Here is a 576,716-nt window from a genome sequence, read left to right as displayed (position 1 = left end):
TGACCACCTAGAGGGGTGGGATACTGAGGGTGGGAGGGCGGGAGATGCAAGAGGGAAGAGATATGGGGATATATGTATACGTATAGCTGATTCACTTTGTTGTAAAGCAGAAACTAACACATCATTGTAAAGCAATTATACTCCAATAAAGATGTTAAAAAAATTTTTTTTTAAAAACTTAATCTCAAAAAAAAAAAAGGGTCTTAACAATGTCATTTCCAAAGGAGAGTGGGGGGCAGAAAGTAGGAGTGGGGGGAATCATTCTAAACACAGTTTTCCCCTCATTGCCATTATAAATCCTTACCATTTAGTTTTAAATAACTGTGCACAAGAAAAGGAAAAGAAACATCCTCAGAGACCTTTACAAATTCAGATAAACTTGTCTGGGACGTTTGATTGTTTAGTTTGGGAAAGCTGTTTTCACAATTCAGAGTGATATGTGAATGCAATGGCATGCCTGCAGTAACCTGGGAAGGCTTTGGGCAGATGACCTAGCTGAGGAGGAGCCAGCACTAGTATCCAACGTTTCTATTTTCTAAATATAAAAATAGTTTCGGGGGTAGAGGTGGTCCTGCAGTAACATTTTGACCAATGCTAAAGAGATAAAAATGACAGGAGCTGAATTAAACCAGATTGACCCAGATGAGAATAGAAGGTGGGACTTCAAGGGGTGCCAGGGCCAAAAGGAGAGAATGTCCTCAGTCATAGGGCATGAGGTCAGAGGGACACCTAGGGTGGCTTACTGGCCAGCTTCAATGTCGAATGGAAAAAGTGTGGGTTGCTCCCAGCCACTGAGCACAACTGCCTTCCCTAGGGAGTAGCCAGATACTTGCCCAATAGTCTATGAGGTGACCCACCTTTTTTTTTTTTCATTTTTTTTCAGCAGGAGTGAACATAATAGTAGACTGGCAGCTTGAAACAGCCTAGATGACTGGCATTATAGGAGCTGACCAGATTATTTTGTAGAGGACATCCAACTCTGAACTGAGACTTCCTTGCTTCCCATTGGGTCAGTCTAATGTGGTGCTCATGCCCTGCAGTTTCCCATGGGTAAAAAACAAATGAAGAAAAGGGAAAAAAAAATATGGGTTTTGGGACCTAAGTGTTCCAACAATTAGGGGAGAGCATGGTGTCTGGGCTTACTTTATTCTCAAGACAAGCCTACGAGAGATGTGCTATTCCTTCTGCCTATGGATAAAAAAACTAAGGCACAGATTGGTTAAGTAATATGCCCCAATATGCCAATATTTAAAAAACAAAAAGCCCATGCGGCTCTATAATTCAAATGTTTAAACACTATGCTGTACTGTCCCTCAATGAGATGACACGTGGAAAGTACTTTGACAGTACCTGCCCTATAGAAAGAGTTCAATATATATTGGCTAGTATTATTATTCTCCTTTTTATACAGACATTCATGTTCCAGTTAAAAATTATCAGTTAAGTTTATCAGTTAACTAAAAAGTATTTTGAATAACAGTTTATCAAAGTATATTCCCTAGGAACTTCTACTAGAGTTAGGTAGTATCATGGTAGCCATTCTCCAGGATGGCCCCCAATGATCCCAGCCTCTTGGAGGTCACATCTCTCTCACATTGTATCAGGTTGATCTGCATGATCAATAGGTTATGGAGGATGATAGAATGTCACTCCTGAGGCTAGGTTATAAAAGACATTGTGGCTTTCGCCTTCCTCTCTCTTAGATCCCTCACTCTGGGATGGGTTTAGCTGCCATGGTATGAGTAGCCCTATAGAGAGACCTCCAAGGCAGAGAACTGAGGCTTCCTGCCAAGAGCCATGTGAATGAACCACCTTGAAAGTGGATCCTCCCCCAGTCAAGCCTTCAGATTTCAGCAACCGTGGCCAACATCATGACTGCAACCTCGTGAGAGACCCTGAGCCAGAGACACCCAGCTAAGCCACGCCAGGTTTCTTGACCTTCAGGAGCTATGTGTTTATTGTTCAAAGGCACTACATTTGGGGTTACTCTTAAACAGTGATACATAACTAACACATGATCTCTTCCTGAAAACGTCTACTGACCCCCAGCACTTTGTAACCCCTTCTACCATAGCACTTGCTATATTCTGACTTTCATGTTTTCACCTCAGTCTCCCCTTCTAAAAAATGAGCTCAAGAACAAGCACTGATACGGTCCCTGACTTTTAGATTCCCAGGATCTAGCATAATGCTGTAATTGGTATGAATTTCAATAAGTGTATGCTATTAGACTGTACTATCTCCACTTGCTATATGTCCTCTTTCTTAAAAATACAGTCTATATTTCTTATTTTTCATGAATTCAGGTTGTTCTTGTTGTCTAAACGATTAGGCCTGCTTTCTTTCAGCTAGTATTTGGTTATTAAAGTTCACACTAAATTTGTACTATCCAAGATCTTAAACATATCTTTTTTATTTTTACAATAAAAAGTATGTAATGTAGCACCATTCCTATGCTTTCAAAGCCACTCTTCCATTAGCCCCAAATTTTTCTTTTTGCCAAATAAGATCAAATACCTGGAGACAAAAGTAGTTCACCAATAGAAAAAGTAAAACAATTTCCTAGAAAACATTGCTTGAGTTGGCTGCACAATATCAGAGTGTTGAGATTAAACTGGAGGTTTTATTTTTTTAGCTCATATTTAACTCATGGAATATACCTTATTGTTATTAAAGATATCAGTTAAATCTATAGTTCATTCTGCACTCTGACCCTTTAGAGACCAAATTTGTCATTTTTTTTCCTAAAATGCTATATAAAACTTGAGTGATCAGTGACACTTATTTTGTATTTGTAAAATAAGAAACACATTAAAGATATGAACTTCTTAAGTAAAGGGAAAGCAGTCCACATCAATGCATCCCTCATCGTGGTCATTACCAAGGGGTCCACCACTTCTAGGAGGCTCTATCCTCAGGAAACAAAGGCCTGTCATTTCAAAGTTGTTATCTATCTTCACTCCAAAATATTCTAAAATCCAGCAAAGGAATGGATGTCATTCCTGCCAATAAGTCTCCAGATGCAACTGTTCTGAAGAGAAGTTTCTCAGCTCTGGGTGACCTGAGGGTCATCTATATGCATTGACACTTCACACATTCAAAGCTGGGCGTGGGGGGTGGATCTTGGCATTGACACACAATGTAACTCAACAATAACGAACTTGTAGAATCTCACACAGAGAGTGTCCTCAGGTTATATCCCATTGTGTTCTAGCCTGGAGAAAATACCTAAAATAAAAGATGAGCGTTCATTGAATTCATCCAAGCAATAAGTTCAAGAGTTGAAGGTGAGAATAGAAATCATCTATCCCACACACACAGCTTGGAAACTGAGGACTAGAACTATTTAACCCTTCCCCTCCCCCAAACACACACACACACATACCCCTTACTTTCAACAATACATTAACAGAACTTACTATTCCACTGTCCTCATTATCATACCTTTAACTAAGCCAGAAGACTCTTGCCCAGGTAAATCACTCGACTGTGCATTATAGGAACTTCCCAAAAAGAAGTTTCACCTCTTCAACAGGAAGCATCAATAGTCAGTTAATACCCTAAGGATCTTCAAATTCCTCACCTCAAAATCCTTTTCTTGCTGCTTCCAATCCTAAATTATTGTATTATTATCCTTATCCAATCAAGCCCCCCCACTGAGGAATATTACTCCATAAAAAAGAATGAAATAATGCTATTTGCAGCAACATGGATGGACCTAGAGATTATCACACTAAGTGAAGTAAGCCAGACAAAGACAAATATCATGATATCGCTTATATGTGGAATCTAAAAAAAAAATGATACAAATGAACTTATATATAAAACAGAAATACTGAATCACTTTGCTATACACCTGAGACTAACACAACATTCTAAATCAACTATACTTCAATTTTTTAAAAAAAAGCCCCCTCATTGAAAGAGTACCTTAAACCAAACTTCCAATTCTCAATAAAATCTGACCTTGCTCTTTCCCCTCAGAGACATCACCCAGGCTCTGCCTAGCTGGTTATCTGCCTTGCCACAGCAAACAATAAACATACCTTTGTCTTATCAACAGGTTGTGTTGGTGATATTTGGAGAGCCAGCCCTTGACAAGTGCTTAGTATGGGTATCTGCCATTATTTGCCCTGCTAGATGAGAAAACCAAAACTCAAAGAAGTGGCTCAAAGACACACAGGAAGTGGAAGAACTGGGACCAGAATCCATGTCTGCCTACTCCCAAGTCTTTGTTTTTCCTTTACACCAGTGGTTCTCAAAGCATGGTCCCCAGACCAGCAGCATCAGTATCAACTGGGAAATTGTTAGAAATACAAATTCTTGGGCCCTCTCCAGACTTACTGAATCTGAAATGCTGGTGTGGGGCCTGGGAATCTCTGTTTTTAGATGCTCTCCAGGGGATCTTGATGCAGGCTAAAGTTTGGGAAACCCTGTCTACACCATGCTGCCTTCTGTAGCGTATTGGAACTTGAGATCACTTTTGAGGGCTAGAGAAACTGGGTTGTGTAGTGGTTAGAGGCTCTGAGAAGTTAAGAGTTCCAGTGCCTGCCACTAACTGCCTTGCTAAGAAACAACTTGTTTAGACCCAGCATATCCCATTGGCTTGTCAATAGACAGGCCAGTGGTTGCTCTCTTCCCTCTTAACCATGCGTAGGGTAGGAAAAGAACAGCTTTGCTCTAGTCTTTGGTCAAAGGAAGACTGAACTTTCTCTTTGGCCATCCTTAATCCTACTTCTAGCTTCTCAGATACCGTGATTCTCAATGCATTTCAGTTCAATGTTTTGCCACCTTTGCCTAGCAGCTCATTCTGTGCCTACCTGTAACCCTTCTTATCTTTCAACTCCTTCCTCTTTGGGAGGAAACACTTCTGTGGCAATATGATCAGCTAATGTGCTGCCCTGGTTGGTACATTGTTCAATGAAAAAATTCTTATAATTCTGAAACCAAACTTTTTTTTCTCTTTTTTGCTCCAAGGATCAGTTCAGTAGCTACAGTAATGCTCTCATCACCCACTGCTTCTCTGAAATGTTTAAGATCTCAGCTTTCCCCTGAATCAAGCTGTTGTCAAGACGTTCAGGGCCGGTACAAGAAACAGACAGAAAAATAGAGTGATATTTATAGAGACTAAAAGGAAGTTAAGGAATCTTTGATGGTCAGGATGGGAGATTGAAAGGCCTTTGACACTGGATGAAGGATTATACAGTCCTGAACTTGTGGCCAATAGCTGTACAACAAGGGGAAAGAGAGGGAGTAGCAGAAAAGAGAGGAAGAAGCTAAGCTGGTGCTCACTTGAAGACAGGGATCAAAAGCACACTACTTTTTAAAACCTGTTGTTCTTTTTAAAACAAAAATAACTTGAGATTGTTCAGTTTCTGCAGTCTGTTAATCCCAACAGAGCATCAGGAACATGGAGTGTTTTAGTTACTTTCAAAGCTGAGGGTGGGGACCTCCCGGTGGGGGAACATGATGTATGTTGACTGCAGTTGCTAGGAGGAGAGCTGCAGAGAGCGCCTCAGATCTCATTCATCCCTGTTCTTGCCTCTTGATAGGTTTCTGGGGATTTGTTGGTTTATTAGTTTTCATACTTGATTTGGAATTTTGGTTTTTATTGACCTGCACTAAACCAGTTAGTACCAGAAAGGGTCCCACATTAAGCATCAGCAAGCCTGGCCCGATTTATCAAAGAGGAGTGTGTGTGGTGTTTAAGCATGGACCTGAGACTCAGGCAGAATCTTCCCCAGCTTGCCATGTCTCTAGACTTTGGTGGGCTGTCTTGAGGAATAAATGAGAAAATGCATGTAATTACCTGACTGTGAGCTATTATCATTCAATTCATGCAAACTGGGAGTTTAGCAGGTGCTTGTCCCTGTGCAGGTGAGTCCTGCGGGGTCACAGAGGGGCTGTCTTTCGGGAACAGGTCTCGTTTGTACCATCACCAGACCCCAGTAAATTTAAACAACCTGGGCTTCCCTGGTGGTGCAGTGGTTGAGAATCTGCCTGCTAATGCAGGGGACACGGGTTCGAGCCCTGGTCTGGGAAGATCCCACATGCCACGGAGCAACTAGGCCCGTGAGCCACAACTACTGAGCCTGCATGTCTGGAGCCTGTGCTCCGCAACAAGAGAGGCCGCGATAATGAGAGGCCCGCGCACCGCGATGAAGAGTGGCCCCCACTTGCCGCAACTAGAGAAAGCCCTCGCACAGAAACGAAGACCCAATACAGCCATAAATAAATAAATAAATAAACAAATAAACCCAAAAGTTAAAAAAAAAAAAACTTATTAAAACAAAAAATTTAAACAACCTCCTGAAGACCCTAAACTTCTAAATGTAATACCCTTCTCATCTGAAGAAACACACGTCTTCCAGGCACTTTGTGGGGAGCAAGTGAATAAGATCATCTGAAATTTTCAAACTGTTATGTGAGGCTAACAAAAGATAGCATCATCATCCCATGCTCTTGGATTGGAAGAATTAATATTGTTAAAATGGCCATACTACCCAGAACAATATACAGATTTAATCAAATTACCCATGACTGTTTGCACAGAACTAGAACAAATAATCCTAAAATTTATATGGAACCATAAAAGACCCAGAATTTCCAAAGCAATCCTGAGGAAAAAGAACAAAGCAGGAGGCAGACTTCAGACAATGCTACAAAGCTACAGTAATCAAAACACTGTGGTATTGGCACAAAAAACAGACATATGGATCAATGGAACAGAATAGACAGCTCAGAAATAAACCCACACACGGTCAATTAATCTTCGACAAAGGAAGCAAGAATATACAATGAAAAAAGACAGTCTCTTCAGCAAGTGGTGTTGGGAAAGTTGGACAGCCACATATAAATCAATGAAGTTAGAACACACCCTCATACAATACACAAAAATAAACTCAAAATGGCTTAAAGACTTAAACATAAGACATGACATCATAAAACTCCTAGAAGAGATCATAGACAAAACATTCTCTGACATAAATTGTACCAATGTTTTCTTAGGTCAGTCTCCCAAGGCAACAGAAATAAAAGCAAAAATAAACAAATTGGACCTAATCAAACTTACAAGCTTTTGTACAGCAAGGGAAATCATAAACAAAACGAAAAGACAACCTACAAACTGGGAGAAAATATTTGCAAATGATGCAACAAACAAGGGCTTAATTTCCAAAATATACAAACAGCTCATAAAGAAGACATACAGATGGCCAATAGGCACATGAAAAGATGCTCAACATCACTAATTATTAGATAAATGCAAATCAAAACTACAATAAGGTATCACCTCACACTGGTCAGAATGGCCATCATTAAAAAGTCTACAAATAACAAATGTTGGAGAGGATGTGGAGAAAAGGGCACCCTCCTACATCGTTGGTGGGAATGTAAATTGGTACAGTCACTATGGAAAACAGTATGGAGGTTCCTGAAAAAACTAAAAATAGAGTTGTCATATGATCCAACAATCCCACTCCTGGGCATATCTCTGGACAAAACTATAATTCAAAAAGATACATGTGCCCCTATGTTCATAGCAGCACTATTTGCAATAGCCAAGACATGGAAACAACCTAAATGTCCATCAAAAGATGATGGGATAAAGAAGATGTAGTAGATATGTATGATGGAATATTACTCAGCCATTAAAAAAAAGAATGAAATAATGTCATTTGCAGCAACATGGATGGACCTAGAGTTTATCATACTAAGCGAAGTGAGTCAGACAGAGAAAGACAAATATCATATGATATCACTTATATGTGGAATCTAAAATATGACACAAATGAACTTATCTACAAAACAGAAATAGACTCACTGACATAGAGAACAGACATGTGGTTGCCAAGGGGGAGGGGAGTGGGGGAGGCTTGGATTGGGAGTTTGGGACTAGTAGATGCAAACTATTATATATAGAATGGATAAGCAAAAAGGTCCTACTGTAGAGCACAGGGAACTATATTCAATACCCTGTGATAAACCATTATGAAAAAGAATATGAAAAGGAATGATATATATATATATATATATATATATATATATATATATATATATGTCACTGAATCACTTTGCTGTACAGCAGAAATTAACACAACATTGTAAATCAACTATACTTCAATAAAATAAAATTTTTAAAAAACATAGCATCAGGCTTCCCTGGTGGCACAGTGGTTGAGAGTCTGCCTGCCAATGCAGGGGACACAGGTTCGAGCCCTGGTCTGGGAAGATCCCACGTGCCGCGGAGCAACTGGGCCCGTGAGCCACAACTACTGAGCCTGCGCGTCTGGAGCCTGTGCTCCGCAACAAGAGAGGCCACGATAGTGAGAGGCCCGCACACCGCGATGAAGAGTGGCCCCCGCTTGCCGCAACTGGAGAAAGCCCTCACACAGAAACGAAGACCCAACACAGCCAAAAATAAATATAAAAATAAAAAACAAAAACATAGCATCATCATTTGTTATAGAAGTAGAATACATACTTTAAAATTTCTGATTCTGATATTACTTGAACTTCGACTGCTGTAGTATAATAGAAAGAACCCCTGAATTAGGAATTAGAAGACCTGAATTTAGATTCTGGTTCTGTCATTTATTAGCTGTGCAACTTTGGGCTAGTCACTTAACCTTCCTGGGCCTCAGTTTCCTTATCTAAGAACTGGCAAACATTATTTACCCCACATGTTTTTGTAACAAAAAAATAAGATGTTGGAGACGGGGGGAGGATAAAGCATGTTGTAAACTGTAAGCATCATCCACATGTGACTGCCATTAATAAAGAGAGATTAGAGATAGCTGCTCCAGAATGGGCTCCTTCTGCTTCTTGAATTCCTGCACCCTCCAGACCACACAGAAACTGCAATCTAGATTCCTCCTGCCACCTTAAGGGAGCTGCCCTAAAGAGGCAAGTTTGGTTTGGGCATATTATAGAAATAGTAATTATAATAAAAGCCACCATTTATTGTGCACTTAACGTGTGCCTAAAACTGTACTAAGCACTTTTATATATATTAGTTCAAATAATCCTTATAACTTGAAAAGTAAGAATTACTCTTCCCAGTTTGCAGATAGGCTCAGAGAGATAATTGTCCAGAAGTCACACAGCTAATAACCTGAGATTTTGACCAACACCTGAGCCAACACACTTAATCAACATTACTGTCACTGTTCTTTTCTTCTGCATGTTCCTTGGAAGAAGCCTGAAGTCAGTGTGGGCTGAAGATCCCAAATCCTGACTCCTAAATCTTCATATTAAGCTGGATGGAAAATGTCTAGCACACAATTTAAATTACAATCTGCTTTCCCACCCTCACTCCTCCAAAATAACTGCAGTTATAAAAAACTTGATGTAACTTAATCTCTGTTCCTCAACCCTAAGAGCTATAAAAAGTCTCAATCATAAATGACCTGAAACCCATTTTGGTTAGTTCTAAGGTTTTTTAAAACACTTGACATATAATACACACACACACACACACACACACACACACACACACACACACACACACACACACACACACGGGCTTTAAAGCTTTTTTTTTTTTCCACAAAAGCAGCAGAGAAAAATTTTCCCAGGACCCGAGCTCAAGATTTTCCTGATACCAGATGCCTCCACAAGCTGGGCTGCTGTCAGTGGGACAGAGAAGCTGCCAAGAAGCCAGGCCATTTCCACTCCACATTTAGTCTGAGGCCAGAGTGTTGTCTTTCAGCTTTTAGAAAGACCTCCCAGGTGAGGTGGACCCAGCAATGACAGTATGTGACCATCATGGCCTCAGGGTGGAGAAAAAAGGTAATAACCTTTGTAAATGACCAAGATCTTATCTGTAAAAACTGGAAACCTCTTTTTCCAATGCAAAAACAGAAACAGTCCAAATTAACCTTTGCTTGGGAGGCAGGAAATCCTAATTTCAATGGTCTAGGTCACGCTAATCAACTTCTGAGGAGGACAGCATCCTAGTGCTGTGGGCCTTGAACAGCAAGCTTGGTCCCACAAGTTTGGTCACAGTGTGATTATGCTTGTTTTATTCAAACTGAGTCCCAAGGAATGTTATGATAAGCTTGGTAAGGACTCCACACCAGAGAGGCACACATATGTATGTGCTCCCGTGAAACAGTGTTGATACAGAACATTGAAAATGGACTATGTTGAGGGGATAAGAAAGAAGAGACTGTTCAACGTCTTTTGCTTTGGTCTAACAGATTTTACATTTATAGGTTTCTGTGGAATGATAGTGATGTATATCCTTGGCCTTCAGTATGGCATGGGGATGTAGAGACTGGAAAGGGAAACACCTAGAGTCCCTGAAGGCCCTTCGTCCATTCATTCAACAACCATTTATTGGAAGACCACCATGCACCAGGTAAGGTGCCATGTGTTGCAGGTACAAAGAGCAGGCATCACTGCTGCCCTCATGGAATTTGGTATGGAGTAGAGGAGTCAGTCAACAATCAAATAACCACACGAACATATGAAAAACCGAAGCTGCGACAAGTGCTAGGAAGGAGTGTTCATGGTGTTTTGAGAGGCAAAGTTAGGAGAGTCTGACCTAGTCAGAGAGGTCAGCAAGGGCTTCTCTGAGAAAGCAATGCTTTAGCTAAGATCTAAAGGATGAGTAGAGGTTAACTAGGTCAAGGAATGGGGGAGGGACACGAAGTGTTGGTCAGTAGAACAGCAGATGCAAAGACCTAGTGTTGAAAGGGAGCCATCTTGGAGGGAAGTCAGAAGAGATCTGACATAAAGAGTCACCAGAAAGGCCCACCGACCCCTAAACACCTCTGCCTCTGCTGTCTAAAATCTCACGATTATTAAGGCATGCTTTGGGTTAATATTCTTTTTCCCTGAAGCATTCTTTTATGCTCAGAAGAATAATCCATTAAATCAAGTGAATGGTTTTATCTGGTCAATTTTCTTCCTTAATAGCACAGGTTATAGCCACAAGTCCTTGAGATTTGTACAGGGGTTAGAGTAGGTGGCATTAAAGAAAGAAAATATTCAATGACACTTATTAAAGATAGTAAAGGCAGACTTGATTCAGGACCATCACGATCGGTATAGGGACCACTGCGATGGGATTTTGCAATGGGGAAGAGAGATTGGGCTCAATTCTGAATACAGCAGGGGCAACTGGGAATTTATAACCAAGAAGCGGGGGTGGGGTGGGGGGGGTGGTCAATAGATGGACAATTACTAAGAGGAAACATCAGGAGTAAGAGGGGTTCTGGCTAAACTCACCTAATAGGATTCTTGCTGAAGACAGGCCAGGGTGATCAGACCTCACTTAGGGGATGTTAGAAGATCAGGAACCTGATCAAATATCAAGGGTGATCAGATATCAAAGGTGTGGGGCTATGGTAAACTGACTTATCAGGGTTCTTCCTAAAACTAGATTTTACAAGGAAGTGCACAGATCAGCCTAAGAGAAGGTCCAGGAGCCTGACTAAAGCTCGTCAAGTAAGCAATCTTTGCCAATACCCCTTTTGTTCAAAGAAAGAAGAGACATTCTTCTTTCCTCTGAATAATATAAGTCCATTTTCTCTTTCAGTCACCTTTTGTTCATTAAGGACCAGCTGACTCATCTTTTGGGACTTGGTAGTAGAAGGTATTTGTTGGACGGTGCTAGCAGTCAGGCATTTAATAAGGGGAGCTTTGTGAAAATAAAAGAAAATCAAAAATTAATAGTTAAAGAACTAATTTCTGAGGATAGCCAGTCAAGATTTTTAGGCCGTGGGGCTTCCCTGGTGGCGCAGTGGTTAAGAATCTGCCTGCCAATGCAGGGCACATGGGTTCGAGCCCTGGTCTGGGAAGATCCCACATGCCGCGGAGCAACTAAGCCCGTGAGCCACAACTACTGAGCCTGCGCATCTGGAGCCTGTGCTCCGCAACGGGAGAGGCCGGGACAGTGAGAGGCCCGCGCACCGCGATGAAGAGTGGCCCCCACTCGCCGCAACTGGAGAAAGCCCTCGCACAGAAACGAAGACCCAACACAGCCAAAAATTAAAAAAAAAAAAAAAAAAAAAAGATTTTTAGGCTTGAGCCTGAAGCATCTTTATCAGATGGAGTGAAGATGCAAGTGGTCCTCTGATGAATTTTCCTGGTTTGCAGTTTGAATGCCTTGGGTGATGGCACCAGGTGCTCCAGTGAACTTTTTCTTTTTCTTTTTTTTTTTTTTTTGGCCTCGTGGCACTTGGGTTCCTAGTTCCCTGACTAGGGATCAAACCCACGCCTCCTGCAGTGCAAGCTGGAGTCTTAAACACTGGACTGCCAGGGAAGTCCCTTTTCTTTTTTTTTTTTTTCTAGTGAACTTTCTGAATGGTTCATACAGTAGGAGGCATGAAGGTTGCCCATACATGATCCGTTGTGGTCATTTTTTTTTAAGTTTATGTCAAGTCCTCCAGCTTCACCTCACAGGCTTTCAGGAGAAGGACAGGTTTAGTTCCAAATCAGAAGGGAGAAAAATTGGAAACATTTGGAGAGTTGTAGCTAGATATTGGAAGAAACTAGAATTCAGGATTTAGTAAGGACTAGCAAAATGTGCAAGACAGAACCCACAAGGGTTCTGCACTATAGTTGTCCATTGAAACAAACAAAATTCTTCCTACAGTCACCCCCACTTCTATCAAAGATAATCAAAGTAAGACTAATTTATTTGCGAAGTACATCTGGTCTCATTAAGCTTGGCCTATTTATACAAGCGCAGCAAAAGCTTGCATAGGCCCTTTTTCTGAGTTCGCTTTGCTGGAATTTTTCAAAAGGAATACCAGATTGGGCTTTCAAAAGCTTCTCAAGGCTAAGATGCCAAGCCAAGAATTCACTACCATATTTTGCCTACAATGCCTACTAATCCAGGTGAATTCCTCTCTTCTCAATGTCCCCAAAATATCCTCAGGTCCTCTGCCAAAAGTGACCTTCCTTACTCATCCTTAAAGCAGGAAAACCTGAAAGCCAGGTACACACTGGCTTTTCCAAGGGGGCTTTTGCAAGCGTTCCTCCTGAAAGTCAACCTTAGTTCCTTAATACTGTCTGGTCATAACTGATTTGATTCACATCATTCTTAAATATGGCATTCCAGTCAAATCCTTAGAAATATAACCAATTTCTCCAATTGTGTCCTGTTACAAGGAGAACAGATTCTCACTGAACTTATGCAAATGACTATATTGTCATGAAAATAAGAATACTAAGAGTTACTTCTGGAACGAGTAGGTAGGCAGAAAAGATAAATGCTTCAATTCTATTTACAAAGACATAATTTACCAAATTTCTGTAAGTTATAGATAGCTTTAAAAAAAGAGAAAAAGAGTTTCCTTAAATCTGGAAAACAAAACACTAAGGAGCCATCAACGTTTCAAACAAAAAGTCATAAAAAATTTATAGTCATCCTCATCAGTTCATTCAGTCCCATGAATTAATTCTTGTTCTGCTTGATCTTGGGTTAGCAGTTTTATGAATTCATCAGCTTCTTCATTAGTTCTGGAAATTCTCACTCAGTCCAGTGGTGTGGTCTTAAAGTTATTCAAGTGATGCCATTATGGAGACTTCTCACCTGTGGCTGATTGTAAATGCTTTCAGAGTAGAATCAAAGTAAAACAGTAACTTCCTGGGAATGACAAAGAACTTAAAAACAGCCATGGTTAAAGTTCTTATGAGAGTTCATTTGATAAGGAAAACAGATACTTCCGTGGCATATAACATTTTAACATAATAACTGGAAACAAAGGTATTGTAAATTTTTAAGAACTTCATATGATTTCTGGAATATCTATAATCAAGCAACATGTATACATATATAACCTAAGAAGATTTATCATCACTTCTTTTTTTAAATTAATTAATTGATTAATTAATTTACGGCTGTGTTGGGTCTTCGTTGCTGCGCACGGGCTTTCTTTAGCTGCGGTGAGAGGGGGCTACTCCTGGTTGCGGTGCGCGGGCTTCTCATTGCGGAGGCTTCTCTTGTCGCGGAGCACAGGCTCTAGGCGCGCGGGCTTCAATAGTTGTGGCGCACGGGCTTAGTTGCTCCGAGGTATGTGGGATTTTCCCAGACCAGGGCTGGAACCCGTGTCCCTTGCATTGGCAGGCGGATTCTTAACCACTGCGCCACCAGGGAAGCCCAATCATCACTTCTTATTTGACAACGATTCCCATGTAACTTAATGCACCAAATAAACCTAATTAGCTTAATATCTTTCTTTTACAAGGTGAGAGACAAATCCTTTGAGATTTTCTAGGAGTGCTTCCGGGAAATCTCAGTTAGTTTGAAGTCAAAAAGACTCCATTTAGAATTTGATTTTGGAAAGTTGTCAAAAATGTCAGCAGGTTTGAACAGGACGAAATAGGATCACAGGTCACTGTGAAACAATACTTAATTATCCATTTGACCAAAGTGACAATTAAAAGATTTCACGGGCAAATACAGAAAGTTACATAGTTGTAAAAAAAAAACAAAAAGCACTTAGCTCTTTTAATATTGAGAAGACTTAGGCTTCTTAGGTAATCAAAGACCTGATGAAGACAATATGAGGCACAGTAAAGTATTTTAAGACACAAAATCTTGATTTCCCAGGCAGATTACTTAAAAGGTAAAGAAAAATCTTTTTTATTTTTTATTTTTTTACAGTTTCTTTTTAAGAGCAGACCAATCATCTAAGAAAACTTGGTCAGTGCAACACAGGGAGAAAATCAAGTTCTAGTTTTGCATCAACGCACCATTAATACTAAGGCTAAGGTTTATTTTTTTTCAAAAAAGTAAATAAATCCATCCAATCTTGGCCAGCTTTGGCCACACGAGAAAAAAAAAATTCATTTTCCAAGATTTCTTTTCCATAAACATTCTAAAAAATTTTTTAAATATTTATTCAGTTTTTGTCCTACTCTTTCTTATTTCTAATTCTGAAACAATCAGCCATTCTACTTTAGGACAAAGTTACTCTTTTTCTCCCTTAACAAAAACGCATACTTCATACTTTCCCTTATCAAAAACACATCTTACTTTACGGCACACAGAATTTTTTTCTTTGCCCTTATTATTTCTAATAGATTCTTTTATACATATTGATTAGAATTTTTAACCATTACTAACCCAAATTTCAGTGACTACTAGGAAGCAGGCAATTGTGAACTGTCTGCCACATACTGTCATTCTGTAGCAAATTTATGAATGTATAAATCCACAATTTTCTAGAGGGATGTCTTTTTCATAGTACAATTTCTGATGTTTATTAACAGATGCAAATATATTTAGCTTCTCTATACTGTATAAAAACAAGATGTCAAAAGTTGATATACTTAACCTCATGTTTAGCAATTAATATTTTATATTAATTATATCTCAATATTTTATCTGATTTGGAAATGATCTAGATATGCAGTGAATTCCATCATTTAACTTAACTTATTATATAGCTTTAAGAGTTCAAGTTATCAAAAAGATTTTTACAACTATTTTTAACTAGGCATATTATAAAGCATAATTATTGTTGAAAAGTTTATTGATAAACTTTTCTTAAAATTATGCTTGACTTGCTCATGAAAATTTCATGAGACATCAAACAAAGCTAGCCATCATCTTATTATTCTTGTTAACAATTCAGGAAAGTATCAAAAAAACAAAATCACAGAAGTGGAAAACCTAAAGTTAAACATGATTCTTTCCTTTTTTTTCTTTTTTACTGTCATGCTTGACATGCATCAAGCAATTCCTTTTTATTGTACATTTTGTTCTGAGGTTGGGTTTATAGTTTTATAATCTTGAATACCTAGTAGAGATAATATAAGCTTGTTTGACTCATAAACGTAGGTAGGAAAAAATTGTATATCCACATTATATTTAATGCTGAAACCTCTGAAGACATGCATGTTTTGTTCTACCAACAATTTTAAAACTACCTTTATTTACCAAAGAATATCCCAGATTATCTAAACTTAAAAAAAATTTGGGTTGGTTTCTATATTTTTGAGAGTTTTAGGAAAAAATTTATATAAGTGCTCATTTATCTCTAAGTCAATTCAAAGAAATTCCTTTGAAATACTTTATAAGTTAATTTGATAATACTATCCAGAAATAGAAAAATATCACATGTACATATAACATATATACAAACATACACAAATATTCAGGCAAATGCAGAGATCTTATAGTCTTCATTGTAAAATTTTAGTTGAGTCAGTAAAACATAGTAATACAAACTCACTGGTTTATCTCCACTTTATATTTTTGTCTGAATTGTATTTTCAGCAAATGGGACAAGTTAAGGTTACCTGTCTACCAGTATCGGTGGAGGAGACTTTTAAAATTTTCTCTTGCCCTGATATGTAATCTGATGGAGGCTGTGAACTAAATTTTAGGCCAGTGACCAAGAAGACAACTAGTTGCTATCTGGATGTCTCTAATGCACATCTGAGTGGACAAAACATCCAGCTCTCTTTCTAAATAAACTTCTTTTCTCTTTTCAGCTTCAAGTGCTTTTGGAGGTCCCTGAGTCCCTTGAGAGCTTCTGATGGAGGATAGGGAGCCTAGAATCCAAGGGAGATGAGGGGCTAAGTGGGAAGGGAAAAGTCTGGCAGGGTGGAGAGAGGGATGGAGGAGGTAGGGGTTTGAAGGGGACTTATAAAAGCGTTCAAGGGAACTGGAGAGAACAATGAACGTAGTAAGAGGAAGAAGGAGGAACAAACACAATGGGAAGACACAGGTCTTAGAGGAGCCAGTTTGGGGAGGTCTCAAGTTTTCCAAAGAAGCCAATGAAGTTCCAAATTATCCTCAGCAAAATCATGCCAACAAGAAAAGAAGCAGACAGAGTTGGTGGAGCATGTAGTCAGTTAGAGTTTCAAGAATGGGGTTTCAATGGACTGAGAAGTTCCCACGGGAGAAGCAGAATCCAATAGAGAGAACAGAGAGGTCTCACAGAGAGCCAAGAAGAAAGGCCTCCAGCCCAGAGAATCAGGGAATACTCTCCACTCAGGAAAGAAAGCCAGCAAGGAGAGACTGCCAGTTCAGCAGGTCCCTTCCAAACAAGGCACTCTAGCTCAGCTTCTCACAAACAGGGACACCTAAGACTCTAGCCCAGCGTCTTTGTCTGGACTCGAACTCAGCTTCTGGAGTACACTCAGAACCTTGAGGATCAAAATCTGTCTTTCCCAGCTTCAACACACGTCTGTCTGGAGCACTGGCTCAGGAGTCAGACTCTTCAGTGTATCCCTGATCAATCAGTCAGGACTGAAGACAAAGCTACAAAGGTCCCCTCTTAGGGTCCTAGATGAGAGGTATGGGGTCCAATGATGAATATGATCCTATCTAAGTCACGGCACCATAACTGTGAGAGGAAAAAAACTCACTGATGCTTGTTAAAGATGGTAAGGCAGACGATTCAGGACCATCATAATAGGTATAAGGACCTCTGCAATGGGATTTTACAGTAGGAGAGGGAGACTGGGCTCAACTTTGAATATAGTATGGGCAACTGGGAATTTATAGCCAAGGAGCAGGGTGGGGGGCATCAGATGGAAAATTATTAAGAGGAAATATCAGGTAAGAGAGGTTCTGGCTAAACCCACCTAACAGGATTCTTGTTGAAGACATGCCAAGGCGATCAGACCTCATCTGGGGGATGCTGGAGGATCAGGTACCTGATCAAATATCAAAGGTGATCAAATATTGAGGGTGTGGGGTTCTGGTTAAACTGACTTATCAGGGTTCCTGCTAAAACTAGATTTTACGAAGAAGTGCACAGATTAGCCTAGGAGAAGGTTCAGTAGCCTAACCAAAGTTTGGTCAAGCAAAGAATCTTTGTCAGTGGGTTTAGTTTAAAGAGGAAAGGGACAACAAAAATAGGAGATGGGAAACTCCAAAGATAAAACTTCATATTTTTCTAAATTTTCTAAATTTCATATTTGTCAAGACCATCCCTGACAGAATTCATTAACAGTCTGATCCCCAGAAAATCATGTAACCTTTTGCCTTCAGAGAGATTAATGTGGCCCAGGATAGTCTCAGCCTTTGAGAGAAGTCCAGGAAAGGAAGCAATCCAAGGAAAGGAGGGAAGCACCACATTGTGAGAATGCCGATAACACACTGTAACTTAACCTAACCTGAGTCTCCCACCTAAATCACTTTCAGTAGCTCAAGTATCCTTCACAGTTTTGTAGCTGACAAAATATATTGATTTCAGTAGTTTTTCCCTAGAATCTCGTAATAGAAGTTTCTCCCCCATGGCACAAGATCAAGTAAGTAAATTATGCTGGTCATGTAGGCCTGGTTATCAAATCCTGACTGCCTTGTGATCACGGGCTGGTCTTCTAACCACCCTCAACCTGCTTTCTCAGCTGTAAACCAGGAATCATTACTGTACCTACCCCTACTGTAGCTTCTTTGCAGATGAGATAAAATAATGAATTAAAGTACTTAGCACATTGCCTGTCATGCTGTCAGCATTTAATAAATGGGAGAAATTTGAAAATAAGGGATAGGTGAGGGGAGCTGGCAAAGTCTAGAAAGAGTATACAGTTCCTAAGAGAGAGAAGTGCCCTGGGTTTCAGGTGATGAACCAGCCAGACCAACAGGCACACACACCAGGACTCAAAAGAAATTAAGAAGCCTGAGAGAAACCTGGGCTGGGATTTAGAGACAAACTGCAAAGAGCCCTATCCCTCTTGTGTTTCCTCTTCAGACGTGTGAGGTGAGTTCACCGACAGACAGGAAAGAAAAAATGACAAGGGCCACCCACACTGCCTGAAGAGGCCTATGGTGCTGACACAGAATTTAAGATTAAGACTTTTGACCAGGATCGGACATCTGCCTGGGGAAATTCTGGGAAGAGTGATGCTTACGAAACTGGTAAGAGCTTAAATAAGTGGGAGTAAATTAGAAAACTGGGCAAAAAAGATGACAGGAGATTTACTGCCTTCCTACAGATTGTGAGCTACAGCCCATGAAACTGACCTTGTTACAGATGGAATCATTTCTTGCGGGAAAACTCCTTGGCCTTGTTGAGCTTGGCCTGGTTTTCTCCGGTAAGATTTTTCTCTTTCTGGAAAAAAAAGCAATACAGTAAAAAGAGAGAAACTGTATAGTGAGAATGCCAAAGAATGTCAGAGTGTATGAGTCATAGGGGAAAGAATTCCCAAATTTATCTTTTCCCAAAGTTATTTTTATCAAGAAGAAAGCGATTGCTTTCTTGAGCCCCTGTATCTACAATTCCTTAAACTACTCGCTTAAGAAGTTCTTGCTTGTGTTTCACTTTCTAACATGTAGTCACTTTGAATACCTGCTGCTGCCTCTGTCAGCTCTTTTCTAGCACACGCATCCAGCTGTGGGAAGAATTTCAACAGGCCCAGCAAACACAGCTAATGACACCAGGGAGTTATGCCCCATGCACTTTGGAGGCTGAGGCATGAGGACTGGAGATTGTAACTACAACACAGAAAATGGCTCGTGCTGTCCTGGGTATTGTGGCCCATGTAGTTGCAGTGATGTATCCGAGTGGCGGGGTCTCCCACCTCCCTGAGGTGACCAAGCGGGAAATGAACAGAGGACACTGTGACTCGACCCCACTCCATAAAGGGTACTGCCACTCTCAAGCATCCAATAGCACCACTGAGGAAACATGGCCAAACCTCCCACCAATGTTATAAGAAACAGGACTCTAAAAGATAGAGGTGGCTGCAAGGTTGCCAAGAAAGTGAACCATGCACATGAGATTTCAGGACTACTTCGTGCTTAGCAGATTTTAGGACCGCTTAATCCATGGAATAAAATAAATGGAATTACAGCACTGTGGGAAAATACTTTATGTTTCAGTACTAGGTACCATCTAGAGCAGGTTATGAGATCCCACCCCTGCGCATTGTGTTGGAGTTGCCTGGTAAAGTTTTGTAAGCTGTAGATAACTGAGAGATATGTGACTGAACAGCCCCATCTCCCCTGCACCACCACCGCCAACCAACCAGACAAAAGTTTTGTCTCCATTTGCAATTCACCTCAACATTCCTTTGCTTGTATAAATCTGTGTTGTTCTGACTTTTCCTTTCAAACAGTTGTTACGGGTTCAATAGTACCCGCCCCCAGAAAAGATATGTTGAAGTCCTAACCCCCAGTACCTGTGAATGTGACCTTATTTGGAAATAGGGAGGGTCTTTGCAGATGATCGAGCTAAGATGAAATTGCTAGGATGGGCTCGATGTGACTGTGTCCTCATAAAAAGAAGAAATGTAGACAAAGAGACAGACACGCACTCAGGGAGAACACCAAGTAAAGGAGAAGGCAGAGATCAGGCTAATACATCTACTAACTAAGGAATGCCATGGATTTCCAGCAAACTTCCAAAAGCTGGGAGAAAGGTATGGAACAGATTCTCCCTCACAGCCCTCAGGAGGAACCAACCCTGCCGAAGACGTCTTGATCTCAGACTTTGAGCCTCTAGAACTGTCAGACAATAAATTTGTGTTGTTTAAGCTACCCAATTTATGGTACTTGACTATGGCAACCCTAGAAAATTAATATGCTAGTTATAACATCTGCCTAGTACCCTTATATCCTATGAATAAAATTAATTCTTCAAAACATGTTCATTTTATAGCTGTATAAGAGTCATGAGCTTATCTTTTTCTGAAAATTATCTTTTAATAAGGTAAATGGATCTTCTGCTGTCCTTCTCCATTCCTAAAGACTTCCCAGCCAGAACTATTCCTGAATACTCTTTTTTTTTTTTTTATTGAATTGTTAGGCTGCATAAAGGCATCACAATATACCTTTTTAAAAACATCCCATAGGGCTCCCCTGGTGGCATAGTGGTTAAGAATCTGCCTTCCAATGCAGGGGACATGGGTTCGATCCCTGGTCAGGGAAGATCCCACATGCCGCAGAGCAACTAAGCCCGTGCGCCACAACTACTGAGCCTGCGCTCTAGAGTCCATGAGCCACAACTACTGAGTCCCCGTGCCACAACTACTGAAGCCTACGCACCTAGAGCCCATGCTCTGCAACAAGAAAAGCCACCACAATGAGAAGCCCTCACACCACAATTAAGAGTAGCCCCTGCTCGCCGCAACTAAAGAAAGCTCACGCACAGCAATGAAGACCCAACGCAGACAAAAATAAATAAATAAATAAATTTATAAAAAAAAAGAAAACAGTTTGTCATTAAAAAAAAAAAAATCCCATAATTGGAAACTTAACTAATCAAAATGGGCTGCCTTCCCTCATTTAGCTGAGTGGATGGGAAGGGAACAAAGTCCTCACAGCTGCCAGGCTCTCTGCTGGGCACTTGGCATTCCACTGGATATTTGTCAATGCCTACTCAACAGTTACCGCCCCTTCTTCAGCAGTTAAAGAACTCCATTATTGGACCAGTAGTCTTCACCTCTCCCCTCAAGTCTCAGGGAAGGGGACCTTATCCCAACTTTCCCCAGAAGTAAAGCCTGATGGGTTTAAGGCCCCACGGTAGTCCCAGTTCCCTTGGCAGTGATTGATGAGACATGGCTGGGAGGTGGGGGCAGAGAAGAGGATTCCAAAAGGAAAGGTCTCTTACTCTTAAAAAGACCTATGTGGGAAAAAGTACGCCCTTTTTTGAGTCTACATGTGATGCCTAGAACTATGGCATCCATCTTGTGATCATGAGAGCAGTGAGCTTGACTAAGGACAAAATTTGTCACACCAAATACAGCAGAGCAGAAAGAAGGAAAATTCATGGGTTCTTGACAACATTTTTGAGCCACTGAACTAACCAAGGCCGGAATTGGTCTTCCTTGGGGCTCCCTGATATGTGAGATAATAAATTTTTTTATTGAAGCAAGTTGAATGAGGGTTTTCTATTTCTTACACCCAAAAGCATCCTATAGACTATAAGATATCTGTGAACATTCTCATTTTACAGATGAAAATCTGAGGTTCAGATATAACTTGCATCCAAGGTAACCTATCCAGGGTCACACATAAAACAAAATTTGTATCCAACTCAAACTCCAGACATCCTCTCTCCACTACCACTTACCTCCTCTATATTTATCATTGGTCAGTGAAAGAAGGCTAATTTCTCACGTTTTGTTTCTTTGTTTTTATTGTTTAAAATGTTGTAGGAGGGCACAGAGCCTAGTGGTTAAGGGCAAACTTTGGTGTCAGACGGACCTGAGTTTGAATCTGTATTGGTGTGACCTCAGGCAAGTCACTTAATCCCTCAGTTAAAAGAACATCAGTTTGCTCATAGGTAGAATGAGATAGCAATTCCTATAACACAAGGTTGTGATTAGGACTAAATGAAACTATATATAAAGTGCTTATCACAGATCCTGGTACATTATACCTGCACAGAAAAAAACTGATGGCTATTATGATTATTACTATGGTGGTGTCACACAGTGTGACTACCTCTCCACCAGGCAGCCAGCGTTTTGAATGTGAAGAGAGCATCTTGTTCCCCATACACAAAGTGGTTTCATCAGTTTCACTCCAGACTCCTTAGAGCCTCCCCTTTCTGTGCTACAACTGTGAGCTCCTCCTCCTCCTCCTGCCCAGACAGCCACCATCAAAAGAGCCCAGTTCCCGGGAGCACACGGCATTCCTTGCTGGAGCCCAGCCTGGTTTTGTCTCTGCTCATATTACCCCTAACCACCCTCCAGGGCCCTGAGACCTTTGATGTTCACGTGGCTGCCTGCAGGGGCAGGAAGATAAAACCCCCCTTGTTCCCTCTCTGGGCAATAAGACCTTTGGCAATTTAGAGAGACACAGAGATAAAAGACTGGATTTTTTTTTTTTTCCTTCTTTTCATTTTTTTTCCCCAGCAACAAATGGTGGTTTGTCTGTACCAGCCACTCCTTCAGCGCCACACCAGCATCAAAGAGCAAGAAATGAGCAGAAAGCCAAGGCAGGGGAGTTCTATCCCCCCTGTAGGGAATTCGCCTGCCTCCAGGACACACACAAGGGGGAGGGGAGAAGAGAGCTGTGTACAAAGAGCATCCCACAGGGGTGATCAAAGCTCACACACCCCCACCCCATTCCCAAAAGTTTGTTTTCTTAACATTTACGCTATACACTTTAAGCTTGGCAAACAGACAAGACAGGGACAGGGAAGGACACGGAAAGGCTCAACTTGTCTCATGGATAGATCTTGAGCTGACTTGACATCTTCTGGTCCGGAGGGCTTAGTGTGCTGACAGTGGGTAGCCTCTGTATGTGGAGCATTCCTTTGGGACTCACAAGTCCAGTGTTCGGCTCTGCTCCCAGTCCCCGTGACAACCCACCAAGGGCAAGAGGAGGAGGGAAGGGAAGAGTCTACCTGCATAACAACGAGAACTATCGTTTTCTAAGACCCATGTGTCAGGATCTGTTCTCAGTACTCAATATGTAGCAACCATAGAGTAGGTGGGACTACTTTCCCCAGTTTACAGATGTGGAAATTAAAGCTTAGAGAGCTAAAGTCAGTTGTTCAAGGTCACGCCCTAACGGGCAGAGGCGGGACTTAAACTCAGATCTGCACCAAAGTGTATGTTACTAACCAAGTGTTACAAACTGCTTTCCACAGGGATTATGAATCTACTTTGAAAAACACCAAGCCAGGTACAATTATACGACATCTGTTATCCAATGAGTTGTGTCTCCAAAAAGGATGTGTTGAAGTCCTAACCCTGCAGTACCTGTGAATGTGATCTTATCTGGAAATATAGTCGGCAGATGGAAACAAGTTAAAATGAAGACTTAATTGGATTAGGATGGGCCCTAATACAATGGCTAGTGTCCTTATAAAAAGAGGGAAATTTGGATACAGACACACACAGACAGAAGATGGTCATGTGCAGAGGCAAGGAAGGATCCTCCTCTAGATCCTTTGAGAGAACATGGCCTTGCCAACGTCTTGATTTGGGACTTCTGGCCTCCAGATTGTGAGAAAATTAATTTCCGTTGTTTTAAGCCACGCAGTTTGTGATACTTTGCTACAGCAGTCCTAGGAAACTAATATAGCATCTGTCTGTGTGAGTTTGGAGAGAGAGAGAGAGAGAGGGAGAGAGTGTGTGTGTGTTTGAGGGGAGGGAGGAGAAAGGCAAGGCAACTCTCAGACAATTAATATAGATTATCTCTAGCATATTGGCCTGGGGAATGAGGCAAGGATGCTGGCCACAAAAGACAGAGACAGACAGACAGACAGAAATGGATGGTAAAGGTAGCGAAACAAGGTGAGAAGGAAATAGAGGAGAACTGGAACCAAGTCTGATGGGTCAGCTCCTTGAAAGGGAGAAGAGTCAAAGAAGGTTCCGACACTCCCTGCCAGCGAGGGAAGGGATTGAGAAAGAGCAGTATGCTGCCATGGTCCACCCAGTGAGGATGAACTTGCGCCACACCTCCGCCCAGCCTTCTCACGCCTCAACAGAGCTCTTACGTCAGACTCTTCTCCAGTTACTGCACTCAGGGAACAAGCATTTAGCACTCACAAAGTCACTGGCAATGAAGGGCGTGGGGGATGAGGGCCAGAGAGCAGCACTAAAGAACAAGGGACTAGGAGCCTCTGGATTTCTTCAGCCTGGATTTCTCTCCACCTCCCTGACAGCCCAGAAAGTGTGTACTCGAACCTCTAGCCCTTTGATACTTGGATGGGGCATTCGCCCACTTCGCTGGGCCCATGACACCTTCCACACCCCTTCAGCATAATGCTTGGGCTTTATACTGTGTTTCTTTCTATTTATATCTACATACAGATATAGATAGATAGGGAGATAGAGAAATATAGATAGATACTTAGATTTCTGCTTATAGATACAGATTTAAATAGAGATAGAGATATATATATCTACATAAAGATATAAATATAAATAGATAGAGATACAGATACATAGATATAGATAGACAGGGATAGGGAGATAGAGATAGACACATAGATATCTACATATAGATATATAGAGACAAAAATAGATACATAGATATCTATAGATATAGATAGATTAGATGATAGATAGAGAGATAAAGAAATAGATAGATTATAGATATAACGGCTCCTGCCTTAGATTGTGAGCTTCTGGAAGGCAAGGCCAGCATCCTACTCAACGTTATCTAGCAGAGCCTGGAGCACAGTAGTTGATCAGTAAAGAGTTGATAAATGAATGTCCAGAGTATTCTGATCTCAAGGAACAAAATTTTTTAAGTAATAGAAAAATAGGCAAATGACATAAACACATGATTGACAAAATAAAGAAAAACAAACGGCTCTTAATCTCACAGAAAGTTGCTCAACACCATCATAAGAAGAGGAATACAAGTTAAAGCTCCACTGAGAAAACATGTTCCACCTCACAGACAGGCAAAAGTATGACAAGGTACTGTGTCGAGAGGCTGTGAGGGCACAAACAGGCTCATGCCCACTCGCCGGAGTGCGACAGACATAACCTGTAAGTTAGGCAATGTCTATCAGAATTATAAATATGTCTGCCCTTGGTCCAGCATCCCACTCCCAGGGGATCTGTAGTTTTCTCATGGATACACCTGCAAACATAAAATTGGTGTATGTACAAGCGTGGTAACAGTAATTCAAAGGCTCTTCTCTAGACAACTGGGAAAAGAAACTGTGGTGCTTGAATAAGGGAGGATTGGATGAAGGTGGTCAAAAGGTACAAACTTCCAGTTATAAAACAAGTATTGATACTAAGGATGTAACGTATAACATGATTAACATAATTAACACTGCTGTATGCTATATATAAAATTTGTTAACAGGGTATATTTTAAGAGTTCTCATCACAAGGGAAAAATTTTTTTCTATTTCTATACTTTTTTTCTTTTATCTGTACTTCTATAGATATACTTTGTATCTATACGAAATGATGGATGTTCACTAATCTTTTTGTGGTAATCATTTCACGATATATGTAAGCCAAAAAATTATGCCATACACCTGAAACCTATACAGTACTGTACGTCAATTATATCTCAATAAAACTGGGGAAAAAGATCTCCAGCTCAATGCAAGCCTCATATTTTTATTTAAAAATCTAGACTGACTATCACAGGGGTGCAGTGCGCTGCCCAACCCAGGACACTATAACTCATTAAACCCCATAATAATCTGATAAGAAAAATACCATCACAATCCATTTTATCAGCATCTCACAGATGAGAAACAGGAGGCTGCAGAGGTGGAGCACTTTGTTCAAGGTTAAGGAGTGGGGTGGGGGGTGCCAGATAGAAACCCTAGTAGTCTGACTTCAGAGCCCACTGTCACCAGGGCTGCCTCCCTAGATGCCCCCTAAATACTATATAGTCTATAGACTTTTCTTCTGCTTCTCATCCCTCCATTCACGCATTCATTTGTGCATCAGTCATCCATGGCCACCTAGTATATACCAGACACTGTGCTAAGTGAAGGGGGATACAGAGATTAAGGAGGTAGTAGTCCTTGACTCTGAGTACTTACGGTCCAGAGAGAACACACACAGGTAAACAGACAGCCCATATAGAGGAAGTTCTCAACATGAGCCTAGGAAAGTGCCACCCAATCCACTTGTATATCTCTTTTGTCTTTTTTCCTCTGCTCAGGAAGTCTTCATTTAGGGCCCTGTGTCTATCACAACTGGAAAATCAACTCCACAAGGATTCCTTCAGACAAGTAAAAGTGCCCAAACAGACTTACATGCTAACAACTATCAGATTTGGTCTTGGGGTCTGCTCTCCTGCAGCTTACAATTTTATGAATGTCACTTCACGTTGAAACAAGAACAAGAGTATTGTTGCTTCCTGCCACAAGAATCCAGGTTGAAATGAAAACAGAAAGGAGACCTAATCTGATGATACTTCTTCTCACAGTAGAATTCAGAGGACAGAGCAGGAAAGAAGAGCCCACAGATCTTAGCTGGTGCCCTTAAATGTCCTCTTCCTTATCACAGTCCAAAAGACTCATGTTCCTAAAGCCATTGTGCTAAGCTAGAAAGGACAACCTACTTACACGCAGTCTTCCCTGTGATCTACTCTGTCTCCATAGGGCAACAGTGACTGCCCCTGTTCCGTGCCCCAAACAAAGCACTGAGACTAGTCACACAGACCTGGGTTCAAAGGCAGACTGTGCCACTTACTGAGACATTGTCAGCGTCAGCTTCCTCATCTGGAGAATGGGAATTAAAATGGAGATTCGATAAGATAAAATGTGCAAATTTTCTAGCCCCAGGCAGGACCCAAATTCAAAGCCTTCTTGGGACACTCTCACAACCAGAGTCACTGCCGATTTCCAAGTGCACACCCGACCATCTCAGTTCCTGAGCTAATAGACAATATCCAGAGCCCTGGCCCCCTCTGCCAAGGGACCTGTTCTGATTTCTACAGCCATAAGCCTGGCCTCCAGTGCTGTGGAAGGGCAGCCTGGGCTCTGGGACCCAAGAAGAGAGGGGCTCCAAAGAGACAGGGATTATCCCAGCTGCTGTCACAGAGGCTGGGGTTGGGGTTATACTCCAGACTAGGGATGCAGAGCGAGTGCAGGGAAACCTGGGTGAAAGCAAATGCTGCAGGTTGGAGGCGACCCAGTGCCCCCAAGACAGACCAAGTCCATAGCTTGACACCAGCAAAGCAATAATATCCAAAACATTACTTTGCAAAGAATTCACTATTACCCAAAGGCACCCAGGAAGTCACCTTGAGGGGAAAAAAAAAAAAACAAAATCTGAACTTTAGTTATTGGACTGGCTTACACTTTGGTGTGGCTGGATATTGTTTTTATTTTTAAATACACAGAGGCAAGGTGAGGGTAGGGAGTGGAAGATAGGTACCCTATTCTTTCCCATGCTAGAACTTCCAAAGCTCCTAATCTGGTCTGGCCACTGAAATACCAACAAGATTTAATTTTATGTCTCTCTGGATTGGGGGTCAGAAACCCAAATGCCTACAGAGGTCAAGCAGATTAAACACATGAGCAACTGTGCCAGCTGAGGAACCTGAAATACAAATACCCCGCGAAGTGGAACAGCTGCTGATCAGCCCCAGTCAACCGTTACCATAGAGAAGCAGAGTCAGTGTTGCTGGATCAATTTTTTTTAAATATAAATAGAGAGATTTATTTTAAGGAATTGGCTCACACAACTATGGGGGCTGCCAAGTCCAAAATTCATGGGGTAGGTCGGAAATTCAGGTAATAGTTGATGTTACCATCTTGAGTCCGAATTCAGCAGGGTAGCAATCACTTGCTTACGATTACAATGTAAGTGTAGTACTAATATTACTCAATCACCTCCAGACATAGACAATGACAATAAGAGATTTTGTTTTCCTGGGGGTGGAAGTGGATTTACCTCCCTCGTACATATTTCCAGTATTGCTCATTCACAAGGTTATATAATTATTTATGTCTTTCTTCTCCAATAAGTCATAGGATGTTTTTCAAAGGGTTGCCCACAGATCATGGACAGCAAAATTTCCTGGAATACATTTTAGAACTTCAGATTCTTGGCCACCTGATATACTAAATTAGGAAACCTGCACTTTTAACAAGCTTCCTCTTTTTTTCTTGTGTATGCTAACACTTGAAAACCACTGGACAGAAATTGTCTCATTTTTGTTCCTCAGTGATCAACAAAGTCTCCAGCATCTAGTGGGAGCTTAACAAATGTGGTTGAACAAATTAATAAATAGTGTCACTAGTTTATCCTTAGGTTCTCTGTGACGTCTGTAAAAATCATAACGTTAAACTTGCAATCTTGATCTCTTTAGGTGCTGACCAACTATTGTATGTAATCACCCATGTTTATGTCAGTTAGCCCGGCTAGACTAGAAAATTCCTTGCACTTTTTTTTTTCTAATTTATTTATTTATTTATTTGGCTGTGTTGGGTCTTTGTTTCTGTGCAAGGGCTTTCTCTAGTTGCGGCAAGCGGGGGCCACTCTTCATCGCGGTGCGCGGGCCTCTCACTATCATGGCCTCTCTTGTTGTGGAGCACAGGCTCCAGACGCGCAGGCTCAGTAACTGTGGCTCACGGGCCTAGTTGCTCCACGGCATGTGGGATCTTCCCAGACCAGGGCTCGAACCCATGTCCCCTGCATTAGCAGGCAGATTCTCAACCACTGCGCCACCAGGGAAGCACCCTTGCACTTTTGTCATTCTTGTATTCCCGGAACCTACCAGTCACTGGCATATGTTAAGTTCTCCATAAATATTTCTTGAGCGAATAGATAGATGGATGAATGGACAGGTAGACAGAACTACCTGAATACAGACCACCCACTACCTTTTTAGGTTGTGCGAATTTTTTACTTTCTAACACTTGAGTTTTTACAAGTTTCTTATCCTGTCTTACAATAATTTATAATTGCTACAGGTATTAAAAGTGCATCTAGAACTTTCCATTTCTATGGACTGAAGCATAGTTAAGAGTCTGTAACATATAATTTCTGTAGCATTAACTATATCTCTTTTGTCCCTTTCAGAAAACATATATATATATATATTTTCAATGTATAAACAAAACTATTTATAAGTTTCGGTGCTTAAACTATTACTACTACTGTTTTTTAAAATAAATTCTTCGTGATTCCTCATAATCCATCCAGAACCAACACTGTGACAAGACACTCAGATTAAGAATAACTGCTGCGGGAATTCCTTGGCGGTCCAGTGGTTAAGACACCACGCTTTCACTGCCAAGGGCACAGGTTTGATCCCTGGTCAGGGAACTAAGATCCTACAAGCCGCGTGGTGCGATCAAAAAACAAAAGAAGAATAACTGAAGGAAATCATTTCACCTAAGTTGAGTGGTAAAGATTTCCATTTCCAGAATGATTAAATTTAGAAAAACTTACAATATCAAGTGTTGGTGAAGAGGTGTAGCATTCAGAACATTCATATATTGCTGGTGGGAAACTGGTGTTTACCCAAGAGAAATGAAAACATTTGTCACCATAAAGAGTTATACAAGAATGTTCCAGGGCTTCCCTGGTGGCTCAGTGGTTAAGAATCCGCCTGCCAGTGCAGGGGACACGGGTTTGAGCTCGGGTCCAGGAAGATCCCACATGGATCCCTGGCCCAGGAAGATCCCAACTAAGCCCGTGCACCACAACTACTAAGCCTGTGCTCTAGAGCCCACAAGCCACAACTACTGAAGCCCACACACCTAGGGCCTGTGCTCCACAACAAGAGAAGCCACCGCAATGAGAAGCCCACGCACTGCAACAAAGAGTAGAATCCGCTCACCGCAACTAGAGAAAGCCCACACGCAGCAATGAAGACCCAACGCAGCCAAAAATAAATTAATTAATTAATTAAAAAAAAAAAAGAAGGTTCACAGCAGATCTATTCATAATAGATCCAAACTGGCAGTGACAGACCCAAACGTCCTTTCTCTTAAAGGATAAAAAACGTGATATATGATAGGATAATATCAATACTTACCAATAAAAAGGAGCAAACTACTGATATACACAACAACAGGGACACAACTCAAAATCATCAGCTTGAGTGAAAGAACCCCAAAACAAAAAAATATTATTACATGTATAGATAGCTCAGAAAAGGCAGAACTAATCTAATCTGATCTAGTCTAATCTAATTTAATCTGTAGTGTCAGAATCCAGAAGAATGGTTGTCTCTTCAAAGGGTATGGACCAGAAAGGGACACAAAAAAATCTTCCTGGTGAGAGAAATGTTCTATATTTTGATTTGGCAATGGTTTCATGACTGTGTTCATTTGTCAAAATTCATGGAATTGTTCATTTAATATCTGTGCATTTTCCTGTATGCAAAATATTTCATTTTAAAACTTGCATTTCTATATTGGCCAGGAATATCAAAGCATGGTCTATCTTTTATGCATTGTGTTTTCATTGCTAGGATCATTCTTCAGAAATTGAAGGCTTTAAACAGCTTATAATTCCAGTAAGAGATGTCACCCACATCTCACCACAACACCCTCTTATCATTCTACAAATGTATTCAGAACTGTCAAATGCCATTCAAATATATAATTTATACAAGTGCCTGGCACCATTCTGGCTTTTTATATTCATTAGTTGATTTAAATTTCACTTTATAGAAATGTACAGTGCAAATATTTAACAGATGAGAATCAAGGTTCAGCTAGGCCAAGTTATTTGCCCAAGTTTATATAGCTAATGAGTGATATTACCGGGACTCAAACCCAGATCCCAAACCCACACTCTTTCTTCTCCCAACACACACACACACACATACATCTGAATCACAATTCATAGATCTTTCCATTCTTTTATCATGAATCTGTAAAAGCAGTTCTTCCTATGAGATTTTAAAATAAATAAATGAAACTTTTCTAAAGGGCTCTAGAGCCCATGGAAAGTTTTGTTTTGTTTTGTTTTTGTTTTTGTTTTTTTTATCTTTTAAAATAGGCTTAATATGAAAATGCCAGCACCCTCATTTCCACCTGAAAGGGGCCAGAAGAACCAGGTCCTGAGATCTAGGTCTGGGTGGAACTGATGTTAAACTTGGCTTGGGGACCAGGCCCATGGAAAAGTTTAAATCATCACCTGATACGTCCAGCCTGGCTCTCATTCTCAAACCCATGTTTGCTTTGGAATCTAGGGACTGGAATAATCTACTGAGAGTAAATGAAGGAAGCTGTAGAGCATTTGTTGGCTGAGGGCAAAGGGGGTGTTTCCTTCACTTTGTTTAGCTGTTAAAACAAAATTCTCCATTATTCTACACACTGAAGTATTGTCAGCATCTTTAGAAGGGAAGCTGACACATTGATTGCATTTTCAAATATAAATAACCAAAAGCAATTAGTAGAGGGAAGAGAGAAATGAGCTTTGTCATCTAAAACCACTAACTGCTCTTTCTAGCCATGGTCCTTAGGATAGAGTTTCTTATTGAATTTTTCACTCTCATTAGTGATTTTTTTAAAATTTATTTATTTTTTGTCTGCATTAGGTCTTCATTGCTGCGCCCGGGCTTTCTCTAGTTGTGGCGGTGCACCAGCTCCTCATTGCGGTGGCTTCTCTTGTTGTGGAGCACAGGCTCTAGGCACAAGGGCTTCAGTAGTCGTGGCTCGCGGGCTCAACAGTTGTGTCTCGCGGGCTCTAGAGCGCAGGCTCAGTAGTTGTGGTGCACGGGCTTAGTTGCTCCACGGCATGTGGGATCTTCCTGGACCAGAGCTCGATCCCATGTCCCCTGCATTGGCAGGCGGATTCTTAACCACTGCACCACCAGGGAAGCCAAAGCCCCTCATTAGTGATTTTTAACAGTGAATTTCTAAATACTCAAGTCTATACCAAAGCCAAGGTTATTTAATTCTGATTTGTTAGAAACCCCTAAGAACCCACCCAAAAATGCCGTAAAAATTCAAGTGACCCTCATGTACACAGTGAGAGTAATATTCTACATAAATGCCTCATTAATGTCAAAATAATTCACTTAATGTCAAAATAATTCATTTTTCCTGTCAAAACATAAAACTTCTATGAAAAAGAATGATACTGTTTAGGTACCAAGACTGAAACAAGCTGAGTAGCCGCTAATGTTTCTAGATGACCAACTAATTAACTGATGAAGAAAAAGAAAAAAATTGTCATTATTGATAAGCAGGTTCCTGGTCCAATATACTACCACTACTACCAATGCTCTGAAAATCATTTTGCATCATACACAGAAAGCCCTCGCATCTCCAGTCAACAAAATTGGAAGTTGGTTTTCAATCTGGTTTTAAGTCCTAATCCTGTGTTCCATGAAAAATGGCTTGCACTTCAAAGAGCTCAGGACAATAATTCCTTTGGAGGAAATTTAATTCTGTTCCTGGCTTGTTATTATAGATACAAACCATCTTAGGTGTCAGCTATAAGCTGAAGAATCCTAGTCCTCTCTTTGGCTTATGGAGCAAGGAAATAATAAAAAAATCATCTCTCCTGATCTTATAGCCTTCTGAGTTCCAACTAGCAGTGAATATGATTCCCAGGACTGTAAATAGTCATGTAAATCTTACCTTTCCTAACAGATTTGACTTTTCCACTTTACTAGGTATTGGCAATAAAAGTACTAAGTGTAAATGTCCTTAAGATTTGGGCAAAGCTGTCACAAGAGACAAAATACCCAGTCCCTACGGACTAGGGACAGGTGGCTTCTCATATGGTTAAAAGTGGTAGAGCAATTCCAGGAGTGTGCAGGGAGTAAAGAGGAAAGACTCAGAATAATGCAAGTAAAGTAAAATCATCAAGAAAGACTGTTAAGTTTTAAAACATGTGATTTTGTTATGCACGCGCAAGCCAAAGTGGTTTTTTTGACTTTGGTTCTCCCTAGGGGAAAATGCACACCGACAAAGGAAAATAGAAAAGGGTGGCAGCTTGGATACAGAAGGTTTCAATCCCAGTTCCACCTAGGCCAGAAACTGGGCAACAAAAACAAATTGATAATAATCATGGCTAACCGTTATTGAAGCTTAAAGTGAGTCAGACACCAATCAAAGTGTTTTATGTATGTTAACTCACTTAATTCTGTGAGGTGGTCAAGTGTTTAGAAGAATAGCTTCTGGAGCCACACTGCTTGGCTTTAGAAACTCTCTCTCCCATTTGTTAGCTGGGCAAGTTCCTCTTCTGTATGATTATCATACAATGGCATCTCCCTCCTAGGTTGCTCATGAAAATCAATGATCTAATTCTAAGATTAGGCATGTAGAACTGTGTCTGACACAAAGTAGATGCTCAGTTAATGTCTGCTATTTTTATTTCCATTTTACATTTAGGAAATGGAGACACAGAAAGTCTGTTTGCTAGAGATGTGGCAATTCATATCTAATGAATGAACCTATAATATCTGGCCCTTTGTAAATATTTCATACATGAGTTACTTCTCATTCTATAATAAACAAAGAGGTCACTGTGAAAATAACTCTCCCTTTGGTATCCAAATTGTGATTTGTCCAAACTTAACACAAAGCATTCCAAGTGTAGATTTCTAATAGAAAACATTTAAATAGTTGTCAGTTATTATTTTTTCCTTCCTCTTGCATTCCTGTCATAAATCCAGAGCATATCAATAAGTTATGCAGATTGAATGAAGACCTACATTCTACAATAACCATTATATTAAACCACCTTTCCAATAACAATGTTTCCCGATCTGTAAAATGGGAAACCCAAACTGCCCCCCCTCAACAGCAGAGCACTTTCAGGGTGAATTCCCCACTGTCCAGGTTCTGGTCTACGGACTAGGTATCTCAAAACTTGACATTGAGCAGAGAACACAGCCAACTCTTACAGACAGACTTCCCTTAACCAAGCTCATGACCAAGACCCTTGGACAAAACCAGAATGTCAAATGATCAGTTACAAAGAGACATAGCACACCAAGCAGGCCGGAGACTAGATTAGTTGATGGCAATACTCGCTCCCTGTAGACCAATCTGCATGGGACACCAGATTGTAATTAGAAGGCTGCTTGGTGAATATAAAACTGGAAAGAAGGCAGACCCAGCCATCTCCAGAGTAATCAGAATTGAAGAGTTCGTATTGAGGCCAGATGGGGCCAGTACTTTGCTCTGCAGATAGCTTCTCCGAGACAGGGTTTACCCTTCCTCTGAGGCTGATTAACCCATTTCTGAAGGACTCATTCTTTCTTCAGCTCTGTGAATAACTATAAGCCTGTTACAGTCAAGTTTTAAGGGCCTAGAAGCCGTCCCATCCTTTCAGGTAATTTGCCTATATGTGTAATCTGATTCCTTTTATGTTTATTTTACATTTTAGCTCTCTTAGAAGAAAATCTCCTTTCCAAAGTTCAAAGCTCATAGGTAGGTACATCCCTATTTTTCCCAAATACCAACAGTAAGATAATCACCTCATCTAATATAAAACAATTCTCCAAAAATGTAATCCCGATAACTGGTAATCTCCCCTTTCCGCCTTCCAGGAGTGAAGACTGCCGCCTTCTCCTGCCTGCCATCTGCCCCATATGGTGGGGTGTCGCTCCAGGACTTTGCTTCAGACAGCTGTGTGGACGAAAGGCTCTTGGTGCTCCAGCCAGGCATCAGGGCCGTGCCTCGGAGGTGGGAGAGCCAACTTCAGAACACTGGTCCACAAGAGACCTCCCAGCTCCACGTAATACCAAACGGCAAAAATCTCCCAGAGATCTCCATCTCAACATCAAGACCCAGCTTCACTCAACGACCAGCAAGCTACAGTGCTGGACACCCTATGCCAAACAACTAGCTAGACAGGAACACAACCCCATCCATTAGCAGAGAGGCTGCCTAAAATCATAATAAGGCCACAGACACCCCAAAATACACCACCAGACGTGGACGTGCCCACCAGAAAGACAAGATCTAGCCTCATCCACCAGAACTCAGGCACTAGTTCCCTCCACCAGGAAGCCTACACAACCCACTGAACCAACCTTAGCCACTGGGGACAGATACCAAAAACAACGGGAACTACGAACCTGCAGCCTGTGAAAAGGAGACCCCAAACACAGTAAGATAGGCAAAATGAGACGACAGAAAAACACACAGCAGATGAAGGAGCAGGCTCAAAACACACTGGACTTAACAAATGAAGAGGAAATAGGTAGTCTACCTGAAAAAGAATTCAGAATAATGATAGTAAGGATGATCCAAAATCTTGGAAATAGAATAGACAAAATGCAAGAAACATTTAACAAGGATGTAGAAGAACTAAAGAGGAACCAAGCAATGATGAAGAACACAATAAATGAAATTAAAAATACTCTAGATGGGATCAATAGTAGAATAACTGAGGCAGAAGAAAGGATAAGTGACCTGGAAGATAAAATGGTGGAAATAACTACTACAGAGCAGGATAAAGAAAAAAGAATGAAAAGAACTGAGGACAGTCTCAGGGACCTCTGGGACAACATTAAACGCTCCAACATTCGAATTATAGGGGTACCAGAAGAAGAAGAGAAAAAGAAAGGGACTGAGAAAATTTTTGAAGAGATTATAGTTGAAAACTTCCCTAATATGGGAAAGGAAATAGTTAATCAAGTCCTGGAAGCACAGAGAGTCCCATACAGGATAAACCCAAGGAGGAACACGCCAAGACACATATTAATCAAACTGTCAAAAATTAAATATAAGGAAAACATATTAAAGGCAGCAAGGGAAAAAAAACAAATAACACACAAGGGAATCCCCATAAGGTTAACATCTGATCTATCAGCAGAAACTCTGCAAGCCAGAAAGGAGTGGCAGGATATACTTAAAGTGATGAAGGAGAAAAACCTACAACCAAGATTACTCTACCCAGCAAGGATCTCATTCAGATTCGATGGAGAAATTAAAACCTTTACAGACAAGCAAAAGCTGAGAGAGTTCAGCACCACCAAACCAGCTTTACAATGAATGCTAAAGGAAATTCTCTAGGCAAGAAACACAAGAGAAGGAAAACACCTACAATAACAAACCCAATACATTTAAGAAAATGGGAATAGGAACATACATATCGATAATTACCTTGAATGTAAATGGATTAAATGCTCCCACCAAAAGACACAGGCTGGCTGAATGGATACAAAAACAAGACCCATATATATGCTGTCTACAAGAGACCCACTTCAGACCTAGGGACACATACAGACTGAAAGTGAGGGGATGGAAAAAGATATTCCATGCAAATGGAAATCAAAAGAAAGCTGGAGTAGCAATTCTCATATCAGACAAAATAGTCTTTAAAATAAAGACTATTACAAGAGACAAAGAAGGACACTATATAATGATCAAGGGATCGATCCAAGAGGAAGGTATAACAATTGTAAATATTTATGCACCCAACATAGGAGCACCTCAATACATAAGGCAAATACTAACAGCCATAAAAGGGGAAATTGACAGCAACACAATCATAGTAGGGGACTTTAACACCCCACTTTCACCAATGGACAGATCATCCAAAATGAAAATAAATAAGGAAACACAAGCTTTAAATGATACATTAAACAATATGGACTTAATTGATATTTATAGGACATTCCACCCAAAAACAACAGAATACACATGTTTCTCAAGTGCTCATGGAACATTCTCCAGGATAGATCATATCTTGGGTCACAAATCAAGCCTTGGTAAATTTAAGAAAATTGAAATCGTATCAAGTATCTTTTCCGACCACAACGCTATGAGACTAGATATCAATTACAGGAAAAGATCTGTAAAAAATACAAACACATGGAGGCTACACAATACATTACTTAATAACGAAGTGATTACTGAAGAAATCAAAGGGGAAATCAAAAAATACCTAGAAACCAATGACAATGGAGACACGACGACCCAAAACCTATGGGACGCAGCAAAAGCAGTGCTAAGAGGGAAGTTTATAGCGATACAAGCCTACCTCAAGAAACAGGAAACATCTCGAATAAACAACCTAACCTTGCACCTAAAGCAATTAGAGAAAGAACAAAAAAACCCCAAAGCCAGCAGAAGGAAAGAAATTATAAAGATCAGGTCAGAAATAAATGAAAAAGAAATGAAGGAAACAATAGCAAAAATCAATGAAACTAAAAGCTGGTTCTTTGAGAAGATAAACAAAATTGATAAACCATTAGCCAGACTCATCAAGAGAAAAAGGGAGAAGTTTCAGATCAATAGAATTAGAAATGAAAAAGGAGAAGTAACCACTGACACTGCAGAAACACAAAAGATCATGAGAGATTACTACAAGCAACTGTATGCCAATAAAATGGACAACCTGGAAGAAATGGACAGATTCTTAGAAATGCACAAACTGCTGAGACTGAACCAGGAAGAAATAGAAAATATGAACAGACCAATCACAAGCACTGAAATTGAAACTGTGATTAAAAACCTTCCAACAAACAAAAGCCCAGGACCAGATGGCTTCACAGGTGAATTCTATCAAACATTTAGAGAAGAGCTAACACCTATCCTTCTCAAACTCTTCCAAAATATTGCAGAGGGAGGAACACTCCCAAACTCATTCTACGAGGCCACCATCACCCTGATACCAAAACCAGACAAAGATGTCACAAAGAAAGAAAACTACAGGCCAATATCACTGATGAACATAGATGCAAAAATCCTCAACAAAATACTAGCAAACAGAATCCAACAGCACATTAAAAGGATCATACACCATGATCAAGTGGGGTTTATCCCAGGAATGCAAGGATTCTTCAATATACGCAAATCAATCAATGTGATACACCATACTAACAAATTGAAGGAGAAAAACCATAGGATCATCTCAATAGATGCAGAGAAAGCTTTCGACAAAATTCAACACCCATTTATGATAAAAGCCCTGCAGAAAGTAGGCATAGAGGGAACTTTCCTCAACATAATAAAGGCCATATATGACAAACCCACAGCCAACATTGTCCTCAATGGTGAAAAACTGAAACCATTTCCACTAAGATCAGGAACAAGACAAGGTTGCCCACTCTCACCACTATTATTCAACATAGTTCTGGAAGTCCTAGCCACAGCAATCAGAGAAGACAAAGAAATAAAAGGAATCCAAATCGGAAAAGAAGAAGTAAAGCTGTCACTATTTGCAGATGACATGATACTATACATAGAGAATCCTAAAGATGCTACCAGAAAACTCCTAGAGCTAATCAATGAATTTGGTAAAGTAGCAGGATACAAAATTAATGCACAGAAATCTCTTGCATTTCTATACACTAATGACGAAAAATCTGAAAGTGAAATTAAGAAAACACTCCCATTTACCATTGCAACAAAAAGAATAAAATATCTAGGAATAAACCTACCTAAGGAGACAAAAGACCTGTATGCAGAAAATTATAAGACACTGATGAAAGAAATTAAAGATGATACAAATAGATGGAGAGATATACCATGTTCCTGGATTGGAAGAATCAACATTGTGAAAATGACTCTACTTCCCAAAGCAATCTACAGATTCAATGCAATCCCTATCAAACTACCACTGGCATTTTTCACAGAACTAGAACAAAAAATTTCACAATTTGTATGGAAACACAAAAGACCCCGAATAGCCAAAGCCATCTTGAGAACGAAAAATGGAGCTGGGGGAATCAGGCTCCCTGACTTCAGACTATATTACAAAGCTTCAGTAATCAAGACAGTTTGGTACTGGCACAAAAACAGAAATATAGATCAATGGAACAGGATAGAAAGCCCAGAGATAAACCCACACACATATGGTCAACTTATCTTTGATAAAGGAGGCAAGCATATACAGTGGAGAAAAGACAGCCTCTTCAATAAGTGGTGCTGGGAAAATTGGACAGGAACATGTAAAAGTATGAAATTAGAACACTCCCTGACACCATGCTCAAAAATAAACTCAAAATGGATTAAAGACCTAAGTGTAAGGGCAGACACTATCAAACTCTTAGAGGAAAACATAGGCAGAACACTCTATGACATACATCACAGCAAGATTCTTTTTGACCCAGCTCCCAGAGAAATGGAAATAAGAACACAAATAAACAAATGGGACCTAATGAAACTTAAAAGCTTTTGCACAGCAAAGGAAACCATAAACAAGACCAAAAGACAACCCTCAGAATGGGAGAAAATATTTGCAAATGAAGCAACTGACAAAGGATTAATCTCCAAGATTTACAAGCAGCTCATGCAGCTCAATAACAAAAAAACGAACAACCCAATCCAAAAATGGGCAGAAGATCTAAATAGACATTTCTCCAAAGAAGATATACAGATGGCCCACAGACACATGAAAGAATGCTCAACATCATTAATCATTAGAGAAATGCAAATCAAAACTACAATGAGATATCATCTCACACCGGTCAGAATGGCCATCATCAAAAAATCTAGAAACAATAAATGCTGGAGAGGGTGTGGAGGAAAGGGAACACTCTTGCACTGTTGGTGGGAATGTAAATTGATACAGCCACTATGGAGAACAGTATGGAGGTTCCTTAAAAAACTAAAAATAGAACTACCATATGACCCAGCAATCCCACTACTGGGCATATACCCTGAGAAAACCATAGGTCAAAAAGAGTCATGTACCAAAATGTTCACTGCAGCTCTATTTACAATAGCCAGGACATGGAAGCAACCTAAATGTCCATCGACAGATGAATGGATGAAGAAGATGTGGCACATATATACAATGGAATATTACTCAGCCATAAAAAGAAATGAAATGGAGGTATTTGTAATGAGGTGGATGGAGTTAGAGTCTGTCATACAGAGTGAAGTAAGTCAGAAAGAGAAAAACAAATACAGTATGCTAACACATATATACGGAATCTAAGGGAAAAAAAAAAAAAAAAAAAGGCCATGAAGAACCTAGTGGCAAGACGGGAATAAAGACACAGACCTACTAGAGAATGGACTTGAGGATATGGGGAGGGGGTGGGGTGAGATGTGACAGGGTAAGAGAGTGTCATGGACATATATACACTACCAAATGTAAAATAGATAACTAGTGGGAAGCAGCCGCACAGCACAGGGAGATCAGCTCGGTGCTTTGTGACCACCTAGAGGGGTGGGATGGGGAGGGTGCGAGGGAGGGAGATGCAAGAGGGAAAAGAAATGGGAACATATTGTATATGTATAACTGATTCACTTTGTTATAAAGCAGAAGCTAACACACTATTGTAAGGCAATTATACTTCAATAAAGATGTTTAAAAAAATAAATAAATAAATAAAATAAAATAAAATAAAATCATCTGTAAAAAAAAAAAAAAAATGTAATCCCCTTTCTTAAGGCCCCTCTTCCTGAGGTCAACAACAGTTTACTTCCCAATGGCAGTTAGAAGTCCCCAGAAGTGTTCCTGGGGACACTAAGGGTCAGTTCATTCATTCACTCATTTAACTTCTATTTACTGGGTTTCTATTACGTGCCAAGCACTGAGCAATGCACTGTGGGTCAACAGGATGTGAAAGACATGGACTCTGCCCACCCAGATCTCTGAGCACTTGAAACAAACACTAATCATTTACTGCAATCCCACCAGAGAAGGTAAAATTACAAACTGAGAAAAGTACCCTGATGGAAAAAAGCAATACAATTCTTTGAGAAAAGTAATGAGCTGACCCAGCGAGGAGGGTTAAAAAGGCTTCCCTGAAGAAACGACATTTGAGCAGAGGTTGGGAGGCGACTAGCAGGCATCAACTGACAGAGCAGAGAGTGGCTGAGAGGCTTTAGGGGAGAGGGGGCCGTTTCAGATGATGGCAATGGCGTTACAAAAGCCTTGAGGCTTTCAGACAGTGAGCAGCCCACACACAGGAGGAATCTAAAGGTCAGAGACGTTGAAGGATGAGCCATTGGGCAAAACAGTCATAAGACATGTAGGATAGGTAGGAAGGAGCTGGCCACAGTGGACCTTGCCACACAAAATACAGTTTTTGATCTTTATCCTGGGATGAAGAGTTTTAGGGTGAGTTGATGATTCTTGATCAGATTGGGACCTCTAAAGATCACTCTGCCTATGGACTGAAGAATAAGTTGGAGGGGGCTAAGGAGGAGGCTGGGGGATCAACTTAAGAAGCGATCATAGTCGTCCAGGCAAGAGGTGTTGGTTCTTTAGGCTACAGTGATTAGCAGAGATGAAGAGAAATGGACAGGACTGAGATACTATGAAAATAAATGTCCATTAGCAGGCAATGGGTAAGAAAAAACTGTCCCACTGTGTAGACATACTACTCAGCAACAAAAAGGAATGGACAATACTCAACAACAAGACAGAAACTTGGGGGTGCAGAAAAGGGTAATTGACCAGGAAGAGGCATGAGGGAACTTTGTGGTGGTGAAATTTAAATTGTGTTGGAGATTACACAGGCACATAAATTGGTCAAAATTTATCAAAATGTATGTTTAAATGGTTACATTTTATCATATGTAAAATAGATCTCAATAGGGTTGATTTTTTTAAAAAATCAGTGTAACTTAATTATTAAACATATGGATTTTGGAATCGTACAGACATGGGTTTGAACTCTAGTTCTACTATTAGTAATTATGCCATTCTAGGAAAGTCGATAAAATGGGAAGGCAGGATGGCTGTTCTTAGGATCAAATCACCCAGTTTAGCAGACTTAAATACAAAGGCAAGAGGGCCGATCATTCAAATTTCATTCCTTGACCCAGTGGGAGCACTAGATCAAGGAATGAACATTTCCTGAGTGTGTCCTATTATTAGACATATGCAAGGCCCTTTACAGATGTTGTCTCATTGATCCTAAGGAAAACTCGTAAGAGATGGCTATTATTCCTTTAGCTTAGAAATGTAGGAATCGCCCAGGAAACAGTAACTTGGCCAAGGTCATTCACAGAGTGAACAGGGAGCCAAGGTCCTTGCAGTGGTGAGAGAAAGCTGCCGTAGACCCACCTTAGTGACCTGAAAGCATACTGGAGGGTCCCTGCAGGGGATTTTCCAAAAAGCAGCACTTAAACACAGGTAGTCTGAGAGATGATTCTAGATGTCACACGACTAGACATTTGGTATCTTGCTTTGATTGCATTCATTGTTAAGGTTACTGTCTTAGTCCTTTCAGGCTGCTATTACAAAATACCACAGACTAGTTAACTTATAAACAACAGAAATTTATTTCTCACAGCCTCTCTGGAGGCTGGAAGTCTGAGATTAGGGTGCCAGCATGGTCAGGTGAGGGCCTTCTTCTGAGCTGCAGAGTTCTCATTGAATCCTCACATGGTGGAAAGGGACAAGAGAGTTCTTAGGCATTAATCCCATTCATGATAGCTCGACTCTCATGACCTAATCACCTCCCAAAGGCTGTACCTCTTAATAACATCCCATTAGGCTTTAGGAATTCAACCTATGAATTTGGAGGGGACACAAACAGACCATAGCAGTTACCTTCCACTTATGTGAATGATAGTGGTTTTCAATTTATGGTGATGAATTAAATTTCTTTTAAAAATAAGTTTACTTAAGCTTTTTTAAATGAGTCAAATTAAAACTCTGAAGGAATTGATAGTATAGGCACTACTTGGATATGCCAAAATTGTGAAGAAGATTTGAAATGATTGAAGCTTGAGAAAGGCTGGGCCAGCCCAAGCAGAGAAGTGCTAAGGCCCCAAGATGCCAGGAAGGTGGTCCAGGGATGCAGAGAGGATTCAGGCTGGGGCTTTGGTGACTTTAGACAGCCTGAGAAGAGAGTTTATGCTCATATCACTCTTCCCATTTGAGTGGCTTTGAGACATCTAGAGACAAAGCTTGGGCCCTGGAGAAGGAATCAAGATGGGGAAGAGAGAGGGACACAGGGGGAGGGAAGTGGGAGGAGATAGGAAAAGAGTTGGAGCAAATGATAAACCTGAGTTTCTCAATGCCAGTCAGGGCACCAGCGCTATTGTCTTTTCACTTCACCTAGGACAGCTTTGGGGGGAAAGCCAAAACAGCTCAAAACTTTTCTTAGGATATTGTTTTCCTCTATAAACTAGGAAGAATCCAGCTGTAAAATGATCGTTTTCAGAAACAAAAGAATTAAAATAGTGAATCTTCTTGTACTTTCAACTTCACTCCATCACTGTCCAGGTAGCTTTTGAGGATGAGGCAAGAGACAATAGAGTAATTGTTCCTAGAAAAGACAGTGACGCTCTGCAAATTGAAATCCACTGCCTCTTACATGCAGCATTGTGTTTTCCAAGCAAAATCTTTTCAGAGCAGCTGGATTGCACACATGATATATTCTTCTTATAAGCCAGGACTGTTCTGTTTTTGTTTTTTTTTTTCCTAATCTCATACCCAAACTAACCCTTAGGGGATTTTAAAAATGCTTTCGAATTTATTCTATGCCCTGTTTCCACTCCTGTTTCTCTCCGTGGTCCCAGCATGTTCCAGCTTAAGATTTGGTCAAATTAACTTCTAAGTAAAGCTTCTAAATTCTATTCCAATACTCTTAAACCACCATCACCCCTAAATACACACTATCTGTGCCCAGGTTCTCTAGAGAGAGGTCCTACATTCACCTATGGAGAGGAGAAAGGAGAGAGTTAGAAGCCTCTTTAGACCTGCAAAGGAGTCTGAAGCATGAAAGGGCAGGAATAGGGATAAGACAATGAGAGGTGGCCAGACTTCAGTGCCAGACAAAGACGAGTCCCAGGAGAAAGAAGCAACAAACTACACCTTATAGGTGGAATCTTTAGGGGATAAAGAAAAAGATTATAAACCAGGGTTCTCTAGGGTCACATGAGGTACGTCTGGAAAACTCTTGGTTCAAAATGGACACTGAATGAAGGTTTGCTGATTGGACCAATAAATGTATGAATGGTTGCCTACGCTAGAGCCTGCCTAAGCTAAGCAGGCACAAGAAAAGAGAAGATAGGGAGCTCACCATCCAGAAGCTTATTCTTATGCTTTCCAGTTTCAATCAAATGTGGGTTGAAAGTTAGAGGTCACAATAGGTATCTTAGCCCCATTGTCCAAACCTCTGTATTAGATCAGTATGAGACATGGCATCTCTCCTCTTGTATTTTACAATAAAGACCATGTAAGCTTTAAGGGCTTTCTAAGATTAAAGAAGCTAAAACTCACTAACAGAAAGAGAAGTAAGAACATGATATGTGATAATTTCCATAAGAACTGGTAAAAATACCCTAAGAATTTGAGTGGTTATTGTCGAAGGTAGCACTCACTGTTTCAGAGAGCATCTATTGAGAGGCTACTACACATCTAACAGTTGATGCAGGACAGATGCTTGGTCCTGAACTGTTGTGTGGCAGACAGAGAGAACTGGTTGAAGAACCAGGAAACATGAATCGGAGCCCTAGCTCTGACACTCAGTGACTTTGGGAAAGGGCATTCCAGGCAGAGAATAACTTGTGAGCCATCCCAGAGAGACAAGAAACAACATATGAGTTCAAGAAACGATAAGCAGCATGGTGTTCAGTAAAAGCATCAGGTAGAGATGGCAAGATTTTAGGCTAATATGTAGCAAGTGCTCAATAAATATTTGTTGAATAAATGAATGAGAAGTAGACAGAAACAGATCACAGAGGATCTTATATTCATTCTACGCTAAGAAACTTGGATTTCTTGGGTGCTTGTAGGCAATGGAGACTCACCAATGAGACAGGACTTTACTCAGACTTAGATTATAGCTAGAGGCTACGCTATATGGAAAATTAATTTAGGGAGACAAGAAATAACACAAAGAAACAGTTACGGGTCTGTGGTCCTGAGACTTCCCTGGTGGTCCAGTGGGTAAGACTCCGTGCTCCCAACGAGGGGGCTCCAGGTTCGACCCCTGGTCGGGGAACTAGATCCCGCATACACGCCACAACTAAGAGTTCACATGCCGCAACTAAGAGTCTGCGTGCCGCAACAAAGAAGCCTGCATGCCACAACTAAAGATCCTGTGTGCCACACTAAGACCCAGTGCAGCCAAAAATAAATAAGTAAATATTAAAAAAAAAAAAAAAAAAAAAGAGTCTATGGTCCTGTGAGGGAGAAGAGCAAATGCCTTGGAGAAATCAGAGCTAAAACAGACAGCACCTGGCAAGTAATTAGATAGGGAGTATAAGTAGAAGAAAAATTGAATCATGGGCTTTTAGGGCAATAAAGTACTTGACCAATTTATATATAAAGTGCATGAAGAACAAGTGTAGAATGGAAACTGGTAAATTTGGCTTTGGACACACTGAGTGGAACATCCAGGTGGAAATGAACCATAGCTAACATTTACTGAGCTCTTCCTATGGACTGAGAGTTATTCTAAGCCCCCTGCACACATGAACTCATTTAATCTTCACAACAGACCCCATGAGGTCTATACAATGATTAATGCCATTTTTTAGAGAAGGAAAACAAGGTATAGAGAGTTCAAGTAAGTTCCCAAAGTTCCCAAACTGGTTAAGTGTCAGAGTCAGACTCAAACCCAGACCATCTATCTCTAAATCCCTCTCTCTCAGTCTCTGTGCAAATACATAGATATGTATTTGCCATATAGTGAAGGCCCAGAGCCCTCTCCCATCGCTTCTTGTAGAAACAGAACTCAAAATATAATCAAATTAAAGTGATGATTTTAAGCACACAAAATGCAAGAATTCCAACCATCAGATCGTGAATGCCATTATTGTTGGTGATTTAACACAGTTAAATTTCAACCTAAAAAAAAAAAAAATTTCAATCTACATTTTAATATACATTCGATCTTCAAAGCAAGACATAATGTTATTTTTATATTCATTTGTCGTCATGGTTTTTTATATTATTTATTGAGAGTAAATTAAATGCATATGTTCATTTGCTAAACAGAGAACAGTTAAACTGGTCCCTATATGTATTGTAAATACTATTACAGGACATATTAAAATATATTTCAATATAATCTTTAATAATATACCACTCATATTGATTTTTTTTTTAATTTATTTATTTATTTATTTATTTATTTATGGCTGTGTTGGGTCTTCGTTTCTGTGTAAGGGCTTTCTCTAGTTGCGGCAAGTGGGGGCCACTCTTCATCGCGGTGCGCGGGCCCCTCACCATCGCGGCCTCTCCCGTTGTGGAGTACAGGCTCCAGACGCGCAGGCTCAGCAACTGTGGCTCACGGGCTTAGTCGCTCCGCGGCATGTGGGATCTTCCCAGACCAGGGCTCGAACCCGTGTCCCCTGCATTGGCAGGCAGATTCTCAACCACTGCGCCACCAGGGAAGCCCACTCATATTGATCTTTAACTTAAAATAACTTCTTTGCTTTCTAGTTACTTTGCAAAAATAATACAATGACTTTTTCTTTTAATTCCTAAGAGGTTTTGTGAAATTATATATTATAGTGAAATGGGTTTGAGTTTAAAAAGGTCAGGAACTACTGCTTGACACCAAGATATTTCTGCCATTTTAGGACGTGTTTCATAACTGAGAGACCTCCATAAACAACTACAATAAGAAAAAATCTGACAAGGGGGGAAAGCGGTGGGTAGGGGGGTGGGATGAATTGGGAGATCTGACATATATACACTAATATGTATAAAATAGATAACTAATAAGAACCTGCTGTATAAAAAATAATAATAAAATTTAAAAAAGAAAAAAATCTGAGAACTTTTCCATACCGATGCTTGTGGTGGAGGGTTCAGTTTTGACTGGTATACTCTACTGCGTGACTAACCACTATAGGGACACAGCTGGGGACTTTGTGGATGTGCTCGGCTGATGAGCTGCTGTGTTCGAAGCTCAGTGCCGTTTTCATTTGACTTTAATCCTTCACAGATCAAGACACAGCAGCCCTCTTTGAAAAGCCAGGTTTAATAGAATGCACTTGTGACACATTCTCAGAAATGGAGGAAAACACTTTTATTTCCTTTCCTGGTTACCGAAGACTCTAGAACTTACTGTAATTTCAACAGCAGCCAAAAGGAAGGCCTTTTTCTCTTGACCCTTGGCTGATCCCTTCTTTGACTTCCACGAATTTTCTCCCTCTTTCTGGCTATGGCATAGGTTTTGTTCTCCTTGAGATTCAGCCTTCAATAGAAAACTGAATTCAGGCAGGGTAATAGAGTGATTATAAAGCTCACTCACGATTCTTGAGCACTTGAAGTACGGTTACAGTGACTGAGAAACTCAATTTTTAATTGTATTTGATCTTTATTTAAACATCAACTTTAAAATTTATACCAAATTTAGTTACTGATGAATTTCTGAGTATGTTTGGAACAATTTGGATATATGAATCTACTTTTTCAACTGTAAATTTTCTGAAATCTAAATGTACATCAAATATTTCCAATGAAAATTTAGTCTCCAAACTGAGATGTGCTGTAAGTGTTAAATATACACCAGATTTTGAAGACAATACAAAAAAAGAATGTAAAATGTCTCATTAATAATTGATTGTATGTTGAAAGGATAATATTTTGGCTATAGGGGGTTTAAAAATATATATTATTAAAAATAATTTTACATGTTTCTCTTTACTTTTTTAATGTGGCTACTAGAACATTTTAAATTGTATGTGTGGGGACTCCCCTGGCAGTCCAGTGGTTAAGACTCCATGCTCTCAATGCAGGGGGCCCAGGTTCAATCCCCGGTCAGGGAACTAGATCCCACATGCCGCAACTAAGAGCCCGTGTGCCGCAACAAAGATCCCATGTGCTGCAACTAAGACCCGGTGCAGCCAAATAAATAAATAAATATTTTAAAAATAAATACATAAATTATATGTGTGGCTCTCATTATTTCTATGAGATAGTGCTGGTCTACAGCAAGGGCAATGATGTCAGAAAGAATTAGCTCCCTCTGTTTACTGGCTATATGACCATAAGTAAGATACTTGACCTCATTAAGCCTCGTTACTCATCTGTAAACTGTGGGAAATATTACTATCTTCTGAATAGGCCTGTTGTGGATTTTATATCAGACCATGAACAAAAAGCTTATCACAGTGGCTGGCTCATAGTAAAATATTCTGTAAATGTTCACTTTTATTATTGCTGTTGTCGTCATTACTCTCTAACAATCATCCAAATGTTTAGCAAAAGAGTACATCAAAATAAATGTTGGTCACCTGTAGCTTAACTATTATCTCATGACCAGATAGAGCAACTTCATTTTCAAAATACAAGTAGGGACTTGAAGTCAGATACAGGAGTTTTTCTCATATTTGTGAATTTATTTTCATGAAAACCACATCTTCAATTGATGAAATGCTTTTATTTAAAACAATGAAATTACTTGAAACCAGACTTTCCTGCAAAATCCAGGGCATGAGGTTTACTCCTAAAAACTACTGCTGCACAATATCTCAAAGAACCCAAACTCAGCAATCTTCATTCAGATTCAATTTTGATGGCTAAAGTTTTATTTATAGCCACTTTCGGGGGGGACAGGATTAAAAAGACTAAATAAATAGTCTGGATATACATTAGGGACTTCTGCTTCCAGAAAAATGGAGAAGTACTTTTCCCTATTGCTCCTGACAAGTACAACTAAAATCCCTGGCCCTTATTCATAAATCAAGCATAAGACTCTGAAAGGTAGAAAGAAAAAGGCAGACCACTAGGGACCCCAGGACCCAAGAAATAACATGATGGTAAATTCCCTGGGTTTCCTTATTACCTTATGTATCCCAAACTTGGAGCTAGACACACAGAATGCCAATGGGTACAAACAAAGAAAGTCTCCAAAGCAACAACAACAAAACGCTGCTGTCTCCAGCCAAAGGACCAGGAGAGGAGAAGTCTAGCAAGAGAGAGAACTTCTAAACAATACCACTCTCACCACACTGTAAAGCAACTATACTCCAATAAAAATTAATAAAAAACAAAAAAACAATAACCACTCTGTTCCAGCCAACACCACAGAAAAAACTTTGAACCCACCCCCATCCATGCTAGCAAAGATCAAGCAGGGAGTCTGGACTTCCACCTGTGGTAATGGGGCACCTCTACCCCCTACTGGGGTGGTGTTGGAGGAGGTCTAGTGGAGATGCAAGACCTTCATCACTGTCCAGCAGTAACAAGGCCACTCTAACCCCTGTGGTATCAGTAGAAGTCACATGGGGAGCTGGAATTCCCACCTATACCCAGCAGTAAAGAGGAACCACGCCTGTCCTCAAGTGTCAGTGGAGGCTGAGTGGGAAGCCTCTACTTTTATCCTCACCAGGCATTAATGAAGAGATGACCCACTTCTCCCAATCAAAGTGGTATTAGAGGATGTCAGCTAAAGCAGAAGGTTTAAGTAAGATCCAGAGTATCATAACATAATACCCAAAATATCCAGGTTTCAGTCAAGAATCATTCATCATGGTAAGAACCAGGAAAATCTCAACTTGAATTAAAAAAGACAATCAACAGATGCCAATACCAAAATAACAGATATCAGACTTATCTGGCAAATATTTTTAAACAGCCATCGTAAAAAATGTTTCAATGAGCAATTATGAACATATTTGAAATAAACAAAAAAATAGAAAGCTTCAGCAAAGAAATAGAAAATTTAAGGAAGAATCAAATGGAAATGTTAAAACTGAAAAATACAATAACTGAAATTAAAAACTCAGTGAATGGGCTCAACAGCAGAATAGAGCGGACAAAGGAAAGAAACAGTGAACTTGAAAATAGGATAATGGAAATTACCCAATCTGAAAAACAGAAAGAAAATACACTGAAGAAAAAAATGAACAGAACAACAGAGACCTGTGGACTATTAAAAAAAAAAAAAAATCTAACATTCATGTCACTGGAAGGAAAAGAAAAAAAGGGTGGGGCTGAAAAAGAATTTAAATAAATAATGGCTGAATATCTCAAATTTGGCAATAGACATAAACCTATAGATGCAAGAAACTCAGTGAACCTAAACAGGATGAACCCAAAGAAATCCATGCCAAGACACATCATAGTCAAACTCTGAAAACTAAAGACAAAGAAAAAAATCTTGAAAGCAGAAAGAAACACCACCTTACCTATAGGGAAAACAATTCTAATGATAGCAGATTTCTTATCAGAAATCACGGTGGTTACAAGGAAGTGGCCCAACATTTTTCAAACACTGAAGGGAATGAACGGTCAACCCAGAATTCTGTATCCAGTGAAAATATCCTTCAGGAAAGAAGGAAGAATTTAGCCATTTTCAAATGAAGGGAAACTAAGAGGATTTGTCACCATCAGATATACTTTAAAAGAATGGTTAAAGGAAGTTCTCTAATGGAAAGGAAATGATAAAAGAAGTAATCTTGGAACATCAGGAAGGAAGAAAAAACAACAGAAAAAGTAAAAATATGAATAAATACAATGCATTTTCCTTCTCCTCTTGAGTTTTCTAAATTGACAAATGAAGCATTAATGATAACACTGTCTGTTGTGGTTCCAAATGTATGTAGATGGATTATTTAAGGCACTTATAAACAGGTAGGGTAAAAGGACAGTAGGGGAGGTAAGATTTCTACACTTCACTTGAACTGGTAAAATTACAATACCAGTAACTGTTATAAGTTATGTTTATGTAATGTAATACCTAGAGCAACCACTTAAAAAGTTATAAAAAGAGAAACACTATTAGTAAATCAAATCAAAATTCTAAAAAATGTTTAACAACCCATAGGAAGGTAGGGAAAAAACAGAAACAAACAAAAACATAGTGAAAACAAAACAAATGGAAAACAAAAAAATTAAATGAAAGACATAAGCTCTACCATGTCAATAATTACATAACTGGAAAGGTTCTCATACATCAATTAAAAGACAAAGATTGGCAGGGTGGATTAAGAAACATGACCCAACTATATGCTGTCTATAGAAAACTCATTTCATGTACGGTTGACCCTTGAAAAATGCGGGGGTTGGGGAACTGACCCTCCATGCAGTAAAAAATTCCATGTATAACTTATAGTTGGCCCTCTGTATACACAGTTCCTCCTTATCTGAGATTCCTCTGTATCCATGGTTTCATATTTTCAGATTCAACCAACTGTGGACCATGTAGTACTACGGTACTTAACTATCTTTTTAAAATATGCATATAAGTGGACCCATGCAGTTCAAACCCATGTTGTTCAAGGGTTGACTATATAATGAAGTAGGTAGTTTGAAAGTAAAAGGGTAGAAAAAGATATATCAGGCAAACATTAATAAAAGGAAAGCTGGAGTGGCTATATTAATATCATATAAAGGAGACTTCAGAGCAAAGAAAATTATCAGAGATAGAGAAAGACATTATTACATAATGATAAAATTGTCAATCCATCAAGAAAACATAGCTATCTTAAGTGTGTATGCAACACACAACAGAATTACAAAATATATGGAGCAAAAACTGATAGAATTGAAAAAATAGACAAATCCACAATTGTAGTTGTAGACTTCAACACCCTTTCTCAACAAGTGATAGAATAGCCAGACACAAAATCATCAAAGATGTAGAAGAACTCAATAACACAATTAACCAACGGGACAAATTGATATTTATAGATTACTCCACCCAACAATAGCAGAATACACATCATTTTCAATCACCCATGGAACATAAATCCAAATAGACCATATCCTGGGCCATAATACCAACCTCAAAAAATTTAAAAGAAATGAAATTATGCAGTGTGTGTTTTCTAACCATAATGCAATCAAACTAGAAACTAATAACAGACAGATAACAGGAATATCTCTAAACACATGGGAACTAAACAACACATTTCCAAATACTTCAGGGGTAATGAGAAAGTCTCAAGGGAAACTTTTAAAAAAATACATTGAACTGAATGAAAATAAAAACACAACATATCAAAGTTGTGGGACACAGCTAATGCAGTACTTAGGGAGAAATTTATAGCACTAATGCTAACATTAGAAAAGAGGAAAAGTCTCAAATCAATAATAGAAGCTCTTGCCTCAAGAAATTAATAAAAATAAAAGCAAAATAAACCGAAAGAAAGCAGAATGAAGGAAATAATTTTTGAAAGAGCAGAAATCAATGAAATTGAAAACAGAAAATAGAAAAAAAAAATCACTGGAACAAAAAGCTGGTTCTTTTAAAAGATCAATTGACAAACCTCCAGCAAGACTGACAAAGAAAAAAAGACACAAGTTGCCAATATCAGGAATAAAATAGGATTTTTACTTAGACATTACTACAATTACTGTAGACATTGCAGATGTCAAAAGGTTAATAAGGGAATATTACAACCAGCTCTACACACATAAATTTGACAACTTAGATGAAATGGACCAATTCTACATAAAGTACAAACTACCACAACTTATCCAATATGAAATGAATAATTTGAATAGCCCTATAAATATTGAGAAAATTGAATTCATAATTTTAAATCTTCTGAAAGAAATCGTCAGGCCCAGACGGTTTCATTGGAGAATTCGACCTAACATTTAGAGAAGAATTAACACCAATTCAATACAATCTCTTCCAAAAACCAGCAGAGGAGGGAATATACAGGTTATTTATCAGCTTAACTTGGTCCCTTTGCTCCAGCACAGCTGTCTTCTTTCAGCTCTGGAACATAAAGGGGAAGAACGAACCCATGCTGCTGCCTTTAACCAGGATGCTTTCCAATCAAGCCCACTGGCCCCTCAGATCTCAGCTTATTCAGCACACATGTTACTTCCTCAAGGAAGCCCAAAGTAGAGGAGGGCTCTGTCTTATGCACTTAGAGCCCCTGGGATATTTTCTCTGTGGCACTTACTGCAATTTTAACTCGCTATTTGTAATAAAATGTCTAAGGTCTGCCGCTCCCTCTAGTCTAGTCTAGGCTGAAAACTATAAACTATATGAGAGTAGGAAATCAGACTGCCTTATTGTCTCTCTCTCTCTCTCTCTCTCTCTCTCTCTCTCTGGCTTGGAGCCCAGTGCCTGGGATCCAGACATCCTTAGCTCAATATTGAGTGAATACACACTCAGGGTCCTGCAGAGAAACAGAACCAATAAGGTGTGTGTATGGGGGTTGGGGGGAGAGAGATTGATTCTTACAAGGAGCTGGCTCAGGCGATTCTGAAGACTGACAAGTCCCAAGACCTATAGGGTGGGTTGGCAAACTGGAGACCCAGAAGCTGATGGTATAGTTCCAGTCCAAGTTTGAAGGCTGGTAGTCTCAGGACCCAGGAAAAGCCAATGTTTCAGTTCAAGTCTGAAGGCATGAAAAAGCCAATGTCCCCAGCTCTAAAGTGGTCAAGCAGAAGGAATTCTCTCTTATTTAGAGGAGGGCCAGACTTTTTATACTATTTAGACCTTCAACTGACTGGATGAGGCCCACCTACACTAAAAAGGACAATCTGCTTTACTCAATCTACCAATTTAAAAGTTAATCTCATCCAGAGAAGGGAACCCTCTTTCACTATTAGTGGGAATATAAACTGGTACAGCCACTATGGAGAACAGTAGGGAGGGTCCTTAAAAAACTAAAAATAGAGCTACCATATGATCCTGCAATCCCACTCCTGGGCATATATCCAGAGAAAAACATGGTCCGAAAGGATACATGCACCACAATATTCACTGCAGCACTGTGTACAATAGCCAAGACATGGAAGCAACCTAAATGTCCATCAGCAGAGGAATGGATAAAGAAGTTGTGGTATGTATATACAATGGAATATTACTCAGCCATTAAAAAGAATGAAATAATGCCATTTGCAGCAACATGGATGGACCTAGAGATTGTCACACTGAGTGAAGTAAGTCAGACAGAGAAAGAGAAATATCACTTATATTCAGAACCTTAAAAAAAATGATACAAATGAACTTATTTACAAAACAGAAACAGACAGACTCAGAGAACAAACTTATGGTTACTAGGGGAGAAGAGTTGTGGGGAGGGATAGTTAGGGAGTTTGGGATTGACAAAAAAAAAAAAGTTGTATATCTCTATATTGTACACCTGTAACTTATATAATATTGTACATCAACTGTACATCAATTTTAAAAAATGGTTAAAAAAAAAGTTAATCTCATCCAGAAACACTCTCACAGAAACACCCAGAATAATATTTGATCAAATACCTGGGCCATCCTAGTCCAGTCAAGCTGACACATAAAGTTAACCATCACATTAACAATAAATGAATATAGAAAAAAAGATTTGTTTGTGTAATTAATCTATTAAGTATAATAGCCTATGGTCAGAGTTTACTTTTATCTTTTGGCTGAAAAGTAAACAGTCACTAATTCATCAATGAATTCATAGTCATTAGCTAGGTTTTCATCTTAAATGATATAAAAATAATAATAACTATCATTAAGTGTTTTTCTTTGTGTCTATAATCTCTAATCCTTCCAACAATTCTGGCAGGTTCAAAGAGGTTGTATAACATGTCCAAGACCACACAGACAGGTAACATCAAAGCCATGACAGAAACCCAAATCTGTCTTCAGATCTCAAGCTTTTATCAACTTAAATGCTTCCCATTAAGAAAACAAAGCCAAGAGAATTACCCAAAATTGAGAAACATTTTGCAGCTCAACCATTTTTTGAGCAAGTGACTTAACCTCTTTAAGCCCCAGTTTCCTCCATGTGTTAGAAAAAGGGAGAAGTACTCTTGTTATGGGATTGCCGGAGGATTAATAGAGCTAAGACTGTGAAGAATTTAGCACGAAGCCTGGGCGCAGTAAATGCTCGTAAATGTTAACTTGTAACAGCAGTTGCTCCAATTCCATTGACTCAACTGGCATCTGCTCTTGCAGGCTTTCAGGCCCCAGTTAAATTCTCCTTGAGGACTGGCGGGGTACCAGGGACAGGGCAGCTCACAAGTGTTCACAGTTTAGTTCCCCTGCCACAACGTTTTCATGGCTCGGTGCTCTTTCCCTCCATCTCTGCTGGCCCCCAACACACCCCACACACAGACACACATATACATTTTCCTCCCCTCATTTAAGCAGCCCCATCTGTTCCAGGAGTCCCCGGGGCCAGGCCAGGGGTCATTATCTGAGACTGGCACCAAACCATCCTTCTTTTTCCTTCTTCCTCCCCTTAGGAGACCCTTTCAACCCAAGCAAATCAGCTCAAGCTAATAGATGCCTGCAGGATACCAGGCCCACCAGCTCATCATTCCTGCCCAAAGCATCTGAATCCAGGCTAAAGCCCAACCCAGACATAATACTGGGCACAATAATAGAATTTGTCATCAATTTATATTCTACCTAAGTGCTTCTCTGCACCAGGTTCTTATTTCAAATGTCAAGATCTGCCTGTCCTATAGTTTTCCATTTTTATTTTATTAACTTGTTTCATTCTTTCTATGATACTTATTTTTTTTAAGATTTTTTTTTTTTTGATGTGGACCATTTTTAAAGTCTTTATTGAATTTGTTACAATATTGCTACTGTTTCATGTTTTGGCCTTTCGGTGTGGGATCTTAGTTCCCCCCCACAGGAATCGAACCAGCACCCCCTGCACTGGAAGGCAAAGTCTTAACCACTGGACCACCAGGGAAGTCCATATGATACTTATTTTTAAATATTAATTTGTTCAAACAATAATAAAAATACTAATAAAAATGTTCTAATTACTCAAATTCCACCATTCTAATAAATTGTTTTACTTTTAGCAAAACATTTCTTCCAAACTTTGTCAGTGTGCATAAATCATATAAACAGGTATAAAACATATGCACACATATATACACATATGTATATATGTGTGCATGTTTTATAATATAATATATGATAATGAAATAGATACAAATTCCAATAACTTTTTTTTCGATAACAATGAATATATTTTACGGCAGAGCATAGCAATATGAAACAACAATGCAAAGATACAAGTTTTATAGCTGCCAAATTAGTAAGCCTCAAGCTCCCCAGTCAATCAAAAATAGAGTTTGGGGTATTATTCTAACATATTAGATTTAAATTCATTTCTATGCTATAATATTCTATTAAAATGAATTCAGTTTTCCCCCTGTGTTGTTGTATACTAAAGTAAAATACACTTTTACTGTACGAATGAAAGGGGCATCCCATTACTTTTCAATACTTACATTGAATTTTCACTAATTCTCCAGCCTGCTCATTTTCAAAAACAGCAATGTTTCTGATAGATTTGCAATCATCAGCTCAACCTAACAAAATATTTAAGCCAAAGAAATTTTTAATGCTATTTTCCCTGTACCTTACTCATTGGTTCACCTTGTTGGTAAAACAAGCTACTAAATATAGGAAAATTGTGTTTATTCTAAATATGAAAAAAAAAAAACAAATTGGGGAAACCTACCTACTCTTCCCTTTGGGGGCAAAATCCCAAGTTGGCTTCTCCTGGGTTGATCTTAATACATGTTCTGCTCTCCATACATGGTGGGGCAGGTGCCAGGGATTGTTTTTCTAGCCATGATGACAGATTTGCTGTGGTTATCTACACACTCTCACCAGTTCCAAGGGCAGGTCAAGAGAACACTTTTGATAGGACTGGCCAGGTTAGAGTACAGGTTGAGACCAGGAAAGAATGGAAAACAAACCAAACAATACAGAGATTGACCCTTTGGCCTTTTTCATCAAGACCCCTGGACTCAGACTTTCCCCTCCACCACATGGCCACTCTATGTGGTTGGCAGTCAATTTAAACCTGATGACCAAAACTTCAGTGTTAACCTGAAGAGAGCTCTCTCACTGCTATTTTGTTCCAATGGAGTTCAAAACATTTTCAATTCTTTTGTACACTTTGCATGCACAGAAAAATTTCTAAATACATAAAGTCTCTGAAAAGTAATACATATCAATTCCTGGAATGAAAATATGAACTTATCCCTTAACAATAATCCATATGAGAAATAAAACAACAGTCCTGTTTAAGGGCAAGTTTTGCTGCAGGTCGGGTTCCCTGGGAAACAGGCTCAGAGATGGAGAATTGCCTGCAGGAGGTTTATTAGGGAATGATCTTGGCATTGACATCTGTGCAGAAACAAAAGCTGCCGATTTAGGCAGAGGAAGAAGCCAAGCTGCAGTGCAGTCACAGCAGAGGTCTCTGTTAATTTCACAGGGTGCTCTGGAGCTGGGATGGCCCTGCAGAGAAGTCCCAAAATAAGGAAGGGGGAAAAAAAAAGAAAGAAAGAAAAAGAAAAAAAAAAGGGGAAAGGGGCTGGACCTTCCTACCCCCGCATCAGCCCATCATTTTTTTTTTAATCTTTACTGCATATTTTATCCTTTATTAAAATTAAATGACACTGCCAAAATAAGAGAATAATTACAAATTTACACAAATTTGTTTTCTAAAAGCTTAAATTTGTCATCTAGTATCTCTAATGAGAATTCCAGGTGTTACAAAGTTATAAAATAAAACTGTGTTCTGGCTGCTCCTAGGAAAGGGACGTGACCTTAAACAAGGTGGCTTCTCTTCACGAGGGTTATGGGAGCAGGAGGACATAGGTGCAAGCTGTCAGCCAATCACAACTGTTAGCTGCAGTCCTGAAGTGGGGGGCCTGAGCAGCACACTGCAGTGCCGACTGCAAGTCTAAATCACATACTCATTCAACTCTCACCAGGGAAATGTCAGTGTAGACCCAGCAGACAGTAAAGACCACTTCCCAAAGAAAGAGTGAGCTATTAAGAAGAAAGAAAAAAACCGATGCACCATAGAAATTTTTACCCAGAGGGAAGCCTTCATGTCACTGCCAAGACAACGCAGCGTCTTATACTCAGCACAAGACTGATCCCAGCTTCTCGGTGCCAAATTTAAAGCAACCCAGCAGCAAATCTCATGCTGGTTATACACTCTTCTCTCTGCCCCTGCCCACCACTGACAATACCTTCCCAAACACAAATGATGCAAGGGGAAATGCATTTTATGCAAGCGAGTCTACTAGCAATAGATTTACTCCATGCAACTCCGGCATATTGGTTTTTTCATGAATGCCAAGAAACAGAATGGATAGAGAAAGAAAAGTTTTATGTGGAAATCTTTATGACAGACAATGGTCTATCAGTGGGTATGTCCTTGGAGCAGAGATCAAAGGTCAAATTGTTATTTCAGTCATGCAGTCATCGTGCTTTGCACATGCTGGAGATTCCCTGGAAGGATTATTTAATGGAAGAAAAGAAAGAAATCATTAGGACCTGAAAGAACTTCTGCATCTCCTATTGAATGTTAAAAAAACAAAAAAACACCATGTGAGTCTTTGTTTAAATGAGGAAGGTCAGCCTTCTGCCCAGTTATAGTATGATCATTTAAAATAACATTTTAAAAAATATATAGTTTGAGCTTAGAGGGTGGGGGGTTCGGAGAAAACGCTTGCTTCTTGTTCAGCAGTTTCCAAACTGCCGACCTGTCAAATGTCAACCCTAGGATAATGACTTCAGAGAAAGCCTTGTGAAAACAAGTTTTGTGTGTACATCTGCCTGTCTGATGTGACATCTGTGGTCACACCCTAGAGAAGGCGGCGGGATGAAAGAGCTGATTGTAGGTGTTCTCTCAAATCCCTTGGCCTCACCCACTAACCCAGCCCCAGGTTTACCGAACCCCTGTAGAATCTGGCCACACTTCTATGTCTAAATACTCAGGGGGGAAGAATTTTTTTTTGAATTTAATGCAGGTGAAACTCAAAGATGGGGGAAGCAAACCCACTTAGCAAATAATCAAGGCATCAAGGTCCTGTTTATCGTTTTCCCTTAGGTATAAGTACAATATTCTTGCCCCCTGGTCTGGGCTGAAAATGGCCAGGCTCTCCTGGCCCTTCCAACTAACTTCTTCCAGAGGTTTGATCTAATCCCTTGCTCATGGTCCTGGGGGTCTGCCTTCCTGAGGTAAACGCATTCCTAAAAAGTTATATGTGAACCAGTTGTTTGTAGAACAAATAATACTTTTCTGCTGACTTTCATTCTGATTCCATAGTGTTTTCTATCATTGCTTCTCATCTATCTCTTGTGACAAGTGAGTCAATTATAAAGTGGATAATTCTTTCTAAAGTGAGCAAGCACCCCACCTCTTTTGCTTTCATCAGGAGAGGTATCTAAAAATGGTTTTCCCCTTATAGTCCCCAACAGGGTCTGAAGCTCTCAAGCCTGCACTTGCCTTCTTGCCTGCAGCTTCCAGCCTCGACTATGCAGAGCTCACTCTTCGCTTAGGGCTCCACCTTGGTTGTAGGCTGTCTTAGTTGGCTAGGGCTGCCATAACAAATACCACAGATTGGGTGCCTTCAACAGCAGAAATGTATTATCTCACAATGCTGGAGTCTAGACGTTCCAAGATCAAGGTGTGGGCAGGGTTGGTTTCTTCTGAGGCCTCTCTCTGGTTTGTAGATAGATGCTTTCCCCCCGTGTCTTCACATGGTCTTCCATCTGTACCTGTCTGTATCCAAAGTTCTTCTTACAAGGACACCAGTCATATTGAATTAGGGCCCACCCACATGACCTCATTCTACCTTAATTACCTCTTTAAATACAGTCACATCCTGGGGTACTGAGGTTCGGACTTCAACATATGAATTCTAGTGGGACACAATGTCTACACTTAAAATACATTTGAATATTCTTCTACATAAGAAGAGAGTGAGGGAAGATCATTTTATTATTTCTAAATATCTTCCAAAGTTAAGTAAAAAGTTTCTTGTGGGTATCTCATCTCTGCCCTTCTCCGTATGACCATAACACAGTGCTTCCCACAACTGAAGGTGCAACAGAATCACCTGGAATGCTGGCTGGACGCAGATCGCATGCCCCACACCCAGAGTTTCTGGTTTTACAAGGTCTGGGGTGGGGCCTAAGAATTTGCATTTCTAACAGGGTGTGCTGTGGGCCACACATGGAGAACCACTGTGGGTCATTAGGGCGTCATGGATGATATCATATCACAACTCCCCTCTGTGTAGACTCGCTGCACTTTGATGGTGTTGTCTCTTGTGCACCTCCCAGCACTCGGGTAGTCTAGTGAGGGCGAGCACTATTGTCCTTATTTTAGAGAGGAGGCAAGTCTGGCTCAGAGTGGTTACAGGCTTGCTCAAGGTTGCACAGTCAATTAGCGGCAGAGCCTCCTGTTGGTCTTGTTCTCTCCACTAGCCCACAACCATCAGGATCAGAGAGGAAACAGAATGAAAGACAACTGGTTTTTCCCTGTCTGTAAAAATACCACTACTAAGAATGATAACAGTTATTCTCTGCTGAGTGTTCATTATTTTCCAGTCATGGTTGCAGGTGTTTCACTTGTATTATGTCATTTAATTCACTCAACCATGTAAAGTAGGTACAATTATTATGAACATTTCACAGATAAGGAGGTTAAGAAATGTACCCAAGGTCACACGACCAATATGCAGTGAGGCCTGAACACAAACCCAGATGAATCTGATTGTGGAGTCCATGTTCTTAACACTACTCCTGAAGAAGGGGAATCAATAGTCTTTTCTAAACTCCCATTGCCCTGCGGTTCTCAGTAACCTGGGTCAAGAGCTGAGCTTTGTGATGAGAACTAGTATGGGCAGAGGGAGTAAAGCTGGTAGTAGAGAAAGGCAGCTGGACCTCCCAGGTAAGTGATAGGTGGGAGCCTGGGGGCACAGAGGGCCTGGAAACTTACTTGTTGCACACAAAGCTACCCAGGTGGGTAAGTTTAGCTCCGATTTTAGTGAAGCAAGTTCCCTTTGCTTCCACATGCTTGCTTAGTATTACCCCTGCTCTTCCTTGCATAGAGTGTCTAGTCTGCTCTTTTCAGTAAGCTGTTTTTTGTTGGGGTTTTTTTTTAATGTATTACTCCAGTCCCTTTAAAGTTTCTGGGGGATAGAGGTTTTGAGGGCTACAAGGGTAGCCTCAGACTTCGTGGGTGGCCTCGCAGGTATAAACAATTTATTTGGTTCCCGTGACATATCTCTTTTAGGTCATCTACTAACATTAGTTTCTACAAGCCTGTGATTCATGTGTACGTAGCACTCCCGCATCTGCTCTCCAGATTACCCACATCCCATCGAAGGCTTCATCTGACACAGACAAAGCATTAATTTAAGAAGAGGAGACCTTCAGAATGGCCATCATCAAAAAATCTAGAAAAAATAAATGCTGGAGAGGGTGTGGAGAAAAGGGAACACTCTTGCACTGTTGGTGGGAATGTAAATTGATACAGCCACTATGGAGAACAGTATGGAGGTTCCTTAAAAAACTAAAAATAGAACTACCATACGACCCAGCAATCCCACTACTGGGCATATACCCTGAGAAAACCATAATTCAAAAAGAGTCATGTACCAAAATGTTCATTGCAGCTCTATTTACAATAGCCAGGACATGGAAGCAACCTAAGTGTCCATCGACAGATGAATGGATAAAGAAGATGTGGCACATATATACAATGGAATATTACTCAGCCATAAAAAGAAATGAAATGGAGGTATTTGTAGTGAGGTGGATGGACCTAGAGTCTGTCATACAGAGTGAAGTAAGTCAGAAAGAGAAAAACAAATACCGTATGCTAACACATATATATGGAATCTAAGAAAAAAAGAAAAAAAAAAGGTCATGAAGAACCTAGGGGCAAGACAGGAATAAAGACACAGACCTACTAGAGAATGGACTTGAGGATATGGGGAAGGGGAAGGGTAAGCTGTGACAAAGTGAGAGAGTGGCATGGACATATATACACTACCAAATGTAAAATAGATAGCTAGTGGGAAGCAGCCGCATAGCACAGGGAGATCAGCTCGGTGGTTTGTGACCACCTAGAAGGGTGGGATAGGGAGGGTGGGAGGGAGGGAGACGCAAAAGGGAAGAGATATGGGAACATATGTATATGTATAACTGATTCACTTTGTTATAAAGCAGAAACTAACACACCATTATAAAGCAATTATACTCCAATAAAGATGTTAAAAATAAATAAATAAATAAATAATAAAAAATAAATTAAAAAAAAAAAAAGAAGGGGAGACCTTTTCTGGCACCTCCTCTGAGCCAGGAGGTGTGCTGGTGATTTATAAACGCTGCTCCACCACCTCCTCCCAGCACTTCCATGAGGTTAGTGTCATCCGCCTTTACAGAAGAGCAAGGAGGAGGGCTATCTGATGTGTTCAGGTTGCACAGCCTCTCCGGGGCAGCACCAAGACACAAACTTGGGGCTTCCTCACCCTGACACCCATCTCTTTTCTCTATTTGTCCTAAAGCAAAGTTGTTTTACCAGACACTGCCTAAGTGACTCTGACCCCCACCACTCTTCCTCCTCCTGGAGGCTTTGGCAGTTTTAGTGTATTCTGCAGTCCCTCTTCCAGGCAGAAAGGAAAGCCTAAGTCCTCAGAGACTTTTCAATACCAGGGCATCATTCAACTTCTTCCAACTCAACAAGTATTTATTAAGTATCTGCTCGGTGCCTCACTTTGCACAGGAATCAACAGCTCTGGGACCTACTGTCATCAGGAAAGAGGAAATGTGTTATAGACTGAATGTCTGTGTCCCCCCAAAATTCATATATTGAAGTTGTAACCCCCAATGTGATGGTATTTGAAGAAGTAGCCTTAGATTTAGATGAGGTCATGATGGGATCACTGCCTTCATAAGAAGAGGAGCTCTCTGTCTTCTTGAGTGCACAAAGAAGAGGTCAGGTGAGCACCCAGTAAGAAGGCAGCCATCTCCAAGCCAGAAGGGGAGCCCTCACCAAAATTACATCTGCTGGCACCCTGGTCTTAAACTTCCCAGTTCCCTGAATTGTGAGAAATAAGTGTTAGTTGTTTAAGCCACTCAGTCTATGGTATTGTGCTATAGCAGCCCTTGACTGAGACCAGGGGAGAGTGGAAATGTTAGGCTTGCAGGTGATTCACCTCCCAGGCCAGGTCCTTGGGGCAGATATGGGAGCAGCGGATGAAGGGAGATCCCTCTGATGGACCTTTGGGAAGTGTGCTACCTCTTTGGGAAAGGCCACTTCACTAAGGTAGCAGAGTTTGTCACTTTCTTTCAGGAACTCACACTTCTCTCAGCCCTTTGCCATTTAAAAAGAATGTTCACGGGGCAAAACAGTTGCTGACCACCCAGGAAAGGTAGCCCTCCGGCAGTTCTCTCCAGAGTTGGGGGTGGGGGAGGGGGGGTGTTGTAGCCCCTTCTGAAATCTCTGTGACGTGTTAATTTGATATAACTAACATAGAGTTTTCTAAGGCAGTTACATATTAGAAAGTGAAGGACTGGATCAAAATAAGGAATCAGCTGTTTAGTGTGATATGTAAGATACCAGAGCCAGATTCTTGGGTTCAAATCCTACCTCCACCACATACCAGCTGTGTGTCCTTGGGCAGCCTGTCTCACATCTCTGTGCCACAGTGTCCTTGAAATGGGATCATAAATATATCTACCTCATGGGGCTATCAAATGAGTTAATACATATAAGGCTTTTAAAACAATGCCTGGCCCATAGTTGAATCTCAATAAATATTATATATAATATATAAATGTATATGCATACAAAGAAATTGTGTACAGAGCATCTTCAGAGTTACAGAAACAATATGAGCAAAAAACCAGTCTTCTCCTTATTGTACCTGCAGCCCCTGTCTTCCGTGTAATGTGACATAATTCCTATATCTGACAATTTGCATGAGGTGATGTTGGCTTAACTGTTGGGTCACCTGAAGGGTGTTATTAACTCCTTGTGTCGTGAAATAATAATTTAAATCTAGGACCTAACAGGTAGAATAGCAAGTTTGGGAAACAAAGATATGTTCCTCTTATTTCTCTTTGTCTTGTTCCTTATTGGAGTTTGGTACAAAGAAATGTAATTCAGTTTCTTGCCAAGTTCATCTTGTTTTTTGTGCACCAGTCAATGTGGTGGCCCTTGGCCACAGGGATAAATCCAGCTAGATCTCCAGCCTCAAGGAGCTCCTGCCCTGGCAGTTAGCAGCAAAGTATACAACAATGGCACACGGTCTCGATTTGTCCTAGAGGATCTGGGGACAGAAGTATCCCCCTAAGGAAAGATCAAAGTGGAGGATCAGGTGAAATCATATTCATATCTTCATCAAGACCCTCCATATATCCTCCCCTTATATAGCACATGCTCAGTGCCAAGCTCTTGTCTCAGTATTGATACTTTACACATATTAACTCACTGTAGCTTATAAGAACCCATGAGAAGATGTTAGTGTCCATCAGTAAGTACAATGTAAAACGTAAACTGCAAAATGTGACGAAAATATTAATGCTTATAAGTTAGAGTTAAAAGACAGAGGAACTGAATTTAGACACAATACCCTCATCCAAGCTCAAAATTATGAAAAAAAGAAGTCATCATTTCACAAAAATGCCTCAAGTGTCACTCCATTTCTAAGGTGCCTCATGGAAGCCATGAAAACCAGAATCATTAAAAATAATAATAATTGGGGAATTGCCTGGTGGTCCAGTGGTTAGGACTGTGTGCTTCCATTGCAAGGGGCATGGGTTCAATCCCTGGTCAGGGATCTAAGATCCCATAAGCCACACAGTACAGCCAAAATAATAATAAGAATCATGATAATAATAATTGGATTAATACGATTTATGGAACATCTACTGTGATCCAAAATTGCATGTGTTTAATGTTTGTGCATAACCTAGTGCTTAGGAATGGACTCTGGACTCACACTACTTCGATATCTCAGGTATGCAATTACTACCTATGGAACTTTGAGAAGTTTCTTAATCTCTCCCCATCTCAGTTTCCTCATCTGTAAAATGGGGATAATAATTGTACCTACCTCATAGGGTTGTTGTAGGATTAATTAAGTTAGTATATATAAAAACACACAGAACAGTGCATAGCACTTAGTAAAAGCAATAGAAGTGATTGCTGTTATTATTAAAATATCACAACATCCTTGTTGTTATTATACATTTTTACATAAATGTTATTATACATTTTTACATTTTTACATAGACGATTAAGTCAACCTGTACCAGGTGACCCACCCAGAATGTAGCAGGGTAAGAATTCAAACTTAGGTGTGTCAGATTCTAGAGCCTGGGCTCTGAATGGGCCCATGGTGACCTTTACTCCCACTTGTAGCAGAGGGAAGTCAGACACATGCTGATGAAGGCCACTGTCTCATGGTGCACAGAAAGGCCATAACCCTTGGCATGCTCAGTTGCAACTCTCCCTGACCTTTGCCCACTTGAAGAGCCAGTCCCAAGGCAGTCTAGGGCAAAGGGGTGGGGCAAAGGCCTTCCAGTTGGGATAGCAACAGAAAGAGTTCAGCCAACACACTGGTTTGGGGTGGGGCGCAGTTGCTTATCACTAAGCATTCAGTGCTAAAGGCTACCTCAGAGGAGAACCGGAGCTTTATAATCAAACAGGCCTAATCACTGCTGGGATCAGAGTGTACTGCAGGCTGGTCAGATTCCCTAGACAACAAACTTGACTGTCCATAAACATCCCCTCCAGGCAGAAGGAAAGATAAGACAGGATGCCAGGGACAGAGACATTTCCTTTAGAGTCTCCTTAGGGGGTGAACAAGCTCAGGAAGTCGGATTTAGTATGTGACATTTTCATGCCTTTCTTTGACATATGTGTTCCCTCTCCTCTTAGAAGAGTTAACAATGCTTATGAACTCCAAGTGCCATCTTCCAAACACCCTTGGATCCTAGCCAATCACCAAAACGGAAGAGATATTCACACAAGACTAATTAAAATACACAGATAATGGAAGAGAGCTCCATTGGTACATTGCCTAGACATGCAACTTTTGATTTCATGATGACTTTAGAAGTCATTAGACTTGCCATTAAATATATCTGGTATCTTTGTTGAAAAATCATTAGTTATTTTGCAAATTTGTATGCTTTCAAAAGTATATTATTGTAACTTTAATAAATAAATGAGTTTAGGGTTAAAAACACAACAACTCTCTTGGAAAGGCGTGGGTAGGGGGTGGGAGAGAGGCCCAGCAAACAGAAATAAAACAGTTGTTATGAATCATCCTTTCATTAATCCCGGGGTGTCAGGGGGAGCACAGTGGACACACCATGGCCTTAAGCCCACTCAGAAAGACCCGGATTCAAATCCTAGCTCTATCCATTGTGTGTGACCTTGGGCAGATTCCATGAGCCTCCCATCCTTATCTGCAAATGAAGATAACAATATCTAGCTCTGATGTCTGTTTTGGGGAGTAGATGAGATGGTGCATGACAAGTGCTTAGTCTTATGTATGGCCCAGTCTTGGCTCAAAAATGTTACTTTTCTTCCTCCTATACCCCACCTCCTCTTAAATATCCTTCCCCAAGGAAGGATACTGTACTACCCTAAGCGTACAGTTAGTCACCTGTACTTTTTGTTGTACCCACAGCTGATTTGTTTCTCTCAATTTTTTCCCCTGGATCTTAGAGCAGTGACCAGGTGCTCGGTAAACATCCGTCTATCCAGACTTGGTTATGCTGTAACTTATGTGCTTGCTGTGAGCTCCTGGGGACAGGAGCTGTGCCAGCCACCAGGCATAGCTGTGTTACTAAGTGTGGCCCCTCCCATCTTGCAAGGTACACAAACACATCCATCTTCAGCAGCCAGGCAGGTGACACAAATCAGCTGGATTAAGATAACAAGAATGGTAAAGTCTGTGAGAAATGGAAGAGTGTCCCCCACGGCAGTCACTCCAATTCAACTAAACAAAACACACTTTTTTGGCCAAACAAAACCATCTGCCCCTAGGATCTGCACCTCTGGCCATGAATTTGCCACCATAAACAGAGCTTTGCAAGTCACACATATTTTCTTATACATGTTCTCATATGATATTTCAGCAATCCTCTGAAGTAAGCATTGAGTTAACCTTACAGGCATCTGACAGAGAGAGAAACTGAGGCTCAAATACCGTGATTTGTCCAAATCAAACCTAGCTAATTAGTGGCTGACCAGGGATTTGAATCCACATCTTCTAACATCAGTCCGGGACTCCTGCTTCTCTTTACACCACATACTGTACTTGATGTACTGTGGTTTTTCACCCCCTTAGGTCTTCTGGGACAAAACCCAAACCCCATGAAAAGGTTAAGTCTGTGCCAGGTTTATAGTCCCACGTCCACCACGAGTCACAGTCCATCTAAAATTCTGACCCAGGTGCCCCTGAAAACAGGGCATTCTTTGCAACCATAGGAACATGTTTTACCCAAGCTGTCCACACCAGGAGTTAGGCAGAGGGGTGCCAGGAAGAATGGTGGGAGGAGCTCTGCTGCTGAATAGGAATGAGGAAGCAGGCTCCTAGTATCAATGTGAAGAATCTTCAAAGGGACTTGAGTTTGCAAAAGGAGCAAGAAAAACAAGGTAGAATCATAGCAATTAGAGTAAACAAGCATTTGATTTCTCTAGGCTAGTGTTGTCCAATAGAAATAAAATGTGAGCCACACATATAACTTCACATTTTCTAAGTAGTCACATCTAAAAAGTAAAAAGAGAACTTCCCTGGTGGTCCAGTGGGTAAGACTCTGTGTTCACAATGCAGGGGGCCCAGGTTTGATCCCTGGCCAGGGAACTAGATCCCGCATGCATGCTGCAACTAACAGTCCCCATGCCGCCAACTAAGAAGCCCCCATGCCGCAAACAAAGATGCCACACCAAAGATTCTACATGCTGCAACTAAGACCCGGCACGGCCTAAATAAATAAATAAATAATTTTAAAAAGTAAAAAGAAACAAGAGAAATTAATTTGAATACTACATTTCATTTTACTCAATATATCCAAAATAGCATCATTTCAGCATGTAATCAATATAAAATTATTAATGAGCTACTTTGCATTCATTTTTTTTCTTACAAAGTATTCGAAATCCCATATGTATTTTGCATATACCGCTCATCTCATTTGCTCTAGCCACATTCTGAGTGCTCAACAGTCACATGTGGCTAGTGACTGCCATACTGAACAGCACATATCTAGGCCAAAGAAAGTCTCTATTTCTGGCACAGTGGAAGTGAGTGATATAGTTGAAAGCCAGATCTGACAGCATTCTTCAAGACCACAGAGAGACCTCATTTCCAATCCTACTAATCCAATTTCAATATAGGTCTTGGAGGGCCACCATCAAACTTTGCCACCATTTGGGGGACAGTTACGTCAGTTTCCAGCCAGTTGCTCTGCCAAGCCAATCAGAGCCATTGTGTTTGGCAACCTGTTTTTGCCTTGCAGCAGTGCCGTTCTCAGCGTGTCCCCTTTCAAATACCTATTATTCTGGTTCTGTCTTCAGTGGTGCCCTGACTGGTGGTGATTAGGGTGATGTTTTTTATGTGCCCAAGTTCACAGAGCAAATTACACAGTGTGAGTGGCATGGTGATTAAGAGGCTGTATGTAAAGACTAGAATTGTTACATTTGAATGTCTCTGAATAATGAAATTCCTATCTCCATTATATGGCAATGAGGTAGAAATTGATAGCATTATTAACTGTTTACACAGTAAGCACAATTTTCTTTTCTCCCTCTCTCTCTCTCTCTCCAGCTGCTTTCAGAGACATCAAAAGCTAGAAGAGGCAACCAGAGGCTACAAAGTCACCCTCCCCACGAGTCCCTAGCAACCCTACCAAACAGAAGTTTTCCACAGCAAGACATTTCAACATCTTGTCAATAAATCCTTTGGCAGCCTTCCAGGAGGGAGCCCACAGACCCAATCTCATGGTTTCATAGGGGAAAAAATTACAGGGTAGAGAGGTAGGATTTGTCCAAGGTCACACAGATATAAAGAAGGCTAGAAGACAGGATGCCGACAATAGCCATTTCTTCTCCAATTCTCATCCTCTGGCGCCTGGCTGCAGCTTTAGAACAATGGAGTCTCCCCTTTCAGTCTAATTACATGTTGTACATTCTGATCACACACCCATTTTTCTCCTAAAGAGATGGAGAAACCAGCTGAAATGATACTTCGATTTCCCAAACACAAAAACCTTTTCAGCTGACTGTAGAAATAAGTCCTAACTAGCCACTGAATCAACAAACATCCATTTTTGCAGCAATGAAATAAATATATGGGGAGAGAGTTACAGTTATGGTGGGTTATAAAGCAGGGAAAGGGAAAGCTGTGATTAAGTGTTTTGTGGCTCTGCTCCCAGCAATGCAACATTTTTCCATCAGCCATGTAGCAGTGACACTTTTGATATCAAGAGTAAGATCAAGGTAATAATATCCAAAGGTACTCTTTTTAAAAAACAGATCATCAGTGTAGCAATCCACAAATGCATACCAGAGAGTGCCTCACTAGCAATGCTGCAGAAGGTAGGGGAGAAAGACTCTCTTCAATTAAGTCCTAACACATCAGTGCTTTAGTGATGGAATAAACAACTGCAGACAGCATGACGCGTAACTGCCTCTGTGTAAAAGAGGAGACAGAGTAAGGAGATTTGTCAAGTATATGGTGGCATCAGCTTAACGTTTGTGGTAGTTAAATGAATTCATGAACAGCTGTAATGCTGAATTCCATTAATAAATATAATGATGACATGGACTGGAGTGGAGCATTATTATTCATTATGTACTAAAATGGAATATTTGCGATCTATCTTAAAAGTACCGAGTGCCTTAAAATAACAAGAAAGTTCCATTACTTCCTTACCCCATCAGTAATCAAAGGTTTTGTCCTAGGAATCAAAACTGAAGGAGCTTCTGGGCAGCATAAAGCACAAGAAAATTGGGACAGGGACTTCCCTGGCGGTTCAGTGGTTGATTCCGCGCTTCCACTGCAGGGGGCGCGGCTTCCACCCCTGGTCGGGGGAACTATGATCGCGCATGCCGCACAGCACGGCCAAAAAAAAAGGAGAAAGGAAAACTGGGACATATTCAGCAGTGTGTAAAAGATGTTGTGAAGACCTTCCGGTCTCCACTTAAACTTCACTGGGTTCAGGGAGGTCTTTCTCTGAACCCACAGTCTCGATGAACTCCCTGTTATAAGTTACCGTACTTCTACATGCACTGTTTCGCTTGGTATGTTCCTTACAAGCAGGTACTCACTGTCTGTCTTCTCTGCAGAGTCTAAGCAGGGCAGGTGCCTATTTGCCTGACACAGCTGATTCATGGGTTCAAAAGGTAGAGCACCTACTTAAAGCCAAGCACTGTGCCGTGTACACAAGTTACAGCAGAGAAAAAGACAGTGCTGCCTTCATGTAGTTTACACCCCAAATAGGGAGAAATAGACCATAAACAACTAAACAAAGAAGTTGATTTTAGATAATCATATGTGCTCTATACAAAGTAAAGGATAATACGATAGAGAGCAAATACATGAGAGACTGGTCAGAGGAGGTCTCTCTGAGGACATGAGATTAAGGAAACTGAACAGTGGGAGGTTCTGGGGGAGGGCACTCCGGGCAGCCAGAGACAAGTGGAAAGGCCCTGAGATGGGAATAAGTCTCTATAGGTGGAACTGAGTGAGTGAGGGTAAGAGGGAGCCAAGGATGTAGACTGGGCTGGATCACATACTTGGCACATAGTAAATACTCAATAAATTGTCATAAGGGGCAGGTAGCATGTAATTCTTGCGGTCTTGTTTAAAAGTGTGGGTGATCAGCAAATAAAATTCAAGACTAGAAACTTGAAACTGCAAGAATAATACAGCAGGTAAGTAAGATGAGGTCTGGGGACTCACAGAATGTGAAAACGAGATATTCAAGGCAGTCTATAATCAACGCCAAAGTGCTGCAAAGGAATGTGGGGGTAAGAGAGCTAATTGCAGGCTGACATCACATGGGCCAGGTTCCTGAAGGTGTGGTGTGAGCTGCAGCTTGAGTCACATGCCAGAATTTATTAGGTGGAAGGAACAGGAAAGGAAGGGCATTACAGGGAAATCAATCTTATCATGTTATTCTGATGGAACTACCACAGTTATTTCTAGGCCATTATATATGTCAGTACTATGCTTATTACACAGGCAAGGGGGACAATTCCATACATGGAATATAGAAGCTGGCATTGAAATGTCTTTACTTTAGGCTCATGTTGCCCCCTTGGAAGTCATAGGCTCCACCTTGAGGGGGGAATTACCTAGGTTCAGTTTATAGTGAAATTGATGAGAGTTGTGAATTTGGAAGGCATGCTCTAATTCTCATTCTCTGGAAGCTCACTAGCCTGCTATTCTTGTTGTGGTTGTTTAGTTCCTTTTTAGCACTTTGTTAATTAAACCCTTTTGAAAGCTGTCCAGGATAATCCAACCTGATATTATAAGGTCTGTAATATATGAGTCAGAGGGCCACCACCCAACCAATAGGCCTGAACCAGGATCTAGGTGTCTTTACCACCTTGGGTCTAATCAATGAATAATCTCAAATAACTCTCAAATCCATCTTTATGCTCTTTCCTCACCACCACTACCTCATTCAGCCCCTTGTGATCCCTTGCCTGAATCCCATCCTTTAAGTTCCACTGTTCCTCCAGTTCTTCCTAAACATTCCTCTCCACTCCCCACAACCTCTGAGTGACTGCTTGCATATTCACCATAATACACATACACGCCCTTCATGATTTGCTTTCTTCTCCATTCTCTTCTCCCTTCATGCCTCTCAAACATCCTGAGTTCAAGAAAACCAAGCTCTGTACAATTCTCCCAAAGCCCCATGCTGTTGGGAGTCTCCATGCCTTTGCACTTGCAGCTACCTCTACCTAGATTGCCCTTATCCAAACCTAAATGGACTCCTCTGATTTATCCTTTAAGACTCAGCTTAAATATCACCTATTCTCTAAAGCTTTTCCTGTTTACCATTGTCTTATTTAGGGTTCTCCAGAGAAACAGAACCAAAAGGATGTATATATGTAGAAAGAGATTTATTTTAAGGAACTGGTTCATGTAATTATGAAAGCTGGCCAGTCCAAAATCTGCAGGGAAGGCCAGCAGGATGGAGATTCAGGGAAGAGCAAATGTTATAGTTCAAGTCCAAATGCCATCAGGCTGAAGACCCAGGAAGAGCCAATGTTGCAATTCAAGTATGAAGGCCACCTGCTGCAGAATTCCCTTTTGCTTGGAGGAGGTCAGTCTTTTGTCTATTCAGGCCTTCAACTGACTGGATGAGGCCCACTCACACTATGGAGGGCAATCTGCCTTACTCAACATCTACTGACTTATATGTTAATCTCATCCAAAAATACTCTCACAGAAAGACCCAGAATAATGTTTGACCACATATCTGGCATGATGGTCCAGCCAAGTTGATATATAAAATTAACCATGAGCAAGATTAGGGTTTTTCTTTCTGTCATCCTGTAGCATCTCAAATAAAACTCTATTTTAGCATTTACTATATTGCTCAAGTTATTAGTAGACAGATCAACCTCCCCTCTCGTGGGTAAGGACCCTGTACTAGCCATATTTATATTCCATTCTTAATAAAGCAATAGTAAACACTTACCAAATTAATGACTAAGTGAATTCATAAACTGTTCTTACGTTGTTAGGACAATATTATACAAGCCTAATCCTTACAATAATCACCAGATGGGGGAATTATTGTTAGCTTCCCAGGAAAGAAAATTAAAAACAGAGTACAAAGAAGCCATTAACCCAACTTCCCACTGAGAGACCACAAATCCCAAGGTCCATTTAAAATCTTTGCCTCTTGATTAACACGGCACAAGAGATGGCCTGACATCCTTAAGCTTTCCTGGGCAGTGGGTAGATGGCCATGAGGATGACTCTACCTGTGACCATCCCAACTCCTGCAACCACTGACCAATAGGAAATTCCCTATAGCAGTCTGGACTTTTATACCACTCCATGACTCACCTGTTCATAAATGTACCAGGCTTTTGGCTCAAAGCATCTGTGGCATAATAACATTCAAGAGACCATAATTCCAAGCATGTGTCATAAAGCAATTAGAACAAATTCCTACCATTACTTTGAAACCGAGAACTCAAAGTGTGAAGGGCAAGAACTCTTCAATAGCCAAAACAATGTAATTTCATTCTAGAACAAAGGGGGAGATAGTATTTGGTGAGATGGGCTTCACACTAAAGATTTTGCCAATAGCTGCAATTTTGTGAGAAGTTTTTATGCTGTAGGCCTTACTCTAGAGCAGTTTATGTGTATATATTATTCCATTCTCACGATAGCTCTCTGAGGTGGGTACTATTTTGGCCACATTTTACAGATGAGGGAAGACACTGAAATGCAGAGATTAGGTAATGAGGTTAGGAAGCAGCTCAGCAGAGCTTCAAACCTAGACAGTCTGGCTCTAAAGCCCATGATGTTGGCTAGGGCACAATATAGCCCCCCTTAGAACACCTTAGAATCACAGGACCAGATTAGGAATAAATAAGGGAGCTCCTCTTTCTACCGTGTCTCACAAGGTTCTTCAGGACCTGCATCCCCATACCCCATCTATCACTCCCACCCCACCCACCTTTCCAATCTTTATGCTCTCTCTATCTGCATTCTACACTTCAGCCGAAGTGCCTTTGTGCCATCAACATCTCTTGCCTGCAGGCCACATCCTTGGCATTTCCTCCACCAGGACCTTTCTCCCCTTCCCCCTCTTCACGTGACCGACTCTTGTTCATTCTCAAGTGGCAGCCTTGCCCTCACTTTCTCTGGGGAAAGCTCTCCTGACCACCCTGCCTGAGTTGGGTGCCCTTCTCCCTGTATGCTCCTACAATCCACTCTAATTTTCTCTGTCACAGACCTTATCATACTATATGGCAATTGCTTGTTTTAATAGCCTGTCTCTTAACTGTGGTCTTGTGATCATAACTAAATACCCATCACCTTGCACATGTCTGACTATGGTAGACACTTAATGAGCATTTGATGGAAGGAAGAATATAAAAATGAATGAATTGAATACATGCTGTTTATCACTTACTTCTAGACAGGACACTTCTAAGAATTCTCTAAAGAATCTCTAAGATTTCATCAAAAATTGATGCCCTAGTGACGTCTTCTCCCCCTAGCAACTTAAGAAGCCCCTAGACTTCTACAGGTGAGAAAAGAGGTTCCAAGAACCAAGCACTAACGATTTCTGAGGCTTTCCCTCCCCTAGTTCTATCTCTGAACCCAAACATCTATTATTAGATGGCACCTGGGATATCTTCGAAGCAAGCTAAAGCCTCTTGATACCGCTCTAAGGTGAACTTAATCCTCAAGAACTTTTTAAGACAATGTCTGGGTGTGGTCCAGTTTTGGGGGTATAAATATGCTGTCTGTGTTCCATTATATTTTTCATAAGTAATCCTCCATCGTCGCTAAACTATGCAAACGAACTTTTCATCATTCCTCAAGAGCACTCCCTTAGTCACAGCACAAGATGTCACTTCTGATAACAAATATTGAGGGAAATTGTGTTCATCCGGAATATAGACCCCTCTCCTGTCGTAGGATAGAAAGTTGAAAGTCAGAGAAACGTGCCTGCGTAATGCTAAGTTCATTCCTCTTTCTGAAAGAGAGGAGGTAAGAACTACACTAGACGACAGCTGAGGTTTCCAAATTTAATGCACTTTGAGCTTGTCCAGTCATAAAGTGTGTGCAGGCACTATTACGAAACAGATGTTATGAGCTGAATCGTGTCCCCGCAAAATTCATATGTTGAAGCCCTAACCCCCAGTACCTCAGAATGTGATTATATTTAGAGATAGAGCCTTTGAAGCGGTGATTAAGTTAAAATAAGGCCACTAGGGTGTGTCCTAATTCAATCTGACTGGTGTCCTTATAAGAAGAGAAAATTCGGATACGAAAGCACAGAGGAAACACATGTGAGGACACAGGGGCAAGGTGGTCATCTGCAAGCCAAGGAGAGAGGTCTCAGAAGAAACCAACTCTGGCCACACTTGATCTTGAACTTCCAGCTTCCAGAACTGTGAGAAAATATGTTTCTGTTGTTTAAGCCACACGGTCTGTGGCACTTTGTTACGGCAGCCCTAGCAAACTAATACAACAAATGATTAACAAACATTAGAGCAATATTAGAAGCCCAGTACATGTGCTTATCTGCCATTTTTGCTAAGGAAGTTTTGATTCTGCATTTTTAATACAAATATTTTCATTTAAATAAGACCAAAATTTATTAAATTTTCGTTAAGAAATAATTTGGCGGGGAGTGGGGGGCGGTGAATGCCATTAAGCCAATTTAATTTCTTAGTCAATTTTCTATGGCAATCAGTTAAATCATATCCAGTTTTTTTTCTATTTTAACCTTTGTTCAGCTGAAGTCATTTTCAATTAATCAATTTTTATCAGCATGTATTTCACAACAAAGATAAGATTCATCAATCAATGTTTTGTCCAAATAAAATTTTATCAATTATGGCCCTTTATAAAGTTCCTGCTATGACTATTATTTTTACCAAGATCAAATTTTCCAGGTCAAATGCTGTTGACAAATTTTGATTCTTTTGTCAATTTTTTTAAATGTCAGTTTTTTAATATTTTGAGATATAAAACATGAACATAAATTTTATCCTTTTAAAGTATACGATTCACTATTTTTTAGTGTATTCACAGGATTATTCACCTATCACTACTATCAAGTTCCATAATATTTTCGTCACTCCAAAAAAAACACTCCCATTCCCCTCTCCCTGCCCCCAGCCTCTGGCAACCAGTAATCTACTTTCTTTCTCTATGGATTTGCATATTCTGGACATTTCATATAAATGAAATCACATAATATGTGACCTTTTTTATCTGGCTTCTTTCACTTAGCATGTTTTCAAGGTTCATCCATGTTGCAGTATTTTATTTATTCATCAGCTGATAGACATTTAGGTAATCTCTACTTTATGGCTATTATGAATAATGCTGCTGGGCTTCCCTGGTGGCGCAGTGGTTGAGAATCTGCCTGCTAATGCAGGGGACACGGGTTCGAGCCCTGGTCTGGGAAGATCCCACATGCCGCGGTGCAGCTAGGCCCGTGAGCCAAAACTGCTGAGCCTGCGCCTCTGGAGCCTGTGCTCCGCAACAAGAGAGGCCGCGATACTGAGAGGCCCGCGCACCGCGATGAAGAGTGGCCCCCGCTTGCCACAACTAGAGAAAGCCCTCGCACAGAAACGAAGACCCAACACAGCCAAAAATAAATTAATTAATTTTAAAAAAATGAGTAAAATTGAAAATCCCTTTAAAATAAAAAAATAAAAATAATGCTGCTATGAGCATTCATGTACAAGTTTCTTATGGACATATGGTTTTGATTCTGTTGCCTATATACATATATGTATATATACACACATACACCTAGAAGTGAAATTATTAGTCATATGGTAACTCTATGCTTAACTTTTTGAGGAATTGCCACTGTTTTCCAAACGTGCTACACTATCTTACATTCCCACTACAATTTAAGAGGGTTCTAATCTCTTAACTTTTATTATCATTTACCATGTGCAATTTTGGCTTTTTCAGCTTTGTTTTGTGTTTATTGACACTACCACTACTAATCATTACAAATTGTACAAAAATATGGTAGCTTGCATTTATTTCTTAGCAAATTCAAAGACAGCAGCTACTCCAAGATATTTCTATTGTCCAGAATTGGTTTATTGCAGCAGTCTGAAAACTAAAACCCATTGGCCAGATCCAGCCTGGGGCCCATTTTTGTATGACCCACAGGCTAAGAATGATTTTCACATTTATAAAAGTCGTTGAAAAAATTTAAAGAAGAATAATATTTTGTGATACAAATAAGTTATATAAAATCCAAATTTCATTAACTAGAAATAAAGTTCTGTTGGAACATAGCCCTGCTCATTCATTACGTATCATCTATGGCAGCTTTCACATGGCAACAGCAGAGCTGAGTAATTATGACAGAGATGGTCTGGCCAACAGAGCCTCAAATCTTTACTATCTGGCCCATTACAGAAAAAAAGCCTATCGTATTGTCAATCCAATTCATCTTTATTTTTCAGATCACATGGTGTGATGGGCAGTAACTAAATAGTTGGCAAAGAGAGCGCATATGGCAGCTACCCCAAGTGTGGGCCTTAGACAATTGCCAGTTGGTGAACTGTCACGATCCATAATGAGATAAGTACAGAAATTGAGAGTAAGCCTTAAAGATGTACAGAAAATTGACTGAGTAATTTTTTACCTTTGAGTCAAATACTTAAAAAACAGGCTGTGTAGTTTGTAGGTTTTGGGGTTTTTTTAATTTCATTTTTCTAGTTATTGATTTGTATTGTATTTTATTAAAATATCAGTTCACAACAAATTGGAAAACTTTAAAAAAAAAACTGTTCCTTTACCACAGATAGTTGGAGAAGCTCTCAAATAGAGAACCAGTGTCTTTAGAAAAACAAAGGAGTGAATCTCCTGGGACATAAGCATCCTGGGAGCAGGGCTTTCATCTGCTTTGTGCACCTGTATGTTCTAGCACCTGGCACAATGTAATAGGTACTCAATAAATACTGGACGAATATACAAATCCAATACAACCCACTTCCTAACTACGATATCACTGCCAAGGATTACTGTTTTCTAGGTTTGTTTTGTTTTTAATTTACTCTCAGAGGCAGTATTTACAGCACAGAGTCTGGAGCCAGGCCTGGGTTGAAATCCCAGCTTCTCCCTTTACTAGCCAGGCTATCTGGGGCAAGTTACTCAACCTCTCTGTAATTCTTCATCTATCAAATGGGGATAATAGTAGTGTCTATAGAGTTATTAGAATAGTCATTTGAGTTTATATATATATATATATAAATTACTTAGAAGGGTGCCTAGCACACAGCAAGAACTCAATAAATATTAGCTATTATTATTACTGCACATACATGTAAAGTGTATATGCATGAAGTGGTCACAAAACTTTCTTCTATCAGCTGCCCAAAATGGCATGCGGCACACTTCATCTTTTTAAAGTAAATGCATTTTATATTCCTGCCAAATGTAAGATCCTTAGCTTTTTAAAGATAATCTCTTTAGGTTAAGGTCATCAGATACTTTTGGCAAATATGATTTTTCATGAATGGTGAAGTATTTCTCATAAATTTGCTTAGTACAGTCTAAAGGCTTGACTTCAATTCTATAAAGTGCAACCCATGAATTGGCACAAGTAATGTGTAGAAGTTTCAATTCTGTCATCCTGCACACTACACCTATCCTAAACAAACTTAACAAAACACCAATTTTTTTTCAGAGTGAATCTCTTTTAAGCTTGTGGCAGCCCCTCCCCAGGCAGGTCTCTGGGCAGTGAGTGCCTGCCCCTAGGAGTGACCCTTTCTATAATTATATCTCAGAGCAATTTTCAGCATTAGGGGGAGAAATACAGCTCAAACAGCTACGCAGAAAGTCTTGCTCTCCACAAACATTCTCGCCATTCCATACTTCCCGCCTCTGGCTATGTTTTGCCTTTGGCCTAGAATAAATCTCCCAGCCTCTGACTACTGAGAACTAGACATCCTCCAAGACCAGACACCAATACCGCTTCTGTAGCAACTTCCCATGTCCCTGCAGTCAGAACTAATAAAAACTCTAAAACCTTATATAATCAATCTTGTTTAATGCCTGTCTTGTCCACCAAGCTGACCCCAGAGCAACTACCAAAGTGCCTAGTACATAATGAAATGAAAAAAGATACGAAATAATACCCTCTAGGAAACTACTGACCAGACATTGACAAGCTGTTCTGCCTTTCCCCACTACCTAAATTCCACGAGGGTAGGAATCTTAACTGTCCTGCTTATTAGTCAGGGACTGGCATTACTAGTAGGTGCTAAATAAATATTGGTTGAATAAATGAATGAGTTAATGAGTGAGTGAATGAATGAGGAACCAAGACAGGGATACTCTTCATAAAGTGGGGCCATCTGATATCTTATTCGAGCTGATCTCATCCCCTCAGAGGGGTAGAGGGAGATTTCAAAATTACCTAACCCCAAACTTCAATAATCAAGTTGTGTCCCAAGATCAAAAGTAGAGTTATGTATCATGATGTCACATGTAGCATACACAGCATTACTGATAACAAACTATGAGGGTTGTTGAAGGAACAGATCTATTTTTTCTTTGTTTCCTTTAGACAATTTTAAATCATCTTCTTTTTCTGGGAGCAAAGCTTCCAGTTGTCTGTATCATTTCTCTCCTAATTTTCCCCATGCCATTAGGGTCATCCATTATGTAAAATTTAAGGATTTCATCTATCTTGGTGACAATAGTGTCCCCTGGATCAGCAAGACACAATGACCTGAGTAATACTAAAAGCTCAGGTTCAGAACATAAACCCCGGCCAGGACGGGTTTATACAGAGGTCAGGGAGCAACTAAACCAATGTCACTAGCCAGTTGTTTTTACTGCCCATTGTAGACATGGGTGTTAACCCTCCCGTGGACCTGAGAGATGTCAAGAAGGTAACCTGAATGTCCCTCTGCCTCCATCTCACTCATCTTGTTTACTTACAGAGTGTTCATGATGACTAAGACTTTGGAATCATAGGTACTAATTCTAGAAAGTATCATAGAGATAGTTTAATCCAGGGGTTGCAAACCCAAAGGTCTATAGTGGCCAGATGGGTTATCTAATTGAAAGAAGATAACGAGGTGGGGCCTGGGGAGAACAGCAAAGAATAGGCTCATCTGAAGACAAGAGCAGATACTCAGCTCAAGCTGGCTGTTGCCAACTGGTGTCTAAGGCCCAAAGTCCTGATCTTCTGGGGTTTTCCCCCCAAAAAAGATGACTTCAGATTTTCATGAGCTATCTCTCAAAAAACAAATTTAATTGTGGTAAAATATACATATAAAATTTACCATCTTAACGATTTTTAAGTGTACAGTTCAGTAGTATTAAGTACATTCATGTTGTGCAGCCAGTCTACAAAACTCCTTTCATCTTGCAAAACTAAAACTGTACCCATTAAACAACTTACCATTTCCTATTTCTCCCAGCCCCTGGCAACCACCATTCTATTGGGTTGGCCAGAAAGTGCCTTCAGTTTTTAAGTAAAAGTAAAAGACACATTTTTAATTTTCACCAAGAACTTTATTGAACAACGTATTCACCCTTTTTTGCCACTACCTTCTGCCATTTTTGGGGTAACTTCATAATTCCATCTTCCCAAAACTTTTTACTTTTTTGAGCAAAGAACTGTTCCAGGTGCCTTTTATAGTCTTCCAGGGAATTGAAATTTTTTCCATTAAGAGAATTTTGTAAAGACCAAAATAAATGGAAATCTTAAGGTGCAATGCCTGGTGAATACGGCGGATGAATCAGATCTTCCCAGCCAAGCTGTAACAGTTTTTGCATGGTTATCAAAGAAACAGGTGGTCTTGCGTTATCCTGATGGAAGATTATGCGTTTTCTATTGACTAATTCCGGACACTTTTCGTTGAGTGCTGCTTTCAGTTGGTCTAATTGGGAGCAGTACTTGTTGGAATTAATCGTTAGGTTTTCCGGAAGGAGCTCATAATAGAGGACTCCCCTCCAATCCTATCATATACATAATACCACCTTCTTTGGATGAAGACCGGCTTTGCTGTTGTTGTTGTTGGTTTATTTTGCTTGCCCCACGATCTCTTCCATTCCACATTATTGTAGTGTCCACTTTTCATCGCCTGTCACAATTTGTTTTAAAAACGGAACGTTTTCATTACATTTAAGCAGAGAATCGCTTGTGGAAATACAGTCAAGAAAGTTTTTTCCGCTTAAATTATGTGGAACCCAAACATCAAAGCAATTAACATAACCAAGCTGGGGCAAATGATTTTCAGCGCTTGATTTGGATATTTTGAGCAGGTCGGCTATCTCCCACATGGTATAACGTTGATTGTTCTCACCACCAACAGTGCACAAGGGTTCCAGTTTCTCCATATCCTCACCAACACTTGTTATTTTCTGTTCTTTAGGTATACCTAATGGGTATGCAGTAGTTATCTCATCATTGTGGTTTTGATATTCGTTTCTGTAATAGTTAGTGGTTTTGAGCACCTTTTCATATGCTTTTTGGCCATCTGTCTGTCTTTAGAGAATTGTTTACTCAAGTCCTTTGCCCATTTTTTTATCAGATTATTTTATTGTTGTTGAGTCAACTGTTAAATGATAGACACTAATTCAAATTTTGTAAATTAAAAAAAAAAAACTACTACACAGACAAAACACATGCTTTCAAGCAATATATGGCCCAGAGACCTCCATTCACTGACATAATATACGTCCAACACCCTCATCCTGCGGACAAGGAAACCAAAACCTAGATCATAAAGTCAATATGCCCACGGTTGCATGTGGCTGTCTGGTGTCTGAGACAGAACTAGACCTGAGGTCCTCCAACTCAGGCCTTTGGGACATTTCTTAGAACACTCACCAGAGCCAAAACCTCTGATTTGTAAGAGGTTCCCACTTGCTAAAAATTCATGACTCGACTCAGTGATTTGTGGGAGAAAGTGCAAAAGGCAATAACTCAAAATGTTCTCCCCCCAACTCAAAAGAAGATAAATATGAGGTGATGGATGTGTTAATTAACTACATGGGAGGAATCCTTTCACAGTGTATATGTATATCAAATCATCATGATGAACACTTTCAATATCTTACTTTTTTTGTCAATTAAGCCTCACTAAAGTTGGAAAATAAAAGGCAATAACTCAAGGCAAAGTCAGGCTGAATGGAACTTTCTCTGCCCACAGCCTCCTCCTTCCTTCTCTAGAGGTAGCAACAGAGGGCTGGAAATCCATTCATCCTCAGTTAACAATGGACAAAGGGGAGCCTGTCTGGTGTGTTAGTCATTGATTGGAGGTCCCCGACTTCTAGCTCCTCTCACTCTCTACCCCAGAAGTGACTTCTCTTTATTGCTATTTCTGAACTGGAATGTGACCCTCCAGCTAGGCAGGGCTGAGGGCATGTGGGGGACACGAGTGGATTCCCAAGAGGACGCATGGCAATGAGAACTTGGAAAAGGTTGTTATGGAGGGAGGAAAAACGAGGAGTATTCTTAAAAAGAAATGGCGAAGATGTGAAGATGTCCCACCTAGAAAAAGGTCTGGCCTTTCTTTTTCTGGGTCAGACTCATGACTTGCTGGTTATGGAATAATGGAGTGTTTCAGCCCCTAACTTACTGTGTGTCCTGAGGCAAAATTCTGTACTCCTTCTGAAACAGGAGGGAAGGGGGCAGGGCACAACCTTTGAAAAAATGACATAGCCTGAGGATGTGACATAAACTGATTAGAACCAAATGGGTCCAAGATGGCAGACAAGTCAACTTCCACTAGACCTTGAGCCTCATTATACGCTCACTGTAACACATTAGCAGGCTAAATGACACACCCACAGGCGCCATGACAGTTCCAAGGCCAACCATAATGGTCAAAGAGTGGGCAGTGGCCCAATTCCTGGAAATCCCTCCCCTTCCTGAAATAGCTGGAATACTCCTCCAACTCATTAGCCTATGAAATTACCCACACCTATAAAAACTGACAACCCCATACCCTGGTGCCTTTCTCACCTTCTGAGATGGCTCACACTCTGTCTGTGGAGCGTGTTTCTCTCTAAATAAATCCACTTCTTACTTATCACTTTGTCTCTCACTGAATTCTTTCTGCAATGAGACATCAAGAACCTGAGCTTCATTAAGTCCTGAGACCAGATGTGTGATCTCAGTTAAAAGAACATGGGTTCAAAATATCGTATAACGCATATATATGGAACCTAGAAAAATGGTACAGATGAACCGGTTTGCAGGGCAGAAAAAGAGACACAGATGTAGAGAACAAACGTATGGACACCAAGGGGGGAAAGTGGTGGTGGGGGGGCGGTGGTGGGATGAATTGGGAGATTGGGATTGACATGTATACACTAATATGTATAAAATAGATAACTAATAAGAACCTGCTGTATAAAAAATAAATTAAATTAAATTTTAAAAAAAAAGAACATGGTTCAAGTCCCAGTCTGGGTTGCACAGTTTCACTTCTACATGTCTTTTCATAATATTGGAGAAAAGTGACATAGCTGCAGAATTTTGTCATGCTAATTGTGGCATTTAGCAACACTAAAAGGACATAAATTACATATCCATGCCATCCTGACTTGCCTGGTGTCCCCTGCTCCACTAGCCTCTTGACCAACTTCAGCTGCCTTTGGTGGTTCAGGAATTGAGGGTTTGAGGAGTTAGAGCAGAGGCAGTAGCGACTGTAAAACACCGAGAGACCTCATTCAAACTCACGTGTTCCTAGAGACCGGTTTGAAATTGCTGGTCACCTGGAGCAAACCACCAGACAACAACTCCAAGCTTTGTGTTAGATGTTGCTGTAGAATTGCTACTTGCCAGTTCCCTTGTGGTGAGGGCCTGGGGTGGTGCAGAGGAAAGTTTTGAAAAAGCACTTGGGAGATCCTCAGACAAAACTGCTCACTATACCAATAGTCTGCTACCAGTTGTATTACCCACCATCTAGGGTTGAGTATTGATGATTTCCCAGCACAACCATCGTTCAAGTCAGTCTGAATGATGCCTTTTTATTACCAGGGTTGGAGCTGGCCTTGCTCAGTCTCCTGCTTCCTTAACTATCCACTGTTCTCCCTGGAATAAGCTCAAGAGAGTATGTTTGACAAGTGTTTGCCATAGCCAGTAAATGGTCCAATATGGAGCACAACTTATTAGAAAGGTGTGCCCAGGTTTGCAAGTGTTTTACCTTGTTGATATGTCATCAGGATTCAGCCAGAAATGAGATTTTATTATAATCTCGATCAGGGCAAAGGCCATGGCTCACTCATTTTTGTATTCCCAGCACAGAGCACAGGGCCTGACCCCGAGTTAACTCCTAATCATCATGCAGTTCCTTTACTCATTCAAACGCTGATTGAGCACACAAGGTGTACAAAACATGGTCCCAGGAACCGGGCGGGAAGGACAACAAAGCTCAAGACAAGTTAGGCCTCTGCCCTAAGAATGTTTCCAAGCTTGACGAGCTTCACCTCCTGCAGGAAACTTCCCTGTCCCCACCATCTGAAGACTCAGTGCTGATGCAAAAGAAAGCACTTACTACAGGGTACTATAATTACCTGTATGGATTTCTTGAGTACAGGACTATGAATTATTCATTTTTGTAACCCCAGTGCCTAAAACAGAGCTTGGTACTCAGAAGGTACTCCACAGATGGTTGTAATGACTGAACCCATACTTCCCCTCTGACTTCCACTAAGAGACTCGTGTCCTGGAATGCGCAATGTCGCTCTCTTGGTTTGTCCCTCATGCCAACCACCTGCTCAATAATTGCCCACTTACTGACCTGGCTGCATCACTAGACTGTAAGTTCTCCAAGAGCAAAGGACCACACCTTATTTATGTTTTATCCTAACATCCAGCAATAGTAGGCAGACCATAAATATTTGCTAGATCGTTGAACAAATAAGTTGAATTATAAATAAAATGAAAGATGCTTAGATATACAAATGATATGCAATTATAGATATAATGATAGTTCTGAAGAGTGATATAAGATTATTCTGACATCTGTGATCTTTTGTTAGAGTGATGGTGGTGGTACTCTTAACTTACAGCAAAACCCTACCAGAGAGACACTGAAATCTGTCAACAGTTGCACCATTATGGTTTTCATTCACAGCTCATGCAGTGAAAACACTTCAGCCCATCTTTACTTAACCAACTCATTGGATTGATATAGATCTCCATTTCCTCTCTAAAACACACTGAAAGGGTACAGCTGGAAGGGTCTTCATTTGTGTATCTGCTTCTGCTCCCACCAGCTGAGCTGTATGATTTCTAAGACTCAATTGACTTTGTTCCCACTCACATTTATGTCCATTGTAATTGCTATTATACTTTTCAATTCAATTCAATATTGTAGAAGCTGATGAAATAGGAATGCAAAACAAGAGTTGTTATTTTACAGAAATGAACTTGAATGTATTAGGAAAGGTTGATAAGATAAATCATTAAAAATATTTTCAGATTAGGGGTGAGCTAGTAAACTGAAAGTTTGGGGGGAGAAAAATCTACTGAGATTCTACACTCAAAACTGGAAAATGTGCATAATACTTTATGGAAAGAGTTTGTGCAAAAAAGACAACATAGAACTTGAATCAGCCAACCCATGCTGAAAGAAAACCTTAGTTTAGAGGCCTAAACCAAAACTAGACAAATGAATCTACCTTATATGTCGTGAGTTGTATAAAAACATTTAAGATTTGTAGGTATCATATCCTTTATGACTATCAACTTTTACAGTTTTTTTTTTTTTTTTTTTTTTTTTTTTTTACTGATTGCTGGTCTACAGATCTGGAGAGATTTTCTACTGTATGTTGGATCATTCAAAGGCTCCATCTAAAAATAGTAACTCACCAGGAAGATCCTGGTAATCCCATCCTCCTGGCCTCCTGCCCTAATGACTAGAGTAATAAAGGATGGTTCTGGTCACATTTCCATCTTACCATTTTCTCTAACACCCTGATTAAGATAGGAGAATCTAACCAATTGTAAGGCATTTAGACGTCTGTTTCCAGATCTCTCTAATTTTTTTTCACTCTAACATTATACTGAAAACGAGAAACAATTTTCTTGAACAGAAGCTCTCTCTAGAGAAAAGGAAAATGGGTAACTGACTTTTGTTGAGTTCTGCCTTCTGAGAGCAGGTTCTTTTCACATCTAATCTCATGTAATCTTCACAGACACTCTGGGAGTTTGAGCTCATGGGCCTCATTTTATAGATGAGGAAACTGAGGTCCTGAGAGTTTAAGCAAGGTCACACAGCCAGTACTAGAGAAGTGGCATGTGATCCACTGTGAGCCAATATACTTCCCCAGCCACCAAATTATCTCTCATGACTTGCCCCAGATCTGACATCCCTTTTTTTTTTTTTTCTTCATAAATAAAGCAGTATTGTGGCTATATATTGTATTTCTTCCCCCAAAGCTCCAGCCACTTCAAGGGGATTTTTTGGTTTCATTATTGGTATATGTCCAAGCTGAGCATCTCCTTTGCCCTCCTCCAACCTGGCTGGGGCTGCCTAGGCCCTGTGAAAAGTTCCTGTGCCCTATGTTACATTCCAGCTCTTCTAGAACTTCTTCAGGCTACCCTCCACCCATCCACTTTCAACTCTCTCTCTCCGCTATAAGTTAAATTCTGTCTCCCCAAAAGATATTGAAGTCCTATGAATGTGACCTTGTTTTGAAATACAGTCCATGCAGATGATCAGGTTAAAATGGAGTCATTAGGGTGGGCCCTAATCCAATATGACTGGTGTCCTTATAAAAAGGGGATATTTGAACACAGACGCAAACAGAGAGAAGACAATGTGAAGACACAGGGAGGATGCCATCTACAAGCCAAGGAGCACCTGAGGATATCAGAAGCTAAGAGAGAGGCTTGGAACTGTTCTTCCTCATAACCTTTAAAAGAAACTAATCCTGCCAACCTCTAGAACCATGAGACAATAAATTTTTGTTCTTTAAGCCACCCAGCGTCATTGCAGACCCAGGCTTCTAATACATTCTCTCTCGTTCCCTCTCTCTCTCTCTCCCTCTTTCTCTTTCTCTGATCTGGTTTCCATAGATTCCCTGGACCAGGGTTTGGTTTCTCTCAGAGACAGGGCCTCCCGCTCTCCCTGCCTTGCAGAACAGTCCCCCGGGGACACCTGCTCCTCCCCACCAACAATGCAAGCTCCCAGCACACCAAGGTCAAACCCTGGCCCAGTTACCTAGGCTCCCAGTTGGGAAGGGGGGTTCCAAGGGAAGGGAGATTGTACAGCAGTAGAATAGTCACCTCTTTTTTCATTTTGATTTGTCAACTAAATAGGATTATAATGCAAGGCAGACACCACTGTATAGAATGCCCTTTTGTCACACAGGTTAGAACTGTTATCCTAACTGTTCCTTGCTGACCTAATATCTTCTATTTTGTGTCCTTTATTACTATCACATGGTCAGACTCCAACAAAGCCTTTCCCTGAAATCACCAGGAGAATCACAAAATTAATTAAAAGCTGCAAAGCACTCATCAAGTTTCTATCACAAAATTCTTTGGTGTCATCTTGACCAAATCTCTCCAACATTCTAACTGAAGTTGGGAGTGAGACATTAATCATTGTCACCACAATGCATCATATTGGGTTTTAGTATTTAATCATTTTTCATTTGAAAGATGCCTGAAGGTAGGTGGTTTTAATGCATGTTTTAAACACATCAGAAATTCCCATCCTTAGTTGTTTCAAACAGGACCACACATAGTTCTAGTCTATTCAGGTAACAAATATTAATCAAGTACCTACAAAGTGGCAGGCACTGTTTTAGTCACAGTGGCAAACAAGATAAAGCCCTTGCCCTCCTAGAGCCTATTATAGTCTAATAGCAGAGATAGGCAATAAACAAAAATATATAAAATTGGATCTCAGGTCATGATAAGTACTACGGGGAAAAATAAAGCTACCATTATTTGTTCAATATCAGTCTTCCCTTTAGGTTATAACTTTCATTAGGATAGTGGCCATGTCTGTCTCAGTGCTAGCTCATAGTATGCATTTTAATTTATTTATTTTTGGCTGTGTTGGGTCTTCGCTGCCGCATGCAGGCTTTCTCTAGCTGCGGTGAGCAGGGGCTACTCTTCATTGCGGTGTGCGGGCTTCTCATTGCGGTGGCTTCTTGCTGTGGAGATGGGCTCTAGGCACATGGGCTTCAGTAGCTGCAGCACGTGAGCTCAGTAGCTGTGGCACACGGGCTTAGTTGCTCCATGGCATGTGGGATCTTCCCGGACCAGGGATCGAACCCATGTCCCCTGCATTAGCAGGCGAATTCTTAACCATATAATGCATTTGATAAGGGTTGTTGAATGGATGAATGATGGATGGACGGATGGATGGATGGATGGATGGATGGACGGAAGGATGAAGCAATGGATAGATGGAACTCAACATGCATTTTGGGCTCCTAAGAAGCCATGTATATCCTACACTGAAAATTCATTGGTTCAGATACACATTTTGTGAGCCCCCATTGTGTGCCAGAAACAGGCTAGACACTGAGAATGAAGACGGAAGAGATAATGTCCTTTCCTGGGACTTCCCTGATGGTCCAGTGGTTAAGAATCCACCTTCCAGTGCAGGGGATGCGGGTTCGATCCCTGGTCGGGAAACTAAGATCCCACATGCCGCGGGGCAACTAAGCCCACGCGCTGCAACTACTGAGCCCGTGTGCTGCAACTAGAGCCCGCACGCTGCACCTACTGAGCCCGCACGCTCTGGAGCCCGCATACCACAACCAGAGAAGCCTGCACGCTGCAACAAAGAGCCTGCGTGCCACAACGAAGACCCAGCGCAGCCAAAAAAATAAAAAATAAAAAAAATAACATCCTTTCCTTCAGGGAGCTCACACATAGACTTCTAAAAGTACAAGGACCCTGTCATGGAGGTATATATGTGGTACTCTCTGCTTCTTTGGGGGAGATGGGGGAGAGTTAGAGGGGATGGTGGTACAAGAAAGGGGTCCCAAAGGAAGTGAAACTTGAACTGAATCTCGAAGAGACTGCCAGGTCCAGAAAAGGCATTCTGGGCAGAGGGACCAGCATGGGCAGAAGCTGGAGACAGGAAAGTCTAGGGACACCAAGGCCATCTTTTGTTAAAACAGGAACACAGGGAGGAATGATGGAGGCTGGAAAATGAGGCAGAAGCCAAATGTTGATTGCCTCCTCGGAATATGTCAGCTCTTTCACTGCAGAAATCCCATGAGCTTATCAGACGGGTTCTAAAGGTCAGCAAAGCTAAAGGATTGGGGATATTGAAGTAGTTAAATGAGTAGTTGCCTAGAAACCTTGTTTGGCACAAAAGCATCTTGTTTTCCCTCATGCTGCTTTGTTTCCATGCTGGGCTATCAGATTCTGCATCTTCCTGTGTCTGAAAACCATAGACCGTCCTCTGGGCAGGCCTAGGTGAGGCCACTCAAGCGGTCCGTTTGTCTGACTGCAAACCTACTAATCCCGGATTCAAATCTGCTCTGTTCCCCGCGCACTGCACCTCACTGGCCCAAACCTGCTCCGCTGGTTTAGGCTGGCCTCCTCCAGAAAGGAGAAATGTTTAGACACTGGTGGGGAAGGAGTGCTCTGCTGGTCTTGGGGAGCTGCCTGCAGGGAAATGCAACCTATCCTAAGGTCAGGTCACTTTTTACCTTACATTTACAAAGGGAAAGAGCATCTTAGTGATTCTATTTACTTGAGAACCCCCAAATTTAATGGTGCCCCAGTATGTATAATCATGTTCATTTTTCCCTGTAGAAAACATGGAAATTAGAGGAAATACAAAGAATAAAGTTAAAATCACAGTAAATCAATCTCTTAGAACCATTGTTAATGTTTTGGAATATTTCCTTGTAGCCTTTGTTTTTATGAACACACACACACACACACACATCAAAATTCATCTATTTAGCTCCTACCACAGTGTCTGAAACATCTATGCGCTAATAAATGTTCAGTGAATAAATGAATGAATATCATTTCATTTTTACACATTTGTAATGATACATACAGTATGGAATTTTGCTCATTATAATAAGTGTATTTTTTATGCCATTGTGAAATCCTTTTTTATGACTGCACAAATACTATTGTGTGAAATAATGCTGACTGTCTAATACATAACCCTACATTTACATCTCTGAAGATTTCCTTAAGCTAGATTCCTAGCTGCAAAAGAGAATAAACATTTTTGAGTTCCTGGGTCATTCAATGTTGATGAACTTTCCAGGTTGAATTCCAGGTTGAAGTGATTCTTCACATGGAAACCCAAGTAGTCCTCTGAGAACTCTCTGGCAGCCTGCATGCAGCTGCTTCCCATATGCTGGGTGACGGACCCTCTTTCGTGGGCCTTGGCCCCATAATCTTCTCAGACCCCAGATAGCCTCACTTGTCCAGCATCCTTGGGCCATCCCCGGGCTGGACCTTGCTGGATTAAGCTCCAGCTCAATTGCTCTGGTCCTCCACAAAGGGTCAAGGGAGCTGGTCCTCAGTATGGCATTCCATTTAGTTTTCACTTTGGCATTGTCTTTACTGATTTCCTGCTCTTTAACCATATCTATGCTGAACGACTTCTGTGTCACAAAGCTATTGTTTTTCTTTTTCCATCCTGTGTGCAGTTTGAGGTGAGGATTTAAAAGGATGACTATGTCCCCATTTAGGACAACATAACTTGTACTAAAAAATATCATTTGACTGATATTCTGTGCCTTTGGTGACACCATGATATATGCCATTCCAACTGCATTCTTCAAACGTGCACGTTACTGTGTTATACCCTGGAAAGAATTTTTTTAAAGATTAAATCTCTGCCTTACAGAATTCAGATTCACCACTCTGACATCTTTACCTAAAGGTCATTTCCCAGGAAGCCTTTCCTGACTATCTTATTTACATTTGTAACCCCCTTCTTCCTCTACTTAATTCTTTTCACAGCATATCACGTCTCACCTATTATATGTCTTACTTATTTGTCTTAACTGTTTGTGTCACCCCACTGAAACAAAACCATGACAAGGGCTTCCCTGGTGGCGCAGTGGTTAAGAATCCGCCTGCCAATGCAGGGGACATGGGTTTGAGCCCTGGTCCGGGAAGATCCCGCATGCTTCGAGCAACTAAGCTCGTGAGCCACAGCTGCTGAGCCTGCGCTCTAGAGCCTGCGAGCTATAGCTACTGAGCCTGCGTGCCACAACTACTGAAGCCCACGTGCCTAGAGCCCGTGCTCGGCAACAAGAGAAGCCACTACAATGAGAAGCCCGCGCACCATAACGAAGAGTGGCCCCTGATCACCGCAACTAGAGAAAGCCACGCACAGCAACAAAGAAACAAAGCAGCCAAAAGTAAATAAATAAATTTATTTTAAAAAAACAAAAACAAAAACAAAAACAAAACCATGACAAAGCATTCACTCATTATTTAGCAAATACCTCCAGGTGTCTAGAATTGTGATAAGCATGGAATGAAGTCCACACACACACAAAAAAAGGAGCTTACAATTGAATTAGAAACATCAGTTAAGCAAATATATAAAGCAGGCTGTAATTTTAAAATACTAAACTAATGAGGCAGGACAAAGTAGATGTGCTTTGGAGGAAGTGAAGAAAACAGACTGTGAAGTAAGAGTAAAAACTGGTAAGAAGTAGATGAGGTTTAAAGGCAGGTTGGAACTTGAGGGAGGAATTTAAGGTTGAAACATTTGACTCATCCTGTAAACAGTGCAGATTTCTGAGCAGGAGAGTGGCATGATGAAAATGGTTTATAAAGATGACTAGTGGGCAAAGAGCAAAAATAAAAAACCGTGATGAGAGGACAGATGAAAGGAAACTGATTGGACAGGTCAGTGGGACCTGAGATGCAGAGGGACTAAAAGAAGGTGATAAATGAGAAAGGACGGAGGACAGCACTGCAGAGGCATAGCTAAGAACACCAAGTCAAAATGTGTCAGCCTCCAATCAGGCAATTCTCAAAATAAAATGTCAAGATCATCCACCATTAAAGAGGACGTCGCTAGTGGGCTATAGGAGACTCTGAGGTTGGCTGCCTGAATGTGGAGGAGAGGGTGGGAGATAAAGACAGCTGGGGTATTCTATGCAAAGTTAAACCAATTTAAAGAGCCCACATAAAGAGGAATACAAATGAGAAGAGGGAAAAAAATGTGAATTGCTATTTTAGATAAATCCCATATGGGTTATGCTCTTAATTTACTTAAAGCAGATGGCTGGACACGGGACTGTTTAATTTATTACTGTCCTGCCATTCAGAGCCAGAGCCTTCCTTAGGTTCCTAAGCAACTATGATGGGACATGTCAGATTGCATGAAATTTCCTGATTAGACCATGTGATCCAAGCACATCACACTGAAAATAATTTGAATACTCAAAATCGCTTATCCTAGACCCCAGCTGCCAGTTCTTTTCCCACGGCAGATGGATGGGTGGGCCTCCCCGTCTTTGCAAGCAGTATGGTGGGAGTTCTAGGAATAAGACAGACCAAAATAAAAAGTGGGAGAGGATTTGGAAGAAAGCTTGGGAATCTGGTATTTCAGATTCTCTCTCGTGGTACTATGTACATCCCCAAATTCTCTACAAGGGAAGGAAAGTAGCAAAGCATTTAAAAAGAAGCATTTAAACTTCTCTGGCAATTAAGCAGCCTCTGAGTCAGCAAACTCATCTAATAACCTGAGTAACATTTGCGATAACATCGGAGGATTGAAAAAGTATGGGAAGAATCAGGAGCTAGGCTGGTTTATGATATGAAGAAAGCACAATAATATAACAAAAGCAATAAATTAACATTTTTTGAGGAGGAGTCACTATGGGCTGGGCCCTGTAGGAATTATTATTACCCCCATTGTACAGATGAGAAAACTGAGGATTCCTAGAGGATTAAGTTAGGTCACAGAGCTAGTAAGTGACATGATTACAGACCAGTCCCATGGATCTGTCAGAGTGTAAGAAAGTGGTTGGTGAGAAAAGGTGAAGAGCAACAAGCCGCTAATGCCAGAATTAGAGCATGACAGGTGCTTCCCTGTGGCATTTCTTATGAGCAGAGCAAAGAGATAAGGCTGACAGAAGTGACTGCTTAGTGCAGAAGGGAGCATTTGCCAAATGCAATGTGGTATCCTACCCTGGATATCGGAACAGAAAAAAGACATTACTGAAATATGAAAAAGTCTGGGGTTTAGTTAATAGTCATGTACCAATGTTGGTTTCTTTGTGGTGATAAATGTACCATAATAAGTGAGATGCAGGTAAGGGATACAGGGGAACTCTGTACCATCTTGCAACTTTCCTGTAAATCTGAAATTATCCTAAAATAAAAAGGTTATTTTAAACTTTTTAGAAAGAAAAGAGTATTTGTGACAGGTTCACAAACATTCTTCAGAGTAGTATCGTTTAAAATGGAAATGGCAAGGGTAGCACTACATTTCTGTGGCTGGTCGTATTTCTCAGCAGACAAGATTATTACTAATGACAATCACAATGACTAACATTATTGAGCACTTATCATTCCAGCCTCCATCCAAAGGATGCCACACACATGCCTGCATGTCATATTCAAGACAACACTTATAAATTAAGAAGGTGTTATTATTATCCCAATTTACAGTTGAGAAAAGCCCTTAGGATAGTGCCTGGAATTTCTGGTAGGCACTATTTTTTTTATTATCATCATAGAGGTTAAGAAACTGGGCTTGTGAGTAACAATTCAAACTAAACCCTAAAAGGCTTCCATTTACTAACTCTATGGCTTGGGCAAGTTTGAAAATCAAAAGAGAGCTAGTAACAGGGAGTGGATTTTAAAATGTGTTGAGAGTTGCATCATAACAACTTAAGTTTACAAACAGACAGTTAATTGTCTATTAAGTATTCAAAATCAATGAGTTAAATTTAATTGAATAATTTGAAGATACCCAGGCTGTATAGTACTATATTGAGGTCAATAAAAAGGGGCTGAAAATTATCTTTCTCAAGAATCCTGGGATACACCTCTGGGTATGAGAACCAAGTAAGAGCAAGCAGAGACAATAAGGAGACGGTCAGCCCCCAAGATCAATGGGAGCCACTAGGAAAAGTGTTTCCAGATGTCCCTTGGGAGTTCAAATGACTACAGCTCACTGGACCAGGCAGATTCCCCTGATGAGAAGTATTTCCTTACGAGGGGAAGCTGGAAGGGCAAATTATGAAGACAGCTTTCCGATGACTGATGTGAAAATGACCGTGGGGAGAAGCGGGAAGGCTGGTCAGCAGCCCTTGCTCATCCACATTCAGTTTAACCCCACACACCTTCATTTAGCATTCTCTTAGCGTTGGGGATGACGCTAAGCTCTGGGAAGGATACAAAGGTGAAAAAAATAAAACAGTGCCTAACCTCCTGAGTTTACATCTAGCGGTGCATTTCACCAGAAGAAAACCCAGCAACCACACAGTACAGGGAATACCCTGAATTTCAATCTTCACTCTGTGCCTGGTCCAAGTTGTAGGCTTTGTTTGGACCTCAGTAAGAATAATGGCAAATAATATTTGCTGGGGAAGATTGTTGTGAGGATGGAAAATGAGGTAAGTGTCTATAACAATGTCTGACACAGAAAGTGAAGAGGAGTCCATCATAAATCCATGTTGCTTTGCTTTATTTACCCCCAGCAAGAAAGAGAAATCTCTTACTCACACCCCCAGTCACCCACATCTTCATTCCAAATTAGACCTTGACCTCAACTGTTACAGCAAAAGGGAGGTCACAGAGACAAGATAAGAGGCCAAATTTTTGGCTTCAGACACTACAGGAGCCCAAGTCCAAAGAGTATAAAGACAGCTTGGGAGGATTTCAAGAATGGACTTTAGAACCTCACCACGTTATTGTTACCCACCTGCCCCCAACCTAGGCACAAAGATGGGGGTGCTGAAATACATACCACACTTGTTGACAGAAAGCTGATTAGAACCTGAAAAAGTAGATGCCCTTTTCTAATCCATCGGCCCAGATCTGGAGCCGCTTCTAATTTGCACAAGAAATAGGCCAGCAGCAGCCTTGCTCTTCCCCACCCCCATACTTGCCTAAAATGTGACACCCTTGCACTTCTCAATCCAAAACAGGTTGAGAAAACAACAAAATTCTAAGCCTGGAGTCATATAACTTATTCTTTTATTCAACAAGTATTTATTCAGCCCCTACTGTGTGCTCTGGAACATTTTCTACTCCCTGGAGTCCCTGGGATGCCTTTAATCTCTGTTCCACACCTGTTGGCCCTGCAAGCCTCTAGTTTATAATCTATTTACTGTTTCTTAGCCAACGTCCACTTCCTGACAAGCAGGTCTGCCATCTTTTTCCTCCAGAATAGAATATTGTTCTACACTCCGCTGTCCCCCAGGGTTTACCTCTTCCTTCATGGCTTAATTCGAAGCCCTTAATCCCTTCATTGTTCAGCTCCTCTTACTTCTCTTCCCCGTATTCTATCACCAATATCTGATCTCAACTCCCCACACAACAGTCCCCAGATAGAACAAAGGGGTCTGAAAGAATGTAACTCATTTGCCTGTGGTTACCCAACTCATGAGTAGTCCAATCCAACAAATTCTGTAAAAATAGTAATAGTAATGATAATAGCTAGCACTTGAGAGTGAGATTAGGGACAGGTCACAATTATTAGTAGAGACAAAGTCTAAGGACTGACCATGGGAGTAAGCACCATAAGGTAGGGTCAGGGCAAGGTCATTGGAGAAGAATCCAAAAAAAAAAAAAAAACCAAGACCAGATATTGAAAAAATAACCCATGAGGGTAAAACAATCATCAGGAAGTATGACAGAAGTAGTGTGAGAAAGAGGGATCTGGAGCTATAACCTTAAGGAATGAGGGTGTATGTTGGAAGAAGGATGTGGTAAAAAACTACAAGGTGGGATACAGTCTGATGACTTGAGAGTCAGAGCTGGTTAGGAGAGCTGAGGATGGGGTTGGAAAATGGTCTGGAAGCAGTGATGAGGATACCTCAGGTCTTAATCTGTTTAGGCCACTATAACAAAAATGCCATAGTTTGGGTTGCTTATAGACAACCAAAATTTATTTCTCACAGTTCAAGAGGCTGGAAGTCCAAGATCAAGGTGCCAGCAGATTTGGTATATGGTGAAAACTAGCTTCCAGGTTCATAGATGGCTATCTTCTCCCATGTCCTCATAAGATGGAAGGGGAAGAGGCAGCTCTCTGTGGTCTCTTTTATAAGGGCACTAATCTCATTCATAAGGGCTCCACCCTCATGATCTAATCACCTCCCAAGGCTCCACTTCGTAATAACATCACATTGGGGGTTAGGTTTTAACATACTAATTTGGGAGGGGGGTAACATTCAGTCCACGGTACGCACCCTACTTGTAGGCCCATAGTACAAGTGAAATGGAGCAGGACCCTATGGTCCTCCCCACCCCCTTCCATGTCCTCTGCCTGCCTTTTGTCTGTGGAAAAACTTTAGCCAAAGAATAAGTTTAATCAGAGAAATGAGAAAATGCAGAAGCAAAGAAAAGCAGTCCAACGAGACTAAATAATAACAGTTTAGTCGTTAAGCATAGTCGCACAGTCAAGGACCTTTAGTTCCGTCTCAAGGGCTATAGATAATATTCTGGTAAATTGATACAGCCACTATGGAGAACAGTATGGAGGTTCCTTAAAAAACTAAAAATAGAACTACCATACGACCCAGCAATCCCACTACTGGGCATATACCCTGAGAAAACCATAATTCAAAAAGAGTCATGTACCAAAATGTTCATTGCAGCTCTATTTACAATAGCCAGGACATGGAAGCAACCTAAGTGTCCATCATCGGATGAATGGATAAAGAAGATGTGGCACATATATACAATGGAATATTACTCAGCCATAAAAAGAAATGAAATGGAGGTATTTGTAGTGAGGTGGATGGAGTTAGAGTCTGTCATACAGAGTGAAGTAAGTCAGAAAGAGAAAAACAAATACCATATGCTAACACATATATATGGAATCTAAGGAAAAAAAAAAAAGGTCATGAAGAACCTAGGGGTAAGAAGGGAATAAAGACACAGACCTACTAGAGAATGGACTTGAGGATATGGGGAGGGGGAGGGGTAAGATGTGACAGGGTGAGAGAGTGGCATGGACATATATACACTACCAAATGTAAAATAGATAGCTAGTGGGAAGCAGCCGCATAGCACAGGGAGATCAGCTCGGTGTTTTGTGACCACCTAGAGGGGTGGGATAGGGAGGGTGGGAGGGAGGGAGATGCAAGAGGGAAGAGATATGGGAACATATGTATATGTATAACTGATTCACTCTGTTATAAAGCAGAAACTAACACACCATTGTAAAGCAATTATACTCCAATAAAGATGTTTAAAAATAAATTAATTAATTAAAAATTAAAAAAAAATATTCTGAGCCATATCCTGTGAGCTGTCTTATAGATACTGAAACCCCTACCAGGTGGAAGAAGTTAACTACATGATGACCAGACTGTAGCCATGACATAAGCTGCCGCAATTCCAAGAATTTGCCTCAAAGAAATGGAGACAAACCGACCCTGGAACTGAAGATTAACTGTACTCAAAACAATAAAAAAAAAAAAATCAAGACCACTGATAACCAATTTCAAGATGACTGTCAGAGCTGACTGTGCTGTTTCTGCATGTAGCCCCCTCCCTCCTTCTATAAATGTTCTTGCCCACTGATTGTCAGTGGGGGGGAGTCAGCCTTTGGACAGGGGTCCACCCTCCCCCTCAGTTGCCAGCATCCACAATAAAGCAAACTTTCCTTTCCACCAACCTTGCCTCTTTATTGGCTTTTGAGCAGTGAGCAGCCGGACCCCACTTTTGGTTACACAAGGAGTGTTGGAGAGAAAATGGCCAACACCTGAAGAAGAACCAGTGTCCGGGCGAGAACCATGTCTCCAGTGTAGCAAGAAGTGAACATTCAGAGAAGTGAGGTATAGAGGGGATATTGTGAGGTAACTGTGGAAGGGTTTCAAAAGTTGGGGAGGAGTGAGATACAGAGTCAGAAAAGGGACATATGAGGCCATGTGGAGATCAGAGTCCAAAGGCTGAGAGATGATTTGGGAGACCAGGGCTGACATAAATGGAGAGGAATGCAAGATGGGATTAGCGCAGGACACCAGGTCTGATAGCAGTGGCACAGCTGTGGGTTGGGGGCCAGCGGGTGAGGGTTGGCCAGGAACACTCGGAGCTCTTGCCCATTGCAAATTCATAATCTACTGGGGGAGACCCACAGATAGTGAGAGAACAGTGCACCCCAGATTACCTTTGGAATTCAAAGACTATGGAAGCCTATAGGAAGGTCATCCAACTCAAAACTCATACAGGGAAGGCCAAGGAAAATGAGAGAGAGGGGGAAAGAGAGAGAGAGAGAACAGAAATAGAATTCCATAAAATTACCACCACTACTAGAAAATAATTGAGATGCTTCTCCTATAGCAATGAATCTTTGTGCTACACTTAATCTTAGCCAAAAGGCCAAGAAGCTATGAAATGAGTCTTTGTACAAATGAACCATAAACTGAAAAAGTTGTGCAGTTTATATTCACATTATTTGAATAGTCTTTGATCTTGTCAGAGTGAAATTTATTGCCTTTGGCTAGAGAACTTTGCAAGATTTACACAGCAAAGGGTGAGTATAATATTATCTTTAATATCAGTTGTAAAATTCTGAATAGATACAGAGATTTTCTGAGAGTGAAAAATAGGAAACATTTTAAAAGCTAAGAGTCTAATGCATCCCTATCTCTCTATTACCTGAAATGTCTAAAATTACCTCTGGTATTTAGGGTGATGGGTACAGAGAAAGAATTAAATTGATGGAACTTTCCCCAACTCCCCTATCTAAATTAGCCGTACTCTTTCTTTTTTTTTTTTTTTTTAAACATCTTTATTGGAGTATAATTGCTTTACAATGGTGTGTTAGTTTCTGCTTTATAACAAAGTCAATCAGCTATACATATACATATATCCCCATATCTCCTCCTTCTTGCGTCTCCCTCCCACCCTCCCTATCCCACCCCTCTAGGTGGTCACAAAGCACGGAGCTGATCTCCCTGTGCTATGTGGCTGCTTCCCACTAGCTAGCTATTTTACATTTGGTAGTGTTAGCCGTACTCTTTCTATGTCAACAGTTGTTGAGTGCTTAAATGTACCTCATGTAATACTCATAACCTTTTTTCCATTTTTATTACAAAAAATTAAATGCTTAGAAAGATAAAATAACTTGAGAGTGTACCACAGCTAGTGAACAGCTAAAGCAAATTCACAACTGTCTGTTAAAACCACTGCCTTGGGGCTTCCCTGGTGGCGCAGTGGTTGAGAATCTGCCTGTCAATGCAGGGGACATGGGTTCGAGTCCTGGTCTGGGAAGATCCCACATGCCGCGGAGCAACTGGGCCCGTGAGCCACAGCTACTGAGCCTGCACGTCTGGAGCCTGTGCTCCGCAACAAGAGAGGCCGCGATAGTGAAAGGCCCGCGCACGGCGATGAAGAGTGGCCCCCGCTCGCCACAACTAGAGAAAGCCCTCACACAGAAGCGAAGACCCAGCACAGCCAAAAATAAATAAATTTAAAACCACTGCCTCTTCCCTTACACCATGATGCAGTCACATTTTCAAGATTTTTTAATTGCAAAAAGCTATTCACGTTGTCCACACTAGTCAGTAATCCACTTAACCTCTTTCAGTAGTTTCAAGGAAAAATGCTATTGATTAGATCCAAGAAGCTTTTTATATGGTTGTTAATACCTAAAGCAGAATAAAATATAATGGGGAGAATCTCCCTCTCAGGAACTCTGCAGATTACAGGCTAGTTTAGCGAAATGAATCTGGTTGTGTTCAGTAGAAGGAATACATTGGAGACAGGCTGACAAGGCTGGCCAGCAAGAAAACCCTAATGGGGACACTCATCACACCATAACTAGAGAGCTGGTGTTGAAAATAGGCTTAGTCTACAAGGCATCCTCATTTAAAAAAACAAATAAAAAAAGCATCTGTCGACCCATAAAGATGGACTACTATTCTAACATAGAACATTTACTCATCCTAAAATAAATCTAAGAGATTATGTTTTACAAACACAAAAAGGTTCAATCAGGGGTGACCGGAGACAACAATATATCAATCTCCATCAGCATCTATGAAATTCAGACAAAAAGTTTGCAGAGCCCTAATGCATGTCAGATAAACCCCAGGGTTTTGTGCAACACAGTTTAAACTCTTAATTAAAATTATTTATTAGTACCCTTGGCATGGTTGTCCTATCTGTTATTTAAACAATTCCCTCTATGGGGGCATTTGGTTAGTTTCTATTTTTCTCCAATGTAAACAATGCTGTAATCAATACCCTTGTACATATATTTTGGCATAATTCTTTGATTGTTTCCTTAGAATAAATTCCTAGAAATGCTGGGTCAAAGCACAGACACAGTTTTGAAGCTTTTGATAGATATTGCCAAAATGTCCTCCAGATATTCAAATACCACATTAAGATTTCTAGTCCAATGAAAGTTTCTAGGATTCTTCTCAGAGTAACTAAGAGCAAAAGGAAGAGATTAGATCCAGAATCCTGGGTTTGAGTCCTGTGTTTACCATTTGTTAGCTGTGTGACCTTAGTCATTACTCAACCCTTCTGTTTCTGTTTCTTTATCTATAAATTGGGTATAATATCAGTACTCAACTCATAGAGTTGCTTTAAGAATTAAATAAATCAATGCCTGTAAAGACCTTAGAACAAGGCATAGTAAGCCTTACATTAAGTGTTCACTATTATAATCATCCTTGGTTCTTATACTTTGGACTTCAAAACCAATTTTAAAAAAAGAATTAAGGGAATCAATATGTTTGCCTTTTTTTTCTACTTTTCCTAAATAAAAACATTTTTTAAAAACCCAGTACATAAGCAGCACCTCATAGAAAAAATTATATTTTTTTTTTAAAGTATTTTTATTTATTTATTTATTTATTTATTTATTTATCTATTTTTGGCTGTGTTGGGTCTTCGGTTCGTGCGAGGGCTTTCTCCAGTTGCGGCAAGTGGGGGCCACTCTTCATTGCGGTGCGGGGACCGCTCTTCATCGCGGTGCGCGGGCCTTTCTCTATCGCGGCCCCTCCCGTCGCGGGGCACAGGCTCCAGACGCGCAGGCTCAGCAATTGTGGCTCACGGGCCCAGCCGCTCCGCGGCATGTGGGATCCTCCCAGACCAGGGCTCGAACCCGTGTCCCCTGCATTAGCAGGCAGATTCTCAACCACTGCGCCACCAGGGAAGCCCGAAAAAATTATTATATTTTAATAACACTAAAAATTTAAGAAGAACATAATATCAGAATACATGACTTTTGTTCTTATATTTAGCTTTAAGAGAAATTTTTTATATTATACTTATTTTTCTCATTTCTCCATGGAGCAGTGAATACGTTATTTGTTCACATGTTTGAGAACCACTGGACAGCCATATTTTCCAAAACCCTTACATTTCTATTTTTACTAATTAATAATTAAAGGTTTTAAACTTTTTTAAAAAAATGAATCATAGAATTTGGACAGTAGCTTTTGTGAACTAGGCAAATAAAAGATAATAGAATCATAAAGTCAGCTTACTGACTTTGCAAGATGCAAATAATAGAGGAAAAAGAAACATTCTGGGACTTCCCTGGTGGTGCAGTGGTTAAGAATCTGCCTGCCAAGGCAGGGGACACGGGTTCGAGCCCTGGTCCAGGAAGATCCCACATGCCGCGGAGCAACTAAGCCCGTGCACCACAACTACTGAACCTGAGCTCTAGAGCCCGCAAGCCACAGCTACTGAGCCCGCGTGCCACAACTACTGAAGCCCACGTGCCTAGAGCCCGTGCTCCACAACAAGAGAAGCCACCACAATGAGAAGCCTGCGCACCACAACGAAGAGTATACCCCGCTCACTGCAACTGGAGAAAGCCCGCATGCAGCAACGAAGACCCAACACAGCCAAAAATAAATTAAAAAAACAAAACAAAACAAAACAAAACAAAACAAAAAAGAAACATTCTTTTATATGGCTCTGAAAGAAAATAAAAGTGTAGCTAAAACCCATTCTTTGGCCAGGAAGTTTGACACCCCTACTTTTATTTTGACAGAGGAATTCCTATGTAGTTGTTGAAATAGAAATGAAATTCCTGAGCACCTAAAAGCCAAATCATTTGTGGAAGAGCCAGGTGTTGACTTAACTCCAAGCAAAACCTGAAGAGGAACACAGAAACACTTAGGGAAACCACATGAACTAATGGCAGAGACAATGATCACTGATCACTCCATCCATAATTGTCTCCATCTTGAAAACAATTTGTTTTGCATGAATGATGCTACTGCATGATTTGCTGACCAGTTTTCCAAGTCACTCGCTAATTGTCAGGCACATATTTAACAAAGAGCTAATAGTAACGACTAGCATTTGATGAGCGCTCACTGGTGCCTTGCACTGTGCCTGGCCTCCTCTCCTTTTATCATCATAGCCATTCTGTGACAAGCGAGTATTGTTCTAATTTCTATTTTAAAGGCGGCAGAACTCAGACCTGGAGACATTAGTAACTTGGCTCAAAGGTCACACAGGTGGAACCAACCAGTCCAGCTGACTCCATGATCTTACTCTTTCTTTTTTTTTAAAAAATTATTTATTTATTTATTGGCTGCATTGGGTCTGTTTCTGCGGGTGGGTTTTCTCTAGTTGCTGAGAGCGAGGGCTACTCTTCATTGCAGTGCACGGGCTTCTCATTGCGGTGGCTTCTCTTGTTGCAGAGCATGGGCTCTAGGCGCGCGGGCTTCAGTAGTTGTGGCGCATGCGGGCTTTAGGGCACGGGCTCAGTAGTTGTGGTGCATAGCCTTAGTTGCTCCGAGGCATGTGGGACCTTCCCGGACCAGGGATCAAACCCGTGTCCCCTGCATTGGCAGGTGGATTCTTAACCACTGCACCACCAGGGAAGTCCCTCCATGATCTTACTCTTAACCAATGTGCCACACCACCATTCTAGACCCTATTTTGTCATTTTTAAATGTTAAGGGGAAATACAATACTTTCACCTCACAAGAAGAGAAAACATGCACTAGTCATCATTAACAAGTATCCTGGAAATGACCTGAACTACAGGGAATCTTCCATCACAGGCCAGGCTCCCTACTTATTCCATTACCTTTGCAGATCCCAGCCTTGGCTTTCTCAGCTCTTTTTTTGAAATGAGTGATGTCTGAAGTTCTGTCAAACAAGGAATTCATGGGGGTAAACGATTCAATAGATTTTTTTCTTTCCTTAAATTCAAAGTTGGCTGCTAGTTAACACTTTAGATGGGGGATAGTGTGGGAAAGGAAGAAGACGCTAAGAATCTTAATTATTATTTTAGAAGATTGGCAGTTGCTTCATTTCTTTTATTAGTTATACATCTAGTAAGGCCATCAGACCCAATCAAAAAATGCGCAGAAGACCTAAAAAGACATTTCTCCAAAGAAGACATACAGATGGCCAATAGGCACATGAAAAGATGCTCAACATGACTAATTATTAGAGAAATGCAAATCAAAACTACAATGAGGTACCACCTCACACTGGTCAGAATGGCCATCATAAAAAATTTACAAATAACAAATGCCAGAGAGGGTGTGGAGAAAAGGGAACCCTCCTACACTGCTGGAATGTAAACTGGTACAGCCACTATGGAGAACATTATGGAGGTTCCTTAAAAAACTAAAACTAGAGTTGCCATATGATCCAGCAATCCCACTCCTGGGCATATATCCAGAGAAAACTCTAATTCGAAAAGATACATGCACCCCAATGTTCACAGCAGCACTATTTACAATAGCCAAGACATGGAAACAACCTAAATGTCCATCGACAGATGAGTAGATAAAGAAGATGTGGTATATATAGATAGATAAATAAATAGATAGACAGATACACATACAATGGAATACTACTCAGCCATAAAAAAAGAATGAAATAATGCCATTTGCAGCAACATGGATGGACCTAGAGATTATCATACTAAGTGAAGTAAGTTAGAAAAAGAAAGAAAAATACCATATATCACTTATATGTGGAATCTAAAATACAACAAATGAACTTATCTACAAAACAGAAACAGACAAACATAGAGAACAGACTTATGGTTGACAAGGGGGAGGGAGAGTGAGGGAGGGATGGATTGGGAGTTTGGGATTAGCAGATGCAAACTATATTATATAGAATGGATAAACAACAAGGTCCTACTGTATAGCACAGGGAACTATATTCAATATCCTGTAATAAACCATAATGGAAAAGAATTATTTTTTAATTTTAATTAAAAAATAGTAAGGCCATCAGAATAACAGGTACACATGAAGAAATTTATCTATGAATTATGGTACCGACTGCCAAGGCCTGTTGAAGGCTCTGAGATTATGCCCTGCAAATTAAACTGTAAGCCTGCCACAGGTTCATGAATGCTGGTACAAGACGTGATACTCCTGCGTCAGACACAAAAGAATTTACTACTCAAACCAATACCAGTAGCCAGAGTATCAGCACATTCTTGCACTGGTTCCCAGAGTCCCAGTCCCCACAGGGTGACAGGAAAGGGGCCAGATAACACTTGCACAAGCAGTGGTTTGCATGACAGGAGAGGAACCCTGACTTTTTCATAATCGGCAGCAAATAAACCTGTTCCTTTGCTGCAGAAGGAGGTAATACCTCTATTTTCCAAGGCCATTCACTATACAAACATCTTCGAAAAGAGTGTGGAACTAACACAATCAATGCCTCTGCTCACAAGACATGCAGAAATGTGAGACCCGTAGAAAACTGTCTCCCAACACCAACCATTCTGCTTGTTACAAAAGCACATGTTTGACTTTTTTTTTTTTTTTTTTTTTTTGGCTGCGTTGGGTCTTCGTTGCTGCACGCAGGCTTTCTCTAGTTGCAGCGAGCGGGGGCTACTCTTCGTTGTGGAGCGCAGGCTCTAGAGCGCAGGCTCAGTAGTTGCGGCACACGGGCTTAGTTGCTCCGTGGCATGTGGGATCTTCCTGGACCAGGGCTTGAACCCGTGTCCCCTGCATTGGCAGGTGGATTCTTAACTGCTGTGCCACCAGGGAAGGCCCTGGCAACTATATCTCGATTAGACCCATGGACTTTCATAATTGTTGTAGTACCCAGAAATTATTTGCCAGGATCTTGGACTATTCCTTTTCAAAAAGGTCAGTTGTGCCACTATACTTGTCATATTTTCTACAGATCCTAATGGGTGAGGAGATTCTAGTAATAAAATATCCACACAAATGCAGTGTGGAAACTGACCAAGAGCGTCCAAAGTTAACATGCTTTAAATGTACAATGTAGGCATTTACACCAAGACTGTTGTATACAATTTTCTAGAGCAAAGTGATCTCAATAAACAGTTATGAGGCTTTTTTAAAAAGTCTGACTCTTAAAGTCCAGATTGAATCATATTGAATCCCCATCTGCTCATTAACTCTTGTGAGAGATCAACTAAAAGGAAAAGGGGTATTCTCTCTTAGGACCAGTTTTCTTATAAGAATCCAAAATTTTGAGCTATGAGATATATTTCCCAGTCAACCCTTTATTTGAACAGGAAATTAGACCTGAATTTTACAATCATTACACATAGTACTTCTGAAATAAGAACTCTATAAACATATTGTTCCTTTACCATAGACCAAAGTGATGAGATTATATACGTTTGTCCAACGGAATAAAATAATGATGATTCTTAATTGCACTCAAATCAAACTAAATCTTGTGCATGATACATTCATGCTAAAATGACATGGAAGGGCAGATTGGTGGTTGTCAGTGGCGTGGGGTGGGACGGAGGAGGTGAAGGTGGTCAGAAGGTACAAACTTCCAGCTCTAAGATAAATAAGTCATTGGGATATAATGTACAGCATGGTGACTATAGTTAACAATGCTGTTTTGTATATTTGAAAGTTGCTAAGAGAGTAGATCTGAAAAGTTCTCATCACAAGAAAAAAATTATAATTGTGTGATGATGGATGTTTACTAACCTTATTGTGGTAATCTTTTCACTATATACACATATATCAAATCATTATGTTGTATACCTAACCTAAAACTAACAGTGTTATATGTCAATTATATCTGGTTTTTTTGTTTGTTTGTTTGTTTTTTATTTATTTATTTATTTTGGGCTGTGTTGGGTCTTCGTTGCTGTGCGTGGGCTTTCTCTAGTTGCTGCGGGCGGGGGCTACTATTCGTTGCGGTGTGCGGGCTTCTCATTGCGGTGGCTTCTCTTGTTGCGGAGCACGGGCTCTAGGCGTGCGGGCTTCAGTAGTTGTGGCTGGCGGACTCTAGAGCGCAGGCTCAGTAGTTGTGGCGCATGGGCTCAGCTACTCCACGGCATGTGGGATCTTCCCAGACCAGGGCTCGAACCCGCGTCCCCTGCATTGGCAGGCCGACCCCCAACCACTGCACCACCAGGGAAGCCCCTATATCTCAGTTTCTGAAAATAGAATAAGGGGCTTCCCTGGTGGTCCAGAGGTTAAGAATTCACCTTCCAATACAGGGGACATGGGTTCGATCTCTGGTCGGGGAACTAAGATCCCACATGCCAGGGAGCAACTAAGCCTGCACGCTGAAAATAGTGAGCCCGCACGCTCTGGAGCCCACATGCCACAACTAGAGAGAAGCCCACACGCTACAACTAAGACCCAATGCAGCCAAATAAATAAATATTTTTTAAAAATAAAAAAAGAATGAAATGGGATCTGTAAAAAAGTAATAATATACCAAAGCATATCAGTCCCACTCACATTCTCCCAGACTTATCACAACCCAGCAAAGTGCCTGGCACATAGTAGATGTCATATAGTTGTCAAATGAATTAATGTATAAATGAATGAGCACACTTCTCTGTCATTTATACCTTGCTTCGTCCATTTCTTCCCAAGGAATACTGCTTTCTTCTCCTCTAACTCATCAATACTGTCCTAACTCATGAAACTGCACTAGTTCCTTCTTCCCAATGCCTCACGTGATTCTGAGTCTCACAGAACTACCTTCTGATCATTAAAAGCTTAATATGAGATTCAGAGATCTATGTTCAGAACATTCCTTGTAAGTATTTGTTTTGCCTGCTATAACTCTAGATAGTAGGCCCAAGTTACAAAAATTAAAACAACCAATTAAGCTTGAAGGCAAACCATTCTGTTCCCCATATCCATGGGTTTATAGTTGAATTCCATGCAAAACATTTTCATTGTCTTTCCCCTAAATCTTTTGAATGTTGCTCTGAGTCCTATAGTTTCCCATTTATTCCCACATGCCAATGCCATGCATCATTCATAAAAATGAAGCAGTAGCAAAGATTTGCTGCTTCAAAATGAGGACATACTGACTTTTTCCCAAATTCATTTTATCCAGGTATAAATGCCCAAATACTGACAAAAAGACACCGGAAAATGTGGTGTAATTGAGAACTGCATCTCATATATTGTTTTTTGATGATGTTTGTCCTTCAGAGTGCTATATATCTGTGTTTCTGTAGTTTTGGATACACAGCCCTACAAAATGTGAAATAGAATTGTCTCCTAATTTCAATAAGGTTTGCTTTGGAAAATGGTTAGAAATAAACCCAAAACGTGACTGAAAGTCGATTTTTTGCTGTTTTAAGAAATGTAACATTCAATCAAATCAAAGGTTGGTTTCAAAAAAAAAAATGTCATTCTCCTTCTTCGAATCTCATCTCACACACACACGCACACACACACACACACACACACACACACACACACACGCGCGCGCGCAAATATATGCCCTGGAGAATAATTACCAAGAGCTAAGCTCTAAAATTAAAGAATCTGTAGAAAATACAATGATGCACCTGAAAATAGTTTTCATTCTCTCCTTTGTGTGAAATTCAATTACACAGAAAGCAAACAAATGGAATAAACAATGAAAATGGCATTTGGGGGATTTTTTTTTAATTACTATAAACTGCACTCTCTAAAACAAAAAGACCACTTATGTAGCAATTGCATCTAATGATGTGCATTTATCTCCTGTCTGGCTATTCTTGATTTAAATAATGCTTTTCTTAGAGCCTCACACCACTAAACCCAGTCATTAACTCCTTTATAACAAGAAACTATTTCTCCCCATAAACCCAAACAATAGTAATCTTGCTCTTATCTTGATATTTCTGTCAAAAAAATACTTTTAAAATCTTTGACATTACTAAGAAAGATTCAATATGGTATTTACATCTTTCTAGAAATATTTCATCGAGCCCACTATGACCATTCTAAAACAGCAAAAATGAAAATTATGAAATCTTGTTGCTTTAACTTAATATTAATGTATTGCTTTAGAATAAAAAAAAAAAGAAGCTACTCTCATGTACAAATGCAGCCCTGATAAAAATACCAAAGCGTACATCTACCAGATTAATCCTCTAGTAAATTAAAATACTAAAATTCTTCTTTGGATTCCTTTAAATAACAATATCTCCTTATATTTAAGGAGATATTTTTCATCTTTTGCTCCAAAAGATGAAAAAAAAATGAACTAATTTAACACATTTCTGGACAACACATGTCCAGGAGTTAGATAACTCTATATAACACTCTCTCTATATAAATATAACTATATATACATGTAACTATATATTCTATATGTATAGAATTTATATAACTATATATATTTATATAAGTATAAATAGTATATAATCATTTATATAAGTATTTGTATATGTTTATATTATATATAAATTAAATATATATAAGTATATATATACGTGTGTATATATATATATATATATTCACTGTCTTAACCTACATCATTTGGGCTTGAACTAATAAGGTATACAAATTACTTACCATAGATGCCCAACTCTTCCCAAGTAAATTTAATTGTTTTAATAGGAAACAATTCCTTGAGCCAAAAAGAACTTAAATATCAATGACAAGCTTGTGGTGACATTTTAAACTCTTCTGCCACATGGAAAACAGACTCTACCATCCACCTTCTCCCACACCTCAAAACAGTACTACATATTTGTGAAAGCTTTGGAGTTCCACCTATATACACCTAAGACAGTGGGACAGTCAGATGGCAGACCTCACCACCTGCCAGTCCTCCTTCTGGAGGCAGTGTAGTATGGTGGAAAGTGCAATGGGTTCTGGGGTCCACAAACCTGGAATCCAATCCATTTGCTAATGTTGAGTCTTGGGCTAGTTGCTTTCTATCTCTGTGAGCTTCAGGTGTCCTCATCTGTAAAATGAAGAAAATAGGAAAACTCTCCAGGGTTGTAGTGAAGGTAACACATACAGAGCTTCAGGTCGAGTACATGACAGAGAAAGGTAAGCATGAGGAAACCCTCCTGGTAGGGGAAGTAGGACAGATTCCAAAGTTTGAAGCAGTGAAAGGAAGTATTTGTGAGATCTCTGAAAACTTTGTCTTGGGCTAGTTCTGAACATCACTATTAAGGATGGAAATTATTTTTTTCATGCATTAATTCATCTGTTAGGTACACAATTACTGAACTTCTTATCTAGGCCAGCAAGGGAGACAGACCCATATATAATTAACTATAACTATAAGACACAGATGCTATTACTGGTGAAAGAGTGAAGGGAGGGCTAGAGATGACAGTCAACAAGGTCCTGAATAACTATAAGACACAGATGCTATTGCTGGTGAAAGACTGAAGGGAGGGCTAGAGATGACAGTCAACAGGGTCCTAAAAACAACAGGGGACACTTCAGGTCAAGTCACATAAAGTCAGAGAGGGATTAGTAGAAAGACACTGAAGGGAAGCTTCAGGGCCACATACAAGTGGTTCACATCAATCTCTCTAGGAATATGAAGCAGAGAGCAATTGCACCTGGAGATCTGTTGGGTGGTCTCTCCATCGTCATTGTAGCAAGGACTCAGAAGGGGAGTGGTCTGGGAAGTGGGTGCATTCAGGTCACAAGGGGTTCTAGGCTTTCTTCCAGACCAGCTGGACCATCACAACATGAATGGCCTTAGACACCACCAATTCAAGAGGGCAGATTAGTTAGAAAGAAGAACCTGCAAGGGATAGAGAAAGATTTCTATTAACATATCCTTCCAGATAGGATGAGGGAATCAGATTTATTGTATATTTGATAATATGAATAACCAGTCTAAAAGTTTCAAATATAAATTAGAATAGAATGATGAATGATAAAGCGATGGTTTCTTCTGTTTGATTCTATACATTCCTGATTGTGTTGTTGATGATGATGATGATGATAACAAATAATAGCAGTTACCATATCCTGTGTATTTCCTATGTGTCAGGCAATGATTTAAGCGCTTAATATTTATTTCACAACATCCCATGAGACAGACAGTATTACTATCCCCACTTAACAAATGAGCAAATGTAGAAACTGAGAGGTTAAGTAACTAGCTGAAGGCCACACAGATAGTAAGCGGTAGAGCTGGGTTTCAGACCCAGAACTGCCTACAACTCCAGAACCTCCACTCTCTCCTACTGCCTACATGCTTAATGAATCTCTAAATGGCTCTGCGGACATTCCAAAAACAAGAACTTATCAAAGTGCTATTTACTAATCTCTATTATTGCAGAAATATTACTGACATTACTATGAAAGTAATAAATTTCTATGTCTTAAGAGTTTTAGGTCTCAAAGTGACCTTTTAGGTAAATTCAAGCAACCCTCAATTCTACAAATAAGGATCTGAGCTATCCCAAGTTTAATTGAGCTATAACGAAAATACCAATGGTTCTCATTAAAATGTTAGACAAGGTGGATCTCTTTGTTTATGTTTGTTGATAGTGATGATAATTACAGTTTGAAATAAAATGACAATGTACTAACAGGATAGTATCAGCCTACCCTGGGATTTGACACAAAAGGTTGGAGTGTTTTCAAACCTCATTAACTAACTTTGTTGCTGGACAACATGGCAAAAATCAAGCGGCTACACTGGCTATTTGGCTCTCTCTTAATCATTCTGAAAATATCAAAGGTATGTCCTGGTTTATAGTACCCTTACTGGATTAATTTTTACTGAAAAACCTGGTCATCCAAAATTGAATTTATTTTTTTCCTCAAGCAGAAGCAAAACCTTTCTAAGAGTAATTGAAAATAAAAGCCTTACTCAAAAAGCAATTACAGAATAAGGCCAGTGTCAATCATTATAGAATAAGGCCATTGGCTAAAAGTAACAGAGACAGAAAGTTTGGCTGGTGGCTTTTTTTATTGATTTATTTTTTATCCTCCCATCTTAGTAGGATAATTTTTTTTTTCCATAACCAGTTTACTGGTCATTTGGAAAATATACTTTTTTAAGAAAAGACCATTTACTTTCACTGTAAAATGACAAAATGAAATCCTCAGAAGAAGTCTTCAACCTCATTAATAATTTTAAAAAACAGACTAAAATGAGATATCATGTTTATACTATGAAATCGACTAAGATAAAAGACTTTTCCCCCCAATTCTTAATGTTGGTGGGGGTGTGAGAAAACAAACTTAACAAGTTTTAACAATACTAGGAAATAAACTAAGGCAGTCTTTCTGGAGGCCATTTGGCAATATTCCTTACAGTGTGGTTTTTTTTGTTTGTTTGTTTTTTTACATTCTGGCCCTGCCGCGTGTCACGTGGGATCTTAGTTCCCCAACCAGGGATCAAAGCCCGGCTCCCTGCAGTGGAAGCACGGAGTCTTAACAACTGGACTGCCAGGGAAGTCCCTACAGTGTGTTTTTTTTTAAATATGCACTTTACACAGTAATGCCACTCCTAGGAATGTAAACTCATGTTGCCTTGTGTGCAAAGTCTTGCCTATAATGATATCGATATATGGGATGATCATTATAACAAGGAACGAACGAAAGAGGGAGAGAGGAAGAGAGAGAATTAAATCAAAATATCCATCAATAGGAACTGCTTAACTAAATACGGTGCAGTACATTTGTAAAAAAGCAGTATTATTTTCCCATTAAAAGTGATGTTGTGGATAAATATTATTGAAATGGAAATGGATCACAAATGCTACTAGTTATTTTCTTTTTTAAACAATACAAAACTCTATGTAACTATATGCTTCCACTTATATGAACTTTAAGAACAGGCAAAACCAATCTGTAGCAATAGATATCCGAAGAGTGTTTGCCTGAGAGGGTGGAGAGCAGATGAAGAGAGCAGACTGATTTGAGAAGAGGTAAAGGAACTTTCTGGATTGATGGAAATGTTCTAACCTTGGAATATGGATGGAGGGGGAGGAGGAGGAACAGGGTGAGTACACATTCGTCAAAACTCATCAAAATATACACTTAACATCTCTATATTCCACTTTATGTAAAGTATACCTCTATTTAAATAAGGAACAAAACCTCTAAATGTACATGATCTCAATTTTATAATGAAAACAATGTTTATACATGTACATGCAGAAAAGGATTTGGAGAGGATTTTGGGGTGGTGGAATTATGTTTGTTTAACTTTTTCTTTTTTTTCAACTTGTCAACCAGCATTTTAATAGTTAAAATAAACCCAAATATACAAACATATTCAAATGTGCTACAATGACCCTCTCTTGCCCTTAATCTAGATTTTCCTTCCCACTACCTCAAAGGGTAGTGTGTGGATTACCCAAAGCATCAAGGAGCCACCTTGAGGTTCACAGAGCCCTACGTTTCCATGGAGGGATGCCACTGAGTATCCCTCCCTGGTGGAGGTCCTTCATGGTTTGCACTGGCTGGTCATTTGTTTCAACTTTCAGATAGCTTCATATGCCAAAGCCACAGCAAGAATTTGGTCATTTTGAGGCATGCCTTAAGTAGACCTTTTTTTTTTTTTTTTTGGCCAAGCCACAAGGCGCGTGGGATCTTATTTTCCCCATTGCCCCCTGCAGCGGAACTGTGGAGTCTTAACCACTGGACCGCCAGGGAAGTCCCAAGCAGATCTTATTTATAGAACCCAAACACCTCTTAGGTCCAGAGGAGGAAGCTTCAAATCACAGAAGGCAAAGCAAATGTTTTATGGCATGTGTCCTGCCAAGCTTCTAAGAATAGTTATGCCATTAGTTCCAACCCCATAAGCAGCTCGGTCTGAGCCCCACCCACTCCAGTAAGCCTATTACAGATAAATTAACCCATCATTATGGGACAGGGAAGCCTTCTGTGCCAGGTGTGCTCATGGCCAAGGCTGGGTGTCTGCCACCTCTGGATGGTAGCAGCTCATGTTCACATGCAGCCCAGGAATCTCAGCATGGGCTGCTGGGTGGTTACCCATGCAGGCACAATTACCTCCTAACAATAACAGCACAAACCACCTGGGGGCAGTTAGTTGATGGGTAAAGAAGATGAAACAAAATTACATTCCTCCTCCTTAAAACCCCTGCATGATGGATACAAATTGAGAACTGTGGTAGGTGTGAACAAGTGAAAACAGAAATCCAGCCTTTCCTTGGGATACAGCCAAGGAAGCTGGTGAACAAACTGTACTAAGAGAAGTTTGCACTCAACAACCTGGCTTGGATCTGGACAAGGATGCCCACAGGATCCATCTAACTAGCCCACTGGACAGCCTGCCAAAGATGTCCCACAGGACCTCAGACTTACCTGGTCTCAAATTGAACATCCCTGCACTGCCTCTACCTTGCTACTTCTTTTGCAAAGTCCCCATCTCAGTAAATGACACCCCAATCTACCCCTTTACCAGAGCAAGAACCTAGAAGCCATTTTATACTTCCTCCTCCTTCATCTTCCACACATGATCCGTTACCAAGTCCTACAGATTCTATCTTCTAAATAATCTTTCTGACCAGCCTTTCCCTCCAGTTTGTGCCACCGTCACAAAACTTGTTCTCTACTTTACTGCATGGCTGACCTTCCCAAATTACAAATGGCATCATGCCATTGCCCTATTCCAGTCCGTCCTTTGCTCTCCATCATCTACCCAGAGGTTTCTTGAGACAATGCCTTCACTACCAGGTATTTAAATACCTTCACTGCTCGGTATTTAAATATGTGAAGTCGTGATTTGATATAGCCAAGTAAGAGGCACTAAGGACTTGGAAAAGACCTGTCCCACTTAAAGGCGTTCAAACCTAAAACTATTTTACAACAGCTGCACCAGCTCAGTAAAACTCTTTCTGAAGTCATTTTGATACTTCTGTCTACACAACAGAGTCCAAACTCACTAGCCTGCATTTAAGTCGGTGAGGTAGCTAGTGTCTGCTTCTTTGGCCTTGTCTTCAGCTATTCTCATCAAGCAGCTTTCGTTTTCCTGAAGATTCTCTTTCACACAGCAGTGCTTTTGAACATGACCTTCCCTTAGCCTGGGCCCGTCTTTTTCCCTATCTTGCCTGGACACTCTCATTTTAAGACCTCTACTGCCAGCCTTCCTGGAGACCCAGGGAGAGTAGTACTCTGGACATACATCTGTTATTGTTCTATATCCGTTATTGTTCTTCTTTCTCAACCTGCAACCATTTATTTTTCTTCCCTACTAGACAGTACTTAGGGGACTTGTCTAAAATTGCACAAATTATATGCTACAAAATAAACAGCAAAGGCAAACTTTTCCTAGAGACAATTTTCCTCAACATTTTTTTAAAATTAATTAATTAATTTATTTACTTTTGGCTGCGTTGGGTCCTCGTTGGGTCCCGCTGCCCTGCGGGCTTTCTCTAGTTGCGGTGAGCGAGGGCTACTCTTCGTTGCAGCGCGCGGGCTTCTCATTGAGGTGGCTCTTGTTGCAGAGCACAGGCTCTAGGCGTCTGAGCTTCAGTACTTACGGCACATGGGCTCAGTACTTGTGGCTCACAGGATCTAGAGCGCAGTCTCAGTCGTTGTGGCGCATGGGTTTAGTTGCTCCGTGGCACGTGGAATCTTCCCGGACCAGGGCTCGAACCCATGTCCCCTGCATTGGCAGGTGGATTCTTAACCACTGCGTCACCAGGGAAGTCCTCCTCCTCAACATTTTAAAGATTGAGAAAATATTGTTTGAATATCACAGAACACATTTTTTTTTTTTTGGTGTTAATTTTGGGTGTCCTTAGAGAGCTAATGGAGATTTTAGGGGGCCTCTGAATATGCACTACTCTATGTCTTTAGACAGTCTCTGCCCACGAAACCTTTAGTGAATATGATATTGCAACAATCTTATGCCAGAAAAGCTGCTTTAGGCCTTGATCAATTTCACAAAATGTTAACTGGATAATATTAATTATTATTGTGAATTTTTAGTCTTCAAAAGAGAGAAAGGAAGAAAGAAACTGTTACATGCTCCAGTACCCTTTAAAAAGTCACTCTAAGAAATAAAAGGGAACTCAACTCCACTCCCACAACTGGGTCACAAGCTCCATTGGCTGAAGTAGTTGAGTGCTCAGTCACATGAAATAGTTCTATTTCTCAGAACTTGTCCAAAGGGATCTCTTCTACCTGCAGAGATAGAAGTATGGAAAAAAGAATCTTTCCAATACCTTTAAGTTTGACCTGCTTCATTTTTTTCCTCCCTTCCTGTCCATTGATTTAAGTCATTGGAGAGGCATGGAAATAAAATGGGAAGTTGGAAAGGGAAGAGATAGTGAAGGATGAAGGGGAGGGCAGTAATGGGGGGGCTTTCGAGGTATCTATGCCTGCAGTGGCTAAGGTTAAATGAAGTCAACCACAAAGCTACAGTAACCTCACCACTTCCTACTTTGCACGTAACAGGCTGAGCTCTAGCTCTGACTTAAAGGTGAATGGTCTGGAGTGAACTCATTCGTTGTACACCAGTTCCTTCCAGAATTTTTTTAAATCATTGTTGTTGGGATTACACATGCTTTTATTCTTATTAACCAATGTGAAAGCAATTAAGATTTGGCTGGGGGAAGAAATACAGAGAGGGGCTTCCCTGGTGACGCAGTGGTTGAGAATCTGCCTGCCAATGCAGGGGACACAGATTCAAGCCCTGGTCTGGGAAGATCCCACATGCCGTGGAGCAGCTGGGCCCGTGAGCCACAATTACTGAGCCTGCGCATCTGGAGCCTGTGCTCCGCAACAAGAGAGGCCGCGATAGTGAGAGGCCCGCGCACCGTGATGAAGAGTGGCCCCCGCTTGCCACAACTAGAGAAAGCCCTCGCACAGAAACGAAGACCCAACACAGCCATAAATAAATAAATAAATAATTTTTTAAAAAAAATAAAAAAAAAGAAATAGAGACACTCTATTCTAACATAAAAACAAACATGTTCATGATAGAAAACTGGGAAAATACAGAAAAGCATAAAGAAAAAAACCCCACCTATACTCAAGGATCTATATATAATTATGACTATATTGTATGTACTTTTTACACTTTAACTTTGTAACAAGTTCTTGCCTTGTTTTTAGAAACTACTTAAACAGTTTTTTATAGTTACATAGTAAACTTTGAAGTGGATATTGTAGTTTATATAACCATTTCTCTACTACTAGACATTTTGTTTTTTTTCAAATATTTTGGAATAATAATATGGATTTAACCCTTTTAAAAGCTCTCAATACCAGCAATGAGTAAACGAGAACTCCTCCAAGAAGGTGTAGGCAGCAGTAGGAGAAAAGTTTAGAAAGTACTGTAGCCATTGGTTTCCTTTAGCCAAGAAAAATAGGTACAATATCATGAATTATGGACAAAAGCAGGAAATACTCTGAAATTTCCTCAAGAAAAATGTATTTAAGCCTCTGTTGACTTGAAGGTGGGACCAGTTCTAGGAAGGCTTTGGGGGAAGAGAGGAATGTTGAACAAGGAGTACAAATAAATGAGAGGTGGTGTAAAGACATGCAGTTGGGAAAAAGAAAACTCAGGCTCTCATGTGACACCTCGCAGAGTTTTTCTCCCATCGCTGCTTTTGATGGTGACTAGAGTGTCTGATAAGCTTTGCCACAAGTCCTTAGGTGGAACACTTTCTTAAACAAAGAACTTTAACAGCCATTTGTTGACAGCAATCTCCTTTCTACCCTAACTGTCTTTCACCAAATCATTCATCTTTTCCTATGCTCTTTAAACTTTACCAGCAACAGAGTAGGGGGCAGATGTTATTGCACAGAATCCACATGGCTGGAATCACACTGTGGGAAGGAATGCTTTGAAAGTGATATAGAATTTAGGGTCTCCCTAAAACCTAATTTCCCTGGATTTTTGTGGCAGTCTGGGGAAAACAAAATGCTATTTTCATTATACTTTCATTTGATTCTCACTTAAATCAAGTTTTTTTTCTTATAAAGTTACCTTAAAATTTTGAGTTCATTCTGTTTTGCCAAAAGTGTTTCCAATTATTATCACAGTTTGTCTTCACAAAACCCTGAGAGATGGGTAGGCAGGTATTAATACCTCCATTTCTGAAAGAAAAAAATAGATGAAGAAAATAAAGTCACTGCCACCAGAACCCAGATGTCTTGTCTTTTGGCCCAGTGTGCCTTTTCCTACAGACTGTCACAGTGGTTTTGGCAAATGGTATTGTTAGAAAGCCTATGGAAACATGGCCTGCGCTTCTGTGATCAGATATCTCAAAATGGCTTTGTACTTCAGTTTCAAACCTAACATATAAACCCTGAGTATTTTCCTCAAGCACATTTTGATGTATTCTGTCTTAAAACATCCCTAAGTTTCTTCAAATGTGAATTTAAAAATTTTCTCATCTAATTAACCTACATATAAGTAGGAATCAAAGATAACTTTACCATTAATTTTTCCAAAAAGTTAAAAGGGATAAAAATGAATCTTCACATATAGTACCATATTTGAAAAACTATGGTTGACATTTAAGTGGCAAACAAAACTAGGAAATGCAAGTGTCTCTTAAATATAGAAGAAAACTACACTATGTGTGGCTTAAATAAGTGAATATTTATCCTAACATTTCCAAACTCTGTCAAATAAGGTAGAACAATACTTTTTTTTTTGATGACTAGATACATAAAGGTTCAGCCTGAAAAATTCGTCAGTAGAAAATGCATCTGTGTATGGATGTTTGCCTTTTAAACTAATGTGACTTTTATAGAAAACTGAAATACAGAAGACTCTTGGAGAACATAAAACTGAAATAGAAGACATCTTCTATACACAACACTTTAATGTATTACTAATTTTCTTTTCAAAAATGAAAGGAAAAGTGATAATGAAAGCTACTTTCATTAGCGATGGGGGGAGTCTATGTGCACGTGCATGTGTGTATGCACATGTGTGTTATTGTTGAAGAGCAGTTTCCAAGAGCCTTCAACTAGCCTCTGAATGTGGTTATAATTTGGCACTTGACCACGCTGAATTAAACGCTCTACTCTATACTGCTGTACTACTTTGTACTGTTCCATGTTTCCTGGAAAGACTGCAAGTATCTTTGAAACAGGAGGGAAGAGGGCAGGGCACAACTTTTGAAAAAATGACATAGACTGAGGACATTACATAAACTGATTAGAATCAAATGGGTCCAAGATGGCAGACAAGTCAACTTCCACTAGACCTTGAGCCTCATTATACGCTCACTGTAACACATTAGCAGGCTAAATGACACACCCACAGGCGCCATGACAGTTCCAAGGCCAACCATAATGGTCAAAAAGTGGGCAGAGGCCCAATTCCTGGAAATCCCTGCCCCTTCCTGAAATAGCTGGAATACTCCTCCAACTCATTAGTCTGTGAAATTACCCACACCTATAAAAACTGACAAGCCCATACCCTGGTGCCTTTCTCACCTTCTGAGATGGCTCACACTCTGTCTGTGGAGTATGTTTCTCTCTAAATAAATCCACTTCTTACCTATCACTTTGTCTCTCACTGAATTCTTTCTGCAATGAGACATCAAGAACCTGAGCTTTATTAAGTCCTGAAACCAGGTGTGTGATCTCAGTTGGAAGACTGTGGGTTTTGGCCGGGTTTGAGTCCCGGCACGTGGGTTCAAGTCCCAATCTGAGGTGCATGATTTCATCTTCAGGTTAAGAACTCTGGCTTCTATATCTTTTGTATCCTCCACAGTGCCTGCCACAATGTCTGTATTGAACTTAAAGAAATAAATTCATCCAGTGTTCCATGAAAACCAGTCCTACTAACCATCCAATCTTTGAAATAAATTATTCTCATTCTCTGAACTATAAAACCAAATGTTATTATTATTTTGTGGAACATCTTGACCCTACAATAATCTGCATTTGTATATGGTTTCAAGATGATGATGATGACGATGATGACAATGATGATGATGACAATCACTTTTCTGTGTCACTCCCTGAAGATTTTAAAGCCTCAGACACAATTTGTAAATGTAATGGCGGCAGTAAGAAAGTAATAGAAAGCAGGGAGTCCATCATCCTTGAATCTCTTGTAAGTTGTCCATAGGGTATGGAGAGACCCCTTAGGAAGGAGAGTTGGAGTAATCACATAGTTACCTGGGAGCTCAGACACATTAACTCATATTGATATATAACTGTTACTGGGAAACTTCTTGTCTTACCCAAATCTAAAATTACTTCCTTTTCACGTGACAGGTATTTACTAAAACTGCCTTCGTTGTGTTCTATCTGTTCCTCTTTCCTGGTTCTAGACAATTTCTGTCCCTACATCTGGATTCTGATTTACAAGCTTATGACCAACCCATGACTGTAATATCTTATTATTGAACCCCACATCTGGGTTATTGACAGTGTCACCTGATTCCAACTTTGACTCTAGCTTCCTAACAAAAGATTCAGACTCCTATTGTCTTTGTCCAGGATTTTTAGGTGGGTCCGTTTCAGGTAGTGGTTCTTAATCCTATTGAGGGGTTCCCTGAAAAATGTATGAAAGCTGTGAACTCATCCCCTCTAAAAAAGACATATTTGTACACAAACACAAACAGATCTGTGTACAATTTCAAGAGATTCATGATCCTTTAGAGGCTCCTTTTAAGGGACATCTACTGGTAGGTTAACCTATAGTATAAAAAAAAAAAACTGCATCTGTTTTAGTCACTACAAACAGATGCAATTAACCTTTGCTGGAGTCTGAGAAAAGACAGGGCTTGTCTTTATCACTTCCAAGATTTTCCTCCTAAAAAAATCACCAAAGTAATATATGTACATTGTAGAAGTGTTGGAAAGTGAGGAAAAGCATAAATAAGAATTTTCAAATCACTCACAATCCCAGCACTAAAGATACCCAATTATCAATATTTTAGTGTACTAATTTCCAGTCTTTTTTAATTCATATTTGTTAGACTTTCACAACATCCTTCCTTCAAATTCTCCTTCACTTTTATATAAGAACCTGTTGTGCATTCAAAGACTTAGTTCAATCTTCAGGCGTGTAAGAAATTTCCAGGTTGCCTAGGACTTGTCCAAGGCCTGCAAACTTTTGAGCTCTGAGTACAAATTTACCTCCCAGTTATCTCTATCTAAACAAAACATGGTCTCTAGCTGAAGGTTAGGCGTCCATCAGAGATTGCTATTGTGTCTTCTGGTTATTAGTTCTCCCATCAATGTTTGTCACTGTGATGATAATTATAGTTCTGGAATCCTGAGTTCAACTCTTATCTCCACTGCCACCTTCTAATTTTGTGAACTGGATAAATTACTTAATTCATCTGTGCTTCAATATCTCATCTGTAAGATGGGAATGATGATGGAGAATAAATGAGTACGTGGAAAGTATGTAGAACAGACTGTTACCCAGGAAGCACTCAATAGATGCTAGCTATCACTGTTATCATTTATATATTGTTGTTGTTTCCATTCCTCCATGATGTTTTCTGCGTTGTTAGTTCTACTGTCACTGTTGATTGAAGAGGTAAAGACTCTCCTTTTTAAACATGATCACAGCCCCCAAGAGTAACAATAGTTGCTTAATATAAAATATTCGGTGTTCATATTCCCTAATTGTCTTCCAAATGTCTTTTGTTGTTGTTTGTTTGAATCTAGAGCAAAACAAGGTCTATACATTGCAACTGATTAACATGCATTCTCTTATGAGCAAACATTCTTTTTTTAGCCTTTACCCCCAAACAAAAATGCAGAATTTGTTTTTGTTTATGTAGCAAAAAACAACCTTCTTCGAATGAAGCAGAAGTTCAAAATGCTGTCCTGAGGAGTCGGTGAAAATGTCAAGTCATTGCCTTTACTGAGTAGATAAACACTTGGCATATACCTTTCTCTGAATGATAAAGAAGGAAAGGAGGAAGTGTGCTTCCCTGTAAACTTTTTTATTAGCCACAGAGAACTGAGTACAAACATGATGCTCCTGAAACAAAGTGCCCTACAGTAAATAGGAATTGAGGAAATAGAAAATGGATTGTAAATCTGGAAACCATTTCTCTATTTCAGTGAAAGAGAAGATTATAAATGGCCAACCCAAATAGTCTGCTTTTAAAGTTTCGCAAACGCTGGTTGGATTGATGAATCCTTCTTAGGATTTTTAATCCTAAAGCTTGAATCTAATTTAAAGTTTTTGAATTTTCAAACTTTGCTCACTCCATTCTAGTCTGTGCCTTTGGTAAAAGAAAAAAAAATCACTTTAGGTGATATAAAATTAATCAAGAGTTCCACTTTCAGGTCTCATTGTAAGACTGCCTCTTCCAGATTCCACCTTAAACAAAGCCCCTTTTTCATTTTAAAATGGAAAGAAACCCCAGAATACAACACACACAAAATAGTAATTACCACGTAATAGAAGAAGCAGGATAAGCACACAGTAATACAGTGCAGGAGTTAAGAATGTGGGCTGCAAAGAGAGACCGCTGTCCTCTGTTTCTTTGCCTGTAAAACGAGGACAATAAATAGAAGCTGCTTCATAGGGCTGCTGCTGGGATCACTCATGAGATCATGAGAAGCACCCAGCACTGGCTAACACTCTGTAAAGACTGGTTATTATTATGATGAGAAAGACACAGGAAGGGATCTTTTGTCACAGCTGGTTTTATCAGGAGAGGAGCTTACTTCATGGTAACAGTGTGAGTCAGTTACCAGAGAAGGCAGCAAGCTCCCTGCACACATCCCTGTCACACCGCCTCCAAGACACTCTACTACTATTAACAATACATTGTTAAAAGAACCCAGGTAAAAGAACTGTCCTACACAGGCAGTGTTCAACGGTTTCCCTCTCTGGTGTTCTAAACATTTGAAAATAGTACAAGAAATGGCTCTGTGTATAGTAAGTTCTAGGTAAGACAATACTGTGGTAAGTGAACTAAACAGAGATTAACCTGAAATTGGACTCTGATCCCCAAGGGAACTGGCCGGTGCAGCCCAGTCCTTACTGGCCCTGAGGAGGAAAAACAACCTTGCTTCCATCTCCACTGTGATCTGACTAGATATGATCTAAGCTTTGAACAGTACATTTCAGATGGTGCATAATACGCATTAGACAACACTAAGCAGGGAGCTTCAGGCTGGGGTGTGCACCCTAATACTGAGGAACCGACACAAGAAAATGAAGACCTAACGTTTGTAATTCAGCCTTTCACTATTCTCTCATTTCAGTCACACAAGTTTCCTTTTCTGTTAGGTCCCTCTCAAATAATTGCAATAATATAGTAAGTTAATCAGTTAACAAAAAGGGGAGGGGATAGTTATTCATAGTATCAAAACTTTCTTCATTTTAAATGATTTGTTGCATTAATTCCTTTTAAATAGACCTTCCCTCACAGTGTGAGAATCCGCAGCCCTCCCCAAGCACCTGGCCCTCTCCATTACTCCTCTTACTCCTTGAGAAAAGGAGGGAGAAAGAGATCTCCAATGAAAATTTCCTCGTTAATAACTTAATCTTATGTTTCTTTAAATGCTTTCTAGTTTTAAAGGATTTTCAGACCCACTGTGACATCTTAGTTAAGCTTTGTACAAGGTGGTATAAATCATATTATACCCACTTGAGAGGTGAGAAAAGCTACATATAGTAATTGGGTACATATGAGACCTGAACTCAAGATCTTTTCCACCAAGTCCTATGGGCTGGAGCTGGAAGCAAGGGGCCCTGTACTCCTGCTCACTAGTTTCGTGCTGCTGCCTTTCCTGCCTTTGGTGAGTTGGTTCCAGGCATCTTCCTCATTCCTCCCCAGTTAATTCTGATTCATGCTTCAGCTCATGTAATTACTAAAACGGGAAGGACTTGAGTGAACCAACATTCAGTCAATCAGCATTTAGTGAACGCCAACTAGAAGCCAGACCTTTGAAGAGTTTTAAGCAAAGAGAAACGTAATCTTCCTTGTCACTTAAAAAGACTACAGTGAGACTATCACTTTATCAAGTTGAGCCAATTATCTAAAAATAATATTTGCATATTAGCTGTACTGGTGTCCCTAACTAGCTGCGCTCTATCCCTGTTTGTAACTCTGGAAATAAACTTCAAGTGGTTTCTTTAAGAAAGCTAAGGCTTAGAAAATGTCTCTGCACAGACTTGATAAGGTTTCCAATTGCACCTTGGTAAAAATCTCATTTCTTAAATCACTTATTCAACATTAAGTCATTGTACAAACTTGCAGCTGCTAGGCTCTGAGGGCAAGAAGATGAGTTAGATGCAACAGTCCTTAACCTAAAGGAGGTCAGAGCCTAGAAAAAGAAGACCAATGCCCACTTTGAGCTCTCCAAGGGCCCCCAGGCTCTGAACGGTCAGCCCTCACAGTTCCCTGGGCCAGAGATGGAACCCACCTCCCCACACCCATGGTGCAGGCACACTGGCCTTTTTCTTTCATTTCTACAAACTCTCCTCACTCCCCCCCCCCCTCTGGACTTTGCATAAGTCCCAGTTCCCCCAGCCTTAAAACTTCACCTGGCTCCCAGTCTATTTAGCTCCTACTCCTCCTTCAGCCTCAGCTCCTGCCCTGCTGCCTTCTCTGACTTGCAGATCTGGTCAAATCTCCCCATAAAACCCTCTACCACCTGAGACCTTGTCACATTTGTCGTTTTACATGTACTTGTGTGATTGACTGTCTGCTCTCAGGTGCCTACGTTCCTGGCACGGCAGAGGCTGGTTTTAGATGCCAGCGCCTGGCACTCAGTAGGCCCTCCAGGAATGAAGACTGAACTGTTAAATGGGGCTGGACCTAAGCGGCCCGGGCTCTGTGGACAGGACAGGATGGAGGGGGTGAGGGGCTCCCCTGAGCTTCCTTACCACCTTCCTTAACACTAAGACAGGCCTCCTGGCTCCCATCTTGGCGCTTGCATGAAAACGTAAAAGTTGTCTGTCCCAAGTCCCCGAGAGACTGTAGCCCGCAGAGAGCAGACATTCCACTCTATTTAGCGTTGTGACCCCAGCACCTGGCTGTGCCTGTTAACTCAGCATGAGATACACTTAGGAGATATTAGCCATTGCCGGCATTAATGAATGCATTCTGGAGGGTGGGACAAAGTGAGAGACGTTATCCAGGGCTTCAAACAAACGTTTAAGCTTGAGTTGACTCTTGAGAGAATACAAGCGACGCTACCCCCAACCAAAGACTGAAAAACAAAAAGGAAATCTGCCTTCTCCCTGCCCCTGCAAAACAGAAACAGTAAAACCTCTTAACCAACGTCTTCACCTTTCCAGGCCTCCACTCTCTTCTGTCCCCGCACTTGACGGGCGCTCTCTGGACGTGTACACAGTCACTGCGGAGACTGCCATCGCGGCGACGCCGCCAGGCATTTTCTGACCAGGGAGCGACTTTGCTGAGGAGGTATGTGGTTAGACCCCCTCTCGCGGAGAGGCTACTTAAGACCCTCACAGGGAAAATAACGGGATTTATAAACAGGGAGGTAAGGGTCTTTGCTCTGTCCCTTCGCTGGCATTTTGGAGCCCGGTCCTCCCACGCCGAGCTGCAGCTCTAACCCTCCGGCCCCGACGAAACCCAGCAGCCTGAAAGCCGAGGCGCCGTCCCCACTGCCCCTCCCCCGCCGCAGCCGTCTCGGCACGCAGGCGCGGAGGCGCGCGCAGGGCGGCGCGCCTGGGGGGGGCGGGGCGTGCGCGGTCCCCTTAAATAGGGCGGAGGGGGCGGTGCGAAGCTGCCGCGGCGCTGCTGCCCAGTCGGCGCCAGTTCCTGCCGCTGTCTCCTCGTGGCGCGATCCTCGAGCCTCGCTCTTTCTCCGGCGGCGGCGGCGGCGGCGGTGGCGGCGGCTGCAGCAGCAGGAGAGAGCGGAGGCGAGCGGGCGGCGGGCTCCATGGAGAGCGGCGGACGCCCGTGCAGAGGCGGCGCTTCCTCCCCGGCACCCGGGCTCCAGTGACCGGCGCTCGCGCCCTGCACCGCGTCGGAACGGCCGCCGGCTCCGGGACTGACCCGGCCTCGCTGCCCTTCCCCGCGCCGCCGCCTCGCCTTCTTGCTCCCCGACTCGCCCTCGCCCCCACTCCCCGGCCGGGTGGCGGCGGCCAGGCCCCCGCGGCGACGGCCGGAGCAGCAGCGGCAGCAAGAGCCCGTCTCTATGATGAAGTTCAAGCCCAACCAGACGCGGACCTATGACCGCGAGGGCTTCAAGAAGCGGGCTGCGTGCCTGTGCTTCCGGAGCGAGCAGGAGGACGAGGTGAGGGCGGTGGGGGCGCCGGGGCGGGGTTGGGGTGGGTGTTCGGGCTGGCCGGAGTAGGAGGGTCCTTGCCCTTGCCCTTCCCTTTCTGCATCCCCTTCCCAGCCGACCCTCCGTCTGGCCCCAGGGCTGGAAAGGATTAGCCCACTCCCTCCTTCTCTCCCTCCCTCCCTCCCTCCCGCCTTCCTTCCTTTCTCTGGGTTGATTGTGGAAACAAAGGGGCTCGCCCAGCCCTATGCTCTCCCACTGGGTGGTGGTTAGGACTGGAGGCCGAGACGCCTTCTGGCCCCCGGGAAGGTCCCGGGCCGTCTAGGTCCCGCCTAGGGGGAGTCACCACTTTAACCTGCGAACTGAGCGTGAAGCGAGATAAAACCTTGAGTTGTAACAGAGGGTAGCAATGGCGTGAGTGTTGCAGCCCAAGCCCTTCTGCCTCTGTTACATTTTCCTCCCCTGTTACAGCAGTTTGCGGTTTCAGATAAATGTAGGCATGATTATGGAATATCCAGCCCCGTGCTTTAAAATAAAAACTCTTTCGATCTAGTCCTGTCATTTCCACTTTCAAGTGGATCCTTTAACTTACAAGCACTTGGCATATTTATACTTGATTTTTTTTTAAAAGAGGCCTACTCTTGGAAAGTTTTCTGGCTATAGAATGATGGGTAGTGAAAAATGTGGAGTCACACCAGAAGGGAGAAGATGGACTAGAGTTGGGCAAAGTTGCCATTTTCAGACAGTAATCTCTAGCTCTCTGCATATTTATCAGAGCTTCTTTGCTATGTTTGGCTTGACGTCTGGAGAGAAGCAGTCTTGTTCTAAGAGGAAGCAGCAGTCGGTCTTCTGTAATTCACCCATCAGCATTGGGTTGATAGGCCGTTGAGGGTTTCCTGGAGAACAGTTTTTATTTATTTGTTACATTTATTTAATTTAAAAATGGTTCACTGCTTTAAATTTCCATAGAGCAATAATAGTCAATTGGTAGCGGATGAAAATCTTTTAGCATTGCCACTTGTAAAATGGTTAGACAGGGAAAGCATTAACATTCTGAGTTCTACTTCCATACCAATTATGTCCAATAAAATTACAGGCTAAAGCTGGAGACGAGAATTTAATGGCTTCCTTATTGCTAGTCCCTGTAGTTAGGGTGAGTATGACATAGCGTACTCTCAGTGGCTTAGTTGTTCTTACTATGCTAACAAAGATCAAAGTGCCTCAGAATGGTGCTCTTCAAACTCTTGTCTTGCCTTTATTTTTTGAAAAGAAACCAAGCCCTTTAGTGCTGATCTGGTGCTCAGTTGGGGGTCTCTAAGTGGTTAAACTTAAATTCCAAAGGAGTTTTCAGGGGAAATTGGTGTCTTTGAACTGGGCCTATTTAGGAGAGCCAGAAAGTAGAGAGGGAAAGGTTTTTAGCATTTACAAAGTCAGCAAGCTTTAAGTGCCTTCTGTTAAAAAGATTAGAAGGTCCTTGAAGGAAGGACCATATTAGGACAAAGCAAACTTTGAATATAAAATAATACAGTAGCCAGAAGTGATCAAGATAGGTCAAGAATCTTACCTGATTGGCTCCCTGTTGTGTAATTATCTTCTTAGTTGGGTGCTTACTAGGTGCTGGGCACTGCCTGAAGACCTTTAAGTTTGTTACATTTAATCCTCTTAGAGCAGGTTTATAGGTGAGGAGACAGTTGCAGAGCATAAGTACTTTGCCCAAAATGACATAATTAGGAAGTGGTAGAGTCGGAATTCAGCATCGGGTCCCTACTCCTGATGCTGGGCTCTTAGCACAGGGCTCAGCCTCTAGCGACTGGGCACACGAGATTTGCTTGAATGAGTGAGATTTTGTGAGGCTGAGCTTGGAAGACTTTCCGAAAGTAGTGACTTTGAAGTCTTGCCATAACGTGAACTTGGAATTCAGGCTTTGTAAAAACAAAAGTTCCCAGGGGAAGATATGGGAAATGGCAGGAAATTGAAATGATCTGTATTGTGTGAATGGTAAAGCAAAGTCTGAGGAGAGCTTCAGAAGTTAACCTTAGCAAATAAATGAGTTGTTTTTGTGCTTTGAAATTGTTTCTACTGTAATAAATGCTAAATTCCTAGCCCCTAGTCGACTCAAGAGACCAGTGCCATTATAAAATGAAGTAAAGAGCAAGATTTGGAGAATTTAGTAGATAAATAAGTTCATTACATAAAACTTTGACAACCTGGAGGTTGTGAAACCAAGTGAATCGGTTTGTTAGAGAATATGCTCTGAGGGAAGGCTCTGGAATTCTGTAAATAATGCACAGCCAGCTTTAATGTCCGGTTTAGATCTTCAAGATCTTCATTTCTGTAGTTGTGTTTATAGAATGTAAGTTGAAATAAAATAGTAATTGCCGTTTGACCCTCAAAAGCTATGCAGTGTTCTAGTCTGGCTGTCTGTACTGAAGGGGTTCTCAGTAGACCTTACTTTAGAATAGGTTATTGTAGGAAGGAAAGATGTTCTAACAGCAGGAGTCTTTATTATTTTGGGGGTGGTTTTATGTATTTTCCCATTGTATCTCTTTCTGCCCTGTGAGCTAAATAATAAGCATTAGCGTTTGTATAGGAAGAAATTAGGCAGCAGAAGTAACTTGTCCTGAAGTCACAGAAGCTGGCAGATCATTTTGAGCCCCTTTATTTCTAAATCTCATGTCACTTGATCCTCTCTCCAGCTAGTTATTTCTGTGGGGAACCACCCTTACTTTTGACAGTCGGGCTTCCAGTCAAGGCAACAAGTAAGTGTTCCATAGAGTTGCTGGGATACTCAGTTTGTGCAGTGAAAGTGGACAATACATTCACAAAAGGTAACCTGAAATGGATTCCATTGAACATATTTGCATATATGATAGTTGGAACAGGGATGCAAAGATGAAAAGTGTCACCTCGTAAGGAACATGCTCTACAGCAGGAGGTTAGACAAATGACTGATAAAAAGGAAATAAAATAAGGTTAAAAGTACCATCAGGTACTCCAGGCTTAAGATTCAACGTGAGTCATTTGGAGTTGGATTTCAGTGAGTGGGAAAGGAAGAACCAAGCATAACAAACAGAGCAAGACTTGGGGCTGTGGTCTAGTTAAGCTGCAGCTTAGGATAGCATAGAACAAATAATGGCTGAAAAACAAAGAGCACCTTAAATGTAAGGTTAAGGAGTTGCTAGGCAAGAAAGGAACTCTTTTGAACAAGGAAAATTTCGATTTTAGATGTATTCAAGTTTGAGAATGATCTGGCACCAAAATAGGCTAGAATTCTAAAGAGAGAAATAGAAATGACTTGATCCTGGGTGGAATCCAGGCACAGTTGCAAGTGGGAAACACAAAGAGTCTTAAGAACTTCCATTTGGACTTTTTGTTCCAATTAACTTTTAAGCTCCCTGAGCCAGGGGCTGCATTCTACAGATAGTAGAATCTCAGTGCAGAATGTATGTTCCCAAAATGTCTGCATTCTGCAAAATCATGCACTAAAACTAAGAGTTGCTGGGAAGAGTAGAGTCTCAAAACCTATGGAACTCTAAAACCAGAGCTCTAATAAACAAAAACTAAGTAATATTAATACTTCTCTCTACTAGCATTTTAACCCCTAGGATCAACAGTCCTTTTCAGACATACATTCTGGCACTCTTACTTCCTCAGAGATTTAAGTCCTTGAAGATACTTCAAATGGAAACCACTTTCATCAGAATTAACTATCCAAAGGTAGCCTTTTCTAAATCCAGGGAAATGTTGCCAACCCTCTTCATCTGTGCCTGCAGCTCTCCCAGACCTAGAGAAGGGCTACTTAGCCTACTCAACCAGCCACTTCCTTCAAGGGAAGGCACTTCTGTACGATTTGCATCTGTTTTTATTCTTATGATTTTGGTGTATCGCCAAGGCTTTCTCTAATTTTGTAAAAGTTTACCTCATCACTTCAAAACATTAACATGCTAGGAGAAAAAGTCATGGTCAACCCAACTTAGCATTATCTACCAATCCATATAATCTAATTTGGGTTAAACACATTTTCAACACAATGCGCTGTTATTTCTGATCTTCTTATAGCACTCTGCCTCTATAGCCCAAAAAAGTCGTACTAGTTTGCTTAGTAATAGCAGTTGGTAGTGGTTAGTGGATATAATAACTATTGTTGTAACTTACTATCTTTCAAAATGTGTATGTGTGTAGTAGGTGTTCCTAATATGCTGCGGGCCTAATTTTGGCTAAATGCCTATGAAACAGTTAAGTACGGTAGAGCTAGTTTTAACCATTGATACTATCCTTGTTCATGATAATGTGGGAAGAAAGAACAACAACCCCAAAACAGCTTCTAAATAGCTACAATTCACAAAATAAAATTCTTCATTCTTAGATTTAGGGATCACTTGAGGGGTTCTCTGGATAGCTTTGTTTTTTCTAGGAAAGAAGCGGTAGTTTGTAGTGACTAGTTGTTCACGGCGGCAGGCCATGACCCAGAGCGGTTCTAAGGGTAAAAGCTGAAACACGAAGGGCAATTTGGGGCCCCTTGGTGTAGGGAACTAACAATCCCATGTTCCAGCCTCTGAGGGCGTGAGTGCATTATATAGACATTGAACAGCGTTTTCTGGTTTACACGCTTTTACACATCCCCAGTGAGGAGGACTTGGGCAATATAGGGTATAGAATGTATATTATAGGTTATTCCAATTCGCAGACAAAGCTTTGTCCAGCAAGACTCAGGACTGGTTCCAAGTGGACCACTATCACTATACTGTTGCTACTAAAAGTGAGGAATACTTCTGTTCCAAATCTTAAAACATTAGGTATCTAAGAAAAAGACAAATGTGAGAAATGACTTCTCAACAATGCCAGGTGAATAGTGTTTTATTCTGATAATTGCCCAGTACATGAAGAGGGGTAAGGTCTGATAGTATAGTAGGAGGAATGCTGATATGAAGGTGGTCAGGTTGAATCGGGGAAGAAGTGTCTTCACTTTTCACCACTCTAATGCCATTGGCTTTGGGGTTTGAGTGTGATTCAAGTCCAACTCTGCAACTTGGTGGGTGGACTAGCCTCCTTTTTATAAATCTTTCCTTTGGTCTCAGCTTTGGCTTATCTGGAAGGTTAAAATGTCTACTTTCATCTTTGTCATCTTGTCACTAATGTGGTGACAGACTGTCAACTTGTTGGGTGCATAAAATCTTACATGCCTAGAAAAGTAGTTGAAAGGGAATTTAAAACCTGTGAATGATCATGTATAGATCTGTCAGCTGTTGATGTATCCTCTTACTGAATAAGCTTTTGTAACCTATCTTTTGTTACTTCAGTAATACCGTTCTTTTTTTTTAAGCATTGGTCATTTCCTTAATAAATAACGGTAATATATAAGTATAAATATATTCATATCCATATATACGTTTAGTGGCAAATATCAGTAGACTTACTTCATAGCAACTGCTCTGTACCCTCATTCCTTTTGTCTTTTACACCTTATCCCCACTCCCTTCACTCTCTCTCACTTCCTTACAGTGTAGATTGTTTTAACCTCCAGCAAATTTCACCACTTTCTCTCAGATTTTGCATCACAGACATCTAAGAGTCAACCTAGGATTTTGGAGCCTGTAAAATTATGGATTCTTTTTGGTAGTCTGAGGGAAGAAAGGAGACGTTTGTAAAGGTTAATGCAACCATAGAATTTAAAAATTGTGATAAGCATTATTTTGAGACAAAGTATAGATGGAAGTGGATAGTCTGAGAACCCTTTTCTCTAGAATTTTTTGTTTGTTTTTAGTAACACCATTCTTAGAGCATTAGTTAGCATGCTAAAGCTACATTATAGATCTAGTACATTGGGGATGTTACAGAATGTTTAGATGGCTTTGCAGGGGGTGAGAGGGAGATATTGAATAATAATGCTTTGTGATATGGTTCTATAGGTTTCGATTCTTCCAATGTGTAGAAGGGGTTTTAATTGTCCTTGTTTCCGCTTATGGTGTTCAGATTTGTTTCTTCTACCCTGGCAGACCTCTGCCATAATTCTGTTTACTCTTGTCTGTGGAGTATATCTCTCAGTTCTTGCTCTTTCTTAATCACCATCCTCCTTCCCTCCCCCCCACCCCCCATGTAGCCTTTGCCCTCATTTGAACTCCAAATAAAGTACTCAGGAAGACTAGGCAAGTACTTAATAACATACTGGTTTCCAAATCTGTACCATCACCAAAGGCTCGTTATCAGATCTCTTAAGTTAGTTGTTTAGATGCTGATCATCTAAACATTTAGATGGTATACCTTAGGTATTACTCATTTTAAATTGACCATTTTTTGAAAAGATACATTTGAAGTTAATGGTTTAATCAAATTTAATCACTTTGGAACGTCAAGAGACTCTTGCAGCATCATAAGTTCTTGATTTCAGCTAAATCATTTGGAAGAGAAGCTTAGTCATATGATAATAATATCCTGTAGATGAAGATTTGGTTTTAAATCGGAAGCTTAAGTGTTAGTTCAAAAACAGGCACGGACTGTACTAATTGTTTTTCAACATTATTAACCTTATGTAATTTAGTTCTTAAAGACTGTCTTGGTCAAATAGGAACATAATAGTCATTGACCTAGATATAGGACACTGAATTTCATTTTTTCAGAACTCAACCATTATAAATATTGATGGTTTTGAAACTCCCTATTTACTAAATGAAGATGTACTTTTCTGGCGGCTAGCCACCTGCACTGTCCTGTTCCATTATGAAGGTAATCAAGGAGGTTGCTTAGAGAGCACAGCATTGTGTAGTAAGAATTTTGTTCAGATAATAGAAACCAGGTTATCCCTAACTCACGCCTAGTAACCAGGAAAAGAGGCTTCCAACTCTGTGGTCAGGACTGGTGGTTACCATTTACTTTTCCCTTGATGTAAGATATAACACTTTGGTACCTTAAACATTTTTGTTTTAACTTAAAAACTTACATTCATTTGCCAGTCTTGATATAGGGTCAAAGGCTTTGAATACCATAGATTCTTGGCAAGTCTCGTTTTTGAGTAAAATACAAAGGTGAAATCTGATTTGCAGTTCACTTTGTACAGAGTAGAATTTTAACTTTCTGGATTTTAAAAATTTCCTTCTTTTAGTCTTTTTTTAGTATCTCATCCATACTTAATTTGATAGCAATTTTTTTTTTAATTTATTTATTTTTATTATTTATTTTTGGCTGTGTTGGGTCTTCGTTGCTGCATGCGGGCTTTCTCTAGTTGCAGCAAGCAAGGGCTACTCTCTGTGCTGTGTGTGGGCTTCTCGTTGCGGTAGCTTCTCTTGTTGCAGAGCATGGGCTCTAGGTGTGCAGGCTTCAGTAGTTGCAGCACGCGGGCTCAGTAGTTGTGGCACACAGACTTAGTTAATCCGCGGCATGTGGGATCTTCCCGGACCAGGGCTCGAACCCATGTCCCCTGCATTGGCAAGCAGATTCTTAACCACTGCGTCACCAGGGAAGTCCTTGATAGCAATTTTTAATAACACATTTTTAATGAGTCTTTGCAGACCCTTTTTTGATAATTCCTTCCTGCTGTCATTTATCATTAACTCTCAGTAATTATAAAAACAAGTACAACTGGCAAAATTTGGGGAGCAAGCTTATCTTTTTTTTTTTTATTTTTTTTTTATTTTTTGCTGGGTTGGGTCTTTGTTGCGCTCAGGCTTTCTCTAGTTGTGGAGAGCAGGAGCTACCCTTTGTTGCTGTGTGCTGGCTTCTCATTGCGGTGGCTTCTCTTGTTGCAGAGCACAGGCTCTAGGCGCACGGGCTTCAGTAGCTGTGGCTTGCGGGCCCAGTAGTTATGATGGCTCGCGACCTCTAGAGCGCAGGCACCATTAAAAAGCGTGTGGCACACAGGCTTAGTTGCTCCGCGGTATGTGGGATCTTCCCAGACCGGGATCGAACCCGTGTCCCTTGCATTGGCAAGTGGATTCTTAACCACTGCACCACCAGGGACGTCCCAACAAGCTTGTCTTGGTAGGCTAATTCAACTCAATTGGTGGGAAAGCAGAAGAGCTAGTAATGGCCAACCGTGAGTATTTAGTCTAGGATCTAAGGTATTTAATACTCACTAACACTCAACAGTCTTGAAAGGATAGTTACTTCTTTTTACAGAGGACGACACTGGTACCCATCACCATGTGCATCAAGGAATGAAACACATCTTGGTTATGATTAGTAGAGTTATAAACATCTTCAAGTTGAAACCTGTGCTTTCTAGTTCTTGCTAGATTTGTTTACTCTGGCTCTTTAGTTTCTAATTTTGATACATAAGCCCTATTTGCTAATACTTAAGAAAGCTTAAATTTAAGGCTGTCTTACATTTTACTTTACCAAAATTGCTGTATTTGGACTTGGTGGTTCCCTCAATGTCAGCCATTAGTACTTTAGCTAAGGCTTTATCAACTGTTGTGTTAATTTACAGTGCTTTCTCTGGACTTGCCACTGTTCTGCCAGTTATATACTTGAGGAGTGATGCTGGTAGGAGCAGTAGAGTCCTATCCAGATCAAGAATGAGAGAAACAGAGCTCAGATCACTGGAGCATTAGTTGATCCACTGCTCTGTGGTGATGGTGTGTCCATAGGCAGAGGTGTACTGCTTTTTTTCAAGTTGAGGGGGATTGTGCACCTGAACAGGTGTTCCCTCATCTTCCAACCCTGTTTTAGAGGTTTGGGGTAAGGTGGGACTTGCTAAACTACTACTGTCAGCCTGGAACTTTCCATTTGGGGAAGGTTGAGTTCTGGCAGCTTACTCAAGTAGGTGAATTCTGGGCTGGCTGTGAACTCCTGAGGGCCGTCCGTTCCTCTGGCAGTAGGGAGGAAGCTGGGCAGACAGCTGGCACAGTGTCAGAAAACCAGAACCTGCACTGGGGATCAAGCTTTGCTCTCAGTTGATTAATTTCTGGTGAGAATTCTTTGCATTTACTTGAAGGCAGTATACTAAGGTAATTTTGCAGACATTTTTGTTCAAGTTGGTCAAGACGTTACCTTCATGAACATTATTTGGTTATTTATCATAGCCTTTCCCCACCCCTCCCAACTTCGGTGAATTCCAACCTATACCTAGCACACAAATTTTCACTTACAGGATGAATATATATTTCCTGTTTCAGATACCATTAAAAAGTGAACTAATAGGATACTACTCTGTGATAATAGTGTTTGTTTTTGTTTGTTTTTTTTCTAAGTGTGTGCACATTTCAATCTTAATGCTGTTCTTGACCCAGATTTGCAGAGTTTCCTGTAAAGGCCAAACAGTGTTTTAGGCTTTGTGGGTCATACAGTTTCTGTTGAAATTGCCCAACTCTGCTGTTGTAGCATGGAAAAATGAATGTGAATGTCCACAGTGCTTCTGGGGCTGGAGTTTACGATTATGGTCGATCGTGCAGGTGCTGTTGGTGAGCAGCAGTCGGTACCCAGACCAATGGATTGTCCCAGGAGGAGGAATGGAGCCCGAGGAGGAGCCCGGCGGTGCTGCCGTGAGGGAGGTTTATGAAGAGGTAAGATGAAGAGTAGCACGTTCTGGGTGAGATTCACAAACAAGGCACTTTGCTGCGTACACCGGGGAGAAGGCAAGAAGACAGGCAGATCCCACAGGTGCTGTTTGGTTGTCTAATTCAACGTTTTAAAGCATGTGACTACAGCTGGTGCTTTGCTAAGCAGATATTTTTTTCTACCTGGTAAAAATAGACAGTAAGTCTGATTGGTGATGAACATATATAACATGATGGCCTTGCCCCAGAGCAAGGTTTGTATTAACTGAGCAAAAATGCACAGAGACATTCCTCATATGCTACAGTTCCTTTTCAAATGAATAAAAAGCCAGTTGCTTTTATTTTACTGGCTTTGTCTTAAAGTTCAGTAAAATAGGGGCACACACGTGCACAGAAGCACACTTGGCCTGCCTGTCTTCTCACACCTGATGAGAGATAGAACTTGCTTTTACTCAGGGGCGAAACAGCATAGATCAAGTGCCATAAAAACTTGAACAGCATTTAGGGCATAAATGAGAAGTGAATGGTAAGGCTCTCATTGGGTGTTGGTGCATAATTGGAAAGGTTTCCTAGAGACAGGTCTTAAGGGATGAGCATCCTCTAGGAGACAGCATATGCCAGTTTGTTAGTTTGCAGTATGGGTTTGAATGGGGCACACACTGAAGTTCCAGTGTCACAGTACTAGGTAAAAGGAACAGGACTGTGCAGTGGAAGGGTAACACATAGAAAGAAAATAACTTGCATATAAATTTTGTTATGTAGAGGTAAAAATTTTACATTTCATCTTTTTTTAATAGGCTGGGGTCAAAGGAAAATTGGGCAGACTCCTGGGCATATTTGAGGTGAGTTACAAAAGTAATCCTCATCTTGCTGATGGTAGAATTAATGATTTCTTCCTTCCTAACAGGCCAGCAGCCTGAACTAGACATTTCCTAGTTCTGGCAGCAGCCTGAACTAGACATTGCTCTAAAACTATCAGTAGGCAAGCAAGTCATAAGGATTAGGAGGGAGGGAAGTAAAAGCTGCTTAATTTTCATATACCATTAATTTTATACAGCATTGTTACAGTGGTAATTTGTTTTATATGACAATACAGTGGGGCTGATATAGACAGACTTACCTCTTGGTTCACTGTATACAGTTTAGGTATAGACTTTTTAGGAGATGATATCCTCAGTATCACCTAAGGGCTTAGGTCTCTCATGGATAGTCTTGAAATGTACCCTTTGCCTTCAGCATGTAACATTGGGTGATATACATAATGACTTTCTCCTGAAAGGACACCATGAGGATGCAGAACTCAGATACACAGACTAGATACTAGAAGCATAGAATTTTCTTGTATAATTTGTTATGACTGAAGTCAGAATGGAATTTGTGGAGAGGAAATTTGGAAGTGGCAGGTATTCTATGGAAGGTGGGGAGAAATGAGGTCAGGTCATGAGACCCAAGCTGTTCTCAAATATATTTTCATCCAAAATTCAGACCTAGATACATGGTATATCAGACACATTGTGACTTTTTTTTCCCCCAAGATACTATTTAAGTGTTAGTTTAGTCCTGCCGGTAGGACTATGTAAATACAGTCCTTACAGATTTTAATTTTAAGCCTTTTACAGGGATTCAGAAAAAATTCTGATTGTACAGCGCTTGATAGAATTGATGACTTCCAGAATACAGTAATTGTTAAGAATAAAGTTCTTAAGATACTATTCAAAATTTTGCAGAATTCAGCACTTGCTTTACCCAGTTAAATAGCACCATCTCCTGGTTAAACTGGAAAACATAGTGCGAGTTTTCTTTCATTCTCAGACAGAAGACACTGAATGAGTGGATTACTCAGGTGATTTGTGGTAGAAAAAATAATAGGGCAATTATCTAAAGTCTTAGACTATAGCAAACAAGGCTAACTTTAATCAAGATGAAGATGAGCCCCTTCATCTTAAGGCCAACTTGGGTTTAATTTTGAACCTAGAGACAAGGCTAGGCAGCAGTTTTAGTATGGTTAAAAATTGAGTTTGGGCATATAGGACTAAAATATCAATATAACATTCCAGAAATGGACTATCCTAGGTATTATTCTCAACCTTTGCTGTGCATAGTTCACCTGGAAGCTTTTAAATACTTGGGCTTCCTCTCAGACTCACTGAATCAGTGTCTCTTAAAAAAAATTTTCATTTTTTTGAAATGAAGTAGATGGTCAAGGTTGATGAAGGTGGTCAAGGTGATGAAGTAGATGGTCAAGGTTGAGAGGCCCTGGTCTAGGTTAATAGGGCTGTGCTCTGTATGCATCTTGTGACCCTCTAAGAGGCATGTTCTAAAGGAACTGGGGCTATTTGCTCTTCTACAGAGGTCCTAAAGGAAGCAGTTTCCATAGTCACAAAAGACTGTTGGGATTAGCCCACAGGAATAGGACCTAGGATAAAGATGACAGGAATGCAGTTCTTTTAATATAGATTCCATTCCAACCTTAAGATTTTCTTTATGAAAATTGTCTAATGGACAGAAATCAAAGTGCTAAAATTTAGTATTGGGAGCTAATTTCACCATTTTAAATGTTTTGTCTCATATAAACTCACTTTTATGCTGGGTTATATGACTGAGTATACTTGCCTATGTTGGCAAATAGACTATGCTAATGTATGCCACACTGAATTTTTCACTCAAAAATGTGTATATGGCTAGCTCTTGTAGATTAAAAAGCTCTTCTTTTTATATTCAAGCAGAACCAAGACCGAAAGCACAGAACATATGTTTATGTTCTTACTGTCACTGAAATATTAGAAGACTGGGAAGATTCTGTTAATATAGGTAAATTCCCTTTCCTTTTGCTATCTGAATTCTCTTAATTCAAATACTACATATGTGTATTCAGTTTTCATCTTAAATTATTTTGGGTTACTTTCTAGAGAAGATCAATATATACATCTCCAAATTTGAATTATCTTAAAATTGTTCCCCAATATATTGTTGTCTAAGCCATTCCCAAAAAAATAGTCATTATTTGTGGAGACAGTTGAGGGGGCATTGTTAATAGTGTATAGCTTTTTAAAATTGACCTCATTATTTTTTATTTTTAGTAACCAATTTCATACTGTTTTTTAGGAAGAAAGAGAGAGTGGTTCAAAGTAGAAGATGCCATCAAAGTTCTCCAGTGTCATAAGCCTGTACATGCCGAGTATCTGGAAAAACTAAAGCTGGGTTGTTCTCCAACCAATGGAAATTCCACAGTCCCTTCCCTTCCAGATAGTAACACCCTGTTTGTAACTGCTGCACAGACCTCTGGGCTGCCGTCTAGTGTAAGATAGAATTGGAAGGACCTCTTCCACCATGTGCAGTCTCGTGGGCAGAGGCTTTATTATCCTTGGCAAACATCTGAATGACGCTTGCAAACTGTCTGAATTTGCCATGCAGGATTTTCAAACAATCTGCATGTTTTTCAGATGCTTTCAAATCTTCTTTAAAAAAAAAAATAGTGTAAAATATTTTAATAAGCCAAAGCCATGTGGAATTTTTTTTAGATGCCTTAACTGTGCACCCAGCCCACCCACCTTATTATTTTGGTTGGCATTTTCACAGCATTTTTTTTTTTTTCAGTTTTTTGTCCATTTGATGTCAGTCTGTGGTTTTTGTCAGATCAGCTTATTTGTGGGTATATTTTCCCCCTAAATTGTTTTCTCATTCACAGTATTAACATATTCAACAAATCCTTCTGTTGTGGGAATTTATGACAGTAATTCTTGATATTAAAGCAGCCCATCAACCCAAAAACTTGTTTCATAGGATCACAATTTTGATTCATAGATTCCAGATTTGGACTATTTCTATATGGCCCTATTTTCAGGAATTTGTCAACTCATTTGTCTCAATTTTCACAACCGGTATTATGTCCCTAACTACCTGATATGGCCAATTCCCCTAAAACTCAATAGTCCTTTAACACAAAGTTTAACTCTGTAGAGCTGGTGATTGTTAGGCAGGTACAGTAAGCAAAATGCATGTAGTACATAACATCACGAAAACTGTATTCGTGGAATTTGAGTCAGCGTGCTCCATTGCCAAGTTCCTTCATCCATAATCTCTCTTTACACAGAATACATGAGAACCATATTTCCCTCAATGTAAATTGCTTTTAAAAACATATTTCCAGTTTTTTAATTTAGTGACATCTCTTCAGTTAAACTTGCTGGTTACCACCTTAAATGCCAGTCAGTGCTCACTGCATCACAATTGAGTGAAATGGCCTTCTTGTTCAGCTGTTACAGACCTAGATTGTTAAGGCACCTTGGAACCTCTCATCTTTTACAGCTGGTCAGTAGGTACTATTTATCACATAACTAAATATTGGGGCACTGGAACATAACCTGAATTAAGAATTACTTTGTCTTACACTTGTCTTTATATTCACTTAAATCGAAGAATCCCATCTAAAACACATAAATATCTTGTCTGGAACAACTGTACTTCCCTGACCAAGTCAGAAATGAGGTGGGGCAAGTGAAAGATGATTCCATATGTAGACATTCGTTAGCTTCTTGTAAATAATTGTAACTGGTGGAATATAAAGTAGAAAATAAGCATAGTTATACATTTGTTCTATAAATTGTTAACCTTTAAAAACACAATTGCTGCTAAAAATAGAGTGCTGTTACACTTAAGGAAAATTGGTGCCACTGTTTTGAAAGTGAGATCGTGTGCCATAAATGCAGCTGAACTAAATATAAATATTAGTTCACAAATTAGTGCTATCAAAGGAATGAGCGAAGCAGAAAAACTTCGAACCAATGATACTTCATTCTAAATTATGTAGTGTGATCAAACATGATCATCCAGAATTTTTATATTTTTCTTTGTACAGAGGTTATGTATTCTGGGTGTTTTTTTAAAAGGAACCATTTTAAATCCCACAGATTGACACTTTATATCAACCTTCAATGGACTAAGAGTTTTTTTCTCCGTGATCTCTGAAGTTTCTTTAAATTATATACTTAACACAGCAGAGAAACTGGATTGTTTTTGTATATAAGACTGTGTCCACCTGAAATGTTGTCAGAAGTACTGGGGGGGGGGGGGAGGGCTGGGGATCTTGTATATGATATTATTAGAAGTAATAATGCATGAACTTATTTTATAAACCCTTGGACTATGTATTTGACTTGTAAAATATGTACAGTATTAATGTCAGCCATTTCTTAAAAGTGAGCCTATAAATATTGTTGTATAATTTTCTTTGGTCAGAAACATTTGGACTAAGTAGTGCCACTGGGTCGGGTTTTCTTCAGTGCCATTTAGCAAACCACCTGTCTTTACTATGCAACTAGCAAAAATTTGTATAATGCATCAGAATATTTCAGTCGTCACACTTTAAATTTCACATGAAGAGTTCTTCACTATTCTTTTGGAACCCAGCCTAGCAAAATTAGAGTAAAGGCCCTAAGGAGATTTATTTCTGTTAAGAGAAAAAAGCCTACATTTGCAGACTCAACAGTTGAATCTACTATAGATAACAAATAGTGTCTACTATCTCAACTCTTCAAAGTTTACAGTGTTGGGACTGTCATTTGTGCTTTCTGTGGGGTAGTTGGATAAAATTGGGCAGCTAAAAATTTTCAGTTCCGTGTGGCTCCTAAATTTTAAAAAGTTTGTAAATTGATTCACAGACACAAAGTAGCAGCTATCTTGCATGTTTGTTGTTGGGTTTTTGTTCGTTCGTTTGTTTGTTTTTTTGTAAACCGGTGAAATTTTCCAACCAGGCACATGCCATTCAATTTTCTGTTGATCACACAGTTGTATAAAGCAGCAAAACTGAAGGGGGAATGATTGTTGTATACACTTTAAATTGCTTTGCATGGTCTCATTTGAGATAATTGGTGTAAGAATCTTGACTTTTTTTATATTTGGAAACATCAAATAAAAAATGGGAATGAATTTTTTTTTTAACATATCTTAACACTGTCCAAGTGAAAACTTGTCTGGCATTCCACAGTAACAACTTTACTGTTTTCCCATGGGTGGCCATATAATTATCTCTTAGTAGTAGTTCATTTCTACACTTCCCTTTTATGATCCTTACTAGTGGAACTGAGTCAAAAGGAACAGCTCACCGGTAAGGTGTTGCCATTACTCTCCTAATGTATGTTTTCCATCTTATTGGACACCAGTCATGCCACTGTAGTTGTCTTATTTATTGCTAGTCCCCTTTCCTAATGGGGTTTGTGTTATAATTATTTTAACAATTTTCAAGGGCTCTTGGCTTATTCTATGAGTACTTTGCTGTAATATGTTGCAGACACTTTCTACACTACCGTCACATTTTTTTTTTAATATTTATTTATTTTGGTTGCGCTGGGTCTTAGTTGCGGCACTCAGTATCTTCGTTGCCACCTGCAGGATTTTTAGTTGCTGGACGCGGGCTCTAGTTCCCTGACCAGGCATCAAACCCGGGCCCCCTGCATTGGGAGCGTGGAGTCTTGACCACTGGACCACCAGGGAAGTCCCCATATTAATTATTACAGCTCTGTTTTAAAAGGGTGACTGGTGAGGCCATTATATTTACCCAAAATATTATTTACCTAAGATGAGCTTTAGAATCCTCATGTAAAAGTTCTACTCAAATCTCATTTGGTTTTTGATAAGGATTGTTAAATTGGAGGAAAGGAGAAAGCTTGGCATTTTCTAATGTCTTCACGTTGGAATACAAGAATTCTCTACATGTCTCTTACACAGACTAAACACTAGTTGAGTTTCTTAAAGTATAATTTGTAATGGATTTGTGACAGCTGGAACGTTGCTGTGTAGCTGATTGTCTCAAGTGAAGTTTCCATCCAATACCTTGTTTCATAAATTCTTAATGCAACTGTTTACCGTGAGCTGCACAGTAGTCAGCATCTGCTTTATGCCCAGCATTAGAGCTACAGAACAGAACAAGTTTGTACCCTCAAGGAGCTTATATTCTAGTGAAGTAGAGATGAGTGATATTTATTTATACATCAGAAAATGTCTTTCAAGGCATTAGATCTATTTTTTTTAAGACATGTAGGTACCATCTTCAAAAGCAAAATTTTAAATAAAAATGTGATCCCCATCAAATACTTTTATACATACATTTTATATGGAATTGTAGAACAAAGGTTGAAAAGTGATCTCATCCCTTGTGCTACTTTCTCTCATTTTTAATACCTTCCTGACTAGTGCCATTGGCTAAATTCTAGCAGTAAGATGAGAAGGCTCCTAAGGGCCATCTTGGCATTGCATTATGTCAAAGACCCTAATTTACTCTGAAACTAGCTTTTTTTTTTTAAATAAATTTATTTATTTTTGGCTGCGTTGGGTCTTCGTTGCCGTGTGCGGGCTTTCTCTAGTTGCGGCAGGCAGAAGCTACTCTTCATTGCAGTGCACGGGCTTCTCACTGCGGTGGCTTCTCGTTGTGAGCACAGGCTCTAGGCGCGTGGGCTTCAGTAGTTGTGGCACATGGGCTTAGTTGCTCCACTGCATGTGGGATCTTCCCGGACCAGGGGTCGAACCTGTGTCCCCTGAGTTGGCAGGCGGATTCTTAACCACTGCACCACCAGGGAAGTCCCCAGAAGCTAGCCTTAAATTCCTCTGCTTTGATGCGATTTCAACTAATTATGATCCCAAAAGTTACTCTTCCCAATATGTGGAATACTACCCTCTGGACATCCCATTTCCTGGTTCTAATTAAACACCAGTGCCAGACATTATAATAGTACCGTAATTCTTAACTGCTTTTCTCAATTTTTTCTCAAATTCATTCCTTAATCAAATTAGTGAAATAAAAAATACTTGGCCACTACTGTGTATCAAGAAATAAAATACCTTTTAATCAAGTTACTACACTAGGAATCTAATCTCCAGGAATGTGGACACGGATGTACCTACCAAGATAAGGCAACCAAAGTGGTGAGACATGGAAATAAAATGCCCAGGCCCAAAGGGGTAATGGTTAACTAGTAATATATCCATATAATGGAATATTATACAGACATAAAAATGACAGTCAGGTTAAGGATGCAGAGTAAACTGGTATGGCCTTTTTGAGAGCAACTGAGTAGTAGTAACTATCAAATTTTTAAATGCATATAACCCTTTCACCAATTCCACTTCTGGGAATCTAGTCAACAAAAATACTTCAACAAGTTGCAAAATCAAAATATGGTCAAAGATGTGTATTGCATTATTTATAAAACTGGCATCAATTTAAATGTACAAACTGGGGGGGTTAAATTATGGTCATCTACTTGATAGACACTATACAGCTACCAAAGAAATGTGCTGCCACAGATGGAGGTCCTTGCAATAGTGCTAATTGAAAAACAATACAGCATTACCTGTTAAGGTCACATTTTTTAAAGGAGCCTGTACAGATTTCAGATTTTTTTAAAAAATCCTGTATAGGGACTTCCCTAGCAGTCCAGTGGTTAAGATTCTGCACTTCCACTTCAGGGGGCACGGGTTCGATCCCTGGTTGGGGAACTAAGATCCTGCATGCCGAGAGGCGCAGCCAAAAAAATTAAATCCTGTATAGTTTTTAAGTGAACGTTCTGAGAAATTTTCAATGTGAAAATGTTCAATAATCTCAAATGAAAAAACTGGGTTTTATAAGTGCCCAATCTGTATATAACTTATCAAGATATGTATGTATTACTATCAAAGCAGAAAAAGGAAATCACCACAAATCTTTTCCGTTATTGGAGTAACAGTAAAGTATCACTTTTTAAAAGGGGGAGGAGAGACACATAGCCACGGGTTCTAACACAAGAGCAGTGGAATAATCAATCACTGCCAAGGAGGTAGGGGTTAACTCAGCCTACAGACCAAATGGAGTCCCCAGCCTGTTTTTTGTATAGTCCACAAACTTGGAATGTGTTTTACATTTCTAGTGGTTGGAAAAAAAATACCTTATGACATGTGAAAATGAAAGTTTTGTTAGAGAAGAGCACAGCATGCCCATTTGTTTAAAATTGTCTATGGATGCTTTTTCACCACACTGGCAGAGTTCAGTAACCGAGACAGACTCATGGCCTGCAGAGCCCAAAATATTTACCGTTTCAGAATGAAAAAACACAGATTACAAGAATTTGGCCCTACTCCTTTGGTTACTCACAGTCCTAATGCTTCCTGCCAAAACATAGGGAAAACAGCACCAAGTTCAAATTTAGTGTAACCAACATATCATGTCTAACCTGCTTTTGACAGGTCTGAGTAAGTCTTCTTGAGTAGTCTACTGTTGAACCTAAGCCGGAATACTTTGTAAACTTGCTAGGTTATAATGAAACAAGAGTTATTGGGATTTACTAATCTAGATCATGAACTATTTCAAAAGGAGTCACATGGTGGGTGAATATGTAAAATGGAAATGTGCTAGTTATTCCACATAATAGGAACCTGAGTTATCAAATCTTTCATAATTTCTAAAACTTTTTTTGTCCCATAGGTAAAAATGCTTAGCAGAGCAATGTTAAAGCTCCTTAATGAGCACCATAAAATGTACTTCTACGAGATCATGGGATTTCAGTTGTTGCTCTGCTACAAGACAAGGAAGGTCTAAATATTCAGACAATTACCATATATGCTTCTCCAACCAATCAGAAACAACTACATCAAGTCCACAGTGGCTCAGCTTGGTTAGCAAGTCTGCATTCATACGCTTTCAAAATGCTATGCCAACTGGCACATATGAAATGAGATCAGCTAAAGGGTAGCAAAGATGAAATTGCAGGGAGAAGGGAGGACCCAGACTCTTCATGTTGAGTTCCATACTTAACAGGAAAAACTTTAGTCCAACTCCCAGTTTTGCAGCCAATGGGAACTTGTCCAATTTGTAACATAAAGCTGTAGCAAAGCCAACTCTTGGAACAAATCCTCCCAATTTCCAACCTCAATGATAAAAATGGAAATTAACTCAGGGGGTGGGGGATTTGGTTAAGGAAACAAAGTATCACCAGTCTGGATGGTGGAGTACAGATTTTTATTCTTAATATTTCAAGTTATTACAGTCAACATATTTTGCTTCTGTGATCAAGTCATTTAAAAATAAACCCCTGATATTTCTTAAACTAAGCAGCATGCTAAATAGCTAAATGAAATGTTGCCCCCAGCCCCAAAATACATTATTCCAATGAAATATTACATTTTTTTTAAATAGACTGTTGAATTAGCTGCCCTATAATCATGGCATTTTTTTTTTTTGCCACCTTTTGTAGGTAAGGCTGTATTTTTAAACCTTTGCTACTGCAACTAACAAAAAGTTGATGTGGCTAGAGTAAGTAGCCAAAAGATTCCTGAACCATCAAATAGAAAAATAAAGCCGATTCCTATCATTCCCATGATGCCATTTAGTTCCATTTAGCTAAAATTGTGTTTATGTCTTAAAGGATACCAGACTTCCCCGCCACACTCTCCTTTAATAGTGCTAAACCATAGCACCTATGGCTTTTGTGTATTGATTTATTTTTAAATGCTCTGAAACTGTATTAAAAGTGTGTTCTTGGTGTAGAACAGGGTGTAAGTTCTACATAATTTCAAATCTGAGATCTTATTAGGCAGCCTCCGAGAGGACCAAGACTAACTAGTGTGGAAGCAAATCACAGTAAAGGAGACAACAAAATTTAAAAATCACATGAAAAACAAAGCTCCTATTAATACCTCAGGATTTCAGAAAAGCTTCTGAATGGGCAGAGTTGACTTTCAAGAAGCACTTATCAACATATTCAGATTCTTTTCGTCTCCCAGGGCTTTGCACGTGCTGTTCCCCAGCCTGGAGGTGTTGAATCCAGAAGAGCGGCCCCTCCCAAGTGCTTACTTCCCTTCTCCATCAGAGTGGAAACTGCTTTGTCCATGCCCCCTTCCCCATTAGATTAGAAGGTCCACAAAGGAACGTCCCATGACAGTCTCATACACCTAATCATCCCCAACAAGTAGTACAGTGTTGGGCACATATTAGGCACTTTTACTTGACGAATAACTGTCCATAAGCTTAGTAGTTACAAAGTCAAAGGCTTACAAGCGAAAAGAACTACATAAAGGAGCAGGTGGGCTGGGAGAGGACTCTAAACAGCTGGAGAGTCACTGAATTAAGAGAAGAATGACAAGCTCTTCTTAGGATGGCTGCTACTCAGCTCCTCCCAGAAGGTACCCTACATAAGGCAGGTCATGTCTGCTGCTGCCAGAACTTCAGATCATTCAAGTTACCAGAATTCTAGATTTTCATGTGAGTCTCCTGATTTTTTTAAACGTTGGCACTGAATTCAAAATGTTTTAACCAACCACACTATTGTGGGCCAAGGAAAATAGGCCCCAAAGCCAGATGTAGCTGCCAGTTTTTGAACTCTTATCTTGGACTCTTCCAGAGCCCCTTAAATCCTAAGAAAGCTCAACACACTGGTTCTTGTTTCATCCCACTGGTTGAGAAAGGAAGTATTACCAAAACAATGGGGACTCATCAAAATTACAAAGGAAAAAACCATTACGCCATGAAGTTAAGAATTCATGTATTTGAAATGAAAACAGTGAATTATTTCATTTCTGTATTTCTATAACTCAAACTCAGTAGATATCAGAGGCCTATTTTAGATATATTTTTGTAGAGCAACAGATTTAAATCTGGAATTTTATAACTTATAAATCACTATGTAATACTAGCTATCATCATGAGCAGTGCCATCTGCAACAAATAAAGCTGATCTCTATTTAACTGCTTGCAGTGTTCACTCATTTTGGCCCCAGAATGAGATTCAGTTTCCTTAGTGGCAAGACAACTTCTAAACAGCTCAAGAATTGTTATAAATGACAACTGCTGTTAAGTCTTTAAATTTACAATATTAGGGTTATGAACAATTTTATTCTGAATTAAACTAGCATTTGTTTCCAAGCAATGCATTTATTTGGAAGGATACCAGTTACCAGTCATCAAAAACTTTTGTATGTTGAAAATGTAATTTTAATAGATAATTCTTCATCTTACATAGGAGCACAATAAAATACACCACATTCTGAAGAAACTCCAGAAGTTACGAGAATAAGAGGGGGGAAAATTCAGATGGGCTACAATATCCATTACCTTAAACTGCAAGAGACAAAGGTTCCAACCCACAGGTTAACATTTACATACTTATGACTGACTACATTTATGTCTTAAAAATAACAAGAATCAGGAATTAGATATGGAAGGGTGGGAAAGAACAGTTTTGTGGGGGAGGAACTCTGTCAATGCAGAAAAAAGAGTTGATTATCAAATTAAAGAATAAAAGGAGCTCCCGTAGCAAATATTAGAGGGATGACAGTAAGAATCATTAATTGAGGATATGATGCCCTCTAAGGGAGAAACCTTTCTGATGACACTTATGCAAGCTGGCTGCTTGAGATTTGCTCAGCAGGTCTGTAAGAAAGACTCATAAATGGCCTGAACAAACCCCAAGTGATTATCAGATTGGTGTTTCCTAATAACACACACCAGTGGTCACACATGAAGTTCTGAGACAAGAACTAAGAGCAAGGTCATAATGCAAATGCCAGACACAAATGTGGCACATGTGAAAGTCCCACATAAAGCCAGTCACGAGTGTGGCTGTGCTGTGACTCTCCTCTACAGTAATTTTCAAACACTGTGGCAAGACACCCATGATCATCTGACTAATCAGACAACACAAACACATTTATTTCAAATTTCTAGGAGGTAAAAAATGTCACATACTGATGCTTTAGGCATGCTCAGGGCCAGCTTATAAATACTCCATTCAGTGATATATCTTAACACAAATTTGCATCAGTGAAAAGGAACTGGCAAAATCTACCTCTTGCCATTCAATTTGTCAGACGTTGAAGACCAAAAGAGAATCTTCCATCAGTTTTAATTTTTAAATACGATTGTCACATTGGGAAAAATGAAATAAACACAGTAAAATAAACTGTACAAAGGCAAAGTAGAATAACAAAAAATATTTTACTAAAACATAAGATTTACAGAAGTTTCCAGACAAGCCATACAAAATGGTCACAAGCTTTTTCTTGAAGGGAGGATTCTACACTTGACAGCAAAGTCACAATGTTATTAGTGAGGGCTGTGATGTTTGTTTAATGTTCCCATTTTGGTTCAAACAATCAAGCTTGTCCATCTACAGTGTCTAAATAAAGTTAGACTTGGCTAGAGAGCATATTCTAAAGAACTGGTTAGCTGCTTTTAACCAATGCAATTAGATCACCATAAAAAGGGGGAAAGGAGCCCATAAAATTAAAATAAAACTACCTTCCCCCCACCACCAAAAAAAAATAATAATAAAGAAAAACACCCACACCCCTGCAGCTAACCCTGACAACTACCTTCATTCACAGTGCTTTATACTCAAACCATGATGGGGAAATGAATAAAAGCAGAGAAGGGCCACTGCTTTTAAACGTTTCGCAACAATCCAGATGACACTTCTAGCCTCTGCTCATGCTTTACAACAGTGAATCAGGACAAGACATAGATTTGCTAATGTGCATTTAATCACCAAAGGACTGAAGATGTCTGGGCTTTTATTCTGTAATGTTTCTAAGACTGTGTCCATTAAATGCAAACAAAAAAGGAAGAAGTCTTGGCAGAACAGGAGAAGTGATGCACACTTGATGATCGGATCGATTTAAATATTATTCATGGCATATAGCCTAGTCCATGCTCTAGCTGTAGACAAAAACAAACACGCAATTATTACTTTACTTAGTTCAATATGTTCCTTTCCAAACTCTATAAAAAGTAAACAAACAGTATTAAGTTAATTATGGAAACAGCATGCTGTAATCCCTTAAATTCATGCCATTTTCTATAATCTGGATCAGGGCAGAAAGATTGTCTATATGTCTAATTACCAAAACACTACAATAGAATTTTAAAGTTCTACAAAATTCAACAGGATGAAAAGAGCTATCTTCTTTTGTTTCCTTCATTTCTAGACATATAATGCTCCTCATTAATTATGTTAAAATCTGTAGCAAGAAGCTTACTGATTTCAAACTCCCTAACTATAAACTGACACATAGTTTAGTTTAATCAAACAGATTGCAAAAAACAGCTCAAAGAAGCTTAAAGGCCTTCCATTATCTTTAAGTATTGCTAGATGAATGGCAGGCACGCAGGTATTTGTTAAATCATGTGTAGTTATACAAGAGTCCAAGATGTCCCAATTACAGGTCCTCTTTAAATTTGGGAGTCATGTAGCAGGCTATAAGACGGCGTTTGAACATCTTTTGTTAAGACATTATTTACATACTATAAGAAAGATCTGATTTTTTCCTTTTAATGTATTTTTTCTTTTTCTTGTTAAGTCTCTAAACGATGTTTTTAAAACGGTGGTACAGGGGAATTCCCTGGCGGTCTAGTGGTTAGGACTCGGTGCTCTCACTGCCGAGGCCCAGGAACTAAGATCTGGCAAGCTGCGCACAGTGCAGCCCCCGCCCACCCCCCACCCCCCAAAAAAGGTACAGGTTGTTTTTTAAAGTGGAAGTGGTGTGAAGGAGAATGAATATTCAGTACCTGTTTCTATGGCTTGGGCTTCATTGGTCTTCCACTGCTCCGCTACATCATTTGCTAATGGATCATCTGGATTGGGAGCACTTAACAAAGCCTGGATCGATAGCAGAACTGTGCGGATCTGCAGTGCTGGGGACCACTTATCTATGAAGGCAACAGGCCCAGAATGACCAAGCATGAAAAAAACAGCCACAGAACTGCTGCATTTCCCTCCTACAGAGTTCTGTGGTCTTTTTATTATATAAGGTAAGATTACAATATTCAGATTCTCAAAAGGGAATGCTTAAGAGAAAAAGGAGAAATCTTAATAGCATATAATGATAAAGATAACACTTACCTTTCAAAATATCTAAACATATTCTTCCCAACTTGTCTACATTAGGATGATAAATTTTGGTCATGAAACGTACTTTAGGGGCTGCCATTGGGTATTCTTCTGGAAGGAATAGTTCAAGTTTAAAAGTCCCTCCCTCAAAGGGGGAATCCTGAGGGCCAGCAATGACCACATGAAAATAACGGGCGTTGCTCTCATCTGGTTCTGCTTTAATGCCGGGAACTGGCTCTGCCAGCAAACGCTGGGTTTCCTACAACAGAAAAACATAACACATTTGTGAAACAAATATCATTTTGCTAAACACCAAAATAAAAGTTAGAAAATTTATCTCTTGGAATTGGACATAAAAGAACCTCTCCAATCTCCCAAACAGTTTTTATTTAGCTTAATAAAATGCAAAGTTCAAAGGAAAAAACATAAATAATCACAATCAGCTGAAAGCAACTGCAAGCAAATACTGATGACATCATATACAATTCCAGCTACAAATGTCTACAAATATGTTGAGAATAAAATTAGACTAATGAAACTGATCTTATACTCAAGGGAAAGAGAAGAAAAACAAAACAAAACAACACTAGAATTACTACATAGGTAAGGTAACTTGCTCTGTTTAAACTTTACCAAAACCAAGCTGTTTAAAAAGTAAAATTAGTTTTTAAAGCCATTGAAAATCTCCCCTCTGCAAAATATAATGGAACAAAATAAGTACAAGTGCCTAGGCACTTAAACAGGGCTAGAGAAATATACACAACCACGCTGATTAGTCTCTAAAATTGACAATGACTCAAATGGACCCTTCCTGCTCCCTCAGCAATCATATCATTCGTTCTCTTTTCCATCTTTCTCCCTCTCTCCTAAATAACTGTAATATCCTTCCTCCTCTCTGTTCAAACCTCCAATATCTCCATCCACATCCTCACTTTTGGCTGATAACTCTGCTTTGTATTTCTCGAGAAAACAGAAACCTCCTTAAGTTCCCACTGTAGCATTTGTATACCAACCCGCATGTGTGTGCTCGTGTGCTCTGCGCCTTTTCTCCTGTTACTAAGGATGAAATGGCTGTCACTCTGGCTAAGACCAACCTCTCCTCTAGATCTTATCTCCTTCTCACCTACTCAAGGACATTGCTCTAGCATCGCTTTCCTCTCTTGAATCATCAGTTTCCCCTCTTTATTGGATCTTTCCCCAAACTGTACAATCTTACTGTAATTTCTCCCCCAAAAAAGGAGAAAATGACCTTGACCTGACTCTCCCCCACCAGCTACTGCCCCATTGCTTTGCTCCTCTTTGAAAGTTATCTATACTTGCATGTCTCCAATTTCTCTCCTCCCCTCCTATCTTCAACACAACTCTCCAATCAGGCTCTAGCCACCAACCTGCTTGTTGAGGTCATCAATGATTCCCACATGGTAAAATCAAATGGCTAACACTTAATCTTCATCTTAATTGACTTAAACACAACGTCTTACCCAGCTGGTCTGCCCTCTCCTTGGTCTGCAAGGCTTCATCCAGCTTCTTGAAGCCACACTCTCCTGGCTCTCTTCCTACTTGTATGGCAGCAATCTCCTTGCAGTTTCTTCCCACCTCCCCAATACTCCAATATTGAAGTGCGCCGGGGCTCTGTCCTAGGTCTTCTACTCTGCCTACACACTTCCATAGTGATCTCATCCAGTCCAATGAATTTAAATACTCAATCCACTCCATATATGCTGAAGCCCCAAAAGCATATCCTGCACAGATATCTCCCTGAATCATGCCTCTTCTATCCATAACTGTCTGCTCGGCAGCTGCTCTTAAATGTCTAATACGCATCCCAAATTTAGCAGGACCTTTCCCCACCCTCAACCTGCTCCTCCTCAAAGCCTTCCTCGTGTCAGTTAACCAGAAATCCATCCTTCCAAATGATCCACCTTTTTCCTTCATACCCCACCCATCTAACCTGATAAGCAAATTTTGTTGGCTTGAACTTCGAAATCTACCCGGAATTGGACAGAAGTCTCATCACTCCACTGCTACACTTCTGATCCAAGCCACCACCAGCTCTCACCTGGCAGACTGCAACAGCCAACTAACTTGTTCTACCTGCTTCTGACCCTCAACTCCCATCTGTATTCCACAGAACTTTTAAAAATCAAAGTCCTTATAATGCCCCCCAAAAGAAGCTTTACATGATCCCCTCATTCCACCTATCTCTTAGGCATCTTCAGCTATGCTTCTGCCACCCTACCCACCTCCTCATCTGCTTTGTTCCAGCCAGACTAGCTTCTCTGTAGTTCTTCAACCTGCGAGGCATACTCCTCCCTCAGGTGCTTTGTGCTCACTTTTCTTCCCCCAACTTTCTATAGAGCTCACCCACCCAGTTCCCAAGATCTCCATTCAAATGTGTTTTCTCAGTGAAGCCTCCATAATTGAATCTGCAAACCCCACTCCACCCTATCCCACACCCTCCCCCTCTATCCCTGCTCCCCCCCACCACCAACTTTATCTCCAGGGCCTCTGAACATATTACATCTCACTTGTTTTGTTTGGAATGTAAGTAACACAGAAGGGGAGATGTGTGTTTATTTATTGCTATATCCTCAGCATTTAGAACAGTGCCTGGCACCATAGATGTTCAGTAAATATCTTACTGATTTATGAATCTATCTAATGTTACAAAGAACGAGGAATAAACGATCAGAAATTTCATCTTTAACGTTAATGTTATTCAAAGCAGGATGAGCACATCACAAGAAGAAAAAGAATCCACTCAGGTGTGGGAAGAAATCATCTAATTTATAGTTATAAATTATTTAGCCAGAAAAATGTTAATATTCAATATACAAACTGACAATAATAGTACATGTAGTTTTATATATTAGTAATATATTTTCAACACTTTGAATACGTATGTGTAGTCAAAAACATTTAGAACACTGCAGTATTTGAACTTTTAGGTATGAAAATCAATGAATGAGAATATTGTATTCACACTGCCTTCACTTAAGAAAAATTATACACCTTACACTACTTCACTCTACAGCCTGCAGTGCATATACTAAAAAAAGATTTCTCTGTCAGCACGGTTATATATTGAAATAGTCACAAGATGCAGATACAAAATCAAATCCTTTCCCAAAATGTGTTAAACTCATTTAAAGTAATGCTTTTAGTACTTTAATTCAAGACTAGTTTGTTTTGTTTTGTTTTAATCATGGCAATGCAAGGGCAAATCAAAAACTGAAATGCTATACACTACTTTCAGCAAAATATTCTTTAGATTCAAACAAAGTAAAACATTTTTGGAGCATTAAAAATCTCAAGAGGCAATAAAGAAGCCTCCCATCTTGGGAAGTCCTCCAACATGTAACTAGAACAAAAGAGAAAAAGTAAAGATATCAGGATGAACAGCAGGCGTGAAGGAATAAGAAAAGAAGTGGATGGTAAAATTCCTTGAATTTTGACTCCTCACCTCCATTCTCCTTTTGTTTTACCCCAGGTCTTCATATTTTTAGAAAGCCATAAAGAGAGAGACTGGGGGAAAAAAAGAGAAAGCTGGGGTCCAAGAGCCCCAAAACACCATTCCCTGGTTACACAAAATAGTAGCTCTATTCAAAGCTATAAAAAGCTTCCAGAAGGGCCTCCGATCACATCCCAAAATAGCTTCAAAATCACTCTCGGAACACACTGTCAGAGGCAGAGAGGGCATTCTCCTCATCTTCAGTTCACCCTCAAAATCAGACAGTCTTTCTAAAGAACGTAGATATTAAACATATCATGTGGCCTGATCAAGTATCAGATTTAATCGGAGCACATTCTAGAATAAGCTCTTGGGTATGGAAAACTTTTTGAAATAGTTTTTATATGCTCTCAGGTCCTAACGGATTTTGATATAATGAATAGATGCATAATTATTTGACTACACAGCACTGATTTCCCAAACCCACAGCATAAATTACAGGAGGAAAAAAAGAATAAAATCCAAACCAAATGGAACAACTCTCTCCCACAGAAGTTGTCGATTTTTTTCCCTAAAAAGGCAAAAACTGGGTAGGAAATAAAATCCTTCCTGCTACTACTCTCACACATGGTTAACTGTGAAACACGTTCTAGTTTTATCCTATCCTTTGGTAGAAAGACAGTGAAGTATTCTTCAAGTCTAGAAATAATGGGTTCAAATTACTAGTGCATTGCTTAACTACAGTTTTTTTTTAAATTGATAACCTTTACTGATTTCTTTTGTACGTTCTCAGTTGAATCTGGCACTTTTAAACATTCTTTTTTTTTTTTTTAAGAAATTCACATTCTTATTTATTTATTTATTTGACTGATTGAGTGATTGATTGCTGTGTTGGGTCTTCGTTTCTGTGCGAGGGCTTTCTCTAGTTGTGGCAAGCGGGGATCACTCTTCATCGCGTTGCGCGGGCCTCTCACTATCGCGGCCTCTCTTGTTGCGGAGCACAGGCTCCAGACGCGCAGGCTCAGTAATTGTGGCTCACAGGCCCAGTTGCTCCGTGGCATGTGGGATCCTCCCAGACCAGGGCTCGAACCCATGTCCCCTGCATTGGCAGGCAGATTCTCAACCACTGCGCCACCAGGGAAGCCCTTAACTACAGTTTTGAGCAAGTTATTTACATTGCTCTGAGCCTCAGCTTCCTCATCTATATAGCTAACACTACATCTCATGCAGAGGTGCTATGAAGAGCAAATGAGATAACATTGTAAAAGGACTTGGCAAATGAAATCACATAAGAAGCCCACAGTCACATTATAACCAACTCAAAAAGAATCTAGGGTAAGAACAAAGCACAGTAACAAGTCTCAAGATTTATTAAATAACAGTGTTTGTTTTTAAAGAAAACAATAACCTTTAGTTGCATTTTGTGATCCTATTTGTTTAAAAGCAATCCTGGGACTGAATCCCAGGTAGAACTTAGGTTAGGCCATGCAGAATAGAAAGTAATGTAGACTAGTTTAGAAAATTGGTTACAAAAAGTAGAAAAGGAAGCACATAAAAGGAGAATATGAATTTAAGTGGCAACAAGATTAGGTCGCAAGGAAACTATGTCATCTTACAGAATGCATATAGCAGTTCATGCTACAAATACTTTAAAGGATTTAAATAACATCAAATTGATCTGATTATCAATAGATCTATTGGGACTCAAAAAGCAAATCCCAGAATAACACCACAGTAATGACAACACTTGACATTCAATCAACTAAACTCCATTAACTAGGACTTTTCCCGTTTTTAGGTTCAGTAATAATTTGTGTGCACTATGAAACAATGTAAGGTCTTACAAATGTTAAGGCAATGAATTATGTACAGTAAAATTTTAGATAATAAACCACTCTTAGAAAAAGAGTGGTAATTTTCATGTAGGAAAAGCTGTCCCACTTATTAACTATATATACCCCCAACACATTATATCTACAGCAATTAGGTTTTTCCCCATTTAGAATATTCTCTGAAACACGAAACTGCAATTGTGGAACTTTTAGGTCATCTCGCCTAAGATCTGACTATACTCAATAACTCTATCAGGGACTTCCCTGGTGGTGCAGTGGTTAAGAATCTGCGTGCCAATGCAGGGGACACGGGTTCGAGCCCTGGTCCAGGAGGATCCTACATGCCGTGGAGCAACTAAGCCCATGCGCCACAACTACTGAGCCTGCGCTCTAGAGCCCTCGAGCCACAACTACTGAGCCCATGTGCTGCAACCACTGAAGCCCACGCGCCTAGAGCCTATGCTCCACAACAAGAGAAGCCACGACAATGAGAAGCCCGCGCACCGCAACCAAGAGTAGCCCCCACTCGCCGCAACTAGAGAAAGCCCACGCACAGCAGCGAAGACCCAACGCAGCCAAAAATAAATAAATTAAAAAAAAAAAAGAGTTCGCATGCTGCAACTAAAGATCCTGCACACAGCAACGAAGATCCCACGTGCTGCAACTGAGACCTGGTGCAGCCAAATAAATAATAAAATTAATTAATTAATTTTTTAAAAAGTAATGTGGTAAAAAGAAAAAGGTAAAATTTTAATATTTTACTTAACCCAATATATTCAAAATAGCGTTTCAACACGTAATCAATATAAAAATTATTGATATATTTTATAATCTTTTTTCATATTGAATCTTCAAAATCCAGTGTGTAATTTAAACTTAGGGCACATACCAATTTGAACTAGACACTTTTCAACTGCAATCTCCACATGGGACTGGTACCATATAGGACAGTAAAACACAAGACAATCCTGCTATGTGATGATTTTACTTACAGGTCATTAAGAATAATTTAATTTACTTCATATAGTGAGTAAAATTTGGTAGAGAAATTTTAAAGCATCACTATATTCCCCTCAAAAAATTCTTTATGAAAAGTAACGTCAGGGAATTCCTTGGCAGTCCAGTGGTTAGGACTCGGGGCTTTTCACTGCCAAGGGTGCAGGTTTGATCCCTGGTCGGTGAACTAAGATCCTGCAAGCCTCACAGCACGGCCAAAAAAAAAAAAAAAGTAATGTCAGAACATCTGAATCACTAATGACAGGCATGTGTGTTACTGTTTTTACAGTCACAAGACTGTGTTTGAAAATGATTGGTAGCAAATAAAAAAAAAAAACACTGCACGGAGAAAAATTAATTCAAACGAGGCAAGTTCACGATGAAATAAGGGTTAATCGGTGAGAAATAATTTTAATTTTTATGGTCCACACTACCCCCTAGTGGACATAAGACATCATCTACTTATATCAACCCCTTTTCCTTGGCAAATGAAAAATCTGACAATCATAAAAGTTAATTATTTTACCCTAATTCACTGTTTTTTAAAATGCTTATCCTAAAGTTAGATGAGATTAATGATTCTCAAGGCACACCCTCCTCCTCCTTTTTCTCCCTCTACTCCCACACACTTAAATCTCATCCTTTCTTTGGTGGTACACTCAGAGACGGAAAAATGGAGGTAACTGCTTCCAAGGCTCTGGATACCAAGATATCACTTTGTTGAAAAGCTTTATTTCCAGTCAGACTGGTAAGTAACAGTTAGGAAAGTACTCCTGTGTTCCACTTGGAGTAACACCCAATAGATAGGGTGGGATGACTTGGGCAAGAAATCTCTCCATTCTAATTTTTCTCCTCAACCCAAGACCAGATCAATACTTCTGTTAAGTTCAGTGAAAAGGAACGGAGACTTAGGAGCCAGAGAAGGACTTTTCAAAGGCTAAGTATATCCAACCAACTTATTTCTCAGGTCTGAATTTGTCTGGAAGCATCTCCCTATACTTCCAGTTTCCTGCGCATTAATACCTCCACTTCTCTTACTATAACTAGCACAATAACTTGGTTTACTTGTCAGACCCTACACTATTGGAAGATGGGAACTCCAGCTAGCAAATGGTGGTGGTAAGTGCTAAATAAAGGCTTCTTCCAGGAGTAAATGCATGCACACTCAGGTCCCACACAGAGCTGATGAGAAGGATTACTATACCTGCTGTCAGTAACTTCTACCCCAGGAACGGCATGTACAATTATTCCAATCAGTGACAATGGACAAAAATCTGAAAATCCTACTAACAAACTGTGCATCCAACAAGGAAAACTATTAGGCTGAATTTCTTGACTTCCTTGTCTACTACCTCCCAATTCTTTTGCCCCCTAAACACATCAGGTTATGTTGCAGTCTGTTTCTTTTCCTCCCGCATCACTGGCCTGTAAATTCCATAAGGTCAGGGACCGTAGGCAATTATCAAGCAGTGTTCCCAGATCAGCAGAGAATCTATAAAAGCTCAAGTAATAAAAAAAACTAGGTCAAATACCGATTTAAGTGCTTTAAATGTATTACTAACTCATTTAATTCTCAGACCCATTTTACAAATGAGGAAAATGAGGAACTAAGAGTGACCACTTAACAGTATAACCAAAGCTAGCAAGTGACAGAGCCAGGTTTGAAATCTAGGCTATTGGGCTCCACTCACTGTAGCTTCAGAGCCTGTTTTCTTAATCTCAATGGTAAATAGAAAGACAATTAACAATACAAACAGTAAATATCAAATGTTTGGCAGGACAATAAATAGCACAGAAGTTAAGGAAGGGCTTCATAACATGAGAAAGTGCTTCATGAAAAAGGTAAATTAAGCCATGTCACTTATTTTTTTCTTTTGGGATTGTCAACTGAAGAAGTATATAGTCTTACTAAGATAAATAGGGAAGGGAAAAAAATCTGCTATATTTGATTTAAAAATTGGTATAGACCAATTTTTGCTTTTTTTTTAAATTTTAATAATGGTTATTTTTAATTTATTTGTTTATTTTTGGTTGCGTTGGGTCTTCATTGCTGCGCGCGGGCTTTTGACCATTTTGACCCGAACTATCTGTTATATGGTAATCCATTCTGTCTCTGATATTACACAAACCATTATGCTCGGAAATGTTCTGTGACTTTGAAATATGAACTTACTAACAAATACATTAATTCCTTATTTTGCTCGTGGTATTGTGGCATCAACTAACTCTAAGTAAGAGTAAAACAGAGTCCCTTGCCCCCTCCCACCCCAGGAATTTATTTCAATGTGAGTATAAATATACATAAAAGTCAGGGTTTTTTTAAACATCTTTGTTGGAGTATAATTGATTTACAATGTTGTGTTAGTTTCTGCTGTATAACAAAGTGAGTCAGCTATACGTATACATATATCTCCATATCCCCTCCCTCTTGCATCTCCCTCCCAACCCTCCCTATCCCACCTCTCTAGGTGGTCACAAAGCACCTAACTAATCTCCCTGTGCTATGCAGCTGCTTCCCACTAGCTATCTATTTTACATTTGATAGTGTATATATATCAGTGCCACTCTCTCACTTCGTCCCAGCTTACCCTTCCCCCTTCCAAAAGTCAGTTTTTGGAAGATGCGTTTTAGAAGGGGTATCTCAAGGTCTTAGAGTAAGTACAGGTGTGAGTTAGGGATACTATATGAACAACAGGACTAGATTGGGGGCATATTTTTTCTTGGCTATTTCTAAAGACACTTTAAAAGTTTTCTGGAAAGACAGAAACTTTACATCTCCATCTTTTTTTCCCTTTGTTTTTTTGAAAGATTTCTAAATATTGGCATCACAGTTAAAGACAGTATCAACTACTCCTTCATATAGCACTCATGAAATTCTTGGTGGTAAAAATGTCCTTTGAATACCCAGCACTGTAATTAGTAGACTGATAGAAGTTATGTTTCCCCATTTCTCTTGGTTTCTTATTTGATGACGCCATAACACTTCATGGCTTGAAATGACTTTAGCACCAGCTCAAAAAATAAAAATAAGTCTTTAGTGATTTGAATACTTTAACTGTCCATCTTAATGAATTCTGTGTCTTAGGAATGATATCTTAGACCTCTGAATGAAGAGAGGACCTAATAACTTAGTAACACTTCATCAGTGGGATTGCTATTGTGCCGAGGTACTTAAGGCACTGTTAATAAACCCATTAAAAAAAAAAAAAACTTGCACATTTAAGATTCTGATAGGGAGTGTGTAACTTAGCAGGTGGGGGAGGGAAAGTCTTCTGAATTCATCCTGAATGGAAACAGGGAAAAATTTTAAATGCCTGTTCCTGTATGGTGAACACTAATTATGAGTGATACATTAGCAAAAACCAGTGAACACGTTCTTTTTAAAAAATTCATCTCAAGTTAGAAATGATCTAGATTGTGGGTTTCTTTCTTTCTCAAAGTTTTAACTCATTGTTTGAAGTTGATAATTCATTTTAAGGCCCTTATGTGTGAATTTAGACAGTTGTCTATACATCTATCCACTATTAAGCAACGGTAAAAATTCCCCATTCGTTCATACCTTTCCCTCCTCTTCCTTAGTGCAATGTTCAGGTTGGGAGCTTAAGAAGAAGGCGAGGGACTTCCCTGGTGGCGCAGTGGTTAAGAATCGCCTGCCAATGCAGGGGACACGGGTTCAAGCCCTGGTCTGGGAAGATCCACATGCCGCGGGGCAACTAAGCCTGTACGCCACAACTACTGAGCCTGCGCTCTAGAGCCCGTGAGCCACAACTACTGAGCCCGCACACCAAGAGCCCATGCTCCACAACAAGAGAAGCCACCACAATGAGAAGCCTGCACACTGCAATGAAGAGAAGCGCCCACTCACCACTACTAGAGAAAGCCGGGGCGCAGCAATGGAGACCCAACGCAACCAAAAATAAATAAATAAATAAATATTTAAAAAACATAACCATTAAATAATTTTAAAAAAAAGAATGCGAAAATTTGAAGTAACTGTTGTAGAAAATAGAAAAACTTATCTATGGTCACACAGAAGGACTGCCTGGCAGCATAAGGCAAAATGAGGTTCGTAGTAGACATTCGTCATTTCTTTTGGCTACCCAACAGCTAGAACGCCCTTTTTTGGGAATCACACTCCCCAACCTTCATGGATCCTCACCTCCCTCAACAGAAGCTTTAGTCTTATTTCCTAACTCTCTTGCAACCTAGCATGTGAGACCTAGGCTCATTCAAAAACCTGTGCATCAGAAGCTAAGAAATAAGGATCCATTCTGGAGAGAACAGCAGTAGTTACCTCTAGACAACCAAGTGCAGCCTCCTGTACTTGGCATCAGCAATCACACTGTAGTGTGTGTTGCATGCGATGTCCACAGTGAAGTCCATGATGTGAGTCTGAGCCTTGTTCCTGACTGCCTCTCTCTTTGGCACTCCTAAAGACTGTGTTAGATATCTCATAACTCAATAAATACTACTGCAGATTAAAATAGCCAAAGTTGGCTTCCACTGTTTGCTGAAAACAAAGTCTAAATTAGATAGAAAAGAAAGTGAAGGAAAGGTTAAGAGCTAATAGACTGGGGACTTCCCTGGTGGCGCAGTGGTTGAGAATTCGCCTGCTAATGCAGGGGGCACAGGTTCGATCCCTGGTCCAGGAAGATCCCACATGCCGCGAAGCAACTAAGCCCGAGTGCCACAACTACTGAGCCTGCGCTCTAGAGCCCACCAGCCACAACTATTGAGCCTGCGTACTGCAACTACTGAAGCCCGCGTGCCTAGAGCCCGTGCTCCACAAGACAAGCCACTGCAATGAGAAGCCTGTGCACCACAATGAAGAGTGGCCCCCGCTTGCTGCAACTAGAGAAAGCCTGCGCACGCAACAAAGACCCAACGCAGCCAAAAATAAAAATACAATTAATTAAAAAAAAAAAAGAGCTAATAGACTGCGGGTAAAATGAAGAGGTTAAGAAGCAGCTATTGGGCTTCCCTGGTGGCGCAGTGGTTGAGAATCTGCCTGCCAATGCAGGGGACACGAGTTCGAGCCCTGCTCTGGGAAGATCCCACATGCCGCGGAGCAACTGGGCCCGTGAGCCACAATTACTGAGCCTGCGCGTCTGGAGCTTGTGCTCCGCAACAAGAGAGGCCGCGATAGTGAGAGGCCCGCGCACCACGATGAAGAGTGGCCCCCACTCGCCGCAACTAGAGAAAGCCCTCGCCCAGAAAACGAAGACCCAACACAGCCAAAAATAAAAAATAAAAAAAAAAAGAAGCAGCTATCTCTTTGGAATTAAACGGGGTCAAAGGAGGAGAGCACTGAAGCTGGCTAATTTCTTTATCAAAGAACTTCTACCTAGTTTAAGAGCCTTTAAAGAGGGAGCTAATTTACGTTAGAGAGTTAACTTCAACTAGGCATCCTGGTGTACCTACTAGGGAAAAAACTTTAGAGCTAGGAATCGGAACTTAATCCCAGTTGTAATTGTACTAAATTGTTATACAACCATACAAACTCTTTTACCTCCCCAATCTACTAAAATTTAGTCCCTTGAACATTTCAAAGGTTCCCTCTAGCACTAAACTTGGCTAAACATTTTATTATTGGAATGGGTTAAATCTTACTGCTATATGCTTCCTTCTACTGGACGGTCCCTTTTTGTAATACGCTTTACTCTTGTAATTACTGTTCAATACTCAGTATTTCATCTTCCCTATTGAGGGAAGGGATATAAATGAATATACTGTATCCCCAGTATCTGTGACAATGCTTAATACCTAAATAAGGAAGAAATTTGTTGCGAATGATACCTGCTTTTTCCCCCAAGTTTATTTCACCTGCTCATTAAAGAAAAATACATATGAAATCAACTTAAAATCGCTGTACTCCTAATAACCAAAATCCGGTTAATATTCCAGTACATTTGTATTTGTTCTGACAAAGACAAAAGTCCTTAAAAACAGTTTAATGTGTTTACACTTTTTCACTTATTATGTCCCTGCACGGTGCTTTCCTGGCTGCTTTATAGATAATCAATATTCTTTGCAAACCATATGACATAAACAGGCACTTTTCCTGGCCTACCAGCTAGTGGCTACACTTCTACAACTACCATATATTATTTATTCAATCCTTTTCCTTGATTACTAGTTATTTCAGGTTTTAAATGTGGCAATCACAGCAAAATTTAAGTGCTAAGTGCCTGAGGACTCCACTAATAGGAAAGGCCTCTGTTGATATTAACAGACAAGAAGACAGATGGAAGCTCAGCAGTTGAAATTTTCAGTGAGGTAAACAAAAACAAGTTACAGTTGGTCCAGATTTGAATTCTCAATCCATCTGTGTCACTGACATAATTTTGTCCAAAATCCAAACCACCAGAAAAGAAAAATTAAGTTTTTTTCACACTGCATGCAACTGTGTGATAAATTAGGAAGCAATCCGATATTAGGGTCTGTCTCCCCCAAATAAGCATCCTGTAACAAGTCTGCCACACTGCACAGCTCCAAGAGAGGACCATTCACATCACAGTCTGCATGAATGACACCCCCTGAAGTTGTGCAGTGCAAAATCCTAAATACTCTGGATTAAAAATAAAACTTCAGTTTAGCGTCTGTAAAAATAAAGTTTAGTATTGTCTAACACATGGAAAATTGACTTCATATATGATAATTCTAATAAAATCAAAATATATTATTTACCCCAAACATCCCATTTCCCTACCCACTGTTGACAAATGGGTGTTTACTATGCTTTAAAAATCTATGCCCCATGGAACTTCCCTGATGGCACAGTGGTTAAGAATCCGCCTGCCAATGCAGGGGACATGGGTTTGATCCCTGGTCCAGGAAGATCCCACACGCCGTGGAGCAACTAAGCCCATGCACCAGAACTACTGAGTCTGTGCTCTAGAGCCCACGAGCTACAACTACTGAGCCCATGCACCACAACTACTGAGCCTGTGTGCTCTAGGGCCTGCGTGCCGCAACTACTGAGCCCGTGTGCTGCAACTACTGAAGCCCGCACGCCTAGAGCCCATGCTCTGCAACAAGAGAAGCCACCGCAATGAGAGGCCTGCATACCGCAACAAAGAGTAGCCCCCGCTCACCCCAACTAGAGAAAGCCCACACACAGCAACAAAGACCCAATGCAGCCAAAAAAAAAAAAAATCTATGCCCCATTTCAGAGTTATGTTTAATATTATCTATTTTGTTGAACAAATACGAAATGACAATCATAGGTTTCCCACACAAAAGACGTTCATTCTTCTTAGACTTACAGTGAGGCAGTATCTTTGCAAAATCAGAAAACAGTAGTAAGCAATATTAAATAAGGGTCAGAATTACATTAGGCTCTGTTCTATGCAATCCAACGCTCCCAACCACCCTAGAGCTAGATTAGTATATTAAGCAGATAAAGAAGCAGAGAGGTCAAGTGAGGATGTCCAAGCCAGTATTTGGCAGAGCTAGAAATCAAGCCCAGAGAGCGTGGTCCCAGATTCTGTACTCCTTCCACACATAACCACACATCTCCACATACACAAAATCCTTTTGCTCTTGAGAATTAGGAAGTAGACTTAAGCCATTTAAGCCATAAAGCATTATTTTGCCCACAAAGCAGCATTTCTACAATTTTGAAAGTCAACTGTCAATTAAGAGGTAAGCAACTGACTAAATGCTACTGAATACTGTTGGAAAGCAGGGGTGTACCTTCTGTAGAAGGCCATCCCTTACGCACTTCGCCACCCTACTGTTGGTCTCCCAACTACACCAGTTCCTATAGGTCAAGGCCCAGGTCTAATGTTTGCAGTCCCAATGCTGAGCACCACACAGCGTCTCACATTCTGTACCAGCTGAATGAACAGATCTAACTACTACTGACTGGGTAAAGGGGGATCCAAGAACTTCGAAAAATGGTACGCCCAAGGCTTTAAGGAGCCAGATGGTGGCTGTATATGGCTGGAGCATGTGGGGAAAAAAAAAAAAAAAGGACTTTTTAAAAACTCCAAACCCAGAAAAGGGAACACTCTTGCACTGTTGGTGGGAATGTAAATTGATACAGCCACTATGGAGAACAGTATGGAGGTTCCTTAAAAAACTAAAAATAGAACTACCATACGACCCAGCAATCCCACTACTGGGCATATACCCTGAGAAAACCATAATTCAAAAAGAGTCATGTACCACAATGTTCATTGCAGCTCTATTTACAATAGCCAGGACATGGAAGTAACCTAAGTGTCCATTGACAGATGAATGGATAAAGAAGATGTGGCACATATATACAATGGAATATTACTCAGCCATAAAAAGAAATGAAATGGAGGTATTTGTAATGAGGTGGATGGGGTTAGAGTCTGTCATACAGAGTGAAGTAAGTCAGAAAGAGAAAAACAAATACAGTATGCTAACACATATATATGGAATCTAAGGAAAAAAAAAAAGGTCATGCAGAACCTAGTGGCAAGATGGGAATAAAGACACAGACCTACTAGAGAATGGACTTGAGAATATGGGGGAGGGGGAGGGGTGAGATGTGACAGGGTGAGAGAGTGTCATGGACATATATACACTACCAAATGTAAAATAGATAGCTAGTGGGAAGCAGCCACATAGCACAGGGAGATCAGCTTGGTGCTTTGTGACCGCCTGGGGGGGTGGGATGGGGCGGGTGGGAGGGAGGGAGATGCGGGAGGGAGGAGATATGGGAACGTGTGTATATGTGTAGCTGATTCACTTTGTTATAAAGCAGAAACTAACACACCATTGTGAAGCAATTATACTTCAATAAAGATGTTTAAAAATAATAATAAAAAAATAAATTAAAAAATTTTAAAAAAAAAATTCCAAACCCAATTTTCACAAACTATTTCAAACTTTTTGCTCAAAAGCTTTGGCCTTGGTACCTTCCCTACAGGTTGTGCACTTAAAGGACTAAATACTAAGCACCAGAGATAGCAGGCTTATGTTTCTCTTGCCCCTTTAGCAACTTTGAAGATCCAATAGTCATTTTCCTCAACTTTAATAATGATCATTTGCTCAGTACTAACTGGTTGACATATTAAAGATTCAGTCCTCTACCTCAAGGTTTTTGGAAGAATTTGGAATGAAATTGCTCAAGAAACCAAATTAACATGAGGTTAAGGATTTTAATATTTCAAAGATTATAAATTTGGTTGAAAGTTAAATAATCTTAAGAGATCCAGCTGGAGTATAACTTAGTACATATAATTTTTTTTTATTCTTCTGTGATTTCAGATGATTATTTTGTCCTGCGCTACTGAGCCACAGGAGAAAATGACGACAACTCAGATTTTAATATAACTGAAATAAGCACAAATTTACATACTAAGGCAGAAGTATTATATGATACAGCACCTGTGTACAGTAATACTGGTCAAATTCATCCACTTCATGTGGATAGTCTGAGTCTCTGAAACAATGCAACCATACATCTAAAGAATATGAATGCTAGACTTAGGACTTGCTGGCAATGTGAGCTAATAATATATTATGTAAAAATACATCTGAACAACAACAAAAAAAACAGGCTACAGAATCATAAAATAACTGATTTAAATTGTCCAAGTAAACAATGGCTTCTTTGAGGAAAGGAATTACCTGAAAGTGGAGACACTTTTCAATGAGTACCCCCCTTTGTTGAATTCTGTAACATGTGCAAGACCCAAAAAAAAAAAAAAAAAAAAGTTTTAAAATAAAATCATCTAAAGAAATTGTGCATTTTGAGTAACCCTATTTTGAAAATAACAATGTCGCATTATCAAGACAATCCTTAAAACTCAGAATAGTCAAAGATTAAAAAAACAATGCTATTTAGTGCTGTGGAGAAAACTGGATCTCATATACTTGGCTGGTGGGACTACATGCTGGCCCAACCTCTAAGAATTCCACCTCTTGGAACCTATCCTAAAGAAAAACTGTGGATGTGCTCAAAACTACACCTCCAGAAATAACGATCACAACAAAGAAAAAAGATACTGTAAATGTAACAGTGTAGAAAAATATTCCTTCTATATAAAGTGAAAACACACTTCAAAACAGTATGATCTTTTAATTTAAGTGCTGTGCTGGGGTGATGGAATGTTCTAAATCTTAACTGAGATGGTGGTTTCACAGCTGTTTACATTTGTCAAAACTCAAGTTGTACACTTAAAATGAGTGTGTGTAACTGTATGCAAATTGTACATTAATAAAGTTGATTTAAAAGAAAAAAAGTACAGTATGTGACGTACCTTAAGCTTACTGAGGGAAGGAACTGGGTCCTAATTTAGGGAAACAGGGTTCTTTATTCACCTGAGTACTTGCCAGGATTTGGGGGCAGGAACTACACAGTTTGACCAGTCATTAGAGAATCTGAGCAGCGGAGCAATGCAGGTGGAGAGAAATGAGACGAGAAGAAAAAACCGAGAGCCAACAAGGTGAGTTACACCATTTGCTGCTAAACTCCTAACTCAATAAAAATCACTAAACTTGCAAAACGCTTGCAACTAATGGATTCTTGTCTCAGTTAATAGCATGTACAATCCCAGAACCACACAGACAAAAGGAAACTTCAACACCTTAAACTACTAATAAATGGCCAAACTTTGGGCAGGACATTAGACTTTCAGAGCCTAAAGAACAGGAGAGCTAGATAAATTTAGTTAAAACTCCAATGTGCAGGGACTGACAACTGGATTAATCCCTAAAATTGAGTTGGATGTTCACATACATTGTTTCATTTAATTCTCAGAAATGTGCACAGAAGCCTATCCAGTAGAAGTCCACTCTAGAGTCAAGGGCTCTTTTCACACATCATAGTTAGAGCCTGGAATCCTCAGCATCCAGCACTGCTTCACACCTCTGCCTTCATGTTAGGTGAATGACAAAGAGTTTATAACTAAAAGGTGTAAAGAGAAAATATGTCTCTTAACTTGCTCTGGTAGTATATGAAGCACTGTCCTTAGGGCTAACGCAAAGTCAAAGGCAGGCGGAACTTGTCTCCCTTGGCATTTTCTCTCTTTAATCCCCACTTGAAGGCATGCAGTTCTGTCTTTCCTGAGATTTGAGGGCTGGCCAAATAAAGTGGTGGATTCCAGTGATTTGGTACAAAGGCATTTCTCTGTAGTATATAATACTTACCAAAAAAAACCCCCAACAAATCAAAACAAATACACACATTTTTTTTAAATGTATAAATTCCTAATTCTGTAGGACTGAAGTCAAGCCAAATACTGCCACATCTCAAGAACTTCTTGCCCTTCCCTATCATGGGCTGGACCAGAAGGTCAGGCAGCTTTCTATGTTTAAAACGTCTATACTGGGGACTTCCCTGGTGGCACAGGGGTTAGGAACCCGCCTGCCAATGCAGGGGACACGGGTGCAAGCCCTGGTCCGGGAAGACTCCACATGCCGCGGAGAAACTAAGCCCGTGCACCACAGCTACTGAGCCTATGTGCTGCAACTACTGAAGCCCGCGCACCTAGAGCCTGTGCTCCACAACAAGAGAAGTCACTGCAAAGAGAAGCCCGGGCACCTCAACGAAGAGTAGTCCCCGCTCGCCCCAACTAGAGAAAGTCCACACGGAGCAACGAAGACCCAACACAGCCAATAAATAAATAAATAAATAAATAAATAATTTTTAAAAAATTAAAAAAGAAACCAAAACCCTCTACAGTGGGAAATTTATATCTATGCCAGATGTAAAGTAAGTATCTCTCACTTATCCTTCCATACATTGTGATTCTGGAGGTGGGACTCTGCAAACCACATTTCTGCTCTGCCAGGGGCTCCCTGTTAAACTCTGCAGATGGGGTGGGCAGTGCTAAAGCTGCTAGAGGGGACTTGCCTCTTCCAGGCTTCTTGTCCACCTGAAGTGCCTGTGAGCATCACCCAACATCCCTGCAGCAATTCATCCAATTTGCAGTTTATCCCACACTGAGAGAACCAGTTTGTCACAGCACCTCTCCCCGCACGGCCCTACCGGCTCCCCCACCTGAGGGCGAGACTCTCTTCAGAGGTCTGGATCCCAGCTAGGGCTCCTTCTCTCAAGTTTCTGAATTTTAATAACTTCAACTTTTTCTCTTCGTTTCTTCCCCCAGACTTAGGAGACGTAGCTGCTTCCTATAGCTGCTACCTCCACAATACCTTAAAGTTCTCTTTTCATCTTTCAGTCACCTAAGTAACAACTTGACATATGTGACAGCTCCCAGGTGTCCACAGACTGCCAGAGTAAGGATCAGCCCAGCCGCCTGCGCCCCACCTAGTACCACCCCACCCCTCTGGCCCTCCACTCAGCAAAAGACACAAAGGACAGCTGGGAAGCAGGAGGGCAGTTGTGCCAGTTAAGGAAATGACATGTCTAGAGGGAGCCCACACAAGCATCTTGGCCCACAGATGTCTGGGAGTCCTTCCACTTGACACAGGCAGAAGCCACAGTGCCCATATCCAACAACTAGAAAATAATCAAATTCGGGATTTATTGGTATCAAAGTGAGTTTCACAGAAGTCAGGACCAACCCTACACTAACTAAAAGCCACCTTTCCTCGCCTTTCAAAGCAGAGGACCTCAGCTAGATGCTCTTTAGAGAACAATCTGATAATGTGCTCTAAGTAAGCCACACCCAAGTGTGAATGACCCAAACAGAATTTCACAATCATGGGAGAATTCTGAGACTCCCAACCACTATACAACCAACTTCTCCCCAACCATACTTCTCCAGTACTGATAAAAGATTTAAAGTCCAGCAATTCTGCACACAGCTTGGTAATACTCTGAGGCAACAATTTCACATATTTGGGCATCAAATGAATCTAAAGAAAAAGGTAAGCTGCACAAATCAAGATTAAGGAAAGTGATCTTCCTGCCAGAGGATATAAATAACCTTTCTCAGTCTTTCTCACTTCCATTATAAAGCTTTTTCAGTAGATGCGAGAGCAATAAGACTCTTGATACTGAGCAAAATGGGCAATATTTCTGTAGTTCGCAATCACATTTTTCTGTTTTCCAACAGAAGTTATATGATTAATTCTGTGATATAAATAAGAGAGACTAACTAGTATGATAATGTAAACACCTACAATTTTATAATTATAAGGTGAATCTTTGGACTTGGACTGCAACATTTGGGGCTTTAAAAAATACAATCTTCTTTTTTTTTTTAATGAATGTTAGTGTGTTTCTATACTACCCCTCTCCTCCTGCTCCAGCCATACACTGGCTTTCATTTTACTAAAATCAAATATTTGAATTAAATCATTCTACTACACATGCCAGCTAATGGCAAAATGAAGTAGCTGATATGTACCAAGCAGAAAAAATTATCTTGAGTATTTGTTTTAGTCTGCCATAAACAATAGAGGGACCTGTCAACAATCAGTACAAGGAACACAGTAGATATTCAGTGTACTCACTAATACTCGTAATGTTTAAAATATTAACATACATTGGTCATAATTTACATAAATACATAACCCCAATTGGCTTAATGATTCAACCAAAGAAATAAAGTAGCAGGACTTCCCTGGTGGCGCAGTGGTCAAGAATCCGCCTGCCAATTACGGGTTCGAGCCCTGGTCCGGGAAGATCCCACATGCCATGGAGCAACTAAGCCCGTGCGCCACAACTACTGAGCCTGCGCTCTAGAGCCCTCGAGCCACAACTACTGAGCCCATGTGCCGCAACCACTGAAGCCCACGCACCTAGAGCCCGTGCTCCACAACAAGAGAAGCCACTGCAATGAGAAGCCGCGCACTGCAATGAAGAGTAGCCCCCGCTCGCTGCAACTAGAGAAAGCCCGCGCGCAGCAACGAAGACCCAACGCAGCCAAAATAAATTAATTAATTAAATAAATCTATAAAAAAAGAAAAAAATAAAGTAGCGCTTTGCAGTAAAGAAGTGTATGTGTGCACTCTTAAAATATTAAAATTGCTGTAACTTGTGCACTCTTAAAATATTAAAATTGCTATAACTTGATTACTCATAAGAGGGAACATATGCAAGTTCTACTTTCTTTTTTCATTATAGTGGACCTAAATATCTGCATTTTTACATCCACACCTGAGGGGCTTAGGGAGCGAAAGCCTGCTGAGTAGGACTGGGTTCTTGGCTATCAGAGTCCCACTGCATACTTATACAGTAAAATCTGCTAGTGCAATCCCTACAACAAACGGAGATGACATTGGACTTCTCCAACTCCTATGTTTATGGCCCTGTTACAACTAACCCACTATTATCAATTAAGCAGTAGAAAACAAAAGGCTAGTGTGTATGTATGGGAACCATGAGGGTGAGGGTATACAGGCTTTTTAAAAAAGTATACATGGCGCTCAAAACCCTGACCCAAGGAGTGTCAAATATTTTATTTTTCTGATGGCTACAAAGAGCAAATTAAAATATCTTTTCACCAGTTTTTAAAAAAGAATGAAATCTTGCCATTTGTGACAATGTGATGAACCCAAAAGACATAATGTTAAGTGAGATAAGCCAGACACAAAGACAAATACGCATGTCACTTATGTGCAGAACCTTAAAAAAAAAAAAAGTCAAACTCAAAATAACAGAGATTAGAAAGGTGGTTATCAGAGTCTGGAAGGTGGAGGGAAAGGGAAGATATTGATCAAAGGATACAAACTTTCAGTTAGAAGATGAATAAGTTCTGGAGACCTAATGTACAGCATGCTGACCATAGTTAATAATAATGTATTATATACTTGAAATTTGCTAAGAGATCTGTAGACCACCAGAACAAAAGAGATCTCTCTGACCACCAGAACAAAAACAACAAAAGTAAGTAACTATGGAAAGTGACAGATAATGTTAGTTTGTGGTAATCATTTCACAGTGTATACATATATCAAAACATCACCTTGTACACATTAAATACACACAATTTTTATTTGTCAAAAGTTAAAGTTTTTTTTCACTATGATGACTCAATTAACAATAGGACCAACATTTGTTTCCTAGAGTGCCTTTACAGGATTTCCGAAAATAAAGCAAATGACTTAAATTTTATCCCTGATTTTCTTTTCAGGCAGAAAATAGTATTTCTAGTTTCTGTACCACAATGTACTTCATACTAGGAATATAAGCACGACTACAGTCAAGACTGTCTCAGAAGAAGAGAAAAAAACCCCAATCCCAACCAACACAGAGTGCTGGGCAGTCACATTTCATATAAAGGATGTTCCCTTGCCAACATGGCATAATTCAAAAGTTGGAAAATACATCATTTTAACTGGTAAACACCATCAGTATCAGAGGTTGTATAGGAGAGGGGAGACAGGGAAGGAGATGGCAATGAATTAAGACGAAAAGACCAGGTTGTGAAAACAACCTGAACTCTGGCCTGAACACAGTAGAGAGTAACAATGATCACATTGGGTGTTTTTAGAATAATGTGGCAATGTGGAAAATGAAGAGAGAAAGAAAGAGGGAAACAGCACGTGCGTGTGTGTGTAAGCGAAGACAGGAAGATTTGTTCTCCGATTACTGCAAAAATGTGCAGGAGAGGGTAAGAGCCTGAGAGGATGGGAGACAGGAATGGGTTAGGAGAAGGACAGGCATTTCTAAGGTTCAGTCGGCTTATGACTGAATGTCTAAGAGAGAAGAGTGGGGAGGAGAGAAGAGGAAACAGAAGTAAACTGTAGGCAACTGGGTAATGTTAATGTAATTAATAAAGAAAAGAAACACCAGAAGTACTAATGCATGGGAGGGGGAGACAGCAAAATGAATACATTCCACTGTAAAATAAAGTTGATTTTAAAACGTCTGCAAGACATCTAAGTGGAGATAAAAAGTAGGCACTTGGAGAGACCTGAAACTCACCACTAGATTTTGGAATCATTGATCAATGCTGACTGCAGCCAAGAAAATGAATAAATGTGTTCAGGAGAATATATAATGAGAAAAGGTCCAAGGTCTGAACCCCAAGAGAACATGAACATTTAAAGGCTTTAAAACTATCATAGCAGATAGGATACAGGCCTTCATATTAGCTATACTGGAAAGCTATTCAAAATTTCAGAATACTGCTACTACTCAGCATTTGTCCTGGGTTGTTGTTGTTGTTGTTGTTTTTTGAGAATTGTTTAAAGTCAATTTAAAAGCCAAAAAGGAAAGTCAGTTCCAGGATTAAATGATCATGGCTTTGTCTCAACGAGAAGTTTTTAAAAAGGAATTAGAAATAACGGAGGCCCAGAAAAAGTGAGTTGGCCAAGGTCACAAAGTTTCTTAATACTTAAGACAAAAATAAAAGTCAAGGCTGTTCCTACCCATTATTCACCAGAATTGGCTCAAATTTTTCATTCTCCAGCAATCAAAACCAATCTTTTTTTTTTTTTTGGCCGTGCTGTGCAGCTTGCGAGATCTTAATTCCGTGACCAATGATTGAACCCAGGCCCGGTGGTGAAAGTGCCCACTGGACTGCCAAAGAATTCCCCAAATCCAATCTTTAATGATAAAAATTTACTGGCTGCTGACAATTTAAAAAATAATAATAATGGCTCACAAGGCTAAAGGATACTTCTTAAACGTTAGAAAGCAATGCAGGTTGCAAATGTTATTAGTTTTATGGGAACCAATAGAGATTTACCTGCTAAAATTTCTGCTTTGCTTCATTCAGCATTGTAATTTCTTAAAAGTATTTACTTAGAAAAATTTCAGCTAAAAAAAGTTAAAAAGGAATGAAGTACTGATACATACTACAATATGGATGAACCTTGAAAACATGCTAAGTGAAAGAAGTCAGACACCAAAAGCTGTATTGTATGATTCCATTTATATGAAATGTCCAGAATAGGTGAATCCATAGAGAAAGTAGCTGTACGGATGCCAGGGGTTGAGGGAGTAGGGACAGAGAGGGACTGCTAAAGGGTAGAGGGTGTCTTCTTTGGATGATGAACAAGTTCTGGAATTAGAAAGCGGTGATAGTTGCACAACTTTGTGAATGTTAAAACCACTGAATTGTACATTTTAAAAGGTGAATTTTATATGTGATTTGTATCCCCCAAAAATGAAGCATTTTGGTTTTCCTTTCATATTCAGTAAGATTTTAGCATTTTTTCTATGAAATGGAGACTGGAATAGCAAAAGAAAGTGAAGGGGAAATCATATGTATTACTTGATTATTTTTAGTTTGTAACAGTTTGTATATTGACTTTTTAGTAATGACTATATATCCATGAATTACACTTCTAAAGGAAAAAAACTCTTTCAAATTAAAAGACTGCATTTGAAGTGTCTGTGGTCCAAGCGAAGAAGTGCTGACTCATGTTACAGTTTTAGCACTGCTCAAATATCTTCCTAGAGTTTGATATGTCTAACCTGGAATGACATTCTTCTCCCCCAACCCCGCTTTTCTACTTATCTTTCAAAATTCAGCTCAAATGTCACCTCCCTAAAAACCTCTTTCCCTAAACCAAACTTGGAGGGTTTCCCCATCCAGAATGTCACATCTTTGGTGTTCCCACTGATGCTTTTGTTTTCTATATATGAGAAACTACTGGCTTTATGTATGATTTTAGTTCCACCAGATTCTACCCAACTTTGCATTGAAGCCAAGCATATATATACTAGGCCATTGTTTCTGCAAGGTGCACACTAAAATCATCTGGAGATCTTAAGACAAAACATAACAAAAAAACATTCTGGGGCTGGCAACTGTTAAATTTATAAACACCCAGATAATTCTGATGCACTACCTGTAAACTAACTGCTCAGATTATAGACCAGTATTCACAGAAAATATCTTCTACTTCCTACCACTCAAGACATCAGCAGCCCGCCCAATTAAACTAAGGGAAGATTCTGATAAGAAATAGGCAAGGTTTGGCCAAGTGTTCACTGACCTCTAATCACAGTCAGTGGCAGGAACCTGAACGGAGATTGCAGCACTTTTAGTTTAACCCTTATCTGAACCACAACAATAAAGACAGGGTAGACAGAGTACTTTATTCAGGGGGGAAAAAAATGTACTTAATGGTAATAGCTCTTTTACAGCTAAAGGTAAGAAACTTCAAGCTTTATAGCTGTAAGTCACTGTGCCTCCAACTGTGAAAAGAAATGACTTTTTTAAAAAAGCCAAAGCAAGAACTGCAGTGCAAATGTAGGGAGAATTTTACTGGAAAGCACTTTTCCTTATTCTCTCTAAATACAAGTGAGGAAATAAAGTAGGTACAAATACCCTCCGCTTAGTGGAAACCACAAAATTCAAATTAATATATAAACAAGTGTAAGATAATTCTATCTCTAGGCTTACTGAATGAAAAACATCGTTTAAAACCCACATTAGAGTGGTTATGGTCTGATGCAGTGATACCTCAAATGTATTTTCCACCTGCTCTTTAGTTCCTTCTCACTGGAACCCCGAACTTCCCCAAATCCAGGGACCCAGGAGAGAAGGATAGGAATATGCCACCCCAGAGAGGCAGTCCATCTTAAGGTAAACTATATTACTAAACAGGGCTCACGCAAAAGCCTGTAATTAAACTACAATAAGACACTATCCACCACACATAATGGATCTCTGGAATATATTATGTATTCATGCTCTCTTTCTCTTCCTCTCTCCCTCTCTCCCTCTTTCTCTCTCCCTCTCCCTCTCTCTCTCCCTCTCCTTCCAGCTTTCATATCTACTACTCCCTGTGTCCACTCTCCCCCCTGCTCTTCAAGTTCAAAAACATTCCTCAACAGATATTGATACCTTTCCTCAGACTATGGTAAATCCCAGATATTCCTTCTTCTATAACACACCTCACTGTAATTTGTTTCACAACTCTATTTTTCACCAGACAGGGATGCCTATCTTTTTTACTGGCTTAGTGACTATATACTATACATTCAATAAATGTCCATTTAATTGAACTGAAACATGTTTTATGAATGGATAATAAAAAGGCAGACAAATCGCAATGTTATGGAAGATTGAAATTTGGCCTTGGGCTCTTACTAGCTTACTAAAGCCACTTTTGCCCCTGCTCCACAGTAAGGGGGTAAAGGGGATGGTAATCCCAATGGTCCTTAAAGGTCACTAAAAACACAGTGACTGGGCTTCCCTGGTGGCGCAGTGGTTGAGAATCTGTCTGCTAATGCAGGAGACACGGGTTCGAGCTCTGGTCTGGGAAGATCCCACATGCCGCGGAGCAAGTAGGCCCGTGAGCCACAATTACTGAGCCTGTGCGTCTGGAGCCTGTGCTCCACAACAAGAGAGGCCACAACGGTAAGGGGCCTGTGCACCGCGATGAAGAGTGGCCCCCGCTTGCCATAACTGGAGAAAGCCCTCGCACAGAAACGAAGACCCAACACAGCCAAAAAAATTAATTAATTAATTTTTAAAAAAAAAGCTTGATAGCAATAATTTCAGATGCTACGATGCCTCCAATGCAGTACCCATATTTCTAAAAAAAAAAAAAAAAAAACCACACAGTGACTTTACAGCAATAACATTTTCCTCAGTATAAACTATAAAGAAATCTTAGAAAGCTCTAAAGAAATAAAAAGCACCCATAGTCTCAAGACACAAAGATAACATTTGTTAGATTTCTTTCTAGTATTTTCTCCACTACAGTGCCTTCAGTCACTGGATTGTAAAGACTTTAAAAATAAAAACTGATTTGCCCAAAACAGACCAAACCTCTGACAGTGACATATTGTGATGATACTGAAAACTAAAGGAGTTTGAAAATATGAAGAGGAAATAGCCAATTAAAAAAAAAAAAGCAAAATATGTCAACATTAGATTCTGAAACCAATACCTAAAAATACTTCAAATTATAGCCTAATCCTAATTATTCAGAAACATCTGAGTTACAGGCCAACTCAGAACTATAAAAATTTCTATGCCTAAGTATCCCTAGGGGATTTTAGAATAGCTACATCCAGGATTTTAACAAACATACAATGCCCTGAATAGTGTGGTGTAGCTCTTGGAAAAATGGATAATAAAGAATGCTTTCTGTTGATTCTCTGAGGGCTCTTAACCAGTTACCTACCCATTTCTTCCGATCACACATTAATGGTTTCTGTCACCAGAGATGCCAGGGCCACAGATTCCACTCTCAGACTATGGTGATCCCACATCCTATTTAATCTACAAATTGAAGATGACTACTTAATATTTAAAATAAAAAAACTTGGGAAGCATTTTTAAAAGTTGCTAAGATTTTAGCTGAAGTTAACTGATTCCCTATTATTCATCTCCTAATTTGTATATCCATGCTGATGTCCTTCATACATTACATTTCTTTCATATAGAAAAAAAAGAATTCTTATTTCTTTTTTTTTTTAATTTATTTATTTTTGGCTGCACTGGGTCTTTGTTGCTGCGCGGGGGCTTTCTCTAGTTGCGGCGGGCGGGGGCTACTCTTCGTTGCGGTGCGTGGGCTTCTCATTGCGGTGGCTTCTCTTGTTGCGGAGCACGGGCTCTAGGCACGTGGGCTTCAGTAGTTGTGGCACGTGGGCTCAGTAGTTGTGGCTCGCGTGCTCTAGAGCGCAGGCTCAGTAGTTGTGGTGCACGGGCTTAGTTGCTCCACGGCATGTGGGATCTTCCTGGACCAGGGCTCGAACCCGTGTCCCCTGCATTGGCAGGGGCGGATTCTTAACCACTGCACCACCAAGGAAGCCCAAGAATTCTTATTTCTTGATGTAACATTGCTACATATATTATGCCTTTCAGATCTATTTCGTTTTTAGAAAGTAAAATTATATAATATAGTCATTAGGCACCCACATCAGAACTGTGATGACTACAACCATAATGTCCAAAGCTCCTGCTGCATGCCATCCTCATTTCCTTGGTTCTGCTATTTATTTCTACAGTGCTTATGCATCAATGTTCATGATAGCACATTCAAATGTATGTTCAGAATCCATACTACTTGAATCCGAGGTGCGTAAGTTATTTTCTTCTTAAATCCATTTACACACAGGTAAACCAAAACACTAGATACAGCATAGGGAAAAAAGCAAAGATACTGACTTGCAGGCCAGGAATCTTAGTCATCCAATTTCTTTGGCCTACAGTCTCCTCATCGGAGAAGGAAAAGAATAGTGTTCTCTACTGTATATGGCTGTAAGTCATCACAAGTGTGGGAAAAAACTCAATTTCTACAAAGCAAATGCATAATATTTCTGATATCATTATTTAGCATGCTGGATACTCAGGAAGTACTTAATAATTTGACAAATCTCAATTTCTATTGTGTGAGAGCTGATCAATCTGGACTGAAGAAAGTGCTTGACAAAGAAGAGCTTAAGGCCTTCCTTGGTGGCGCAGTGGTTGGGAATCCGCCTGCCAATGCAGGGGACACTGGTCTGGGAAGATCCCACATGCCTCGGAGCAACTAAGCCCGTGCACCACAACTACTGAGCCTGCGCTCTAGAGCCCGCGAGCCACAACTACTGAGCCCGTGAGCCACAACTACTGAAGCCCGCGCGCCTGGAGCCTGTGCTCTGCAACAAGAGAAGCCACGGCAGTGAGAAGCCCACGCACCGCAACCAAGAGTATCCCCCGCTTGCCACAACTAGAGAAAGCCTGCGCACAGCAACAAAGACACAATGCAGCCAAAAATAAAAATAAATAAAATAAATAAATTTATTTTTAAAAAAAAAGAAGAGCTTAAAAAACAACACTCGACTCAATTTTTAACCTACTTTCAGTTATGCCTACATTCCATAATCAAAACATTAGGTAGTATATTAAACAATATCCATATAGCCTGAAAGTTTAATCACTACCAAAAGTAGTTCAGGGATTCTTAACCTGGAATCCATGGAGACCGAGGGGATTCACAAATAAGCTTGTCAAGAATCTGAATCCCCAGAAGTCATATGCAAAAAGTATGGTTTACTGTACTAGGAAGAAGGTCAGAAAATTCTTAAATTGGGACAACAACCAAAAGAGCTAAAAACTACACTGTTTCTACTCAAGTTTTTACTATATGAGTTTATCTTCTTCCTAAGAATGTTTTAATTACGATTTATAACAAGTCCATCTCCATCATGGTAAGTTTTCATGCCCTTTTTTTTTTTTAAATGGGAAAAAACATTATGAGCCAAAGATTCTCAGGGCTTAAAAAAAAGGGTCAGTTTTCTGAATCGCTTTTCTCACTAAAAGCTACGTTATGTACTAAAATACATATCAAATGAGTGGCTTTTAAATAGTGTAAGAGGGACTTCCCTGGTGGCGCAGTGGTTAAGAATCCTCCTGCCAACACAGGGAACACGGGTTCGAGCCCTGGTCCAGGAAGATCCCACATGCCGCGGAGCAATTAAGCCCATGCACCACAACTACTGAAGCCTGCGCGCCTAGAGCCCGTGCTCTGCAACAAGAGAAGCCACCACAATGAGAAGCCCGCGCACCGCAACAAAGAGTAGCCCCCGCTCACCACAACTAGAGAGAGCCTGTGTGCAGCAACGAAGACCCAACGCAGCCAAAGATAAATAAATAAAATAAATTTATTATAAATAAATTATAATTTTAAAAATCTGTATTTTAAAAAATGATAATTATTAAAGTAAAAAACAGAACTCAAGACTCCGTCAGCTCATAACAGGTTTTTAAGAGTTTGAAACTAAACCTCACCAAACAAAAAATAAATTGTAGGGAAGACTGGTGAAATTCTAATTTCAGAAGGTTGGTTTGCTAGGTTTTAATCAAATAAGTCAACTGCTTGAGTAAGTTAACTGTTTCCTAAGCCTACATTTTATTGACTTCATGATTAATTTTGAGAAGAAAATTAAAGGAATGTCATCCTGTCAGTGTAACATGTAAAGCTGAAATAAATTTGTTTTTGACCAAGCCACAGCTACAGATTTCATTTATTTGTTCGCAAAATACTCCGGTTCTTTATGACAGATAGATTAAGGAGGATCTCTTATCTTAGGTAGCTTTCAACTTATGTGACTTTAAGCTTTAACTGCTCTGTCACTTTTAGAGACTAAAAGAGGTTTTGCCCAGGAAAAAAGAGAGAGGAAAAAAAAATCCTATAATTCTAGCTAAACACGTAACTGCCAAGATTCAGTGTAACTGGGGCTTCCCTGGTGGCGCAGTGGTTGAGAGTCTGCCTGCTAATGCAGGGGACACGGGTTCGAGCCCTGGTCTGGGAAGATCCCACATGCCGCGGAGCGGCTGGGCCCGTGAGCCACAATTGCTGAGCCTGCGCGTCTGGAGCCTGTGCCCCGCGACGGGAGGGGCCGCGGTGGAGAAAGGCCCGCGCACCGCGATGAAGAGCGGTCCCCGCACCGCGATGAAGAGTGGCCCCCGCTTGCCGCAACTGGAGAAAGCCCTCGCACGAACCGAGGACCCAACACAGCCAAAAATAAATAAATAAATAAATAAGAAAATCCTTTAAAAAAAAAAAAAAAAAGATTCAGTGTAACTAATACATGTGCAAAATATCACTATATATAAGACCATTCATTACAGCACTGTTTGTATAGCAAAATATGGGGAACAATCTAATAGTTATCAATATGCAATTAGTTAAATTAAGGCCTAACCACAAGGTTCCACAAAACAGCTCTTTAGAAAATTAGTCACCTCGAAGACATAGGTGGGGGCAAGGGGAGGAATCAGGTACAGCATTTACTTGGGGAGGAGGGGAATAGGCCTAACATATATGCACTACGTCTCTCTGCTCTTTTGGGAAGAATATACAATAAAAGTTGTGGCTGTCTGGGGAGGGAAACTGGAATGCTGAAGGACAGATGAGTCTTAATTTTCCTCTATGTACCCTTTAGAACCTTTCAAAGGTGCTCTATGTATTTCCTAGTCAACAAAATAAAAGATTGATTTGTTTTGTTTTTAACAAATTTATGGGGTAGAATTAGAAACTTTTAGCTCAGGCACAGATTCAGGTAGAATCTACTGAGCAGTAACAATGTCAAATTATATAGAATAAATCTCCTAAAACTTTCTTTCAAAGAGACTGAAGCTCATTCATTCATTCAATCAGTATTTCAGGGCTGAGACATTAGATTTGCAGATTATGTGTTCTAGGCATCTGAGCAATGCCCAAGTCATCCAAGAATTCTTGCTTTCATGGAGCTTTAGTGGGAGTAGAGATAAACAGTAAATAATATAACTTTGAGTAATGATATGTGCTATACAGAAGAGACAAAATAGGGGCTAAAGAGCAACCATGGGGGAGGAGGGAGGACTATGCTTTAGGACAGTTAAGGTAAACCTCTCTGAGAATATGACATGTGAGCCAAGAACTGAACATTATGACAAAGCAAGCAACGCAATAAACAGGAGGAAAGCCCTGTGACTGGAACATGCGTAGCCTCTTATTGTTCAGGGTACAGCAGAGCAACAGTGTGGCTGCAATGGAGTGACCCAAGGGGAGAAGTGTGGGAGATGATCTCAGAGGTAGGCAGATCCCAGATGGATGGAGGGCCTTGTAGCTAGGAGGGAAAAAAGTCAAGATTTTAAGTGTGCTGCAGAACTTCTGTGGAGTTCTGAGCAGGGAAGTAACAAGATCTATGTTTTTAAAAGTAACACTAGCTGCTGTTTAAAAGGAGATCAGTACAGTAGGCCAGGTAACAAATGATGGAACTGAACAGTGGTTTCAGAGAGATAGGGAAATGTGTCTGATTCAGGATATAATTTGAAAAATAGAGCCCACAGAATTTGCTACTGGATTAGAAATGGGAATCTGAGTGGGATAGCAACTGGGTGAATAGTAATTCAAAAAATCATCTTTATGTGTATAGTTACAGTTGTTAAGGTACTCTGACATATATTATGTCATTTCATAATAACAAGAGGCAGGGAAAGGTCACACTGGGTCAAGATCCAAGTTCTGCCTCCTGCCAGTTTTAAGACCCTAGGAAAGTCCTTTGAATGGGTTTCTAGCCTATATAATGTATTGTCTACTTCACAAGACTTCTGCAGGTACCAAGTGGTTGAAGAATTTTGCAAATGTAAATAATGCCCATTTTGAGGTAGAAAGCATCACACTGTCCAATGAGAGATGGTACATTCCCATCATTCAGGACAGTAGTGTTACCCCATTCTATTCCACTGCCACCACTATTATATTCCACACAGAACCTAGTACTGTAGTTGACAGAGAAGAGACAAGCTTCTTTTTTTAAATTCTGATATAAAAAATAAACATTTTCACAGATTTTGGAAAAGCCTACATAATATAAGCATGGGCACTAGAAAAAAAAATAGTATAATCTTTTAATCTTTCCTAGGGATTGGAGAAAACAGTTCTTTTTGCTATAAATGGCATTAAAGTAAAACCACCGAACTCTTACAAGATAATACCCAAATCAAGGGACCTTTCATTAGAGAGATGTTATCAACAAGACTGTAAAATTAAGAGTACATATAAGTTATCACTGTCTTGTTTTAAATAGCAAAATGCAAAAGCCTGGTGTAAACTAAATTATTGTGTGCCAAATGAATTGAATTATGAGGACTTCAACTTATTCATATCTATAAGTTTATATACAAGGTCCCACAGAATTTATTTTTCCATCTAAGACTTTCATATTATTGCAGAATATCTCCAGCATTAAGCAAAAATGGAAAAATATAAGTAAAGTCTTTAATTCATTATGTATTTTGGAGAATTATCTTGAATGTCAATGTGTACTAGGTACTTAGTCGATAACCTGAATAACAGTAAATAAAAATCCAAGGATATCTGATGTATAGCTCTATCTTCCACCCCTCATTTTCAAGTGGGGCCTCAATAAACATGACCACTGGGGCCATGTGATTGTATTACAACCACATTGTAAGTACCCTCCAACGCACAGCCATTAAACTGCCTTGGACAGAGTCAGTCGAAGACAAATCTTTAACACAACCAATGAAGGTTTTACACAACACTGTGAAGGTTCACATCATTAGACCCCAGCGCACAATGACAATCTGTTCTACTTCTCTACTTGCTAAAACTTGCTACTTTACAAAACACGTCTTATTTCTCTAAATTAAGCACCTTTAGGTCAGAGACACCCCCATCTCAGATATATTTCATTGCAATCGCACTACACAATATACCATCTTTCAATCACTTAGCATGCATCTCCCCCCAAACTTTAAGGACAAACTAGATTAAATACACGTTCAGAGTTACAGCAAACAAAATGATGCTGCAATTTAGACACTTTAACTCGCATATTGAGCAACACAGAGGTTCAACTAATTTCCTTCACTAAAACTGACAAAAAACACCTAAAGGTTTTGTCTTCGTGGACTGCAAGAAACATTTCACGTCTGAGGACTTGATATTTATGTAAAGAGTTTCAAAACCAAGATGAATTTTTCATGGTTCCATTGGTACTTGGCAAAGTACATACATATTCATGAAGAGCTGAAAAACGGTATTGATAATTTAAAGCGCACAAAATCGAGAGGCAAAAGGTTTCACAAGGTCCCGCGTATCTGTACTGCACCCCCTCCCCCAATCCCCGCTCGGTCTCGTGTTAGAACTATTTCCTCTAAACAGAAACAGTCCTAAAAGAGTTTGCCAACTAGAGTAAACTCACTTCGCGAAGATAACGAGCGGAAACGCATTTAAAGAAGAGGAGATCGCGGAAGCGAGGGCGGTGGGGCGCGGAGCCCCCACGTCCCCCGAACCCCGGCAGCCAGGGGCGAGCATGTGCCGGCGGCTGCAGGATGCGCGGCCCTCCCGGAGCCGCCTCCCGTGGCACAGGGCCCCGCCCGGCCTCTCCCTCCCGGTTCATTCATTCTGAACCTGCGGCTGCCGCACCCCTGCGCTCCCGCCCGGGCCGAGACACGGATACGAGGCCGAGGGGCCGTGTCGGTCCACAACCCCCGCCTAGAGTCCGGGCCCCGTCGCGATTCCCGCGCGCCCGCGGCCTCCGCTTGGGGTGGTCTGAGAGGCCGCGGAGGCCCGCTCCCAAGACCAGAGCCCCGCAAGCCCGCGGCCCCACCCTCCGCCAGGGCGCGGGCCAGGCCTTCCCCGCTCGCGGGCCGACCGCCTGGGAGGCCCCGATCCCCGCTGCCGGGCTGCCCCACTGCGGCCGGAAGTCTCCCCGGCGCCCCCTCCTCAGCGCCCGACTTTCCTCGCCGCCGCGGCCAGACCCTCTCAGCGCTGCCTCGGGCCTCCCAGCGCGGGCCGCGGGCCGGAGGAAGCGAGGGGCCACTCCGCCCGGTCCGTCGAGAGGGCAAGAGCAGAGCGGGTAGCCGGAGGCGGGCCCGGGTGGTTACCTTGATAATCCTGCGGGGCAGCCCGGCCATCTTGTCAGATCCCGAGTTCGGCCTCTGGTCTCGTCTCCGGCTCCGCTCGCCTCACGCACGAGTGGAAGTCCCGGGCTCCACTTCCGGGGGACGTTGCCGCGCCCGCCGCCGCCGCGCCGAGGCCCCCCGGGAAATGTAGTCCCTGCTCGGGCGCGGGCGAGCTTCCCTCGGACCTGGCCCCCTCCCCCGCGCTCCCCGCCCCAGCCGCGACCTGGGGGTGGCGGAAGTGACGCGCGGCGGCGGGGCAGGGACTTGGGAGAGGTGGTGCGGAGCGGCGCGGAGCAGCGCAGAGCCCCGTCGCTAGTGGCCGACCCTGCTGCGCGCTGGTGGGACTGAGTGGTCTGCGACCAGCGGGCCTCTTATCCACGGCCACGCCCGCGCCAATGGGCGACGTAACAGAAGCCCGGCCGCAGACGTACCATTCATTCATTCGTTCGTTCATTCAACTCTACTGCACGGCGCGCGGTCGGGGCTGGCGCTGGCCAAACGACTGAGGTCAAGTTGATCCGCGAGCTCCTTCCTCACAAGTAGGGGAAGACCGAAAGTCAGTAGCAAAGCTCCCAACTGTGGGTCTCGAAAGTTATCTAGGAAAAGCCTAGCCAGAATTTTGATGTTTAAATTTCGCATAAATCGGGTGTCTTTGACACACCCCTTAGACCTGGGAAAGCTAAAAGAGTTTGGAGAGAGTTGGGGGCGGGGAAGAAGAATGGCCTCTGAACGCCTGGCCCTAGTGGTTGACTCGCGGATTGGAGAGCTGGAGGAATGACCCAGGAGAGGATTAGAGATCCCAGTGTAATCCCTAAAAGAGGGATTACCTTTAGAGTGCGGGGCCCTAAAGGAGGATTAGAGTGAGGGTGCCCGGAAATGGGATTGTTGGGGAAGCATTTCCTAACATCCTGATGATTGATTGCTTGCTCTGTAATGGGCTTTTTGCGAGAGTTATTTTACTTTATCGTCATAGCAGTCTTAAAGTGCTTCCTCCACTTTACAAATGAGGCTCGGAGACATTCACTTTTTCCAAGGTTATGAGGGAAATGGAGCTGTTTTGTTCCCACGCAGGTCTGCCAAAACGTGGACCCCTTAACTCCTTAGCCACGGTGTTTCCTAGCACAGTAGCACAGACAGTAGATGGTGAATAAAGATATGCCAGATGCTATGTTAGTGGATGAGAATACAAAGAGGCTGACCCTAGGGAATTCCCTGGCGGTCAAGTGGTTAGGTCTCGGGGCTTTCATTGCTGCGGCCGGGTCCAATCGCTGGTCGGGGCATTAAGATCCCGCAATCCGCGCCAGGTGGCCAAAACTCAAAACAAAAAAGAGGCTGACCCTGCCTTCCAGGAACTTAGAGTCCAGCGGAGAAGAGAGACTAGTGAACAATAATTACAATCCAGTGTGTTAAGGGCCATAATAGAGAGTTCTCCAAGGTGCTATTTGAGCACAAGAGAGGCATTAATTGCTTGAGAAGTCAGAGAAGGCTTCTCAAAGGAGAAGTGGCATCCTAAAGGATGAGTAAGAATCTAACTGACCTGGTGGGGGGAGCATGCCAGGCCTAGAAAAAAGACTGTGAAATGGCATTGAGCTATAAGAAAAAAAAAAAAGTGCATTAAAGAAATGGAGAATATGAATGCAAGAAACCTAGTAAGAGTAATAAGAGAAAACATTATCATTAGCACGATGCTAAATGATTACATGGATTATCTCATTTAATGATAAAGTATATAAGGTAGGCTTTCTTATTACTGTTTCTTTTTAGATGAGAAACCAAGCCTCAGAGGCAATAATGAGAACTTCAAATAACCAGAAGTCTGAAATGAGTGGTTCTGTATTTAGAAGAATCTGGGAAAGTAAATGACATTGGAGAAAGATACTTCCAGAATATTTTAGAGAGGGTCCAGAACCTGCCCTGATAGGAAGAAAGGCAGAGTGAATATGGGGTTAGAAGGGTACTAGTCCAGTTAGCTCTTGCATAACAATTCAGCTCCAGTTTAGTGCTTAAAAGAACAATAATCATTTGTTTAGCTCTTGAATCTGCAATTTAGGCAGGGCTTGGCAGGAAAGGCACATCTCTGCTCCATGCTGTGTCAGCCTGGGCAGCTTGACTGGGACCAGAACCACTTCTAGGTTGGCTTACATAGCAGGCAAGTTGGTACAGACTGTTAGTTCCTCTCCAAGTGGGCCTCTCCCTGGAGCAACTTGGGCTTCCTCACTGCATGGTGGCTGGGTTCCAAGAACGAGTGTTCTAGCAGGCAAAAGTGGAAGCAGAGTCACCTTTTTCAACCCAACCTTGGAAGTCACGTAGCATCACTCCCACCATAATCTATTGGTTGACTCGTCACAAAAGCCCACCCAGTTTGAAAAGTAAGGGACATGGACCCCCTCTCTTGAAAGAAGAGTCCAAGATTCTGGAAACTAGCTGGGTATGTGTGATACAAGATACAGTTGTGACCAACTTCGAAAAACACAAACTGCCACAGGTATATTTATCACAGTATGCTTACAAGCCACCATGCTTACAATCACCTGCAATGCTGGTTAAAATAAGCATTCCTGGAGCCCTTCCCAGAGATTCTAATTTTCTAGTTCATTGCTGAGGCCTGGGACTCTGCATGTAAACATCACAGGTAATTTTGATAGATCCTAAAATTTGAGAACAAAAGATTTTGAATAAACAACAAAAATTGTTGCCATGTGCCTTCTTTTGGCTATTCTCTATTGGAATAGATAGTGAGTATCCTGCAGATTAAGAGTGAGGGCCCCGAAGCCCTGCCTAGATTTGAAAACTTAGAATTTGCTTAACTTGTCTGACCTTCGTTTTTTTCACCTATAAAGTGTACTTCATGTTCTTCTTGTGAAGTTTCAATATATATTAAGTACTTAGAAGGGGTATTATTTTTGTAATCTTGATAAGAACCAGGTATAGTTTTCTTTAGGAAACCAGATTTTTAAAATTTGACAGTATAACCTTGTTTGGCAGAGATTCGTTTGATGGCATGAAATTCTCTTAGATAAATACATAATTTTTAATGTCTTTTCCCATTCTTTTCCTCCTTGAGAACAACTCACACTATACGCATCTGGAAAATAAAATCCAAACTTCTGATTCATGTAAGTCCTGTAGAACAGGATATATTCTAGAAGGACATGTTGCCACATGGCTGAGATGCAGTGTTTATTCTCAGGTTAGAAAGCTGGTTAAGAATCCTACTTACTATACCCATAAAATATGGTTAAAATAAAGATATCCACAAAACTAATTCCTTCAAGGCAGGGGTGTTAGACAGCTGAAGAATAGAGGTAAAACAGATTTTTTACTTTATACTCTTGTACCTTTTGGATTTTGAGCTGTATGAATGTGTTACCTATTCAAAACATAAAATAATCCAATTCACTAATTTCAAAAGTCTAATCTAAAAGGTGTTCAGGGCTTCCCTGGTGGCGCAGTGGTTGAGAGCCTGCCTGCCAATGCAGGGGACACGGGTTCGAGCCCCGGTCTGGGAAGATCCCACATGCCGCGGAGCGGCTGGGCCCGTGCGCCACAACTACTGAGCCTGCGCGTCTGGAGCCTGTGCTCCGCAACAGGAGAGGCTGCGATAGTGAGAGGGCTGCGATAGTGAGAGGCCCGCGCACCGCGATGAAGAGTGGCCCCCGCTTGCCACAACTAGAGAAAGCCCTTGCACAGAAACGAAGACCCAACACAGCCATAAATAAATAAATAAATAAATAAATAAATAAATAGAAATTAAAAAAAAAAAAAAGGTGTTCAATGCTCTTTACATGCTGATCAAGAATGATATCATACAACTAAAGGAGAAAAAAAGAAAAAATAATTTTAAAAAAGCATGATATCATACACTCAAAATTCAAAAGATTCTGGTCCATGGTATGGAATACATAAGAGTGACCAAATAGCTTCACTAAACTGAACAGTGCTAGGCAGAACTCTTAGCTAGTTCATCTTTTTTTGGCTCTTCATCAGACCTCGTTCTTGGCCATGATTTTTTTTCCAGGCTCTGCTCCTTTCTGGACTCAAACTCCAAGTGCCTTTGCATTATAATATAAGAAAGAGGGGGCTTCCCTGGTGGCGCAGTGGTTGAGAGTCTGCCTGCTAATGCAGGGGACACGGGTTCGAGCCCTGGTCTGGGAAGATCCCACATGCCACGGAGCAGCTGGGCCCGTGAGCCACAATTGCTGAGCCTGCGCGTCTGGAGCCTGTGCCCCGCGACGGGAGGGGCCGCGATAGAGAAAGGCCCGCGCACCGCGATGAAGAGCGGTCCCCGTACCGCGATGAAGAGTGGCCCCCGCTTGCCGCAACTGGAGAAAGCCCTCGCACGAACCGAGGACCCAACACAGCCAGGAATAAATAAATAAATAAATAAAATCAAGTAAAAAAAAAAAAAAAAAGAAAGAGGGCCCAAGAACACTGTGTTGAAGAAATTAGAGGAATCCTGATCTATGCAAATCTTACTCCCCAGAATAATACTTAGTGCCTCCTGTTCCTTCCCCACCCCCTACCCACAAATATTTCAGTTTCACTACTTTGGTCCTATAATAGCAGATGCATAAGTACTGGTTACCCTGCAGGTAGTATCTTAAGACATTTATACCTGAGCTCCTCAGAGTCATGGATCTCTTCCATCTTGGGCACCCCTGGATCCCTGGGGCCTAGCTCAAGGCCTACAACATGAGAGCTCTCAAAAAGTACTGCTCAAGGGAATGAATGCATGAGTGCAGGATGAAGATAAACACCTGTTTGAGAATGGTTGCCATAAATTCATGATCCATAAGTGAAACACAGGATGTTTATGTTCATCCCTAAACTTTTCAACTTGACTTCCTGGAAGACAACAGAGCTTTTTTCACAAACTCTCTCATACTTTGCAGAGACAAGATAGAATAGTTTGGAAAATGATAGATCAGTCACCTTTAATAGAGGTCCTGTTTCCATTATGAGCAATAGTCTTCATGGAGATGTATTTGTTTGCAATACCCATATTGTTTCTTGCAGCATAGGAAAACTTTCGTGGGCTATCAAGCAGAAGTATCTGTGAGAAGAGGGTTCCTGAACACTGACTCGGAAGAAGTGGGTGGGGAGGATGAAAAGGCTGCACACTAATTTTTAAAAAGAAAAAAAAACCCGAAAAACACCTGCTGCCTCACATTCATGACTTCAACATAAATAGCTGAGTACTTACAAACGGTTAACCAACACAATGCCAGCCCGTGAGAAGGATCTGAGCAGGGTCATCCAGGGTCATAGGAGCACTATCTCAAAGTGGAAGGACTCTGGAAAGAAGACACCCAAGAGAACTGGAGTAATAAGGCTGACCTTTGTTTAGCGCTTCATGCTTTACAAAGCATTTTTGAATGTTACCTCATCCACAGAGAGCTTTAAGTGCATGCACCACTGGAGGCATTCTGCAAAGCCCATCACTGATTCTGCGATGTTTCTATAAAGGTAGAGGAAGGGGGGTATTCCTCTCTTTGTGCCAGTTCCCAGTGGAAACAGGATTCCAGAGGATGGTGACTCAAGGCTTGGCCAGAAGCCTGGATGGAACAGGAACTCTGAAAGCAAGGCTCTTTCCCATGCCTCTGTGTGTCACCCATTCAGGTTCCCAAGAGAACTGTTTACATTCCATGTCCTTGGGCTCCAGTCACTCTGTGACTCCACCTGTGAAGTGCTTACTCAGCCTATCCAGCCTAAACTGTTCCCCCACTTCTTCCCACCTGGTGTGCCCCACCCAAGCTTCTTGTCAGTACACTCCCATCACCTTTCTTCCTCCCCACCATCACCAATCTCTCTCCAGTCCTACTGATTTCTCATATGCGTCTCACTTGTGTCTCTTGCTTTCTGCAGAAAACTGCCCACCTGCTTCCAGTATGATTAGAAATGTTTTTGAAAACTTTGTTTTGCTTCTGAGTACAATGATTTGGGATCTGATATACTCTGAAGCAGAGGTTTTCAAACGTTGGAGTGCTAACCACCTCCTAGGCTGGTTAAACATACAGCTGCAGGAGCCCCACCCAAGATCTTCCGTATGCAAGTCCCAGGCCCTATGCATCTGTGATTTTAACAAGCTCCCCCGGCACCACTGAAGGGTCCAAAGCTTGAGACTCACTGCCCCATATTATCTGATCTGCTCAAGAAAACAAAACGGTTCCAAGAGCAACCTCGACTTACACATTTCTTTTATTTTTTTTTGAATTTATTTTATTTATTTTTTTATACAGCAGGTTCTTATTAGTTATCTATTTTATACATATTTGTGGACTTATATATTTCTTGTTCCTGTTTTTCTAATTCCTTTTGGCCCAATACCCATATCTTTCCTCCTGTCTGTTCTAATTCTCTTGATCCAAGTGTTAGATATTCCAGATAGTTGGAGTTTAAGTTGGCCCAGGTGTTCAGTATTCCAGATTGCTGGGTTTTGAGGAGGCCAATAAATAACACCCAATTTCCACTCCTGAAATTATAACCAGTTGAAAGAGATGGAGACCAAAATGTTGCCTTCATTACCAATAAAGCTGATTGGAGAAAACAGTTCTAAGTGGGCAGTCATTTGGGCTTATTAATAGTCCTCCCACCAGCTCCCCAGTTGCAAGCACAGCCACCCAGTCGCTTAGCACAGCCAGACAACTGCAGGCCCCTTAAGCCAAGACAGAGCAGATGCGCGTGCATGAGAGCAGAAGACAGAATGTTTTAAAAAAAAAAAAAAAAAAAAGGGAAGGAAGGAAGAAGGAGAGAAAGAAATAGAAGGGAGAAAGGAAAAGAGAGGGAAAGGGAGGGAGGGAGAAAAAGAAAGGAGGGAAGGAGACAAGGCTGAGAGGACCCAGCTCATTATTTTATATTCACCAATTAGAAAACTTACTCCTCTCACCTTCTAATCACAAAACCACCTGACATTTTCTTAAACTACTGCTTACTTTCTATCTCAGTTCCCCAAAGGCAACCTCAGCCCACAGTCTGGACAATCTCATCGTTGCTTTGAATATCCTGTGATCCATCATACATATGCTCTCTCTAACATCATCATTTTCACATCTTGTTGCCTTGTCACTGATGTCATGTTGCCTTTTTACCCACCCATATTCTTATTTGATGTGTGTCCAGCAGTAACATAATGCTTAGCACATATCCCCTCCTTTCTGCCTTTCTTCATTCTCTACCTATGTACTAGACCTTCCCTAGGAGATGTTTTTTTTAAATGAGCAAGATAGGATCTTTGATCTTGAACTTATGTTCTTATAGGGGAGACAGACATTTAAACAAATTAATATATTTGATGTGATAAGTTCTGTAATTGAGATACCACATAAGGTACAGTGAAGAGTATATGTAAGACACAGGGAAGGTTTTACTCACTCAGTTATTCAATAAACATTTAGTAAGAGCCTGCTAAGTGCCAGGCACAATACTAGTTTCTGCAGGGAAAATGATGAGCCAAACCAGACATGGAATTACCCTGGGAGAGAATGGATGCAAACATATGTTAATGACATTAATACAAGGTAAGTGTGAAATGTTATTTTAGTCAGGGTTCCTGGGTGTACGCATAGAAGCTGATTCAGACTAACAAACAGATACAGAATTTATTGGGAGGACATCACGTGTTTCATATGGTCACAGGGAAGGCTGCAGACCAGAGGATGCTGGCATTCTGGAGGTGGGCAAGGAAGGGAGCCCGGGGACTCACCTGGTCAGTTTCCTGTTGGACGCTTCTCCCTTGCCCTCCTCCAGGTATGGTGTTCCTGAGTCTAGAGCTTCTCAGATTCAGAGTCCCATTTCTGACCGGGATGGACTGGCGTGTATGGGAGTCTTGGGTCTAACTGAACCTTATACTGACCTTCAAATATTCCATCAGTTTTCAGCCCCTTCCTCACTCCCTCTTCCTGAATAATGGTGCTACCAATTACTTGAACCTTGGTACAACCTGCATGCTTAACTTCCCTCTGCTCTGCTAAGTCAGGAGCCATTCCTGCATCTCTTGACTTTCCCATCCTGTTCTCATTGTTGTTTGAGTATAATTTTTGAGAGACGAGGGCAAAAACATCTTTATGCTGACAAGAGTATTTTTGGTGTCTTTGAGGCAGTTTTCCTGCACAAGGAGATACTGCACAGATTAGTTTTTAATTAACATTCAATTTACTGTAGTGACAGTAAAGTCTAGTTTTTGCTTAAGCTTTCAAATTCAATTTACAAATCTTATTATTCTGTTTATAAGACTAGCAACTAAAATAAAACTCTTAAGGGAATTTTTCATAAAAGTAAATTACTTACATTTAAACATTTTAAAATTTATTTATTTTTGGCTGTGTTGGGTCTTCGTTTCTGTGCGAGGGCTTTCTCTAGTTGTGGCAAGCGGTGGCCACTCTTCATCGCGGTGCGCGGGTTTCTCACTGTCGCGGCCTCTCTTGTTGCGGAGCACAGGCTCCAGACGCGCAGGCTCAGTAACCGTGGCTCACGGGCCCAGTTGCTCCGCAGCATGTGGGATCTTCCCAGACCAGGGCTCGAACCCGTGTGCCCTGCATTGGCAGGCAGATTCTCAACCACTGCGCCACCAGGGAAGCCCACTGCGCCACCAGGGAAGCCCTAAACATTTTAAATTGCACTTGTAAATTTAACATATTCAATTTTCTTTTCCAGCCCTTCAATTTTGACAGATAAACATTCCCAAGCACCTAAATAATTCTTATAAATGAAAAAAAAAATTAATACAGTGAGTCTTCTATTAAGTATTGTCATACTGCTTCCAAACAATATAATTCTTTCACACCCTTCAACATAGAATCATAAGCCTAAATCAGTCACTTAATGACAAGTTCAAATTGGAATCACAATTTACAGAAAACACAAGGGACTTAGGAACATGTTAAAGTTTGCTCCAGGGTGTACTCAGCAAAGCCCAGATTGGGGGAATCTCTACAGGAAAAACACCTGGTTTCTTTAACAAATAAGTACAAGGAAAAAAGAGAAAGACAAATGGAGAAGGAACTTATACGTTAAAGAGACTTAAAAATGATATTAAGCAATCGAAAGGTGTGGATCTAATTTGGATCTCATTCAAACAAGCAAACTAAATAGAAAATATGACATTCATGGGCCATTTGGAAAGTTGCATGTTGACTGGATATTTAATGATGTTAAATAATCGTCTTTTTTTTCAGTTGTGTAATATTGTGGTTATGTTAGAAGAAAGGAGGCCTTATCTTTTAGCATTTCTTACTGAGATATTTATAGATGAAATAATAGGCTACTTGAAATTTGCTTCAAAATGATATAGGAGAAGGAATATGGTGGGAGTATAAATTTACTTATTTATTTATTTACTTTTGGCTGCGTTGGGTCTTCGTTGCTGCACGCGGGCTTTCTCTACTTGCGGCGAGCGGGGGCTACTCTTGGTTGCGGTGCGCATGCTTCTCATTGCCGTGGCTTCTCGTTGTGGAGCACAGGCTATAGGCACGCGGGCTTCAGTAGTTGTGGCACACAGGCTCAGTAGTTGTGGCTCGTGGGCTCTAGAGCACAGGCTTCGTAGTTGTGGCACATGGGCTTAGTTGCTCCACGGCATGTGGGATCTTCCCGGACCAGGGCTCGAACCCATGTCCCTTGCATTGGCAGGCAGATTCTTAGCCACTGCGCCACCAGGAAAGTCCCCAATGGTGGGAGTATAGATGAAACAAAATTGCCCATAAGCTGATAATTGTTGAAGCTGAATGAGGGGTATGTGGTGGTTTATTATACTTTTCTTTCTAATTTTGTATGTGTTTGAAATTTTCTGTAATAAAATGTTTTTAAAAATTAGAATAAAAAAGCTATCTAACAGCAAATTTAACAGTCCAAATTCTCTTATATATTCTAAATACTTAAATATAAACATAGAAAACACATGTTTGTGAGTGTGTTATATTCTCAATGCTAACTGGAAAATAATACTACTCGGTGGGTTTTGATTTACATCATCATTTCTACATTTAATTCAAAATCTTTATGGAGCTAAAAGTCACTTACACCCAAGGAAACAAGTAACCCCCAAGTAACCTGGGGTAACCTACGCAAGCAGTTTGGGGTGCCTTCCAGGTTGGTTGTGAGGGTGAGGTCTGGCAGTGCAGTCTTCCAGGACCTTCTTCTATATGACCTGAAAGGAGAAGCAGAGCCCTCTTTTATGGTTGCTGTGCCAATAGGAATTCCAGTCCATACCCTCCAAATGGAGTGTTCTCACCACCCATGTCACCTACATTCACGTTATACATTTTACCAAACCTTCAGTGTGATTTGAGTTTCTAACCTCCTCCCCAAGTTGTTTCACTTATTTGATTTATCAACATATTCAATAAAGGTATTTACTGCTGGAAGCTATTCAGAATTCTTTTCACTTTCTATCAGTATGGGAGGGTCACCCTGTTCATATTTAAATAACATCCAATTGGATTACTAAACCAATCTCTGGCTTTACAGTCAGAATACCAAAGGCGTCCTACGGACACTTATTCTGACGTGGTGCCAGGAACCTCCCTTTTGCTCCTCCAAATCCACTCTTCATCTTGTCCACTCTGCTCTCTGCCCAGGAAGCTGACTTGAATAGACTACACTATATGGAGGGGGTTCCTTCACCTCTGGCTTCTGTTTGGTTTGGGCCAATGAGAAGTCCTTGCAGGAGATTAGAGAGGGAAAGGAGAGGGAAGTCAGAGTAATTATTACCCTGGGTTGCTCCTGGCAAGGTCACCTCAGGCTGGCTATGCCCTTCAACAGATGACTGCTCTCCTCAAGGTAGCCAACTACAGGATTCTCTCCTTCTGGGGTCCAGTTACTGCTCCCTCTCTTTGTCCCTTCTGGACTGGAAGGAACAGCCAGTGGTACTAAGCCCAGGTTATACCACTACTGCTCCTGGAATGATACCAGTTTGAGTATGTCATTTGCTTTCCTCTGAGACTAAGTGATATGCCAACTTAAAGCTAGAAATCATTATTGTCCATTTTAGACTAAGTCCATATTTTCATTTTTAATTACATTCAGTAGATTACTCCTGACAGTCAAAATATATATATTTTAATGCCAAAGAAATAAGTAATCTCTTTGGGTCAGATGTTCATAAAAATTTATTATACAAATATTTATTAAGCACCTACAAGATACAATTATTGCTAGTATTGAGTGCTTACTACATGTCAGGTACTTTGCAAAGCATTTTACTTACCTTCTGTTATTTAATTTACCCAATAATTCTATAAAGTAGGGAATATAATTATTATTCCCCCTTTTATAAAGAATAAACTGAGACTAAAAAATATTAAGAAAATAAATTTCTCCAAATATCATAGCTAGGAAGTCATGGAATCAAGATTCAAATTTAGGCAGAGATTCTCAGAATCTACTTGTTAACCTCTGTGCTCTACTGCCTCCTTAACATTATGCTATATATGTGAGCTATATAGTTGGAAAATAAGGTCCACCTACATGCAGGAAGCCCAAGATCTTATAGGTAGATAAGACATAAATGTAAAAATCACTTGGAGCATTCATAAGAGAGCTTTTGAAGGAAAAGCCGTTTATAACTTGTGGTCTGTATTATGTTCAGTGTTATGGAGGCCCTTACATTTTATTTTATTTTATTTATTTTGTTTTTTTTTAAGAAGGAATTTCCATCTTCAGGAAACAACTTTATTTTTTTTATAAATTTATTTATTTATTCATTTATTTTTGGCTGCGTTGGGTCTCCGTTGCTACCCGGGGCAACTCTTGGTTGCGGTGTGCAGGCTTCTCATTGCGGTGGCTTCTCTTGTTGCGGAGCACAGGCTATAGGCACGTGGGCTTCAGTAGTTGTGGCTCGCGGGCTCTAGAGCACAGGCTCAGTAGTTGTGGTGCACGGGCTTGCTTACTCCGCAGCATGTGGGATCTTCCCAGACCAGGGCTTGAACCGTGTCCCCTGCATTGGCAGGCAGATTCTCAACCACTGTGCCACCAGGGAAGTCCGAGGCCCTTACATTTTAATCAGTACTAATCCTTTAGATATATATTTTTTGAATCATTTGTGATTTGAACTATTTTCATTCTGTCATTTCAGTGAGGATTAGGTTCCACTATTAGAAAATAGGCTCAAAGTAACACTGAGTTAAATAAGATAAAAGTTTACTTCTCTCTTGTAAAAATCCCTAAGTAGGAAGTGCAGGAACTAGGAGCTCTGGTCCACAAAGTTATCAAAAACCCAGACTCCTTCCAGCTGACTACTTCATCATTCCTAAGTCTAGGCCCTCTAAACGCTAGTGTTCTAAGATAGTGACCATAACATCCACTCTCCTGGAGAAAGGATGGAGTAAGGGGCAAAGAGTGCCCACCAGCTATCTTTAAGGAAGAGACCAAAGCTGCTGCAAGACACATTTGCTTACATCTCATTGGCCAGCACGTAGTCACATGACTACACCTATGCTTGCAAGGGAGGCTGGGAAATGTAGATTTTTAAATTCAGAGTAGACATACACTCAGTAGAAGATTAGGGGTTCTATTAACATGGAAGAAAGGGAGAAATAGCTATAGGGGAATAACAGTTTCTGCTGTAAATTTCTCACAGTTTCTGGTGAGATTATTTATCAATGTGATTAAAGGTGTGCAATTTATCTTAAGGCAAAACAAACACTTCTTAAGGACAATACTCAATGCATACTAGAAAAACAGGGTCTTGTTACTTTGGATAAGTTTCAAATATATGTGGTCTCCCAGAAAGCCCTTTATAAGCATTACCTGCCAAGTGTGAAATAGTTCTTAAAAATATAAAATAGATCTGCCTTTGTCACCAGCCTCATTGTTTTTGCTAGCACTCTGTATTCTAGTCACATTGACCTTATTTTTGTTTCTTGAAAGAATCATACTACTTCCTACCTTAGGGCCCTCACTCAGGCTGTTCTCTCTTGTACTCTTCATCTTTATAACATCTACCTTTCCTTCAGATTTCTGCTTAAATTCATATCCTCAGGGGAGCCTTTCCTAACCCTAATAGACTAGTCAGACACCAATAGACTAGTTATATGCTCCATGGCATTTTTTTCCCTCTGAGCACTCAGGACAATGATAATAAAATAATTAATTACACAATCATACATTTACTATCTGTCATCCCCACTTGATGTATAATCTCTGAAGACATAAACTGTTGCTCTGGTGTTTGGTACATCTAATAAGTGCTCAATAAATAGTTGTTGAATTAATGAACAAAGTAGAATAAATTTAAAATTTAGGAGTAGCAGGAAAGCCTCTAATAATGAAATAACTTTAGACTATAGTGTGAGGATCTTTAATAATCTAAATTAAGTCCTGATGATCTCTAGGAGGATTGCAGTTTGAAACTGACAATATTTAAGCTATTCATAGGAAAGATGTTCATGATACACAGTTAAGTGGGAAAAAAGATATATTAAGAAAGAAAATCTATTGTGCATGCATGTTTATCTGTATATGTATATTAACAATAATAAAAGAAAACCTAAACATAATGTGTTTGTGTGAAAGAGAGGGAGACTGAAGGAGAATCAGGCTGGCTGGTTCACATCTCAGCTCCATCACTGGCCAAGGGCTTTAAAATAGTACACATCATGTGTCCAATAAATGTTAGCTATTATCATAATATAGATATACGAAGAGACAAAAGTGAAAGGTTTTACATCAAAATATTAGCAGTGATTATCTCTTGGGTTTTGTTTTTAAAATCTGTGTTAGCACTTTTTTTTTTTTTTTTGGCCACACTGTGCAGCTTGTGGGATCTTCGTTCCCCGCTCCCCCCGCCAGGGACTGAACCCAGGACATCAGCAGTGAAAGTACAGAGTCTTAATCACTGGACCACCAGGGAATTCCCTGTGTTAGTACTTTTTTAATCTACATTTTCTATTTGGAAATGAGCATGGCCTAGTCTAACTCAGTGGTTTTAAGCTCATGGGTGATTCCTGGGTTCAAATCACAGTTTCACCACTTGTAACTTGCATGACTTTGAACAAGTTATTTAACCTATCTGTGCTTCTGTTACTTCATTGTATAATGACAGTCACAATAATTATACCCAGCTCCTAGAGCTATCAGAAGGAACAGACAAAAACAATACATGTAATGAGTTTGAAGAACAATGCCTGGTACATAGCAAGTGCTCAAAACCAGAGCCAATTTTATGTAATAATTTTTGAAAAAGTTTTTAGAAAGATTTTCTCTAATGGCTTGGCAGTTAGATTGCTCTGGAGTCTTCAATCTCTGATTTTATAAAAAGTGACTTTATTCTGCAAAGCTAGAGAAGAAAAGAAGTCAATCCCCTTTTCAACTGAAGCCATTTGAAACCAACTCCAAAGTTCTACAATTTTGTCTGTTTTGTCATTTTACTAGCATGAATTTGAACTGCTTTTATGTAGGACAATGTAAGTTATTAACTGGTACTTCAAGTTTGTAGTTTTGGAAATTATAGCTTTAAACTTGCTGGCACCGAACTCTAAAGTTATGAAACTCTTCCTGACATGCCTCTCTTAGCTACTCTCATATTGCAGTCTCTTGGTTTTCATACCGCCTCTCTCCCTGCCACTTCTGAGAGGTGCTGGATGGCTGTCCTCCTCCACTGGACTGCTAAATGTTGGAATTCTCTGGGGCCAAGTTCTGGGTCCTTTTCATTTTTTTCTGCACTCACTCTTTATGTGCACTCAACATTCCCATGGTTTCTATAGCTACTTTATTTATTTATTTCTTTATTTTTGGCTGTGTTGGGTCTTCAGTTCGTGCGAGGGCTTTCTCTAGTTACGGCAAGCGGGGGCCACTCTTCATCGCGGTGCAGGGACCGCTCTTCATCGCGGTGCGCGGGCCTCTCACTATCACGGCCCCTCCCATTGCGGGGCACAGGCTCCAGACGCGCAGGCTCAGTAGTTGTGGCTCACGGGCCCAGCTGCTCCGTGGCATGTGGGATCCTCCCAGACCAGGGCTCGAACCCGTGTCCCCTGCATTAGCAGGCAGATTCTCAACCACTGCGCCACCAGGGAAGCCCCTCCCATGGTTTCTAAATCTACATCTAGCCCAACTGCTATTTTCCAGACACATTTGTCCAACCACCTGCCTCATTTTATATCTCTACTTGGATATCTCAGAGGTATCTCACACTCAATAACTCCCAAATGGAATTATTTATTTCCACCTTCATCAGACCCCCCAGATCTGTTCCTCTTTCAGTCTTTCCTAACTCATGAGCCACCCACCTTCAAGCCAGTCATCAAGTCATCACCTGAAGTGTCTTTCCACTCTCTCAATTCACACAGCTAATCAATCCATCATCATGTTCAGTTATCATTTCTGTACTTTTACACTATATCTGGACCCCTTTCCTTTCTCTCCATCCCCACTGTTGTCGCCATCCATCACGTCATCATCACCAGCTCTGAACTTGACTGCTGTGCAGCATTAGCCTCATTAGACTTGCTTGCAGTCTTGCCTCTCTCCAAACTGCTCTGCACAGTACAGCCGGAGTAATCTTTTTTTAAAAATAAGTCATATCATGTCACTTCTTTTGTGTTAACACCCTTCAGTGATGCCCTACTGTATTAGAATAACATCTACACAAATGGATCTGTGTCCTAATTCCATGTTATTACCACCAAGGCCTATAAAGCCCAGAATGACCTGCCCCTTACCCCATCTCCTGCTGCTCTCCTCCACACCACACTCCAGCATATAAGCTGTTTCCACCCCCTTTTAGACTTTTAAATTGTTCCCTCAGCCTAGAGCCGTCTACACTCTCTTTCGCATGCACATGGCTGGTTTCTTTCCTGGTCTCAGCTTTGTGAACCTTTCCTGGCTGCACTGAGTCTCTCTGTTGGTCAGTGGTCCCACTCTACTCACAGCCATCAAGACATGTCCTGTGGAATCATCTTTAATCCGTCCCTCTTCTGCTTTGCACAGTGAATGTTTGACAAGTCCAGCTGATAGTTCATTCAAATATGTTTCTCCTCTCTGTCTCTTCCTACAGCATAGTCCAGAAAGACATTATGGGGTGGCTTTGAAGGATGGACAAGATTTGAAAGGACAGAGATGGGTCCTCAATGTGAGCTTCCATAGGAGCAAAGATAAGCAGCAGAACCAGCCTGATATTCTGTGGGAAGTGAGGAGAGACATCATAGCAGTCCACATTTATGCTGTGAATGTAAGTGAACTTACATTCACTTATTTTCAATATTAAGGACTACTTCAGGACTATGGCCCTTAAATTTTTGAGAGGTTGATTAACCCCCTTGATTACATGTTAAAAGCTATGAATCCTTTTCAGAAAAATGTACATAAATCCGAAATTTTGCAGATCATGGAGGAAAGGAATTCCCAGGTGAAACTAGGCTTTATCAGTCAGTCACCTACTATCTTGAATACCTGCAGTGTTATTTAATTGTTTTATTCATTCAACAAATATTGGAGGCCTATGATGAGGCCAAGCACAGTTCTAGATATTAGATTTGTATACCGTATAGAACAAAATAGATACCTGTCCCTCTCGGCCTTCATGGATCTTGAATTCTGGCATAAGAGACAGACATTAAACAAGGAAACAAATGAAAATATAATGTCATATCATGATAAATGTTATGAAAAAAATAAAGGAGGGCAATGGGACAAGGGCGGGTGAAGCTATTTTAATGATGTGGTCCTCTCTGACATGATATTTGAGCAAGAGCTGCATAAACTAAGGCAGTGGTCATGAGAAGCAGTGAGAGAAGACCATTGCTGGCAATGAGAACAGAAAGTGCACAGGCCCAGGGGCCTTTTCTTCCCTCTAAGATACATGGCGAGGTCCAGGATCCTGCACGTCCTCATCCCATAATGAATAACCACCACAGTTCTCAGAACATAGGTTGAAGGCTGTCCCATGCTTCCCCATTTCAAACGTCAAATCCAACCCCACGCCGCTTCAGTACTTCTCTGAAATGCCTCTTCCCCTAGGAAACCTAACTCATCCAAGGAGGGATATCAAGTTGCTCTAATTATTAGTATAAACTTTAAAAAATAGTGTTCATTACTTTCTAAGGATATGTGTGGGGGCAGTGAATTTGTTTTTTTGGGTAGCGCCAGGAAAGTTGCAGGCAAGCTGCTGCAACTAAACCCGGGCGCACGTTGGGTGGATCCCCCCCCACCACTGCCTTAACCACGGCACCCGGGGCTCTTTCCGGCGGAGACTACATTTCCCAGAGTGCCCCGCGAGCCAGGAAGGCGCGTGGAGCGGTGTCTCCTAGGACCCGGGTTGAGGTAAGATGGCGGGCTCGCGGTGAGTCGCAGTCCAGGTAACCATTTCCCTCTCCTTCGCTCGTCTAGGAGTCCCTAAAAGGTGGGCAGGCCCAGAAAGTTTATAGGCAGCTGTCGAGGTCTCCTACCTGTCGTTTGCGGCAAGATAAAGCCTTTGGCATTACCAGAGTCGGTTCGTCCTGCAGAAGGGCCGGCGTGTGGCCGCGCGCTTACCGTGGGGTCTGGTTCTGGTAGCCAGTTCCTCAAGCCTCAGTCCTTCCCAGACTCTCCGCAGTCTTCTATTGCTCCAGCGTTGAATTCCGGGCCAAGGGGTTTACCCTCTGAATTCTCTCTCTGGGGTGAATAATGTGACCTCTGGGTCTCGGACAGAGGGGACCTAACGTCCCCTAAAGTGTTTTGTTTCTCATTTCGTGGTTAGAAGCTGTGAGCTTGCGTTACACCCATAGTACCTGTTAAGCAGCGGTAAAGTGGCAGGTAAACCGTTTGAGCTTTCGGAGCCTCGATTCTTAGTGTTTTAATGGAGACGCCTATTTCGCAGACTTGTGAAGGAGCATATAATGTATAGAAAAATGGGTCGTAAAGTGTGGAAGGAACACTGTAGGTACTCAGGGATGGCAGTGCTAACGTACCGACAGTACAAGGAATCAACCTGCATAGTTTAGCGACTAAGACTGATGAAATACGCTTTTATCATTGTGCGGGGGTGGTGGTGGGGGGAGGGGAATAGTCATCGAAGCCAATTGAAAACAAGTGATGTATGTCATTTATTCACAACAGACCTGGAGGTTGTGGTTGTTTTCCCCCATTTTACCATGGAAGGAACTGAGGGTTGCTTCATTAATGACTTGCCCGAACTTTCGCAGTTTGTAAGGGATTGACTCTGAAGTTCTTGGAAGCAATTGATTTAAATACTGTTGTACCTTAGTTTCTTCATGAATCAAAATAAAGATGCCTCTTATGATTAGGACGAGAGTAAAATGAACGGTAGTGGAAGCACCTTGGAAAGTTAAAAAGCTTATATAAGAGGGCGAAATTTTATTTGGGACTTTGGGTGTTTATATGTGTTTCTTCAAGTCAGTATTTAATAAGCCAAGGCTAGGCCTTCTTGTTTAATATTTCATTTAATCAGAAACAGAATACCCCTTTAAGAGATGTAATAAAATCTTGTGTATGGTACCTGGGAGGTTGTACACCGACACATTTGCTTTATGAAAGGAGAATGCTCTGTGTAGCATGTGTGAGTGACTGTTTCTAAGAGTAATTACACATTGGCTGCGCACTCATTGAATGGAAAGAACTACACTAGGTGTTGAGAAGTTTGCATTTAAGAGAAATAGTAATGGACATAGTTCTTGGGTTTCTGATCTTACTATACATGTTGATGATGTTGCTCTTTGTACTGTATTGCCTGGAAATGGGAGGTTGTTTAAAAGTTTTGTGTTAGGCAGCTGTAGTTCTCAGTGGTGATCCTATTTTGTAGTGTTCAGTGTATTGTGTCACTTTAATTTATCATAGGTAGCACTGATTTTTCTTTATCTCTTATGCAGGGGTGAAAATAGGTATACCTAGAAGCAGTTTTTTTTTTTTTTTTAGAAGCAGATTTTAAAAGCAGTTTCTCTTCAAATCATCTTTCATACCACCTGATAAGCATCTTGATTCACCATGGCATTGGCAGCAGTAAAATGGGCGATATCAAGCAGAACTATCTTGAAACATTTATTTCCAATTCAAAGTAAGTGAGTTTTTTAATGTTTAAAACGTTGTGTTTTTTAAAAATATTTATTTATTTATTTTGGCTGTGCCAGATCTTCGTTTTGGCATGCATGCGGGATCTAGTTCCCCGACCAGGGATCGAACTCCGGCCTCCTGCATTGGGAGCGCGGAGTCTTATCCACTGGACCACCAGGGAAGTCCAATGTTTAAAAAGCTTTAAACTTTTTCAAATGTTATAGTAATACATGTTCATTGAAGAACATTTAATTTAGTTATTGTATATGCATGCTATTGTATAGGAGTGTAACGTGGAAAGATCTCTATATAGAAGGGGGAAGAAGTATGTTATAGAATAGTATATATCGTATGATCTCATTGTGCATTTAAAAGATTATTGACCATATATTTGTGTGTGTATATATGTATAAATGCAGAGTAAAAGATGTGGACCAAATAAGTTATCTCTGTAGACCACAAGTGGGATTTAACCCAGGGCAAGGGAGGGATTGCTAAAGAGGAACTTTTTCTAGTTTGAATCACTTATATTTATATTTTCACATACTGCTTTTTTTAGTAGTTCTTAAAATTAGCAAAGGGCAAATTTACAATTCCGTCTTACAGGGTGATTATTGTTACTATTTTGGTGTGTTCTTTTCTGTTTTTTTCTGTGTAATTTTAAAAAAAATGTAATTTCTTCCTTTCTTTTCTGAAGAAACGTAGTCAAATACTTTCTTCAAAGCCTATTAATACATGTTTGATAGTCAAAACACTGATCTATATAAATAGTCTATTAAAATCTTATTTCCTGACCAACCTTCTTTTCACTTTCCTTTTCCTCTGTCTGTGAATTGCATTCTCCCATTTGTAAAGAAGACATGGTTAGAAGGCCACAATAGGTTTGCTTTTTCATGTTTAGTCAGCCAACTTTTTTTACACATCTCTGCCTGACCTTAATTGCTTCCTTCATGTTTCCTATTGACTACCATTTGTAATTGAACATTTTTATTGAGTTAAGAGGAAAAGAGTTGTTTGAAGACTAGGGTAAAAAGCTGTATAAACGAAAGTATAATTTAAAATTGCCAGGAGACTGTAGGTGTACACTAAAATCATAGTGAAAACAAAACTGTAGTCAGCTCTTGATTACCTAGGAGCATTTTTTGTTGTTGTTGAGAATTGTGGGAGAGACCTCTGCTGCTTAGTTTCCCTTTTGACCTGATAGGAACTCAGCCCCAAGGCTGATGGGAACTCAAACGTAATCAGTTTTTACCTAGCTCATGTCCTGAAACTGCAATTTGTCCTCACTCAGGTTAATCTGAAAACCAGTTCATCTGCCCCTGAATAAGTTAAAATTGTCTGTGTATACTTTACCAACTAGATTGTAAATTTGTACAGTGTCTATTTTAGTTTCCTCAGTGCCTCTCATACATGATAGGTGATAAATAAATGTTTGTTGAATGGATCTCAGTGAATCACAGTTGTCAAAATATCTGATTAGTGAAGAATTAATTTGGGTTACCCCAGAAAATTATTCCATTATCACTCAGTCATCCTAATAATTAGTGACTACCTAACTTCTTGCATCCTTAAGCCTCTTGTTCTACACAATTTCTATTATTACTACTGAAGGTAAAGTATTATTACTGTTACTATTGATATCTTATATGAAAAGGAAGGACATTAAGATTAGAGGCAAAGCAAAACTGTGATTGGAAAGTTCAATGAGCACAAATAAAAAGGCCTCCCAGTATTCCAGAAGGAACATTTAAAACCTTCCAAAATATACAGTCAATGTGCGAATTTTACAGCTGAAGGAACATTTAATACCTTCCAAAATATACAGTCAATGTGGGAATTTTACAGCTTTTAAGCATATTAAGTCATTTGGTCTTTACAACTTTGAATTTTACAATAACTTACCTATCACGTGGCATTATTCTCTTTCTGAAGATGAAGGAACTTGAGTTCTCTTGCCCTCAGAAGCTCAACCAAAGTTGCATATCTGGTAAATTAGAGCTATGATCAAAACCTATGTCTTCCCAATATATTTTCTGCTATACCGCCTTTGTTGTTGTAATTTAAAATATTCAACATTTGAAAATGAAGTGGGACTATCAGCTTTTATAGATCATGTCAAAATGCAATTGTGTGTGTGTATAAATATATATATGTAAAACAAGAAAAGCCTGTGAGTTGTGGAGAGCTGACTCTCACTGAAATTCTTTTCGGCACATTGAGTACATTTGGATTGATTGATGTTAACTTTGGCATCCGTTCTAATTATGCATTTAGAACCTCTGATACTTAACCATATCTAGAATTTTTCTCTTGATAAAATGTCAAATGCATTTTTCAAGTATTAATTATGCAGAAATTAACATTTTAGAGGCAGTTTGGCAATCTCTTCTTTATTAGTAGGAACTGTAGGGGACACAGTAATGAACAAGGTGGGATTCCTGGCCTTAAGGAACTTATTTAGACTTGTAGTTGAAACAGACACCTATGGAAACAATACCTGGAATATGATGTGGTAGAATGTGATGTATGTCATGAGGGTACAAACAAATGTCTATGTTAGTGCAGAGTACAAATTTTGCAGTTTCCTGTTGAACTAAATACTGTTGTCTTGAGTTTTCCCTCCTGCCTAGTTAAGAATGGTAAATTCTGTCTGTCCTGCCTCTGCCACTAAACCCTGTTTCTTTCAGCAAACATGTACATCACTTAGCTGGTGTATTCAGAGAATACAAACTGCTTTTAATATTAATCCATACATAATTAAGAAGATCCCCAACAGTGTCAGACAAGAAAATAAAATATGTGTAAATGATTTTTACATTACCCTCTGATTTGTCTTAATAAATGCTCTTCTGTATTAGCACAGGTAATTGAAAATTAATAAATCTTTTGAAAGATAAGGTTATCTTTCTAATTCTTTGTATTTTGTTATCTTTACATCAATAGAATTTTGGGGTTGATATTTTGCTGAGCAATCTTTTATGATACTAATGAATTTTGTTAAGGTACTTTTAATGCATTGGAGTAAGAATTTATATTTAGACCTGCAAGTATATGCAATCCTTGGGGAAAGGAGAGTTTACAAAGATGGAAAACACATCTTTGTTTAGACATCTTTGATACATATAAATAACTGATGCATAAAAAAAGACACAGTGATAGTATAGCAATGTCATATGGAATGTTGGTTGTGGGACATGTAAAATAGACAACTCTTTCTGTGATGGGGGATGTAGGGCAGGAAGGGGGAAAAGGATTTCATGGAAGGGTAGTATTTGACTCTTGAAAGATGAGTGGTATTTGAACAAAGTGGGGATGGCGTTCCATACTGAGGAGCAAGTGGCTCAGTTGAAAGAAGTTGATCCTTGGTTTTAGCCAAGATATACAGAATTTTTTTTTAGCCATACTGAGCTACATTTACACTTTTTCTTTATATTTAAAAGAATATAATATCTCTGAACATAGAGGAACCTTTCACAAGCTTTAAAAAAAGTAGTTATGGCTCTTGAATTTGCAGGTATTCTAAAAACGGAAAATATGCTTTGAAATGTTGCATTTTGATTGAGAACAGTTGATTTTGAACAGTTTATTTTGTATTTCATTACTTAAACACTCGCCCTTTATGAACTATGCACTCCAGTCACACTAAAGTTTTTATTTTATTTTATTATTTATTTATTTATTTGGCTGAGCCACGCGGCTTGCGGGATCTTAGTTCCCCAAGCAGGGATCTCGAACCCAGACCCCGGCAGTGAAAGTGCTGAGTCCTACCCACTGGACCACCAGGGAATTCCCAACACTAAAGTTTTTAGAATACTCAGAAACTTTGTTCTTCCTTTCCTCTGGTCCTGGCGCTTTTTATTCCCTTTGCAAGGAACACTGTACTCATCCCCTCACAACTCCAGCTTACTCCTTCATCCTTCGGGACACCTTAAACATCATCTCCAGCGGAAAAGCATTCTTGAACCTGTACACTCCTGTTTTGTAATCTGTCCATGTGTCCCTTTCACTCCCAGTGCTTACCCTTCCCAACAGGGCACCAGACTTGCACCCTTTTTGAGGTCAGGGACTGGATCTTAACTTGTTGAATCCCTAGCTCCATGTACAGCCCTGTTTCTTAGTGAATACAGTGAATAGTGGTTGAATGAGTAAAACCAGCTTTACATTGGTGTGAGGACATATGCTCAAATTAACTAAATCCATCTTACTGTTTGGCGTTTTTGCAGATGGAGCCTTATATTGTGTTTGTCATAAAACTACGTATTCTTCTCTTCCAGATGACTATAATTGGTATGTATTGAAATCCAATTGGAAAAAAAAAATAAGTTCGTTAGCTCTATCTGAAATGATTTAATTTTATTTCTTGTTTTGGTATTTTCTGCTTTCTTTTCTGATTATTCTTTCTTTAATTTTGTTTTTAAAAATTATTTCAGTGATCTTATTTACCCAGTGTCTGGGCTTATAAATGGTTTAAATAAAAATCATTATCATTGTGTTTCAGTGGATACTTCATTTGTTGTAAGACAGACTTGCTGATAGAAATGCTATCTTTTCTTCCTGAAGCATTCTTTAGCTTTTTGGAGAAGCTAAATACTTTTTATGGTTTTCTCTTAGGGTTCATATCTATTAGCTTAAGCAGTTATTTATCTTATCTTTTGTTAACATTGAATAATCCTAAATTACAAATATTTAATTCAACCACAGTTTATTTGGTACTTATTGTAGTCAGTATGCTCAGAACTAGGAATAACGTATGAATGAAATATTACCCTTTATCTCTATAGCAGAGTCTTATGTGCAGAAACTACAACATGTTTTCTTAAGTTACATTGTTTTTATTGTGAATTTTAGTAAAAATATATTTTCTTCCCTCTTGACACCAGTTTTAATTGTAAATTTAGTAAGTATTAGGATAGTGATGAAATAAGACTAGGTAATAGGTAGCACTTTTGAACCTGAAAAGATTGAGTCTTATATGACGTGTTTTGCATTATGCCAAAGGCATTTGGAGAAATGCTGATCTAGAAAAAGTACTCAGCTACAATCTTTATGGTTGGAAATTCAGGTTATCCTTTACCTGGAAGATTATGTATTTTGCTGATCTTCAGCTTTAATAATTTAAGTAATCTCCTTACAGCTTTTTGAAGGTAGCTTTTAGATAAGGAAAAGAAGTTCTATTAATAGTGATGAATGAACATGAAGATCTCTTCCAAAGGTTAAGAAAACAAATAACTTTAACCAAACAAATAATTTGAAGAATAATTTATATAAAATAGTGGGTAATGCAGTAAAGGTTTGTTGTGGTAGTTAAGCTGACATATTTTGTGGGATGGGATGAGTTGTCCCCTGTAATATGGGTACCTGGTTTGCCAGTCCAGTGACATGATGGCATTTATTCTTCAGGGATATGTGATTAACAAATTTTAGCTCTAATAATCATTTTGCCTTGAATACAGTATAACTCTGTTTCTAAAACATTCTTTTTTTTAGCAAAGTAGAGCTTGCTTTGACATCTGATGGCAGGACAATAGTATGCTATCACCCTTCTGTGGACATTCCATATGAACACACAAAAGTATGTATAAGAAAATCTCTTGTAATTTTTAATTTGTTGTTGGACTATTCACCCTTCTTTACAGTATCCAAAGAGAAGGGAATTGTTTGATTTTCTTTATTTGGTTTAGATCTTCTTTTGGCTTTTTTATTTTACTGTTTTGATTTTTCTCTTATTTCTTTTCATCATTTTTCTCTAAAGGTTTTTTTCAGTACACAAAGTGAAACATTTAAACACAATTACGGCATTAGTTTTCTGGTCTAAAATTTGGTAGATTTCTGACTGGGGATCAAACACACCTAGTATAAATTTTAAAAACACATTGTCCCATACTACTATGTATTGCAATCTAATAAATTATGAAAAGTTTGTATTTTAGTGTACTGTTTCATAACTTTTATATTGTGTTGGTTTTGATAATCCTTTTAATGTTGAGTGAATTTCTTCTTTTCTCAGTTAGTTTTTTCTTTTGCTTTTTTTTTTAATATAAATTTATTTATTTACTTATTTTTGGCTGTGTTGGGTCTTCGTTGCTGCGCATGGGCTTTAGTTGTGGTGAGCAGGGGCTACTCTTCGTTGTGGTGCGCAGGCTTCTCATGGCGGTGGCTTCTCTTGTTGCGGAACATGGGCTCTAGCCGTGTGGGCTTCAGTAGTTGTGGCTTGTGGGCTCAGTAGTTGTGGCTCACAGGCTCTAGAGTGCAGGCTCAGTAGTTGTGGCGCACGGGCTTAGTTGCTCCGCGACATTTGGGATCTTCCCGGACCAGGGCTCGAACCCATGTCTCCTGCACTGGCAGGCAGATTCTCAATCACTGCACCACCAGGGAAGCCCCTGGTTATTTTTTTCTAATGGGCCAACATGGGCATATATTTTAAGTGGCCTAGTTTAATTTTTTCCATATTTCTTTGAAAGCCAGGCACTAGATAAAGGAGGTTTTGTTTTTATTTTTAATGTAATTTAACTTGACCCAAGTCTTTTTATTATTTTATATATGAATAGCTTCCTCTTATTTCTTTAAGCCCTCTTCTACTATATTTCGTAATGTTTGATTTGCTTTTTGAGGAGAAAATAATTCGTCACATGATGCATCTAGTGATACCTGTTTTTAAAAATCATCATTAGGGCCAGAGTACCGGTTTGACAAAACAAATTAATGTTATTTTACTAGTTTGTATTCCCTTTTTAAAACCTCACCATTTTGTCTGCCTGCTTTGTATTCTAGCTAGATACCATAGGCAATATTCCAGTATTCCTTTTTTGTTTCATTTCTTTGGACTGTGTGTAGAAAATAGGAGTAAGTCACTGACTTTTGGCCTGTAAACCTCTAGCTCATACTATATTGTGCCTTCTTACATTGTTATTTTTTGTTATATTTCTGGTTACGTGCTTTATCCTTGTTTTAGCAGTTTATACTAAGAAGCCCAGGACCGTCTGGTCATTTCTCAGTATCCAAACTCTCATCCCCATATGGCTCTTTGCATCCCTGAATCTGATGCTTTTCCTATCCTTCCCAACTCTCAAAACTTTTCCACTGTACTTTTAGAACTTACTATCATCATTAAAATCTCTCATAACCTTAACTTCTTCCAGAATGTTGCCTTCACCTTCTGACTCTAACAGAAACTTGGCTGTACCCTGGTGTCATTGCTTCCCTGGCACTCTTAAGTAGTTGTGCTTTTCTCTCCTAAACCCTTTTACTACTGAGCATAGAGATGGAATAGGTGTCCCTGTGGCTCTTCACTGTCATATCCAGATCATCTTTCCTCCTCCCTAACAATTTCTAGCTTTGTAGTTTGTATCATTAAACCATACCATCTACTTATCTTTTTTCTTTTGCTGTTATCTGTCATCCCGCAATTCACTTCTCACCCTCACGTGCCCCCCATCCCTCCACTCTTCTTTGAAGATTTTAGATGTACTCTCACACTCTCCAACACTGTGTCCTAATTCTTTGTTATTTCAGTGTCCACGTAGATGATCTGTCTACTACCCCAGCCTCTTACTTTTTGATCTTTTTTCCGCATGGGAGTGGAGCCCCCCAATCCTGTGGTTGTACCCTAGAGATGTTTTAATCACAAATAACTCCTCCTCCTTCCTCCCAATCTAGATTTTTAAGAATTCCACTATCTTACTACCAACTCCCCCTAGTTTCCCAGCTTCAGGAATTATTCATCTCCTCATTAAGACCTGCATCAATTGATCAAACCACTTTTTCACAGTCCTTCATGTATCTTGTACATTCTCACTTCTTTCCTTACCCAGCATAGATTCCATGGTCATCATCATAATCACTCCCTTGCATACATACCCATCTCCCTGCCTCTTTTTCTGTTGAACTCCCTTTGTTGTATCAGTTGTCTCCTCTCCCATGTCCTCAGTATTCCTCTCTCTAGTCTAGGAGATCACTCCTGTCAGTTCACACTAATCACTCTACTGCTACCACACTGGCCTCCATGCTGTTCTTTAAGGTAAGTACTTAGGAAGCTCCTGCCTCAGGGCTTTTATAGTTACTGCTTCCTCTGCCTGGAATGCTTTTCCCCCAGAAATCCTCATAGTTTATTCCCTTTCCTTTAGATCTTTCCTTAAGATCTTTCCTTATTTGTTACCTAGAGACCTTCCTTGCCATTACATTTAAAATAGTACCCCTGCCTCTGGAATCCCTATTGTCCTTCACTTTGCTTTACTTTTCTTAATAGCATTTATCATTTCTGGCGCACTGGATATTTTCTTGCTTTTCTGTCTGTCTCCCGCCATTAAAATGTAAGCTCCATGAGGACAGGGCATTGTCTGTTTTGTTCCCTGCTATATCCTCAGCACCTGGAATAATACCTATACTTGGTAGGTGCACAATAACTATTGTTGATTAAATAAATAAATTTGGCCCTCTCTTTTCATGCTTAAGCGTTTTCTGTTTTAAGGCTAAGAGATATTTACATGGAGAAGCATGGAAAGTTTTTGTTTCTCAAATAATAAATTATAGATTGGACTTTATTTACAATAAGAAACATTCTCGAAAACATATTACTGTTAAAATATGTTCTTTTTGAATCCAGATTTACAAATTTCATGAAGTTAGTACATAACATTAAATAGCTATATTTAAAGGTGACTTAAAATTTAGATTTGATTTTCTTCTTTTCTCAAGGAAGTAGCTGCAACTCTAGTGGACCCTTTCATTCTCTAGGCCCTGGAAGGCATATTGCATACAGAGATCCTGGTCATAAGTAGAAACACCTACTGACACTGGCTTTAGGAAAGTTAAGATGATTTGTATCTTTGGTTTTCTGGTAATTTACATTTGAATCTAAAAGATGTTGATTATTGTCCATGGATCCAGGTAAAAAGATCCTTCTTTCTGTTTCGGCCAGGTATGTGTTTTATTAAAACTAAAAATATTTTTCTAGAATTTAGGATTTCTGGTTTAGGAAGATAAAGATTTTAAACTAGGGGCAAAAAAATAATGATTTGGAAAAATAATGTAAGTACTAGGAAATTCTTTTTAGTGGTTGATTTGGTGGAAAATTTCAAAAGTCAAATTTGAAAATTCTTAAGAAAAACAAGGGAAATTCAGGATGACAGTTCTGAATGTTTTTTTTACAGTTGAAATTCAGTTTTATTTTAGTTTTTACCTTTTACTGAAATATTCATGTACCCTTTCTTTGAAGTTTGATCAAGGAGATCAAATACAACCTAAAAATCAGTTCTGAGTCTGCAGAGGCTTTTGGTTTAGACTTCGAAGAAGCCATTAATTCCAATGTCTTTTATCTGTGTGCCTGGAAAAGAAATACAAAGCAGAGAGAATTTGTGATATATTAGAATTGAGCCTGTTGGGAATAGGAAGAGAGACAGTGAACATTTATTAACACTTGAAAATAACTGTTTGATAATAGTTAAAACATTTGATCTTTAGCAACAAGTATAGTAACCTAAAAGAAAACTATAGGCTCTAATCTAGCCTTTGCTAGTATACCTCAGGGTCTGATAGTAACTTGCAAAGACACTTAAATATTAATATTTCACTCTACATGTAAGAGATGATCATATAAAATTACTTAAAATGTCTAAGGAGCGCTTTTTCTTTAAATAAATTTATATCACTGTTTTCCTGTTTGAGGCCTTAGAATAAATGTTAACAGCTACCTACCATTGTTGAACTCAAAGAGTATGAGGGACAGCTCAGCATGTTATTATTTCACTTAATCCTCATCAAACCCTTATTAGGTAGATAATTACTCCTTAGATTTTACGAAAGGGAGATTAAGAGCTTAAATAACTATTCCAAGGTCACAGAGATAGTAGTTATTGACCAAAGCCCAATTCTTGACCTCTTCATTATACTTTCTCTTTATTCCCTCCCACACTAAGGAAGTGGTTCCTTATTTCTACTTAAATCAAATTGTTACACTTAAATCTAACTTTGAAAGCTTTTCATAATCTGATTTCTTGAGATCCATTTTTTAAGATCACCTGCTTATTGTATGTTTTTACCTACTTTGCTTTATTTATAATGTTTGTTATTCCTTCTAGAATTCATTCTGCACTCTGACAAGGCTCTGACTTGGCTCCTGTTCTATTTCTCACTAATATCTTTGTTAATTTGCATCTCTATAGTACTTAGTCAGTTGTGCCACCATCATGTACTTATATATTGCCTTCTAAAGAGCTTTTATTTTTTCATGTACATAAACTAAATAAATATGAGTCTATGCTGTAACATTCAGTACAGTGGTAGAATGTAGCGGTTGTCATTAACAGCGTGTGAATGTAAAGACATCTGTGTTTGAATTGTTTCCTTTTTGATGGTAAATTCAGGTTTTCATTGTGTTGTAATACATATATATGGTATTTGTAAAACAAGGCAATGTTACAGTCTTGTGTTACATATGTTATCACTTAATATTTAAAATATAGGTAGCTTGACTTTCCAAGACACTGATTTTTAAGGGCTTTAGTCAGCCAGCGTTGCTGATGGGCATATGTTGTATCACTCATGTGTTGGGAGGAGATGAGATTTTTTTAGTAATTAATGTCTTTGGGGGAAAAAACTACTCGAATTACCATAAAGCATCATTTGATGGCATTTCAGGCACCTAAAATGAAAACATTGAAAAATTTCCTGCTTCTTTTGGATATAAGAAGTGTCATTTTCTATTAAAGTTTTTTCATTGTCTCTTACTTTAATGGTATGCAAGGTAGAGACTAAACTTTTAAGTTAAAAAATAATAATGGGCACAATTTATAGTTTTGAGAAATAGAAACTAAAGTAATAAGTACTTTATTATTGGGGGAAAATAACTTTAAATAAGAACTTTATTATTGGAAAGGAAACCCAAAACTTGATATGAGAAGAAAAATATTTCTGGGGAATTCCCTGGCGGTCCAGTGGTTAGGACTCTGTGCTTCCACTGCAGGGGGCACGGGTTCGATCCCTGGTCAGGGAACTAAGATCCTGCATGGTGTGGCCAAAAAAAAAATTCTGATTCTTTAATGAATAGTGCAACTAAGTGAAACTGTTCTGATGACTTATTTACCCACCTTTAGGTACGATAATGAAGTACTCAGTGTGGTAATTATTTTACTGTAAACTCAATCAGATGCTGGCTAACATTCCTACATTTTGATGTTGTTCATTGCTGATGATTTTGCAGCCTATCCCTCGGCCAGATCCTGTGCAGAATAATGAAGAAACACATGATCTAGTGCTGAAAACCAGATTAGAAGAAAAAGGTGAACACTTAGAGCAAGGACCCATGATAGAACAACTTAGCAAAATGTTCTTTACTACTAAGCACCGTTGGTATCCTCGTGGACAGTAAGTTCTATTTTCTTTTCTTCTTCAACTCTCACTGAACACTAAAGAAATACATAACTTTCCTTCTATTAACAAACTTCTGAGGTTGTACTTTGCATGAAGGAATTAACACCCAGTATGATCACCTATTAAATTGTATTTTTAAATCTACATATATAGAGTAGCTAAAATGAAATAGTACTTCTTTTCCTTTATTTTAGTGGGGGAGTTTAACCAAAGCTTTCAGGGAATTTTGTAAGAGTTCTTGAAAATTTTTCCATTCTGTGATGTAGTCATTTTATGTATTGTTTTTATTCATCTTCTTGATGAATACTTGATCTTGTCCTCAGCCCTCTATCCATTTATTTAACAGATTTTGAGTTATTGCAGAAAAAATTGGGGTACAGCAAATGATTGGGCAGTATATATATTTTTCAGTTCCTTTAGGAACTACAGTTGCCCCTCTGTTTCCAAGTACTCACATTTTATTACATTGATTCTTACCTCATATCTAACTCTGGCTTTAATTTGTTTACTTCTTTTGATTCTTATTTCTTTCATATCTATCTTATTCCCTACTAAACCAAGAAACTAAAACTAAGAAGTGGCTTTTTAAAATTGTTTGTTTGAGCAAACTTTGTTTTTATTCACTTGTTTTATTCACTTTGCTTTTATTCACCCAGTAACTAGCACTGGGCTGGCACATTTATGGCAGGACATGCTTCTGGAATTAATGAATATGCAGTCATTGAGCTGCTTGAAGTGATGGGTGATCAAAAACACAATCGTTGTTTGTAAGTTGTTTATAGTCAAGGAAGGAAGATAGTAGAGTAAATAAACAAATCAAGAGATTGACATTTGAAGGATGGTTAGGAGTTAGCCATGGAGAATGGGGAAAAAGCTTCACAGGCTGAGAACAGTATGTCATAGAGTAAGCTGGGGAAACTGCAAGTAGTTCAGCTTGGATGGGACCCAGAATACGAGGAGGGAATGTAAGAAGGGTCTTATGAAGGATTTTGTGTTGTGCTGAGGAGTTTAGGTTTTATTTTCATTGCCAAATTCTAAGAATCAAACTGACATCCCCAAAGTTTATGCATTAGGAAATCCTTAAGTAGGTTCTGTATTTGGGATAAGGTGATGCATGGAAAGATTGGAGTCAGAGGGACTTGCTATGAAACTGTTACAATAGTCCAGGTGAAATTTGTTGAAGATCTACATGAAAGGACCAGCAACGGGAACAGGAAGGGGGAAAGTTAAAGAGAGGACTATGTTTAAGAACTTTAGTTAACAGCAGTAGTTCACCGGACTTGATGTGGGTAGGGAGAGATAAGGAAGAGGTAGGAGACCTCTCAAGTTTCTGACAGAGGTGTTCAGGTAGATGGTGGTGCCACTCATACAAGCGGGGAAACAGAGAGTGAGGAAGATAAACCTATTGTTGGTTATGTTGGGTCTGAAGACTGTGGATCATCTGGTGGGGAGCAATTCTGAAAGCAGCTGCATGTACGGACCTGGAGCTTGGTTTACGTTTTTAGTTTCTCTTTAGAAGGTACTTTCTCCCTTATCTGTAGTTACAATAGAGATTCCTCAGGGCTCTGCCTTATATACCATGTCTTGCTAAAATTTGTTCTGAGAGCTTCAATTACGTTCATTATATAGATGACATGCAACCTGCTCCATTATACATTTTTTAATTTCCTCAGCCTTATTCCCAATGTCATTGTTCTTAGAATATTACTAACTAGATATCTGTCCAAACTTTTAAATTCATTACAACAAAACACAGCTCTTCTTTTCCTGTCTTAAAAAGCCCCTCCCTTAATAATCTTTCCGTAATAAAAGTGATATTTCTGTATCAATTTCCCAAGGAAAAAATCTGTGATTTTTTTTGGCCACTGTAGTGCCTTTTTTTTTTTTTTAAATAAATTTATTTATTTTATGTATTTATTTTTGTCTCTGTTGGGTCTTCATTGCTGCATGCGGGCTTTCTCTAGTTGCGGCGAGCGGGAGCGGGCTTCTCATTGTGGTGGTTTCTCTTGTTGTGGAGCATGGGCTCTAGGCGCGCGGGCTCAGTAGTTGTGGCACATGGGCTCTAGAGCACAGGTTCAGTAGTTGTGGCACACGGGCTTAGTTGCTCCGCAGCATGTGGGATCTTCCCGGACCAGAGCTCGAACCCGTGTCGCCTGCATTGGCAGGCGGATTCTTAACCACTGTGCCACCAGGGAAGTCCCCTGTAGTGCCTTTTTTTTTAAGGTAAAACAATATTTGTTTTTATTTATTTGTTGAAATACAGTCAACCTACAATGTTACATTATTAGTGTACAACATAGTGATTGAATATTTTTATAGATTATACTCCATTTAAAGTTAATACAAAATAATGGCTATATTTTCCTGTGTTGTGCAATATATCCTTGTTGTTTATTTATTTTATACATAGCAGTTTGTGTTTCTTAATCCCATACGTCTATCTTGCCCCGTCCCCTTTTCTCTCCCAACTGGTAACCACTAGTTTGTTTGCTATTTATGTGAGTCTTCTGTTTCTGTTTTGTTATATACATTTGTTTGTTTTACTTTTTAGATTTCACATATAAGTGATAACATAGAATATTTGTCTTTCTCTGTCTGACTTGTTTCACTAAACTTAATACTGGGAATCCCCTGGTGGTCCAGTGGTTAGGACTTCACACTTTCACTGCTGAGGGCATAGGTTCAATCCCTGGTCAGGAACTAAGATCCCGCAAGCCACACTGCGTGGCAAAAAATAAATAGATAAATAAAACTAAAGTTTAAAAAAAAACCATAATACTATCTAGGTCCGTCTACGTTGCTGCAAATGGCAGAATTTCGTTCTTTTTTATGGCTGAGTAATATTCCATTGTATGTATTTACCACATCTTCTTTATCCATTCATCTCTTGACCGCCATAGTGTCTTTCAATTTCTGCATCTGTTTTATGTCCCCTTCCTTGATTTTTCTTTCTTATTTAGTATCCACTTTGTTTATGCATGCAGTCTGGGTTTTTCCCTCTTTGTAATTGTAAGTTAGGTTATGGGAAAACAAATTAGCAAGCCATTATATAGCCACGTATCTAAATCACTGCTGTATTCTAAGATTTCTTTCCATGATTCATAACATTGTTCATGTTTATCTTTTATTTCTGTCCCATTAGGTAGATACTTTAGTTCAGGCCCCACCTTGAAATTTTTCTATAATGGCTTTCAGTACCTGTTTCTTTCCTGCATGTTTCATGTTGCTGCAGTTTTTTTGCCATCTTTTGTTCATAACCAAATCGCTAAAGTTATGAATATCCTCTGTAGATGTGTAACATGAAGGGGGCAAGACTGAAGGCAAGAAGACCATTGGGGAGTCTTAAAACCAAACATGTTATCTCCAGACATTTTTGTCTAGTACCCCACCTATGTTTAATCTTATTACTTATTTAATCTTATTACTGCTGATTAGCTTTGACTGCTAATTAATTTAATCTCTGTAGTATGTCTTGTCCCATCAGGATTTCTAGGCACTTTCAGCTATAAGCAGACTTTTTTTTTTTTTTTTAAGATTTTTAGAAATTTCATGTAATGTCTGAAACATTTATATTAACATATTTCCATACAAATAACCCAATGAAAGTTTAGTATTAGTTGTTTTGTTTGTTTGTTTTTTTATACTGCAGGTTCTTATTAGGCATCAATTTTATACACATCAGTGTATACATGTCAATCCCAATCGCCCAATTCAGCACACCACCATCCCCACCCCACCGCAGTTTTCCCCCCTTGGTGTCCATATGTCCGTTCTCTACATCTGTGTCTCAACTTCTGCCCTGCAAACCGGCTCATCTGTACCATTTTTCTAGGTTCCACATACATGCGTTAATATATGATATTTGTTTTTCTCTTTCTGACTTACTTAACTCTGTATGACAGTCTCTAGATCCATTCACTTCTCAACAAATGACTCAATTTCGTTCCTTTTTATGGCTGAGTAATATTCCATTGTATATATGTACCACCTCTTCTTTATCCATTCGTCTGTTGATGGGCATTTAGGTTGCTTCCATGACCTGGCTATTGTAAATAGTGCTGCAATGAACATTCGGGTGCATGTGTCTTTTTGAATTACGGTTTTCTCTGGGTATATGCCCAGTAGTGGGATTGCTGGGTCATATGGTAATTCTATTTTTAGTTTTTTAAGGAACCTCCATATTGTTCTCCATAGTGGCTGTATCAATTTACATTCCCACCAACAGTGCAAGAGGGTTCCCTTTTCTCCACACCCTCTCCAGCATTTGTTGTTTGTAGATTTTCTGATGATGCCCATTCTAACAGGAGTGAGGTGATATCTCATTGTAGTTTGTTTTTTTTTTCTTTAAATTTTTAAATTTATTTGTTTATTTATTTATGGCTGTGTTGGGTCTTCATTTCTGTGCGAGGGCTTTCTCCAGGTGCGGCAAGTGGGGGCCACTCTTCATCGCGGTGCGCAGGCCTCTCACTATCGCGGCCTCTCTTGCTGCAGAGCACAGGCTCCAGACGCGCAGGCTCAGTAATTGTGGCTCACGGGCCTAGCTGCTCCGCGGCATGTGGGATCCTCCCAGACCAGGGCTCGAACCCGTGTTCCCTGCACTGGCAGGCAGATTCTCAACCACTGCGCCACCAGGGGAGCCCCTTCATTGTAGTTTTGATTTGCATTTCTCTAATAATTAGTGATGTTGAGCATCTTTTCATGTGCTTCATGGCCGTCTGTATGTCTTCTTTGGAGAAATGTCTATTTAGGTCTTCTGCCCATTTTTGGATTGGGGTGTTTGTTTCTTTAATATTGAGCTGAATGAGCTGTTTATATATTTTGGAGATTAATCCTTTGTCCGTTGATTCATTTGCAAATATTTTCTCCCATTCTGAGGGTTGTGTTTTTGTCTTGTTTATGGTTTCCTTTGCTGTGCAAAAGCTTTGAAGTTTCATTAGGTCCCATTTGTTTATTTTTGTTTTTATCTCCATTACTCTAGGAGGTGGATCAAAAAAGATCTTGCTGTGATTTATGTCAAAGAGTGTTCTTCCTATGTTTTCCTCTAAGAATTTTATAGTGTCCAGTCTTATATTTAGGTCTCTAATCCATTTTGAGTTTATTTTTGTGTATGGTGTTAGGGAGTATTCTAATTTCATTCTTTTACATGTAGCTGTCCAGTTTTCCCAGCACCACTTATTGAAGAGACTGTCTTTTCTCCATTGTATATCTTTGCCTCCTTTGTCATAGATTAGTTGACCATAGGTGCATGGGTTAATCTCTGGGCTTTCTATCTTGTTCCATTGATCTGTGTTTCTGTTTTTGTGCCAGTACCATATTGTCTTGATTACTGTAGCTTTGTAGTATAGTCTGAAGTCAGGGAGTCTGATTCCTCCAGCTCCATCCCTTTCCCTCAAGACCGCCTTGGCTATTCGGGGTCTTTTGTGTCTCCATACAAATTTTAAGATGATTTGTTCTAGCTCCGTAAAAAATGCCATTGGTAATTTGATAGGGATTGCATTGAATCTGTAGATTGCTTTGGGTAGTATACTCATTTTCACAATGTTGATTCTTCCAATCCAAGAACATGGTATATCTCTCCATCTGTTGGTATCATCTTTAATTTCTTTCATCAGTGTCTTATAGTTTTCTGCATACAGGTCTTTTGTCTCCCTAGGTAGGTTTATTCCTAGGTATTTTATTCTTTTTGTTGCAATGGTAAATGGGAGTGTTTCCATAATTTCTCTTTCAGATTTTTCATCATTAGTGTATAGGAATGCAAGAGATTTCTGTGCATTAATTTTGTATCCTGCAACTTTACCATATTCATTAATTAGCTCTAGCAGTTTTCTGGTGGCAGTTTTAGGATTCTCTATGTATAGTATCACGTCATCCGCAGTTTTACTTCTTCTTTTCCAATTTGTATTCCTTTTATTTCTTTTTCTTCTCTGATTGCCGTGGCTAGGACTTCCAGAACTATGTTGAATAATAGTGGTGAGAGTGGACATCCTTGTCTTGTTCCTGATCTTAGAGGAAATGCTTTCAGTTTTTCACCATTGAGAATGATGTTTGCTGTGGGTTTGTCATATATGGCCTTTATTATGTTGAGGTAGGTTCCCTCTATGCCCACTTTCTGGAGAGTTTTTAGCATAACTGGGTGTTGAATTTTGTCAAAAGCTTTTTCTGCATCTATTGAGATGATCATATGGTTTTTATTCTACAATTTGTTAATATGGTGTATCACATTGATTTGCGTATATTGAAGAATCCTTGCATCCCTGGGATAAATCCTACTTGATCGTGGTGTATGATCCTTTTAATGTGTTGTTGGATTCTGTTTGCTAGTATTTTGTTGAGGATTTTTGCATCTATATTCATCAGTGATATTGGTCTGTAATTTTCTTTTTTTGTAGTGTCTTTGTCTGGTTTTGGTATCAGGGTGATGGTGGCCTCATAGAATGAGTTTGGGAGTGTTCCTTCCTCTGCAATTTTTTGGAAGAGTTTGGGAAGGATAGGTGTTAGCTCTTCTCTAAGTGTTTGATAGAATTCACCTGTGAAGCCATCTGGTCCTGGACTTTTGTTTGTTGGAAGATTTTTAATCACAGTTTCAATTTCATTACTTGTGATTGGTTTGTTCATATTTTCTGTTTCTTCCTGGTTCAGTCTTGGAAGGTTATACCTTTCTAAAAATTTGTCCATTTCTTCCAGGTTGTCCATTTTATTGGCATAAAGTTGCTTGTAGTAGTCTCTTAGGATGCTTTGTATTTCTGCGGTGTCTGTTGTAACTTCTCCTTTTTCATTTCTGATTTTATTGATTTGAGTCCTCTCCCTCTTTTTCTTGATGAGTCTGGCTAATGGCTTATCAATTTTGTTTATCTTCTCAAAGAACCAGCTTTTAGTTTTATTGATCTTTGCTATTGTTTTCTTTGTTTCTGTTTCATTTATTTCTGCTCTGATCTTTATGATTTCTTTCCTTCTGCTAACTTTGGGTTTTGTTTGTTCTTCTTTCTCTAGTTTCTTTAGGTGTAAGGTTAGATTGTTTACTTGAGATTTTTCTTGTTTCTTTAGGTAGGCTTGTATAGCTATAAACTTCCCTCTTAGAACTGCTTTTGCTGCATCCCATAGGTTTTGGGTCGTCGTGTTTTCATTGTCATTTGTCTCTAGGTATTTTTTGATTTCCTCTTTGATTTCTTCAGTGATCTCTTGGTTATTTAGTAACGTATTGTTTAGCCTCCATGGGTTTGTCTTTTTTACGTTTTTTTCCCTGTAATTCATTTCTAATCTCATAGCGTTGTGGTCAGAAAAGATGCTTGATATGATTTCAATTTTCTTAAATTTACTGAGGCTTGATTTGTGACCCAAGATGTGATCTATCCTGGAGAATGTTCCATGCACACTTGAGAAGAACGTGTAATCTGCTGTTTTTGGATGGAATGTCCTATATATATCAATTAAATCTATCTGGTCTATTGTGTCATTTAAAGCTTCTGTTTCCTTAGTTATTTTCATTTTGGATGATCTGTCCATTGGTGTTAAAGTCCCCCACTATTATTGTGTTACTGTCGATTTCCTCTTTTATAGTTGTTAGCAGTTGCCTTATGTATTGAGGTGCTCCTATGTTGGGTGCATATATATTTATAATTGTTATATCTTCTTCTTGGATTGATTCCTTGATCATTATGTAGTGTCCTTCCTTGTCTCTTGTAACATTCTTTATTTTAAAGTCTATTTTATTTGATATGAGTATAGCTACTCCAGCTTTCTTTTGATTTCCATTTGCATGGAATATCTCTTTCCATCCCCTCACTTTCAGTCTGTATGTGTCCCTAGGTCTAAAGTGGGTCTCTTGTAGACAGCATATATATGGGTCTTGTTTTTGTATACATTCAGCCAGTCTATGTCTTTTGGTTGGGGCATTTAATCCATTCACGTTTAAGGTAATTATCGATATGTGTGTTCCTATGACCATTTTCTTAATTGTTTTGGGTTTGTTTTTGTAGGTCCTTTTCTTCTCTTGTGTTTCCCACTTAGAGAAGTTCCTTTAGCATTTGTTGTAGAGCTGGTTTGGTGGTGCTGAATTCTCTTAGCTTTTGCTTGTCTGTAAACCTTTTGATTTCTCCATCAAATCTAAATGAGATCCTTGCCGGGTAGAGTAATATTGGTTGTAGGGTCTTCCCTTTCATCACTTTAAGTATATCATGCCACTCCCTTCTGGCTTGCAGAGTTTCTGCTGAGAAATCAGCTGTTAACCTTATGGGAGTTCCCTTGTATGTTATTTGTCGTTTTTCCCTTGCTGCTTTCAATAATTTTTCTTTGTCTTTAATTTTTGCCAATTTGATTACTATGTGTCTTGGCGTGTGTTTCTCCTTGGGTTTATCCTGTATGGGACTCTCTGCGCTTCCTGGACTTGGGTGGCTGTTTCCTTTCCCATGTTAGGGAAGTTTTCGACTATAATCTCTTCAAATATTTTCTCTGGTCCTTTCTCTCTCTCTTCTCCTTCTGGGACCCCTATAATGCGAATGTTGTTGCGTTTAATGTTGTCCCAGAGGTCTCTTAGGCTGTCTTCATTTCTTTTCATTCTTTTTTCTTTAGTCTGTTTTGCAGCAGTGAATTCCACCATTCTGTCTTCCAGGTCACTTATCCGTTCTTCTGCCTCAGTTATTCTGCTATTGATTCCTTCTAGTGTAGTTTTCATTTCAGTTATTGTGTTGGTCATATCTGTTTGTTTGTTCTTTAATTCTTCAGGGTCTTTGTTAATCATTTCTTGCATCTTCTCAATCTTTGCCTCCATTCTTATTCCGAGGTCCTGGATCATGTTCACTATCATTATTCTGAATTCTTTTTCTGGAAGGTTGCCTATCTCCACTTCATTTAGTTGTTTTTCTGGGGTTTTCTCTTGTTCCTTCATCTGGTACATAGCCCTCTGCCTTTTCATCTTGTCTATCTTTCTGTAACTGTGGTTTTTGGTCCACAGGCTGCAGGATTGTAGTTTTTCTTGCTTCTGCTGTCTGCCTTCTATAAGCAGACTTTAATTAGACACAGTTGATTATCCCAATGTCTCTCCTAATAAAGAGTTCAACAGAAAAACTCCAGATGCTAGCTTATGTATATAAAGAAAATTTTAATCTGTAGGCATTATCCTTGTGATGCATCATCTTTCAAAATTTTAAATAAGCTAATGTGTGATTACTGATACTCAACAAGTGTTTATTTGGTATCTACATATATATATTTTGGATTAATGTAAGCCATTTTCAAATGTTGGTTACTAGATGTTAGCGCCTCTTAAGCATCAGGCAGTATATAGAAGGATGTTTTACTAAATATTTCACAATTTTAAAGTTATAACAGAAGAATGGGACCCATTATGAATTTAATAATTAGAGATATATAACATCTTTTTAAACATTTTTTAAAATTTATTTTTATTTATTTTTGGTTGCATTGGGTCTTTGTTGCTGTATGCGGGCCTTCTCTAGTTGCGGTGAGCGGGGGCTACTCTTCGTTCCGGTGCATGATCTTCTTATTGCAGTGGCTTCTCTTGTTGTGGAGCACGGGCTCTAGGTGCGTGGGCTTCAGTAGTTGTGGCACACGGGCTCAGTAGTTGTGGCTTGCGGGCTCCAGAGTGCAGGCTCAGTAGTTGTGGCGCACGGGCTTAGTTGCTCTGCGGCGTGTGGAATCTTCCTGGACCAGGGCTCAAAACCATGTCCCCTGCATTGGCAGGTGGGTTCTTAACCACTGCGCCACCAGGGGAGCCCCCATAACATCTTTTTAAATATGTTACTGAAAGGTATAAAATGCTTGTTTAAAAAATATTTTTAAACAATTCAGAAGTATTTAAAGTATAAAATAAAAATCTTTTTTATACCTACTAATGCCCTATTCCCCATAGATGAACTCTGTTAAACTCTACCTATGTGAATAGCCGAACCTCATATTACACTCAATTTTGTGCTTTTTGAACTCCAATAAAGTAGAACACTTTTCTGAGAGTACAAGTTTTTGTTAAAGAGGCCAGACTGACTCAAATCATCTTGTCTCTGCTACTCACTAGGTAGTTATTCTATCTTATTATCTATTAAAGAAAATAGAAATAATAATGCCTAATTCACTTGGTGGTTTTGAGATAAAATATAATTATTTAAGTTAAGCACCTGGCATACAGTATATGTACAGTAATAATGTGGTAATGATAATTATTAACATTGTCTCCTACTCATAGTTTTTCTTATTCTTTTAGAAGCATCTTTTTTTTTTTTTTTTTTTGACTGTGCCACTTGGCTTGCGGCATCTAAGTTCCCCGACCAGGGACTGAGCCTGGGCCATGGCAGTGAAAGTGCCAAATCCTAACCACTAGACCACCAGGGAACTCCCTGAAGCATCTTTTCTTAAATAGGCTCTTTTGAGGTATAATTTACATACTTCAAATTTACCAGTTTTAAGTATACAACTTCATGAGTTTTGACAAATGTTTTAAGTAAAGCATTCACCAGTTTAAGTACACAGTTCGATGCGTTTTAACAAATGTATACAGTTGTATAATTGTTACCGAAAATGGGGGTCTGGCTACTTGCCACTCAAAAGCCAATAAAGAGGCAAGGTTAGTGGAAAGGAAAGTTTGCTTTATTTTGGAGGCTGGCACCCAGGGTCGGGGTGGTTTACTGCTGCCTGTCCAAAGGCTGACCCCCCACCCACCCACTGACTATCAGTGGGCAAAAGCTTTTATAGACAGAGGGAGGGAGCTACATGCAGAAACAGCACAGTCAGCTCTGACAGTCATCTTGAAATTGGTTATCAGTGGTCTGGCCAGCATCATCTTGATTGTTTTCAGTACAGTTAATCTTCAGTTCCAGGGTCGGTTTGTTCCCATTTCTTTGAGGCCAGCTCTCAGAATTGTGGAAGCTTATGTCATGGCTACAGTCTGGTCATCATGTAGTTAACTTCTTCCTCCTGGTGGGGGTTTTAGTATCTATAAGACAGCTCACAGGATATGGCTCAGAATATTATCTATAGCCCTTGAGAAGGAACTAAAGGTCCTTGACTACGCTTAATGACTAAACTTGTCTTGCTGGGCTGTTAGTCTTGTTGGGCTCTTTTCCTTTGTTTCTGCATTTTCTCACTTCTCTGATTAAACTTATTCTTTGGCTAAAGTTTTTCCACAGACATAAGGCAGGCTGAGGACATGGGGGGAAAGGACCATAGCATCCTGCTACATTTCATAATCAGTACTACAATCATAATATAGACTATTGTCATAACTCCAGAAAGTTCTTCCATGCCCTTTTGCAGTCAGTTGCCTCCCTATAACCCTCACCCTGGGCAACTACTTCTCTGCTTTCTATCACTTTCTAGAATTTCCTGGATTTCTAGAATTTCATGTTTTACCCTTTCTAGAATTTCATGTAAATGGAATTATACAGTACGTAACCTTTTGTGTCTGACTTATTTCACTATGTACAGTGCTTTCAAGATTCATCCATGTTGTTGTGTATACCAGTAGTTTGTCCTTTTTTATTTCTGAGTAGTATTCCCTTGTATGGATAGACCACAGTTTGTTTATCTATTAACCAGTTGGACATTTTGGGTTCTTTCCAGTTTTTTGGCTGTAAATAAAGCTGCATAAACATTCAAGTACAAGTCATTGCATGGACATGTTTTTATTTCTCTTAAGTAAATATCTAGGGGTAGGATTACTTGGTCATGTGATAAGGACATGTTTAAATTCATGAGCCACAGTTAAAGTGGCTGAACCATTTTACATTCCCACTTAGCAATGTGAGAGTTCTAGTTGCTCTACATCCTTCCCAACACTTGGTATCATCAGTTTTTAAAATTTCAATCATTCTGTTGGGTGAATAGTAGTATTTCATTGAGGTTTTAATTTATGTTGCCCTAATGAATTACTAATCATTTTGAGCATCTTTTCATGTGCTTATTGGCACCACATACATTTGTTTTTTTGTTTTTTTTTGTTTCTTGGTTAAGTATCTGTACAAATCGTTTGCCTATTTTTTAAAAAGCAGATTGGTTTTCTTATTAAGGTGTAAAACTTGTGGATCAAAGTCCTTTATGAGACAAATGTTTTGGAAGTATTTTCTCCCTGTCTGTGGCTTGCTTTTTCATGTCCTTAATAGTGTATTTTGAAGATCAGAAGTTTTTTAATTTTGGTGAAGTTCAGTTTACAAATTTTTCAGGCTTTTTGCATCCTACTTAAAAAATCTTTGCCTAACCTAAGGTCACTAAGACTTTCTCCTATGTTTTCTTCCCAAAGTTTTATAATTTTAGTCTAACATTTAGGTCTATAATACACTTAGAGTTAATTTTTATGTATGGTGTGAGGCATAGGTTGGGGATCTTTTTTTTTTTTGCATACGTATATCCAGTTGTCCCAACACCACTAGTTGAAAATATTATCTTTCCCCATTAAATTGCCCTAACACCTTTATTGAAACCATATATGTGGGTCCTGGACTCTATTTTGTTCCATTAATATATGTTCATCTTTGGAATACCACACAGTTTTGGATATTATAATTAAAGTCTTGAAACCAGGTAGAGTAAGTTCTAATTTTGTTCTTTTTTTAAAACGTTGTCTCAGCAGTCATAGGTCTTTTGCATTTTCTTACAACTTTCAGAATCAGCTTATCCATTTCTACAAAAAGCCTGCTGGTATTTTGAAGGAGATTGCATTCAGTCTCTAGATCAATTTCAGGAGAATTGATGTCTTAACAGTATTGAATCGTCCCATCGATTAAAATAGTATATTTCTCCATTATTTAGGTCTTTTAAAAAATATCACTTAACAGTGTTTTATAGTTTGCAGTGCATGAGTATTGTACATTTTTTGTTAAATTTATCCCAAACATTTTGTATTCTTTATGCTATTGTAAATAGTATTTTTAATTTAAATTTTCAGTGGATTATTATTCATATGTAGAAATACAGTGGATTCTTGTATATTGACATTGTATCCTGTGATCTTGAGATAATTCTAGTAGCTTTTTTTTTCAATTTTATTTTATTTTTTTTATACAGCAGGTTCTCATTAGTTACCTATTTTATACATATTAGTGTATATATGTCAATCCCAATCTCCCAATTCATCCGACCCCCCCCCACCCGCCCCCTGCTTTCCCCCCTTGGTGTCCGTACGTTTGTTCTCCACATCTGTGTCTCTATTTCTGCCTTGCAGACCGGTTTATCTGTACCATTATTCTAGATTCCACATATATGCGTTAATATACGATATTTGTTTTTCTCTTTCTGACTCACTTCACTCTGTATGACGTTCTCTAGATCCATCCACATCTCTACAAATGACCCAATTTCGTTCCTTTTTATAGCTGAGTAATATTCCGCTGTATATATGTACCACATCTTCTTTATCCATTCGTCTGTCGATGGGCATTTAGGTTGCTTCCATGACCTGGCTATTGCAAATAGTGCTGCAGTGAACATTGGGGTGCATGTGTCTTTTTGAATTATGGTTTTCTCTGGGTATATGCCCAGTAGTGGGATTGCTGGGTCATATGATAATTCTATTTTTAGTTTTCTAAGGAAACTCCATACTATTCTCCATTGTGGCTGTATCGATTTACATTCCCACCAACAGTGCAAGAGGGTTCCCTTTTCTCCACACCCTCTCCAGCATTTGTTGTTTGTAGATTTTCTGATGATGCCCATTCTAACTGGTGTGAGGTGATACCTCATTATAGTTTTGATTTGCATTTCTCTAATAATTAGTGATGTTGAGTAACTTTTCATGTGCCTCTTGGCCATCTGTATGTCTTCTTTGGAGAAATGTCTATTTAGGTCTTCTGCCCATTTTTTTTTCTTTTTTTAATTTATTTACTTTGGCTGTGTTGGGTCTTTGTTGCTGCACGCAGGCTTTCTTTAGTTGCGGCGAGCGGGGACTACTCTGTTGCGGTGGGTGGGCTTCTCTTGTTGCAGAGCGTGGGCTCTAGGTGTGAGGGCTGCAGTAGTTTTGGCACTTGGGCTTAGTAGTTGTGGCTCGTGGGCTTTAGAGTGCAGGCTCAGTAATTGTGGCGCACAGGCTTAGTTGCTCTGCGGCATGTGGGATCTTCCTGGACCAGGGCTCGAATGTGTGTCCCCTGCATTGGCAGGCAGATTCTTAACCACTGTGCCACCAGGGAAGCCCCTTCTGCCCATTTTTTGATTGGGTTTTTTGTTTTTTTAATATTGAGCTGCATGAGCTGTTATGTATTTTGGAGATTAATCCTTTGTCCGTTGATTTGTTTGCAAATATTTTCTCCCATTCTGAGGGTTGTCTTTTCATCTTGTTTATAGTTTCCTTTGCTGTGCAAAAGCTTTTAAGTTTCATTAGGTCCCATTTGTTTATTTTTCTTTTTATTTCCATTACTCTAGGAGGTGGGTCAGAAAAGATCTTGCTGTGATTTATGTCAAAGAGTGTTCTTCCTATGTTTTCCTCTAAGAGTTTTATAGTGTCTGGTCTTACATTTAGGTCTTTAATCCATTTTGAGTTTATTTTTGTGTATGGTGTTAGACAGTGTTCTAATTTTACTCTTTTACTGTAGCTGTCCTGTTTTCCCAGCACCACTTATTGAAGAGACTGTCTTTTCTCCATTGTATATCCTTGCCTCCTTTGTCATAGATTAGTTGACCATAGGTGTGTGGGTTTACCTCTGGGCTTTCTATCCTGTTCCACTGATATATATTTCTGTTTTGTACCAGTACCATATTGTCTTGATTACTGTAGCTTTGTAGTATAAAGTCCGGGAGCCTGATTCCTCCAGCTCCGTTTTTTTCCTTCAAGATTGCTTTGGCTTCTAGTAGCTTTTTAATATGTTCCTAGGAGTTTTCTGCATAGATGATCATGCCATCATTGAATAAAGACAATTTTACTTCTCCTTTTACAATCTGTATGCTTTTTATTTCTTTCTCTTGTCCTGTTGCACTGCTTCGGACCTTAAGTACACTGTTGAGTAGAAGTGTTGAGTGTGGACATCATTGCCCTTTTCCCAGTTTCAGTGGGTCTTTAAACATTAAGTATGGCCTTCCCTGCTGGCACAGTGGCTAAGAATCCACCTGCCAATGCAGGGGACATGGGTTTGAGCCCTAGTCTGGGAAGATTCCACATGCCACGGAGCAACTAAGCCCATGCGCCACAGCTACAGAGCCTGTGCTCTAGAGCCCGCAAGCCACAACTACTGAAGGCCATCCACCTAGAGCCTGTGCCCTGCAACAAGAGAAGCCACCGCAATGAGAAGTCTGTGCGCTGCAATGAAGAGTAGCCCCCGCTCACTGCAACTAGAGAAAGCCTGCACACAGCAACAAAGACCCAATGCAGCCAAAAATAAATAAGTAAATTAAAAAAAAATCATCTAAACATTAAGTACAATGTTCAGTATGGATCTTTTTTTTTAAAATAAATTTTATTTATTTATTTATTTATTTATTTATTTTTGGCTGAGTTGTGTCTTCGTTGCTGTGTGTGGGCTTTTTCTAGTTGGCGGTGAGTGGGGGCTAGCTACTCTTTGTTGCGGCGTTTGGGCTTCTCATTGCTGTAGTTTCTCTTGTTGCAGGGCACAGGCTCTAGGCATGTGGGCTTCAGTAGTTGCAGCATGCAAGCTCAGTAGTTGTGGCTCACGAGCTCTAGAGCGCAGGCTCAGTAGTTGTGGTGCATGGGCTTAGTTGCTCTGCGGCATGTGGGATCTTCCTGGACCAGGGATCGAACCCGTGTCCTGGGCATTGGCAGGTGGATTCTCAACCGCTGCTCCACCAGGGAAGCCAGTATGGGTCTTTTTGTAGATGCCCTTTATCAGGTTGAGAAGGTCCCTTCTATTCCTAGTATGGAGAGTTTTTATCATGAGTGGGTGTTGAATTTTGTTTGATGCTTTTCCTTTATTTTTTAAGACGAACATATAATTTTTTTGTTTAGTCTTTAATATGATGGATTAAATTGAATGATTTTAAATGTGAACCAAACTTTCATTCCTTGGCTAAACCCCAGTTGATCATGATATATTATTTTTTTAATGTATTGTTGGTTGTGATTTGTTAAAATTTTGGGTAGAATTTTTACATCTTTGTTTTTAGGGATATTGGTCTGTATTTTATAATATTTTTCCCTGGTTTTGGTATCAAGTAATGCTTGTATCTTAGAATGAGTTTAGAATTATTCCCTCCTCTTCAGTTTTTTTGCAAGAGTATTTGTAGGATGGTTATTATTTCTTTCTTAATGTTAGAATTCACCAGTGAAGCTGTCTGGGTCTGGAGTTTTCTTTGTGGGAGGATTTTTAACCACAAATCCAATTAATGTAGTCAATAGCTAGGGCTATTACTGTAGTCAATAGCTAGTTTGTTTCGTCTTGAGGGAACTTTGGTAGTTTATATCAAGGTATTTGCCCATTTCATCTAAATTGTATATTTGTTCATATTTTCTCATTCTTTTAATATTTTTATAATCTGTAGTGAACTCACGTTCCTTATTCCTGGCATTGTTATTTTGATCTTTTTGAGAACCAGCTATTGGTTTAATTGATTCTATTGTTTTTCTGTTTTTTATTTCATAAATGTTTTGCTCTGTTATTTTATTCCTTCTGCTTATTCTGGGTTTAATTTGTTCTTTTTCCGGTTTCTTAAGGCTTATTGTTTGGAAGTCTGTCTTCTTTAAGCATTTAATGCTATAAATTTCCCTTTCAGCACAGTTAGCTACATCCCAGAAATTTTGATACGTTTTGTTTTTCATTCACTTCGAACTACTTTCTAATTTCCCTGTGATTTCTTCTTTGACCCAAGAGCTATTTAGCAGTGAGTTAATTTCCAGATGTTTTGAAGTTTTCCAATATCTTTTTAAAAATTTTTTATTTATTTATTTATTTTGGCTGCACTGGGTCTTAGTTGCGGCATGCGGGATCTTTAGTTGCGGGATCGCAGTGTGTGGACTCTTGGTTGTGACACGCGGGTTACTTAGTTGTGACACGTGTGTGGGATCTAGTTCCCCGAGCAGGAATCATACCTGGGTCCCCTGCATTGGGAGTGCAGTGTCTTACCCACTGGACCACCAGGGAAGTCCCTCCAATATCTTTCTGTTCCTAGTTTCTAGTTTAATTCTGTTGTGATCACGAAACATACTTTGTATGGTTTCAGTCTTTAAATTAATGGAGATTTGTTTAATGTCCCGGATTATTGTCTGCCTTAGTGAATGTGTATTTGAAAAGAAAGTGTATATTGTGCCATGGCTGGGGGTGGTTTTCTAAAAATATCAATTAGGTCTACTTGGCTGGTGGTAGTGTTCAAGTTTTCTACAGCCTTACTAATTTTCTGTTTATTTAATCAGTTATTATGAGAGGAATGTTGAAATCTGCAACTGTAATCACAGATTTTTCTGTTTCTCCTTGCAGTTCTGTTTTGTCTTCATATATTTTGAAGCTCTGTTATTAGGTGTATATTCATTTCTTATTGTTATATTCTCTTGATAAATCGACACCTTATCTTTATGAAGTGTTCTTTTTTATTTCCACTGATACTTCTTATTCCGAAATCTAATTTGTCTAGTATTAATATAGCCTGTTCAGCCTTCTTTTGATTAGGGTTCACATGATATATCTGTTTCTATTCTTTTACTTTTAACCTACATGTGTCTTTATATTTGGAGTGTTTTTTATTTTAACATGGTATAATATTTATTTATTTATTTATTTTTAAATTTTTAAAGTTTTTATTGGAATATAGTTGACTTACAGTATTGTGTTCGTTTCAGGTGTACAGCAGAGTGAATCATATATGTGTGTGTGTGTGCGCACATCCTTTTTCAGATTCTTTTCCCATATAGGTTATTACAGAATATTGAGTAGAGTTCCCTGTGGTATACAGTAGGTCCTTGTTAATCTATTTTATATGTAGTAGTGTGTATATATTAATCCCAATCTCCTGATTTATCACTCTCCCCCATGTTTCCCCTTTGGTAACCATAAGTTTGATATCGAGATCTGTGAGTCTGTTTCTGTTTTGTAAATAAGTTCATTTGTATCATTTTAAAAATTAGATTCTACATATAGATGTGCTATTATATGATATTCTTTCTCTGTCTGACTTCACTTAGCATGGTAATCTCTAGGTCCATCCATGTTGCTGCAAATGGCATTATTTCATTCTTTTTTATGGCTGAGTAAAATTCCATTGTATATATGTACCACATCTTCTTTATCTGTTCCTCTGTCGATGGACATTTAGGTGGCTCCCATGTCTTGGCTATTGTAAATAGTGCTGCAGGGAACATTGGGGTGCATGTATCTTTTCGAATTATGGTTTTCCCCAGATATATGCCCAGGAGTGGGATTGCTAGATGATATGGTAGTTCTGTTTTTAGTTTTTTAAGGAACCTCTGTCTGTTCTCCATAATGGTTGTACCAGTTTACATTCCCACGAACGGTGGAGGAGGGTTTCCTTTTCTCCACACCCTCTCCAGCATTTATTGTTTGTAGGTTTTTTGATAATGGCCATTCTGACCAGTGTGAGGTGATACGTTAGTGAAGTTTTGATTTACATTTCTCTAATAATTAGTGATGTTGAGCATCTTTTCATGTGCTTTTTGGCCGTTTGTCTGTCTTTGGAGAAATGTCTATTTAGATCTTCTGTCCAATTTTTGATTGGGTTTTTTGTTTTTTGATATTGAGCAGCATGAGTTGTTTGTATATTTTGGAGATAAGTCCCTTGTTGGTTGCATCGTTTGCAAATATTTCCTCCCATTCTGTGGGTTGTCTTTTCATTTTGTTTATGGTTTCCTTTGCTGTGTAAAAATTTTTAAGTTTAAAGTGGGTCTTTTTTAATGAATAGAATATAGTTGGATTTTGCTTTTTTATCCAATGTGACTTCTCATTTCAGTGTCAAGTCATCTTAAGTGCTTTCTGTTTTGATTTTCAGGACTTTCACTGTTCCTCTGCCATTTGCTCTTAGCTCACTTTTTTCATGAAATTTAATTTGATTATAGTCACTTTGAATAGCTACTACCCCTATTAGCATAACTATATGCAACTATATTAGATATTAGATATCTGTTATTAGAGATCTATTAATGTTATATTTGTGGATGATTTTTTGTTTTCATCATCTGCTCTCGATTATTCTGTCTTTATCAGGAATGCAACTTCTGTTTTGTAGTTTTCCAGAAGACCTCTAATACAATATCTTTAATACAATGTATGTGTGTTAAGTTACTGTCTGAGGGAATATTATCTTACCTAATTATCTTCACAGCTTGAAGGTGTTCAGTTTTTCTTTGAGACCATACTTTATGCTAGTCTTTGGGTTGGTCCGCTGGTAAATTTCCCAGTGATTCTTGGAAGTTTTATTCCCAGAGTTCAGCTATCAAGTCATGTGGATTTATCTAATTTCCATTTTATCTAGGTAGGTCACCTGTGGATTAAGATGTTCTTCATTATCAAATTCTGAATCAAGGTCAGCAGAGGCTTTATGATCCCAGGGTGTTGCCCACCTCATCCAATCCCGAACCTACCTGCATTTAATTATTGGCCTCACCCAAGGTGGGGTGGACTGAGAGTATAGGTAGTATGACTATACAGAATTGATGCTGAAATAGTCTAGTAGGCAGTAAACACTGGAGATTACATTATCTCAAGTCTGGAGATCGAAGGTTAAAATTGTTACCACTAAATTTATGATTTGGATATTACTGTTTCCTAATCCTGGTGATCCTATTTGCTTTAGGATGGCAATTCAAAGAGTCTTCTTAGATTTAGGCTTTATACTGAAACTGGGTACTAGAACTGTTTGAATTTTTAGTGTGAGAGATGAGTGATGAGGAAATCCAGGACATTGGGTGTGAGGTTAAATTGAACTTTTAGGTCCCTGCTCTCTGCCTTTGCCTGAATGACTATTTTTATACACAGTTGTGCCAAGGTTGATTTAAAAAAATAGCATATGTAACCATGAGGCTCCTGCTACTTCCTGTTTGATGATATTACAGGTGATGAAAACAAATTAAACTAGCTTAGCCACTACATTATAATTTACCTGAAGTAATGGGGCTTCAAACATATTCTTTGAAAGGTGCTCCTTATGCAAATCAATTTTTTTGTACTCCTGTAGCAATTTGCATTAGATATCTCCTCTGTAAATAGTTGCTGGGGACATGATTCTGAGTTGTTTTGCCCTTCTCTGCAGTCCCTGAGGTGTCTCCTGTTGGCCTCTAGTGTTGCCAGTACTCAGGAAGCAGGACGTATCAGTGCCCTCAGTTGCCAGCATCTGGGTACAAGCTCTTTTTCCTCTTTTCAGTCTTCCTCAATTGGCATGAAAAAAATAAAGTCAGTGGAGCATTCCTTCCATTATAATTCTTTGCAAAATACATCATTTTAGCAATATTGCAGAGTTCCTAATGGTTTTGTTTGAGTTTTCCATTATTTTTCTCATTAATTCAACCTTAATAAGTTTGTTGAAACTTTTTATGTACCCAGAGTTCATATACTATCTTGGTTTCTCTTGCTGATTGCATATCATTTCCCTTATCTCTAAATTTTGGAGTTTCCCAAGGATCAGTCCTTGGTTCTCTTCTCTTTTCTGTCCCATTCCCTAAGACAGTGATCTCATCCAGTCTCATGGCTTTAAATACCATCTGCATTGGCTCCCAAATCTATCTCTTCCTGTCCCTTCACCTCCAGATCTGTATATCCAGGGGCCTACTTATCTAATGGACATCCCTAACTTAATGTGTCTCTAACTGAGCTTTTCGTGATCCCTCACAAACCAGCTTCTTTTGCAGCCTTCCCTGTCTCAGTTAATGTCAGTTCCATGGTTCTAGCTGCTTGGGCCAGAAATCTTGGTGCCATTTTTGACTTTTCTCTTTGTCTCACACCCAACATCTGGTCTATCAGCAAATCCTGTTGGCTCTATCTCCAAAATGTATCCAGATTTGACCATTTATCACCATTCCCTCTGCCATCATCCTGGTACACACCACCATCTTTTGCCTGGTTCATAGAAGTGGCTTTCTAACTGGTCTCCCTACTTCTGCCTTTGCTTCCCTGCAGTCTGTTCTTAGCACACAGCCAGAGTAATCCTGTTAAAAATTCCATTAGGTCTTATAATTTTTCCGTTGAAAACCCTCCAACAGCTTTCCATCTCACTTAGAGAAAAGCTATAGACCTTAACTATTATCTACTAGAACCTATGTGATCTGACCCTCTTTTACCTTTCCGCTCTCATTTCCTACTATTCTCTTCCTTCTTCACTGTGTTCCAGCCACGTGACCTCTTTGCTGTTCCTTGAACATGCCCTTCCTTCTACCTCAGAGCCCTTAATACCTGCTGTTTACTCTACATAGAATACTTTTTCCTGTTGATATCAGCAAAGATAGCTGTCTTACGTCTTTTGCGTTTTTACTCACTGAAGCCTTCCCTGGTCAACTTGTTTATCTTGTTTTTCTATCTAATACACTGGAATGTAATCTCCATGAGGGTGGGCATTTTGTCATGTTTTGTGTACCACAGAAACCTTAGCACCTAAAAATGGTGCCTGGCATGTGGTAGATGCTCCACACATTTAAAAATGAATGAATAAATGAATGAGCGAATGATTCTGATTTTCATAATATCTCTTAAAAAAGAAAATAACTAACATAACTCCACTAAATGTAAAGTTATGTTGAAAGAAAGAAGGATGGAAGGATTGAAAGAAGTCTGGATAGAAAGTAAGAAGGATCTGGAAAGCAATTCTAAATTTCTGAAATATAAAGCAATTCTATAAATGTATGAATAGCTGCACGACTTTATTTAAAGGACTACTTTACTATTTTTCCATGGAGGCAACAAAAATTAGCTACCACCATGAGTAGGAGACATTTGAACATCTAGTTGCGTTGTGAACCAGGAGGTGAAGTTCTATCTTGGACTAAGAACTGTAGACAAATCTTTCAGATATCACTGAGTCATTGTGTAATTTAAGAAGGGTAACAATATGTTTTGGTTTGCCAGGGACAGTCTCAGTTTAACTCTTTTGTTAATTATTAATAGAGTGGGTTTTTATTCTTTAAAGGATCCCAGTTTGGATGATAAGTTATAAGGGCACCCTAAAATTCAGGTGGTTGCTTCTGAGTGGTTATAGCATATATTGACATTCATGCATGATAAGAAATCTGTAAATGCTGTTTAACATTTATTGAGCATATTTCAGAGTTCGACTTTGTTAGGTTTAGGGCTATCAGGATCTCAAGCATTTTCAGTCAGTCTTGGGTAGTGAAAATGGTTGAGCATTGTAAGCTGAATCACATTTTTATAGGATAAATGCTTAGATTTTTAGGGCCACAGACTTCATTGAGAATCTGATGAAACCTATGAATCCACTTCCCAGAAAAACACATATACAAAATTTTTATAAATAATTTCAGGAAGTTTGTGACTTCCCAAACACCCCTATTGTGGTATCTAACTGCTTTGAGAGAACACCTTTCAGGGATACTATTGCACTAGTAAAACCTCGATTATCTGGCACATAACTGGAACCCTTAAGAAAACCATAATTTTCTCAATGCCAATATAAGTACATGTAGAAATGTTTATTTAGATAAGTGATATTATGCTATATGTATTATTCTACAACTTAGGGTTCCATGTTAGTACATATAGATGTGCTTCATTTTTTTAAGTTAATTTCTGTATTTTGCAATTTGTCAAAAAATCAATATCAAAAAACAGTGTATAGGAAAGTTGCCTTATGAAATCTTAAGATAAGCAAAAAATACTGAAGATCATCTTTTTTTTTTAATTCATTTATTTATTTAATTGGTTGCGCCAGGTCTTAGTTGCTGCAGGTGGGCTCCTTAGTTGCAGCATGTGGGCTCCTTAGTTGTGGCATGCGAACTCTTTTTTTTTTTTTTTATCTTTTTATTTTTTTTAATGCTATTGTCTGCTTACATTCTTTTTTTTTTATGTATGTATGTATGTATGTATGTATGGCTGTGTTGGGTCTTCGTTTCTGTGTGAGGGCTTTCTCTAGTTGTGGCAAGAGGGGGCCACTCTTCATAGCGGTGTGGGGGCCACTCTTCATCGCGGTGCGTGGGCCTCTCACTATCACGGCCTCTCGTTGCCGGGCACAGGCTCCAGACTCGCAGGCTCAGTAATTGTGGCTCACGGGCCAAGTTGCTCCGCAGCATGTGGGATCTTCCCAGACCAGGGCTCGAACCCGCATCCCCTGCATTGGCAGGCAGATTCTCAACCACTGCGCCACCAGGGAAGCCCATGGCATGCGAACTCTTAATTGCAGCATGCATGTGGGATCTAGTTCCCTGACCAGGGATTGAACCCAGGCCCCCTGCATTGGGAGCACAGAGTCTTATCCACTGCGGCACCAGGGAAGTCCCCCCAGATCATCTTAATCACAACAACTAAAGAGCATAAGAACATGTCTTATCATTTATGGTGTAGAAATCTTTACATTGAATTTCCACACTAGCAAAAAAAGTTAAAAATTAGCTCAGACCAACTTGCAAGATTCTGGCCTTAAGGGAATTTTTGAAGAGAATTCATCACCGAAAGCAAATGTACTCTGTGCAGACATTTTCTTAACTCAATAAAGAAAATAAGGAAACGTTGAGAAGAAAAAAGAATTCTCCATGGCGAAATCACTTAGTCACTGCTAACAATGCATTTTATTTCTCTTTTTCTTTCTATGCATAAATTTTATCAGTTTGCATAAATTTTTACATGGTTTTAATCATACTGTATGTATAAATTTGCATCCTGTATCATCCCTTTCCCCATTAATATTTTAATATTAAAATAGTTAATATTTTAACTGCTTACTTATTGCTTTAGGATAGATTTCCAGAAGAGGAATTACTAGGTCAAAAATTACGATTATTTAAAACAATTTTTTAAAATATTGCCACACTGGTTTTCAAAAGTATTTTACTGATTAATACTTTAAGCAGTTGGGTCTGATATTGCTTGTTTCACCATACTCATACTTGGATTGTGCATTATAATTTTAAAAATATTTGTGATTGCAAAAAAAAGTAAAAACGTTTCTTACTGTTTTAATTTGCATTTCTTCCATTTTTGTGATATTGCACATTTTTCCATATATATATTACTAATCATATTTTATTATTAAAACATGATCTTGCAGCTTTAGAGGCCTCCATTTAGAGCTGATCATCCCCTTTTGAATAAACCTTTAATAGAGCACGTTCTGCATGTTCACAATGTTTAAGGAACAGTCATCCAGATTGCCATGTTGAAACTACCTCAAGATCTGAAAAAAGACTCTCCAAATGCTTAATTAATAGAAGACAATTTTCACAGCAGGAAAATGTGACTTATTATTAAGAGATATCTACCTGAGTTGTGTCTAAGTGTGTGTGTGTGTGTATTAGATTTCACTGATTTTTTTGAATACCAGTAAACAGCAGGGTAATATAAATTTGATATTTCTATCAGAAACAGTTAACTTTTATTAAAATAATCTTATCTTAAATATTTTCTTCTTTTCAAGGTATCATAGACGTCGTAGGAAACTGAATCCTCCAAAAGACAGATGATATTGAGGTTTTCAGGAATCAAAGAGAAATGTTATTCTGCGTCTCATTTGCCATTTGAGAAAATACAATTGGGTATATTCACTAATATGTTATATAGTAAAATAATAAAATGTCTTCTCATATATTAGAATGTGTATTTCTTTATATATATTAAGTAATTCTGGATTTCACATTCTTATTTACAGAAGCCTATTTTTATTTTCCTTTTGAGTTATTAAAGTCTACTATTTATTTTTGTGTGCCTAGTATGATTAAGTACTTTTACATTATCAGCCAAATAGTAGTATAAATATGATTAATAAAAACGTGCATGATTCTCCTGAAGATTTTTAAACTGCCTTTGAAAAGAAACTCATGAGATCCACAGAAAAAATAGATGTTATGATGTTATAATGTTTCCTTTTTTGTGGCTCTAGGAAATAATTAGTTACATTTTAATCAGTTTCTACTACCTGCTAGGTCCTTAGTTTACATTATTATTAAATTCTCACAATAATCCTTTGAAGAAAGTGCATCATCCCCATTTTACAGATAAGGCTAAGTGACTTGAAACCTACCTACCTAGCAAGTGGGAGAGCCAGGATCCAAACTGTCCAGAGCCTTTTTTACAAGGCATCACTATGACAAGAGGTGTTTTGTTTCACCCAAGAATGTGCTTTCCTAGAAAGAATATTATTCATTTTGAGATTTTTTTTCTGGCTGTCTTAAAAATTATGCTTGCTTCAGAGCCCATGCAACTCTGTGATTAAAATGTTAATATTACTAAACTAGTCTTACAAAAATGTTAATAGTGTATTCTGTTGATTATCCCTACCAGCTTATATATGATCCTTAATAGCATTGATGTCCCTGTGATTTCTATTTAGGAGGTGAGGAGTCTTTCTTAAGAAGGTGAAAAGGTGCTTTATTCAAACTTGTGCAATATTTGTGATATTTTAAAATTTGGTGTGAAAAATGATTTCACATTCAAAGTCTATTGCTTAATCTAGTTCTTTGAATAAAGGAAGGTGAAGGGTCAAGTGTTGAGTAAAATGTAAGGAATAGTGAATAGGAAAGAGTAAAGAAGATAATAGTGGCCACCCTCTGTTACAGAAAGGAAGTGTTTTTAAGTGGTTTATGCTCTTTTCATTAATATATTATTCATTTGGGGGGGAAAGATCAAAGGAAAAACAAGTCAATAGAATTTGATAATCAGAAATATTAACTGGCTGTGTTTGGTGACATCGTTTTGAAAATAGTTTTTTTTCTGGTTGATTTATATCCAGAGTTTTACAAAGATTGAGATATGCCATGTTATAAAAGTAGGAAGAATAAAAACTAAATTAATTAAATAACAAATTTTCTTCTAAGTACAAGGATCTACTAAATAGAGATTGCTCAATTGTAAGATGCCCAGACCACACATTCACATGTCAGTGCTTTGGAGAATTAACTTAGTTTTTGTTGTACTGGAAATATAGTACATTGTACTTAACACTGTAGTTCCTGGAATTTTGGTCTTCACGAGTTGCTGAGTAAGTACGTATTTCATCACCACTATCACTTCCCCTGTGCTTCTCCACCTCAGAGGAGTAACCTGTTATCCACTATGACTAACACTTGATGAAAGGTCAGTTTGTTTTTTTCAGAAATTTAAAAAGTACATAAAGCCCGATGCTTCTTTAAATGGAATAAATGTAGCTTCATGAAAATCTTACTACCCAGTTCTTACTCTCTTATTTCCTTCCATTGGTGAGGTGGATTAACACACTTCATATTGATAAAAAGCATTGTCAGTGAAACCACCAGAGGGCACTCTCACATAGGGTTTAATTTGAACATTCCTCAATCAAAGGATAGTGACTTAACACTTAACAGACAATATGTGGATTTCTTTAGGTAAGAATGACTAGTAGAGTAAATGACCTAGTGAAATTAGGTGAGGCCGTTATTGTATTCATTCTATTGATCTAGTCATTAAGCATTTATTGAACCCCTACTACATATGGAGAGGCATTATACTTTTTGCCAGGCCAATAACAAAAAATGGGCCCTTCTTAAGGAGCATAGTATCTACTTAACTAGTATCTATTGAGCTACTTAACTTTTCTAATGACATTGCTTTTTCTTTTTCTTTTTAATTAATCTTTGGCTGGGTTGGGTCTTTGTTGCTGCGCGCGGGCTTTCTCTAGTTGCAGCGATGGGGGCTACTCTTTGTTGCTGTGCGCGGGTTTCTCCTTGCGGTGGCTTCTCTTGTTGCGGAGCACGGGCTTCAGTAGTTCTGGCACACGGGCTCAGTAGTTGTGGCTCACAGGCTCTAGAGCACAGGCTCAGTAGTTCTGGCACACGGGCCCAGCCACTCCACATCATGTGGAATCTTCCCAGACCAGGGATCAAACCCGCGTCTCCTGCATTGGCAGGCGGATTCCTAACCACTGCGCCACCAGGGAAGTCCGACGTTGCTTTTTAACCATGAGTATAATACATCATTATTTTTTTAAATTAGAGACTAAATAAATAGAAAATAAAATTACCCATAATTGCCCCAGCTAAAGATAACACTAACATTTTTGCTACCTTTCTTTCTTGTTATTTTGCTGCATAAATATATTTCAAAAATAATTGTATTTATTATGCATGTTGTTTTATAACTTGCTTTTTCACTTAATATCATGAATTTTTTTTCCCATATCAGTAAATACTCTCATTTAATGGATTCCTATTATTTTATAATCTAGATTGTCATAATTTAATTAACTCCATACTGTCAGACATAATCGTTGTTTCTGTTTGTTCCCTGTTAGGAAGAATGCTGTTATTAACATCCTGGTAGGTACTTTTTCTTTTTATTGAAAGCCATTTTTTTTTTTTTTTTTTTTTTTTTTGTATCTGTAATTCATGCAGTTGTCAAGGATTAGCTTTTTTTTTTTTTTTTTTTTTTAAATTTTATTTATTTATTTATTTATTTATTTTTGGCTGTGCTGGGTCTTCGGTTCGTGCGAGGGCTTTCTCTAGTTGCGGCAAGTGGGGGCCACTCTTCATCGCGGTGCGGGGACCGCTCTTCATCGCGGTGCGCGGGCCTTTCACTATCGCGGCCCCTCCCGTTGCGGGGCACAGGCTCCAGACGCGCAGGCTCAGCAGCTGTGACTCATGGGCCCAGCTGCTCCGTGGCATGTGGGATCTTCCCAGACCAGGGCTCGAACCCGTGTCTCCTGCATTAGCAGGCAGATTCTCAACCACTGCGCCACCAGGGAAGCCCGAAAGCCATTTTATTTTTTAAAAATTTTATTCTAATATAGTTGATTTACAATGTTGTGTTAGTTTCAGGTGTACAGCAAAGTGAATCAGTTATACATATATATATATCCATTCTTTTTTCAGATTCTTTTCCTATATAGGTTATTACGGAATATTGAGAAGAGTTCCCTGTGCTATACAGTAGGTCCTTGTTAGTTATCTATTTTATATATAGTAGTGTGTATATGTTAATCCCAATCTCCTGATTTATCACTTCCCCCAATGTTTCCCCTTTGGTAACCATAAGTTTGATTTCAAGATCTGTGAGTCTGTTTCTGTTTTGTAAATAAGTTCATTTGTATCATTTTTTAAATTAGATTCTACATATAGATGTGCTATTATATGATATTCTTCTTTCTCTGTCTGACTTCACTTAGCATGGTAATCTCTATGTCCATCCATGTTGCTGCAAATGGCATTATTTCATTCTTTTTTATGGCTGAGTAAAATTCCATTGTATATATGTACCACATCTTCTTTATCTGTTCCTCTGTCGATGGACATTTAGGTGGCTCCCATGTCTTGGCTATTGTAAATAGTGCTGCAGTGAACATTGGGGTGCATGTATCTTTTCGAATTATGGTTTTCCCCAGATATATGCCCGGGAGTGGGATTGCTAGATGATATGGTAGTTCTATTTTTAGTTTTTTAAGGAACCTCTGTACTGTTCTCCATAATGGTTGTACCAGTTTACATTCCCACGAACGGTGGAGGAGGGTTCCCTTTTCTCCACACCCTCTCCAGCATTTATTGTTTGTAGATTTTTTGATAATGGCCATTCTGACCAGTGTGAGGTGGCACCTCATTGTAGTTTTTTTTTTTTTTTTAAATTTATGTATTTATTTATTTATTTATTTTTTGGGTGTGTTGGGTCTTCGTTTCTGTGCGAGGGCTTTCTCTAGTTGTGGCGAACGGGGGCCACTCTTCATCGCGGTGCGCGGGCCTTCTCACTGTCACGGCCTCTCTTGTTGCGGAGCACAGGCTCCAGACGCGCAGGCTCAGTAGTTGTGGCTCACGGGCCTAGTTGCTCCGCGGCATGTGGGATCTTCCCAGACCAGGGCTCGAACCCGTGTCCCCTGCATTGGCAGGCAGATTCTCAACCACTGTGCCACCAGGGAAGCCCCTCATTGTAGTTTTGATTTGCGTTTCTCTAATAGAGATGTTGAGCTCTTTTCATGTGCCTGTTGGCCATCTGTATTTCTTCTTTGGAGAAATGTCTATTTAGGTCTTCTGCCCATTTTTCAATTGGGTTGTTTGGTTTTTTGTTGTTGTCATTTCTATCCCTTTATTTTTAACCTATATGTGTCTTTATGTTTAAAGTAGGTTTTTTGCAGACAGCATATAGTTGGTCTTGTTTTCTGATCCACTCTGACAATGTCTGTCTTTTAATTGGTGCATTTAAACCATTGACATTCAAAGTGATTATTGATATAGTTGGAATACTATCTGCCATATTTGTTACTGTTCTCTATTTGTTGCCCTTGTTCTTTGTTCTTATTTTTGTCTTCTACTCTTTTTTGCCTTTTGTGGTTTTAAATAATAATTTTATATGATTCTGTTTTCTCTCCTTTCTTAGCATATTTCTCATACTTCTTTTTTTTTTAAATCTTTTATAGTGATTGCTGTAGAGCTTGCAATACGTATTTGCAACTAAGCCAAGTCCACCCCGTACTGCTGTATTATTTTGTTATTATAAGGTTCTTGCACTACCCCATAACCCTATACTGCTTCATGGGTAGTACAAGAACCTTATAATAACAAAATAATCCCGATTCCTCCCTTCTATCCCTTATATCATTTTTGTCATTCATTTCTCATACACAAGCGTATATATGCATAATCAAATACATCGTTATTATTTTTATTTATTTATTTATTTGGTTGTGCTGGGTCTTAGTTGCTGCCCGGTGGGCTGCTTAGTTGTGGCTCTCTGGCTCCTTAGTTGCAGCACATGGGCTCCTTAGTTGTGGCTCTCCGGCTCCTTAGTTGTGGCATGTGAACTCTTAGTTGCAGTATGCATGTGGGATCTAGTTCCTTGACCAGGGATTGAACCTGGGCCCCCTGTATTGGGAGCGTGGAGTCTTAACCACTGAACTGTCAGGGAAGTTCCAAAAAAAGTTTTTATTTCACCTTCACTTATTCCTTCTCCACTGCTCTTCCTTTCTTTATGTAGATCTGCATTTCTGACCTATATCATTTTCCTTTTCTCTAAAGAACTTCTTTTAGCAGTTTTCACAAGGCAGATCTACTGGCAGCAAATTCCCTCAGTTTTTGTTTGAGAAAGTATTTATCCTTTACTTTTGAAGGATAATATTGCAGGGTACAGAATTCTAGTTTGGTGGATTTTTTAATCTCAGCATTTTAAATATTTCACTTCATTCTCTTCTTCCTTGCATGGTGTCTGAAGAGAGGTCAGATGTAATTCTTTTCTCCATTATACTTGATCAAAGTTTTTAATTAGGCATTTTTGCGTGTGTGTGATTATTTGATAAATGTCCATCTTCCCTACTAGACTGTAAACTCCATGACTTGCAAAGACCCTCAGTGGGTATGTGTACCACCATGTCCCTAGAGCATAATATGGCCTGGTACATTCATTGTACCACAAGCATCTTAATATGATTTGTAAAAGAAATTAGTGCAGAAGATTTTAACCTAAGGATTCTGTAAATGGGATTTGGGGTTGGGAGTATCTATGAAACTCCTGAAATTGTCTAGGATTTTGAGAATTTTGTATCTGTGGTTTTTCCTGGGAATAGTTTTTCAGCAGTTCCTTAAAGACTGTGTCACATTATGCCCTAGTTCTTATTTGCCTGCAGCTAAGCACCTAATAACATTAGTACTGGAATGATGTTGATACGCCTGAAAGAAAGTGTGGTTTCCACATATTCTCAGAAGCAACCTTAATTAGATTCCAGCATTTTTAAGAAAAGAGGAAAACAAGACATCATGTGCCTTCATTTTGGATGGGATAATTCCATCAAGGAATATTTTTCCAGTTTCAGATGTGTATTCAGAAATGAGTCAGCTTAGATATCAGTGCATAAACACAAGAAGTTAGCAAACCATTTCTTTTGCTGAAAGCATAAATAAATGTCTCCATTGCTTATAGGCAAAGGGAATGATTACTTAGATTTTTTTTCCACAGAAGTTCAAAATTACTTGCTAATATTTTTACCAAAATAATTTGCAAATATTCCAGTGCTAAAGACATTTTTCCCTATTACAGCTCAGCTATTAGCCTCTTACTATTTTCTAATGTGCTGTTTAACCTTTGAAAGTTAAACAGTTAAATGCACTGGGAAGAAATGCTCAGAAAGAGTATGTACTGTGTTTTCTAATTCTGCTGAAAGGCATCCACTTAGATTTAGTAACATCACCTCACATTTATATAGCATCTTCCTGCAGGAAGCCTAAAATACTTCACAGTCGTGATTGCCTGAATTTTTGTTATGTTGCTTAAAAAATGAGTGCCTGTTTTTAGATGGAGAAACTGAGGCAGAATCTCACTGTTACACCTGGTAATCTCAAGTAGAACTTCATTTCAGCAGGATTGTATCTTCTAAAGTTTTATCGAAGGGCTAATCATTTCAGCAAATTTTATTAAGCACCTACAGAGTTCAAGCCACTGTGGATTCAAAGATGAGATCTCATTCCTGATTGATAAAATATCTTGCCCAGACCTTCTCTTCTTTCCCCTCTACTCAGAATTCACCTCTTCCTCCTCCATAACCCAAAACACATTTAATTACAACTATACTACCACTTTAGTTTGTATTGAATTAGAGCAAAGTTTGTGGTTAGTAGCATGGTCAGTGTGATCATTTGAATTGCTCCCATTGGCCTTTTCCATCATTGCCATCCAGGTATAATTACCACCATTAGGATCATAGAAGATAGCATAGTAGATCTGAAAGAAACCTTAAAGATGATTTTTGGGCACAGACTGATTTTACAGATATGAGAACAGATTCAGCAAGACTAATTGACTTGCCCAAGATCATATATCATGGCAGAACCAACCAATGTCATCCTTTTTTTTTTTTTAGATTAATTTATTTATATATATTTTTTATTTTTGGCTGCGTTGGGTCTTCGTTGCTGCGCGCAGGCTTTCTCTAGTTGCAGCAAATGGGCTTCTCATTGTGGTGGCCTCTTTTGTTGCAGAGCATGGGCTCTAGGTGCACGGGCTTCAGTAGTTGTGGGCTCGAGGGCTCCAGAGCGTAGGCTCAGTAGTTGTGGTGCATGGGCTTAGTTGCTCCGCGACATGTGGGATCTTCCCGGAGCAGGGATCAAACTCTTGTCCCCTGCATTGGCAGGTGGATTCTTAGCCACTGAGCCACCAGGGAAACCCTAAGGATGTTTTAATGTGTATATGTATGTATATACCTACTAATGAAATTTGCCTCTAATAGCAGATGTGCCCAGTGGTATACTAGTAAAGGTTTAGCAACTGGCTCTGATTGGGAGTGCTTGCCAATTTCCATGGTGTAAATACACTCATCATGGCTGATTTAATCTACCAGTGGTTTAACAACTGGCTCACAAAATTTCTGAAAATTTAATAATTGGATCTCACAGGTTGGTGTGAACCAGCTCTAGCATTCCACTGGCTGTGCCCCTGAAATCATACACTTACTATTAAAGCATTAGATTATTTCCTCACTCATACTAGTTGTCTATTCAGAGACACTTTACCTTATTTTCTGATTAATATTTCCAGGGAGAAATAAACTATTCCTTATGTGGCAGCTTCAACCTTCACTTGCAGTTTCTTTTAAGGATTTAATGACTTGTTGATAAGTGTCTAAAATTACTTGGTCTGTCTTTTAAGAGAACTTTGTATGAATCCTTGAGTATTTGTCATCTATTGCTAAGTTACAAATTACCCCAAAACTCATTGGCTTAAAACAACAACTTAGTTCACAGTTCTTTTGGGTACTCTTCTGGTGTAGGCTGGGCTTATACATCTGAAGTTCTTAATTAGGTTGATGAGACTGGCTAGTCTTGGATGGCATCATCCATATGTCAACAGCGATTGAATGGCTGTCAGCTGGGGCAATAAGAGGACCTTTGTGTTTCTCACTATCCAGCAAGCCAGCCCTGGTTTGTTCACGTGGCTTCAGGGTCTCAAGGGTACAAGACTGGAAGCTGTAAAAGTCTCTTAAGGCCAAGCCTTTGAACTGGCTCAGCATCACTTCCACAAGGCCATCCCAGGTTCAGGGAGTGGGGAAAGAGACTCTGCCTTTTGAAAAGAGAAGCAGCAAATATGATGGTCATTCCATCACAATAGGAATCACTAATCTTGACTGATTTACTTTTGCGTTTAGATCATCATGTGTCTGTAGGACAGAGCTGAATGCACATGGTATGGTTGGCTCTTAGTAAGAAATTGAAATTTTCTTTCCCAATGTACAAAAGAAATTCGGACAATTTCTTTTACTTATAAACCAGCTCTCCTTGAATGATCACTCACTGATATGCTCAATAACTGATAATTTCCTTCAATTAAACCATATATTTTAATACCGTTTTCCACACACACTGGTTAGCTGAGGGTGGGGTGGGGGGGTGGGAGAGAGCTAAACAATAAGGCAGCATGGTCTGCTTAACAATTGGAGGCCAGAATAAGATGTTAAGTACTCAACTGATGAGTACCATCGTTCAAGTTCAGGAAAAGAAGCAGTCACTGAGGATTAGATTAGTTGGGGAAGATTGCTTCTTGGAGAACCATTTTTTAAATCCACCTTATTGAGGTGTTATTTACATACAATAAAATGCACATATTTAAACATAGGGTTTAATGACTTTTGATAAATGTATACACTGATGTAACTGCCACCACAGTCAAGATAGAGAACATTTTTAAAAATTGAAGTATAGTTGATTTACAATATTAGTTTCAAGTATACAACACAGTGATTCAAATTTTTTATAGATTATAGTACATTTAAAGTTATTATAAAATATTGGCTATATTCCCTGTCCTATACTATATATCCTTGTAGCATATTTATTTTATACATAGTAGTTTTTACCTCTTAATCTCCTACCCTTGTCTTGCCACTCCCATCTCCCCACTGGTAACCAGTAGTTTGTCCTCTGTATCTGTGAGTCTGTTTATGTTTTGTTATATTCATTCATTTCTTTTACTTTTTTAGATTCCACATATAAGTCATAATCTACAGTATTTGTCTTTCCTTGTCTGACTTATTTCACTAAGCATATTACCCTCCAGGTCCATCCATGTTGTTGCAAATGGCAAAATTTTATTCTTTTTATGGCTGAGTAATATTTCATTGTGTATATATGTATATATATATATATATATGCCACATCTTCTTTTTCCATTTACCTGTTGATGAACACTTAAGTTGCTTCCATATTTTGGCTATTGTAAATAATGCTGCTGTGAACATTGGGTGCATGTATCTTCTCCACGGAGTGTTTTTGTTTTCTTAGGATGTATACCCAGGAGTGGAATTGCTGGATCATACAGTAGTTCTAATTTTTAGTTTTTTGAGGAATCTTCATACTGTACTGTTTTCCATAGTGGCTGTACCAATTTACATTCCCACCAACAGTGCACAAGAGTTTCCTTTTCTCCACAATCTCGCCAACACTTGTTATTGGTGGTCTTTTTGATGATAGCCATTCTGACAGGTGTGAGGTGGTTTCTCATTGTGGTTTTGATTTGCATTTCTCTGATGATTAGCAGTGTTGAACATCTTTACATGTGCCTGTCAAAGAGTGTTCTGCCTATGTTTTCTTCTAGGAGTTTTATGATTTCTGGTTTTACGTTTGAGTCTTTAATCTGTTTTGAGTTTATTTTTGTATATGGTGTGAGAAAACATTCTAACTTCATTCTTTTACATGTAGCTGTCCAGTTTTCCCAGCACCACTTGTTAAAGAGACTGTCTTTTCCCCATTGTATATTCCCGCCTCCTTTGTTATAGATTAATTGTCCATAAACGTGTGGGTTTATTTCTGGGCTCTGTTCTGTTTCATGTGTCTGTTTTTGTACCAGTACCATACTCTTTTGATGGCGGTAGCTTTGTAGTATAGTCTGAAGTCAGGGAGCATGATTCCTCTAGGTCTTTTCTTCTTAAGATTGCTTTGGCAAGATAGAGAACATTTCCATCATCCCTCAGATTGACCTCTTGCCCCTTTTGCTGTCTGTCCTCCCCAACTCCAAGCCTTAGACGATCAGAGACAAGTCCAACGAATTCTCTTTTTTCAGCTTCATTGCTGACAAACATAACTAACTGTAAACAACAGAAAGCTGTGAAAGATTACATTGTCAGTGAATGTGGTTTGAAATTTTGAGTAGGAATATGATTAGATGCATAGCTGCAATGATAAGAAAACATTCTGGAGTAGTTGCTTAAATTAAGGACCTTGACCCAGAATATAAGTTAACATACCACTCCTTTCTTTCAGAAAGTCTTAGTATAAAAAGCTTATCAACTGAATTAAAGTGTGCTAGTGACTTAGTAAATATTATAAATTATGTAAAGGCTAATGCAATAATTTGAAATTACTCTTTTTATTATGTGATAATTGGGAAACATCATAAAGAACTATGATTTCATGCTGAGATATGATGGTTACCTGGGGGAAAATTCTATTGAGTATATTTGAATATTTAGCATCATTGCAAGAAACCAGCTTGGTCCCAACTTTTTAGATATAAACTGGCCAGCTAGAGTTATTAATTTGTTTGATATCTTCAGAATTTTAATCTTCACAATTTGTCCACTCATAGGAGGAATGCAAGGTGTTTTTCAGTGGAAGATAAAATCAAAGGGCAAAAACAAAATGTAGACGCCTGGAAGAACAGGGTTTCTACAGATTGTGATTACATGTTCCATAATTTAACAATTGTCAGTGGAAGAGGTGATTATCTTGATGTTGCACATCTGCAAAAAGTTATCATCAAACTATTATTAATTTGATAGAATGCTTTGAATTTTATTTTCCATTAAAAGAATGTCCAGACAGTAAATTCATAGATGTGGTATCCATTTATTTCATCAAAAGATGATTTAAGTTTAATTATAGACTTACAGGATACATTGTTCTAACTGGCAACTAATGAAGAATTTAAAATAAAATTTGAAATTACAGGATCACTCCCTTCATTTTGGACAAAAGTTAAAAATGAATAGTTTGAGCATGCTGAAATTATTTTAAAACCTCTCTTTTCCATTCCCATCATCATCCCTTTATAAACTCAGTTCTTTTTTTTTTTTTTTTATGGTATGAGCCATAGGTGTTTTTTTTTTTAAACTCAGTTCTTTCTTATGAATGATATATATTTTTTTAATTTATTTATTTTTGGCTGCATTGTGTCTTCATTGCTGCGCATGGGCTTTCTCTAGTTGCTGCAGGTGGTGGCTTCTCTTGTTGCAGAACACGGGCTCTAGGTGCACAGGCTCAGTAGTTGTGGCACCCAGGCTTAGTTGCTCCGCAGCATGTGGGATCTTCCCAGACCAGGGATCGAACCCGTGTCCCCTGCATTGGCAGGCAGATTCTTAACCACTGTGCCACCAGGGAAGTCCCATGAATGATATTAAAACATCTCATAGAAGTAGTTTAGATGTACATCATTCCCTGAAAGTACCATTGTCGTCAGTCCAACCTGGATTAAATTGTTTTTTTTAATAAATTTATTTATTTATTTATTTTGGTCTGCATTGGGTCTTTGTTGCTGCGCATGGGCTTTTTGCTAGTTGCGGCGAGTGGGGGCCACTCTTCATTGTGGTGCGCGGACTTCTCATTGCGGTGGCTTCTCTTGTTGCGGAGCACGGGCTCTAGGCACGCGGGCTTCAGTAGTTGTGGCTCACGGGCTTAGTTGCTCTACGGCATGTGGGATCTTCCATATCAGGGCTCGAACCCATGTCTCCTGCATTGGCAGGCAGATTCTTAACCACTGCGCCAGCAGGGAAGCCCTGTTGTAGATATTTTAACAAGAAAGAAACAAGCTCATTTGTCACACGGTGTTTTAAAATATTAAAACTTTAAAATATTAATATGCAAGGTATTTATTCAAAGTATGCATATATTGGACTAATCTAGAAAACTGCTAATTCACTCATAATTTTTTTCAGTTACAATTGAAGAACAACAAAATGTTAATAGTTATAGAAATTTTCTTTATTAATCCTAAATGTACATGTTCAATGAACAAGTTTTATCATTCTTTTTTATTTCCTTTATGTTTGTTCTAATTCTGTTTATTAAAATTTAAGTTTATATTCATTGAATTAGGTAATAAAACTTTTGAGCTTCTACTTTTAATTTTTTTCTTTTCATTCTACTAATTTAGTTTTATTATAATTTATAAAAGTATTGGACCACAATGGATTAAAAAAACTGTACCTTTATCACAGATGGTTTGACAACTCCTGTTTTATAACATTCTTTCCAGACAGTTATTCAGCTTTGGCTTGAACCCTTCTAGTAACCAGGAGTTCATTACCTTTCCAGGCAGCTAGCTTATTATTGGACAGTTCCGATTATTAGAAAGTGTTTCCTTATACTGAGTAGAAATCAATCTTCCTATGATTTGTAATCCTCAGAATTGATCCTGTCCTCAGAACTATACAAAATATATTTAGTCCCTCCTACATATGACAGCTCTTTGGATATTAGAAAATACTTGTCATATCCCTATTTTTCTTTAAGCTCCACTTTTTCTGATTATCCATATGACATGGTTTCCCTGTCCTGGTTGCCCTCTTCTGGACATATTTTTAAAATAATGTCTTTCTTAAAATGTATTACCTAGAACTGAACTGAACATCATTTTCTTGTTCTGGACAATATACTTCTGCTAATGGTGTCAACAATAATGCATTGTTTTTTAGCAGTCATGTCACTCTGTTGATTTGTATTGAGTCATAAGGCATATCAAAATAGTGTCCAAATTCAGCTGATTCCTTGTGTAAAAATAAATTCTTCCACCCTTCTTAATTCCTTTTAGGTAGAAAAGAAAAGTTTTATATCAGTGCTAACCTCAGTGATTTTTAATTTTACCATTTAAATGTTAGCAACATGACTGATAATGTAACCAAAGAAGATTTTAAGCAGGGATGATATTTTTAGAAACTTCATTCTGGCTAACTAGGGGAGGGCAGAGGATGGACTGGAACAGGAGCAAGAGGAAATGTGGGGTGACTGATGTAGTAATTCAGATGACAAATGATAATGGCCTGGATTAGGGAAGCAGAAAAGAAGATGGAGAGAAGGGGACAGATTCTAGAGATATGTAGGAAGTAAAATTAATAGGACTTGGTAAGAAATTTATATGTGAATGACAGAGAGTAATGAATGAGAAAGAGGGGAAAAAGCAGCTGTTGACATCCAGAAGCTGACCTGGCATTCAGAGTTAGGCCATGTTATTTTCTGTTGGCATAAGAATCTCACAGAATACCAGCATCAGATAAGATTATTCTGAGACCATCACAACATGAGACAAAACAAGTCCAGTTGATAATTTTGTCAAAGCACAGACAAAAACAGGGTCACTGTGCCATCCACAAAACACAAAACACCCTGCCCCTCTCCCGGCTAAAATGAGTGACAGCTACTTCTTTACTAATATATAGTGCTATCCTTGCTCTGGGGTGTCCTTCCTGTAGATAAGATGTATTGAGATGCCGATCATAAAATGCCTCTTCTTTCCAACAGTGGCCGATCTAGAGCAGACCCCTGCTTCCTCAGCCCTCTCTCAAATCACTCAACCAAATCTCAAATTCTCTAATAGTTTCCTTCAGACACTCTCTTTCTGAGTCCTGGGGTTCCCTAGGCTGTGTATCCTCCTTCACTACAATGAGTAAATTCAGTTTGTTCAACTAGAGATGTGTTTCTGGTGGTCTCTGGCTGAAGTGCACTGACATTAAGAATAACCCCAGGGTGGGATAGGGAGGGTGGGAGGGAGGGAGATGCAAGAGGGAAGAGATATGGGAACATATGTATATGTATAACTGATTCACTTTGTTATAAAGCAGAAACTAACACACCATTGTAAAGCAATTATACTCCAATAAAGATGTTAAAAAAAAAGAAAAAAAAAGAATAACCCCAGAGTTTCTTGGTTAGACAGTCAGATGTTGGTAGTATCGGTAATAGAAATAAAGAATACTAGATGAGATGACGAAAATGTCTTCGGTTTTTAACAGGTTGTCTTAGAGATATCAGTGGGTTAACTAAGTGGAGATATCCAGGAGGCAGTTGGATGGACTTATGGTTCTGGAGCTTTAAGAGAGTTGTCTGTGCTAAATCTATCTCTCCTCTGCTACCTACACATAAATATACTTGGAAGTATATATTTGAGAGCCATTGTTTATATAATAATTGAAGCTGTGGGATTAGCTAAGATCACCCAGGGAGGGAATAGAATGAGAAAAGTGCTGAGGACAGAACCCCAAGGAACACCTGTATTTATGAGGTGGGCAGAAAATGAGATACCCAGAAAAGACTCTTAGAAGGAGCTGTTATTGAGAAAATGACCAGAAGTTAGAGGACATGAGAGTTTTAAGAAGGAGGATGAGATTAATAGTTTTATATACTGCTAAGAATTCAGTTAAGATAAGGAGCCCTACAAGCTCTTTGACATTCCCCATCAGTTTGGAGCACCTCTTTATTTGCTGGTACAATAAGATGTTTCAGGCTCCTCTTGTACTTCCCTCCTCTAGCTTTGGAATCAGCCATTTCTAAGGACTCCTGTTTCCTTTGAGTGGAAAATGGTACTTAGAAACCAAGATCTTGCACACTGCTCCTTTTAAAAAGCATGTCTGTGAAGGGCTGTGGCTATGCCTCTGTCACATAGGAGAATGGAAGGACGGAGAGAGGGGGAAACTTGGCTTAGGTAAAGATGAGCAAAGCAGAGATCTGATTATTAGAATTGAAACTTAAGGTCAAAAGCAGGTGAAAGATGATTTGATCTTGAGTCCCAGAGTGGCACATAGAACTCCAAGGTCTCCTTAAGGTTAGGATTCATTTTAGGAAATCTGAGCAGAGCTCTGACTTTCAGCAGACATTACATGATCTCAGCAGGGGAGGGAGGCCATCTGACAAGGGTAGACAGGGAGCAAAGCCTGACACCACTTGTGAAACGTTGGGGTTATCTACCTGTGCCAAGCATTTTAGCTTGGTGTGCGGTCTTTAGCATTGAAATTGTAACTCTCTACTTGTTAAAGTGATAATTATGTTTATTGGCATTAATATTCCTTATTGTTAAGAAAAAAATTGGATGTTTGATGTGAACATCTCTGGTTTTGTTGACCTAGCATTTCAATCCTCTTTTTTCTGGAAAATGCTTATTTTTCTAACACAAACATCTTGTAGGGAGTCCCAACTCCTGGCCTTAGCAAATTGGACTAGAGATGAGTAACCATATCAAGTAGGGCTGATCAAAATACAGTGTTTTGGTCCTGAGTTTGCAGATAACCTAAACCAGGCCAATGAGAGTCCTTCTTCAGGATTTGAAAAACTGGCCCTGGGCAAAGAGGCTTACTCCCTCCCTAAGACAAATTGAGAAGTGGAACATTCGATTTGTTTTTGGCATAATTCCTAGGAATAAAGCCAGCATAAGAGAAACAGAGATAAGGGATTAAAGGAGAAGACTCTGGGTGGTGTTTGAATCTCTGATTCCTTATCTGTGAGGCCCAGGTGTGCCCTTGCCATCTCAGGACTATCTGAGCCTTCCAACATAGATTCTTTTTTGCCTAAGCAAAAAAGAATGTGGGTTGATGTGGGTTTCAGTCACTTTTTACCAAGAGAGACCTCACTCATATGACTTCAAGTAAATCTGGGTTTAACTGACATTGTCAAAAGTTAACTTCATTTTGATAAGCATCTCAAACATCCCACCCAAAATGGTAAGAAATAAAGTGACCGTAAATGGCTGTTGTATTTTCCCTAATAAGAGTAGCAGTTGTCCAAAATGATTTTTTTCTATCTATGCCTAATATTAGAGCACCTATCCACGCAGTGTCCCAAGGATCTCTTTCTTGTTAACAACCTTAGTTTAAATTGTATTTCCATTCCTACCTCCCCCATCACACTATTGCACTGAATGTGTATTATCTTGTCACTTTATCAAATATTTCCTTTTCTAAAGCAACAAGAAATAAATCAGTTTTGTAAGAGAAAATAATCTTTCTTTCCTTTAGTTACAAACAAGTTCCCAAGTGCCTACTCAAGCTTACACTTTCCCTAATGAAGAGTTACTTTAACAGGTTTTACTGTCTCTATTAGCTTTTCTAGTCCTTAAGGCTAAGTAGAAACCCTAATCCTTGTGTTTACCCAGACATTTGCTGAGTTCAAGGACAGCTATCCAAGCTGGTTAATGGCTGTATTCTTTAAAAAGAATCTGGGTTTGGTCCAATGCTTATAATCATCCAATGCCGTCAATGGCAGTGTTAATCATTGCATTCCATCATTTTTCTTTACCTCTCCTTGAAGAATCAGTCTCCAATTTCCTTCTGGGGATTTACCCTTTCCCCACTCTCAGTCTGTGATGTCTCAGTGGCATTCTGATCCCTACATCAAGAGTGGAGCCATGACCCAGGCCCAAGACAGCCTGCACATGTGTTTCTGAGTGGGTACCTGACCTAAACCAGTGCAATTCAAGGACATTTCAAGACTTTTATGAATGCCACCAGCAGATATATTTTTTCTCTCCACTGGATATGAACTTAAGGGTCTGTGAGGCTGGCATTCCTGCAGCCATCTTATGATCATGTGGGGATTGTCTGTCTGAGAATGGAGCTGACCCAAAAGACAGGAAGCTGAGAGATGGAGAAAGAAAAACTAGGTTCTAGTTAGTTACACTGAAACTTACCTTTTGCTTAATCACAATTGAATGGATCTTTCTTTTACTTCCAACCAAGAGTCCTAACTGATGTAACAATGATCACATAAAATTCACTTGAATAAGAGTCAAAATTGGATAAATACATATAAATCTGAATTTTTTAGGAGCAAGATCTGAAAACAAATGAAAACTCAGAATCCATTGGCCATGACAGCTCTTCCTATAGGCTTGCCAAAATTAATTGTCTAGAAAAGAGAGTAAAACGTAAGAAAGCAGCCTTTGAATATTCTGAAAAATCCAACCAATTGCTTGGAATAACTGAGAGGCTGAGATTTAATCTGCTCCCTTAACAATGCATTACAATGAGAACAGTTGTTCTGAGTTGTGACCATGAGACACCAGAAAGGCACAGTTATCAGAGAGTAGGATTCACAGGGTTATAGAATATTAGGTTACTACTTAGCAATGCAGGGAAATGAACTCATGCCATTTTCAACAATATACAGATGAGCCTTGAACAACACGGGTTTGAACTGTGTGGGTCCACTTATACGCAGATTTTTTTCAAGAGTAAATACTTCAGTACTACACCATCCCCGTTGGTTGAATCCAGGGATGCAGAACCACTGATATGGAGGAACTGCATATATAGAGGAACAGGGTATATGGAGGGCCAACTATACATCTTATGTGGATTTTAAACTGTGTGGAGGGTCAGTCGGCACCCCTAACCCCTGTGTTTTGTTGTTGTTGTTTTTTAAATTAATTTATTTATTTTTGGCTGTGTTGGGTCTTTGTTTCTGTATGAGGGCTTTCTCTAGTTGCAGCAAGCGGGGGCCACTCTTCATCGCGGTGTGCGGGCCTCTCACTATCGCAGCCTCTCGTTGCAGAGCACAGGCTCCAGACGCGCAGGCTCAGTAGTTGTGGCTCATGGGCCTAGTTGCTCTGCGGCATGTGGGATCTTCCCGGACCAGGGCTCAAACCTGTGTCCCCTGCATTGACAGGCAGATTCTCAACCACTGTGCCACCAGGGAAGCCCCTCATTGTAGTTTTGATTTGCATTTCTCTGATGATTAGTGATTTTGAGCATCTTTTCATGTCTTTGTTGGCAATCTGTATATCTTCCTTGGAGAAATGTCTATTTAGGTCTTCTGCCCATTTTTTGATTGGGTTGTTTGTTTTTTCGATATTGAGCTGCATGAGATGCTTGTAAATTTTGGAGATTAATCCTTTGTCAGTTGCTTCATTTGCAAATATTGTCTCCCATTCTGAGGGTTGTCTTTTCGTCTTGTTTATGGTTTCCTTTGCTGTGCAAAAGATTTTAAGTTTCATTAGGTCCCATTTGTTTATTTTTGTTTTTATTTCCATTTCTCTAGGAGGTGGGTCAGAAAAGATCTTGCTGTGATTTATGTCATAGAGTGTTCTGCCTCTGTTTTCCTCTAAGAGTTTTATAGTGTCTGGCCTTACATTTAGGTCTTTAATCCATTTTGAGTTTATTTTTGTGTATGGTGTTAGGGAGTGTTCTAATTTCATTCTTTTACATGTAGCTGTCCAGTTTTCCCAGCACCACTTATTGAAGAGGCTGTCTTTTCTCCATTGTATACTCTTGCCTCCTTTATCAAACATAAGGTGACCATATGTGTATGGGTTTATCTCTGGGCTTTCTATTTTGTTCCATTGATCTATATTTCTTTTTTTGTGCCAGTACCATACTGTCTTGATTACTGTAGCTTTGTAGTATAGTCTGAAGTCCAGGAGGCTGATTCCTCCAGCTCCGTTTTTCTTTCTTAAGATTGCTTTGGCTATTCGGAGTCTTTTGTGTTTCCATACAAATTGTGAAATATTTTGTTCTAGTTCTGTGAAAAATGCCATTGGTATTTTGATAGGGATTGCATTGAATCTGTAGATTGCTTTGGGTAGTAGAGTCATTTTCACAATGTTGATTCTTCCAATCCAAGAACATGATATATCTCTCCATCTGTTTGTATCATCTTTAATTTCTTTCATCAATGTCTTATAGTTTTCTGCATACAGGTCTTTTGTCTCCTTAGTTAGGTTTATTCCTAGGTATTTTATTCTTTTTGTTGCAGTGGTAAATGGGAGTATTTCCTTAATTTCTCTTTCAGATTTTTCATCATTAGTGTATAGGAATGCAAGAGATTTCTGTGCATTAATTTTGTATCCTGCTACTTTACCAAATTCATTGATTAGCTCTAGTAGTTTTCTGGTAGCATCTATGTATAGTATCATGTCATCTGCAAACAGTGACAGTTTTACTTCTTCTTTTCTGATTTGGATTCCTTTTATTTCTTTTTTCTTCTCTGATTGCTGTGGCTAAAACTTCTAAAACTATGTTGAAGAATAGTGGTGAGAGTGGGCAACCTTGTCTTGTTCCTGATCTTAGTGGAAATGGTTTCAGTTTTTCACCATTGAGAACAATGTTGGCTGTGGGTTTGTCATATATGGCCTTTATTATGTTGAGGTAGGTTCCCTCTATGCCTACTTTCTGGAGAGTTTTTATCATAAATGGGTGTTGAATTTTGTTGAAAGCTTTTTCTGCATCTATTAAGATTATCATATGATTTTTATCCTTCAATTTGTTAATATGGTGTATCACATTGATTGATTTGCGTATATTGAAGAATCCTTGCATTCCTGGGGTAAACCCCACTTGATCATGGTGTATGATCCTTTTAATGTGTTGTTGGATTCTGTTTGCTAGTATTTTGTTGAGGATTTTTGCATCTATGTTCATCAGAGATATTGGCCTGTAGTGTTCTTTCTTTGTGACATCTTTGTCTGGTTTTGGTATCAGGGTGATGGTGGCCTTGTAGAATGAGTTTGCGAGTGTTCCTCCCTCTGCTATATTTTGGAAGAGTTTGAGAAGGATAGGTGTTAGCTCTTCTCTAAATGTTTGATAGAATTCCCCTGTGAAGCCTCTGGTCCTGGGCTTTTGTTTGTTGGAAGATTTTTAATCACAGTTTCAATTTCAGTGCTTGTGATTGGTCTGTTTATATTTTCTATTTCTTCCTGGTTCAGTGTGGGAAGGTTGTGCTTTTCTACGAATTTGTCCATTTATTCCAGGTTGTCCATTTTATTGGCATATAGTTGCTTTTAGTAATCTTTCATGATCCTTTGTATTTCTGCAGTGTCAGTTGTTACTTCTCCTTTTTCATTTCTAATTCTGTTGATTTGAGTCTTCTCCCTTTTTTTCTTGATGAGTCTGGCTAATGGTTTATCAATTTTGTTTATCTCCTCAAAGAACCAGCTTTTAGTTTTATTGATCTTTGCTATCGTTTGCTTCATTTCTTTTTCGTTTATTTCTGATCTGATCTTTATGATTTCTTTCCTTCTGCTAACTTTGGGGTTTTTTTATTCTTTCTCTAATTGCTTTAGGTGTAAGGTTAGGTTGTTTATTTGAAATATTTCTTGTTTCTTGAGGTAGGATTGTACTGCTATAAACTTCCCTCTTAGAACTGCTTTTGCTGCATCCCATAGGTTTTGGGTCGTCGTGTTTTCATTGTCATTTGTTTCTAGGTATTTTTTGATTTCCTCTTTGATTTCTTCAGTGATCTCTTGGTTATTTTGTAGTGTATTGTTTAGCCTCCATGTGTTTGTATTTTTTACAGTTTTTTTCCTGTAATTGGTATCTAGTCTCAGCATTGTGGTTGGAAGAGATACTTGATACGATTTCAATTTTTTTTAATTTACCAAGGCTTGATTTGTGATCCAAGATATGGTCTATCCTGGAGAATGTTGCATGAGCACTTCAGAAGAAAGTGTATTCTGTTGTTTTTGGATGGAATGTCCTATAAATATCTATTAAGTCCATCTTGTTTAATGTGTCATTTAAAGCTTGTGTTTCCTTATTTATTTTTATTTTGGATCATCTGTCCATTGGTGAAAGTGGGGTGTTAAATTCCCTTACTATTATTGTGTTACTGTCGATTTCCCCTTTTATGGCTGTTAGCATTTGCCTTATGTATTGAGGTGCTCCTATGTTGGGTGCATAAATATTTACAATTGTTATATCTTCTTCTTGGATTGATCCCTTGATCATTATGTAGTGTCCTTCTTTGTCTCTAGTAATAGTCTTTATTTTAAAGTCTATTTTGTCTGATATGAGAATTGCTACTCCAGCTTTCTTTTGATTTCCACTGGCATGGAATATCTTTTTCCATCCCCTCACTTTCAGTCTGTATGGGTCCCTAGGTCTGAAGTGGGTCTCTTGTAGACAGCATATGTATGGGTCTTGTTTTTGTATCCATTCAGCTAGTCTATGTCTTTTGGCTGGAGCATTTAATCCATTTACATTTAAGGTAATTATCAATATGTATTTTCCTATTACCATTTTCTTAATTTTTTTGCATTTGTTTTTGTAGGTCTTTTCCTTCTCTTGTGTTTCCTACCTAGAGAAGTTCCTTTAGCATTTGTTGTAAAGCTCTTTTGGTGGTGCTGAATTCTCTTAATTATTGCTTGTCTGTAAAGCTTTTGATTATTCCATCAAATCTGAATGAGATCCTTGCTGAGTACAGTAATCTTGATTGTATGTTTTTCCCTTTCATCACTTTAAATATGTCCTGCCACTCTCTTCTGGCTTGCAGAGTTTCTGCTGAAAGATCAGCTGTTACCCTTATGGGGATTCCCTTGTATGTTATTTGTTGCTTTTCCCTTGCTGCTTTTAATATTTTTCTTTGTATTTAATTTTTGATAGTTTGATTAATATGTGTCTTAGCATGTTTCTTCTTGGGTTTATCCTGCTTGGGACTGTTGGCACTTCTTGGACTTGGGTGGCTATTTCATTTCCCATGCTAGGGAAGTTTTCGACTATAATCTCTTCAAATATTTTCTCAGACCCTTTCTTTGTCTCTTCTTCTTCTGGGACCCCTATAATTCCAATGTTGGTGCGTTTAGTGTTGTCCCAGAGGTCTCTGAGACTGTCCTCAATTCTTTTCATTCTTTTTTCTTTATTCTGCTCCCTGGCAGTTATTTCCACCATTTTATCTTACAGCTCACTTATCCATTCTTCTGCCTCAGTTATTCTGATTTGATTCCTTCTAGAGTATTTTTAATTTCAATAATTGTGTTGTTCATCACTGTTTGTTTGCTCTTTAGTTCTTCTAGATCCTTGTTAAATGTTTCTTGTATTTTCTCCATTCTGTTTCCAAGATTTTGGATCATCTTTACTGTCATTACTCTGAATTCTTTTTCAGGTAGGTTGCCTATTTTGTCTTCATTTATTTGGTCTTGTAAGCTTTTACCTTGCTCCTTCATCTGTAACATATTTTTTGTCATTTTATTTTATTTTTTGATGGGTCGTGTTGTATTCCTGTCTTACCGGTTGTTTGACCTGAGACGTCCAGCACTGGAGTCTGCAGGCAGTTGGTTAGAGCTGGGTCTTGGTGCTGAGATGAGGACCTCCGGGAGGCCTCACTCCAATTGATAGTCCCTGGGGTCTGAGGTTCTCTGTTAGTCCAGTGGTTTGGACTCAGAGCTCCCACTACAGGAGCTTGGGCCCGACCTCTGGCCTGGGAACCACGATCCCGTAAGCTTTGTGGTGTGGTTAAAAAAAAAAAAAAAAAAAAGGGGGCTTCCCTGGTGGCACAGTTGTTGAGAATCTGCCTGCCAATGCAGGGGACATGGGTTCGAGCCCTGGTCTGGGAAGATCCCACATGCCGCGGAGCAACTAGGCCCGTGAGCCACAACTACTGAGCCTGCGCGTCTGAAGCCTGTGCTCCGCAACAAGAGAGGCCGCAATAGTGAGAGGCCCGTGCATCACGATGAAGAGTGGCCCCCTCTTGCTGCAACTAGAGAAAGCCCTCGCACAGAAACGAAGACCTAACACAGCCAAAAATAATAAAATAATAAATAAATAATAACTAAATTTTTTTTTTAAAGGATTTTCTTATTTATTTATTTATTTTTATTTTTTTTTTTTTATTTTTGGCTGTGTTGGGTCTTCGGTTCGTGCGAGGGCTTTCTCCAGTTGCGGCAAGCGGGGGCCACTCTTCATCGCGGTGCGGGGACCGCTCTTCATCGCGGTGCGCGGGCCTTTCTCTATCGCGGCCCCTCCCGTCGCGGGGCACAGGCTCCAGACGCACAGGCTCAGCAATTGTGGCTCACGGGCCCAGCTGCTCCGCGGCATGTGGGATCTTCCCAGACCAGGGCTCGAACCCGTGTCCCCTGCATTAGCAGGCAGATTCTCAACCACTGCGCCACCAGGGAAGCCCAATAACTAAATTTTTTAAAAAAAGGAAGAAAGAAGGAAAAGAAGGAGCAGTATAATATCAAAGAATAAAAAGCAAAATAAAATTAGAAAGATAAAAAATATATTAGGAAAAATAAAACTATAATTGAAACAACTGCAAAAAGGTCAAATAAAACCACAACAGAAAAACAATAATAAAAGGAGGTGGGAGAACAAGCCAAAGGAGAGAACAATAACAAAGTATAAAGAATAAAATAAAATTAGAAAAGTAAAAGATTTATTAGGAAAAATAAAAATATAAAAGAATCAACAACAATGAATCAACAAGGTAAAACAGAACCCCAGTCTAAAAGAGGAAAAAAGGAAAGAAAAAAAAAAAAGCCTTGGCTATGGGGGCAGAGTTCTGGCGGGGGTGGAACTTAGGCAGGAGCCGGGGCCTAGGTGGGGCGACGTTCAAGCGTGGGGTGGAGCCTCTGCTTAGGGCCTGTGGGGAAGGGGAGAGGCAGCCGTGGAAAGGAGGGCCTCTGGAGAGTGGAGTTCCGGAGTTTGGAGGTAGGGCCCTGCGTAAGGGTGTGTGGGTGGGGTTTGGGCCCAGCACGTTGGAGGGGGTCTCCGAGTGTAGAGGTGGGGCCCTGGGTGGGGGTGTAGGGGCGGGGCTCGGGTTCTGCGGGGCAGGAGGGAGGCTCCGAGGGCAGAGGATTAGGCCCAGGAGCCCAACAGGCTCCCCGGTGCCTAAGTGGACAGGGAAAGTGCTGGCCCCATTCCCTTCCGTTCCTTCGTGCCCCTCCCCCACCGTCTCCCCCAGGGTCCCCCCCATTGCCGCTGGACCCCTAACCATGGGTGGGTCCCACTGGGTGTAGGAACTCCTCCTGTCCCCCCAGCCACCCCTCGGGGGTGCCAATCCCTGAGGTCCGGCCTTTACTTTTGCTCCCCCTTCCCTCCCTCCCTGTTCCTCAGGCAGGACCCACGTAGCTGGAGGGTGCCTAGGTGGGCAGAGGATCAGGCCTGGGATCTCAGCAGGTTCCTGGGGACCCGAGTGTAGAGGGGAAACCTGGCCATACTCCCTTTTGATCCTCTGCCCTCACAATGGTCCCCCAGTTTCCCTCTTTGGGTGTGGGATCCCTTCCCCTCCCCCAGCCGCCCCTCGGGCGCCAGTCCTGTCCCACCTCCACTTCTCCTCCCCCTTCACTCACCCCACACCCCACATCCTACCCAGTTGCTGGGGGTTCCTCCCATCCCCTTAGGTGTCTGTGGTCCCCCACCAGTGCCTGGTAGGTGCCCTTACCTTTTTTTGTTAAATAAATTAATATATGGATTTTGCATGAGTCCCTTAGTTTTTCTTATGTTATTTAGGTTAACTGGCGCAACAACATCAAAACGTCAGTGCCTGGACAGAGCAAGGGCTTATTTCTCATTACTGCTATACTCTCACTTGGGTCAATTTCACAATGGGAAAAACATCTCTGCTCCACAGAGTCATTCAGAGACCCAGGCTCCTTCCAGTGGGTGGCTTCACCATCCCTTGAGGCCGCAAACTCCTCTACTGGATCCCATGCATCTGGATGCCAGGCAAAGGAGAGGAGAAAATGTGAAGAGAGGATTGTATGGTGGGTCAGCCCTAAAGGAGGGGGCTTCTGCCATATTTCATTGGGTAGAAGCTTAGTTCTCTGCTGCTCTACTCCTCCAACTGCAAGAGAGCTAGGAACAGTGATCTAGTGACGCAGCCTAGAAGAAGAAGAAGAGAAACTCATACATCAGTAAGAATTCACTTTCTCTGCTTCACTCTCTGAGCCCCAACTTCTGAAAAGAAGAATTAACAATTGCTATTTGTCAACACTTTATGGGGATTTAATGAGGCAATAAATGTGGAAGTACTTGATAAAGTGCTAATCAAATGTTAGTTATGAATATTCCTGGGTAATTTAGTCCCTTTACTCCTGCTTTCATGGGTGAAATGTATAGGCTGAAATGCCCTCTAAGAATCCTTTCCAGATCTAAAATGCTTAGCTTCTGTGGTTCTTTTAAAGCTTCAGCAAACAAGTGCCTTTCTGACTTTGTGGTGGTGCCTGGGATAAGCCCTTTAGGATCCTACAACCCCACCCGCCTGTCCCCAAACCCTCTTTGATTGCTATAATATTGCCTGTGTTCTTTCTGAGACATAAGCTGACTCAGTCTTATCTCATTTTAATTCTGTTCATTCCAACTATGGGTAAAAGATAACTTTTGCTTCCTGTTGCATCAGCAAGTTGTAGCCCGTTAGATTCTTAATTTCAGAAGAGAATTGTAGATGGGGGAATAGAACCCAAGAAAGCATTCTACAGATTTGAAATATTAAAAACAAACAGGATTACTTTAATCCTGCCTTGAAAGATTCTGTGTAATAGAATTGATTCAATCTACTGCCTTTGTGGTTTCTTCAGTCTCTTACCCCAGCTTTCCAACCTTTTTCTCCAGCTAAATTCCCTTTGTGGTTCATTGACAACTGTTTTGCACAACTCCTCGAGGAGGTGAGCAAGGAGAAGTCTGAATTCTCCTCTGTTAAGGACAGAATATGCATTGATGATATGCATTGATGCTCGGGGGTATTCCAGCTTCTAGGTAATTTGAATAAAGCAGAGGAAATGATCTACCCACTTCCATTCAGGCCCCTTCTTATCGTTCTCCAGACCACAGCCAGGGGGCTTTATTCACATTGCAAATCTGATGTCATTCCTGTGGTTAAACAGTTTAATGTGTATTGTACTTTTAAAAAAAACTTTGATATATATTATACAAATAATACAATGCACAGATCTTCAGTACAGTTTGAGGAGTTTTGATAATTGGATATGCTTGTGAAATCGCCACCCCAAACAAAATATAGAACATTTTTATCACCTCAGAAAGTTCTCTTGCTCCCCTTTTCCAGTGATTTCACTCCCTGCCCAGCCTCCCACACCCAGAGGCAAACACTCTCTGATTTTTATCACCATAGATTAGTTTTGCCCATTTTCGGATCCATACAAATATAAATACACAGTATGGACTTCTTTTGTGCCTGTCTATTTTTACTCAAAATAATCTTCTGGACGGCATTCTGTGTTGTTGTGTGTTCATTCCTTTCAGTTGAGTATGAATATACTGCAATTTATTTATCCATTCTCTTGTTGATGGACATTTGGATTGTTTCCAGTTTTAGGCTATTTTAAGGCAGCTGTGAATATTCATGTTAAGTCTTTTGGGGATATAAGTTTTCATTTCTCTTGGGTAAATACCTAAGAGTGGAATTGTCAAGTAATAGGGGCTTTAACAGTCTAAAGACCCATTTAGGATGAAGACCAAAACCCTGCATGACCTTGATCATGGGGTCATCCCACAAACTCTCCCCTTCTCTTCACTCTCTGACTGCAGCCCCTCTGTTCATGCTCTTCCCTTTGCCTGATACACACTTTCTTGCCTCTTTTCCAGCTTATCCTTCAGATCCAAACTCCAGCAACAGCTGCCCGCCTTCCCCATTAAGGTAAATCCTTTATCATAGGCATCCACAGCTCTGCGTTCTCGATGCCCTGCACACACCAAGACTGTGGTTTTATATTCATGGGCATGAGTACAGCTGACCCTCGAACAACTCAGGGGTTAGGGGCGCTGACCCTCTGCACAATGGAAAATCCATATATAACTTATAGTTGGCCCTCCCTATCCACAGTTCAGCATCCACAGATTCAACCAACCCTGGTGATGTAGTACTGTAGTATTTGAAAAAAACTAAAAAAAAGAAATCTGCATATAAGTGGACCTGGGCAGTTCAAGCCCATGTTGCTCAAGGGTCAACTGTATTTGTTTAGTGTTTGCTTCTCACTCAGCTCAGGCTCCATGAGAGCAGGCTATCTGTTTGTTTCTCTCACACAGTGCCTGGTCTAGTTTCTGGCACATACTAAGCATTCAATAAGTCACTGTTGCATGAATGAATGATGGTGCTGTCCCTTACCACACCACAGATTCTGTCCTCCACTTCGGTAAAACCCCTTTTGTTTATGCAGAGAAGAAACTCTTTGTCCTCCTCATGGATTTCTCCATAGCTGGGACTCAGCTGGAGAAAAAAAAAGACCAGGCAATCAGCTATGTTTAGGCTGCCTGGCTTCCAGGAAAGAGAAGAGCTTGAATTTCAATCTTAATAATCTTTGTCTTAAGCAGACCATTATATAAATGAAATCCCTGCTAAAAGGGCTTCTGATCCAAATAAGACTACAAAGCAATGCAGTTAGCAAGTATTCCACCTTGAACTACATCAAAGGGGACTTGCTCCTAGTTTTCTTTGTTTCCCCTAGTTTTTCTTCTTGAGGACAGAATACTGGGGGCATTCTCAAGACAGCACTGGTTTTCTTGGAAAGCAGAAATTCTTCTTAGTAGAGAGTCAGGGAATGAAGCGGTTCCAGAAGAAAAATTAGAGGATAAAATGCTATGCAATGAAATTTGCTTATATATTGAAAAGCGCCTCCGTGAGGCGTTTTTACCAGTTGAATTGCCAGAGCAGAGGTGCTGATGAGGTGGGAAGGCTCCTTTACTCCATGTGCTGTTATTGTGAGCAAGGCTAATCAGGGAGATGCTTAACTATACATCCTCTCTCCTCCTCAAACCCCCCCAATATGTAGAGGAATGAAGATGATTACTTGAATCTTACATACCTTTGCATGATTCCATATTTCTCATGAGTGATTTCCTTTCTGAGTTGAGTCCTTGTTTGCGTAGAGCGATAACAATGAGCAGATGAGTGTGTGGATACTCTTTCTTCTCTAAGTATTTTGCCTTTGCAAAAAGAGTGCAAAAATGTGCTCCTAGAGGATGAGTATAGTACCAAAAGGACTATAGGTGTTCAGGAAAACAACTGGAGTTTTATCACGCCAGATTACTTTTATCGCCACCAGGAAATGAAATTATTTTAGGAATCAGCAAATCTCTGTAGAAGGAATGGAGGATACTCTCCTGTCTTTAAATAGGGGTGAGTGATTCTCCCTTTGATGAAGATTTGAGGAAGTCAAAGGTGGTAATACGCATCAGAAACTCTGCCAAGATGTTTATTAAGAAACTTTAGAGTGTTCGTACCCTTTGATCTAGTAATTCCACTCCTAGATATCTGTTCTGAAGAAATAATCATAGATATAGACAAGAGACTATTGCAAGGAAGGTCATTGCTGCATAATTTACAATAGGGAGATATTGGAAATGGTCTAAGTGTTTAACAAAAAGAGAATGACTAAATAAATTCTGGGGTCTGCTTATCATAAATATTATGATATTAAAGTGTTTGCAAAGTCTAGTTAATAAGATAGGGAAAATTCTCCTAGTGAAAGAAGTACCTAGAATAGGGCCCGAGATATTGTAGGTACTCTGTAAATATTTGTTCAAGTAATAGATGGATAGACTCTTTTTATAACCAGAAAAAATGATTTGAAAGTCTGCCAGAGAAATGGAGGTTAACATTTTTTTAAAAAATAGGTAGGGTTAACACTTCTGGAAAGGCATTTTGCAGAGGGAAAGAAGATGAAAGCAATTCTCCCCTCTCCTCCCTAAAAACCAACAAAAAACTTGACCTTGAATGTAGGCCAACGGAAAGACGTCTCTCCCGGGACATTTTAGATGGAAACAGAGTCCATTTGCAATGACGGCCAGGGTTGGGGGGGGGGGTGCTTTGCTCTAAAAGGAGAATTAACTTAACTTAATAGTTCTTGAGCACTTTTTTTGGTGTATGTGCTAAAAATTTTGCTGAGATATTGGTTTGAGAGATTTTTCTAATTTAAAAGAGTTTTGTTCCTTCACTGTTTTGTTAGGTGAAGAGTTGAAAATATTTCTGCCTCATCAAACAGCCTCAATTCCAGAGAGACACCCAGACAGAACATCTGCCATGTAAGCCTGTTTCCTCCTCTTGCCCTCTAAAGTTGAGACTGGCAGCTGTGGGCATTCTTGGAAGTGTTTGCCTTGTACATTTGAGCTCAAACAGCTGGCTCACTGCCAATCTGCACTCCAGTTACTTAAATCTTAAATACTTAGTATTCTTCTGAAACTTAAATAGAAGATGCAACTTTACCAGATATAGACGAGTGCGCGTGCGCGTGTTTGCGTGTGTGTGTGTGTGTGTGTGTGTGTGTGTGTGTGTGTGTGTGTGTAGGGGGGCAGTGGGGAGAGGCACAAAAAGAAAATCGACAAAGAGGTGTAGATTGGAAGCTATACTCTGAGCCAAGCGCTGCGCTTCAGTGGAATTAGGGGTCCACCTACAACAGGAATGTTTCAAAACAAAGATCAGGACAGAGCCAGCAAGGTCCAAGGTCACCCCTAGGGATACATGGATTCTGAAGCAAATTTCTCTGGGCTTCACTGACTGGGGAGACCCAGCTTTGGGAGGTGAAGGGAGGCATTATAATTTTGGAAACCCTCTTTAAGAAAAGAATACAATTTTAGGATGCAAATACTATAACAAGAAGACATGACAGTGCTTACATCTACTAAACCCCACTATGTGTATCCCCAAGCCAACTTTCCTTTAGCCAGATCCCAACATGTCCAAGGACTCTCCAAAGCTCCCTGACACGTGGGAGATTGTGATGGGAGGAATGTCAGAGAACAAGGACAGAGGTCTTAACTGACTGCGGTTACAATGTCTTAATTTTGCAAATTTAACAAAAACACATGCCCTTGTGAGCATCGTTGGGCTTTTCCTAGGGCCTTTACAAGGTAGGGGCTTTGAAACTCAAACTTCATTAACTTTGAGATGAATCCCCTCTGACCATGCCCCACCCTTAGCATTTTTCTGCAGATTACATCAGACTAAAGTTAAAGGCAGCCAATAGGGTAAGTGGAACGCAGAAATTATAGAAAGAGAACTCATCACATACATTCTTATAAGTCCTGTGATCTGATGAAGGACATGTTAGGTCTTCTGGAAGATTCAGTAAAGGAATCTTGGGGCTGCAGATCCAGCCTCCTGAGATAAGCATTAGCACAAGTTGGGAAACAAGGCTGCTTCAACCCAGTGGAGAAGGGAAAGTGACTTAGAAGGGCAGAGGAGTTACTTGGAGGTGAGAGAGGTAGCAGATAGTGCCTTGTCCAGGGACCTTACTTTGCTACTTGGCTTGGCAATCATTGCTAGCTTTGCAATTCCCTCCAGGAGAGCAAATGAAGAACTTGGAGCAAGTTTCTCAGGGAAGAGGGCTACACAAATGAAAAAAAACAAGGTTGACTTTTGGGTGGTCTAATGAACCTTAAGTTCTGGGGATTGAGAGTGAGCGGTTGGCGGAGGGATGATGGAGAGCACTCTTCCAACTCTAGGAATCCTTGAGGCAGCAACGGCAGAAACAGTGAGAGCGTTAAGTGGGTGCAGGCACTGGATGGGTGGTTGTGGGGGGCATGTGGCAGAGAGAACTCTTGAATGAGATGTGAAGTCAAACCATTTAGGTCAATTAAAAATACGAGCTTACCAAACAGCACATATTTTATAAGAACACACAGAAACAAAAGAATGCAAACTAAATACATTAGAAGGGTTGTCTGTGGAAGAGGGTTAAGAGTAAGACTGGGGTTAAAAGGGAACATATTACTCACTTACCCAGTTCTTAATAAACAAGAGAGGAGCCATGAAAACAATCAAATAAAACAAAACACTCCAACAGCAATGGGAGAGCATCAGTTTTTTGTGAAACGGCGAGATTTCCAGTAATAACTCTGGGTGGGATCTGCATACATCAGTTTCAGACTCTCAGTAGTCCCAAGGTTGTTTAGCTTTGGGAAACAAGGGCTGCCCATGTATGAGAATAGAACGGATATTTTAAAAAACTGCTTCATAGTTTTTTTGGGAAAATGATACATGATTTTGGTTTTCTTAAAAATGCAAACCATACAGATTATTGAATGAATTTAATCCATGTAAAATACTTGAAAGAATGCCTGACACATAGTATGCCCCCAATAAATGTTACAAAAATAACCTGAAATTCCACCACTCGTAGATAACTAGAATTAAGATTCTGGTAAATGTCCTTGCCAGGAAATATAGCAATTTACTTCTTCAATTGTATATAAATGAGATCAAACTCTACATGATGTTCTGTAATAAAATGAAACTCAGTCTCTATATACACACATCCTGTCGGTTCTGCTTCTCTGGAGAACCCTGACTAATACAGTTTGTTAGGTTGCCCAGCTCAAATGTTTATTGACTTTCTGTATTTATTTCTTTTCTTTTAACCTTTCCTTTCTTTCTTTCTCTCTCTCTTTCTCCCTCTTTCTGTCCTTCTTCCCTTCCTTCTTTCTTTCCTTCTTTCCTTTTCTTTCCCCTCCCTCCTTCCCTCCCTCCCTCCCTCCCTCCTTTCCTTCCTTCCTTCCTTCCTTCCATTCTAAAAATTATATCCTAGCCCTGTGTCTGGATCTTTCTCAGCTCCTCTGCTTATGCCTGACATGAGGCAACGTGACCTCGGGATCCCCCAAAGTGAGGGGTTCTAACCTATAATCCCTGGGTTTTTTTGGGAGTGAGGAGCCTTTTTGACTAGGGACTTGTACTACAAGTGAGATTATAGAAATAAATAGGTCGAATAAATAAAGCCAAGTAATTGAGAATTACTGGCTTTAGTTAAGGGAACTTACTTTAACAACCAGTTCCTCCTTCATTTATCAGTTTACAGCTGAATGTAGAATTTCCTGTTGTTTCTTTTTTTTCCCCCCTTGTAGTGGTTGATGTCATCACTACCACCTAAAAGAACAATTTTCTACAGTGATGGAGGTTCTGTGATGTCATTGGGATTACAAAAGCTGGCAAGGAAATCTGCTATCAGCACTTATCACCGGAAATTACAAAGGAAATTAATTGTAAGCTTTCTAAGAAAGGACTGTTCAGTGAAACTAAACTTTTTTTTTTTTTCTTAATTTATTATACAGCGAAAGTCTTTCCTCTCTCTACAGAGAGAATGCCCTACAACTTCAGGAGACTAAATAAACAGGGTTGGTGTAAGAGATAGATTGTCCTACTTTGTGAGTGCTTGATTGGCTAAGTATCTGTGCCAAAATGGTAACTATCTTCATACGGGATGGTTTGGTGATGGACTGTTTTTTAAGCAATCAGACCTTGCCTGAGGAAGCTTTGAAATTTCCGCCTTTCTGTATCTTAGGTCAGATCTCCTAAGCAGGGTTTCCCTGCCCCTGCCCCTCCCACCACCCCCACCCCCACCCCAAGCCATTAGAATGGAATTAGCATGTGTTTGTTTCCTGTGGCTGCTGTAACAAATTACCACAAACCGGGTGGCTTAAAACAACAAGAAATTAATTTTCTTATAGTTCTGGGGGCCAGAAGTTCAAAATCAAGGTGTCAGGAGGGTTCCATTGGAAATCACACCTGAACAACACCGAGCAGGGAGAAGCAGTTGCTGCAGGTAAGGGCAATACTGTCACCAGAAGGAAGGGAACACATGCAGCTGCGCAGCTTCAAACACCAGACCAAGAGTGCAGGGAGAAAGGCAGGGAGTTCAGTTCAGACATGCTGAGTTGTGGCGTGGCTGGTGGGGCACCCAAGTGGTGATGCCCGTCTGTTGAATTTGGCAGCAGGTGCACCGTGTTTGCCTTCAGGGAGAATGCTTTCAGTGGCATGTAAGGCAGGGGGATTATCGAAGGGAGGTGATGAATGGGAATTGAGGAAAGCTGAGAAGGGGGTGGTCAGAAGCCAAAGAGAATGAGGATCTTTTGCACTGAGGACAGGCTTTCAGGGCCCAAGGCGATGCCCTAGAGCAGTAGTTGTCGAAGGCTGGTACCCAAACCTGCAGCAGCAGGCACCCGGTAACTTACCAGGAAAGCAAGGGACCTACCCAAGACTTAACTGAATCAAAAACCATAGGCGAGAGCCCTGAAATCAGTGTTTAACAAGCTCCCAGGTGATTCTGATGTAGGCTAAGGTCTGAGAACTAGGCCCTAGGAGGCAGGAGAAGCAGGCTTCGATAGAGCTGGTGGTGCCCTCTGTATCACAGAGGCACCTGTGCGGGTTGTGAACATGTTGAGTCCGGCTGGGCTTGCTGGAAGCAGAAAGTCTGGTCTGGGGTGGGGGGTGGCGGTATTGGACCTAAGGGCATGAATTTCTGTAAAGCAAGCAAATGAGGAAAGGGACTGGTTCCTTCCCAGGGCAGGATCCCTGCTGCTTGAGTATGAAATACACCTGTTTTGATCTTTCGAGCAGACCAGCAATTCGACATCTTTCCACTCCTCTGAGCAACATAGTAGTGAGCGGATCTCTTGAAGCAGGAGCCTGGTGTTTGGCTGAAGCTGTCACAAAGTGGCATTTCTCACAGTATTTGCAGAGCCCCTGGGAAATGTTAACCAGAAACTCGGTCTGCTCTTTGACTTCAGTCTTTATGGTTGAAAACCTTTCTAAAATGGATATTTTTGTCACTTCAGAGACTAGGATAATATCCCAAGTAGCAAAGTTGTGAAAGATTTATTAGCTTTCACAGATAAAGATAAAGCAGAGCGGCTTTAAGATGAGCTAACAGTGGCACTCTTACTCACTTGTGTTCTGATTTGCCTTCTTGAGAGGAAAAGATTGGGATGGAAGGAGTTCCTGCTGGGTGCTGGGACTTGCTTGTGACCTTCAGCATACATGATCTATGGCATACTCTGTTATGAATGTCTGTATCGGATTTCCCTTTAATGGCTATAATGAAAGTCATCTGTCCAGTGGCAGATAGCAGGAAGGATGGCGCAATGTAAACCTGATGAGAGCAGGGCTGGTTAGTTCTTGGTTTTCTCTCTAAAACTTAGAATTATAACAGCACCCAGTAAACACGTTGAATGAATAAAAATACATGGTAATTGCAATTGAATTTTGGATCATTCTGGAACGTACAGGTCTCAGGGCCGCTATTCCGAACATTAATTCCACCATCTGGGACCATAAATACAGCATGTATAGGCAGGACTGGCTACATAACCTGTGGGGGCCAGTGCAAATTGAAAACGCAGGGCCCCGTGGTCAAAACATTAAGAACTTCAAGATACTGACAGCAGAGCATTAAACCAAATGTGGGGTCTTTCTGGGTGTGAGGTACTGTGCTCCTGCACAAATCCCATGAAATCGGATCTACAGGTAGGAGATGGGGTGAAATCTTTCTAATCCTGGTAATGTAAAAAAATTTTTTGCAGAAATCCTTGAAATGACCTCTTTATGTACTTATTTTCTCCTTTTCTATGAACGAGAAGGACAATATCAAAATGGAGGGTGTCTATGATAGGATTAGATTATCCCAATTCGCTTCCACCTTGGAATGCATCCAGTCTTTGCCATGTTGCTCTACAGTGCCTCCCACTGGAGAGATCAGAGTATATTTCCCCACCCTCCGATGTGGGACTTGGCATATGACACTTTTTGGGCAATGGAATGTTAGTGGCCATGACATGAGCACAGACCTTGAAGGTACTCCTGTAGTTTGGCTTGGCCCCTTGTGCTCCTGTCCTTTACCATGAGAAGAACTGTCCCAGGTAGCTGTTGGTCCAAGGAAAATGAGAGAAATGTGGAGTAGACCTGATCCTGATCTGTAACCCAAAGCAGAGCTGCCCCAACTGCTCCACAGACCTGTGAGGAAGAAAAGAAATGCTTTTGTTAAGCCACTGAGACTTTGGAGAATTTGTTACACAGCATTTAGGTAGCAGAAACCTAACTAATAAGGGGACTTTCAGGCAAATCCTAGTAAACATATTTTACTGCGTTAAAAAAAAAAAAAGAAGACGACTTTGGGGATGCTGAGAATGACAAAGGGGAGGCTAGAGAAAGAATCCAAATCAATGTTGGACATTGATGTACCATCCTGATGCTCAGCTCAAGCCAGTGAGTACTAAACAAAGGACCAAACAATGTTAAGCTGAATATCATTAAAGAGATCTTATTCTAGTTGCCTTTGTTTTTTAGAGAGTATTTGCATACTTGCATAGTAGCTCCCTGAAAGCAGCAGCAGGAGGAAGAGGCTTCATTTTTTTTATAAATGTATAGGAAGTTGCAGACACTCCTCTTTTTTTTTTTTTTTAATTTTATTTATTTATTTATTCATGGCTGTGCTGGGTCCTCGCCTCCCTGCGAGGGCCTTCTCTCTAGTTGTGGCAAGTGGGGGCCACTCTTCATCGCGGTGCGCGGGCCTCTCACTATTGCAGCCTCTCTTGTTGTGGAGCACAGGCTCCAGATGCGCAGGCTCAGTAGTTGTGGCTCACGGGCCCAGTTGCTCCGCGGCTTGTGGGATCTCCCCAGACCAGGGATCGAACCTGTGTCCCCTGCATTGGCAGGCAGACTCTCAACCACTGCGCCACCAGGGAAGCCCAGAGGCTTCATTTTTAAGAATGCTGGTCCGGTATTTTGGCAAAGGTGGACACACCAGCTACCAGCTCATCCCCTCCAGCAGCAGAGAGGATCGTCTGGTTATTTAACAGCCAGAATGGAAAGGGCTCCAACCAGTCAGGGAGAGGCCCCACCCCTGGCCCATCTTCAGAGCAGGTGAGCAGTGATCTGCTCATCAAAAGTGGGATGTGTGGGTAGGGGCTGTTTGCCAGGAAATCCAGTAAAAGTCCCAAGCCTGTATTGTGAGCCAGGGTTGTTGGGTTGGATAAACCCAGAATATATGACCCAGGAGTGAAAAGGAGAGTTTCGCTGTGCCACATAGAGCAATGCTCTCAACACCACTCCGAAGAGGTCTATATCCCAATCTGGAAGGAACTGTGAATAGGTTACATGGCAAAGAGGAATTAAGGTTGCCAATCAGGTGACCTTAAACTAGGGAGATTATCCAGGTAAACCCAATATAATCACCAGCATTCTTAAAAGTGGAAGAAGGGGGCAGAAGAGGGACAACCAGAGAGATGGTAACATGAGAGGGACTTGGCCTGATGTTGCCGGCTTTGAAGATGGAGGAATGAGGCCATGAGCCATGGTATGCGGGCAGTCTCTAGAAACTGGAAAACGCAGAGGAGCAGATTCTTCCCAAGGGCTTCCAGGAGGACCCAGCCCTGCTGATACCTTGACTTTAGCTCAGCGAGACCTATTTTTGATTTCCAACCTCCAGAAGTAAGTAAATAAGATGATAAATTTGTATTATTTTCAGCCACTAAATTTATGGTAATTTGTTACAGCAATGATAGAAAACTAGTACATTCCCCGACAGGAAAATTTTAGAGCACTCTTACTAAAACAAGGGGGAAATACTGGGCAAGCAAACAGACCAGACAGGTGGCTGCTGTAGACTAGATCTCTGGGATCTCTTGTTCTATGGCTCCCTGGATACTTTCCTAGGGGAGACAGAATATACTTTACAAAGTGTTGTCAATAGTAGCATGCACATGTTCCAAAACACCAAAGCTCACGGCACCTGCCAGCAAGAGCAGAAAAGCTTGAGAGTGTTGCTCTGAAGGCACTCCACCTAGCCTAGAAACCTGGTTCCCTCACCGATCAGCTGAGTTACTGTAGGCAAGCTCACCTCTATGTGCCTTAGTAAAAGAGGATGATAGATATGTATCTGATGGAGTTTTTATGAGATTTAACAATGTTAATACATAAAATTAATAATCATGACTGGCATGTGGTTAAGGCTCAGTAAATGTTAATGGTTGCTGTTACGACTAGGCAGTATGTATAGAGGTTAGTAACCCTGGATCTGGAGCCAAACTCCCTGGGTCAAAGCCAGCTCTGTCACTTACATCATCTATGCTGGGGCAAGTTATTTAACATGTACGAGGCCTAGTTTTTTCATGTGTAAAATGGGGATATTAAAAGTACTCACAGTTGTGATGGGGATTAATCAATTAATACACGTAGAGTCCTAGAACAATGTCTGATACATCCAATAAAGGTCATCTGTCGTCGTCATCATCATCATCGTCATCAGTATCATGGGACCACCGTCACTCTGGATGATTAACAACTAAACAACCCCCATCATGAATTCAGTAGCATCTCATGTGATCATCCAGACCTTTTAGGTTAAGGAGAACCATGGTTCCCAGACTGTGGGAGTTACAGGGAGCAATACCACCTTTCTTCTTATCAGGAAATCAAATCATAGTAGCACCTAGGTAAGATGCATGTGAAAGGAAAGTGAAAAAATTAGTCATCAGAAACACCAGTAAGGAAAGACTCCTAAAAGAGATAAGAGAGAGCCTACCTACTTCTCTTTTTTCTCTACTCTGCAATTATGCAGGGCTGTACTTCCCTGTTGCTTTTGATTCAGTGTTTTAACACTTTGTAACATAGTAAGAACATTAGGTTGAGGAACCTTGCCACTTTCTTATTCAGAGCAGTCCTGTCCACAATGCCAAGAATTCTCACTTCGATAGATAATGACAAGAAATATGACACCCCATTAGTAAACAGGCAAATCATTTCATGGCAACAGCTGATTTAATCAAAACATTCTGGTTTTTCCCTCATCTGAACCCACACAAAGAATGAACCAATCCAATTGGAAAAAATATTTGTTTTATCTTTGCCACATTTATTTACTCTTAGGGACTGTTTAACTTCATCGGGCAGAGAAGTTGGAAAGAACAAAAATACTCGAGGCACTGAACAGCCTTCTCTATCTCCGGTACCAGACAGGAATGGCCTGGAGGTATTTCCACAGGGACCTGTTCTTGAGCTTTTTCTTGAAATCCTTTGCCCTCCTCTTCACGGGGGAGAATTAAACTGTTTGTGCACCAAGTTTTGGGGGGTAGGGTGCAGAATGGGAATTGAAGGATAAGTCAGTCGTTTAACAATCCTGCCCATCCATGCAAATGATTTCAAAATATGAAATACTCATTCCAGAAAATTTATTGACAATTTATTATGCAAGGTATTGTGTAGGTGTTACAGAAAGGCAAAGGTAAATTACATATGGATCAAATCTCAAGGAACTCTCTGTCAAAGAAGTCATGTAAAAGACACACAGATACCTGTGGGGAGTAGAAAGCTATGGGTGTGTTTTAGGTTGGATTCCTGAAAGTACAGCTAGAGCAGGGCTTGTGGGCTTTATTGAGGGAGGGATCTGGGGTGAAAACTTTGAGGCTGTGAGCCGAGAAGGACAGGGCAGGAGAGAAGCTAGGCAAAGAAGTGGGTGTAGCTGGAGCCTGATCCCATGAGGTCTAAAGGATGATTTGTGCCTGTGGTATAATAAAAATATATATATCTGGTCTTTGTCCCTGATTCTGGAGTACAGAGCTCCTAAAACCCTTACAAGTTATCTTTTGTATGCTAATGAGATGAGTCCTGTGGAGGCCCCAGATAGCCTCAGGATGGGAGCTGGTCACTAGAAAAGCCAGCTATATGATTAGAGTGTTGGAACTCTCAGCCCCGTTTCCCAACTTCTGGGGAGGGCAGAGGGGCTGGAGATTGAGGTCAGTTCCCCAATGGCCAATGACTTAATCAATCATGCCTGCATAATGAATCCTCCATAAAACCCCTAAACAATGGCGTTCAGAGCGTTGCTTTTTTTTTTTTTTTATTGTAGTTGATTTACAATGTTGTGTTAATTTCTGCTGTAGAGCAAAGCAATTCAGAAATATATATCTATATACGTAGATATAGATATATATACATAGATATACATATATATATACATTCTTTTTTTTTAATATTCTTTTCCATTATGGTTTATCACAGGATATTGACTATAGTTCCCTGTGCTATATGGTAGGACCTTGTTGTTTACCCATTCTATATATTAAAAGCTTACATCTGCTGAGCCCAAACTCCCACTCCATCTCTCCCCCAACCCCCTCCCCTTTGGCAACCACAAGTCTGTTCTCTATGTCTATGAGTCTGTTTCTGTTTCATAGATAAGTTCATTTGTGTCACAGTTTAGATTCTAAATATAAGTGATATCATATGGTATTTGTCTTTCTCTTTCTGACTTACTTTACTTAGTGTGATAGTCTCTAGTTCCATCCATGTTGCTGCAAATGGTATTATTTTGTTCTTTTTTATGGCTGAGTGGTATTCCATTGTATATATTATTACATCTTCTTTATCCATTCATCTGTTGATGGACATTTAGTTTGCTTCCATGTCTTGGCTATTGTGAATAGTGCTGCTATGAACATGGGGGTGCATGTATCTTTTCAAGTTATAGTTTTGTCTGGATATATGCCCAGGAGTGGGATTGCTGGATCATATGGTAATTCTAGTTTCTGAGTTGGTAAACACATCCATGTGCTGGGAGGGTGGCTCACCCCAACACCATAGTGCAGAAGCGCCTGTGCTTGGGACCCCTCTGGAACTTGCCCTATGTACTTCTTCATCTAGCTGTTCATTTGTATTCTTTGTAGTAAATTGCAACATAGGTGGAGCACCTTCCGGAGTTCTCTGAGTCATTCCAGTGAATTATCAAACTTGAGGGGGCATCATAGGAACCCCTGAATTTGTAATCAGTTGGGCAGAAGTGTGGGTCTCCTGGGGAGTGGGGGGCCGTCTGGTGAGACTGAGCCTTTTAAATTGTGGGATCCGATGCCAGCTAACTCCAAGTAAATAACGTTAGAATTTAACTGAGTGGTTGGATACCCAGTTGGAGTTGGAGAATTGGTTGGTGTCAGGAAAAACCACACATTTTGTGTTAGAAGTGGTGTCAGAAAGCAACATGTAGTACCACACAGGGGAAGAGCTGTCGTACACCATATCAGCTAGCCATTGGCTGTGGGCTGCCCCTGGGGATAGAATAACCTCCCAAACAGTTCTGGGCAAGGTGGCTCCCATGAGTCAAGGGCAAACTCTCCAGAGAAGGAGGCAGCTGTAAGCCTGTAGCAGCTGACGCAGCAGCTGTGGGATGCCCACATCTGCCTGGTAAAAGCAATCTGGACAGGACACAACAGCACTGATTACAAGGTAACATTCAGAGGAGGATAGGAAAGTGTTGGGGAAGTTCCAGTGAGAAGTGAACTGAGCCATTGAAATCAGCAGGAGAGAGGTCATTCAAATGGAGGTTCTTCCAAAGGAAGTAGGAACCTCCTACTTCCAAAGGAAGTAAAACAAATACCTTGGAACAGTCATCAAGGAAGCTCCTGCCTGAAGATTCCAGTAAGACATAGGTGATTGTATCAGCCAGGGTTCTCCAAAGAAACAGTACCAATAAGGGCGAGTAACTTGCTAAGGGTCACTCAGCAGAGGAGTGGGGTTCCTGCCCAATCCGTGACTCCCACTGCCGCTGCTCCCCACACCATTCTCACCACCTCCTCCTTCACGCTTTCTCCTTAGCTTCCCTATGACTCAGTGGTTCTCAAACTTCAGTGTGCGTCAGAATCACCTGGGGTGCTTCTTCAACCAGACTGCTGGGCCTGGCCATAAGAGTTTTGATTCAGGTGGTTTGGGCCCAGGCAGAGAGACAGTCAGCTGCAAAATTCACTGCATCCAGTGCAAAAAGAAAATGCAGGGCCCTGTCCTGGGGGGAAGTCCATCTCCCCTTCCCACAGGCCCACGGCCCTGGTCCACCCTTAACAGATACCCTCGCCTCTTCCCAAGGAAATGCAACCTCCACACCAGGATGCGCTCAGTACCCGGATCAGGGCCGGCGAGAGGCCCCTGAAAAGTCGCTGTGGTACTGCCCACCTGGGATGGGGACAGTGCCACCTCGCCCTGGCCTGAGCACCGAGGGGGCGAGGGGTGCGTGTCCCACCCCTCCCCTCCCTGTGTTTGTGCCCAGGGCCCAGCCGGGGGCAGAGGACAATGGCAAATGCAAGCCTCCCCTCATCACTGCCACTTGGCTGCTCACCCCCTTCCCCGAGTGGGGGGAGGCAGGGTCCTGGGGCAGGGAGGGTGGAGGCAGATGGCCTAGAACCCGGGCAGGGAAGCGCTGGGAGGCTCCAAGGTCCTGAACTTACACCGTTGTCCGAGCGGACTTCACTTAGGAAACACTCAAAGATAAAATTAAACTTCAACTGCCGGGATCTTCTGAACCCGTGGCTGTGTGTAGCTACACTGGTTGCACGCCATGAATCCCGCTCTGGCCACAGGGGATATTTGCATTTCTAGCAAGTTCCTAGGTGTTTCTGAGAACCGTGTAATCATTCTTTTTTTTTTAAGTGAGGCAAAACATTGCTGCATGCTGTGGCTTTCCTTCCCTTCTCTGTAAAATGGTGACACTTCTGCCTCACAGGATTGGGGGAGAGGACACAGGGGAGCAGGCTTAGCCAGAGCTGAGAACACGGGCCACACTCTAGAACAATGCTGTCAGCAACAGCAGCACTAGTAGTAATGATCGTTACTATCATCACTACCTCTACTTTTGTGCAGGCTACTGTGTCTAATGCTTTCATCTGTTGTTTCCTGCTTATTTCCTCTCCGCTGTCTGTCACCTCAATTTTGAGAAGGAACTGAAAAGTACAGGGGAGGGGTTGGGGTGGGAGTGGGGAGGGACACCTCTGACCAAAGCCAGCTATGGCAGGAAGCCACATCGAGAGGAAATGTGTAAGGATGCTGCCATTTGCCTTAACAAATATCAACCTTGGATCCTCTGAAATTGGCACTAGAGGGAGAAGCTGAGTGTGAGGAGGCGTGGGTGGACCACTGCACCCCATGTTCCCCTGGGGACTGAGCTTCTGCTCTGTAAAGGATATATGAATACCTTTAGGGAGGAGATAGCTCCAGGTGTTATTCAGAAAAGGACAAGATACAGTCCTGGGGATGGAGATGCACTTCTCACTGCCACCCGTCCTGTCCCTTCAGGTGTAAGTGGAGAGGGGCCACTTTCCCATCAGCATCTAGACCAGGTTAAGACGTCCAGAAGCACAAGACTGCAGCAAGGCTGGTTCATTTCCACAAGGCTTTATTAAAGTCAGGCTTACAGGGCCTTGCTTGCTCTCCAAGGCTTGCCCCATCCCATCCGCTGTAGAAAGAATACACTGTTCTCAAATTCTAGTGCGGGGTGACTAAGGCCCAGAGAGAGAGTGAGACTGAGTGCCTCTGCAATGGGTCTCAACCTTGGAATCTTCCTAGGAACTAAAACACACCAGTGCTTAGGGCCTACCCCAGGGGTTCTGATTTAATTCATTTGGGGGGCATTCTAGGCACTGGTGTTTAAAAAAACCTCCACTGGTGTAACGACTGTGTATGGAGGTTGAGAGCCACTGCTGTACAGCTCACTCAGCTCTGGGTGGCTCTGGGGACCCTTCCGTGCAGGATGAGCCACCCAATCAGGGGCACATCCGTTATTCACAATGGTGTGTCCTCGCCTGAGTGGCTGTCCAGGAAGTCCTCAGGACACACAACGTGCACACAAGAGAGGGCCACTGTAAGGCCAGGTGAGGATGGGGTGTGGAATCATTTTAGGGGGAAGTGGGAGGGTCACTGGGTCACAAATCACCACAGGGTGAGAAATCAAGAGGAGGGATTCTAGGGTTGTGTCTAGAGTATGTCGCCTGGAAATAAAATGAATGATATAGAAAATCTTCCTCTTGCTGTTCTGATTGGCAGGAACCCCTTCCTCACGGCCTTAAAGCAGCTGTGCTGGAGGGTGTTTTCACCACTGTGTCCTGAGACCTAAGCCTGGGGTAGGTGCCGGATGTTTATGAGAATTTTGCCTGGTCTGCCCTCTCCTCTCTGCCAGATACAAGCTGCCAACTTGAGTACAATCTCCTCACCTGAAATCAATTCTACAAACATTTATGGAACATCTTTTCTCTGACGGCAGCACACGAGGAACTAGGGAGCACACGATAAATAGCTGTTGTCATTGTTGATTAATACTCTTCTTAGAATGTTGACCTCAAGCAAGTTAACTTGCCTCGCAATATTTTAGTTTCCTAACCTGAAAACGTGATAATAATAGGGCTTACCTTGAAAGGTTGTCGTGAGGTCTAAATGAGTTAACACATCAAAACACTTAGAAGGATGCCTGGTGTATATTAAGTACTTAACAAGCATTAGCCATTGTTATTATGATGATTAATATTAATGTTAGTCACTGGGGCTACCACAGTGAATAAGACAGGCATAGTCTTTGGTCTTATGAAACTTACAGGCAAATGGAGAAAACAAGCAGTTATAATAGAGTGGTTGGTGTTAACATAGCCAGAAGTAGAGGTGCTGTAGGAACATTCAGGAGGGGCCCCGTACCAGGCTTGGGGGAATATTGAAGTTTTCCTAAGGGAAGCAATGGCTTGGCTGAGACCTGAAGAATGATTAAGAGATTTGCAGGTATGGGAAGGACTGTGACGAGGGAGAGGCAGAATGACCTTCCAGGCAGAGGGAGTAGCAACGTCAGCAGGTGAGAGAGGACTGGCTCAGCAGAGAAGAGGGGGACACAGGAGCAGGGTCCTTCAGGCCTGGCAAGCACACTAAGGAATTTGGACTTGATCAAAAATGGAGAAGACACAGGTCCTGCCCTTGAGTAGCTGCCAGTTATGCAGGACAGATGGACATAAAATAGATACTTTATTATTTTTATTCATTATTTAAGATAATGTGAGACTAGAGAGGAAGGGCCTGTGGCAGAGAAGGAAGGGTTTATAGAAAAAACCAAGATGAAACGCCCAGATCGACATGGACAAGTGCTACATGGGAACACTTCCTCTATCTAAGCATGTCCTCTTGCCTCTCTTCCCAGGTTCTTTTGCTGTAACAACATCCTCTACCAAGTCAGAACCTTACTGTGATCCCCAGTGCCATTTTCTCACTCACTCCTCACATTCAACCAATGGCCAAGTCCCACTGAGTTGCCACCTCTCATTGCCCTGAGTGAGGGCTTGATCATCCTTTAAGGGATGCTTTCAACAACCATGTCTATCGATCTTGCGTTGCCCAGATCAAATTCAGTTTCATACCACGACTGCCAGGGTGATCTCTGCAACATAGAAATCCAGCCATATCCCCTCCCTGGGGCAAAACTATTCAGTTTTACAGCATCTTGCTTTCCCTGCATTTCTACCCATGCACAGAGCTATTGTGAGCTAAGGATGCACATGTGTAAAATACCTTCAGTCCCTCTGGGGAAATGTAAGAGTGCTATTTTTATCATTTATTTATATTTTTAATTTTAAAAATTGAGATATAACTTACATAACATTGTTTAAGTTTAAGGTGTACAACATGATTTGATACATTTATAATTTACGTGATTATCACCCCATCACAAAATTATCATTTCTTTTTTGTGGTGAGAACATTTAAGATCAAGTTCAGAGTGCTATTTTTAAACCTGTTTTTAGTACTGAAGGTAAAACAGTATCTTCTTCTATCTGTAATGTCACTGAACCTGAACTATTCTCTTTCTTGAGTGACCTGAATTAAAATGGGGAGGTGTACCTAGACCTTTTAGTTGCAGAGATAAAACTCACCCTTACCTCCCTTATTTGTCTTGCCAAAATACAGGTTAGAGGGAAGGTTATTTAGTGATGGAGTCTTGCATGTACACTGACCTAGCCTGAATAACATAAGATTTCAGCCTTTTCCTCCTTTTTGTCCTTCTCCAAGGTAGTTCTTTTCTAGTTTTACTTTTTTTTCTTAATTTTATTTATTTATTTATTTATTTATTTATTTATTTATTTATTTATTTATGGCTGTGTTGGGTCTTCGTTTCTGGGCGAGGGCTTTCTCCAGTTGCGGCAAGCGGGGGCCACTCTTCATCGCGGTGCGCGGGCCTCTCACTATCGCGGCCTCTCTTGTTGCGGAGCACAGGCTCCAGACGCGCAGGCTCAGTAGTTGTGGCTCACGGGCCTAGTTGCTCCGCGGCATGTGGGGTCTTCCCGGACCAGGGTTCGAACCCGTGTCCCCTGCATTGGCAGGCAGATTTTCAACCACTGTGCCACCAGGGAAGCCCTAGTTTTACCTTTTTAAGAGTCAGGTTTATTGGGGAATAATTCACATAAAATAAAATTTACCCTTTTACAGTGTATCATTCAATGAGTTTTGTTGCTTGTATACAGTCATGTAACTACTGCCTTAATCAAGATATAGAACATTTCTATCAACTCCAAATGTCCCCTCATGCTCTTTGCAGGCAACCTCCTCACCCGCCCTCATTTCCTGGCAACATATGACCTGTTTTCCAGAATGTCATGTAGATGGAATCCTGTAATATATAGCCCTTTGTGTCTGGCTTCTTATGCTTAGCATATTGCTTTTGAGATGAATTCATATTGTTTCATGTGTCTGTAGTTTGTTCTTTTTTTATTGCTGACTATTATTCTATGGTCTGGATGTAGACAATTTGTTTACTCACCTGTTGGCAAACATTTGGGCTGTTTTCAGTCTTTAGCTATTATGAATAAAATTGTTTGAAATATGAGAGTTTCTGTTGCTTTGTATGCTCACCAATGTTTGGTCATGTCAATTTAAAAAATTTTTAACATTCTAGTGGGTGTACAATGGTATCTTCTCGTGTTTTAAGTTGCATTTCCCTAAACTCAAATTAGCATCTTTTAATGAACTAATTTGCCATTCAGTTATATTCTTTGGTGAAAGTGTCTGTTTAAATATTTTGACCACTTTTTAGTTGGATTTTTAAATATTATTCTTATTGAGCTGTAAAAGTTTTTTGTAAGTATTCTGGATATAAGTCCCTTATCAGATATAGAATTTTCTAATAATTTTCCAAGTCTGTGGCTTTTTTTCATTTTCTTAACATTATTTTTACAACAACTTTATTGAGATATATTCATTTAACTATCTTTTGAAGAGCAGAAATTTTTAATTTTGATGAAGTCCAATGTATAATTTTTTTCTTTTATGGTTTCTGATGTTTGTTGCCTATCTAAGAAACCTTTGCTTAACCCAAGGCAACAGGATTTTCTATGTTTTCTCAGAAGTTTTATAATTTTGTTTCTTAACATTTAGGTCTGTGATCTACTTCAAGTTAATTTTTGAGTGTGGTATGAAGTAAGAATCAAGGTTAATTTTTTTTGGATATCCAATTGTTCCAGCACCATTTAAAAAAAAAAATTATTTGTTTTAACCTTTGGGTGTGTTGGGTCTTCATGGCTGTGCAGGCCTTCTCCGGTTGTGGCGAGAGGGGGCCACCCTTCTCTGCGGTGCCTGGGCTTCTCATTGCGGTGGCCTCTCTTGTTGCGGAGCATGGGCTCTAGGCACGTGGGCTTCATTAGTTGTGGCGCGTGGGCTCAGCAGATGTGGTTTGCGGGCTCTAGAGCACAGGCACTAGTTGTGGCGCATGGGCTCAGCTGTTCCCTGGCACATGGGATCTTCTTGGACCAGGGATTGAACTCGTGTCCCCTGCATTGGCAAGCGGATTCTTAACCACTGCACCACTAGGGAAGCCCGCACCATTTGTTTTTTGTTTTTGTTTTTTATAAATTTATTTATTTTTGGCTGCGTTGGGTCTTCGTTGCTGTGCGCAGACTTTCTCTAGGTGCGGCAAGCGGGGGCTACTCTTCGTTGCGGTGCACAGGCTTCTCATTGCAGTGGCTTCTCTTGTTGTGGAGCACAGGATCTAGGTGTGCAGGCTTCAGTAGTTGTGGCACGGGGGCTCAGTAGTTGTAGCTAGTGGGCTCTAGAGTGTAGGCTCAGTAGTTGTGGCACACAGGCTTTGTTGTTCCACGGCATGTGAGATCTTCCCAGACCAGGGATAAAACCCGTGTCCCCTGCATTGGCAGGTGGATTCTTAACCACTGCACCACCAGGGAAGTCCCCAGCACCATTTGTTGAAAAACTGTTGTTTCTCCATTGAATTACCTGGACACTTTTGTTGAAAATCAGTTGACTGTATTTTGGTAGATCTATTTCTGGACTCTGTGGTCTGTCCCTTTGATCTGTATTTCTATCTTTAGACATATGCACTGTCTTGATTACCATAGCTTTAGAATAAATCTTGAAATCAGAGTGATTTCGACTCCAACTCAACTCCTCCAACTTTGTTATTCTTTTTTCAAAAATCATTTCTAGGTCCTTTGCATTTCCAAAAACTTTTTAGATTCAGTTTGTTAATTTCTACACCACCACCACCAACAAAGGCTGATCAGTAGTTCAATTTGGGAAGAATCGACATCTTAACAATACTGACTCTTCCCATTCATGAGCATGATTTGTCTCTTGGTTTGTTTAGTTCTTCCTTGATTTCTCTCAGCATTAAATCTACTTTTCGAGGTACAGGTCTTGCACATAGTTGATTATATTTATCTCTAAGTATTTCATGTATTTAATCTTTTGTGAGTGGTATTTTTAATATTTTCAATTTCCAATAGTTTGTTGCTAGTAAATAGAAAAACATCATATTTTTTATATTGACATTGTATCCTAAAACCTAGCTAAACTCATGTATTTGTTGTCATAACTATTTGTATTTTTGATTTCTTAGAATTTTCTATGCAGATGATTATGCTATTTACAATTAAAGACATTTTAATTTTTTTTTTTTTTACAGTCTATATACTTTTATTTATTTTCTTGTCTTATTGGACTAGCTAGGACCTCCAATATAATGGTGAAAATAAGTTGTAAAAGTGGGCATTCTTGCTTTGATCCCAATCTTAGGGGCAAAGCACTCAATATTTTACTGTTAAAAATGATGTTACCAATTTTTTTTTTTTATAGATAAGGTTTGCCATATTGAGAAAATTTCCTTCTATTCCAAGTTTGCTGAAATTTTTTATAATGGATGGATGTTGAATTTTATAAATGCTTTTTTTACATGTATTGAGATAATTATATGATTTTAATATTTTTGTCTGTTGAGATTGTGAATTTTACTGGTTGATTTTGAATGTTGAACCAACTTTGCTTTTCTGGAACATACCCAAGTGGGTCATGACATATTATCCTTTTTATAGATTTCTGGATTCAATTTGCTAATATATTTTTACTATGCTCATGAGAAATATTGGTCTATAGTTTTCTGTCTTATCTATCTTTGGTATATAGATAATGCTGGCCTCCTAAAATGAGTTGTGAAATCTTCCCACTTCTATTTTTCTGGAAAAGTTTATGTAGAATAGGTGTTATTTCTTCATTAAGTGTTTGGTAAAATTCACCAGTAAAGCCTCCTGAATCTGGAGTCTATTTCTTTAACAGGGCTACACAGGTTGTCCATTTCTTTCTTTTCTTTTTTTTTTTTTTTAATATTTATTTATTTGGCTGCTCCAGGTCTTAGTTGCAGCATGAGGGATCTTAGTTGTGGCATGCATGCAGGATCTAGTTCCCTGACCAGGGATCGAACCTGGGTCCCCTGCATTGGGAGCATGGAGTCTTAGCCACTGGACCACCAGGGAAGTCCCTATCCATTTCTTTTTGAGTGGGCTTTGGTAACTGGTGTCTTATTCTCTTGTGGTGGTCTTTGTGTGAGATGTTGGCATATTATAACAGCCTTCTGATTTCCCAGCTGCTATCAGTGATATTTGTTTATTCATACCATCTTTATTTATTATGCCTCTTTATTTTTGTTCATTTAATGGCTGCAATAAACAGATCACAATAAAATGAATCTGGTTGACAGTGAACACGTGGCAGGGGAAGTTTGGTGGTTGTGGCAGAGTAGAAGGCATTGTAGACTTTGGCTAAAAATTTTTATGTCATGAAAGGGAAGGATTTGCCTGATGACTTTGTCAGACAAATTTATCTCTTTCAAGTATTGGCTTTAAAAACAGGAGAAAACAAGGGAAGTTGCAATAAAAATCTCCTTCCCAGCAAGCACTGGAAAAACCAAAGGGAAAAATAGCAGGACTTACAACATGATGTGTGCAGAGTTATTTCTAAACAGGTTTTTTGTTTTTGTTTTTGTTTTTTTTGGCATTTTATAAGAAATAAGACTTTACCTTAGTGTTTATTTTGGAGTTAATGGCACATACTGAAATGTAATAATTTACTGATTGGGAGTATTTTAAAACAAAACAGAAAGAACCCAACTGTCCCCTCAATTCCTTATCCCTAGCCTATGTTTAAATATTGTAAATAACCTTTGAAAATGTAACAGCCACATTTGTTGGAATAGCACTCAGTGATTTGAATGACCTATTTTAAAAGCAACTTACCCTACAAGTTACTTTTCCATTTAAAATGTTTTCTTTGTTCATACTAAACCCCATACTGTTTTCCCAAGGACAGTTTGGTTGCAAGTACAGAATAACCTACTTAATCTACTTTGGTTTAATTTACTTACAGGTAAAGTAGATATTTGTTTTCCTACCACCGTCAAAGGGTTTTCATAAGAGTAAAGTCAGATATATGCTATAATATATTGGTGAAAAAAGAGTAAAGCCATCATATAAAGGCAAACTGATGATATTATATTGCTTTCCTTTATGGCAGGGCATGATCATTATAATTTAATGTGCTAGGAAGCAGAAAAGGCCTGTATGTGTGATCAGCTGGGCTTTTCACGTGGGATGTATATGGAGGTTGTCCTGTGGCTTGAGGAGGTGGCTACTGCTTGTATGGTTTAGAGCTTGCCTTTTGTAGCTCTGGTTGTAACATGCCTTTGGTTAAAATTAGTCTCACCCATGATTGCCAATCTCCAGGTTGGTTCACTGGGTGCTGCTACTTCTCAGAATTCCATGACTAAGCCAGGAGTGGTGTTTGTTATTTACTAATAGGTATTTCTTCTGCCTGTTCTGCTTACCACATCATCATACCAGGCCTTGACCTTTGTGAACTCCTCTGGAAAATCAAACATACCTAGAAGCTGCCCCAGCTTAGGTCTAATAACACCATCAATTGCTCTTTGGGAGGTTGTGGAACAGAGCTTGGAAGGTGATTTGAATGAGAAGAAAACATAACAGCTCATCAAATCCAGATTTTCCATGAGAAAACAAGAATCCAAAGAAGTTAAGGGTCTTGATTAAGGTCCCTTCTTCCAGGAAGCCTTTCTGGACTTCCCAAGGTGGTTGTACTGGTGCTCCCCAGCTGTTTGCAAAACCACTCTTAATTCCTCCACAACTTTTCACTCTTTGCTAAAATGATTTCCTGGTGATGTCTCTCACTAAGAGAGGGCTGAGTTACATTTGTCCACAAGGCCTAGAACATTTTAAGCCCTCATGAACATTTGTTGAGTGGCTGAGTCTCTCACATACTAGCTACTAGGTACTATAGATGTGAAGTCAGGCTCATGGAAATTAAAGAGAAACTCCAGGAAAGCCCAAGCTCTTCTTGGTAGCAGATCAGAGTCTGTAGGCTAAGCCAAAGACTAAGCTGAGAAGCACATGTAAGCAAGGGAAGATGAAAAAATTAAAGGGAGCCAGTCCAGAAAGGAGGTAGTGAAAGTGTTTCAATTTCCCTACTTGTAGATGCATTTGTTTAATTGATTCATTCAGCAACTTTATATTGGGCATCTACTATGGACCAGGAGCTATTTCAGGCATTGGACATACAGTAGTGAATAAAACAAAGTTCCCCTTATATTTCCAGTGGGAGAGAAACATTAAACAAATATCAAGTGAAAAATACTGATAACGTCAGGTAATGATAAATGCTGGGATGGAAAATAAAGCAGGGGAAAGAAATAATCACTGATAAAAAAAAAAGGAAGGTCTCTCTGAGCAAAGACCTGAACAAAGTGAGAGAGCGATGCCATGAGAATATTGGAGAAAGAGTATTTCAGAGAGAATAAGTACAAAGATCCTGAGGCAGGCTTGGTGTGTTTGAGAAACAAGGTGACCAGAAGTTTAGAACAGCGTGGGGAAGGAGAAAGGAGATGAAGAAAATTCTTCTGCACTAGTGAAACTGTCCTTTCCAGCACCAGAGTGTTATGATTGGTGATCCTCTGACTATATAGACCAATTCCAATCAAGAGCGCCCCGTACAGTGCTGAAACCAGACCTTTATCTCTCAGGAGTGCTCTATTGAAGACTATCCACTGCCTAGGACAAGGGTTCTCACCTGAGGTCAACAGGCCCCTGGGGGCTCACAGTCAGGCTTCATAAGGTCAATTAACCCCCTCCCCAATCTGTGCCTCCCTCCTGAACATTTTTCTGCAGATAAAGTCTTAGATGGAACCTGTCTGCAAATGCCTGCAGGACCAGGTAGGAATATAGAAGAATGAAATAGGCCAATGTGAGAACCCAGCCACACTTTGTTTGCCTATTAAACAGAGGAATATTCTTCACTTCCACAGAGAAATAAGCTCTCTCCCATTTGTCTTGAAATATTCAATCTTTTGGTTCTATTTTTAATTTCCTCACTCTGGTAGAGACTTAGGGCCAGAGAAATACTTCTTCACCATAAGAAAACCAACAATGTAAGGGTGATGACCAATGGCGAGTAATGTTCGGTGCTGGGGATCCATAGAGGATGCTGAGGGTTGTGGAGAATGGGAGGGTATGTACCTTCCAAAGGCGGCAGCCACTACTCTGCTTCTGCTGCTCATTGCCTTGAGGGAATGGGACCCAGTGTGGACAGATCTTAGGACTGGTTAAGAGAAAGCAAAAATCTGGATCTCTTTGGAGTTGAAATCTCCAGAGTTTTTATTTGGTTCACATTTTTTTTTTTAGAACCCTGGTAGACCACCCATAACACTCAGGGTCAAATATGGCCCATACGCAGGTGGTTTGTTGAACTCTGATCTATAGATTTTACCAGAATTTCTGAGAGATCTGTGACTTAACATTGACAACTACTGTCCTAGAACATGATTCCCTTCCACTTCTGTGGGTAGAAAGACCAAGGACACAGCCATCAACCATGTCCCAGGGTCCCAGAAGTCTAGGGGACGGCCATCTGCCTGGCTTCTCCCTCCCCCCATCCCTGACCCAGAGCACAGAAGCCAGCAGGATCTGCTCCTCTTCCTCTGTCCCCCAGTGAGTGTCCTCCACTATAGGGGTGGAGCAAGCAGGACATTGTAAAGGGAATTTGTACTGAGAAGCACCAGATGAAGTTTAAGAGACGCTCATTACTGTGAAAGGTAGCTCTCGTCTTTGTCTTCTCAATTCTCCACTCCACTCCCTCCCATACATCCCTCCACACCCAACCCACTACACCCCATGAGAGTATCTTTGATTACAAGTTACAGAAACCCAAATCAAACCCTGTGGGGAAAAAATAAACTCTTTCATTCCTGTATCTGAGAAGCTGAAGGGCAGTGCAGCTTCGGGCATGTTGGATTCAAGTGCTCAGGAATCTCTCCCTCTCACTCAAACCTGAGCTCTGCTTTCTTCTCTGTTGCCTTTGTTCTTTGACAGACTCTCTCCAAGTGGTGGAAAAGTTGGCTTGCATGGTCATTACTGCTCATCATCACAGAAGGGGAGGCACTTACATCAAGTTCTAAAAAAAATAATCTGCTTGGGCTGTGATACTGGACAAAACCCCTGTGTCCAGGGGCATGGGGTACTCCTATTGGCTAGCCTAGGTCATATGCTCTCCAGAAGAGTGGGTTCCAGAATCACAAGGAGCTTTGAAGGTGCTGAGTGTGAGTGTGTGTGTGTGTGTGTGTGTATGTGTGTGTGGTGGTGGTGGTAGTGAAATGGCAAACTCTAAAAGGAAGGGATGGTGGCCACTTAAAAGGGTACCTTCTACCCACAGGCACTTCAGACACAACAGCCAACGGTCATTCCCTCGGCCCCCAAACAAAACCCAAAAAGCTCTCTCTGCAACTCAGCAGAAGCTCAGTGCAGATTGCTCATCAATTCCAGTATCAGAACATCTGCATTGCAAAACCAAGAAGGTGCAGTTCCGGTTTGGTACATCGAGATTTTCAAGCCTTGGCAATTCCTCCACGCGGGCAACAGAAGACGCTCTCCAGCTTTGTGAAAATCCCTCTCCCTTCCCTCCCCAAGTAGAATGAAAGTTCACCACTGCAGCCATGCACCTGCCGTGCTGAACAGAACAGATGTACTCCTGAAAATCTAGGAACAAACAGAATCACTATTTTACCCTATACATTTAAAGCTGAAGGTGAACTCCAGGGAATCAACTAACGGGAAGTTCTTGGGCAGTGACCAGAGAGTGACTGTTGGGTTTCATATAGGCAAAAATAAGATAATCTTACCCCTAGGGAGAAAAATCCAAACTCACTGAGAGTAAAAGAATGAGAGTTGACATAATAGCTAATCTTTATTATTTGCTAAGTGCCAAAGCACTTTTTATAGATTATCTCATGTAATTCTCACAACAGCTCTATGTGTTTAATTATTATCTCCATAAGAGGCTAAATAATTTGCCAAAGATTACATATGCAGCCCGCAGTGGCAGAGTGAGGATTCATGCCTGGGCAGTTTAACTTCAAAGCCATTCTGATGGAGCATCAATTCATTCATTCTACAGTCATGTGGAGTGCCTACTACATGTTGGGAACTATTCAAGGTGCTGAGATATATAGCTGTAAACAATGTAGATACAAATACAGATATATGTCCTCATGAAACTTACATTCTTGTGGGGGAGAAAGATAGGAAACTGGAGCAATGGATAAAACATAAACTAGGTTAGATAGTGATCAGTGTAAGGGAAAAAACTATGGCATGGAGGAAAGAGAAGTGGGGGGGGAGGGGTGGATTCTGAATAGTCAAGTCTCACTAAGAAGGTGACACTGAATAAAGATCTGAGGAAGTGAGGGAGTGAACCATGCAGATTATCTGGAGGAAGAGCATGATAGGTAGAGGAAACAGCAAAGACAAAGGCCCTGAGGAAGGAGCAACGGCAGCATGCTCTACCAATAGCAAGAAGTCCACTGTGACGTGAGCACTGTGACCAAGGAACAGAACAGGAGGGGATGAGATCAGAGGTACCAGATCTTCTAGGGTCTTGCAAGTGGCTGTTAGTGTTTCGTCTTTTACTCTGGTGCAATGCAGCCACTTGGGTTAGAGCAGAGGAGGGACGTGAAAGGACTTAGTTTAAACAGGATCTCTCTCACTGCTCTGTCAGAAATAGCCTATTGGGGAGCAAGGAGGCCAAGAGGGAGGCTGCAGCAGTAAGCTGGGTAGAAATGGAGGTGGCCTGGACTAGTGTGCAGTGGAGATGCGGCAAGTGCTTCCACTCTGGGTTTACTGTGAAATCAGAGTCAGAGGGTTAGCTGACAGGTGAGATGTGGGGTGTGTGAAAAAGAGCAGTCAAAGATGGCTCTAAGGCTGTTGGCTGGCCTGAGCAACTGAAGACTGGAATTGACATTTTCAGAGATGGGGAACGGTGCAGGAGGGATAGCTTTGTTTTTATTTTATTTTTAAGGGTGGGGGGTAAGGGTTATCCAGGCCCCATTTTGGGACCTATTAAATGGGAGATACCGATTAGACATCCAAAGGGTAATGCCGGGTGGCAGGTCTGGGGTTCAGGAGGGCAGTCCATCAGCTCTACAAACTACACTCTACCCCCTGAGAGTAAGTGAAGACACCTGCATGCAATTTTGGGAAACTGATGGCTGTATCAGAAATACTAGAACAGTATTAAGGAAAGTCAAATTGAAAAATGCACCCACATCCTGCCACCCTAAAAACAGCTGCTTTTATTTCTTCACGTTCTGTTTTTGCCCACCTGTACATACTTTTATAATGTCAAAATCATAGCATGGATACAATTTCATATTGTACTTTTTTTCACTTAACATGATCTCATAAATATTTTCCTAAGTGGCTCCCATATGTGCTTCCTGAGGCCAATAAAATGCCGGGCATTGCTGAGACCTTTCAGAAACAAAAGTTAAAAATCCTACTTTGGTACAAAGCTTGGTGCCCCTACAGCTGGCATTGTGTTTACTGCAATCTTTGTGGACGGTGACTCTCTGTGGATGTGACTTTGAGCCGGGCCCTGAGTGAGGAGAGTCTGCCATGCACCCAGTCTGGGGAGGGGCATTCCAGGAAGTGGGGAGGGTGTGTGCAAAGGTCCTTAGGAGGCAACAGGAAAGCACGTTAAGAAGTGCTGCTGGCAGATCCATTTCAACTGACAATTAAATAGAAATTATTTTATCTTTGTAAAATTTTAAAAATATCTTTAAACTACAGAAAAGTGAGTACACCCTTCCTCTGGGATGCTCTACCAAGGAAGGAGAGGTCAAATGGAATCATTTAGAGCATAATGAACCCTAGTAGATGTAGTGGCTCCTAAAGGTTCTGGGCCTCAGACTAGACACAAACTCCACATGGAATCTTATTTTTTCATTCATATCAGTCCCTCACCCAGAACCAGAGTCCAGTCCCTTAATTTTATAGAAAAGGTCTAGGGTCCAAGGACGATAAGCGACTTGTGCAAAATTATTCATCTCCATTATAGAGGGTTTTAACTAGGATTCAATTAGCTCTGCCCTCCAGATCAGACTCTAAGAAACAAAACATGATTCAGTGCACGCGACTCCATCGTCGACAAAATCCTTTGTTAGCTGGGAAATGCAACCCCCCCCCTTCCTCTCCAGCTAATCTGCCTATCATTTGCATAATTATTTACTCAAAAGCAGGAAAATTATTGAGAAAAACCGTTTGTCCAGGACTCCCGGCCTGAAGGTAGGAGCTGGTTTATGCTTCCTCGAAGAGCCAGCAGGGGGGTGCACCAGGCAAGGTTTGTGAGCCGCGCCTTCCCCTACGCCCCCTCCCCTTTCCTCGCCCAACTTCCCTATAGCCAACGCTTCAACTAAAAGTGGCCATTGACCTTTCAAGCTTTTGAATAGTGATGCAATAGAATAGTATTTCAAAGAAAAATGGTTATCGAAATTTTGGATCCGGTTTTCCCATGAGTGTTAATGGTTCTTAAAAAGTAGGTCACATTTAAAGTAGGTCACATTTCGGGGGCGGACGTGCAGAGAAGGAGATGAGTTTCAACTGAGGCCAGGTGGCCTTCAACCAGGTGGGAGGAGGTGAGGGTCCCTGGGCAGGGAAGAAGAGCCGGGATCTTTCCGCATTCCCGGGCCCCGGGTGCAAGCTCTGCGGGAAATCGCAGAGTCGAGCGCTCTCGGCCTGCGGACACCGAGGCGGGCCGGCCAGGACCACCAGGGCGCGCGGGTCTGGGCGCCCCCTCCGCGATCGGCGCAGGTGAGCCGGAGAGCCGCCAGGTGGCCGGAAGGAGACAGTGGAGCGGCGAGGAGGAGGAAGGGACGGAGGAGCTGGGCTGGGCCGGTGCGGGAGACAGCGAGCAAGACCGCCACGGGGAGGAGACAGAGCGGCCGGGCGCCGCTCTCCGCCCGCTGGCAGCCTTCTAGGACCGGACCCGAGAGGACCGCCATCAGCCCGCTCCCTCCGGGTCTCGGGCGTGGGCGCGGGAGTGCTGAAGAGGGAGCTCTCCCACTCCATTAATGTGTCTTAGAGCGGGAGGGGCCGTTTCCGAGGACCTCTAGTCTCTCCAGCCACCCCCACCCCCAAAATGTGCGGCCTGGAAAGTCGCCTGGAGAAGGCGCAGAGGGGATGGAAAAGACAACCAGCCGCGGCGGGCCGAGGGGCGAGAACGTCTGCTAACCGCTCGACTCCGGCGCACAGCTTGCATGGGTTGGGCGCAAGCTCCAGCCGCCGAAACCGGGACGGTGATGGCCTGGTGCTTCTCCTGCGCGTCTCCGAGAACTCCGGGGCGTGGGGTCAGAGGAGGGCGGATTCCCAGGCATCCACCCCGCCCTGGCCGGCACCCGAACGCTCTGAGCCCGTCTCCCCTGAAGCCTGCGCATTAGCACCGGAGTCTCTTTAAAGCAGTAGCGGGGGCCGCGGTCACGTGAGGTGGATTCCTGGAAAGTTCCTGGAAAGCGGCCTCCGCAGCCGCGGGGCGGGGCGCGCGGGGAGCGCGGACTAGGGAGAGAGGCGGGGAGCGAGGGAGGCGCGTAGGTCTGGGAAGTCGCGCGCACACAGCGCTCCGGGGACAGACATTTAACTCTTGTCTAGTCTCGCCGCCGCCGCGGCTCGCGGGCCTTGGGCTTCCCTTGAAGCATGAGCCTTCTCGCCCGCCGCCACTGGCACTGCGCGGGCCGCGGACAGTGCGCGCCGGGGTCCCGGGCGCACAGCCTCAGGATCCCCGTCGCCTACAGCTGGGGCGCCGGAGGAGCTCGGGCAGGGGCCCGCGGCAGGTATCGGGCCGGGGAGCCCAAAGGCTCCGCCCCTAGGAGGGCTGGGGAGGGCACTGGGGCGCGGCCGAGAGCGCGGGGCAGCCTTGGCTTCCGCAGTTTGGAGCCTCTGGGCTAGAGAGCCCGAGCTGCGGCTCTGCCCCGAGGCTGGGAGCTACTGCCTGCTTTCTCCGGTTCTTTCCCGGCGTCTGGAAGTCTCTAGAGTTTTTGTTTTTGTTTTTCCTCCCCTAAACTGCCATCCAGATTAATAATCCTCCTAATAAGCTGATCTCCCGCTCCTCCCCACCCGCCTGCCTCCCGCCCTCTTTCCTCCCTCCCTCTCTCCTTCTCATCTCCTTGGTTGCAGCCGGAGGGAGCCCAGCAGCTGCCCCGGGTCGGGGGTGTCTGAGCCCGGAGGGGGTGTTAGAGCCCGGCGAATCGAGGCGATGGTCCCCGGGGTTCACGTTTGCCCTCTGTGCAGAGAACTCCGGCCGCCCCCGCCGCTAAGCCCAGGGCTCGTCACATCCCCAGGCATCTCGTTCCCAAATTAAAAGTCAACAGGGGAAACTCGGGCAGACACCCCTCCTCCCGGGCCCCTCCCGGCTCCCCCGCCCCATGCCTGCTGGGGAGGCTGCCTGGTGCGGAGGCGGCAGCGGCGGCCGAGGCCGAGGTAAGGGCTCAGCGTTGGTTGTCTAGCACGTCCCGCAGCGCTCTCTGCCGCCTGCTCGGCCCCCTGCTCGGGTCAGGGCTCGGAGCCCCCGCGCGGGCTGCGCGCTCGGGCAGATTCCTCGACAGCGCTCGCGGCGGCAACAGCAGCCTCAGCCGCCCGGCCTCGGGAGCGGCCGCCACGGCGCCCCCAACCCCTGCCCCAAGCGAGCTCCGGGAAGCGGGGGGAGGGGAGCGAGGCAACCTCTCCTGCAGGGCTGCGGCAGCTCCCGCACCTCCGCGTCCCGGGCTGCCGGCTCTGCCCGGGAAGCCCCGCGGCGCTGTAGGGTCGGGAACTAGGTTTGTGCGGGTTGCTTCCTCCTGGGGCTCCCCGGGCTGTGCGGAGTGTGAGATAGGAATGCCAAGTGGGGACCTCTCCCGTTCTTTCCTTTTTACATTTTTTTTCTTGTCCTTGACTGAGGCCTGTTTACCACCGTACCCGCAGGTGACTCTTTGCTCTTCTCATCTCCTAGTCTGCGATTTCAGCCAGCAGCCCTGGGCGGGAAAGAAGCCGGTTCGCCACCCTCATCCTGTCCCCCGCCCCAACTCTTGCGTCTTGGATCCCTGCTCTCTCTTTATCCTTCTTTCTCTAGAACGGGCCAGGGCAGTAACTGGATGCTCGGGGTTAAATGGGGCAGGAGCGCAGACGCGGAGGATTCCCGGGATTTTCCACGTCTCTGTCCCTCCACCCACGCCCCGGCCGCAGGGGTCCAGTTCCGACTGACCCAACCCTCCACTTTCTCTTTGCAGGCAAACTGTGCGTGACCGCGCCTGCGGGGGATTTTGCCATCCGTGCACCGGGACCCGGGGAGGAAGAACCAGCGGCTCCCCATTACCTCCCTCTCCATTTCCATTTCGCGGACCCCTCAGGGACTCGTTTTGGGGTTCCCACTGACTTCTAAGAAGGACGCGTGCCCCTCTCTGACCCCAGCTCGGGCGGCCACCTGTCTTTGCCGCGGTGACCCTTCTCCCATGACCCTGCGGTGCCTCGAGCCCTCCGGGAATGGCGCGGAAGGGACGCAGAGCCATTGGGGGACCTCGGGGTCGGCGGAGGAGCCGTCCCCGGAGGCGGCGCGTCTGGCGAAGGCCCTGCGGGAACTTAGTGACACAGGTAGGGAGCGGACCGGCCGCAATGCGTGCGAGAAGGGGGCGCCTCCCCAAAGACAAGGATGCGGTTGTGCTAGCGAGGCTGGGAAGCAATCGCTACCGTCCGCGCCCCAGCTCAGGGAACCGCGGGGAGAATGCCCCTACGGACTTGGATCCTTGGAATGCGAAAGAAAAGTGGTTCTCGAGGGACTCAGAGGCCTAGGGGAGGTTAGAGCGCTAGAAGGACTCTGGAAATAGACTCTTAGGGCGCTGGAATTTTTGCTATTTTCCGCGGCCGTTTGGGGGTCGGCACTCGGGCTCGGACCTTAGCCGGAGAAAGTGCCCGGCGTCTTTCCTGTCCGCGGGGTGAGAGGGCGGCGAGTGGGCGCTGCGCTGCCCGCAGCTTCAGCTGCATCTGGCTCCCGGGCCGGGCAGCCGCTGCAGCCTGGAATCTTGGCGGCCAAGTTCGGGGACCGACAGATTGCCGCTCAGGACTGCCGCAAAGCCGGGAGAAGGGCGGGCTGCGAAGCCCCAGCCGAGCTTGGCCTCGCTTGTTTCGAGCGCAGTCTTGCGCTTTGCGCGGCTCGCTGTTGTCTCTCGGCATCTGAAAGAAGAAAAGATGGAAAAAAAGATTCTGGCAAACCTGCAGGCTTTCAAAATCAGGATCCTCAAAGCTTACGTGTGGGGCAAAGTTGAAGTTTTGGTAGCAGTAGGGAGAAGGAAAAGTTCCTTCACTTGCGGTTCCGGTCTTTCCGTGCAGGCCACGGGCTTTCCCTCAGCGGGAGGAACCGGCAGATCGCAGGTACCCGAGCAAGTTTTTTTTTGGAGGGGGGGAGCATTGTTCAAACTTTTAAACTGTAAGATGTCGCTAAGTCACTTTTGAAAACGGGATGGGAGATGGAACTGGCAGGTAGACTCGAGAATGCTGGGGAGACCGACGGTTGTGATTGGATTTGAATTAGGGCAAAGTCCAAAAGAGTTTATGGAAGACTGTAAACTGGAAGTACTAATTATCAATTGGGCTTTCTCTCATTTCTCAGTGGCTGATAAGGTAGTTGTAATCAAAGCAGCGAACAGAAGCTATTGTATCATACTAGAACTGCACTCTTAAAACAAGTAAATAGCGGTGCTTTCCCGGACTTTGAAAAGAGACATATGGATGCAGCCGCTAACAGATTTGGGGAGGGTGGGAGTGGACACCAGCCATCCAAAAAGTTGCTTCTTTTTATCTTGTTGGAATTAACTGGAGTTGGGTTTTCCACTTTTTTAAGGGCATGGCTTTTATTTCTAACTTCTGACTTAATTTACATTAAATCTTTGATTTCACTTGACTAGTGGAGAAGCATCATGCCTGGTCAGCCAGTGTGTCATATTGCAAACATTCTTTTGTTTTTTTAGGAGAAAGTCTTAAGAGAGTTTAAAGAACAGCTACAGAAAGTTACTTTTTAAAAAAGAAAACTGGCTTGCAGTTTGTTCAGAAAATAAAATGGACCTATGTTTTCATCAAATTTCTATAGAAAGTATTTATGGTAGCCTCTGGTAAACTTTCACACACTTCTTTTTAGAGCTAGAAAAATTGTTGCCAAGTATTTACCCTATTTAAAAAATTCTCTATAATAACTATTTTACTCTCTTTTCTTTTTCTTTTGAACAAAAACCCCAGGTTGGTACTGGGGAAGTATGACTGTTAATGAAGCCAAAGAGAAATTAAAAGAGGCACCAGAAGGAACTTTCTTGATTAGAGATAGTTCGCATTCAGACTACCTACTAACAATATCTGTTAAAACATCAGCTGGACCAACTAATCTTCGCATCGAATACCAAGATGGGAAATTTAGATTGGACTCTATCATATGTGTCAAGTCCAAGCTTAAACAATTTGACAGTGTGGTTCATCTGATCGACTACTATGTTCAGATGTGCAAGGATAAGCGGACGGGCCCAGAAGCCCCCCGGAACGGCACTGTTCACCTTTATCTGACCAAACCGCTCTACACATCAGCACCACCTCTGCAGCATCTCTGTAGACTCACCATTAACAAATGTACCGGTACCATCTGGGGACTGCCTTTACCAACAAGACTAAAAGATTACTTGGAAGAATATAAATTCCAGGTATAAGTGTTTCTCTTTTTCTAAACATGCCTCCTATAGAGTATCTCCGAATGCAGCTATGTAAAAGAGAACCAAAACTTGAGTGACGGCTCTGGATAACTACGCGGAATTCTAAGAACAGCTGAAGTCAATCTAATTTAAACGTGTGGAGGGGTAGCTAGGTATTTAAAGTTCCCCCAAATATTTTCACCTGAGTGATGCTTCCCTTCCTAAGGCTGACCAAGACCAGTTTATCCTTTTAAGTTAAAAATAAAACGTCCCAAGTAAAGGCTGAAGGAACACTTTATCAGAACTCTTTGCCTTTCTGAGGTTCGTGTTAGGTGGAAGGTGCCAGCACCGGCAGTAGAGAAAGAGCTCCACTTAGGAGTGCTGAAGAAGTGGAAGGAACCAAACTGACACAGGCTTAACTTCAATTTTGTATGCCTGGTGATCAGAGTCTATTTTAGGACATTTGATATTTTGCATTCTGATGTACTTAGGAGATTTGTTAAACAGATATGCTTGTGAGTATTTATCCTTCATTTTATGCAATTAACCAAATCAACCAAAAAAAGTGACCATGAAATCCTGTATTTGTCTTTTTACTACATGTATGAACTCTCTCATGTGAATGAGTACTGTAGTAATCCATTTCAAGGGAGCCTTATTTCAGAAATATTTCAAACTGGTGCAAATGGAAAAGACTTCTTCTTTTCCTTTAAGGCTAAAGACAAGAATGTCATGCTATACAGGTGCAACTCAATCCCTGTTAATAAAACCATGTAGATAGAGACATTTTACCCTTTGAAGTAGCTGTGTCCCACAACCTGTTGCCATTGATTTTTCAGAAATGGCTTTAGAAATTTCCAAGTGGTCTAACCATGGACATTAGCAATTGTCTCCCTTCTACCATGTAGAATACTCTGACTTAATTTTCTTCCAGATATAGGGGGATACCTGCCTGTTTTTCAAAGTGTTTATTTACTGCTGTTACTATTTGATTAGAATGTATTAAATAAAAAACCCTGACTTTCACAAGTTGCTCTTAATTACTTTGAATCGTAGAGGACATACACTTTCATGGTAATAGAGGGTTGCCATAAAAACTTACGTCAAGTGAAATAACTAAATATTCAGCCAGAGGTAGAACATTGCTTGCCCTTCTCTAAAGTTACAGGTCACACTTGCCCTTTGCATTTTGGAAAGCATGGTTTAGAAACTACAAGAATTGCCAAGTGGCCTGGTCTTTTACAACTTGAAAAGGCATAATACTAACGCCCGTTGTGTTTCCGAAAAACCTGGTTTAGAAACTACAAAAATTTTTACAGGTTGAATAGGCACAGTACAAAATACAAAGTAAGAGTTTTATGGCCATTTTTTTTTTTTTTGCCACACGGTCTCACCACTGTTGCAAATGCACCATCTTTTCTGGAGTTCAGATATTATTCATTTTTCTGCCTTTAAAACAAAATGTCCTGCATAGCTGCATACTATGGTGTGTCACTGGGAAGGTGAGCCTAGTATATCATGTGTGTGCCCCAAGTGAACAAGAAAATTCAGTTATAAATTATAGTAAAACCTGCTAATCGCATATCATGAAAATATGAATATTTTCATGAAGCTCTTAAAAACCGGTTTTGTGCCTGGAAGGAAAACATAACTGTGCGTGTCCAGACAGCAGAGCCAAACACAAAATATTGCTAGGTGTGCCTTAGGAAGAATTTATTTGTAACCTAAAATTTACAGAAGAGCTAGACTTTTAAGGTCTGGTCTCTGATGGGGAGGTAGCCTTCTCATAAGGATGCTCAGAATCTGTGCTTTATTTACCCTCTTTTTCCACCAAGAACCATTGTGTGGTGTGGGACGTTTGGCTTTTCTGGCAAAACTTCCACATGATTGGTGCCAAGGGGCTCTGTGGAATTTCTTTAAGGTCTTTTGCATTTCTGTCCTCATTATTTCAAACACTCTGCTACCTCTCAGTTATTGAGAGTTGGATGTATAGTGGGGTGTGAGTACCCGTGGCATTGTGGAAAGTTCTTCTTAATGGCTATCAAGTGACTGATTACAAGAAAACCAGAGGACAGCAAAAACATCTCTGGATTGTGCTGTGGAACTATTATTGTCTTATGTTTCGATCTTCCCTATTCCAAGTAAGTCGATAAGCATCAGGAAACAGTCCCCCCCCCCGTTTTTTTGGTTTTGTTTTGTTGTTTGTGTGTTGTTGTTTTTACAATTAGTAACATCATTGATTTATTGAGTTTATTGTGTGCCAGATGCTCGCTCAGCACATTCCATGCATTATCTCATGTAATCTTCACACTGAGCACAGTACAGTGATTACAAGAGGTATACCTTCTAATTTGTGAGTGAGGAGGCATTCCAGGAATATCCTAGTCCTTTTTATTCCTGGAGAGGAATTACGAAGAGCAATTTGCTGCAATTTCTACATTGATCCAGACGAACAAGTTAGAGCAAGTTGTAAGAGGAACCCTCAGCCTTTTTACTGGTGCCTCAACGGGAAAAGTAAAGGTATCTTAATTAGCGTTGTGCTCTGTGGGATTGGAGCCAGCTTGGCCTAGTGGTTTTTTCCTAGTGTCGGGGTGGGTCAGGAGGGGGTTAACTGTTTTACCCGGTGGCTGGTAAGTGATGCCAGTTACCAATTATCGGTCACCCCATTTTACAGATTGGCCAACAGAAGAGTTAAGATTGTACACTTGTCTAAATTATTCTCAACAGAATCAGAAAAAATATCAGTGTTCTCCTTCTATGAAGGGCAGTTTGGGGCATCAGTAAGGGTTTGTTATTGTCGTTATTGTTGAGGAATATAGTATACAGGACTTACATCCCCACAGATTTAAAATATTTTGATCTGAGTTTCCATTCTGAGCAGAGTTGAGGCGGTGGAGTTTTTCATTCTATCTCAGTGGGCACTGGGGACTGCTTTTTAGGGACTTGGAGGTTTTTTAGGCCTTTGGACAGTGGAGAAAAGGCGGTTCAGCTTATGAGCTGAGAGGTCTTTTCTGGCGTGTCAATAAGAAAGTCTTGACTTCATAGCAATTATGTAATCCAAATAGGTAACAGAATGGGACAGTTGTTTGGGAGTGTTTATTTTCTTGGGAAGGATTTTTCTCTGCTTTTAGAAAATTGTACTCTGGGAGGAGGGTAGGAGAGAGACACGTCATCAAATAATCCATGGGATGGAATGTCCCAGGACCAGGCCGTGCCCTTCTCGGCTGAGGGTTTAGGCACAAGGAGTGGGGGTGGAGTGGCAGTGGTGACATCTAACAGCTAGGCAGAGGCCCTCCTGTGTCCGAGGTTTCTAGCCTTTGGAGCAAAAAAGTGTTGTCATTCATTCTAGGCCTTTTGTTTACTAAGTGGCCTGCATTCTCCTCTCCCAATTTTTTCACTTCCTAGAATAAAGCTTGAAACCACTTCTCAGATGACATAATTTATTTCCGTCCTTTTACTGAGGAAGACACCCAGCCCCGGGGAGATCAGGAGAATCGCGTGCACATGTGCACAGAGACACACACACCATCAACCCAGCAAGTCAAGGGCGGAGTCCATATTGGAACACAGATATTTTAAACTCAGGTTTAGTATTTGTAAAAGCTGCACCCTCCTACCCTTTGTTTCAGTCATCAGTACTTTTCTTTGGCGACCCTGTACGCCCTACAGTTCTTTGAACATTGGGTTTTCCTTCCTTTGGAATTTAGACAGCGGGCCTTGGGAATACTCTGCGGGCTAATTCCCGGTTCTTGGCTCCTTCCACCAAACTCCGGAAGAATCAGCTTCTGCTGGTTTTCATGATGTTTTGATTCACATCAGAGTTTTGCATTAATTTTTAACTCCTCAACGTTTCTAATCTACTTGCTGCTTTAAAATCGAAACCCTGCCATCCATGCTGTTTTGTGATCTCATTTTTGCCTCTGCCAGATGTGACTCACGCCCAGCTGGTGATGCCTGTTGGCCCAGTGACTGCCTACCCTCCTGTCCTCACCAGGGGAGCCATTCTTTCTTTCACCCGCTCTTGGTCCTAATGGCTCAGTTCATTCCTCCCTTACTTTCCCCCTTTTGGAGCATGAGGTTGCTCTGTTTGCTCATCTGACCCAGCCCTGCTGACCAGATTATACTCCAGTGAAATGGGGTAGTTAAATACCTTCTCCCTGAGTTGGGTAACTGAGTGATTTAGGATCCCTAAGATTAAATCTGTCTCTTTGTCTCATTCTTTGATTCCTTTCAGGTTTTGAAACAAGTAGCCAGCCCCAAATGCCACACTTTTGTCATGTGCATTTTTTAACTCTTTTTATGTAAAGTATCAGAAGCTGCTTCTTCACTAAGTTGCCCTTCATTTGAATGGAATGGAAATACCCTCTGTTCCTTCCCTTCTGGATATCTATCTGTAAAAATGAATCTGTGATAGTTTCGTTTCACTCTCCTATGTAGGCATGGTTTTCTTGTATTCTCATCTTCACATATTTTTGATGTTTCTAATTTTTTCCTCTATGTGGCTTGAGTTCAGGTTACTTTAACTTTATTACTAAAGTAAAGTAACAGCTGTTGCCACAGAAGCTTCTTAAAAGCCCCAGAGTACCAAATGCCTAGATAGTAAGTCAGCTGAAATCATGGAGCAAAACCTGGATATTCCTTCGGGAGCTTTGTCAACGAGAGAGGCTGGATCACACGAGTGTTGTCACAGAGAATGGGGTAGCATCAATAAACATCTACTGAGCCATAAAACTGCTTTCATAGACAATTCTCACTCTGAACTGCATCCTTAACTTATAGGAACTCTGACTTGCCCTAGAGATCAGGAGCATATTTCGTGAAGTATTATTACTCAGGTAGTGCTGCCTCTGTTAGAAACAGAGGGAAGGGGAAGGCAAGCCAGAGTCCTAGTGAGAGGGCAGGAAATATTGCCAGCTGCCTTCCTCTTCTGTCTAAGCATAAATACCACCCAAGGAGCCCCTTTCCTATGGCAGAGAGAGTGAGGCTTCATCACAGAACTTCATAAAATTTATATCTCTCCAGCTTCCAACCATGTTAAGATAAAAACTTACATTTTGCTAAACGGTTTTTCCTTCTGTTAGTTTGGTGTGCTTTTTCCTGTTTAGATTTTGGTCCAGAGAGCTGCTGTGATCTTTAACATTCAGAAAAATATTTTCTCTGTTTATTTCTATCCAGAGGAGTTGTCTGATTTCCTATTTTAACATGCCCTCTGCCACCTTTTTAAAAGTTGAACTATAGTTGATGTACAATATTATGTTAGTTTCATGTGTACGATATAGTGATTTGGCAGTTAAATACGTTTTGAAATGATCACCACAAGTCTAGTAACCATTTGTCCCCATACGAAGTCATTACAGTATTATTGACCATGTTCCTTATGCCGCATTTTACATCCCCTTGACTTATTTTATAACTTGAAGTTTGTACCTCTTAATTCCCTTCACCTGTCCTGCCCATCCCCCTCCACCTGTTTGTTCTATCTATGGGTCTGTTTTCATTTTGTTTTGTTTGTTTTGTTTTTAGATTCCACATATAAGTGAGATCATATGGTATTTTTCTCTGACTTATTTCACTCAGCATAATACCCCCAAGGTCCATCCATGTTGTCACAAAAGGCAAGATTTCATTCTTTTTTTTTTTTAAAGGCTGAGTAGTATTGCATTGTATATATATATATCACATCTTTATCCATTCGTCTATGGCTGCATACTTAGGTTCTTTCCATATGTTTGCTATTGTAAATATACTGCAATGAATATGGGGATGCACGTATCTTTTCAGTTTAGTGTTTTTGTTTTCTTCGGGTAAATACCCAGGAGTGGAATTGCTGAATCGTATGGTAGTTCTAGTTTTAATTTTTTCAGGAAACTCCATACTGTTTTCCAAAGTGCCTGCACCAGTTTATATTCCCACCAGCAATGCATGATGGTTCTTTGCTCCACATCTTCGCTAACATTTGTTATTTGTTGTAATTTTTGATGATGGCCATTCTGACAGGTGTGAGGTGGTGTCTCATTGTGGTTTTGATTTGCATTTCCCTGATGATTAATGACATTGAGCATCTTCTCATGTGCCTGTTGGCCATCTGTATGTCTTCTTTGGAAAAGTGTCTATTGAGGTCCTCTGTCCATTTTCCCCTCTGCCATTTGATGAACTTGACCCTTAGGTTTCTAGCATAGCTTTTTTTGGCCTCATTTCTATTACCAGGTTGTGGCCATTAATTCTATATTTGATCAGAAAGTATGTTTATATTTTGCACATTTGATTAGGGCATCTGCTCAGTTATCTGCAGTAATAAGGGGCAGAGAGAATAGGGATAATTGAAACCCACAAACACATAGCAGTTTCAGCTTCCTCCCTCTTCAATCTCCTTTGCTAGAACCACTGACAGAAAAATCATCTGCTCTCTCTTTTATTTTCCTTGTCCATCAGGCAATAAGGATGTTAAAAAACAACAGAGTGACTAAAAAGATGGCAAAAATGAGAAAATTAAGAGGAATGGAGAATCAGTGGTGTGCTGAGGGCTCCTGAGAGCCAGTTGTTAAATGCTTAGGGATTTTGGGAACTAAATCATTGTAAGTGTGTCATTAGTAGATTGAAATCACCCATGGTGGGAGTATTTACACCACAGAAACTGGCAGGCACTACAAATTAAGGCTTCTTTTCCTCCCCCTCTGGTTTAATAACATACCACTGATCTATGTGTGTTAATTGAAACCTCACTAGAGTAAGATCAGTTTATTTGTATTCTCGTTTGTGTTAAGCCCAGCATTTAGAGTGGAATAGGAATGAACAATTTGGGGAATGAAAATTTTTTAAAGTATGTGTGCCAATCCTATATTGGACTACAATGGCTTCTCCTGGTAGATCTGCCAGTCTCTGGATTCAGGGTCTTTTCTTCGTGACAGTAGTATCTGCAGATATCCTTTCAGAGTTTATTAGTAGAGAAGGCTATGACATTCTCACAGTCATATGACCAGTGTGTATAGTAACTTTGTTAGCTCTAACAGAACAGGGTCTCTTTTTGCTTCTAGCTTCATTCATTCATTCATTCATTTCATTATTTAATTTCCTTCTTCCTTTCCTCCCTTCCTGCCTCCTCTGCATTCCTCCCTCCCTCTTCTGTTTTTTTCCTGCCAACATTTATTAAGTGCCTACTGTATTATTCACCAGGAATACAAAAGAGTAAAAAGAAGGTTCTAGCATTAAGGGAGCTCTTATAGCCAATGGGAAGGGATGGAGAGGAGAGGAACTAACATTTATTAAACCATCGAATATGTTTTCTACCTCATACTGTCATTCCATTTAACCCTCCCAGCAAACTGTTAAGGTATGCATTTCCCCATTTACTGAAAATGAAACTGAGGCTTGGCTTCCCCAGTAAGTGGGGAAGTCATGGTTCAAACCCAGGTTTTTGTTGGGCTCTGAAGCCTGGTTCTGCCTCTCAGGATACCATGTTGTTTAGGCGCTTTAACTACATGAACAATTTATTGTGAAATGCCAAGATAAAGGCAGTAATAATTACCTGTGGACAAGGTACCATCAACCTGCTTTGAGAGGTTAGGGAAGACCTTGGAGGAAGGTGCCTTTTGTCTGAGTATTAAAGGGCGGAAAGGAGTCATTAGACCCCTCGGTGAGGAAGGTCTTTCTCCCACAAGGCTGAAGAGGAGGCAGAGGTAAGTCGGGGCAGATCTTATAGGCCTTGCTGAAGCACTTGAATTTTATCTGGAGGGCAGTGGATAAAAGCTTTTTAAATGGGGCAATAACTGAACTCGGTTTGTGTTTTATATGATCCCTCTGGAAGGGCCCTTTGGAAAACAGCTTGGAACAAAGCTAGAGTGGAGTTAAGGAGACAAGTTAGATGTGAGGGGATGGGAAGGAGGGGTTGGCTTGGGAGAAGATTAGGGGGAGGGTGCAGACATCGACTCCTTTTCCTTGTCTGCAGGCTCACATTTGCCCTGGAGTTTGGGGCTTTGAGTCCCCCAGATGCATGCTTCCCTTTGAAGGCCGGCTTCCACGCCAGGCAGGCTGAGGTAAGTGGCAGATTCCATTCTCAGGAAAGGAGGAAGTAGTGTTACAGTGGGCAGAACCTTGAACTAGCAACTGGAAAATTTGGAGTCCACTTCTGGTTGTTTGACCTTGGGTCAAACACTGAATCTCTTAGGGCCTCTTGGTGGCTTCATGCTTTTTTGTTCCCTTCCAGTGAGGTACCCCAAGTGCCAAGATACAGGAGCAACCTCTCTGCCATTGGGGTGAGAGTGGCCTGAGAAGGGGCAATTTCCATGTTCCTGTGGAGTCTCAGTTTCGACTTAAATTGTAATGTAGATTTTGCTTCTGTGCCATAATATATTCTCATTTATTTTGAAAAAATAGTAACACCCTCTTAACTCTGTACTTTTTCACAGCTGGAGTCAGTTGACTCCATTTTCATCCTGGTCAGAAGAATTTGTGTTTTCTCCTGGCTATGGATCTTTGCGCACTACCCTATAATCATAGAGTTTGGACTTGGGTTTTTAGATCTTGGTTGTGATGAAGAAACGGGAATCTGATGTGTGTCAGCCATTATCACAATAACCCTCTGGATGAATTTTCATTGTTTAGGGACCTGGAGGTCTGTCTGTGCTCTGCTTCCTGGCCAACACAATAGATGTGCTCCCAGAAAATTGTGGGCAGAGGATATGCTTTTGCAAGTCATTTTTCCCACTTAACGTAGATCTTTCTCATTTTTGATCAATCATTAATGGATAAAGAAGTCATTGAGTTTTATTTTTCCTTTTCTCTGTCAAACAATTTATTAAAAGGAAAGAAAGAAACCTGCAAAGGACTAAGGAAATTTTTGGACTCTTTGGCATAATGACAGGGATCTTGGAGCATGAATAATCCTGCCCCAATCTATCATCTTGCATATTTGGATTTTCCTGGATCTCTTTTAAAGTGGGGCACTGGTCTTGATAGCCTAGGAGGGTGGGAGTGTGCAGAAGTCATAGGCAGAGATACAGCACTGAGCCTGGTAACGGCTGAAAGCTCTCATGAGATCCAGTTTGAAGCTGCATTGGGTAGGCATGGGATTTGCTATGTTCAAGGCAGGACAGTGAGGCAGTCATTCTATAACCAGCCAACCCTTGGGCTTCCAGGGGACTGGAAAAAGCTAGAAGATTTAGTAATACCAGGCAGTGCACTTGACACTTTACAGATATGACCTCAATTAGTGCTCCCATCAAACCTTTGAAGTAGGTTCTGTTTTTATCTCCACTTTAGAGATAAGAAGACTGACACTTAGGCTGATTTAAGAAGTAGAACTGAGATTTGAATTCAGGCCCATCTAATTCCAAAATCCATGCTTTTATTCACTCTTCTATCCTTTTTCTGAGTAAGCTTACAAATGCTTTTAAGCTCTGAGGCCTGCAGCCAGCATATACCTCTGGTGTATGCTAGGCCATGTACCTTTTAGTCGTATGTAGTTAATATCAAGAGTGCTATGACTTTGCCCAATTTGTAATTATAGTATTATTAGGACTTTGATTTCAGAAGTAATACAAGATCTCCCCAAGCCCTGGGCACCCAGCTTGGAAGGATCCTTTACATCTGAATTTACACCTTTCCTCTCTTCCACTAATCTCCTTTAGGGCTCTATCCATGGCAACCATAACACACCATCTCTTCCCTATCACACTTTTCCTTTCTCTGGAGGTAAATTATTTGAATAATGTGTCAGTCATAATAAGCTAGGTTATGCTGCAAAACAAACAACCCCAAAGTCTCAGAGGCTTAAAACAACAAAGGATTGCTTCTTAAAGTAACACAGATTTCTCTACCCATACATGTGTCACCAGGGAAACTCTTCTCTTAGTCATTCTGGAACCAAGGCTGGCAAAGCAGCTACCTCCTCAAACATGGTGGGAGCCAGTGGGAAAGGAGAAATCCGAGGATGTCTTGTTGGCATTTAAATGCTGTCACTTCTATTCCCAACTCATTGGCCAGAACTCTGCAAAATGGTGCCACCCAACCACGAGAGGGCCAGGCAGTCCAGTCCTCCCTGTGCCCAGGAGGAGGAGAAAAACAGACAAATTAGGTGAGCAGCAGTAATAATCACCACATATTTCATGCCATGTATACCTTGCTTCCTTCTTTTTTTTTTTTCCTCCCTAGCTTGACCAATTTGACCTCAGGTAAACTTTACAGAACACACATAGCACCCCCCCCCTTTTTTTAACATCTTTATTGGAGTACTATTGCTTTACAATGGTGTGTTAGTTTCTGCTTTATAACAAAGTGAATCAGCTATACATATACATATATCCCCATATCTCCTCCCTCTTGCATCTCCCTCCCACCCTCCCTAACCCACCCCTCTAGGTCTTCGCAAAGCACGAGCTGATCTCCCTGTGCCATGTGGCTGCTTCGCACTAGCTATCTATTTTACATTTAGTAGTGTATATGTGTCCATGCCACTCTCTCACTTCGTCCCAGCTTACCCTTCCCTTTCCCCTTCCCCGTGTTCTCAAGTCCATTCTCTACGTCTGCGTCTTTATTCCTGTCCTGCCCCTAGGTTCTTCAGAACCATGGTTTGTTTTTTTTTAGATTCCATATATATGTGTTAGCATATGGTATTTGTTTTTCTCTTTCTGACTTAACTTCACTCTGTATGACAAACTCTAGGTCCATCCACCTCACTACAAATAACTCAATTTCATTTCTTTTTATGGCTGAGTAATATTCCATTGTATATATGTGCCATAGCTTCTTTATCCATTCATCTGTTGATGGACATTTAGGTTGCTTCCATGTCCTGGCTATTGTAAATAGAGCTGCAATGAACATTGTGGTACATGGCTCTTTTTGAATTATGGTTTTCTCAGGGTATATGCCCAGCAGTGGGATTGCTGGGTCATATGGTAGTTCTGTTTTTAGTTTTTTAAGGAACTATCATACTGTTCTCCATAGTGGCTGTATCAATTTACATTCCCACCAACAGTGCAAGAGAGTTCCCTTTTCTCCACACCCTCTCCAGCATTTATTGTTTGTAGATTTTTTGATGATGGCCATTCTGACTGGTGTGAGGTGAAACCTCATTGTAGTTTTGATTTGCATTTCTCTGATGATTAGTGATGTTGAGCATCCTTTCATGTGTTTGTTGGCAATCTGCAGATCTTCTTTGGAGAAATGTCTATTTAGGTCTTCTGCCCATTTTTGGATTGGGTTCTTTGTTTTTTTGATATTGAGCTGCATGAGCTGCTTGTAAATTTTGGAGATTAATCCTTTGTCAGTTGCTTCGTTTGCAAATATTGTCTCTCATTCTGAGGGTTGTCTTTTCGTCTTGTTTATGGTTTCCTTTGCTGTGCAAAAGCTTTTAACTTTCATTAGGTCCCATTTGTTTATTTTTGTTTTTATTTCCATTTCTCTAGGAGGTGGGTCAAAAAGGATCTTGCTGTGATTTATGTCATAGAGTGTTCTGCCTCTGTTTTCCTCTAAGAGTTTTATAGTGTCTGGCCTTACATTTAGGTCTTTAATCCATTTTGAGTTTATTTTTGTGTATGGTGTTAGGGAGTGTTCTAATTTCATTCTTTTACATGTAGCTGTCCAGTTTTCCCAGCAGCACTTATTGAAGAGCCTGTCTTTTCTCCATTGTATATTCTTGCCTCCTTTATCAAACATAAGGTGACCATATGTGTGTGGGTTTACCTCTGGGCTTTCTATCCTGTTCCATTGATCTATATTTCTGTTTTGGTGCCAGTACCATACTGTGTTGACTACCGTAGCTTTGTAGTATAGTCTAAAGTCCAGGAGCCTGATTCCCCCAGCTCCATTTTTCTTTCTCAAGATTGCTTTGGCTATTCGGGGTCTTTTGTGTTTCCATACAAATTGTGCAATTTTTTGTTCTAGTTCTGTGAAAAATGCCATTGGTAGTTTGATAGGGATTGCATTGAATCTGTAGATTGCTTTGGGTAGTATAGTCATTTTCACAATGTTGATTCTTCCAATCCAAGAACATGGTATATCTCTCCGTCTGTTTGTATCATCTTTAATTTCTTTCATCAGTGTCTTATAGTTTTCGGCATACAGGTCCTTTGTCTCCTTAGGTAGGTTTATTCCTAGGTATTTTATTCTTTTTGTTGCAATGGTAAATGGGAGTGTTTCCTTAATTTCTGTTTCAGATTTTTCATCATTAGTGTGTAGGAATGCAAGAGATTTCTGTGCGTTAATTTTGTATCCTGCTACTTTACCAAATTCATTGCTTAGCTCTAGTAGTTTTCTGGTAGCACCTTTAGGATTCTCTATGTATAGTATCATGTCATCTGCAAACAGTGACAGCTTTACTTCTTCTTTTCCGATTTGGATTCCTTTTTTTTTTTTTTCTTCTCTGATTGCTGTGGCTAGACTTCCAAAACTATGTTGAATAATAATGGTGAGAGTGGACAACCTTGTCTTGTTCCTGATCTTAGAGGAAATGGTTTCAGTTTTTCACCATTGAAAACGATGTTGGCTGTGGGTTTGTCATACATGGCCTTTATTATGATGAGGTAAGTTCCCTCTATGACTACTTTCTGGAGGGTTTTTATCATAAACGGGTGTTGAATTTTGTCAAAAGCTTTTTCTGCATCTATTGAGACGATCATATGGTTTTCTCCTTCAATCTGTTAATATGGTGTATCACATTGATTGATTTGTGTATATTGAAGAATCCTTGCATTCCTGGAAAAAACCCCACTTGATCATTGTGTATGATCCCTTTAATGTTCTGTTGGATTCTGTTTGCTAGTATTTTGGTGAGGATTTTTACACATAGCCTTTTTAACTCCATTCCCCCTTCCTCTTTGTCTTCCAAAACTTTTTCAAGTATTGCAAAAATAATTTCTCTTTTTCCTTTGTGTGAGACATTTGTGGGCCAAAAGGAAAGGTCTTAAGTCTTGAAATGAAATTATACATATTACAGAGCTAGGTACAAACTACTATACATATAATAGATAGGCAACAAGGATTTACTGTATAGCACAAGGAATTACAGTCAATATCTTGTAACAACTTATAAAGCAATATAATCTGCAAAAAGAAACCCAACACCTGAATCACTATGCGGTACACCTGAAATTAACGCAATGCAATATTTTAAATCAACTATACTTCAATCGGAAAAAAAAAAAAAAGATCTAGGGCTACTATCTTTTACTGCTGAAATAACCAGAAGTTTCTTCTGATCTTCACAAATACCTCTCTGGGCTTTCTCACCCTGCTAAAATTAAACCTATCTTTCTTCTAATTGTTAATATTCAAGATAAATGATGTTCACATTCACTTCTGCTTACTCTTTTGCTTAACTGGCTATACTGCAATAGTATTGAATAGTATTATTTTCTACCACTTTTCAATTAAACATGGAGCCACCGGCACATTACAAATCAAATGGGCTTTTGTATGATCCCCAGTTTTAACTGGCTTCTGAGGGAAATTGTATTCTAAATTCTAGATAACTGGTTTGCAAACCTTGTTTTGGAATGCAACCTATTTTTAGGTTGAGGTCTTTTTATATAGCATATTTATGTATAATCAGAATACCAGAACAACTGCTGTGTTTTAATGGACAATTAACTTCTACTGCATTCATGGATGATCTTTGAAAAAATTAGAATATGTGAAATGTCCTTAACGTAAGACTTTATGAACACAGTATTTTCTTTTATACTCCATTTCACTTTTTCTCCATTAACCCAGATTAGACACTGTAATCTTTGCCTTTTCCCTCTTCATATTTAGCTCTTTGATTTATTTAGGCATTCATTCACTGCATCATTCAACAGATATTTTCTGAGCATCTACATGTGCCAGGCAGGAGGCAAAGTCCTGGAGAAAATTAAAACACAGTCACCACTGTCAGGGAGATTGTGAGTAGTAGGGAGACACACATGCCAGCAATTATAATGCAATACAGTAATCAATATAAGAAGGTATGTACAAAGAACAGTGGAAGCTGAGATGAAACACCTGGGTCTGCTTGAAGGCATCAGAGAGGAGGTGGCTTTTGACCTGGCGCTTAAGAAAGAGTTGGCCTGACAAGGAGGGTGAAGGAGTCCCAAGAGGAAAACGTACTGTTGTGGGTGGAGCTTCAAATGCAAAAGACGAAACCCAAGTGGGGATAAGCCTCAGTTGGTAAGCAGAGAACAGGGCAAGGGCTTTACCTACCTTTCAGAAGGGTTTGTATTTTACCTGGGAAGCAAGGGAGCTATTGAAGAGTTTTGAGCAGGAGAATGACAGCGTAAGATTTGTGGCATTGTGGAGGGTGGTTTGGTAGGGCATGACCCTAGATCAGGGCTTCTTATCCCAGTCCTTTGATTTGCAAGAGACCCATGGATAGAAAGCTTGGGATCTATGAACTTGGATAGGGAAAAAATTAACATTGTCACTAACCTCTAATTGAAATTGAACATTTTTTTCAAATATGAATCTGGGCAACAGATCACAGTAGAATTAGCAGAAGATGTGAGTTTATCACCAACAGAAATCAGGTATTTTGATATAATAATACAGGTGTTGCAGATATCTCAAAATATCCTTTACACTTTTCACTAAACCAAAATTACTGTAGCCATTAGACCCACAGCTACATCTTGTCATTTAATGAATTAATAAAGAAGTATGCATGAACTTTTGTCAGACTTAAAAATAATTTGACATACGCATTTTTAATAGAATTCATCTTTTGTGATTTGTGTATTTAATTTTATTATGTAAACACAGTATTCTGAGGTGGGGTCCACAGTCTTTGCTGGACTGCCGAAGGGGTCAGAAAATGTCAGAACTCATGCATCAGAGGAAGGTGATTGTGGGGAGGTCATTGCAGCCCATGGCAGTGGTGGGGAGGAGGGCAAAGGGGAAGAATTTCTGGGGGATTCTGGAGACAGAGTGAACTTGATCTGGGACATAAAGCAGAGGGAAGGATCTGCATGTACCCTATTTCCCCCATCAAGTTTCTGGCTAGAGCAGAATTCTTCGTATTGCTTGTTACCTGCTCCTTCCTTCCCTGTGCTATTGTTATGTAGCTCTTACACTCTTATCAAAGTCATACATGCAACGTGGTTCAAAAAAAACCAAGGAGTATGGAAAGACATAAGGAAAAACAATCATGCCTTGCTCCCCTCCTCTCCACCTCCAGTCTTACAACTTTTTGAACTCTTAAAGTGGTATCTTCTCTAGCTAGATGGCAAATTCTGTACAGGAAGTGCCTTTTAATCCCCACTATGTTTTTCATTTTAGGTGTTGAACAAATATCTGATAGATTCCAAAGACACTTTCTGTTGCAAGGTCACTATGTACAGCAAGTATACCATACTCTAGTTACAGAAGTTATACCAATGGTGACATTCTAGGAAATGGTTCTTTTCCCTAAATGCACATGTTTTCTGTCACTTGTCTTCACATGAAATAACACAGAATGTGCAAATAAATATTCCATTTACTTAGGCTTTCTGGTTGTCTTTGTGAAAGTGAGATTTGTGTGCTGGTGGGTTAAATAATCCTGTGGAATCACAAACCAGAAATTGAGAAGGTTGATTTGAAATTTCCACCCATTACTTTTCTTGGTGGGTTGGGGGGCGGGGGTATTACTGTCTTGGTAGCAGTGGTTAATTTCAGTGTTGTTACCCAAGTTGTACACTACAGATGGAGTTGCCCCTGAACCCTTTGGTTGGCTGGCTGAAATTCCTTGCCATGCTTCTTGTGAGGTCCAGGAATGTATAGTTTTGTGGTCTGATATATTTTGATGGTTGCCAGATAAAATTGATGTCTGGCACTTTTTCTAGGAAAAACACATGTAGATGTTTCCAAATTGATTTGTAGGAACTTAGAGTTATTAGAATTTTGTGGCAGAATTTTTTCTCAAGTGGCAGAAGAAATAAAGGAACTTCAGTTTTGAGGGCTGTTAACAGCACCTTCCATTAGTGCCAAATCTGAGAAGGCTGACAAACAAATCCATTGTTACTATGGATTTATGACAAAAATAAGCAAGTATCTAGACTTTTAAGAGTTACCGATATAGTAAAGTACAGTTTTAGCTACTGACACTGGACTAGCCCCAAACTTTTAGAAAAAGGCACCTTTTCCCCTTATTTTCTGATAACATTTCTCAATCCAGTAACCAGAGAGACTACTCTGGGGTTAAACCTTGAGATTTGATTGCCATTTACTGTTCTTACTGTTTTATTGGAGGGAGGGAAAGCAAGGCTTGGGAGAAATAGACTGCGGAAAAGTTAGCTTCCCAAGTTACACGTGAGAATCACAATCCTTTCCTTCATTTATGTTATAACTATTTGAGGAGCAAGTTAGAGATTGTTTGTGAAGAAATGAGAGAGATTACCAAGTAATATGATGAGATAATTCTTTAAACGTACTGGCTTCCCCCTTAACACTAACTGGCCAGATAACAAGTTTCTACTTGTTGGCACTGCAGTTAAGCCTCAGAATACTCGCAGCAAAATGACTATTTTTCAAAAACTGCTTCATTGAAATATAATTTTAGTGGAGGAATATTTTAGATTTAGAAGAAATATTTAAGCTACGTAACGTCAAACCCAACGTTTCTAAAAGACTTGAAATGAGCAGGTTAATGAAGCCCCAGAGGAGAGAAGTTTTACGGTTAATCAAGGAGGTAAAAACCAAGACTCAGTAGGAGAGACTGGAAACAGTTGACTTTGATTTATAGACATAAGACTAGAAACGAAATAGCCCGGGTGGATATTTCTAGGAACTAGTTAAGGGAGAATGAAAAAGACAGGAGTGAGGACAAGAAAGTGTGTCTGTTTGCCGGAGGAGGAATCTTACTTATGAGAGTTCCTGCCCTTTCTACATGAGAATTTTCAAACGGAGTTGCTACAGGGGCTGGCTCTAAAGTCTGCGACGTGCACACAGGCTGTTGACAGGGAAGTGATCCTGGCGCCACTGGGTGATGTAGAAAAAGTTCTTTGTGTGTAGCCGGCTTGAGTGCGGAGCTCAACCGCGCAATCGCGGCTGTGGCGAGGCAGCTCCTCCCAGGCGCGTCCCGGCGGCGCTGCTCCCGGGCTCCTGGATCTCATGGAACGTAGCGTCGGAAGAAAGATGTTTAGAAACTGACCGACGTCAACGTGTTTAATAGTGGAAACACCCCAGGTGACTGTGGTATGCAGAGTAAACGGCTGTGTTGAACATTCTGCTGTGTAGCTAATGGGTTAACGTCCGTTCGCGTAGGCTTAGTTATCCTGGTAGAGATGAGAACGTGATTAGGCAAAGTGGCTTCCGAGGACTGTCCCATAAAAGAGCATCGCTCTGTTTCTGTTAATGTAGGTTTAGTATAAGCTCTTATTATTAGCTAGTTTTTCAGTTGTTCTAAAAGTAATAACGTGGTTATTACCATGATTAGAAATCGAATCCATTCAGAAGGGTATGAAGTGAAAAATAAAATTGCAAACACTCCTAGTTCCACTCTCCAGAGGTCACTATCATTAAAAGTTTCTTTTATTTCTTCCAGAATTTTTTGTTAATGCAAGATACGCATATATTTAAATCGTTTTTACAAAGCATACACAAATAGTATCATACTATGCATTCTGTTCTGCAATTTGCTTTTTTAATTTAATATTTGGGACCTCGCTATAGCTGGATAGCTTTATATATCTTTTATGGTAACAAAAAACTTTACATCATTCTTTTAACATCTGTACGGTATTTCATGGTATGAATGCACCATTGCCGATTGAATCAACCCCCACTACCAGTGGGCATTTAGGTTGTTTCCAGCTTTCTGGTATTATGAATGATGATGCAGTAAACATCACAGAGTAGATCTCTGTGCTAATGTTGCTGTGTATCTGTGGGAATATATATGTTGAGTAAATTTCTAGCAATGAAATTTTAGCGTCAAAGGATATAGACATTAACATTTTAATGGATATTTCCAAATCATGTTCCAAAAAGGTTGCACCAATTAATATTTCAGGTTTAAATAAGTTACTGTCTTTTAAATTGTTAACTATAAATTGATGGTTTTCCTTAAAAAGCTGTTAAATTTTAAACAGCATATTTAGTATTCAGACCAAATAAGCTTGTTCATTCGCTAATTAAATGACCTGGAAGTTAAGTCTCTGTTCCACAGAGGATGTCTCTGGAGTGTTAAGTGTCTGCCCCAGGCCTTTAGAACCAGCAAAAGGCCTGGCCCAGCAGCCTGAGAATCTCAGACCCCGCATGACCAGAGACATCCAGAGCTGTGAGATATGCACAGGGCTTCATGCTTTGCCCGTGGCTCCAGTTAAAACAACTGACTGTCTTGAGAAATCCTAGGGCAGAATCTGAAAAAAACATTTTTTTAAATGTGCAATAATACCATCTTCCATTAGTTCTGATCAAAAGACATTGATTAAGCACAACTATGGAATAAAGTTCCTTCTTTAACAACTGTCTGTCATCCCCACTCTCTATCTCCTTATTCTAGTTCTCTCTCTTCTCTGTCTCTCTTTTTGTGTTTGTTTCTTTGCATACCAACCACTTATCCTCTGCACCTACTCATGATACCAGAGCAGTGGCCAGCTCAAGGGACAGCTAAATTGATTTCCTGCAAGTGAAATGTGGTCCTGGAGAGGAGATTAACTTTGCCTGTGCTTATTACCACAGTGATCCGACTCTGTATCTCGATTCTACCCCCCATGGGATATTTGATCTGCTTATGATGCCAAATGCTTAAAGCATCCCACCTATACAAAAACACTTCATTTCTTATTTTTAAGTTTTTAAATAGTTAACACTTATTACAGATGAAACAAAGATATAAGTCAAGTTTCAAAAAAGTTGTGACTCAAGTTGTTCTTAAATTTTTTCATAAATGATCATAGTAGCTCCTCCAAATACCTTTTAGATTATAGCCAACTCTTTGGGAATTACAGAATTTTGACAAGTATTTTATTTCACAAATTACCTGCTTTTTTGGAAAACAGCTCTTTCAAAACCCAGCTCTTTCACCACCCTCAAAACATCTTAAACAAGGACACAGTCACTTCAGAATAGGATTTAGCTGTCAGCAAAAAGGGGGAAACAACTAAACTAAACTAAATTTCCCATTTAATGTCTGAATCTCAGTGGCTTTGTAAGCTACTTCATTATCATACAGAGACTTAACGCCTTAAAGGAAATAAACCAACAGGCACAGAAAGCCTGTCTAATCAAAACTCTTAATTTCAAACTCTCAGTTTCCCAGTGACACATTAGAAGCCAGCAGGAAGACAGAGGAGGTGAAATGTGTTGTTTCATGTTGTCCCTAAATAGAATGTTCTTCCCAACTGGCAGGAAGCACCTGGGGGATTACTTGGTTTAGAAATTTGTAAATAAATTGTTTTTGAAATAAGAAGGGAAAAATAAATTGGTTTCTAAGTTCAGGTGCTCTTAACATTTTCACATACATGCATTTTTGTAATCTGAATTCTCATGGGAATGAATTAAAACAAGTTAAAAATGGTTTTAAATTTAGGGAAGAATGTAGATAACATCAAGATAGGGAATTGAGATAGGAAATTGTAGCTTAACTTTGAATCTCCTTTTCTTACTTTGACTAAAATTGACCTTCATTATTACAGTACTTTCATTTTTACAGCTCTTTACATATTCTGTAAGAAAGCTTAAAAGTGAAACAAAGATTTTTCTTGACTATTATAATCTCTACTGTCCAATTTTTCTAATTTTTAAAATCCATTAAGACTTTAGAAGATACTCTTTCCCAAATCCATCTTTTAATTAACAATTTACTAATGGAATTGACATGATTTTTTCCATTTTTATTATCTATGAGAAGAAATATTCTGGTTCCTTTTATTATTCTTATCTTATTTCTTTAGATGTAATTCTTTTTTTCTTTTATAGTTAATATGAAATTAATTCATTGCAGAGAATTCTGTTGTTCTGACTGATAATATGAATACATATTTACCCATATTGCTAGTAAGAATGTTGTATAAGAGAGTTAGTGGGAAGTATCAGCTCTCAGACACTGGAAATTAAGAGAGAAATTTGTACTTGTAGACCATTGATCTTTGTGTTTTAAATAAAAATTTTAAAAGAATTTCACCATTATATAACCAGTACCTTAAGAAAATTTTACTACATTCTGTTAATACTGAATTAACAATGGACAATTAACAGAATCAGCAAATTGAATAATCCAACCAGAAACACAAGGTACCAGTTCTTCTGGTCAGCAATACTTTAAAATTAGGGATTTACTGAGAGTTCTTTTATTACCTCGACTTTATTTCTTTTGCAAAATATGTGATGGGTATTAAACTTAGATTTACTAGTGTTCTTAAAATCCTGTAACACTTTTCGTTATAAGTGTTACTGATTTAAAAGCGTTTGTGAGGGGAGATGGTCCTGCTTTTGGAGTCTCACTCATTACTGAAAATAAAATATTCTTGACTTTTTTTTCTTTTTATAGTAGACATGTATTTGACTGATTCCAAGTTGATACTTCAGGAATACTTCACATATTTTAACTAATTTTTGTGATTTAGTTTTAAAAATGAGTTGCATTTTAGATTGTTCCCTCTTTTAGATACCTGATTTATGTATTTCTAAAGATATGTTGCAGACCCTGTCATTACAAATTCAGTTGAAAGACCAGTTCTTTTTACCATCCTTTGTTGTTCTGATTTCAGAATTTCAAGTGGGTTTGTTGTCAACTTTAATGTACCTTTTGAGAATAAATGCAGTCTCCAATTTCTTGTGTGTGTGAACGCTCCTGGAGCTGGAATGCTTTTCTTCGGCCAACTGAAAGTGGAGCCTGGTCCGTCTCCTCTCACAGATTAAATCTAGTTTCAGTAGTTTTAAATTTAGTTGGTTCATGACCAAAAGAAAAGAAATGCCCTCATTTTTCTTTTTAATTTTAAACAACCGTAATCTATTGTCTTGCAGTAGTCTTTGGGAACTTTAAGTATATAGCTATTTTTGGCTTTTTGTCTGGTTAATCTAATAGAGTCTATATATTCTCTTGGCATTGAATTTGTGATTATACCTTATTGTCGTCTATAGGGTTACACAAACACAGTGAGCCATTTTGGTTTATATTCTTTTCTTTTTCTGGTGGGGATATGGTTCTCCCAGCTATTTTCTGATAGGCAATTGTGGTAATTTTATTGAGTTTGCCTCACCCCTGTCCTTATCCCTACCTCCACTTACCCACAATTTAATACTTCTCAATAAGACCCTTCACATTTCACCTAGCACAAAAACCTGATTATGTGGTTGGACAGTATCATGCATAGGCCAGTCCTTGGGACAAATAGTAGATGTATTTGGGTTTATTTCCCAGCTAATAGGCTGTGTTTCTTGACTTTTAATTGCACTCTTACTATGTGGCAAGTTTTATGCTGAGCACTTTACATGTATTATTTGATTTAAACACCATGAGTGGCATATAATCACATTGTTCCCATTTTGCAGATGAAGAAGATGAGGTTCAAACAGGTTGAAATAGAAGGCCATCCCTTTACCAAGTGGCAGAGCTGGGATTTGAAGCCGGGTTATCCGATTTTAACATCTGATCTATGATCTAATATCTGGGATCTCCAGCCTTGCTATGCAGCCTGAGTCAGTCCCTGGGAGTCACTGTTGTATCAGAGGAAGGGCTACCAAGGGATCTAGACCCGTGCATTTGCTGACTTGATTGTTCAAAGAAAACTACAGGTGCTGCAGGCCTCCCTGCCCTGCCCCATACACCACCTACTACAAATCACTTTTGTTCTGGGGGGCCTCACTTCTCTCATCTGTTAACTAGAAACAATGTTATTTTGGGTAAACTACATATTTTTCTATTTGTAAAATTTTTGAAATAGTTATAAATTTATATTATATAAAAATTATAAAGGTAGTTGCAAAGATAGTACAGAGAGGGACAGAGAGGAACTGTGTACCCTTCATCGAGTTTCCCCCAGTGGTTACATCGTATATAACTAGCACAAGCAGAACCTGAAAACTGACATTGTTATAAAGTGTATGCATAGTTCTATGCCATTTTATCACCAGCAGATTAGTGTAGCCACCCCCGAAATCAGGATGCAAACTTCTTAATCACTGTTAAGATCTCCCTCATGCTACCCATTTAGAGTCACCATCCTCCCATCCCTAACCCTTGGCAACTACTGATTTGTTCTCCATCTCTATAATTTTATTTCAAATCAATCTTTAAAAAAAAAACAACCCGTTTTCATTATGAAATACCTTGATCAGAAAAGTACAGAGAATACTGTAACAATACTTCATAACCACCACTCAGATAAACAGATTTCATACATGTTGTTGTATTGCCTTCAAAATTAAAAAAAAATCACAGATTGAGTTTAAGGTCTCTTTGTCTTACTCTCTGAGCCTATTGACCACCTACCCTCCCCTGAGATGAACTCTACCCTAAAGGTATTGTGTATCCTTCCTGTCCGTGTTTTTAATCTTTTACAACATAACTAGGAGCCTATAAATACCATATAGCATAGTTTTGTATGTATTTACATTTTATATAAGGAAGTCAACAAATATTTATCGAGTACCTACTATGTGCTAGGTGCTGCTCCAGACCCTGGGAATATGGTGGTAAATAAGGCAAAACCCTTGTCCTAAATATATAAATATGTGAATAAATGAGATAATTGTACATGTCTGTAACTGTGTGGAAATGATAAAATAGGATTCTGTGGTTCGGATTATCAGAGGTGGGGGAGTGAGGGAGTTGGCAGGGCCCTGAGGAATGGCCTTGCTGAGGATATTGCTCTTGTGAGTTATCTTGGTTATTTTTTTGTCCTGATACTAACTTATGGATCAACTTATCAAGTGCCATGGGAAAAAATTATGGATTTTAATTGTAATTGCAATGAACTTATAGATTAATTTGGAGAGAATTGCCATCTTTGAGTTTTCCCATCCCATACATGAACATGGCATATCCTTTAATTTATTTAGATCTTTTACGTGCCTCAATCAAGCTTTATCCATAAAGATCTTGTATTTCCTTTATTAGATTTGTTTATAAGTTCCCCAAGTTTTTGTTGCTGCTGTTAATGGAATCTTGGTTTTAAATTATACCTTCTATTAGTTTTCTGTTGGGATATGGGATAACTTTTTTTTTTTTTGAATGTTCATTTGTATCCAACAACCTTTTTAATTCTAGTGGTTTGTCAGAGAGTCTTTTAGATTTTTTAATGTAGACAGTCATATTGTCTGCAGATTATTGTGTTAGGTTTTTTCAGTTAACCAATGTGTGGATAATCTTAAATCTCTTTCAAACCCTAGGATCCGTGATTCTATTCAATGCTTTTGTATCTATGTGTGGGTAAAAAGTAAGCATGGGTACTCACTCTTGATGCATCATATAATATCTTGATACACTGTACAACAATCTTTTTTTATTCTTGCCTCCTATTCCCTTCTCTATTGACTTTACTGGGAAATTTTCACCAAAATTTTGATAACAAAAATAAAATAGTTATAATAAAAAAGTCTTTAAGAGATTAGACATCATTCATCACTTGCTGGTGACTGTGATACCACTATAGGCTTAGATGTACATGGCACATATTATAGATTGCAAGATGTGGGTCAAGACGAAGTGAGAAAAAGAAAATTGTCAGTCCTCCGTATTTGTAGAACACACATACATAACACACATACATACCATATGTGTGTGTGTATGAAGTCAGGTGAGCTACACAATATATTGGCATTTAGATCATATTTTCTATAGTTGGAAACATCAAATCCAGGAAATGTATACAGTTTCCAATTAAGGTTCAAAGGCATATGGCAGGTCTCTAAGAGACTTTGGGAGGTATTGTTTCTGGAGGTGAGTCTCTACTCTTTGATGGGTCCCTTGGACCAGGAGTGGATCAAGTTTGGGTGGTTCTCAACTCCTAGGATTATGGTCAGGACGGTCCACAGGGTGGGTTGTAGCATAAGTCCCCTTCACTGCTCAGCTCCTGGGAAGTAAGGAGGCTATGTTCTGCCTCAGAGCCCTGTGTTCTGTGATTCCCTGACATTGGACCTAGCACTACATGGGGTGCTAGGTGGTGGTGGTGAGATGAACACAGGAAGTGCTATTTTGGCATTTTCCTAGGTAAAAAAGGAAAGACCATAGGCCCACTCCTCTTGGGAATGCTTCCGAAGGGCCTGGCCTATCGAACTTTGCTTGGGCTGCTTTTCTGGGTTGTCCAAACCTCCCTGGAGTGAGGTCCAGTCAGGATGTGGTCTGAGCTGAGACGCAGTTGGAAGGCCATTTATTCCACCACTGAATCTACTTGGTCAGAGACCAAGTCATAGCTGTTCCCCGAAGCTATGAGAGTAAACACTGCCTCCTATTTTTAGTAGTTCGTTGCTTGCAAAAATCCAGACCTTTGAGTCTAAGCCGCCTTCAGCTTAACAGGCTACCCTGTGATAACAACCACCTCAACAATGACCATGACAGTCACCACTACCAGTTTTCTGGGGTTACTGTGTGCAGGTGTTGTGCTAAGTGCTCTATATGCATTATCTTGTTGCATTCTCACACGGGGTAGTCATTGTTATTATCCCTATTTTCCAAATGGGAAAACCAAGATTCAGAAAGGTAAGGCCACCTGTCCCAAGTCGCACAGCCCTTCAGAAGCAGAGCCTAGTCCTGAGCCCAAGTCAGCCCAGCTAGATGCCATAGTTCACATTTTTTAAAAAATTTTATTTATTTTTGGCTGCGTTGGGTCTTCGTTGCTGCACACGGGCTTTTCTCTAGTTGCAGTGAGCAGGGGCTACTCTTCGTTGCGGTGCGGTGGCTTCTCATCGCGGTGGCTTCTCATTGCGGTGGCTTCTCTTGTTGCAGGGCACAGGCTCTAGGCACGCGGGCTTCAGTAGTTGTGGCACGTGGACTCAGTAGTTGTGGCACGCGGGCTCAGTAGTTGTGGCTCACGGGCTTAGTTGCTTTGCGGCCCGTGGGATCTTCCCGGACCAGGGCTCGAACCTGTGTCCCCTGCACTGGCAGGCAGATTCTTAACCACTGCGCCACCAGGGAAGTCCCATAGTTCACATTTTTGACCACTTCTTATTCCTGCCTTTCCATGTTCCATAATGGCATCTGTGGTGGTATGTTTATTACATGGGATCTGGTCCAGGTTCCTCAATGAACTTTAGTTGATAATTGGATTCAGGTTAAAAAATCAAGAGATTTATGTCAGTCTCTATGGGAGATATTAAATGTCATTTTTCTTATCGTTTTCTTATTTTTTAAAAGCCATTGGATTTACAAGTTACCTTGTTCTTCTCACCATGTTCTCTTTTTACAGAGAAACCCAAGATATTTTTCCAATACAGTGTTATTTGGGGTAATTGACAATTTGAAGAGCATCCAGCAGTTGTGTAGAACGTAGTCTTAAAATGGCCAATAATACCATCAGAATATGAACAAGCTCCAGGGGTGGAACCAGCAATGTGGCTGCATGTTCCTCGTTGATTGCTTTAGCAGAAAAATCAAGTTCAGGATCTTGTGTTTACTGAGATGACTAGAGCACATTATCAGAGTAGCTGTACCTGGAAAATTTCTGACTTAAGTCTACTGATGTCATGTAAATGGCATTTGGGAAACAATAAGTGATGGTTTGGTTGCCAAATAAAAGTCCAGGGAACACCCACATGGAGACAATATACTTGTTTCTAATTTGACAGCTCTCGGAGGGCAAACACGGTGGTGCTGGCCATTTCCTGATGAGTCCTCATTGTGTAGATGAGTAGATAAAAGCTTCACTATTTATGCGGTGAGGTGAGGTGAGGTGGCGGGTGGCAGCCTCGAAGAATGCCTGCACTGGGAGTTGTCAGAGTCAAGGCTCTTTTGCTTGCAAGTAACAGAAATCTACTTCAAAGTAGCTTAAACAAAAATAAATGAAGGATAATATTTATACATGTACATACGTACATGAGATAACATAAATAGGACAGGGGCTTTAGTCGAAGGATACAGGGTTATCTCATGGAATCCAAGGATGACCAGTGTTGGGGGCTTCGGTAGAGACAAGAATGCCTGCGCTCTAGGGTGGCTGTCCTCTCGGGCACCTCCTCTCTGGGATCCATGGCCCCTTGTCCCTGCTTCTCCATCCTTCCTCCTCTTTTCTCTTCTCATTGTCTGTGGACCAGCTCTATCTGCTTCTCTGTGCACGGCTGCCGCACAACTCACAACGTCACCCTTCCTTCCTTAGCTTATGAGACTAAAAGACCCTGACTCTGTACCTCAAGTCCAGATTCTGGGTCAGAGGATGGAACTGACCCAGCCCAGCTCAGATCAGCAAGCCCGATTGTTAGCTCTGGCTTGCAGGGGGTGGGCACAAATGGGCAAGAAGGCTCAGTTTCCAAACACATTCTTTTCTTTCTACTCTTCTGAACACATATATTCTTAAAAAAAAAAAAAAAAAAAGCTGAATTTTTGTCACTGTTACCCCTCTCATGGTGGGAGAAAATGTGAGCAGTAGTTGTTATCTTTGCATGAATAGGCCTTGCATAAACAACGTATGTGGGGAGATACCTGTTTTATAAAATTGATACTCCAATAATCTGCATTTTTATTCCTCAGACCAAGAAGAAATGATTCATTTTATCCAAATCTAATATTTTATATTTGAAAGAGTTTCACTGATTGCCTATCAAAATTAATTACAATGACTATAGTAAAGAAGTAGTTTTGTCAGACATAATTTTATAGATACAGTTATGTCTATCCAAACATACGTGAATTGTGTGTTTTAAGAAGAAAAAACTGTGGTGGGTATTTTAGAAAGTTAGACTACATTTGTAAAGTCATCTATTCACATATCTGCTGGGTAAGTTCAGAATTTTTACATGTTGGGTTTAAAAGCAAAAAATATATTTGCTCACATATGTAGGGTAAAATATTTAGGAAACAACAAACCCTTCTACCTACTCCCATCCCCAACCTGAGTGGTCTTGGTGATTTTGTAAGTCAGTACAGCTTCTGAATAGTCCTTTTAAATTCCCTTACTTTTTATTTAAAAATTGTGCTTATAATGTATTTTAAATACACATAAAGCATAGAGAAGAATATGACACCCCTCTCCCCACATTTAACAAGGATGATTGTTTTGGCATTGTTTGTTGTGGTATTGTTTTTCATAGTCTCCTAAATGAGCAAGTTGCCAAGCGTTACACCCAGTGTATAACCAATATATGTAAGATTAAAAATTTTCCAAAGCTATACTATATATTTCTTGGGATACATATACTTGTTAAGACATAAATACACAATGGGGAGGTATTCAGCCACTTGCGAAGGGTGGTTACCTGTCAGAAATTTGATGGGTGACATCAGAGGCTTCAACCACATCTGGATGCTTTATTAAAAAAAATCATCTGAAGCAAATATGGAAAATGTTAACAATTGTTGATTCTTGGAGGTTTTCAGTATAAAGCATATGGTGAGACAATTTGACTTTTCAAGTGGAAGCTTAGAAATGTTTTTCCTTCCCCTCAGCCATGTTTGTAATTAATAAAAAGGAACCACATGAAAAAATCATGGGTGGATGTCTATTGTAAGAATGTCACTTGAGTCAGAGAATGGAGTAAAGGGGGGAAAAGGAAATGTCCTTCAAATTGTGTAGCTCTTCATTTTATTCTAATCGATGCTCTTCTGAGGGGTAGTAGAGGTAGAATTCATAACTATCACCATCATCTTACTAGCTGGCATTTACTGCATGCTTTATAATGTGTCCGTCACTTGCCAAACACTTCACATGGGATATTAGTTAGGATACATGTTCATTTGCCATAACAGAGACCCAAAGTAACAGTGTCTTAAATAAGACAGAATTTTATTCGTCACTCACAGAACAGTCTGGACATATGAGTCCACAGCTGATTCGATGGCTCCATGAGAGCCAAGGATCTGAGCTCCTCCTGTCTTGTTGCTCTGCCATTCCTAGGGTGTTGCCCTTATACTCATAGTCCAGGATGGCACTTAGCTTTCCATTACTAGTTGTTGCTCATATTTCCTTGACCAGAAGTGAGTCACATGAGCACATCTGGCTGTAAAGGAAGCTGGGAAATGTAGTCTTTATTCTGCACAGCCATGTATGGCAGCTACAAAAACTGGGGTTTCTATTCCTATAGGGTAAGAGGAGATGGGTATGGGAGGCCACAAGAAGTCTGTGCCACAAGCAGAGAGTTTCTTTTCTTTTTTTTAAAATTTTAATTTTATTGGAGCATAGTTGATTTACAATGTTGTGTTAGTTTCAGGTGCACAGCAGAGTGATTCAGTTATATATATATATTCATTCTTTTTTTAGATTCTTTTCTCATATAGGTTATCACAGAATATTGAGTGGTGTTCCCTGTGCTATACAGCATGTCCTTGTTGGTTATCTATCTTATATATAATAGTGTGTGTATGTTCATCCCAAGCTCCTGATTTATCCCTCCCCCCACGTTTCCCCTTTGGTAACCGTAAGTCTGTGTTCGAAATCTGTATCCAGCCATTGGGTTTTATTGTCCCATAGCTCTTGGATGCTCTGTTCTGTTTTTGTTTAATTTGTTGTGTTTTCCACTCTTTTTTGCCTTTGTGTTTCAGTTTGTTTAATTTCCATTGACCTGTCTTCAAGTTCACCAATCCTTTTTTCTTATTTAAAAAATTTTTTTTAATTTTTTAAAAATTTATTATTTATTTATTTATTTATCCATTTATTTGTGGCTGTGTTGGGTCTTCATTTCTGTGCGAGGGCTTTCTCTAGTTGTGGTAAGTGGGGGCCACTCTTCATCGCGGTGCGCGGGCCTCTCATTATCGCGGCCTCTCTTGTTGCGGAGCACAGGCTCCAGACGCGCAGGCTCAGTAATTGTGGCTCACGGGCCCAGTTGCTCCGCGGCATGTGGGATCTTCCCAGACCAGGGCTCGAACCCGTTTCCCCTGCATTGGCAGGCAGATTCTCAACCACTGCGCCACCAGGGAAGCTCCTAAAATTTTTTATTGAAGTATAGTTGAATTACAATGTTATGTTAATTACTGCTGTACAGCAAAGTGACTCAGTTGTACATATATATATACATTCTTTTTCATATTCTTTTCCATTATGGTTTATTACAGGATATTGAATATAGTTCCCTATGCTATACAGTAGGACCTTGTTGTTTATCGATTCTGTATATACCAGTTTGCATCTGCTAGTCTCAAACTCCCAATCCAGCCCTCTCCCACCCACCTCCCCCTTGGCAACCAGCAGTCTATTCTCTATGTCCCTGATTCTGTTTCATAGATAGGTTCATTTGTGCCATATTTTAGATTCCACATATAAGTGATATCATATGGTATTTGCCTTTCTCTTTCTGACTTACTTCACTTAGTATGATAATCTCTAGTTGCATCCATGTTGCTGCAAATGGCATTATTTTGTTCTTTTTTATGGCTGAGTAGTATTCCATTGTATGTATGTACTGCATCTTCTTTATCCATTCATCTGTCGATGGACATTTAGGTTGTTTCCATGTCTTGGCTATCGTGAATAGTGCTGCTATTTACATAGGGGTGCATGTATCTTTTTGAATTATAGTTTTGTCTGGATATATGCCCAGGAGTGGGATCGCTGGATCATATGGTAATTCTATTTTTAGTTTTCTGAGGAACCTCCATACTGTTTTCCATAGTGGCTGCACCAACTTACATTCCCACTAAACATGTAGGAGGGTTCCCTTTTCTCCACACCATCTCCAGCATTTGTTATTTGTAGACTTTTTAATGATGGCCATTCTGACTGATGTAAGGTGGTACCTCACTGAAGTTTGATTTGCATTTCTCTAATAATTAGTGATGTTGAGCATCTTTTCATGTGCCTGTTGGCCATCTGTATATCTTCTTTGGAGAAATGTCTCTTTAGGTCTTCTGCCCATTTTTGGATTGGGTTGTTCGTTTTTTTGTTGTCAAGTTGTATGAGCTGTTTGTATATTTTGGAAATTAAGCCCTTGTCGGCCGTATCGTTTGCAAATACTTTCTCCCATTCTGTAGGTTAGGTTGTCTTTTCGTTTTTGTTTATGGTTTCCTTTGCTGTGCAAAAGCTTGTAAGTTTGATTAGGTCCCATTTGTTTATTTTCATTTTTATTTCTATTGCCTTGGGAGACTGACCTAAGAAAACATTGGTACAATTTCTGTCAGGGAATGTTTTGCCTATGCTCTCTTCTAGGAGTTTATGGTGTCAAGTCTTGTGTTTAAGTCTTTAAGCCATTTTGAGTTTATTTTTGTGTATGGTGAGAGGGTGTCTTCTAACTTCATTGATTTACTTGCGACTGTCCAACTTTCCCAGCACCACTTGCTGAAGAGACTGCCTTTTTCCCATTGTATATTCTTGCCTCCTTTGTCGAAGATTAATTGACCATAGGTGTGTGGGTTTATTTCTGGGCTCTCTATTCTGTTCCATTGATCCATATATCTGTTTTTTTGTGCTGATACCACACTGTTTTGATTACTGTAGCTTTGTAGCATTGTCTGAAGTCTGCCTCCTGCTTTGTTCTTTTTCCTCAGGATTGCTTTGGAAATTCTGGGTCTTTTATGTTTCCATATGAATTTTAGGATTATTTGTTTTAGTTCTGTGAGAAAGGTCATGGGTAATTTGATAGGGATTGCATTAAATCTGTAGATTGCTTTAGTAGTATGGCCATTTTAACAATATTAATTCTTCCAGTCCAAGAGGATGGGATATCTTTCCATTTCTTTGAATCATCTTCAATTTCCTTTATAAATGTTTTATAGTTCTCAGCATATAAATCTTTCAGCTCCTTGGTGAGGTTTATTCCTAAGTATTTTATTTTTTGTGCTGCGATTTTAAAAGGTATTGGTTTTTTTTTACATTCCCTTTCTGATATTTCATTGTTGGGGAAAGAAATGCAACTGATTTCTGTATGTTAATCATGTATCCTGCTGCCATGCTGAATTCATTTATCAGTTCTAGTAGTTTTTGTGTGGTGTCTTTAGGGTTTTCTATATATAGTATCATATCATCTGCATATAATGACAGTTTTACCTCTTCCTTTCCAATTTGGATACCTTTTATTCCTTTTTCTTGTCTGATTGCTGTGGCTTGGACTTCCAATGCTATGTTGAAGAGAAGTGGTGAGAGTGGGCATCCTTGTTTTGGTTCAGATTTTAGCAGAAAGGCTTTCAACTTTTCACCATTGAGTATTATATTGGCTATGGGTTTGTGATAAATAGCTTTTATTATTTTGAGATATGTTCCCTCTATACCCACTTTGGTAAGAGTTTTATCATGAATGGATGTTGAATTTTGTCAAATGCTTTTTCTGCATCTATTGAGATGATCATTTGGTTTTTATCCTTTCTTTTGTTTATGTGGTGTACCACATTGATTGATTTGTGTATGTTGAACCATCCTTGTGAACTTGGGATGAATCCCACTTGGTCGTGGTATATGATCTTTTTTATGTGTTGTTGGATTCGGTTTTCCAATATTTTGTTGAGAAGAGAGTTTCTATTTAACCTCACAACAAAACTAAGAGTCATGCCTGAATTGATCTGTTGAACGCATGAGAAAAAGAGAGATTAAGTTACTTGCTGAAGGTCACACAGCTAGTACTTTGTGGAGCTGGATGAGGCTTTATTTTGATTACTTTTTGCATTTGCATCCAGTTTTCTGAGAAGTTCTAACACTGGGATCTGGGCTGGGAGTGCTCAGCCTTCTTAGGACTGCCACACCTCATCAGTGCATACTTGATTTCATCACACCTTTTAAAACAATAACCTGGGAAGGACCTATGTGCCCTGTCCTTTAGAGTTGAAAGCAAACACACATTTAATTGTGTTCAAGGAATTCTGTGACATTTCTTGAGCAATGGGTAGTACATTTGGATGTTGTCCAATCAGAACTGGGAACCTAGACCAGGGATATGTCATTCTTTAGTTCAGATTGTACCTGGCTTCTGGTTAGTCTAGAAAATGTGCCTCCAAAATCTTCTTAATAAGAAGGAAATGCTTTAATTAAATATGTGTTCTAACATCTTGTACTGAACCCAATATTAAGGCCATGGACTATCTCCTGAGCTTTAAATAAAAAGTGGCAAATTTTCTAGAGATGATTTTAAGGAGAAAAAAGTAGCATCGAAACCAGATGTTGCTTTTGGACACCATCCAACCACCAGCATCTTCCACGCAACAAAACTTGGCAGAAGAGTGACCCCTTTCTCCCACCAGATCACAGTTTTCAAGAGATGCCATGTGCTGAAAACAAAATTTCAAAAGGGAAACCTGTTTCCTGAAGGTCTACATCTGACATTATTCAAGCTCATGCCAGATCAAAATGATACACCCTAGGAAAAGGCATGCAATTATACCTGTTATATATCCCTGCCTTTGGAAATGCTACAAGTTGAAGTCTTTACATGATGAACTCAGGACCAAGGTCAGGATTAGGGTAAGGCAAGTGAGGCACCCACTTCTGGCAGCAAAATTCACAGGGGTATTGAAAAACTTATTAATCAAGTAAAATCGTATTTTAATGCAAAAATTTAAAAATAAAAATAAATATGAAATAAATTCATGATGAAAAAATAACAAAATTTTAAGTGAAGACTGGCTGTTGTTGCTTGTGTTACTAGCCTGTATTGTTGTGTGATGGGAACAGCCATGTCGAGTCAGCCCCTAGGTTCCTGGCTCCAGGGTCCTCAGATTGCCCACCAGGAAGGTTTATAAGGTTTGACAACATGTGCAAACGATTGGGCAATGCAAGGCTTTATGTATTGTCATGACTTTTGATCACAGAGCTTTTATTAATTTTTCTCACTTGGTTCAAAATGTTTTAGAGGATATTTTGATGAGTATATATAGGAGTGCATATTTCTCCATTGTCTCAGGCTCCAGTATGTCTCCAGAGAGCACTGCTTAGGACCTCTGGGAAGCCTGCTCTTCATTCTAGATGAGGCTTTGCTGAAGGAGTTCCAAGCTCTTGGGAGTTCTAACAGTGTTGGTTCCTTCTCTGAGAACATTTGACTAAACACGTGCCACAAATGCTCTTAGCCCTTCAATCACCATGCCACAAATGCCCTTAGCCTTTTTCATTTACACCAGACCAAGTCTTTGCTTAGTTTGTCTAGAGATGCATGAATACCATCTAAACTAGGCTGGAAGTCCCTTGATAACCATCTCCCCAACCCTTCCCTTCACAGATTAGGTCCCTCTTTTTCCTCTCCCTTTTCAATGCTTATTATAATTTTACCTGTGTGTGTTTATTTCACACCTGTCTCCCCTGCTAGACTGAGGCATTATGAGGGCAGGGAGCATGTCTGGCTGAGATCACTGTGCCCCCAGGACCTAGCAGAGACTCTGCATAATGTAGGGAGTGCATACAGACTTTTTAATAGCAGAATGAATTTGTAAGTGACATGGTCCAATTCTAAGTGAAACTTCAGAGGCTTAATAAATATTTTTGGTATTGACGCTACAAGATTTTTTTTTTTTTAATCAAGAATGCCTTCAAATGTCAATGAATTAATTCTCTTTCTTTTTCTCTTTTCTGAGTTAGATCTTGATTAAGCAATATTTCTCCTACCTGACAACCACTGTGATACTTTAAGTGACGCTTTGCAGTATCTGAAAAGTTAACAATGCAAAGGCAGTTTTGCTTAGTGGGAAGAGCGTTGGATTGGAAGTTGGGAGGCCTGGGTGTGAAGGGTGACTCTAACAGAGAATGAGATGCTTTTGATAGGATGGGCTGGGTTTCCCCCTACAGTCAAGTAGGGCTCATTCTCATTCTCTTAGAGGTTGCTGGCCATTAGCAAGTCCCTGAAGTCCAAAGTCTGCCCTGCCCACCAGCTAATTCTGACCACAAGGCCTCTTCACACCAGAGCCCTTCCACGACCCCATTTTGCAGCCAGTGAAGCTTCCATATCCAAGTTCAGTGTCTTCTCTGAGTGTCTTCTCTTTGGAGCTTCTGGATAGTGTCAGGGGAATCTGGGAGCCACATCCTTGAGGAGGCCGGTGGGTCAAAATGTCTGGCCAACTCAAGTTATGCTTTTGCACCAGATCAGGCAAGGAGTCCCTGTCTTCTAGGGCTGTCTTATCAGGCCAGGAGAGGCAGGATGGTGAGGGGGAAAGAGCCCTGGCTTTGGAGTCAGACAGACTGGGCTCTAGTCCCAGGATGACACTCACCACCCAGGTAGTCTCAGTTTGACACTGAGAAAGTAGAAAGAGAATAATATAAATACTCTACCAGCCAGAACTCTTGGTTGCACATGACAGACACCTAACTCAAAGTAACTTAAATGGGTATAAATAACTTAAATGGCATAAATGGGAATTAACCAGAGGGGCTTGTCTGGTTTATCTCCTGTAAGCCCAGCAAGGGTAGGATATAGCTGGAGTTTGGTGATAGTTGGAACCAGGATCTGCAATATTGTTAGGGCACCTCTTTCTGTCTCTGTTTTCTGCTTGTTTCTATGTGCAAAGATTTTAGTTCCTAAGGAAGGCTGCTTCTAGTGGAGGGAAACATGGCCTCATATTTCACAGCTTCTGCACTAGAGAGAGATTGCTTCTCTTCAAATGACTCCATTTGAAAAATTCTGAGAAGGATCTGATTGGCTTGACTTGGATCCCATGCTGACCCATGGACCAATCAACTTTGGCAAGGGTGGGGTGGTTTACTGTGATTGACAACCTGCAGTAGAAGTACATGCTGGAGTTGGTAGAGGGGCATTCCTCAAAAGAAGGGAGGTTGCTTTTTTCAGAATATGGAGAAGTGCCAGGAAGGTAAACAACAGATGTCCACCACACATATTTACCTTTTAGGCTTGTTTGTGAGGATTAGAAATAATATATGCAAAGCACTAGTGGTGCTGATGATGGGAAAAAGTAGTATCTTTCCATCTCTGGATACCCAGGCTCTACTTATGGTACCAAAATACCTCATAGATAGAAGCACACTCTTTTCTTTGTTATTCTCTTGACCGTGGGACAATCATCATAATAGACTCCTATGAAGCCCCTTGGTCACAATTGAAGAAAATAAGACCTAAGAAGAGTATGTGATTTGCTCAAGGATGTGAAGCTGGTTAGTGGCACGGTGAGGCCTAGACCCAGCCTTTAAGGATCCCAATCTCCTTTTATATATCATGTGGTGATTAAGTGCCGGTTTTAAAGCTGGCCTGCCTGGCTTAAAGCTCAGCCCCTTTTACTGTGTAACCTCGGGCAAGTTCCTAACCTCTCTGATTCTGAGAGGGTCCCTTTGCAGGGCTGTTTTGAGGATTAAATGAATTAACATGGGTATATTAGCTATTATGATGTTCCCATCCTCAGACATTTGCAGTTAAGCCTCCTGCCCTAGCGCTTCTCCAAGGGTGTCTGGGGACATGCCAGGCACTGCGGTGGGGCCACAGTTTGGTTTCATTGGGCACTAGGATTGGACTGGCAGCAGCCATTCAAATCACTTAGGGCTCTGAGTGGCAAAGGAAGTCATCACCAACTCTCTCTGTCCCAGAAGTAGCATATTAAGCAGTTTTAAAAATAAATATGTTCCCAGCATAAAAGTTCTTAATGAACTATTGATGCTGCCAGGCCGCTTCACTGATCTCACAGGGGATGTTCAGCAAACAGCCTAGCCTCCCTGCGTCCTTTCCTCCTCTGAAAGAGAGCCACGGCCACGCCTGTGATTTCACGAAGAGCATAGCCTTTGGAGTCAGATAGGCCTGGGTTTGAATCCTGCCTCTGGCACTCATTAGCTGTGTGACTTATACAAGGTGCTGGACCTTCTTTCATGTCTGAATTGAGAACAATATCAATATGCACCTTGTTGGGAGGAGCCTCCAAAGGGCAGGCATAGTGTTCAGTACAGAGGGTGCTCTTTAGATGGTGGCTATTGTTAGCATTAAGTGTCACCTGCTGGGTATGTGTTTGAGAACATGCAAAATCATTGAGCCAGTCTGGAGCCTCGTTTTTATAAAATAAAGACATTTGCATATATAGTTTCTCATAATCATGCTACTTCTTTTAATAATGCAGAAGGCTCAAGTAGATAGAGCCTTGGGTAAGAGTTTTCTACATGATTTTTAAAACGACAACAACAGTAAGAAAATATACTCACACACACAGGAGAAGTGTCTTCTTTGGTTCTGTGAAAGGCCGCAGGGTTAATTCTGACAACAGAAACAAACAGGAACCTTCCCAGAGAAGCAAATGATTTTCACCCTTGGTTTCAGAGGAGGATAGCCACTCCCACATTTATCTACCAGCATCATGCTGAGCGCTTCTATCAACCTCGAAGCTGAAGGCTGGCTGGCTCTGGGAAAGGGATATCTTCTTAAAAATAGAATTTGCAACATTCTTTCAACTTCCCTTTGTATCCTCCACATCCCTCACCCCCCAATCCTGCCTGAGGTCCCAATGTGTTGGGACCATTTGTTGAAGGCTCAAGTCCTACAGTTTCAAGTAATCCCTGTTTGCAAAATCCTCTTGAACATTTTAGGAATTTCCTTTATACTCTAGAGAAAAATACTCTCCCAATAGTGGAAAGTGCTTTCTAATGTAATACATAATATCTTGATGAGATGTGCTTGTATTGGCCAGGAAAGGCTAGGTCAAGTGTGGTAACAAACCAACCTCTGCTATCTCAGTGGTATCACATATAAAGTTTATTTCTCACCCACCCAAATCTACTGTAGGTCTGTTGAATCTCTGGGGTAGCTTCTTTCCAAGTGGGAGCTCAGGGACCCAGTCTGCTTGCATCTGGTAACTCTACCATGGAGCTCCCAGGCTGCTGCAGCAGAGGAAGAGACCCTCCCTCTCAAATGCTGCCCATCACTTCTCTTCACAGCTCATTGGCCAGAACCAGGTCTCACAGACACACCTAATTATACGGAGGCCGGGAGGTGTAGTTTCCCAATGTACCCAGGAAAGAGAGAGAACTAAAAATGAACAGCAGAAGACTCTGCTGCCATACTTTTCCAGTGCAGAGATCCTGGTTCCTGCATCAGGGTCCCTGTGAGAAAAATCTGAAAGAGGCTTGAAAGTTTGAGCAGAAGGAAAGAGGGAGAACCAGTAGTGAAATGGGAAAGTATTTTCTAAAGAATGCTGACTACCTTCCTGTCAGCAGTTCATGGTTCTTTAAAATAGCAGGAGAACTCAGAGAACCCAAAAAGCTTGAGAATGGAGACCAGTGGGAGCATCGTGCCGAAATGCAGTACCACCCCAAATACAATCACTCGTCCACCTCCTTCTCATCTTTTCCCTCCATCCTAGTACCACACACACCACCGGGTATCACCTTCACAATTCTCTGTTATTATTATCAACTTAAATTTTTCCTTTCAGTAACTCACTTTTCCCTTAAGTAAAAGGAACTTTATGTCTCTGCCTGAGTGGAAGTCCAATATTATTTACCATACATAGATGGTATCCAATAGGAACAAATACAATGTCAGCCAAACAGGGAGTTCTGAACCTGAAGTTTGCTCTCTAGTTAGAGAGAAACTAGCAAATATTGGAAAGATGAAAAAGACGAGTCAGCTCTAAACCTGAACTTCCTTCGTGGAATTGAAAGAGAATTATAAAGGAAGAGGCAAATAGCTCAGTAGTGGACTCCGTGTCAAGGTGCCTGGGTTCTAATTTCAGGGCCACATTACCTGCTAACTGTATGACCTTGGTGCCTCAGTTTTCTCATCTGTAGAACTGAGGATAGAACTCTTATAACAGTGCCTGGCACACACATAGTAAGGGTTATATGAGCATCAGCAATTTTTAGCATTATTTCTCACAATGTGATGTCTTATTTAATGCTGCCCTGTCTACCTTCTACAATCATCTCCCCTAACACATTAAATCATCTCTCCTTCCCTGGTAAGTTGCATTCCACTTTTGAGGAAACATGGGCTTAATGGAACCAACACAGGCTCTAGAAAGTGACATCCTTGAACCCCAAGCCCTTGGGCTTACTGGTGATCCTATAGGCAGGTTACTAACTTCTTTAAATCTATTTTCTTTTCTTTTCTTTCTTTCTTTTTTCTTTGGACTACGGTGGTCTTTATTATTTATTTATTTAAAAAATTTTATTTATTTTTTTGGCTACGTCGGGTCTTAGTTGTGGCACGCAGGATCCTTCGTTGCAGCGTGCACAGGCTCTTTGTTGGGGCACATGGGCTTAGTTGCCCCGCTGCATGTGGGATCTTAGTTCCCCGACCAGGGATCGAACCCGCATCCCCTGCACTGGAAGGTGGATTCTTAAGTACTGGACCACAAGGGAAGTCCCTAAATCTCACTTTTCTAGGTGAGGATTAAAATACCTACCTCCCTGAGGATGCTGTATGATCACAGAGGTAAAACAAAGGGCATCCGTCCAAACTTTTGACCTGTAAAGGATGCTGAATACATATTGGCTTACCTTAAAGCGGTAATTCATAGCCGTCCCCGAGGGATTTGTGGAAATCTTCACTGAAATCTTCGTGTGTTGTCCACTATATTATATTAATTTTAAAATATGCGTACATATGGTGTACGCATATACAATAGCAGTGGTTTTCAGACTTTAGCACACATGAGAATCACGTGGAGTTAGAGTAACCAATCCATCTCAGATCACCCTGGACTCTGCAGTTTTAACACTGGTAGTTCCTCTTTGACGGACGCTCCCCTGCCTGGGGCAAACTTGGACGCTTGGTCACTCTGCCTGGAGAATTGCTCAAACCCAGTTTTCTGGGCTCCCACCTCCAGAGATTCTGAGTCAGCAGGACTGGTGTGGGATGGAGCCTGATAATTTGCATTTCTAACAAAGCTGCACGGTGCTGCTGTGAGCCTGAGGACTATTCTTTTAGTAGCACTAAGAGAACTTTCTCACATTAATACCCATGCTTGGTGTTCCATTTCTAAATGTTGAGAATTGCTCAACTTTCAAAACTTCACAGGGGTTCTCACAGCCCATTTTATGGACAAGAAAACTGAGGCTTAGCAGGGGTTTAGTAATTTGGTTGAAGTCACATAGCTAGGAAGTGACTCAAACCCAGGTCTGACACCAAAACAGGTTTTCTCAATCCTGTCTTCTTAAATCACAGATTTCCAGGCTCCCACTGCCTTAGTTTGGGATGAATTCTCTCCAGGGAGGCTCTCTAATCCCCCCCTGACCCACCAAGACATGCACTTCTGGCTGATATTACCATAGCTCTGCAGTAGACACAGCAAAGACTCAAGTGGGGACTTCTGCTATGCAAATTTTGCTTACATATACATAGCTTTTCCAATGAAAAAACAGAAATTGTCACAGTATGATTTTTGTGTTGCAGATTGCCTTATTTCAACAGATTTTGCACCCATCAGATATAGAAATCAGCTACATAATTTTTTACCAAAAAATATTTTTTAAAATCCTCTTTCATTACAATGTATTATTAGTTGCCTTGAGAGTCATATTATTCTATGTTTCAGCACAGTTTACTTGATTTTCTGCAGTTTCCAGAATGCAGCATTGCTAAATGAATGTAGGAGTAAATCAAATCTAAAATTGTATTGAATTTTTTTATAATGGTCAATGCTATTATGTGTAAATTTAGTAAACCTTGCTTTGGTCTTCAGTTTATATTGATTGCTTTCCTTTTTCACATTCCACAAAGGAGTCCTAGTTCAGCTTGCGTCTCTGCTTTCCTTATGACTCCTCTCTCTGCTCAGAGAACTGGCTAGTTTGATCTCAGCCCCCATCAATTGGTTGTGCTTTTGACTCCGTGACCATCGGGCCTGTCACTTCTGGCTTCACACGTTTCCAGGGAATATTGTTCTTTGATCTCAAGAGATGCTAGAAGGACCTGGGAACAATACCTACCTCATGGGGTTGTTGTGAAGTGAACTAGAGGATGTATCAAAAGTGCCCAACATGTACCTGGCGTGTGGTGAGCGCTCAACCATTTTCCCTTCAGAGAAGCTCTCCAACCTATTTCCCTTCCCATGCCCTCCCAATCCAGGGCTTTGCAGATGTGCTTCCCATGCCTGAAACCCAACCCCTCCTTTTAATCTTGGTTGCACTTTCTCAAGGTACCATGTACCTCTCCTTTGTAGCACCAGTCACAGTGCATTATACATTTTTCTGTGATTATGTTATGGGTGCTGCCCCCTCTACCAGACCTTATGTGCTGGAGGCTCTGATGAGCCACTCAGATCCACCTTCAGGATTTAAGGCTATTATTGCCTCCACTGATGGAAGTGTGACCCCCTTGGCCTTGCCTCAGCTGAAGAGAGCTGCCCCATCCCAAGGCCCCACCCCCTTTCAATGATGGATCTACATGGGGGTGTGAAGGCCTGACCTCTCACTCACCTGGGAACAGCTCTGAAAGGTCATTCCTCTTTAGAACCCTGTGTAGGGCTGGCCCAGGCTTCTCTTGAGACTGTTTCATATTTTGACTGCATTCTGGGCTCACTCCTGCTTACTTTCCTTCTCTCCATGGGTGTTAATCCTAAGAGCACTCTGTAATATGATGTATGCATTCTAATCTGTCTCAGAGTCAGCTTCCTGGGGAACACTGTAGCCTCAATAAAGGTAGGGATTATATTGGTGTTTGCCAATTGTGTACATTCTCAGAGCCTATGAAAGTCCCTGGTACCAGATGGATCTCAGTAAATGTTTGTGGAATGAGTGAAGGAATCATGGTAATAGTATCATTGGTAATTTCTGTTTTATGCTCCAACCCCTCTCCTTTCTTCAAGGGGAAATGTAACTTTTACGCAAGCATTTGTTGGATTTCCATCTGGGGATTGATTTTCTTTCTTTTCATTCCTCTCTCCTTGCATGTTCCCAGCCCCTTTTCCCCTCCCCCTCCCCTTTCTAAAATCCCTGCCTTAGAATCCCTGCCTAGCAATCGCCCTTAGATGTGGCTGAGGAGGGAGGAAGAAGCCTTGGGAATGCAGCTGAGAGATGGTGATGGGAAACAGCTAAATTACTTCAGAGGCCAATTCAGAAATTCCAGCTTTCCTTTCTGTCAGGAGCCTGTGTGGAGCCCTATGAAAAAGGGTAATGCCGAGAACAGAGGAAATCAATATCTGAAGGCCCTGCTAATTGCATGGCTGTCAGAAGGTATTTTCTCATTCTGAATGAGAAGAAAGGGCCTTTTAAAACAACAAAGCTCTTGTACAAATAGAAAAAAAACCCCCGAGAACTCACATTTTGAGTCCACATGAAAAATGGCCTCTTTGTTACTAATTTCTCATCCTCATGTAAAGCTTCCGCAGTCAACACTTTTTTTTGCAACCCAGTTTTTTGTTTTGTTTTGGCTTCTTTCACCCCCTCCTAAAAAAAATCCTGGATTCAAGTTAGAAGCCTGGGTTCAAGACCTAGCTCGGCCGCTTTCGTAGCTGTGGAGCGTCTCTGAGCCTCAGTGCCTCCATCTGTAACATAGGCATTTGCTAATCAAGTCACTGAGTTGGGTTATTGAGAGGCTCAAATGAGACAGTGGATATAAATAAGCTTTGAAAATTGTGACAGACTCTAAGGAGAGATTGTCATGGTCACTGTCATTGCTACTTAATCTTCAGTGAAACAGAGCTTGAAAGTTAAAGCTAGTACAAAAAAAAAAAAAAAATGGAATGCGCTTCCAAGCCAAATATAAATTAAAAAAATTATTCCTCATCCTGCAGGATGTTTGGCAAAGGTCCCTGTTATCCCGCATGATTAAGAATTGACTGTCCTTGTAGTGGACTGAGAATGTCAGACTTCTATGGAAATCAGCCATTTTTTCAGTTATTCATTAATTCATGACAGATTTGGGAAGCCACCTGTTCTCCAGACCAGGTTTTAGGTTGATTGGGTAGATGTTGTTTTCACAGCTCAATTAGTACTCTTCCTTGTTTCTCTTTGGTCTAAGGCAGCTCTGGCATTCAGATGCATCTCTGCTTTTCTTCCAGACACGTGATGGTCTGAGGATTTATGCCATTAGGAATAATCTCCTCTCAAGCCTGGGTGTGCAGGGAACCATGATTTCCTTTGTGCACAGCAATTTTCTGAGGAATATAGAGCTTTCTCCCTTCTGCAGGAGGCAGACCTATAAGGCTCCTTGAGCAGCCAGCAGAGGGTCCCAGGTTTGCCCCTTGAATGCTGATGGATTGTTAAATCCTTGTTATAATATTTGGGGGCTGCAGAGATCTTGAGTTGTTTTATAATCAGGTGTGAGGTGTGGTCAGATTTTCAGCAGAGACTTACAGATCACCTGTAAGCATTTTTGGACCAGGGATGGGCTTTTTATAAGTCTTTGTCCCAGGTGCAGGCATTTTTCTGAAGAGCGAGCTTTACGTGGAACAAGGTAAAGTGTGAATTAACAGACATACATAACACAAAAACTACAGAAGCAAGCGGTCAGATACTGGGCATGAAGTCCTTCCTCTATCATTATGATGGTATGATCACAGACTTCTTGAAGACAACTGGTCTTATGTCTCCCTGACCCCACATGATACTGGTAGATCCTTTGTAAAAATGAGAGATATTGTGTTACCCTCCTGCTTAAAATCCTTCAGCGGCTCCTCAGTGCCTCCATGATAAAAATCCACCTTCTTGGTTTGGTACTCCAGTTCCCTACAATGAAGCCTGGCCTTACCTCTTGCCACTGCCCCATTTAAACTCCACAACGGCAGCCACTTGCAACAAACTGCAACGCTCCAAGACTGCCCCAACTTGCTGCATTGTGAATGCCTTTCTCAACTGGCTAAATTCTTCTCTTTCGCCTTCCAGGCCCTATTCAGGATCTCCTTAGAAACAATGTCCCTGATTATTCTCTCAGCTCCTCAGGCCCTAAACCCTATCTGTCTCCTAATGGGTTACTTGCCCGTCATCTGAGCCACCTTACTATCCTGCCACAGCCCTTGACCTTCTGAACTGTCAATCAGTGGTTTGCTTGTCTGTGCCCACCTCAAGACTGGTGTCTTAGAGAACAGGGGCTGTGCCTTGCTCATGTTCATTCCCAGAGCCTAGTACAGTGCTTGAGATACAGGAAGTGCATAATAATTGCTGGTTGAATTAATCAATGAATGGCTGGTTCCTATTTCATCCCTCTCTCTCCATTGGCACCAGCCTCTCTGGCTTGTTTCTTTACAGGGTCACTGGGCAGGGATCTTGCAGAGAGGATGGGGAAGGCCTGCACTATGGTGGGGCTTGCCCCTTCCAAATGGCTTATCACATCAGTGGTTAAGTCTCTGCTGTGCCCATTTTAATTGGATTAAGAAATTATTCTCTAAGAGGTAAAAATACTACGTAGCATGCCCATGAGAAATTAGGTGGAATCATAAAGTGTTAAAGTAGAAGGGATCTTAGAAGCTGTAGGGTCCATCCCTCTCTTTTTGCAGTTGAGAAACCAGTCCCAGAGGTGGAAAGATTTGTCAAGCTCTTGTGATTAATTAATGACTGAAGAGGACGCATGTGGCTGTGGCCGGCCTCAGTCCTTCTGGGGAACCAGCCCTTCCCACTCTCACTTCTAGCATTTTGGGTGGTGCTGACTTTACCCCCAAATCCACCATGAGCAAGTGAGCTGGGCCTCACCAACCAGAGCATCAGGACATGTGTTCCCAGGAGGCCAATCAAAGCTAACGAGACTTGATTTCAGGACCTTGGAATAGAGAAGTTCATGTGCTCCCTTGGGGTTGCTGGGAGGATAGGACTGTGGGCGGAGAGCCAAGGAAAGCAGTGCCAAGATGTGGAGAGAGTGAGTCTGTCTTAATGATGTTGTTGGAGACCCTGATATAGCTGTATCTGATCACTGACCCCCGAAGGAACTCGTTCAATACTGGATTTTTTGTTTGTTTTTTGCTTAAGTTGAATTCTACCACTTTCAGCTAATTAACTATCCTAACTGATGTAATGTTTGTTAGAACTAGAACCAGGCCTCTTAACTCTCAAATGCAGCGCTCTTTCTACTAAACCATCATGGGCATTCCTTGGATTAAGCTGATGCCACGCATTGTCACATAGCAGAAAGCAGAATTGGGAGAGAATGGGAGGCGGGAGGGCTATGTTATGATGGGTAGGGCTGTGCGTGCTTCCGGTGAGGGACTCTGGGGCCAGTGGGAGGCATGAGGTCACTGGAGTTAATGGGAGGGGCCAGAATTGGAATGAGCAAAAGAGTGCATCAAAACCAAATCTTGCCTGCTTCCCTGTTTTGACCCTGGCAGTGTAATGAAGGACAGGGGGAGCAGGAGTGGGGGCCTACATGTGACTAGAGGCAGATTCAGCTGGACTTTTCATCTGGGTTAATGAAAACACCTTTTGGTCTGGACCTGGGAAAGCTGCTGGAGTGCAGCCTGGGAAAGCAAGGGCAAAAGTCAAGACATCACCATTTTACTCGTAACATCTCATGACTCATCGAAGGTGTGGGAAAAGATTACACTGCATGACAGCCACGGCTATGCTAAACAGACATTCTAATACATAGACAGCACTACTGATGTGACCTTGCTGGGCCGTGTCCATTGATGGGGATCCAGGCTAATGAGGTTGCTTCACGCCTTGGGGATAATTTGGGTTCTAGTCTCTGAGGTCAGATCTTCGTCACAATGCCCAGGAAGCATGAACTGAAACTGAGGGCCCGTCCCTGGTGGGAATCCCATTCTTTGCAACACACCATGATGGGCGTTTCAGAGGTCTGCCTCATCCCACTTACATAACTCTCATCTCTGCATTCATGTAAAGTTCAAAAACAAGCAAAACTAAATTATGGTGTTAGAAATCAGGATGATAGTTACACTGGGCGTGGGGTGGGGAGTGGCTTGGAGAAGGTGCCCGAGGGGTTCCTGGAGTGTTAGGTTCTTAAACTGTGTGCTGGTTATGGAGACGTTCAGTTTGTGAAAATGTACTGAGTTATGTACTTAGGCGTGGTGTACTTTTCTGTGTGTGTGTGTTATGTGTTAATAAAATCATCACATTATGTTAAATGCTGTCATTGTAGGCAATCATTTGGTGCTGTGGAGGTCTTAGAATCCAAATGAAATGGCGCCACTGAAATTATGTGATAATTCTACTCTGTTATAAGGTGGGCATGCAGATGATCCAGGGTATGTTCATCTAATTTTGAAATATATAATCATTAAAATGAAAATACAAATTAATAAAAAATATATAGTGTGCTCACCATCCTCCAAGGATCTAGGACACTGGTTGGGAAAAACTAAAGTATTATGATACCTCAGGATCGTAGTGTAAAAGGATCTCAAGTCCATTCACATCTCTCCACTGCCATTGCCAACACTCTAGTTCAAGCCACCAGCAACTCTGGCCTGGACCATAGCAATAACCTCCCACTCTTTCCTGATGTACAATCCATTGCCCACACAGTAGAAGACTGTAGATTCAAAACATGGCTCAAATTACTGCCCAACCTGCAGCCCTTCAAAGACTTCCTAATATACTTAGTCTTTAAGTCCAGATCCCTTTCCACGGCCCACCACGCCCAGCACTGACTGGCCCCTCCTGCCTCTCTGACCATCCTCCCACCACTCACCCCCCAGGTCACCAATTTCCAGCCCCACTGGCCTCTTTTTATTATTCCAACACCCCATGCTTGTCGTCACCTTAACACTCTTACATATGCACTTCTGCCTGAAACAGGGGTCTCCCAGATCTTTGGATTGCTGGCTCCCCCTCAGCCTTTAGGTCTCTGTTTAAATGTCATCCCCCTCAAGTAGCCTCTCCCAACCATTCTTTATCACATTACCTTATTTTCTTCTTAGTACCTGTGGCTATTTTGTTTATGCAGTTGTTTATCAGAACGTAGGAGGCGAGGACTTGTCTGCCTTCTTCATCATGTATGTCAGAGCCCCAGTGAGCAGCAGGTGCAGAAGAGTTTAACTGAAGGGAACTGAACAAAGAGACCATGTACAGCGTGAAGGGAACCCACAAGACATGGTGAGGGCCCCGGGGGTTGTCATCCCCCACCAGGTGTGAAGGGGCAGGAGGAGGGAGCTGGGTCCCACACGAGCTGGGAGCTGTGCTAAGGAAGAGGGGCTACCCACCACCCCCAAGACAAGACAGGGAGGAAGTGGAGCACGGGGTAAATTGCCCAACTTCTTTCTCCTCCTGCCCTCAGATTTCCTGCCAGTGTTTCCAACTGGAAGCTAGAGGGCAAGGGAGGCTGGGTGATGTGGTCCACGGTTGTCAGGCTCCTGGGGCACAGCACAGGGCAGGGATGAGTGTGGAGTGGAACTGGATGGGAACAGACAGACAATAACCAGCCCAGTGCTGGTACAAGATGGGTGCTCAACCCGTGCCAAATGAATGCGTGAATGGATGACTAAGTGACTGACTGACTGAATGAATGAATGAACAAAGACAGCTGAAGAGAAAGAGAAAGAGATATCAAAAAAATGAACATTTAACAAGTTAATGGACCAGGCATCTTATACAAATGATCTTGTTTAATCCACACGAAGATCCTATAAGATGCATTATTGTTGGAAAACCTATGACCTCAGAGGTTAACATAAGTCATTCAGGAGAAATCACAGAGCCAGGGTTCCAGCTCAGGGCCTAAGTTCTTTCCCCTACATCACATTAAACATAACTTGCGTGTTTCCATACCTGCATCAGTACAGACTCTGCATCCCTTCCTGCCTGGAATGCCCTTTGGTTTCCTGAAATCCCGATAATCCCGAAATCTCGTTCAGCTCCCACTCCTCTTCACAGCCTGCCTGGATCACCACAGCCAGAGGTCATCTTTCTCTCCTCTGAGTATTATAGCAACTGTTATATATTGTTCATATTCCAATTACCACCTAATTTCTTTTTTTTAATTTTATTTATTTTTTTATACAGCAGGTTCTTATTAGTCATCAATTTTTTTTTTTTTTTTTTTTTTTTTTTTTTAAAGTTTTACTTGATTTTATTTATTTATTTATTTATTTATTTATTTTTGGCTGTGTTGGGTCTTCGGTTCGTGCGAGGGCTTTCTCCAGTTGCGGCAAGCGGGGGCCACTCTTCATCGCGGTGCGGGGACCGCTCTTCATCGCGGTGCGCGGGCCTTTCTCTATCGCGGCCCCTCCCGTCGCGGGGCACAGGCTCCAGACGCGCAGGCTCAGCAATTGTGGCTCACGGGCCCAGCTGCTCCGTGGCATGTGGGATCTTCCCAGACCAGGGCTCGAACCCGTGTCCCCTGCATTAGCAGGCAGATTCTCAACCACTGCGCCACCAGGGAAGCCCAGTCATCAATTTTATACACATCAGTGTATACACGTCAATCCCAATCGCCCAATTCATCACACCACCATCCCCACGCCCCTGCCGCTTTCCCCCATTGGTGTCCATACGTTTGTTCTCTACGTCTACCACCTAATTTCTTTACGATGTAATTATTAGAGAGCATCTCATCTCCTTAATTATTTTGAAAGCTCTTGGAAACAGGAAGTAATTTTTTTGTTTCTTGTCATTACTTTGCATCTACAGTACTTAGTAGGTAATCAGTAAATATTTGTTGGTTTGTCTATTAACGTGTAGTATATGGGTCATTTTCAGTGTTTTTTGTTGTTTAAGAAAAATTCATTTAAATGATGCATTTTGATATATGCTGTATAAACAACTTATGTCCTTTTCTCATTTATTATTGGTTCATTAGTATTTTTCTATTGCACATCCTTTGTAAGCAATGTTTTTAATGGTGATCTAATGGTCAACCCTATGGTTGTACCAAAATATACTTTATATTGCTGGACATTTGGGTGCATGGCTTTCCCACACTCCTCTCACTCCCACCCCCATCAATGTTGTTATGAATATTTTTGGAGTTGCATTTCTCTCAATGGAATCATTTCTCTAAGAGCCCATTTTTAGGGAATGTTTGGTTACAAATGATTAAGCACTACAGTTGTTAATTACACCAAATGGATTTAGCTTTGAGACTATCTATCTTGGGACTGGCTCTAAGGGAAGAGTCAGAATAACATTGTCTCCTGTATATGCAGATGTGTGTACCTTTGGAGCCAATCCATCATCTATCCATCCCCCCATCCAGTGCACACTACCTAGGAGTCCTGGTTGGGAGTGTGGCAGTCACCATGGGAGGTTGGTGGCCTCTTCTGAAGATACAACATTTCACCATGTTCAGAGCATCCCTGTTGTTTGGTGGCCAAGAAGCTGAGCACAAATGTCATCACAGCTGTTCCACCTTCCAGCCAAGTCCATATAGATTTCATTTATTATCATACTGATCACCTGCCTGGATATTACGGCAGCTCTTGAGGCACCGAACTGAAATGACAACTGTCATTAATATCTAAAATGCCAAGCTGTCCTCTTTAGCATCAGAAAAATCCCTAATTCTTTCTTCTCTTTTAAAATGTATTTATTTATTTTGGCTGCGCTGGGTCTTAGTTGTGGCACGCGGGATCTTTAGTTGCAGCATGCGGGATCTTTAGTTGTGGCATGTGGACTCAGTTGTGGCACGTGGGATCTAGTTCCCTGACCAGGGATCGAACCTGGGCCCCCTGCATTGGGAGCACAGAGTCTTAGCCACTGGACCACCAGGGAAGTCCCCCAAATCCCTAATTCTATTCTTGAAATTGCTTCAAAGCATTGGAGGGGATGAGGGAAGGGAACTTACATGGACTGAGTATCAATTACGGGCAGAAATTTGTGCTGAATGTTTCACAAGCATAATGTATTGATTAAGAGTAGTGAAATCTGGAGCCAGGTTACCTGGGTCCAGGCTCACCTTCCTGCTCTACTTCATCATGACTGTGTGACCAGAGCAAATTACTCAACTTCTCTTTTCCGTACTTTCCTTACCTGTAAAGTGGAAGTAACAGTTACATCTCCCCATAAGGTTGTTGCAAGACCTGGTTACATATGAGTACTAGATTGGTAAAGCAAGCAGAATGGTGCCTGGCCATCATATTAAGTGCTATGTGAGTGTTTGTTATTATTATTACTGATCTTATTTTAAATATAGTTAATTCAGTTCTCACAACAACTGTCAGAGGTAGATCAGGGGTTGAAAATAGTGAGTCTATGGGCTGAACTTGGCCTCCACGTGTATTTTGTTTGGCCTGCACATATTCCTTTAATCTGAGCCAACGTTTTAAAATCTGGAGTTTTATATAAAAATCTGGATTCCTAGCTCTTCTTGAAAAATCCTCATCTGGCAGCAACCAGCAGGAACTGAGTGCAGCCGACTTCTTTAGATGAGGAATGCCCCTCAGTATTATGTCAAGATGAGGTGGGGATGATTTCAGTGTGACTGATAGAAAACCCAACTAATAGCTTCACGTAAGGGTGTATTACCTCAGTTAAGGTAGGGGAGCTCCAGGGTTCATACAGTGGCACAAAAATGTTGTCAAGGACTGCTGCCCGCACCACTGATGTTTTCCACCTTTCCCCCGACATCTTCAGTAAGTCAGCTGTGATGTTCCCCTCCTTCCTACCAATGCCTCCAAAAGGTGCACATGTCACATGCAGACACATATCCAGAAGAGGAAAGCATGTCCTCCTTTCTTGTAAAGGTAAAACTTAAAAAAAAAAGTCCCTAACTGAATTCCCCCTGAGCTCACAAGTGACCAAGACTGGCTCATATGCCAACATCCTAGCTGCAAGGGAGTCTAGGAAAGCATGTCTCACACTTCCTACTGCTCTAAGTGGGAAGGCAGGATCTGCCTACAGAAGAGGCAAGGTTAGTGATTCAGCCACCAAGAATGCCAGGTATATCTCACTTAATAATTGCTCAAGTGCTTACACCTAGCTCCCTCTACTTAGCTACCTGTGGGCAACTGAATTTGTGATTCCAGTGTTTTCCCCATTTTACAGATGAACTGAAGCTCACAGAGAATACATGATTTACCCAAAGTGATACAACATAAATGCTTAGAAGGATGCCTGCCACAGAGGAAGCATTCAGCAAATGATAGCTACTAATTGTCTTCTGGGAGGTTTGAGGCATAATTAATTTAGATAGATTTTTTTAAATCAATTTGAGTTCTTTAGAAAGGAGGCCCACATAAGTTCAAAGTGGCATGATGACTTTGCTGTTTAGAGTTTGAAATTCAATTGGGATATTGACTCCTGCCTGGATAATCAACAGCACCAAGCAGTATTTATGGTGTCTCCAGGTGAGCACGTAAGATGACACGTAAGATGCTATTCAGGGAGGGACTTCCCAGGTGGTCCAGTGGGTAAGACTGTGCTCCCAACACTGGGGGCCCGGGTTCGATCCCTGGTTGGAGAACTAGATCCCACATGCACGCCACAACTAAGAGTCCACATGCCTCAACTAAGAAGCCCGCATGCTGCAACTAAAAGATCCCACATGCCACAACTAAAGATCCCACGTGCCGTAATTAAGACCCGGAGCAGGGGACTTCCCTGGTGGTGCAGTGGATAAGATTCCGGGCTCCCAGTGGAGGGGACCCGGGTTCGATCCCTGGTCAGGGAACTAGATCCCACATGCATGCCGCAACTAAGGAGCCCACATGCCGCAGCTAAGGAGCTGGCGAGTTGCAACTAAGGAGCCCACCTGCTGCAACTAAAACCCAGTGCGACCGAAGAAAAAAAAAAAAAGACCCGGAGCAGCCTAAATAAATAAATATATAAATATATAAAAAAAGAGCAAACGTCAATTCTCTAAAAAACAAACAAACAAAAAAAGATGCTATACAGGGATGTGGTCACCAGTGTCTAGGTACTGATCACCAAACAACTCTGGAGGGTGTTGTTTTATAAAAGAACAGTGTAGAGCATATGAATGTTGCAAGCATCAGAGATTGTTGGAGATTCTTGACAGGGCTCTCAAGCTATTCTATCAACAAGGGGCAGGGGGAAAGCTTTAGTAGAAACTAAGTATGTAAAGTTGTTTTTGATTCCATATGAAAAATAGAACCTGAAACAGGTCCAGCAAGAGGTTTGTTGTTGAAAGGATCTCCTTGGCTTAGCAATCATAGTGGCTGATGCTTTTTACAGTGCTTTTCATCTATACCTTATGAGCTGCTTTTAGAACAAGCAGGTTGGAGCCCAACCCTTCACTAATCCCCTGAGGTAATCTTTTAAGACTCTCAAGCGGAAGGTCCCACTTTTCCCCCTACCTCTGATGTTTCGTTCAGATCCCTTCACCAATCACTCTTGCTCTTACTGGCTATTTCCCATGCTAAATCATTCACCGACGATCTGGCCATCTCCTAGGGGAGCCAAATGGTTTTAAACATTTTCTGTGACTCATGTATGCTTACCAGTTCTCTTATTTATTTATTTTTTGTTGATGTCTCACACACACACATGCAAAATCAGATGCTAAAAAAAAGAGCATCAGTCACAGAAAACCAAATCTCCACTTTCTTAGTGTGTCTTCACTTGTATTTTAGTTTTTGGTTTATACAATTGAAATAAAAGTTTGCTTATTTAATCTTTAACCAAGTCCCAAGTTTAGCCAAGAGTGTCAAATTCAGGATTCAGCCCTATGAAGCTTAAGAATTTCTTGATGAAAAAGAATGCCATATCATTACTATTTGGCCCACGGGTGATCAGTTGCTCTGCTGCCTTCAATTGCACTGGCACCAAACCCTGCATCTGAAATCACTCAGTGATGAGACTAACAGAGCCAGTGGTGCAATCTTATTTTATTATTTTTGAAAAGCCCTTAAAATATAGGGTGCTGAGTAACTAAGAGAAGAACGCCTGATGAAAGTGACAGTAGAAATGAGAGGGATGCAGAATAGACACCACAGTGAATACTTAACCTGGCTCTTAGACCGTTCTAAGGCTTGGCTCTTTCCAGCTTGAGATCATTGCTTAGGTCTTCCTAGGGAGTATTTAAAGTAAAATGAACCTCTTTTTATTTATCCCACAGCTGCCATTTTGTCTTAACAATGTACTCCTTGAAGGCTTCTAAAGGTAAGGCTGATCTCTGTTGAATGCAGACATAACCTTTGCAGGCTACACTAAGTCCTGCCATCCCTAGGCAACCATTTATCTATGCATTGCCTCTGTAGATTTGCCTCTTCTGGGCATTTCATATAAATGGAATCATACAATATCCAGTTCTACAGCTCTTTGTGTCTGGCTTCTTCACTTAGAATATTTGCAAGATTCATCCATGTTATAGGATATATCAATACTTCATTCCTTTTTATTGCTGAATAATATTCCATTGCATGAATATACTACATTTTATTTATCCATTCAGCAGTTAATGGACATTTGGGTTGTTTCTACTTTTGGCTATATAAGGTATATGAGTTGCAAATATTTTCTCTCATTCTCTGAGTTGTCTTTCCACTTTCTTGATAGTGTCCTATGAAGCACAATAGTTGTAAATGCTGATGAAGTTCAATTTATTTTTACTTTTGTTGCTGTGCTTTGGTGTCATATCTAAGAAATCATTGCTTACTCCAAGATCATGAAGATTTCCACCTACATTTTCTTCTAAAAGTTTTATAGTTTTAGCTCTTACATTTAAGAGGTTTTTTTTTTTTTAAAGTATTTATTTATTTATTTATGGCTGTGTTGGGTCTTCGTTTCTGTGCGAGGGCTTTCTCTAGTTGTGGCAAGCGGGGGCCACTCTTCATCGCGGCGTGCGGGCCTCTCACTATCGCGGCCTCTCTTGTTGCGGAGCACAGGCTCCAGATGCGCAGGCTCAGTAATTGTGGCTCAGGGGCCCAGCTGCTCCGCGGCACGTGCGATCTTCCCAGACCAGGGCTCGAACCCGTGTCCCCTGCATTGGCAGGCAGACTCTCAACCACTGCGCCACCAGAGAAGCCCTTAAGAGGTTTTTGATCCATTTTCAGTTAATTTTTGTAAATGGTATGAGATAGAGGTCTTACTTTGTCCATGTAGATATCTAGTTGTCCCAGTACCATTTGTTGAAAAAATTATTCTTCTTCCATCCAATTGCTTGGGCACCCTTGCTGAAAATCAATTGACTATAAATGTGAGGATTTATTTCTGACTCTCAATTCTATTCTGTTGATCTATATGTCTGTCCTTGTGCCAATAGCACACTATCCTGCTTACTATAGTTTTGTACTAAGTTTTATAATTGGGAATTGTGAGTTATTCTTCTATTTCAAGATTGTTTTGGCTATTCTGGATCTCTTGAATTTTCATATGAATTTTAGGGTCAGCTTGTCAATTTCTACAAAGAAACCAGCCAGGGTTTTGAAAGGGATTGCATTGAATCTGTGGACCTATTGAAAGAGTACTGCCATCATAACCATATCGTCTTTCCATCAGCGAACATGGAGTGTCTTTCCATTTGTTTGTCTTCTTTAGTTTCTTTCAGTAATATTTTGTAATTTTCAGTGTATATACTTTGTACTTTTTTTCTTAAATTTATTCCTGAGTATTTATTCCTTTTGATGCTATTGTAAATGGAATTGTTTTCTTAATTTCATTTTCACATTGCTCATTGCAAGTGTATAGAAATACAGTTGGTCTTATGTACTGATTTTGTATCTTACAATCTTGCCAAACTCGTTTTTCAGTTCTAGTAGTATTTTTTTAGTGGTTTCCTTAGGATTTTCTATATACAAGTTCATGTCATCTGCAAATAGAGACAGTTTTACTTCTTTCCCATCTTAGTGCCTTTTATTTCTTTTCTTGCCTAACTGCCTAATTCACTGCAGTATGGTATTGAATATAAGTGGTAAAAGTGAACGTCCTTGTCTTGTTCCTAGTCTTAGGGAGAAAGCATTCAGTCTTTCACCATTAAGTATGATGTTACCTGTGGGTTTTTCATATATGCCCTTTATCAGATTGAGAAAGTTTCTTTCTATTCCTAGTTTGTGGAGATTTTTTTTTTTTAATTTATGAAAGCGTGTTGGATTTTGTCAAATACTTTCCTGCATTTTTGCATCTATAATCATAAGGAATATTGGGCTATAGTTTTCTTTTGTTGTAATCTCCTTTTTAAAATCTCAAATTGCAACTTTACTTTTCAAATACTCAAGAACCTAGAAATCAACTTATTTATTAACTTCTAAGATACTTGTGTTAGGAAGAGTTCTATATTACCACACTTATTCTGTACCTTCAATACTTCAAATCCAATAAAATGCTGTTTTAGTATTCTTGAAAGCAATTGTATTTGTGTAATGCTCGCACAAGAAAACAAATTGTATGATGGCATTTGAAGAATGAAAAAGCAAAATGACATTGTCACAGCCATTTCTGCCTTCACTCTACATGCCTTTTCCTTTCATTAATAGAATCTATAAAAATGGCAAGGAGAGATATAGGAAAGTTTATCATAGGCACAGTAGCTTTTATAGAAATTTGGAATTTAGCAGACGTTTTACGTAAGTCAAAACATCCACCTATATAACAGCAGTATTTGCAAAGTTTTCTGGTTTTAGTTTCAGGGTCATACTGGCCTCATAGAATGAATTGGGAAGTTTCCCCTCTTTTTCTATTTTTTTGGGAAGAGTTTGTGAAGAATTGGTATTATTTCTTCTTTAAATATCTGTAGAGTTCACCAGTGATGCAATCTGTGCCTGAGGTTTTTCTGTGGATAGTTTTAAAATTATTAATTGTTTTAAAACATAGGTTTTATCAGGACTTCTCTGGTGGCACAGTGGTTAAGAATCCACCTGCCAATGCAGGGAACACAGGTTCAATCCCTGGTCTGGGAAGATCCCACATGCTGCGGAGCAACTAAGCCCGTGCACCACAACTACTGAGCCTGTGCTCTACAGCCCGTGAGTCACAACTACTGAGCCCGTGTGCCAGAACTACTGAAGCCCGTGCGCCTAGAGCCCGTGCTCTGCAACAAGAGAAGCCACCACAATGAGAAGCCCATGCACCACAGCAAAGAGTAGCCCCCGCTCATTGCAATTAGAGAAAGCCCGCGCAGCAACAAAGACCCAACATAGCCAAAAATAAATAAGTAAATTAAAAAAAAAAAAAAGGTTTTATTATTTTTCAGGTATGGTGAGGCCATTTGATCAGGAGATGATTGCCATTGAAAAGATAGTTTGTTACTCATAGTTCTCAAGTTCCCACACATATGGGGGAAAAAACAGGGTCAGTCAGGAGGCAAAAGGAACAAGGGGAAAACATTGGCAAGAACCCTTTTGTTTTTCCCTTGGAAGCCAGTGCAAGCAGGTTTAGGGTTAGCTATTTTGAATAATTTCAGCAGGTTCTGGGGCCTGGACCTGGGGTGATTAGGGCAGATAACATATGAGAGAAGAAAAGAGAGCAAGTATATATTTATAGAGTTTGTTATATTTTCCTTCTTGTTTACCTTTCCCGTCCTCTTCATTTGATCCTGTGGATTTGGTGTCGTTTCCTTACTCTAATATAGCTTTGCTCCCACCCACTTTGTGCTCTTGCTGTTAAATACACTATGTTTCTATATGCTGAATGTCCATCAGTACAATTATATACATATTGTTTTATACAATTGCTTTTCAAATAAGTGAAGAAATATGCATTTATCCTTTCTTATCATTACTGACATAATTACCTCTCCTGGTGCTCTTTGTTTTTTGTGTGTGGAATCAAATTATTCTCTAGGGTCACTTGCTTTCAGCTTGAAGAACTCTCTCTAGTGTTTCTTGTAAGATGAGCCTATATATTTTTTATTAAATCTTTGTTGTTGTTTTTCACTTAATAATGTACCATGTCATTTCCCATCAACTCTTCTTCAAAAACACAGCTTATTACACCTACATGATGTTTCATGGCCAACATATATCTATTATCCTAAGGGGTTATTTTCAACTTTTCATTATTACATATGATGCTATCATAAACATCTTTGTATACGCATCCTTTAGGAAACATTCTTTTTTAAAGTAGGTAATTAATCTGAGAATACAATTATATCTAAAACCATTCAGACTCCCTTCAAAGGTGTTCTCCCTGCCCATCCCCATCTCCTTCTCAAATGTAATGATTCTTATAGTCTTGGTGTGTGTACATTTTCATGTACTTCCCTATGCATTGAGAGAGAGAAGAAAGGAAGGAGGGAAGGAGGGAGGGAGGGAGGGAGAGAGAGAAAAAGCGAGAGAGAGAAAGAGATGCGTTTTGTTTGTTTTGGCACTGGTTTTAGTTTTATATCAGTGGGATCATCCTGTGTGTCCTGATTTTCACCTTGTTTACTTTACTTAACAACAGGTCTAGGAGATCTTTCCACATCATAATTTGAACTCATTCTTTTTTTAACTGCTATGTAGAATTCCAGAGCCATTTAACAAACATTTATTGAGTCCCACTGTGTGTCAGAGTCTGGGGATTCAGAGACTATTTTCTCATGAAGTTTTACTGTCGCTGTGTGGATATGCTAAATTTAATATTCCCACTTTGATGAATATGTAGGTTTTTTCCCAAAGACAGATGCTTAGAAGAGGAATTACTGAGTCAAAATATATGAAAATTTAAAAGTATCTTGACATGTAATATAAAATTACCTTCCAGGAAGGGAGACCAGTTTATATTCCCAAGGGGAATGCTAGCCTGCTAATTTGGTAGATGGAAAATTTCAGTTTAAATTTGCATTTTTTATAATACTACTGAGATTGAATATTTTTCCATATTTATTAGCCAACTGTATTTTCTTTATGGATTGTTAAAAAGTTTTTTTTTTGCCCAACTTTTAATAAGGTCTATTTTCGTGTTTTATTATTTATTTGCATAAATATTTAATATATTGTGGATATTTTTCTTTTGTAGTTTTTGTTGCAAATATTCTTTCCTATTTGTTTTTTGTATCTAATTTTTAAAATGACTCCCTGATGGACAGGAAGATTTTATTTTTTAAAGGTTTCATTTTAATGGAGTCAAAGCGTCCATTTTTTCTCTTTTTTTCCCATTGTATTTATACTTACAAAGTCCTTCCATAAATCAAGATAAGATAGAAAACCATATATTTATTTAGCTATTGGTTTCATTTTTAACATCAAACTTTTTAATCTACCTGAAAAAAATTACTACTTTAACTTTATTATTTTTTTCCCCAAACTGTTCTCATACAAATTACTGAATGACTCCTATGCTCACTGTATCTGATGCCACAGAACTCTATCTCCATACAGCCACTCAAAACCCTTTTTTGTTTACATTTTTTACTTTCATCATTGATCCCACTCCTATTTTTTATGTACCATAGACACCTACCTTAAAATGTGTTATATAAGTCCTCATATAATATATACATTCTTATAAAATAAGGATTGCTCGTTGCACGTGCTTAAAATATATATTCAGTGTAAAATCCCACAGATCATTCTGTGTTTTACCGTATGTCTCACTAGAGTTGTGTCTATTTTGTACATCTTTTCAAATAATCCATTGTTGGTTTATTCATGTCCTCTATTTTATTTCTGTCTCTACCTTTATTATTTCTTCCTTACATTTTACCAGGCTTATTTAATTTTTTTCCAATTCCACAAATTAAGTGTTCAGCTTATTTTCTTTCAATTTCCTGTTTTCTAATAAATGTATCTAAAGCTATAAACTCTCTTTTTGGTACTACTTTAATTGTATTACATAATTTCTTTCACGTAGCATTTCCAATGTTTTTAATTCCAAGCACTTTTAATGCTCCTTACAGCTTCTGCTTTAATCCAAGCATGACTTTAGTAGAATATATTTTAGTTTTCAGACACAAAGAATCATTTTTAATATCCTTTGGTTATTGGTTTCTAATTTTGTTAGAACATTATTGGTAAGATGTTAACTGTACTTTGTTAAGATTGCCTTTGTGATTAATTTTTGTGGGTGTTCTATGTTGCTTGGAATGAATATGCATTACCTGCTTGTTCCATGTTTAAATTTATTATTTGCTTTTTCAAATAAACCGTACATTTGTGTGTGTGTGTATGTGTTTTTTTGTTTTTTGTTTTTTGTTTTGGTCTGCTTGACCTAAGAGTTTCTGCCAAGGACATTTGAAATATCCAGCAGCAATTATATCTTCTGTTTCTCCCCATAGTTCTGTCAGCTGTTATTTTATTTAGTGGGGAGATGGTCACAGTCATTATATTTTATAGAACTTGGTTCCTTTCTCTAATGCATGATGTCTCTTGTTATCCCTTGTGCTTTTTGGTCTTGAATTCCGTTTTGTCTGACAACAAATATTTCTAAGTAATTAATTTACTTTCCTTAATCTTGTAGCATCCTTCTATATTTATTTCTCTTTTTTTAAGAGTTTCTTCAAAAAGTTCTTTATAGGATAAACCTTCTGAGTCTTTTTTTCTTTTTTGTTGCACACACTCACATGGAAAAGATAATTTAGCTGGTTATAAATTTCAACATAAGGCATCTCGGTTTTGTTTTTCCCTAATCCTCTTTGGCAGTCTCTAAGGGCTTTCAAACTGAAAAAAATTTCCTTAATCTGGTAAATTCTGTCATCCCTTCAAACATTTCCTCCCCTTTGTTTTTTCTCCTTTTGGGATTCCTATTGATATGGAAGATCTCCTAGCTCAGCAATTTTTTTCTTTAGGTGTATTTCTTGAGTTATTAATCTCATTTATTGAGTTATTTTTATAAATCATGTATCACTTTTTTTTGTAGCCAGGTTTTCCACTTGGTTCTTTATTCTATTAGTTCTGATATCATGTTACCACTATTGTCTCTTATTTGTTTGAAGATTTTTATGCTTATTTAGCAATAGTTATTTATCTACTCATTAATTCTGCTGCTTCTCTTCTTGTTGTCTTTCTTTTATAGTGATGCTCTTCTTTTCAGGTTTCTACTCCCCTGGGAGCATCAGCTTCAGTGTATGGCAATATGTACTGGGGAGCTGTTAGGCCTTGGGTTATGGCGGGTCAGGTCCTGGGAGGGCGTGGGGCTCCACCCTCAGGATGGAGAGTGCCCCTCACCCTCCCGCCCCTGTCCCACAGTATGGGCTTGAGCAACCTTTGTTGTCTCCTGCCCATCACCCACAGAGCAGGTCACCTGTCCCTTAGGGAACCTCCATTACTTCTGTCCTTCACTTGAGCTTTTTCCACGAGTTTCTCTCACCTAGGGATGGGCAGGAGAGCAGGAGGGAGGACCTGGTGCTCAGCCAGTCTACCTGCACCTGTTGTTTTCTCCTTCTCACCCAGCCAGCTCCAGGGCCACCTGCCAATGTGTTACCCTGCCAACCTGGCACTACGGGGTGGGTGCCGCCGTTTTTCTGTTTCTCTAGAGGCATCAGGCACACAATCCACCCAGGATATTGTGAGAGAGAAGGAACGCAACTCTTAAACAACCCCTGGCCGGGAGGCCAGGCCTCCTGGATTGTCCTCTCTCGCCCCACTGGCCCTGTCCTCCAGGAGGTTCTCGCGGTGTTCTGGTGGGGTTTGCAGAGCAACACACACCCCTCATGTTCTGGCCCGTGGCTGCTCTGAACTCATCCCCTGCTGCTCACCAGCCCCAGCCTCTTCCTGTTCCTGGAGGCATCAGACACATTCCTTCCCAGGGTCCCTGTGCTGTTGACTTTTGCTCCTCTGCCCGGAGGACTCTTCTACCTGCTGGAATCTGGTGGAGGGAATTCCTTACCTCCTTCAGGTCTCTGCTCAGTGAGGCCTTCTCTGAGCATATGCCCCACGAATGCAGGCCTGGTCGTTCCCCATCCTGCCAGGGCCCAACACCCTCCAGATAACACAAAGAGTCATTTTGTTAAGTTGTCCCCTCTGCCAATTCCACTGAGATTTTGACTAGGATGTGGGGGGGGGGGGGTCTTAGGTATTTTATTGGAATTGCATTAAATATGAATTTGGACAGAATTAGCCATTTTACAATAGTTTAGACTCTCTTATTGAAAGAATGTGCTAAGTATGTTAGTTTCCCAGGCTGCTGTAACAAAGTATCACAATGGGGTGGCTTAAAATAAGAGAAATTTATTCTCTCACAGTTCTGAGGCTAGAAGTCCAAAACCAAGGTGTTGCCAGGGCCATGCTCTCTCTGAAGCCTCTAGAGAAGGGTCCTTTGTTGCCTCTTTCTAGCTTCTTGTGGTTGCCTGTAATTCTTGGAGTTCCTTGGCTTGTAGCTGCATCATTCCAATCTCTGCCTTTATAATCACATGGTCATCTTCCTTCTGTGTGTGTCTGTGTCCAAATTTCCTTCTTCTTATAAGGATACCAATCCTTGGATTAGGACCCACCTAATCCAGCATGATTTCATTTTAGCAAAGACCCTATTTCCAAATAAGGCTATAGTCACAGGTTTCGGGGAGACATTATAGGGGGGCACTATTCAATCCAGTACAGTAAGTCCCTCTCTTTTTATGTCTTTGTGGCTGTTTGGGAAGGGGATAGATACATAGTTTTTTAAACCATCATATTTTTGAGCTGGTAATTACTATGAAAGGAATGCATTTTGGATAGTGGAAGTAGAAGACCCCCACCAGATTCCTACTAAGCTCTCCTGTTAGTAGACATGAGATTCCCATCAGTAGAATCAGAAAGAGATTGTTAATAAAGACAGGATCATTATTTCTACTCTGCAGAGGACTTGTTCTTTTGTCCTTTTCTGTTAGTAGATAACTATGTATTTTTTGATCAGATAAATTCTTTTTTGACTTGGCACACAGAAGTGACTTTCTGGGCTGACCAGAAAGGACACGTAAATTAATTTTAGTGTGAGTTAATCAGACGGTTCAGCAGTAGGTGGGGCAGACCCAGGCATACGGAACTGACACCTCAGGTGATGGAAGAGCAGCAGTGGGAGGAGGGAAGAGGGATTCTGAGAGAAGGGGTTGTTTCCATCTCAGGTTCTGTAGCCATTCATTCAGCCTCCAGGCAGAGAGAGTAATTGGATGCTGAGAGTAGTGACAAAAACACATGCTTGACTCTGACACTTAGCAATTGACCTCTGGGTAAGCATCTTATTGTCATTGAGGCTTAGTGTTCTCATCTGGAAAATGGGGCCCTAATACCTCAGAATGTGGTTGTTAGAAGTTTACGAGATAATATAGAGAGAATTCCAAGTACAGTGTCTGGTCCCTGACAGGTGTTTAAAAAATGTTAGTTCCTTCCCCCAAACACTCCTCAATCTTTTCCCTTTCCATTGGAACGTTAAAAACAATGGGCAAGAAAATGAATGCTACAATTTTCAGGGAATGTGAATATCTTGATATTACATTTACAATTCTATTTCTCGTTATATCCTAGCCGTGTTTCTTTCAGTTATTGCCAAGTCGGGAACACAATTGGCAATTAAATTGGTGCATGGGTATCTGAAATGCAAGGAAAACCAATCAAGGAAAACATGCTTTGCTCTTTCATTCTTGTTCTTCTGCATTTTAGCCCAAGCCTTTTACTTTCTCAAACTGTCTCACTTTGTCACGTATCTGGCTCCTAGAGCGTAAGCAGGTGGTGGGTAGAGGTAGCCCCCTTTGCATAGAAACATTTATAGTGTCTATGCCCAGAGTTACATGGCACATTTTCACTTTGTTCCTCTTGTTCTTTCACTCCGCTTTCACACTTTTGCAAAACAGCTGCTGTTGTTAGCTCTTCTAAGTACCCTTGTGAACACTGGGAATCGTCCTATTGTCAAAATCTTTGCAGCTGGCTCCTGGCTAGTATTTCGTAATCCATTCTGAAAATTTTAATAGCCCTTAGTTTTTCATGTCAGTTGTGTTTCCTGTCTTACAGATAATTGTGAGTCACTGTCAAGGCTTGGTTGGCCCAACTCTTCCCTTTTTCACGTGACTTTAAGACGTGCTGGGAATTCAGATTCCTAAGGCTGATAGAAACTAATTCTTTTCTGTTTGGTGTTACAACTTTGCTCAAAGACATTATTATTTATTCCACTTCTAAGCATTGATTTGTCCTTGAAATCTGTGTGATTTATCCTTCTGATATGCGTGGGTGTTTTCTAAATTTTCTTCTTTTTTTATTTCTTTGTGAATGATTCTTAAAGAGCTTTGGACTTTTGAGTGGGTACCAGACTTTTCAATTTCACGGACCAATGAGACAGAAAACAAAAAAGTTGAGGACTGAAATCGTGTTGCCAACATTTTATTTTGCCAGGAGTATATATTTGAAAAAAACAACCCACCGCTTTCTACCATTGTCATTTCATAAAAGAACATTTTAACATCAAAGCAAGTAAGGAAGTAATCCTGCAATAAATGAAAGTCTTTTAAGTGGAATGCATTTAAAAAAAAAAAACTTGCTACATTGTCCTTTTCTCTTTTTGCCTGGATCCAGTGAAAATCTCTACAAAGACATGTGAGAACTGCTGCCTTCAGAGCCTGGTCTATAGCCTCTCACATGGTGGCTCTGAGCGTTTTCTGTTACCTTCATTGTGTCAAGGTTGCTCCTACCTGGCATTTTCCCCTCACGCTCCAGCAGCATTCAAAGACCTCTCCTTCTGGCAAAGGCTTCACTGCCACACTGGACAGCCTTGACTGTCAATTCTGCGAGGCTAGACGTCAAAGGAGCTGGTGGTAGAGAAAGCCCAGCAGAGGCGGCAGCTGTTAGCTCTGAGGACACGGAGCAGCTGTCTGCTGTCGTTCCAGAGCTATCTCATCATTTATTGTGCACAAAGGTGGCTTTACAATTCTCCATCCTTGTTCTTCTCCCCCAGCCCAGGAGAACCCAATGTCTTTCATGGTGCCATGACTCAAGATCTTTGCCATTTGTCTTCCTTTCCTTCAGGGCTTTCAATAGTTTTTTTGTGTCATAGACTAGAGTGTTTCAATGTCAAATACAAAATGCAGGCCTCCACAGAGCAAGGATTCCTACCCTTTTGCCTTTGATTAGATTTTCTTTCTGAATTCCAAATAACAGCCTCTGCAAAATTGGGAAGAAGATGAAGTGTCAGGTGTGGCTGGACTTTCCTCTCCGCATTCCCCATTTCAGTTCCATCCACCTCTCCTCCTGAGAGCTGGTGACTTTGTGCTGTCATTTGCTCTTCCTCCAGAGGGCAAGTAATCTGATAAAACCACTCATAGTAAGGAGCTAGAAGCATAATTTCCCCCCTGCCGGATGTTCTTACACACTGTGAAGTAGAAAGAGAGCTCACCTTTGGAGTCTGAACGAGTTAATTCCAGCCCTGGCTGTAGTTGCTGCTATGGGACTTGGGCAATTGATATAGTTTCTCTGAGATTCTGTTTCTTCATCAACAAAATGAGAATGATAATCGTGTCTATCTCACAGGCTTGATGTCAAAATTAAACGCGATTGCGAGTAGTCAAAATACTTTATAATCTGAAAAGTGTTTTGATTGTTTGTTAGTCTTTTCCTTGGGTTATAAACAGTAGAAACCTACTTGAGCTAGCTTGAGTAAGGATACTGGGTTTGACCAAGTCTCATATAAGGCAAGATTGAGGGCCTGTGGGAAATCAAGAGGTTCTCTTCCTCTTGGAGATCCTTCTAGTGTTCAACAGTATCTTCTGCTCTCCTTCATAGACGCCCAGTTAAGTTGTATTTCCAAGCCCTCCTTACTTCTAGGTGGAACTATGTGACTGCGGGAAGAAGTGATATAGGCCTCTTCTAGGCCTGGTTACAAAATGTCCCATGTGATTTTTTTTTTTTTTTTTTTTTTTGCTTATCTCTTTTAAATTTTATTTATTTATTTATTTATGGCTGTGTTGGGTCTTAGTTCCTGTGCGAGGGCTTTCTCCGGTTGTGGCAAGTGGGGCCACTCTTCATCGCAGTGTGCGGGCCTCTCACTATCACGGCCTCTCTTGTTGCGGAGCACAGGCTCCAGACGCGCAGGCTCAGTAATTGCGGCTCACGGGCCCAGCTGCTCCGCGGCATGTGGGATCTTCCAGGACCAGGGCTCGAACCCGTGTCCCCTGCATTGGCAGGCGGATTCTTAACCACTGCGCCACCAGGGAAGCCCCCCATGTGATTTTCTATGTTCCCTCCCTTCAGTATTGGGATGGGGTAGAATGATGCCCAGGGAATCTTAAAACCACAAAACTGTGGAGACATGAGATGAGATGAAAACATCCTGGGTCCCTGAGTCACCGCTTGGAGAGAGCTGCACGGGAGAGCCACCCAACCAAAAACATTAGTGTTGGACTTTGTGTGAACAAGAAATAAACGTGTATTGTGTGCAGTCACTGAGATTTGGGATTGTTTCTTACAGTAGTTAGTCTACACTAATACACCATATCTTGAGTCTGCTTCCCCCTACCCCTAGCATCATTTATTTCCCTTGCTGCACACCAGCTTTCTCTGCCTTCTTATTCATCACAGTGGAAAATGGCCATCAGCAAAAGCAACCAAGTTGACCCCTCTTCTGTTCACGAGAATGGCTTGATCGCAGCTAAGACACATTTCATATTTCAAATTCCTTTGAGAGAACTGAGTTAAGTCCAGCTGGTTTTGGGTGCTGATACCTGAACCAACCCATATGTGATATCTGTGAGGATAAGGAGGAGGGGCACTTTCCAGAAAGGCAGTGCTGGGCAGCCAACTCCAAACATACGTACCACAGTGCTCTATACTTGTGATAACATTTTAAAAAAGGAACATGGGAGGAGTGGAGACATACTTTTCTTCTTACATACCCCCCAAAAGAATAAGTCTCTAAGGAAGGCTTGGCTTTTCAGTCATCAGGTAATGGTTTAATTCTTGGGGCAGGATAGCCTTTCCCAACTGCCCTCAAACAATATTGGTTTAATGTAACAATATTGCCCACCCAGTGTCATGAGGCACTGGGTTAGGGGCTGCATGTTCTGCACCACACCAGGCATGATGACCACGCTAATATCTGCAGTAGGTAAAGGGCAGGAATCATTGTCGGGTGCATTGGTACTTCAAGTGGGATGCAGCAAAGTCCATAAAGTGACCCTGGGATGGTGTCGTAAAAGACGGCAGACAAGAATAGGAGTTTGATTCCTTCCAAAGCATGGAATGAATATCACAAAACAAAAAACTAGCTCACAGAAATGTCTGCTTTTCCATGTAAACAACTCTCCATATCAATGTCACCTCCCACCGCCTAAAAGGTAAAAGTCAAGTTTCTGAGGTGGTGCACAAGGCCCTTGGTGAGTGGCTCTTTCCAGCCTGACCTCCCAGTGGGTCCTCACACACTCCATCCACTAGCGTCTAACCACACTGAACCAGGAGCATTTCCCTGAGAGGATCATCTTCTCTAAAGCCTCAGTTTTCAATGTATGCTTTCCCCTCTGCCTGAACTATCCCTTTACCCTTACCTACAAAGAATCCTGCCTGATGTCAGGACTCAGCTCCAGCACACCTTCCAGGACTAGCAACCCCTAGTTAGTGTTAAGCCATCTCTCTTTCCTGCTCCATTGTAATATCTAAATATGTCTTGTTTTTTTTAAACGACATTTTTTCTAAGTGCGAAGATCAAAAAATGTTAATGCTACCAACTTTGAAAAGTTCAAATAAGCCCAAAAAACAAAATTAAAATCTCCCATTATCCCACCCTTCAGGGGGAATATATGTGCAGTACACACACACACACACAAAGCACACAACACATGTACATATACATATAATTTCCAAAAATATTTTGCTTTTGTACTTGCTTTTCCCTCTTAACAAATGTATCATGAAGTTCCTATTCATCTACAATACAATTTTTAATGAATATGTAATAACTTGTGGATATCCCATAATTTATTTGAGCAAACTTATTGTTGAATGTTTATGATTGTTTCTAATTTTTCATTGTAGTAAATAATTCTGGGATGAATAACCTTGGATGTAAATCTTTGCATATCTCTCTGGTTATTTCTTTAGGATAAAAACCTAGAAAGAGAGTTACTGGGTCAAGGGGTATGCAAAAAAGATCCAAAGGCAAGAAAGCAAAGAGAATTACTGTCTTGGGTCCCTTTCTCAGAAAGAGGAAAACTTTCCCAGGAACCCTCCTCCCCAGAAGATTATTCTTTTGTCTCAGGGACAGAGTTGCATCATGTGTATATGCAGAAACCAGGTACTGGCAAGGGAAGGGAGACTACCTTTGGCTTAGACCACCCAGAGGTAACCTATCACACCCAATACCTCAAAAAAATGGCCTTCTGTTATTAAGGAAGATTTGAGAGTAGCTGTTTTATTTCACATATTGTACAAATATTCATATCCTTTCAAAAGTGACTGTGTTTTACTTTCTGAACCCTACAGAGCCCAAGGCTGTGTCTGCCATATAGTCAGCCCCAAATGAAGGCTTGTCAGATGAATGAAGCCTACATATACATGTACCTATATACAGTTTGGTGTGTGTTTTGTAGTAATAAGTAAGAACAGGCGGGAGAGTGGTTCACCATACAATTGACCTCTAGAGACTGGATAGCTGTGGGATATAGACTCAAGGCAGCCTGGGAACAGAATAAGAGATTTTCCCAGGACACATCAGCCAGTTACATCCAAAACTCGGCTTACTTTTCTATTAGTTCAATGTATTTTCCATTGGTCAGTTTTTGAATCAGTTTTACAATGACCATTACAATTCCATCCTTATTTAAGCCAAAAGAGCTTTGATGGGCTATGGAGATAAATATCCATCACCTGGAGAAATAAAGCAACCCAGATATTAATTATAGAATTGTTCACCTTGACAGAGATCCTAATGTGAATGAGTCCTTGTATAATTATTATTAGAATGAATTTGCAGTTAGAAGAAGTTGTCATGGTCTCTTAAGGCTAGAGTTACAGAATTCTGAAGAGCAATAGAAAGAAATATCAGTCTATTGTTGAAGAATTAATATGGTAAGTCATCAGTTTGAATCCTGAGGTTTATGGGAACTGAATAAGTGTTTGTGTGTAAGGGGCACTGCTGTAAGCTTCTTTTGACAATGGAAGCCTTGAAAATTTGTCTTACAAACCCAGGACCTTGTGTGAGAAAAGTGCAAGTTTTAAAATTTCTTGATTAAAAATAAAAAAGGAATTTTTTTTTTTTGGTTTAGGGACAGAAGTTAAGAACAGCCTTCTAATGGAGCCTTAAATAAATGAACCAGGCTTCCTTTTTTTGTGTGGTTAATGATCTACATCAGCACAGTCATATATTAGCATCATCTTCCAAGATGATGAATAATTATGCACCCTTTGGTCCATCAGTAACTGACTACCTCTGCGTCTCTATTCCTGCCCTGCAAATAAGTTCATCTGTATCATTTTCTAGATTCCACATATATGCATTAATATAAGATATTTGTTTTTCTCTTTCTGACTTCACTCTGCATGACAGACTCTAGGTCCATCCACATCTCTACAAATGAGACTTGTGGACACAGGCAGGGAAGGGGAGGGCGGGATGAACTGGGAGATTAGGAATGACATATATACACTACCATGCGTAAAATAGATTGCTAGTGGGAACCTGCTACATAGCACAGGGAGCTCAGCTCAGCTCTCTGTGATAACCTAGATGGATGAGATTGGGTAGGTGGGAGGGAGGTCCAAGAGGGAGGGGATACATGTATACATATAGCTGATTCACTTCGTTGTACAGCAGAAACTAACACAACATTGTAAAGAAATTATACTCCAATTAAAAAAAAAAACCAACTACCTAGTTACGTTAACATAACCAACCTTCCTGTGAAAACAGTTATTTAGATGTGTAATTATTGATAATGCAATTAAATTGATTTTACAATAATTTATCTAAATCTAACAGTTTTTATGGTCTGCTTTTTAAAAAAATAAACCATAGGGAATGAATGCATCAAATCACCCTTTCTTAGCTTTACTGGGATTTTTCAATAATTAAACATTGAAATGACTTTTGCCTGAAGGAGATATGGACTGTTCAAGGTTGTGTAGTTGATTATGAAATTCAATAATTGACTGCAAAGTTCTATAATCCTCCATCATCCAGAGATGAGAGTAATCAATGACAAGCTGATGAGAATTAATGAGTGAATTACAAAGTGTTAAGTGTTAAAATTCATTGGCACTCAGGTGTGTGAAGAGATTATAGAAATGCGCTGGTAAGAAGAGAGCCATATGATTCTGCCACCACTGTCCTCTCCTTGCCTCACCCAGACAGAGTCTCTGAGCGTGGGTAGTCATCCCCAGAGCCCAAGCCTTGCCTGCTCACTTTGATATAATATTCAGAGGTGGAGGATTAAGTTTGGACTGATGTTATGGACTGAATGTTTGTGTATCCCTCCTCCTCCACCCCGTACTCCCAAATTCATATGATGAAGCCCTAACCTTCAATGTCATGGTATTTGGAGAAGGGGCCTTTGGGTTAGGCTAGATCACGAAGGTGGGTCCTTATGATGGGATTAGTGCCCTTATAAGAAGAGAAAGAGACAGCAGAGTGCTCTGTTATGTGAGGACACAATGAAAAGGTGGCCAGGAAGAGAGCTCTCACTGGGAATCCAATTGGCCAGCACCTCAATCTTGGACTTCTCAGCCTCCAGAACTGCGAGAAATAAACGTCTTAGGTTTAAGGCACCCAGTCTATGGTATTTTGTTATGGCAGCCTGGGCTAAGACAGACCGAGATCTAGGCTTCTGAGGATTTGATGAACAAATTGGACTTCTCAGGTGTATTGTCCCATGACTATACCTTCCTTTGTATTAATATCTTTCCTCATTTTTATTAGCAACCTTATCACACTTCATCAGCACTTATAGAATATGCAATTTGGCTTCATTACTTTATTGCCTAAGTATTTATTAAACATATACTAATGTAGTCACTCTGGCCTTCGGCTTTGAATAAGATATGAAGGTGACTAAGCATCAGTCTTTGCAATTGAGAATTTACACCTCAGTTTACACCTGAGTCGTAAAAAAATAACTGACAATAGAGGACTGTGAACTAGGTGCTATGGGAACCCAGGGAGTGCGACTTCCAGAGCATTCCAGGAAGGCTTTCAAGAGGGGTGACTTTTGAGTTTTACTAAATAACAAAAATGCATATGAAAATTAATATTAACACTCTAAATTATGAAACATATTAAACATACAGAAGACACAGAAAATACTATAACGGACATCCGTATATCCACTACTCAAATGAAATACAAGTAAGCTTTGTTTTAGATAGCTCCCCCTTACTCTTTTTTTTTTTTAATTTTTAGAAATGAAATGCAATAGTTACAGGTTAAGTTCCATCCTTCATCCCTTTATTTTTTCCTCATCCGGAAGTAGTATCTTATCCTGAAATTGATGAGTGTCGTCATATATATTTTGCAATGCTTACTACATAGGTGAGTGTGTATACATAGAATTGTTATATGTATGTTTTAAACGCACTTCATAGTGTTCTTCTAAAATTTGCAATCTTGTTGTTAGCACATGTTTTTGAGATTTAGTCACATGTAGATAGGCTATTCCTCTACTTTTTCTGGGCGTGCTGTGAATCAGTAATGAAATAAACTTTCTTATCAATATCTCATGTGCATTTGAAAAAGTATTCTCTAGTTTAGCTGCCTGCAAATGGAGCTTTTAAACACCATTTTAAAGAAATTCTCAGACTACATTTTAATCATTTCAAGAAAGTGTTGTTCTAACCCATGGAACTGCTTCATCACTTGCAGTGATGAAGTGTGTTGCACTTCAACACAAACTGCAGTATGAATCTTGCTGGTAACAAAACAACACAATCATTATTTATTCAGGCTTCCTATATGCCAGGCACTGTTATACATGGTATATATGAATTACTTCTTTCATATATAACTTCACTTGTTCTTTTTTTAAATTTCAACTTTATTTGTATAACAAAAAGCTTTCATTTTAATGAAGTCCAACTCTTTTTTTTTTCATGGATCATGCTTTTGAAAAATTTATCACTGTAGCATAAAATTTCCTACCTTAAGCATTTTAAAGCATTGGTCCCCAACCTTTCTAGCACCAGGGACTGGTTTTGTGGAAGACGATTTTTCCACGGATTGGGGGTAGTGGGTGGGAGGGTTGGGAGTGGGGATGGTTCAGGCGGTAGTGCTAGCAATGGGGAGCGATGGGGAGCGGCAGATGAAGCTTGGCTCGCTCGCCTGCCACTCACCTCCTGCTGTGCGGCCCGGTTCCTAACAGGCTGTGGACTGGTACTGGTCTGCGGCCTAGGGGTTGGGGACCCCTGTTTTAAAGTATACAGTACAGTAGTGTTAATTATAAGCACATTGTTGTGCAACAGATCTCTAGAACTTTTTCATCTTGCAAAACTAAAACTCTGTACCCGTTGAACCAACAGCTCCCCATTTCCCCTTCCCCAGCAGCCCTTGGTAACGACAGTCAACGTTCTGTTTCTATGCATTTGACTACTTTAGATACATCAGGTAAGTACAGTATTCTGCTCTGTGATTGGCTTATGTCACTTAGCATAATGTCTTCAAAGTTTACCTATGTTGTAGTGTGTGACAGGATTTCCATCTTTTTTAAGGCTGAATAATATGGCATTGTATGCAAATATCACATTTTGTTAATCCATCCCTCTGCCATTGACATTTGGGTTGCTTCCACCTCTTGGCTATTTCGAATAGTGCTGCAATGAACATGGATGTGCACATATCTCTTTGAGATCCTGTTTTCACTTCTTTTGGATATATACCCAGAAGTGGCATTGCTGGTCATATGGTAGTTCTATTTTTAATTTTTTGAGGAACCTCCATGCTGTTTTCCATAGCAGCTGAACTATTTTACATTCCCACCAACAGTGCACAATGATTCCAATTTCTCCACATTCTCACCAGCACTTGTATTTTCTGTGTTTTGGAGAGTTGCCATCCCATGAATGTGAGGTGGTATCTCATTGTGGTTTTTTTTTTTTTTTTTTAAATCTTTTCCCCTCTACCCATCTTTTTTTTTTTTTTTTTAATTTTATAGCTACTTTATTTATTTATTTCTTTATTTTTGGCTGTGTTGGGTCTTCGGTTCGTGCGAGGGCTTTCTCTAGTTACGGCAAGTGGGGGCCACTCTTCATCGCGGTGCAGGGACCGCTCTTCATCCCGGTGCGCGGGCCTCTCACTATCGCGGCCCCTCCCGTTGCGGGGCACAGGCTCCAGACGCGCAGGCTCAGTAGTTGTGGCTCACGGGCCCAGCTGCTCCGTGGCATGTGGGATCTTCCCAGACCAGGGCTCGAACCCGTGTCCCCTGCATTAGCAGGCAGATTCTCAACCACTGCGCCACCAGGGAAGCCCCATTGTGGTTTTGATTTGCATTTTTCTCATGGTTAGTGACCTTGAGCATCTTTTCATATGCCTGTTGGACATTTGTACATCTTCTACGGAGAAATGTCTGTTCAAGTCCTTTGCCAACTTTTTCTTTTTTTTCTGATTTTAATTTTTTTAAAAAAATTTTTATACAATTTTAAAGATTACACTCCATTAACAGTTATTAATATTTGCTATATCCCCCCATTGTACAATACATCCTTGTAGCCTATCTTACACCCAGTAGTTTGTACCCCCGCCCTTATATTGCCCCTCTCCCCTCCCCACTGGTAAACACTAGTTTATCCTCTCTATCTGTGAGTCTGCTTCTTTTTTGTTATATTCACTAGTTTGTTGTATTTTTTAGATTCCATATATAAGTGATATCATACAGTATTTGTCTTCTCTATCTGATTTATTTCACTTAGCATAATGCCCTCCAAGTCCATCCATGTTGCTGCAAGTGGCAAAATGTCATTCTTTTTTATGGCTGAGTAGTATTCCACTGTGTGTGTGTGTGTATATATACATATATACATATATATGTATGTGTATATATTGTATTCCATTGTGTGTGTGTGTATATATATATATATATATATATATATATATATATATCACATCTTCTTTATCCATTCATCTGTTGATGGACACTTAGGTTGCTTCCGTATCTTACCAATTGTAAGTAATGCTGCTATGTACATTGGGTTGCATGTATCTTTTCAAATTGGACATTTGTATATCTTCTTTGGAGATTTGTCTGTTCAAGTGCTTTGCCCATTTAAAAAAAAACTGGGCTATTTGTTTATTTTGTTACTGACTTTCAGGGGTTCTTTGTATATTCTGGATATTAACCGTCTATCAGATATATGGTCTGCAGGTATTTTCTCCCATTCCGTAGGTTGCCTTTTCACTCTGTTGATTGTTTCTCGTGCTGCATAGAGGTCTTTAAATCTGGGTAGTCTCATTTGTCCATTTTTGCTTTTGTTGCTTGTGCTTTTGGTGTCATATGAGGCAGATCTTGAGATGATTATAACACAGTGACTAGAATTAGAATCAAGCTTTCCAGAAGTTAGCTCTCTCATAAAACAATGTTGGGGAAATGGGTTCTGTGCTCCAATTTGAGATGGCAGTTTTATTTCCTTACTGGGGTCTCCTTTTTCTTCCATCCTTACTTCAGGGCCTGCTACCAGCTGTTAATCAAGACTTTCATGGTTTGAGGTTCCATTAAATTGGGTCTTGAGGACAGAAATTTAGTTTAGGGACAAGTTAAGAAACCTGCCTGAACCATGATGAGCCACCTACAGAGCTGGACTTGAACTTAATGTGGCTACATTGCCCCTGCTCTAAACTACCTCATGCACCACCCTTCAGTCACTGAAGACCCAAGTAGGAAGAGGGGCCTTGGGATGCTTATCATGGCAACAGTTATTGAAGGCTTCCTACCTATCAGGCACAGCTCCTTAAATCCTCACAACAACGCTATTCAATTATTAGCCCATTTTACAGATGAGGAAACTGAGGCACCAAGGAATTAATTTACTTGCCCAAAGCCACATGGTTTTTTTTTTTTTAAGTAGAGAGAAGGATTATTTATTTATTTATTTATTTATTTATTTATTTATTTATTTTTGGCTGTGTCGGGTCTTCGTTTCGTGTGAGGGCTTTCTCTAGTTGTGGCAAGCGGGGGCCACTCTTCATCGCAGTGCGTGGGCGTTTCACTATCGCGGCCTCTCTTGCTGCGGGGCACAGGCTCCAGACGCGCAGGCTCAGTAGTTGTGGCTCACGGGCCTAGGTGCTCAGCAGCATGTGGGATCTTCCCAGACCAGGGCTCGAACCCGTGTCCCCTGCATTGGCAGGCAGATTCTCAACCACTGCGCCACCAGGGAAGCCCCACCACATGGTTTTTAAGTGCTGAGGAGGGATTTCAATCTCCAGAGTCTGGTCTCTTAACCATTATCTTCCCTTGGGTGAAGGGAGGTGCCTCACCCACATTTCTGAAGTGTTCCTGAAGCCTTGTTTGTCTGGGAATGAGGTCCACCTGGGTTAAGAGCCACCTCTGCAAAGTTATCAGTCAATCCTGGGCTCCTGGGAACACAGAGAACAGGCTGTGTTGAGATTTGAGCTCCAGACAGTCCCCGGCTTTGCTGCAGGAACTGTCCAGGCAACTACTCAGTTGCTTGATGACAATTTCTCTTAGGCATATCATATGTTCAAGCCAAAAAGTAGGGCTGGCTACATGATCTACAGGGCTCAGGGCAAAATAAAAATGCAGGTCCCTTTGTTCAAAAAGCCAGAAAAAGAGTGCCAGTAAATTTATTAAAATATAAAGCCTTTTCCTTCTTTCACAGTCTCTCTCAACATGTCATGATATTTTTTGTGTGCTATTTAATGTCTTTCTAAGTAAAGAAAATCTTGAATTATTAGCATAAATCTTACCATTCATCTTTACATCATGCAATGCCAGTTTTAAAAGCAAATATCGGAGCATTTAATTCATGTGTGGAATCACAGAAATCACGCAACTTATATTTCGTATCTCCTACACGCATATGTGTTTTGTTCTTATCATAACTGTGGAAATGCTGCACAAAACTGAACTAACTCAATTGTTTTTATTTCACTTCTTAATATGCACACTTTCTATCAACACTCTATGGAAGCTGGCAACTTTCATAATATTATATTTGCTTTGAGACTCACTAAATTTCCACACATCGTGGGTCTGAAGTTTTGTGTGAATGGGACAGCAAGGAACTATAAGCATGCATACTGTGCATGTCTTATCTGTTCACATGCACACTCTATCGTCCCATTAGATTTCACTCATAAAACACAAGTTCAAAGATGAAATATTATGAATTTCAAGACAGTGACAGTAGAGCATTAAACTAAGCTTGGGGTCCTTCTGATCAGAGCATGAGGTGGTGTGTGAGTATACATGTCTCATGCTCAGGAAGACCACCTCGCTAGAAGGGACTTCAAGGCTTCCCTGAAGCTCACCCATTTGCTTCAGTGGGAATACATAGGCCGGAGCAAGGTGACTTCCGGCACCTCCTACATCAACCAGAATTAGGTCCATCTTGAGCCTCTGATGGAAACGCATGACATTCCTAATTATCCAACTCTAAAATTCAGAGCTGGAAAGGGCAGCTCTTAGCTCTTTGTCTCTCTTTTTTTTAATGAAGCCTGTGTTTTTAAATACAGGAAAACACAGAATACTGTAACGAACTTCAGTTAATTTCAGAACAAATCATTGTTAATATTTCGTTTTTTCGAAGCTTTTTTTTTTTTTTTTTAAATTAAAGAACTGGGACATTTTAGGTAAGAATGAAGTACTCTTTATCCTCCACCCCCAATCAAATTCCACACTCTCTTTAGAGGCAGCCGTTACTGTGAATTTGGTGTATATCCTTCCAAGCCATTTAAAAATATTTTTACTTATATATAGTAACCATAAACCAGACAGATTTTTCTGTGTACGTGTTTGGTTATTTCCTTAAGATTTATACAGTGGTATCTTATAATACATATTATTCTGCAACTTGCTTTTATCCTCATGCAACGTTGTATTTTTGAGATCTATCTTAATATATAGTACTAGTTTACTCCTATTAAATGCTATAGCGCATTGTATGAAAGTGCCACGTTTTAGTTATTTACTACCCTGGTGGATGGTATAGTTGTTTCCAGTAGTTCACTGTTGTAAACAATTCTGCAATGAACATGTTTTTTGCACATGTGAGAGAGTTTCTCTAGGATGGTATGTGCCACAGTGCCCTCCAGAGAGCTTGTACTAATGTGCTCTCGCATTGGCTGTGTATGAGAGTTTGCACTTCACTGCATCCTGGACAGTGCTGAAGAGTGTTAGAGTTTTTTCATTCTTTTCCCCACATTTTATGGACTCTAAAAACCTCAGGACTTGGGCAGAAACAGTTCTAGAACCTAGGACTCCTCATTCCCGATGCAGGGCTTAGGAATCAGTTTAAATATTAACCGTTTATGCTCTTTTTCCTCTACTTTGAACAACACTTTCAGAGACATTTTAAGATAATTGACAAAGTCCTGGGCCTGGAGTTTGGCTTTTGCCCTGACACTCCCCCTCGCCCCAAGTCTGGTGGTGAGGGGATGCAGCCAGTCTATCCTCCATTTCAAAAGCCTCCTGAAAACACTACTGCTTGTCCTGCTGTGTTTTTCTGAGTGTGTGTGGTGAACGGGGGCAAAGGGTCAGGGGTGAAATTATATACTGTTATTTGAAGAGTCTGGGGCACTTTAAGACAGGGCTGGAGATAAAATTCAAGGAACAGTTGAATTTTAAAAGTTTCATCAGAATAGGCTTAGGCGTTATTAATGCAATTTAGGAGAAAGGTTGTTTGGATAGAGATGCTGAACAATTCAAATCTGGAAGGTTGATGTGACTTTGCTAGTATGAAAACAGCCTGTGCTTTTACAGATCAACATACTTATTTCTATACAAATCATGTATCACGCTACAGAACTCATTGTTCAAAGATAATATACATAAAAAGAAATCCTCCTTCCTTTACCCTGTTCAGAGGACTTTCTGTTGGCTGAAAGGGCGGAAAGGATAGGTATTCATCCACAAAGGTTTATAGGCATGAATTAAAGCTTAAGTCTTTTCCCAGAGGAACACTGGCCTGGAATTAAGCCCTGCATTTATGAATAATGCAGAGAGACACCAGGGAAAAGGGCAGCATGATGGGTGGCTCTTTGTGTATCCACACTCGATGAAGCTCTCCTTTACTTAACCCAGACCTGGGTTTGTTTACTCACGAGCTAATTAACCTTTAAGCCTTAGTGTTCTCATCTGAAAATGAGGATAATAATAATTCTGACTTCACAGGACTGTTGCTGACAATTAAAAGAGATAATGCATTTGAAGTGCCAAGCATATAGGAAGCACTCGATAAATGCCAGCTTTCCTTATTGTTAGTTTCTACCCTCTCTGAATTCTTAAAAGGCTTTTGGTGGACTGCCTCATCATTTAGTTTGCTACAGTTTCTTCTAAGTTAATCGTATCTCTCTTATGCATCATTGATCTTATGAAGGAGATAACTGTCTTAATATCTAAACCTGCACCTTTACAATGTACAAAATGTGTCTAAAGATATTCTTTTACATGTCTTTTGAATCTCCCACTTGCCCAGCCCACAGCTGAACACAGATGAGGCACTCTACAATATGTACTGATGGATTGATGGTTCTTTGTCGGCGAGATAATCCCTCTAGAAGTTACTGCAATGATTGTGAATCAAAGAGCTTCACTTTTTTTTTTCAAAGAGCTTCACTTTGAAGAGAGCACAGTGCATTTTAAAACATCCTAAAAGAAAGCTTCTCATCTTGACAATTTTTGTCTGCTAGATTAAATACAAAATGATTATTAATCCTTTTTTTTATGGGTGCACTCTGGTGAAGTTAAAAAGTACCTGAGGCACACTGTCCCTTTTTGAAGAGGAAAACACAATACTGTAAAGGTTCGTGGAGCGCATTGCTAAGCAACAGAACCAGGTCTGGACTGCACAGGAGTAAAAATTCTTTGTTCAGTATGATGAAGAATTATGAAATGGAAAATCCTTAATAGAATCTTACCTGCAACAATAACACTCATTATTTTTCAAAGCACTAATCAGCAGTTGATAACTAATTTTCATGGGGGTCTCTAAAAATAACTCACAGTTCTGTTCTCTGAGTGAAAGAGTTCAGCAAGAAGGTTTTGAATATTCATTTCTATGGAAGACATGGATCTGTCATCTGGATTTCAACTCACCATTCCCTGTGTTCTAGGATTAATCTAGGATTATAAAAATCCATCTCAAGTAATTTCAATACTGCTTAATCTTGATGGAAATGTGTTTATCACATAATTTAAAACAGTGGTCTCCAGACAGCATCACCTGGGAACCTGTTAGAAATGCAAAATCTTGAGCCCCATCCATCCCGGGTCTACTGGATCAGAGAATCTGGGGTCAGGACCCAGCGCTCTGCTTTCCTCCTGGTGATTCTGATGTTGTATGAAGTTTGAGAACTTAGAGAATCAGGATAACTGTGTGAAACACATAAAAGTAGACAGCGAAGAGTTAAATTCAGTTTGGCACTAGTGGATCATCTTGAACCACTGTTGAACTGTTGGGCCATTTTGAACTGGGAATAAAATTATTTTTGTAACTCAGAAAGTAACTGCAGAGAAAAAAAGCACATGTAATGGAGGAGAGTCTTCAAGGTAGCTTTCAATTACTTCCTGCTGAAATTGGAGCCAACTATAAACGCCTTCCACCAGTTGCATCTGTGACAATCAATGTTTGAAGAGTTTATTTACCAAGAATATATAATAATTTTTCTATTATTTTTCCCCAGAGACATGAAGGAGACATGATGTCCATTGCTTATTATATGAGAGATTGGTAACCTGAAATGTTTTAAACAAAATATAAAGTCTTGAAAAAAATATGTGCACATCAATATCATAAGCTTGGCATAATCTTGAAAGTTTGAAGTCGTGAATATTAACTCAGGAAAAATGACTGAAAGGGTTATTGCTCAGTTACATGTTGAGAACTAAATTTGGTAAATGATGTAATTTCATTCTATCAGCTACTAGTCCTGCAGCCACAAGTCACTTTACCTCTCTGTGCCTCCTTTTCTACTTTTGTGAAATAAGAGGTCATTTCTTAGTTCCTTTCCATTTCCAGAATTTTGTTATTGTATAAATAATGCACATTCTGTGAAATATCTCACATTTTTTTTCAAAGAGAGATATGCACTAGCTCACTTGACCTTTACGAGAACTAGGTCCTTCTGTACAGTAAAAGAAATGTTTAACTTTGTAGACCTGAATCTTAGAAAGCATGTAACAATCATTGTATAAGTTCTGCAGAAGGTTCAGACATTTAATAATTAACTAACTTGGAAAATGCTGTTTTGGATAGTGTCTTGCTGTGCTTGCAGGATGTGTATCCTAGGAAGAATGTTCTTGTGTAGCCAAGACTTGATCTCCATGTGCTCTCCAAGTGAACACTGTCTCTGTTACCTTCCAGGAGAGGGACGTGAGCTCTAAGTTGAGGCTAAGCTGCCCTGACCTTACTCTCCTGGGTGAATGTTCCCAGGGAACCTGGCCCATCTGAAGGGAGCATAGTATCAGCAGGCAATCTAACCTAGGTTGGGACTTAGGTCTTTGGGATAAGACTGATCTGTATTTGAATTCTGGCTCTGCCACTTGGCTAGTTGTACCTACTTCATAAGGTTGTGCAAGGATTGAACAAAACTAAATGAGATGGTGTGTGTAAAGAATGTCCATAGTTCCTGGCATATGTAAATGTTCAATAATTATTAGCTTTAAAAGTTAAGGTTAAAACTGTTGAGGGAAACTGGAAAATTTAAATTGGGTTTCAATGAATATATTACTTTACTTAAAAACCTGTGTTGTTTTGCATTCTGCTTGTTTTTCATGTTCAAATGCATTTTAGGCTTATTAGCTAATTGAGTCATTGACTTCTTAATTAAAGAACTATTTATTGAGCACCTATATGTGTCACATTCTCTTGTAGACAGTGGAAGTATGACAGCAAACAAGAGAGCAAAAGTCTCTGCTTTTATGGATGTGCATTTTAATGAGGAGAGATGAAAATACTCCCCTTCCCAATAAACAAACAAATAAATAAAAAATTAACTGGTAGTGATAAATGCTAAGAAAAAAAATAAAACAAGGTGATGTGCTTGAGTCTGGGAGCAATTTTAGATCAGGTGTTCAGAGAAGGCTTCTCTAAGAAGGTGACATTTAAGATGTCACCTGAATAACAAGATAGAGCAAAGTTCTGGAGTCTGAGCAAGATGCGGTAGTGATTTATATGAGGGTAGTGGTGGTTAGAATGGAGAGATGTGATTGGATTAGGAGATGTTACAGTGATAGAATCAGTACGACTTACTAATGGATTGGATGGGAGGTGTGAGGGTAAGAGAGGAATCAAGGATGCCTCCTCCAGTCTTTGGCTTGATGGGATGGTGGTACCATTTACAGAAGTGGAGCAGGTTGGGGAGAAGTGAGTTGGGGGTAAGAAGAGTCCAGAGCCTAGATTTGGAAAGATTAAATTTGAGTTGCCTATTGAACTCCAAGTGGAGATGTCAAGTAGACAACTGGATACATGAGGAAAGGACTAAACATTTGGGAGATTTTTTTACCTTTGCTTAATATTTAATGGAGTGGGTTGGTTGAGAATACTTAGGGAAAAGAGTACAGTTAGAAAAGAGAAGAAATTCTAGGAGCATTCTTAAAATTTCAGGTACTTATGACTCATAACAAAATCTTATAGTAATAACATATAACCCTTGTAAAATTTGCTACATAAAAATGTATTGAGAGGAATTTTTGACTTTCTTATGTTCTTTAGTATACATAAGTGGGAAACAAAAAGAAGTCTGGTTGTGATACACTGGTCTTATATACATTCATTTGATCCATATTTTTGAGTGCCTACTGCAAGGTACCATATTATGTACTATGTGTAAAATGAAACCAATAGAACAGTCCTATTGTTAGTCAACCATATTTACTGAGCATATGCTGTGTACATACTACTAGATGATTTGAGTAGAGACCACAAAAATGGAAATCAATTCTCTGTCCCTAAGAGAAGACAGTCTAAAACTGCCACTTAGAAGGAGAACAAACCACTCAAAAGTCATAAGGAGAGTGTGTTTCCTTTTCCTTTTGCTTATCTGATGCTCTTAGGCCATTAGGAGAAATCTATGTAGGCCAAATGAACTTGGTGAAGTAGGCCACAGTTCATAATCCATTTTGTCTTTTCCCCTCCCTTCTACTTCTGGTCAATGGAGAGCTTCCCTGGGTGGAGAGAAGCTTATTTTAGCCCATGTCATACTTCTAGTTGACTGGTCCTCCAAGCATCCCAGCATTCATATTCTCATTATCTGGGGAGAAGAGACATAAAGAATCCATCAGCACTTGTAATGGCTAATTTCTTTGCCCTATTAACTCAAACACAGTTTCCCTGAAGAACAGTTCTAATTTGTTCAAAATTCTATACTTCCTGTATAGCTAGTGGATAGAGTGGATGGATTGGATGCATGCCCACTTATCAGTGCACATGGGAAGGAAGGGAAGCACCCTCTTCTGGGCTAATGGTTGTATTTGCTTTATTAAGATCCAGCCTAACCTTTTGGAGGCTTGTTACCAGAAAGAACAGTCTAGCATCAATTATGCTGAAACAAAAATCATTATATTTAGTAGTCATTGTCTAATTTCTAAGTGGACTTTATTAAATAAATCCAGATAAAAGCTTAGTTCATTCAACTACATGGTGCATTTGCTGATAAATCATCTGGGCAGATTCATGATGATGTAGTTCTGTTTGGAAAGAAATTCTCAGTACAGTAAAGTCCATGTGAAGTTTTTTTTTGTCGTCAGCGTGGCCAACTGGTAATAGAAATACTTAGGGTTTTTTTTGGTGGGGGGCAAAATAATCTCTTTGTGCTTTATGATGTCGAATTCTGTGGTCTCAGCCAAATACTTGGCCATATGCTTAAACAGGTTCAAACATTTTGTTGTTGTTCATTGAGAAACATTTTGACCCTTTTGCTGATACCAGCATAGCTTGCTTCTGTGTCATTTTGCTTGAACAAGAATGGAAGGTTAGCTACTAAATTGTTCATCATAAAATGTTGAAAATCCCTTTATATATTCTATCTGAAGTGTATGGATTTCTCTTCAATCAGTGATACATGATGTCATCCCAGTAGATATTCAGCAGAAAGAAAATTCAGCTATTAAATTTTGCCATTCAGAATACTTATGTTCGGTTGTTAGCTGGTACTTGAGAGGGTCTAAATGGCATCCATTTACTGGTCTCTTTCAGTCACTGCATTTGGTTATATCACCAGAAAGTCGGTACCTAGACTGTATTATCTTGTGCTTTATAGTGGGTCAATACCGAGAATGTACATTTGAAGAACATTCTGGTATCTTCTACAAAAGAACACAGGAAAATCATAGTTTATTAGTTTATTTGATGTCCCTTATATAAAGAATCATGATAAATTCCTTCTTGAAACTAGTGTCAGAGACATATTAGTCTCTGGATGACTCAGTATGTTTTCTTTCTTTGAGAGATAGGAACTATACAACACAAATGGTTTTCATTTTTTATTGTGAATGCCAGGAAACTAAGAACTTATTTTAGCAAGTCCTAATATCTTTAGGTATCCTAATATTTTAAATTCTCAACTGGTTTCTTATCCATCTTTTAAATGTGTGTAGTACAGTTTTATACCTACTGCAATATTTTGGGGGAAGAAAAATAGGAGAGGTCACCTCCTCAAAGAGGCTTTTCTCTGAAGACTCCATTGAAATCAGCTCCCCTCCTCCAGCCCCCTGGACTGGTTTTTCTTATCAAAGCACTCTTCCTTTATTGCACTTACAATAATTTGTAATTATCAATTTTATTTGTTTCTTTATTTATGTTTGTTTCCTTCTCTAGACTCTAAGCTCCAAGAAGACAGAGATCATATCTCTCTTTCAGTCTGTTAGACCTAGTTGACCCTAGCACATAATACATGCTCAATAAAAACTGATTGCTGTCAAATTCTGGTAAATTGCAATCATCCTAGTATTATCAATCACTAAAGTTTCATAGCATAAAACTTCAAACATATAGAAATATTGTTGGGGTATTAAATTAGCATACAATAATTTGAATAACAATGTATTGGGCCCTGTTAAAAGGTTTGCAGTTTAGGCTTCTGTGAACCACCCCAGGATTTTTACAATAAGCAATAGTTCACCTAAGATCGAAATGAGATATCAGAGAACTGAAGGAATCATTAGAATTCATAACTTAGTAAAAGAATAATTAATTAGTGCACATGATTCAGGTAATATTATCTATAGCATAATACCTATATTAACGGTTGTACAGAAAGAGGGGATAGCATGGCTGCATATTCCAAGTGTAGTTTTAGGATTTCTAGTTACAGGGACAGATGCCTATATTTGCTTTGGCAAATTCTGTTTTTTTCTTTTCTTCGGGGAGGAGTACAGGGCAGGAGGCTACATGGGATTCCAGTTGCGCATCAAGGAAATAACGAAGATGAAATGGGAATAAGAATTTAGCCCAGAAGTCTTCATATCTTCCTGATGATGGGAAAGTCCTTTGCCATCTTCCTTTTCTACTTCTTTCTTCTTCTCTTCCCTCCCTCGCTCCTTCCCTTCCTTTAGTTGTCATATCTCCTTCGTCTCCTCCAATCCGGGACAGTTTCCCAGTCCTTCCTGGTCTTTCATGACCTTGACACTTCTGAATAGTAATTTTTGGATATTTTGTGGAGGGTCTCTCAATTTGGGTTTGTCTGATTGATTCTCATGAAAAGACTAATATTATGGATTTGGGGGAAGAATACCACAGAGGTGATGTACCCTTCTTGTCACATCGTATTGGGGCACATGATATCAACAGAACTTCTTTTTTCTACTGGACTATAGTTGATTTACAATATTGTGTTAGTTTCAGGTGTATGGCAAAGTGATTCAGTTATATATATTGTATATATATTTATATATATGTATATATATATATATTCTTTTTCAAATCCTTTTCCATTATAGGTTATTACAAGATATTGAATATAGTTCCCTGTGCTGTACAGTAGGAACTTGTTGTTTATCTGTTTTATATATAGTAGTGTGTATCTGTTAATCCCATATTCCTAATTTATCCCTCCTTCCCCTTTCCCCTTTGGTAACCATAAGTTTGTTTTTGAAATCTGTGAGCCTGTTTGTGTTTTGTAAATAGGTTCATTTATATCATTTTAAAAAAATTAGTTTCCATGTATGAGTGATATTATATGATATTTGTCTTTCTCTGTCTGACTTACTTCACTTAGTATGATAATCTCTAGGTCCATCCACGTTGCTGCAAATGGCAATATTTCATTCTTTTTTATGGGTGAGTAATATTCCATTGTATATATGTACCACATATTCTTTATCCATTCATCTGTTGATGGACACTTAGGTTGTTTCCATGTCTAGGCTATTGTAAATAGCCCATAGCTGCTGTGAACATTGGGGGGCATGTATCTTTTCAAATTAGAGCTTTTGTCTTTTTAAACAGGACTTATTTTTGATGTTAACCTTGATTACTTGGTTCAGGGGGTGTCTGCCAGGTTCTTCTGCTATAAAGTCTTTTTTTCTTTCTTTCTATACTCTGTTGGTTAGAAGTGTGTGACTTTTTGTCTCTAGCTTTATTGAGGTATAATTGACAAGTAAAAATTATATTTACATTTATAATGTGATGTTTTGACATATGTATGCATTGTGAAATGATTACCACAATCAAGCTTATCAACGTACCCATCACCTCACATAGTTATCTTAGTTATCTTTTGTGTGTGTGTGTGTGTGTGTGTGTGTGTGTGAGAACCTTTAAGATCTACTCTCTTAGCAAATTGCAAGTACACAATATAGTATTATTAACAATAATCACCAGGCTGTACATTAGATTTCCAGAATTTATTCATCCTGCATAGCTCAAACTTCATATCCTTTGTCCAACATCTCATTTCCCCCACCTCCCAGGCCCTGGCAACTACCATTACACTCTCTGCTTCTATGACTGATGTTTTTAGTTTTCACATGTAAGTGAGATCGTGCAGTATTTGTCTTTCTGTGTCTGGCTTATTTCACTTAGCATAATGTCCTCCACGTTCACCCAGGTTGTAGTATATGACAGGAGTTCCTTTTTTTTTTTTTACTTTTCTTTTAGTTAAGCTTTTATTTTTTTAGAGCAGTTTAAGATTCACAGCAAAATTGAAAAGAAGATGTAGAGATTTCCCATATACCCTCTGCCCCACACATGCACAGCCTCCCTCATTATGGACATCCCCCACCATAGTGGTCCATTTTTACAACTGATGAACCTACATTGACACATCATAATCACCCAAAGTCCACAATTTTACCTTAGGTTTCACTCTTGGCGTTGTATGTTCTATGGGTTTGGACAAAGGTATAATGACATGCATCCATCATTATGGTATCATACAGAGTATTTCCACTGCCCTAAAAATCTCCTGTGCCCCCTTCCCAACCCCCTGGTGAATACCAATCTTTTTGTTGTCTCCACAATTTTGTCTTTTCTAGAATGTCATATATTGGGATTATACAGTATATGGCTTTTTCTATGGGCTTCTTTCACTTAGTAATATGCATTTAAGGTTCCTCCATGTGTTTTCTTTTTCTTTTTTTTTAAATCATCACCTTTTTTGACCAGGATTCTGTATTTATTTATTTATTTATTTATTTTTGGCTGTGTTGGGTCTTCGTTTCTGTGCGAGGGCTTTCTCTAGTTGCGGCGAGTGGGGGCCACTCTTCATCGCGGTGCGTGGGCCTCTCACTATCGCGGCCTCTCTTGTTGCGGAGCACAGGCTCCAGACGCGCAAGCTCAGTAATTGTGGCTCACGGGCCCAGTTGCTCCGCGGCATGTGGGATCCTCCCAGACCAGGGCTCGAACCCGTGTCCCCTGCATTGGCAGGCAGATTCTCAACCACTGCGCCACCAGGGAAGCCCTCTCCATGTGTTTTCATACTTGATAGCTCATTTCTTTTTAGGGCTGAAAAATATTCCAGTGTCTGGATGTACCACTTGGTTGTTTCTAAGACTTGGCAATTATGAATAAAGCTGCTATAAACATCCGTGTGCATGTTTTTGTATAGACATAAGCTTTCGGCTCCTTTGGGTAAATACCAAGGAGCATTAATTGCTGGATCATATGATGACAGTGTATTTAGTTTTGTAATGAACTGCCAATCTGTTTTCCAAAATGTCTGTACCACTTTGCATTCCCACCAGCAATGAATGAGAGTTTCTGTTGCTCAACATCCTCACCAGCATTTGGTGTCGTCAGAGTTCTGGATTTTGGCCATTCTAATAGATGTGATTTCCATCTTTTTTAAGGCTGAATTATATATATACAATATATATATTATGTATTATATATAAATTTATATTACATTTCTTTATGCTGAATGATATTTATATCTATCTCTCTATCTATGTTAATATGTATCACATTTTCTTTTTCCATTCATCTGTCATGAATACTTAGGTTGATTCCATATCTTGGCTATTGTGTGTAATGCTGCAATGAACATGGGAGTGCAGACATCTCTTTGAGACACTGATTTCATTTCCTTTGTATCTATAACCAGAAGTGGAATTGCTGGATCACATGATAGTCCTATTTTTAATTTTTGAGGGCTCTCCATACTGTTTTCCATATGGCTATACCATTAGAAATGTGTGACTTTTTTTTAAACTCAAGAGTTTAAGGGTATTTTATTTAGTCTCCAAACATATGGGATTTATGGAAGCTATTCTTTTGTTAAAATTTCCAATTTTATTGTAAAATGATAGAGTACGTAGTTTGTAGGCTATTGATTTTTTTGAATTTATTGAAGTTTCTTTGTGAATTAATTCATGACCTATTTCTGTAACTGTTTCACATGTGCTTGAAAAGAATCTGTTTTTCTCCATGGCTTAATTTCCACATCTATGAAACAAGAAGAACCAAAAATGTCCAACTCCTTTGATTTTTGTTTTGGAGGTTGCCAAACCAAAGACCCAAATGAAAGAAAATACAACACTTGTTCTTTTTGACTCTTTGGCAAACTCACAATGGGTATATCTTGACACAAGAGAGCACGTAGGGGACAGAGAAAAAGGAAAATATCTGTCCTTCCTGAAAATAGATTTGTTATCACTGAGTAACAGGTGCTTAATCCTCGGTGGGGGCATAATTCCAGCCTATGGAGAGGGACCAGATGGAGTGGAGGAGCAACCACCTGTGTTAGTGATTCTCATCTGTGTTTGATTCCTTCAGGACCTGCTGGCCTTGGATATTTATAAAAGTGAAGCTGAGCCTTTGGCGTGCTACTCAGACTATCATTATATGCTAGGGTGGGGTGGTGTTCCTCCAACAGGCTGATTGATAGCAGCTGGCTAGCCAATCAGAGAGCCGGCCTAGTCACTTAGGAGGCAGCATGGATGCTTACCTCAATTTTCCGAAAGGGGAATTTGATGGTCAAGGGCTTCACCTTATGGTTTTAGGTGAGACCCTTAATAGCCAGCCTCTCAGGTTCTTCACCATAAGAACTCCATGAGCCTCAGCTCCTGCACTGACTCTTCTCATGCCTCTCTCACTCTCTTCTCTTCTGTGAGCTCTCATGGAACCCACTGTTGGCTTACCACCTCCTCCTGGACATCATCAGCAATGTCTCCTTCTCTTTCCTAGGACATCTCAAGCCTTTCCAAATACAACGAGTCATTAAGAAGCATTTTTAAAATAGGTAGTTTTATATGGGTGTTTTTGGTGTTCTTTGTTTCAACTTTGCTATTTGTTTGAAAGTTATCAAAGTTTACAGTCAGAAAAAATCCTTTTTTTTTTCTTCCCCCAAAGTCAGTAACCTCAGCTATTGACATTATCGCAAGAGGTCTGTACTTTATCCGGATGAAGACAGAATATTGCTAACACCTGTCCACCAACAGAAGGAGAATCTTGCCCAGGAAAGGACAGCAATTCCAGAGTGAAAGAAGACGGTGAGAGTGAAGAGAGTACCTGGAACTCAAGAGTATCAAGAGTAGGAGGTGGTACTAGAATGATTCACTAATATTTTGGCTGTCATTAGAATAGTAGACACTTCACCATACAGGGGTGTGTCGTGTACCGTGTATTGGAGAGAGCATGAAATCAGAGGGACCTGGTTATAATTCAGGTTTTGCTATATATTAGCTGTGAGATTTTGGCTAAGACACTTGACCACTTTGATTCCACGGTCCTCACTTGTGGAATGTGTAAAATGCTAATGATAATAATAATAATACTTGCCACCCAATGTAAAAATATTGTCACTGGCATAGTAAAATGCTATATTGGTATAGTAACCCTTTAAACTTGTTACAAAAGTTAGAATGTTTTGAGGAGGGAGATTTAGAAGTGCTTTCCATTGATTTGCTTACAATGATATTTTCATCTTCCACTAGAAGTGTTGGTTGTGAAAAACCTCTATAGAAATAATGATTTTTGAGGTTTTCTTCTGTTACTGTCAACCACTTTTAGCAGGTGTACAACTTTCTGTGTATGTCACCCAATTGACTTAAAAGTGAGTTAATGAATGTATTTATTGATTGCCTCATTTCATAAAGGAATCTGAGTAAGGACCCTCAATTTGACATTCTTTTCTCTCTATATATTTGGAGCAGGCATTTGTCTTGCCTTCCAACTCCAAACTACATGCCCCAGACACCCTTACTGCTAATGTCCCTAATTCCTCGTGACAAATCCCTATCTGTGCAGAATAACTGGTTGATTGCTGTAGCTGAATCCTGACTGATTGATTTGTACACTTTTTTTGGGAAGGACCCCTGTGATATAAAGGAATGACCTTGCATTTTAGTGGGGGGAAAACAGATGATAAACAAATAATTAAGTAAACGTTTTAGTAAGTGATATGTCCTTCAGGTAAAAATAAAGCTGGAAAAGGGGATGGGGAGCGCAGGAGGTGAATGTTGCGAGTTTAAATAGCGTGGTGGTGGGCACTGCAGTTTTAAATACAAGTGGTCATGGAAGGCTTCCCTGATAAGGTGACTTTTGAGACCCGACTATTATGTCAATTGGGTGCAAGTCCCTGGTGGAGTTCATGTGTTAAAATGCAATTATCCAATTACTCCTTTCCTTAAATAACTCCCTAAATGATGCTATTTTCCGTCTCCAGGTGGTTATACTCTCTACCCACAGCAAACATGGCGGAAAAGGCTTCATCCTGATATCTGGGCCACCAATCAAGATGGCCACAGCACTTCCTGTGTTTGCCCTTAACAAAGATGGTGACAATACTTCCTGTTCAGGGCTTTTGCCTTCAACAAAAATGGTGCTTACGGTGCAGGTTCCCTGATACTTTGGATTCCGGTTGCCGTTTTTTTTTTTTTTTTTTTTTTTTTTCCCCTTAAGATACGTGTTTGCAGACGTAAGTAACACGATACCAGAACCCCCGTATGCATCTTTTCTCGAAGGCCCCGCGTGGCTCCCCCGCCCGCTAACTTGCTCGCGGCGTTCCCGCGCCGCTCGGGTTGGGGTGGCGGTGGAGGTGCTCGGGGCCCTGCTCTCCCCTCGGTCTGCTCTGTACGCCATTCCCAGCACCCCCTTTATAGCGGGTCAGGTGGCCCCGAAAATCTTTCGTAGTTCTTTCCGTTCGTAATGCCACAGGGCTTCAGCGGGCGAGGCGGGAAATAAAAAGTTCCACATGGGCGGGGACAGCCCAAAGGGCACATCTCCCTGCTCACCTGCCGCCCTCGGGGTCGCCCGCTGTAGCTCTGCTTTCTGTGGGTGTCATAAAGCCCCATTTGCCGCCCCCCGTCTCCCCTCCCCGCCACTTACGTCCCCTCGTAGCCGTCCCTCTGCTTACTGGTGCAGTGGTCTTGGAAACAAGCCTTCAATGGCGTGTGGACATTTAAAAAAAATCTTTTAAAGGAAAAAAAAAAACCCACAACATTAAATGTCTCATGCATGTGTGGCCATGACAGTGTTGCGATGGAGATTCGAAATTCTTCCAGAGAAGGGCTGGAGTCTGTGACTATATATAAGATTTACTGTAGACTGGGCATGAACGCCTAATGTTTTCCTTGAAGGCAATGGTGTATAGGCCTTTTCTCTTAGGGAAAAAGATCCTTAAACTTATTGGTACCTGCCGGTTTATTGCCCCACTTCCATTGATGATCAGGTTCTGCAGATGCCCGCGGTCTTAAGGGCACTTGTATGCATATTGGCGGTTTCTGCGGTGGTGGGGTATCTCTGATGAACGCAATGTTAAAGTAAAAGCACTATTTCTTCTCAAGTATGTTAGAATGAAATGCTCCTCTGTAATCCTCAGATAAAAGTTGCTTTTTAAGCAGGGTCTCTAATCCACTTTTCCCCAAATCTCTTTATGGAACAAGGAATGGAGCTAGGACCCCATTGTGTGGAAAGTAAAAGCAGAGAAGGTGATTCATGTTCAGTGCTGTTCATCATGTTCTGAAGCATTCGAAATTAATTCAGCTTGGCTTAACAGCCGTGTATTAAACACCATGGCCTGGCGTTCTGCTAGGGTTCAAAGATGTCCGTGACCTTAAGGAGCTTGCACTGTAAGGCACTATCTTTAGGGGCTCATCAGGCTTCCTGTGATCTGAGCTACCATTTTGTCTCTTTCCAGGGGGAGATGGAGGCTAGAGACAAGCAAGTGCTTCGCTCCCTTCGCCTCGAGCTGGGTGCAGAGGTACTGGTGGAGGGACTGGTCCTCCAGTATCTTTACCAGGAAGGGGTCTTGACGGAAAGCCATGTTCAAGAAATTAAAGCTCAAGCCACAGGCCTCCGGAAAACAATGCTGCTGCTGGATATCCTACCTACCAGGGGTCCTAAAGCATTCGATGCCTTCCTAGATTCCCTGCAGGAATTCCCCTGGGTAAGGGAGAAACTGGAGAAGGCAAGAGAAGAAGCCATGGTTGAGCTGCCTGCAGGTAGGCCTCAAAAAGATCACTCCAGACCACCTCCAAGATTGTTGGAACTGTGCCCTTTGGATCTGAAGTTGGGGTTTTAGGCTGGGTGGGGGTTGGCGGGTCCTGAAAGTGGGAAAGGAGTTTGGTTTGAAGGCACGTGGTGTTGGAGGGACTGGATGAGGAGGTGGAGTTAGGAAGTGCAGGGAAGGAGGGAGGAATGGACCATGATTGAGAGGGTGAGGAGGGAGCTCAGAGGATACATTTAGAAATGCTTCCAGGGAAAGTTGGCAAGTCACTTGGGAGGCATGTTCTCATCTGAGAGCCAGGTCATATCTCAGCCCTTGGCATTGGGAGCCATTTGGAAAGTGCAGATGGGAAAGCAGGCTTTAGGCTTCCTGATAACTGATTCGTGGGGTGCCAGCGCGGCCGGCTGGAAAAGGTCAGACTCATGAAGAAGGGGACAGCCTCTAGGAAGGCACGCCTTGCACCTGTTCCCTGGGCTGTCCTGCATGGCCAAAGGGGATTATTTGGAAGGCTGGCTTAGTTTGTTTTTAAAGACTGTTGATTTAAAGTCATCCTTTTTAGTTTGGCTTTGTTCAGACACCTGGAGTATTTAATTTTATAAGGACAGTAGTTTTTTTTTTTTGGGGGGGGGTGTCTCATTTTGATTTTAAGGAACGTTGGAAGCTATGGAAAAGAGAAACAGTCCTAGTGCTATCAGCCTGGCTTGTAGCAGGCAGAAGATGTGATATGAAACACTTGTTCCCTCTCAACACCTCCCATGACGTCTACTTTTTACAGAGATTGAGGAGCAGGGAACTGAACTGGCAAAAAAAAAAGAAGGAAAAAAGAAAGTTGACTTGTAAATTTTTAAGAGTTAGGAAATCGACATTCTCAGTTTTTTATAGCAGTGATAGCTAGAACTACCCCAACTCAGGGGTCCCCAGAATTTGTTGTTGCTGTTTTTCAAATACCAATATAACTAGTAAAAAAACAAATGCCAGTAATAAAGAGACTACTTTTATTATTTTTGCCCCATGGACCTCATATTTTGAATGATTTTCCAGACCACATGTATTAAGTAATCATGACTAATTCTTCTAATATTTTTATTAATGACATATGTCTGAATATTTGATCAACATGAGATAACTGGTTGACTTAGGAAGGCCTGGTAAAATCCCAGTGGAAAAAGCAAAAATATTTTCATTTCCTTGCATGGCCAAATTACAGGTAAATGTATGTTTCAGGCTTTTTGAAATACTGAAAAAAGCTGGCCTTTGAGGACCACAGGAATTTTCAGGTTGGATTATTCTTACAAAATAAAATACTCCAGGTGTGTGAACAAAGCCAAACTGAAGAAGGTAAAATGTTTCTACCACTTGACTGAAAGCAGAATATATAACATAGAAGTGGGGAGATGTTAAAAGAAATATTAGGGTGTCCAATATCTTTTCATGGTATTTGACGTAGAGGTTCCTCTGGGCAACACATAGTTGGAAACAACAAAACAGGCAAACTGAAAGCCTGTTACTACTGAAATACTTAATTTAATTTTACAATCATTGTAGGTGTTGTAAATAGTACCATTGTATGTTGTTCAAAGAGGTGTGACCCCATTTTCATTTCTTCTGATTCATTCAAAGAACAAGAAAAATTAAAATTATTTTTACCAAATGGTGAAAGTTACAACGATGTTGAAGAAAAAAAAATATACATATATATTTTTAAGTGAGCGGTATGAAACATCGTGGAGCGGGAAAAAATTGAGTATATCTGTGTTGAAGTTTGGAAAAATAATGTTAATACGTTAATTCTGTGGAAGTGGTCAAATGGAACCATAGGTTGGCTACTGCACAAACGAAGTCCTCTTAATTGTTTTACTTCTTGTTGAGTAACACTGCTACTGAAAAAAATATCCTGAAGAGAGAGTTTGTTTACATAGCGTTCTGTATACTTTCCACAGTGGCAATTGCACAGACTCATTTTTTAAATAGCTTTTGTTAATTATTGAATATTTTAAGTAAGATTACAAAATATAAGTAAGGTGTGAAGAACAATGGTACAGTGAACACCTGTCTCCCCATCACTCAGTTAAAAAAAAATCACATGGCCTTTGAGGACCCCTGGGTGCTCCTCTCAATCCCAGCTCATCCCCAACCTTCACTCACCAATAAACCCTGAATTTGGAGTTTATCATTTCCTTCTTCACTTTGTAATTTTCCATCTCATAAAACTCACTTTTAAAATCCACATATGTTATGGAAAATTCACTACACCATAAGTTTCAGCAGTATCTATATACGTAAGGCGTGGAGGAAATGGTATATTTTAAAGGAGTTGTTAGTTAACAGCTTTCTTTATTTGAGACCTTAAACTTTAAGTGTTAAATTAACTTGATGGCTGTATTTTAATTATAAAATTAAATTAGGACTTAATTAATTGGAAACCTATTTTTTTTTTTAAAATCCTGGAAAGAGTATATTAGACTTGAAATGCCTTCAGTTTTAATGTAGAAAATGCGAATGGACCCAGGGGCCTATTTTCCAGGACCCCAGTGCTTCTCCAGTGTCGTAATGGAGCAATTTTAACAAGGTTTTAAATAGTCCATTTAAATTTTTGTAAAGGCATGTTTGTTCTTTGAAGAATTAGAATGTAGGAAAATGTGGTGCTTATATATGTGTGTGTATACAATAACCTCTTCTGACTTTTTACTCATTTCAGTTGCAGTTATTAATTAATTTGTACAGGTTTGGTGGTCTTCTCTTGGGAGGCTTTGAAAACGAATGGGGAGGAATGGCTTCTCTTTGGCCGAGAGGTCTATCCTGATTGATCTGAATGAACTGATGTTATATTATAAAAAGTTTTCTTGTTTTGGTCTTTTCAGAGACTCTTGGTTTTCCTTTTGTTTGTTTGGTTAATTTTTGTGTTTCACTTGTAAACTTTGAGCTACTTCAGAGGCCTTATTTGGTGATTGATCCCGGTTAGTTGCTTTTAATTTATATTCTGGGATAATTTAATTTATTTATTTTTAATTTTTACTTTATTTTTTTAATAGACACCTAGCCATTTTATTTTATTTTATTCTTGGCTGTGCCGCGTGGCATGTGGGATCTTAGTTTCCCCACCAGGGATAGAACCCATGCCCCCTGCAGTGGAAGCCCTGAGTCTTAACCACTGGACTGCCAGGGAAGTCCCTGGGTGTAAGTTTTTAGAGAAGAATCAAGTTGTATCTTGATTCTCTCTATTCTTCTAAACCGTGCTCCCAGGAAATCCCAAAACATTAAAAAAAAAAAAAGAAAAGTTTAACCTTTGATTCTCTCAATGTGCCTAGATGACTGGTATCCCTAGCCCTACTTAAAAAAAAAAAAAAAAAAAGACCAAGCTGTTAATGGATAATTGATTTCGTGTTTTTCTCACCTTATAAAGACTCTTATATTTTATTATTTTTTAATCTTTTTGTATAAATTTATTTTATTTATTTATTTTTGGCTGTGTTGGGTCTTTGTTGCTGCGCGTGGGCTTTCTCTACTTGCAGCGAGCGGGGGCTACTCTTCGTTACGGTGCACAGGGTTTTCATCGCGGTGGCTTCTCTTGTTGCGAAACACAGGCTCTAGGTGTGTGGGCTTCAGTAGTTGTGGCTCGCGGGCTCTAGAGCACAGGCTCAGTAGTTGTGGCACACGGGCTTAGTTGCTCCGCAGCATGTGGGATCTTCCGGGACCAGGGCTCGAACCCATGTCCCCTGCCCTGGCAGGTGGATTCTTAACCACTGCACCACCAGGGAAGCCCAAGACTCTTATATTTTAAAAGAGGAACTCTGGCAATAAAATGACTTAATCCCGCTTGGCACCATGGAAGGCACACTTCACGGTATGTCCCCTACTGGCCAAGGTCACGTAGTAGACACTAGATTAGCTGGAAATCCTCCCTGGGCTCCTGGCAGGTCGCTTAGGAGATGAGGATAGTGCTGAATCTGGGTGAAGGCAGCATGTGTCTTCCTGCCTGGCTTCCCGCTACTCATGGGCCCTGTCTAGGCTGACAAGCTTGCTCTGGTGCCGGAGCTAATCTGGATCTGGAAAGGAGGTTTGTCAGCAGCCCCGGTCTCACCAGCTGGTAGGACTTAGCCTTAGGTCATGGTGGGAGTGACTTCTGGGCCCAAGGACTCCCTGTTCTACCATGTTGGCCCTGGCTGTGGGATTGGGTCTCTGCCATGATTCCCACTTAACAGTCAGCCTGGCAACCCTTCCTTTAACCCCAGTCTTTTTTAGGCTTGGGAGTTTTTGTTTTTTCTTTCTTCCTAGGCTAAATTTCTGCTTTATATTCTTTTAGCCACTAGCAAGGATGAAAGATAAATATCTTATAATGCAGCTCAGTGACTCCTGTTTTAGCATCAGATGCCTCAACTCTCTGGCCTGCTGGAGTAGCTGTCCTGGGGCTGACATTTGTTGTAACCTTGCCTGAGCTTGAGCTGGTCCTCGCCATGGACCCTGTGCCCTGGACTCTGTGGCTGCCCTCACTGGAGCAGGATGCAGGGCTGGCCTGTTTCCCCTCTGCCCAGAGGGTCCAGGGCTCAGCCTGTCCCTTTTGGAGCTGGCCTTGTGTGACCACGTAGAGCTACGTCAGCCACTGTTTCGAGACACACTCTGGTTGTCAGATGTCTACTTGGATACATCTGAAGTTACTGAGCAATAAAGTTACTGAGCAATAAAAAAGCAATGAGGTTTTTACTTTAGGTATTGTAATAGGTTTATTAGAGAGATTTCTAGCCTGGGATTTTTTAATCATACCATGAATTCATACCTACTCTGGGTATGGTAATTTCAGTGTTGATCTTAGTTCATCAGGCTTGTGGTCTGTCCAGGCATTTCCACTGTGGCTGAGTAGTGTTCACTCTGTGGCATCCTGTGTCCTAGAGAGGGGATGGTGGGTCAGCATTCAGAGCAAGACCCCTCCTTGTGCTAAGGGCAGATTCTACAGAGAGCCCAGGTTTCTATGTGTCCCCAATATGATTATCATATACTTCTTGAGGACCAACTAGATGCCAGGCACTAGGTGATAAAGATACATGAATATCACCAGATCAGCTGAGAAGAAGATTCGTTCATTTATTCAACAGATATTAGTCTTGACCATGTGCCAGACACTGGGTGCTGGGTATATTGTAGTAAACAAAGCGCCTGCTCTTCTGGAGCTCACTGTATTGTGTAGTCTGATGGGGACCGACAACAAGCAAGTGAATAAATAATACATCAGGTGGTGAGAGTGCTTTGAAGAAGAACAGTGCGTGCGTGGTGTTGAGGAAGGACTTTCCATAGTATGTGGGGTGGTCAGAGAAAGCTTCTCTGATGAGAGGATGTTGAGCAGAGACCTGAATTCTTCAATAGAGTGGATACCTGGAGGAAGAGCTTTCAGATAGAGGGGACCACAAGTGCAAAGGAACTCAAGTGGAGCCCCAGTGACAGGGTGGCTAGAGCCCAGGCCCTTCTGGGAGAACAACCTTTCTCCCAGAGAGATGCTACGTCATATTGCCGGTCGCGAAGGCCCAGTCTCGACTGTTTGTCCTTTTGTTTCCCAGAATGTGAGATGTGTGCACAGCCATGATCTTGGGTGGCTCTTAAAATGATTTTAGATGATATGTGGACATGGGATTAGATCACAAGGTGAAAGAGCTATTTCCTTTTTCTTTCTGTTTCAATCCTGATCACATCCAAGTGAAAACCTCCATTTGGTACAAGTATTTCTGTAACATCTCTTGACACTTGCCAATTTTTCTTCCTAACAGACAGCAAAAGCTCCTGATGCTTAAAGCCTTCTGTAGACAACAGTATTTAGTTACAGTTTAGTTGTTTTGCTTGTTTTTTCCCCTTGTATCAATTTAATGGTTTCCTGACATTATGGCAAGTAAAACTGTTTTCTGTTTACTTTAAAATACATTGTATTTAAGTAAAAGTGAGTCAACATAAAGAAAAATACTAAGAAAATAATAATGGTATGACAATATGACAAAAAGTGTGAAGATGCGTTTCATGTATTTTCTCATTTGAAAAGAGCGACAGGAGTTTGGGGCAGGAAGCATCGTCTGGCTGGCATAGTTGGGGCAGGAAGGCTCTGGCTCTAGTTCAAATGGAAGATAACACCATCTTCAAGGTACTTCACTGTTTTGCTTATTCAGTGGACGCACAGTGGCTGGGAACTGGTTAAATTGATTAGCAGAATTGCCAGAATGACTTAATTATAAGTTGTCTAAATTGTAAACGCATTCACTTGCTAATGTAACAAGTCAGCAAAATGGAATCACATCCCAGTATTCCAGACTTTAAGACTGGGAGGGTGATGGTCGCAGATCATCTAATTTTTCTCTGAGAAAACGGCGTGCTAGAGAGATTAAGACAACTTGCCCGTGATCACACAGCTAGTTAATGTAATTTATTGCCAGGACTGGAACCCAGGCCTCCCGACTCTGGATTCAAGACTTTTGCTATGCAGTCTTGGCTCCCTGCTGGGTTTGAAATGGAATTGTATTATGCTGTAGTGTTAATCATTGAAATTAGCCTTTAATAAAATTGTACTAATGCTTTTTTCTTCATTTTAAGAGGAAAATTTCAAGGGCTTTTAGAGGTACACTGGGATGAGATTTTACTAATATATTTTATCAGTGCCAATTTTAATCATTTAAAAGGAAATTTTGATGGTTCAGTGCTGCATTTTGTCAGAAGACTCCACCCCTCACCCCCCCACCCCCTTCTGCAAGGCTGACATACAGAAAGGGCGGAAGACTTTTATCAAGTATTTATGGGACTGATGAAATAATGCATCTGTTGGCAGCAAACGGCAGCTCTTTCTAGGAATAGCAAACCGTGTGACAGGTCTCTCCTCAGCAGGGATGCCTCCATATCACTCTAAAAAATGGATTTAATGTTCTTTCCTTTTAGAAATTCTCACTGTGACTTTTTTTTTCTCCCTCCTGTGGATGTATGGGTCGCTTGGCTACATCAGTCATCCTACTGACCCTCAGGGTTGCTTTAGCTCAGTGTTGTTTAACTCTGGCTTTTAAAAAAAGCCTAATGATCCTCAGGCTTCACCCCAGGCCAGTTCATGCCAAAATCTGTGGAGGTGGGGTCTGGGCAGTGGTATTAAAGACACAAACACGCATACACAGGCACAGACACCTTCCTAGGTTAATTTTGAAGTGCAGCCAGGATTGAGAACCTTGAGATCCGACCAGCAGATTGGGCACGTAGCTCCTTTCTCACTTATTGCTCCCTGGGTATGGGCCTCCCAAAGCTGTGTGCTTGCTTGAAGAGTTGCTCTTGTTTTCAGGTGGGGGAAGGTGGGAGGGAGCTAGGAATGGAGATGTAGAAGGGTAGATAGCTTTGTTTTAAATGTGTGCTCACCATTGTTTTTAATTCTTTGAATTCCCTGAACATTGTTGCTTAAGAATGTTCTAGCATCTCAGACCCCATGCAGGTGTGACTCTACTACCAACATTGAACTCCATTAGCGCTCCATGGGGATTCATAGGCTACGTGTTTATAGAACAAAACTGAAGAGAGGGTTTTGAACTATCTGGTGAATTTGGATTTGGGGGAATTCCATTCATTGTCTATTCATGTTGTTTGGTAATTACAGACCATCCACAATACTTTGTGCCCTGTAGATCAAGCTGTGTCCAAACGGAGACAGAACCTGCTGGAGGAGAGTGAGTTGGGTGCTGCTCTCAGCTACAGAGGGAGCTGAAGATGGCTTGAGGATGGATGAGAGGAGGAGAGACACCAATGGCCAGTCGGGAAGACTGGGACTGGCTTAGTCTGTCCATCTGTGGGTTGGTCAGACAATCTGCCCACAGTTTCTGCTTACAGTTAAAAATGAATTTTAATCTTTTCTGTGTCTCACCAAGAACCTCAAATAATACCAGTGAAATAATAATCATAGTATTTGTCAGCAGCTTAATTTACCATGTGCCAGGCACTGTTCCAGGTCCTTTGCATTTATTAATTCAATCCTGACAGTAACTTAATGAGGTAGAAGGTATTATTACCCTCATTGCACAGAGATGTTAAGTCACTTGCTCAAGGTCATACAATGTAGTTAAGCCAAATTTGCAATCTAGGCACTTTGACTTCAAAGCCTGCTGATTCATGTCCTGTAAAGACACTTTCTCAAAATTTGCTTTTTTCTCCTCCCTAATTCTGATAACCTGTGGCTGCTTCAGAGCCTGTTATTTACCAGCCCCCACTTTTTCCTCCCCCCCTACTCCAGGCTCTCCCAGACATGCAGCCATAGGGTCTTTTATGTCTTTCTCTTTCCCACCTACTGTCCAAAGACTAATTCCTGGTTGGTCTCTCTCTCTCTCCCCCATCTCTCATTTTATCCTTTTTTTGGGGGCGGTGGGGAGGAGTAGGGTCTAATGTGAGGCCATATGGGGTCAAGGGACAGGGCCCTTGGGTTGCTTCCATCCCACTTGCTACCTTGAGAGTAAAAAAAGACTCAGTCTTCTTGGCTGTGATCAGGAGACGGTGTGTTGGCTCTCCTGGTCCTGGAATCAGGTCCCACTTTTCCAGCTCCTAAATCATGCTATGGAAAGTCGTCAGTTCCAATAACCAGCTTTTCTGGTGGCGTGGCCTCAGAGTTTAACTGTACGTTTAGCAAGGTAGTGTTCTCTTTTTTTGTTATAGTTCAGACTTGTAGGCTGCTGTTGTAGCTAGCTGCAGGAATGTTTGCCTTTATTTAATTTTAATAGGCAGCTGTGTTTATACTTGTTCCTCAGTTTGAGCAGTAAGGAGTATATGAATATGATTCTTCGGAGGACTTTTCCCCCAGAGGGAAAAAAGAGTACATTGTACTTTTCCAAACAGTAAATTTTAATTGAGAAGGAAATGTAACTTCTAGAAGAAGTTTGGGGCAGGTTTTAGTCTTAGGCTTTAGTTTTGTTAGCGTTATAAAAGAAATCTTAACTCCTTGTGAGAAGCGCCAAGTTGACAATTCCTGGAAATGTTCATGTTCTATTTATGCTCAGCACCACAGCAGAGAGGGTGGCGACACTGTTACCAAAATAAAACTGCTGAGATGTAGTAAGTGGCAAACGAGAGCTTATGGTTTTATAACCTAAATATAAGACTTTTAAAGCATCTCTCAGTCCCACCATTTGTCCATAAGGTATATGGGGGCTGAGTGGTAGTGGTGCAGTTGTTATGGAGAATTACAGAGCAAGCAGAGCACGTCTGTTGGGACTTGCCCTGTTGTTAGAACTGGGGAAGGTTAGAGCCGGAAGGTACCGCAGAGACTTTACAGATGAGGGAACTAAGAGATGCAAGTCAGTCAAACATGTATGTGGGCTCTTTGGTTCAACCAGTAGACCTCTTGCTAACATAAGCAAAAGTGGAAATTTCTCTAACGTGCACTGGGTAGTTCACAACTTTGAAGTAGTTGCTAAAATTTCAGGGCTCAGTAAAGGCAGGAGTTAGGCAACCCTGGGGATTTCTGGGCATTGATGACCATCTCCAGCTCAGTTCCTCCACTTTGTCTTCTCTCGACGTTCAGAGTCTGGTTGGCCTAGGCTGAGTCATGAGCCCTTCCCTTAGGACACCAGAGTCACCTAGAGTGGGGAAGGGACAGTTCCAAAAGGAAGAGGTGAAAGCTGATTAAGAGATGTCTGCTGTACTATATCATGCCCATTCTTTTTATATTTAACAGGTTCCACACTTGTGGGCCTGGAAAGAACTGGTAGCCCTTTAAGGAAGGAGAATGTTCTACATCCTAATATAGCAAGGCCCAGGTTGAAGGCCAGAGGTGGTAGGAAGAGTAAAGGAGAACAGTTTTTGAAAGAAGATAGGTCTTCTGAAACCTTTTCAAAATCAGACGATATTGGGGGGAAAAATGGATTGAGAATGTTGAAGTAGAGAGGAGGTTAGAAGGAGAATTTGGATTGAGTTCTAGCCTAAGGGCTCTACATATATAAACTCACTTTATCCTCATAGACCTTTGAAGTAGGTACTATTACTGTCAGTAGATAAATTGCCCAAAGTCGCAGAGCTCAATAGTAGCAGAGCTGAGATTTGAACACTGACAGTCTGATCTTCCAGTCTTATTGATCACTAGGCAATTCCAGTTCTTGGTTCTGATTGGAGTCATGTGCCTTAGATTACCTGACCTGGGCTAGCCACAGCTTCTTTATTTCCTGACCCCTTTTTGCCTTGGGTCTCACCTGTGGCCAACATTTTCATGCTTTTTTTGTTGTTGTTGTTTGTTTTTTATACAGTTTACCAAATGGGAGATTAAAAGAAATACCAAAGAGGATAAAAAATGTTTTCTAAGCAATGTGATTAGACAAAGATTTTAAAAGAGATTGACATGGCAGTTTTTGTTCGTTGAGTCTTTAAACTTGTCTCTTCCCTTTCAATTCCTTTTTATTCTCAATTAGTCATTTGATGATGCCATGGGAAAATGTGCTTTTTTCAGGCCTCTCCTATTTGTTTGAGCCCTTTTTATTCTTTCATGTGTCTGTCAGGATCCATTCTAGAGACAAAAACCACATAGTAATTTGAATAAGGAAAATTTAATATAAAGAATTATACACTAGTAAAAAGTTAACAATAGTTAACTACTAACAGAGATAAAAGAGGTCTCCAAGGAATACAGGAATAGCAAGTGGAAGAAGCTACTTTTTCTAGGGCTGGAAGAGAGTACAGGTTGAAGGCACTACGAGCTTGCACAAGGCCCCTCTCCACTCCCAAGGCTGTGGTTCAGACCTCACTGGAGGTGAAGTGACTGCCACATGAGTATGCAGCCTGCCGGTGGCCAGGGAACTAGCCAGAGGTTCCAGGCTGGAGCTGGTCTGTAAGAGCAGCCCACCAGGTTGAGAAACTTGTTAGAGAATGTGGGTAGAGCAGAGTTGATTCTCAGAGAGCAGACTGCTGAGTGGTAGAGAAGTTCCCTGGATAGTGAGCACCTTTTGTTTCCCAAACACCACTGGCAGTAGTACACTTCAGAGGGGATAAAGCATCCCAAGCCAGAATGAAAAGCCCCTTCCTCTGCAATGGCCTTGCAATATCCCTCTAGTGCCCTCTACTGATGAAAACTAACACTGCACCACCTGACAAAGGAGAAATGTTTGCAGGGTCCAGCCCCAGTATCACAAAGCAGGGCAAAGAGGGTGAATACATTGTATTAGCAAGAAGTAATACATTGCTAATTGGTGCACCTCATCTGTAAAAGGATGATAGTACATAAATCCTGAAGTACTTCTTAGAAGCTGATTCATTCATTCATTCCTTAGGCAACATTTATTATCTACCATTGCTGGCTGTTGTGCTAAGGCTTTGAGATTATGATTGTCATTGTCTATTTTTTTGTGTTCCTCCCTGCAAAAAGAGTGTAGTCTTCTCTAAGGCAGAGGCTGTTTTTATCTCTGTACTTGCAGAGTCTATCTAGCATAGTGCTAGATACATGTTAATCCTCACATGTTTATTGAATGAATGAAGGAGTGACTATAAAGATGAATGTAAAGGCAGAGTAGTACCCTCAAAGAGTTTATTTATTTTAATTTTTGTTTAGTGTTTTTTTTTGGCTGTGCCACACGGCTTGTGGGATCTTAGTTCCCTGACCAGGAATCGAACCGGGGGCCCCAGCAGTGAAAGCGCTAAATCCTAACCACTGGACTGACAGGGAATTCCCATCAAAGAGTTTAAATTGCAACTGGGGAAAGGTAGAGGCAAGTACTTAAGTATTGATATAATATGGTATTCTGGTTATCTTTTGTTGTGTAACAAGCTACTCCAAAACTTAATGGCTTAAAATAACAGTCCTGTATTTTACCCATGAATGTGCAGTTTGGCCAGGGCTCAGGTGGGACAGCTCATTTCTGTTTCACCCGGTGCCAATTGCGGTGGTTTACCTGGGGCTGGAGGATCCATTTCCCAGGTGGGTTGCTCACATTTCTGGTAAATTGGTGCTGCTTGTCGGTTTCTCTCCACGTAGGCCTTTCTACAGGTAGCTGGGGTTTCCTCACAGTATGGTGGCTGAGTTTCAAAGGGCAGGAAGTAGAAGCTGCTTGTTTATTAAGTCCTGGATCCGGATACTGGCATAGTGTTGACTTTCACTGTGTTCTTTCAGTTAAGCTGTCCCAAAGCCCAGATTCAAAGGGAGGAGATAGAGACCTCACATTTCCTGGGGCGTATGTCAGTCATTTTGGAGCCTTACCGTACTTATCAGATATAGTGGTTTAAAATATGTATATTTCTTATCATAAATGGGAAATTAGCTGCCCTGTGTGAAAGTGACTTGTAAATTAATAACAAATGTTATTTGATGTTGTTAATGTTTAACAAAAAATGTTTTTTAAAGTGAAAATAGATTTTCCTTCCGAATATAAAAGCAACACGTATTTGTTGTTTAAAAAAAAAGCTCTAGGAAGATATCAAGAAAATGGAAATCACCCATAATCTTATTGCCCAGAGATAACCATGGTTTATAATAAATGAGTAGTGAAATGCAATATTTGGGTTTTTACCACAGGAAATTTTGTTTTAGAAGCTCTTTCTTCTCTGAACTCTAGTCATTTTGAGAAAGTTATTATTGATACTAACACTGAAATCCATGTGATGCCAGATAAAGAAAAAAATTCAGATTATATGTGTGTGTGTAAAAATATATACTTTTCTTCAGAGAGTGAAACTTTCTGAATCAACCTGAAGTAGTCTTTTCACATTGTTATTAAGGCTCGTTGCTATTTCAATTAGCAAAGGGTGGGTGTGGGAGCACTGGACTTAAATGACCTTCTCCAATGACTCTTAGGGAACTACAAGTAGTATTTTTCACTCTGCCCTTTAAAATATTTTTCTGTTTATCTTTCTGTGAGTATTCTATTTCAAAGTGTTTCACTAGATTATTATATAACCTGATTTTTTCAAAGTCTCCTGTTTGTATGCTTTTAAATACTACTACATTTCTAAATCTTTCTTCTTCACTGTTTTTCCCAAACTGTTGGGCTATAGGTGATTAAGCCTTTGCCTGTGGCGTGTTAAGATATATTGATGTCCTTCAAATTGACTAGATTTGTAAATATGTTAGTGTTCTGAATTGTAGATTAGATTTTTCCCCCTTGCACTTGGAAAGGCATTCCTAATACCTTTTTTTTTTTTTTTAAACAAATCAGTATATTTCAAAGAAACTGTTAAAACCTTTGGCAGAATAGTCATATCCCACGCCCCTCACTCTTTATTACCAGGGTAATACCATAAACCATTGTAGGAGGGGCTGGATAAGTCAGAGAAAGAGCAGGTATGAGAAACACCAAAACTTTGCTTCCTGCATGATTTCAGCCAGCACTTATTGAATACTATGTGCCAGGAGTTAAATAGGTATACAGAAATTAAGGTATAATCCCTGCCCTCAAGGTGCTCCATCCAGATAAATGAGATGATACATGTAAAGTACTTAGAACAGAGCCTGGCATATATTACACATTCAGTTAATGTTTGCTGAATGTTAGTTAGTAAAATTCCGTGGGAGGGATACAACTAGGAAAAAATGTCTAAAAAGTCTTCTTAGGGAGACAATAATGAAAATAAGGTTGAGAAGCACTGGATGGAAGGACTCGTTACCTGATTGGACTCTGGGCTGAGGGAGAAGGAGGATTCTGGGATGACGCCCAGGTTTCTGGTTTGGACACTTACTGAAATTCACCAAGACCGGATACACAGGAGGTATGGTTGATGTACAGATGATGCTCGTTGAATTTAAGCTAGTAGTGACTCACAGTTATTGGGCACTTATTGTGAGCCAGCTCCTTTAGGTGCTTTACATTTGTCAGTAGTGCGAAGTAGATACTATAATATTATTGTTCCCATTTTAAAGATTAGGAAGCTGAGACCCAGCCCAGGGCCACATAGCATTTCCTTTAGCGAAAATGCTTGGTAAGCTTTTGGAGATGTGTGTCTAGGTTCAGGATGGAGTCCTGCTTCTACCTTTTGTTTGCTCTTTGACCTTGGGGATTATTATTATTTTTTTCTCTGAATATAATTCCTTTGTGTGTAAAATAGAGCTGCCTCTTGCTCTTCTCCAAGAGTAGTTGTTCAGGTTAAATGAGAGGAGATATGAACACACCTAAAGCGTATGTGTATATGTAGGTAGTAATTTTAATGTTAGCTGGTACCCCACAGTAAATGCTGTCTTCTCCCTTGCTGTACTTCTTACCTTTCTCCTCTGTATTCAGGTAGCTCTCAGAGGTGTTGGAAGGACAGAGTGAGAGCCTCCCACCCTCATCCTTCCACCATTTTTGTTGCAACTATGTCCATATCGTCTGATTCTTCCTCGATCATCCATCCCAGAAGATGACTCAGGAAGCTTTTATTTCCATGGGTTTTCATGAACCTCCTCCCATGTAAACACAGTGATTCACTTCTCCAGCTGTAGTCATTTGACTTCTGCCCCTTACAGCTGTTTTCACAGAGGTCATCGGTGACCTTTAGTTAAGTCGATCAACATTTTTCAGGTTGCCACTTGCTGTCTTGGCAGCATCTGACGTTGGGGGCCACTCTCTCATTCTTGATGTTGCCTCCTTCCTTGGTCGTGTTTTTCCTCCTGCCTCTGCATCTACTATTTCTCAACTTCTTCTTAGTCTGCTTGCCTCTTAAATGCTTGTCTTCTCCTGAGTTCTCTCACATCCTTCTTCTCCTCTCACTGGCACCATTCTTCTTGGGCAAAGCTCATCTGTACTCATGGCTTGATGACCACTTCAGTAAGAACTGCTTCTAAATCACTGTCTCCAGCCCAAATAGATAGCTGCACTCCAGTCCTCGGTACCTTAGCTCAACATGGCCAAAATACGACCCCTCATTTCACACATCAAACTTCCTCCTCCTCAATGATACTTATTTTTCTCCAATTCAAAAATATATTCCTATATATGGGCTTTTTTTTTTTTTTTTTTTTTGAGTTCCCCAACCAGGGATTGAACCCGTGCCCCCTGCAGTGGAAGCGTGGAGTCTTAACCACTGGACAGCCAGAGAAGTCCCCAAAGTGGGCTTTTTTTAATTGTTATTTTATTTATTTATTTTTTTAAAAGCACTTAGTCCAGATATCACCTCTTTCTTGAAGCTTTGCATCACCCCTTCATGGCTAGCTGAGAAACTCCTCTTCTGTGTTTCCAGAGGACTTGGGGCATATTTCTGTTATGGTACATCCATACTATGTTAGAGGTTTGTCCTCAAGCACACTATGAGTTCGGTGAGGGCAAGAACTTAGTTTTACAACCTTATAGACTCAGAACCTAACATGTTGCCAGATACCTAGTGGGACCAATAAATGTTGGCTGAATGAGTGATCTGTGGTAGCCTTATTTGCTCCCCTCACTTTCCTCTTAATCTCTAAGTACCATAACTATTTATATTAGTTTGCTAGGGCTGCCATAATAAAATACCCAGACTCTGTGGCTGAAACAACAGAAATTTATTTTCTCACAGTTCTGCAGGCCGGAAGTCCAAGATCAAATTGTCAGCAGGTTTGTTTTCTCCTGAGGCCCCCTTGGCTTGTAGATGACTGCCCTCCTGCTGCCTCTTCACATAGTCATCCCCCTGTGTGTGTATCCCGGTGTCTGTCCGTGTGTCCTCATTTCCTCTCTTACCAGGATACCAGGCAGGTTGGATTAGGACCACCCTAATGGCCTCATTTTAACTCAGTTACGTCTGTAAAGACTCCAAGTACAATCACAGTCTTAGGTATTAGGGGTTAGGGTTTCAACATGTGAATTTTGGAGAGGCCGTTCAGCCCATAACACTATTATTGCTTTTTGAAAAACGGTATCTTATTTTTCAGTTCATCCTGGATAGGCAGCAGATAATAACTCTTTAGTTCCTGACCCTCCATGAAAGTGATTCTTTGGCATTTCTTAGTGGTTTCTATTTAGCGTTTGCTGAATACCAGCCATTAGCCATTCATTTTACCAAACTTAAAACAGAGTTTGTTCTGGTCTCTGTGTAGCATCACTGTCTGTCTGGGTATTAATCCATTTTACCAGCGTTATTAGTAACTGTTGTAATAATGAACTTTCACATGGGGGGTGGTGTTCCTTAACTTCCTTATTGCTGAAAACTCCAGTTGTGGAGGTACAGGTTAAGTATAGGAGTGGGTACAGCAGTCAGAACCCTTGAAGCCCAGCTCTGCCCAGGGCCAAATCATTTTAAAGATGAGGGGAATTCAAAGACCGAAGATTTGAGGCTTTCAGGATTGGCCCCTTTGAACTGATATTCCTAGGAACGCTGTACAAAGTAAAAGCAAAATGAAAATCACCCCCTCCAACATGCACAAATCACAGGAGACTTCTAACAACACGACTCCTTGCCTGCTAAGAGAATAGTTTTGTGCACATAGTAAGTAGCCTTGGTTCTTCAGTTCTGGGCTCCTTCATTAATCTGCAGTTCAGCTTTCTTACAGTTTAATCTATAGCCCATCCCCTGGGCTAGTTACTAGCTGACTTCCCTTTTACCCCTTCATTTCCCACAAGTGCCCTAGAGTCTTGGTCTCCTGCTTCTTTCTTCTTTTCTCCCCTCCCCAAGTACTCCCCCGCCCACCAGCTGTCACCTCCTTTGCTTGGGTTCCTCTCCCTCAGGCTACAATCTTGTAATTTCTCACGGGCATCCCTTCTTCCTGTTTCATTCGCCTTCTGTTCCTTACTTCTTTCCTTCTCCAACGGCCTTCTCCTTTGAGACACAGGCTGAACAGTTTCTAAGCTCATTTTGACTTTTCGTTGCTACCTACCTTTGCTGTAAAGCAGGGGTTGGCAACTATGGCCAAATCCTTGTGACCCAAATTCAGTCTACTACTTGTTGTAGCATGGCCTGTGAGCTAAGCATGGTCTTTCTATTTTTAAAGAATTGAAACAAAAACGAAATAAAAGAAGAAGAATATTTCATGACCTGTGAAAATTATATGAAATTCAGATTTAGTGTCTATAAATAAAGTTTGCTTGGAACGCAGCCGCGCTTGTTTGTTTATCTGTTGTCTGTGGCTGCTTTCACGCCGTGCCAGCAGAGCTGAGTAGCTGCAGTAGAGACCCTGTGGCCCGCAAAGCCTACAAAATATTTACTCTGGGCCTTTACAGATGAAGTCTGCCCATTCTTCGTATAAAGAGTGAGAAGGGCCGGAAAATAGCCTTGCACGACAGGAATCAGCTTTGTTTACCTTTCTTTTCTTGGTGCTTACCAGAGGGCTGGATTAAAGCTAATGCTTAGTTCTAAAATTGTTTTGAGAGTCAAAACCAGAGAGGCCTTTCTTCAGGGCAGACTTTTCCTGTGAAAGTATGTCATTATCTTTGCCATTTCTTTTGACTAAAATTTTGCCAGAAGAGATTTGTCATACCAGGGCCATTGAACCTTTTCTTTCATTTCTAAAATTGTACATAAGAGAAGAAGAATTAGGTAAACCAAACAGTTAAAACTCCTTTGTACTCTGCACATTCACACGAGGATTTAATTTCAGCTTATCGTGTATACTCACTCATGGTTTAGTCTCAAGATTTTTAAGTATTAGGGTGATGAGATAATGTTAGCATTTAAGTACTAACCACAAAAAGAGTTGAGCAAGGTTTGCAGTCATGAGCATTTGCCTTTTGTTCCCATCCATTAGGTATTTTGTGTATTTTTTTTTAACAACCCCCCACCTTGTCTTTGTTTTCATGCCTTTTAAAGGAAATTATCACTGACACTCAAACCTCCTGACAAGTAATGCCAAGCAAGGGTAAGAATTTCTTCCCATTCGTTCTGCGAGATAGCCATTGTACTATTTCTGTCTGTTATTCAGAAGTGTGGCTGTATTGGGTTTCTCAACCCCTTAGGGCGTTTGTTAACAATACATTTTTGAGTGTTCACAGAGTACTGTGGGCTCCAAAAGGCATCAGAGGATTTCATCAGAAATAGAAGGTAGAACAAGGAGTCTGTAATCTCTACCACAAGAGAGGGGTGACATGTATGTGACATTCTGAACATTTAACAGCAGCCTACAAAGAAAGACCAATGGCTAGAGGTCCACCAGAGCATGCAGCACGAAGGCATGGTCTCAGTGGGGTGGGGAGGAGAAAGTAGGAAGTGCTTCTAGGGTGACACTGGGTTTTATGGAATGTAGTCATTGCTTACCCGGGAAGAAGCCAGTCCAGACAGAGTAGATGCTGAGTGCTTTCTCCTAGACATCTTAGGGTGCCTTGCTGGATCATTAAACCCATCATGTTGCAAATGGAACGAATTTTTCCTGATAAATCCAGCTCCTCCTCCTGCCTTTAGTCTTCTCATTCATGTCATTTTTGTTTTCTGAGTTATATACCTGCCCTCTTTACAAAGTAGCTTCTTGAATGAGTGGGTTCTGTGAGGGGAAGGACAACACATAGATTGTTTGGTTCAAAAGAAGAATTGATATATTTTTTTAAAAAGAGGGAGAGACAGGTAAGAGAGAGAAGATGAGTTGGTGGATGATCTTGTTTTCTAAGGATTGGATTTGGGCTTGATAGGGTAGTGGAGTGAGCCTGGAGTGTGAGGAAACTGGCCTAGGGAGAGAGAAAAACTCTCTCCCAGCTCCCATCTTCCAGGGCTGACTTCAGTAACTGCCCCATATCTTCCAGATTTCCCCAGATTTTAGTTGAGATGAGAGACTTGCGTTGCATTACTCATCGTAACTAAGAAAATCCTTCCTGAGTTGGCTTCAGGTTGGTGCTGCTGCTAGGTCCTGATAGTGATAGGCTTTGATGGGGGACTGAAAATCCCACATTCGAGGTGGCATCCGACTGTGGCTCTACCTGACATGACTCTGCAGTTTCCCTTGTGAGAGGGAAATGTCTCCACCTGTTCTTTGACTCTTTTTCACGGTCTTCTTGCCTCCACGCTTCCCTCCAGGCTTCTTAGAGCATGGTCCACACTGTCCCACTGTTCCTTCCGCAAAAACCCCACAACCCTTTTCAGGCCAGCACACCGTATAGGTGCTGTGTTCGCCTGCGAATGGGAATGCAGCTGTTGGTCTTTGGCATTATTGATGGTTCTCTGCAGGGCCATGAGAGCATTGGTCCTGGACAAATAGGATAAAATCTCCCAGTCTGAGGTCACTGGTTTTTCCGCACTCTGGGCCATTCAGATTTGGTAAACTCCATTCTGATTCATTCCACAAAAGGCTTAAATCATTTACATTGTTTTGTTCAACTCACTCAGGAAAGGAAAGCATAGACATTTTAATTGTTTTACAACAGTGTTTCACACCTGCTGCAGACTCCCACAGCCAGCCAAATGCAGATCTTGGCTCCAAGGTTGCTGAGTGCATGCTGTCTTCTTGAGGGCAGAAGTGAAAACCGCCCAGGACAAAAAAGCAGTTTCTCTTTAGAAGGTGAAGGGGAGCAGAATAGGCTGCCCCCAGATGTGCTGCTTTGGCATGTGGATGATTTTGAGCTGAAGGCAATCAAGGCCCAGCAGACTGAAGAAGAACTTTTACCTCTCCCTTAACTATCTAAAAGAATTTAGACAGGGGGCCTGGCCACGAAAGAGAGCTATTACCAGAGATAACTTTTTATCTGAATGACCTTATCTGTTTGGCAGGGCAAATATCTATTTACCAAACATCTGGTCTTCTTATTGTCCTGAGAATTACTCTCTTCCCCTTTGAAGCCCCAGACTCCTAGCCCATTCTTTAGCTCAAGAATCTACATAAGGCTCAATCTCCCTACTCACCCTTGGGTCTCATATTTTTATGGGGCTCCAGTACATGTAAAATTAAATTTCTTTTTCTGCTGCTAATCTGTCTTAGGTCAATTCAATTATTAGGCCAGCCAAAGAACCTAGAAAGGAAGAAGGAAAATTTTTTCCTCCCCTACAAAAGTAAGAAAACAGGTGGCATGAAGGAAAGAGGTGCCAATTAGGTATTGCTTTTTTTTTCCACATAAGATCCTTTTAATTTAAAGAACATTTGAAACAACAAGGATTTACTGTATAGCACATGGAACTATATTCAATATATTGTAATAACTTACAATGGAAAAGAATCTGAAGCTGTACACCTGAAACTAACACAGTATTGTAAATCAACTATAGTTTAATTTAAAAAAAGAACTTTTGAGTAATTGAGAATATAATCAAAAGGACTAGAAATCAGGTGATCTAGGCTCAGATGTTTCCTGTTTCCTACTAGTTCTGTGTCCTTAGACAAGATTTAAAAAAGAAAAAACTTTTTACTTTGAAATAATTTAAGACAAGTTCAGTAAAACAGTTCCCAGGTACCCTACACTCAGTCCCCGTTCCCCTCCCACCCCACAGTGAAAATATCTTACATAACCATAGTCCATTGCCAAAACCAGGAAACTGACATTGATTTAATACTATTAAATACATTATTGGGATAGTTTTTACGTGTACTCTGCGTGTGTGTGTGCAGCTCTATGAAATTGTGTCACACGTGTAGATTTGTGTATGCTTTTGGTTTTTAATGCACACTTATCTTGAAATTATTTTGAGCCTTTGTGTGAATAATTAATAGTAGCAAAATAGCAAAACTGGAAATTATTAATTTGGAAATCTGAATTTAACACTCTTAATTAAAAGACTTCTGGATTAAGAAGTAGAAGGTCAGGTTCTAATTCCATCTCTCCAACTGGAGAAGAAATGAGGGAGCTATACCAAACAGAAATCTTGATTTCCCGTGGTTCCAGCCAGGCACGTAGAACTCATCCTTCTTTCATCTTGCGCTGCACCAACCGTCCTCCCCAGCGTCTGTCCCATGAGCAGGGCTTCTAAAATATCCCCCACATCTGTCTGCTAGTCTCCGTCCCTTGCCTGGATGACTGCAGTAGCCTCACACGGACTCCCTGTACAATCCATTTTCCATACAGCAGGCACAACCATCTTTTAAAAATATAAGCCAGATTATGTTGTTCCTCTGCGTAAATCCTCCTCCAGTGGCTTCCCATTGCCCCGAGAGTCCGATCGGAGCTCCTGCCCAGAGCCATGAGGCCCCTGTGGTGGGCTGCTCCCATCCCATTGACGTTCTCCTGCCTTATCACTGTGCTGCAGCCTCGCAGGCCTCCGTTGTCTGTCCAGTTGGCCACCATAGTCCTCCCTGTGGGCTTTGTTCTAGCTCTTCCCTCGGTCGGGTATGCCCAGCTCCTAGTTTTGCTGTGATAACTAGCCCCTTCTGGACATTTATTTAGTTGTCAGTCCAAATTAGACACCTCCCAAGTCACTTTCTATCATATCATCATCCTGCTTTATTTCCTCCGTAGCATCTAACATGATCTGAAACTATCCTCTGTACTAGATTGGACTTGTTTTTACTTGACTAGTGAGTTACCCTTCCTTCGACTGTAAGCTCCTTGAGAAGTAGGGTTGCAGTAACTGTTTGGTTCACCCTCCGTCCCAGAGCCAAAGACAGTGCCTGCCCCATAGAAGGCATCAATAATTATTTTTTGAGTAGATGCATTAAAGCACCAGGTAATCACAGAGGTTCTTGAAATTGAAAAAAATTACTTAATTAAGTGAAATAATGTGATGTTTAAGATTATTAATTTTTTCCCATATTTAGGACTCTGAGAACATTGTGATTAAATTCCTATATACAACGGATTCCCTTTTGTGTGCCCGTGTGTTAGTAACAGGTCTTTTTTCTGAGGCAGGACCATTTCAGATGGGAAAGAGAAGTCCTCTGTACCCTGGTGATAGGCTCCTGTTTGCCTGAACATGTCAGACAGACCACCTTAGTGCTTTGAAGTGGTAAAGTTGAAATTCCCCCCATTCACTTACCCCCATCAGCTGAGCTTTTGCATTAGAGACCATTGAGCAGGTTTTCATACAGAAGGTGCAAGAAACTTAGTATCATGTGGTTTGGCATTTAGCCAGACTTGCTTTCATTATTTAGTTTAGGTTGAACACATCCCTTTTCTTTTGAATTTAACATGTAAGTAATGGCTCCCAGAACTGGAAGACATGGAGCTGCTAATGTTCTGACTTAAATGGAAAGAACAGAATTTATGTCCTCTGCTTCATTTCTTAAATTCCTGCTTAACTTCCATTTTATTGATTGTCAGAGCCACATAACCAAAATGTCACTCTACTTACTTTTGATGGTGTTACCAGCCACTTGTGCCATTTAAGCTGTTTTAGAAATGTAATGTAGTGTAGGAATATAAATACATATGTTTTTAGACATGTGTTATGCTGAATTAGTGATTTACTGCTGCTGAAGGAATGGTTTTTGTTTGAAAGAAATGGTTAGTCTTTCACTGACTATTCTTATCAGAGGTTAATACACTTTCTCTTCTCTGATTAAATTCTGGAGTTCTCTTTTGAAAAATGCATGTACCCATATAGCTTCCAGTGACGTAAATGTTGATCTTTTGGTTCCTTTTGTTATGTTTTTATTGTTGTTACTGCTAATGAATTAATTTCCAAGCAAATATATACTTGTAAATCTGGAAGATGATATTTTTCTCTTAAAAGCATTTTGCCATTTTCACATTGTTATGCCCCTAGCTTATAGGGTGTTTTCTTGAAAAGTCATTTTCTTCTGTGGATTTTTAAAAAATGGTGTACTCATAGTGAGTGTGCTCATATTATGAAAAATGTGAGTGACAGAATATGATTAGATGTACTTCAAAGTCATAGTCTATGTGAAAAATTGATGCTTTAAAGCATTTATTACCAAAATTTGTTCTTTTTGTGTTACTCTCTCCCCCCTCCTCAGGTCCTCTTAATGTTTCTATGTTTTTTTGGTGAACTAAACATGACTTGAAGAAGGTAGTAGGGGAGAGGGAGGAGTTGGAGGGGTATAAAATGAGCACTCTGCTTTCCCAGGAGCCTCTCACTTGCAGGGTCTGAAATGACTGCTTTTGGGGAGCAGTGATATTCACACTGAGGGAGGTAAAAATGCCTGCCCATTTTGAGGAGCTTTTGCTTTCATAATAGAACTTCATTGTACACACCAAAGGATGTTTTAAAGGAGAGGACCATTTGCAATTGAGTGTTTTCCATTCGGGTAGCATCTGACAGAATAATTTTCAGAGATTTGTAGTATTGCATGCAATCATAGCTTAGCAGTTGGATCTTTTTTTTTTTTATTTTTTGGCTGCACTGCACAGCTTTCGGGATCTTAGTTCCCCGGACCAGGAATCGAACCTGGACTCCCTGCAGTGGAAGCGTGGAGTCCTAGCTGCTGGACCACCAGGGAATTCCCGGATCTTTTTATCTTTATGATAGAATTGTACATTTCATTTCTGTTTTAAGTCCCACCCATGCTTTTTAAGTAGTGTAGTAAACTGTTTTCTTACCTGCAGGGTAACTGAGTGAAACTATGTATAATTTGCGCAATAGTAATTCTGCGATCTGTATAATCCAATGTATGCTATGGCTTTTGCACTGGATAACTTTCAGATGACTTTTGTTTTGGCCTGCAATCTTATTAGTAAGATTGATTCAGGGTACTCATTCAAAGTCACCTGATTTGTCTTTCCTCATGTCCTAAGAATCAAATCTCTGAGCAGAGCAGCCATTGGATACAGGACAAACCTTGGACCGTGTGTATCTATCATTTTAAAAAATGATTGGGGGAGAGACACTCTGTAAGTTGTGATGTTCTATGATGATTCCTTTTTTTTTTTTTTTTTTAATAAAAAAAATGATTGCTATCTAACAAACTACCCCAAAACTTGGCAGGTTCAAACAACCATTTTATTTTGAAGGTTAGGGATTCAGGAAGGGCTCAGCTGGGTGGTTTGTCTCTGATCCATGTGCTGTCAGTTGAGGTGGCTGGAGCTGGAGGATCTGCATCTCAGATGGCTTTTTCACTCATATGTCTGGTTCTTGGGCCGGGATGGCTGACGGTTGATGCTGGCTCTTGGCAGGGGGCTCAGTTGGGGGCTGTTAGTCTAACACTGCCACGTGGTTCTCCATGTGCTTGGGTTACTCACAACGTGGCAGCTGGGTTTTTAGAGGGAGCATTCCCAAAAGGTGTGGGTGGAAACTTTAAGGCTCAAGGCTTCTTATGACAGCCCTGTAAGTCCCAGAATGCCACTTTCCCTGCATTTTATTGGTCAACTAAGTCACTAAGACCCACCCAGACTCAAAGTGAGAGGAATTATCCTCCACCTTTCAGTGGGAGAAGCAGCAAAGAATTCGAGGCCAAGTTTAATGGCTGATAATGGAATCACATCAGGATAGCATTTATTTAATCGCAGTTTATGCCTCTCCTAAGGTTCAAGTGGCTTAAAGTACAAATACTAATAAGTAGTTTCATGTACTGGTACCGCCATTCCAAGTGGGGATACCAATTAAACACAAACTCTGAGGTCCTCCATTCCAGTCATGTAGTGCCCTAAAAGTGGCATGACTGTAATCTCATTTTATAATATCTAGAAAGATGTCAGTCCTCTGAGTCATTGTGCAAACTAGTTTGTCAAAAGAGTTCAAAGGAATCATAGATCTTACAGCTGGAAGGGACTCTAAGGGATTACATCATCATTATCACCTTCCAAAGAGATTTATTGAGCTCTACTGGGTGCCAGGCCCTGGGAATGCAGAGGCGAATATGACAGAATTCTTGCCCTTGAGACATAGTTGAGAAAATAGGACTGATGCGTAAGAGATGAATAGAAATTCATAGCCTGAGTGGCAAATACAAGTACAGGCGAAATGTGTACAAGAAAGAGAATTGATCAGTAGAGGCTGTTGGATCTGGGAAAAGAGGTAAAGAGATAGGCTCCTCATCACAATGAAACATAAAACTGATCACCTGCAAGTCCCTATGTGACCTGGGCCCCTGCTTCCTCTCAGCTCCTTTTCTGCCTCTCTTTTCCTCGCTCACTGGTCTCCTTCCTTGAATATGCAGACATTTCAGGACCTCTGCATTTGCTTGTTTCTCTATCTGGAATGCTCTTTCCCCAGATATTCCCTGGCTTCTTTTCTCACTGCAGTCAGCTCTCTGGTCAGATGTGCTCTCCTCAAGCCTTCCCTGACTACCTACCCTGTCTACTTTCTACCCTTCATCACCATTTAGGCAGGGCCTAATTGTCTGCCTTGTTCATTATTGTATCCTCAGCAACAAGAAGAGTGCCCGGCAAATAACTGGTGCCCAATAAAAAATGGTTGAATGAATAAATGAGTAAGTGAATGTAGAACCTTGAAACAGGGGAAGGATTTAACAAAGTGAAGAACAGATGATGTTGCTGGCTGCCTGCGAGGTAGAGTGAAAGAGAAACGAAAGTGTACGTGGTACATTCATAAATTATCTGTTTCAATACCCTGACATCAGGGGTCATTGTTTTATAACCCTGCGTCCTTCAGACTACCTTCTTAGCTCTATGTGATAAGCACTAAATTAGGGCTTATACAGGGAGTGATTCATTCAGACTAGAATGGCTGGGTCATACATGGCCTCAGTTGTAGGAGAACTTGCCATTCCTGAAAAATACTCTGTACTATACCACTTCTTTGTCTTTACTCCTGTTCATATTTCTATCCAACATATCCCGTGTTTTGTTGTGATGTTGAAATTCCACATGAATGATCCATTTCCTCCATTGTACTTAATATTTACATGACTTGATTATCACATAAGGACATTCTGCTTCAACTGGAAGTATTTGTGTACATGTATTTCTTTCATTTGAATTCAAACTCTTAGAGGGCAGAGCCTGGGTCTAATTCATCTTTTATTTACCTATACAATACATAAGAGATTCTTAATAAAAATGTGGTAAATTTAATTAAATATGAGAAATGAGTGTACTTCAGCTTCTAATGTAAAACAAATGCGTATGCCTAGAAATCAGAAGAGGCAATGCTAAATTCCCAAGGAAACAAAACAATAATGAAGTATCTTCATCCATGGATTTTCCTGGTCGATTTGATCTGTTTAGCTTCCTCATATTGCATTCATGATTTGCAAAGGGTCTGTGGAATCAACAACTTACACATTTTATTTCAGTTATCTCTTGCTGCATAACATACCACCCTCAAATGTAGTGGCTTAAAACAGTAACAGTTTATTATTTCTCACAATTTTGTGGGTTGGCCAGGCTCAGCTGGGTGGTTGTTTTGCTCCATGTGGCATTGGCTAGTGTCATCATTATAGCATATGCATTTGGTTTCGGAGCTTGACTGGGACTAGAATGTTCAAGGCACCTTTACTCACATGTCTTGTATTAGCCGTAGGCAGGAACAACTTTGCTCTCCTCAATAAGGCCTCATTTCCTCTGGTATCTAGACCAGCCTTCTTAGAGCACGGTGGCTGGATTCCGAGCGTGTCAAGATGGAGGTTGGCACTTCTCTTGAGGCCTAGATCTGGACCCGGCACAGCATCACCTTCACCACATTTTGTTGCTCAAAATGAGTCACAAGTTCAGAGGGAGGGGAAGTAAATGTCACGTCTCGATGGAGTGGGGATCATGCACATTCAGGGATGGGAGGAATTATTAATGGCAGTGTTTACAGACTATATACATCAGCATGCTTAGATATTCATTAATATTATCTTTTCAATGAGAAGTAGAACATCTTTAGTAAAGTCTCAGGCCTTTGAGTATTATTTGAACCCTTTGGCTTTGAATTTTGAATGGTTTCTAGAGAGAAGTGCTGTGAACATTTTGGGCATAATTGAGTAGCAGCTGAAGACGATCATTGACTGTGTTGACCTTGTTTTTTGCTCTGCTTGCCATTTATATTGTGTTGTACATGTTCCCTTCATTTGCGTGGAAGTTGGGATCAGAAGCCAAGAGATCTGAAGGGTGGTCCTGAACTCTTCTCTGGTTCTCAGTGTAACTTAGAGCAGGTGACTCCAGCAGCAGGACAGGTAAGCACGGGCCACAAAGCAAAAGGAAACAAGCCAGTTGCTCTCGGCTGATATTATAATGTGAACAGATGGCAGAGGGAAACTTGAATTACTCAGCTGCTGTTTGGCCTCCATCTTCTCTGCCCTAACTGGTTTCTCTGATTCTGTTCTTCCCACATAGCAACCAGAGATCTTTAAAAAATGTAAATCAGATCATGTCATTCTCCTGCTTAAAACACCCCAGTGGGTTTCCATTGTACTTGTAATAAAATACAGACTCATCATAAATTGGCTCCTGTTCCCACCTCTTCAACTTCCCCTCCTATGACTCTTCCCCCCTCTTTATGTTTTAGCCACATTTTGTTTTTTTCTGTTCCTGGAGCCCCCCAGGTTTATCCTGCCAGGTTCATGCCATCTTAGGTCCTTTACACTTGCTGTTCCCTCTCTCTGGAACACTCTTCCTCTAGATCCCTGTGCGGCTGGCTCTAGATGACCTCAGAGAGACCTGTCATGACTCCCAGACTATAGTAGTGCACCAGGCATTCTCCCTCACAATTTCTCTGTTCTGTTCTTTCTAGAACTGAACCCGTTTCTCAATTTTCACTTGTATAGAGATGGGGTGGATAATAACAGAACATACTTCATAAAGCTGTTACGAGGATTCAATTAGTTAATATTTAGAAGGCTATCTGGCACATGATATGCTCTCGAGTGTGAGCTGTATTATTATATCACTCTTTACTACCTGCTCATTTATTTGCTTGTTTATTATCTTTCACCCAGCACTAGATTGTCAGCTCTTTGCAAGCAGGGACTGGTTTTGCCTGTCTTGTTCATGTCCCATTTGTATCCCCATTCTGTTGGCATATACAGTAGATCTTCAATACGTACCTGTAAAATGAGTAAATGAAGGGCAGAATGGTCATCCTGAACAGGCTAGTAAAATCCATGGTAACATGAAATTAAAGCTTGAGAAAGTTGAGTGGATTGCAAGAGATTTTTTAGTTGCTCAGAATGAGTGTAAGATTTTTGATCCAGAAGAATTGTATTCCAGGACACTGAAAGAACTTGGGGATAATTAATTATTGTTTTATTTTTATGGAATTTTGAAGAGTGGAGAAATATCACAATTATGAATGAAGGTAAATACAATCCTGAGTTTCAATAGTGAGGAATATGGGTTCAAAAACCATAGACTGCGGGGTGGGAGGAATTGGGAGACTGGGATTGACACATATACATGATTGATACTATGTATAAAATAGACAACTGATGGGAACATACTGTATACCACAGGGAACCCTACCTAATGCACTGTGGTAACCTAAATGGGAGGGAAGCCCAAAAGGGAGGGGATATCTGTATGTGTATGGCTGATTCATTTTGTTGTGCAGTGGAAGCTAACACAACATTGTAAAGCAACCATACTCATAAAAATTAAAAAACAAAAACAAACAAAACAAACAAAAAACCCCCCATAGACTGAGAGGGAGCCTTATGCTATTTGTGGGTAGAGTTCTAGAATGGATTATTGAAAGGATGGTTTGTGAATGCTTAGAACAGTGTTGCTTAGTGGGAAAGTGGGGCACCCTTAGAGAAAAGAAACCTAGAAAAATAAATTGTTTTTTTTTTTTCAGGTCACCACTTAGTTTGGTGGCAGAATCAAAATGAGAATAAAGACCCCCTGGTTCTGTTCCAAGGGTGTTTTCAAACTGGAATCTTAGAGCGCCTCAAATTCTATACGCCATGGAGTCTTTTTTGTATGTTTTTATTTTGAGCATTAGCTGGGAAAAAAAAAACCACTTTTGAAGACAGTTTCTCAGTTGGGGAACATTGACCCCTGGAAGTTCAAGGACATAGTCTCAGAGGTCCATGAGATTTAATTCCCCTCCGCCCTCCTTTAAAAGAGATCTGTGCAGTACTCTAGGTGAAGAAACTCGGCATTGTGATATTTTGCCAGTTTATCTGAGTAACCAAACAGTGCATGTTGTCCATGTACAGAAAACAGCACGTTCTTCCATTAGACCTCTGTTGTCCTGTATGGCAGCCTCCCATGTGTGGCTTTTGAACAGTGAAACTGTGACTGCTCCAAACTGATACGTCCTGCCGTGGAAAATGCATTCTGGATTTCAAAGACTTAGTACCAAAAAAAAAGTGTAAAATATTTCATAATTATTTACTTTATTTTGAGTATCTGTTGAAGTGATAATATTTTTGATAAATTGGGCTACCTAAAAAATATTATTAAGATTAATTGCACCTCATTTTTCTTTTTTAAAATGTGGCTGCTTTAGGCCACTAGAAAATTTAAAATTGTGCGTGTGGCTTGCATTGTTGGATGGTGCTGCATTAAACCTGTTGCCTCTCCCAGGAGGAAAGGTGAAGGAACTGGTAAACATCAGTGTGCAGGTGAGGTGATATGACAGCTACCTTCCACCGTTTGGATGGCTCTGATTCATAAAAGAGATTATCTCTGTTGTGTATTTCTCAGAAGGTAGAAGGAAGACAAATGGCTAGAATTTGTAAGCCAGGGTAATATAAGAAACACCTTTCTAAAACAGTTGTCCAAATATGGTTATGGGCTCTTTCTAGAGGTAGTGAATCCCTCATCATTTTGCATAATTCAAGCAGAGGCTAGATAGCTGCTTAATAGGTTATTTGGAGAGAGCTCAGGTGGTTAAAATGAATTCCCCTTCCAATCCTGAGATTCTGATCCTGAAATAAAATCAGTCAGAGGGCTAGATTTTACAGAAATATAAAATAGATGGTTTCTGTGGGCAGGAGAAGAAAACAAAATTTACTTCACTCTTTGTTTCCTTTTCCTTTAAACTTTCATATGAATGTTTTTTAGGAGCTTTGAGGAGCTTTGCATTCTTGGTTACAGACAACCGTTTGGTTCTCTAAGCCTGGTGAATCTGGTGAGCAGTGCATTGGTTAGGAATGTGCTTGCCAACAAGTCAAGCAAACAAACAAAATCCACCAAACTGATAATGGCAAAATAAGTAGAAACTTATTTTAATCATGTAACAGGAAGTCTGGAGGTCAGCTGCTTCTGGCATTGGTTTGTTGGCTCAGAAGCATCAGGGCAAGTGTCTCTGTGCTTCTCTTGGCTTTTGTTTTCCTTCTGGTAGCAAGATGGCTGCAACTACCGACAGTGCATCTGTAAGGCTGGAAGGTAGGGGAAGGAGTAGCTCCTGATGCATCTGTCAGTTTTATCTGGAGAAGCAGTAGTCTTTTCAGAAGTTGCCAGCACACTTCCCCTTTTGTTTCAATGGCTAAAATAGTCATATGGCCACTCCTCGCTGCAGTGGAGGCTGCAAAGTGAATGTTTGTTTTTCTAGCCTCTAGAATGGAGACAGTACAGGAGAAGGAGGTTGGGAATGGTGGTTGTGTTAGCCTGAAGAGCAGGGTCTGCCACAGATTAGCCTCAGGTGTGACTGAGGGCGCCACTCCCAAATCTGATTCAGGTGCTTCGGAGTCAAGAGGGAAGATCATCCAGTGGCCGCTGATGATTTTTGCCTAGGTTGAGTTTTATTCAACAACTCCTTTTGAGAGATGAGAAAACTGAGGACCAGAGAAGTTCATGCCTTTGAACTTGTAGGATAGGACTAAGACTTCTCACTTTGCCCCTTCCACCTTACTAACTTCATTAGCAAGGAGAGCATATTCCCCCCAAATGATAGGGCACGTTGGATATAATTGTCACTATCTTGGATCTTTTTCATGTAGGTTTAGACATTTTGTCTTTCTACAAAAGAATTTTGAGTAGGTGAATGTAACGTGTACAGTAAGGAACAGCCTTATAGTTTTTACGTTTGTCTCCCCATTAATTTGTTGAATTTCCCTATCAGTGTTCCCTGTGCTTCTCTTTTTAAACCAGTGGCCCATTATGAGTACGAGTGGAATAATATATGTGTAAGAATAAAACAGTTTTAAGCCACCATGATTACTGGCAGTGTTCAGCTGAGTATCTGATTGTCACCAGCTGCTATACGTACTCCTTGGATACGCAGTTGCATATTCTCAAACAGTTCTGCCTGGAAGGAAAAAAATATTATTGATTGATTAAAAAAATAAAAATTGAACCAGATTCCACTACCTCCTTTAAAGACTCAAGTCCCCCCACCGCCTGCCTCCTTCCCTGCCCCATTGCTCCTAGCAAAATCCCTTGTGAACTACTTTGGGAAATGATGGTGGTGGCAGTGGTGTGATGGTATTTGTGAGAGCAAGAAGATGAAAGGTTGGAAATATATGAGAAAATCAAGTTTTGCTGAAGAGGAGAATTGACCTGTGGAGTATTGTAAGGCAAAATGAGGTTGGTGTGTCATAATGGAAAGAATTTGATATATGAAATAGGGTCCATTGTGGGTTGAGAAGCTGGGGACATTTACTTTGACCATTTAGAGGGCAGAGAATTTGATAGGAAACTAGCTAGTTGTGGAATGCTTCCTCTGTCTATACATTATATATAACTCTCTCTTAATCCTCAAAAACCTCTCTCTATGAGGAAGGTATTTCCCGCATTTTGCAGGGAAGGAAGCTCAGAGAGATGAACTTTTCCAGGGTTTGAAAGCTAATACATCATGGTGTTGTTATTTAAACCCAAGGCTGACTCCAAGACCTGTGACTCTCCTACTGAGTTAATCTGAATGTTTGCAAAATCTGGAGCTCTAATTGTTTTTGTGGTTAATGTTCTTGAACTGGCAACGAGTAAATAGTTTAGCTATTTAATGACTCTCTCAACTTTTTGGGCTTATTCATTTGAGACCGTGTATTATTTATTTGGGACAATGTATTTTTACATTTAACTACATATTTGATTTTTCTCAGGTCTTACTTTTTGTATTAGTGAACTAAGCTTTACTAGTACTCTTTTTTGGAGGGGTACCTCTCTTATCAGGCAAAAATCTTGTTCAGATAAACAAATACATGCCATGACAATAAAGAACTACAAGTTATTATTTTTTCCCCCATTCTTTTCTGCTGTGCATCTTACCAGGTAGAAGTTTAGTTTTCATAGCAGGAAAGAACAAGTAGCAACTTTGTGAATCCTGGCATTTGAGATTAGACTGATAAGACAGTGACCTACAGCAGAGTAGTTAACAGAAAGGAACAGAATAGTTGCGGAAGACAGAGGAAGGTCTATTGTAACTGAAAGAGTAATCTTTGGCATTTGGCCATCTCAGTTTCATGATAACACGAAGAAGCAGGAACCTTGGAATTGCTCTTCTTTATATTCCATTCCTGGATAATTACCAACCATACTCAGATTTTGAAAGGTCCTTTTATTTTGTGATTGCATCTTTCAGCAACAACTCTTATTATCCTATTATGCAATTTGTCTCATTTAAGATGCTCAGGTGGGGAAACTTTCAGCCTCAGCAACTGTAAAGATCACTATGATTGAGCATTTTCTGGCACTTTCACTCACTTTGCTGTTGAGCAAGCAGGATTCAAGGCAGGTGAATTCTTTCCAGATGTGCTTTTGAATAACGGGACAGATCCCTGGGGTCTCTTCAGGATAACCCAAGTGACTGTGTGTATGCTTGCCCCCCTTTGTCCACACGTAGCTTCCTGTGGTCACTCCGCAGAGGGCTCTGTAGTTGTGGGATGATTCCATAGCGCATACTGAATCCAGGAGGACAGGTAAATAGTCCTCCACGCAGCGGATCCCCGAGCTTTCCTAGGTCTGCTTGTTTGGGTACCAGAACCCATCCCTCTCCAGGAGACACGCAGCAGTTTTGCTTTCATTTGCTTTGTCACCATTTTAGGCATGAAACGGAACCGTTTTCTCCCAGAACACAATGTCCCTGTGTAGAAGCAGTGAGGAGTCTAGAGCCAGGCCTGTTAGTAACTAATGCTGAATGACTCACCTTGACACTGATGGCCTTCTCCTGAGGTTACTGAGGAGGGGAGGTGTGGGAAGTGTGGTTCCTTTACCCACTGTGCCCAGCCCCCAACTCAGCGATGGGCTGCCAGGAGGGCTGAGCCAGTGGGAGAAGCCAGCACGTGGACGGGATTTGCTGACATGTCCTGACGCGGAAGACAGGGCACACCCAGCTCTGTATTAATGGCACGCGTTAGGTCTGAAGGACTGAATGCAGCTTCTAGATGTGCCTCCTCCTTGCCAGGCATGTTCAGGGGAGAAACTGGGACCCACCTTAGGGGTTGGCGTCAGCTCTTTACGAAGCTTTTCCTGACAGTACTCTGTACTCCTGGAGGAGGACTTTGTGTTGTTCTCATGGGCTTGCCTCTAACACAGAACTTACGATGCTGTGTTATGCTTGTCTGTTTCCTTTTTTTATCTCCCTAGACTGTGAACCCTTGAAGATAGGGATAGTATATCTTATCACTGTTTTAATTCTCAGCGCTTAGGTCATATTATGTGTTCACTAAATGTTTGTTAAATAAATGAAATAATAATATTCAACCCCTTTATTCCGCATGGTTCTCCATCCTGTCCAAGGACAGAATTTTATCAGAAATTATATTGGTTATCCTCAGTTGGTACTCAGACTAATGAAACACAGTAGCATAGATATGAGTAGAGCTGAAAAATAAAGGTGATTATAAAATACATAGAAATAAACTTAATAAGAATTGGGCAGAATTTATGAGAAAAAGACTTCCAAACTTAGCTGAGGCATATAAAAGAACACTTGAATAAATAAACATATCCTGTATTGTTGGCGAGAAGAGTTATTATAGTAAATGTATCAATATCATTTTTGTCCACATTAGTCTAAAATTTAATGCTATTCCAATACAACTTGCAATGGGATGATTATTCTGTGGAACTTGATAAGTCCAGAATAATATTGTTTGAGACGAATGAAGAATGAAAAACAGGGGAGAGTTTATCTCATCACATATTAAGACATTGTAAAATATAGTAAATAAAAACAAAATAGCATATAAGATAGAAGCCAGTATAACCTGGATTCCAAAACTTGATGAAGACATTATAAGGAAAAAATATGGACTTCATTAACATAGATGTAAAAATCCTTAACAAAATATTAACAAGTTGAATCTAGCAAAATAGAAAAAAGATAATAAATACATCATTACCAAATGAAGTTTATCTCAGAAACTCAAGGTCAGTTTAGCGTTTGAAAGCCATGTAATTTATCATGTTAACAGAATAAAAGAGAATTTAGAATTAGTCTAAAAACAGACTTGAGTATACATATGGAAACCTGGTACAAATCTACAATCCCTTATTTGAAACATTTGGGGCCAAACATGTTTCAGAATTTAGGGTTTTTAACAACATCTCATAGTCAAATTTGTGTTTATTTCCACAGCAAAACTGATTAATAGTGACACTAAATGGGATAAATAAAGGCCAGAAATAGCATCAGCATTACCTCAGGTAAGACTTTGCTACCACATAATTTTGGCACCAAACTTTAGAAAAAACAAACAGAAAGTTCTTTGTTTTCAAGAGCTTTATGATTTCAGAATCTCAGGGAAGGAATTATCAACTTTTTAACATAAAGTTGGCACATTTCAAATCAGAGAGGAAAGGACTTCTGAAGGGTGTTGGGATTACATACTAGTCATTTAAGAGAAAAAGTTAAATCTCTACTTTAGAGCAAAATTAATTTTTTTTTTTTTTTGGCTGCGCCGCACAGCTTGCAGGATCTTAGTTCCCCAACCAGGGATTGAACCCACGTCCTCAGCAGTGAAAGTACAGAGTCCTAACCACTGGACTGCCAGGGAATTCCCAATGATTTATAGAGATTTTACTGTTAAAAAATTAAAGAATCTATAAAAGTAATAGAATAAACTATATACCCAGTCTTTATTTATAATCTTGTGATAGTGGAGATCTTTGTAAGCATTACACCAATGGTAGAAACTAAAGAATTAAAAAATAAAGAAGAAAGAGAAAAGAGAGATTAAACTGTGTAAAAATTAACTTCTATACAACAAAGAACACCATAATAAAGTTAAAAATGAATGCCAACACGGGAAAAATGTTGGCATCATATATAATAGCAGCCAAAGAGTTATTACCCATAATTTATAACAAGCTCTTACAGATTAATAAACAAAAGATGAATTCTCCAACACAAAAAAGGACCAATTATATGAAAAGGCAGTTTGCAAGAGAAGAAATACAAATGGCTGCCAATATTCTACCAGTACTCAGACAACAATTAGGACTACTACAGCTTCTATAGCTACTGCAGCAGCTACAACCAGCCGCTACCATTTACTGAGTGCTTATTGTGTACCAGGGACTGGGCTAAGGGCTTTACACAAAATGCTTAAGCAAATACTGAGACAGGTGTAATTATTTACACTTTGCAATGAGGAGTACACGATTTAGTGAGTCGAGGCAGCTTGTCCTAGGTCACACATTTAGCAGGGCTTTTGTAACTCAGAACTGTTTGCCTCCAAAGCGCTTGCTTTTCAGTAGACGCTGACTTACTGCCTCTATATATCAATGTACTTATGAAAAGAAAATCAAATGAAAGCAGCCTGAAGTTACCATTTGTTTTGTCTGTCAGATTGGCAATGATTTGAAAAGAATACTCATTGCCAGGGAAGGTCAGGATGTGGAGAAGCCTGGTGGGAGTATCAGTTGGCATGATCCTTCTGGAAGGCAGTTAGGCAATATGTATCAAAAGCCACACCCTTTGACATAGTATTTCTACTTCTAGGAATTTATCTGAAAGGACTAATTTGACAAATACTCGTATGTACAAGGATATTCAATTCAATATTGTTTATAAAACCACAAGGTTGAAGGAAACTTACTTGTCCTTCGATGAAGATTGGTTAAATCAGTTAGGGGAGAATTGATGATATAAAGCTATATTTATTAATTTTTGAACATTGTCCTATTCAAATTTATTATTGGATGGAAAAATAAAACAAAACAAAGCAGGTTGCAAAACAGTCCATGTGGTGCAACCCTATATTTGAGAAACTCAAATTGTTTATATATGCATGTATGCCAAGAAAAAAGTCTGGGACGTGGCGTTGACAGTGGTGTAATTATAAGTGATTTATTTTCTTTATATTTTTCTGCAATGTTTATTGATTTATTTTTTGCTGTTACACATATACTCTGGTTTTTAAAAAGTACTTAAAAATACATGTAATTTCCCCGTACTGATGGAACATCCCAACTTGAAGATTAAGCACAAAATCTGGGGATCTAATCCAGGTCTGTAACTTTACTTTGCTTTTGTTAGGGGGTATTTAGGTACTTTCCATACTTACATTTTACTCTTTGAAAGTTGACACGGGCATGAGTTTACACATACACATGATTTCCCACATGTTTTTCCAAGAATTGCCAGATTTCTTTTTCACTGATTGTGTTTAAAGTCATAGTTTGCCAGCTATTTGGTTTACAAAATCCAGTCAGTGTGAAATTGACGTGAATAAACTTTTTAATAGATATAAGGAAGTCCTATTCATGTTTGCCCAATCAGTAGATCAAGGTCAGATTTCCTTATATGGCTGACACCTTCTTAATAACAAGTGGAGTTTTTAAGAGTAGTCTTAACAAATGTAGCTGAGGAGTCCTGCCCAAGGGAAAGGTTTAGAAAAGTATTATTTCCGATAGGGAGGCGGCCATGTTGGGAATATCTTAAAAGGCTTGGTATAACCTAGAATTTACTATGAAACTGTGAAAACTAATATATGGCACGTGAGCAATTTGCACAGTGCTTTTCAGCATCTTTCTAACCACTCAACACTGTTTAGTGATGAGAATTGTGGACTAAGGAGTGTACATTTTGGTGGTGTTTGAAGATTTGGATATAGGGATTTGAGTTCCATTTGACTGAACTGGCAGTTTAAGAAATAGATTTTTAAATTGCTTACCAAATGAAAAAGGAAAACACTTGTAGTGAAAATGCTGATTGTAGATAGTTCTAAAGGCTATTTGGGGCAACAGAACAAGGTGACAATCACCGAGAAAATGGTTAGTAATGGGCTCTTAGAGACAGTGTCTTAATGCAGTTGTTATTTTAAATTATCTTTAAAGTGGTTTATTGACCCTGTTTTTCTGTTTTGACACTCTCTTTCAAAGGTGTATAAGTTACACTGATACTATTTGAATAGTGGAACTCTTATGTAGCAGTTAAGAGGGTGCATTTTGGAGTCAGGCGGACCTGTGTTAAAATCCAAACTCTACTACATAGTAGTTTTTTGACCTTTGGCAAGTTACCCAGTCTCTCTAGGTCTCTCTCAGTTTCTTCATCTCAAAAAATACCAACCTTACAGGGCTGTTGAGAAGATTAAGTGAGATAATTTTTATAAAGAGCTTAATAGCATCTGACACAGGTAAATGCTTAGGTTGCTTTAATGATTATGTATAGTTCAATCTTATTTAGAATATTTTAATAATAATATGTAGTATAATGGAAGGAATGTATGTTGTACTGTCTAATGAACCCAAATTTGAACCCTGGCTGTGCCCCTTAATAACCCCATAATCTTGGGCAAGTCACTTATGTGCTGAGCCCGAATTTTCTCCTCCATGAAACGGGGTCCTCCGTAATGCTTACTTTGTCAGATGTTGTGAGGATTAGAGATGGTAGGCCAAGTGTCAAACTCTGTGTTTGGAGCAAAGTAGGTATTCAGTGAATGGCAACTATTGTCACTGCTATGAAAGCTAATAAATATCAAAGAACCTCTTAAGGGCTTTTCATATTTTCCCTCTTTGTTTTTTACCTTTAGTTTCAATTCTTTAAGAAACTGGGTACACATAGCCAAGACTATGCAATATAAGAAAAGCTAAAGAAGTTATATAAAATTGACCATAGTACTACATTCGGTAAACCAAAAGAATAAGAGTCTGAAGTGATGGACTGTATTAATAGAGAAGGATGTGTACATAGGGCCTGGCCTTGGGGCCCTTGTCAGGGACTGGTCTCTCAGGAAGAAGCAGCATGAAGGGCAGTGGTTTCATTTCTCCTACTCGCCCCCTGTCACTTACTACACTGAGGAAGTGTATGTCATGGGCTTCTGATCCTGTGCTGGCTGGCCAACTGGCCAGTCCTCTAGAACAGCTGCTGGAGGTGCCTGGTGCACTGGCACCGAGGGCAGGCCCGGCTGGCTGGCAAGCACTTGTGATGTTATGCTAATGAGTCCTTCTGTGGAGGCTGCCCTCCCAGGTGGGCTTTGTCCACACATGGTCCATCTTGCTTCATATTTGCATGGTATGGTGCTTGATGTATCCATTTGTCTGCCTGTCCTCCTGCCCTCCCTCCCTTCCATCCTTCTTTCCATCCATTCATCCTTCCTTCCATCCATCCATCCATCCATCCTCTAAGTGCTAGGTATAGCAGTGAAAAACAGATAAAATGCTTGCCTCAAGGATCTTACATTTTAGAGATTCAAAGCATATTTATTTATTTATTTACTTGTTTGTTTGTTTATTTATTTTAGGCTGCCTTGGGTCTTCGTTGCTGTGCGCAGGCTTTCTATAGTTGCAGCGAGTAGGAACGGGGGCTACTCTTTGTTGCGGTGTGCGGGCTTCTCATTGCAGGGGCTTCTCATTACGGAGGCTTCTCGTTGCAGAGCATGGGCTCTAGGCGCGCAGGCTTCAGTAGTTGTGGCTCACGGGCTTAGTTGCTCCGCGGCATGTGGGATCTTCCCGGACCAGGGCTCAAACCCGTGTATCCTGCATTGGCAGGTGGATTCTTAACCACTGCGCCACCAGGGAAGCCCCTCAAAGCATTTTGAAATGTCAAATGTAGTATCTCATTTGCTTTTTACAATGAATATGTGAGTTTTGAATTTTTTAGTACTTTTATTTGATAGATGAGGAAGTGGAGATATTTTGAGATTAAATGGCCTACCCAGGATAATAGTACTATGAGTAGAACCCCTTAGTTTTCATTCATGGTTTAGCACCCTTTCTCCTATGACACTATGCTTTCTATTCTAAATATGTTTTCCTTTATCAGAGCACTTTTTCATACTGTTTTCTTCTTGATATATCAATCACAGGTAGCCAAGGGAATTTGAGTTCAGTGGACAAACTTTAACCTTTCAGTGTGTTCCTATTGCTCTTAGGGTGAGATTTGAATCCAAACTGTCGTCTACAGTGTCCTGAAGCATCTGGCTATGCCACCTTCCCAGCTTGTCTTGGGACACTTTCCCTCTTATAACCTGCCTTCTTTCCTCACCTCAGAAGCATTGTGTTCTTTCCACCTTCAGGCCTTTGCATATTTTGTTCCCTCTGCTTGGAATGCTTCTCTCTGTTCCCCCTCCTGTCCCTCCATGCCCACCTTCATCGAGTTTCACTCAACTCATAGATCTCAGCTTTAATGCCACTTCTGCGGGGAGGCCTTCTTCATCCCCCAGCCAAAGGTCAGGTCCCTGTGCCATGCATACTTTCTCACAGCATCTTGTGGTTTTTCTTCGTAACAAGCCTATCACAATCCATGGATTTGTTTGCTGCCTTCCTTCCATCTTGGAATGGTTAGAAGATAAGCTCTATGAGGGCAGGAACTCTGGTTATCTTGTTTCCACTACTGTTTCCCCAGGTAGCACTGGGCCTTATATTAGATGCTCCAAAAATATGGAATGGAGAGTGGCTGGAGCAAATTTATGGTTTGTTCAATTTCACTTCCCTCTGGAATCTGCTTCTAACAATGAAGGCGGTTTATGAAATGGTGTAGGTTACTCATGTTTCATTAATGTTTAAATAAGGAATGGGAGAGCAACTACTAAGATTTGGAAAGTTAGTAAAGTGGCAGCAAAAAGTGACAAAGGGGAGAAACAAAACTCCATACAGAGCCTGGGGGAAAAGAGAATAAAACAAGTTATTTGTTTTTGTGTCCCTTTCCCACTAAACTTTGAGCAATTTGAAGTCAAGCACCACAACTTGTTTATGTTTTATATTCTAAAAGAAAGTACAGTGCCTGGCACATAGTAGCTCTTGAATAAATGTTGAATGAATGAATGAATGAATGAATGATATACCCCTTACCTTTGAAGCTGCCTTCTTGTGTTCTTAATGCTGAAATTAGAAATAGGAATAGTATGATTTATAGAAAGAATACTGGATTTAGAACCAGACAGATATAGGTTTAAAACTGCATTGAGAATGGGAATAAGTATGCCTACCAAGTGGGCTTATTGGGAGGGTGGTATATAAAGTGACTGGCACATGTAAGAGGTCCTCGAGAGATCTTAGCTCCCCTTTTCTGCCTCTCTCCCTTTGATCTAGTCCCAGAAAACCTTTTGAGGATTATGGTACATAAATTGTTAAAATAAATAAAGAGAACTTCAAAGAAAATCATGCCACTGGAGCTATGACATGAATCAGTACGTGGCACTCATATTTATCAGAGCAAACATGACGCCAGATGCTTAAACAGCAATGCAGGACGTTGTGTAGGAACTGGAGAATAATGTTCTTATTATTCTTGTCTGTGGTCAGCCTATTACTAGAAAAAGAAACCAAAATGATTTCTAAGGCCCTTAGGTTCAAACCTTTCTGTTTTGACCTCCGTCATTTATGTTTTTTCCATCTTTACTTACAAACATCACCTAACCCCAGCTCTTCCTCAGATTCTTTCTTCTAATAGTTTTATTTTGTTCTCCACAGTAAATTCTCTCTTTTATTTCCAACAATGGCATTTCAGATACTTTGGATGGGTGGATGGAAGGTGTGTTAAATTTTGATAGATCCACCAATTTCCTTGAGTTCCACACTGATTTCTTTTAGGATGTGACTAGGTAGCCCGATTATTCTCCCGTACCCCAGCTCCCATCGCCATCTAATTATGATACAGAGGACAGAGAAGTGTGACCAGTTTTTCTTTTTCCTCTGAGGATAGAGCAAGAACAAGTGGCTTCAGACTACAGCAGGACAGACTTTGGATCAACCAGCAGGATCTATATGAGCCTTGTACTAGGCTCATTATGTTTAAAAGCTAGAAGTCATTTTACAGCCACACCAGGTTAGTTCTTGTTTATAGCACCTGTTTTTTTTTCGTGCAAAATATGCAAGGCTCTGGAGATGCAAAAACAATTAGTTCCTCGAGGAGTTTGAGTCCAGCAGGGGAGACAGACGCATGAACAGACATGGTACTATCCGATAGAGGCAGTGCAGGTACTTGTACAAGTGACACAGGAGGCAGAGATGGACTCAGATGTGGGACAGGTGAGGGGTGGTGACATAGGCCGCCTGCTGAAGAGTAGAGTTCACTGTGTGGACAGGGTTGGAGAGGTTGTTCTAAGTAGAGGAAAAAGCGCGTGGAGAGACACGGAGACGTAGTAGCATGGCGGGTGCAGGGAACTCCAAGTAATTAGATATTGTTTGATTGTCAAGTATGAAGGCTGTTGTGAAGTCTGGCAATGCCAAGGTAGGTTATAGAATTTCTTTCTTTGAAGTCTTAAAAATCAGAATGAAGCATTTATGTCTGCTTAGGATGGTTTGGGTAGTATTTTTGCCAGAGGTGGAGGCATATACTGTATGTGTCAGAGAAAGGTCAATGACTACTTCTGTAAACGTTGCAGTTGTATTAAATAATTTAAGAGAAAGGACTCAAACTTTGCACTTTACTATATTTGCTATTCTGGGATGTACAGTTTTCAAGTCACTTAACTAAGGCACTCTGTTTTGTGGAACTCTTCTCCCTCTTCATGAAGCAAATGCATTCATAAAAAGCAGTAGAAATCCAGTGTCCCCCTTTCTCCATTGGAGGGGTGTTTTCTTTTGGAGCAGAGGTAGTTCCCAGGGAATCAATGTAAGAGTCAGAAAAAAAATGGAGGGTGGCCTCTGCTGGACCACTCTTGGCTGCCTGGGAGTGAAACGGAACCTCGGATATTGTGTACCTTTAAATCGTCCATGTTGCCTGTTTCACGGCCTCCCCAGGCCAAGGAACTGGCTAGTCAGTTTCTAGTTCTCAGAACTGGAGCAGGACTGCTGTGCTTGCAGTTGCATGCTTTTTATGGAACAGGGAATGTTGTTTAGGGAATTTAGGCAGCTGGAACCTGCCACATTAGCAATTTGGACTAAGGAAAAACTTCAGAGTGAGAAAATAAAGCTTATTATATAATTTCACTTGGGTCTTTAGGAGGCTGAGAGGGGAGATGAGAGTATTATGAAGGCAAGTAGGAGAGTTTCATAAACAGCTCCCTCCCTCTCTATTCCTTTTTACTGTAAGAGCTGGATTTAAATAGGGTGATCCCGTGGCCCATTTTGAAAAGGGCAGTCATGTTCTTCTGCTGTTTCTTAGCTGTTTTGTCAGTTGGAGCAAAACAACAGCGCTGCTCACTTTTTGCAGGGTTAGAGGAAAAAGGAAGGGCTGGCAGAAGAATGGGGTGGGAAGCTAGAGGAGAGAGGAGAGGCCAAAAGTGTCAGACTGTGGGGACGAGGACCTGAAGGAGGCCCCTTTGGCCTCAGGGATGGGGCCTGGAACTCTGCCTTTTTGAAGCCTGTTGACGATCTCATCCTAATTTAGCCTTTTGTGGAATCTTCCATGAGATGTAGTTGCCAGCTTCAGCCTTCCTAGAGAATAGAGCCTGCTGAATCTGTTCTGAAGTCTACCCAGAAGAGTTGGCAAAGCAGGCCCCCTCCTTAGAACCAGGATAACACTGACAGGAGGCGAAAGTCTGCTCCTCCTTTAAGAAAACACAGTCAATGCCTCACACCTGTTTCACCCCCACTGCACAAAAGAAAAAAAAACCACTGGCCCTCAGCAAAAACTAAAACTGAGGAAGTCACTGTAACCTTTGGTTATTCTTTTTTTGTGCGTAAAGTGTCAACCTCTTGTTTTATCTTGTAAACAATGGAAATCTTATTTCTTTCCAGAAAATTACAAAAGGTAACAGGGACCAGATTCAAACAGAATAAAAATCATAAGTGACCCAGAGAGTCTGGCTTAAAAAAAGAAGACAAGAAAAAAGAAAGAAAGAAAAAAGAACGTGTCCTCTCGGCCTTAAAACTTGTCTTAAAGGGAAATCATTTAGGTTCCTGGTGGCTTCTTTCTTCATCATACTAACTTCTGTTAGCAACGTGTGATTTTGAAAGGATGCAGGGAGTTTGGGAAAAGAGAGCTTTATATATTTTTTGTTTTTCCCTTTCTTCTCACAGCAAAATACAAAGGTATCTGACCATAGAGATGCTTAAACTGAGCTATTCTGATTGCCAATGGTCAGGACATGGAAGTGTGGTGCCCCGGGATGGGCAGCTGCCCGGATAAAGGACCTGGCTGGCTGTACTTTCCGCCTCTCTCTCCTACACCCAAATGGGGAGATTTGAGCAGTGGTTAATGTAGCCTCTTCTCCTTTTAAAAAAGTGTATCCCCTGCTCATTTCCAACACAGATTTGAGGTTGTTACTCGCTTATCTTAACAGAACATGTGTCTTGAAAGTATTATTTAATATAGAATATAATGTTATTTAGATCTTATTAAATTATCCTGTTTTTAGGGAATGCCAATGGACTAAATTTGTCTGAACTACTGAGATTTAGGCTATCTAACTTTTATTGGCATTGGAGGATTTCTCTAAAAAAAAAAACTATTGAGATTAAATATCAATATCATATAAATCTTTCTAGGAAAATATAATCGAAAGCATCAAGGCTCCTACAGTTGGTGGTTTCTGTTATCTTGGTTCACAGAGCTATGACAATGTCATTGAATTTCAAGAATTCAAAAAGATAAAAATAAAACTTATAGTTTTGAAATGGAGAAAGAGAAAGATCCTGGAAGTTGTCTTCTGTTTTTAAAATAGTCATTCTCACCTTAAAAGTACAAAAACTATTTTTCATTTATTAAGAAAAAACCCTGCCAGCTTATACTCCTGAATTAATGCAAAGACCAGTATTTTATAAATAAACATTACTAATAATTGTGGAGGCTACTGTTTACAACTCTGCTTTTGATTTATTGCAAATATGCCTTCAATTTTCTTCCTCATTACCAACCACCTTCTTTAATTATAATAGGACTTTCATACAGTATTTGTATTGTTTATTTTGAAGCACCTAACCTTAAAAGAAGTTTACTGATTTTTATAGCAAAAAATATAAATGTTTTTATTTTAGGATACAGACCATAAACTAAAACGTTACTGGGGGAGTTTGGCCGAAGATACAAAAATATATGGGAGGAAAAGTATACTTGCCTACTACTGTGCACATTTTTACAACAGAGCAAATGACATCTGGATTTAGAGTTTTAACTAGTAGTAACCTCATTTGTTTAGTAATTACTTTTAAAATAGAAAAAGAAAAATCTGCCGAAGCAGACCAGGCACTTACTAGATATTGAACTTGGATGAGCTGAAGTTAGTGAAGCAAGGTAATTAGAATAACTTTATCAACATCTAAATATTTCTCCTTTTCTTTAACATTTCAATTAAGTGTGAAGAAGTACCAGAAATGAGATACCCATTAGCTACATGAAAGGAATTCTGAGGATTATAAGCTAGCCACACTTTTCTATGGCATGAATACTGCTTTTTTCTTTCTTTCTTTTTTTTTTTTAATAATTTGGAGGGGATTTTAAAATTTGTTAAGCTTCCCTAACGCTGTGGTTTACCACAGGTTTTGCTTTTAATAAAAAAAAAGAAAAACTTTTAAAAGAAGCTATCTGAATCAATTCATTTTTGTTTGTAGTCAGTCATTTTTGTTTGTTATTGTGATTAAAAATAAGTGGACTATATTTCTGTGAAAACCACATTCTTAATGTCACTACCTACCTAGAAAATATAGGAGTCATACTTGATCATTCGTAATCATTTTGAAATTCTCTGGTCATTTTTTTTAGGGCCAGCATTGACTAATAATAATTGTGTGGCTCGTTATTTATTCTTATCATAGTAGTTTAGTTATTTTTGTATAACTGTAGTTTTTTCAAACTAGTTGGAAATGATTCTACTTGTGATTATCAAAGTATGTACATTTGATAATTTTGTTGTATAAAATACTTAATACCTGTTCAAAGCTGTTTGAGTTTCGGTTTTAAAACAGCTCTGTAGTTTGGTGAGTCCTGCAAAGATTCCGGCTTTCTCCGTGGCCTGCCAGCCAAATAATTTTTGCAGCATTTTCCTTTGCTTTCTTATAAACATCTAAAAAATTTCCTTGCTTTTTCGTAAGTTCAACAATTACATTAGAAAGCACTGAAGTTGCTATGAAATTGCCCTTTAGTTTTTCATATATTAGGGAGGAATGATAGATTTTTGCATATCCCCTGTAAGTTGTTAAAACAAATACTGAGGGCTGCTATTCTCATGGAGCTGTATATTTGCCCTGTTACAGATGAAATGATTATGTCTGACTGTATTGCTTTAAAATGAGTTTTGTTGCTTTCACGCTTAGGCAAAGATATTTAAATTTATTTTTGTTCAGTGTATCATGTAATATACTTCTCCCCCATCTTGTGCTCCCAAATTTGGGATAAGCATTGAATCCTTTTTGGACTGCAGGTTGCTGTCTGATTTACTAGAAAGCATGATGCATATAAAATAGTGGCTAATGATTATGGAGTCCCACCTTAAAGGTTATCAAGAGAAAAAGTTAAAATATCAAGGAAGGTGCTACTACAGTAAAAACCTTATTTCCTCTGTAAAACCGTGGTATCTCATAGGAAGCCTCGGATCTTATTCTCAGCTACCAAAAACGTTTAAATATGAAAGTAAAGATGACATGAGAGTGTAGTACATTGTTCTTAAGGCCCACTGTTCTCAAGGTGCATAGTTATTAATCTTGGTTTGAATGTATAAATTATTTAAGATTAATTTGCAGATAGGGTCGATGGAGGTTAGTGCATGGGGTTTTAGAATGAGGAAGCTGATAAAGTATTACTCATCAGCCTTTCTGCTTCAGTTTTTGACGCTTTGGAAATGCTGTTAGTTTTACTTTTCTGTGTTCTTAAAGCTGTGGTCAAAGTAAGTAGGCTTAGAGATAAAACTTACATTATTTTCTCCTTTGTAAAATAAGGGGGCTGGACCGTGCTGTTTCTAGGCAGTTTCCAGAGATGTGAATCTCGGATTCTGAACTCTCACTACTCTTTCGGAGCTCTACCTTTCTACTCTGCATGCCCTGCTTTTTGTTATCTGATTTGCAAGTCAATGTTATGGAAAGTCTCTATTGTAATGCAAACAGCCTCAGCTTCAGGTCCCAGCTGTTATCAACAACCCAAACACGCTATTCAAACCACCTCGGAAAGAAAAATCGTTTTAAAAGATGGCAAACTTTGCTTTCATGTTCACCCAAAATGAAGTTCTCGAGCAGCATCTGGCTGTGCAGAGTAATCCAATCTATTTTAACGCAAAGATTTTCCAAGAAGGCAGGAAACAGTCAAGGGGAAGGCTTTCAGGCATCTGCTGTTTCGTTTCCAGATCCCTTGTGTTAATTTAATGTTTCTAGGGAACCAGGCTCTTTCTTTTTTCTCAGAATCCCTTCTCTAGGAACTGGTGAGTGCGGTGGCGCTGTGCGAATAGCAGATAAAGCAGAGAGCTTGGCTGGGGCGCTCCGCGGTCCCTTGCAGCCTGGTCATCCCGCCACCCCGGGGGCGCCCTGGGTGTGATCTGCGGGTGACTCGGCAGTTTCCCTTCGTTCCCTGCATCTTACGCAAAGGCGGCGCCCGGAGTGACAGAGGTATACTTGAAAGACGTGTTTCCTTGCATTTGTCCAATTTGGCCTTAGTGAAAGGTAGCTAGGAAGCGACTGGCTCTTCCTCGCTCTACCAAAACCAGGGAAACTCAGCCAATCTCCAGGAAACAAACCAAACCAAACACAAACCTGAGTGAAGTGTGAATCTTGCATTAAACACTTGGATTTGTGTTCGGGAAGAGAATCCCGGGAAAACTGGCGTTCCTTTCAACAGCCTGCTGCCCATCCTCGGTAAATTAGCAATCGCAGGTTGCCGGGAAATTTCTTGTCCGTGTGCGATGAGCAGGCTCGGCAGATTTTGTGTTGAAGGGCAGACTGTGCTAGCGGAGTCAGGTGCTTGTGCGGCGCCAGAATATTAACGCCTTGCGTTCCGGGGCCCTTATCTTCCGGGCAGGGACTCTTTTCCATTCTCGTCTCCCACTTCAGAACCAGAAGGATGCATCCAAACTTCGCCTTTGAAAAGGAATTCTGCAGAATCAAAAACAAAAAAAGGCTGTCCTTTAAAATAGTTTCGTTTTTGGATATTCGTATCTGTCTAGAAACTTAGAATGCTAGTAATTCATGCTGCTGTGAGAATTGCCCTGGTACCTAATGTTAAAGTTTAATGAGTTCACATGTAACTTACCTAGTACTCTGATAATGCCAGTATTCTTATAGCAGCCAATCTGTGTTACTAAGTTGTTGGAATCACAGAATTTGAGTTGGAATAGAGTGTAGAGGTCATTTAGGCCAATTTTTAAATGGAATTGTAAGAATCTCTTTTATAACGTTTCTGACCACTTTTTGAGGCAGTCCATTCTGTTGCTGGAGAGCTGTAATTATTAAAATGTTATTCCTTTTATTAAATTGAATTCTCTCCTTGGTTCTTGTTCTCCTTTAAATAATAGAAGCCTAAAACACCTTTTTTTCATATTTTTGAGTGAGTGTGGTATATACTTGAAGATCATGATAAGACAAGAGATTAGATTCATAGTAATGATAACCACATTTTGGGCTCTAAATTCTTGCTTTATGCCTTATGAATCTTCTTTTGAACTGCTTAGAAACAATGGCAGAACTTCCCATTTCAAGGTAGTACTTGAGATTAAGCAATAAAATGATATATTGGCAACATAGTTTTCATTTTAAAAATCCCTTTGCTTTCATACTCATATCCTAATTTTCTGTTATGGGAGTTTTTGGTTTACTTTTAGTTTTCTATGGAATGTTCTGTGCTTTAGCCGAAATCATTAAATAAAGATGAATAAGTTTACTAGACTCAGAAATGTGCATCTTTTGGCTCTTTTTTGCTTAACCTCTGTATTAGTTTTCTATTGCTGCTATAACAAATTACCACAAAGTTAGTAGCTTACAACAAAACCCATTTATTATCTCACCTTCCTATGGGTCTGAACTTTGGGCACAGTATGGCTCTTCTGGGTTCTCTGTTCATGTCCTCACGAGACCCCACGTCAAGATATCAGCAGGCCTGGACTCTTACCCCTGTAGGTCCTGGGGGAGAATTCAGTTCCATGTGGTTGTAGGACTGATGTCCCGTTTCCTTGCTAGCTCTTAGCCAGTGGTCTTCCTCAGCTCCACAGTCCTTAACTCATGCTCCCCCACCGCCCATCTTCAGAGTCAGTAATAGTGTGTGGAATCCTTTTGCTTTGAATATCTCTGCCTTCCCCTTCTGTTTTGTTCTTATGCTTTTAAAGGACTCATGCAATTCCATTGGGCCCACCTGGATAAAGTCAAATGATTAGTAACCTTAATTACCCAGCAAATTCTCTTCACAGCAGTACCTAGCTTAGTGCTTGATTGATGACTAGGGGGATGGGAATCTTGGGGGCACATCTTTAGAATTCAGCTTACCATATCCTTCTAGGTACAGCTTTCCTGGGATGGTTATAGTCATAATCCAACATTTTAAAGAGATTTTAAGCATCTTAATTCTCAAAATTTTGCAAAGTGAAATTAGAACTGAAAAAGTCAGGTAGCATTAAATATTACTTACAAAGAAGTTTTAGAGGCTTAATAAAACAATAAACCCTTTTTTAAAAAAATTCAAACTTCTATGTTGCAAAACCTTTCCCAATCTTCTTGTTTTGTTTTGGTTTTGGCACTGTAATAAGATAGCATCAGACAGAAGTCATTTTGTAGTACCAATACTATATATACTCCTAATAATTGCATTTAAAAAAAGATTGTTTTCCTCTGCAGTCTCATTTCAGCCTTGGAGAGTTTTTGATATATTCAAATAGAATTCTACTAGAATCCAATTTTGGATAAGAAACCGGGTCCCCTGACCTAGCTGCCACTTACTCATACCTAAAATGTGCTTGAATATGCAACTTCCTAATTGTAGGGCACATGTAAACCCCCTCCTCACTTTTTGTAGAGCTGCATAGTTCTTACAGCTCGGGGTCAGGGGAGTGCAGGCTTACATTATGCATCCTAATTTACTATTTATGAATCCTGATTACCATTCGTTATTTAAATTCTAATTTTTCCCTTCAGAGGTTTTAACTAGACAACTGTTCAGAAGTACGGATTATACATGGGGAAATTCTAGTGCTTTGGAGCTACTGAAAAGAAAATAAAAGGATGATCATCAGATGCAGCAGTAAAACAGAAAGTGTTTGGCTCTTGGGGAGTTTTGTGAATACTCTTTAGGACTTTGTCACCTTCTTCCAGCAACTCCAGCAAGTAGGGGGCCTGGTGCAAGAAGTGGCGGTCTGCCAGTTTCAGGCTCAGATGTGGTGCTGTGAGACGTAACTCATGGTCTGGAGATACAGGGCAGAGGGATAGGCAGTATGTATGCTGAGACTTGAAACTCCTGCCTCCTTAACCCTCGGGGTGAGGTGATGATCAAATCACAACCACACATCTCGGGTGACTAATTTGAAACACGCAATTTAGCTAAGGTGCTTCTTTTGCTTTCCCTAATTTATGATTATTTTCATGTAATGAATGATGGTCATGGGCATTCTGATATAGAAGGTTTTAATTATGGCTCAGGATCTGTGCAATTAATCAAGCAAAAATGATTTAGAGTTCTGTTATTACTGACGTCTTTTCAGCTGGAATTAAGTGGATCCACACCAGTGCATTATTAAGCATACAGTTACTTATTTATTTATCTGGACTCCACCTTATTATAAAAAGATTTTGAGGAAATTTACACATACGTACATACCCACCACCACCACCACATAAAATAAATAGATGAAGAAATTAGGCAAAAGGAAAATAAAATTAGGAGAAAAATAACAAGGCTGCTTTGGGTAGGTTTAATGCAAAGAAAATATAGTATAAAATTCTATACAGGTGCTAGAACTAGGCTATAAATTTGGCTCTGATTTTTTTTCTAGCAGCCAAAACAAAATGGCAGCAAAGTAATCAGCTATAGGATTCATCACATTCATAAAATGATTATAAGAAGATTGGAATTTTCCTTTGAACTCATCTTGTGTTGAAAGGGACATTTTATGCTTTCCTTCTGCTAGAAAGGTTAACTTTGAATTGCAATTAAACTTACAAAAACATAATTTTGGCAGAAATAAGAATGAACAGAAGGGCAGAATGGGAGCAGTTAGCAGGATTTCTAGTATTCCCTCTCTTTTTCTTGGTTCATGTTCTAATGTTCCAATACTCTCCTCAGTGCACAGAGAGGTCCAAGAAGATTAGCCGTTCTTTTTGGAAGCTGAAGACTTCACTGAAGATTCTGTGAGAATGGGAAGCAGAATCTGATTTTTTTTTTTTTCAGAATGGAAACCTTTTATCATGAAGAATTTTTTCTTTATTGTATACTTTTATATAGTTTCCAACCCATGAATTAGTGGTGTTCCAAAAGTTCATTTTTAAGTTGCTTGTTTGAAATTAAGAATATATTTTCGCAAAGAAATGATGTTGTCTGCGACCTAATTTCAGACTTGCAATGAACCCAAGGTTCAAGGAGGTTAAATCTGAATAAATACAGGTCTTCAATTCTGTATTCAAAACCTTTGAGGCCAGATTTGCTGACTTTGAGTTTTGTTTTGTTTTGTTTTTTGAGAAGGATAATATTGTGCATATACCAGTTATTACATAGCACTGCAGTGTGGTCTGGAGCAGGATCCTATAATCAAACACATTAATACTTCTGCAGTGAAACTGATGAATATTCACACTCAGTGGGATAAATAAAAACTATAAATAGCCTCATGTCAGTTCAGGTCGGGTTTTGTCGCCAAATGAATTCAGGCCAAATGAGTTCAGGTCAGGTCAGGTTTTGCTGCCAAATGAGTTATGAAAAAACTTCTGGTTTTCAGAGCGTTTTGGATTTCAGATTAGTGTATCTCTATTATACATTTTTTTTTAATAAAAAAGCCACTGGTATTATAAACTCTAACCACAATGTAATGTTCTTTTATGGAAAAATGTGTTGAATTCCAATTAGGGAAGCCAGAAAGCCATCACTGTATTGCAGCCGTACAGCAAGAATGAAGTGTTTCCATTAGGCAGGACTCAAGAGCAGAAATGCCCTCCTATGTAACCCAGGAGAGGGCTCTTGTCAGGCAGGTGCTAGTGAAGGTTCAAGGTCAAGGGCAGGGGACTGGTAAGAAGTATGAGAGAGGGGAGGTGGGAGAACAAGGTGGGACTTCCCCTTCTATTATTCATTTCTCCCCCCACCCTTTAACTCTTCCTTTCCTGTTAATGCAGGGAGCCCGATAGTGATGTCAGGCATGGCATTTCCCTCCCCTCCACTCCCACCCTTTCCCCAAAACTGCCTATAAAGACACCATTTGGTATTTAATAATAAAGTTTCTAAAGGTAGTTAAACTTAGGTGTAGATCTTGCCTCTGCCACCCTCTAGCTGTGTGACCTTAGGTGGTTTGCTCAACTTGTGAAAGAAAAAAAAGAAAGAATCCGATCTGCTTTCTAGGGTGGTTGAGAAGACATTAGGTTCTGAAGTCAGTGTGCTGTTATGTGCAAGTGCCTCACACAGAATGGAGCTCAATAAACGGTGGCATCCTTCAGCATTGTGGTCCCCTCACATATCTTCTGGTAATTCTTTCCTTCTCCCCCTGAACATTGGCTGAGAAGCAGGGAGCCAGGACCCAGTGGAGATGCAGTGTATCTGTGAGCAGGAGGGGAGAAGCTTCTCAGGTGATGAGTATGGCGGTTGTGATGGAGAAGTGCTCTGCAAAGGCACGAAGGCCCCAAAGTGTAGGCATTTGCATCTGGCTCGACCAAGGCATCCAGTCCCTCTTTAGGGTCTGATCTAGGCTCGGTAAACCCCCAGACTTGGAAGTTTCTGGAAGAAAAAAATCATCCACAGGCTTTTGTGGGAGTTAGGCTGGAACCAGTTATCTTTGGAGCTTACCTGAAAGCTGTTTGCAGCCATGAGGGTTGATATTGCCCCATGGGCCAGGCTCACCAGGAGTAGAAATAAGACTTTCAAGAAGCCACTAGAAATTTCACAGCTATTCTAGGGCTTTGACACGGGTGCTGCTGGGTGGCACTCTAGCTCTCCATATTGATTACATGCATTCTTTCAGTGATATTACGTGCTTAGTTAATGCCAGGCACTGTTCTGGGGATACAATGGTTAATGACATAGGCAAGATCCCTGCTGTCATGAAAACAGATGAGGGTGCTATGTTAGCAAAGGGTAAGACGTGAGTGGGTGGGTGGGTGAGTTGGGGTGGTTAGGGAAGGTCTGTTTGAGGAGGTGACATTGAAGCTGAGACCTGAAGGACGGGTTTCAGGTAGCCATGCCAGGAGCATCCTCGATAGAGGGCCAGCAGGTTCAAAGGTCCTAAGATGGGGAGGAGCTTGGTGTGTCCTAGGACCTTTCAGAAGCTGGGCTGGAGCTTCATGAGCAAAGGGGCAAGGATCCGGGGTAGAGGGAAAGGCAGGCTGGGCTAGACCTTGCTGAACCTCGTATGCTCTGGACAGGAATATGAATTTCATTCAAAGAACAGGAAACCCCTGAAGGTTTTTAAGCAGGGGAGGAACATGGTTTGCATAAGTTCACTTGGCCTCTCAAGTGGATGTCATGCGATATTAAAAACTAGGCTAGGCTCCTTTGGGAATATTCCAGTGTTTCCCTTGTTTTTAACTCAAATGTGAAAACTTTGAAGTCACTTGTTTCTCTTTAGTTTTTAGGTTTTCTCCTCAAATCCAATTAACTGTCATCATAAATTTAGCTTTTTTGGTGAAAGAATGCATGAGCAGTCACCTCTGTAATATTGAGCAATTCTCCTGTTACCTGTTTTTTTTTCCTACTATGGCTTTTGTCTGTTTATCTTCCAACACACCCATCCTTTGCTGCCAGCATTGACATGCTTTCTCTTTTAATCCTTTCTCTTTTCCTCCCTTGGTTTTGCAGTTGTGATAGACTTTTTGTGCTTGTCCATTTCTTGCATGACTGTTGAGGCATTCTCTCTTGGCTATACTGATTTCCTTTAAAGAACTCTATTCAATATAACAAACCTAACACAGCTCCCTGTACGTAGTAGGTACTCAGTAAAGTTTTGTTATGTGAATGAATAAACTGCAAGATCTGCTGGGCTTTTGTGATGAACCTGAAGATGAATAGGTCATGTTTATGCCCTTAAGCAGGCCACTTCAGGATCTAAAGTCAGTGTTTGTCATAGGACCCTAATAAAGGGACGTAAGTACAGAGTGGAAAGGAACTCTGGAGGATGAATTTGACACTGAACCTCAGATCCAGCCTCTGTTCTGGCTTTTTATTTAGGTGGATTTTTCAGGGAGAGAAGTATAGGTGTCATTATTATGGACAACTGAATCAGGATTTTATGGACATTAAGAAAAATGTTCTGAAACTTGGTAATAAGATGTTAAGACGGAGATACAGCCTTTCAGAGTCATTGTCTAATAAGACCTTAAGAGTCATCTGATTCTCTAGAGAATGTAACTTTGTTTTACTTACTGTTTGCTATTAATTAGTCCTCAGACTCTGTTAAAGTTAGAACTTATAGAAAATTGTTATGATGCAAATGACTTCTTGAAAGTAGGGAAGATAACCCCAAAGGTTATATTTTATTGCCCTATAGAATATTAACTAGTGTTGTATGTAATTTAGCAATCTTGTTCCAGTATTCTTTTTTTTTAAATTTACTATATCAATTTCTTTGCCACCTTGGTATTTTCCTCGTTATGAGTTACATAAGTCTTTGACATGGGCTCACTGTATATTTGTATGTGAATTATATTTCTAACCTTTTAAAAACTGTATTTTGACATTCATATTCAGTAAAGTCCTTAGACATGAATGTGCAAGTCACTATCCAAATTTCCTCATTTTATGCTACCATATAATTTCTGAGTGGAAACATCATGGATGTCACAATAAAGGGCCTTATAGTATGAGATAGAGGTAAAAATTTTACTTACAGAAAACCTGTACTTTTAGAGGACATCTGTCCCTGTACAAGTTCAATATAAACAATCTTAAGGAATTTTAGGCCAGTCTCAGGGAAAGGTCTTATTGAATTGATCTGGGAATGAGTTTGTATTTACCATGCTCTTTCTTGTATGGTGGCAAAAATAAATAAGTAAACTTGAGAGACATTCCACAAATACAAATCTTACTATTTTTTTTTTTTTTGCTTTAAAAAGAAGCATGAACATCATTATAGGAAAAAGTAGATTCTGAAATTAAAAAAAAATTATTTTATTTATTTACTTATTTTTGGCTGTGTTAGGTCTTCATTGCTGCGCGCGGGCTTTCTCTAGTTGCAGCAAGTGGGAGCTACTCTTTGTTGCGGTGTGCGGGCTTCTCATTGTGGTGGCTTCTCTTGTTGTGGAGCATGGGCTCTAGGCGTGTGGGCTTCAGTAGTTGCAGCATGCAGTCTCAGTAGTTGTGGCTTGTGGGGCTCTAGAGCGCAGGCTCAGTAGTTGTGGCGCATGGGCTTAGTTGCTCTGCAGCATGTGGGATCTTCCCAGACCAGGGATCGAACTTGTGTCACCTGCATTGGCAGGCGGATTCTTAACCACTGCGCCACCAGGGAAGCCCGATTCTGAATTATTTACCATAAAGAATCACTAGACCAATAGCATAGTTAGTCACGAAGTACAGATCACAAAAATCTCACCAATCACATTTGAAAGTTCAGCCCTGGATGGTGTTTATTTCCTCAAAGATACTTCACCTGCAGTGAGGGCAGCCTGTCACCAGCTGATGCCATGTTTATAGCCTCTTGGTCTAAACTGGAAGTTCAGTTAAAGTCACTATTAACTGAACCTACATTAATATGTATTCTGCCCCATTAGAAACTGTTAAGAAAGGGAAGATTAATACTGTATTTGAACAGATGACACATTAAGAGAAGAACTAAGGAAATAAAACATTCATTTATTACCTTTTGGTAAATTATTATTTTTCCATCACCACTTAAAGGAATCCTAGTAGTGACCTCAGTTAGGGTTTTAGTAAAATGCTTTACACACTTGACTCAGTCTTTATCTTTGCTCCTCTCAGGATAGCTCTGGAGTTTGAATCTCCTTTTCAGAGCTTCGTTCTCAACTTCAGCAGTTTATTTATACTGTAGTCACTTAAGGGTGTTTATATACCTGCTTTGATAGGGACCATCCTGTTTTATGCTTCTTTTCTCAACATGATTCTCAGTAGGGCTGCTTTTACTCTCAGAAGTATCCATGTTTTTCATGATAAATTATATGGCCACACTTCTTTGCCCTGGCTAGATGTGGTTGAAGGCTTTTTAGCCCCAATCTTGTCTGCCTTCTTTTGTCTCTCTGCCCTTTTTTTCCTTCTCTACATGTGGCAGGAGCCAAAAAAACATAAGAGTAACAGCCAGATGAATGTGTTTCCTCAATCCTTTCTACTGTCATTCCCCCCTCTTATAAAGAACAGCCTCATTTATTTATTTATTCATATGTCACACTAGCTGGTATTTATTGAGCTCTTGCTGTGCTCCTGACACTGCTCTTTACTAGGATTAGCTCAGTTCTCACAACACTCGTATGAAATACATACTATTCTTATCCCCACTTTACAAGACTGGGTAGATGAATAACTTGCCTTGGGTCACACAGTATGGAGCATACCTTTGAACCCGGTTAGTCTGACTTCAGAGTCTATGCTATTGACTACCAGTATATAAGAATTGTTTATTCAAGTGTATGCAGTTGCTGGTCTTAGTATGAATTGATAGTTAACATCAAATGGTTCATTTCAGCTAGCAACTTAACAATATAACGTTTTCCATTAGTAATCTATTGCTGCATAACAAATCACCCCTAAATCTAGCAGCTTAAAACAATGAGCATATATTATCTCATACAGTTTCTTTTGGTCAGGGATTTGGAAGTTCCTTAGCTGAATAGCTCTGGCTTGGTGTCTCTGATGACATCTCAAGATGTCAGCTGGGACCAGAGTCATTCTTGCATGGCACTGCTGCTTCCAAGATGGTGCACTCATGTGGTATAAGTGCCTAGCATTATGCTTTTTGATTGTGATGTAAGCATCTGGCTTTAAGCTTTAGATTGCTGAGGCAACCATTTCAAAGACATCCATCTTGAATAAATATATTGCCAGCTGTATAGCACTGCTGCTATTAGCAAAACAATGAGATAAGGAACTGGCTGCCTCCACCCATGAAGTTCCCCTTTTATCTGGGTAACCTAGATAACTGACCACCTGAGTGACCCTGCTTCTCCTTTCCCATGCCCTAATGCTTTACATTTGCCAATAAAGAGTGAACCCGTGAAACCCTAGGCACCCCACCCTCAGACCCTAATAAAGGCAGAGCCCCAGGTCTTTACTTCCTTCCTCTCTCTCTACCCATGACCTCGCTGTGTTGCCCTTGAGCATGCCGTGTGCCCTCCAGGACTTGTGAGTGATAAATCTTGTTTTTCAGAGTTCCCTCATGAATTGCTGAAGTACATCTTGAGATCATAATAAGCACCACAAGGGCTGGTCCAGCCACAACACTGGCTTCAATCAGGAAGATGTCTGTGGGACCTCGTCACAAGTCATACAGGCCTAGGTGATGCCGTAGGTACTCCTAGCCATAGCATCGCTATCGATAGGCTGAGGCTGACACAGCTCACATGGTGTTGGTTGTTGGCAGGTCTCACTTTCTTCCCATTTGGGCTTCTCCCTGAGCTGCTTGAGTGTCCTCTCAGTATGGAGGCCAGCTTCCCCCAGAGCGAACAAGCCTAGAGAGCAAGGTGGAAGCCAAAATATCTTTTAAAACTTAGTCTAGGAAGTCACATTTCCCTGTCGTTTTTGTGATATCCTGTTGGTTGCCCTGGGTCAGGGAGGGGAGTGGGACAGCTACACAAGGTGAATACTAGGAGGAAAGAATCACTGGATCATTTTGCAGGCTGCATCTTACAAAAGGGCTAATGTATTTTAAAGCAAACAATTTTAAAAATTATTTTTCATATTCTTTTCCATTATGGCTTATTACAGGATATTGAATATAGTTCCCTGTGCTATACAATAAGACCTTGTTGTTTATCCATCCTATATATAATAGTTTGCATCTGCTAGTCCCAAACTCCTAATCCAACCCTCTCCCACCCCCTCTCCCCCTTGGCAACCACAAGTCTGTTCTCTATATCTGTGAGTTTGTTTCTGTTTCATAGATAAGTTCATTTGTGTCATATTTTAGATTCCACATATAAGTGATATGGTATTTGTCTTTCTCTTTCTGACTTCTTCACTTAGTATGATAATCTCTAGTTCCATCCATGTAGCTGCAAATGGCATTTTTCATTCTTTTTTTTATGGCTGAGTAGTATTCCATTGTATATATATGCACTACATTTTCTTTATCCATTCGTCTGTAGATGAACATTTCGGTTGTTTCCATGTATTGGCTATTGTAAATAGTGCTGCTGTGAACATAGGGATGCATGTATGGTGCATGTATCTTTTCAAATTATAGTTTTATCTGGATATATGCCCAGGAGTAGGATTGCTGGATCATGTGGCAACTCTATTTTTAGTTTTTCGAGGAATCTCCTTACTGTTTTCCATAGTGGCTGCACCAATTTACATATCCACCAACAGTATGGGAGGGTTCCCTTTTCTCCACACCCTCTCCAGCATTTGTTATTTGTAGGCTTTTTAATGCTGGCTATTCTGACCAGTGTGAGGTTGTACCTCATTGTAGTTTTGATTTGCATTCCTCTAATAATTAACGGTGTTGAGCATATTTTCATGTGCCTATTGGACACCTGTATGTCTTCTTTGGAGAAATGTCTGTTTAGGTCTTCTGCCCATTTTTTGATATTTTTTTTGTTTGTTATTGAGTTTTATAAGTGGTTTTTATTTATTTTTCTGTTAAAATTTATTTATTTTTATTTATTTATTTTTGGCTGTGTTGGGTCTTTGTTGCTGTGCGGGCTTTCTCTAGTTGTGGTGAGCGGGGGCTACTCTTCGTTGCAGTGCGCGGGCTCCGTAGTTGTGGCTTGTGGGCTCTAGAGCGCAGGCTCGGTAGTTGTGGTGCACAGGCTTAGTTGCTCCGCGGCATGTGGGATCTTCCCGCACCAGGGCTGGAACCCGTGTCCCCTGCATTGGCAGGTGGATTCTTAACCACTGCGCCACCAGGGAAGCCCAGAGCTGTTTTTATATTTTGGAAATTAAGGTCTTGTTGGTCGCATTGTTTGCAAATATTTTCTCCCAGTCCGTAGGTTTGTCTTTTCGTTTTGTCTGTGGTTTCCTTTGTTGGGCAAAAGCTTATAAGTTTGATTAGGTCCCATTTGTTTATTTTTACTTTTATTTCTATTGCCTTGGTAGAGTGACCTAAGAAAACATTGGTACGATTTCTGTCAGAGAACGTTTTGCCTATGTTCTCTTCTAGGAGTTATATGGTGTCGTGTCTTATGTTTAAGTCTTTAAGCCATTTTGAGTTTACTTTTGTGTGTGGTATAAGGGTGTGTTCTAACGTCATTGATTTACATGCAGCTGTCCAGCTTCCCCAGCACCACTTGCTGAAGAGACTGTCTTTTCTCCATTGTGTATTCTTGCCTCCTTTGTCAAAGATTAATTGACCATAGGTGTGTGGGTTTATTTCTGGGCTCTCTATTCTGTTCCATTGATCCATATGTCTGTTTTTGTGCCAATACCATGCTGTTTTTTTTTTAAATTTATTTAATTAATTTATTTATTTATGGCTGTGTTGGGTCTTCGTTTCTGTGCAAGGGCTTTCTCTAGTTGCGGCAAGTGGGGGCCACTCTTCATCGCGGTGCGCGGGCCTCTCATTATCGCGGCTTCTCTTGTTGCAGAGCACAGGCTCCAGACGCGCAGGCTCAGTAATTGTGGCTCACGGGCCCAGCTGCTCTGCGGCATGTGGGATCTTCCCAGACCAGGGCTCGAACCCGCCTCCCCTGCATTGGCAGGCAGATTATCAACCACTGCGCCACCAGGGAAGCCCTACCATGCTGTTTTGATTACTGTAGCTTTGTGGTATTGTCTGAAGTCTGGGAGGGTTATGCCTCCTGCTTTGTTCTTTTTCCTCAGGATCGCTTTGGCAATTTGGGTCTTTTGTGGTTCCATATAAATTTTAGGATTGTTTGTTCTAGTTCTGTGAAAAACGTCATGGGTAATTTTATAGGGGTCACATTAAATCTACAGATTGCTTTGGGTAGTATGGCCATTTTAACAATATTAATTCTTCCAGTCCAAGAGCATGGAATAGCTTTCCATTTCTTTGAATCATCTTCAGTTTCCTTTATTAATGTTTTATAGTTCTCAGCATATAAGTCTTTCACTTCCCTGGTCAGGTTTATTCCTCGGTATTTTATTTTTTTTGGCACAACTTTAAAAGGAATTTTTTTTTAACTTTCCCTTTCTGATACTTCATTGTTAGTATAAGGTAATGCAACCGATTTCTAAAGCAAACAATTTTTAAGGCTTAACATTTTAAAACCTAAAACTTAGATTCTTTTACCTGCAAATTAACAGTAACTTTTTTTTTAAAGTATGCCCATATCTAGTTGTTTTTCTCAGTTTTCCACTGATACTAGAATATTTTTGTATTCTTATAAAAACTGCAGTTACTATTAATCCTCTGGTACAGACTGAACTCAGAAGTTCTGTCCAAAAATGTGTGGTGACAAAGGAGCAGCTCCTGAAAACCTGATAACAATAAACAGAGTGCACATAGGCACCTAACTCTGAAGAAAGTAGTGAGGAAACAGAAAATAAGGTAGTTTTTTGCCTTCAGAGGTTTGAGGTGAAGTGGCAGGCAAGTAACTGCCAGCAGTGTACTTGAGGGAGCCTTGAAAGCATTTTTACTTGCCAAGGGTGGGCCATGAATGTTTTCCTGGATACTTGTTCCCTCTGAACTCCAGTGGAGGGTAAAGTAGAGTCTTTGCTGAAGGTTTCCAGGTAGCATTCCAAAGTACAGTTAGCATTAAAGATTGGGGATGGTGACCATCTAGCTTACTCATAATGTGGAGACCCTTTGGGTCACTTATAAGGCCTTTCTGTTTAGGCCTGCTAAGGATGTCAGCCATGTTAATATTAAAGGCAGGGATTTTAGGTTGTGATAGTGATCACTGAGGAATTTTGGTAGCTCATTTTGTCAAGTACTGAGACCACATCCCCTGTTAAGTCTTCAGGAGAAATAGACTGGTCAAATTAACACTGTTTAGACTATGAGAGCCTGAGACCCCTGTGAATTAGTGGGTTAGCAGACATGAGGCACTTGGACACATACTTTTACTAAGGGCTGTAGCTTTTACTTATCTTGGATAAAAGATATACTCCAACCAGTTAGGTTGAAGGCTATATCTGATGGTAAAATGGATAAAGCTCCTGAGTGTTACCTTATCCCTCACAAAGGAGTGGTGGGCTTATGAGGCCACATGTCAGAGGAGTCCTGCATCTCCCCTGTGCAGGCTTTTATCTCCTGATTTGGAAGGTCCTTCACCTGTGTCCTAGCTTCATCTTGTACCCTACAGAACAACGCAGGCTTAGGGCAGAGCTGGCATAAGTTGCTTATTCCAGGGCTTTTCTTGTTCACTGCCACATCCTCAGCATCCAGAACAGGGCCTGATAGGTAAGAGATGCTCAAGAAATATTTTTTGAATGAGGAAGGGCACAATCTTTCCAAGTAGTGGGTAGCCATTATGTACAGGATAAAAGAGGGTGAAGCAATCCAAAGAGGAAATGGGTCCAATGGGAAAAAGCTAACGAGATATGCTATAGAGGCATAAAACCATAACCTCTTAGCTTGTTAGGTATCAGGGAATTTCCAAGTAGTGAGGACACATAGCCTCCCTGCCTTCATCTGTAATAGTATGCCTCCTTTCTCCTCCTGGCATACCTGCAGGTGGGAAGCCTTGAGCGCCCTCTTGAGGCTGAACACTCCACTGACAGAAATAATTCAACTTAACCAGAAGATTAATTTCTTTAAAAGTGAGTCATTATATTTGCTCACTTTATTACCATTGTCTTGGAGGAATCCATTTTTCATCTAAGGGATGAATGAATTGTAACCTTTTAAGCACAATCACTTAAAACTATTCCAACCATTTTGTTGGAAACTTTACTAAAGCATTGTATATTTCCCCATCTTCTTAATAAAGTATTTGGAATATCATCTAATGTTTTCCTATTATTTCAGGATCGTTTTGGAAATACCATGCTGTAAATACAGTGATACACTTAGGGTTTACTCCAGATGGGGTTTTTCCATTACACTGAAGACCATATATTGTTGTTTTTTTAATTCTCTTGTCCATTTTTCATTGTTTTGCTACCTCCTTCTCTCTGGTAGGCTATTAGTGTTCACTTCCTGATGCCACTCATATGCCTGCCCCAAGAGCTCCCAGTCCCCAAGAGTATATTCTCTCTGGTTATGTGTAGGAAAGTAGATGACTGAGTTTATGAAGTTTGTCTAAAATACAAGGGAACTTTAGTGGGTGGACTTTGTGGAATCTATGAGTCTCCTTTCCAGTTTCTCCCACCTCTGGTTCTTCTCAGGAGTGTTCTGGAAAGTTAGGCTCATCAGACACGTGGCTTCTGGTTAAGTGAGGTGTTAATGACTGTTGTAGTTATTCTGTTCCAAATTTTGAAAGTGGTAGGATATCAGTACTAAAAATATGCTATTTTTGGGGGCCACTTTTCTTAGCCCCATTCTCATCAGAGCTTGAGAAGGAGGAAACAACGATAGGATGTTGTTTATCCAGTCTCTCTGTTTCTGGGTAAGAAGGAGGAAGAAGGGAAGGGAAAACGTGCAGTGTTCTGTCATGTTCTAGTAGATAGTTTTGAAAGATTCCTCTAGGTTTAGAGTGGAAAAATGGATTGTAGAGGACTAAGGAGGGAGCATGGAGGCTGGTCAAGAGGCCATGGAGGTTGTCCATGTGAGGGATGATGATGACTTGGACAGGTGTGGAAGTGGTGCATGTAGTGTAGGATGGCTGGACTCAGAGTATGTAATCGAGGTAGAGCCTGTAGGGTCAGGTGTTGGCCCTGAGCAGATAATATGGTACGCTGCTCTTATTATTAGAGTTTAGTAATGAGTATTCACATCCTACATTTGTTTTTGCTAAGGAATTAAGTGTATCAGTTAATACTCATTGCTACTAATATTACCATGGTTGGATTTTTCTCCAAAGGTAACATTACCACATACAGTATAGAATGAAAAACAGTCCCTATCTTGTGGGCAAGCGATCCAAACGTTTGAGGTTAGAATCTAGAATCTGGTGCTGAAGATGTATCAGAACATATGTTTAGCAATGAACATAAGATTTTTCCTTCTCAATTCTTATTATATAGTTTGTCAAACAAAGATAATTTGGGGGCTTGTTTAGAAAATCCACCATTTTTAAGGAAATAAATATAAATCTCCAAATAAATAACTAAATATTCCTCATAGGATAGTAAGAAATATAACTTAAAATTTAGCTCATTTCTTTTAGTTAAATTTTTTGTTTCTTTATAGTTCATGGCAGCATTGAATGAAATAAGGGTTTTAGATGCAGTGGAAGGCTTTACATGTGGCATTACTCAAATTCTTTGATTTACTGTTAGTTTGATTTACATGAAAATGTTATCATTAATTTTAGATTTGGTAGATTTTAACCTGATATCACTTTATGTGGATTTATATTCAAAGGCTTTATTAAAATCCTGGGGGTACACATTTTAAGTACAAGTGTCCAATCTTATATTATTTTATTATAAGAACGAAAAGTATGGAACCTTGAGGCTAGGACTGTTCACGCTTTACTCTTACGAAATCAAGTTCTCATAATCATTTTGCGGCCCTTATTTGTTGTGCTTTTGCAGTACCTTGTTTCTTCTGAGCTATCCTTACAGGTTGCTAGGAAATCAAGGGCCAAGAAACAGTCTACTAAGAATTTGCAATTCCAAAGCACTTAATTTTGTGTGAGTATAGAGTGTTTATTCCTTTTTAAGTTTTGAGGACCAGCAAAATGGAGAAGTGTATTGTGTTATACACATGTTGTATTGTAAATAATTTTACTTTTATTGCACATGATGTAACCAGAATGGAAAAAAACACAGAAAAAAAATAATTGTTGATATAATCTTGCCGGGGGAGGGTGATGGGGAGTATGACACAAGAAGAGAAAAAAAATCTGTTACCAATTAACAGTAAAATTATTAGAATTAAAAAGAGTTGCACAGATGAGTGAGTAATAATCAAACTTTCACGTAGCTTTCCTGAAAATCTGTAATCTTCTTCCATCTTTCTTTGCTTAGGTACTTGATAAAGGAAAAAAAAATCCTCTTGGGATTTTTGGATGAAAAACTAATTCCGTTATTTTGCTCTCTGTAGCTCTTTGTCTTTAATTTTAGTCCCCAGAGAATACCATTTGGCTATTTTGAAATCATTTCTGTTTCCAACTGAGCTTGCCCTTGGCCTGCTGAGAGCCTTTCCCCATCTCATCCTGCCTTTTCCTCTACCCCACTGCTCGCGGTGCTCCCACCTCTTTTCCTAGAGCCAAGGAAGGAACTTGTTAACCACCACTTTCTCTTTTATGAACCAACTGAAAAATCCCTTCTGTAAAATACATTCCCAGGCAGCTTACCTCAGTCTGATCCCAGAAAAACACACAACAGGAAACACAGGAAAACACGCAGCTCAACTCAACTCAGATAGACAGAATTAGCCAAAGGAAAATGCCAGAACAACAGAGACTGTTCATTTGATTTCCAGGAATGGAGATTATTGGTAGTCTGCTCTTTTCAAAATAAACTTTGATCCGGAGCTGATCACCTTGTTAGTTACTCCCGTCTGATGCTGAGGAGTGCCAGCTACCCTTGCTGGGTTTTTAAGGTCAGTCTGTTAATTGTAGACATAACGGGCTAACCCATCCACTAGAGAAGTGGAGAATACTAGTCACTTGTCAAATCTGGGCCTCAAGGTAAAAGCAGCGTAAGGGTGTGGGGGGTTATTCAGCTGAAGTGGAAAGGAGATGGAAAAGAGGCTAGGGAAAAGCACAGAAATGTGGCCCCAGAATTACAGCTAGGAGAAGACTGTTATCTTACCAATCTGTATGTTATTCATCAATTATAAAGGAATCTTCTCTAATGTTCATGTTCCCTGTAGACTGTCCTTTCTTATCTCTTTCTTACAATTTCCCGATTTCCTTCCCTTTTCCCCTCTCCTTTGTTTTCTCTTCCTTCTTTCTTCTCTCCTGATCCTCCCTCCTTTTGTTGTTGTTGTTCTTTTTGAGCTTAACCTGGTGGCGAAAACAAAGATGATTAAGAACAAGTCTAGCTTGGCTGATGGCAAGTCCACATACAAATAACTGTAATACAAGGCACCCCATGAGAATACTGCTAGAGAGGTAGAAAACAAAATTCCATGGGGATTCTGAGAGAAAGGACTTTATCTGCTTGTGGGGAGATGTGACTTTTTGCACTCATTTGTTCATTCATTCATTCACTACCCCCCCTCCCCCCCCGCCCCGTATGCCAGGCATTCTGCCAGGAACTGAGGGGACAGTGTAACAACAGGGGCAATTTGTAGGTATGGTCACTGCCTCCCAGGAGTTTATATGCTAATGGAGAGACTGGAAGCAAGCAAACGAATATCAAATAGTTACAGGTTGTGAAAAGGGTTTTGAAGGAAACAGTTATTCTTTTTTTTTTTTTTAATAACTTTATTTATTTATTTTTGGCTGCGTTGGGTCTTTGTTGCTGCGCGTGGGCTTTCTCTAGTTGCGGCGAGCGGGGGCGACTCTTCGTTACGGTGCACGGGCTTCTCATTGCGGTGGCTTCTCTTTTTGCAGAGCACGGGTTCTAGGTGCACGGACTTCAGTAGTTGTGACATGTGAGCTCAGTAGTTGTAGCTCGCAGACTCTAAAGCGCAGGCTCAGTAGTTGTGGCACACGGGCTTAGTTGCTCCGCGGCATGTGGGATCTTCCCGGACCGGGGCTCGAACCCGTGTCCCCTGCATTGCCAGGCGGATCCTTAACCACTGTGCCACCAGGAAAGTCCCGGAAACAGTTGTTCTTTGCAGTGGCAGAGAGTAAAGTGGAAGCTGCCTTCCTTGTGTGGTCTGTGAAGGCTCCTTGAGGAGGGATATTGCAGGAGACATCCGAGGGATGAGAGGAAGCCAGTCCTGGGAAGAGCTAGGAGAAGAGTGGCCTGGTCAGAGGGACTGTAAGTGCCAAGGCCCTGAGGAGAAGAGTGGGTCGCTCTGTAGAACTGACAGGAGGTCGGGATGGCTGGAGGAACAAGGTAGGAGTGGCCAAGGCGAGATCCAAAAGGGAGGTGGGCCTGGAACTGTGAGGAGCTGGGGTTGAGTTTTAGGTGGAGTGGGAAGTCATTGAAGGGGAAGTCATTGCTGGGATTGTATTTTTAAAAGTCCAATCTGTATGATGTATGGAGAATACATTTTAGGGGGCCAGAGTGGAAGCATGGAAATCACACACACAAAAATCTCTCCTATAGAAAAACAAAAGGAGTATTAGGAAGTTATGGGATTAGGAAGTGTGTTATGAACATGGCGATATTTTATCTAGGCTTTTAAGACTGGTTGGAATTTTGACAAGCAGAGATTTGGAGTGAAGGGAATTTCTAGATCAAGAGACAGAATGATCCAGGTATGGGGGGTGAGAGGCATGAGGTGATTTGGCAAAAGGCCAACTTACTTTGTATGACTGCAGGGGAGCATGTATGTCAGGGGAGGAAAGTGTACCTTTCTGCCTGATAATATGAGGTCTTGAACGCAAGGCCACATTTTTAGGAGTTTGGCTAACATAAACAGAAGGTTAATTGTTTATTTTATTTAGGCATGTTTTATTTGCTATGGGAAATCTTCCCAGTTCTTGGTTTTGTATTGGAGAAAAATTAGCCAGATTTGCAGTTCTATTGTCTGTTTTTGGAAAAGAAGATGTCTGAGGTGTTAGACGTCATATAATCTGCCCTACCCCATCGTCACTGGCATTTAATATCTCACTGACATGTATGCACTCACAGCCTGGATATATAAGGGGGCTCCTCAGTGGGAGCTTAACGTTTAAAGGTTCATATCTTTGTTGTTTCCTTTGTTCATTCAATCACTCGACAAGCATCCACTGAGCACCAGACTGTTGCAGGTACTGTGTATCCTGGGTGCATGTGGGAGGCTCTCTACCCTCCATGGGCCTTGCTGTTTTTGACAACTTTCTTTAGTGATGATTTAGGATACTGTGCACAGTGGCAGGCAGCTTTCATCCAGGTTGAGAAGGTCTCCCTGAGGTAGTGACATTTGAACTGAAGCCTAATTGATGATCAAGGGGAAGATTATTGGTTCAAACAGGTGGGCTTGCATGCCAGGGCTATAAGGTGGCCGTGCGCTTGGGGCATGTGAGCAGGACAGAGGCCGCTGTGGATGGGGTCCAGTGGCCAGCTGGGACTGGACGGCGGGCCAGCAGTGCTCTAGCCCTGGCTGCACACAGCAGGCCTCTAGCTGGCCTAGGCCACACCCCACACCACGTACATCACAAGTTCTGGTGGGACCCAGGCATCAGCATTTTTACAAAGCTCCCCAGGTGACTCTAGTGTGAGCTTGGATTTATTCTGATTGTACTGGGAAGCTTTTGGAGGGGAGTGATACAATCGGATTGTCCTTCTTTCAAAGACCACTTTGTAGTATGTACAGTACCAAGTGCGTAGCGTGTAGTGTGCCAGGTAAGCAGAAGGAGAAAGGTAAAGGGTGTCATCAGGAAGACTAGTCACAGGGTTCTAGCAGTGCTGTAAGCAAGAGGTGATGGTGGCTGAAATGAAGGTGGCAGTGGTGGCGACTATGAGAAGTGGTTACTTCCAGGAAGGGGGAGTGAGGCTAAGAGAGAAATCAAGGATGACTCCTAGTTTTGGGGACAGAACAGTGGGCCATTAGTTGAGTGAGGGACAACTGAAGGAAAGTCAGGTTTGGTGATGCAGGGAGAGGGGAGAGGGATTAGTTTGCCTGGCTTGTCATCTCCTTCCCAGTGTCTCCTGGCAAACTCATACTGCTCCTGTGGGACACAGCTCGTCTTGACTTTCTGCAGCTCTTTCAGTTCATTTCTCTATTGTAGTACTATTAGGTTGTATTGCCTGCTATGGACTCTGCCATAGTTTCAGCAGAAATCACTATGTGACCAAATTGGTCTTATGAGCGCTAGTTTCATTTTTATGCCAAATAGGAACGGAGAGAAAATTCTCAGTAATTTCCCCAATTTTAATTCTCTGTTTCTCAGTATGCTTTGAGCCCTGATGGATTTCTTGCTAATTTTCAGAAAAATTCTGCCCATGCTTTATTTTATTTTTTATTTTTTTATTTTTTGGTTTATTTTTGGCTGCGCTGGGTCTTCGTTGCTACGCGCGGGCTTTCTCTAGTTGCGGTGAGCGGGGGCTACTCTTCATTGCGGTGCGCAGGCTTCTCATTGCGGTGGCTTCTCTTGTCGCGGAGCACGGGCTCTAGGCGCGCGGGCTTCAGTAGCTGTGGCGCACCAGCTTAGTTGCTCTGCAGCATGTGGGGTCTTCCCGGACCAGGGATCGAGCCCGTGTCCCCTGCATTGGCAGGTGGATTCTTAACCACTGCGCCACCAGGGAAGTCCCTCTGCCCATGCTTTAAAATAAAGGAGGGGCAGATGAATACCGTGAATTCAGAAAGCTGCGGTGTCTTCTTGGAGGATGAGCTTTGCTTTCCTGCCATCTTCTGTGCTTTGTTTCTTCTCAACATTAAAGGAAATACTACCCAGGGCAATAAAAACCTGAAACTAAAATCCAGCTCAGCAGAAAGTAAAAGACAAATAAGCTGAAAATAAATTTGAAAAGGTTAAAGATTTGAAACCTTTTTTAAGCTCAAGAAAGGATTCATTGTCTTAAAGTGATAGTTTGCTTCTTCTGGGTTTCATCATGGTATCTTCTGAATAAAGATAACCTGCAGGTGGTGTGATCAATTGCGATTGCTACTCTCTGAGTTATGTCAGGCAGTGATTAATCAATAAATATTTATTGCCACCATTTCTGGGATGAGGCTGAGAGCAGTAAAGAATCGGGAGGCTTGCTCCTTGCCTTTTAGGATTTGCAGCGTGTTGGAAAAATATGCCTGGCTTTCTTGAACCAGTTCACAACTACATTCGATGTGATTGGGAGCTAAATTATGGAGATGAGAGCAGTGGACATTCAGAGCAAGGGGAGGTCAGCCAGGAAGAGCCATGAGGTCAGTGAAGTCCTTATGGGCCAAAGAACTTGGCTCTCAAGTGTTGGGTTGAGTCAAGGTGGAAGTTGAGCTGGACCTTAAATGATATATAGACCTTTATCTAATGCTCTGTGTTAATATTGAACATTATACTTATTTTGAATTGCTAACGTGCACAAGTTACAAATGCTGAAGGTCTCCTTTCTACTCCTGTCCCCAGTCCCTCAGTCCCCCTAACCCAGAGGCAGTGCTGTGACTCATTTCTTACAGTCCCTCCTGGATAGAATGTAATACTTTTACACATATATAGGGTTTCTTATTTGAGTTGATGAAATATTTTCATTTTTAAAATGTATCCCTTCCTAAACGCTAAAATGTAGTAAAGAATGTGAAAGCTAAAAAACACCCAAACCAAACCAAAAGAAATCCAACCAACTGCTTTCCTGTTGGGAGGCCACAGCTGTGCTGGTCTGGTTTATTGGTGGTGGGCAGCACCTGATTGAGATTTACTTTCCCTGAGAAGTTTGCTTCCACACCAATTGGAATATTGGTAACTGGAAGGTAAGCAACCGTGAACCCTCCACAGCTTGGAGAACGATAATTATTGTCTTGAATGCAGTGCTGTGCTAGAGCTTCACCACTATTTTCTCTGATCTCCGTGTCAACTCCACAAGGTGGTCTTTTTCCTCTTTTCAGATGAGGAAGCTGAGACTCAGGCCACAGGGGAAATAGGAGGTGCTGTCAAGGTTTGCGCCAACTTCTAAACCCGACCTTTCTCTGCGCTTATCAGGCTGCGTCTCTAGATGGGAAGGTCTTGGTGCTGTATTTCTGGAATCACTGCTGCCATATTTTTCACCTGTGGCTTTAAGTTCTGAGACGTTGGTGTGAACTTGGGGTGACCTCAGAGAAAAAAGTGAGCAGAAACTTTCTTCCTCTCTATTTAAAAAAAAGAAAAATCTGCTAACAGGAAAAGAGCAAATTCACAGCTCAGTTACAGGGGCTGTAAGTCAAGGCATGTATTTATTTTTATTTTTTTTAAATGTGGATAAACTGCCTCTCTCATCTTGAGTTTTTGAACCTGAAATGATGAGAGTCTCATGAATAACAAATATATACTTCTAATGAGCATTTTGGATTCAAGTTTAGAAATTATTTTTGTTATTTCTTTTTGTCCAGCCTCTTCTTTGAAAAAGATTGTTTTGAAGGCATAAAATACAACAAAATTGGGAAGACAATCGTCTTCTTGCTTTTTTGCACAGGCCATATTTTTATTCGTGTGCATATGTGTAACTGTGGTCCCAGGCTGTGCTCCCAATGCCCAGACCCTGTGGCAGAGAGGACTCCACGCCCCTCCTGCAGCATCTCAGCAGTGACACATGGTGAATTACAACCAGAGGCTGGGGAGAGAGCTCCCATCTAGCACATATTTGACAGGACATTTTTGTTTGTTTGGGGGAGGCTGAGTAGGTCTGGTTAAAGAACGTGGACTCTGGGTTTGAATCCTGGATCGTCCACTTTCTAGTCATGGAACCTTGGGCAAGTTATACTCTTAAAAGTGAGGAACAGAATAGAATGTCTACCTCAAAGCTTTGAATGAATTAAATGAGTATAAACGACCTAGAACAGTGTTTAGCCCAAAGTAAACATACTCTTGGCTATTGTTATTATTTTTCTTAGTCCCACCCTATTTTCTAGTTTCTCTTCCCGCTTTCTTCATGCCTAGAATATGAATGCAGCGTCTGGGGCTTCCATCTGGGCCCTTGAAGGAGAGGCCAAAAGAAGAGCAATTCACTGGCTCTGAAACCATCGAGATGTTCACCAGTGTCTCCTGCCCTTACTTGTGACCTTCTTGTTGAATGAGAGAAATAAGCCCTATTTCTTTAGGTTGCTCTGTCATTCCCACAGCCCAGAAGCAGAGAGAAAGTATGACTTGCCCAGGGAATTGTAAGGAGCTCAGCACAGTCAGGGCCCAGCTCATGTTGAGAGATGACACTGGAGCCATGGGCATGGCTCAGATTGTGAAGAGTTTAGTTGGATTTAGGACTTTTTTCCTGGTGAGCTATTTTAATCAGGGGGTCAGACATGACCAGGTTTTTGGCTTAAGAAAAATCACTCTGGCTGCTCTGTGAACAGTGAATTGGAAGTGGTAAGATTGGGGTAAGGGAGATCTGTTTGAAGGCTACATATAACCCCAGTGAGTGTCGATCGTGGGGATGGAGGCAAGTGAGAGAATTCTGGAAATGTTTAGGGATAGAAGAGAATAGGGATTGATGTGGGGAAGAGGGAGGAGGAGGAGGACTCAAGAGTAACTTGGGAGTTTCTGGTTTGTGTAACTGCTTGGATGGTGGTGTTCTTAGCTGACAAAGGCCATGCAGAGGAGGTGATTCTTAGTCTTTCTTTTCTTGATGGGGTTTAATAAAGTCATCCAGAGTTTCATACCATACTTCATTTCATATCATATTTCTTCATGCTCTTTTTGGCCACCCCCGCTTTTTTTCTTTCTTTTTACTTTTTCATGGGAGGAGGGTTTAAGACTTTTCAGTTGCACAGGAAATTCACCTCCCTGCTAGGAAAGTGTCTGTGGTATCCTTAGAACAGTTTTCTTCCTAATTGCAGAATTCTCTGTGGTATTTAGTTATTATTATTATTATTTGTCTACAGGGAGTGGAATAGAGATCATTATAGTATGTAAAAAATGTTCTCTCTCCTAATAATTTCTTTGATGCAGTTTTATGTGCCAGGAAATTATCTTTATGGAATTCAACTTTCTATGAATGTGGTAAAGAGGGTAATGCCTCATTTTAATGAAAGGCATCCATCCAATTTTGAATTATTTGGGAAAGAAATCTCTATGGAGACATGAACTTAAGGGATCAATAAATTTCTCTAATTCAGAAATTGAGATATGGCTGAATGGATATTTTAAACCTTGAGCATGGTCATAAATTGGAAATGTAAGATGTAGACTAGGTCCAATCCAGAAAGCAAAAATGGCTCAATATTTTTGAAATTATTAATGATTAGACTGTGAGCTTGTTATGCTAAATGAAGATAAACATCATTTTAGCGCAAATTGCCTGCTGCTCAGGGAGTAAAGGGCTTTTTGAAGTCGTTCAGAGAGAGAGTAAGAGGGGATTACCGGTTTCCTTTTTTGTTTTTAAGGAAGGTTTGTTGAATAATAATCGTAAAAATAATGATGCCTTCTATTTGTATAGTGCTTAGTAGTTTACACTGCTCTTTAAAATGCATGATCCATTTAGCCCTGTGTGAAGTAGGCAGGGCAAATATGCTTAACTCCACTTCAGAGAGGAGGAAACTAAGATCCAAGGAGTTTACCTCAGGTCATCTGATTCCTGGAGCAGTACTTTTTCCAGTAAACACCAATTTCCCTGTGCCTTACAATGGTCTCCACAGTGCAGCTGTGTGGCGGGGAAGGGGAGCCTCTTTAGGGAGGGTGAGGGAGTGAACCGTCTCCTGGGTGTGCTCTCCCAGGATTATGTTAGCTCCAGTCACATGTGTGAGTGGAAACAAAAAAGATGTTGGACTAAGCATGATCAGCTATTTCTCATTTTTTTCCAGTAAATTTTAGTTCTTTGTCTCTTATCTTCCTCTAGCATTCTTTAGGAAAAGCATTCATTAATTAGTGCCACAGGTTTTTAAAAAATGTGAAAAATACATTGAGAATGTTTTAATTATCAACTTCTTTTCTGTGAATTAGTAAAAGATTGCTGTGTATGATCTTAGCAGAGTATCTTGGTTCAGATTGAGGAACTCCAACCAGTAATCCTTGGGGGCATAGTTTGAGAACCGCTAACAAACATTTTGAAAGTGATTGGAATGGACGTCCTTAAAAAGGTAGTTTATTGCCTTCTGAGGAACAGTTGTATAGATTTTTCAATTATTCATATTTGAAAGAATGGCATTATACAGGCAACCTTATTATTATTGTTTTTTTTAAAGGGAATTCATGTTTTAAGTGAGTGCCAGGCCTGGATGGTTCTTTTTTTTAAAAATATTTATTTATTTACTTATTTGGCTGCATCAGGTCTTAGTTGCGGCACGTGGGATCTTTTGTTGCGGTGCGTGGGCTTCTCTCTAGTTGTGGCACGAGGGCTCTAGAGCGCACAGGCTTAGTTGCCCCTGCAGCATGTGGGATCTTAGTGCCCCGACCAAGGATTGAACCTGTGTCCCCTGCATTGGAAGGCAGATTCTTAACCACTGGACCACCAGGGAAGTCCCCAGGCAACCTTATTTTTGAGATAGAGCTGGTAATTATCTTGTGGAAAACTCCAAATGCCTGCCTGTTCCACTTGTCATCCATCTTCTGACAGCTTAAACTAGTTTCTGGTTATTTTTGAGGCTTTTACCTCAAGGCTTGCTTAGTGAACCTTAAGGTTCTGTGCTCAAGTTTAGTGGATAGACCATTCCATGTTGCGTCTTCTCCTTCCCTCTCCCTCTCTTACAATGTCCGTCCCTATACATGATTTAGCCAAAAATGTGTGGTCTTTTAGTGATGGGGAGGTAGTAAGGGAATACTCAAAGTAATTAAAGATACTGCTTTTTTTCTGATTAAAACAAAAGCCAGAAGGCTCTCATTTGTCACCTGTAACAGGATACTTTTTTTTTTTTCTGCAGTTGCCCACTGGGCTGTATCATCTGATTTGAATGGTCAGCTGCCTCTGGCTGCTCTGGGACTTTTTTCTGGCTGATGTCTTGCAGTCCCTTTATTGAATTGTCATAGCTTCTAATGCTTCTTTCTAGTATTCGTTCTGCCTCTGGGCAAGGTTAAAACTAACTCCAAGGTGCAGCTGGTCCTGGGGAAAGTGGTGTGTCTCACTCTTTCTTTGATATTCCTCCTTCACAGAAGGTGGCTAGTTTAGGAGTAGATGGCACCGACTGTCTTTTGCTGGGTGGGAGAGAGTCAAACCGTGTAGAATATAAGCTGTATGAGGGCAGTGAACTTGTCCTATCCATCCCTCTCTTCCCAGTGCCCAGAACAGGGCCTGGAACATTGTAAAGAAAGACTGGTGATGAAAGGAATGAAACTTTCCTGTCGGACTCTCTGGAGACAGCTGGCTCAGGGTAGAGATCAGGACTCATGGTTGCGAGTGACAGATATAGAACGGGCTTGGAACAGTTCCATGATTCTTTCCTTCTCACTTGTACCCAGCCAGAGACAAAGCCCTTGTCCTTTCTGTCTAGGCCTAGGGAGAAAGCCCATTGCCTGTGCTTCCCCAAATATTAAATCTCACATTCACAAAGAATCTGGTTTCTTCAGGTTTATCTATATGTTCCAAGCTCCAGCCCATAGGCAAAAAAAGGTCTCAACAAAAGTATTTATTTATTATTCATATCCTTTCCATTCCAGAGATTGGGTGAAATGTTAAACTGTTGGTTTCTACTCTTCACTTCTCTTAAGCCTTAACAGGAGCCCCTTCTTATATAAGAAGCCTTCCCTGATTAACCCCATCTCCCTTAGACCTGCTCATACCTCACTTTGTGTTTCCTCAGCATATTGCCAGTAGGTTGTGCTGTGCTGCCTTGCATTTATTTTGTTATTCTGTTTCCCCTGTTTTCAGTTTTTAAAAATAATGAATTTACTTTATTTCATAACATACACACAATAGTCTCAATTTAACAATACTCACACTACCACCAACAAAATGATTACTGAGAACAATTTAAGATTAAAAAATTCTTCAATTCTGTTTCCTTCCTTCCTTCCCTCCCTCCCACGCCACCCTCCTTCCCGCCCTCCCTTCCTCCCTCACCTCTTTCTTCCTGAGAACACTTAAGGTCAACACTCTTAGCAAATCAAATTTCAATTATACAATATGGTATTATCAACTATAGTCACAATGTTATACATTAAATCCTCAGACCTCACTCATCTTATAACTGAAAGTTTCTACCCTTTTACCAACCTCTCTCCTTTCCTCCTATCCCCCAGCCCCTAGCAACCACCATTCTACTCCCTGTTTGTATGAGTTTGACTTTTTTTTTCAGATTTTAGATTTTTTTTTTTTTAGATTCTACATATAAATGATACTAGGCAGTATTTATCTTTCTCTCTCTGACTTATTTCATTTAGCATAATGCTCTTTAGGTTTATTCATGTTGTTGCATGTGGTAGGATTTCCTTCTTTTTTAAGGCTGGATAATATTCCATTATATATCTATATATCACATTTTATTTATCCATTACTCTGTCAACAAACCCTTAGGTTGTTTCCATACCTTCACTATTGTGAATAATGCTGCAATAAGCATGAGAGTACAGATATATCTTTTCAAGATAGTGATTTCATTCCCTTTAGATATATATATCCAGAAGTGAGATTACAGGATCACGTAGTATGTACATTTAAAATTTCTTGAGGAACCTCCATACTGTTTTCCATACTGGCTGTACCAGTTTACAGTCCCACCAGTAGTGTAGAAGTGTTCTTTTTTCTCTACATCCAGCATGTCTTCTCTCTTCTCTTTTAGATAATAGACATCCTAAGAGATGTGAGGTAATATCTCACTGTGGTTTTGATATGCATTTTGCTGACGATTAGTGATGTTGAGCACCTTTTCTTGTACCTGTTGGCCATTTGTATGTCTCATTTGGAAAATGTCTATTCCAGTCCTTTGCCCATTTTTTAATTGGGTTATTTAGTTTGTTTTGCTATTGAGTTGTATGAGTACCTTGTATATTTTGGATATTAATTCCTTATTGGATATATGGTTTGCAAATATTTTCTCCCATTTGGTAAGTTGCCTTTTCATTTTGTTGATGGTTTCCTTTTCTGTGCAGAAGAAGCTTTTTAGTTTGGCGTAGTCCCACTTGTCTATTTTTGTTTTTGTTGCTTTTGCTTTTGGTGTCAAATCCAAAAAAAATATTGCCAATACTGGTGCCAAGGAGCTTACCATCCATGTTTTCTTCTAGGAGTTTCAGGTCTTATGTTGAAGTCTTTAATCCATTTTGAGTTGATTTTTGTGTATGGTATAAGATAGGGGTCCAGTTTCATTGTTTTGCATGTGGTTGTCCAGTTTTCCCAGCATCACTTACTGAAGAGACTGTCCTTTCTACATTGTATATTCTTGGCTCCTTTGTCAAAAATTAATTGCCCATATATGCATTGGTTTATTTCTGAGCTCTCTATTCTGTTCCATTGATCTGTGTGTCTGGTTTTATGCCAATACCATACTGTTTTGATGACTATAGCTTTGTAATGTAGTTTGAAATCAGACAGTGTGATGCCTCCAGCTTTGTTCTTTCTCAAGATTGCTTTGGTTATTTGGGGTTCTTTGTGATTCCATACAAATTTTAGGAATATTTTTTCTATTTCTGTGAAAACTGCCATTGGAATTTTGATAAGGATTTCATTGAGTCTGTAGACTGCTTTGAGTAGTATGGACATTTCAACAACATTAATTCTTTCATTCCATGAACACATATCTTTCCATTTATTTGTGTCTTATTCGATTTCTTTTATCAAAGTATTATAGATTTCAGTATATAGATCTTTCACCCCCTTGGTTAAATTTATTCGTATATATTTTGTTCTTTTTGATGCTATTGTAAATGTGGTTGTTTTCTTAGTTTCTCTTCCTGATAGTTTTTTGTTAGTTTATAGAAATATAACTGATTTTTGTATATTGATTTTTTATCCTGCAACTTTACTGAATTCATTTATTAGTTCTAAGAGTTTTTAGTGGAGTCTTTCAGGTTTTCTGTATATAATATCATGTCACCTGCAAACAGAGACAATTTTACTTCTACTTTTCTGACTTGGATGCCTTTTATTTCTTTTTCTTTTCTAATTGCTCTGGCTTGGGCTTTTAGTACTATGTTGAATAATGTGGTGTGAGTGGGCATCCTTGCTTGTTCCTGATCTTAGAGGAAAAGCTTTCATGTTTTCACCACTGAGTATGATGTTAGCTGTAGGCTTGTCATATATAGCCTTTTTTATGTTTAGGTACGCTCCTTCTATACCCAGTATGTTGAGAGTTTTTATCATGAAAGGATGGTGAATTTTGTTAAATAATTTTTCTGCATCTATTGAGATGACGATACATTTTTTATTCTTCATTTTATAATGTGGTGTATCACATTTATTGATTTGCATATATTGAATCATTTTTGCATCCCAGGAATAAATGCCGCTTGATTATGGTGTTTGATCCTTTTAATGTACTGTTGAATTCAGTTTGCTAATATTTTGTTGAGTTTTTTACATCTATGTTCATTAGGGATATTGGACTGTAATTATCTTTTCTTGTGGTGTTTTTCTCTGGCTTTGGTATCAGGGTAATGCTTGCCTCATAAAATGGGTTTGGAAGTGTTCCCTCCTCTTCTAATTTTTCAAAGAGTTTGAGAAGTATTGGCATTAATTCTTTAAATGTTTGATAGAATTCACTAGTGAAAACATTTGGTCCTGGACTTTTCTTTGTTGGGAGGTTTTTGATTACTGATTTAATCTCCTTACTAGTAATTGGTCTGTTCAGTTTTTCTGTTTCTTCATGATTCAGTCTTGGAAGGTTGTATGTTTCTAGGAATTTATCCATTTCTTCTAGGTAATCTAATTTGTTAGTGTATAATTGTTCATAGTAGTTTCTTATGATCCTTAGTGTTTTTATGTTATCAGTTGCAATGTCTCCTCTTTCATTTCTGATTTAATTCTAATTTATTCCATGTTGAGTGCATAAATATCTACAGTTGTTATATCCTCTTGATGAATTGACCCTTTTATCATTATATGATGACCTTTGTCTCTTGTTACAATTTTTGGCTTAAAGTCTATTTTTTCTGATATAATTATAGCTACCTCTACTTTCTTTTGGTTTCCATTTTTTATGGAATATCTTTCCCCTTCACTTACAGTCTATGTGTATCCTTAAAGCTAAAGTGAGTCTCTTATATGCAGCATATGGTTGAGTCTTTTTTTTAATCCATTCAGCCACTCTGTGTCTTTTGATTGGATAATTTAATCCATTTAAATTTCAAGTAATGATTGATACATATAGACTTACTACTGCCATTTTGTTCATTGTTTTCTGGCTGTTTTGTAGTTCTTTTCTTCCTCTCTTGCTTTCTTCCTTTGTGATTTGATGATTTTCTGTAGTGGTGTGCTTAGATTCCTTTCTCTTTATTTTTTGTGTATTTACTATAGGCTTTTGCTTTGTGGTACCATAAGACTTACATAAAAATCTTATATTTTTAACATTCTATTTTAAGCTGATAGCAACTTAACTTCAAATGCATACAAAAGCTCTACATTTTTACATTCCCCTCTGACCACATTTTATGTTTTTCATGTCACGCTTTACATCTTTTTATATTGTGTATCTGTTAACAAATTATTGTAGGTATAGTTACTTGGAATACTTTTGTCTTTTAACCTTTATACTAGAGTTAGAAGTTATTTATCCACCACCATTACAACATTAGAGTATTCTGAATTTAACTATGTTTACCTTTACCAGTGAGTTTTATGCTTTCATATGTTTTTCTGTTAATAATTAACACCTTTTTATTTCAGCTTGAATAGCTCCCTTTAACATTTCTTGTAGTCTGGTGGTGATGAACTTGTTAAGCTTTTGTTTGTCTGAAAAACTCCTTATTTCTCCTTTAATTCTGAATGACAACAATGCTGGGTAGAGTATTCTTGGTTGGCAGCTTTTTTCTTTTTAGCACTTTGAATGTATTATTCCACTTCCTTCTGGCCTGCAAAGTTTCTGCTGAAGAATCTGGTAGTAGTCTTGTGGGAGTTCTCTCATATGTAACAATTTGCTTTTTTCTCTTGCTGCTTTTAAGATTTTCACAATTTAATTATAATATGTCTCTGTGTGGGTCTCTTTAGATTAATCCTATTTGGTACTTTTTGGACTTCCCGTATTTGGGTATATGTCTCTTCAGGTTAGAGAATTTTTCAGCCATTATTTCTTTGACTTTTTTCTGCCCCTTCTCTCTCTCTCTCGCTCTCGCTCTCTCTCTCATCTTTTTCTAGGACCCTTAAATGCAAATATTGGTCTGCTTGATGGTGTCCCATTAGTTCCTTAAGCTCTTGTCATTCTTTTTCATTCTTTTTCTTTTGGCTCCTCTGGATGAATTCCACTGCCCTGTCTTCAGGTTCACTGGTCCTTTCTTCCACTTGATCTAGTCTGCTGTTGAGCTCCTCTACTGAATTTTTCAGTTCAGTTATTGTATTCCTTAGCTCTATGATTTCTGTTTGTACTTTTTAATATTTTCTGTCTGTTTGTTGAAATTCTCACTTTGTTCAGACATTGCTCTTCTGACCTCAGTGAACATCTTCATGACCATTATTTTGAACTCTCTATCAGGTAAATCACTCATTTCTATTTTATTGAGATTGGTTTCTGGAGATTTATCTTGTTCTTTTGTTTGGAACATAGTCCCCTGTTTCTTCATTATCCTTAACTCTCTGTGTTGGTTTCTGTGCCTTAGGTAAAACAGCCACTTCTTCCATTCTTGACAGACTGGTTTTATGTAGGAGATGAACCTTGTCAATCAGCCTGGCCTGAGCTCCTTGTTGTCTCTCAAAGTTTTGTGATTGTCCAACTGCCATCTTTTTTCTTGGTGGCTCCCAGAAGTTGAATGTGTGTCAAGACCCATTTGTGTTCCAAAGGGGTGGATTGCTGTCAGCACCTAGATGCAAGCTGATTAGAAGCTGGACCCTCAGACAGCAGCTGGGAAAGTAAATAGTTAAACACCTTCCAGAGAGAAACTGGGAGATAAGTGTTTTTACCTGCTCCCTCTGTGCTGATCCTGGGTGTATAGCCATGGGGCCATTGGGGTGGGGAGTAGTTTATGCCTGCCCCTGTTTAAAAACTGCTTCTTTATTTACTATAGTCCTGTGGGACTGTGAACGCAAGCCCTTTTGACTATCAAAGCTATGTGATCTAGGGGCCTGTCCCTCAAATCAGCCCTGAAAGTGGGGTACTAGATATGTGAAGAAACTCCAGGGAGATCCTAGCCACATGGTTTTATTATTCGAACAAGCTGGAAGGAGGAGGAGGAAATGCCTACTGGCTCCTTTAGGCTCCAGGGAGGATTGTAGTCTGCTCTTATGTGCCTGCTAATTAGAAGCCAGATCCTCAGGCAGCAGCTTATAGAGTACGCAGTCAAACCTCTCCCAGTGAAAACTAGGAGATGGGCATTTTTGCCTGTTTTCTCTGTGCTGAGCCCTGGGGGTATAGCAGCAGTGAGTGCTGACATGTGCCTGTTAAGAACTGATTTGCTGCAGCCTTATGGGACTCATGAATGCAAGCCCTGCTGGCTATCAGACCTAGGCAGTCTGGAGGCCCATCTCTCAGGTGGCAGCTGAAAAAGCTGGGGCACCTGAAATGTGTACAAGTTCTTTCCAGAGAGATCTGGTAACTTGGTTTTATCCTTGGAGCAGGCCAGAGAGAGAAAGTGGAGAAAGTGCCTACCAGCTAGCTTCCCCAGGCTCTGGTGTGGATTGCAGCCAGCCCCTAGTTGCATGCTAAATTAGAAGTGAGACCCTCAGGCAGCAGCGTATTAAGTTGCACTTAAACCCCTTCTAGGTAAAGACTGGCAGATGGGCATTTTTGCCTGCTCCCTTTGCACTGAGCCTCTGGGGAACAGCCCTGGCGAGTGCTCACATGCCCATTAAGAACTGCTTCTTTGTTTGCTCTAGTCTTGTGGTCTTGTGGACACAGCCCCATCGGCTTCTAGAGCTAGGTGTTTGGGAGCCTGTCCCTTGGTTCGGAGTCTTAAAAGTTGGGGCACTAGATATGTGATTTAAACCCTTAGTTCCTCAGGGAGAATCTGGGAGTTGGAAGTTCCTTCCTGATTGAATGGCACTGTGCTTAGGGTGGGGTTTATGGTGAGAGTGTGTCTCAGCCTTTCCTACCCATTTCAATGTGGGTATTTTCTCATTCACGTTAACAATGTGTAGGAGTCACTCAGTTTCTGGATTTTTCTCGGAGGGTATTTCTCAGTGTGTAGCTGTACATTCATTGTGTCTGTGGGAGGAGGGAAGTTTAGGATCTTCCTATGTTGCCATCTCGGTCTCTCCCTTCTGTTTTCATTTTTTAAGGTAACGTGTATTGAGGCTTACTATGTCTGAGGCATTGTGTTTAGGGTTTAGATCCTGCATTGTCACATTAATTCTCACAGCAACTGTTTGTGGTAGGTGGTATTATTCCTATTTTACAGAAAAGAAACCTGAGTTTTAGAAAGGAGACATGCCCAAGAATGTACAGCTATACAGCTAGTAGATGACAGAGCTGGAGTTTCAGTTTTGATCTTTTTCATTTAAAAGACTTAATCACATTTCACATTCTCTTAGGGAGGGCAGGGCTCACATCATCTATTTCCCTCTATTTCTACCATTCTTCGAGAGTATTTTGTAAAGTGGTCTTATAGCCAGCTTCTTATGACTTGAAAAAATGTGTGAATACAAGTCCTCTGAAGAAATACACACAAGCAAATTGAAATAAAAATTACCAGAAACCCCTCCAATCAAGATAAAGCAGTATTAACATTTTGGAGCATATCATTCTATATTTCTTATGCAGAGAATTAAGTATATATATTAGAAGTGCTCTTAAAGCAAAATGCATTCTACTAACAAACAAATTTCTCTGTAGTATACCCAAAGCTGTGTGCTTTCTAAGAGCCATTTGTATTTTTTCTTAGCCCTGTTTATGCCCGTTGAACTTATAGCAGTTTGTAATGTAATTAAATATTACATAAACCAATGAAATATGAGTATAAAAATAGAGCTGTTTTCTCCACTAAAATTAGGTTGAATGCTTTAGCAAAATTTGATTGACAAATCTCTAAAATAATTGCTCTGGAAATCAGAGTGGGTGAGATAACTAAACGATTCAAAGAGAAATATTAAAAGTCATGAAGGATTCCATATTCATATTGCTTCACAAGTATAATTAAATTTTTTTTCATATTAACAAAACTAAAACTAAAAATAGAGAAGAAGATGATGGATATGATTTATACAGGAAAGATGATGTGGAATTCTAGTAAAGCAGATACTCAAGTCCTTACTGTTCAGTGAAAAATAAAGTGTTTTAGGCTGCAGTGTTATTTTTTATGAATCCTCACTTTCACTAGCTTCTGAAATTAAGTAATTAACTTCTAGTCCTAGACGCATTAGATTAAGAATGCTTCTCTTTATGTCTCAAAAGAAGAATTATATAATTTGCTAAGCTACTTTTTTCACTTAATACATACATCATGCACATATCTCCAAGCTAATAAATATGGATTAAAGTATTTTATGGCAATATAACATATGTTCAGAAAAGCACACAAATTCTAAGTGTATAGCTCAATGAATGGTCACAAAATGAACACATCCATGTGACCCACACCCAGGTCAAGAAGCCACATTTTCAGTGTCCTGGGAGCCCCCCATGGCCTCTTCTTCCCCACCAGTGATAACTGCTATTTTGACTTTTAATGCAGTAGTATCTGTTTTTAAACTTTATGTAAAAGAAATGAATGTAGGTTGTTTTTTTTTTTATGTTCTTAACTCAACGTTTGTTTGTGAGATTTGTCCATGTGTTTAGCATGCATTATTTGGTTATTCATTGTCACTGCTGAATATTTTTTCATTGAAAGAACATGGCAAAATATTTACTCATTCTGTTGTTGATAGCCATTAGAGTTGTTTATAGTTTGGGGCTATTATGAAAATATTGCTATGAACTTTCTTGTACTTGAATTTTGGTATACGTGAGCAGGCTTTAATTTTTTGTTTGTTTATATGGCTAGGAATGGAATTGGTGGGTCAGAGGATATGTTTCTGTTCAACTTTAGGAAATACTGCTAAAGAGGTTGTACTGATTTATACCCCATCATCAGTGTGTATCAATTTCTGTTGCTCCACAGCTTTGACACCCCTTGGTATTGTCAGTTTTATTGATTTTATCCAATCCGGTAGGTTTGTGGTAGTAGGTTTGTGATTTTAATTTGCATTTTCCTGATGACTATAATGAGGTTGAACACTTTTTCATGTATTTATTGGCCATTGGGGTATCTTTGGTTGGGGGTGGGGGTTTGAAGTGCTTGTTTAAGTCTCTTGCCCATTTTTCTATAGAATTGGAAGACTTTCTCTTATTTATACTTCATGTATCCTAGATATAAGGTCCTTTGTTAGTTATACGTGTTAACAATATCTTCTCACACTCTGTGGCTTGCTTTTGTTACTCTTTTAATAGAGGTTAATGGAAGCTCCTAATTTTAATGTAATCCAGTTTACCAGCTTTTCCCTTTATTATTAGTGCTTTTTGAATCCTGTTTAAGAAATCCTTGCTTACACCCAACCCCAAGGTTGTGAAGATATCTTCCTGTATTATCTTCCATCAATTTTATTGTTTCACCTTTTATAATTGATCTGTAGTTCACATGGAATTAATTTATGTATATGGTGAGAAGTTAGGGTTAAGTTTCATTTTATCCCACATTTGTATCTAGTTGATCAAGCAGCATTTATCAAGAAGACCATCCATTCCCCATTGCTTTGCATAAATCAAGTATCTGTGTATGCACAGATTCAGTTCTGGACTCTATGCTCTTCTATTTGTGTATTTCTCTTGTGCTTGTATTGATACATGCTTTGATTACTGTAGCTTAATAAACTGAAGACTCAGTCTTCTTTGTACCAATTCCTGATGATATTCTCTGACCCTTTGCATTTCCAAATAAAGCTTAGAACCAGCTTTTCAGTTTCTACAGACATGCAAGGATTTTGATCAAGATTGCTTTGGCTCCATGCATCAGTTGCTTTGACAATCAAATCTATAGGGGAATTGACATCTTTGCAGTAGTGAGCCTTTCAGTTTATGTGTATGAAATATCTTCTATTTGGGTCTTCTTTAATTTGCCTGATGTTTTACATTTTAATTATTTGGCTTTAACGTAATTCTTTTCAGTAGCTATAGAATTTTGTGGATAACATATCAAAATTTATTTAATCAATATCCTTACATTAGTACCTTTCTGTCTCCTTAGAATTAACTCCTGAATGTGGAATCTAGAAAAATGGTACAGATGAACCCGTTTGCAAGGCAGAAATAGAGACACAGACGTAGAGAACAAACATATGGACAGCAAGGGGGGAAAGGTGGGGGTGGGAATGAATTGGGAGATTGGGATTGACATACATACACTAATATGTATAAAATAGATAACTAATGAGGACCTGCTGTATAGCACAGGGAACTCCACTTCACTGTATAGTAGAAACTAACACAGTATTGTAAAACAACTATACCCCAATTAAAAAAAAAAAAAACTCCTGAAACTAGCACTTTGGGGTCAGATAGCATGCACTCTTACCTTCCCCTGTGAACTGTGTCATTTTAAACTTTTCACTCACAGTTATAAAGGATTCCACTCTTGCAACCTAGAGAGTTAGTGATTTTTTTTTTTTTAGTATTTTTCAACTTGATAGGAAAAAATATTCATTGTTCTTTCAATTTGTACTTTTATTACTAGTGAGATTGAGCAAGTTTTCAGTTGGCCATTTGTAGTTTCTTTGTGAATAGCCTATTTATGGCTTTTACTTATTTTCTATCAGTGTTTTTATTTTTTTCTTATTCATTAGTAAGTGCTCTTTATATATCATAGATAAAAATCCTTTGTCATGTATATTTTCAAAATATAAATCTGTACAATAAATGAATCAACCAGTATACTTTTGCTATTAGAGTGGGCCTTTGCAACGGAGCAAAAAAGGAAGACCCTGTTTAGTCTGTCTAAATTGTGATTATTCCTCAAATATTTGTGTCCTTTGCATACTTAGTAATATCACAATAATAATGTGCTTGGTAGCAGAGACTATCAGCAACTAGATAAAATAGAAGAAAGATAATATAATAGAGTGGGAAGATCATTAAAATTAGAGCTGGAAGCCTGGGTTCTAGGGCTGGCCCTGCCATTCTTTATCTCTGTGATCTTGGTTAATCCACATAGTCTCTCTGAGCCTTAATTTCCTCATCTGTATAGTGGGCAAATGTATATCATATATCTCACAGGGTTAAGATGAGATCATGTGCGAAAAAAAGTATTGCAAACAGTAAAAGTTAAACAATACAAATTATAATGTTAATAAGTGTGGTATAAGTGTAGCAACCTGAATGTATACTTTATTAAAATTATCATCTTTTGAGGTAACCTAATTAATAAATATTCAGCCTAACATCATTCTGAGCCTGTGGTTTTGGGGTCTGTACTAATTTGCAGGACTCCTTTGAAAAGAAATGACTTGTTATTCAAAAATTCAAGCTGATGTTCTTTGTGACAATGCAGAGTGTGTTTGTGATGTATTGGCTTCTAGGGCACTGGGCTCTGTCTCCAATATTGACAGCCTTTGTGAGGTCATTAGCCACCTTTCTGGTAAAAGCCATTTTGATCTGCAATGAGGGCATTGCATTAAATGGGCATTGATGTTGGAAATCTGTATTTTGGTCCTTTCATTAAAATGCGTTCTTCACAAAAGAGGCAATATGAATTTGCATTGCAAAGGATAGCTTATTTCTTTTTAAAACTCTTGAAACCAGGTAATTTGATTATGTCTCTGCCACAGCCTTTTATCTTCCTCTGCAAAGGAACTCTGTCTCCTTTTGACGCCTCATATTGGAAGCCAGTCTTCTTCTTCTCAGAATTAATTAACGTGCAAATACTTGTCTAGAGACATGGGAACACTGCTTTTTCGATTAGCACTTAATGTCACTCTTAATGATGTCAGATTGACTCTTAAGGGCAAATTAAAATGGTATAGTCATCATCTGATTATTTCCTAGGGCATGTTATTGGTATTTCTGATTATTTGGTCTTAGTGGGAGCTTTAATCTTCTACTGTTCACAGGCTGACTGAGTCAGATCCAAGTACCCTCTTATCGTGGTTTCACTTTCCACGGTTTCAGTTACCTGTGGTAAACTGTGGTCTGAAAATAGTAAATGGAAAATTCCAGAAATAAACAATTCGTAAGTTTGAAATTGTATGCTGTTCTGAGTAGCGTGATAAAATCTTGCGCCGTCCTGCCCTGTCCCACCCAAGATGTGAATCATCCCTTTGTCCAGCGCATCCCACCTGTTAGTCACTTAGTAGGCATCTCAGTTATCAGATACACTGACTCGGTATCACAGTGCTTGTGTTCAGGTAACCCTTATTTTACTTAATAATGGCCCCAAAGCACAAGAGTAGTGATGCCAGCAATTCAGATATGTGAAAGAAAAGCCGTAAAGTGCTTTCTTTAAGTGAAAGTTGAAAATTTTTGACTTAATAGGGAAAGAAAAATAATTGCATGCTGAGGTTGCTAAGATCTACAGTAGGAATGAGTCTTCTATCTGTGAAATTGTGAGGAAGGGAAAAGAAATTTGTGCTGCTTTTGCTGTAGCACCTCAAATTGCAAAAGTTATGGCCACAATGTGTGATAAGTGCTTGGTCATAAGATGGAAAAGGCATTAAATTTGTGGGTGGAAGACATGAACAGAAAATGTCTTCCAATTGATAGCAGCATATTAGGCCAGAAAGCATTGAGTCTACACGAAGACTTCAGCAAGGGATCCCCTGAAGTGAGTGACACTAAGCCGTTTACTGCAAGTAAAGATGGTTACACAGATTCATGAATAGGTTTGGACTGAAAACTATAAAGATTACTGGAGAGGCTGAGCCTGTCCATGAGAAGCTGCTGCCATATTTCCAGCAGAGTTTAGGAAGTTGATTAAGGAGAGAGATCACATTCAGATAACTTTTATTACAATATATTGTTATAATTGCTCTATTACTAGTTATTGTTGTTAATCTCTTACTGTGCCTAATTTATAACTCCATCATAGGTATGTATGTATAGGAAAAAACATAGTATATGCGTTCAGTACTATCCATGGTTTCAGGCATCCACTGGGGGTCTTGGAACACAGGCTCTGCAGATAAGGGGGGACCACTGTCCTTGATTGCCGCAAAGCTGGGTTCTGGCCTTTCTTTGATTATGGCTTCTAGAAAGGCCTACTTGCCATACCTTGCATTGCTTCTCAGCAACAATTTTATGCAGTAGCAGCATCTGCAGGAGCTGTTAGCAACAAGTCAAGGTACCCAGGAAGGAGGTGCAGAGGGGCTTGGGTAGTGACCGTGTGGTAAAGAATAAAGAAGAGGGGCTTTGGAGTTAGAGATTCATAGGTTCAAATCTTGCCTGTGCCACTTTGAAGCTGTGTGACCTTGAACAAATTACTTCTCTGAGACTCAGTTTCCTCATCAGTGAAATATAAATAGTAATAACTACCACTCAGGCTGTTGGGAGGCTTAAAGGTGATAATGTATATCAGGTACTACACAGTCAGAGTAAGCTATCTACTCTAACAAAGAACCCCCAAATTCCATTGGTTTAATTAATTAATTTTTAACATCTTTATTGGAGTATAATTGCTCTACAATGGTGTGTTAGTTTCTGCTTTATAACAAAGTGAATCAGCCATACATATACATATATCCCCATATCTCCTCCTTCTTGCGTCTCCCTCCACCCCTCTCTATCCCACCCCTCTAGGTGGTAACAAAGCACCAAGCTGATCTCCCTGTGCTATGTGGCTGCTTCCCACTAGCTATCGATTTTATATTTGGTAGTGTATATATGTCCATGCCACTCTCTCACTTCGTCCCAGCTTACCTTTCCCCCTCCCCGTGTCCTCAAGTCCATTCTGTATATCTGCGTATTTATTCCTGTCCTGCCCCTAGGTTCTTCAGAACCTTTTTTTCTTTTCTTTTTTTTTTTTAGATTCCATATATATGTGTTAGCATACGGTATTTGTTTTTCTCTTTCTGACTTACTTCACTCTGTATGACAGACTCTAGGTCCATCCACCTCACTACAAATAACTCAATTTCGTTTCTTTTTATGGCTGGGTAATATTCCATTGTATATATGTGCCACATCTTCTTTATCCATTCGTCTGTCAATGGACACTTAGGTTGCTTCCATGTCCTGGCTATTGTAAATAGAGCTGCAATGAACATTGTGGTACATGACTCTTTTTGAATTATGGTTTTCTCTGGGTATATGCCCAGTAGTGGGATTGCTGGGTCATATGGTAGTTCTGTTTTTAGTTTTCTAAGGAACCTCCATACTGTTCTCCATAGTGGCTGTATCAATTTACATTCCCACCAACAGTGCCAGAAGATTCCCTTTTCTCCACACCCTCTCCAGAATTTATTGTTTGTAGATTTTTTGATGATGGCCATTCTGACTGGTGTGAGGTCATACCTCATTGTAGTTTAGATTTTCATTTCTCTAATGATTAGTGATGTTGAGCATCCTTTCATGTGTTTGTTGGCAATCTGTATATCTTCTTTGGAGAAATGTCTATTTAGATCTTCTACCCATTTTTGGATTGGATTGTTTGTTTTTCTGATATTGAGCCGCATGAGCTGCTTGTAAATTTGGAGATTAATCCTTTGTCAGTTGCTTCGTTTGCAAATATTGTCTCCCATTCTGAGGGTTATCTTTTCGTCTTGTTTATGGCTTCCTTTGCTGTGCAAAAGCTTTTAAGTTTCATTTGGTCCCATTTGTTTATTTTTGTTTTTATTTCCATTTCTCTAGGAGATGGGTCAAAAAGGATCTTGCTGTAATTTATGTCATAGCGTGTTCTGCCTATGTTTTCGTCTAAGAGTTTGATAGTGTCTGGCCTTACATTTAGGTCTTTAATCCATTTTGAGTTTATTTTTGTGTATGGGGTTAGGGAGTGTTCTAATTTCATTCTTTTACATGTAGCTGTCCAGTTTTCCCAGCACCACTTATTGAAGAGGCTGTCTTTTCTCCATTGTATATTCTTGCCTCCTTTATCAAAAATAAGGTGACCATATGTGTGTGGGTTTATCTCTGGGCTTTCTATCCTGTTCCATTAATCTATATTTCTGTTTTTGTGCCAGTACCATACTGTCTTGATTACTGTAGCTTTGTAGTATAGTCTGAAGTCAGGGAGTCTGATTCCTCCAGCTCTGTTTTTCTTTCTCAAAATTGCTTTGGCTATTCGGGGTCTTTTGTGTTTCCATTCAAATTGTGCAATTTTTTGTTCTAGTTCTGTGAAAAATGCCATTGGTAGTTTGATAAGGATTGCATTGAATCTGTAGATTGCTTTGGGTAGTATAGTCATTTTCACAATGTTGATTCTTCCAATCCAAGAACATGATATATCTCTCCATCTGTTTGTATCATGTTTAATTTCTTTCATCAGTATCTTATAGTTTTCTGCATACAGGTCTTTTGTCTCCTTAGGTAGGTTTATTCCTAGGTATTTTATTCTCTTTGTTGCAGTGGTATATGGGAGTGTTTCCTTAATTTTCCTTTCAGATTTTTCATCATTAGTGTATAGGAATGCCAGGGATTTCTGTGCATTAATTTTGTATCCTGCTACTCTACCGAATTCATTGATTAGCTCTAGTAGTTTTCTGGTGGCATCTTTAGGATTCTCTATGTATAGTATCATGTCATCTGCAAACAGTGACAGCTTTACTTCTTTTCCAATTTGTATTCCTTTTATTTCTTTTTCTTCTCTGATTGCCATGGCTAATACTTCCCAAACTATGTTGAATAATAAGGATGAAAGTGGGCAGCCTTGTCTTGTTCCTGATCTTAGAGGAAATGGTTTCAGTTTTTCACCATTGAGAATGATGTTGGCTGTGGGTTTGTCATATATGGCCTTTATTATATTGAGGTAAGTTCCCTCTATGCCTACTTTCTGTAGGGTTTTTATCATAGATGGGTGTTGAATTTTGTCAAAAGCTTTTTCTGCATCTATTGAGATGATCATATGGTTTTTCTCCTTCAGTTTGTTAATATGGTGTATCATATTGATTGATTTGCGTCTGTTGAAGAATCCTTGTACTCCTGGGATAAACCCCACTTGATCATGGTGTATGATCCTTTTAATGTGCTGCTGGATTCTGTTTGCTAGTATTTTGTTGAGGAGCTTTGCATCTATGTTCATCAGTGATATTGGCCTGTAGTTTTCTTTCTTTGTGACATCTTTGTCTGGTTTTGGTATCAGGGTGATTGTGGCCTCATAGAATGAGTTTGGGAGTGTTCCTCCCTCTGCTATATTTTGGAAGAGTTTGAGAAGGATACGTGTTAGCGCTTCTCTAAATGTTTGATAGAATTCACCTGTGAAGCCATCTGGTCCTGGGTTTTTGTTTGTTGGAAGATTTTTAATCACAGTTTCAATTTCAGTGCTTGTGATTGGTCTGTTTATATTTTCTATTTCTTCCTGGTTTATTCTCGGAAGGTTGTGCTTTTCTAAGAATTTGTCCATTTCTTCATGGTTGTCCATTTTATTGGCATATAGTTGCTTGTAGTAATCTCTCATGATCCTTTGTATTTCTGCAATGTCAGTTGTTACTTCTCCTTTTTCATTTCTAATTCTGTTGTTTTGAGTCTTCTCCCTTTTTTTCTTGATGAGTCTGGCTAATGGTTTTTCAATTTTGTTTATCTTCTTAAAGAACCAGATTTTAGTTTTATTGATCTTTGCTATCATTTTCTTCATTTCTTTTTCATTTATTTCTGATCTGATCTTTATGGTTTCTTTTGCTAACTTTGGGGGTTTTTTGTTCTTCTTTCTCTAATTGCTTTAGGTGTAAGATCAGGTTGTTTATTTGAGATGTTTCTTGTTTCTTGAGGTAAGATTGTATTGCTCTTAACTTCCCTCTTAGAACTGCTTTTGCTGCATCCCATGGTTTTGGGTTGTTGTGTTTTCATTGTCATTTGTTTCTAGGTATTTTTTGATTTCCTTTTTGATTTCTTCAGTGATCTCTTGGTTATTTAGTAGCGTATTGTTTAGCCTCCATGTGTTTGTATGTTTTACAGATTTTTTCCTGTAATTGATATCTAGTCTCATAGCATTGTGGTTGGAAAAGATACTTGATACGATTTCAATTTTCTTAAATTTACTGAGGCTTGCTTTGTGACCCAAGATGTGATCTATCCTGGAGAATGTTCCATGAGCACTTGAGAAGAAAGTGTATTCTGGTTTTTTTGGATGGAATGTCCTATAAATATCATTTAAGTCCATCTTGTTTAATGTGTCATTTAAAGCTTGTGTTTCCTTATTTATTTTCATTTTGGATGATCTGTCCATTGGTGTAAGTGGGGTGTTAAAGTCCCTTTCTGTTGTATTACTGTCGATTTCCCTTTTTTTGGTTGTTAGCATTTGCCTTATGTATTGAGGTGCTCCTATGTTGGGTGCATATATATTTACAGTTGTTATATCTTCTTCTTGGATTGATCCCTCGATCATTATGTAGTGTCTTTCTTTGTCTCTTGTAATAGTTTTTATTTTATAGTCTATTTGTCTGATACGAAAATTGCTACTCTAGCTTTCTTTTGATTTCCATTGGCATGGAATATCTTTTTCCATCCCCTTACTTTCATTCTGTATGTGTCTCTAAGTCTGAAGTGGGTCTGTTGTAGACACCATATATGTGGTTCTTGTTTTTGTATCCATTCAGCCAGTCTATGTCTTTTGGTTGGATCATTTAATCCATTTACATTTAAGGTAATTATCTATATGTATGTTCCTATTACCATTTTATTGTTTGTTTGGGGTTTGTTATTGTAGGTCTTTTCCTCTCTTGTGTTTCCCGCCTAGAGAAGTTCCTTTCACATTTGTTGTAAAGCTGGTTTGGTGTGCTGAATTCTCTTAGCTTTTACTTGTCTGTAATGGTTTTAATTTCTCCATCGAATCTGAATGAGATCCTTGCTGGGTAGAGTAATCTTGGTCGTAGGTTTTTGCCTTTCATCACTTTAAATATGTCCTGCCATTCCCTTCTGGCTTGCACAGTTTCTGCTGAACGATCAGCTGTTAACCTTATGGGGATTCCCTTGTATGTTATTTGTTGCTTTTTCCTGCTGCTTTTAATATTTTTTCTTTGTATTTAATTTTTCATAGTTTGATTAGTATGTGTCTTGGCGTGTTTCTCCTTGGATTTATCCTGTATGGGACTTTCTACACTCCCTGGACTTGATTGACTATTTCCTTTCCCATGTTAGGGAAGTTTTCAACTATAATCTCTTCAAATATTTTCTCAGACCCTTTCTTTTTCTCTTCTTCTTCTGGGATCCCTATAATTCAAATGTTGGTGCATTTAATGTTTTCCAAGAAGTCTCTGAGACTGTCGTTAATTCTTTTCATTTTTTCTTTATTCTGCTCTGTGCTAGTTATTTCCACTATTTTATCTTCCAGGTCACTTATCCGTTCTTCTGTCTCAGTTATTCTGCTATTGATTCCTTCTAGAGAATTTTTAATTTCATTTATTGTGTTGTTCATCACTGTTTGTTTGCTCTTTAGTTCTTCTAGGTCCTTGTTAAATGTTTCTTATATTTTTTCCATTCTATTTCCAAGATTTTGGATCATCTTTACTATTATTACTCTGAATTCTATTTCAAGTAGACTGCCTCTTTCCTCTTCATTTGTTTGGTCTGGTGGGTTTTTACCTTGCTCCTTCATCTGCTGCATATTTCTCTGTCTTCTCATTTTGTTTCACTTACTGTGTTTGGTGTCTCCTTTTTGTAGGCTGTAGGTTAGTAGTTCCCTTTGTTTTTGGTGTCTGCCCCCAGTGAGTGAGGTTGGTTCAGTGGCTTGTGTAGGCTTCCTTGTGGAGTCTGGTGCCTGTGTTCTGGTGAGTGGGGCTGGATCTTGTCCTTCAAGGGCCACATCTGGTGGTATGTTTTGGGGTGTCTGCGAACTTAGTATGATTTTAGGCAGCCTCTCTGCTATTGGTGGGATTGTGTTCCTGTCTTGCTAGTTGTTTGGCATGGGACGTCCAGCACTGGAGTTTGCTGGCCATTGGGTGGAGTTGGGTCTTAGTGTTGAGACAGAGATCTCTGGTAGAGCCCTTGCCGATTGATATTACATGGGGTCAGGAATTTGTCTGGTGGTCCAGTGTCCTGAACTTGGCTCTCCCACCTCAGATGCTCAGGCCTGACACCAGGCCAGAGCACCAAGATCCTGTCAGCCACATGGCTCAGAAAAAAAGGGAGAAAAAAAGAAAGAAAAAAATAAATAAAAATTGAAAAATAAAAAATAAAAAAAAATTTTTACAAATTATTAAAATAAAAAATAATAATAATAATAAAAAAAGAAGTGAGCAACCAAACCAGTAAACAAATCCACCAATGAGAACAAGCACTAAACACTAAACTAAGATAAACATAAAAATCAGAAATAAATTAGTCACAAACAGCAAACCCCAAGTCTACAGTTGCTCCCAAAGTCCACCGCCACAATTTTGGGACGATTTGTTGTCTATTCAGGTATTCTACAGATGCAGGGTACATCGAGTTAATTGTGGGGATTTAATCCTGTGCTTCTGAGGCTGCACAGAGAAATTTCCCTTTCTCTTCTTCGTTCACACAGCTCCTGGGGTTCAGCTTTGGTTTTAGCTCCACTTTTGCATTCAGGTTGCCCTCAGGCATCTCTTCCCCGCCCAGACAGGAGGGGGTTAAAGCAGCCGCTTATTAGGGTGCTCTTGCTCATTGAGGCCAGAGGGAGGGAGGGGTACTGTGGTTATAATTGGAATGCAGGGCGAGCCCGCGGCGGCAGCGGCCTGCACAACATTGCAGGAGCCTGGGGCGCACCGTGTGTTCTCCAGGGAAGTTGTCCCTGGATCACGGGACCCTGGCAGTGGCGGGCTGCACAGGCTCCCAGGGTGGGAGGTGTGGGCTGTGGATAGTGAGGTCCGCGCTGATAGCCATGGCTCACACCCGTCTCTGAAGCTTGTTTAGGCGGTGCTCTGAATCCACTCTCCTCGCACACCCCGAAACAATGGTCTCTTGCCTCTTAGGCAGGTCCAAACTTTTTCCCAGACTCCCTCCTGGCTAGCTGTGCCGCACTAGCCCCCTTCAGGCTGTGTTTACGCTGCCAACCCCAGTCCTCTCCCTGCGATCCGACTGAAACCCGAGCCTCAGCTCCTAGCCCCCGCCCGCCCTGGCGGGTGAGCAGACAAGCCTTTGGGTCTGGTGAGTGCTGGTCAGCACCGACCCTCTGTGCGGGAATCTCTCCGCTTTGCCCTCTGCGCCCCTGTGGCTGCGCTCTCCTCCGTGGCTCCTGAGCTTCCCCTCCGCTACCCGCAGTCTCCGTCCGTGAAGGGGCTTCGTAGAGTGTGGAAACTTTTCCTCCTTCACAGCTCCCTCCCCAAGGTGCAGGTCTTGTCCTTATTCTTTTGTCTCTGTTTTTTCTTGTTTCTTTTGCCCTACCCAGGTACATGGGGAGTTTCTTGCCTTTTGGGAAGTCTAAGGCTTCTGCCAGTTGTCAGTAGGTGTTCTGTAGGAGTTGTTCCACATGTAGATGTTATTTCTGATGTATTTGTGGGGAGGAAGATGATCTCCACGTCTTACTCTTCTGCCATCTTGAAGGTCTCCACATTGGTTTAACTTAGGTTATTTCCTTCTGGGGGAGGGAGGGCTCTGCTCCATACAGACATTCAGTGACCCAGACTTCTTTTATCCAGTGGTCGTGCCATTCCCTAAGGCCATGGAGCCCTTCAGTGGATTATCTGTCTCTGGTAGGCAGGTGAGGGAAGAGCGTGAGCATATGGGTTGCACAGGAGACTTTATAGGCCAGGCTGGAGATGGTGCACAGCACTGCCGCTCGTCTCCCACTGGCCAGAATGCAATTCCATAGATCCACCTACTTTCAGGTGAGCCTGGGGAATGTGTGTCTTAGGAGGAAAATAAAATGGGTTTGTTCGGTGAGCAATTAGTCCTCCACTACAAGCATCCAGTAATATTTGTTGAGTAAATGAAAGAAAGAATAAATGGATTCTCTGTTCATTTTCCTCTCCATGGACTTTTAGAGTGTTCGAGCTGATAGGGGGCCTTAGAAGTGATTACGTTTTACCCTTTCTTTTTATAGATGGGGAGCCTGAGGTCCTAGGGAACTTAGTGACCTATACAGGATCTTCCAGATATTAGTAGCAGGACTAGAGACCCTGAATCTGTTTTCCCAAAAGCTGCTGTTTATTCTGTGTTTAATTATTTGAAACATCATTCTTTGTTTTCTGCCATAGGGTTGCCCTTGCACTTTGGCATGTGAAGATGAGGGGTTTTAAGATATGTTAGTCTGGTCATTGTGTAGACTTCAATTTTGTTTGGAAAGGGGAATTTGGTATTTTAGGGTGGTGGGAGAGATACCCTCAGAGGCTGGAGACTGCACAGCTTTTTAGTATTTTGCACTAAGTGTGAGAATTAATCTTCATTCACCCACTCTCATGTTTAAGCAACCTTTCTTTAGCTCCCTTCTATATGCAATGAATTATACAAGGTGATGTGGATGCAGTGGTGATTAAGACAGAAACATTCACAGCCGAAGGAAGGTCTCAAGTATTTAAACAATAAATACTACATAAAGTGAGAGTGCAGTGGAAGCGGTAAGGTAGAAGTGACCAGCTGCTGGGGTCGGAGGGAGAGGGAGTATGGGAAGCTTCATGGAGGAAGCAGGTCTTTGAACTGGATCTTAAAGAATCCAGTTTATTGGGAATTTGATCTGCTTTAAAACGTACACACTTGTGTATGTATTTATATAATTGGTATAGATAATCTTGCCTGGTTGTGATTGTGCATTGAGAAAAATGAGGTAAGAAAACCAAACAGACAAAAAAACCAAAGCCGTGATCAAGTTTTCTGTGTTAAATTAGCATTTAGCACTCACATTTACCATTCATCTATCATTTTGTTGAGTTATTACCAGTAAATAATTACAGAAAATAACCCTTGAATACAGATCAATCATTATCAGCAAATATTTTATTGTGAGCCAGCAAGTTCTTGACACTGTCATTTTAGGTCCAGTGGGCTTTGCGTAATTTTTGGTTAGGTACAGACCCTTAAAAGAATTTGTAGAGGCAGGGATAAGGTGCAAGAGATACCAGAAAACTGTGAATCAGTATGAAGGGGAGGGGAACACAGGCACTACGTATGACACATGAAAATGTACATAGGTTTAGATTAGGGGGCTTGATTTTCAGAGAAGCTTCTCTGAGAGGTACTATTTGGAACCTAGATTCATAGAGTTCTTGGAAATGCTTGGGAGTTGGCATCTCAGGTATAGCTATTAAGTCATGTTGAAAGAGCATGGGCTATTTCATAGTCTGGCAAGGAGAATTCTCGGCAAGGAAAGATTGAATGAAAGTTTCACAGAAAGCGGCAGAGGCTGGCTGAGCACTCAGGCTTGTCTGACGTCTGTCCTTCTCCCACAGCTCCATCCTGCCTCTCTGAGAATGCAAGGAGGAGTCAGAATCCTATGATGCTGTCCAATTTACAGGTTAGAATCAGGGTTGCCCAGGATCAGCTAGGAAGCAGAAGGTGTTTGTTTTCAGCACCCTGGCTCCTCTGTGGTGTGTCTCTCTTCTCTTTGGCATATATTTTCTCATATCCTCTTATAACCTATTCACAGTGGAGTGTCAGGAAGACTCGTACTATTTTAAAATACACATTTTAAACTCTAAAGGCATTCTTATACAGTAACAATTCAAGTTGTACAAAAAGGATATAAAATGCAAAGTAACTGTCCCTCTTTTCCGAAACCTTTAATCCTCATTTAAAAAAAAGTATCTTTTGGGGACTTCCCTGACGGTCCAGTGGTTAAGACTCCGTGCTTCCAATGCAGGGGGCGTGGGTTCCATCCCTGGTTGGGAAACTAAGATCCCACATGCTGTGGGGCGTGGCCAAAAAAAAAAACAACTTAAAAAAAGTATCTTTCTAGACATTTTATTTGGACATACTAGCACACACAGATACATCATTTTTTATTTAAGTGGACTCATTTAATATATGCATTTTCTGTAACCTTCTTTCTATAATTAACATGTGAATTAAAAGCTAATTAATAGCTTTTCCTACCACTACATAGTTCTATCTTATTTTTTAAATCAGCAGAATAGTCTTCGTACTGCTTCTACATGATTCTTATTGAATAATATTTAAGTTTATTTTCTTAATCCTTTGCTATTTACTACACACTCTGCTGCAGAGAGCATCCTTGTAGCCATCTGCAGAATTGTAGAGGAGTTATTTGTAGGGTATTTGCAGTGGAGTTCCTAGGTCAAAAAAGATAGATAGATATTGCTGAACTGTCCTCCAGAAAGGTTGTACTTATTTTCATTCTATCCACAGTGTATGCAAATTCTTTTTTTCTGAGTATTTTTCTTTTTAAAGAGGATCCTGGACTTAGGGCCAGAGAAGAAGAGGCAAAGAGGAGAGAGCCTGCTAAAAATAAGTGGTGGCCAAGAGAAATGAAAACATATGTTCACACAAAAACTTGGACATAACAGCACTGTTCATAACAGCCAAAAAGTGGAAACAACCCAAATGTCCATCAGCTGTTGAATGGATTAACAAAACGTGGTATATACGTACAATGGAATATTATTCAGCAATAAAAGGAGTGAAGTACTAATACATGCTATAACATGAATGAGCCTTGAAAGCATTATGCTATTATAATATATAATATAAATTATATTTTAATTTTAATTAATATTAATTATATATTAATATATAATAATGCTATGCATTATTTCATATAAATATGTGTGGTGTTTGTGACTGGTGAAAGAAACCAGTCACAAACACCACACATATTTATATGAAATGTCCAGAATAGGCAAATCCATAGAGATAGAAAGTGTATTAGTGGTTTTGCTTAGGCCTGGGGAGGTAGGCGGGAGGGGGATTTGGGAAGTGTCTGCTAATAGGTACAGAGTTTCTTTTGAGGGTGTCGAAAATGTTCTAAAATTAGATTGTGGTGATGGTTACACAAGTCTGTGAGTATGCTAAAAACCATTGAATTGTACACTTTAAATGAGTGAATTTTATGGTATGTGAATTATATATCAATTAAGCTGTTGGAAAAAAAGAAGGAGTGGTGGCAGAATGCATGGAATGGAATGGAAAGGATGAAGACGTGGCCATTAGTGTGGGCCTGTGGGACAGACAGGAAGACACTGTTGTGGCCAGTGGCAGGGAATTTGGGTGCGGAAGGCATTCCTCTGAGCAGCACTGAGCTGAGTGTTCAGGTGGCTGATGGTGGCCAGCTGCAGAGGTGGCTGGTGGGTGTTCTTCCCCCCCAGCAGAATGGGGACAAGGGGCAGTTAACACATGCCCTGGGCAGGGTGAGAGTGGGGGTTAGGACACTGAATTACTGACTTCTTGTCCTTGTTCAGTCCTTCGAATACACAGAAGATACTGTTCTCCTGGAAGGCAGTAATAGTTTCCTTTGCTGACCTAGAAATGCCTGCTGTGCTCCAGCGTTTGGAAAAGGAAGGTCAGAGAGAGGAAGCTGAGCTCAGCTGCTGAGTCAAGGAGAAGGGGAGGAAGACCTAGGGTCACAAAGGACAATAAGGCCCTCGTTTGTGAATAAGAGCAAGTAGTCAGTTTTAAATCAGCAATTAAGCTTTTTCTACACAGTGGAAGTGACTGTTCTTTTGGAATGTGTTTGCTAGTAAATATCATGCTAAGACTGTTAAAAAGGAAGTTACGATTTTAAGTAGCCTATGAGTTGCACTCATTGATAAAATTTCACTCAAGGGAAAGAGGGTTAATTTTGCAGTAAACACTGAAAATTAAAGGAAAATTAGCACACCTTTCTGTGAGAGCCCAGTTTGCTTTGCGGTTGTGGCTTTTTGAACGTGCTCTTTACTTCTCATTCCCTACCATCGTGACCCTGTAGCACAGATTAGACCGAACTGCAACGTCCGAAACCTTCTTAATTACTTTTAGGTCCGAGGTTTTTGGCTTCAAAAAGAGCTGAAGTAGGTTTCCATGGTTCTGTTTTGAAGGTTAATCGTCTTTAGGTGGCTACGACTGGTTTACCAGCAGTTTACTTGAGAAGCCCAGGACAGCACATGTGTGGATCAGTATAGATCCTAACGGCAAAATTATTTTGTGTCAGGTAGAAGTCTTTTGCTTTGTCACTGTATTTGATTCACTACCCTGACTGTGCTTTATTCTCCAGAAAATGCATATAAGTATATATGATGGATATTAAACTATTAGTCTTGGTGCTTGATTAGGATGTAAACAGGCATCTCATCCACTTTTAAACCTTCCCAAGAGGTAACTTTTCCTCTGATTTTATTTGACTTTCTAAAGAACCTTTAGCATTGAGAGAAAATTTGGTCGATGATTCAGAGTGTAAGGGAGGGGAAGGGAGCGATTCTGGCACATGTGCACAAGTTGAATAACAGCTGGTGGATATTTTTATATTTATTGCTCTTCTTAGTCCAAGGCCTGTAGTTAACTAGGGAGTAACTAAGCTCAGCTACACTTATCAGACTTAGAGATTTTAGTTTGAATATGTCAGTATTTAGCCCTTTGGGAAAACTTACGTGTGTTTAGCTGATGGTAGAAATGCAAACCTTCTCTGATGGAATTCCCTCTCATTCAATAAACGAAGAAGAAACTTTTAACAGATCAAACTGAGATAATTAAAATTGCTCTTTATTTCTGGCTGTTAACCAAATCCTAACCACTACACATAGCTACACAGGGTTTTTGTTTGGTTTTGGCTTGTTTTACTTTTTGGTTCGTTTCTCTTAAATATATTTTAAGGGTAATCAGTTATGGCCTGTATTAGAATACCTTCTTGTGTTATTGAATTAGCATTCTGGAAGTAGCAGTGAATTCACAGGAGGACTCAAGAATGTAAGAGATCATATGTCGATTATATCTCAGTTTTAAAAATTAATAAAAAACAAACTAGAATAAACATAGGAGCAAGGTGTTTCTACCACTTACTGAGTTGGAGGTATAAACTTTCATCCTTTGCCAACCCACTTAGAAATCGTGAGTGTGAGCTGTCATGACAACTTCAAAGCACAGCTTGTTCTCTTGGTGGCAGAGCCAAAACATTTTAATTATGCCTGAACAACTATTATAGGTTAGTGTAGACAAGTGAGTGAGAGTCTTACTTTGCTGGTTGATGATACTGCACATATTTAGATTGAGCTAAATATCAAAATTTCCACAAGCCAAGATATACTCATTGATGAGGACTTTCTTTAACCTTCTCAGTGTCTGATAGATGTTTCATGGAAAGCAAAACCCTTTCTGTCATTTTCTTTTTTTTAAACCACAGATTGAGGAAGCAATGAGATAGAAATACTTCTCTGAACTTGGTTCTAACCAACGAGAAAAACTGTTTCTTGAAGTAGAATTGACTAAAATCTTGGGAGGGAAGTAACCATGATAGTATTGTTTTGTAACTGCAAAAGAAAGTGAGGTGTAACCATATAGTAATGGTGACTTTAGGAAAATATACATTTAGAGAAAGGATAGATATTTTTCAATGTCCAGAGACTTGAAAAGTGAAAACAGTACAAAAAGGAAGGGGGAAAGAAAGAGAAAGAAAGAAAGAAAAAAAAATTCTGACAGCAAAAGTTACAATTTGGAGGGATGAGGAAGAAAAAAGGATAGAACCATTTCAAGAACAAGGACTTTTTGATGGGCTTGGATATTAAGAGAACATGTACAGAAGATTGAAAGACAAGCACATGCTCAAGGACAAATGCAGAAAAGTGGTATAAAACCAGTAAGAAAATATCTGCAAAGCTCAAGTCCAGACTGAGCTGAGGCTGGAGAGAATGCTAAAGACAACAGAAAAGGGCTCTTTAAAGCTATGTTCCAAACAAGAAGAACAAGTAAAGGCTAAGCTCATTGCTTGGGGCAGATGGAATAATGTTAACATGATGAAAAGCAGACCTACTCAACTACTTGGTTTCTCTCTTCCTCTATCAAAGAGAGTGATCTTCAGACTGGAATGTGTAACATAAACATGGTTAAGAATACATTGAAGCACGCAGGATCAGTGATGATAATAGTAGTTGCAATTATAATTTGTTGAGTTTCTACTCAGGACTGAGTATTAAGGTTTTTTGTTTTTTTGGTTTATTTTTTCAAGAGCTTATGGCAGCTTTGCATGGTAGGTATTATTGTCATCAACCCCATTTTACAGGTGAGAACACTGAGGCTCAGGAAGATTTAGTAACAAGCCTGAAGTTACATAGCCAGTAAGTGATGGGCTAAAATTCAGATCCAGGCCTGACTCTTTGCCTGGACACCCTGATTCCCATGCCTTTCAGCCCCTAGCTGTTTTAAATAGGATTGTGTCTTTCAGCTTAAGTTATGTTCTAAGACACATAAACAAACAAAAATCCAGTAGATGTTATTGAAAAACCACAGTGGGTAATCGCAGGGGAAACAAGGAAAATGGAATATCAAAACGACGAAAAACAAAGACTGTCTTAATTTCTTTCTTAAAGGTTCACCTTAGACTATCTAGAGCAAAGAGCTGGATGTTGATCCTCAGCACACTTGAGATTTTGTTCTGCAAGTGAACAGTTGTAAATGAAAGTAAGGATCCTTAGGAGGCAGCAGAGGTTCACAAAGCATCCCAAATGAGACTCTTCCCTCCTGGCCTCCCTTCCTTCCTAATTATTTAACTGGTAACCCTATCATTTGATGGAGAGTCCCGTATGGCTTATAAACAAGTTGAATCAATCTAGGCTCAGTTGAGTAGATTCATATTTGTTTGAACTACTTTATACAGATTATTGACTTTAGACAAACAGGCTTTAGTGAAATTAAAATACCATATTTATGGCATTTCCCCTGTCTATCCATATAGCAGCTCTATAAAAAAAGGAAATGAAGTTTTTTTGGCCTGAATTGTTCTTGCTAAACCCCTGTGGTTTCTGGTATTTACTGCCTTCTAAGTGCTTATGAATTATCTATGTCAGCGTTCCTCAAGCTGTTTTCTGAAGAACTCTATAGATGTTGGAAAAGTTAATAGGTGTCATCTCATGAAAGCACAGTTTGGGAAATGCTGATCTGTGTAATAATTTGTTCTTAAACTTTGCCAGCGATAGACATCAAGTTCATTGATCTGTGATTTAGGGAATCAAACTCTTTAATCATTTTTAAAATCTGGGCTGGATTGTCTGCCTTCTCTTTGATTGCTCAGAGTATTCCACGCCTTTATACCTGTCAGTTCATTCAGCATCCTAGAATATGATTTACCTTGGCTTGGTGACTTGAAGTCCTTTAAAGGAATTAGGCATATTCTTACTTGTGGGGGGCTTTAACCCTTATTTATGCTTTACCTTTTGAGGTTTGAGGAGGAATTAGATATGGCATGCGGAGTGTCTGATGGCTTAAAGTAGGAGCAGTAATTGAAGTTACAAATAAAGAGATTTCACATGAATATAATGAAGTGCTTTCTAATAATTTGGAGGGGTCAAGCAGAGATTATATTATATCTGGTAGAGATATAAAGAGGAGATTCATACATTGAATGGGGCGTTAGAGGAGATAACCTTCTCACACTAAGATTTCATGATTATAGACATGTTCATTTCATATATAGTCAGAAATAGGATAGCCCTTGGATACTGTCAAAATCTTAGAAATCAAAGACTATTTTGCTATGGTACCATTATTATCCAAGAAAAGTATGTGCAATCTCAAGTTCTGAAGAGTAACTGCTGCCTTGGTTATTCAAAGGGGATGGGTAGCTGGGCAATGGATCTATTTTAGGGACCCTTCAGTTTATTACTGTGAAATGATTGGTTATCACCACTGCCTGCTCTTCCAATAGCACTGTTCTAAGCGGTTTTGTTTTTATTGATCGTCAAAGAAGAGAAATCAAATTCTGGTTAGGACCCTATTTGAATATAACATGACTTTGTTGAGATTAAAACTTTGCAGAAGTTTGAAATGAAATGGAATTAATTAATGGCATCGCCCTGTAGGTAGGTTGGAAGCAACACTTGCGAGATTTTTGCCAGGACAGAGAGTTGCAGTCAGTATTCAGTTTTTCAAAACAAGTAGTGGTTCTTGAAAATAGCTCATTTCCCCCACAGTAATGAATAAATTACCTAAAATAATGGGATTAACAGGATTGTATTTTGTTGTCAAAACAAAACATTGCCAGGAGTTATAGCTGGTGTTCAGGTCCAGACTTTGGGTGAATTCCATGGCAACATCAGCATTTGAAGAATATAACAGAGAATAGGTTTACAATATTCAGTGCACACTTGGTGCTTAACAATACGAAATGAACAAGGGACTGATAAAATACGACTATTGTTGAATAAACTTGCAGGATGAGTAATGTTGGAGTAACCATCACTGATCTTGCCTGATTATGACAGTTGTGGGACATGGATTACGATGGTGTAGACAGTTATAACGTGTTTTATGGGATTTTGTAACTTTTACCGCCCTGTTCCAAAGCACTTCAGATTAGTGACCATACTGTGTTGTAAAAATGTATTCATGTGTCTCTTTCCCAGTAGATTATAAGCTCCTTGAGGGCAATTATGCAGTGCGTCTTAGTCTTGTTGCACTGTACTTGGATCCCGACTGCTGCACGTAGCCACTAGGCTGATGACCACAAAGCTCCAGGGGGCCATTACATCATGATGGTCCACGCCCTCACATCTCCTCAGTTGTGCAGGCGTCTAGCCAAGCTCTGTGGCTGTAACCAATGCTTGCTGAATAATTAAAGGGAGGAACGAATGAACAGGCAAACTGTTTTTGCTATGTACTGGCAGACCCTTCTGGAATAGGACTGACCAGTACAGACATCGGTATCCTACTGTGCATGTGGCAAACAGGCTCTCTTTAGTGGCGCTTGTGACATTGCTGCAGTCGTGCCTCCCTTTCCTGCCAGTTTTGCAGCCCTTCCTGCCAATCTCCCCATCTTAAGATGCAGCAGCTGGTGTAGTTTCCCTCCCTCCCTCCCTCTCTCCCCTCCCTCCTTCCCTCCCTCCCTCCCTCCCTCTCTTCCTTCCTTTCTTCCTTCCTCCCTCCTTCCCTCCCTCCCTTCCTTCCTCCCTCCCTTCTTTCCTCCCTCCCTCCCTCCTTCCCTTCCTTCTTTCCTTCCTTGTATTTTTGGAATACCTCACACATGCCAAGCACTGTGCTAGTGCTTTTGCATATATTCTGTATTTAATCATATATAATGCTTTCAGTTTGAAAAATATTTTATTGGTCTGGAAACAAAGACCCAGAGCTACCCAGAACATGGTCACACAGAAATAAACAGAAAGTGCCAGGGTTCAACCCAAGTGTCTCTGGTTCCTGATTTCATGTTCCTTCTGTTACACCATGTAGCCTCCCTGGATTGAGCCTCATTGTTGCTCTTTTATTTCTCTCTGTCATCCCTGTCCTCCCTCAAATGCTGTTTCCTCACCCAAAACACAGACTGGGGTGAGTCCTTGAAATAACACTTTTCAAAGGATACTGAAATTATGCTCATTTTATATGATGTCACCAAATGTTCAGCGCTGTTTAGCCCTTTGGTTAGAACTAGGCCATTTCCCGCTTTGCTTACCATGACTTAGTCTTTGTATTTCCTGTTTCTTCTCAGACAAGTCTGAACACTGTGGAAGAATTCATCTTTCTGCCAGGCCAACTGTGCCATTCTCCTCCAGTATATCCTACAGTAACTCTCCATCTTTTCTTGCAGAGGGGCAACATTGAGGGCTGGTTGAGGTCATGGTCTCTGGAGTCAGAATGCCAGGGTGGGAACCCTGACTTTTGCTCCATGCTAGCTGTGTTACATGGGATAAGTTACCTCTGGACCTCAGTCTCCTCTCCTGAAAAATGGAGATGAGAATGATACTGCCATCACAGGACTGTTGATTTAATCTACTTAGAGCCCTTAAAGCCAAAAGCCCATAATAAGACCTTCAATAAATGTTAAGTATTATTTTGAATAAAGGCCAAGAGCCTCACTCATGGTTTAAGAATCATCCATGAACTGCTTGGGTTTCCTTGATCTTTTGCTTCCCATTCATTCTTCCTTCTCCTCTGGCCTCCCATCTTCTGCCTGTTCCTCCAGTCTGTGTCAGCAAATCATCTGCCCACCCCCGAACCTGGACCTTATCTTCTGCCTCCATCTCACTCCCTGTGGGCTGTCCATGTGTGTCAGCTGGTCCCCCTTACAGAGCATCTAGAGCCTTCCAAAATCCCTTGTCTTTCATGAAATCTTTCTTACTAAGCGGGAGAGAGATGAGTAACTCCCCCGCTTGTACGTTTTCTGAACATACACCTTCACCTCACCAAAACACAGTGGTATTGATGTACGTTTGTGAAGAGAAATAATTTGATTTCACTATTTGCTCTGTACCTAACTGTGTGTTTGGAAGATCAACATTCATTTAGAAAAGCGCGCTCGTTTCTGTTTGTGCCTGTTCTGAGTCCACAGCTCATGGGGAATAGAGACTCTGACTTCAGACGTCCCAGTCCAGTGTCACCTGGCCATCTGTGAACAGTAAATTCTTGATTCAGAGAAAAGGCAATTTGAATTTAATTATCCACAAAAAAGCCTAACCCCTAACATGCATTTTGAAAATGCATGTTTAATGCTTTGCTCAGATCTAACAGTTGAAAGATCATCTAAAGCCTTCTCATCTTGTGTTAGGGGTTTTACATTTCTCTGAAGTCTCAATAAATATCGACTAAAGATATTTTCCCTGGAGTAGACATAGAAGACATCCATGCTTCTTCCCACCCATCCGGCACCCCGCTGCCTCCTGAAAACTTTCATATTTACCCCTGCGTATCATTGGCCCTACCTTGTACTTCAGGCCCTGTATTGGAGGAATGACTTTCACAACAACATGGTAGGAACTGTTCTGGATCCTTAAGGAAAAAACTGCCACTGAATAGTGCATAGTCTTCTACTTTGGAGAGATGACAAAAATTACAGTGGTTTTGCCTGTCATTTAAAAAATAAACAGACTCTGAACCTGTCTGGATTTATTGGCTTTACAGAACCAGACTGAGAGTACGCCATGCACCAAATTATGGCAGAACAAATTCTTCTATAGGACATTGATGGTGGGTTGGGCTGTTCTTTTTTTTCTTTGTGTGTCTCATTACTGGCAATGATTTCTGAAGCATCAAGCATTTTCACCTTTGTATAAAATTAATCAAAGGCAGACTCTTAGTGGCCTGGAGCTATTTTTCCTCTCTATGTTGGATCAAATCCTTGTCATGGCTGCCTTATGGTGTCCTAGATAGAGGTGGGTGTTCCTGAAGAGCAGCATATAGTCTATAAAGAATGCCTTTTGGATGCCGACTGGTCAGGTTGTTTTACGTGAACCTTCAAAAATGAAACAGCGAAGGAATATAGGCGTTTAGGGACAAAAGGTGGGTCCTTATTTTTATCTTTAAGATGGAATGTGGGAGTAGGATATTTGTTAATGGAGAAGATGGGGATATTGCCTGAGCAGATGCCCTTCTTTTTGCTACGTCTTAACATTTAAATTTACTTTAGTTTCCAAACTGCTCTCTTATACATAATTGAATTTTAACTTCCCAGCAATCCTGTGAAGTTGTAGGAAAGATATTTATTATCTCCAACGTGCGAAGAATCATTTCTAAAGAAACCAGATTTGATCAAGTTGGCTCAGGTCTCGTGACTGAACCCAGATGGCAGTCTTCCAGTTCCCTGTGCAGTGCTTTCCCCACTAGATCAGGGAATCTCACACTTGCCGATTCTGGAGGTCTGGGCTTGAGCTTAGAAATTAACATTTTTGTCACACGCCCCAGGAGACTGATTGTGATGCAGATGTGTATTGGACCACACTTTAAAAAAACCTACTCTACACCATATTGTATTTTGGGTTTCAGCTTCTTTTTAATTGTGATGTACTAAAAATATCACTTTTAAGATGGAACTTTCCAGTCTTCTCTTAAGAGAAGACTGAAAAGTTCATTTAAATGTTGTGGTAAAAATCGAAAATGATACAAGCACAAGTTTATTTATTATAACATTGCTGGTAATAGCTGAAGACGGGAACCTTTCAGATATCCATTAATAGAGGAATGATCGGATAACCAAATGGTACAATCATAAAGGGGAATAATATGAATCTAAGAAGGAATGAGGAAGACTTCTACTTTTTGCCATGAAGTTATCTTCAGGATCTATATTAAGTGATAAAAATAAAGCAGAAAAAAAAGTGTTTATATAGTATGCTACTTGCAGGAAGGAAAATATAAATATATTTATGTATATGTGTGTGGATACTTTAGGGTACATTCTTAATAGAGAATTACAGCTAATAAATACAGAAGGATGCTGGAAATGGAAAACCACTATCTCACAACATCTAATGAAATAATGGAGTGCGGCAACAATCATTAACGGATGCTAAAATCATGAGGTGAAATTGGAGCTTTCTAATGGAGAATCAGCCTGACAACACTTGAACCCAGCGAGCAATCTCAACATCACTACAAGTGGAACAACTAAACACTTATACTCCTCCTGATGTGCTCCGATAGAAAAGAAACAACACCACGTGTGAATTATTCTTGCCCACACCCTCTCCCTACAAATTTGAACCAGAATCTCATCAAGCTTCCATATCTAAGTACCAGTTTTCAGAAAATATAGGAGACAGAGGAACATGTTAACCACCACCAGGAGAGTACACATCGGTCAAGTCCTAAATGTGGAATATTCTACAAAACAAATGACCCAATGTCTTCAGCAAATAAATGTCACGGGAAAAAAAAAAAGGAGAGGGAACTGTTTGTTATAAGTGAAAAAGACTTAAGAGACTTATAAACAAATTCAGTGTATGAACCTTGTTTGGAATTTGATTTGAACAAACGAACTATAAAAATGCCTTTCTTTTTTAAACAACAGGAGAGAATGAGACATTTTCTGTTTATTGCATGTTATTAAGAAATGATTGACAATTTTATTGATTCTGATAGTGGTATTGTGATTATTTTTTTAAAGCCCTTACCTACTAGAAACATTTGCTCTTGAATTGATGTGATGCCTGAGATTTTCTTTTAAAATACTCCATCAAAAGGAAAAAAAAATGTGTTTAGGCAAATAGAAGAAATCAGAATGGTAGAATGTAATCACTGTTGAATCTTGGTGATGTGTTCATGGGGGTTGTTTACAGTTTTCTCTCTACTTTGTTGTATATGGAAAATTTACATAGTAAAAAAGATGAAGTTGTGCTATTTTAGAGGCAGAATCCTGGCAAAAGGCAGAATTGTAGCCTCTATTTGTATAACTCAGGGAGAGTCATGGCTACTCTTTTCCTCCTCCCTCCCTTCCTTTTTACATTTCTTCAGTTCCTCTGTTTCTTCAAAAATTATTTACTGAACCACATTTTGCAACAGGCACTATTCTGGTGCCACCAACCTTACAAGATACAGAGACTCTTACTATTCTTACTTTACAGATGAGGAAACTGAAGCTTAGAGGGGTTAAGTTTCTTGCCCATAAGCCCACATCTGCCTGTCACCAAAATCTGAGCTCTTATGCATTTTGTGCTGCTTCCCAGGAGTAGTCCTTTCATTTTATAGTTTTTTAATTTTAATTTTGTTTATGGATAAATTTTTCACAATGAGTAAATAAGGATAAATCAAGTGGAGTAACATCTATATATTACTTGCGTGTGAGAAAGATGTAAGATATCTTTCTTATCTTAATAATTACAAAGACCTAATCAAAGACAGAGTGGCGATAAAAGAGAAATCCATAGCAACTTTCTTCATATTCATAAAAAAGTAAAACTCTGTGAATTGTAACTTTAAGCCACAAAATAAGGTTTATTTATGCTTGTTCTTCAGTGTCATGTATTTGATCGTCTTCTTACTAGAAATGAAGGCCAGAGAAAAAATGGCTGATTAATTTCTTTTGCGTTTGTACAATACTTTTAGGACTGATGAAATAAAGAAATCCTTTCAGACTAACAAAGCAAACAAATAAAATCTTGAACTTCCCACGGGCCACTGTTTGCTTTACTGTCTTGCAAAATTATTTTGGCATTTGTAAAACGCTGTTGTGCCCGTGGACATGTGCAGTCATGACACTGTCGTCTGTCATGTGTGATGCTCTAGTTGTAAGATATAGCAGTCATCAGTCAGGGAACAAGAGCGAGAGCTTCCCTGAGTTCCTGCTGCCGGGCGTCTGTGAATCATACCCTCCGCTTTACAAGATTTAGTGTGACTTTCCAAAACACCGGCCGTGTGCTGCTTCGTGGCTGGTCCCACATAATGATTTATGTCCTAGAGCTGTCTGACCAGAATCTTAGAAAATTAGACTGATGGGTCTGACATTGTTGTTTCCTTCAAGAATCAAGGCACTAAATTCAGTCAAGCTGAATGAAAAAATTTTACCCATATCCAGGGCATGCTGGTGAGGTCATCAAAAATGGATGAATAATAAATACTGTTAGTATTTATTGAGTCTACTGGATGCCAGGAGCTCTGCTAAGCCCTTTGAATACCTAATTGCGTTTAACCCTCTCAGTAATCCCATTTTAAAGCAGAAGAGGCTGAGGCACAGAGAGGTTAAGTGACTTGCCCAAGGTTACACAGTAAGTGGCAGAGCTGTTAGTAAGTGGCAGTCTCAGAGCACGAGCAGAAAGATGTGAACACCCAGTAATCCACACTGCCATGACTTGTCCCTCTGAATTCTCAGGGCACCTTAAAAACCTTTGTAGTGTGACAGAGCTCCATTTTACAGTTTTACAGATGTCTGGAGCCAAGCAGAAAGAGATGAAGAGACTGATAAAAGTACATGTGGCAAATCTTCGGTATTCGGTATTAGATACACAGAGTTGGTATTAGAACACAGAGTCCCAGAGTGATTACTGTCTAGTGGGAAAGCCAGCTGGCCTGGCTACCTTGCAAGATGGTTAAAGGACATAAGCATGGATATTCATTCAAGACTGTCAGAAAGTAGTTCAGAAATGAAATGAAAAGCAATGGCAAAGATACCATCTTGGTATAAATTTTAAAACCTGTCCTGATTAATGAGAGGGGTGTCTATTTCTTATCAACTTATTAGAAAAGCATGGAACCTGCTTGCTTTAAAATTCTAAAACCTCTTCCGGCCCAACTCAGTATTCATTATTAATGTGGTGTACTTTTCTCAAAAGAATAATATTTTCACAAATGCTATTCCTGGCTTCAGTCACATATAGAAACATTGGAATGAGCACAACATGGTGTTTTGCTTTTTTTTTTTTTTTAATAGGAACTGTATTTGATAATGCATATGCTACAAACACCTCTAAAAATAATTTGCAATTGGCAGACTGTTTCTTTAGTGTCTTCTCCTAGTCTTGGAGAGGAAGTTTTAAAATTTAAATTTGATAAACTTGGAGTAAGGAGGAGAAATTTTGCCAGCTTATAGGATCAGAATATGCATTAGTATTTATGCAATAACTGAGAGTGACTCAACGTGATTTTTCCCTGGCTAACATCAGAAATAAAAATAAAAATTATGTCTCCTCCAGAGGGTGGTAGGCTTGAGTCAGCCACTGGTATGCATGACCTATGAGTCACCCACTGGTATCTTCCTCATCTTCCCGATCCCTGACCTGTGGGTTAGAAGTCAGGGATGCTTCTTTGGGGCATCCTTCGTAGCTTCTTTTACCCTTCGGTATTTTTTTTTTTTTTGAATTTTATTTTATTTTATTTTATACAGCAGGTTCTTATTAGTTATTTATTTTATACATATTAGTGTATATATGTCAATCCCAATCCCCCAATTCATCCCACCACCAACCTCCCCCCCACCCCGGGCTTTCCCCCCTTGGTGTCCATATGTTTGTTCTCTACATCTGTGTCTCTATTTCTGTCTTGCAAACTGGTTCATCTGTACCATTTTTCTAGATTTCACATATATGCGTTAATACACGATACTTGTTTTTCTCTTTCTGACTTACTTCACTCTGTATGACAGTCTCTAGGTCCATCCACATCTCTAAAAATGACCCAATTTCGTTCCTTTTTATGGCTGAGTAATATTCCATTGTATATATGTACCACATCTTCTTTATCCAAATTCGTCTCTCAATGGGCATTTAGGTTGCTTCCATGACCTGGCTATTGTAAATAGTGCTGCAGTGAACATTGGGATGCATGTGTCTTTTTGAATTACGGTTTTCTCTGGGTACATGCCCAGTAGTGGGATAGCTGGGTCATATGGTAATTCTATTTTTAGTTTTTTAAGGAACCTCCATACTGTTCTTCATAGTGGCTGTATCAATTTACATCCCCACCAACAGTGCAAGAGTGTTCCCTTTTCTCCACACCCTCTCCAGCATTTGTTGTTTGTAGATTTTCTGATGATGCCCATTCTAACCGGTGTGAGATGATACCTCATTGAAGTTTTGATTTGCATTTCTCTAATGATTACTGATGTTGAATGGCTTTTCATGTGCCCCTTGGCCATCTGTATGTCTTCTCTGGAGAAGGTCTTCTGCCCATTTTTCGCTTGGGTTGTTTGTTTTTTTAATATTGAGCTGCATGAGCTGTTTATATAATTTGGAGATTAATCCTTTGTCCGTTGATTCGTACGCAAATATTTTCTCCCATTCTGTGGGTTGTCTTTTCATCTTGTTTATAGTTTCCTTTGCTGTGTAAAAGCTTTTAAGTTTCATTAGGTCCCATTTGTTTATTTTTGATTTTATTTCCATTACTCTAGGAGGTGGCTCAAAAAGATCTTGCTTTGATTTATGTCAGAGTGTTCTTCCTATGTTTTCCTCTAAGAGTTTTATAGTGTCCGATCTTACATTTAGGTATCTAATCCATTTTGAATTTATTTTTGCGTATGGTGTTAGGGAGTATTCTAATTTCATTCTTCTACATGTAGCTGTCCAGTTTTCCCAGCACCACTTATTGAAGAGACTGTCTTTTCTCCATTGTATATCCTTGCCTCCTTTGTCATAGATTAGTTGACCATAGGTGTGTGGGTTTATCTCTGGGCTTTCTATTTTGTTACATTGATCTATATTTCTGTTTCTGTGCCAGTACCATATTGTCTTGATTACTGTACCTTTGTAGTATAGTGTGAAGTCAGGGAGCCTGATTCCTCCAGCTCCATTTTTTTCCCTCAAGATTGCTTTGGCTATTCAGGGTCTTTTGTGTCTCCATACAAATTTTAAGATTTTTTGTTCCAGTTCTGTAAAAAATGCCATTGGTAGTTTGATAGGGATTGCATTGAATCTGTCGATTGCTTTGGGTAGTATTGTCATTTTCACAATATTGATTCTTCCAATCCAAGAACATGGTATATCTTTCCATCTGTTTGTGTCATCTTTGATTTCTTTCATCAGTGTCTTATAGTTTTCTGAGTACAGGTCTTTTACCTCCTTAGGTAGGTTTATTCCTAGGTACTTTATTCTTTTTGTTGCAGTGGTGAATGGGAGTGTTTCCTTAATTTCTCTTTCAGATTTTTCATCATTAGTGTATAGGAATGCAAGAGATTTCTGTGCATTAAGTTTATATCCTGCAACTTTACCACATTCATTGATTAGCTCTAGTAGTTTTCTGGTGGGATCTTTAGGATTCTCTATGTATAGTATCATGTCATCTGCAAACTGCCAGTTTTACTTTTTCTTTTCCAATTTGTATTCCTTTTATTTCTTTTTCTTCTCTGATTGCCATGGCTAAAACTTCCCAAACTATGTTGAATAATAGTGGTGAGAGTGGACATCCTTGTCTTGTTCCTGATCTCAGAGGAAATGCTTTCAGTTTTTCACCATTGAGAATGATGTTTGCTGTGGGTTTGTCGTATATGGCCTTTATTATGTTGAGGTAGGTTCCCTCTATGCCCACTTTCTTGAGAGTTTTTATCATTAATGGGTATTGAATTTTGTCAAAAGCTTTTTCTGCATCTATTGAGATGATCATATGGTTTTTATTCTTCAATTTGTTAATGTGGTGTATCACATTGATTGATTTCCGTATTCTGAAGAATCCTTGCATTCCTGGGATAAATCCCACTTGATCATGGTGTATGATCCTTTTAATGTGTTGTTGGATTCTGTTTGCTAGTATTTTGTTGAGGATTTTTGCATCTATATTCATGAGTGATATTGGTCTGTAATTTTCTTTTTTTGTAGTATCTTTGTCTGGTTTTGGTATCAGGGTGATGGTGGCCTCATAGAATGAGTTTGGGAGAGTTCCTTTCTCTGCAATTCTTTGGAAGACTTTGAGAAGGGTGGGTGTTAGCTCTTCTCTAAATGTTTGATAAAATTCACCTGTGAAGCCATCTGGTCCTGGACTTTTGTTTGTTGGAAGATTTTTAATCACAGTTTCAATTTCAGTACTTGTGATTGGTCTGTTCATATTTTCTGTTTCTTCCTGGTTCAGTCTTGGAAGGTTATACCTTTCTAAGAATTTGTCCATTTCTTCCAGGCTGTCCATTTTATTGGCATAGAGTTGCTTGTAGTAGTCTCTTAGGATGCTTTGTATTTCTGTGGTGTCTGTTGTAACTTCTCCTTTTTCATTTCTAATTTTATTGATTTGAGTCCTCTCCCTCTTTTGCTTGATGAGTCTGGCCAATGGTTTATCAATTTTGTTTATCTTCTCAAAGAACCAACTTTTAGTATTATTGATCTTTGCTATTGTTTTCTTTGTTTCTATTTCATTTATTTCTGCTCTGATCTTTATGATTTCTTTCCTTCTGCTAACTTTGGGTTTTGTTTGTTCTTCTTTCTCTAGTTCCTTTAGGTGTAAGGTTAGATTGTTTACTTGAGATTTTTCTTGTTTCTTGAGGTAGGCTTGTATAGCTATAAACTTCCCACTTAGAACTGCTTTTGCTGCATCCCATAGGTTTTGGATCGTCGTGTTTTCATTGTCATTTGTCTCTAGGTATTTTTTGATTTCCTCTTTGATTTCTTCAGTGATCTCTTGGTTTTTTAGTAACGTGTTGTTTAGCCTCCATGTGTTTGTGTTTTTTATGTTTTTTTCCCTGTAATTCATTTGTAATCTCATAGCGTTGTGGTCAGAAAAGATGCTTGACATGATTTCAGTTTTCTTAAATTTACTGAGGTGTGATTTGTGACCCAAGATGTTATCTATCCTGGAGAATGTTCTGTGCGCACTTGAAAAGAAAGTGTAAGCTGCTGTTTTTGGATGGAATGTCCTATAAATATCAATTAAATCTATCTGGTCTATTGTGTCATTTAAAGCTTCTGTTTCCTTATTTATTTTCATTTTGGATGATCTGTCCATTGGTGTAAGTGAGGTGTTAAAAATCCCCCACTATTATTGTGTTACTGTCAATTTCCTCTTTTACACCTGTAGCAGTTGCCTTATGTATTGAGGTCCTCCTATGTTGGGTGCATATATATTTACAATTGTTATATCTTCTTGTTGGATTGATCCCTTGATCATTATGTAGTGTCCTTCTTTGTCTCTTGTAACATTCTCTATTTTAAAGTGTATTTTATCTGATATGAGTATTGCTACTCCAGCTTTCTTTTGATTTCCATTTGCATGGAATATCTCTTTCCATCCCCTCACTTTCAGTCTGTATGTGTCCCTAGGTCTGAAGTGGGTCTCTTGTAGACAACATATATATGGGTCTTGTTTTTGTATCCATTCAGCAAGCCTGTGTCTTTTGGTTGGAGCATTTAATCCATTCACGTTTAAGGTAATTATTGATATGTATGTTCCTATGACCATTTTCTTAATTGTTTTGGGTTTGTTTTTGTAGGTCCTTTTCTTCTCTTGTGTTTGCCACTTAGAGAAGTTCCTTTAGCATTTGTTGTAGAGCTGGTTTGGTGGTGCTGAATTCTCTTAGGTTTTGCTTGTTTGTAAAGCTTTTGATTACTCCATCGAATCTGAATGAGATCCTTGCTGGGTAGAGTAATCTTGGTTATAGGTTCTTCCCTTTCATCACTTTAAGTATATCTTGCCACTCCCTTCTGGCTTGTAGAGTTTCTGCTGAGAAATCAGCTGTTAACCTTATGGGAGTTCCCTTGTATGTTATTTGTCATTTTTCCCTTGCTGCTTTCAGTGATTTTTCTTTGTCTTTAACTTTTGCCAATTTGATTACTCTGTGTCTTGGTGTGATTCTCCTTGGGTATATCCTGGATGGGGCTCTCTGTGCTTCCTGGACTTGGGTGGCTATTTCCTTTCCCATGTTAGGGAAGTTTTCGACTATAATCTCTTCAAACATTTTCTCGGGTCCTTTCTCTCTCTCGTCTCCTTCTGGGACCCCTATAATGTGAATGTTGTTGTATTTAATGTTGTCCCAGAGGTCTCTTAGGCTGTCTTCATTTCTTTTCATTCTTTTTTCTTTATTCTGTTCCACAGCAGTGAATTCCACCATTCTGTCTTCCAGGTCACTTATCCGTTCTTCTGCCTCAGTTATTCTGCTATTGATTCCTTCTAGTGCATTTTTCATTTAAGTTATTGTATTATTCATCTCTGTTTGTTTGTTCTTTAATTCTTCAGGGTCTTTGTTAAGCATTTCTTGCATCTTCTTGATCTTTCCCTCCATTCTTTTTCCGAGGTCCTGGATCATCTTCACTATCATTATTCTGAATTGTTTTTCTGGAAGGTTGCCTGTCTCCACTTCATTTGGTTGTTTTTCTTCGGTTTTATCTTGTTCCTTCATCTGGTACATAGCCCTCTGCCTTTTCATCTTGTCTGTCTTTCTGTGAATGTGGTTTTTGTTCCACAGGCTGCAGGATTGTAGTTCTTCTTGCTTCTGCTGTCTGCCCTCTGGTGGATGAGGCTATCTAAGAGGCTTGATGGGAGGGACTGGTAGTGGGTAGAGCTGACTGTTGCTCTGGTGGGCAGAGCTCAGTAAAACTTTAATCCAGTTGACTGTTGATGTGTGGGGCTGGATTCCTTCCCTGTTGGTTGTTTGGCCTGAGGCAACCCAACACTGGAGCCTACCTGGGCTCTCTGGTGGGGCTAATGGCAGACTCTGGGAAGTCTCACACCAAGGAGTACTTCCCAGAACTTCTGCTGCCAGTGTCCTTATCCTCATGGTGAGACACAGCCACCCCCCGCCTCTGCAGGAGACCCTCCAACACCAGCAGGTAGGTCTGGTTCAGTCTCCCCTGGGGTCCCTGCTCTTTCCCCTGGGTCCCGATGCGCACACTACTTTGTGTGTGCCCTCCAAGAGTGGAGTCTCTGTTTCCCCCAGTCCTGTCGAAGTCCTGCAATCAATTCCCACTAGGCTTCAAAGTCTGATTCTCTAGGAATTCTCCTCCCGTTGCCAGACCCCCAGGTTGGGAAGCCTGACGTGGGGCTTAGAACCTTCACTCCAGTGGGTGGACTTCTGTGATATAAATGTTCTCCAGTCTGTGAGTCACCCACCCAGCAGTTATGGGATTTGAGTTTACTGTGATTGCGCCCCTCCTACTGTCTCTTTGTGGCTTCTCCTTTGTCGTTGGATGTGGGGTATCTTTCTTGGTGAGTTCCAGTGTCTTCCTGTCAATGATTGTCCAGCAGCTAGTTGTGATTCTGGTGTTCTCGCAACAGGGGATGAGAGCACGTCCTTCTACTCCACCATCTTGGTTCCTGAGTAGGCACATTCTCAATGTTAATTGTGTTACCTTTGCTATGGTGGTAGATATTCTATATATATATTTTTTCATTTTTATCTTGATGGCCAGTTGCTCAAAATTTAGAAAAGAATGGTAAATACCAGTGCTTTTTGATAGATTCTGAAATTTCTTTAACTTACATTTCAATTATTTAAAAATGAAGATTTCACCTTGAAGAGACAACCGTTCGGAGGGTTAAGTTATCCATTTGCCAGTGGATAAAGGAGGCAGTTTAATCAAAGAGAACATTCGTTACTCTTGAAAACCGCCTTTGATGATGTGGAAACATAAGACCGCATTTCCTCCTTAGGAAAAAGTCTGGTGGATGAAGGCCCTGTTGTTCCATAGTTTGATTATTCTTAAGCGAAATGTATTTTGAAAAGCATTTGCTACATGCCCTACTATGTGCCAGGCTCTGCCAGGGGAATAATATAAAGATTACTGAGACATAGTGGAATTATTATGTACAAGACCGTCCTGGCTTTTCAGATCACAGTTTGTGCAGAATTGTGTATGAGTTCTTCTTGAGAGGCTACAGAGATCGTCCCGTAATGCTGCTCTTGCTTAAGATGTCTTTGAAATCTCTCTTTGGAATTTGCCTTTAGAGCCATTTTGCTGAAGATTTTTTACACTGATGGTATTTATTTTTTATTTTTTTGAATTTTATTTTGTTTATTTTTTATACAGAAGGTTCTTATTAGTTATCTGTTTTTTACATATTAGTGTCTATATGTCAATCCCAGTCTCTCAATTCATCCCACCACCACCACCCCACCCGCCACTTTCCCACCTTCGTGTCCATACGTTTGTTCTCTACATCTGTGTCTCTATTTCTGGTATTTATTCTTGGAAGGTGGATTTGATTCGGGGGACCGGCCAAGAACTGTTCATCACTATGTCTGCCACATAGGTGGCGATCAAACTGGCTAGAATAATGTTTGGTTAAAAATAAGCCAGGACCATGAGGACTGTGGAGCACTGGCTAATTCATGCCCTTTCTAAAGGCTTTTGTTGTTAGGTTCTATGTGAGAATGCAAGCCAACTGTTGTCCATTTTTCAGATTTTTCCAGAGAAACTGAAATTCCCCATTTTGGGGGAAATCTCCTAATTTAAAATATGACAGTTGCTTACCTTTTTTTTTTAACTCTTATGGAAACAAAACCCTGATCTCTGTTCCAACATTTACTTATCTTATTTAAGATAAGGACTAAAACCAAGGATGACAATTTAAGGTATAGTTGCACATTGCGCAATGCATGTTTCCTCAAAAAAGAGCATGTAGATCACATATAATTAAATCAAGTTCTAAGTGCATCGGAGATACTTGTGATTTAAAGGAAGCCCATGATGAATCCTTTTGTCTTGTAAAGAATTATTCCCAGTTTTGTTTTGATAAATTATTATCGAAGGGATAGAACAAGACTGTAGAAAGAGTAAAAAGCAAAGGCAGTGACGTCATACAAATACATATCATATACTAGGTTCGTGACACACAAATTTTGTGGACAAAACCTTATATCATTTTTGTGCATATTAAATCAGATAATGTATTTAATACAGTTTTAGTGAAAATTAAATGATATATTTAAGCCAAAAAAAAAAAAAGCCAGGACGATAAGTAATATGACAGGTTTTCTTGTATGTCATGTAAACTGATTTTAGAGATGAAGGCAGCTCCAAAAGAGGCATTCTGTAAGTTTTTCACTCAAAACCAGTATCACTGGAATATATTTGTAGCTTCCCAACAGAGTGTTGCTTTGAAAGGAGTGGTGCTCATCTGTGCATATGTTATAATATGTGTCCTTAAAGAGCCTTGTACTTACCGCTTAGTAAACCCAGTTGTTTGCTTATTTTTTCCTTTCAAACGTATAGCCTTCTACCAAGCTCAGAGATATATTTCTTCCGAGAAAATGAAACAAGTTAGATCTACTCTAAGGAGACTTTAATGGGAAAAAATACATGTTTATATCAAGTTCTTTAAAGTTATCTGAACTGCAAACAATTGCCTCATTGTTGACTATGATTATTTTACCATGATTTAGGGGCAAATAAATTGCCCATCCATTGTTGAACATTAGAATTAAAGAGTTCTGTGGTGTGGCCTGTTGACCTCATTCAAGCATTCCACAAATACATACATCTTTTGAGGCCAACTGTATGCCAGGCATTATCAGGCACTTGTGATGATGATAATGATGGTACAAACATGGTTCACCTCAAGGAAGCCCGATATGCAAGAATACAAACTTACGCAACAAGTAACTTGAGTGTATTTAATAGCAGTATTGTCAATTATCTCGTTCCTTAAAGGATAATTTGGAGTTCTATGAAGTGGCAAGTCTCTCTAGTGCATTTGAAATATGGTTCATCCTATGACCACTGGAATGTATATAAACTCTTGAGGAAACACGTCTCTGCCATAGCACCTGGTTGCCATGTGTGTGGTCCCTGAGGTCCAAGGATCAATCTCAGAGCACATCTTTACCAAATGCTGAGTCTTTGTTAGATTGATGTTCTTGGCTCTGGAGGGAGGCTCTGAGGTTGTTGTCACATTTCATCACCTCTTAAGGGTGCTATCTAGGGAAGCAGGAACAGCAGTGCCACTGGGCTCAGAAGACACACTTTCTAGTCCCAGCCTTGCTCTCCTTAGTGGTCACTTGACCTAAGCCTCAATTTTCTTACCTTCTAAGGGAGACCTGTAACATGGTTTTATTCACAGCACTTTTGTGGGGAATGTGAGAGATGGGGTACGTGAAAGCATTCTGGGAACTGTGGATGTTAGTCCGTGAGGTCTTCATTGTCCTGATGGTGAAGCCTTGGCTGCACTGAGATGGGAGGAGCTGTCTTGCCCTTGGAGTCCTGTAGCACTTTGTTTCATGGCTCTTTGCTCTTAGCACTCTTCCTCCTATGGGTTATTTGTCTATCTTATCTTCTGATGTCAAGCTTTACAAGGTCAGAGATTGTAGTGCTGTTCCCCTTACCCCCAAGCATTCTGTCTTCCCACTTCCTGTGTTACTAACAAAATCTCCTTATTTCCCTGAGTTGCCAAAGTTTTTCTCTGGGAGGCTAGGTCCATGTTTTTCTCCAGGCAGAGGCTGATAAGCGCCTGATGCAGTCATTTACTTTCAGAATGTGGTTAGTTTAACTCCAGAGTGTTACCTCGGAAGCTGAAGCTTCCAGGGAAAGGTGGTCACCCCATCTTTCCTGAGTGGGCTGTGCGTGCTGCCTTGACACACCAGGCTCTGTGATAGGATGAAGGAGCCAGAAGACAAAGCATTGAACTTCCAGTAGTTTATAATTTTAGAGGTAGAACATAGGGTAATTGATTGGTTTAGAAGATACAGGGAATGACTAAGGAACACATGCAAAGCAATAATGTTAAATTTAGATTTTCATTTTTGATTAAAAAAATTTTTTAATTGTATAGCTTTAAAAATTGAAAGCAGAACAGTGGTTGCCCTGGATTGGGCGGGGGAACATGGTGGGAGGGAATGATGACAAAGGGGCAGACAGACTTCGGGGGATAACGGATATGTGTATTATCTTGGCTGTGGTAATGTTTCACAGATGTATACCTATATCAAATTGTAACAAAATGCATATGCAGTTTATTGTATGTCAAGTATACTTCAATAAGGTTGGTAAAAATTGTAGTTTCATTATTCTGAAAGGAGGGAAATTTTGGAAAAGAGATTTTGCTGTAGAGAATAGCATTCTAGAAAGAAAAACCAAACACAGTCCAAGTTATTATGTTTTCTTTCGTTTTTTTCTTCCTTCACAAATTCTCTATTTTGGGCTAATTGGTGATTTCACAACATGTAAAAGTAGTCTGAACTCTTTAGAAGTTCTTTTAAATTTGTAATCTAGGTAGTAGACATGGTTTTAGAAAATAGTGTGCATATGGTTCTTCTGTAAATTGCACACAAGCCTCCTCCACCCCTCAGGGGAGCTTGTCACTTAATGGAATTTTGCAGGAACTCCTAAACAGTGTGGCCAGGGCCCAGGGTCTCAGAGTCAAGGATGTTGTCAGCTCTGTTACTCAAGGTCACAAAGTTATAGCCCATTTGAAAAATACTTGTGGAATTCAGCTCAGGAAGAGCTTTGCTTCTCTGGATGGAAACAGTAAGTATTCTCCTTTCTGATAACTGTAACAGATGCTACTCCTTTCTTCTTTCTGGCCCTCAAGAAACTCAGAGGTAAACTTACTTGAAGCTTAGTTCTAACAACCATAGTCTGCGTACTTGTGTTCATATTTCCACCGGTCTTGAGTTTCTATTTTATTTATATTTCCCTGTCTTAAGACTGTATTTTTTTGAATATTGATACCTTTTTTTTTTTTTTTTTTTTTATTTATTATTTTTGGCTGTGTTGGGTCTTCGGTTCGTGCGAGGGCTTTCTCCAGTTGCGGCAAGCGGGGGCCACTCTTCATCGCGGTGCGGGGACCGCTCTTCATCGCGGTGCGCGGGCCTTTCTCTATCGCGGCCCCTCCCGTCGCGGGGCACAGGCTCCAGACGCGCAGGCTCAGCAATTGTGGCTCACGGGCCCAGCTGCTCCGTGGCATGTGGGATCTTCCCAGACCAGGGCTCGAACCCGTGTCCCCTGCATTAGCAGGCAGATTCTCAACCACTGCGCCACCAGGGAAGCCCTGAATATTGATACCTTTATATGTTCTTGACAGAAATCCCCTAAAATCTTTTTGTAATTGGTCAGAGAATGAAATCTATGATTTAATCTGTTGATTTTTCTTTGGGCAAGGGATACTTGGGCTAGAAAAACCAAAGATTATAGTAAATTTGAAAAACCAATTTGTTTCTTTAGGTTTAAACATGATCAGTCCTCAAGTTTGCCCCTGACCTTAGGAATTAACTCTCTTGGTCCCAACTTTTAACTAGGTGTGAATTTCTTATGAACAATAATCATATTTAAACCCTCCCCCCAAAAAAGAAAAGAAAGAAGCCACTTAATTAACAGTGATTATTGAGTATCAGTGTCTCCTCCAAAAGTAAAATGTTTCTCTCTCTCTCTCTCCCTCTCTCTCCCTCCCCCTCCCTCTCTCTCCCTCCCCCTCCCTCTCTCTCCCTCTCTCTCTCTCTCCCACTCTCTCTCTCCCCCCTCCCTCTCCCCCTCTCTCTCTCCCTCTTTCCCTCTCTCTCTCCCTCTCTCTCTCTCCCTCTCTCTCCCTCCCTGTCTCTCTCTCCCCCTTCTCTCTCTCCCTCTCTCTCTCCCCCCCTCCCCCTCCCTTTCTCTCTCTCCCTCTCTCTCTCCCCCCCCTCTCTTCCTCCCCCTCCCTTTCTCTCTCTCTCTCTCTCTCTCTCTCTCTCTCCCTCTCTCTCTCTCTCTCTCCCTCTCTCTCTCTCCCCCTCTCTCCCTCCCTCTCTCTCTCTCTCTCTCTCTAGTCATGCAAATAGCTAACTCCAGTCCCTTCAGCCCCTTTTCTTCCTTCCCTTCACTACCACAGGAGCTGTTGAAGAAAAAAAAGTTAGGTTAAATAAAATACTACATTGTTTCAAACTAGAAGAAACCATGAAAATAATGCTAATAAGTTTTTCATGTCAAGGTCCCCTTCCAGAAGAGGCTCTATGGTGGCCCAGACTGCTTGAATTTTTTCACTTAACTTTGTTACTCTGCCTAAATTTCTAGTAATTAGGTATTTTGGTAAGAATTTTCTTTCAAAAACAGAGATACTTCTGAGACTCTAAAGGTGTTAATAGTCGTATACAAGTAATTGTAGATTTTTAAAAAACATTTTGCTCCTCACACATAGCTGGGGGCAGAAGATCCTAGAGTAAGAATTCATTTCTGAAGAAGAGTATACTTTGGGGGAGAACTGGCCTGGTAAGCATTACAGTAAAAGACTCTGGACAGAATAAGGGTACTTGGGGTGTTAGAAAGAATGGAGTTAGAAAGTAGGACAGGCTTGCAGAAAGGTGAGAGGATGCTGAAGTCCCTCCTCAACATATTTTATAATGTTCTCTAAGGCTGGCCCAGTATTCATGACAGGATTCATACCTTTTCTCTGCTTTCTGCACCGTAGTTCCAAGATCCAGAATTCAGGCTAATATTCTTAGTGAATACTTGGGTTATATTATGGGTTAAGTAGATTTGGGTATAAAGCTAGTCACCATTTATTCTCTTATATCTACCACTTAGGTTGATTTCAAGTTATACTTTAGTGATTTTCAAAGTGTCCTTTTTTAGATCCCTGGTGTCACAAACTGTAATAATAGTAGCAATTGTTGTTGTAAGAGGGTGTAGTAGTAATATTTTCTATGGAAAAATTTAGAACTTAATAGGTGCCAGGTATTGTTCCAGTTATGGATATTCACTCATTTAAAGATATTTATTATCCCCATTTTACAGATGATGAAACTGAGGAACAGATAAGTAACTTAGTTTTCCAAGGTCACATGGCTACTAAGTAGCAAAGCCTTGATTTGAACCTAGACTCTCTAGATCCAGTTAGTGCTCATAACTGTTATGCTGTCTCAACAGGATTGAGGTTTTCTACAGCTAAAATAAAATTTTAAAGTCCCCCTTAATCTGCAGAAAAAGTTAACAATATATAGAATTTTCTAGGTTTTAAGCTTTATGTCTCAAATCTTTGTATCCTGAACCACAGTTAACCAATGAATAAACAAGTGGCAAATTAATATTAATAATACAAATATGCATCACTGTATACTGAGGGTTTAGCCAAACAACCCACAATAAACTATGCTGTTGCTGATGAAGCTAAGTAATTTGTAGTCAAAAAGCAAAAATAGAATTGCAAACATAAGTAACTCAAGACACGCATGGGTTATTAGGCATCCTTCCCCCCAATTTACAGAAATTCCCCCCATCTGTAAATGTTCTGCAACAGTTCCAGGCATTGTTTGGCAGTCAGACTGCTTAGCATAATTTTGAATAAGAGTCATTCGCAAACTCTAGTAATGTACTGATTTTAGTAAACCTAATCAACTTACTAAATAAGTTATGCGACTTACTCATGCACAGAAACAAAACAAAGACCATGAACTTGGACTGTCTCTTCCTCCATCCATGAGAGCTGATGGAAGAACTTGGGTTTGTCACAGCTTGCTGCTCATCTGGAAGCCCTCTCATGGCTCATCTGTGGACTGTGGGCCATAGTTTGAGAATCCCTGCTTTAAAGGAAAAATAACTTTTATACCTTTTATTGAAGATACTCTGTTAATGTCATGGAGCTTGAATTTTCTCAGTGATAGCATTGTTTAATAGGGCTTCCTGTTTTCCTTCTTTATAACAAATAATATTTCTCACTTAAAGCAAAATAAGAATAATCTTTCCTTGAAATAATGTCTGGGATTTGCTTCAAAATAACCCAAAGAGTGGGGAACTGGGAATGAGTTGGGGATGGGGGGGAATAGATAAGAAGTGTGGCGAGGAGGAGATAGTTGTGAAAGCCGGGTGACACAGAGGATTCATCCACTGTTCTACTTTTCTGCATCTTAGAACATAAAAGTCAACAACAACAACAAAACCCTCCTTGACCCCCATCCTACCTACTTCATTTTTCTGCTCTCTTTCATAGCAGAGCTTCTAGGAAGAACTGTCTATATAAGCCATTTCTCTTTCCTCATCCTCCATTCTGTTCAGCCACTTCGTTTAGCTTCCATCCCATCCGTCCACTGCAGGTACCTCTGTCAAGGGCACCACTGATCTCCATCTTGCCATATATGTGGTTAATTCTTTTTTTCTCATGTTAGTTGACTTTCAGCAACATTTGCTTTAATAGGTCACTTTTTCCTTCTTGGAATATTTTCTTTTCTTGGCTGATGTCAACTCAAACTTGTTTTTTCTGCACCTCACTGGTTGTTCCTCCACCTCCTGACCTCTGGCTATTGGAAAGCCTCTTGGGACTTCTCTGTACTCTTCCTCTGGGTAATCTTAGTGGGTCCTATTGCTTTACGTACCTTCTGTTTACTAACTTACATCTTTAACCCTGACTTCCAGACTTGAAGTCTGAGAGGCATCTCAAATTTAATGTATCCAAATCAGAACTCTTAATCTTACTCCTCCTTTCTCCATCATACCTGCGCCTCCCCGTTATCCCCATCTCAGTAAATAAGCCCACTATATACCCAACTGCTTGATCCCCAAACCTGCGTGTCATCCTTGATTGCTCTTTCCCCTTCATCTCCCACATCCAGTCTATCAGGATCACATACTGAAATACCCCCGCATTTACCCAGATCCATCTCCTTCTCTCCTCTCCGCCATCTGTAAATGTTCTGATTTACAGTCCAAACCTCTGATCGCTCACTGGACTTCCACACCGCCTCCTCACCTGCCTGTCTGCTTCTATGCTTGCCCCTGCAGTCTACCCGAGATAGCAGCCGGAGGGGTCTTTTTAAACAGAAGTGTCACTCCCCTGCTTAAAATCCTCCATCACCTTCTTGTCGAACTTAGAAGAAATTCCAAACTCCTTTGTGCTTTGGCTCCTGCCTACGGCTGTCCCTTATCTCTTATCACTCTCCCGTGGCTCACTACTTAAGTCAGATCAGATATTTCTGATCTTCACATATCCCAAGCGGGGGTCTTACCTCAAGTCTTTTGCAGTTCTCTCCTCTCTCGCTGGTATACAGGCCACTATATAAGGCTGGCTTCCTCTCGTTATCTAGGCCTCAGCTCAAGCCCCCTCTCCCGGGAGGTTTTCCCTGACCACCCTATCTAAAGCACCCTAACCCCAGGTCACACTCTAGCCCATACCTAAAACAGTATCTGGAATATATGGAGACTGATACTTATTGCATGAATAAGTAAACAGATGACTTTAGTTTCTGATTCCCCATCAAAGAACTTGGCGTATTTAAGCAGCCTTATCCTTACTTCTTCCCCCCATCCTCATCCCCTGCTCATCTGGATGCTGTGCTTGCATACTGGGTAAACCTTGTTCAACATTCCTTTTTATTTTTCTTTTATAAATTTATTTTATGTATTTATTTTTGGCTGCGTTGGGTCTTTGTTGCTGTGTGCGGGCTTTCTCTAGTTGCGGCAAGCAGGGGCTACCCTTCATTGTGGTGCGCGGGCTTCTCATTTTGGTGGCCTCTCTTGTTGTGGAGCATGGGCTCTAGGCGCACGAGCTTCAGTAGTTGTGTCACGCAGGCTCAGTAGTTGTGGCTTGCGGGCTCTAGAGCACTGGCTCAGTAGCTGTGGCGCACGGGCTTAGTTGCTCTGCAGCATGTGGGATCTTCCCGGACCAGGGCTCAAACCCGTGTCCCCCACATTGGCAGGCAGATTCTTAACCACTGCACCACCAGAGAAGACCCTTGTTCAACATTCTTAAGTACGTTAAAGAAATACTGTACTTTAGGGTCTTTGTAATTTCAGATTCTATCTGGGGTGCCACCTTGGAGAGGTCTTGTCCCGTTTCCCAATTTCTCGAAAAGACTGTTTAATGGTTGCTTGCATCTCCTCTTCTCCAGCAGTATTTGAACTTCACACCCTTCATCAGCAGAGCTAGGATCTTTCCTTCCTCAGAACAAAGAGCAACAGAGATCTGTCAGTTCCATTCACTCTTTGATCTAAGACACACTTGTTTCTTATCTTTCTCTGCCTGTTTTTCGTTGTCAATTTGCTCCTTCCTTTCCCTTCCCCTCTGTTTTTCTCTTCCTATAGAAAACAACTCATAAATTTCTAGTTTACTGAGATCAGGTGCTAGAAAGACCATTTCCCAGGCTTGTCTATATAACTGAAAACTGTGCTCACATCCTAATTTTAATATAATTGAGCAGCCTTCTGTAAAATAGCTAGAGCAAAGGTAAAGTTATGAATCTGACTGTCAGGTCTGACCCAGGGATTTGAACAAATTCTTGTCTTCTCTGAAGAGGGCGTAAGGAAACTCCTGACCAAAGTGAAATCCCTTCTTATGTCTCAGAGTAGGTCAATACTTGAAGAGTCTTCTGGAGTGGGGATAAGTTGAAATCACCAAATTTTGTTTACTTATCTAATGAGTATAGTAATAGCTATCTGTGTCTACTTGATGGAGTGGTTGGGAGGTTAAAGTTTTTTCTTTCCTGAATACTTTTAGGCTCTTTCTCAAAGAATTATATCTTAAGGAAAACCTTTATATGAAGCTTAGCCATTGGGTTTTTTTTTTTCCTGCCACAGCTAACAGTTTTTTACTTGACATTCTTTGCATGGTATACATAGAAGACTGTTCTTTTGTCAAGATCATTCTTTATGAATAACCATATAAAAATCATCTGAATAATACTTATTCCTTATAAATGTTAAGTATTTACTATTAGATCATTGAAAACATTTTTATGGGGCTAGAACTTTCCTTGTCAAGGTTATAATTTTTCTTAAGAGTTTTTACTTGAAGCCCCTGTTTCCTAAGGCCCTAGGGTTAATGGGTCTCTTTGACATTAATAATTTTAATTTTGCTGGTTTATATCCCCTTCTGCCTCTATTAGAGCTCCAGCCCTTTGCAAATCTCTCTTCCGCCCTTGAGCTTAGCCCTGAGGGCATGTGACATGTCCTGGCACCACCTCTGCTACTTGTACTGGCCACTGTTGCATCCCTTGGCACAGCTGCTGCTTCCACTGGGATCAGCCCCTCCTCTCAAATATAAATTTTAGCTAGGGAAGCTAGGCAAAATGGAAATGCTATCATGTGAACATCTGGAATTCGCTTTATGAAGGAAATAACCTTGGAGAAAACACCTTGATGAGTGTTTGAGAAAGAATATGAGGCCCCAAAGGCCTGCATGTTGGCAGAGCTACTCTGTGAAAGTCCAGGGGAAGCATTTATTGGTTGTTGAGAGAGGGAGGGGGATAACATGCAAGAACAAAAGAGAGGGGAGGGAGGAGGAGAGACAGAGCCTCAGCTAAATGCAGGAGATTGTGGGGAGGACCATGCTGCCACTGTTCCTTGTGATCCCCAACTTTTCTGTGAGGTCTCCTCTGCCTGCGCATGCCTGGCGTGGAGTGGGTTTCAGGGGTGAAGTTGGAGATGAAGAGATTCACATCACAGTTGATTCAGTACAATGTGGAGATGACAGTCATACAATCAGGAGCCCAGAAAGTAAAGGAGGCCCTGAGAACATGATCTCACCAAATGTTGAGAAGGGCTTTGGGATCTCAGAGGGCATAGAGTCCACGGAGCCTTGAGCCAATTTCTTGAAGGTCAGTGAGACCCCAGCTAACATCTGGGCTACATCTAGGTAGTACCTGGTATACTTTTGGCCAAGGAATTTTACCACTACTGCAATAGGTATCTCAACTACTAATATTGTATTTTATGTGTGTTTGGTGTGTTTGTATATCTGTAATTCTATTAAAAATTTCTTTATTGCACAAATAAAATTAGAACAATTCATAACTATGTACCAAGAACAATATTAAATCAAAAGACAAAGGGACACATTCAGCCAAATGTGTCTCGAATGTCTGGCAGAAGGTCTTCAGGGCAGAGCTGTGTGAAAAGAGAGCCCAAGGGGAGGCAGTTCCTGTCTTTCAGCAGCTTTCGGATTTGAGTCCACAATCCCAGCACCATGTGAATCAGCTTTTTTTGTTTTTCCATTCTAGGAACATCTTTCAGGCTTTGCGTAATTTATTAAGGGAACCAGTAAAGTTCTGTGCAAGACCAGAAACAGTCTTTTCCCACACCACGTAAGCCTCAGCTGAAGTGTCACCTCCCTCACCGCTCTCCTTAAGCATCCCTGAGACTCCTCCTGGTCAACTCAGTTGCTTTCTCTTCCCTGGTCGGGTAGCACTTTGTATATTTCTCAGTTTCTATACTTGGCACATTATTTGTAATTGGTTACATGTATTTGTCTTTGTTTCCCAGGAGGTTGTACCTATCTTGAAGGCAGGAAACTGTATCTTGTCTGTATTTTGTGGCTCCCAGGAAATATTTGCTGAATGAATGTTTTTGGGGACATGAGTAAGGGTATAGTAGAAGCAAAAGTGTTTTCATTTTATTCCTTCTGGAATGAAGGATAAGTGAAGAGGCGTAGTGAGAAATAAGATTGATGGAGTAAAAGGCTATGTCAGTCACTGTTCTAAGCATTTTTTGTATAATAACTCGTTCATTCCTTATAACAACCCTATGAGATAGCGATTATCATCCTCCATTTTATAGGGGAAGAAACTGAGACACAGGTCAAGTGACTTGCTCAAAGTCACACAGCTAATAGGTGGCAGTTGGGATCTGAACTCCACAGACCAGACTCTTTTTTAATTATTTTTATTTCTAGCTGCGTTGGGTCTTTGTTGCTGTGCGTGGGCTTTCTCTAGTTGTGGCCAGCGGGGGCTACTCTTCGTTGCGGTGCGCGGGCTTCTCATTGAGGTGTCTTGTCTTTGTTGCGGAGCATGGGCTCTAGGCACGCGGGCTCAGTAGTTGTGGCTCACGAGCTCTAGAGCGCGGGCTCAGTGGTTGTGACACACGGGCTTAGTTGCTCCGCGGCATGTGGAATCTTCCTGGACCAGGGCTGGAACCCGTGTCCCCTGCATTGGCAGGCAGATTCTTAACCACTGTGCCACTAAGGAAGCCCCACAGGCTGGACTCTTAACTGTTATTCTTTTTCTCTAAGGTTGGAAGAGACTGCGAGAGCTCAGGTCCTCAACAGGTATTATAGGCCAGGTCACAGCTGTTGCTATTACTGCAATATCACTGAAGAGCTAAACTGAACCATGTGGCTGACTCCTTTTGCAAGCCTTTCCCCTACTTAACGCTGAGATAGTGAGGACAGGTGAGTCCTAGGAAAACAGGCCGAGGAATTTCTCTCTGTGGCCCTGGGAATGCCGGCAGCCCACCCGAGGTCTTGTAATCTGGCTCTGTAGCCCTCTTCCAGCTTGCAAAAGAGAAAGGGACTCCAGGAACAGAATTCTGAGAGCATAGGTGGGGACAGGGCAAGGGATGGAGAAGGGGCGTGTATCCCCACCTGTCTGCGTTTTGGTTTCCTTATCTTACAATGAATGGCTTGAACTAGATTATTCTTTCTCAACTTGGGGTCTAAGGACCCAGGGGATCCAAAAGTTCTGTGAGAGCTAGGTATTTTTATTTAAATGTTAACTAAAAAATTAGTATAACCTTTTTTGGGATCATCTTCTAAGGGACTCCTGCCTCTTGATTTCAGTTTCTAAAGTTGCCTTTGTGATGGTGACTGTGTTGGGTGTGTATCAGTCACTAAAGCAGCCACGTTCAGGCTTTCTGAAATACATTTTACCTTTTAACCCAGCACACACATCCATGTGAATATAAATGCAACAAAACATTTCCTAAAGTATTATTTACCCTTTTACAAAGGAAGTACCTGTTGTTCCCCTCCCTTCCCCAACTAGTCACGACCCACAGACTTCAGTTAGAAAGACTATGGCATTCAACAGTGAGCATGTCTGGGCTGCTGTTTTCTTTTGCAGTGGAAACTTTCCACTGAAAGACATATTATAGAATAAATCTTCAGTTTCTTAACTGATTTCAGAGATTTCATTAACTTAAGAAACTGAGTCATTGACTTGAGGTTATGAGAAGAAAACTAAGGTATGAAATAATGACTTTTGTTCTGGATTACTGAGGAAAATACACAAGCAATTTAATCTGTTTATGTCTGTGAATCAGAATTACAGTTGATTCTTGAACAACGTGGATTTGGACCATGCAGGTCCACTGATTTGTGGATTTTTTTCAACAAATATGTACTGCAGTACTACACGATCTGTGGTTGGTTGAATCTGCAGATGCAGAACCACTGATGGGGAACGGGGTACGGAGGGCCGAGGGCTAACTGTAAAGTTAGATGCATATTTTCAACTGCTGGGAAATTGGCGCCCTTAACCCCCGCCTTGTTCAAGGGTCAACTGTACTCACCCCAAAAAAGCTAAATCAGAATCTCTTTGCTGTAAGAAAAGCAAAGGTTTGTAGCAGAGGTCAGTAAACAGTTACATCAAAGCAACCTGGGCCACAGCACCCAGTGCTGTATTTATTTGCTTTGTGAGTAGATATAGTGCATGGGTCCCATCACTGAATACACCAGCTTACAGCATTCATTAGCAGAAAACGTAACAAGTGGATAGGTTTTTGTTTTTTTTCATAACACTTAAATTTTTTGTTATTTATTTTGGAATACACTATTAAGGTGGATGGATCATTTGTCTTTTACGTTTTTACACATTCTGGATTTGGGTAATTTTATTCTTGTGGTGGTGGTTAATACGTTCTTCCATTCCCTATGTTTCCTATAAACTAGTAGTCGGATCTAGAGGCTTGATTAAATTTAGGCTAAATAGTTCAGGCAAGGATACTTCATTGGTGGTGCTGTATGCTCTCAAATATATCACATCAGGAGGTACATAAAGCTAGGCAGTCCCATTTGTAATGCAGGGAGGAGGCCCACCTGTTCAACCTGTTCACCCGCCTAGTGCTGTTTGTGAGCAAGAGAAAAAATATCTACTCTATTTGCACCTACCTTAACAAATACACTTTCTCTCTTAAAGTCATTCCACATCCACCTTTTGACATTAAGCATCTAAAACCATCCAAAAAACTGTAAGTGCCTTGCAAGTGCCTTGCCTTACCAATAAGCTGTTAGCAAGTCTTAACTCAGGAGATGTCTCCCCTGGCATTCTGAGAAGCAGAAGTCTCAAATTACTTCCAGCTGAAATGGAAAATAAACACAACAAAATAGAAACTCATCTGTGGTCGGCAGAATAATGATCCTACCACCCCCAAAATTGTACACGTCTTAATCTCCAGGACCTGGTGATGTTACCTTATCTGGCAAAACAGACTCTTCAGAGGTGACTAAGGGTACTCATTTTGAGATGAAGGGGTTATCCTGGATTATCTAGATGCACCCATTCTAGTCACATGAAAAAAAGTAGAAAAGGAAGGCAGAGGAGTGGGTCAGAGAGATGTGATGTGAGGATTTGACCCACTGTTGTAGTCTTTGAAAATGGAGGAAGGGGCCATGAGCCAAAGAATGCAGGCAGTCTCTAAGAAGCTGGAGAAGGCAAGGGAACAGAATCCCTCCTAGTGCTTCTAAAAAGGAACACAACCTTGCTGATGCCTTGATTTTTAGCTCAGTGAGATCCATGTCAGACTTCTGCCTTACATAACTGTTAGATTAAATCGCTAGGTTTGTAGTCATTTGCTACGGCAGCAATAGAAGACTAGAAAAAAACCATCCCACAAAAAAAAAACACAAGACACTTAAATTTTTATCTATCTATCTATCTATCTATCTACCTATCTATCTATCTCTGTACAGTATTCATATTTAAAGGTCCTTAGTGCCTAGTATCGATCCCTGGAAACTTGGGTACTTACTTAATGCATTTTGACAAGATGGATGTCAATGAGCATGTTCCTCAGTAGCTGAAATATATCCGGGCCGTTAAAATGATGCCAGACATTCAGGGGCAAATGGTAGCAAGTATAACAATACTGGAAATAGACAAAATAGAGTTCAAGGTGAAAGTATCAAATATAAGAAAGATATTGTTCATGTTGATAAAATTTACAGTTGATAAAATTTGCAGTATGCAAAGAAGTGCTAAGAGATACACTGTGAAACTGATAACATTGCATCAAAATGTAAAAAGGTAGTAAAGGCATACAAAGATAAGGAGAAATTGTTAGATTTCCACTTTGCTAGGTAAATCACTTTGAGAATTGAGAGCTTAATTTTATAACAAGATGGCAAAGAAAATTACAACTAATTCCCAAAGCAGAAATCATACAGGCCACATGTCTAATTACAATACAAAATCGATTAATTAAAATAAAATGTAAAAATTACTAAAGAAGGGCTACAGTTTTTTAAAAACAACATTTTAAATAATTTTAAGGAGAAAATAAAACCTGAAATTATAGTAGAAAAATAAGAGACCTACATATTAAACACTGAGTGTATTCAGCCATTGAAGTTAGTACGGAGAGAAAAAAACGTACAGCCTTAAATACATTTAGGACAAATGGAAAGTAAATGAACTTAGCATTCAATTCAGGAGGCTAGGAAAAGCAAAGCAAAAAAAAAAAAAAAAAGACCCAAGAAAATAAATCCTAAAATAGTAGAAGGAAGATAATTAACAACAACCATAGGCAGAAACTAATGGAACGAGTACAAAAATTAGTAAACTTTGTCTATAAAACCAAAAGCTAGTCCTTCAAAAAGACATTAGATGGGCAAACCTTTGGCAGGTTTTATCATATAAAAGAAGCAAGAACAACAGTACAGAATTTTAGGAATGAAACATGAGATATGAGAGATATAGGGTTTTTTTTTTTACCTTTTAATATTCTTTTAAGTATAGCTTTATGCAAAGAATTTGAAAACCCGGGTGAAATGGATATTTCTAGGAAAATATCAGTTGCCAAAATTGACTAGAGAAGAAGAAGAAAATTTGAATAGACCAAACTTTATTATATTATTTAGAAGTTTCAGTAGGAACCAAGATAAAAACAAAGCCATAAAAGCACTAAGAAGAAAATGTAAAGGAATTTAATTATAGTTTTGGTAAGGGAAAGGCCTTTATAAGCCTGTCTCAAAACCAAAAAGCCATAAAGGAAAGAATTAATAAATTTAATTATGTAAATATCTAAAACTTCTGTTCAATGAAACAACTATAAGCAAAGTAAAAATAAACAAGAAGAAATATTTCTAACACAAATGACAAAGGGCTAATATCCTTAACATAATTGCTAATATAACAATATCCTGAAGAATTTACAATTTTAAATTAGGGTAATAGCAGCATAGATGGTAAGATACAGTTGGATCCATGTATTTTGGGAGTAGATCCAACAGGTCTTTCTGATTGATTAGAAATATGGGGCAATGAGGAAGCAAAGATGTCCTAGTCTGAGAAAACGAGTGGAGGGTAGTACCATTTACTGATATAAAGAAGGCTAGGCAGGGGGATTTGTGTTAAGAAGTGGATTTGGGTGTAGAGTAGGGAGAGAGAAATAATGCTGATTTGGTCATGTTAAATTTAAGATTCCTATTTGATATTTCAGTGGGAATGTGAAATACACAGTTAAATACAGGTCTGAAACTCAGGTAAGAGATCTCGGCTGGAGACTTATATTTACGAGTCATTAGCAAATGAGTGAGTAATATGTGAAGCCATGGGCGTGGATGATGATGATAAAATAATAATAATAGCAACAACAACAATAATAGGTAACATTTGTTGAGTGCTTAATAAGAGTCAAGGCTTTGGGGAAGTTGACCTCAGATGCAGCTGGAGGTGTCATGGCACTGGGAAAACTGGCAATTTGATGTCTTGATCCTGCTGGTCTTGCTCTTGGGAAGAGGAGGTAGATGCTGGGGCTCATGTGACCTCATGGCAGCCTGTCTCTCCCATAAGTATTGAGGCATTCAGGAAGAGAGGGTTCAGTACTTGATGGGACTCTAGTCTGATGACTCTTCCAAGTCAAGAATTTTAAAAATAGTATTTCTTTGATTATTTCCTGTCCTCCATTCTTGCTTTCCTCTTCTAACTTCTTTTAGATTGATATTAGAATTTCTGAATCTATTCTCCCTGTCTCTCAATTTTTCCTTCATACCATCCATCTTTGTCATTTTGAGCCATGTTCTTCCAGAGAGGAAGGAGGATCCTTTGTCAGTCTTCCAGCTCTCAATTTCTTTCTTTTTTTTTTCTTTTTCTTTCTTTCCTTCTTTTTTTTGCTTCAACTGTGTCTATTCTGCTGTTGGTTTTATTTCAATAATCATATTTTCTCATTCTCAAGATTTCTAATCGGTTTGTATTTTTTATGAAATTGATATCTTCTTGAGTCTCTTTGGTAGCATTTTATACTTGTTTTAACTTAGAGACACAAAGTATACTAAATATATTAAATGTTTCCATTTTTTTTGTTTGTTTCCAAGGCTATTTAGCAATAAAATTGAAAGCTGCGGAGACTGCATTATGGTGACCAGATATAAAGGCAGGTGGCAGGAATGCTATCTGTTATAAAGATTTTATAATAGTTTGTAGAACTCAGGAAAAAAATGATAAAAGAGGGCTTCCCTGGTGGCACAGTTGTTGAGAATCTGCCTGCCAATGCAGGGGACACGGGTTCGAGCCCTGGTCTGGGAAGATCCCACATGCCGTGGAGCAACTAGGCCCGTGAGCCACAACTACTGAGCCTGTGCGTCTGGAGCTTGTGCTCCGCAACAAGAGAGGCCACGATAGTGAGAGGCCCGCGCACCGCGATGAAGAGTGGCCCCCACTTGCCGCAACTGGAGAAAGCCCTCGCACAGAAACAAAGACCCAACACAGCCATAAATAAATAAATTAATTAAATAAATAAACCCAAAGTTAAAAAAAAATGATAAAAGATATATCTCTTTATTTTCTAGACTGGATTAAATGTAGTGAAATTCCATTTTCTTAGCTCTGTCAACAAGAATAAATAGGACTGAGAAACTAGTGTTTTTGTCTTTCAAGAAAATGAATATGAAGTAAGGAAATATATATTTACTACCTAAAATGTTTTCTGAATTTGATACAATGCTGTGTATAATCTTTAGAGCGGAGAATATCATCTCTTCAGTATCTAGGTTCTAAACAGGCTATGGCCCCATAATTTGGAAACAAAGTTGAAAAAAAAACTTTTAAGAGCTCAGTGTCACCCATGGCTCTTTTCCAAATTCCATCCTGGAACTGGGTTGGTTCACAAATCTCAGAAAGTTATTTTATTTATAAATTCATTAAAGTTGCCATTTTTACCCATCATTCACTCATTTCTGTGACAAGTTCATGAGAGGAGTGGAAAATACAGGAAATAGCTGATTTAGATAAATTATTAAAGAAGTTTTGTCATGAAGGGATGGAAGAAGTTATCCTGATTGGCCAGTATAAGTATTTCGTTCCTTTGGAGAAGTAACATCATGCTATTATTATAGATTTGTTTGATTTTATAATGTCCTGAAATTATGCATCTCCCCTTTACTCCAACACTGCTCCTACTCAGTTTCCAAGGAGGCCAGTGAGACAAGGTGTTGGTGTGTGACAGTATTTTGTACCGCTCTGCATTGTATCTTATCAGCATAGCTCTTTGCTAATACATTTCCAGTCCCTGGTCACCTGTGAGTAAACCAATGTTATTGAACAGCCAAACACCATGAATACTTGAATGCTTCTCTTGGTTTTCTCTAAAGAACCTCCACATCAGACTGACCATGTTCCCAGGAGGGTCTGGGAAGCTAGACTGTACTAGCTCATCTCAAGCCCAAAATCTTTGGGAAACCTTTTTTTAAAAAATTTTTTTTTATTTTTTGGCTTCGTTGGGTCTTCGTTGCTGTGTGCGGGCTTTCTCTAGTTGCGACGATTGGGGGCTACTCTTCATTGCAGTGTGCGGGCTTCTCCGTAACATTCTTCTTGTGGAGCATGGGCTCCAGGTGTGCGAGCTTCAGTAGTTATGGCACGCGGGCTCAGTAGTTGTGGCTTGCAGGCTCTAGAGCGCAGGCTCAGTAGCTGTGGTGCACGAGCTCAGTTGCTCTGCGGTATGTGGGATCTTCCTGGACCAGGTATCGAACATGTGTCCCCCGCATTGGCAGGCGGACTCTTAACCACTGCACCACCAGGGAAGTCCTGTGAAACCTTCTTTTTATCTTAAACATTTTTTAACTTCCATTCTGTACTATACGCATTTTAATTTTAAAAAAATTTTAAATTTTTAAAAAATTGAAATATAGTTGATTTACAGTGTTGTGTTAGTTCAGGTGTACAGCAAAGTGATTCAGTTTTATATATATATAAAACTTTTTCAGATTCTTTTCCATTATAGGTTTTTATAAGATGTTGAATATAGTTTCCTGTGCTATACAGTAGGTCCTTGTTGTTTATTTTATAGATAGTAGTGTATATCTGTTGATCCCAAACCCCTAATTTATCACCCCCCACTCCCTTTCCCCTTTGGTAACCATAAGTTTGTTTTCTAAGTCTGTGAGTCTGTTTCTGTTTTGTAAATAATTTCATTTGTATCATTTTTTTTAGATTCCACATATAAGTGATACCATATGATATTTGTCTGACTTAGCTCAGTATGATAATCTCTAGGTCCATCCATGTTGCCGCAAATGGCAATATTGCAATATTTCATTCTCTTTTTATGGCTGAGTAATATTCCATTGTATATATGTACCACATCTTCTTTATCCATTCATCTGTTGATGGACACTTAGGTTGCTTCTGTGTCTTGGCTGTTGTAAATAGTGTCTTGGCTGTTGTAAATGCTACTGTGAACATTGGGGTGCATGTATCTTTTTGAATTAGAGTTTTCGTCTTTTCCGGGGGTATGCCCGGGAGTGGGATTACTGGGTCTTATGGTAGCTCTGTTTTTAGTTTCTTAAGGAACCTCCATACTGTTCTCCATAGTGGCTGCACCAATTTACATTTCCACCAACAGTGTAGGAGGGTTCCCTTTTCTCCACGCCCTCTCCAGCATTTGCTATTTGTAGACTTTTGATGATGGCTGCATTTTTTAACTATAAAAAATGCTTATCACTGAATAGTATCAGCCCTCCAGGAAAATGCACCATGTTTATCCTGTTGCTTTGCATACTGCTTGTGCCCCAGGGAGTGATTCTGCTTCAGTTTGAGGAACATGGATATACTGGAAAGCATACTGGGTCAGGGATGGAGATATTTTGAGTTCTTAGCCCCATCTTTGCCATAAATTAGCTGCGTGACCTTGGGAAAATCATTTAAAGCAATCCGTCTTCATTTTCCTTTATCTTAATTCAGGGGAGGTGAGCAATAAGACTGGATAATCACAAAGTCCCTTCCTTCTGTCGTTCTGAAATGACATAGAATCTGGAATGCCAGACCCATTACTCTATAGGGCCTGAGTTGGCCTGAGTTGTTGCGTTTTAAACTATAAGGTCCAGTTTGTACAACTGGCTGCCCTTACCTCTTTACCATTCATAATAGCAGTAAATTATTTTTCATTATTGAATGAATAAAGTATGAGTAGGCATCTTGGCATAGCTGGTTTACACATTTCTTTCCCCCTTTTCTATCCTGAGGGAAATATGAATTAAATCCATAGCCCTCCCTTGGCAAACAAAGATATGGGCATAAGATTTCCATGAATTTAGCCTGCTTTCATATTCAGCAGTCTCATCTCTTCCCCTCAACTTGTGTCCTTTCTGAACGAAATCTAGTCACTTCTACAAGTGGCAGCCAAAGAAATATTCTCTTATAACCTCTACCAACAGCTGAAAAGTTATATACCTTTTTAATAAATTTTTAAAGAGGTGACAATTAGCAAAGGGTGGTGCTTCTAGGCTCATCCAAATTGCTATGTAAAGCACACTCCCTAAATTAACCAGATTGTATTATCCATGAGAACAAGCATCACTGTTCTTCCTAGGCTTCTTAAGCTATTTCTCCAGGCTGTACCTAATTGTGCTCTCTTGAAGCAGGACATTCTGTGCCACGTTTGAAGGCTGGATGACTAACGTAACTAGAATTGCTGAAAGGAGGAGAGGGGAAGAGAAGGAATTGATACACTTTAAGAATAGGGAATTTCACTAGGTTCTTTGCAGTATACAGTATGGCCGATATGTGTATTATTATGTGGAAAATATTATTCTCCACCTTCTAGTTGGTGGGATGGTCTCCATATCATGCTTCAAGGTCCTACTAAGTAAGTGACTAAGTAAGCCTAACAGTGAGCATAGGCTGGCCGTGGGCCCTGTTCTCCCCAGCCGTCCCTGCCTGTCACTCCTCCCCGACACCTACAACTGTATGTTGTGATGATCAGTTAACTGAAGTGCAAGTGTATCTGGATTTCTGCCCTGCTTGAAAATTAGGAGTATCTCAGATCATGCCTCAAGAGTGCAATGCAAAACTCCCCTGTCTTGAGTTAAAAATATAAAAACATTTTTAAGTCACTGAATCTCTTAGTTAGCTTACAGGTATGAGTCTATGATAGTCATCTTAGTTGTTTCTGGCAAAAAAAAACTTACAAGGGGCAGCCAGTGACTTTTCCCCTCAGCCTCCCATCCTAACCAGCTGCTGGTGTTCTAGATCTTTGAAAGAAGCCCTGAATTCAGAAACCTGGTGCTGAGGCTTTTGGTTACAATACTAATATACTGAAAGTGTTTTTATGGGGTGTTAATGCAGAGTTTAATGTCTTTGCCTACAGCTAGAGTTGTATTGTATTGAGATATTGAGGCAGGGCTCCTTCTAACACCTGCCCTCTGCCGTATTCGCAGGGCCTGTAGCCTCTTCCTGGAGCTGTGGCGGAGGAGGAGGAGAGGACGACTCTCTGGTGTAGGGGAGGGGAAAGCTACAAGGCTTGTGCAGTAGCATATTTCCCTGGTGTCTGGCTTTAGACTCAGGACAGGGACATTAACACATAGAGTAGAGATTGCCTACATACACTTACACCACTGAAGGACCCTGACCTGGCTGACGTTTGGTTTGCTTGGAGATGCAGCACTGTGTAGTAGCAAGATCACCACCTTTAAAGCCAGACCAACCCAAACTTGAACCCCGGCATTAGTCACTACTCTTCTGTGTGACTTTGGGCAAATTATTTAACCTCTTGGAATCTCAATTTTCTCATCTAACAGGTATAAAATACATATATTGAAGGGTAGTTAAAAGATTAAGCAATAAGAAGCAAAACAGAACAGCCACTTTGGGAGACAGTTTGGGAGTATCTTAAAAAGCTAAACATAATCTTACCACATGATCCAGAAGCCCTGCTCCTAGGTATTTGCCTAAATAGTTGAAAACTTGTGTCCACACAGAAACCTGCACACTAATGCTTAGAGTAGCTTTATTCATATTTGCCAAAATTGGAAGCAACCCGGATGCCCTTTGATAATTGAAAGGATAAACTGTGGTACATCCATGTGATGGAATATTATTCAGCAATAAAACAAAATGAGCTATCAAAGCATGAAAAGATATGGAGAAACCTTAAATGCATATTGCTAAGTGGAGGAAGCCAGTCTGAAAAGGATATACACTGTATAATTCCAACTATGTGATATACTGGAAAAGGCAAAACTTTAGAGACCATTAAAAGATCGGTGGTTGCCAGGGGTTTGGGCTGAGGGGCTGAGGGGCTGAGGGATGAATACATGAAGCACAGGGGATTTTCAGAACAGTGAAACTATTCTGTATGATGTAATGGTGGACACATGGCATATACGTTTATCAGAACCCTTGGAATGTACAATACAAAGCCTGAACCCTAGTGTAAACTATGGACTTAAAGTTTTTTTTAAAAAAGGCACGAGGCAATGTATGTAAACTAACAACCTACTAATTAGTGCAGACTAGACTCTAAAGATTTTATTATTTTTATTCTTACTCTACATTCCAATAATGTCATTTAGGCATAGTTTCTGTTTGTGTTAGATGTATCAGTTTTAATTAAAAGTGATATTATTATTATTTAAAAATCTAGCTGTTTACCAAATGAGAATTAGCTGTCCTTTATAACCATTTCCTCCTCTGCTGTCTATGCTATGCAAACTTAGTAACTTGTTGCCAAATCCAAGGAAGGCAACCTCTGGCTCAGGCATGAGTTTTATTTCAGTCCATGATTTACAGTTGGTGTAAAATTTGGGTCTGGAGTTGGTTAGTTATAATGCAATTGCAATACAAGGCATCTTGAGTTGATTTTTGCCATATCCTGTATTGTTATGTAAAATGCTAACTTTCATCAGGAATTGTTTCAATACAATATCCTTACTTGTCCTAGATGCAGTTTCTCCTCTTTTGTGTAAGTTTTTTTGTATGGTTCAAATTAGTGTGGGAAGAATAGGCAGGAAATATAAATTTAAGTGACACATGTTAAATCATAAAAGAATTACATCACAAAGCATTAAAATGGTGCACAGAGAACTTTGCCAACATCTGATAGAGCAGCGGGGATTGTATAATTAAATAAGAACTAACACCTATTCTATAACTGGAAATCGAGTGTGTTGGAATCCCTTTCCTTTTTTCACTAGATGCTAGGAGTCCAACCATGCAAAAATGTCCAAAGTGGCCAAATCCCACAGAACTTGAATCCAGCGCAACCCTGCAGAAGTTGTCAAGCATATGCAATAAATAGTCTTTGGGCTTTTACAAAGCACTGAAAATTAAATGTGACTTTTATGTCCTTATCCTCTACCTCTTGCTTGGCAGCTTTTCTTGGCTCATTTCAGAGACATGGAATTACAAGCAATTAGGGGAAGTTGGGAGAGATACTTCTCTCTTTCCTTTTCTTTTTCCTTCATGTATCTGTGCCTAAATATCTCCTCTCACATTCACGTTATCCACTCCTGTTAGAGAAATCTGAAAGACCGGTTTCATTGGTTTCTTTTGTTCCATCCCTGTAACTGTTTTAGGTTGAGATCTCTGGCTCATGTACTGGGGCCTGTATGACAGATTATCTCAAAGCCAAGGGGACCTCAATGGTACAAATGCCAGCAACAAGGGGCACTTGCTGGCATGGTGTGGGCCTGGCCTGGGTTCTGTGGATATTGGGGAACCACTGGCCCGAAGAAGGGCATGGAGTTGAGCCAGGGAAGGGGGCAGAATGAGCTTCGAGCTCCCCAAGAAAGGGGAAGAATATATGCTTGAAAAAAAAAGATGATTCTGGGGAATCTGAGCGCAGGTTGGAGTCCAGGGCAAGCCAGAACCACCTTTTATCCCACCTGCTGAGGGTGTCACAGAGAAGAAGTTGACCTGGAGCCAGAGAATATTGCCTGCAAACCAAATGCTCAAATTGAGGGGCGTAGACAGGTAGGGGGAAGCAAGGGCAGTCGTCAAGTTGGCTGTCAGAGGCTGCTGCCCATGCAAGGTTTCTCCACTGCCTGCCGATTCTCTGCTGGGGCAATGCCAGCCACAAAGTACAGACCATACTTTGGTGCTGGCTGTAGACATATTGTTTTCCCATAGCTACTGTCATTCAAACAGGATCTGGTTTCCTGGCGTGAGCAGATTTTCCCACTGAGCAAGGCCAGGAGATCCTCTGAGGAACTGGATGGCATCCCCATTCCGAAATAAGCAGTTGAGGGGTCGAGGGAGAAGGAGAGGAGCTGACTTCACCTTCTGTTTACGTATAAAGTTTTGAATGAAATGGGCAGAATGCACACTCCCCCCAAAGTGAACGACATTCAAGTGGGGTTACCCAGTAGGACTGCAGTTTGACTGCAGTTTCACTTGTTTGAAGGATCTAAATGTTTACTCTTATCATGAATCCTAGAATCACACGTAAGCAACGACGGAGGCTCTGAGAGTAAACACTGCTGCTGGAGATATTTATACAAGTGTTGCAAGTAGTGCAGCTTCTGCTGTGACATCCTAGAAACTTTTGAGTATGTAGAGGAAATGAGCCTGAAGCAAGGACCTGGCAACCGGGAGCCCTGGCCTCTCCAGCTCAGCCTGCCTCTGACTCTCTGAGCCTCCAGGCCTCTTTTGTCCAGTGAGAATGCAGGCAAAGCATCTCAGAAGACAAGTCTTTTTTATAACTTGAAACGTGGCAGAACCAACAGTGATCAACCACATAAATTGTGAAGCCTAAGTTCATGATTCCCTTCGTTCTATCATAGTATATATACACACAACTTTCTTGAAAATAGACCATCAAAACTTAACATTACTGTATCTGATATCTGTGCCCCTACATTTTATTCAAATTATGCTAGTAATTAAAAAGTTTGGCTTATCAGAGATTCTCTACAGAGGTTGGCCTCACCCCCTTGGGTGCTTTTAGAATCCTGTGGGAGTGTTTTTAGATGTCACAGTGGTTAGGGGTGGGGTGCTAGTGACATTTGATGGGCAGGGGCAGAGCTGCTATATAATACTCTGGAGAGTTCTGCAAAGAGAAGAATTGTCCCACAACCTGCATGGTTTTCATATGTTCTGTCAGATATTCAAAGAATCCAACTTTGTTTTACAAATAAATGTATACACTGAATTTTCCAGAAATAGGTATAAAAAGAGGTAAAGTTGTACTCTCTTTTGCTCAGAACTTTACGGAGTTATTCATCATTTCAGAAAAATCAGATCACCAATAGCAAACACTAAAGATGTTTGAGTCACCAAAACAACACACCTGTAAAGTCTGCACTGTAGCTGTCACATGCATGGCGATTCTATAGGTGTGTGAATCTGAGGCTTCACTGCACTTTAGAGCAGTCATACAGAGTATTTATATATTGAAATACATATTATTTTATAGAAGTTATTTTCTTTTCATTTCTCCTGTGTATTACAATTTGCACATTAATTTAAAAATATGTGTATAGGTAGGTTATATTATTTTATACTGGATTAGTAAATACAGTACTATAAAATGTTACAAAAATGCATTGTAACTGATTGGATTGAAAACCACTAAGCCATAGGATCCTAAGGTCCCTTTTAGCTTTAAAATTCTGTTAACCTATCAGATTATTTGGTCTGTTGCCTTCACTTTTACAGGTGAGTAAACTGAAGCCCACTAAGTCTTTCATGCATTGCATTCAACAAATATCTATTGACTGCCTGCTAGAGGTGTGGGTACAGAGCTTGGTGCTATGGACAAAAACATGATCCCCGTCTTTGAGGAGCCTTCCACTTGGCAGCCAAGATGAGATATATGCCAAGAAATAAAAAATAGAAAATCCCAGAGCTGGTTAGTAGCTCAGCTGCATCTAGAACCCACCATTGCTTTGAAGACTGGTTCATTTTCTGTGCCTGGTGCTCCAGGGGCCTGACGTGGGAGCCTGGCGTTCTGAGGCCAGGAATGTTTCTGGCTGTGATCATTGGAGGGGGGTGGGCTGGGAGGAGTATACCACCAGCCAAAAGAACATGATTTTAGTTTACTTTCCACTTTTTTCCCCCAGAGTAACAAAAGCCTAGGAGTGGCTAGTTAGCCTCCCACCGGTATCACTGCTCACTCGTGTGAAGGGTAAGGACTGACCATGAGGAGGGCAGCGGTGAGAGGGAAAAGAGTACAGAAAGCTGGTTCCACAGCCGTGTCATCTAAGGGAAACATCAAAATAATGCAAGCCACGATGTGAACCACATATGTAATTTACATTGTCTAGTAGTTACATTTTAAAAAGTAGAAAGAACATGTGAAATTAGTCTGAATGATTTGTTTAACCCAATATATCCGAAGTACTATTATCATTTCAACATGAAAGGAATAGCAAACAATTATTAATGAGGTATTTTACACTTTTTTTCACACTAAGTCTTCACATCTGGTGTGAACTTCACACTTACAACACACTTCGATTTGTATGAGGCTCATTTTAAGTGCTCAACAGTCACATGTGGCTAATGGCTGCCATATTGGACAGTACAACTCTAGTGAAATGGCTTTCAGCCCTTTTTTCTGCCTCCACCCAGTTCCCCTATCTAGGCACTCCCATCGGAACTTCTCTCATTACATGCAGTGACTCCTAATCTAGAGGACACCCCCATCCCTGTGAAATGACAATGGATGGAGAATGGGGGTATAGGAGGTGGCTTACCATTACCCACCCACTCTCTGAACAAGAGTGAAAGGCTTTGAAAATACAGGAGGTTCCCACTGAGTGTTACTTGCACAGTTTAGTGTTCTGGAGTGATCGCTCCAGAAGGGAGGACTGATCTGGAATGAGAGATCTGAATTTGGAGAAGTGGTTGAGTGGCCAAGAAGTGGCCAGGAATTCGAGGGCTCAGTACTATAGAATGTTACAATAGAATTCCACAAATTTACTATTTTTTAAAGTAATTCCTTTTTCTTCTCATTCTATATTCATCTTTTCATTTAGCTCCTTTATGGAAAGCACGTACAAAGGGTATTGGGCCAGATGATTTCCCAAGGACCTTCCCTGTCCATGTTACTGTCTCCTAGTTTGGAAGGCAGTCCATCAGAACCTTGGACCTGGTCCTTCAAGGGACTGCAGCTTCTGGCCAGGTCTCCCTGACAGTGGCTCTGAGGTACTTGAAATGTGTTTTCAAAATGCCTGGGAGCCAAAGCAATCTACAGATTCAGTGCAGTCCCTATCAAACTACCAATGGCATTTTTCACAGAACTAGAACAAAAAATTTCACAATTTGTATGGAAACACAAAAGACCCCGAATAGCCAAAGCAATATTGAGAAAGAAAAACGGAGCTGGAGGAATCAGACTCCCTGACTTCAGACCGTACTACAAAGCTACAGTAATCAAGACAGTTTGGTACTGGCATAAAAACAGAAATACAGATCAATGGAACAGGATAGAAAGCCCAGAGATAAACCCACGCACATATGGTCACCTTATTTTTGATAAAGGAGGCGAGACTATACAATGGAGAAAAGACAGCCTCTTCAATAAGTGGTGCTGGGAAAACTGGACAGCTACATGTAAAAGAATGAAATCAGAACACTTCCTAACACCATACACAATAATAAACTCAAAATGGATTAAAGACCTAAATGTAAGATCAGACACTATCAAACTCTTAGGAGAAAACATAGGCAGAATACTCTATGACATAAATCACAGCAAGATCCTTTATGACCCACCTCCTAGAGAAATGGAAATAAAAACAAAAATAAACAAATAGGACCTAATGAAACTTAAAAGCTTTTGCACAGCAAAGGAAACCATAAACAAGAAGAAAAGACAACCCTCAAAATGGGAGAAAATATTTGCAAATGAAACAACTGACAAAGGATTAATCTCCAAAATTTACAAGCAGCTCATGCAGCTCGATATCAGAAAAACAAACAACCCCATCCAAAAATGGACAGAAGACCTAAATAGACATTTCTCCAAAGAAGATATACACATTGCCAACAAACACATGAAAGAATGCTCAACATCACTAATTATTAGAGAAATGCAAATCAAAACTACAATGAGGTATCACCTCACACCAGTCAGAATGGCCATCATCAAAAAATCTACAAACAATAAATTCTGGAGACGGTGTGGAGAAAAGGGAACCCTCTGGCACTGTTGGTGGGAATGTAAATTGATACAGCCACTATGGAGAACAGTATGGAAGTTCCTTAGAAAACTAAAAATAAAACTACCATACAACCCAGCAATCCCACTACTGGGCATATACCCTGCGAAAACCATAATTCAAAAAGAGTCGTGTACCACAGTGTTCATTGCAGCTCTATTTACAATAGCCAGGACATGGAAGCAACCTAAGTGTCCATCGACAGATGAATGGATAAAGAAGATGTGGCACATATATACAATGGAATATTACTCAGCCATGAAAGGAAATGAAATTGAGTTATTTGTAGTGAGGTGGATGGACCTAGAGTCTGTCATACAGAGTGAAGTAAGTCAGAAAGAGAAAAACAAATACCATATGCTAACACATATATATGGAATCCAAAAAAAAATGGTTATGAAGAACCTAGGGGCAGGACAAGAATAAAGACTCAGACATAGAGAATGGACTTGAGGACATGGGGAGGGGGAAGGGTAAGCTGGGACGAAGTGAGAGAGTGGCATGGACATATATACACTACCAAATGTAAAATCGATAGCTAGTGGGAAGCAGCCCCATAGCACAGGGAGATCAGCTCAGTGCTCTGTGACCACCTAGAGGGGTGGGATAGGGAAGGTGGGAGGGAGACGCAAGAGGGAGGAGATATGGGGATATATGTATACGCATAGCTGATTCACTTTGTTATAAAGCAGCAACTAACAGACCATTGGAAAGCAATTATACTCCAATAAAGGTGTTAAAAAAAAAAAAAAAAAAGCCTGGGAGCCATGCCCAGGGGTGTGTGTGTTGCAGGGAGGGTGAGGGCAGAGAGTGTGGAGCCTGGCTGGGCAAAGTGCTCTTCACCCTGCTGAGTCAGTAGGATGACCATTTGACGTAGATCCTAGAGTTATCCTCATTTTCTACAAGAGGAAACAGAGGCAGAAGAGGTGAAGTAACTTGCTCCAGGTCCCAGTAGCTACCATCATTCCATTCTTTATGGTTGGCTGGCAGAATTTTCTTTCTTGGCAGCAAACTGCCTACCCCTTCTTATCCATCCTTCTTTTCTATGGCATCTTCTCCTCCACACCTCCCTCACCCCTTCACCACAGATGTGTTTCAGGTAAGGAGCACCTCGTCATAAAACAAGTTGGGGGCTTGGCTTGTCATCCACTATCTGTGGCCCTCAGACTGGTGTTCCACTTGGTGGCTCAGATTCCTTCTTCAGAAGGCTCAATCTGAGGACATATGACATTCAACTTACGTCAGGTCTGTTCAGCCAATCAGGGATCCAGTTTGCCTGTCGTCTCCTGGGATCCAGACCAGGGAGCTGCTGCTGCCACCTTAGCCTTTCATAGGAAGAAAAGCTGCTTCCCAGGACCAGAAGGGGGCTGTGTGGCCACTCAGCAGACCTTGCAGATGGGCAGTGCCTTGCCAGGATGCCCCCATCCAGGTCTGTTCCTCAGCTTTGCCGACCAAGGGATTCTCGGACCAGAGCAGAGCAACCTGGGAAAGGGGATGGAGAAACTGATTCATGAGAACCAGTCTTAGAGACTGGTGTACAAATCACAATACCCATTCGTGAGTGTGTTGAAAACATGTTTTCCTAAGAGGACACAAATATTCACGTTTGCAGGTTAGTATGTTTTTCACCCTACAGAAAACCTTGTGTGAGGGGCCAGACTTTTATCAGAAGGTTGTATTAACACACCTGGAATCAGATCTACAAAAGTTAGATTATTATTGAAAAATGAAGTATTTGTAGTTGAAGAGGACATGATACAAAAGGGCACCTAGTGAAAAAGGTCAGCCTCCCTTCTAGGCTTCCCCAAACCCTCGCTCCTTAGCCCCTTCCCCAGAGGCAACCCTTATTAATAATGAACTTCTTCCACAAGTTGGATTGTCTGGGGCCTCCATTTCCTGAACAGAGATGTACCTGCTGCACAGGCCAGGTGACTTATGTCTTCTGACTGGGATGCCCTCCTGGACCAGTTTTTGCTTGACAGATTAGAGGGTGGGAGGTGGGGAGATACTGAGCAGTGGGATGGCAGAGGCCAGTTGCGAGGAGAGGCATGCAGGGATCTGCTGAGTTAAAAAGATCTGCATTTTCTAGAGGGGAAGATACAAAGGAGGGGTGTAGGGTGAGCCAGGAGCTACCCAGTGACAGTAGAAAAGTGTGTTCCCAGGTGCCTGGCAGGGAGCAGATGGTGAGTATTCCCTGACCCTTCCTAGGCCCTGGGGAACAGAATGGGAAGGAAAACCAGAGAGTGAGAGGTAAGGGGGGCTCTTCCCCACTGTCGTGAAGGGGCAGCACCCGCCCCAGAACAATACCCCAAAGAGACAGAGCAGGATCAAAAACACTGTGAAAGGTGGCCCGGCCCCAGAGCAGCCGTGCCGTACAAGGTCAGTCGTATCATGTGGTGCAGCCAAGTAAGGTGCATTCCAGCTTCAATGCTGTGACCTGGAGACAGCGCTGGAGAAGGTCTGCAGCAAGATGGAACAATGTGCCAATTCATTATGTTGGCATTTCTAGCCACAAAATGAGGCCTTGACCCTTACTTAGGGTTGTGACAGATAAAAGTATATTCCCAGCGGACTCCCATTACTCACGCGAGCAGGCCTGTTACCCCTACCTGGTTTGGCCCTGTCCGTGTATGAGGGCTTGCTCTGTGTGTGCGCTCTTGGCAGCTTTGTAAAGGATTCAGAAGGAATAAACACAGGGCCTGCTTCCTGCCCTTTGTCCAGAAAAGAAGACTCATTCATACATACGGTCCAAGCCAGCAAACTTTGCTGGTTCAAGAGCAGGAAAATAGCTAATCGGGGGTGGGGTGTCTAGAAACCAGTTCACGTGAGGAAAATAAAGCTAATGAGGGATCTAGAGTCCAGTTCAAGTGAGGAACCAGGGGTCGTTAGTGTGGAAGAGGGAGACTAAAAGAAGCCATGGACATCGTCATCTCAGATGTTTGAAGAGGTGGTGAACATAGTGTGTGGTGGTTAAAAGCCAGATTGCCTGAGTTCAGATTCTGGTTAAGGCACTTGCAACCTTTGTGACCTTGGGCAAGTAACTTCACCTCTCTGTGCCTCAGTTTCCTCATTTAAGAAAGTGAGGATAATATGATACTGGGTTGGCCAAAAAGTTCGTTTGGGTTTTTCTGTAACATCTTACAGAAAAACCCAAACGAACTTTTTGGCCAACCCAATGCCTATCTCATAGGGCTGTTGTGAGAATTGAGCAGGTTAATACATGGTGAGCACTTGTAACAGTGCCTGACAAGTTGAGCACTGTGTAAGTATTTGCTACTATACATAAGAAGGTAGGGAGCAGATAGTGGGTTGCACCAGATAACCAAAGTAGAATCAGGGATGGAAAATTTACCTTAATATATAGATTAACTTCTTTTATTATTAGAGTTACCCAGTAAGGGACTTTGAAAAATAATGAACAAAGACAATGCTAGAGTTTGAATGGATTTATTCTCCAACCCAGAGCCATTTGAGTTATGCATATCTAGTCATCTTGACGTTTCCACTTGGATATCTTCCAGGCATCTCACCTTTAACATGTTTAAAGCTCACCTCTGGATCCTGCTTCCACATGCTCCTCCCTCAGCCTTCTCCATTTCAGTGCCAGCAGTGGCAATACCAGCCACCCAGTCACCCAAGATAGAAACTTGACAGTCAGTCATCTTTGACGCCTCCCTCTACTTTGTCCCAGATTTAATCAATCACCCAAAGATGTCCATTCTACCTCTTCAGTATCTTTGGAGTCCATCTACTTTTCTCCATAGCCACTGCCTCTATTCTAGTCCAAAGAATCATCATCTCTCCCTTGCAGTAACTTTCTAACTGGCCTTCTTATCTTACCTGTGCCCCAAGGCCAGAAAGCCTACAGGGCACCTTGGTGCCGAAAAGTACATTGCCCATATGAGGAGATGCAGCCCTGGGCCAGGCCTTTGTGAGCAGACTGCGGCCAGATTTCACCCCTCACTTGTCTATTTAGCTGGCACCCTTGTGCTTCAACACCTGCTCAACCATGTGCAGTGGCCCTTCCTTCCAGTTGAGTCTTCCAACAGCAGTTGGAGTGATTTTATTAAAATGTAAATTGGATCATGCCACACTTCTCTCCAGTATCACCCCATCCCCAGTCATTCATGGCTTTCTTTTGCCCTTGAGCTCTGAATCAGATCTGAGATTCATCCTGTCATCTGCAGTGAAATATTAATATCCATTAATCAGGTAGGAGATCTTGCTGTAAAAACTAGCTCTGGGGTGGATTGTGGAACATTAGACCTTAAAGAGAACGGAGAGACACTCCGCCTAGGGCAGAGGCCATAGGCTGAACACCTAGGGGCTGTAGCCAGCCTGCAGACACATTTTGATTGGCTCACACAACATTAAACAATTTTTTTTAATCAGTTGACACTATTTCAAATTGAGATTTCACTTGAAGTATAGATTCTTGGCTTCTCCTGAAAGATTAGAAGATGCGGAGATGATGGACCCTCCTCCTCCCAGGGTGACGGTTGGCTGGTTGAGCGGCAGCTGCTCCCCCCAGCTGGGGCATGCGCACTCTGGTTCTCCCCCAGCTCCCACGGCTCCATAGTGTATACTTTATTTCATGCATGCTATCTGTCAGGCCCTGGTAGACATCTGCCTTTGCAGCCTCTAAGCTCACACAACCCCTTCGCTTTATGCGGGGGGAAGCTGAGGCTAGACAGGTGGTACATCGGTCTCCAGATCTTGTTCTGGATCATGAACCATCTCATGGCTTCTGCTGTCTCTACTGAATCACAGCTGCCTCTCAGTTACTGACGGAAGGGAAGCACACCGTGCAACTTGGTTAATTATTCTTCCTGCTGTGATTCCTAGACGAGACACCCTTTAGTTATCTTGCTTATATCTGTGACCACATGAAAATTAGAACATTTGGTCTAGAGGACTGAGATGGCGTTCTGTGAATATCACCGACTCGGCATGAGAGTCTAGCCCAAATAAGAGAAAAGGAGAAATGGGGAGGATTGGAAATGACAGGAACAATAAAATCTGGACATCTTTTGAGAAGGGCACAGTCTCTTCCTTGTGGTGTTACAGAAAGGGGGGAGCCAGCTGGGTTTTCACCTTTTCAGGGATGTAGAAATCGAGATGCAGATGGCAATGAGTCAGGGGCGGGGAAAAGACTGGAGAGCAAATCTTGGGCTCAGTTCCCCATACCACGCTGTCACACCCTGAGAATGACCATGGACAGATGGATCACTGCAAAAAAGGGAAATTTGCAATTTACCTTGGCAAACAATGACTTTGGTCAATCAAGAGGAATGAGAATGAAGCACAGCCCCAGAGCCTTGAGTCAGATGGAAATTGTCTTCCTATGTTCACTAGAGAAGGCGACCAAATCATGCCATAGGGAAATTAGCTGCCAGGGCCTCCTGGATACTTCATCCTCTTTGTACCACGGTGAGTCAATGCCATGAAGCCGAGAGACTGCTCCAAGTCATGAACGACTCGAGACTCCATCCTCATGGCAACTCTGGGCTCCTTCTTTGTAAGCTGTAGAAAGGCAGGTTGTTTATGAGGAGAGAAAGGAGTTACAAGATGGGTTCCCAAAGGCAAGGCGTGGGAAGGAGTTGGTGTTACACGAATTCCCCTTGGGGTCTGGGTCTCTATTGTAGTATTCTCTTTTTTGTTTCGCTTTGGAGTCTAAAAATGTTTAATGATACCTAGTATCATTAAATAGTACTTTAAAAAATCTGTATTCAAATGTGTCTAAGAACTTCTGCATATATTAACACTCTCATGATTAAGCCAATGTAATTAGAATATTTTATCAGTAAGAAAATTTTCCTTTAGACAGATGTAGAAATCAAATTCTCTTTCAAATCTCTGACTCATTGCTCAACAATGGAAATCAGATTTATGATTTCATAGATTGTCTCTCCTTAAAACAGCAGACTAATGAACACGGTGATATATGCAAATGAAATGTACTCATTGAAGAATAGGCTCACATTGTTGATTTCATTTCTAGAATCCCCTGGGCTTTTATCTGTTTTCCCCCCTTAAAGAATATACTAAAAGAGTGAGTAATGGATCAGTAACTGTCATCATCCCCCTCTACTCCCTCCCCTTAGACAAAAGTAATTTTCAAAATTCAGACTAAAATTACTTCTACTAATGGCGTATCTCATAATTGGTTGGATCAACAGGAATATTCAATAGAAAGCTTTTTTCCATTTCTTTTAAGAGTTTTCTGCCACCAAGTTCTTTCAGCTAAAGAATGTTCGTTTGTTATAACACCTCTTCAGTTCAGGCATTTACTTTGTTCACCTGAAGTGTGAATCCATTGCTATTCTCGTCTTTGTCTGACTTTGTCTTTTTAAAAGCGAGGTCTTTTTCCTTGCCTGTGGTTCATGCAGGAGTGGAGACATGATTGTGTTGAAAGTGCAGGGAGAGTCTAGAAGTAGGTAATGGAGGTGGGTGTGGAGTGGGGAATTGTCAGAGGGGAAAGAAGTAGGGTTGTTGGAATGGAGTGGAGCAGAGACTGAGCTGTAAGGGAGTCCCAGAATAAAACCCCAGCTGCTCAAGTCTGGGAAATTATCAACAGCAGAGAGTGCGTAGTCAGAGCAGCTTGGGTGCAACTGCTCTCGGCAGTAAAATGCTGAGTTGTGGAGAACAGTGACTCATGCTGACAAAATAATGAAATCGATGGCTTTTCCCCAGTGAATGGAAATTTGCTTTTTCCCATGTTCCAAAACACTGGCTCCAGTTTGGTGCATGTTGTGTTTTCATTTGTAATATTATGCATTGATAGTTCCTGAAAACTCTCCTGGAGTCTGTGAGTTTTGATTCAGGCTCTATGGCGGCCTTGTCCTCACCTCTAGCCACTGTTATGACACACCCCGGCTCTCATTTTCAGTGTCTCGGCATACTTTCCAAGGCTTCCAGTAATTGATTGTGCAAAACACAAAACCAAAAGCAGATGGGACATATGTAGATAAGCTGTTTTGTTTTCCATCCCTGTAATTTCCTAGGTTTGATAGCACTTCAATTTTCTAACCATAAAAGCTACTTCTGTGCTCTTTGGAACACACATACACACACAGTGCTGCCAGTAAGTAGTCTAAAAGAATATTACATGTGTCTTTCTGTTGTTTTTGTTGCTTTTTCTTTCTTTCTTTTTTAAAGAAGTACCTTGCTGCTAGAGAAGGAAGTTCAAAAAAAACTACTTTGAGTGTGTTTGTTAGAGTTCAGTTTACTTAATGGAACTATTGTGTTAACACAGAAGAATATTTTAGAATGACATCTCATAGCTGAAGCTAAAACCTAGGCTTCTGCTGAGCAGTATTCGTTTACCAAAATTTTAGATGCTGGTTCTGGGGTCTGCATCTCCTTTATTGGGGGAGAATGGCTCTTCTGTCCCCAGAATGTGACTGGGCAGCAGGAGGTAAAAGCTGCCACTAGACAAAGCGGAGCACGTTGTGGGGAGAGAGCACGTTAAAGGAGGTGTCCCTTTGGACCCATCCATCTTTTTGTCAATTAAATGCTCACGTTTTCTTTTCAGTGAGATAGACATTACAGGCGTGGATTTACAAGGGCTTTAAGTCCATTGTGAACATAAGTTTTTGTTGTTGGTATTATTTACTAAAGTGCACCTACCCCCAAATTTCAGTCTGTAAAGTGAATAAATTCCTCTCTTCAGGCAACCTCCTTACACATTGGCTCCAGGCTCAACCATTTAGCAGGTATCTCTGGGTATCTGCACAGTTTGGGAACTACATTAAACCAGCACAAAATTGTTGCCCAGTAATCCTCTGTCTCTCTTAAGGGATTTGTTGACACTCATCTAATCAGACAGAGACAAGAGAGTGTAGAGAAACTCACAGGAAGAGCACAGACTCTGGAGCCAGACAGACCTGAGTTTGAAAACAGGCTGTCACTTCGGCTGAGTGATTTGAGCCAAGTCATTCATCTTCCCCTAATAGTAATGCCCTCTTTACCAAAAGGATATGATGATAATACGTATCTCATGGTGATGGCTTTAAGAGTAAAAGTGTTTCCTCTGTCTTCCCTTCTTGTTTCAGAGTGACACAGGATGGAACACACTTCAATGAGAACTCTCTGAAACCAAACAGGGCTGTGTTTGAGACTGTTTATAAGCATGGAGCAGGGCATTTGTCATATTAGTAATACAGTGAGAAGGAAATGACTTATCTTGCTTGTCTTCTCTGTTATCCATCCAGTAGCTAGGCAGGGAAACGTAGGGGCTGGTTAAGGAACAGCAGCAGGAGGCCAAGAAAGCCCCTTCCGTGTGCCCTTTCTCAGCCCTTCCCTGGTGGTCAAAGGGCCACCGCACCAAGGAGGGGTCAACAGGATGTCCCATGCACGACCTTTCAGGCGCTTCACTGCACGGACCCCACCCACACAGGAGGGCGGGCATAGGAGCCATCCCACATGTCCCCTCTCTCCCTCCTCCTCATGTCTGCCCGATGGAATTGTTTTTCCTATGAGTAAAAGTACAGTTCCTTTTAAATGAACAGAAAGTGAGGCGAGTACATCCCGAGAATCCGACAAGTATTTACGGAGCGCTGGGCTTTTATTTTCTGTTCGGCCTGCAGAGTGCATAAATGGAAGGGCTAAACCGTCTTCAGGAAAATCTGAAAGCCAGGAACTTACTAACAGGCTTGACACCTGTCTCCATGAGGAACTTCTGAGGCCAGAGATAGTCTTTGTAACCGAAGTCCATCTGTTGCACAGATTTTTAATTCAGATATTCTTCCTTCTCGAGCCAAGGCTGAGAAAGCAGCCAGTTTTGTGGAAAGATCTCCTTCATAAGAAACGAATAAAACTATCAGTGCTAAATAAAATAGACCACTGTGAAACTTGGGTTAAATCCCACAGGGAAGAGTATGTGAGATTAACTGCATTATATAACAAGACTGCCTTTAATAGCTGGCATGGTTCTTTTTGTTGTTCCAAAAGGGAGAGACAGCCAAGGCCAGGGCCAGAGCACATGATATTATTTTAAAGTACTGCAGCCTCTGGAATTTTTCCTCAGAGAGATGTCAGGAATCAGAGTTGTACTATGATTTTTGGTTGCTTCAAATGTTTAACGCTTTTTACATTTTCAAAGCTACATCCTCTGCTTCTAGCAGCCTAGGATGTGTTTCTGTTGCTTTTGAAAGATCATTTTCAAATAGGAAGTTTTAAAATTATGCAAAAGGAGGTTTTAGCCTCCTTGGTGTTTGAGTGATTTTAAATGGATAAAAGGGATGAGGCCATAAAGGCAGGGCCCCGTAGCCTTTTTTCTCAGCTGCTTGTGATGACCCAAAAGAGAGTGGGCAGCCAGAGAGAAAAGGATTTTCAAAGTGACAGCACATTTACTCAGCAAACATCATTGGGCCAGATCTTCCTCAGACCTCAGAGAGCTCACCTTCAAGTACAGTTGACAAGCAAGCACTTAGGTTGAGCCACACGAAGCTGCCATTTTTTAGATCAGAAATGGTAGAATGTTGGTAGTGTCATACTGGCTCAACTTAATAGTTACATGAAAACTATACACAGTAATAAAGATTGCACTGGGGCCAGCATATGGTGCTATGGGAAAGTCTAGGAAAGAGGACCTAACACAGTGACATGGGGTCAGGGGACAAGAACGGGACGGCACAACTGAGTGTTGTTTTTTGGTTTTATTTTATTTTATTTTATTTTATTTATTTATTTATAAAGATTAGTTTTTTTTTTTAATACTTTATTTATTTATTTATTTATTTATTTATGGCTGTGTTGGGTCTCTTAGTTTTCGTGTGAGGGCTTTCTCTAGTTGCGGCAAGTGGGGGCCACTCTTCATCGCGGTGCGCGGGCCTTTCACTATCGCGGCCCCTCCCGTTGTGGGGCACAGGCTCCAGACGCGCAGGCTCAGTAGTTGTGGCTCACGGGCCCAGTTGCTCTGCGGCATGTGGGATCTTCCCAGACCAGGGCTCGAACCCGTGTCCCCTGCATTAGCAGGCAGATTCTCAACCACTGCGCCACCAGGGAAGCCCTTTGTTTTATTTTGTTATTTGTTTTGTTTTTTTAAGAAACAGAACACTTTATTGAGGTATAATTGGCATGCAATAAACTGCACATATTCTTGGTGTACACGTTTTGACATATATACACCATGAAATCTTCACTACAATCAAATAATGAACATATCTATCACCCACAAAGCTTCCTCATACCCCTTTGTAATTCCTTCCTCCTGGCACCACTACCCTGGCAAACACTGATGTGCTGTCCTTATACATTCATTTCATTGCCTAGAATTTTATACAAATGGAGTTATATAGTGCTCTTTTTTGTCTGGCTTCTCTCACTCTGCGTAGTTATTTTTAGATTCATTCATGTTGAAGTGGGCATCAATATTTCATTTTTTTAAAATTACAGAACAGTATTTCAATGTACGGATATACCACAGTCTGTTTTTCCATTCACCTGTTGATGGACACCTGTGTTGTTAGCCATTACAAATAAAGCTGCTCTGACCATTCATGTACAAGTCTCTGTATAGACATAGGCTTTCTTTTCTCCTTGGTATTCACATACAAGTGGAATGGCTGGAATGTATGGGAGGTGTATGTTTTACTTCTTAAGGGACTGCCAAACTGTTTTCCAAAGTCCCGTTTTACTTTCCAACCAGCACTGTATGAGCATTCCAGTTCCTCCACATCTGCACCAACATTGTACGATTGGTCTTCTTAATTCTTACCACTTACCATGGTGGTATCTCATTCTGGTTTTAATTTGCACTTATCTAATGACAAATGATGTTGGGCATTTTTTCAGGTGTTCATTTGCCATCCGTATATCTTGTTAACTGAAATATATGTTCAAGTCTTTGCCCATTTCTAAACTGAGTTGTTTCCTTGCTAAGCTTAGAGAATTCTTTGTATATACTATATACAAGTCCTTTATAAGATATGTTGAAACTGCAGAAATGTGTCTGGGGGCGGGGGGGCTCCAAGGAGCTCTGGTTCTTTATGTCTCAGTGCAGAAAGAATTCAGTGAGAGGCAAAGTGATAGATAAGAAGTGATTTATTAGAACAGGATGCTTGTGAGCTTTACAAGTGGGTGGGTAAGAGGGTGCTGCCCCAAGAACCTAGTGGGCTACAGTTTTATAAACAAAGGACAAGTGGGGAGGGGGAGAAGACCACCTTCTTCCTCATTCTTGAGCAGACATCAAGCTTCCACCATCAGTTCCTCCTCCACGTCAGGCGGGGGAGTTTTCTTGTCCCTTCATGGTCAAGCCAGGACTGTCATGGTACGATGGAAATGAGCAAAAAGGCGGTAACATATACTAAAATATGGTAAATCATCTCGGGTTTCAGTATGATGTCACCTTTTCCTTATATTTTTGTTTTTACTGTGTGCAGAGGAGCATGTCCTAGGAATCATTAACTTAATGACCTCACTGGGCAGGATGTGGGTCTCATTCCACCATTGTTTTATTGTTTTGGGGCATGTCTCATGCTTCTGTTGCACGGTTTTATTGCTAAGCAAGGCTGCTTGGTTTTGTGGTTAAGCAAACCTGCATTCTTGAGTGATCAGTAACTTACAGGGATCTCCCATACTTTTTTCTTTACTTACGATCCCTTGGTGGGATTAACTATTTAGTCACCTATTGTGTCCCTTTACTCTGTCCCTATCAATATGATTTGCATGTATTTTCTTCCAGTCTGTAGTTTGTCTTTTCATTCTCTTAACAGTGTCTTTCAAAGAGCAGAAGTTTTGCATTTTGACAACATCCACTATATTAATTTGTTCTTATATGGATCATGCTTTGGGTGTTGTTTCTAAGAAAACCTTACCTAAGCCAAGGTTGCGAATGTTTATTTTTTTTTTGCCTATGTTTTCTTCTGGAAGTTATATAGTTTTAGGTTTTTCATTTGGGTCTATGATCAATTTTGAGTTAATTTTTGTATATGGTATGAGGTATGGATTGAATTTCTCTTTATTGTTGTGCATATAGGTAGCCAATTGTGGCTGCATCATTTGTTGGGAAGACTGTCCTTTCTCCAGCGCATTGCCTTTGTACCTTTGTTGAAAATCAGTTGTCCATAAAGGTGTAGATCTATTTCTGGACTCCAGTCTGTTCCATTGATCTATTTGTCTATCATTTTACTAATAGCACACTCTCTTCATTTCCTTAGTTTTAGAATAAGTCTTGTAATCAACACAGTGCTAAACAAAATTAAAGTTGCATACATTAGTAAAACATAATTCAGCATCCTTAATTTGGTATAAGTGTGACACATTTTCTTGCTTCCCTATGTAGTATAATTTCTCCAACTTTGTTCTTTCTCAAAATTATTTTGGCCCTCACATCTACTTATACATTTTAGACTCAGCTTGTCAATTTCTATGTTTAAAATATGATGGGATTTTGATTGAGAATAATTTTGATTGAGACTTTTAGGGCTTTCATGAGGATGTGTCCATGGGAGGAAGGCATTCAAACATCACTTTTATATCTGAACAACTGGAATTTTGAGACCAGTACAGCATTTAAAAAGTTTTCCACAGCCTTGCTTCCAAGTTTATTGAAAACCCACCTGTGCAAAATGGTGTTATTCAATGCCAAAGGATACAAGGAAAAATAAAATGTTCTAATTTTCGTCCTTACTTCCTATGATTCTGCCTTTTTTTTCATCTCTTCCCAGAGAGAGAGAAAGAGAATAATGACAGTTCTCTTGAGTAGCCTTTCACCCCTGCGAAAAGATCACAGATACGTGGATGTCTGTGCTTTCTTGAGTGGGAGGGGTCCTTTTTGCTATGCTCTCTTTCTTCCCCCGGATGGCTGGAGGCTCATTCACTCCACATGCTTTTCTCCCATTGCTTGGTACAAGAGTCACGAATCACACACCTGTAGGACCTGAGAGGTCCTGGACATGGGAAAGCAGCCCAGCACCTGGGCTTTCACGTGTGCCGTGGAGAGAGTGGAGATTCAGAGGTGACCAGCCTGAGGATGACTCTGGTGAACTGACAAGCAAAGCCACAAATCTAGAATTTTGTGAAATCTCCGTATTTTCAAATGCTGTCTCTGTAGTTTTTTGCACTGCACAAGCCAAATGAAACACATATGTGAGCCAAATTCAGTCCAGTGGCTCCCAGTGTGCAGCCTCTGATGGATGGGCTCTTTTATTTGCTTTCAGGGTCAGCTCTTTCATCAGCTCCCTAAAGGATTTATTTCAACAATTGCTTAATGAGTGCTTATGATGCTCCAGGAAGTGCTCGGTGCCCAAGAAATCGATCAGGGGTGAGAAGCCCCTCTCACCCCTGAGCTTGAGGGACTCCTGCCCCGATGTGGAGCTCAGGTGTGGCACAGAGAGGCATTCCAGCACTACCTCCTATTCTCTCCTAAATCTGCCCCTTTCCCGTATCCTCACTGTCACTCATGTCCGGCTTTAAAGAAGGACATGGTTGATTGTGCTTGGCAGAGTGCTGGAAGGCTTCTCAGAGGAGATGACATGTGAGCTCATTATTGAATGGGAGAGTAGTAAGAAGCCAGCAGAATGTACACTAGAACAATGTTGCTACGTGTTAGTGGAACATGAAGTCAATTTAGTGGTCGCTGATCCGGATTAGAGTAAAATAAAATAGGATAACATATAGTAAAGGTAAGGATTTGCTGTTTTGTTAAACTTTTCTTTCAGTTTCACATACACATACGTGCACATGCTTCTAATACATCTATGTTTGTAAAAGAAATTGTTGGTTAAAAAACAGAAAAACATAGTCTGGAAAATTTTTCATTTGGGGGAATGTTAAAAAGGAGATTAAAAGAATATTTATTAACTATGATCTTGTATTATTTCTGAGATCCCTTCATAAATGTGCCCCCAGATTGTTAACTTCAGCTGCTCATTTGCAGCTGTAAGCAGGCACTGAATCCCCGCTGGGATAGGCATCTGTAGGTCACTGTCTTCAGAGCTCCATGGCCAATTAATTGTGAGAGTGAGCAAGTAACTTTACTTCCTTTCATTTTATATTTTCATTGGTGAAATCAATGAGTTGGTTTAGACAGATAGCTGTAAAACCCTAAGTTCCATGGAGGTGCTTTAGACAAACTGCGGACAGTTTACATAAATAGCTAAATTTGCCCAGTGCTGAATGATTAGCACTAAAAGGTAGCCGGTACATAATAGACCTCAATTAATATTTGCTAAATGAATGTATCTATCCTCAGAGTGCCCTTGCATTTTATTGATATTAGGCATATTCAAATTAGTTGGTAAAAATTATTACTGAAGTCACACTTTAGGCACAAAATTTGAGATAATGCAAATCCTAGAAAATTTAAATTTTGCCAAGAATCACAAAATTCCAAAGCCAAGTGGAATTCTCTGCGGTGCTTAAGCTCTTGCTACAAGGCGGTGCTCAAGCTCTTGCTACAAGGCGGTGCTCCTGTGCTTTGCCGGGTTAGTCTCCCGTTATGTGAGTTCTTCTGAATGCATCCCCTGTATAAAATGCAACTGGTCCATATGTTTTTAAACTAAAGTCTTAAAAGTTATTTCTTGGAGGTTGTGATGTACCAGATATGTGCTAGGTCCTTGCTATGAACAAGACAGACACAGTTTCCACCTCGCTAGAGCTCATAGTTCACTGTGGTAGATGCCAAATGCTTGCTTTCATACTGAGTTCATATGCGCTTACACGTTAATGTCTTTGGGCAGACCTTCATTCAGGCTTTGCCTGCTTCTCTGTCCCAGTAATATGCAATCAGGTCATTGATTTGGAAGGGGTCAGTCTAACTATTGCGAATCTGTGAGATTGTCATCTCCCTCTTCCTGATTCCAAAGTTATGTACAGTATTTGGAACTAACATTGTGTCAGTTTTTCTTTTTTTTTTTTTGCTAGGGTCACATTGCATTTGCAGTCAATTAAAACATCTGAACCTTTTCTCCTAAACTGCATTTGAGGCAGGTTGAAAACAGTCTGTATCTTTATGATTGATATTTTTAAGTTTGGTAGGATGTCACATTTATCCCAAAACAAATTAAATCTTGTTAATGTCATTCCATCAATCTATCCAAATTATATTGACTCCTGATTATGTCAGTCACCACATTCATTGTCCCTTCTAGTTGTGGGAAGGGGAAGGCAGTAAATTAAAAAGTCTGACTTCTATCTCTCTCCCTAGGTTGCTGATAAGAGGACTGAGAGTTTCATTTTTAAGATTATTGTTGTATCATAGCTTTGAAAGATTTTGCTTGGCAAAGTTACATGACCTTCATCCTTTTTTATTTCTTTGGTCTTATCGCCAAGCCACTCAACCCAGCTGAACTCCCTTCAAAGGCATGTACTTTTGATGCCTGAAGTCAAGTTCTGTAAGCACTCCTTGATTATCTTGTCCTTCTCCTAAGCAGGTTTAGGACCAAGAAGGAAAACTTAAATCTATCAAAGTTGTTATTTTATAATTTCAATATGCAATTGAAGCTTCTTAAACTAACTCTCTTTACTGCCCAGGGACCAGCAGCAAAGACAGAATCAAGGGACCATGGGGGCAGCTTGTTTTCTTCAGTTTGAGTATCAGTTTAAATATTTATGTATTTGATCTCTTGAATACTAAAATAAATTTACTAATATTTTTAAACAATTTTGAAAACTTGGGAGAACAATTATCTGTGGGAAATAATGTGATTAATGTGATCAAGGAGTTCATTTTCCCTATTTAGAAAGGAAAAAAAACCCTCAAAACTTAATATCCTTATAATGCAACTTCATGTAAAGGAGTCTTTAAGGTCGTTAGACTGTGAAAAAAGTGTTGTCATTAACGTTGAGAATTAACATTAGTCATCTGTGCACTCTGAGGAACTGACAAGGCACTTTGGAATTTTGTCTCTCAACAACTACACTGTTTTTAATTTGGAAAGGTAGTGTTTTAAGTACATGTTTCAATAAACCAAGTAATTTTTGCCATCTGCCAATGAATCTGTGCCTTAGAAACAGGGCCACATTATGAACTTTCATAGATTAGAGGCACTGCTGCCTTTGTGGGCCTTTTCCTCCATAAAAAAAATATGAAAAAGTACAGTTTGTGACTGGGTTGTTATATAGATGAATATATTAATATTATATATTCAGATATTTTCTTTGACCTAAAGTTTATTTTTTCTTCTGAGTTTTACAAGAAATTAAAACATTTTCATGGGCCCTCAAAAGTACTGTGGGCTCTCAGCACTATCCCCACCGTGCGTAATGCGTAAGTCTGCTCTGGTTAGAAGATATATTTCCTCTTCAATTTATTAATTGTACTTTTGCATTTAATGTCCATATATTTTTTTTAATGTCCATATTTTTTAAATGGGGAAAACCAACTCTGTTTCTATAGTACACCTCTATTAAACTCAATAAGCAACTGCATATTTGGTAAGAATGACCTGTATCAGCAAGATATAAAAGACTTAAAAATTGGTAAAATAGAAATGTATGTCCTTTTATATACCTGATTCAAACCAGCTGCCTGGCCTGAAGCTATGAGCATTTACCCATTTTGTAATTTCAAGCAGTGTATAACAATCATGAAATACCACATTTTCTCCTACTTTAATCCCCTTCCCTTTCCTAGTGCAATGTAAAAATCTCCTTTTTTTTAGCATCTGGTGATTTTAAGGCTTGATAACTGAAAGCCAAGTGTTATTTTGGCTAATTCATATTCTAATAATGACTGTTGTGTTTATAAAAATGATACATTCGCATTATTAAAAATCCAAGGAATGCAGAAAAGTAAAAAGAAGATAAAAAATCCTAACACTCAGAAATAAGCCTCATTAAGTGAACATCCTGTTGGACATTTGGACATCTCTCTAAGCATGTTTGTAGATGAGAAGATGGTTGGATGGATGGTAGGTAGATAGGTAGATGGGTGGATACATAGATAGAAATGCTTTCATAAAAGTGGAATCGTGCTAATTTTTAAATTTCAAAACTAAATACATTTAATTTTATTTGAAGTTAACTGGATAAAAAGAAGCTAAGTGAAAATTAAGAAATTACTGAAATTTAAATAAACATTTTTTTTCACAGTAAGAGATGTTATTTTTTTTTCTTAGATTCAGAAAAGAGGTGATGAACTTGATGTTTTTGGTTCTGGCTTTTCTTTTTCTCCAAGTATATTTCTTGGTAGACGTTATTGGTATTCACCCAGTCCTCTCCCTGTTCTGGGGTATAGGAGAATTGTACTTCTTCACTCCCTTCAAGTTAGGTGTGACCTTGTGACTTGCTTTAGCCACAAAATGCGAGCAGAAGTGACTAGCATCACTTACAGATGGATGTATTTAATTGCCAGATCTCCAGTCTGTCACCCTTTCTTTCCCTGTCTTGGTGAGCATGAATGCTTATCTTATGTGATATGTGAATGTGGAGGAGCGTAATGTCAGTGTGGCATGGAATGCAGCACCAGCTCACAGAGGCACTGCCCTGAAGAGTCACGTGGGCCTGCGGTGGAAGGTGTGTGAGTGAGAACTTAACTCGTTCTGTTAAGTCATGAGATTCAGGGCTTATGTCCTACTGTAGATAACAGGCTGTCTTGACTGCCACCATCTCCATTTCAAACAGTATAGATTTCCCTGCCGTGATAAATGGGCTCATAGGCACTCTCACTCTCTTTCCTTTCTTCCTTCTAGATTTTGGTTAGTTACATTGTTATTTTCACACAGGGTAATTTAGTGTTTACATTCTATTCTATAATCTAGCCTTGCTTTTGATTAGTTATATTATTGTTTTCATATAATCAAGATATGTAACATTATGTTCTGTTCAGGTGTTTAAAATTAGTTTTATATTTAAATAAATTCAATATCCAGTACTGATCTTTTTACTGTGGCTTTCCAATCACTGTTATTAAGAAGCAGGTCAGGTGGCTTAGAGGATCCTGACTGCCTGGTGGGGGAACATTCCACCCCAGAAAAGAGGGATGTTTTATCATTTGCATTGCTTAGATTGTTGGTACATGGTGATATGAAAAGCAGAGGGATTTTTAGTTGTTTTATTTCTACTTTTAAATTCTCTATAAGCAATGCATTCTTTATTGCCTGCATCTGAAGCAAACCATTTCCATCTACCCACCCTTGGTATGCCAGTGCTGATATTTTTACTTTATTCATTGCACTGACTAGATTGTCAAGACTTTTAAAGGAAGGTTCAGAACAAACAGTGAATTCTTGAGTTGTTTTTATGTTCAACAATATCTGCTGATTACCTTTTTTATATAAAAATCATCTTGGCTAAGAATAATATTCAGAGACTACTCTTTATCCCCCTTAAAATTTTGGTGGAGTTGCATTATCTTTTGCATTTAAAGCACTGTTGAAAAATTTGACTGACTTTCTTCTTGTAGGCAACTTGCTTTTTCTGCTTGAAGAATTATATTTTGGAACAGGAAATTCAATTATTTAACCAGTATATGTCTCATAGTTGATTATTCTATATCAGTTTTTTCCTAAAATAGAGTATGCTCTTTCAATTTAGAGATTAGATTCCATCGTGTATTCGTTTTAGGGATATTTTCTTGTGTTAGATTTTTGAATACTTTGGGCTGCATTTTCTACCTCAGGAATATCCATTAATCTATTTTTTCTAAATTCATTTATTTTATTTATTTTTGGCTGCATTGGGTCTTTGTTGCTGCACGCGGGCTTTCTCTAGTTGTGGCAAGCGGGGGCTACTCTTTGTTGTGGTGCATGGGCTTCTCATTGCGGTGGCTTCTCTTGTTGCGGAGCATGAGCTCTAGGCACGCAGGCTTCAGTAGTTGTGGCTCACAGGCTCTAGAGCACAGGCTCAGTAGTTGTGGCGCACGGGCTTAGTTGCTCTGCGGCATGTGGGATCTTCCCGGACCAGGGCTCGAACCCATGTCCCCTGCATTGGCAGGCAGATTCTTAACCACTGCTCCACCAGGGAAGGCCCCCATTAACCTTTCAATGGACTGTGTTTTGCTCTCCTCCATATCTATCATTTTTCTCTAATTGCTTTAAATTCTGCCCTTATCTCAAGCCTTTCCTGAATATATATAATTTGGGGTCACGTTAACGCTATTCCTTGGTATTTCTAATTTATGTATTAGTTTCATGGTGATGCTATTTGGTCGTCCATTTATCATTTTAGTATGACAAGCTTCTTTTAAAATCTCATTTTGTTATTTTTATTGTCTCATTGTTAAGCTCTTGTTTTACTGTATTCATGTTTCTATTATGCTTTTAAATTATTCTGTGACAAATTACTTTCTCTTATTCCTTGAGGATTGTGAATTTTTTGTCAGTTTTTTTCCCATATTATGTTCCCTTTTAAAATCACTTATGGGACTTCCCTGGTGGCGAAGTGGTTAAGAATCCACCTGCGAATGCAGGGGACACAGGTTCGAGCCCTGGTCTGGGAAGATCCCACATGCCGCAGAGCAACTAAGCCTGTGCACCACAGCTGCTGAGCCTGCTCTGTAGAGCCCGTGAGCCACAACTACTGAGCCCACGTGCCACAACTACTGAAGCCCGTGCGCCTAGAGCCCACGCACAGCAACGAAGAGTAGCCCCCACTCACCACAACTAGAGAAAGCCAGTGCACAGCAACAAAGATCCAACACAACCAAAAATAAATAAATTAATAAACTAATTAATTAAAAAATAAATAGAATAAAATAAAATAAATCACTTGTTACTATAGTATGTTAGTTGCTGTTCCATTTCATTCCATCTTGCCCATGTTTGGGCAGCCATGCTCAGCCTTTGGTGCTCTAACAGACTGGAGTGGTTTCTCCTTGGCACCCCTGTGATCCCCCTATTTGTTGCCCCTTGAGGACTGGATATTTCCTATTCTGTCCACTTTCTTTAGCTGAAGGGCACATGTCAGCAGAAGAGTTGGGCAGAGCAGGGAGCTCATCTGAGTTGTTTGTGTGGGCCACATTGTAACACCTGTGCTCTGCAGTCTCTCCTGAGACCCTGTGAAATGTCTCATCACTTCTGCCAGGAACAGTCAGTCCTCGTTCTTATTTCTGATCTCCGCATCCTTCCCTGTGGCAATTACCATCCCCAATCTACTGAAGTCAGAGGAGAAGAAGTGATAAGAAAGCCCACTTAATTCATTGTTCCTCTCCAGATTTGGGGATATCAGTCTCTCTTTTAGAGTTGAGTTTTATTGAATGATTGATACAGCTTCAGGGGGGTATTGGACTGTGGTTCTGCCATCTTTTTTGGGGGGTAAGGCTGCCTTTTTATTACCTTTTGTTTGTTTCCTTAGGTACTGGGAGGTTGGAATCAGAGTATTTACCCAGAAACCATCTTGGGGTCTGTCAGTGGTTCTAAGTCTCTTAAAATTAACCATCTATGTAGAGGGGAGGAGTTCATTGTGGCCCAGTTCAGTACAGAGAGTGGGAACCTGCCTACCCTGAACCTTGACAATATCTTACTGTTACAGAGTCGCCCACCCCCTTTAAAATTTTCTATATACTCCCAGATGATACGGTATAATTTCTTTGGTTTTTAAGTGCTAAGTAACTAAAAGTAGGAGCACTTGGTAACACTGTAGCCATAGAGAGCACAGCTAAATGAGTATGTTGTAATTGTAATAGATCATTCCTTTTAATTTGTTCATTTATCCAACAATATTCATTTATGTAATGAGAACCTACTATGTGCTAGGTACTATTCTTGGTGCCCAGGATACATCATTGAGCATCACTGAACAAAATTGACAAAATTCCCCTGCCTGTGAGGAGCTTACATTCCAGCAGGGGTGGGATGAGTGTGTGGAGTGGGGCCAGTCAGCAACAACAAATATAGTGCATCCATAAAATATATGTTTGAAGGTGATATGTGGATAAGGGGGATCACAGAGTGGAATGGGAGTTGGCACTGAGAATAGGTCAGTCAGGCTGGGTTTCATTGAGAAGTCACACTTGATGGAGGAAGTCAGAGGAAGAATGTTCCAGGGAGAAGGACCAGCTAGCACAAGGCCCTAAGGTTCCAGGCAGACTGGTGTGTTCAGGGGGCAGGATGAATGGTAAATTGATGGAGTTGGGTCAGGTCTGCGCAAGTGTGTGAGAAAAATGAGTGGCTCGGCAAGTTGTAACATGAACTTTTAAAGTTTTAAATCCTGTTTTGAAAAAATTTACTCTACCAATGTTCAATTAACTTTTTTGAAATGGAAGGATAAGTTTCCATGAGTGATATTTAGAAAGCAAGAACGAGCAAAAAAGCATCAGTAAAACCCCAAAGGTCTTGGTTCTCTCTTAGAAGACATGTAGGGAAAAGTGATGCAACAATACGTGAATAATTGTTGATTAATGAGAAGTCAAAAGGCATGAGATCTGCAGAAAATAAAATTGCTTTTTTAAAAGATAGTATAACATGTCATATCTGAATAAGGCCTTGAAAGTCATCCGGTTTTACCTTTTCCAAATGAGAAAACAATCCAAGAGAAGCTAAATGACTTATCGCCAGTTTTATGGCAAGTTGGTGGCAGATTCAAATTTAGATTGCAGCCAGGCCTGCCAATTCTTAGCCCAGAGCTCTGTCCGCCCTGCCTCCCTCCTTTCAACTCAGTGAGAACTCAATTATTGCTAATAGTTTTGTTGTTGACCTTCCATGGACTTGATGGCAAATCAAGTTTTCCATGACAGTAAGTATGATTTACTTGCATTTTGCAACAGGGCCTTCATCTAGCTGAAAATCGGTTTTAGAAAGACCAGTTTATTTCTCCACCTCTCTGTGAGGACCAGATTGTTCTCTGTGATTATATACCAGAACAAGGGGTTCTAATTAGTTTTCTTTTCAAGGTGCTTTTCTTTCATTTCCAGGCAGCCAGTCAGACCTTGGGCCAAAGGGATTTCTCTGCAAAACCATTGCACTCAGGGATGCAGATTAACATGTTGGCCCTGGGAGGTGGCCTGTCACGTTAAGTTTTCTCAGCCTGGCAGCCTCCCCCTATTTCCTCCCCTTCCATAACTAATTATTCTGTCCGATACATATTCTTATTTATGTGTGTTTTTGTAAATGGTGTTGTTTTAGACATATATTTTAAAATTCGCATTGTTATAGATATCATTCTTCTTTTAACATTTTCACCTTAGTCCATTCTTTCTAACTGCATGGTATTCCCTATATGCTCCTTCATAGTTTTTATCTGCTCCCCTAGTATTGAGCTCTTGTATTGCTTCCAGCTCTTTTCTTCCCAGTGTTACTTGATACAAACAGCCTCATACATGACCCCTCATGGGGTCTGATCTGAGTGAGAATTCTTCTGGGATATATAAACCCCAAAACAGGATTGCTGGGTTATAAGGTATATATGTTTGCTAACACAAATGATTTAGCTTTGTACAGACAGCCTTCTGCATGTCCCTTATCGATCTTTTTCAGAATTTTTCTTGGGTACATACACCTAGGAACAAGATTGTATACTATATTCAGTTTTATTCACACGGCCCACTTGCTTGTAGAATGGCTGCGCAGTCTTCATTCCCACCAGCAGTGAATAAAGTTTCCTACATGGCCACATCCCAGCCAAAGCTTGGTATTGTCTAGATTTCTATGCACATAAAGTAATTTATCATTGTTGTTTCAATTGTTATTTCTTAAATTTCTGCATTTGAGCATCTCTTTATATGCTTGCTTTTGCATTTCCTCTAATTTGAATTGCCTGGTCATTCCTTTGTCATTTTTCCTTTGGAGATTCTTATCTTTTTTCCTGTTGGTTTCAGGAGTACCTTATAAATCCAGAAATTTTTCCCTCCTTGGTTTTAAAAAACATTAACAAATATCTTTTCCCATTCTCCTCTGTCAACTTGAATCATAGTCTCCTTTGATGTAAAAAATTCATCTTTGGGGGGATTCATTTAAAAAGTCACTTCTGGGGTGGGGGAGGGATTAATTAGGAAGTTGGGATTAACATATACACACTACTGTATATAAAATAGATAACCAACAAGGACCTACTGTATAGCACAGGGAACTGTACTCAATATTTTGTAATAACCTATAAGGGAAAAGAATCTGAAAAAGTATATATATTACACACATATATAAAACTGAATCACTGTGCTGTATACCTGAAACTAACATGACGTTGTAAATCAACTATACTTCAATTTTAAAAAATTAAGTAAAAAAATTTTTTCTTAAACTCAAAAAAAAAAAAAGGTCCCTTCCCACCACAGGTCATAAAGATAATCCAGTGTTATTTTCCATTAAGTTTATAGTTTTGCCTTTTACGTTTGGGCCTTTATCCACATGGAATCTGTTACTGTTTATGGTGTGATGTAAAAGTCCAGTTTCTTTTTAAATATTTATAATTAGCTAGCTTTCCCCAATTTAGAGAAAGGCTCTCCTTACCCCATTATGAAATTTTAATTGTCATTACAAGAATTATCATCTTTATGTAATAATAATGTCTTCCCAGCCAGCACATGAATGATCATTTATTCAGATCTTGCTTTATGTCTTTTAATAAAGGCTTAAAATTTTCCCCGTGGAGGTCTTATGTGATCTTTGTTAATTTAATTTCTAGATCCTTTATAGTTTTCATTGCTTATTTTATTTTATTTTATCTTGTATTTGATTATTGCCAGAATGTAGAAATGCTGTTTTGCTGATTTTTGTTTTGAGTTGATCTTGTATCTGGCAATTTTGTTCAACTCTCTTATTTGTTCTAATGGATTGTTTACTGATACTGGCCTTTTTCTACGTATTAAATCATACTCTAAAAATGCTTCCCTTCAAATGTTAATACAAAATTTCTTTTTCTTTCTTTACAGCATTGGTCAGGACTTCCACTACTGTATTCAATAGTAATGGTGCTAGTGGGCATAACTTGTCTTGTTCCCATTCTTAAAGGGGATACATTTTAAAGTTCTTCATTAAGTCAAATGCTTATTGAAGGCTTTTATAACTTTATCAAGTTTTAAAAGTTGTCCATATTCCTAAGTTTTTAAAGGAGAAAATTTTAATGATAAACAGGTATCAAATTTCATCAAATCCTTTTTTTTTTCATGTATTAATATAGTGCCTTTTCTCTTTAGGCTAGTGATATGTTGAATTAATTGACAATTTTTATGATGTTGAAATTATTGTAATCATGTGATAAATTCTACTTGTTCACAATGTATTATTTTAAATACATTTTTTAAAACTGAAACAGTTAATATTTAGGATTTTTACATCTAAAATTATAACTGAAATGAGCCTGTGATTTTTCTTTTCTTTATTCTCCTTGTTGTTTGGAATAAAAAGTACAGGAGCTTAATAAAATGGGCTAGTTTTTGTTCCTTTTCTATTTTCTGGAACAACTTACATAAGTTAGGACATGAAATGTTCTATGAATATTTGATAGAACTAACCTATAAAACCACTGGGGCCCAGGGCTCTTTAGCAGGGGAGGGCTTTGATTACCACTTCGGTGTATTTAATACGTTGGTTTATTGAAGTTTTCTATTTTGTCCTGCACCAACTTTGGCACTTTATATATTCCCAGTAATATATCACTTCATCTACATTTAAAAAATTTATTAGTTCACTTGTGAGTGTTTACAGATTATTGCTCAGCAAATTTTCACTCCTCCCACCCTGTGAGAAGATTTAATTCCCTGTCCTGTTGGTCTTGGGCTTGGCCACATGTCTTGCTTTGGTCCATGGAACATTAGTAGACTTGACCTGAGCAGAGCCCTTACATGTCCTCGGGGAAGAGGTTAGCCTTTTCTCCTGAAAAGTGGCTGCACCAGAAGGGGACAGTCTCTTAGCTCAACTTTTTTTTTCTGGTCCAACAAACCTGAAGCATGTGGCACTTCCGTCAGTGAGTTAGGGAGAGTGGTATATATCACCAGCTCTCCAAAGGAATGTGTATGGTTTTGCAAAGTGCTCCCCTATGTCCACTGAGTCTCTTTATAAAGCACTCATATGTGCTTACCAAATCTCCAGTTATATTTCAAAATAACTGAAGTTTGAAACGGAGTTCTACAGTTAAAACGTTTGCTGTTATTCTAGACACCTGACCATGGCTTTATCTGACTTTCCTAGCAACTGTTTACATGTCTGCTGTGCCGCTCCTTTACTCCATGGCCTTCAGTCTTTGAACTGTACTTTTGAACTTTGTATAGGTCCTCTTCTCAGGTCACCATTAAGGTGGCCACATATCGTAGGATGCAGGGTACAAAGCGGAGGTCAACCAGACAGGACACTGGGCCTGTGGACTTTCCTGGCCACACCCAGCCAGGGTGGACCAGGGAGTGCTGTCTGCACAGAGGTTTGTTGGAAGAGTTGACATTTTTTCTGGAACAAGTAGACAAAGTCAGAAACACATAGCTAGTAGAGATGGTGAGTTGGAAGCTTGACTTGGAGGAACTTTTTGATTTATATCATCAGTATCATCAATTACTGAAAAAGTATACGTTAAGTTCCATATTGCACTCAGCAAGGGGCTAAAGGTTAGAAAGGAAGGGCACAGAAGTAGAAGACATGGTCTCCGCACATAAAGAGCTTGGGAGACAGCAATGTCATATAAGGAACAGAAAAGATATGTGTGAGTCTTTTAGATTTGAGCCCAGAGCAGCTACTGATAAGTATGAGTGTGGGAGGAAGAGATGGTTAGAGAGGAGGGGTCACTATGCTGTTTTCATCCATGTCATGACCACAGAGACGGAGGGTGGAGGGGTGGGTGGCTAAGTGGGGAGATGGGGGGTGGGGACTGGGAGTGTTGATCCCTTCAAATGGATTTTTGGTTTCATCATGGTAGATGGGTTTATCAGAGAATGTTGTTTCTTTTGAAACAGGTGAGTTTTAACTTCACTGAGAATAGAATTAAAGGATTGCATGAAAGAGATAGGATCTGTATAAGGGAGAGCATTTTGTCAGTATAAAAGGAGTAACTCCCTGCTTAGGATTTTTTATAAAATAGCCATTCTTCTGTCCCAGTAGCTGGTGGTTCTTAACCAGGGGTGGTACTGCCTTGCCCCAGGGTATGTGGACATGTGTGCTAAGGCTGGGGTAGGGGGTGTTGCTAGCACTTAGTCGGTGCAGGCCAGGGATGCTCCAGACCTTGCTGTGCACGGGGGACACCACTGCACGATGGACTGTCCTGCCCGAGATGCCAATAGCGCACTTGTTGAGAAACACTGGACTTCCCAAGCTTCAGTCATTTCTGTTCTACTTGTACAGTTCTTGCCTTATCTTTTAACACCTATACCACTAATTTAATGCTTTTATTTAAATTTACTTTTTATTTTAAAACTTACTTTTCTTTTTGTTTACTTTTTGGTCATTCTGTATCTGCTTTTTTATTTACTTATCTTAATCCTTGCAGTCATGGGTTTGAAATGCTATTTATACTTTTTAATCGTGTTAAAATAGATCCATGACTACTCTAATACAGAATGTTCCCCTCTGTACCCCCGGCATCACCTTGCCCACCACCAAGTGGTGTGCACATCAAGCTTTGAGGACAGTGGCCAGGCGGTCACAGTGGATTGATTTATAGCTCGACCTGATTTGATGTAGTATGTCCTTGGGAGTTGACACTACCGCCTTAGGACTCTCGTTTTTAATTAACCTCATATTCAGCAGAATTCATGAGCTGGAAGGGCCTCGTGAGGATACTTTTCCAGATAGAGGTCAGACGACACAAACAGCTGTTATTGTCTCTCTCTGTGCGTAAGATCTCCTTGGAAGGGCTTGATTTGTTCTTGGCTGGGTCACGCTTATGTGCCAATTATCTTTGCTCAAGCCTGTGTCCGTAGATTGCTGGCCACCTCCCAGTTATATGGCAGTATTCACAAGGGATATATGACCCTGAGAGTGTAGAGGAATGAGAGCAAATACTGTCCTCACTTCCACATCATTGGCTCAAAGCATATGTTGCATTAATAGTTGGCCAGGAGTCAGAATGATGACAGAGTGTAGCAGAATCACAGATGCTCCCGCCCCAACACCCAATGAACTGACCCAAAAAGCAGTTCACAACAAAAACATTCGCCAGCAACAACCCAACAGACAAGAAAACCAATCACAGCTTTATGCTGTGCACTTTGACCAGTGGCAGGTAATGAAGGAAACCCTCCATTCTGACCCCTCAGGAGCAACGCCAGGAAAGGAAGGTGAGGGCATAGCATCCTGAGGATTCCCACTAACACAGATCAGTACGGGAAGAAGCTGCCTGAGAAGGTGAGTGGGTGGCCTCGCTGAATGTCAGGCAACACCCTCAGCAGAGGCAGGAAGGCAACTCGAAGCAAGCCATCTCCCCAGTTACGGGAAAGAGATCACAGGAGTGAGTGCACCCTGGCAGAGTGGGCTCTGTTGTAAGACATTTAACTGGCTTCCAAAAGAGAGGGCAGTGCATAGGACCCTCAGCAAGGGCTGGCCTTGTGAGTCCTACCTCTCCTTCACGGCAGAGCACTGCATAGGAAGCCACAGCCAACCTCAGAGTGTAGCTCAGAGGGAGAAAGGCAACGGGTCCCCTATGGAGTGAGCAGAGTGTCAAGGACGCATCAGCTTACTGTACAAGACCAAACAGAAGTTCTGGACAGAGATACTCATGTTAAGTATCAGCAAGATGAAACTAAATGTCATGAAAACTATGTGAAACTGCTACAGCAGAGGAATGAAATATAGGAATACGGCTTGCAGAAAATAAACATGCAACCAATCTGGTCTGGGAGAAAACCCAGTCCAAAGAAACTCAACCTCACAACTATTTCATTCTGTAGAAGAGCTCAGTATCAATCCAGTAGAAATAAAAACTCAATGTTATGATTAAACAACAAGATTCTTTTTTTATTTTTAATTGTAAAATATAACATAAAACTTGCTATCTTTTCCATTTTCAAGTGTACATTCATGTTGTTGTGCAACTAACCTCCAGAACTCTTTTAATCTTGCAAAACTGAAGCTCTGTCCCTGTTAAACAGCAGCTCCTCATTACACCTCCCCAAGCCCCTGGCAACCATCATTCTTTCCGTCCCACTGAATTTGACTATTCTAAGTACCTCATATGAGTGGAATCATGGAGTATTTGTCCCTTTCGTGACTGGTTTATTTCACTGAGGATAATGTCCTTAAGGATCATCCATTTTGTAGCATGAGTCAGAATTTTTTTCCTTATTTAGGTTGAATAATATTCTAATGTATAACATACCACATTTTGTTTATCCATTCATACCTCGATAGACACTTCTATCGAGGTAGTTGCTTCTACCTTTTGGCTGTTGTGAACAATGCTGCTATGAACATGGATGTACAAGTATCTCTTCAAGTAACTGCTTTCAATTCTTTTGGGTAATATAGTCCAGAAGTAGAATTGGTGGATCATAATTCAAGTTTTAATTTTTTGAAGAACTGCCATACTGTTTTCCATAGCAGCTGCACCATTTTACATTCCCACCAACAGTGCATAAGGATTGCAATTTCTCCACATTCTTACCAATACTTATTTTGTTTTGTTTTGTTTTTTGATAGTAGCCATCCTAATGGGTGGCAGTAGAAAGGGATTTTTAAAAGATAGATTGAAGAGCCAAGAAAAATTAAGAACAAAAATATGATATAAGATTTGAACCAGGAGGAAAAAAATACAGAATAGCCATAACTGGCAGTCAAATGAATGGCATGGGGGAAAGGCATGAAATAATCACAGGAAAGGAGTTAAAACAGTAAGAGAGAAAATGATAGCCATGGAGGATAGGCAAAGCCATCCAGTATAAGGAATAGAAATAAAGAATGCAAAGATATAACGCAAGGAGATTTTTCTGAAAGGGAGGAAGAACTAAATCTTTGATGAGAAGGCCATGCCGCATACATGGAAAGGCTGATGAAGAGTGACCAAGATAAACCCTGGTCTAAAGCTTCAGTACTGTAAACTCCAGAGAGAAAAAGCAAATAATACAAAAAAGGGGATGTTCAAGTCAGTATCAGAATTCTCCATACCAGCATTCTCTACCATAAAATATGAGCAAGTACTACAAATGTAAGAGGAATAAAATTATTTAAATAATATAAAATTATATTCATAATTTAAAATATAATAATACAATATTACATTATTTTTATAAATATTGTTATTGTTCAGCAGTGAAGGCAGTAAGCAGACAGTCTTGATCTGAAAGAACTCAAGAAATATAGTAACCATGAACCTTTGTTGAAGAAAACCACCCAATGAAGAGATTCACCCATATGACTCAAATCAAAATAACAGACTCAAAAGTAGAAAAGCCATGGTTAAAAAACAGTAAGAACAACAAAAAACACTGGTGAACATTCAAACCATTATAATATAGTTTTAAGACTAAACAGCTGGGAGAAGATTATTGTTACCGAAGCATGTAAATGTTATGCATCCAACAGAATAAAAATGATATAAGCAACAAAAATCTAGAGGTATGAGGAAAAAGAGAGGAAATATAAAGTGTTCATTATAAAGCATCAGTGTGAAAACATGTAGTTTACCTCTTAAATTTTCATTGATTTTTTTCTCAGCATTAAATATTATGTGTGTATGTGTTTTTTGTTTGTTTTTTTGTTTTGTTTCTTTAAGCATTTAATTGCAGGTCAGAAAGCCATTTAGTTTCACTTTGGCTGCTTTTTCTTCTGTTATATTCAAGCAAAATTAAGTAACTCTTATTAGAAAAAAAACTGTTATATTCTCCTTCTCACAGTATACACACATAAAGAGATTTCCCGAATGATGTTCACAAACTGTCAATAAGATGGTAGGATAGTGGATAATTTGTTTTCTTCTTTGTACTTTTTTGTGTTGTTTGAATTTTTAAAATGAGCCCATATTTTTATAAAAGCTGTAAAAGTATCAGTGTTAATATAAAATATTTTGGTCAGTAGTATCATTATTCTAATTTGCTTCTTAGTCATTTAAAAAAAGCAGTCTTGACAGACACTAGAGAGAGTCCTTGACAATATTTTTGCAACTCATGCCGAAGGTATTGGCAACTGCCTAGAGACCAAAGGCACATGCTGTGGAAAACATCAGCTATTCTAACAGGATGCTTTTTGCCTTCTCATTGAATTCATAAATCAAAACAGTGAGCTGGTGAGTGTGAAGTGGCATTGACCTGAATTTCTGTGATGCTGGTGACAGAAAGTATAGTATAATGTGCTATTGTACTGAAGTCTGAGGTTCCAGTCCTGACCTAACCCATCACCGGCATCATCATTTTGGGTGTTTGGAGTCCATCTCAACCTCTGCTCTTTGCTACAGTGACTGTCACTTCCTTGAACCTGCTATGTCCCCCTGCCTCAGGGTCTTTGAATGCGCAGTTCCCACTGCACAGGGCACACCTCCTTTCCTTTCCCTTCACTGGGCTCCTTCTTACTCATGCTCGGGACTTAGCTTTAACCTCCTTCCTCTGGAACGCCTTCTGTGTAACCAGTGGAACTTCTCAGCACATCTGTAGTCACTCGCTCAGTGTCAGACTTCCTCAGCAGACTGGCCTCGGGGAGATAGGGCTCCAGTTTAGGAAGTGCAAGGTCAGGTTCTCTCATTGCCCCTCCACAGCACGTACTTCCTCTCCTTCTCTGGGCTCAGCCAGGATGGTTACTCTCCTCCTGTGACTTGTGCTGGGACAGTGAACTCTGCTCTCCTCTCTTCCTGCTCCCTCATGGCCTCTAGGTTTTCTTTTTCTCAGGGGGCCACTTAGCCCCTGCTTCTGTTAGAAGCTGTCACTTTTTTTGGTGGTGTTCAAGTTTGTTAGGAAAGAGTGGCTGTTCTGTTCAGCCCCTTACCCTCTAGCACTAGCCATTCCTGCAGGAGAGAGTGTCACCCCTCCACCCACAGGCCAGTGCCAGAGGGAGGTGGGCCCTGCAGGCATCCTTAGATTCCCCCAGAAGCCTCGGCTTGACCTCTCTAGTAAAAGAGATGGAGCTGAGAAAAGCATGTTACAAAGCAGTACCTGCAGTGTAATCCTAAATGTATGTTTTATGTATAAAAGTCTGAAAAGAAATAGATCAGTGACCCAAGATGTGATCTACCCTGGAGAATGTTCCGTGTGCACTTGAGAAGAAAGTGTATTCTGCTGTTTTTGGATGGAATGTCCTATATCAATTAAGTCCATCTGGTCTAATGTGTCACTTAAAGCTTGTGTTTCCTAATTTATTTTCTGTTTGGATGGTCTGTCCATTGGTGTAAGTGGGGTGTTAAAGTTGCCTACTATTACTGTGTTACTGTCAATTACCCCTTTTATGGCTGCAAACAGGTGGAGAGTTATACCACGTTCTTGGATTGGAAGAATCAATATTGTGAAAATGACTATACTACCCAAAACAATCTACAGATTCAGTGCAATCCCTATCAAATTACCAATGGCGTTCTTCACAGAACTAGAACAAAAAATTTTAAAATTTGTATGGAAACACAAAATACCCCAAACAGCCAAAGCAATCTTGAGAAAGAAAGACGGAGCTGGAGGAATCAGGCTCCCTGACTTCAGACTATATTACAAAGCTACAGTAATCAAGACAGTATGGTACTGGCACAAAAACAGAAATATAGATCAATGGAACAGGATAGAAAGCCCAGAGATAAACCCACGCACATGTGGTCATCTTATTTTTGACAAAGGAGGCAAGAATATACAATGGAGAAAAGATAGCCTCTTCAGTAAGTGGTGCTGGGAAAACTGGACAGCTACATGTAAAAGAATGAAATTAGAACACTCCCTAACACCATACACAAAAATAAACTCAAAATGGATCAAAGACCTAAATTAAGGCCAGACACTATAAAACTCTTAGCAGAAAACATAGGCAGAACACTCTATGACATAAATCATAGCAAGATCCTTTTTGACCCACCTCCTAGAGTAATGGAAATAAAATCAAAAATAAAGAAATGGGACCTAATGAAACTTAAAAGCTTTTGCACAGCAAAGGAAACCATAAACAAGAAGAAAAGACAACCCTCAGAATGGGAGAAAATATTTGCAAACGAAGCAACTGACAAAGGATTAATCTCCAAAATATATAAGCACCTCATGCAGCACAATATCAAAAAAACAAACAACCCAATCCAAAAATGGGCAGAAGACCTTAACAGACATTTCTCCAAAGTAGACTTACAGATTGCCAACAAACACATGAAAAGATGCTCAACATCACTGATCATTAGAGAAATGCACATCAAAACCACAATGAGGTATCACCTCACACCAGTCAGAATGGCCATCATCAAAAAATTATTATGAATGGGTTTCTCTGATGGAATTTCAAGTTATTTTAATTTTCTTGTTTTCAAATTTTCTGTAATAAACATTTCCAAAGATGCTGGGTGGTACTTCTTAAGCCCCTATGTATGGCTTTGTACTGAGTAGCCCCCATGAAGAGTAGGAGAAGTTGGCCCCTGCCATTTGGAGGTGTGTGTGTGTCATTCCGCCACGTTTTTCATTTCTGCCCCTGTCTGATGTGTTTGCTCGCTCTCTTCACCCTCGTGTCTTTCTCCTCCCCAGATGACCGGATGGCTGGAATCCCACTGCACATCCTCCACAGCTCCCCTTCTGACCAGCAGATCAACCAGCTGGCCCAGAGGCTGGGCCCCGAGTGGGAGCCCGTGGTGCTGTCTCTGGGGCTGTCCCAGACCGACATCTACCGCTGTAAGGCCAACCATCCCCACAATGTTCAGTCCCAGATGGTGGAGGCCTTGGTTCGCTGGAGGCAGCGCTTCGGGAAGCAGGCCACCTTCCAGAGCCTGCACAGGGGTCTCCAGGCCGTGGACGTGGACCCCTCGGTGCTCCAGCACATGTTGGAATGATGGCGCCCCGTCAACACCTGAGGAGTCCATCCCCTAGTCTCGTGTGCCGAATCCTGACTCTCACCCAGGGCAGGTAGATTTGGGGGGGACTGGTTTGTTTCTTTGTGTTAGTGATTCTTAGATGAAAGGAGATAATGGGATTTCCACTTGACATTACTTGAAAGGCGGGATTACTCAGTTGATCTCCCATGGTGATTTGACAATTCATTGTTTCTAATTGCTCGGAGATTACATTATTTGAATTGTGCAGGTTTTAATTGTGTGGTTGCCTTTTACTAGACTGGTAAATCCTAGTGGCTCAAAAAAAAATACAGGTGTTCTACATATAAAACATCCACTTTTATGCTGCCTGGGAACTGAACTGTGGACTTAGCTATTAATCATGATGTTAATAATAAAAATTGAATTACTGTATATAATGTGGCCCTCTCGTGAGAAAGTATTGCTTGTGTTTTTTTTCTTTCATTCTTGTGTTGCATAGATTAAGGGTGTAAAATTACAGTAGTCATTGCTTTGGAACAGAATAGTAACAGCGAAATGGTTACTTTCTCTAGTCAAGATAAATCACTCAGGCAGGGTGTCTGCATTAAATTTAAGACACTGAAGCTCCCTGCAAAGACCAGTTCAAGTAACAGCATGCATACCTGAGCCCTTTATCTTTAAAAGATTTGCTTAAGAAAATCCCGTGCCCTTTATTTAAAGGACTGGGGGTTGGGGGGCAGTGTGGTCTTTCCATTGAAGCCTTGATGGTTGAAGCGTTGTGCTCCTAAGGACTGTGGTTCAGTTTTCTGACTTTTTACTAGTAACACATGGTATTTGTCAGATGCTTTACTGTTTTCAAGGCTTTTCATACATGTGATCTCATATGGACCTCACAAAAAGCCTATGAAGTAGTTGGGTAAGAGAGGTGAGCCCCGTCCTGTATCAAGATGAAGTGATTTGCCTGGGGCGGAGGAGTGAGCGTGTGTCCTTGCAGCACTGCTCCTGTGTGCTCTTTCCAGCTGCTCCGTGCTGCTCCATCCGCTCTCTCACATGCTCTGGAAGAAGCTTGCTGCCCTCCTCCTGCTAGCAGCATCTGCTCAGACAAGGTACTTCACTTCTCTAAGCCTCAGTTTCCTCATTTGTAGAGTGAGGCAATGATTGTCCCCACCTCCAAGATTTTTGTGATGATTAAAGGAATAACATCTGCCACGGGCTCATCTAGTGCCTGGCCCGTCGTCAGCTCTTGGGAAATGGTAGCTGTTAATTCGCTGCTGTGGCTGAACACGGATGCAGTTCCCAGACCAAGCTGAACAGTGGCTAAAGCTGAGGGCACTGTAGGAGGAAGTGCTATTACCATGTTTCTTGCTAAGCTTTAAAATGTGATATGGCTTTATTAATGCTACAGTGGGTCCAGTCAAGAGAGAGACAGGTGAACATTCCCGATCTGTGATCCATCCTTCTGAATAATTAGAGAATCTATTTCCTAATACTAACTTAACTTAGAATTTTCCAAAGGGAAAAAAACTCTGAGGACAAGCATATAGAGTGCTGAGGTTGGACAGAGAGTGGGTGCTCAAAATGATGACAGTCGTGAGTTAATTACATCCTTTCAGATGTCTAGTAACCATATTCCCTTTCCTAAAAAGAATCAGTTATTTTACGGTTCAGCAAACAGTTCAGAAGGATGGTCCACTGGCCTTATCAGCTCTAATTTTCCATTTTGTAGTCCAGCCATTAATTCATTATCTTGTAAAATCCTCACACTTTTGGCCCCATCGCTGCACCCAGCGATAGACTGTTCTTCCACGGCATCTTTAATAACTGCTTGTCATTTTGAACCTTGGACTTGTTACGTCGCTATCCGTCCCCCTGGGTTTGCTAACAGAGAGTGGAGCTTTTGTTCTCACCACGTATATGGATGAGTGAGTATAACTGAGCTCGGCTGCATCCGACTAGATGGCATTTCAGCAGTGGGTCTGATGACTACCCAGGGCATTCCCGCCATTTGTAGGGCATCTGTTATGCACAGATACCTTCGTGCTCTGTCAGCAGTGAAGGACAATTTGTGAAGAACTTGCCATGATGGGCTGATGGGGTTATTAGGGAGCTCTGACTTGTTGCCCTTACTGAGCAAGGTGTCTCCACCATCAAATAGCAGCTGCAGCTCTTTGGGCCTGCTCATGCTCTTGCAGAAGACTTGCAGAATGGAAGAACCGAACATCAAATCACTGCCGAATTTCTACCTCTTACGGAGAAGAGTGATGCTTCATGGCATCTGCCTACCTCCCAAGAGAATCCAATAGGTGATTGCCTACAAGGAGTCCATGTGTTTTTGCACGGAAGAAGGTTCTACAATCCCAGAGATGGCCTACTCCTAATAAAATTCTTAATGAGTACAATGAGGTGGTAGAGCATTTGTAGGTGCTGACAAAAAAAAAATGATTAAAAAGTCTTACTCGGGCTTCCCTGGTGGCGCAGTGGTTGAGAATCTGCCTGCCATTGCAGGGGACACGGGTTCGAGCCCTGGTCTGGGAAGATCCCACATGCCGCGGAGCAACTAAGCCCGTGAGCCACAATTTACTGAGCCTGCGCGTCTGGAGCCTGTGCTCCGCAACAAGAAAAGCCGCGACGGTGAGAGGCCCGCGCACCGCGATGAAGAGTGGCCCCCGCTTGCCGCAGCTGGAGAAAGCCCTCGCACAGAAACGAAGACCCAAAACAACCATAAATAAATAAATAAATAGATAAACCCAAAAGTTAAAAAAAAAAAAAAAAAACTAGCACAGCACATATTTCTTAAAAAAAAAAAAAGTCTTACTCCACTTTGGTTTGGGATATATGTGTGTGGTGTGTGTGTGTGCGCGTGTGCACACACATGCACGTGCATGAGTATGCCCCTTAACTTCTTAAAAACTGTAACTTCTATGAAATTTTCTCAGTACAAAAATAGTACATCTTTTTTATAGCAGTGAAAAAATACCAATGAGCAAGGGAAAAAAAAAAAAAAGAATTGCTCCCACTCCCATCTTCCAAAGATAACTACTTTTACAGCCCAGTTTTGGTCTATGTCCTCCAGTTACTTTCTCATGCCTGCATATTCTTTCTCTAACAAAAACAGGATTGTATTGTACATGCTGTTTTACAGTTGGCTTCTTTTATTTAACATATAACTATCTTTCCACGTCATTAAAGATTTTTCTATACCTTTCAACATCCTCTGTGATTTTCAACATCCTTTGTGTTTGGAGCACACTTTAAAATCCTGTAATGTTTAGCAGCATATTTGAAGAAATTAAAAGAGACTAGCTATTAAGTATAACAATGTCTTTTTTGCTGGCAAAACATCCACCATAATCCCACTGTTTGCTTGGTCCTCCTTTAGAGCCCTGTTGTTACTTGAGTAGAGCTATTGACTGTCCCCACTGTGCATTCTTACATCCTCAAAAAGCAAAGTTGAACACATTCCCATAAATGTTCTGGGCTTTATTCTGAGTTTTTAATCTCTTTCTTACAGCAAGATGCCTTCTCCACTGTGCCATGTGGTCCACTCAGCTCAGTGTTCTCTTCCTACAAGTATGTGTTCTGGGGGACAGTAATATTGTGCCTGTCGATCCGAATTTGGTGGGACACCACGTTTGATCTGTGTGCAGCCGCTGGTCTACACCATCATTTTTAGCAGTGGCATACTTTCCAGTATATGCACGTGCCGTGACTTGCAGACCACTTTCCTGTTACGTTAGATGGATCTTTAAATGGTTTTTCCTTTTTCACTATTACAAACAGTAATGCAAGGAAAGTCCTTCTTAAATATTTACATTCCACCAGAGGTTACAAAGGCAACTGAGGCAGTAGAATGGGTCTGTCTTCATCCCTTTCTCTGAGGAATTCCTCAGAAGTGGTAGTTTTGGAAAGAGAGTTCCCTCATTCAGTTATTCAGCAGGCACTTATCAGGAAGCTCCCGTGAGCCAGTTACTCTGCTAAGTGGCGAGGCAAAAAGATGACCTTACACCACAGTCCCGGTCCTCCAGAAACTCACTGTTCGGCCAACGAGACCGACATGGATCTCTAATCACAATATGAGATGATGAGGTCCATGCCTGAGTAATGAGTCTGTGGGAACACAGGGGAGAAAGGATTCCCTCTGCCTTGCTTCAGAGGTAAGAGGCATGGAGAATACTCATATAAGGCTCATCTCTTGGGCAAGTTAGTCTACCTTTCTGTGCCAGTTTCTTCATACGTAATGTGTACAATAGCAGTACTGTGCTTACAATCAGGCTCCCACAAAATAAAAGCTTAGAACAGTGCATGGCACTGCAAAAATGTTTTGCTAAATCATTGAGTTGAATTATTTCAGCTATCAGGGTTTGTCTAATATTCTCCACCCTACCGGGTCCCTGAGAAGCGTGAGGGTCACCGTTTCCTGCTGTGATTTGCATATGAAAAGAGGAAGTACATGGTCCTTCAGTACTTTTATCAAGACTTTAAAGACAAGGAATGTGAACTGGTAGGCACGATTCAGAGCATATTCAGAATTGGGATGGGATTCTGATCTAACACTTGGCTATCATTAAATGAATCTCTACAATCAGCAAGCTAGCAATTCGTGTGCGCTACCAGAGATGCAAAGGTAAATAAGACATAGTCCCTGCCCTGTAGGATCTCAGCCTGTTGAGGAGACAAACATAACAGCCAGCAATTACGATACTGTTTGGCCAGTATCACAGAGGAGGGAGCAACAGAATTGGCCACTGAGGAGGTGACACTTCAATTGAGATTTGTAAGTGCTGCCCAAGTTAGTATGTCGGTCCCTTAAAGGGGAGTTAATGCATATGGATACCAGAATTCCACTTAATTTATTTTACATCCAATGTGACAAAATGGCACTTGTTGCCACAGGTCTACAAGATGCCTTCAAGTTACTGTGTCGAAGCAATCTAGAAGCTAAGAGAATCTTATTGATAGACTAAGTGGCCAATATTATCCCGTTCTGTACATCAAGACAACAATGACATTGAGAAGCATGTGTTTTATTTAACCACAGGGGAATCAGGTCAGGCTTCAGGTTTTAGATATCAGGCGTATTTGGGGGTTCTTTGTGCCATCTCTAGCCCGTAGTTCTTGCTCTAAAAGTCCCACAGATTAAAGTTAGATGTTGCTGGCATACAAGGAATGTTTTTAATGTAATAACTGCCTGTTTACTTCTTAGAACTGTAAACAGCTTAGAATAGGGATGCCTATCTTGTTGGCATTTGCCGTTTTATAGGAAAATTAAAGTCTCACAAAGACACAGTTCAGTGAGCCAATTAAGCCTTGTCTGTTAAAATTATGCAGAATATGTGGCGATAACTCTAAAAGCTATTACTAATTCAAAACGTAGACCATGAAATCCAGGTTTCAGTACTGAAAAAGAAAAAAGTGGACCCAACGTCTTGGTAATACTCATATGTTTCCATTTCATTTTCACATTCTGTCTCTAGCCAGTGCTATTTTGGTTGTCAGATTACACTGTTGATGGAGAATATTTGTGGAAAATATCTGCTCTGCCAAGATGTTTGTATCCCCCCCGCCGCCAGAATTCATATGTTGAAATCTTAACCCCCGAAGGTGAGGGAATTAGGAGATGGGGCCTTTGGGAGGTGATGAGGTCATAAGATGCAGCCCTCATGAAAGTGACCCCACAGAGCCCCTCCAGCATGTGAGGACACAGTGAGAAGGCTCCAGCTATGAACCAGGAGAGGACCTTCACCAGAACGTGACCATGTTGGCTTCTTGATCTTGCACTTCCCAGCCTCCAGAACTGAGAGCAGTAAGTTCTTGTTGTTGATAAGCTACCCAGTCTGTAGTGTTTTGTTACAGCAGCCCTAACAGACAATATCGAATGGGTTGGATTAGGTCATATAACCTCCCTCCTGTCAGCTTCTAGGAGATGAATTGACTTAATCAGACTTCGCTGATACCAAAGTCCTTGGCATGACTTAATGGCTCATTGTGGATTCCGGGAGAAGACCGAGTGCCTACAAATGAAGTAAGTAAGCCTACTCATAGACTGGTGGTGAACTTGGTACTCCTGGCCGTGTCAAAGCCAAGGATGGAGGGGGATCTGCCTAGGGAATATTTCTTTGAAGGACCAGAATATCTGTAATAGGTAGTGGTTCTTATCCATTCAGGGGGCATGGATCCCTTTAAGAATGTGAGAAGACTGTGGAGTCATTCTTTAGAAAAGTGCACACGCATGCATGTGCGCACAAACACACACACCCCATTTGGCATGTAATTTTTAGGGGATTCCCAGTACACCTGAATCCAAGTTACTCACCCCAAGAACCCTAAGCCTATAGGTTATAAATGGGCACCAGACCTCACTGGCATCTAAGCCTGACTGATCATTTTTTGGCTTTGTAGGGTATTTGGAAGGCTTGTGTCCAACAGAATGGAGCTAAGTGTTTCTGTGGGGCTGCACAAGAATGTAAACTCTGGTATGAAGGACTAACCAAGGTATTGGAATAAAGTTGAAGCCATTTATCTAAACCGTGATCTTTATACAGCTGACCATAGATCTTCTGCCCTATGGGAGGGCAGGCTGGTGGACCTCTTGGACCCACCTCTTGGAAAGGTAAGAGCTTGCAGACATGTAATGTATGACAATCTCTAGCTTCTAGGAGCATCCTGCCTCCATCCCATTTCTTTAGAACCAGGGATCCTAGACAGGGCAAGACTGAGACTTTTGTGCCCAGCACACTGGGGTTAATTAATTTCAGGAGGAAATTATATAGAGCCACATCTACTTTATATACTAGGAAATTATTTCCAACATTATCTTTTTGTCCAGTCACCTGCTTGAATCAAGTTTCTGTCAGCCTCTGGAAGTAGTAATTATTCCCTGCTCTGAAACTGAGCTCTGTGCTGGCTTTCTGCTAAGGAAGTGGACCCTTTGGTTGTCTGTGGTCTATTGTCAAGAATTATTTTGTCACTTACTATTGTCAGCTGTTGATTTTCCAATGGATACTATCTTTGAGGCTAAAAATAAATCCTCGCAACACAAGTCCCCTCTTTATGAAGTGTGAAAGACAATATGCACCAGTCAATTATGGATATAATTTTGCAATAGGGAGAACATTTGTTAATGAGGAATGTCTCAAAGAGAAGGAAGGAGGCCTGGGTTTTATAGAGGCAAGTGAACAAGGGAGTCATCCACAAATCCTGTGGGACTCCTGAGAAAGGATGGAGGCAGGTCTTATCTGAGAATATGGGAAGGCTGGGTTGTCCTTTGTGGTGGTTAGCTGTTTCTTGGGACACAAAAGGGGGGCATTTCTTAACCATCACTGCTTTCAGGAAGCACAGGGCTCAGATAAACTTCATCATTGTCAAAAGCCATATCTTCAACTTTTAAGAGCCTAAAGCAAATTTGAAAGAAAAAAATGTTTTTGTAAGGTTTGGGTATGAGATAAAATCAGAATTCTGGCATCTTGATTGCCTGTTCTAGAAAAGACACTTAAGCTACTCCTCCTTTAATTTGGGTAAAGAAAACCGAATAACCTGCATGACTAAAGCTTAACAAAAGAAGAGGATTCAAAGCTGTTACGGCTTTCTTAGGGACCTAGAGAACCCATGGAATAATTTTCAACTTGGGCCAATCATGGAAACTCTTTCTGTAACTTACAGAAGTTCATTCAACATCTGTTTTTTTGAGCACATGTTATGTGCTAGGCATGGATATAGATACTAGGGGTACAGCAGTCAATGCAACAGTCCAGAATTTCTCCACTTGTAGAGCTCCCTGCTATGGAGAAAAAGGATGCAACAAAGGGACAGGGAGAGCCAGGGGATGGAGTAGAAGGTGACATGAGTAAAAACCTGGAGGAGGTGAGGGAGAGAGCCATGCTGAGGCCCGAGAGAACATTCTGAGTGAGGGGAAGAATAAAATGTGAAGGCTTGAGATGAGAGCTTTCCAAACATTTTCAAAGAATAGCAAGGGGGCCAGAGTGGCTAGAGTGTGGTGGGCAAGAGGGCAGGTAGTAGGGGCTGAGGTCGGAGAGCTGTGAGGAGCAGAGGGGGAGCGTCTGACAGGCTACTGTGATGACTTTGGCTTTTACTCAGGGTGAGATGGGAAGCTACTGGATGGTTTTCAGCAGAGGCAATGACATCATCTAACTTATAGTCCCAAAGGATCACTCTAGCTGACGTATTTAGAGAGCTGAAGCAGGGAAATAGTGAAGAGACTGTTGCACTAATCCTGAGAAGATGGAGGCGTGGGTCAAGACGGGCATGGCAAAGTGCAGTGGATGCGTGGTACCCTGCTCAGATCCCCTTCAGGAAGGAAAGATTTATTCCTCCTGCAGCAGGGAGGTCTCCAGTTGATGGCCTTTGGCTGTCAGCCCTCTTCAAGAATTGCCCCCTCTGAGGAGAGCCGTCTTGCACAATGGCCTTGCCCCTTCCTGGGCAGCCTGCATTCAGTGACTATAGGTGAAGGGGTATAAAGGCCTGGCTCCCCACCTCAGTTCAGAACAGCTCCCAAGGGCCATCCCAGCTCAGGGCTCCTTGTGGAGTCAGCTCAGGCCGCCTTTGTGACAGTATCTCAGCCCCGCTTCCCCCTCTTTCTAAGCCTGTTTCCTTCCCTTTCACAGGTGTCGATCCCAGGAGCACTCTCTAATCACCTTCCTGCCCACTCAGCTCCATCTCAGAATCAGCTTCCAGGGGCACGCATCCTGTGACGTAGAGGTGGTGAGCAGTGGTCAGGTTCTGATTACATTTTGAAGGTAGAACCAAATGGATTTGTTGATGGATTGGATAGGGTGTTAAAATGAAAAAAACTGGTGGTGAAGCATCAAGATTGTATTTTTAACAAATGGAAAGATGGAATCATTATGAACTGATATGAGAAAGACCATGGGAAAGGCAGGGATTTTTTTGAGGGCGGTGGTGGAAGTTAGGAAATATATTAGAAATAAAAATGAATTCTTAATATTCATGCAGGTAAAAAGTCAACTTCCATTTCCAGGAGCGCATTCTTAACTTTGAATACTCCCAATGTTATTCAGTTTTAGATATAATCTGTTGTAGCAGACATTTCATTTAATTGGAGGAACGTCAGAGTAATTAAACATAGGCAGTGTGAACACATACGTTCAATGATTACCCGGTGGCTGCTAATTCATAGAGACACGAATAGCGTTAGGTGGTTCTAGGTGGTTCTACAAGGGAACAAAGCCAGCCATTGGCGCATCCACCGGGATATATATCAAGAAGTGTTTTTTCTGCGAGACCCATAGTATCCATCGTATAGTAACGGGCTCCCATGAGAAGCTGAAAAGAAGCAAAGCTGCTTACAGACTGCATATATCACACAACCAGACAATGATCCCAAGGCAACCTAGAAGGGATCACAATGACATGAGACCACCCCCTTTTATAGGTACAGTTCTGAGAAAATTCATAGTAGAGAGAAAATTCACTGTGGGGAACAGTAGTTAGGACGTGAATCTTGAGCTGAGGCTTGAAAGAAGTGTAAAGTCAGTGGAGAGGCTGGGAATGGGGTTTCTAGAGGAGGAAGGAATGTGCGAGAAGTGAGGATGGATAAGACGGATACTAGGAACAGTAGTGATGAGTAGGCCTCCCAACAAAATTACATCGACTGGGTAAAGTGGGGCAAGTCAGCTGACTTTTAAAACCAGGCAAGGAGTTTGGATTTTGCCTTTTAAATTACCAAGGGAACAGAAGAAGTCTTCTCAAAAGCTTTAAGGTGCCAGTGTGCATTGTGAATCTCCAAAATGGAAATGTGCAGTATTTACCAAACTTAACATTGGAAGCTTTTTTTCTATGACCACCTGTTAACAACTTTGGAAAGATTTGTTCTACAGACATGCTGAGGCAGAGGACACAAAACCTTGGAGTGCGCTGGGAAAAGTAGGGCTCAAAGGTACTGAAAATAACCAAGATTTTTAAAGGGCACGAACGGTATCTTGGGTGGTGTACAAATAGCATCAATTTATTCTCATCCTCACAATTCATCCTCCCTGTTAGCAGCACATTAGGGGTCACTTGGAAAGAGACTCTTGGTTTTCTGGGACCTTCTTTCCCTCTTTAATGATTGATAAGTCTGTTGCATTTTTCATCGTACGATTCTTGTATCCTTGCAGAATACCTTCCTGGCTTGGTGTCACACTGCATTTAGTTCAAGCGATAGGTTGCACTGCCTGTTCATCAGCAGGTAGCGGGCACTCTCTCTGGTCATTGCAGGTGCCAGGTGGCACCTGTCAGACAAGCAGGAAGAAACTGGTCTTGCTCCTAACAGCAGCCCCAAACCAGGAAGGCTCTGTCTGCAGCGCCAGGCCTTTTCTGTCTGTCCCCACTGTTGCCACGACTTTTTATTTCTTTGCCGTCTTCTCATTTGGGTTCTCATTTGCTTACTCTGGTCCCCACCCCCCACCACTAAGCCACTTGGTAATTGAACTTGACTTTCATTCTATTTTAAAAAATCTGAAAATAGCTTGTTTTCCCAGTGAGGCCTCCAGCAAGACTTTAACTTTAGTTTAGCAATAGTTCCCAACCAGGAGTGTTACCACATCCCCCCAGCCTTCTACCATGTGGCATTTGGAAATGTTTGGAGGCATTTTTTGTGGGGAGTTATCACCCACCATGCATTATTGGAGGGGGGTGCTATTACCGTGGAGTGGGCAGTGGCCAAGGATATTAGGCATCAGCAGGCAGTGTGGGCACTAGCCCTACACAGTGAAGAGCTGCCTCACCCCAAATGCCCTTAATGACCCCAGTGAGAATCACTGTGTGCTTCCCAGACTCCGGTCATTTGACTACCACTCTGATAATTTTTCATTTGTAATGCACCACCTGTGCCAATATTTTTTTTAGTTAACTCAAATTTTTTTTTTCTTTAAGCAATAGTATGTTTGAAGTAATGGGTCAGTGCTATTTTTAAAATGTGATTTAAAGTACACGTAAAAATAAATACCTAACCCCTCATACAAAATATTCTTCATAGTGATACACATGTGAAGTTTGAGAACACTAGGCAGTGCTTATGGCTGCATACCTTTTTGGGTTTTTGGTGAGGGCATTAGCCTTACACACATTTCTCTTCTGAAATATGAAGGTCTAAGCAAGTGTTTGATGGACTCCTTAGCCCGGGCCTTATAAGGGCAAAGGCCACGTGTTTAATATCCCATAAAGGTCATTTATTTTATACAAAGAAGTCTATTCCACTGGCATCCTTGACCCAAGTCAGCTGTCTCTTTGCTGGTTGCAAAGTCAAAGGATAAAAATGAGGCTCCCTTGGCATTCGCCTCCTTGGATTGTAGGCTCCGTGAAGACAGACCTGGGTCTTGTGTCCCCACCTTTCCTAAAGCAGAGTCTGACACACGCTTCGTGATTAATACAATTCTCAGTAAATGAATGAGATCATGAACAGGTGAGTGTATGCTTACCCCTCCCCCAGACAAACAATGGAGGACTGTAAATGCT

General features: G+C 40.3%; 5 protein-coding genes, 3 long non-coding RNA genes and 1 other non-coding gene across 26 annotated transcripts; 7 read left to right on the top strand and 2 right to left on the bottom strand.

Annotated features, from left to right (window-relative positions):
- The first annotated feature begins 67,637 nt into the window (after nt 1-67,637).
- TRNAV-CAC (transfer RNA valine (anticodon CAC)) lies at nt 67,638-67,710 on the top strand. Its single transcript has one exon. It is a non-coding gene; the product is annotated as a tRNA-Val (tRNA).
- A 56,837-nt stretch (nt 67,711-124,547) lies between these two features.
- NUDT4 (nudix hydrolase 4) lies at nt 124,548-140,462 on the top strand. 2 transcript variants are annotated; one of them, XM_007165898.2, is made up of 5 exons: nt 124,548-125,055; nt 134,430-134,540; nt 135,332-135,376; nt 137,261-137,345; nt 137,640-140,462. In XM_007165898.2, the coding sequence occupies exons 1-5, from the start codon at nt 124,957-124,959 to the stop codon at nt 137,840-137,842; spliced, it is 543 nt and encodes a 180-aa protein (XP_007165960.1). In that variant the 5' UTR covers nt 124,548-124,956; the 3' UTR covers nt 137,843-140,462. The 2 variants fall into 2 exon arrangements, with proteins under 2 accessions (XP_007165960.1, XP_007165959.1); XM_007165897.2 differs by having other exon boundaries at nt 137,258-137,345.
- Nucleotides 140,463-147,189: 6,727 nt separating this feature from the next.
- Nucleotides 147,190-183,039, bottom strand: UBE2N (ubiquitin conjugating enzyme E2 N). Of its 2 annotated transcripts, none has more exons than XM_057556290.1 (4): nt 182,845-183,039; nt 149,399-149,645; nt 149,065-149,205; nt 147,190-148,215 (listed from the first exon to the last, which is right to left on the bottom strand). In XM_057556290.1, exons 1-4 carry the CDS (start codon nt 182,872-182,874, stop codon nt 148,175-148,177), a joined length of 459 nt encoding a protein of 152 aa, XP_057412273.1. In that variant the 5' UTR covers nt 182,875-183,039; the 3' UTR covers nt 147,190-148,174. The 2 variants fall into 2 exon arrangements, with proteins under 2 accessions (XP_057412273.1, XP_057412272.1); XM_057556289.1 differs by lacking the exon at nt 182,845-183,039 and adding an exon at nt 150,868-150,921.
- Nucleotides 183,040-200,062: 17,023 nt separating this feature from the next.
- On the top strand, nt 200,063-237,839 carry MRPL42 (mitochondrial ribosomal protein L42). 5 transcript variants are annotated; one of them, XM_007165896.2, is made up of 6 exons: nt 200,063-200,112; nt 201,703-201,841; nt 206,061-206,124; nt 207,325-207,409; nt 213,035-213,198; nt 237,670-237,839. In XM_007165896.2, the coding sequence occupies exons 2-6, from the start codon at nt 201,772-201,774 to the stop codon at nt 237,713-237,715; spliced, it is 429 nt and encodes a 142-aa protein (XP_007165958.2). In that variant the 5' UTR covers nt 200,063-200,112; nt 201,703-201,771; the 3' UTR covers nt 237,716-237,839. The 5 variants fall into 5 exon arrangements, with proteins under 5 accessions (XP_007165958.2, XP_057412234.1, XP_007165957.2 ...); XM_057556251.1 differs by having other exon boundaries at nt 200,086-200,112; nt 201,657-201,841; XM_007165895.3 differs by having other exon boundaries at nt 200,102-200,147.
- Nucleotides 237,840-262,381: 24,542 nt separating this feature from the next.
- LOC103018877 (uncharacterized) lies at nt 262,382-270,040 on the top strand. Its single transcript, XR_449635.3, has 4 exons — nt 262,382-262,778; nt 264,469-264,520; nt 266,829-266,904; nt 269,719-270,040. It is a non-coding gene; the product is annotated as an uncharacterized LOC103018877 (long non-coding RNA).
- Nucleotides 270,041-293,369: 23,329 nt separating this feature from the next.
- Nucleotides 293,370-299,328, top strand: SOCS2 (suppressor of cytokine signaling 2). Of its 8 annotated transcripts, none has more exons than XM_057556249.1 (3): nt 293,370-293,392; nt 296,310-296,670; nt 298,309-299,328. In XM_057556249.1, exons 2-3 carry the CDS (start codon nt 296,532-296,534, stop codon nt 298,764-298,766), a joined length of 597 nt encoding a protein of 198 aa, XP_057412232.1. In that variant the 5' UTR covers nt 293,370-293,392; nt 296,310-296,531; the 3' UTR covers nt 298,767-299,328. The 8 variants fall into 8 exon arrangements, with proteins under 8 accessions (XP_057412232.1, XP_057412229.1, XP_057412230.1 ...); XM_057556246.1 differs by lacking the exon at nt 293,370-293,392 and adding an exon at nt 293,842-293,862; XM_057556247.1 differs by lacking the exon at nt 293,370-293,392 and adding an exon at nt 294,329-294,347.
- A 7,362-nt stretch (nt 299,329-306,690) lies between these two features.
- CRADD (CASP2 and RIPK1 domain containing adaptor with death domain) lies at nt 306,691-565,714 on the top strand. Of its 4 annotated transcripts, none has more exons than XM_007165891.3 (5): nt 306,691-306,781; nt 385,165-385,304; nt 386,480-386,731; nt 387,953-388,256; nt 564,961-565,713. In XM_007165891.3, exons 4-5 carry the CDS (start codon nt 387,959-387,961, stop codon nt 565,260-565,262), a joined length of 600 nt encoding a protein of 199 aa, XP_007165953.1. In that variant the 5' UTR covers nt 306,691-306,781; nt 385,165-385,304; nt 386,480-386,731; nt 387,953-387,958; the 3' UTR covers nt 565,263-565,713. The 4 variants fall into 4 exon arrangements, with proteins under 4 accessions (XP_007165953.1, XP_057412144.1, XP_057412145.1 ...); XM_057556161.1 differs by having other exon boundaries at nt 385,165-385,352; XM_057556162.1 differs by lacking the exon at nt 306,691-306,781 and adding an exon at nt 350,548-350,572 and having other exon boundaries at nt 385,165-385,352.
- LOC130709190 (uncharacterized) lies at nt 426,443-435,080 on the bottom strand. Its single transcript, XR_009009680.1, has 3 exons — nt 434,752-435,080; nt 427,981-428,010; nt 426,443-427,788 (listed from the first exon to the last, which is right to left on the bottom strand). It is a non-coding gene; the product is annotated as an uncharacterized LOC130709190 (long non-coding RNA).
- A 5,117-nt stretch (nt 565,715-570,831) lies between the features above and the next one.
- On the top strand, nt 570,832-575,266 carry LOC130709189 (uncharacterized). Of its 2 annotated transcripts, none has more exons than XR_009009678.1 (4): nt 570,832-571,047; nt 571,158-571,266; nt 571,644-571,736; nt 573,866-575,266. It is a non-coding gene; the product is annotated as an uncharacterized LOC130709189 (long non-coding RNA). The 2 variants fall into 2 exon arrangements; XR_009009679.1 differs by having other exon boundaries at nt 571,644-571,854.
- The last annotated feature ends 1,450 nt before the right edge of the window (nt 575,267-576,716 follow it).

This window comes from Balaenoptera acutorostrata, chromosome 11 (assembly GCF_949987535.1).
Source record: "Balaenoptera acutorostrata chromosome 11, mBalAcu1.1, whole genome shotgun sequence".
NCBI classification, from domain to species: Eukaryota; Metazoa; Chordata; class Mammalia; order Artiodactyla; family Balaenopteridae; genus Balaenoptera; species Balaenoptera acutorostrata.
This window is presented reverse-complemented; position numbering and strand designations above follow the sequence as displayed.

What these genes read in the sequence shown, in the direction of transcription:
- NUDT4 (XM_007165897.2), top strand. Translation starts at nt 124,957, where the DNA reads ATGATGAAGTTCAAGCCCAACCAGACGCGGACCTATGACCGCGAGGGC. An exon ending in GGAGCGAGCAGGAGGACGAG is followed by an intron (nt 125,056 to 134,429) that starts GTGAGGGCGGTG and finishes TCGATCGTGCAG; the next exon opens with GTGCTGTTGGTGAGCAGCAG. An exon ending in TGAGGGAGGTTTATGAAGAG is followed by an intron (nt 134,541 to 135,331) that starts GTAAGATGAAGA and finishes TTTTTTTAATAG; the next exon opens with GCTGGGGTCAAAGGAAAATT.
- UBE2N (XM_057556289.1), bottom strand. Translation starts at nt 150,906, where the DNA reads ATGAAGCCTTGCAGACCAAGGAGAGGGCAGACCAGCTGG. An exon ending in GGAGAGGGCAGACCAGCTGG is followed by an intron (nt 149,646 to 150,867) that starts GTAAGACGTTGT and finishes TTTCTGTTGTAG; the next exon opens with GAAACCCAGCGTTTGCTGGC. An exon ending in AGCCCAAGCCATAGAAACAG is followed by an intron (nt 148,216 to 149,064) that starts GTACTGAATATT and finishes TTTTGTCTACAG; the next exon opens with CTAGAGCATGGACTAGGCTA.
- MRPL42 (XM_007165896.2), top strand. Translation starts at nt 201,772, where the DNA reads ATGGCATTGGCAGCAGTAAAATGGGCGATATCAAGCAGAACTATCTTG. An exon ending in CTTCCAGATGACTATAATTG is followed by an intron (nt 206,125 to 207,324) that starts GTATGTATTGAA and finishes TCTTTTTTTTAG; the next exon opens with CAAAGTAGAGCTTGCTTTGA. An exon ending in CGTTGGTATCCTCGTGGACA is followed by an intron (nt 213,199 to 237,669) that starts GTAAGTTCTATT and finishes CTTCTTTTCAAG; the next exon opens with GTATCATAGACGTCGTAGGA.
- SOCS2 (XM_057556249.1), top strand. Translation starts at nt 296,532, where the DNA reads ATGACCCTGCGGTGCCTCGAGCCCTCCGGGAATGGCGCGGAAGGGACG. An exon ending in GCGGGAACTTAGTGACACAG is followed by an intron (nt 296,671 to 298,308) that starts GTAGGGAGCGGA and finishes CAAAAACCCCAG; the next exon opens with GTTGGTACTGGGGAAGTATG.
- CRADD (XM_057556163.1), top strand. Translation starts at nt 387,959, where the DNA reads ATGGAGGCTAGAGACAAGCAAGTGCTTCGCTCCCTTCGCCTCGAGCTG. An exon ending in CATGGTTGAGCTGCCTGCAG is followed by an intron (nt 388,257 to 564,960) that starts GTAGGCCTCAAA and finishes TCTCCTCCCCAG; the next exon opens with ATGACCGGATGGCTGGAATC.